Source organism: Pseudophryne corroboree, chromosome 7, assembly GCF_028390025.1.
Source record: "Pseudophryne corroboree isolate aPseCor3 chromosome 7, aPseCor3.hap2, whole genome shotgun sequence".
In the NCBI taxonomy this organism is placed as follows: Eukaryota; Metazoa; Chordata; class Amphibia; order Anura; family Myobatrachidae; genus Pseudophryne; species Pseudophryne corroboree.
The window spans coordinates 330,530,857-331,078,428 of NC_086450.1; the positions used below are offsets into that span (position 1 = coordinate 330,530,857).

The 547,572-nt window shown below is 44.3% G+C and overlaps 1 protein-coding gene and 1 pseudogene across 1 annotated transcript; both read left to right on the top strand.

The window, feature by feature from the left end:
- The first annotated feature begins 13,337 nt into the window (after positions 1 to 13,337).
- Positions 13,338 to 290,562, top strand: CPPED1 (calcineurin like phosphoesterase domain containing 1). Its single transcript, XM_063934340.1, has 4 exons — positions 13,338 to 13,622; positions 32,948 to 33,166; positions 211,469 to 211,891; positions 290,298 to 290,562. The coding sequence occupies exons 1-4, from the start codon at positions 13,559 to 13,561 to the stop codon at positions 290,525 to 290,527; spliced, it is 936 nt and encodes a 311-aa protein (XP_063790410.1). The 5' UTR covers positions 13,338 to 13,558; the 3' UTR covers positions 290,528 to 290,562.
- A 152,598-nt stretch (positions 290,563 to 443,160) lies between these two features.
- LOC134946968 (U11 spliceosomal RNA) lies at positions 443,161 to 443,326 on the top strand (annotated as a pseudogene).
- Positions 443,327 to 547,572: the final 104,246 nt, after the last annotated feature.

Genomic DNA, 547,572 nt, shown 5'->3' on the forward strand with positions numbered 1-547,572 from the left:
TATGAGAATAGACACAGAGACTCCTGGCGCCACTATTTTACAGAGATTCAGCTGCTTTCCCTGGGGTAATTGGAAAAAACCTCCCTATAATTAAAAACAGAATAAAAAAACAAATGGAAAAGCGCTCGAAATCTGTAGTGGATATATTTTTTGTTTTTTATTTAAAAGAAAAAAATTTTATATCACATATAACAAACCATTTGATACTGGCCAGCACCATTCACACATATAAAATATGCTCCATAGTCTAAAACTTATTAGATATATAAATGACAAAATGTACCACCACAGAGCAAAATACTGCAAGACTATTCTGCAACAAAGTCTCTTTATCTTATACTGCTGTGGGACTATGTATCACCTGGAATAGGCTGCAGAATTTATCTGTAACAAAGTCTCCTTTGCTTAAGTCTCAATAACACTAGGTAGCACCTAAAGTGTTTAATATCCAGCACCTGAGAGTTGTTAGCTGTTAGAGTTGTTAATTAGCCTTTAGGCGTCCTTCAGCTTTATAATTATACTTCGCTGAAAACTCTCGCTGAGTTAATAGACACAGTTCATGCGTATTCATGCAGTATTAGTAGACATCATGCAAATGCTCATAACAGGTTAGTTTACCATATATGCCAATATGGAATAACCTCAGTTAATCAGCGGAGTTGATGGTTTTCCTCCCGGCTGGAGCTCCTCCGGGCAGCCTTATCTCGAGTCCATATACATTGCCTTTATAGCACTCCGTCCCCCTTCTAATGGCTTTGTGGGGTCTGCAACACACTGGCCAGCGGATGTGGTATTTGAAAGCTGTATCCCGTGTGTTTGGGAGATGTACAGACGCGTTTCCCCGCCTTCAGTAGCTCGGCAGCTTCATCAGTGGTGAAGCCGCCGCGCTACTGAAGGCGGGGAAATGCGTCTGTACATCTCCTAAACACACGGAATACAGCTTTCAAATACCACATCCGCTGGCCAGCGTGTTGCAGACCCCACAAAGCAATTAGAAGAGGGACAAAGTGCTATAAAGGCAATGTATATGGACTCCAGATAAGGCTGCCGGGAGGAGCTCCAGCCGGGAGGAATACCATCAACTCCGCTGATTAACTGAGGTTATTCCAATTTCCATATTGGCATATATGGTAAACTAACCTGTTATGAGCATTTGCATGATGTCTACTAATACTGCATGAATACGCATGAACTGTGTCTATTAACTCAGCGAGAGTTTTCAGCGAAGTATAATTATAAAGCTGAAGGACGCCTAAAGGCTAATTAACAACTCTAACAGCTAACAACTCTCAGGTGCTGGATATTAAACACTTTAGGTGCTACCTAGTGTTATTGAGACTTAAGCAAAGGAGACTTTGTTACAGATAAATTCTGCAGCCTATTCCAGGTGATACATAATCCCACAGCAGTATAAGATAAAGAGACTTTGTTGCAGAATATAAATTAAAAATAGAGGCGCTCATGAGAAACACATTCCAAAATATCACAGGTTCAGTATCAGCCAAGGAATAAATAATAATAAAGAAATATAAAATACATATATTTATTAATAGTAATATAAAAATACTATTTCATAATGGATAATTCAATATTCCATATGATTTTAGCAAGATATATCAGATACAGAAATTTAAAAATAGCATGGATTATCTAAATCCTAAGTATATTAATATGTTTAAGAAATCACTGAACAGTATGGATCAAAAAGTATGTATCAGAGTGTTACAGTCTCTTGGAGAAACACTGTTGCCACAGCTGCTACAAGTGAATCATAAATGTGTCACATTGACTGCACGTATTAATAGTCAGCATGGATAAATGTATAAGATACCTCTCCACAAGGGCTGGTGAACCCGAGCGTCCCCGGGTAAGTCCAAAATTTGCCCAGTAATTAAAGAAGCTGGAAGGTACGTGGGATATCTGGATCTTTCAGCCAGCTGCACCGATTCTTGGTTACCCTGCTTGTTACACCTTGCAGGTGCTTCGTGCCGGTGATTGTAACAGCAAATTGTGTGGCTGCTGGATCGGGTGGTATATTGAGCCCAGGTGTAAATATGCGTACCTTCCAATCTACCTGGACGTGCACCGTCCGCCGGTAGAAACCGAGGTGGAGAGCGCTGGAGATGATTGCCGTGTAGCGCTGGAGATGATTGCCGTGTCCGTGCGGCGTCTGCAGCTGATAGTGCGGCCACGTAGAAAGCCGTCCACGGCTGTTGTTGGTAAGGCCGGGTGGAATGGCTATGGCTTGAGTGCGTCCTGAATGAAATTGTTCAGTGATTTCCAAAAAGAAGGAGGAGTCCTGACGCGTTTCGTCACGTGACCCGTGACTTTTTCAAAGATGACTCCTCTTTGCACAGTGTGTGTAATTTAAAGGGCTCTCAATTGTGCCTCCACAGATGTAACTGATCAGTATAATTAAACATCAATGATAACACATGTACTTGCATACAAAGAATTCCTTGGCTGTTTAGATAACAATTTATCTGGTTTGAATATCTTAAAGTTTAACCAACCTGATAAAATAAATTATAATATATAAAAAACAAATCTACTGGCGGAGCTAACACAAAGGTACACAAAAATCAAAAAACAAAATAAAAAAATAAAAAATAAATAAATAAAAATAAAAAATATATAAAAAAAAAACAAATGAAAATAGTGTGTCATAGACATAAGCATTGATAATATATTATATCTAAACATATATCGCGGCTATATTTTACAATGTCAACTCTTGATACTGTAAACTAATAACTATATTGGGAATTATCTAAACCTTATATGGTGACAAAAGCACCCATATTCATTATGAAAAAAGGGACCATAATAAGAAATAGATTTATATATAGAATATACAGGAGGACTTTTATAACTAAAAACTGTCATTTATAAGTCCATACCAACTGATTAAAAATAAAAAATATAAAATATAGGATAACATAAAAAGTTGACATAATGATAATGTCAGACACTATGTCAACATTATCCAAACATATATAAAAATATATCTTGTGTAAAGTCATATAAAATATGAAATTGTGAGTCATGGTCATAATGGGTCATGATTATGCTGATAATCCTACTGGACGTATAATTATTTGTAGAATATCGAAAAGAGATCTATAGTGTATAAATGCCTATGATTAAAGCAAAATACACTATTATATAGTATGATGGAAATAAAACCCTATACATATTTAAATTCTACATTTATATTAATATAACTGCTCACTTACATAAACCAGAATGACAGAGGAATATGACAAAGGAAGAAAAAGGACATCACCAATCAATTTCAATAAACTCATTGAGGCCACCAGGAACAAGTGACCCCATTCTGTGAATCCAAAAATTCTCCCGACGACAGAGCTTGCTAAATCTGTCTCCCCCCCCTACAAGTGAGGCTAATGGTCTCAAGGCCAATTAGCTTCAGATCTTTTGGATCTTTGTTGTGGAAATGAAGGAAATGTTTTGAGACCCCATGATTCAAAAATCCCTTTGTGATGTTTCGTCTATGTTCTAGAAAGCGAACTTTCAGCTTACGCATCGTTCTCCCTATATACTGGAGCCCACAGGGGCAAACCAGCATATAGATAATATATTCGCTGTTGCAATTGATGAAAGATTTTATGGGATATTTGTCTCCCCGGGGTGATTCAAAGAAATGCACATTGTTCTGGATATAAGAGCATTAAAGAAGATTTACCACACTTCTTCTCTAAATACAATAGTGCCTCTGGAAGAATAAAAAAGGTCCTGACCAATAATTTTCCTATCTTATTGACAGATAAGATCCTTAAACCAGTCATAGGACACTCTCCTTCCGTCATTTTTAGAAGATCGGAAAATTTGACACAACACCTAGCCCCCAGCCTGTTTGTCGATAAAAGAGTGGGAATTAATAATAATACACAAAATACATCTGTCTCCTGGCTCAAGAGTACACCTAATGGTTGTTATAGATGTGGTGCAGGACACTGCACCACATGCTCTTATATCCAGAACAATGTGCATTTCTTTGAATCACCCCGGGGAGACAAATATCCCATAAAATCTTTCATCGGGAGAATTTTTGGATTCACAGAATGGGGTCACTTGTTCCTGGTGGCCTCAATGAGTTTATTGAAATTGATTGGTGATGTCCTTTTTCTTCCTTTGTCATATTCCTCTGTCATTCTGGTTTATGTAAGTGAGCAGTTATATTAATATAAATGTAGAATTTAAATATGTATAGGGTTTTATTTCCATCATACTATATAATAGTGTATTTTGCTTTAATCATAGGCATTTATACACTATAGATCTCTTTTCGATATTCTACAAATAATTATACGTCCAGTAGGATTATCAGCATAATCATGACCCATTATGACCATGACTCACAATTTCATATTTTATATGACTTTACACAAGATATATTTTTATATATGTTTGGATAATGTTGACATAGTGTCTGACATTATCATTATGTCAACTTTTTATGTTATCCTATATTTTATATTTTTTATTTTTAATCAGTTGGTATGGACTTATAAATGACAGTTTTTAGTTATAAAAGTCCTCCTGTATATTCTATATATAAATCTATTTCTTATTATGGTCCCTTTTTTCATAATGAATATGGGTGCTTTTGTCACCATATAAGGTTTAGATAATTCCCAATATAGTTATTAGTTTACAGTATCAAGAGTTGACATTGTAAAATATAGCCGCGATATATGTTTAGATATAATATATTATCAATGCTTATGTCTATGACACACTATTTTCATTTGTTTTTTTTTTATATATTTTTTATTTTTATTTATTTATTTTTTATTTTGTTTTTTGATTTTTGTGTACCTTTGTGTTAGCTCCGCCAGTAGATTTGTTTTTTATATATTATAATTTATTTTATCAGGTTGGTTAAACTTTAAGATATTCAAACCAGATAAATTGTTATCTAAACAGCCAAGGAATTCTTTGTATGCAAGTACATGTGTTATCATTGATGTTTAATTATACTGATCAGTTACATCTGTGGAGGCACAATTGAGAGCCCTTTAAATTACACACACTGTGCAAAGAGGAGTCATCTTTGAAAAAGTCACGGGTCACGTGACGAAACGCGTCAGGACTCCTCCTTCTTTTTGGAAATCACTGAACAATTTCATTCAGGACGCACTCAAGCCATAGCCATTCCACCCGGCCTTACCAACAACAGCCGTGGACGGCTTTCTACGTGGCCGCACTATCAGCTGCAGACGCCGCACGGACATCATCTCCAGCGCTACACGGCAATCATCTCCAGCGCTCTCCACCTCGGTTTCTACCGGCGGACGGTGCACGTCCAGGTAGATTGGAAGGTACGCATATTTACACCTGGGCTCAATATACCACCCGATCCAGCAGCCACACAATTTGCTGTTACAATCACCGGCACGAAGCACCTGCAAGGTGTAACAAGCAGGGTAACCAAGAATCGGTGCAGCTGGCTGAAAGATCCAGATATCCCACGTACCTTCCAGCTTCTTTAATTACTGGGCAAATTTTGGACTTACCCGGGGACGCTCGGGTTCACCAGCCCTTGTGGAGAGGTATCTTATACATTTATCCATGCTGACTATCAATACGTGCAGTCAATGTGACACATTTATGATTCACTTGTAGCAGCTGTGGCAACAGTGTTTCTCCAAGAGACTGTAACACTCTGATACATACTTTTTGATCCATACTGTTCAGTGATTTCTTAAACATATTAATATACTTAGGATTTAGATAATCCATGCTATTTTTAAATTTCTGTATCTGATATATCTTGCTAAAATCATATGGAATATTGAATTATCCATTATGAAATAGTATTTTTATATTACTATTAATAAATATATGTATTTTATATTTCTTTATTATTATTTATTCCTTGGCTGATACTGAACCTGTGATATTTTGGAATGTGTTTCTCATGAGCGCCTCTATTTTTAATTTATAATTTGATCAAACTTTTAGGAGTATCGCACATCTCCTCATAGTGGCGAACGTGTCTTCCCCATTCCATAAGATCCGTGGTTCAATTCACATTTATTTACAAATAGATCATTATACACAGGCGCAGCAAAAGAGTTTTTTCTTTTTGTTTTGTTGCAGAATAGTCTTGCAGTATTTTGCTCTGTGGTGGTACATTTTGTAATTTATATATCTAATAATTTTTAGACTATGGAGCATATTTTATATGTGTGAATGGTGCTAGCCAGTATCAAATGGTTTGTTATATGTGATATAAAAATTTTTTCTTTTAAATAAAAAACAAAAAATATATCTACTACAGATTTCGAGCGCTTTTCCATTTGTTTTTTGATTCCTTTGCATTATGTTTAATATGTTGGTAAGTAAAAGAGTTAACATTATTGATGGGGTGACGTGGATTGGCTGTGGTTTGGAACCACTGTGATTGCTAATGGTACATATGGGGACATGGCAGTCAGTATTTGCACCTCTGCTGGAGACTGGTGATGGATGCACTTTAGCACTGTACTTGCGCATAGTTGTGCGCCTCCTGACGAAGATCCTTCTTTGATAAAAAAACGTTTGAGACCTCCTTGTAACATGCTTTGAATTTTGGATTAAAACTTCTTTTTAAGTGCATGACAAAATCTAGTGAGTGTCCCATTTATTCTTCACTACAGTGTTTATAATTTTTACTAGTGTGGCGGAGCTGCAAGTCCTAAAAAATAGGATTTTAATAACCTACCAGTAAATTCTTTTCTCGTAGTCCGTAGATGATGCTGGGGTCCATATTAGTACCATGGGGTATAGACGGGTCCACCAGGAACCATTGGCACTTTAAGAGTTTAACAGTGTGGGCTGGCTCCTCCCTCTATGCCCGTCCTACCAGACTCAGTCTAGAAACTGTGCCCGAGGAGACAACATACTTTGAGAGAAGGAAATACACAGATAGTGGCGAGATTCATACCAGCTCACACATCAGGCAAACCCGGCCAACATGCCGAAAATACAGCAACAGCTGAAACAGTACTGAAATAGTAAACCACGCAGAACTTACCTAGGAACCAGGCAGTACTGAACTATAACATCAATGCAGGAAAACGAAGCGCTGCAGCATTCTCTACGGAGTAAGAGAAAAGGATTTACCGGTTGGTAATTAAAATCCTATTTTCTCTTACGTCCTAGAGGATGCTGGGGTCCATATTAGTACCATGGGGATGTACCAAAGCTCCCAGAACGGGAGGGAGAGCGCGCAGGCTCCTGCAGAACTGCTTGACCAAACTTGAGGTCATCAGAGGCCAAAGTATCAAACTTGTAAAAATTAGCAAACGTGTTCAATCCAGACCAAGTAGCTGCTCGGCAAAGCTGTACAGCCGAGACACCCCGGGCAGCCGCCCAGGAAGAACCCACCTTACGAGTAGAGTGGGCCTTTACAGATTTTGGACATGGCAATCCTGCCGTAGAATATGCGTGCTGGATGGTGAACCTGATCCAGCGTGAAATTGACTGCTTAGAAGCAGGGCACCCAATTTACTTGGGATCATAGAGGACAAAGAGTGAGTCAGATTTTCTATGACGAGCCGTCCTCTTCACATAAATCTTCAAAGCCCTTATAACGTCCAAGGCCTTTGAAGCAACTGAGGAGTCAGTAGCCACTGGCACCACAATAGGTTGATTGATATGAAAAGCTGAAACAACCTTAGGCAAGAACTGTGGACGAGTCCTGAGTTCCGCCCTGTCTTCACGGAAGATCAGATAGGGACTTTTACAGGATAAAGCCCCCAATTCCAACACGCGTCGAACAGAAGCTAAGGCCAACAAAGTGACGGCCTTCCACGTGAGAAACTTGAGTTCAGCCTCCTGGAGAGGCTCAAACCAATCCGATTGCAGGAACTGTAATACCACATCAAGATCCCAGGGTGCCGTTGGCGCCACAAAGGGAGGCTGGATGTGCAGAACCCCTTTCAAAAAGGTCTGAACCTCAGGGAGGACAGCCAATTGTTTTTGGAAGAATATGGACAAAGCCGAGATCTGGACCTTGATAGAACCCAATCTCAGGCCCATATCCACACCTGCTTGCAGGAAAAGGAGAAAACGACCAAGTTGAAACTCCACCGCAGGAAATTTCTTGGACTCACACCAAGACACATATTTTTTCCAAATGCGATGGTAATGTTTAGACGTTACCCCCTTCCTAGCCTGTATCAGGGTAGGAATCACCTCGCTCGGGATACCCTTCCGAGCTAAGATCTGGTGCTCAACCGCCATGCCGTCAAACGTAGCCGTGGTAAGTCTTGATAAGCGAACGGCCCCTGCAGTAGCAGATCCTCCCGAAGAGGTAAGGGCCTTGGATCTTCCAGCAGTAGATACAGCAGATCCGCGTACCAAGCCCTCCTTGGCCAGTCCGGAGCAATGAGGATTGCCAGAACCTTTGTTCTTTTTATAAGTTGAAGAACTTTTGGAATCAGAGGAAGTGGAGGGAACAGATACACTGACGTGAACACCCACGGTGTTACCAGTGCGTCCACCGCCACTGCCTGCGGGTCTCTTGACCTGGAACAGTACCTCTGTAGCTTCTTGTTGAGGCGAGAGGCCATCATGTCTATGTAAGAAACCCCCCACCAACCGGTTACTTCCTTAAACACCTCCGGATTGAGGCCCCATTCTCCTGGATGGAGATCGTGTCTGCTGAGGAAGTATGCTTCCCAGTTGTCCACTCCCGGAATGAAGATTGCTGACATCGCCACTGCGTGCCTTTCTGCCCAGAGGAGGATTCTTGACACCTCTGACATTGCAGCCCTGCTCTTCATTCCGCCTTGTCGGTTTATGTAGGCCACTGTGGTCACGTTATCCGACTGCACCTGAACAGCTCTGTCCTTTAGAAGGTGTGCTGCATGAAGAAGGCCGTTGTAGACTGCCCTTAGCTCCAGGATGTTTATCGGAAGGGATTCTTGATTCGACCACCTTCCTTGGAAGGTTTCTCCCTGAGCGACTGCTCCCCAACCTCTTAGACTTGCATCCGTAGTAAGAAGGATCCAGTTTTGAACTCCTAACCTTCGGCCTTCCAGAAGGTGTGGTAGTTGTAGCCACCAGAGGAGCGAAATCCTGGCTTTCGACGACAGACGTATCCTCTGGTGCATATGTAGATGAGATCCCGACCACTGGTCCAAGAGATCCGGCTGAAAGGATCGGTAATGAAACCATCCGTACTGCAGAGCCTTGTAGGAGGCAACCATCTTCCCCAGCAGGCAGATGCACTGATGAACCGATACCCAGGAAGGCTTCAAGACATCCCGGACCATTGTTTGAATCACCAATGCTTTCTCCACCGGTAGAAACACCCTCTGCACCTCCGTGTCTAGGATCATCTCCAGCAAAGACAGCCTCCTTGTCGGCTACAGATGAGACTTTGGAAGGTTCAGGATCCAACCGTGCTCCTTCAGCAGATGTGTTGCGAGAGCAATGGATCTTAACAACTTCTCCCTGGATGACGCCTTTATCAGGAGATCGTCCAGATACGGAGTTTTGTTCACCACCTTCTTGCAGAGGAGAACCATCATCTCTGCCATCACATTGGTGAAGACTCTAGGTGCCGTGGAGAGACCGAACGGCAGTGCCTGAAACTGATAGTGATCATCTTAAAGTGCAAACTTGAGATAGGCCTGATGCAGCGACCAAATGGGAATATGTAGGTACGCATCCTTGATGTCCAGGGACATAAGGAACTCCCCCTCAGTCAGCCCTGAGATGACAGCTCTCAGAGACTCCATCTTGAACTTGAACTCCCTGAGATAAGGGTTCAAGGACTTTAGGTTCAGAAATGGCCATACAGAACCATCCGGCTTCGGTACCACGAAAAGGTTTGAATAGTAACCTTTGTTCCGCAGATGAGGCAAAACTGGAACAATGACCTCGGACACTACCAATTTTCGGATAGCTTCCAGAAAAACTGCTCTGTCTGCCGGCAAAGCCGGCAAGCCTGATATGATGAAATGGTGAGGTGGGAGAGTTTGAAACTCCAGTCTGTACCCCCTGGACACTATATCCTGTGCCCAAGGGTCCAGGCCAGACGACACCCAGACGTGGCTGAAATGCCGGAGACTTGCTCCCACCTGACCTACCTCCAGGCTGTGCGGTCCATCGTCATGCGGAGGACTTGGAGGCACCAGAAGCAGGTTTCTGGTCTTGGGAACCTGCGTGAGCAGGCTTTATTACTTTAGCACGACCACCTCTGAAGAAGGCATGAGAAGGCTTGTTCTTTCTAGGCCTCGTGGGCCGAAAGGACTGTGACGTGTTGAAAGTAAAAGGCTTCTTCGTAGCCGGTGCAGCTGAGGGGAGAAAGGAGACTTACCCGCGGTAGCCGTGGCAATCCAGCAATCCAGCGCCTCCCCAAAGCCTGACCTGTATATGGCAGGCCCTCCACATTTTTCTGGATTCCGCGTCCGCAGACCATTGGCGCAGCCAGAGACCCCTGTGAGCCGAGACGGACATAGAGGAGATCCCTGCAACCATGGAACCCAGGTCCTTCATGGAACCTTCAGGAACCCTGCAGAATCCTGAATGTTACGTAAAAACAAATCAACGTCACCTTTATCCATCGTAGTCAAGTCCTCCTGCAGAGTGACTAACCACCTGGCAATAACTTTAGAAATCCATGCACAGGCAATAGTAGGCCGCAGAATAGCCCCTGAAGCTGTGTAAATGGATTAGAGCGTGCATCCACCTTGCGATCCGCCGGGTCCTTCAACGCGGTAAAACCCGGGACTGGTAACACCACTTGTTTTGACAGCCTGGAGACAGAGGCGTCAACTATAGGCGGAGACTCCCATTTTTTCCTATCATCCTCTGGGAATGGAAAAGCAACCAAGACCCTTTTAGGGATCCGGAATTTTTTCTCTGGATTTTCCCATGCCTTTTCAAATATAGCATTTAATTCCTTAGATGCTGGGAAGGTAAGAGGGACCTTCTTATTGTCCGTGAAAAAGGCCTCCTCTACCTGCTCAGGTGGTGTGTCAGAAATATGCAACACATCCCGTACGGCCCCAATCATCAACTGCACCCCCTTAGTAAGCGATGCTGTCCCCCTCAATACATCCCCGTCACCGTCTGCAGTGTCAGAATCGGTGTCTGTGTCAGCCTGCATAATGTTGGCAAGTGCACGTTTGTGAGAATGTACCGCAGGGGACCCTGAGGAATCAGTATCAGACCACACAACCATAGTGGATTGCAATGCCTGCGTTACATGCTCAGTTCTTGCAACCCTCTCAGAAATGTGAGAAATAGTCCCCCTAAGAGAGGCTAACCACTCTGGTTCTCTAGCTGGGATCTGCGCTACAACAGTGCAATCCTGATTACATGGTATGGGATCTTCATGAGAAGATAAATCCTCTGCAGCATATGAAACAGAGTCTCTAGACATGTTTGCTGATGCACCCCACATACACACAGGGTATAGGGCAGACAGAGTCCCCCCCCCCCCCCAAGAATGGCAGAGAGACACAGAGATTGGAGCCAACCCACACACAGCGCTATTACAGGTATAGGGAGCCCCTAACCAGCACTGACTGTGTCCCTTAATAGGTGACACAGTCTCCCCTCCCTTCTACAACCCCTTGGTACCGTACAGAAAGCTGGAGCTGCACTGGAGGGACTGTTCTTCCACTTGCATCCGACTGCAGGCAGGAAAATGGCGCTGAAACGCTGCTGGGTCCACTCTGAGGAGAAGCTCCGCCCCCTCAATGGCGCTGTCTTCCCGCTCTTCAAGATTATACTGGCCTGAGGTTTTTTGTGCTGGCTGAGATCCGCATACCCCGACAGGCTGAATTAGGTCAGTGTAGGGACAGGCGCTGGCTCAGGGTGCCCCTCCAAGCGCCGCACCTAAGTACCGCTACCCTGTAGCCGCTATCTTCACACCGACCCCTTGCTTGTTGGGGGGGTCGGTGACTCACTCGCCACTCTTCAGCTCTGCAAGGGGGTGGCGGCATGCTGCTGGGGTGAGCGTTCCCCTGCGGTGGGGAGCGATCTATCCTCTCAGGAGCTCAGTGTCCAGTCAGCAGAAACAGTGGCTCAGACCTCGCAGGGCGGACACTGCTCCCCCCCTCAGTCCCTCGATGCAGGGAGGCTGTTGCCAGCAGCCTCCCTGTAAAATAAAAAACTCTAAATAAACTTTTACTAAGAAAGCTCTGTAGAGCTCCCCTAGCTGTGACCGGCACCTCAGGGCACATTTTCTAAACTGAGTCTGGTAGGAGGGGCATAGAGGGAGGAGCCAGCCCACATTGGCTCCTGCCAATGGCTCCTGGTGGGCCCGTCTACCCCATGGTACTAATATGGACCCCAGCATCCTCTAGGACGTAAGAGAATTATATGTGACTGAGCATACAGCATTTACAAGTTTAACGCGCACAATATGATATGTTAAGCTCGGGTGTGGTATGGAAGGTAGATAGTAACTAGGTCGACCACTATTGGGTCGACAGTAACTAGGTCGACAGGGTCTCTAGGTTGTCAGGGTCTTTAGGTGAACATGGTCTAGGTCGACAGGTCAAAAGGTCGACATGAGTTTTTTATGGGGGGTTTGTGTCGTTTTCTTCGTAGAGTGACCGGGAACCCCAATTAGTGCACCGTGTTCGCTCGCCATGCTTCGGGCAAGGTGCCTCGCTCCGCTACTGCTCGCTCGGCACAGATTACCATTCCAATCGTAGTCCATGTGGATCGTTAAGTATGAAAAGGTTCAAAAAAAGAAAAAAACCGTGAAAAACTCAGGTCGACCTTTTGACCTGTCGACCTAGAGACCCTGTCGACCTAGAAACCCTGTCGACCTAGTTATTGTCGACCAATAGTGGTCGACCTAGACACTGTCGACCTAGTGACCGGATCCCGTTAAGCTCGTATCATATCCTTTAAATTTATCAAGCATCAAAATTTGTACAGTAGTATAAATCTGACTCCAGCTACATACCAAGTATCATTCCACATTCTTAACTTCCTTCCGCTCTGTAAAGCTGGGTGCTTAGACATGCATACATACCTCCCAACATGACCCTCTCCAGGAGGGACAGAATGCTCTGCTCCTGGACTTTCCTCTTAATATATGATTGCCATCACCTGTGCTGAAACACCTTTCTTATCCATTAAATTGTTCAACATAGGTGCAGACAATCATAAATTAAGAGGGAAGTCCAGAAGCAGAGCATTCTGTCCCTCTTGGAGAAGGTCATGTTGGGAGGTATGTGCATAGCTATTTAATGTCCTAAATATACAGTAAGCTACAGCTAATTGTTCTCTGTACAGATTCAGTTCCTCTCCCCACAACTACTAGTACTACATGTTCCAACGAGACCAGCAGTTTACAATCCCAGGCTGATCAATCCATACTATACAGAAATGTGCCTGATCCTTCCATCCCAGCGCAGACAGGCAACACGAATGGATTGCCGATGCATGAGGAAGAGCACTGCTGACAGCCAGGACTACTGTAATACCCTCAGCAGTGTGTAGTTGCTGCTGCGGTGTACGCCACCCGGGGATCGCTGTGTGCAGGGCAGCTGCTGTTACTAGTCACCTACTGTAAGCAATGGCGGAGGACCGGGAAGTGTTTCTCAGGGCCCGGAATAGGACTTTCACCTCGTTTAATGAAGGTAGCGAGATTACCTTGTAGTGTAATAGGATTGGAGGCTCGTCTCTGCTTAGTTTAGTGTTGGACATGTTACGCCATACGTTTACTAGCAGTGGGTGTAATGTGTATACATTACGGAAATCCAGGGAAAGCTGTTATCAGGATCCCAGCACATATACTTATTAGCCGTATCATACAGCTACACGCTACGGAGTGCCAGCTGCTACACTCCTTCATAACTTGATTTTTAAGTTTATTACAGTTTCCTACCTCTCAACATGACCCTCTCCTGGAGGAACACAGTGCTTTACTTCTGGACTTTTGTCTTAATGTATGATTGCCGGCACCTGTTTTGAACAGGTGAATGGAAAAGAAAGGCGTTTCAGTACAGGTGCTGGCAATCATGCAGGGAAGTACAGGAGCAGAGCATTCTGTCTCCTGGCGAGGGTCATGTTGGGAGGTATGCAGTATGTTAGAATAAATATATTTATTTACAGCTGTTTATGTATAGAAGTTCTTCCCTTTCTTTATAAACTGCATTGCTTCATGTATATTTCTGCATAAAATATAAATGACATTTGTAATTCCTTGTGCTTTTTTGTTTTAGCTGTACTTTTGTGGTATTATATATAGAATATTGCTGGTTATCTATAGCACAAGTTCTCAGACAGGACCGGTTCTAGACCTTGTGGCACCCAGGGCGAAAGTTTCCTTAGGTGCCCGGCGCCCCTCCCCCCGACAGGCAAAACAGGGTTAGTGCGCAGCGTAGGCGTGTGTCAAAAATAGGGGCGTGGCTTCATGGGGAAGGGGCATGGTCAGTTATGCCCCCTGTAGGGGGATGTCATCGCGCACGGCACCAGTAGGGGATCTTGCCACGGCGCCCCGGTCCAAAGTCCTGCTTGCCCGTGGCAAGATCTGCTATTGTTCTCAAACTTGGTCCTCAGGACCTCACACAGGTCATGATTTCCAGGTCACCTGTGAATTTTTAAAATGTGACAATTGGTGACCCACAGTGTACCTGCTGGGTGACCTGGAAAACATGACCTGTGTGGGGTCCTGAGGACTGTGTTTAAGAACCACCAATCTATAGCATACGGCTTCCTTATGCACACTGTGTGTTTGCATATGCTGAGATGTGCAGTATTACATGTAATGTACAGATGCCTCAGTAGAAATCTGCGCCTCTGGCACAGCTAATGTAGTAGCAAGAGGTGCAGCAGTTCCAGGGTCTGTAGCTGTGGGATCTACCCCACCAGCCGCTACTGTAAGACCCACCTTCCCTGGTGAGTTACACCACTGTCTGTGTTTTACTCTGCAGCACTTTACAGATGGAAGTAACATACCCTCCAACATGACCCGCCCCACTAGGTACAAAATGCTCTGTTTCTGGACTTCCCTCTTAATTTATTATTGCCATCACCTGTGAAGAAACAGCTTTCTTATCATCTAACTAGTTCAACACAGGTGATGGAAATCATAAATTAAGAGTTAAGTCCAGAAACAGAGCATTTTGTACCTAGTGGGGGCGGGTCATGTTGGAGGGTCTGCAGTAAGCATGGTAATGAAAAAAGAGAACATTAAAGTTGGAAGGAGGTGGGCCTTTCTCACAAGCTTATAAGAGAATATGAGTTTGACACATGATGTTCAGTGCCACAGATTACATAATTGATGCAGTCATGTTTCAAAGTGCTTTGGGGGGAGTTCGTGTATATGATCCAGTCATCAATAACAATGTTGCTGTCAGAAGTTTGCAAGACAGTAAAGGTGGCCATCCACTACTCAAACTTGTCTGAACTGCAGATCTCATCAAATTTCTCTTGAGCTCTCCCGGGAGCTTCCCGGGAATCGGATCTGACCCTGGGCTTAATTTTCACTACATTCACTTCAGATGTATCTGATGCGATATATCATGTGCCAGATCACATCAGATATATCTGATGCACACATGCTACATGCGATTGATCTGATGCTGCTGCTGCCGCTGTTCCCCCTCTTGGTGGGTGGGAGTGGCTAGGCAGATGCCAGTCAAGTGACGCTTCAGATGAATCTGATCAGATACATCTGAAGTAAAAAAAACAATCCGATGTTCACCTGTTTTCTTCAGATTCCGATAAATAGTTGGGGCAGCCTCAGAGATTTGTAGTTCAGACATATCTGACACGGGAGTGCGCATCGGATCGGAAGAGCCATCCGATGTGACACTTTTCTTCAGATTTGACGGTCAGATGCGTCGAAATCTGAAGAAAACTGCCCAAATCGGACTAGTGGATGGGGGCCTTAAATGTAAGTTGAGTAACCTGTGTAGGGTGGTTATTGGGGGGAAGATAATAAGTTTGGTTGGAAATTTGATAGGCTAGCTAGCCCAAATTTGTGAGTTTTCAGTGGTGCTTTTTTTAACTTTCTTATGATGAAAGGTACCAGTACTAAAACTAAAAGTTGGTATGAGATTTATACTCTGCATAAGTCTTCAGAGGCTTGTATTATTTACTACTGTTATTATTTCACTGATTTCGGGAACTAGTTGTAAGAATTGAAAATGACACGCACAAAAAAATGGTCCTCTGGGGTCGATTCTATTCGGCAACTTAAGAATAGCGCCGGGAATTAGCTCCCGACACTATTCGATTCAGCTGCTAGTGACCCGCAATTGTCGGGAATTCTTCTCTCATCCCCGGGGGATGAGAGAAGAAACCCGACAAAAGTGCTGCCTCGCGGCCGGCGCGAGGCTGATTCTGTCGGGAATCATCCTCGCGCCGGGGAGTTAAGTCGGAGAATGCCCGTTCTCCCGACAATTCAACCTGTTTAGTCGGCGAGAACGGGACATCGCCGACTTAACTGGAGCTGAATTGAATAGCGTCGGGAGCTAATTCCCGGCGCTATTCTTAAGTTGACGAATAGAATTGACCCCAATGTGTATGATGGAGGAAGACCCTCAGAGAACAAAGGGAGTTATTCAGGTTTGTTAGCAAACAAAAAAGCACATGAATGGGCAAAACCATGTTGCACTGCAGGTGGGGCAGAAGTAACATGTGCAGAGAGTGTTAGATTTGGGTGGGCTATGGGGGTTTATTCCGACCCGTTCGCACGCAGCGGTTCTTCGCTGCGGTGTGAACGGGTCAGGACTGCGGCTGCGCGGCGCTCGCAATGCCCTCCATTTGCTGGGAGTGGTGAGGCACTGATCAGATCTGACATTCTTGCAGGAGGCATCTCTTTCTTTCAGGCACCTCCTGCAGGTATTAGCATATGTCCACTTCCAAGTACACAGCAGTTGTGCAAAACCATCCGTCTCTGAATCAGGCTTTTAGTCCACAGGCTGCCGCAATGGACGCACATTTGGACACGACTGCATCCAACTCAGAATCAGGCCCCTTAGTGTGAAAGTCTGGTTAGAGGAAGACCAGTAAGTAAGGGAATGCAGTTATCCCTGTAGGAGGTTATTAGTGCAGGAATTCAGGTTTTTAACAGTGCCGTATATGCAATATGTGCATATTCTTGAGTTGTTTGTTACATGTACTTAACAACATTTGACTACACATTTTGTATGGGGAACGTGACAGTTCTCAGTCAAGAATGACACCTAGCCAGCGAGCTTGAACAATTTGGTATATTGTTGATTTGTAGCTCAGATTGTGATATGAGAGGACATCCATGATGAAATGGCAGAAATATACTCAGTAATCTTATTTATAACTAATTTGATTTTCACATTCTGTTTATATCTCCTTGGTGAATTATTATGCTAGATTTATATTTCACTTGCTGTTCTGTATCTCTCTGTAGACAAGCATTGTCAAGGAAAATAGTCGTGCTCTTCTAGTACCTAGCTACACAGTGTAATATGTAGGTTGGGTATGTGTGACCGGCGGTCACAATACCAACGCCGGGATCCCGGCACTAGTGGGAACAGTCCCTGTTGGTCGGCATGCCGACCGGCTGGATTTTCAGCGGGCAAGATGTAGTGTTACATATAGCACAATGTCATAGTTAGAACAGGAAAAGTACTGCAGACATGCAATACTGTAAAAGAAAAGAATGAGATTTATTCATCAGAATGACAATTTCTATTTTGCAGAAGGTTACGCGTTTAGACTTTTGCGTTTCCTCTTCCTTGCAACAGAGGAAATGCTAAAATGAAGATGGCTACATCAGTACTAACATTAGGATTTCTACTCTTTGTGAATATCCCACTTTCCAGCTCTGTCCTTTAATCACTAATAGGCTAATAGGGTTCAGCATTTTTCCTGTGCTGAACACATATTGGTTCAGAGCATGAAGGGTTTTAGGCTCTATTAGCAAGTAATCTTCTTATAGGTTTTACACATCATTGTTTCCAACCGATCATTTCCTATCTCTCTGAATCTTGCAGCTGCTGGTCACAGTAGGCGGCTTTCATGGTAGGCTTGTTGGAACCAGCAAGTGGACCAAACTGGATATACTGTATATCCTTTGTCTAGCAGGAAAATAAACTGCATAAGGGTACTAATACTGGCCATATGTTGTAGACATTAAAGCATGAATCCACAGATATGTCTTTTTAGATAGGGGAAATGCGGTAGTTTCTAATATTGATACATTTTTGTTGCTTTTTGCTAGCCGTTTTTAAAACGCCAGTTTTATAAAAGGTACAACCCCAGTGGGCTTTACCTTTATGTAACACTGCTGTTTTCAAAACAATTTCCGAAAGTTGTCGACTTTGCAAAACATGGAAACTTATTATTTCTCCCAGGATCTCTTCTGTAAGTTAAGAAAATAAATGTAATAGGATGGTGGAGCAGCCATCTTAAATATTTATGACCGAATTCTGTAATGACATATTATGTTTTACAAAACATCTATGGAAACAATCAGTGACCTGATACTGTATATGTAGAAGAATTATATGAAATATAAATTATTTAAGCATACAAAGATCCATATAAATCTACATAATATATGTGAGCACCGCAATGACTCCCACTGCAAAAGAGACAGGACAGCCTTCTGATAGGGGGATCGGCCGCTGGGGTAAGTGTGGGAGCCATTATGGTTGGACAACAAATTTTCCTAACAACTAGCACATTTGTGCTATTTACAGCGCATGCAAAAAGAAATGTGTACTTGCATTGAAGCATTATTTGTCACAGACACATTAACTTTTATTTTGCTTTGTTTTATCACAGAATCTGCTCCATAATGTCTACATCAGGGGGTTTTCAGCATGCAGCCCTCCAGCTGCTGTGCAACTGCACATTTCAGCATGCACTGCCACAGTTTTAGCATGCCCAAATAGCAGAACTGAGGCAAGGCATGCTAGGATGTGTAGTTTTATATCACCCGGAGGGCCAGATGCTGAATACCCCTGGTCTACTTTGTGAGTGTCGACAGCCAGACTGTTGACACATGGGCCCTCATTCCGAGTTGTTCGCTCGCAAGCTGCTTTTAGTAGCATTGCACACGCTAAGCCGCCGCCTACTGGGAGTGAATCTTAGCTTAGCAGAATTGCGAACGAAAGATTCTCAAAATTGCGAATAGAAATTTCTTAGCAGTTTCTGAGCAGCTCGACACTTACTCTGCCACTGCGATCAGTTCAGTCAGTTTCGTTCCTGGTTTGACGTCACAAACACACCCAGCGTTCGCCCAGACACTCCCCCGTTTCTCCAGCCACTCCCGCGTTTTTCCCAGAAACGGCAGCGTTTTTTCACACACACCCATAAAACGTCCAGTTTCCGCCCAGAAACACCCACTTCCTGTCAATCACACTCCGATCACCAGAACGAAGAAAAAACCTCGTAATGCCGTGAGTAAAATACCAAACTTCTTAGCAAATTTACTTGACGCAGCCGCAGTGCGAACATTGCGCATGCGCAGTTAGCGGAAAATCGCACCGATGCGAAGAAAAATAGCGAGCGAACAACTCGGAATGAGGGCCATGGTGTTAGGTAGGTTAGGGTTAGGCTTAGAGTGATATTTGGAAAATATACGTTATGGTATGAACTTACCGTTGATAACGGTATTTCTCCTAAGTCCACAGGATCCACAGGATAACATTGGATTATGATGAAGCGACAGCGGAATTGCACCAATTGGGCAAAGCTTTTCAGACTCCCAGCATGCAACGGGCCCATCCATATATCCCCACCTCCTAGCTCAGACAAATCAGTTGTTTACCCAAAGCTCAAGGCAGGAGCATCATAGATAGCCCTAATTAGGCGAGAAGAACACACATGCACACTCTTCCGTACAAGAAGGAAGAGGTTAGTGAGTAAAGGATCCTCAAATCAGGTGCATCAGGGTGGGATCCCTGTGGATCCTGTGGACTTAGAAGAAATACCTTTATCAACGTTAGGTTCTTACCATAACGTATATTTCTCCAGCAGGGTCCACAGGTTATCCAAAGGATAACATTGGGATTTCCCAAAGCAATTTAGTGGTGGGGATGCTCCTGATTGGACAGGAGAATCTTTTGCCCGAATTCAGCATCCTGAGAGGCAAAGGTAACAACAGCATAATGTCTAATGAATGTGTTAATGGAAGACCATGTGGCTACCTATCATATCTGTTCTGCTGAAGCACCACATTGTGCTGCCCATGATGGACCTACCTTACAAGTACAGTGAGCAGAGACATTGGGGGTAATTCTGAGTTGATTGAAGCAGCAAGTTTGTTAGCAATTCGGAAAAACCATGTGCACTGAAGGTGGGGCATATATAACATTTGCAGAGAGAGTTAGATTTGGGAGGGTTATTTCGTTTCTGTGCAGGGTAAATAATGGCTGCTTTTTTTTTTACACTGCAATTTAGATTTGTTTGAATACACCCCACCCAAATCTAACTCTCTCTGCACATGTTATATCTGTCCCCCCTGCAGTGCACATGGTTTTGCCCAACTGATAACAAATTTGCTGCTGCGATCAACTCAGAATTAGGCCCATTAGCTGGTACAGGAAGATCATCGTGAGAATATGCTTCTGAAATCGTCATCCGAAGCCACCTCGCCAGTGTCTGCTTATCAGCAAACCAAGGAAATTAAGGCGCGTGTAAAACAGAAATTCTCTACTAACGTGCTGTTTGCTGCTCTCATAAACCAGGGTATTAGCAAACTCTGTAGAGACTACAAGAAATAGAGAAAATATAGAGAGCGCAAACAGACTAGAATTTATTATTCAAATTTACTAAAGATCTAAAATTTAAACCTTTGATAAATTGCAGACAAAAATAATCACTTGTATTACTTATGCTCATCATACATTAACAATTTATAACTAGATACACAGTTACAGATTGATTCAATTGTAAATAAATAGAATCCTCAGAGTTGTCAGTTCAACTGATTTGAATTAAATGAAGAACACAATTAATTTATAGTGCTTCCTTTGTTTGAAAATAATAGTTCCTCAGATTTACAGAGTAATAAAGTGAGCTAGATACTCCAGAATATTGATAGCATTTCAGACTCCATACAAAATTGAATTGTTGTGTCAATGAAAATAACAGTGTGGATACTTGTCCTTCCGACAGTGGTAACTCCAGACACCTTTGCTAGGTGTCAAAATTGAGGTCTGGTGGTTAAATTAATCGTGAAGGGCAGTCCTCAGATTATAGTAAGGAGTATCCAGGAGCGATCTGTAGCGGCTCCCGCCGCCGCCCGAATGTACCCCAAGTACCCGTCTGGAGTAAGGCGTCCAAAGTGGCCGCGGCTTGCAGGGAAGCCAAGGCGGTCGGCACTAGATGGGTCCGTAGGTGGCTTTAAAGAACAGAGCAGCTGACAACTTCCACCACGTCCTGACTGGCCGCGGCTTTCTGTATTGCAAGGAAGCCCGTGCAGGCAGGTCCAGGTGGGGCGGATAGGCGGCTTGGTATGAAAATGCTGTCTGTGATTGATAACGAATTAACCAAAGCGCTGACTCGTTTCTCAACCGTAAAGGCTGGTCGTTTCTTCAGAGAGAAAGATGGTCTTTTCCTAACCTCTTTTTTTATAGAGGCAGAGAACTAATTAACTCATTCATAAAAACACCTGAGTTAATACCTGTTAGGTTGTATACTCAAAAAATGTGTGTAGAACGTTCAGGTTAAGCTATTCACATTAAGCATATTTATATAACACATAAAAAAATAATAATATTTATGACATTTATAATATTCAATATATTAAACATATCAATTGTATTGAATCATATTAAAAAAGAAGATAAGTAACATGAGGAGACAGCAATATAAAGTGAGAGAAAACAATTCCCCACTACATTCACTAATATGATATGAAATAAAAAACACATCCATAACATCATTCTTATAAACCAATATCAATGAAAGGATATAAAAATATATAAGTAATGAATAATATACAAAAATGATAAATAAAAATAAGACATGTATAGAAAGATGCATATGCAAATTGTCATTGCAATATCTATATTCTGCATGATTGCATCTATTCTGACAAGAGGAAAAAAAAGAAAACGTACTCACAGAGCATAGGGAAAAAAAGGAAGGTAACTTCTACACGAGGAAGGGGGAGAACAGAACTCAACGCCATAATATTATTATATAATGATCTTCATTATGAAAAAACATACATAATCACAGATTGAAGGTACAACATAATAGCAATATTATCAGTAAAATAATAGGACTAAAAAGGAGACGATACTAACAGGAATAGGAACAAAAATTAACAAAAAATTAATAAAAATACAAATGCACATAAAAGGAGGGCAAAGAGGTGATCCCCAAAAAACGAAAGATGGACTGGAGAGATATATTCAAACTCATCCTTACATCAAACTGTGGGGACCACCTCGAAACCCAATACCTATTAATAAAACCTGTTTATATATTAACTTGCCCATTCCCAATTGACATTCCTTCACATAAAAAAAAAAAAAAAAACCCTTTTTACCAAAAGCAAGTACATGGGGCCATGACCTCACGGGACCAAGAGGGCCATCCCCCCCATGATAACAAAGGGCCCATTTAAGACCAAAAACGGGTCATTATATTGTATTGAGTTCCACAGTGTCATTAAGACCGTGTGGGCTCAATGTGTGTAATTAAAAGATCCAAAAGGTTTCGCGTCTGCAAAGCCTTCTGTATCTGCCCCCCCTCTTGAAGTCAATTTCATCTGTTCAATCGCTCTAATAGTTAAGCCACTCAAATTGCCTGTCTGGCAGACAAAGACATGATTCGATAGACTATGGGTTTTGATATTCTTTATGATGTTCCTTTTGTGCTCCATAAACCTTTCATGGAGAGAACGAATATTTCGTCCTAGATATTGTAAGCCACACTTACACTGGATGACATAGATGACAAAATTTGTTCTACAGTTCAAAAAAACTTTTATTTCAAAATCTTCTGCTAAAGGACCTAATTATATTACATTTATTGTCAGCATAAAGACAAGTTACACATCTATCCTTCCCACATTTGAAAAAAACACTAGGTTTAGGTGGCAATCTAAATATATTTTCTCCACTGACTGTAGTATCTTTATCCTTAGGTCTTCTTATGAATAAACTTGGAGCTAGTTTTTGTTTCAAAGTGTTCACTTTTCTAAAGACAACTAGATTTTTTTCCTGATGTTTCTAGAAGCTTATCTGATCTCAAAATTGCAGAGTTCTTAGCAACTATTCTCTTAATATCTCTTGCAGCTGTATTATATTGAGTGATAAAAGATATTGACTTATCATGAGCCATATTATGTAGCTCAGACTTAGCTTGGTCCTTCTCAGAACTAATAAATGAAGTCCTGGACAACAGTTGAGCTTCCTTAAATGCTTTATCTAATACATATGTCTGATAACCCTGTCTGACAAAAGCAGCATACATAATTTCTGCTTGGTTCTTAAAAATCTCATCTGTGGAGCAGTTTCGACATAGTCGTTGAAACAGCCCCTTGGGTATATTTAGTTTTCATGGTTTATAATGACTACTCCCAAAATGTAAATAATTATTACAATCCACATCCTTAACATATATGGACGTTATGATCCTATTATTTTGGATAGTAACCGTAATATCTTAAAAATTAATTATCTCTTTACTATGATTACTTGTAAATTTAAAACCTATTGTGTTTGATTTAAGGTGTTGAGTAAAAAGTGAAATAGATGATCATCCCAAATGAAAAATTAATCATCAATGTATCTGCCATAGAGGACCAGGCCCTGGTGCTCCTCGAACCAACCCAAGAAAATGTTTGCCCCGAGTTTTGCCAACCTTTTCTTGGGTTGGTTCAAGGACCACTAGATTTGGGGTGCCGGGGCGGGCCTGGTCCTCTATGGCAGATACATTGATGATTTATTTTTCGTTTGGGATGATCATCTATTTCACATTTTTTGTTTGGGATGGGGATTTATCATCTATTTCAGACTCCAAAACCTTTTTAGAATCTGAATCAGCTTTCCATGTACATAGCCAAACTGCTCTGCGAGTGGCTACTGTTGAAGCTGATGCCCTGGAGGCAATTGTACCCATATCCAAAGCTGCTTCTTCCAAGAACATTGCAGCCTGTTTTACATGTGCCATATGGGATTTTTGCTCTCTAGATGCCATTGAAAGATCTCCTTCCAATGCATCAGAATCTGAAGCCATGGCTGGTCTTATTACAGCCCCAGATAGGGAAAAAATGTTTAAAAAAAAAACATCCACTCTCCTATCCATGACCTCATTTAATGATGTTGTAGGCAGAGGTAATGCAGATTTTCGCACTAATCGAATAACATGCGTATCTACTTTGGGGGCCACCTCCCTCTTTAAACAATCCCCAGCTGGAAGAGGATAATTGGAATTCCATTTCCTAGGAATTCTAAACTTCTTACTGGGCGTAACCCAAGCCTCTGCCATGATTTCTGTCAACTGACCTGGCCCAGGAAACTCAGTCTTAACTATTTTGGGATGTTTAAACACAGGTGTCTTGGATTTTAACACAGGCTCTGCTGATTCTTCTAAGGATAGAATGGCTTTCATTGCCTTAATTAACTCGGCTATGTACACTGAGCTGAGGCCTACCTATTCCTCTTCGTATGCAGAACCAGAGCTTAATGAGCCTTCATCCTTCGATGAATCCTCATCTGAAACGTGTAGACTGCGAAGATGTAGATTTACTTACCACTGGCTTTTCAGCCTGTTTCATTTGAGAGGCTGCTGCTGGAAGTGATAAACGGCAGGTGGGAAGCTGCAACCTATTCCTGGTATAGAAGTTAGAATTATCTGCTCAGCTATACTGGATAATGTTTATGCAAACATAGCCCAAGGGGGATCAACTTGCACCTGTATCTGCTTTGTACTATTCAAGAGACCTTGGTGAAAGCTAAAACAATTGGCACACAAACCATCCTGAACCAGTTCCTGAGGTTAACCCAGCTTTGCAAGGCAAACATGGTATGAGTGTTGGTGTTGCTGTGAGTGTATCTTCCTCACCTTTACCACTCTTAGACATGTTAATCAACATTTACACAGTGTACTACACAATTTGTGACTAATCACTTTAAGACTAGTTAAAGTGACATACAATCCAACCCTACCCTGCTACACACCAGCACTGAGGATCCGAATAGATAGAAAAAAACGCACAGAATTATAGTAAAGTCAGTAATCACACTAGCAGTCAGTCACATGTTATACATTAGTATAATAAGCAATATGAGCACATAATCAACTACAGATACATTTTTCAAGTATGTAGGAGAAACATATTACTGCATTACTTTATAAAAGCTTTAACCGTATTGAGACACATAGTGAAAGAAACCACAGTAATATTATCAGACTTATATGCATTATGCTCTTACCCAACTATTCATACTCAAAAGGTAGCTAGAGACTTAGTGCTGAATAACCCATACTCGGTAGAGTGGAATACAGGGAGTCTTACTCCGCTTCCAGAATCGATCAATACGTCTGCAAACACTGAGTGGATCCAGACGCTATTAGTGTACACGCCGCTCCGTGAACCTATAGTGAACACAGATGCCCAAGTGGACACTGATGCACCAGTCACACAGCCGCCTATACTGCGACTGTGTCCCTAAGTACACAGCGTCTCAGACAGAAGTGGGAAAACAGTTCATGGCGGGAGACTTGGAGGAAACTGGTCATGGATCGGGGGAGGGGCGACCAGGAGAGCATCTGACTCTCCACTGCTGACATCAACCCTAGGGATCGTGGCCTCATACTACTCTTAGAGCCTATGATCCCTAAGGACTAGTGCTGGTGCACCTAAGGTGGCAGCCGCATCAGCGACTGTTTGGTAGTCTCCTCCCAATACAGTGCGGCTGTGTCCGTATTCCCCATCTAAGCGGAACCAATGCCTTACCTTCTCCCCGTGCACCGGCTACAGCCTGGTAATGTCTGCTGGACCTGCTAGTACAGATGGGCCCATGTTTATATTGACCTTTTAATAGGATTAACTGAGACTGGGCAGTCGGATTTAATCCCCTGCTGTAATGACTTAATCCCCTGCTGTATTGTTCTCTGTATTGTATTGCAGCTGAGAACAATAGATGAAGGGTTTATGTTAATAAACCATGTTGTGCCTACGCGCAGCAAACTAGCCAAGATAACCGTGGACCTATCTGTATATCCAACACAGTCGCCTGCCAAAACAGCACTGTACTTGTGGGTAAGCGTTGTCGCGGACCGGCGGAGAGTTGTTGGAGCGACCCTTTCTAAGGTACATATAAGATGCTAAAGATCACTCAAAAAAATAGTAAGACTAGAAAAATAAAATAAGAAAGCTTATGGCTGCTAAAAACCAGCAGCCCATTGACCATGGTCCGGCTCCTGCCGCACAAAACAAAAAACAATCCCACCCTGTTGCCCCTGATTTGAGGATCCTTTTACTCACTAACCTCTTCCTTCTTGTACGGAAGGGTGTGCATGTGTGGTGTTCTCACCTGATTAGGGCTATCTATGATGCTCCTGCCTTGAGCTTTGGGAAAACAACTGATTTGCCTGAGTCAGGAGGTGGGGATATATGGACGGGCCCATTGCATGCTGGGAGTCCGAAAAGCTTTGACCAATTGGTGCAAATCCGCTGTCGCTTCGTCATATCCAATGTTATGCTGTGGACCCTGCCGGAGAAAACAAAGTGTTCCTTTATAAGAATGTATTGATGTTGATATCTTAATAAAGTCCACAGTTACTGTTGAATAATCACAATCTTCACATGGATTCTTGTTGACTTATTATTTTGTTTGTTTATTTATTTATTACCAGTTATTTATATAGCGCACACATATTCCGCAGCGCTTTACAGAGAATATTTGCCCATTCACATCAGTCCCTGCCTCAGTGGAGCTTACAATCTAGATTCCCTTGTCACATGTACACGCACACACATTCACTAGGGTTAATTTTTGTTGGAAGCCAATTAACCTATCAGTATATTTTTGGATTGTGGGAGGAAACCGGAGAACCCGGAGGAAACCCACGCAAGTACTGGGAGAATATACAAACTCCACACAGTTAGGGCCATGGTAGGAATCTAACCCATGACCTCAGTGCTGTGAGGCAGTAATGCTAACCATTACACCCTGCCGTACTGCCCACTTATACCCTCTGCCAGTGGTGAGGTTTACCTGAAAATACCATTGTCAACGATCTGGCAATGAATATGTCGACATTCAGACCAGGGTTGGCCGGTTTAAACCACTTCTTTTTTTTTTTTAAATAAAAAATAGTTTTTGTTTTTTTATTATGCTGTTCCCCCCCCCCCCCAAAAAAAAAAAATAGTGTTTTTATTTAAAATGTTTAATGCCAGTGACATGCCCAGTGCTTATTTTTAACTCCTCCTTTTGTGTGTGTGTGTGTGTGTGTGTGTGTGTGTTTCTCTGAAAAGTTTTTTTGCATTTTCCATTTTGTATTACTTTTTAAAAGAATAGTAATACAAAATTGGAACTGCAAAAGTAATTGTAGTATCTAGTATTCAGCTTTATTTAATTAAAATAGGTAAGACCAATGCTTAATATTAACTTGTTGCTCTTGTTTTCAGTGTCCTCTGCCTTTGCGTGTACTTTGTATCTGTTAATATGTTTAGTGTGTATATATATATATATATATATATATATATATATATATATATATTTAAGCAGGCCTCCGCCATTAAGGTCTTACGGGTGGTCTTCAGTTTGCCAGCTGTTGGGATCCCGCCGCACAGTATACCGGCGCCGGAATCCCGGCATACCGACACTTTTTCTCCCTCTTGGGGGTCCATGACCCCCCTGGAGGGAGAATAAATAGCGAGGCGGGCGTAGCCCCGCAAGGGGCTCATTTGCACTCACCACGCTGTCTGTATGCCGGCGGTCGGGATCCCGGCGCCGGTATGCTGGTCGTCGGGAGCCCAGCCACCGGCATCCAATACTACACCCGGTCTTACTGCAGTACAGCATGGTTCATTGTGATCTCGTTTGAATCAGTGGCTGCTAGGTAAAAATGGCAAATTGGAAATATTGATTATTTATAACAGGATTTATAGAGATTGAAGCACTCTATTAGCGCTGTAGGATCCGGAAACTAAAGTAGGGGGAGCTACTGTATATCAAACATATCATCTAGATATTGTGTCTGAAACTTAAAAGATCTATGCTCTTGTCCAGGTGAGGAAGTGAAGTTATTCCTAATACGCAACTTATGAGAGGGGTTTTTAAGCAAGGGAAATGCTTGTGTGCTATAATACTAGCTATTTAATGTGGGTAATCGGGGGGAGTTGCCAGGGTTGTGGCCTCTACTTTAGAGAGATTTAAAAAAATGAATATGGTCAGAGAATTCCCAGCAGGTGGCTTTCATTGTCATAAGCCATAACCTGGGGCATTGTTGAGAGATGAAGAATACTGACTTTGTACAGTACTGTATATCAGCGAGGTCCAATCCGCCTGTGCCGTTATGCTTTTGAGGAATGTGTTCAAACTATTTCTGGGCTAGCTGTGGAACCAAATTTTTATATTTGACTGTAAGGGGAAATTCAATGGTGTTGTGGGAGCCCAAGTTTAATTTGTCTTCATGATAGGCTGTTTTAGCTGGGCGCCACGCCCTGCCCAATTTTTATAGAGCTAAGTGTGCTCTGCCCCTTTAGAGTTGCCCTGCTAAAATAGCCTGTCCGTTGTCATGCTGCTACCGCGTGAATAGATGCTGTGTGCATGGCATCTATTCACATTAAAGGGAGAGCTTGGGGGAAGCCTAGCACATCTATAAGTGCTGGGCACACCCACAATAATGACTCAGACGGCTGGGGCATGCCCCCATTAGTGACTTTGACAGGGCTGCACCAACCCCAAGTGACGCTGGTGGGACCACGCCCCTTTTTCAAATGCGCGCAAACTGTCCTTGCACCTCTGCGCCCTGCCCATATTTTACAGGGAAGGCCACATAATGGGTGCCCACCAGAGCAATTCAATAGTGCGCCCCCCTCGCCTTGGGTGTGCATGCCATGTGTGTGCACCCATTAGTGCAAGATTTAGCCATGCAGAGAGACTAAACCCTTCTAAAGTCCTGGTAAGATGCTCAGAGGTTTCACACATTTCAGCTCACACCTCAGGACGCTGCAAGCTGCATGCACACCCGAACGGAGCAACAACTAAATTGCTCAGATGGGTATCATGTAGTGGCAGCTCGGGGGGAAAACAATTGAATTCCCCCCCCTATGGGGCGATTCAGTTTACCATGGCCCTCATTCCGAGTTGTTCGCTCGCAAGGCGATTTTAGCAGAGTTACACACGCTAAGCCGCCGCCTACTGGGAGTGAATCTTAGCTTCTTAAAATTGCGAACGATGTATTCGCAATATTGCGATTACAAACTACTTAGCAGTTTCTGAGTAGCTTGAAACTTACTCGGCATCTGCGATCAGTTCAGTGCTTGTCGTTCCTGGTTTGACGTCATAAACACACCCAGCGTTCGCCCAGACACTCCTCCGTTTCTCCAGCCACTCCCGCGTTTTTTCCAGAAACGGTAGCGTTTTTATTCACACGCCCATAAAACGCCGTGTTTCCGCCCAGTAACACCCATTTCCTGTCAATCACACTACGATCGCCGGAGCGAAGAAAAAGCCGTGAGTAAAAAAACTATCTTCATAGCAAAATTACTTGGCGCAGTCGCAGTGCGAACATTGCGTATGCGTACTAAGCAGAAAAACGCTGCGATGCGAAGAAAATTACCGAGCGAACGACTCGGAATGAGGGCCCATATGCGATAATTAATGGGTGATTCAATTGTTTTGAACACCCATTAATTATTGCTTGCTGTGCCCAATTAGACCGGGTTTAGTCATGTGTAGGAGCTAACCTGTTTAAACTCATTGTTAATGCACCCATACCATAGAATTTTCACATATTTCGTTGGAGTACTTCAATTGTTGCTCAGATTGGGCATGATTGCCGCATGAGGGAACACTTCTTATGTGCGTAAATTCAGTGGTTTGGGTGACCTAACCAGGACTAACCTCCACCTATTTGCGTGTGACAAGCACAATAATTAATGGGTGCCTGGAACAACTGAATTGCTCCATTGGGCACCCATTAATTATAGCAGCGTTTAAAAGGTTTGTGGGATTAGTGAGAGAATTTTCTCTATTAGTAGTCACAAACTTCTTAGACCTTTTGACACCTTTCTAAAATTGAAAACAAAAAAATAGAAAATTGCGCTTCAAAACAATAGTGCTGCAACAGCTGCTAGGGTGGTCACTTCACCCCCAAGGACAAATTCAATCAAAAAAGGTTTGCAGCCGTGCGCACCTCTGGGGTATGGTATATCAGTCAAATACAGGGTAACAAGGTAGTAATCTCAAACCATAAAGTTTATCAATTGGACCCAAGGTCTTCAAGTGGTTTTCCTCCTCTTTGTGCTGTAGTGTTAGGGGAAATTGGTACACACTCGTCCACATAGAAGAGAACAAGTAGGGCATATATAGTGTGATAAAGTTATTAAAACAAATTTTATTTCATCCACAATGACCGTAAAAATCAATTCATATACTGTAAATACAATCCACCAATAAAGTGCCAATGTGCATACCGGATAGTGTGGGGTGTTCAAAATGCCCACCCAGAACAGCGTGATGATAAAAAACAGTTCCTCCCCGGTTTCAGGATACTGCAGCAATTCTGGAATAGGGCGTCTTAATCCTTCGCACTAAAAGACTGGTAGGTCAATCTGTGGATGAAATAAAATTTGTTTTAATAACTTCATCACACTATATATGCCCTTCTTGTTCTCTTCTATGTGGACGAGTGTGTACCAATTTCCGCCAACACTACAGCACAAAGAGGAGGAAAACCACTTGAAGACCTTGGGTCCAATTGATAAACTTTATGGTTTGAGATTACTACCTTGTTACCCTGTATTTGACTGATATACCATACCCCAGAGGTGCGCACGGCTGCAAACCTTTTTTGATTGAATTTTTCTAAAATTACCTAATAGTGCCTTTGAGGTAATATACCTTGGCACGTAGCAGACACAACCCTATTTGTACCCAAGTTTGGTATGTTGTATGTTTGACATGGTGTTTATTGCTTCAGTCCACCTTTAGAAATGCAATACATGCTATATATAAAAGCTGCACAATCTCCCTAACCTTGGTAGCCGATGAAACCTTTCATAAACCATTGTGTAAATCAATGTTCTTGATTTACGGTATCATCTTTACTGATAACAAGTGAACCTCAAACCCTGATTTTCACTTGGCTATATTTGCTGTAGGGCATTCTAATCTGCTAGAAAAAGACACAGTGGACCATATTTATCAAGCTTACTGGTTGTGTAATGCAAAACACCTTGTCTTTACGATGAGGCAATTGCATGGTGTGCCAAGCGCATATCAATTTGCAAACACTCTCCACTCTCTGTCAAACCTACAAAAGTATGGTGGGAGAATCTGAAGAAATGCAGTGTGAACAAGTTGAAGACTTTGCATAAAAAGTTCCATTAAATTAAACTTTTACATTATTTTGGATATTGGGATCTTTATTACATGTGTAGCCAGGGGCGTAATCAAAACTTTGTGGGCCCCATAGCAACATATTGAAGGAGTCCCTGCCTGAATGCTACTTGAAGACACCTCTCCGCAGCAGTTATTCATTTTATGCCCAATCCAGTAATAGTGCCCAAGTTAATTTTCTGAAACATAGTAGTGCTCTAGTTCAGTGGTTCTCAACCGCGGTCCTCAAGTACCCCCAACAGTTCATGTTTTCCAGGTCTCCTCACAGGATTGTAAGTGAAATCATTTGCTCCACCTGTGGGTCTTTTAAAATGTGTCAGTGAGTAATGAATACACCTGTTCAACTGCTAGGTGACCTGGAAAACATGAACTGTTGGGGGTACTTGAGGACCGCGGTAGAGAACCACTGCTCTAGTTAACGTTATGCCCCATAGTAATGCCCTAGTTTATATTATGACCATTGTAGTTCCTTAGTTTACATGAATTCACATTGTAGGGCTATCAGTACACATGCAACACAGTACCCCAAATCCATACTGTCACAATAGAATACTCTCCAGTTCAAATTATGCTACATTACAGTGCCCTCCATTTAAAATGATGCCACATTACCGTGCCCCCTTACTATAATAACATCCACTACACACTCCTCTTACTGAAAATGTAATGCCACACAATTCAGGCTGGGCAATGTATCAGCCCCAACTGCTTAGCAGCCAAATATGAGGAATTGGTATGTAACTTATAACCTTGCTCCAAGCCTCCCCAAAACCTTTGGGCCCTATAGTAATGGCACCCCTTGCACCCACTATAGTTACGCCCATGTGTGTAGCTTTTGTGTAAATTGGGCAAAGACAAGAACCTATGATCTAAATATTTAACATCGCCTTAGAATTTTTTATTGTTTTACTTAATAGCTTAAGTGGTGGAATATTCAGAAATAGAATGAATCTGAGGAACATTTTCTGTGAACTTATGCCAAGTTAAATTTTGCCATCTAAGAAAATGACTAGAGCGGCACAATGCTGACCAATTTTATTCACAATGGATTTTACTAAGGACGAGTAATGGCATTCCCAGAATGCACAGCAAATCGCCCTCCCAGGGGCACCAAAATTACATAGAGACATTTGTTTTTCAGTATGTCACGGTACCTCTTTTAGTGAATGGGTTTTTTGCATTGCAGAAAACACATAAGCCACTGACTGCCCCAGGAATTGTTTCACTTTGTTCAAAAGAAAGGTCAGCAGCTTCTACATTTCCACAGTTAGGAGGCTTGAGCGTTTTAGAAAATGTGTTCTTTGCATGTTTGGCTTTTTTGTAAAGATTAATATATAAAAGACCGTTTTCTGCAATATGCCATATCCATTGTATATCATTTATACCACATGGCATTGTATTATAATGATTCTGTATTTTTTGTTTTTGTTTTTGAGATGTGGAATCAGAATGGAAAGAGCCATTTTATTTTATCCAAGGAGCAGACCCACAGTTCGGGCTCATGAAATCCTGGGCAATTGGCGAAAGCGACTTTGGAGGAGATGAATGGGAGGAGGAAATCAAATTAACAGAAGAGGCAGTGGATGCCATTAATAAACTATGTCCCAAGCCAAAGTTCTTTGTGCTGTGTGGAGACCTTGTTCATGCTATGCCAGGTAGGCATCAAACGGTCTTGATTTGTCTTAAATTTGGAAACACTGGTAATTTTAGAAATTTATGGAATGAGCAATACTTTTTGGTAAGAAAATTAAATGAAAGATGTTTACAAAAAGTGCTTGATAGAGGTACAGTAGATTGTAGTTTTTTGCTAGAAATAGACTGTGTCTATGATCAAGTGGCAGTAAGGCTAAGTTCAGCAACACTCCCGAAATTTGTTACATAATGACTAATAAATCCGTTTTCCTGACAATTGTCAAACAAATAAGGCACTGGCACTACTTGACATCCATCTGTAAATCTTATTAAACGACCTCAGCCTCTTAATTTTATGAAAGAAGGTGTACTTTGTATCTGCATCAAACTCTGAAGACACTTGCCATCAAAGGGCCCTACTCTATCTTTACACTATGCAAAACAACCATATTTTTCCAATTAGGTGGAATTTGGCTTGCGAGAGCCGTTTTCACATCAAATTTTACATTGCCTTTCCATACTCGCATTGTCTTTAGAGGATACAGTATTCACTTTTTTCTTTTGTGTGCACCCCACTAAGGGTGTAAAAAGGTAGGGAAAATTTTTTTTCTCCTGCAAGGTCCACAGGATACATTGCGGATATGATGGAGCGACAGCAGATTTGCACCAAACGGTCAAAGCTTTTCGAGCCTCCCAGCATGCAATGGGCCCGTCCATATATCCCCGCATCCTGGCTCAGGCAAATAAGTTTTTTATTTAGTGCGGCAGGAGCCGGACCATGGTCAGAGGGCTGCTGGTTTTTAGCAGCCATAAAGCTTTTTTATTTTATTTTTGTAGTCTTAATATTTTTTCTGAGTGCTCTTTCTAAACAGCGTCTTATACGTACCTTAGAAAGAGTCGCTCCAACAAATCCCCGCCAGGTTGCGACAACGCTTACCCACGAGTACAGTGCTGTTTCGGCGGACGTCTGTGTCAAATGAACTAGCAAGTCGAGCAGACGTTACCAGGCTGTGGCCGGAGCACGGGGAGAAGGTAAGGCACTGGTTCCGCTTAGAGGGGGAACACGGACACAGCCGCACTGTTTTGGGAGGAGACAACCAGTCACTGACGCGGCTGTCACCTCAGGTGCACCAGCGCTAGGCCTCAGGGATCGTAGGCTCCAGGGGTAGTATGAGGCTGCGATCCCTAGGGTTGATGTCCGCAGTGGGGAGTCAGACGCTCCCCTGGTCGCCTCTCCCCACGGTTCATGACCAGTTTCCTCCAAGTCTCCTGCCATGAACTGTTTTACAGCTTCCGTCTGAGATGCTGTGTACTAAGGGGACCCAGTCACAGCATAGGCGGCTGTGTGACTGGTGCGTCAGTGTTCACTTGGGCGTCTGTGTTCACTATAGGTTCACAGAGCGGTGGTGTACACTAATAGCGTCTGGATCCACTAAGCATTAGCAAGCGTATTGATCGGTCCTGGAAGCAGGGTGAGTCTCCCTGTATCCCACTCTACTGAGTATGGGTTATACAGCACTAAGTCTCTATCTACCTTTTGAGTATGAATAGTTGGATAAGTGCATAATGCATACGAGTCTGATAATATTACTGTGGTTTCTCTATCGTCCTAGTGGATGCTGGGGTTCCTGAAAGGACCATGGGGAATAGCGGCTCCGCAGGAGACAGGGCACAAAAAGTAAAGCTTTCCGATCAGGTGGTGTGCACTGGCTCCTCCCCCTATGACCCTCCTCCAAGCCTCAGTTAGATTTTTGTGCCCGGCCGAGAAGGGTGCAATCTAGGTGGCTCTCCTAAAGAGCTGCTTAGAGAAAGTTTAGCTTAGGTTTTTTATTTTACAGTGAGTCCTGCTGGCAACAGGATCACTGCAACGAGGGACTTAGGGGAGAAGAAGTGAACTCACCTGCGTGCAGGATGGATTGGCTTCTTGGCTACTGGACATCAGCTCCAGAGGGACGATCACAGGTACAGCCTGGATGGTCACCGGAGCCTCGCCGCCGGCCCCCTTGCAGATGCTGAAACATGAAGAGGTCCAGAATCGGCGGCAGAAGATTCCTCAGTCTTCTAAAGGTAGCGCACAGCACTGCAGCTGTGCGCCATTTTCCTCTCAGCACACTTCACACGGCAGTCACTGAGGGTGCAGGGCGCTGGGAGGGGAGCGCCCTGGGAGGCAAATGAAAACCTATTTGGCTAAAAAATACCTCACATATAGCCTCCGGGGGCTATATGGAGATATTTAACCCCTGCCAGAATACACTAAAGAGCGGGAGACGAGCCCGCCGGAAAAGGGGCGGGGCCTATCTCCTCAGCACACAGCGCCATTTTCCTTACACAGCTCCGCTGGTCAGGACGGCTCCCAGGTCTCTCCCCTGCACTGCACTACAGAAACAGGGTAAAACAAGAGAGGGGGGGAAAAATAGTGGCAAAAATTATATTATAAAAGCAGCTATACAGGGAGCACTTTTATTATAAGGCTATCCCTGTCATATATAGCGCTTTTGGTGTGTGCTGGCAAACTCTCCCTCTGTCTCCCCAAAGGGCTAGTGGGGTCCTGTCTTCGTTAAGAGCATTCCCTGTGTGTCTGCTGTGTGTCGGTACGTGTGTGTCGACATGTATGAGGACGATATTGGTGTGGAGGCGGAGCAATTGCCAAATATGGGGATGTCACCTCCTAGGGGGTCGACACCAGAATGGATGCCTTTATTTATGGAATTACGGGATAGTGTCAACACGCTAAAGCAGTCGTTTGACGACATGAGACGGCCGGACAATCAGTTAGTGCCTGTCCAGGCGCCTCAAACACCGTCAGGGGCTGTAAAACGCCCTTTGCCTCAGTCGGTCGACACAGACCCAGACACAGGCACTGATTCCAGTGGCGACGGTGACGAATCAACCGTATTTTCCAGTAGGGCCACACGTTATATGATTTTGGCAATGAAGGAGGCGTTACATTTAGCTGATACTACAGGTACCACTAAACAGGGTATTATGTGGGGTGTGAAAAAACTACCTATAGTTTTTCCTGAATCAGAAGAACTAAATGATGTATGTGATGAAGCGTGGGTTGCCCCCGATAAAAAGATGCTAATTTCAAAGAAGTTATTAGCTTTATACCCTTTCCCGTCAGAGGTTAGGGCGCGCTGGGAAACACCTCCTAGGGTGGACAAGGCGCTCACACGCTTATCTAAACAAGTGGCGTTACCCTCTCCTGAGACGGCCGCACTTAAAGATCCAGCAGATAGGAGGATGGAAAATATCCAAAAAAGTATATACACACATACAGGTGTTATACTACGACCAGCTATAGCGACAGCCTGGATGTGCAGTGCTGGAGTAGCTTGGTCAGAGTCCCTGATTGAAAATATTGATACCCTGGATAGGGACAATGTTTTACTGTCTTTAGAGCAAATAAAGGATGCATTTCTTTATATGCGTGATGCACAGAGGGATATCTGCACACTGGCATCACGGGTAAGTGCTATGTCCATTTCGGCCAGAAGAAGTTTATGGACGCGACAGTGGTCAGGCGATGCGGACTCAAAACGGCATATGGAAATTTTGCCGTATAAAGGGGAGGAGTTATTTGGAGTCGGTCTATCAGATTTGGTGGCCACGGCTACAGCCGGGAAATCCACCTTTTTACCTCAAGCTACTCCCCAACAGAAAAAGACACCGACTTTTCAACCGCAGCCCTTTCGTTCCTTTAAAAACAAGAGAGCAAAGGGATATTCATATCTGCCACGAGGCAGAGGAAGGGGGAAGAGACACCAACAGGCAGCTCCTTCCCAGGAACAGAAGCCCTCCCCCGCTTCTACAAAAGCCTCAGCATGACGCTGGGGCTTCTCAAGCGGACTCGGGGGCGGTGGGCGGTCGTCTCAAGAATTTCAGCGCGCAGTGGGCTCACTCGCAGGTAGATCCCTGGATCCTGCAGATAATATCTCAGGGGTACAGGTTGGAACTAGAGACAGATCCGCCTCGCCGTTTCCTGAAGTCTGCTTTACCAACGTCCCCCTCCGAAAGGGAGACGGTTTTGGAAGCCATTCACAAGCTGTACTCTCAGCAGGTGATAGTCAAGGTACCTCTTCTACAACAGGGAAAGGGGTATTATTCCACTCTATTTGTGGTACCGAAGCCGGACGGCTCGGTAAGACCTATTCTAAATCTGAAGTCCTTGAACCTGTACATAAAGAAGTTCAAGTTCAAAATGGAGTCACTCAGAGCAGTGATAGCGAACCTGGAAGAAGGGGACTTTATGGTGTCCTTGGACATCAAGGATGCGTACCTCCACGTTCCAATTTACCCCTCACACCAGGGGTACCTCAGGTTCGTTGTACAAAACTGTCACTATCAGTTTCAGACGCTGCCGTTCGGATTGTCCACGGCACCTCGGGTCTTTACAAAGGTAATGGCCGAGATGATGATTCTTCTTCGAAGAAAAGGCGTATTAATTATCCCATACTTGGACGATCTCCTAATAAGGGCAAGGTCCAGAGAACAGCTAGAGAGGGGATTAGCACTGTCTCAAGAAGTGCTAAAACAGCACGGCTGGATTCTGAATATTCCAAAATCCCAGTTAATGCCGACAACTCGTCTGCTGTTCCTAGGGATGATTCTGGACACGGTTCAGAAAAAGGTTTTTCTCCCGGAGGAAAAAGCCAAGGAGTTATCCGAGCTTGTCAGGAACCTCCTAAAACCAGGAAAGGTGTCTGTACATCAATGCACAAGAGTCCTGGGAAAAATGGTGGCTTCTTACGAAGCAATTCCATTCGGCAGATTCCATGCACGAATTTTCCAGAGGGATCTGTTGGACAAATGGTCAGGGTCGCATCTTCAGATGCACCAGCGGATAACCCTGTCTCCAAGGACAAGGGTATCTCTTCTGTGGTGGTTGCAGAGTGCTCATCTATTGGAGGGCCGCAGATTCGGCATACAGGATTGGATCCTGGTGACCACGGACGCCAGCCTGAGAGGCTGGGGAGCAGTCACACAAGGAAGAAACTTCCAGGGAGTGTGGACGAGCCTGGAAACGTCTCTTCACATAAACATTCTGGAACTAAGAGCAATCTACAATGCTCTAAGCCAGGCAGAACCTCTGCTTCAAGGAAAACCGGTGTTGATCCAGTCGGACAACATCACGGCAGTCGCCCATGTAAACAGACAGGGCGGCACAAGAAGCAGGAGTGCAATGGCAGAAGCTGCAAGGATTCTTCGCTGGGCAGAGAATCATGTGATAGCACTGTCAGCAGTGTTCATCCCGGGAGTGGACAACTGGGAAGCAGACTTCCTCAGCAGACACGACCTTCACCCGGGAGAGTGGGGACTTCATCCGGAAGTCTTCCACATGCTGGTAACCCGTTGGGAAAGACCAATGGTGGACATGATGGCGTCTCGCCTCAACAAAAAACTGGACAGGTATTGCGCCAGGTCAAGAGATCCGCAGGCAATAGCTGTGGACGCGCTGGTAACGCCTTGGGTGTACCAGTCGGTGTATGTGTTTCCTCCTCTACCTCTCATACCAAAAGTATTGAGAATTATACGGCAAAGAGGCGTAAGAACGATACTAGTGGTTCCGGATTGGCCAAGAAGGACTTGGTACCCGGAACTTCAAGAGATGATCACGGAAGATCCGTGGCCTCTACCTCTAAGGAGGGACTTGCTTCAGCAGGGTCCCTGTCTGTTTCAAGACTTACCGCGGCTGCGTTTGACGGCATGGCGGTTGAACGCCGGATCCTAAAGGAAAAAGGCATGCCGGAAGAAGTCATTCCTACTTTGATTAAAGCAAGGAAGGAAGTAACCGTGCAACACTATCACCGCATTTGGCGAAGATATGTTGCGTGGTGCGAGGATCGGAGTGCTCCGACGGAGGAATTTCAACTGGGTCGATTCCTACATTTCCTGCAATCAGGATTGTCTATGGGTCTCAAATTGGGATCTATTAAGGTTCAAATTTCGGCCCTGTCGATTTTCTTTCAAAAAGAATTGGCTTCAGTTCCTGAAGTCCAGACTTTTGTTAAGGGAGTGCTGCATATACAGCCTCCTGTGGTGCCTCCAGTGGCACCGTGGGATCTCAATGTGGTTTTGGAATTTCTAAAATCTCATTGGTTTGAACCACTAAAAAAGGTGGATTTAAAATATCTCACATGGAAAGTGACCATGTTACTAGCCCTGGCTTCGGCCAGGAGAGTGTCAGAACTGGCAGCTTTATCTTACAAAAGCCCATATCTGATTTTCCATTCGGACAGGGCAGAACTGCGGACTCGTCCGCATTTTCTCCCTAAGGTGGTGTCAGCATTTCATCTGAACCAGCCTATTGTAGTGCCTGCGGCTACAAGTGACTTGGAGGACTCCAAGTTACTGGACGTTGTCAGAGCATTAAAAATATATATTGCAAGGACAGCTGGAGTCAGAAAATCTGACTCGTTGTTTATATTGTATGCACCCAACAAGATGGGTGCTCCTGCGTCTAAGCAGACGATTGCTCGTTGGATCTGTAGCACAATCCAACTTGCACATTCTGTGGCAGGCCTGCCACAGCCTAAATCTGTAAAGGCCCACTCCACAAGGAAGGTGGGCTCATCTTGGGCGGCTGCCCGAGGGGTCTCGGCATTACAACTTTGCCGAGCAGCTACGTGGTCAGGGGAGAACACGTTTGTAAAATTTTACAAATTTGATACTCTGGCTAAGGAGGACCTGGAGTTCTCTCATTCGGTGCTGCAGAGTCATCCGCACTCTCCCGCCCGTTTGGGAGCTTTGGTATAATCCCCATGGTCCTTTCAGGAACCCCAGCATCCACTAGGACGATAGAGAAAATAAGAATTTACTTACCGATAATTCTATTTCTCGGAGTCCGTAGTGGATGCTGGGCGCCCATCCCAAGTGCGGATTATCTGCAATAATTGTACATAGTTATTGTTAACTAATTCGGGTTATTGTTTAGGAAGCCATCTTTCAGAGGCTCCTCTGTTATCATACTGTTAACTGGGTTTGATCACAAGTTGTACGGTGTGATTGGTGTGGCTGGTATGAGTCTTACCCGGGATTCAAAATTCCTCCCTTATTGTGTACGCTCGTCCGGGCACAGTACCTAACTGAGGCTTGGAGGAGGGTCATAGGGGGAGGAGCCAGTGCACACCACCTGATCGGAAAGCTTTACTTTTTGTGCCCTGTCTCCTGCGGAGCCGCTATTCCCCATGGTCCTTTCAGGAACCCCAGCATCCACTACGGACTCCGAGAAATAGAATTATCGGTAAGTAAATTCTTATTTTCTTTCGCTATGCGTCTGAATACGGTTAAAACTTTTATAAAGTAATGCAGTAATATGTTTCTCCTACATACTTGAAATGTATCTGTAGTTGATTATGTGCTCATATTGCTTATTATACTAATGTATAACATGTGACTGACTGCTAGTGTGATTGCTGACTTTACTATAATTCTGTACGTTTTTTCCCATCTATTCTGATCCTTAATGCTGGTGTGTAGCAGGGTACTCTACTGAGTACAGGTTATACAACACTAAGAGGGGAATTCAGACCTGATCTCTGCTGCAAATTTGTTAGCAGTTGGGCAAAACCATGTGCACTGCAAGGGAGGCAGATATAACATGTGCAGAGAGAGTTAGATTTGGGTGTGTTCAATCTGCAATCTAAATTGCAGTGTAAAGATAAAGCAGCCAGTAGTTACCCTGCACAGAAACAAAATAACCCACCCAAGTCTAACTCTCTCTCTGCAAATGTTATATCTGCCACACCTGCAGTGCACATGGGAGGTCATTCCGACCCGCTCGCTACAGTTTATCGCAGCGCAGCGATCGGGTCGGATCTACGCCGGCGCCACAGTGCAGTTGTATTGCAGCGATCGCCTCTGCCTGCTTGACAGGCAGAGGCGGTCGCTGGGCGGGAGGGGGCTGGACGGTGGCATTATACCGCTGTTTAGGGGGCGCGGTTGGCCGGACCATGGGGGGGGGGGCGTGACGTGTGCGTGACGTCACACGCAGCCGCTGCGACCCGGGCAGCGAGAAGGTTCTCCCGGCCAGCCGCAGGAGCTGCGCTGGCCGGGAGTTACTGCTGAAATGCAAAAGCATCACCGCTGTGTGACGCTTTTGCATTCCAGCGGGGGGGTGGGGGGGAAGCGGCACTGACATGCGGGGCGGACGAGCCCTGTGCTGGGCGTCCCTCTGCATGTCTAAGTATCTGATCGTAGCTGTGCTAAATTTCGCACAGCTTCGATCAACTCGGAATGACCCCCAAGGTTTTGCCCAACTGCTAACAAATTTGCAGCAGCGATCAGGTCTGAATTAGGCCCTAAGTCTCTGTCTACTTTAGAGAACAAATAGTTGGATAAGTGCCTAATGCATACGAGTCTGATAATTATTACTGTTATTTTCTCTAACGTCCTAGTGGATGCTGGGAACTCCGTAAGGACCATGGGGAATAGCGGGCTCCGAAGGAGGCTGGGCACTCTAGAAAGATCTTAGACTACCTGGTGTGCACTGGCCCCTCCCACTATGACCCTCCTCCAAGCCCCAGTTAGATTTCGTGCCCGGCCGAGGTTGGATGCACACTAGGGGCTCTCCTGAGCTCTTAGAAAGTTATAGTCTTAGAATTTGTTCTTTTCAGTGAGACCTGCTGGCAACAGGCTCACTGCAGCGAGGGACTAAGGGGAGAAGAAGCGAACTCGCCTGCTTGCAGCCGGATTGGGCTTCTTAGGCTACTGGACACCATTAGCTCCAGAGGGATCGACCGCAGGCCCAGCCTTGATGTTCGGTCCCGGAGCCGCGCCGCCGTCCCCCTTACAGAGCCAGAAGCAAGAATATGGTCCGGAAAATCGGCGGCATGAAGACTCAGTCTTCACCAAGGTAGCGCACAGCACTGCAGCTGTGCGCCATTGCTCCTCATACACACTTCACACTCCGGTCACTGAGGGTGCAGAGCGCTGGGGGGGGGCGCTCTGAGGCAGCAATAAAAACACCTTGGCTGGCAAAAATACCTCAATATATAGCCCCAGGGGCTATATATGAGGTAAATACCCCTGCCAGAAGTCCATAAAAAACGGGAGAATAGGCCGCGAAAAAGGGGCGGAGCCTATCTCCTCAGCACACTGGCGCCATTTTCCCTCACAGCTCCGTTGGAGGGAAGCTCCCTGGCTCTCCCCTGCAGTCTACAAGGGTTAAAAAAAGAGAGAGGGGGCACTAAATTTAGGCGCAGTATACATTATATATATATATAGATATAAAGCTATAGGGGACATAACTCAGTTAGTCCCTGCAGTATATAGCGCTCTGGTGTGTGCTGGCATACTCTCACTCTGTCCCCCCAAAGGGCTTTTGTGGGTCCTGTCCTCGTTTAGAGCATTCCCTGTGTGTCTGCGGTGTGTCGGTACGGCTGTGTCGACATGTTGAATGAGGAGGCTTATATGGTGACGGAACAGAGGCCGATATATGTGATGGCGCCCCCTGTGGGGCCGACACCAGAGTGGATAGAGAGGTAAAAGGTATTAACCGACAGTGTCAACTCCTTACATAAAAGGGTGGATGACGTAACAGCTGTGGGACAGCCGGCTTCGCAGCCCGCGCCTGCCCAGGCGTCTCAAAGGCCATCAGGGGCTCAAAAACGCCCGCTCTCTCAGATGGCAGACACAGATGTCGACACGGAGTCTGACTCCAGTGTCGACAAGGTGGAGACATATACACAATCCAATCCGTGACTTGATCCCGGCAATAAAAAATGTGTTATACATTTCTGACTTTAACCTCTATAAATGGGTTTTAGGTTTGGGGAGAAAAAACAGGCAGTGTTTTGTTCCCCCATCAGATGAATAAATGAAGTGTGTGAAAACCGTGGGTTCCCCCGTTAAGAAACTGGTAATTTATAAAAAGTTACTGATGGCGTACCCTTTCCCGCCAGGAGGATAAGTTACGCTGGGAGATATCCCCTAGGGTGGATAAGGCGCTCACACGTTTGTCAAAAAAGGTGGCACTGCCGTCTTAGGATACGGCCACTTTAATAGGTACCTGTTGATAAAAAACAGGAGGCTATCCTGAAGTCTGTATTTACACACTCAGGTACTAGACTGAGACCTGCAGATAGTGCTGCTGCAGCGTGGTTGGTGACCCTGTCAAACAGGGATAATAGTTGGCAAACATAAAAACATATTAAAGACGTTGTCTTATATATGGGGGATGCACAGAGGGATATTTTGCCGGCTGGCATCCAAAATAAATGTAATGTCCATTCTGTCAGGAGGGTATTAGAGACCTGTCACTGGACAGGTGATGCTGACTTAAAAAGCGCATAGAGAGCCTTATAAGGGTGAGGAATTATTTGGGGATGGTCTCTGGGACCTCGTATCCACAGCAACTGCTGGGAAGAAATAATTTTACCTCCAGGTTTCCTCACAGAAAAAGGTACAGTCCTTTCGGCTTCAGAAAAGCAAGCGGGTCAAATGGCGCTTCCTTTCTGTACAGAGACAAGGGTAGAGGGAAAAAGCTGCACCAGTCAGCCTGTTCCCAGAATCAAGATTCTTCCCCCGCCTCCTGTGAGTACACACCATGACGCGGGTGCTCCACAGGTGTAGCCAGGTACGGTGGGGGGCCGCCTCAAAAATTTCAGCAATTAGTGGGCTCGCTCACAGGTGGATCCCTGTTTCTTCCAAGTAGTATTTCAGGGGTACAAGCTGGAATTAGAGATGTCTCCCCCCAGCCGTTTCCTAAAATATGCCTTGCTGACAACTCCCTCAGGCAGGGAGGCTGTGCTAGAGGCAATTAATAAGCGGTATTCCCAGCAGGTAATACTCAAGGTGCCCCTACTTCAACAAGGACGGGGTTACTATTCCACACGGGTTGGGGTACCGAAACCGCATGGTTCGGTGTGACCCATTTTATATTAAAATCCTTGAACATAAAAAAATTCAAGTTCAAGATGGAATCGCTCAGGGCGGTTATTGCAAGCCTGGACGAGGGGGATTACATGGTATCCCGGGACATCAAGGATGCTTACCTGCATGTCCCCATTTACCATCCTCGCCAGGAGTACCTCAGATTTGTGGTACAGGATTACCATTACCAAGTCAAGGTAATGGCCGAAATGATGATACTCCTTAAAAAAAAAAAAAAAAAAAAAAGGGAGTTGTAATTATCCCGTATTTGGACAATCTCGTTATAAGGGCGAGGTCCAAGGAGCAGTTGGTAGTCGGGGTAGCACTATTTTGGAAAGTGCTACAACAGCATAGGTGGATTCTAAACAGTCCAAAGTCACAGCTGGTTCCTATGACACGTCTACTGTTCCTGGGGATGGTTCTGGACATAAACCAGAAATAGTGTTTCTCCCGGAGGAGAAAGCCAAGGAGTTGTCATCTCTAGTCAGAGACCTCCTGAAACCAAAATAGGTAGCGGTGCATCATTGCACGCGAGTCCTGGGAAAAATGGTAGCTTCTTACGAAGCAATCCCATTAGGCAGGTTCCATACAAGAACTTTTCAGAGGGACCTGTTGGACAAGTGGTCCGGATCGCATCTTCCGATGCATAGGCTGATAACCCTGTCTTCAAGGACCAGGGTATCTCTACTGTGGTGGCTGCAGAGTGCCCATCTTCAAGAGGGCCGCAGGTTCGGCATACAGGACTAGGTCCTAGTGACCATGGATTCCAGCCTTTGAGGCTGGGGGGCAGTCACATAGGGAAGAAACTTCCAGGGACTTTGGTCAAGTCAGGTTATTTCCCTACACATAAATATTCTGGATCTGAGGGCCATTTACAATGCCCTGAGGCCAGCAAGGCCTCTGCTTCAAAACCAGCCGGTACTGATCCAATCAGACAACATCACGGCAGTCGCCCATGTAATCAACAGGGCGGCACAAAAAGCAGGATGGCGATGGCAGAAGCCACAAGGATTCTCCGATAGGCGGAAAATCATGTGTTAGCACTGTCAGCAGTGTTCATTCCCGGAGTGGACAACTGGGAAGCAGATCTTCTCAACAGACACGACCTCCACCCGGGAGAATGGGGACTTCCTCCAGAAGTCTTCCAATAGGATTGTACACCATTGGGAAAGGCCACAGGTGGACATGATGGCGTCCCGCCTTAACAAAAAGCTATAAAAGATATTGCTCCAGGTCAAGGGACCCTCAGGCGATAGCTATGGACGCTCTGGTAACACCGTGGGTGTACCAGTCGGTTTAGGTGTTCTCCCCTCTGCCTCTCATACCAAAGGTACTGAGAATAATAAGAAGGCGAGGAGTAAGAACAATACTCGTGGATGGCCAAGAAGAGCTTGGTACCCAGAACTTCAAGAATTTATATCAGAGGACCCATGGCCTCTGCCACTCAGTCAGGACCTGCGGCAGCAGGGGCCCTGTCTGTTCCAAGACTTACCGCGGCTGCGTTTGACGGCATGGCGGTTGAACGCCGGATCCTGAAGGAAAAGGGCATTCCGGAGGAAGTAATTCCTACGCTTACTAAAGCCAGGAAAGAGGTTACAGCAACTCATTATCACCGCATATGGCGAAAATATGTTGCATGGTGTGAGGCCGAAAGGGCCCCAACAGAGGAATTTCAACTAGGTCGATTTCTGCATTTCCTGCAAGCAGGAGTGACTATGGGCCTTAAATTGGGTTCCATTAAGGTACAGATCTCGGCTCTGTCGATTTTCTTTCAAAAAAGAACTCGCTTCAGTACCTGAAGTTCAGACATTTATAAAAGGAGTGCTGCATAGTCAGCCCCCGTTTGTGCCTCCTGTGGCACCTTGGGATCTCAACGTGGTGTTGAGTTTTCTTAAAATCACATTGGTTTGAACCACTAAAAACCGTGGATCTGAAATATCTCACATGGAAGGTGGTTATGTTATTGGCCTTGGCTTCTGCCAGGCGAGTATCAGAATTGGCGGCTTTGTCTTGTAAAAGCCCTTATTTGATTTTCCATATGGATAGGGCAGAATTGAGGACTCGTCCCCAGTTTCTCCCTAAGGTGGTGTCAGCGTTTCACCTGAACCAGCCTATTTGGTGCCTGCGGCTACTAAGGATTTGGAGGACTCCAAGTTGCTAGACGTTGTCAGGGCCCTGAAAATATATGTTTCCAGGACGGCTGGAGTCAGAAAATCTGACTCGCTGTTTATCCTATATGCACCCAACAAGCTGGGTGCTCCTGCTTCTAAGCAGACTATTGCTCGTTGGATTTGTAGTACAATTCAGCTTGCACATACTGTGGCAGGCCTGCCACAGCCAAAATCTGTCAATGCCCATTCCACAAGGAAGGTGGGCTCATCTTGGGCGGCTGCCCGAGGGGTCTCGGCTTTACAACTTTGCCGAGCAGCTACTTGGTTTGCAAAATTCTACAAATTTGATACCCTGGCTGAGGAGGACCTGGAGTTCTCTCATTCGGTGCTGCAGAGTCATCCGCACTCTCCCGCCTGTTTGGGAGCTTTGGTATAATCCCCATGGTCCTTACGGAGTTCCCAGCATCCACTAGGACGTTAGAGAAAATAAGAATTTACTCACCGGTAATTCTATTTCTCGTAGTCCGTAGTGGATGCTGGGCGCCCATCCCAAGTGCGGTTTATCTGCATTACTTGTACATAGTTATTGTTAACTAAATCGGGTTATTGTTGAGCCATCTGTTGAGAGGCTCTATTGTTTCATACTGTTAACTGTGTTTCATATCACGAGTTGTACGGTGTGATTGGTGTGGCTGGTATGAGTCTTACCCGGGATTCAAAATCCTTCCTTATTGTGTACGCTCGTCCGGGCACAGTACCTAACTGAGGCTTGGAGGAGGGTCATAGTGGGAGGGGCCAGTGCACACCAGGTAGTCTAAGATCTTTCTAGAGTGCCCAGCCTCCTTCGGAGCCCGCTATTCCCCATGGTCCTTACGGAGTTCCCAGCATCCACTACGGACTACGAGAAATAGAATTACCGGTGAGTAAATTCTTATTTTCTTTAGCTATGCGTCTGAATACGGTTAAAACTTATATAAGGCAATGCAGTAATACATTTCAAGTATGTAGGAGAAACATATCTGTAGGTGATTATGTGCTCATATTGCTTATTATACTAATGTATAACATGTGACTGATTGCTGACTTTACTATAATTCTGTCAGTTTGTTCTGTCTATTCCAATCCGCAATGCTGGTGCTAAGCAGGGTAGGGTCGGATGGTATGTTACTTTAACACATCTTAAAGTGATTACAGTCACAAATTGTGTAGTACACTTTGATAGTGTTTGATTATTTACGATGTCTAAGAGCGGCAAAGGTGAGGAAAATACACTCACAGCAGCACCAACAGTCATACCATGTTTGTCATGCAAAGCTGGGCTAACTTCTCAGGATCTGGTTTAGGATGGTTTGTGTGCAAATTATTTTAGCTTTCACCAAGGTCTCTTGAAAAATTCAAGGCAGACACAGGTGCAAGTTGATGCCCCATGGGCTGTGTTTGCATCATCTAGTATAGCTGAGCGGGTAATTCCAACTTCTGTACCAGGGATAGGTTACACGATTAACCCTTATATGCTGCATTCCACCTGCGGTTGATCATTTGCAGCATGGGAAGCAGTAGCCTCTCAACAGAAGCAGGCTGAAAAGCCAGTGGTAAGTAAATCACATAGACCTGAAACAACATCTTTCAGATGAGGATTCGTCGGAGGAGGAAGACTCATTACACTCTGGTTCTGCATACAAAGATGAGGAAGAAGGTCTTAGCTCAGTGGACATATCTAAGTTAATTAATGCAATGAAGGCCATTCTATCTTTAGAAGAATCAGCAGAGCCTGTGTTAAAATCTAAGTCACCTGTATGTAAACGTCCCAAAACAGTTAAGACTGAGTTCCCTGGGTCAGAGCAGCTGACGGAAATTATGGAAGAGGCTTGGGCTACGCCCGGTAAGAAATTTGGAATTCCTAGGAAATAGAATTCTAATTATCCTCATCCAGCTGGGGACTGTGTAAAGGGAAGGTTGCTCCCAAAGTAGATATGCATCTTATTAGATTAGAGCGAAAATCTACATTACCTCTGCCTTCAAATTCATTAAATAATGTCACTGATAGGAGAGTGGATGGTTTTCTAAAAACCATTTTTTCCCTGTCTGGGGCAATCATAAGACCAGGTATGGCTTCAGCCTGGATGGCAAAAGCAGTGGCTGTCTGGGTGGATGCATTGGATTGGGAAATTTCAATGGCATTTAGAGAGCAAAAATCCCATGTTGCACATATCAAACAATCTGCAATATTTTTGGAAGAAGCAGCCTTGCTTATTGCAATTGCCTCTCAAGCATCAGCCCCAGCAGTAGCCGCTCGCAGAGCTGTTTGGCTACGTACATGGAAAGCTGATTCAGAATCTAAAAATGTTTTGGAGTCTTTACCTTTTACTGGAGATATTATTTTTGGTAAAGAGTTAACCAGTATTTTGGAGTCAGAAGCAGACTCCAAGAAAGTAAAGTTTCCTTCCACATACAAATTCAAGCCTAAAATTCCAGCTTTTCGGTCTCAAGAAAAGTAAAAGGTGATGGCAAACAGTCTGGTAAGACTAAAAAGCATTAGGCTACCAGAGGACCGGCTTCTAAAACAGAAGATAAGCCATCAGCCTGATGGCGCGGGCCTCCTCCTGGAGGACCCCAGGGTGGGAGTCCGACTTCTTAATTTTGCACAGATCTGGCAGCAGTCTACCACAGATGCTTGGGTGCAAGAAGCGGTATCTCATGGTTATGCGTTTGCTTTCAAGAAAATCCCCCCTCAAAGGTTTTTTGTACCAGCCCATCTTTGGTAGAGACGAAGGTCAGGGCTTTGCAAGAGGCAGTTCAGAAATTGCTTCAGTCAGGAGTAATCATTCCAGTTCCTCCTGCACAACAAGGACAGGGTTTTACTCCAACCTGTTTCTAGTCCAGAAGCCAAATGGGTCGTTCCGGCCCATACTCAATCTCAAATTTCTAAACAAGTACATTTAGGTGCCTCGTTTTCATATGGAGACTTTACGTTCCATCATTTTGGCCATGGAGCCATGGGATTTTATGGTATCCCTGGATATCCAGGATGCTTGCTTACATGTTCCTATAGCCATGTCCCCTCAGCGCTATATTAGGTTCGCTATCCTCCAACAGCATTTTCAGTTCCAGGCCCTGCCATTCGGATTGGCCACAGCCCCTGGAGTATTTACCAAAATTATGGTGGTAATGGCGGCTTATCTCCACCAGCAGGGGATAAAAAAAATTCCATACCTCGACAATCTTTTAATCCTGGCACAGTCTCAGGTATTGCTTCTGTGTCATCTGCAACAGACAATAGAGTGTCTGCAGAAGCACAGTTGGCTCATAAATTGGGCAAAATCATCTCTGGTCCTGTCACAAAGGTTGACTCACTTGGGGGCTGTATTGGATTCGAGCCTGCAGAGAGTAACTTTACCTCTGAACAAAATATCCAAAGTTCAGTTAAGGATTCAGGAGCTGCTACACAGTCAAAAGGTATCCATTCACGCAGCAATGCGTGTGATTGGATTGATGGTGTCAACATTCGACATTGTGGAGTATTCTCCGTTCCATTCAAGGCCTCTGCATCATCTGATTCTTACCAAATGGAATGGTTGTCATCAGACAATAAAAACGCAGACTATGGACCTTACTCTGGAAATAAGGCGGTCATTAGCCTGGTGACTACAGACATCCCATCTGGACAAAGGGAGACCCTTTTGGATATTAGATTGGGAAATTCTGACAACGGATGCCAGCCTTCAGGGCTGGGGAGCAGTTTCAGGAAGGAATTGCTTCCAGGGACAGTGGACCAAGGAAGAAATTTGCCTGCCAATAAATATATTGGGCCATATACGTAGCACTGATTCAGGCAAAGGACATCCTTCAGGGAAAACCAGTTCAGATCCGCTCGGACAATGCAACGGCAGTAGCGTACCTCGACCGTAAGGGAGGTACTCGCAGCCAGAAAGCAGTGAAAGAGGTAAGTCACACATTAAAGTGGGCAGAACTTCATCATCCAGCCTTGTCCGTAGTGTTCATTCCAGGAGTCCTAAACTGGAAAGCGGTTTTCTCAGTCTGCACACCATTCATGCAAACGAATGCGCTCTATACCCGGAAGCCTTCCAGACCCTGGTCGACAGATGGGGGTTGTTAGAGATAGATCTTATGGCATCCCGTCAGAACAACAAGGTTCCCGCATACGGATCAAGAACAAAGGATCCCAAAGCGATCTTTGTGGATGCCCTGTTGTTCAGACGGGAGTTTCATCTGGCCTATGTGTTTCCTCCCACCGCCCGGTTACCCAGGGTGGTGAGAAAGGCAAAACAAGGAAAGGGTGCCGTGATACTAATAGCTTCGACTTTGCTCAGAAGACATTGGTACACAGATCTGCAGAGGATGTCGATGGATGCTCCATTCCTACTCCCTCAACGTCCAGATCTACTGACTCAAGGGCCTTATCACAGACATCTGGATCGACTGTCTTTGATGGCGTCGCTCTTGAGACCTCTATCCTGAAGTCCAATTGAAGTAATTCAAACAATGCTCAGAGCAAGGAAACCTTCCTCAGCTTGCATTTATAACCGAGTATGGCAAGCCTATATTCAGTGGTGCAGTAAGCGGAAATTTGACCCTAGGTCTTTCAGAGTTTCCAGAATCCTAGAATTGCTTCAGGCAGGAATGGATAAATGTTTAAGGGTGGCTTCCTTGAGAGTGCAGGTGTCAGCACTGACTGTATGGTTCCAAAAGAAAATTGCCAACTTACAGGATGTGCACACTTTTTTCTCAGGAATGCTACACATTCAACCTCCTTTTGTTCCTCCTACAGTGCCTTGGGACTTAAGGTTAGTTCTAAAGGCCCTTCAAGTTGACCCATTTGAACCACTTAAGTAAGTGGATCTTAAATGGTTGACACTAATGTTTTCTTTCTGCTGGCTATTGCTTCAGCTAGAAGAGTTTCAAATTTAGGGGCATTGTTATATTGTCCTCCATTTCTGATTTTTTTTTTTTAATCCAGATAGAGCAGTTCTCAGTACTAAATCTGGGTATCTTCCTAAGGTGGTGTCTAAATTCCACCGTAACAAAGAAATTGTAGTCACGGCTTTCCTAGGGCTGGACCTTTCTGTGGGAGATGCATCGTTGGACGTAGTCCATTCCTTAAGGATCAACGTAGATCGTACCAGTGCTATCAGAAAGACAGATTCTCTCTTTGTTCTCTATGGATTTAACAAGAGGATGACCTGCTGATAAGCAGACACTGGTGAGGTGGCTTCGCATGACTATTTCCGAAGCATATTCTCAAGCTGATCTCCCTGTTCCGAATAATGTCTCTGCTCACTCTACTCATAAGGAGGTCCATCATGGGCAGCACAACGTGGTGCTTCAGCAGAACAGATATGTAAGGAAGCCACATGGTCTTCCATTAACACATTCATTAGACATTATGCCGTTGATGCCTCATAGGACGCTGAATTTCGGCGAAGGATTCTCCTGTCCAGTCAGGAGCGTCCCCACCACTAAATTGCTTTGGGACATCCCAGTGTATCCTGTGGATACCCTGTGGACGCTGCAGGAGAAATGTACGTTATAGTAAGAACTTACCATTGATAACGGTATTTCTCCTAAGTCCACAGGGATCCCACCCTGACGCACCTGATTTGAGGATCCTTTTACTCACTAACCTCATCCCTCTTGTACAGAATTGTGTGCATGTGTGTTCTTCTCGCCTGATTAGGTCTCTATATGATGCTTCTGCCTTGAGCTCTGGAAAACAACTGATTTGCCTGACCCAGGAGGCAGGGATATATGGACGGGCCCGTTGCATGCTGGGAGGCCGAAAAGCTTTGACCGTTTGGTGCAAATCCGCTGTCACTCCATCATATCCCCAGTGTATCCTGTGGACTTAGGAGAAATACTGTTATCAACGGTAATTTTTTACCATAACATATATTTTGAGGGTAAAGATGTTGAGACTCGTTTCAGAACCATATGGACATCCCTGTAATGACTAATTAGACATTTGGAATTTTTCAACTGGCTTAATTAGGCTAAAGATTACATGTCATTATTAGGGTTAAATAACATGACTCAAATTACCCCCAAATCAAGTTTCTCTAACGTCCTAGTGGATGCTGGGGACTCCGTAAGGACCATGGGGATAGACTGGCTCCGCAGGAGACATGGGCACTTTAAGAAAGAATTTAGGTTCTGGTGTGCTCTGGCTCCTCCCTCTATGCCCCTCCTCCAGACCTCCGTTTTGATACTGTGCCCAGACGAGCTGGGTGCTTTTCAGTGAGCTTTTCAGTGAACTACCCTAGATGAAGTCCTGAAGGACGAAACGCGTTGGGCATTCCATGATCCTTCCCAGACCAACCTCCTGAACCTAAGATAAGCACTTTTTACACATTTACTGCAAACTGATGTGTACCTTGTACTTTTAGATTTTTTCTTCTCTCTTAACCATATTTTTGTTCACATTTTTTATGAATTCTTATGCTTAAAGCATGTTTACTTAAACTAAAATTTTATCAGTGTTTTTTAATCGTGTAAAATAAATATGCTTTATTTTCTATATAAAAAATCTTTTTATGTTCCTTTACTATAGACACCATTGGCCGCTTGTGCCCATATTCTTGGTTTCTATAACACTTTTTACAGCAGCTTACCACTGCTGTTTTTATTTAGGGGCCTGCTGACACCCTTTGTACCAAGGGAGTGTATTTTTGGACATATATTATACATAATTGTGAAGGTTAACTTACCACAAGTGGCGCTGTTTTTTCCCTTTTTTGCATATATATATAAATATGTATATGTATGTATATATATATATATATATATATATATATATATATATATATATATATATATATATATATATATATATATATATATATATATATATATATATATATAAAATATGCTTTTATATATATATATATATATATAAAAAATATGCTTTTATATATATATATATATATATATATATATATATATATATATATATATATATATATATATATATATATATATATATATATAACAAACATGCCCAAAGAGACATTAGTCTACTGGGTTCTAGAGTCAACGCTATGTCGATTTCTGCTAGACGTGTCCTGTGGAACATGCACAGGTGATGCCTACTAAAATAAAAGAGGCATATGCAAGGTTTACCTTACAAGGCTGAGGAATTGTGTGGAGAAGGGCGCTCGGACCTGGTCTCCACAGCTATAGCTGGTAATTCTGATCTTTTGCCTTATATTCCCGCACAGCCTAAGAAAGCACGACATTATCAAATGCAGTCCTTTCGATCACAAAGCAAGAAAGTCCGAGGTGCGTCCTTTCTTGCCAGAGGCAGGGGCAGTGGAAAGAAGCTGCACAACACAGCTAGTTCCCAGGAACAGAAGTCCTCCCCGGCCTCTACAAAATCCACCGCAGGACGCTGGGGCTCCACAGGCGGAACTAGGCCTGGTGGGGGCACGTCTTTGAAATTTCAGCCACAAGTGGGTTCACTCCCAGGTGGATCCCTGGGCAATAAAAATTGTGTCTCAGGGATACAAGCTGGAAGTCGAAGAGATGCCCCCTCACCGATACCTCAAATCGGCCCGACCAGCTTCCCCCCACGAGAGGGAAATAGTGTTAACTGCAATACACAAATTGTATCTTCAACAGGTTGTGGTCAAGGTTCCCCTCCTTCAACAGGGAAGGGGTTATTTTTCGACCATGTTTGTAGTCCTGAAACCGGACGGTTCGGCAGACCCATATTGAATTTAAAATCCCTGAACATATACCTGAAAAGGTTCAGGTTCAAGATGGAATCGCTGAGAGCGGTCATCGCAAGCCTGGAAGGGGAGGATTTTATGGTGTCTCTGGACATAAAGGATGCATACCTTCATGTCCCCATTTATCCACCTCATCAGGCGTACCTCAGATTTGTGGTACAGGATTGTCATTACCAATTTCAGACGTTGCCGTTTGGTCTCTCCACGGCACCGAGAATATTTACCAAGGTAATGGCGGAAATGATGGTACTCCTGAGCAAGCAAGGGGTCACAATTATCCCATACTTGGACGATCTCCTCATAAAGGCGAGATCAAGAGAGCAGTTGCTGATCAGCCTAGCGCTTTCTCTGGAAGTGTTACGGCAACACGGCTGGATTCTAAATATTCCAAAGTCTCAGTTGTTTCCTACGACTAGTCTGCCTTTCCTGGGCATGATTCTAGACACAGACCAGAAAGGGGTTTATCTCCCGATAGAGAAAGCTGAGGAACTCATGACACTGGTCAGGAACCTATTAAAACCAAAACAGGTGTCAGTGCATCACTGCACTCGAGTCCTGGGAAAGATGGTGGCATCATAGAGGCCATTCCCTTCGGCAGGTTCCATGCGAGGACCTTTCAATGGGACTTACTGGACAAGTGGTCCGGATCACATCTTCAGATGCATCGGTTAATCACCCTATCCCCCAGGGCCAGGGTGTCTCTTCTGTGGTGGCTGCAGAGCGCTCACCTTCTAGAGGGCCGCAGATTCGCCATTCAGGACTGGGTCCTGGTGACCACAGATGCAAGCCTCCGAGGGTGGGGAGCAGTCACACAGGGAAGAGATTTCCAAGGTCTGTGGTCAAGTCAAGAGACTTGCCTTCACATCAACATCCTGGAACTAAGGGCCGTATACAACGCCCTGCGTCAAGTGGAGAACTTGCTTCGCGACCAGCCGGTTCTGATTCAGTCAGACAACATCACCGCAGTGGCTCATGTAAACCGACAAGGCGGCACAAGGAGCAGAGTGGCGATGGCGGAAGCCACCAGAATTCTTCGCTGGGCGGAGAATCGCGTAAGCGCACTGTCAGCAGTGTTCATCCCGGGAGTGGACAACTGGGAAGCAGACTTCCTCAGCAGACACGACCTCCACCCGGGAGAGTGGGGACTTCATCAGGAAGTCTTCGCACAGATTACAAGTCGGTGGGGACTGCCACAGGTGGACATGATGGCATCCCGCTTCAACAAAAAGCTACAGAGGTATTGCGCCAGGTCAAGAGACCCTCAGGCGATAGCTGTAGACGCCATGGTGACACTGTGGGTGTTCCAGTCGGTCTATGTATTCCCTACTCTTCCTCTCATACCCAAGGTGCTGAGGATAATAAGAAAAGAAGAGTGAGAACAATACTCATTGTTCCAGATTGGCCACGAAGGACTTGGTATCCAGATCTGCAAGAAATGCTCACAGAGGACCCGTGGCCTCTTCCTCTAAGACAGGACTTGTTGCAACAGGGGCCCTGTCTATTCCAAGACTTGCCGCGGCTGCGTTTGACGGCATGGCGGTTGAACGCCGGATCCTAGCAGAGAAAGGCATTCCGGATGAGGTCATTCCTACGCTGATAAAGGCTAGGAAGGACGTAACAGCTCAACATTATCACCGTATATGGCGAAAATATGTTGTTTGGTGTGAGGCCAGGAATGCCCCTACGGAGGAATTCCAGCTGGGCCGTTCCTTCACTTCCTACAGTCAGGAGTGAATTTGGGCCTAAAATTGGGTTCCATTAAAGTCCAGATTTCGGCCCTATCCATTTTCTTTCAAAAGGAGTTGACTTCTCTACCAGAAGTTCAGACGTTTGTAAAGGGAGTGCTGCATATTCAGCCCCCTTTTGTGCCTCCAGTGGCACCTTGGGATCTTAACGTGGTGTTGAGTTTCCTGAAATACCACTGGTATGGACCACTCAAAACGGTGGAGTTGAAATATCTCACGTGGAAGGTGGTCATGCTATTAGCCTTGGCTTCGGCTAGGCGTGTGTCAGAGTTGGCGGCTTTGTCACATAAAAGCCCATATCTGGTTTTCCATGCGGATAGAGCAGAATTGCGGACCCGTCCACAATTTCTGCCGAAAGTGGTTTCATCCTTTCATATAAACCAACCTATTGTGGTGCCTGTGGCTACTACTGACTTGGAGGATTCCGAGTTGCTTGATGTGGTCAGGGCTTTGAAGGTTTATGTAGCCAGAACGGCTAGGGTCAGGTAAACAGACTTTTTGTTTCTCCTGTATGCTTCCAACAAGCTTGGTGCTCCTGCTTCAAAGCAAACTATTGCTCGCTGGATCTGTAACACAATTCAGCAGGCTCATTCTGCGGCTAGATTGCCGCTGCCAAAATCAGTTAATGCCCATTCCACTAGGAAGGTGGGCTCTTCTTGGGCGGCTGCCCGAGAGGTCTCTGCATTACAGCTTTGCTGAGCGGCTACTTGGTCAGGTTCAAACACTTTTGCAAAGTTCTATAAGTTTGATACCCTGGCTGAGGAGGACCTTGTGTTTGCTCAATCGGTGCTGCAGAGTCATCCGCACTCTCCCGCCGTTTGGGAGCTTTGGTATAATCCTCATGGTCCTTACGGAGTCCCCAGCATCCACTAGGAAGTTAGAGAAAATAAGATTTTACTTACCGGTAAATCTATTTCTCGTAGTCCGTAGTGGATGCTGGGCGCCCGTCCCAAGTGCGGACTTCTTCTGCAATGCTTGTATATAGTTATTGCTTCAATAAGGGTTATGTTATGGTTGCATCAGGGTTGGACCTGATGCTCTGTTGTTGTCATACTGTTAACTGGTTGTTATAAACTCATGTTATACGGTGTGGCTGGTATGAATCCTTGCCCTGGATTACCAAAATCCTTTCCTTGTACTGTCAGCTCTTCTGGGCACAGTTTCTCTAACTGAGGTCTGGAGGAGGGGCATAGAGGGAGGAGCCAGAGCACACCAGAACCTAAATTCTTTCTTAAAGTGCCCATGTCTCCTGCGGAGCCCGTCTATCCCCATGGTCCTTACGTAGTCCCCAGCATCCACTACAGACTACGAGAAATAGATTTACCGGTAAGTAAAATCTTATTTTTTGTCTTTATGCACCCCAAATAAAAAATTAAAACCTATTTCAATGAAAACAAATTAAATTAAAAAAACGTAAATGAAAATGATAAAAAAGCATGGTGGATTCAAATTGCCCCCAAATCACCGTTTTTTTTGTTTGTTTGTTTGTTTTTGGGCGGGGTTGGGGGGGGCTTTTTCCGTTTCATAAGTTTGTAACTAAATTAAAATTATTTGCTTTTTATTTTATTTTTACTTAAAAAAACAAAAAAGCACAAATCAGCCATATGACACCTTTTTCAGGGTGTCCAGTGCCTGCCTTATGCCCATGAACAAACAGCCTTCTATGTGATTGTGATCATTTTTTGGGGTCCAGGAACGTCTTGCCACTTTTTCATGCACTTCTCCCAAGTCGCATTTTATAGATATGTACACACCCTTGTTGCGAGTACCACAAATGGGCATTTCTAATTGGAACTTCCATTTCTCGTGTATGTGCGTACGTGTGAAATCTGTGAGTTTCATGAAACAAACTCACATTCGCGGACTCACACCTACAGATGGTGCTACAGTAGTCGTGGCTCCGTCTGTGCTTGGGCGCGCCCACCCAGGCGTGCCTGTCGATGAGAGCGTCCGTCTCCGTCCGGGTGGTGCCCGTGACGGAGATGCGTCCCTTTCACTAGAATGGGAGAGGCGACTCCATCCAGGGCATGTCCGTGACGGAGACGCTGACGGAAAAGCACACCATTCTAGTGAATGGGACAGCGTCTCGGTGTACTTCTGGCGTGGCTAGGTGGACGGAACGCCTAGTCACGCCTGCGATGGAGCCACCTCAGAGGAGCGTGGCTCCATCTGGAATTGGAACGAGCCCTTAATGTGAAATGCTTATGTTCTAAGAATTCAATCCTAATATAAATCTGTGTGAAAATGGATTGTTTGATTCATATAAATATTTGATGTATTTGGGGCACCAAAAGTTAATAAGCAAAGGACATGTTGACAAGGAAATATACCACAGCTATATATTTTCACAGGTAACTTGAGAGGGACCTTCCACACTTTTTAGGTGGGATGAAATATTTACAGTATAAAACCCTACGGAGCAGTGCAATAGTGGGCAATGCTTAGGGGGCAACTCAGTTTTTGGTGATGCAGTGAGCTGCAATTTCTCCGGCAACTCACAGATTTCCCTTTGCATCTCATACTGGTGCTCAGGAAAATCTTTTCAATGTTTCTGTACCATAATTCTGAACTAAATCACCACCTAAATCTACAAATTAGCTGCTTCTGCTTTGTGTAGGGTATAGCTACACTTAATAAGGATACATAGGACTCTTCATTAGAGCTGTTACTGAACACAAGGGAATCTAGAGGAGTTTGATATCAGTTTATAGATAAAGTGTGTCTCCCTGAGAGATGTGAATGACAAAAAGCTGTTTCTAATGAAGAGATTGAGAGTCATCAAACAAGCCTCAGTTTCACCTGAATGATTGACAACTGCTGAAACCTCAGTTGTATATAAATCATAGTCTCTGCAATACTTAGCAATGTTAGTCTATAAAAAGTGTCACAACGCACACAATAACGTAACTCTCTCCCTGGAGAACATACAACTGTGTAATTATGCCACAAGTAATTACACTGTACATCAGGCCTAGCAGCGCAATCAGCTTGATATTAGAATATTTATAGGTAGATTGACGTACGTCTTAAAATAGACTTTGATCAAAAGCTTAAAACTTTACGATTTATGAATATTTATTAGAAAATTAATGTCACTGCTTATTGTATATTGGCTAGTAAAACTTGCATTATACCATCATATACATTACTGTGGAAATTAGAGCCTAGAGAGACAGGCCAGTCTGTTTTAACATGTCAGCCTCTGTGTTATGTTCATGTAGATAATCAGACATTTTTATTGAAATGATCATGAAGTTAAGGTATCAAATAGCCACAGTACTTAAGTTGGGGTTTTTCCAAAGGGAAATTAGTTTCTTAAGTGATAATTCTGTGGGGGACACATTTGGCATCCTGGCGGTCATGTGGCCAACAGCGGAATCCCGGCACCGCCTAGGAGACGGATGCACGGACACAAACAGCCAACATCCCGAAGTATCGGTGTGGGTATTAGGGTTAGGGCACTGGGGTGGGGGCAAGGGTTACGGTTACGCATTAGAGGGTTTATGGTAAGGCACTAGGGGATGGTTAGCCAAGCCGCCACCCCCCGAAATTTAGCCTTAGCTGCCACCAGAGGGATATCATACTAAACTCTTCTGTGGTACTGTCTAAAGGGCTATAAAGTCCTATAAGGGAGGAATTCAATTAGATCCGGTAGTTTACCTGGTGTAAGAAAAGGTGGTAGCCTTGGGCTTTAACGCCCAGGGCTATTCGTTTAGAGTCCTTTTTCACACAGTAAATACCCTGTCATTGGGCGTTAACACACAGAATCTGGGATAACTTCCCGCCACTATGTAATAAGGGCAGTTTATCGTGGATTTCTTTTGACCCGGGAAAAAAATCCCTTTTAACTGCAGGCTGCATTCGGGGCTCATTGAACAGTCCCAGGTGATCAATTAGACTGCGGCCTCATGCGTATAAATTTGGAGGCATATTCTGCTAGCCATTTTTCCATCATTTTTACGTAATTGTTTTATGTCTGTATTAACATAAATTAGAAAGGACATATTAAAGTGCACCTGTCATACACAGTAGAGGACGGTATTCTGGACAAGAGAATACAGGCTATTCATTCACTGCAAATGGCTTCACATGTGCAGAATGGAGTTCCCTATTAAAAGCAGGGGGGGGGGGGGGGGGGGGATGGTCCAGTTGTGCCGAATGCAACAGTGTCCGCTAAAGCCCAGCTGGCTGTGGTTGCATCCCGGGGGTAATTCTGAGTTGATCGCAGCAGGAATTTTGTTAGCAGTTGGGCAAAACCATGTGCACTGTAGGGGAGGCAGATATAACATGTGCAGAGAGAGTTAGATTTGGGTGTGGTGTGTTCAATCTGCAATCTAAATTGCAGTGTAAAAATAAAGCAGCCAGTATTTACCCTGCACAGAAACAAAATAACCCACACAAATCTAACTCTCTCTGCACATGTTATATCTGCCGCCCCTGCAGTGCACATGGTTTTGCCCAACTGCTAACAAAATTCCTGCTGCGATCAACTCAGAATTACCCCCACATGCGACCGTGGCAGTTGTTGATACTGAATTAAAGGCCAAACCTGCATAATACCTCCTATGTGGCCCCTGTTTTCTAGGTGTGCTGAGCCCAAGGTCTGCGTTCTCTGATGCAGTCTTCATAGACCTAGCAGAAGAGTTCAGACGGCCATTCTGAGTAAGCTTTGTCTTTGGACAAAGCACTCGGATTGCAGATACTGGTAGGAGGAGTCTTTTTTATCCTGCAGACACCTTCCCTGCAGCTTTACAATGTCTTACATGTCAGAATCAGGCCCTTTGCCAGTTACTATATGTCAGAGCAAATTACTGTTTTAACCTGATATCCACATTGGTGTAGAAAATGCCATTGATGTGGGGATTTATTTATGATTCATATGTGTAAAGTGTAAATAGATTAAAATAAATCATTACCTTTTAAACATACTAATGGTACATACAAGTCTGGCTTCAGAAATTTACAAACTGTATGGTCCCGATTTTTTTTTTTATACTCTTGACACCTCTAGGCCAAAAGTTTCTTAAGTGAATTGTGTTTACTGGTGTGCCCTCTTCTGTCCATGGCGTCAGTGTGGCAAACGTGCGTGTGCGTCATGGCAGGCAAATTGATCTGCATGAAGGAAACGGTACTCCACGCTGGTGCAACGTTCGCACCATGCGATCCTATGGAGCTGGCGGGCATTCCTTCACTGCATGCTGGTGTGCTGTAGCAGCAGCCAGGATAGAAGAGGACACGTGTACCTGTCATTGGAGGTAATTCAGCGTTGATCGCAGCAGCAAATTTGTAAGCAGTTGGGTAAAACCATGTGCACTGCAGGGGGGGCAGATATAACATGTGCAGAGAGAGTTAGCTTTGAGTGGGGTGTGTTCAAACTGAAATCTAAATTGCAGTGTAAAAATAAAGCAGCCAGTATTTACCCTGCACAGAAACAAAATAACCCACCCAAATCTAACTCTCACTGCAAATGTTATGTCTGCCCCCCTGCAGTGCACATGGGGGGTAAATCAGACCTGATCGCTGCTAGAATTCGCATCGCAAACGGCGGGTTTTAGCCAAATGCGCACGGGCAAAGTCAGAATATGCAGCAATACACATAGATTTTCTGTTCGCTGTCAGGCAACGACAAAGAGGCTCGTTGAAGGCGGTGCGGGGGCATGGCTTCACAGGCTAGCTAAAAGGAGCATGTAGGTGGGTGTCTTGCGGGGTAGTGTGCTAAGGACTACAGGCGTGTTTTTTGACAGCGGCAATGCAACTCACTGTCATTGCACACTGGGCGTTTGCAGCTGACGAGTAAGTTTTGGGCTGTGCGCAGCTTGCAAACGCTCAGCGTGGTTGTCCTGTCCGGCATCTCCCAGCAATTAATTGCAAATCAAACACACCTGTAATTCAACCGCCTCCACAGCTCATTTCACCTCTAGCTCCCTCTGAAATGGTATGTAGTTTATGAAACCCTGCAATTGTACACATAACACTCAACTGTTTATTTTATTTGGAAGTCCCTCTTTCTGTATTCACATTGCTTTGTGATGACACGTTGCTTTGAGTTGTCTATCAAACTGCATAGTACAGCCAAAATACACATACTGTATTTATATATCCCACATACATGCCATGTTTTATTAATACATTTGTTGTGTTTCATATCACAACATTCCCACCATAATGCTCCTTAATGGTGACTATAGTAACCATTTTTCTCTGACGTCCTAGTGGATGCTGGGGACTCCGTCAGGACCATGGGGAATAGCGGCTCCGCAGGAGACAGGGCACAAAATTTAAAAGTTTGACCACTAGGTGGTGTGTACTGGCTCCTCCCCCCATGACCCTCCTCCAAGCCTCAGTTAGGTTTTTGTGCCCGTCCGAGCAGGGTGCAATCTAGGTGGCTCTCATAAAGAGCTGCTTAGAGTAAAAGTTTTGATAGTTTTATTATTTTCAGTGAGTCCTGCTGGCAACAGGCTCACTGCAACGAGGGACCTAGGGGAGAAGAAGTAAACTCACCTGCGTGCAGGATGGATTTGCTTCTTAGGCTACTGGACACTAGCTCCAGAGGGACGATCACAGGTACAGCCTGGATGGGTCACCGGAGCCGCGCCGCCGACCCCCTTGCAGATGCCGAAGTAAGAAGAGGTCCAGAAACCGGCGGCTGAAGGCTTTTCAGTCTTCATGAGGTAGCGCACAGCACTGCAGCTGTGCGCCATTGCGCTCAGGCACACTTCACACCGGCGGTCACTGAGGGTGCAGGGCGCTGGGGGGGGCGCCCTGGGCAGCAATGTTAATACCTTTCTGGCTAAAAAGAATACATCACATATAGTCCATGAGGCTACATGGATGTATTTCACCCCTGCCAGGTCTCAGAAAAACCGGGAGAAGAGCCCGCCGGAATAGGGGGCGGGGCCTATCTCCTCAGCACACAGCGCCATTTTCCTACACAGCTCCGCTGCTAGGAAGGCTCCCAGGCTCTCCCCTGCACTGCACTACAGAAACAGGGTAAAAAACAGAGAGGGGGGGCATTTTTTGGCGATATTATATATATTTAAGCAGCTATAAGGAAACAACACTTATATAAGGTTGTTCCTATATAATTATAGCGCTTTGGTGTGTGCTGGCAAACTCTCCCTCTGTCTCCCCAAAGGGCTAGTGGGGTCCTGTCTTCTATCAGAGCATTCCCTGTGTGTCTGCTGTGTGTCGGTACGTGTGTGTCGACATGTATGAGGACGATGTTGGTGTGGAGGCGGAGCAATTGCCGGTAATGGTGATGTCACCCCCTAGGGAGTCGACACCGGAATGGATGGCTTTGTTTATGGAATTACGTGATAATGTCAGCACGCTGCAAAAGTCGGTTGACGACATGAGACGACCGGCAAACCAGTTAGTACCTGTACAGGCGTCTCAAACACCGTCAGGGGCTGTAAAACGCCCTTTGCCTCAGTCGGTCGACACAGACCCAGACACGGACACCGAATCTAGTGTCGACGGTGAAGAAACGAACGTATTTTCCAGTAGGGCCACACATTATATGATCACGGCAATGAAGGAGGCTTTGCATATCTCTGATACTGCAAGTACCACAAAAAGGGGTATTATGTGGGGTCTGAAAAAACTACCTGTAGTTTTTCCTGAATCAGAGGAATTGAATGACGTGTGTGATGAAGCGTGGGTTACCCCTGATAAAAAACTGCTAATTTCAAAGAAGTTATTGGCGTTATACCCTTTCCCGCCAGAGGTTAGGGCGCGCTGGGAAACACCCCCTAGGGTGGACAAGGCGCTCACACGTTTATCCAAACAAGTGGCGTTACCGTCTCCTGATACGGCCGCCCTCAAGGATCCAGCTGATAGGAGGCTGGAAAATACTCTAAAAAGTATATACACACATACTGGTGTTATACTGCGACCAGCAATCGCCTCAGCCTGGATGTGCAGTGCTGGGGTGGCTTGGTCGGATTCCCTGACTGAAAATATTGATACCCTGGATAGGGACAGTATTTTATTGACTATAGAGCAATTAAAGGATGCATTCCTTTATATGCGAGATGCACAGAGGGATATCTGCACTCTGGCATCAAGAGTAAGTGCGATGTCCATATCTGCCAGAAGAAGTCTATGGACACGACAGTGGTCAGGCGATGCAGATTCCAAACGGCATATGGAAGTATTGCCGTATAAAGGGGAGGAATTATTTGGGGTCGGTCTATCGGATTTGGTAGCCACGGCAACAGCCGGGAAGTCCACCTTTTTACCTCAAGTCCCCTCCCAGCAGAAAAAGACGCAGTCTTTTCAGCCGCAGTCCTGTCGTTCCTATAAGAACAAGCGAGCAAAAGGACATTCATATTTGCCCCGAGGCAAAGGAAAGGGTAAGAGACTGCAGCAAGCAGCCCCTTCCCAGGAGCAGAAGTCCTCCCCGGCTTCTGCAAAGGCCTCAGCATGACGCTGGGACCTTACAAGCGGACTCAGGGGCGGTGGGGGGTCGCCTCAAGAATTTCAGCGCACAGTGGGCTCACTCGCAGGTGGACCCCTGGATCCTGCAGGTAGTATCTCAGGGTTACAGGTTGGAATTCGAGAAGTCTCCCCCTCGCCGGTTCCTAAAATCTGCTTTGCCAACGTCTCCCTCAGACAGGGCGACGGTATTGGAAGCCATTCACAAGCTGTATTCTCAGCAGGTGATAATCAAGGTACCCCTTCTACAACAGGGAAAGGGGTATTACTCCACGCTATTTGTGGTACCGAAGCCGGACGGCTCGGTAAGACCTATTCTAAATCTGAAATCTCTGAACCTTTACATACAAAAATTCAAGTTCAAGATGGAGTCACTCAGAGCAGTGATAGCGAATCTGGAAGAGATCCTTCTTCGTAGAGAAGGCGTATTAATTATCCCTTACTTGGACGATCTCCTGATAAGGGCAAGATCCAGAGAACAGCTGGAGGTCGGAGTAGCACTAACTCAAGTAGTGCTCCAACAGCACGGGTGGATTCTGAATTTTCCAAAATCCCAACTGATCCCGACGACACGTCTGCTGTTCCTAGGGATGATTCTGGACACGGTTCAGAAAAAGGTATTTCTTCCGGAGGAGAAAGCCAGGGAGTTATCCGAACTCGTCAGGAACCTCCTAAAACCAGGGACAGTGTCTGTGCATCAATGCACAAGAGTCCTGGGAAAAATGGTGGCTTCTTACGAAGCGATTCCATTCGGCAGATTCCATGCACGAATTTTTCAGTGGGATCTGCTAGACAAATGGTCCGGATCGCATCTGCAGATGCATCAGCGGATAAAATTGTCGACAACATCTGTTAGAGGGCCGCAGATTCGGCATACAGAACTGGGTCCTAGTGACCACGGATGCCAGCCTGAGAGGCTGGGGAGCGGTCACACAAGGAAGAAACTTCCAGGGCGTGTGGTCAAGCCTGGAAACGTCTCTTCACATAAATATACTGGAACTAAGAGCAATCTACAATGCTCTAAGCCTGGCAAAACCTCTGCTTCAGGGTCAGCCGGTGTTGATCCAGTCGGACAACATCACGGCAGTCGCCCACGTAAACAGACAGGGCGGCACAAGAAGCAGGAGGGCAATGGCAGAAGCTGCAAGGATTCTTCGCTGGGCGGAAAATCATGTGATAGCACTGTCAGCAGTGTTCATCCCGGGAGTGGACAACTGGGAAGCAGACTTCCTCAGCAGACACGATCTTCACCCGGGAGAGTGGGGACTTCATCCAGAAGTCTTCCACATGATTGTAGTCCATTGGGAAAGACCAATGGTGGACATGATGGCGTACCGCCTCAACAAAAAACTGGACAGGTATTGCGCCAGGTCAAGAGACCCTCAGGCAATAGCTGTGGACGCTCTGGTAACACCATGGGTGTACCAGTCAGTGTATGTGTTCCCTCCTCTGCCTCTCATACCCAAGGTACTGAGAATTATACGGCAAAGGGGAGTAAGAACGATACTAGTGGCTCCGGACTGGCCAAGAAGGACTTGGTACCCGGAACTTCAGGAGATGCTCACGGAAGATCCGTGGCCTCTACCTCTAAGAAGGGATCTGCTTCAGCAGGGACCGTGTCTATTCCAAGACTTACCGCGGCTGCGTTTGACGGCATGGCGGTTGAACGCCGGATCCTAAGGGAAAAAGGCATTCCGGAAGAGGTCATCCCTACCCTGGTCAAAGCCAGGAAGGAGATGACTGCACAACATTATCACCGCATTTGGAGAAAATATGTTGCATGGTGTGAGGCCAGGAAGGCCCCGACAGAGGAATTTCAACTGGGTCGATTCCTACATTTCCTGCAAACAGGATTATCTATGGGCCTCAAATTAGGGTCCATTAAGGTTCAAATTTCGGCCCTGTCGATTTTCTTCCAGAAAGAATTGGCTTCAGTTCCTGAAGTCCAGACTTTTGTAAAAGGAGTACTACATATACAGCCCCCGGTTGTGCCCCCAGTGGCACCGTGGGATCTCAATGTAGTTTTGGATTTTCTCAAATCCCATTGGTTTGAGCCACTCAAATCGGTAGATTTGAAATATCTTACATGGAAAGTAACCATGCTACTGGCCCTGGCTTCAGCCAGGAGAGTGTCGGAATTGGCGGCTTTATCGTATAAAAGCCCATATCTGATTTTCCATTCGGACAGGGCAGAATTGAGGACGCGTCCTCATTTTCTGCCTAAGGTGGTATCAGCGTTTCACCTGAACCAGCCTATTGTGGTGCCTGCGGCTACTAGCGATTTGGAGGATTCCAAGTTGCTGGACGTTGTCAGTGCATTGAAAATATATATTTCAAGGACGGCTGGAGTCAGAAAATCTGACTCGCTGTTTATACTGTATGCACCCAACAAGCTGGGTGCTCCTGCTTCTAAGCAAACGATTGCTCGTTGGATTTGTAGCACAATTCAACTGGCACATTCTGTGGCAGGCCTGCCACAGCCTAAATCTGTCAATGCCCACTCCACAAGGAAGGTGGGCTCATCTTGGGCGGCTGCCCGAGGGGTCTCGGCATTACAACTCTGCCGAGTAGCTACGTGGTCAGGGGAGAACACGTTTGTAAAATTCTACAAATTTGATACCCTGGCTAAGGAGGACCTGGAGTTCTCTCATTCGGTGCTGCAGAGTCATCCGCACTCTCCCGCCCGTTTGGGAGCTTTGGTACAGGTTGAGTATCCCTTATCCAAAATGCTTGGGACCAGAGGAATTTTGGATATCGTATTTTTCTGTATTTTGGAATAATTGCATACCATAACAAGATATTATGGTGATGGGACCTAAATCTAAGCACAGAATGCATTTGTTTCATATACACTTTATACACACAGCCTGAAGGTCATTTTAGCCAATATTTTTTATAACTTTGTGCATTAAACAAAGTGTGTGTACATTCACAGAATTCATTCATGTGTCATATACACCTTATACACACAGTCTGAAGTTCATTTAATACAATATTTTTAATAACTTTGAGTATTAAACAAAGTTTGTGTACACTGAGCCATCAAAAAACAAAGGTTTCACTATCTCAGTCTCACTCAAAAAAGTCCGTATTTCGGAATATTCCGTATTTCGGAATATTTGGATATGGGATACTCAACCTGTATAATCCCCATGGTCCTGACGGAGTCCCCAGCATCCACTAGGACGTCAGAGAAAATAAGAATTTACTCACCGGTAATTCTATTTCTCGTAGTCCGTAGTGGATGCTGGGCGCCCATCCCAAGTGCGGATTGTCTGCAATACTTGTACATAGTTATTGTTACAAAAAAATCGGGTTGTTTATTGTTGTGAGCCATCTTTTCAGAGGCTCCTACGTTATCATACTGTTAACTGGGTTCAGATCACAAGTTGTACGGTGTGATTGGTGTGGCTGGTATGAGTCTTACCCGGGATTCAAAATCCTTCCTTATTGTGTACGCTCGTCCGGGCACAGTATCCTAACTGAGGCTTGGAGGAGGGTCATGGGGGGAGGAGCCAGTACACACCACCTAGTGGTCAAACTTTTAAATTTTGTGCCCTGTCTCCTGCGGAGCCGCTATTCCCCATGGTCCTGACGGAGTCCCCAGCATCCACTACGGACTACGAGAAATAGAATTACCGGTGAGTAAATTCTTATTTTCTCTTACGTCCTAGAGGATGCTGGGGTCCACATTAGTACTATGGGGTATAGACGGGTCCACTAGGAGCCATTGGCACTTTAAGAGTTTGAGAGTGTGGGCTGGCTCCTCCCTCTATGCCCCTCCTACCAGACTCCATTTAGAAAATGTGCCCGGAGGAGCTGATCACAGCTAGAGGAGCTCTACAGAGCTTCTTTTAGTAAAGTTTATTTTAGAGTTTATAATTTTACAGGGAGGCTGCTGGCAAAAGCCTCCCTGCATCTTGGGACTAAGGGGGGGAAGTAGTGTCCGCCCTGCGTTGTCTGAACCACTATCTCCGCTGACAGGACACTGAGCTCCTGAGGGGATAGAACGTTCCCCGCCACAGGGGATCGATCACCCCGGCAGCATGCCACCACACCCTTACAGAGCCAGAAGATCAGTGGCGAGTGAGTCACCGGCCCCCCTAGCAAGCGGGGAGCCGGTGTGAAGATGGCAGCAACAGGGTATGGAGCACAGTACTAACAGCGCTCCTGGGCTCAGCGGTACATAGTGTGGCGCTGTGAAGGGCGCCCTGAGCCAGCGTCTACACCCTACACTGACCTCTCAAGCCTGTCGGGGTCCCGGGATCGCTGCCAGCACAATTCCTCAGGCCAGTATAATCTCCAGAAGAGCGGGAAGACAGCGCCATTAAGGGGGGGCGGAGCTTCTCAGAGCAGACCCAGCAGCGTTCAGCGCCATTTTCCTGCCTGTAGAAACACTGTCAGTGAAGAGCAGTCCCTCCAGAGCAACTCCAGCTATCTCTTACGGTACCAGGGGGTTGTAGAAGGGGGGGAGGCTGTGTGAAGACTGTGTGTAACCTATTAAGGTCCACAGTCAGCGCTGGTTGGGGTCTCCCTTTACCATTGAAAGCGCTTTGTGTGGGTTGGCTCCAATCTCTGTGTCTCTCTTGCCATTCTTGGGGGTGAAACTCTGTCTAGCCTCGTGTGTGTGTGTGTGTGTGTGTGTGTGTGTCTGTAGTCTCCGTTTAGCTATGTCCAGGGACTCTGTGTCATATGCTGCAGAGGATATGTCCTCTCAGGATGATCTCATTCCATGTAATCAGGATTGCACTGTTTTAGCGCAGATACCAGCAAGGGAGCCTGAGTGGTTATCCTCTATCAAATCTATGATTACTCAGATTTCTACTAGGGTTGCACAGAATGAGGAGGATAGGAAAAAATGGGAAAACCCACCCATAGTGGACGCGTCTGTATCCAGACTCTCGAAAAAGGTGGTTTTACCTGTCCCAAGTTCTACCGCCTTAAAGGAGCCTGCTGATCGCAAAATTGATACTACGCTCAAATCCATATACACGGTTCAGGGGCTATACTAAGTCCTACTATTGCCTGTGCATGGATTTCCAATACCATAGTAAAGTGGTCAGGCACGTTACTGGAGGATTTGGATACTACGGATAAAAGTGACTTTAAATTGTTTTTACGTAATGTTGATGATTCTGCAGGATTTATGGTGGAATCCATGAAAGACCTGTGTTCAATGGCTGCAGGAATATCTTCCATGTCTGTCTCAGCTCGTCGAGGACTGTGGCTGTGCCAGTGGTCTGCCGACGCGGAATCCAGGAGTGGTGTGGAGACCCTACCCTACACAGGTCAGGCTCTCTTTGGGGAAGCGTTGGATGCGTGGATCTCCACGGCTACAGCGGGTAAGTCACCCTTTCTCCCCTCACCTGCACCTGCTACAAAGAAACCGTTTTCTTCAGCTGCATCACAGTCCTTTCGGGTTACTAAAACAAGAAAGGCCTAACCGTCCAACACCTTCTTTAGAGGAGGTCGACCAAAATCCAAGAAACCTGCTGCCGCGGGTTCCCAGGAACAGAAGCCTGCTTCAGGTACGCTAAAGTCCTCAGCATGACGGACATCGCGGCCTGGAGGTAGGGCCGGTGGGGGCGAGACTCGGACATTTGTGTCACGTCTGGGTGTTGTCCGGCCTGGATCCCTGGGCACAAGATATTGTGTTCAGGGGTACCGGCTGAAATTGCAGGATCTCCCTCCTCACCGATTCTTCAAATCAGGCTTGCCAGCTTTGCTGGCAGACAGGGCTATGCTACAGGGAGCCATCCCCAAGTTGGTGGAAGCACAGGTTATTGTATCAGTTCCTCCCCAGATGCAAAACAAAGGTTAGTATTTGAACCTTTTCAAAAACCAGATGGTTCGGTCAGGCCCATTCTGAACTTAAAATCACTACACCCCTTTCTGAGGGAGTTCAAGTTCAAAATGGAGTCTCTAAGGGTGGTGATATCAGGCCTGGAGTAGGGGGAATTCCTGGTATCCCTGGATATCAAGGATGCGTACCTCCACATTCCGATTTGGCAGCCGCATCAAGCTTATCTCTGATTCGCACTGTTGGACTGTCATTTTCAATTCCAGGCCCTGCCATTCGGCCTCTCCACAGCACCGAGGGTATTCACCAAGGTGATGGCGGAAATTATTATTCTCCTCCGCAGACAGGTGTTGAACATAATTCCATATCTGGACGATCTGCTGATAAAGGCATCGTCCAAGGAGAAACTGTTACAGTCTATAGCTCTCACGATCCAACTTCTCAGGGAACATGGTTGAATCATGAATCTTCCAAAATCACATTTGGAACCAACCAGGAGGTTGTCATTACTGGGAATGATTCTCGACACAGAAGTGCAGAGGGTGTTTCTTCCAGAGGAAAAAGCGTTGGTGATACAAGCAATGGTCCGGGATGTCCTGAAGCCAGCCCGGGTGTCAGTTCATCAGTGCATTCACCTTCTGGGAAAGATGGCAGCCTCTTACAAGGCTCTGCAGTACGGGAGATTTCATACTCTGTCCTTCCAACTGGATCTCCTGGACAAATGGTCAGGATCTCATCTGCACATGCACCAGAGAATACGTCTGTCGCCAAGGGCCAGGATCTCACTCCTCTGGTGGCTGCAATTACCTCACCTTCTGGAGGGCTGCAGGTTCGGGATTCAGGACTGAAACCTTCTTACCACGGATGCAAGTCTCCGGGGCTGGGGTGCAGTCACTCAAGGGGAAACCTTCCAAGGGAGGTGGTCAAGTCTGGAAGCCGGCCTGCCGATAAACATTCTGGAATTAAGAGCCGTCTACAATGGGCTTTTCCAAGCGGCCCATCTTCTAAGAAATCGGGCCATTCAAGTGCAGTCGGACAATGTAACGATAGTGGCTTACATAAACCAACAGGGCGGAACGAAGAGCAGAGCTGCAATGTCAGTGGTAACAAGAATCACCCTCTGGGTGGAAAAACACGCGTTGGCGCTGTCAGCAATCTTCATTCCGGGAGTAGACAACTGGGAAGTGGACTACATCAGCAGACAAGTTCTTCATCCAGGAGAGTGGGGCCTCCATCCGGAGGTGTTCACGGAGGTGACAAGTCTTTGGGGTGTACCTCAAATAGACATGATGGCCTCTCATCTCAACAAGAAGCTTTAGCGGTATTGTTCCAGGTCGAGGGACCCGCAAGCCGTGGCGGTGGACGACCTATGGACTCCGTGGGTGTTCCAGTCGGTGTACGTGTTTCCTTCACTTCCACTCATTCCAAGAGTTCTAAAAATCATAAGGAAAACACAAGTTCAGGCAATCCTCATTGCTCCAGACTGGCCAAGAAGGGTTTGGTATGTGGATCTTCTGTATCTACTGCTAGAATAGCTGAGGACTCTTCCTCTTCGGGAGGACCTGCTGCAGCAGGGGCCGTTCGCTTATCAAGACTTACTGCAGCTACATTTGATGGCATGGAGGTTGAATGCCAGATACTAGCTCGGAAGGGCATTCCGAACAAAGTCATTCCTACCCTGTTACAGGCTAGGAAATGAGTAACGTCTAAACATTATCATCGCATTTGGAAAAAGTATGTATTGTCAAAGTCAGAAAAATATCACGCTACACATTGCCATATTTGCACCTCATGCGTGTCCCCGCTGCGAGTGCATGGGCTCTCCCGTGCGTGCGCATACTCGCTGTTGCGTGCACCCGCAGGCGCACGGTATGCGCATTTACGGTAAAGTTTATGTGCGTCTAGCGGGCGACTCAATCGTTACATATTTTAACCATATAATGTATTTTGTAGATTATGGTCCCTTTGATAGAATCTGAAAGTTTAGTTAATGTAGCATGTTCATAGACAAAGAGATCCCTCTTTGTTTGATACGAAGGGTCGGACAGGGGTTATACAGTGGTGTTTAGTATCCATCGGAAGAGTATTTAATTAGCAATATTCCGGTGTTGGTTTGAAGCGGATTAATCGCTCGTGCGAATAGTTATGGACATAAGAAGTTTATGGACTTTTACTGTATTTGCACTTTATTATCCATGTGGCGGGAAACCTAGTTTCCCACCCACCTGAGCAGTTGGAAATAGTCACAGCCCACCTGTATGAATCAACCTATGACCTTTTGTTATAATGCGAAGACGAATTCCTGTGTCCAATGAACAATAAGAATATAGGGACAATTGTACTGTATTGTGTGTAGTGTATAAAAGGACAAGCCGATCTGGGCCAGCTCTCTATTCTCTTCAACGGTTCTCATCGCTGATAATCGGGAGCTGGATATCCAGAGGCTCATGCGATTGTTTCCCTTGTGCGTAAGTTTCTCCGCAACCATATTGCCTTTATTGTTATTGTGAGCCATATCTCTCTCTCTCTCTCTCCTCTCCTCTTTCTCTCTCTTTCTCTTAAGTGTTATTGTACTGCTATTGTATTTTAATTGTAGTTATTCGGTTAGGTGATCTATGTTATTTTGGTAGTGTATGACTTGTATTGTATTATTCTTTTGCAAATAGAACGTTCATATAAGGTGTTAGAACCTAAGACCGGTATCTGTGTATTCATTATATTTCTAAGTATTCTCAGAGCGTCGGAGACGCTCATACAGCTTTCAAGTTAACAAGATTACACTGTGTTGCATTTACACCTTATCACTGCACAAGGATTTACATTATAAGTACATTGTTTTATGGTATAGTTATAAAGGTTAAACACTGTGAGCGTCAGCGCCGCTTGTGATCTCCTCGTGGTCCCGAGCGTCCGCTACGCTAATAGCGTATCATTACGTTAGTCGGCAGCCTATAGCGTGCTTGCCTGTGCTCTCTTAGCCGTTAGCGAACGTGACGCTCGTGCGTCTCGACCACGGCTAAGCGATTGTTACGCAACGTGCGTACACTTACGGTATTCCTTACGCCAATAGCGTACTGTGTTCTTTTACCTTTTAAAGGGTTTTACGTAAGATAAATATTTGGCTTTATCAATTGGCGGCTCGTCCGTCCTTCACATATCTGCACTAGGTAATTTCAGCAGACATTATCGATCAGCAAAGGGCGGGAGGTAATATTCCTCGTAGTGCTGACCCGATAAGCGTCTGCTTCGCTTAGTAAAGGGTGCTGAAGGAATCCGGAACCGGAGGTAAGAACAACACGCTAGTGTCTTTTAAAACTGTTTATTTCTGTCTTGCGTACGCACGCACGCATATATCTGCATTTCTTTTCATTCGTGTATTTTCATATATCACTCTCCTGTTTGCCATTTCACAATTGATAACGTGCTAAGAAAGATTTGTTGCTATTAGTAGTTAAAGAGTAAAAGTAATACATTTAAGGGGTAATTTGTAAAGCACGCACACAGCTTTGCCTAAGATACAAGGAGAGATCTGTGTGGTGCTCGGTAGATGATTGAGGATCATCTACATTGATAAACGTGTTAATTGTGTTCCGGTGGACATTTGGCTGGCGTACACGTGTCTCTAACAAAAGGGTGAGACAGGCGTACGCTAGACAAAGGCCGACGCACGCAGCGTATATTACGCAACGGAGCGTCTGGGTACGCCCACGTAACTCAAATCACACGATAGTATTATTTTAACAGGCGAAAAGGAAGCAACGCGATAAATAGCGCAAGTCAATTTTAGTGTCCAAAATTTTAAGCTAATAGATCCTTCTCCAATTTGCGACTCATCTGGTCTAAAGGAAAGAAATTTCTGCGCAGAAATAGAAACAAAAGTAAAGTGTACATGTGGTGAGTGTTTGCATATATAAGTTTCTACAATTTTTTTTTGGATTGAACCACAAGAAGTCGAGTTCTCGTGAGGAACATACATGTAAGTGACGTGCATGGTGGCTGGGGAGGCATCCCTTGTTAAACATAAATTTGAGCATTAGAGTATAGCAGACCAGGAGGTCTACTGTAGCAGCAGACCAGGAGGTCCGGAACAGACCAGGAGGTCTAGGTACAGCAGACTAAGAAGTCCGCTATAGAGAAAAGTAGCACAACACCAGGAAGGGTTGGTGCGGAACCCATATAGGCCATTGAAGCTCAGGCTGAAGGAAATCGCAGCCGCAATTTTCGATTCCACTGGTCGCTCCGCACATAAGATTAGTTGCTTATGTGCCGAACGATTGTACTGCACGTAATTGTGTGCATTAGTTAGTAATTTGACCCAGTACCATTTGCGTACGCTAGGGGTCATAAACGCTATTTGTACATTTTAACGTGATTTGTGAAATTTTTTTATTTTAAGGGAGGTTCGCTGGTCACTCGGGAACTATCCAACAACCGATACTTGCTGGGGAACACGCCCCAGTAAATAAAGGCTTATAGGGGCCCTAGGTTGGGTACAACAGCTCTGGATACAGTGATTGCAGTACTGGCCAACGTGGGCGAGGAGTGAGTGGAGTACTCGGTAAACTTCGCCGCCGGCCTGCCCCGGACATCTTGGTTTTTGTAAGGGTTCGCTGAAAAAAAAAAGCAACACCTGCAAGTTATGGGGGCCAGTTGTTCAGGTAGGGAGCGATCAACCTTGGTTCGAGTTGATTTAGTAAACCGACCAATCGGGTCGGCAAGGTATGTAATGTGTGAAAAATACGGTTCACACACAGGGGTTTTATGTGATGAATGGGAAAGAATGACTGTACATGACGGGGAGAAGTTCCCAAGAGTAGGCAGCTTTAGCCCAGATGTGTTACAAAACCTAAGGAGAAGGATAGGTCTCATTAAATCAGCAAAGAGACGGATCAAACATTATGACTATTTAAAATTGTGGCAACAGGAAAGTGAAATGCAAAGAAGTTTAACTGACATATCTGACTCTCATCTTGGGAGGAGAGACATGGCAATGGAGAGGATTATGGTTGCGGAGAAAGGCACAATGTTGTACAATAAAAATGCACTTAGTAACTGTATTAAGAATGAAAGTGTAAAATGTAATAATGTTTATGAAAATGAAAGTGTAAAAATTACAAATGTTAACCCGTGCAAGTCGCACCCCATGTCAAACTTCCCTCAGGACTACAAGCAAGAAAGTGAGCCCAGCACGATGTCGGCACCTTTACCAGCAGCCATCACACAGGACATCCAGGTGGACACGACCAAATCGGTAAAGGCAATAATCAAACCCCCTAACGGAGGGTCAGGTGAGGTCGTGTCCACAGGTACGTACAATGTTTTATGTCACGCACAAACAAATGTACCCCATATTGTAAGACCAACACAAGATGATGTAGTTGAATTTGATCCTGTCAGGGTGATCACAGTCCCCAATGGGAAGACTGACGATCAGGGAATCATTCCCGTCGGGGACAGTGCAATGCGCTGTCTCTGGTCCCGGACCGAATTGAGATCAATTATGTCTGAATTTCCTGATCCTAGGAAAAATCTAGTCGCATGTCAAAGGTTTATTAAAGAACTAGGAAACGCCACAGAACCCACCAACAAAGATTGGCGGACAGTGCTGAGGGCATGTTTGCCCTCCAGTGTTGACCCTGCGAAATTTATTACTGATTGTCAATTAGACACAGAAGTACCTCAAACGGAGGAACACAATCAGGAATGTATTAAGCAGATTAACCGACAGTTAGAAGTATATTTCCCTGCCGTTGTCAAGTGGAATGAAATTTTCTCCATAAGACAAAATGAAGGGGAAAGTATTTCTAATTATTTCAATCGAGCACTGCAAGTAATGGCTAGAAACACTGGGATCACAGACATCAAAACTAATGCACAGCATAGAGAAATAGCGGTTAAGGTATTAATGAATGGTTTAAAGGAGGTATTGAGAACTAGGATACAGACCACCAACCCAAACTGGAGAAATATCTCGGTGGCCGCATTAAGAGAGGCCGCTATTGATCATGATCAGAATATCGCCAGATACAGGGAGTCACAAAGTGATAAGTTAATGGCCGCAAGTATACAGGCCCTAACCACAAGACCACTCCAGCATAAGCCCCACACCACTGCGAGAAATTCAAATGTGGAAGTCTGTTACAATTGTCATAAAGAGGGACACTTTGCAAGAGATTGTAGATCAAGAAAAATACAAAAATCATATCAACCCCCTAGACAACAACATAACCATGATATCCAAGGAATCAGGGAGGTACAGGGAAAGCGGTTGATGGTGATGAGCATCCAAGCGTTTGAGGAGGCATCAAATCAACCAAAACCTCAGGTCACTGACACTTGGAAGAAGCCCAGGGTTTGTTATCTTTGTAAAAGAGAAGGGCATTATGCCAGTAACTGTAACAGCCCACATAAAGTCAGACCCCCTAGACAAGAACATGAGCAGAGTTATGATACACAAAATCGTAATCAGATACCACATATGTAAAAAAAAAATTTTGAGTTACACCTATAAGTTGCAATCAGGAAAGGTGATCATTAAGACTGATGGTAAGCCTGAGGTTATAGTTAATAAAGTGGGAGGTCATTCCCTGAAGACACAGGAATGACCGGGTGAAACGTTGTAAATGTATCTGTGAAATGTTTTTTTCTCTCCCCATCTCTGACGATTATTGGTAGGACTCAAACATTGCATATCTACTTGGTCTTTGCAGAAGTCTACCAAACCCCAGCATGACCTACCCACATCAATGTATCCTGGCCAGATACAAAAGGGTGGAGTATGGAGGTGCTGGTGGGAGGGACTGCGCAAGGAATCCATTTGGACATGTAGATAGGACAGCCTGATGATGATCTGACAATGTTTTAAAAATGTTTTTTTTTTCCTGTTGTTGTTCATTGATGGTTTAGGTAATATATATATATGAATTGTTCTCTCTCTCTTTTGTTTGTTTTTTTGTTTTCTCTCTTCTCACTCATGTTTTCATGTTTTAAAGATGGTATGTCACCCATCAGTTAGACAAATGGTAATGCAAGATTTTTGCTCCGTACAGAGAGATCGCTGGTTTGGAAGGAATATTGCATCACCGGAATGTTCGTTTGGAAGACTGAGAGACAGCACCTTTGAGATGACAGCAGAACAAGAAGGACGACAAGACTAGAGAACTAATTATCGTAACAAGTTTCTCTCCCCCTCAAACTGTTTTTCTGTACCCCCATTACAAATGTCTCCTTTTCTCCTCCTGTAAGATGGACTCGCCTCGAGAGACTGTGAGCCGTGTCTTCATGTTGACCCTGATGTTGACCAGAGCAGTCTGTTTCGGTGAGAGTACCAGTGAGGTCGAGAGAGGATCCAGAATGGGTTTCTGATGACTGAGACGGAGGTGTAAATTTCCAATAGCAACACAATCACCAAGCAAAGGCGAGTACCGGAAACGATCTAGCAGCCATGTTATTTGTAAACATTTTGAAGGATTGTTAGCTGAGAAAAGAACTGTATCTGTAGACACTGTGACAGTGTAGTTGAGGATGGGTGTATCAAGAAATGCCAATCCAGTTTTAATATCCACATGGACCGGCATCCATTGAGTGACTATCACTCCTTAGTGGGTAAAGTGTTAAATCAGACAGATTGTTGGGTATGCTCTCAAGTACCTCAAGGCCACAGCAAGCCAGGACTAGTACCATTTCCTTTAACGATAGGGGAGGTACTTGAGTTAAGTGGTGGGAGACCGGTGGACAAGAGGTTTAATATCTCTAGTCCTCCTAGTTTGAAGCTCCACCAATATCATGCGGATAGAGCCCTAGTAGGTTTTAACATTTCCAATCCCCGAAAGCCGGGAAATTGGGAAGTGTCATGGAATAACCAAACCATGACCTTTTCATACAGAGCCGATAGAATGCCAACAGATACAGAACTTATACACCACATAGCCGGTAGTGGAAAATATTTCCGATATAGGTATACCCTAGGAAGTAGGACCATGAGAGTTGGAGAGGTATCACCAGGATACTGTGCACACATCGTACAAACCGATACGTGTACTAAACAGATGGGAGAATTAGGGTTAGGAAATTTCATATGGAAAATGTGTAATATGGTTATGTCCTACTCCGTCCCATATGTTCTCCCCGATGATGCATATTTCATATGCGGGAGGAAGGCGTATAAGTGGCTTGCCCCAAACTCAGAAGGGTTATGTTATATTGGAAAAGTATTGCCTGAAGTAATGACTGTATCACATACTAAAATGAAAGATATTCACCGCAGTGCCCAAGCTCCTTATACTCACACTCATTACGAGCACATCGTTAAACGGCACCTGATAGAGAGAACAGAGCATCCGGCCTCTGACCTGATCAGTGAATCCACCGGGATTCAATTCCTAATCGCGTTAGATATCACTCGTACCGCCAGAGGAGTGATAAATTATAAATATATATCTGCGCTTGCAAATTTATTAGACAACATCACTGAAATGTATGATGACACATTTAGGTATACTGGAAGGGAGCTCCAAGCTTATAAAACAGAACTGGTTCAGCATAGGATGATTCTCAATTATCTCACAGCTGTGACGGGTGGGTATTGTGTCACCCTAGCAACTCAGTATGGAATAAAGTGCTGCACGTATATCACAAACAGCACCGAGGACCCGGTCGAGGTCATAGACCAAAAGATGGACGACATTCTCCAATTAAAGTGGGAATTTCGCAGGAGACATAATCTCACCCTTGCTGCTGTGGGTAATGAGCTGACCGGTTGGGTGTCATGGTTGAACCCGCAAAATTGGTTCTCTGGTTTAGGAGAATGGGCTCAAGGAGTTATAATGGATGTAGGGAAGTTTCTTCTATGTATCCTGGGTGTTGTCATATCGATTGGTTTGATATTTAGATGCGTTCGGGTTTTAACAAAGTGTAAACGTAGCGCCCGAGTGATGAGTTTAAGGAGTGCAGATACTGTAATAACAACGACTGATGTGATTTATGACCCAACGATAGAGACAATGTTGTGATGAAAATGTGATTCCACGGTCCGTTTCTTTCACCCGTTTCTCCTTTGTTTTCCTCCAAGGAAAAAAGACCCGCTTGGAAGAGGATTTTGACGACCTTGTATGCAGACAACAGATGGACTAAAGAAGAATTTGACAACCTTTTACACAGACAACTGATGGACTATGCCATAGACCCCCATATCCCTAGTACTTTTAATTTTACGCTAGCCCAACACTTTTTGTAAGTCTATGGACATTGATAAAGCTTTGCTTGCGTTTATTGGCAAAAGCACAAAGAGACTACAGTCAACATGTACATCGAGACAAGACAAGACACAAGACAAGACCTCAATCGGCAAATGTATATTAAACTCACATAGTTCATCACTGCATTTACCATAATTGTTCTTTATCTTCATCACTACAACCTTCAGGTAATAACACACATAGTCGATAGGGAATATAGGCACAGATATCAGCATTCACATATTCCCCCATTCATGTATCATCAACTAAAATGTGCTCCCCCATTTTGTTGCAACCAAAAGCCGAAGAGAGCTCGGTAAAGTTTGACAGCCCATCCACAGACCCGTACCACGGGATAAGAAGGAATTCAAATGTATACTTCGCAATACCTCGAAGCTTGATTTAAGACACGTACGGCACAATGATACATGACCCCCCAAACATGGATTCATACACACATGCTTCTGCTATCTCACTAGGTCATACCCGTTTCCTACCTTCTCCTCTCCTCCCCTACCCAATCATAGAAATGTATTTACACATGACATATATTTTTCTCTCTTTGAAATGTTTTAGAAAGTGGCAGTTATTGGTGACTGCCAAAGGGTGGACTGTCAAAGTCTGAAAAATATCACGCTACACATTGCCATATTTGCACCTCATGCGTGTCCCCGCTGCGAGTGCATGGGCTCTCCCGTGCGTGCGCATACTCGCTGTTGCGTGCACCCGCAGGCGCACGGTATGCGCATTTACGGTAAAGTTTATGTGCGTCTAGCGGGCGACTCAATCGTTACATATTTTAACCATATAATGTATTTTGTAGATTATGGTCCCTTTGATAGAATCTGAAAGTTTAGTTAATGTAGCATGTTCATAGACAAAGAGATCCCTCTTTGTTTGATACGAAGGGTCGGACAGGGGTTATACAGTGGTGTTTAGTATCCATCGGAAGAGTATTTAATTAGCAATATTCTGGTGTTGGTTTGAAGCGGATTAATCGCTCGTGCGAATAGTTATGGACATAAGAAGTTTATGGACTTTTACTGTATTTGCACTTTATTATCCATGCGGCGGGAAACCTAGTTTCCCACCCACCTGAGCAGTTGGAAATAGTCACAGCCCACCTGTATGAATCAACCTATGACCTTTTGTTATAATGCGAAGACGAATTCCTGTGTCCAATGAACAATAAGAATATAGGGACAATTGTACTGTATTGTGTGTAGTGTATAAAAGGACAAGCCGATCTGGGCCAGCTCTCTATTCTCTTCAACGGTTCTCATCGCTGATAATCGGGAGCTGGATATCCAGAGGCTCATGCGATTGTTTCCCTTGTGCGTAAGTTTCTCCGCAACCATATTGCCGTTATTGTGAGCCATATCTCTCTCTCTCTCTCCTCTCCTCTTTCTCTCTCTTTCTCTTAAGTGTTATTGTACTGCTATTGTATTTTAATTGTAGTTATTCGGTTAGGTGATCTATGTTATTTTGGTAGTGTATGACTTGTATTGTATTATTCTTTTGCAAATAGAACGTTCATATAAGGTGTTAGAACCTAAGACCGGTATCTGTGTATTCATTATATTTCTAAGTATTCTCAGAGCGTCGGAGACGCTCGTACAGCTTTCAAGTTAACAAGATTACACTGTGTTGCATTTACACCTTATCACTGCACAAGGATTTACATTATAAGTACATTGTTTTATGGTATAGTTATAAAGGTTAAACACTGTGAGCGTCAGCGCCGCTTGTGATCTCCTCGTGGTCCCGTGCGTCCGCTACGCTAATAGCGTATCATTACGTTAGTCGGCAGCCTATAGCGTGCTTGCCTGTGCTCTCTTAGCCGTGAGCGAACGTGACGCTCGTGCGTCTCGACCACGACTAAGCGATTGTTACGCAACGTGCGTACACTTACGGTATTCCTTACGCCAATAGCGTACTGTGTTCTTTTACCTTTTAAAGGGTTTTACGTAAGATAAATATTTGGCTTTATCAGTATCTTGGTGTGAATCCGAGAAATCTCCTACGATGGAGTTTCAACTGGGACGTTTCTCGTCTTCCTGCAAGCAGGTGTGGATATGGGCCTGTGGTTGGGATCCGTAAAGGTCCAGATTTCGGCCCTAACCATTTTCTTCCAGAAACATTTGGCTGCCCTCCCTCAGGTTCAGACTTTTTTTACGGGAGTTCTGCACATCCAGCCTCCCTTCGGCGCCCTGGGATCTTAACATGGTGTTGCAGTTCCTCCAGTCGAAGTGGTTTGAACCTCTACAGGAAGTTGAGGTCAAGTTTCTCACGTGGAAGTCTGTCACTTTGTTGGCCAAGGCTTCTGCTAGACGTGTGTCGGAGTTGGGGGCTTTGTCATTTAAAAGCCCATACTAGATCTTCCATGAAGATAGAGCTGAGCTCCGGACACGTCCGTAGTTCCTTCCGAAGGTTGTTTCGGCATTTCATATCAACCAACCTATTGAGGTGCCAGTTGCTACTGACTCCTCAGTTTCATCAAAGTCCTTGGATGTTCTAAGGGTTATGAAAATCTATGTGAAGAGGACTGCTCGTCACAGAAAATCAGACTCTCTGTCCTTTTATGATCCCAAGAAACTTGGGTGTCCTGCTTCTAAGCAGACGATCTCTCGATGGATCAGGTTCACTATCCAGCATGCGTATTCTACGGCAGGATTGCCGTGTCCTACGTCTGTTAAGGCCTACTCTACTCGTAAGGTGGGTTCTTCCTGGGCGGCTGCCCGGGGTGTCTCAGCTTTACAGCTTTGCCGAGAAGATACTGGGTCGGACACGTTTGCAAAGTTCTACAAGTTCGATACTTTGGCCTCTGAGGACCTGAAGTTTGGTCAATCAGTTCTGCAGGAGCCTCCGCACTCTCCCTCCCGTTCTGGGAGCTTTGGTACATCCCCATGGTACTAATGTGGCCCCCAGCATCCTCCAGGACGTAAGAGAAAATAGGATCTTAATTACCTACCGGTAAATCCTTTTCTCGTAGTCCGTAGAGGATGCTGGACGCCTGCCCAACGCTTCGTGATCCTGCAGTGGTTACTTAGTTCAGTACTGCTTAGTTCTTGGTAAGTACTGTTTTGTTACTTGGTAAGTAATATTGTTCAGCCATTGCTGATGTTTCAAGCTAGTTAGCTTGGTTTGCCTGTGTGTGAGCTGGTGTGAATCTCGCCACTATCTGTGTAAAATCCTTCTCTCGAAGATGTCCGTCTCCTCGGGCACAGTTTCTAGACTGAGTCTGGTAGGAGGGACATAGAGGGGAGGACCCAACCCACACTCTCAAACTCTTAAAGTGCAAATGGCTCTTAGTGGACCCGTCTGTACCCCATGATACTAATGTGGACCCCAGCATCCTCTACGGACTATGATAAAAGGATTTACCGGTAGGTAATTAAAATCCTATTTTCCTGCCTCACACATGGATTACACAGGTTCTGTGGCTGGCTGACTTCAAGCCTACATTTCAGCTGGTTTTAATCAGCCACAGAACCTGTGGAATCCATCAGCGTCCCAGGTAAAGAGTAATATGGTTACCCTACTTTACCTATATTGTTCTGTAATAATGCTTCAGGCACTAAATTCATAGGAATTTATTTGCTCAGATGGGATTTCCATTTAAGATGGTTTGTTGCCCACAGCAACCAATCAGATTCTACTTGTACTTTATCTAGCACCTTCTCCAACAAAATTACTGAAATGTGTTTGGTTGCTATGGGCAACATCACATATTAATTAGAACATCCATCTTAGTAATGTTTTCCCCTAGTATGTTTTTTTGGAAAAGCATCTAAACACTCAGACCAGTTTTTTTTTTTTATTAACACAAACATTCCCATGCAGTCACAAATTTAGGACAAAGTGTTCGGGTTTAAATTTTTTATACTTATAAATCTGAGATTACATAAAAAATACAGTCAAAGATAAATTATTAAAAAAGTGCATCAAATGGCATCGTAACAAGCACCTGGCTGTGCAGAAAACAGGATGTCACTACCCAGTATTGAAGTACCCCCATCTACTGGGCAACAAACATAACAAGAGACTGGTATCAGAACACTGGGTGAGGAAGATGTGGGCCAAATTTAGGTTGTATGTGGGACCAATACCGAAACGCAACATTCAATACCACAAAATGAAGAGGAAGGTGGGACAAGTTCTCAGGCTAATGCGTGACAGGCAGGGAAAGTAAAGGGAATAGGCCAAACCCCATTCTGCAGGAGGGAGTTGGACATTCTTGACCCACAAACCATTGAAAACAAACATTTTTCAAAAGAGAACATGGATGCAGGGAGCAAGGACTGCATGCATCTGGCGAGAAATCCATTGTTTTCTCATATTTTTTCCCCCTGATGTTGGGGTTGTTCTGTCTGAGGTCTACGCACGGATCTTCGAGGGGCCTGCCCAGTGTGCTCTTGTTCCTGGGCAGGACTAGGGGATGGGCCAGGTGTCTGAGCCTACCTGAGACACTGGACAAAGAGGTCTGTGATGGTCTGTATGCCTTGTCGAATACTGGCAGAGATGTCACACATGCCTTGTTGCATTTTGGAGGACAGCTCACGGACCGTGGAGGTCAGGTCATGGACTGAGGAGGACAGCTCACGGACCTCCCGGAGCATCTGGTCATGAAAGTTGGTGTTGATTTTTCCATGGGTCACAATCTCATCCAGAAGCTCCGGAAGAGTGGGTTGGGGTAGTGTGGCAGTTTGTGGCTGTGGTCTTTCCTGCCCCACAGTGGAGCTGTCACTCAATCCCCCCTCCTCAGCCTCAGTGAGCTGTCTCTCCTGTGCTGTGACAGGAAAAGGAGATTAAAGGGAAAAAAGAAAATTAGGACCCTACATTTTAACAAAAAAAAACATTTCTACTAATAAGAATTCATTTACCTTTCCAAGGCATGTGGACCTACAAGGGCAAGTGTGTCGGTGTCCATTTCGGACACACCTGCCACCTCCTCATAAGACACACAGACCATCACCTGCTCCTCAAACTCAGTGAATTCCACAGTCTCAGGGAGTGGCCCTCCACCTGTTGCCCTCGAAGCTGCGCAGACTTTTTTTGCTTCAGGCGGGATTTGAAGTCAGCCCAATTACATATGCATTTGTGTTTGTAGGAAATGAGAAGAAACAAAACATTATTAAATTTTAACTACATTTATGTGTTTCAATTTTCATTTGTATGCATAAAGCATTAAGAGAAATCACATCCAACATACCTGTGGCCCACTTCTACTTGTACACATGCATAGCACTAAATATTGTAATATGCTCTTTTAACTTGAAATTAGATATAGAAACATAGAAAACAAAGACTAAGCTGTTCATTTATACCCTTTTAACACTGCCAATGCCGGATCCCACCCGGGAATTGGAAACGGTTCCGTCCCGGGTGGGATGCAGCATTGGTCGCTGCCGCTGGCTTCCCTGACCCGGCAATATGCCGGTCGAGTTGCCATAGCTGCGGGGGTCAGAGCCGGCAGTGGGGGGTGTAGGCGGAGGCAGCTCTGGGAGATGAGATCATCTCCGCACCGCCTCTCTCTCTTGTAGTCAACGGGTCCTGGGTCGCATCGACCCGGGAGCCCGATTTACGCTGCCATTGAACACTGCTTTATTCCTGGGTTGAATTGATTTTGGCTATGCCCCTTTCACACCACACGCTGACCCGTGTTGACCCGGCAATATGCCGGGTCGATACCAGGTTATTTGTGCGGTGTGAAAGGGGTATTATGTAGCACCTTCTACAAGAGTACATGTATAATAGTCTTGGTTGCTATAGGCAACATTACTTAAAGTAACCTCCCATCTTAATGAATGTAGACAATAGTGTGAGTGTGCCTCTGTATGTACTTACCGTCTCCTGACTTCTTGTGGTGTGCAGACAATTGTGCCCACCGCATTAACTGCATCGGTGATCTCCCTCCAGATACGGTCTTTGGTCCCTGCACCCATATTTTTTTTTTTTTTTGTAATGTGATTTTTATTAGACAAGTCATGATACAGAGCAGGGCAGCAATCAAGAAGCCATACAGATGTGAACATGAAAATAAACGGTAGACAAATCCCTGCTTAGAAAAGTACTAGTAACATAGAATCGTACAAATATCTGTGACGACACATTAATGTTGCAGGAACAATGATCATAAAGAGTAAACAGATTATATGTGTTATTTATAGATGAATATAGCATCACACTGTAATCAAAAGAATCATTAAAATGAAACCGATTAATTCTCATAAACCGCCTGATCTCTGGAATTTTTCAGCCAAGAATCTGCAATTTTCCTTTTGGTTTAATAAACACTCAACATACAGGGGGGAAAAAATAAAAAGAATAAGGGGGAAAAACATGACCTTTGTCGGAAATACCACATACAACTTCAGGTTTCCGGCGTCCGGGCTCCCGGCGACCACCATACCGGCACCGGAATCCCAACTGCCGGCATACCGACATCTTTTCTCACTCTTGGGGTTCCACGACCCCCCTGGAAGGAGAATAGATGCCCGCAGCGTGGCGAGCGCAGCGAGCCGCAAGGGGCTCATTTGCGCTCGCCCAGCTGTCTGTATGCCGGCGGTCGGGATTCCGGTGCCGGTATGCTGGTCGCCGGGACCCCGACCGACGTCAAACCATACTACACCCCAAAGTACCAAGTAGTACGAACAAGAGCTTGTCAAGGCGGGGCAGCACATGGGGGGGCCACATCCAGACATGAGGTGTTCTATCTGAGTATAGATCTACTAAAGATTAATCGTGAGGGAAGTAGGAAGAGGCTATCCATTTATCCCAGATGATATCAAATTTAGACATTGTGCCCCTAGACATATAAACATATCTTTCGTGTTTCAGAGATGTATTCACTAGCGCTACCCATTCAGTAAATGTGGGGCCTGTTCGGGCCATCCAAGAATGAGCTATGCACACGTTAGCCAAGGAGCACATATTCGTAACATACTGGGTATCAGGGTTATCGAGCGCTATCGTATCTTGACACCCTAGAACACATAATTTGGGAGTGAGAACTTGCCCAGGGATTCCAGTCGCTGTGATTGAAGATTTAACGTGTGTCCAGAAGGAGGAGACAACTGTACAAACCCAGATAAGATGCCAGAAAGTACCCTGGGCAGTCCCGCATTTAGGACAAATAGGGGAAGTGCGACCACCAAATTTGACTAATCTAGCAAGTGTTAAGTAGGTTCTGTGAGGGATAAAAAAAATTGTATTTGTTGAAATCGAATGGATACTGTAGCGTAGCGCGGGAATTCCCTAGCTATAGTCCATTCCTCATCATTTAAGGGGCCATGGTCAGTTCCCATCTATTCCATAAACCTGGTAGGGCCTCAATATGATGTTCTGCTAATAAATAGGAGTATGTTAAAGAAACGGTTTTGACCCGGTCTAATTTAAGTAGAAATGATTTTGCAGGGGAGGGAGTAAGGACTGGTGGTCCATCACTATATTGAGCCTGAAGGGCATATCTCAGTTGTAAATATTTAAAGAAGAACGATTGCGGTAGATCAAACTTGTCCTTCAGTTGTTGAAATGATTTTATAATGGACATCTCGTAGATTTGTCCAATCGATGCGACTCCCCAAGACCTCCACAACTGCCCACCCGATAAGGCATGTAATTCCGGAATCCAGCGGGAATGCCAAAGACGGGTATCGGGATCAACATCTGCAAACTTAGTAAGAGCTTGGACCTCACGCCAGATCTTGGAGGTTTGGACTACAAGCAGGGGAGAAGCCAAGAAGAGTTAACCACTTAACAATACCTGCAGAGGGGTATAGCCAGGGATAGTTTGCTGAATAAAAAGTGCAGAAAGAGAGGAGTCGTCGTCGTCTTGTATCCATAGTCTGACATGGGCCAATTGACAAACAAAGTAATACAATTTGAAATGTGGGAGAGCTAGACCATCATCAGGCCTGGTTCTTGTAAGAGCATCCATGTTAATTCTAGGACGTTTATTGGCCCATATCAGAGAGGATAGAATACTATTCAAATGTCTAAAAAAGGAGGTTGGGACATATACTGGAGATTATGTGCTTCATCAAAGTATTTTAGGTTGTACGATCATTTTAATGAGATTGACCCTTCCCATCACTGTAAGGGGCACTTTACACCACACCTTGGTCTTAGTTTTTAAATAAGAGAGTAAAGGTAAAAGATTGTTAGGAATAAAATCTGTACAAGTATTAGTAATATTAATCCCCAAATATGTAAACTGAGTAACCCACCGCAATGGAAGAGTGATAGCAATCTCATTAAACGAGGCGGGAGAACCCCGTAGAGGCATAATTGAGGATTTAGTCCAATTAATGGAGAGGCCAGAATACTTACCAAACGTCCCTATAGCATCCAGTATAGCCGGCATAAAAGATCTATAATCACGTAAAAGCAATAACATGTCATCAGCGTAAAGGGCCACTGTATCCGTCCTCTGACCTACCCGTAGGCCCAAAATATTTGGATGAGCACTGATAATACATGCCAAGGGTTCTATGGCGATAGCAAATAATGTGAGTGATAAGGGACAACCTTGCCTGGTGCCCCTTAACAAGGAAAAAGGAGCAGACACATAACCATTGACAGAGACCCTGGCCATAGGCTGATGATATAATAACTGTACCCATTTTAGAAAAGAGGGGCCAAAACCCATACCATGCATGACACTCCACAAGTAAGGCCATTCGACCGAGTCAAAGGCCTTAGTTGCATCAAGAGAAACAATGACAGAATAAGACTCATCATCATGTGAGGCCTGAAGATGAGTAAAAACCTGACGTAGGTTTATGCTAGTGGACATACCAGGCATAAAGCCAGTTTGATCTGGGTGTATCAATGAAGTTATAACCATATTAAGTCGGATGGCCAGGATCTTTGCCAATATCTTAGCGTCAGTCGGGATCAGGGATATTGGCCTATAAGAGTCGGGATAACAGGGATCCTTACCGGTTTTAGGCAATACCACAATAATAGCCTCGGTCATAGAATCAGGTAGAGCGCCCACTTCGAAAAGACCATGAAACAAGTTCAGTAGTCTAGTAACAAACCACTCAGAGTGAGTTTTATATAATTCAATGGGTATACTGTCCACTCCTGGGGCCTTGCCTTCCGGAAAGGATCTAATTGCGACATCTACTTCTTCTGCAGTGATCGGGGCATCTAAAAAATGTCTAGCCTCAACAGATAAAGTGGGTAAGTTGATATCCAAAATATAATCGGACAGCTCATCCGCGGGGCAAGTCAACCTAGTCCTATAAATGTCCATAAAGAAATCAAGAAAAATATTGGCAATAGTCGGGCTGGTGGACACCAAATTACCATCAGGGCCATAAAGTTGAGCAATCGTACATGAAGGACGGTCGAAATGGACCAGATGAGCCAGGAAGCTACCAGCTCTATCAGCATGAATATAGTAACGGTGGGATTTGAACAAGATGCTACGTATATTACGTTCCTCAATGTGAGATAACCAGGCAGACTGAGCATCATCCCAGAGAAGTCTAGTATCATCTAGACCGTCCTCCAAATATCTGGCATCTAAATCACAACACGCTGATTCCAACTCGAGTTCTCTTTCTATAAAATAATTTGAGGGAAGCTATTCTTTTAATCAAAGTGCCTCTCAGATAAGCCTTGAAAGAATCCCAAACAATCGGGACAGGCGCCGTACCCACATTTACATTGAAAAATCGCTCCCATAATGACTTTAGATCAGAGGCCTCCTTCAATTGCAACAACTAGGAGGGGTGTAATTTCCAAAAAGACTGTCCCCTTTGGCATTCCATATCTAAAGTTATAGCAAGGGGCGAATGTTCAGAGACACCTCGGGCTTTATAATGAACATCAGTGATTTTAGGTAGCAGTGGGGGCTAGACTAGAATTAGATTATACGGGAGAAGGAGTGGTGAGATTTGAAGAAACAGGAATATTGTTTAACAAAGGGGTTTCTAAGCCTCCAAGCATCACGAAGACCCATGGAAGTGACAGAGATAATTTAGAGGATACATATCCCTGGGAGGACGGATCAGGCCCCTTCCATTTATCAAGGTGACAGTCCATAAGGTTGTTAAAATTCCCTAGGCATATAACTGGCGTGTTGGGTGACTGAGCAATTAAAGAAGCTGCCTGTTTCAATACATCATAATTAATAGGGGTGGGGGTATAAACTGCTAGGATAAGTAACGGCTGGGAGACGAGTTTATAGTCAAGAAAGACCTATCTACCAAGGGGATCAGTTTTTACAGATATCAATATAAACGGTACGGATTTTCTAATGAGTATTGAGACCCCCCCGAGAATGAGAAGTATGGGTGGCGTGATATGTCCATCCCACCCAAGGTTTACGTAGTGACAGCAGTTTGTTACCCTCCAAATGGGTCTCAGACAGCCACATCACATCTGCGCTATATTGTTTAAGCAATTTAAGTACCAAGGACATCTTGACTCTATCATTGATACCACGGACATTCCATGTTATTACATGAAAGTGAGAGATTGAGATAGTTGCATATAACAAATCTAGACAGATAATGTACCTCCATATCCACCCAGTTGGGTAGAAGCATGACGAAACGCCTCCATAGCGGCACATAAGACACATATGAAGGTGGTACAACAACAGGTCATGTAAAAAAAAGAAGAAAAAGAACAACAAATATAAGGGAACAGTAAACCCCATAACAGCGAACCCCCACCCCGTATACCTCCCCCAACTGTGGCATACTTGAATCCCAAACCTGAAAAAAAGAAACTGACACTAAGTAGTACACAGGACAAAGCTCCTGTGAGGGCAATGAATAATAAAGCTACCAATGCAAGGGAGCTCCCCAGCCCTAACAGCCAATAGTCGAAAGCCCGTGCATTAAACAATGAGAGGAAGAAAATAAATAAATAAAATAAATAAATTATTATAAGATAATCCGCAGTATCATAGACCATATTTGCCCATTGTAGAAGGCACCGCAATGCACATAGTGGAGAACGAGACAGGAGCTAAATACATATGCATGTCATAAGGAGTGAAGTAATGAGCAATCAGTCCGGAGCCAGCTGCCGAGTACCCGGGGCAAATCGATCCAGCCAGGCCGCCGCCTCCCGCGGGTTAGTAAATATCTTGGTTTCACCCTCCGCCACCACACGAAGCTTGGCCGGGAAGAGCATGGAGTAAGGGAGGTTCAAGTCCCGGAGTCTGCGCTTCACTGGAACAAACAGAGCACGATCGTTTTGAACGTTGGCAGCAAAATCAGGGAAACAGAGATTTTAGCTCCATTTCTGGTCAGAGGGCCGTTAGTGCGGCCTAATTGCAGCACAGTATCTCGGTCCTTGTAGTGGAGAAATGTAGCGATAGATGTACGGGGTGGTGCCCCTTGTGGCAAAGGACGGTGGGAATCCGGTGAGCCCTCTCAACTGCAAACTGGGGAGTGAAGGATTCCTTGCCATATAATTCAAGGAGCCAGGTCTCCAAGAATATTTCAGGAGATGAGCCCTCTTCCTTTTTGGGAAGGCCGACAAAGCGCGCGTTATTTCTGCGAAGACGACCTTCTAAGTCTAGCAGCTTGTTTTGTATAGTGGACATTTGCTGGGAAAGTGAGGATACTGTAGTTTTCATTGCACCATCGGAGTCCTCCACGTTGGAAACGCGGGTCTCCACCTCGCCAACTCTCTCTCGCGTATGCACTGAACATCCTGCCGTAGAAGTGATAGGTTGCACTGTACCTTTTCAATTTTATCAGAGAGCCTTTGTTCACTGCCAGCAATGGCATCCAGGACCTGTTGCAAAGATCCTTAGGTAAAGCACCGACAGCATCTTGTGAAATATCAGAATCCCCAGAGTCTGGTAAAGTGCGTGCAGCAGGGGGCGCGGGATCCTGCGAGGCAGAGTTTCTAGCATATTTTCCCAGCTTTTCAGCTGCAGAGGGGTGATGATGCTTAACCATGATGAATCAGTATAACCTGAAAAAAAGTAGTTAGACCAGGTGCTGAAACTTCCAATTGGCCCCAGCAAGCAGGGCAAGGCACATGTAGGAGAGGGTGAGATATAGCGGCTTTTCACTCAGATTGTAAAGGGGTTGTGTACTCAGGAGGGAAGTCCACAAGATGGCTGCTATCCACTCAGCCTAGCACTCCCAGGCAGGCTGTGTCTAATGAGCTGGAGACAGTGCAGAGTCAGGGCACAGGGGAGCAAGCTGGGAGAGGGCGCCAGATGAGTAGCGGCAAGGAGACCCGATCCCAGGGATGAAGGGCTCTCTTCAGCCGCCCCGATCCACCAGCACGGGAGATGGCGCCGCAGGAAGTCGCTGGGAGCCACAGCCCCACAGCGCAGCAGGGCCGCACTTGTAAAGTCGGCTGCAGCGGCTCCGAAACCGGGGTAATGTACGGCAGGCGGCTCCCCAGATGCAGCGGGAGGTCCGTCACCAGGGAGGGCACGAGAAGCAGCACGCACAGGCCTCAGGATGGGGAAGTAGGATGAACGGCCGGGGAGCTCAGTAATTACCCGACCTACTGCCTCGCCGCCGTAGCCACGCCCCTCCTGCGCCCATATTTTTACCTCCAAAATGTGTTTTCTCAATGGATTGTGGGACCAGAATTGCCAACTCCCTCTTGGTAAATGGTTGACGTCGTCTTTTTTGATTCCTTGCCTGCGATGCAGGAGCCTGTGAACTATTTTCAGCTTCCTCTTCACTGTGTGGGGCTGATTCTTGTGTTTGGGTAGTTGGCCCAGAATCTCCCTCAGTTTGACCCACATCTTCCTCAGCCAGGTAACTCACACCAGCCTCTTGTATTTCTTCTCCAAGAGATGTGGCTACTTCACTACTGGGTTCTTCTGCTGGCTCCTCCAAGCCTCTTTCCTTTTCTTCAACTGATTGCTCTAGCCTAGCTTCTACTCGTTGCTGTCTCCACCTGACTGCTGCATACTCCTCTCTGATTTTCCTATATTCATTTGCCATTTGTAGCTGACGCTCCATGATTTTGGCCTGCGCGTATAGTTCTGGGGCTTTTTTTTCTTCTTATACCTGCATATGCATGCTTAGTCGTAATTAGCACAGGTGATGCATACGCAACGTGATTGCAAACACTATTTAAGCATGTTCTACCCACCCGTGGTTTGTGGGTGTATGCAGGCGCTAGTGTGTGGAGGAGTGGATTGGTGGCGTTGGTGTGTCGGTGTGTTGTTTAGTCAAGGTGGTGAGTGTTTATTTCAGGTAAGATATGTTTGTGTTTTGTTGTTTTAACATATCCATTGTTTCCATACAAAATTGTATTAAAAAATTTAAATGTATCGTGTTATGCAGAGACGTGTAGGTGTGTGTAATTTTGTAAACAATTGTGTGCAGTATGCTGTTTGCTGATGTGTATGCACCACGTTACGGTGCTGTGCGTTTTTTAGAATTATTTAGTAAAAAGAACGCACAGCATGATGCACACAGACTTTTTTTTTTATTTTTCCGTGTGTCTTGTTTTTGTGTTTGCCATGTATCGTAGTGTTCTGATATTTGATTTTTAACAAATCTATTTTGTATTAATTTTTCTCAAAGGAATACCAATATATTTATCTGCGAGTAAGTATATGCATATTCACAGGCGTGTGTGGTGTGGTTTATTTATATCTATGTGTGTGTTTATTATGTTTTTTTTTTTCTTCTGAAGGAAGCATAGTTTTGTGTTGGTTTTTTGGCAAAGAAGCCCATTTGTGTTATTTGGCCTTTTGCATGTATATTCATTCTTGTAGATATTCATCAGGTAAGTATATGCATGCTCATAGGTGTGTGTTGTGGGGTGTGGTGTGGGGTTCTCTTAGTGTGTTTTTTAAAAGTATAAAAAATTTACTCTAAAGGCAGTGTTAATTGTTGTTTTCTCTGACGTCCTAGTGGATGCTGGGAACTCCGTAAGGACCATGGGGAATAGACGGGCTCCGCAGGAGACTGGGCACTCTTAAAAGAAAGATGAGGTACTATATCTGGTGTGCACTGGCTCCTCCCTCTATGCCCCTCCTCCAGACCTCAGTTAGAATCTGTGCCCGGCCAGAGCTGGATGCACCTAGTGGGCTCTCCTGAGCTCACTAGAAAAGAAAGTATTTGTTAGGTTTTTTATTTTCAGTGAGATCTGCTGGCAACAGACTCACTGCTACGAGGGACTGAGGGGAGAGAAGCAAACCTACCTGCTTGCAGCTAGCTTGTGCTTCTAAGGCTACTGGACACCATTAGCTCCAGAGGGATCGAACACAGGGCCCGACCTCGATCGTCCGTTCCCGGAGCCGCGCCGCCGTCCCCCTTGCAGAGCCAGAAGACGGAAGATAAAGATGAAAAACGGCGGCTGAAGACTCCTGTCTTCATTAAGGTAGCGCACAGCACGGCAGCTGTGCGCCATTGCTCCCATAGCACACCACACACTCCGGTTACTGTTGGGTGCAGGGCGCTGGGGGGGGGGGGCGCCCTGGGCAGCAATTAGTTTACCTTTTGGCAAAAATAGCACATAATACAGTAACATTATAAAAAGCGGGAGAAGCCCGCCGCTGAGGGGGCGGGGCTATCTTCCTCAGCACAGCCAGTGCCATTTTCTCTTCACAGCTCCGCTGGAAGGACGCTCCCCAGGCTCTCCCCTGCAGTATTCAGTACGACAAGGGTAAAAAAGAGAGGGGGGCACATAAATTTAGGCGCAAATTGGTGTTAATAAGCAGCTATTGGGAAAAATCACTCAGTATAGTGAAAATCCCTGTGTTATAGAGCGCTGTGGTGTGTGCTGGCATACTCTCTCTCTGTCTCCCCAAAAGGACTTTGTGGGGTCCTGTCCTCAGTCAGAGCATTCCCTGTGTGTGTGCGGTGTGTCGGTACGGCTGTGTCGACATGTTTGATGTGGAGGTCTACGTGGAGGCGGAGCAGGAGCTGATAAGTGTGATGTCACCCCCTACGGGGCCGACACCGGAGTGGATGGATATGTGGAAGGTATTAACCGACAGTGTCAACTCTTTACATAAAAGGTTTGATGACGTAACAGCCTTGGGACAGCCGGCATCTCAGCCCGCACCTGCCCAGGCGTCTCAGAGGCCATCAGGGGCTCAAAAACGCCCGCTAGCTCAGATGGCAGACACAGATGTCGACACGGAGTCTGACTCCAGTGTAGACGAGGATGAGACAAATGTACAATCCACAAGGGCCATCCGATGCATGATTACGGCAATGAAAAATGTGTTGCACATTTCTGACATTAACCCGGTTACCACTAAAAAGGGTATTATGTTTGGGGAGAAAAAGCAGCCAGTGACTTTTCCCCCATCTGATGAATTAAATGAATTGTGTGAAGAAGCGTGGGGTTCCCCTGATAAAAAACTAGTGATTTCTAAGAGGTTACTGATGGCGTACCGTTTCCCGCCAACGGATAGGTTACGCTGGGAGACATACCCTAGGGTGGACAAGGCGCTCACACGATTATCTAAAAGGGTGGCACTGCCGTCTCAGGACACAGCCGCCCTAAAGGAGCCTGCAGATAGAAAGCAGGAGGCTATCCTGAAGTCTCTATATACACACTCAGGTACTATACTGAGACCTGCTATTGCTTCAGCATGGATGTGTAGTGCTGCAGCAGCATGGTCTGATACCCTGTCAGACAACATTGATACCCTCGACAGGGATGCTATTTTGCTAACCATAGAGCATATAAAGGACGTTGTCTTGTATATGAGGGATGCACAGAAGGACATTTGCCGGCTGGCATCTAGAATTAATGCAATGTCCATTTCTGCCAGGAGAGTATTATGGACTCGGCAGTGGACAGGTGATGCTGATTCTAAAAGGCACATGGAGGTTTTGCCTTATAAAGGTGAGGAATTGTTTGGGGACGGTCTCTCGGACCTCGTATCCACAGCAACAGCTGGGAAGTCGACTTTTTTACCTCAGGTTTCCTCACAGCCTAAGAAAGCACCGTATTATCAAGTACAGTCCTTTCGGCCTCAGAAAGGCAAGCGGGTCAGAGGCGCATCCTTTCTGCCCAGAGGCAGGGGTAGAGGGAAAAAGCTGCACCAGACAGCCAGTTCCCAGGAACAAAAATCCTCCCCTGCTTCCACTAAGTCCACCGCATGACGCTGGGGCTCCACAGGTGGAGCCAGGTGCGGTGGGGGCGCGTCTCCGGAACTTCAGCGACCAGTGGGTTCGCTCACAGGTGGATCTCTGGGTTCTACAAGTGGTATCTCAGGGATACATGCTGGAGTTCGAGGCGACTCCCCCTCACTGTTACCTCAAATCAGCCTTGCCAGCGGCTCCCTTGGAAAGGGAGGTAGTGCTGGCGGCTATTCACAAGCTGTACCTTCAGCAGGTGATAATCAAGGTTCCCCTCCTTCAACAGGGATGGGGTTACTATTCCACAATGTTTGTGGTACCGAAACCAGACGGTTCGGTGAGACCCATTTAGAATGGGTCTCACCGAACCAGACGGTTCGGTGAGACCCATTCTAAATTTAAAATCCTTGAACACTTATGTAAGGAAGTTCAAATTCAAAATGGAATCGCTCAGGGCGGTTATTGCAAGCCTGGAAGAGGGGGATTTTATGGTGTCGCTGGACATCAAGGACGCTTATCTGCATGTCCCCATTTACCCACCTCACCAGGAGTACCTCAGGTTTGTGGTACAAGACTGTCATTACCAATTCCAGACGTTGCCGTTTGGTCTGTCCACGGCACCGAGGGTATTTACCAAGGTAATGGCCGAAATGATGATACTCCTTCGGAAGAAGGGAGTTATAATTATCCCGTACTTGGACGATCTCCTTATAAAGGCGAGGTCCAAGGAGCAGTTGTTAGTCAACGTAGCACTATCTCGGGAAGTGCTGCAACAGCACGGCTGGATTCTGAATATCCCAAAGTCGCAGCTGATTCCTGCGACGCGTCTGCTGTTCTTGGGCATGATTCTGGACACAGAACAGAAGAAGGTGTTTCTCCCGGTGGAGAAGGCCCAGGAATTGTCATCTCTGGTCAGGGACCTCCTGAAACCAAAACAGATGTCTGTGCATCCCTGCACGCGAGTCCTGGGAAAGATGGTAGCTTCTTACGAAGCAATTCCCTTCGGCAGGTTCCATGCAAGGATATTTCAATGGGATCTGTTAGACAAGTGATCCGGATCGCATCTTCAGATGCATCGGCTGATCACCCTGTCCCCGAGGGCCAGGGTGTCTCTGCTGTGGTGGCTGCAGAGTGCTCATCTTCTCGAGGGCCGCAGATTCGGCATACAGGACTGGGTCCTGGTGACCACGGATGCAAGCCTCCGAGGTTGGGGGGCAGTCACTCAGGGAAGGAACTTCCAAGGACAGTGGTCAAGTCAGGAGACTTCCCTTCACATAAATATTCTGGAACTAAGGGCCATTTACAACGCCCTGAGTCAAGCAGAACCCCTGCTTCAAAACCAACCGGTGCTGATTCAGTCAGACAACATCACGGCGGTCGCCCATGTAAACCGACAGGGTGGCACAAGAAGCAGGATGGCGATGGCAGAAGCCACAAGGATTCTTCGATGGGCGGAGAATCACGTGCTAGCACTGTCAGCAGTGTTCATTCCGGGAGTGGACAACTGGGAAGCAGACTTCCTCAGCAGGCACGACCTCCACTCGGGAGAGTGGGGACTTCATCCAGAAGTCTTCACGCTGATTGTAAATCGTTGGGAACGGCCACAGGTAGACATGATGGCGTCCCATCTCAACAAAAAGCTAAAAAGATATTGCGCCAGGTCAAGAGACCCTCAGGCGATAGCTGTGGACGCACTAGTGACACCGTGGGTGTACCAGTCGGTTTATGTGTTCCCTCCTCTTCCTCTCATACCCAAGGTACTGAGGATTGTAAGAAAGAGAGGAGTAAGAACTATACTCATCGTTCCGGATTGGCCAAGAAGAACTTGGTACCCAGAACTACAAGAAATGATCTCAGAGGACCCATGGCCTCTGCCTCTCAGATAGGACCTGTTACAGCAGGGGCCCTGTCTGTTCCAAGACTTACCGCGGCCGCGATTGCTGGCATGGCGGTTGAACGCCGGATCCTAACGGAAAAGGGCATTCCAGATGAAGTGATTTCTACGCTGATAAAGGCTAGGAAAGACGTGACAGCACAACATTATCACCGTATATGGCGAAAATATGTTGCTTGGTGTGAGGCCAGGAAGGCCCCTACAGAAGAATTCCAGCTGGGTCGATTCCTGCACTTCCTACAGTCAGGAGTGACTATGGGCCTAAAATTAGGATCCATAAAGGTCCAGATTTCGGCCCTATCTATTTTCTTTCAAAAAGAACTGGCTTCACTGCCTGAAGTTCAGAAGTTTGTTAAGGGAGTGCTGCATATTCAGTCCCCTTTTGTGCCTCCAGTGGCACCTTGGGATCTTAACGTTGTGTTGGATTTCCTGAAATCCCACTGGTTTGAGCCACTTAAGACCGTGGAGCTAAAATATTTCACGTGGAAAGTGGTCATGCTATTGGCCTTCGCTTCAGCTAGGCGTGTATCAGAATTGGCGGCTTTGTCGTGTAAAAGCCCTTATCTGATCTTCCATATGGACAGGGCAGAATTGAGGACTCGTCCCCAATTTCTTCCTAAGGTGGTATCAGCGTTTCATTTGAACCAACCTATTGTGGTGCCTGCGGCTACTAGGGACTTGGAGGACTCCAAGTTACTAGATGTAGTCAGGGCTTTGAAAATATATTAAATGCAAGTGTAACCAGCGCTCTACTTGTATGGATATTATGAGGGTGGCAGCAATACGTGATTGGGGCTAAACCCAAAGCCTCCAGAAATTAAATAACGTTATCAAAGTTTCACAACTGCTCCTGTGTAAAGATGTTACGGATGTTGCGTATGGAAAACAAAAGTGGAAAAACAGACGATCTGAATAATAATATTTAATAAACTATCATGATTGTTGTGAATTCATAATTTGCAAAATGCAAACCCTAGTAACCAAAAGAAAAATGGGTAATACGTAGATAAAAAATAAAAATAAAAAATTAAATGAAAAATATATAAGAAGTCCGTATTGTTTAAGATTATGAATTGAAAATTTACCAGTCCAAAAGAAAAATTATTATTTACGTGGTGTAAATAGAGTGTGGCGTCCCACCTCTTTCACACCTTAATGTGGTTCTGTACTAGCTTGAGTACACAGTGGAATTGGAAATACTGAAATTATACTGAAGTTTACGGAGTGGAAAGTCTGTCACAGATGTTACAGAGTTTTCTTCTTCCCAGAGGCTGGTATAGATCTTGAATGTGGTCAAGTTATTATGGGGTACCCCAAATGGATAGCGGAGGGACAAGGTGACTAGGGGACAAGGTGACTAAAAACTCCGGACTCCCGGAGGGCGTGGCCTAGCTTGCAAGCTGAGAGGAAGCGATCTCTCTGAGCTCCTGCTGGCCTCGTCTATAAAACGAATATATAAACCCCATCAAAGGTCCTCAGGCACCTCCATTCAGGTACTCCTGCTCCCCTAAGCACAATACATCAGAGGGGCCCGGTTGCGGAGCCGGGGAGCCCTTCTCAGGGCTCCTGCAGGTTGCGGCCTTCCCCTCCCCAAGAAGCCGGGGACTGTGGTACGACCCCCCCTCTTCCCCCCCCTACCAGAAGCGCGGCTGGACGGACCGGGTAGCTGAGGAAAACGGGCGGACAGGTCCGGTGTCCAGAAGGGATCAGAACCGTTACCCCCAACGCCGGAGACCCTCTACATACTTGAAGTGGACGCGGATGACGGAGACGGCTCCACGCGGCGGGTGAGTCCTCTCGGGCTGACGCACTCAGGACGGACATCGGAGCTCCTTGCCTCCTCGCCCCGCGTCTCCCGCCTCTGCAGCGGCTCCAGCGGAGGCTTGCGGTGTCTCGCGTGCAGGCCCTGGGCTCCCGCGAACTGCGACCTCCCGGCGGCCCTCAGACCGGGGCCTCGCGCTTCCGGCCAGCCTGAAGTGTCCCACGTCGACCAACTTAGACGTGCGGCCTCTCTCTCCCCGTCGCTGCATACTGGAAGGGGCTCCCTGCCACTCATGCCAATCCCCTAGGCCGGAGACCAGAACAGAAAAGAGACAGCCCGGCAGACCCAGGGGAAGCCCGGCGGCCATCTTGGGGGCAGCACACACCCCATTAAACCGGCCCATTGCGGCTCCACCTTGTCCCCTGAGCCTCACTCAGTGCTCCCCTCCTTACTCCGCGGCTCCCGCCTCTGCAGCAACACCAGCCGAGGCTTGCAGGGTATCGCGAGCAGGCCCTGACCCCCCGCGAGCTGCGACCTCCCGGCGGCCCTCAGACCGGGGCCTCGCGCACCCGGCCAGCCCTACATGTCCCACATTGAACACGATCTAGACGTGCGGCCTCTCCACCCGGCGCTGCACATTATAGGGTGCTCCCTGCTGTTCTCACCAACCCCCCTAGGCCGGGGACCAGAACAAAAAAAAATAAAAAAGAGACAGCACGGCAGACCCAGAAGAAATACGGCAGCACACACCCCAGAAGATCGGCCCACTGTGGCCCTATCTTAACCTCTGAGCCTCACTCAGTGCTCCCCTCGGAGACCCCCCTGACATCGAACGGCGGGACAGTTCACCGCCGGGTGGCTGAGGGAATACCTCACTCTGCTCTCACCCCTACCCCCTGAACATCCTATCGTGTTCTATAGGAGCTCCTACGAGCCGGAACTGCTAGGCCAGGCAGCACTTCAGAACACCATTACCACTATATCGGTACTCTCTAAACACCCTGCGGGGTCGTCGTCCCCCCCCCCTGGCATCTACACACGTTACGCCGGCAGGGTCTTGGGCATCCCTAAAAGAAGTCCCGGTCCCCGGAGGACCCCAAACCTGCTGGAACCTGAGAGCGTACATTTACTGCGCTGAGGCTTGATCATTACCTACAGGACATGACATGCCCGACTGGGCCCGTCTGACCATTCTCTTCAAAGCGTCTAGCATGTGATCTCGATATGTACTACACTTGGTCTCGTGTGTGATCCTAATGATATAGGAGCTTCCCTCATCCTTCCCAGGTGTTGACAAGTAACCTACCTCACCTCCTTCCGCCACTATGCCTAAAGGGGGGAAAAAGTCGAACGCCCATAACCTGGTGGGCTACTTCAAGAACCCTGCTCCATCCTCCACCCGGAGAGCAACCTCACCCCCACCCACTTCAGCAATATCTGACAAAGACTCAGACGATGACTCTTCCTCCACTCCCGCCACAAAGGCTGACGTCGCCCTTCTTCTATCCGAGATGCGTAATATTAAAAAATCAATCCGTGCAGAAGTACAGGAGGCTATCTCGGGTCTAAAATCGGACGTGGATAGCCTGGGCACCAGAGTAGATGCCATTGAAAGAAAACAAGAAGAGCTTATCGCCTTCCAACAAGAATCAGAACAGGAGATATCTCAAATGCGTACGGATGTTATGCTCCTAGCGGACAAACAAGAAGATTTGGACAACAGGGGGCGCCGGAACAATCTTAGAATTCGTAACGTCCCCGAGACGGTAGAACAAAACCACCTCACGGACTATCTACTCCGCCTCTTCCGTTCACTCGCTCCCTCCGTCCCAGACGATATGCTTCTTCTAGACAGGGCTCACAGGGCTCTACGTCCTAGATCCCAAGACGCTAAAACACCAAGAGACGTAATCCTCCGCTTTCATTATTTCGCGGTCAAAGATCAAGTCTACGCCAAAACCAGGAGGATGTCGACGATCCCGTTCGAAGGCTCCGATCTCTTGATCTTCCAGGACCTGTCGCCGGTCACGCTGAACAGAAGGAGGGAATTAAAAGACATAACCAAAGCCCTAAGAGATCATAATGTCCGATACAGATGGGGCTTCCCTTTTGCACTTCAAGTCAGAGCAGATGGTAAATTCCTCTCCGCTAGATCCCCAGATGAGGCCCTTCAACTACTACACCAACTGAACATCTCCGGCCCCCCGACCACCCCTCAACATTCTCTCCCAGTCTCCCTTCTCTCACAGCTCCAGCCTCAGAATGGACCACCATCGGATCTGCTTCACACACCTCCCCAGATACATGAATTATCATGTATGGATGCCCAGGATAGGACTTGTGACTACACGAGTCCCCAACGGACTACAGGGGGTCTTTCCGCACTATGCCAAGATCCCCATATGGTGTAGAGCCTTGGGTTAAGCTAATGTCTACCATTTAATGCTTTGTTGATCCTGTTGTGGGGGGGCCTGTCCGGGCCCTCGGGGCCGGGGTTCTTCGTGGCTGGCCGCGGGGGCTCCGGTCCCGGGAGGCCCGTATGGGCTGAGTTTTTTTTTTTTACCTCACGCAGGTCTTAATGTTATTGTTGTTAATATGCGGTCAACATGCCATGTTTACCCCCAGTCCTACTAATGCTGTTTCCCTCCCCCCCCCCCCCCCCTCCCCCCTCCCCTCTAAGCTCCCCTAGTTTATTGTTCGCAATGTGTACACTTAAATATAGTATGATCGCACACGGGACCCGGTCTCCTCTCTGAGCAGCTGGGTTCACCCACCCCCCATTCGACCTTTAGGGTCGACGTCGGACGACCTAGACCTGCGGGTCTGTTTCTCCCTTGGGTCCGACTGACGAGAATGGATTTCCTCCGCCCTTTAACCATTGATGCTAATATATGCTTGTTCTTCATCTGTTCTCCTACCCTCTCTCTTCTCTTCTTTCTGATCCCCTTTCCTTTTCCTTCCCCCATATCTTTCGGAACTCCGCTGGCGCGCTTCCACATGAAAAGTGCTCTGCTCTCAATCCATGGTCCTTAGGATAATCACATTGAACACGAAAGGTCTGAATAGTCCGCGTAAACGCTCTCTTTTATTTCAATCCCTTAAGCAACTTAAAGGCGATATCGTTTTCCTACAGGAGACCCACTTCACAGGTAAATCACACCCAGCACTTAAGTCCAAACAATTCCCGCACACTTTCCATGCTTTCGACCCCATACACAAGAAGAAAGGGGTCTCTGTACTCTTTGCTAATCATTTAGATTTCATCCCCTCTGAAATACTGAGCGACCCTGAAGGCAGATACTTGTTGCTGATAGGGTTGTTAAACGGGACTCCCTACACATTCCTATATGTTTATGCTCCAAACCAGACCCAGGCTCCCTTTTTCCACTCCTTAAATAGCCTCTTAGCCCTACACAGACGCGGTAATGTGGTGTTAGGGGGGGACTTTAATGTTACTTTAGACAGCGCCCTGGACAGATCTAAACCTCTGCCCAGATCTATGCGCCCCTCACATACGCGCAATGCAACTGCTTTGAACCTCCTGCTGTCACGGCACCTTCTCTTCGATGCATGGAGAGTGAAAGAGCCGACTGCCAAAGACTACACTTACTATTCCCCCATATACGATGTTTACACGAGATTAGACATGATTTTCCTGAGTTCGGAGCCTGCGCAATGTATCATTGACACCTCCATTCACCCCAACACGTGGTCAGACCACGGCCCGGTCACCGTAGATGTCGCGGGCCCACACCCACCCGCTCGCCACCCTGTGTGGAGATTGAACGATAGACTCCTTCTTAATCCCCAAACGAAAGCCCACATAGCCGCCGAAATCTCCCACTACTTTGAGACAAACACATCCCCGTCTGTTCCCCCTATGTTACTTTGGGACGCTCACAAAGCGGTCATACGCGGATGCCTGATCAGTGCCTCCTCTTATAACAAGAAGGCCAGATCCAAACGCATCCGGGAACTCACGGACATGCTTGGCTCCCTCTCACTGAAACACAAAAAAACAGGGTCCGAAACGGATCTCTCCTCCCTATCTGCGGTCAGAGGTGAGTTAAACATGCTCCTGACGACGAAGGTGGAGACCAGCTTGAAGTGGCTCAATCAATCCTTCTACGAAAAAGGAGATAAAGCTGATCGGCTGCTAGCCTCTAGGCTCCGGGCTAAACTTACAAGGAATAACGTTATGTCTATCCAGCATCCCTCTGGTATGAAGACTAGGGATCCCAAACGCATCACTGAAACTTTCTCTCGCTTCTACGAGAAACTATACAACGCCCATAAGACCACTCAGACGAAACCAGACTTTATTGGGGCTATCCGTACCTTCCTATCCCAATGCCATCTCCCTCGTTTAAGCTCATCGGTTTCAGCCGAATTGAATTCGGAGATATCCGAAGAAGAAATTGCCACTGTTGTCAAATCCCTAAAACTTAGCAAAGCTCCTGGCCCAGACGGCTTTACGGCCGCATATTACAAGACCTTTCTCCCCCAACTTACACCTCACCTCTCAGCCCTTTTCAATGCTGTCTTGCAGGGAGCTTCTTTCTCCAAAGCGGCACTGGAGGCCAAGATAATAGTCATTCCTAAGGAGGGTAAGGACACATCTAATTGCGCTAACTATAGGCCTATATCATTACTTAACTCAGATATCAAGATCTATGCCAAAATATTAGCTCTCCGTCTAAATAGAGTCTTACCCCACCTTATCCATAACGACCAGGTAGGATTTATCCCCGGCCGCCAAGCACGAGACAACACGAGACGAATTATTAGCCTGACCCACTATATCAACCTTACACACACCCCTGCTCTCTTGCTTTCTCTGGACGCGGAGAAAGCATTTGACAGAATAGGATGGCCCTTTATGTTTGAAACTCTTGCTCATCTGGGCTTTCAGGGGGAATTCCTTACAGGGATACAAGCCTTATATTCGACCCCTTCCGCTAGGGTATCTATAAACGGAGTGCAATCTGACCCTTTGGACATCTCCAACGGTACCAGACAGGGCTGCCCACTTTCACCCCTGATCTTTGCCTTAGTGATAGAACCATTAGCAGCCCGAATTCGAGCCTCGCCCGATATCGGGGGGGCTAGGAGTAGGGGACTCTGTTTACAAGATCTCCTTGTTCGCAGACGACGTCCTCCTATCACTTTCCTCACCTCACACCTCTCTGCCGAACCTTTTTACTCTCCTGTCTGAATACGGAAAGATATCGGGCTACAAAGTCAACTGGTCCAAGACGGAAGCTCTCCCCTTCCACATCTCCCCTCCCCAAATAGCCAACATGCAAAACAACTTCAAATTCACCTGGTGCACCTCTAAAATTCGATATCTGGGGGTCTATATTACGAGCCGCTATGGAGACTTGTTTAAGGAAAATTTCTCGCCTTTGCTTAAAAATCTTAAGGCCGATCTCCATAAATGGCAATCACTAATCATATCTTGGTTAGGCCGTATCATAGCTCTGAAAATGAATATTATCCCCCGCCTCCTCTATCTATTTCAAACGCTACCAGTGAAAGTACCGGACTCGGTACTGGCACAAATTCATACGTGGTTACTACGTTTTGTGTGGAGAAATAAAACTCCTAGGATAGGGTTCTCTACCCTCCGCAAACCAGCACAAGAAGGGGGGAGAGGATTCCCAGATATCCGTCTTTACTATCTGGCTACTCATCTCAGCCAAGCGGTGGCATGGTTCGCCCCTACGCAGTCCATACGTTGGCTCCAGTTAGAGAGGACACTTAGCCACACTCATTCTCTATCGTCTCTACTCTTATCCCCTCCTAAATCTAGACCTCCCCATTTGCAACTCCACCCGGTTCTGGAATTCACTTGTCAGATCTGGGACTATTGTACACGCCATTTCCACATGCTGTCAGTCCCCTCGGCGCTTACCCCATTATGGGGCAACCCTTCTTTCGTCCCAGGCCATTCCATGACCCGCTCGCACTCATGGCCGACACATAACATCCGCTTTGTTCTAGATGTATTGTCCGAAGGGACCTGTGCACCCTTACCGGAAATCGTGTCAAAATATGACTTCCCGGATGCGAATCCTTTTACCTATCTCCAGGTGAGACACTTTGTCTCGTCCTTAACGAGCACATCCCCATTCCAACCTCTCTCCACCCTGGAGTCCTATTGCTATTACAAACCGCTCGCTCGTGGAATCATCTCCCAACTGTATTCCCTTCTCCAGGTAGGGGATAAGGAGACGACCCCGGCTTTTATACTCAAGTGGGAACAGGACCTTGGCCCGATACCGGATGACTATGATTGGTCAGATGTCTTTGCGGCTGCCGCAAAATCCTCGATTTCAACCCTAGTTAAGGAAAACGCATATAAAATCTTATATCGGTGGTATCTAGTCCCCTCTAGACTTCACAAAATGTTTCCCTCCTCTCAGCCTTTGTGCTGGAGAGGATGCGGCGGACATGGCTCTTTCCTCCATATATGGTGGACGTGCCCTAAAATCGAGCTATTCTGGGATTCAGTCGCCCACCTGTTGAGTACAGTGCTCCAGACCCGGATATACAAAGATCCTTGGTCCTTCCTGCTAGGCCTCCCCACTGCCAATGCACCTCCGAACTCCGGTAAATTACTGACACAGATCTTGAACGCGGCTAGATGCGCAATTGCCCTAAATTGGAAAAAGAGGGAGTCCCCCCCTATACAACAGATCATCAACAAAGTATGGTACTTCGCAAGCATGGAAAAAAATCACTGCATACCTCCATAACAGATCTTTTCAGTTTCTTCAAATATGGGAACTATGGTTTGACTCACAGGCTCCCGCACACGGAGTTCGACCCCCCGGGAGCTCGACGGCCCTACTATTATGATCCCTGTACTCTCCTAGCCTGACAAGTAGCTCAGAGGATATCCTCAACATGTCCTTTCCGTGTTCCCCGAGTAGCACTTTCCATTTTGTACTAGCGCCTTGCGCGTAACCAGCGCAACACGGGGGCGTACCAGCGGCATTTCTCTAACCCTGTCACCTCTCCTCCTACTCTATTCCCTCCCCATCTCCCCTGTCTCTTTTTCTCGCCTTTCATGTTCTATCTCTTTAGTCTCTACCCTCCTACAGTCATAATCACGAACTTGTGTGTCGGTTCCCACCCATTTGAATAGTCTCTGTCTACCCTGAGACATAACTCTTTGCTGTATCTTTGCATTGTGGGAACCACATGTTCCGTATTTTAAGGTTATATTTCTGCTATTGGTACTGTAATGTTAGACAGAACAGCCCACCCCAAGAAAGGGGGGAGGCTGCAGTAATGTTTGTAACCTGTAAAGTTTATACCCTGAAAATTAAAATAAACAATTTAAAAAAAAAAAAAAAACTCCGGACTCCCCGCTTGTCACCTCTGTCACGAACGGCGGCAGGCGCCCGTATCCACGGGCGACCACCGCCCGCCGAGACCGAGGGATGCGTCACGTCTCTGGGGGGAAGGTATCACAGGCTTCGGGACCCACAAGGGGACTGTCCGCCGTGAACCCTCCCTCCTACGGAGTGTGACTATTGGATCTGTACAAGTGATGTTACATCACTGTACACAATCATTAATCAAGAACAAGGAGTAGCAGCTGCACATCATTTCCTTTCATTAGATCAGACCTTAGACTCAAGACAGACGGAATTCATTTTGGAGTGTATAAAATTCATTTTACAACACAATCATTTCTGGTCTAATGGCACTCACTACAGACAGGTCAAAGGTACAGCCATGGGGACCAGGAGTGCTCCAAGTTATGCCAACCTATTTATGAGTCGTTGGGAGGACACCAGCATCTGGTGCGGGCATGACTTTGGAGCAAACCTGGTCCTGTGGCGAAGATACATAGATGACGTGATTTTTATCTGGCAGGGTACAGAAGAAAGACTATTGGAGTTTCTACTATACATCAATTCAAACAACAACAATTTGGTTTTTACCACAGAATACAGTCAATCTACAGTCAATTTTTTAGACATAACAGTCTTTATAGAAAACTCAGCCATACACACGAAAACTTTTCAAAAGAGTGTGGATGTGAACAGTTACATTCTACACAACAGTGCACACCACCCAAACTGGCTAAAGAGCATTCCACTAGGTCAGTTTAATCGGATAAGGAGAAACTGCACAAAATCAGAAGATTTTAATACACAAGCAGAAGAAATGAAATGTAAATTTCTAGAAAAGGGCTATAAAGAAGACATTTTAGATAAAGATTTAGAAAAAGCAAGAGAAACAGATAGAAACACTCTTCTGACCTACAAAAATAAAGAAACATCAAGTGAGGAATTCAAGACAGCCTTTATCACACAATACAATACCGGTAATAAACAGCTAGAAAAGATTCTATACAGACACTGGCACATTCTTCTAGAAGATGAGGTTCTAGCAGATAAACTTCCAACAAGACCAAAAGTGGTTTATAAAAGAGCACCGGATCTAAGATCTAAATTATCACATAGTCACCTCAAAAAGGCAGAGACAGTACAGACTACGTTGACGGGACAGAAACTTAGTAAAGGCTTTTTCCACTGCGGTACTTGTAGTTACTGTAGAACACACAAAGTAAGCACCAAAAGGATTACCAACTTTGTTTCCAATAAAACAGGGGAAGATTTTAAGATACAGGAACATATTTCATGCCACAGTAAAGGGGTGATATATCTTATCGAATGCCCCTGCAAATTACAATACGTAGGCAGAACGATTAGACCTCTAAAGACAAGAATAGCGGAACACGTTAGGAATGTGAGAAATGGTTTAGAAACACATAATTTGTCTCATCACTTTAAAGAACTACATGACAGTAACCCTATGGATATGAGTATTCTGGGAATCAAGTTAGTGTCACAAAATTGGAGAGGTTGAGATTTTCTGAAGAAAATCAATAAAGAAGAATTAAGGTGGATGTACACCCTGAAAACATTTAGACCACAAGGCCTCAATCTAGATAATGAAGTGATGTCAATAGTGACGAACTGAGGTCAATAGTGATGAACTGATAGTAACACAGTCGTATACCTTGCGAACCACAGATCATATTTTCTAGATAAGTATACTAGAAAATAAGGATCCCTGTAATAACGGATGGAATAATATGACCACCACCCCCTTCTCCTGACATCGCCTAATATACCATCAACCATAATATTAGGTCTCAAATAGAATTATAATTGCTATTCAGGGTACAAACAATTGAATATTAAGATTTGAAACCCTACAATAGATCAATTAATTCAGGTTTTAGTCTAAATGTATGTGTTCTTTTAGTAAAACCACAGCTTATAAATATTATCCAACAACAGAATACTAAAGACTTAAAATCTCACATTCCCCTAATCAATTAAGAATTTCCAAGAATAACAGATATTGATGAATTTATTACATCTAATCAGCAATTCACTGTCAGGTAATTACATTGGTTGTAATACACTAACAATATACGAAGTCATTCCACCGTTCAAGTATATTTTATTTATTATTTTTTTCATATATTTTTATACATATTGCTCAGTGTTTATTATGCAATGCAACTGAAATACTCTGTATCACCCAGTTTCACTAATACAATGTAGCTATCTACGTAGTTGATCTGCAGAACCAAATGAACACACCCATTTGTATGACACAATCATCATGGGCATAAAAAGCCCTCAACAAAGATGGCGATCAAGGACTCCCTGAGGAAGACCCAGACGGGTCGATACGCGTTGGAGAGGAGAGAGGAAAGAAAGTACTACACTTTCAAGTTTTCCCGACATCCATTCAAAACACAGTGGCTTTCTAAAACATAACCAGACAGAACACACTAGTGATACAGGAGACATTATGGAGGAAGTTTGAACCGCGCGTCCGAGAGGGGAAAAGACCAGCGAGCAGAGCACCGATCACCAGGCGCAGAGAAGACCGATCAGAGCCGTGGAAGCGGTCGACGGGATCAAGCATAGGATACAAGGTAACACACTCCGTAGGAGGGAGGGTTCACGGCGGACAGTGCCCTTGTGGGTCCCGAAGCCTGTGATACCTTCCCCCCAGAGACGTGACCGCATCCCTCGGTCTCGGCGGGCGGTGGTCGCCCGTGGATACGGGCGCCTCCTGCCGTTCGTGACAGAGGTGACAAGCGGGGAGTCCGGAGTTTTTAGTCACCTTGTCCCTCCGCTATCCATTTGGGGTACCCCATAATAACGTGACCACATTCAAGATCTATACCAGCCTCTGGGAAGAAGAAAACTCTGTAACATCTGTGACAGACTTTCCACTCCGTAAACTTCAGTATCATTTCAGTATTTCCAATTCCACTGTGTACTCAAGCTAGTACAGAACATCATTAAGGTGTGAAAGAGGTGGGACGCCACACTCTATTTACACCACATAAATAATAATTTTTCTTTTGGACTGGTAAATTTTCAATTCGTAATCTTAAACAATACGGACTTCTTATATATTTTTCATTTCATTTTTTTATTTTTATTTTTTATCTACGTATTACCCATTTTTCTTTTGGTTACTAGGGTTTGCATTTTGCAAATTATGAATTCACAACATTCATGATAGTTTATTAAATATTATTATTCAGATCGTCTGTTTTTCCACTTTTGTTTTCCATACACAACATCCGTAACATCTTTACACAGGCGCAGCTGTGAAACTTTGATAACGCTTTGAAAATATATGTAGCCAGGACGGCTGGAGTCAGGAAAACTGACTCGCTGTTTATCCTGCATACGTCCAACAAGCTGGGTGCTCCTGCTTCAAAGCAAACTATTGCGCGCTGGATCTGTAGCACGATTCAGCAAGCTCATTCTGCGGCAGGATTGCCGCATCCTAAATCAGTAAAAGCCCATTCCACAAGGAAGGTGGACTCTTCTTGGGCGGCTGCCCGAGGGGTCTCGGCTTTACAGCTGTGCCGAGCTGCTACTTGGTCGGGTTCAAACACGTTTGCTAAGTTCTACAAGTTTGATACCCTGGCTGAGGAGGACCTTGCCTTTGCTCATTCGGTGCTGCAGAGTCATCCGCACTCTCCCGCCCGTTTGGGAGCTTTGGTATAATCCCCATGGTCCTTACGGAGTTCCCAGCATCCACTAGGACGTCAGAGAAAATAAGAATTTACTCACCGGTAATTCTATTTTTTGTAGTCCGTAGTGGATGCTGGGCGCCCGTCCCAAGTGCGGACTCTCTGCAATACATGTATATAGTTATTGCTTAACTAAAGGGTTATTGTTATGAGCCATCTGTTACTGAGGCTCAGTTGTTGTTCATACTGTTAACTGGGTATGGTTATCACGAGTTGTACAGTGTGATTGGTGTGGCTGGTATGAGTCTTACCCTGGATTCCAAATCCTTTCCTGGTAATGTCAGCTCTTCTGGGCACAGTTTCCCTAACTGAGGTCTGGAGGAGGGGCACAGAGGGAGGAGCCAGTGCACACCAGATATAGTACCTAATCTTTCTTTTAAGAGTACCCAGTCTCCTGCGGAGCCGGTCTATTCCCCATGGTCCTTACGGAGTTCCCAGCATCCACTACGGACTACGAGAAATAGAATTACCAGTGAGTAAATTCTTATTATTTATATGCCCTAAGTATCCTTATTTTGTGTTTTACTTATTGTTGATGTTTTGTGTTTGCTTTTATGGTAAGTATATGCATGCTCATTGTAAGTCTATGCATGCTAATTGTGTTGTTCTGCTGTGTTGTGTTTTTATGACTAATGATGGTGTATTACATTTTTAATAAAGTTAACAATGTTCCTTTCCTCCTGGTGTTCCCAAATTAGCTACGGATTTCCCCACAGCTGTAAGTGGGTATTGTATTATTTAATAATTGTGACGAATTTTTTGGTAATATATTTTGAATTTGCTTTTACACTCTTTTAAATCTGTCTTTCTGCAGCTAGGTACATTGGTTTCCACAGGGAAATATTGGGGGTGTAGAGATGGATCTTGATCCAGTCACCAACAGGCTAAAGCTTTAGCTTGTCCCAGGATGCATTGGGGCCTCCTCTATAACTCCACCTCCAGGCACTGTGAGCTCAGTTTCGAGTTTGTGCCCTGCAGAGCAGGTCACTTAATAGAGGGGCTACACTGGTTAGCCCTGAAAAAGCTTTTACTTGAAGACTTCAAGGGATGCAGCACTTACATATCAGGGTGACGTTCTGTGCTGCGGCTCCGTCACCTCCCTAGCGGTGTCGCTTATTCCCGCTGGCTCAGTTCCCGGGTACATGCGACAGGTATGCTCCGGCATTGGGCACGCGGTCGCAGCGCTCTCCTGGTTCGCGTGGCTGCTATGAAGGGTGGAGGTAAGAGGGTCCCCCAGGTGGCATCCGCGATTAAAATGCGTTCCGATTGCAGTCTAGGGAGACGGACTGCAATGCTGGCATGGACACTGTCACTGAGCAGGGACCCCACTATATCCACCAGGGCATAGGAGTACAGGTCGGGTGTACTAATGCCCACTTTAATGAGACTCCATAGTACCAGGTGGTGAGGACCAGCATAGGGGAGATGGTGCTTGACCTGTAGCCCTTCCCCTGGCCCAGGGCGCCATCTACTGCTGGTGTTCCCACCCTGGAGTTGCCTCACACTCTCCCTCACTCCCTGACTGAGACGCTGGGCACCACCTTCTAAGCATAGCTGCGACTGGTCTCCGGGACTGCAGGGCAAAGTCTCCTTTGTAAATCCGCCTGTACATCAGCACTGTGATTTTACAAACACTTAAGTATTCTACATGTCAGTATAAAGACAGCGTTAGTTAAGAACAAGTGTACCTGTGCCAGAATATATTGTACGAGTATTCTGATATATACATTCGGTTTCAGACCGCACTTTGTGTTTATTTATTCGCTGGTGTTGTGTACTGGGGACTCATTCGTATAATACCGGACTTATTCCATCGTGTTTTGTACTGTGTACGCGGTCACTTACTAGAGAATTTATTTGCAGGTATTGTACTCTGGCGGTATCATACTAATACACTCTGTTGTTGCATAACTGAAAATGTCTAACACAAAGGGCAGGAAATCCGAGGATGAGCCTAGATCATGCAGCGCATGCGCCATGTCTTTGCCTGAGGGGGAACTTTTGTATGATGGTCTGTGTACTATGTGCCATACATCTCCCAGTCAGTCCGCAGCTCCTGTAACCAATCAGGAGCCACCTTGGGATGCGTTCTCAACTATGTTAAATACGCTTGTGACACGCCTTACGCCCCCTATGGAACCTCCTGTACCATTACAGTCACATCTTGTCCCTATGGTTAATCCGCCTTTGGTGGATAATTTGTCTACCCAGTTGCAGCAATTGAATCAATTTTTGGTTAGACTCTCGTGTCACGGGGTCATCTAAGCGGACTGCTTCCTCCTCCCAATCCACTAATCTCTCAGACGATTCTTCTGAAGAGGACGGGGAGCATACTGTCCCGTCAGACACTGGCACAGCTGCTTCTGACGAGGAATCTACAACTCAGGTTGATGTCCCTGACCTAGTGATTGCTATTAAGCAGATCCTGCAAATATCAAATGATGATGGGGACTCCACTACGGTGTCTAAAAAACCTGATAAGTTTAAACGTCAGAAGGTAACTAAAACATTATTACCGCATTATGACCATTTAGTGGACATACGACAAGAACCCTGGATTACTCCAGGGAAGAAATTCTCCCTGTCGAAATGGATGGTAGCTTGCTATCCTCTCCCTACAGAGTAAGCGTGTGGAGGGATGCCTTAAGTCTATTTACTCCCTTACAGGTGCTGTACATAGACGCACTATAGCAGCCTCCTGGGCTGCAAAAGGAATTGAAGCATGGGTTCAGGCATTAGAGGATGAGTTGCCCCAGGATATATCTGATAATCCAAGACAATACCTGTCTCATATTACAAGCACCGCCTATTACATTCAGGAGGCGTCCTCTGAGGTGGGTGTGTTGGCAGCCAAGGCGTCGACTACGTCCATTCTGGCTCGCCGTATTCTGTGGTTGAGGTCATGGAAGGTGGACCTGGACTCCAAAAAGACTTTGGAGGTACTCCCGTTTAAGGGAGACATCTTATTTGGGGAAGACCTGAAAAAATTGTGGCTGATTTGGCGGCTGCTAAAACTGCCTTTCTCCCTAATACTACTTCTGCACAGAGATACCACTTTTTGCTCCTTTCGACCTCAAGGGAAAGCAAAGGGCCAGACATACCCAAGACAGTCTTGTGCTTTCAAAACCACAAACCCCAAGGCAAAACAATCTCGGGCTGCCCGTCTGCTGCTTCTAAACATGACAAGCCTGCTGCATGACTAGGCGGACCTCCCCCTGGGGGACCCCAGGGTGGGAGGCTAACTTCTGCGATTCACCCAGGTCTGGTTAAAGACCACTTCAGACGCATGGGTGCGAGAAGTTGTCTCTCACGGGTACGCAATCTCTTTCAAGAGACATCCCCCTCGCGAGTTTTGCACCATGGTTATCCCTTCGGATCCGTTAAAGGCGCAAGCTCTTCAATTAAATTGGTGGTGCGTTCCCTCCTAGATATAGGAGTGGTTTTGCCAGTACCTCTGTCCCAGAGAGGTAGAGGATACTACTCGACCCTGTTTCTCATGCCGAAAACCCAATGGGTCTTTCCGGCATATACTCAACCTCAAATCACTGAACAAGTTTGTGAGAGTGTCCAAGTTCCATATGGAAACACTGCACTCAGTTGTACTGGCCATGGAACCCGGCGACTATATGGTCTCCCTGGATATACAGGATGCTTACCTGCATATACCTATTGCCATATCGCATCAGCAATATCTGCGGTTTGATATTGGCAACCTCCACTATCCATTCCAGACTCTGCCATTTGGACTGGCCACTGCTCCTCGGATCTTCACCAAGTTTATGGCTGTGATGACGGCTCATCTCCGTCGCAGGGAGTCGGGATCCTGTCGTATCTGGACGACCTGCTGATTCTGACAAACTCCCACGATGTCCTCAGTCATCTGCAACTGAAGGTAAACTTCCTGCAAGCCCACGGGTGGCTCATCAACTGGAAGAAGTCCTCGCTGGTCCCAGCTCAAAGCATGGTGCACCTGGGGGCACTGCTGGACACACACAATCAACGGCTGTTTCTGTCTCCAGAGAAGGTCCTGAAGCTTCAGGACAGGATCAGATGCTTCCTCTCTCGCCCAAGATTGTCAATACACTCGGCGATGCAAGTACTAGGCCTGATGGTGTCGGCTTTTAATATGGTAGTGTACACTCAATTTCGTTCCTGCCCTCTGCAGAGGTTAATCCTTTCCAAATGGGATGGCCTAACTCATCAAATCAGGTCTCACATGGTCTCCTTGACTCCAGAGGTTCGTTTGTCACTGACCTGGTTGCTGCAGGACCAGCAGTTGAGCAGGGGCCGTCTCTTCTGGATCCAGAACTGAATCCTACTGACTGCTGAGGCCAGTCTGAGGGGTTGGGGTGCTGTGTTGAAGCAACACTCTTTCCAGGGTTGGTGGACCAAGGAGGAATCACTCCTACCGATAATTTCTCTGACGTCCTAGTGGATGCTGGGACTTCCGTAAGGACCATGGGGAATAGCGGCTCCGCAGGAGACTGGGCACAAAAGTAAAAGCTTTAGACTAGCTGGTGTGCACTGGCTCCTCCCCCTATGACCCTCCTCCAAGCCTCCGTTAGATTTTTGTGCCCGAACGAGAAGGGTGCATGCTAGGTGGCTCTCCTGAGCTGCTTAGAAGTAAAAGTTTAAATAGGTTTTTTATTTTCAGTGAGTACTGCTGGCAACAGGCTCACTGCAACGTGGGACTAAGGGGAGAAGAAGCGAACTCACCTGCGTGCAGAGTGGATTGGGCTTCTTGGCTACTGGACATTAGCTCCAGAGGAACGATCACAGGTTCAGCCTGGATGGGTCCCGGAGCCGCGCCGCCGGCCCCCTTACAGAGCCAGAAGAGCGAAGAGGTCCGGAGAAAGTGGCGGCAGAAGACGTTCCTGTCTTCAAATAAGGTAGCGCACAGCACTGCAGCTGTGCGCCATTGCTCTCAGCACACTTCACACTCCGGTCACTGAGGGTGCAGGGCGCTGGGGGGGAGCGCCCTGAGACGCAATAAAACACTATAAAAACCTTATATGGCTAAAGAAATGCATCACATATAGCTCCTGGGCTATATGGATGCATTTAACCCCTGCCAGTTTTCCTGAAAAAAGCGGGAGAAAAGACCGCCGAGAAGGGGGCGGAGCCTATCTCCTCAGCACACGAGCGCCATTTTCCCTCACAGTTCCGCTGGAAGGAAGGCTCCCTGACTCTCCCCTGCAGTCCTGCTACAAGAATCAGGGTAAAACAAGAGAGGGGGGGCACTATTGGCAGCTAATATATAATACAGCAGCTATAACAGGGAGTAACACTTATATAAGGTTATCCCTGCATATATATATAGCGCTCTGGTGTGTGCTGGCAAACTCTCCCTCTGTCTCCCCAAAGGGCTAGTGGGGTCCTGTCCTCTATCAGAGCATTCCCTGTGTGTGTGCTGGGTGTCGATACGATTGTGTCGACATGTATGAGGAGGAAAATGATGTGGAAGCAGAGCAATTGCCTGTGTTAGTGATGTCACCCCCTAGGGAGTCGACACCTGACTGGATGGTCGTATTTAAAGAATTACGTGACAATGTCAGCACTTTGCAAAAAACTGTTGATGACATGAGACAGCCGGGAAATCAGTTAGTGCCTGTTCAGGCGTCTCAGACACAGTCAGGGGCGCTAAAACGCCCGTTACCTCAGATGGTCGACACAGACCCAGACACGGATACTGAATCCAGTGTCGACGGTGAGGAGACAAACGTAATGTCCAGTAGGGCCACACGTTACATGATCACGGCAATGAAGGAGGCATTGAACATTTCTGACACTACAAGTACCACAAAAAAGGGTATTATGTGGGGTGTGAAAAAACTACCAGTAGTTTTTCCTGAATCAGAGGAATTAAATGAGGTGTGTGATAAAGCGTGGGTTTCCCCCGAGAAAAAACTGCTGATTTCTAACGAATTATTGGCACTATACCCTTTCCCGCCAGAGGTTAGGGCACGTTGGGAAACACCCCCTAGGGTAGATAAGGCGCTCACACGCTTATCAAAACAAGTGGCGTTACCGTCTCCTGATACGGCCGCCCTCAAGGAACCAGCTGATAGAAGGCTGGAAAATATCCTAAAAGGTATATACACACATACTGGTGTTATACTGCGACCAGCAATCGCCTCAGCCTGGATGTGCAGCGCTGGAGTGGCTTGGTCGGATTCCCTGACTGAAAATATTGATACCCTGGATAGGGACAGTATTTTATTAACTATAGAGCATTTAAAGGATGCATTACTATATATGCGTGATGCACAGAGGGATATTTGCACCCTGGCATCAAGAGTAAGTGCGATGTCCATTTCTGCCAGAAGGGCGTTATGGACGCGACAGTGGTCAGGTGATGCAGATTCCAAACGACATATGGAAATATTGCCGTATAAAGGGGAGGAGTTATTTGGGGTCGGTCTATCAGACCTGGTGGCCACGGCAACGGCTGGAAAGTCCACCTTTTTACCCCAGGTCACCTCTCAGCAGAAAAAGACACCATCTTTTCAAACTCAGTCCTTTCGTTCCTATAAGAACAAGCGAGCAAAAGGCCACTCATTTCTGCCCCGGGGCAGAGGAAGAGGAAAAAGACTGCACCAGGCAGCCTCTTCCCAGGAGCAGAAGCCCTCCCCCGCTTCTGCCAAGTCTTCAGCATGACGCTGGGGCTTTACAAGCAGACTCAGGCACGGTGGGGGCCCGTCTCAAAAATTTCAACGCGCAGTGGGCTCACTCGCAAGTGGACCCCTGGATCCTGCAGGTAGTATCACAGGGGTACAAATTGGAATTCGAGACGTCTCCCCCTCGCCGATTCCTGAAGTCTGCTCTTCCAACACCTCCCTCCGACAGGGAGGCAGTATTGGAAGCTATTCACAAGCTGTATTCCCAGCAGGTGATAATCAAGGTACCCCTCCTACAACAGGGAAAGGGGTATTATTCCACGCTGTTTGTGGTACCGAAGCCGGATGGCTCGGTGAGACCAATTTTAAATCTGAAATCCTTGAACACTTACATAAAAAGGTTCAAATTCAAGATGGAATCACTCAGAGCAGTGATAGCGAACCTAGAAGAAGGGGACTATATGGTATCTCTGGACATCACAGATGCTTATCTCCATGTCCCAATCTTCCCTTCTCACCAGGGGTACCTCAGGTTTGTGGTTCAAAACTGTCATTATCAGTTTCAGACGCTGCCGTTTGGATTGTCCACGGCACCCAAGGTAATGGCCGAAATGATGATTCTTCTTCGAAGAGAAGGCGTCTTAATTATCCCTTACTTGGACGATCTCCTGATAAGGGCAAGATCCAGGGAACAGTTAGAGTTCGGAGTAGCACTGTCTCAGGTAGTGCTACGTCAGCACGGGTGGATTCTAAATATCCCAAAATCACAGCTGATTCCAACAACACGTCTACTGTTCCTGGGGATGATTCTGGACACAGTCCAGAAAAAGGTGTTTCTCCCGGAGGAGAAGGCCAGGGAGTTATCCGAGCTAGTCAGGAACCTCCTAAAACCAGGCCAAGTGTCAGTGCATCAATGCACGAGAGTCCTGGGAAAAATGGTGGCTTCTTACGAAGCAATTCCATTCGGAAGATTCCATGCAAGAACTTTTCAGTGGGATCTGCTGGACAAATGGTCCGGATCGCATCTTCAGATGCATCAGCGGATAACCCTATCTCCAAGGACAAGGGTGTCTCTCCTGTGGTGGTTACAGAGTGCTCATCTTCTAGAGGGCAGCAGATTCGGCATTCAGGATTGGATGCTGGTGACCACGGATGCCAGTCTGAGAGGCTGGGGAGCAGTCACACAGGGAAGAAATTTCCAGGGCTTGTGGTCAAGCATGGAAACGTCTCTTCACATAAATATCCTGGAACTAAGGGCCATTTACAATGCCCTAAGTCAAGTAAGGCCTCTGCTTCAGGGTCAGTCGGTATTGATCCAATCGGACAACATCACGGCAGTCGCCCACGTCAACAGACAGGGCGGCACAAGAAGCAGGAGGGCAATGGCAGAAGCTGCAAGGATTCTCCGCTGGGCGGAAAATCATGTGGTAGCACTGTCAGCAGTGTTCATTCCGGGAGTGGACAACTGGGAAGCAGACTTCCTCAGCAGACACGACCTCCACCCGGGGGAGTGGGGACTTCACCCAGAAGTCTTCCAAGTGATTGTAAACCGTTGGGAAAAACCAAAGGTGGACATGATGGCGTCCCGTCTCAACAAAAAACTGGACAGATATTGCGCCAGGTCAAGGGACCCTCAGGCAATAGCGGTGGACGCTCTGGTAACACCGTGGGTGTACCAGTCGGTGTATGTGTTCCCTCCTCTGCCTCTCATACCCAAAGTACTGAGAATCATAAGAAGGAGAGGAGTAAGAACTATACTCGTGGCTCCGGATTGGCCAAGAAGAACTTGGTACCCGGAACTGCAAGAGATGCTCACGGAGGACCCGTGGCCTCTACCTCTCAGAAAGGACCTGCTCCAGCAGGGACCTTGTCTGTTTCAAGACTTACCGCGGCTGCGTTTGACGGCATGGAGGTTGAACGCCGGATCCTGAAGGAAAAAGGCATTCCAGATGAAGTCATCCCTACCCTGGTCAAGGCCAGAAAGGATGTAACTGCAAAACATTATCACCGCATTTGGCGGAAATATGTTGCGTGGTGTGAGGCCAAGAAGGCCCCTACAGAGGAATTTCAACTGGGTCGTTTCCTGCATTTCCTGCAAACAGGACTATCTATGGGCCTAAAATTAGGGTCCATTAAGGTTCAAATTTCGGCCCTGTCAATCTTCTTCCAAAAAGAACTGGCTTCAGTGCCTGAAGTTCAGACGTTTGTCAAAGGGGTACTGCATATACAGCCTCCTTTTGTGCCTCCAGTGACACCTTGGGATCTCAATGTAGTGTTGAGTCTCCTAAAATCACATTGGTTTGAACCACTCACCACTGTGGAATTGAAATATCTCACATGGAAAGTGGTCATGCTGTTAGCCCTGGCTTCAGCCAGGCGTGTCTCTGAATTGGCGGCTTTATCATATAAAAGCCCTTACCTAATTTTTCATTCAGACAGGGCAGAACTGAGGACTCGCCCTCAATTTCTCCCTAAGGTGGTTTCAGCGTTTCACATGAACCAGCCTATTGTGGTACCTGCGGCGACTAGGGACTTGGAGGACTCCAAGTTGCTGGACGTAGTCAGGGCCCTGAAAATATATGTTTCCAGGACGGCTGGAGTCAGAAAATCTGACTCGCTGTTTATCCTGTATGCACCCAACAAGCTGGGTGCTCCTGCTTCTAAGCAGACGATTGCTCGTTGGATTTGTAGTACAATTCAGCTTGCACATTCTGTGGCAGGCCTGCCACAGCCAAAATCTGTAAAAGCCCATTCCACAAGGAAGGTGGGCTCATCTTGGGCGGCTGCCCGAGGGGTCTCGGCTTTACAACTTTGCCGAGCAGCTACTTGGTCAGGGGCAAACACGTTTGCTAAATTCTACAAATTTGATACCCTGGCTGAGGAGGACCTGGAGTTCTCTCATTCGGTGCTGCAGAGTCATCCGCACTCTCCCGCCCGTTTGGGAGCTTTGGTATAATCCCCATGGTCCTTACGGAAGTCCCAGCATCCACTAGGACGTCGGAGAAAATAAGAATTTACTTACCGATAATTCTATTTCTCGTAGTCCGTAGTGGATGCTGGGCGCCCATCCCAAGTGCGGATTGTCTGCAATACTTGTATATAGTTATTGTTACAAAAAAATCGGGTTGTTTATTGTTGTGAGCCATCTTTTCAGAGGCTCCTACGTTTATCATGCTGTTAACTGGGTTCAGATCACAGGTTGTACGGTGTGATTGGTGTGGCTGGTATGAGTCTTACCCGGGATTCAAAATCCTTCCTTATTATGTACGCTCGTCCGGGCACAGTATCCTAACTGAGGCTTGGAGGAGGGTCATAGGGGGAGGAGCCAGTGCACACCAGCTAGTCTAAAGCTTTTACTTTTGTGCCCAGTCTCCTGCGGAGCCGCTATTCCCCATGGTCCTTACGGAAGTCCCAGCATCCACTACGGACTACGAGAAATAGAATTATCGGTAAGTAAATTCTTATTTTTTCTGGAATTGCGGGCAGTGTTCAATGCGTTGTCTCTCGCCCTGCCTCTGATACAGAACAGGCCTGTTCAAGTACAGTCAGACAACGCCACCACGGTGGCATACATAAACAATCAAGGAGGAACTCGAAGCCGCATGGCAATGATGGAAGTGTCAAAAACGCCATCTGCCAGCTATATCAGCAGTGTTCATTCCGTGAGTCCTCAACAGGGAAGCAAATTTCCTCAGTCGTCAGGACGTGCATGCCGGTAGTGGAGTCTTCATCAGGAAGTCTTTCAACTCCTAGTGGATAAGTAGGTCCTACCAGATGTAAACCTGATGGCGTCTTGACACAATCACAATGTTCTGGTCTTCGGATCAAGAACAAGGGATCCTCAAGCAGCGTTCGTGGATGCACTGGCAATTTCATGGAACTTTTGGCTGCTCTACGTGTTCCCTCCAGTGTCACTCCTGACCAGGGTACTTCGGAAATTCAAACAAGAAGGAGGAATACTACTTCTAGTCGCTCCAGCGTGGCCCAGGCGGCATTAGTCTATATCGCTAGAGCGTCCTCTTCTACTTCCTCAATGCCCAGACCTCCTTGTTCAGGGCCCTTGTGTCTACCCGGACCTGGCCAGACTGGCTTTGATGGCGTGGCTCTTGAAGCTTCACTCCTGAGGGCCAAAGGTTTCTCCGAGGCGGTTATCCAAACTATGCTGAAGGCCTGCAAATGGGCATCTGCGCGGATTTATTACAGGGTCTGGAATTCTTACTTCACCTGGTGTGCTGCTAAGAATTACGACGCATACAAATTCAGTACTTCCAGACTTCTGGCTTTTCTGCAGCAAGGCCTGGACTTAGGCCTTTGTCTGGCCTCCCGCAAGGTTCATATCGCTGCCTTGTCAGTGTGGTTTTAGAGAAAATTTACGTCTATTCCTGACGTTCATACATTCACTCAGGGTGGTTTATGGATTCAGCCTCCCTATGTCCCTCCTGTGGCTCCATGGGATCTGTCTGTTGTCCTCAGTGCCCTGTAAGAGTCTCCATTTGAACCTCTTGAGTCAGTGGACCTTAAATGGCTCACGGTCAAGGTCCTGTTCTTACTGGCTATTGCTTCTGCTAGGAGGGTGTCAGACCTGAGTGCTCTGTCCTGTCGTCCACCCTTTCTGATATTTCACCGTGACCACACAATTCTTAGAACTCGCCCTGGTTATTTGCCTAAGGTGGTGTCATCTTTTCATCTTAACCAAGAGATTGTGGTTCCGACTTTTGGGGGTCATTCCAAGTTGATTGCTAGCTGCTTTCGTTCGCTGCGCCGCGGTCAGACAAAAAATCTGCACTTCTGGCCATGCGTATGCGGCGCAATGGGCACGCGTGTCGTACTATTACAACGAACTATGTAGTTTCACACAAGGTCTAGCGAAGCTTTTCGGTCGCACTGCTGGCCGCAGAGTGATTGACAGGAAGTGGGCGTTTCTGGGTGTCAACTGACCGTTTTCAGGGAGTGTTCGGAAAAACGTAGGCATGGCAGGAAAAACGCAGGCGTGGCTGGGCGAACGCAGCGTGTGTTCATGATGTCAAAACAGGAATTGAACAGTCTGAAGTGATCGCAAGCGCTGATTAGGTCTGAAGCTACTCTGAAACAGCACAAAATTATTTTGTAGCTGCTCTGCGATCCTTTCATTCGCACTTCTGCTAAGCTAAAATACACTCCCAGTGGGAGGCAGCATAGCGTTTGCACGGCTGCCAAAAACTGCTAGCGAGCGAACAACTCGGAATGACCACTTTTATCTCTTCTGATTTCTCCTCCAAAGAGTGGTCTTTGGATGTGGTAAAGGCTCTCCGTATTTATGTGGAGAGGACTGCCTCTATCATGAGGTCAGATACCCTTTTTGTTCTTTTGGGTTTACACAAACGTGACTGGCCTGCGAATAAGCAAACATTGGCCAGATGGATTAGAATGGTGATTGCACAAGCATATGCGCAGGCTGGACTTCCAGCTCCTGCTACTATCAAAGCCCATTCTACTCTGTCTGTTGGACCTTTCTGGGCGGTCCTCCGAGGCGCGTCCACTGCACAATTGTGCAAGGCGGCTACGTGATCCTCAGTGAACGCATTCATTAGGTTCTATGCCTTTAATACTTCCGCCTCCCAGGATGCTTCCTTTGGGTGCCGGCTTCTTATACCCGCTACGGCGCATCCTCTCCCATGAGGGGACTGCATTAGAACATCCCTGATGTATATGGAAACCAATGAACCCCGCTGCAGAAAAGATTTATGGTAAACTTACCATGGTTAAATCTTTCTGTGAGGTACATTGGTTCCACAGGGCACCCGCCCAGACGCACCTAGCTTCTATGGGTTTGTATTGCATTAGCCGCTAGTCTCTTCTCCTGTCGTGAGAACGTGGTTCTGTGTGACTAACATCTACCTCATGAAACCGAACTCTCAGTGCCTGGAGGCGGGGTTTTAGAGAAGGCCCCAATGCATCCTGGGACAGTCTAAAGCTTTAGCCTATTGGTGCCTGTATCAAGATCCATCTCTACACCCCTAATGTTTCCCTGTAGAACCAATGTACCTCGCAGAGAGAGAGATTTAACCATGGTAAGTCTACCATAAATCTCCTTTTCAGATGGTGACGGCAGTATACCTGAATGCCTTATCCGGCCAATTCCAACCTGCCCCTCATCCTCGAAGGCAATGGAGATGTGCAAGGCCTAGTATCTTCTGTACCTGTGTCAGCCTTTTTGGAATGCCAGATGTTGCGGCACTATAGGCTGCCCCCTCATGTCATCCTAGAAACTCAATAATAGAGAGTGTTCTAGAGAGTTCAAGTCGGCATCCTACATCAATTCCACCACTGACACAGTTCATTGCTGTGTTACATTTCTGTGCCTCAGGGTCCTACCAGCATATAGTTGGTGTCCTGGTAGGCGTCTCCGAGGCAGCATTTTTCAAGGATCCAGAGGCGCATCATTGCTGCCGTCCTGAAAAGAACGAAGCAGTTCATTTTTATGACATTGGATGTGGGGTCCCTAGCTGTGTTGAAGCGACAATTCCATGAAGGGGGGAGTCACTTCCCACATGTTATTGGGGTAGTGGATGGGACACATGTTCCACTTGTGGCACCAACACATAATGAAGAAAGCTTTAGGAACAGAAAACTGTTCCACTCTTTGAATGTAATGGTTGTTTGTTGTACCCAGGAAGTGCCCATGATTCGCACGTGATTCAGCAATCGGGGATATGGCAAAGGTTAAGTATGTTGGAAGGCCAAGACGCGTGGATATTGGGTGAGTTTGATCCGCATCATGTAGTAAAGGTTAAGTGCCGTTGGTTTTTACTTGTTCTTATTTTTTACTTCATATTGTATTGTGTTTTGGCAGGAGATCGTGGATATCCTTGCACCCCCTGGCTCATGACTCCTTACAGCAGACCAACACCAGGGCCACAAACGGATTTTAATTCCGCGCTTACAGCCACTAGCCAGCTGGTGGAGCGCACAATTGGAGTCCTAAAAGGACACTTCCATGTGCTCCACTGCGCTCGTGGCAACCTCATGTATTCGCCGGAAATGGTAAGTAAAATTGGGGTCCTGTATGCCACCCTCCACAATATTGCTGTAAGGAGGCATGTGGAGCTGCCTCAAAATGAGGTATTGGAGCCGGGGGTTGGTCGGACATGGAGGTGGGGCTCCGACCCCCAGCGGGAGCATGCCCTTAGAGCACGAATAGTCAACCAATATTTCAGGTATGTTGCATTTAACATCACGTCAGAAAAGTGTTTATGGGTGTATTTATACAGATTTTTCAGCAAGGTATAACATATGTAGTTACTGACTTAAATCAAACAATGTGTTTTGTTGTTTATTATTTAAATATTACAGTTCTTGTTTTTTGGTGGAAAATATAAATATGTAATTGTTTTAGGCCTAAAAAAATATTATTTTTTTTGCTTTGTCATTTTTTACAGCATGTAAATAGTTAATAAATCCCACTAGTGTTGTGGTGTCTATATATATATATATATATATATATATATATATATATATATATATATATATATATATAGTATGTTTCATCAATCTGGTTATGTGGTTTTTTTAATAATTTTATATTGTGTGTTTTTCTTTTAAAAATGGTACATCTGTTTTTGTTAACATGCATTCATCTGCCTTTTTTTTCCTCCACATATAAAAATATACGCACTAAAACAACAAACCTGCAATGTTTAGCTGAGTGATGAGCAGATAATTATGGTAAGTTTGCTCGAGGAAGCTTCATTGACCGTAGCATACAGTCGCAAATGCGTACACAACTAGGCACACGGATCACACTGTTAATGTACAGTAATATCAGGAAAGTTAATCAGTATATGTCTGCATCACAGGTGCCGGCCAATCAACAGTAAGCAGACAGTATAAATATTAGCATCTGTGATTAATACGCCATTGGCACCATGCAAGCTGCCGCATTCAGCCTAAGGAAGCTGCGGCTCCACACAGCGCTGATGGACCGCCGCCCATACGTGTCCAACGCCCGAAAGCGTGCGGCCTATGCGGAGGTCCGCAGGAAACTGCGACAGAGGATACGCACCCGGCGGACTATTGTCCAACTTGAGCGGCGGTGGTCGGACCTCCACCACCGTCAGCCACGTTTCGGGCGCAACTGCGCCAGCAAATACTTGCCAGTGAGTAATGCACACTGTAGCATTTCTGTTTGTATGAGTATGTTTGCAGTTAAATGTATAGTAATATTTGCAGCCAAAAATGTGTGTGTGTGGTTTTGCCTGTAAATAGTGGTAGTGTCTGGATGTACAATAGAGGCATATATATGTAGTATATAGTATATGTATATAGATATGTAGTATATACTTAGCATAGATATGTAGATAGATAGGTAGTGTATGTATGTATGTATGTATGTATATAGAGGCATAGATGGTTTCTATGCATGTATACAGTATGTGTGTGGGTTGTATGTTGGTATGGCATATCCATGGCATAACGATTAAACAAACAACCCACACACATAAAAAAAAAGTTTATTTTTTAATAAAAATGCAAAACTCAAAATAATTTTATTGTATTGATTACACAATGGGACCATAGTAAACAAAACTAAATGAAATGTTTGCAGTATAAAGTACCTAATGTTCTTTACTTGAAACATTCAAAATGAAACAAGAATAAAAAAATAACATGTAGCTGTGTTTCTCTCTTCTTAGGCCGAGCACAAAAGAGCCGAGGCATCCAGCAGCGGCCCAGACCAGTCACCCCTCAATCGTCCTCCCCCTCTCAACCACCATCCCACCCTCAATTTACCCTTCTCAATTTCCCCCCCTCTCAACCACCCTCCCCCTCTCAATCTTCCACCCCCTCACAACCACCCTCCCCCTCAATCTACCACCCCCTCTCAATCTTCCGCCCCCCTCAATCTTCCTCGCTCTCTCAATCTGCCCCCTCTCTCAACCACCCTACCCCTCTCATCCTCCAACCCCCACTCAAAATCAAACACACTTGACATTCCCAACCCTTCACAATCTGATCCTCCTTCCCCATCCAACCTACCACCCCCTTTCAAGCCCCTTCCCCCATCCAACTTTCAAGCCCCTTCTCCCATCCAACCTCCAACCCCCTCTTTGGCGGAAGAAGAGGATGAGCAGGCCGAGTGGGCGCCTATGGCCCCAGATGAAGAGGAGGATGAGTGTCCGGATATGGTGGCTAGTAAGAATATTTCTCTGACGTCCTAAGTGGATGCTGGGACTCCGTAAGGACCATGGGGAATAGCGGCTCCGCAGGAGACTGGGCACAACTAAAGAAGGCTTTAGGACTACCTGGTGTGCACTGGCTCCTCCCACTATGACCCTCCTCCAGACCTCAGTTAGAATCTTGTGCCCGGCTGAGCTGGATGCACACTAGGGGCTCTCCTGAGCTCCTAGAAAGAAAGTATATTTTAGTTTTTTTATTTTACAGTGAGATCTGCTGGCAACAGACTCACTGCAGCGAGGGACTAAGGGGAGAAGAAGCGAACCTACCTAACTGGTGCTAGCTTGGGCTTCTTAGGCTACTGGACACCATTAGCTCCAGAGGGATCGAACACAGGACCCGACCTCGATCGTTCGGTCCCGGAGCCGCACCGCCGGCCCCCTTACAGAGCCAGAAGCAAGAAGTGTTCCAGAAAATCGGCGGCAGAAGACTTCTGTCTTCAACAAGGTAGCGCACAGCACTGCAGCTGTGCGCCATTGCTCCTCATGCACACCTCACACTCCGGTAACTGATGGGTGCAGGGCGCTGGGGGGGGCGCCCTGAGGGCAATATAATAAACCTTGGCTGGCAAATCTACACCATATATAGTCAGGAAGGCTATATAGGTGTAAAAATACCCCTGCCAGAATTCCAGAAAAAGCGGGAGAAGTCCGCCGGAAAAGGGGCGGGGCCATCTCCCTCAGCACACTGGCGCCATTTTTTCTTCACAGTGCAGCTGGAAGACAGCTCCCCAGGCTCTCCCCTGTAGTTTTCAGACTCAAAGGGTTAAAAAGAGAGGGGGGGCACTAAATTTTGGCGCAATATGTGTATACAAGCAGCTATTGGGGGAAAAATCACTCAGTTATAGTGTTAATCCCTGCATTATATAGCGCTCTGGTGTGTGCTGGCATACTCTCTCTCTGTCTCCCCAAAGGACTTTGTGGGGTCCTGTCCTCAGTCAGAGCATTCCCTGTGTGTGTGCGGTGTGTCGGTACGGATGTGTCGACATGTTGGATGAGGAAGGTTACGTGGAGGCGGAGCAGAGGCCGATAAATGGGATGTCGCCCCCTGTGGGGCCGACATCAGAGTGGATGGATAGGTGGAAGGTATTAACCGACAATGTCAACTCCTTACATAAAAGGCTGGATGACGTAACAGCTGTGGGACAGCCGGCTTCTCAGCCCGCGCCTGCCCAGGCGTCTCAAAGGCCATCAGGGACTCTCAAAACGCCCGTTACCTCAGATGGCAGACACAGATGTCGACACGGAGTTAGATTCCAGTGTCGACGAGATTGAGACATATACACAATCCACTAGGAACATCTGTTGCATGATCTCGGCAATGAAAAATGTGTTGCACATTTCTGACATGAATCCAAGTACCACATAAAAGGGGGTTTTATGTTTGGGGAGAAAAAGCAGCCAGTGTTTTTTCCCCCATCAGATGAGTGAATGAAGTGTGTGAAGAAGCGCGGGTTCCGCCGATAAGAAACTGGTAATTTCTAAAAAGTTACTGATGGCGTACCCTTTCCCGCCAGAGGATAGGTCACGTTGGGAGATATCCCCTAGGGTGGATAAGGCGCTCACACGTTTGTCAAAAAGGGTGGCACTGCCGTCTTAGGATACGGCCACTTTGAAGGAGCCTGCTGATAAAAAGCAGGAGGCTATCCTGAAGTCTGTATATACACACTCAGGTACTATACTGAGACCTGCAATTGCCTCAGCATGAATAGTGCTGCTGCAGCGTGGTCTGATACCCTGTCAATATTAATACCCTAGACAGAGGTAATATTTTGCTAACATAGAGCATATTAAAGACGTCGTCTTATATATGAGGGATGCACGGAGGGATATTTGCCGGCTGGCATCCAGAATTAAGGCAATGTCCATTCTGCCAGGAGGGTATTAGAGACCCGGCAGTGGACGGGTGATGCTGACTTTAAAAGGCACATGGAGATTCTGCCTTATAAGGGTGAGGAACTGTTTGGGGATGGTCTCTGGGACCTTGTATCCACAGCAACAGCTGGGAAGAAATTTTTTTACCTCAGGTTTCCTCACAGCCTAAGAAAGCACCGTATTTTCAGGTACAGTCCTTTCGGTTTCAGAAAAGCAAGCGGGTCAAAGGCGCTTCCTTTCTGCACAGAGACAAGGGAAGAAGGAAAAAGCTGCACCAGACAGCCAGTTCCCAGGATCAAAAATCTTCCCCCGCTTCCTCTGAGTCCACCGCATGACGCAGGGGCTCCACAGGTGGAGACAGGTGCGGTGGGGGCGCGTCTCGGGAACTTCAGGGACCAGTGGGCTTGCCCACAGGTGGATCCCTAGGTTCTGCAAGTAGTATCACAGGGATACAAGCTGGAGTTCGAGGTAGTACTGGCGGCAATTCACAAGCTGTACTTCCAGCAGGTGAAATCAAGGTACCCCTCCTTCAACAAGGCCGGGGTTACTATTCCAAAATGTTTGTGGTACCGAAATCAGACGGTTCGGTGAGACCCATTCTAAAATTGAACTCCTTGAACACTTACATACGAAGGTTCAAGTTCGAAATGGAATCGCTCAGGGCGATTATTGCAAACCTGGAGAATTTCATGGTATCACTGGACATCAAGGATGCTTACCTGCATGTCCCTATTTACCCTCCTCACCAGGAGTACCTCAAAATTGTGGTACAGGGTTGTCATTACCAATTCCAGACGTTGCCGTTGGTCTGTCCCCGGCACCGAGGGTATTTACCAAGGTAATGGCCGAAATAATTATCCTGTACTCGGACGATCTCCTTATAAAGGCGAGGTCCAGGGAGCAGTTGTTCGTCGGAGTAGCACTATCTCGGGAAGTGCTACAACAGCACGGCTGGATTCTGAATATTCCAAAGTCGCAGCTGGTTCCTATGACGCGTCTACTGTTCCTGGGTATGGTTCTGGACACAGAACAAGAAAAAAGGGTTTCTCCTGGAGGAGAAGTCCAAGGAGTTGTCGTCTCTAGACAGAGACCTCCTAATACAAATACAGGTGTCGGTGCATCAATGCACGCGAGCCCTGGGAAAGATGGTAGCTTCTTACGAAGAAATTCCATTCGGCAGGTTCCATGCAAGGATCTTCCAGTGGGATCTGTTGGACAAGTGGTCCGGGTCGCATCTTCAGATGCATCGGCGGAAACCCTGTCTCCAAGGGCCAGGGTGTCGCTGTTGTGGTGGCTGCAGAGTGCTCATCTTCTAGAGGGCCGCAGCAGGGCCGTTTCTTGGGGCAGGCGAGCAGTGCAACTAACTGTGGCTCCCTGCTTCCCTCTCCTATTTCTCCCTGAGTAACCCGCTCTGTGGGCGGAGTTTCACGGAATGATGCGGTTGCGTCGTTACGGCACGACGCAACCCCGTCATTTCGCGAAACTCCCCCCCCCCCCCCCCCCGAGTGGAGTACAGAGGGGGATCCAAGTTAGGAAGAGGGAATGGCCGGCGCGAGGAGCGACTGGTGAGGCGGGCCATAGAGCGGTAATCGCCTCTGTAAGTATTCTCTCTCTCAATGTGTAAAATGGGGACACCTGCCGTAATGTGTGAAATGGGGACTCTTGCCTGTGTGGGGATTAAATGTATCAAGGGCATTGCAGTGTGTGGTATAATATGGTGCAGGGGGCATTACTGTGTGGGGCTTAATATGGTAGAATTTTTTTTTCCTGTGGTGGTCGTGATCTGTTGGAGCAGGGTCACAAACTGGATTGTGAGGTAGTCTTTTCAGACGAGGCCATGCACATTTAAATGAGGCCACACCCATTTGGATGAGGCCACGCCCCCTTCCCGGGTGCGCGCACAAGTTTTTTTTTTTAATCTAGGTGGGGGGTGGGGGGGGGGGGCATTTTTTGATGTCATGGGGGGGGGCGCATTTTTAAATCTCGCACTGGGAGCCAAATTGGCTAGAAACAGCCCTGGGCCGCAGATTCGGCATACAGGACTGGGTCCTGGTGACCACGGATGCCAGCCTTCGAGGCTGGGGGGCAGTCACACAGGGAAGAAACTTCCAAGGACTATGGACAAGTCAGGAGACTTCCCTACACATAAATATTCTGGAACTAAGGGCCATTTACAATGCCCTAAGTCAGGCTAGACCCCTGCTTCAACACCGGCCGGTGCTGATCCAGTCAGACAACATCACGGCGGTCGTTCGTGTAAACCGACAGGGCGGCACAAGAAGCAGGATGGCGATGGCAGAAGCCACAAGGATTCTCCGATGGGCGGAAAATCATGTGTTAGCACTGTCAGCAGTGTTCATTCCCGGAGTGGACAACTGGGAAGCAGACTTTCTCAGCAGACACGACCTCCACCCGGGAGAGTGGGGACTTCATCCAGAAGTCTTCCAAATGATTGTACACCGTTGGGAAAGGCCACAGGTGGACAGGATGGCGTCCCGCCTCAACAAAAAGCTAAAAAGATATTGCGCCAGGTCAAGGGACCCTCAGGCGATAGCTGTGGACGCTCTGGTAACACCGTGGGTGTACCAGTCGGTGTATGTGTTCCCTTCTCTGCCTCTCATACCCAGGGTAATGAGAATAATAAGAAGGAGAGGAGTAAGAACTATACTCATCGTTCCGGATTGGCCAAGAAGAGCTTGGTACCCAGAACTCCAAGAAATTATCTTGGAGGACCCATGGCCTCTGCCGCTCAGACAGGACCTGCTGCAGCAGGGGGCCTGTCTGTTCCAAGATGTACCGCGGCTGCGTTTGATGGCATGGCGGTTGAACGCCGGATCATGAAGGAAAAGGGCATTCCGGAGGAAGTTATCCCTACGCTAATTAAAGCTAGAAAAGAAGTGAGCGCAAACCATTATCACCGCATATGGCGGAAATATGTTGCGTGCTGTGAGGCCAGGAAGGCCCCAATGGAGGAATTTCAGCTAGGTCGATTTCTGCACTTCCTACAGTCAGGGGTGACTATGGGCCTAAAATTGGGTTCCATTAAGGTCCAGATTTCGGCTCTATCAATTTTCTTCCAAAATAGAACTGGCTTCACTGCCTGAAGTTCAGACTTTTGTTAAGAAAGTGCTGCATAGTCAGCCCCCGTTTGTGCCTCCAGTGGCACCGTGGGATCTCAACATGGTGTTGGATTTCCTGAAGTCGCATTGGGTTGAGCCACTTAAATCCGTGGAGCTAAAATACCTCACGTGGAAAGTGGTCATGCTGTTGGCCTTGGCGTCGGCCAGGCGTGTATCAGAATTGGCGGCTTTATCATGCAAAAGCCCTTATCTGATTTTTTTATATGGATAGGGCGGAATTGAGGACTCGTTCCCAATTCCTTCCTAAGGTGGTATCAGTGTTTCATGTGAACCAACCTATTGTGGTGCCTGCGGCTACTTGGGACTTGGAGGATTCCAAGTTACTGGACGTAGTCAGGGCCCTGAAAAATATATGTTTACAGGCGGCTGGAGTCAGGAAAACTGACTCGCTATTTATCCTATATGCACCCAACAAGCTGGGTGCTCCTGCTTCTAAGCAGACTATTGCTCGCTGGATCGGTAGCACGATTCAACTTGCACATTCTGCGGCTGGACTGCCGCACCCTAAATCTGTAAAAGCCCATTCCACGAGGAAAGGGGCTCTTCTTGGGCGGCTGCCCGAGGGGTCTCGGCTTTACAATTTTGCCGAGCTGTTACTTGGTCGGGTTTAAACACTTTTGCAAGAGTCTACAAGTTTGATACCCTGGCTGAGGAGGACCTAGAGTTTGCTCATTCGGTGCTGCAGAGTCATCCGCACTCTCCCGCCCGTTTGAGAGCTTTGGTATAATCCCCATGGTCCTTACGGAGTCCCAGCATCCACTTAGGACGTCAGAGAAAATAAGATTTTACTCACCGGTAAATCTATTTCTCGTAGTCCGTAGTGGATGCTGGGCGCCCATCCCAAGTGCGGATTGTCTGCAATACTTGTTTATAGTTATTGCCTAACTAAAGGGTTATTGTTGAGCCATCTGTTGAGAGGCTCAGTTATATTTCATACTGTTAACTGGATATGGTATCACGAGTTATACGGTGTGATTGGTGTGGCTGGTATGAGGATTCAAAATCCTTCCTTATTGTGTCAGCTCTTCCGGGCACAGTATCCTAACTGAGGTCTGGAGGAGGGTCATAGTGGGAGGAGCCAGTGCACACCAGGTAGTCCTAAAGTTTTCTTTAGTTGTGCCCAGTCTCCTGCGGAGCCGCTATTCCCCATGGTCCTTACGGAGTCCCAGCATCCACTACGGACTACGAGAAATAGATTTACCGGTGAGTAAAATCTTATTTTTTAGTTAACAATCATTTTATTTAAAATTATATACATGTGTCTTCAACCTGTGTCTCTGCAGCTGCTGTGTAAAACCACATCCCACCATTCCTTACCACAGTTTGCCTATTAAGGCACACAGGCTTAACAGACATGTACTGCAAAACATTCATTGTTTTGTAAAGTTGGTAATCACAGACATTGAGGTAGGATGGGCCTGATTCTTACAAAACAACTAAAATATATTTCTGAATGTGAAACAATACTAGGAAGAAATTCTAGCACTATCATAGTGAGCCAATAACATTGCAAAAACATTCATTATGTGAGTAACCGTTTTTCTATTACGTCCTAGGGGATGCTGGGGTCCACATTAGTACCATGGGGTATATACGGGTCCACTAGGAGCCACTGGCACTTTAAGAGTTTGAGAGTGTGGGCTGGCTCCTCCCTCTATGCCCCTCCTACCAGTCTCAGTTTAGAATATGTGCCCGAAGGAGCCGGTCACAGCTAGGGGAGCTCCTTTTAGTTTTATTGTTTTTGTTAGAGTTTAAGCACATGGAGGCTGCTGACAACAGCCTCCCTGCTTTGAGGGACTAGGGGGGGAGTAGTGTCCGCCCTGCGGGTCTGAACCACTATCTCCGATGACAGGACACTGAGCTCCTGAGGGGATTGAACGTTCGCCGCAACAGGGGATCGCTCACCCCAGCAGCATGCCCCACCCCCTTACAGAGCCAGAAGATCAGTGGCGAGTTAGTCACCGTCCCCCCTGGCAAGCAGGGAGCCGGTGTGAAGATGGCAGCAACAGGGTAGGGAGCGCAGTACTAACTGCGCTCCGAGGCTCAGCGGTACATGGTGCGGCACTGTGAGGGGCGCCCTGAGCCAGCGCCTACACTGTCCAGCAAGCCTGTCAGGGTCCCAGGATTGCTGCCAGCACAATTCCTCAGGCCAGTATAATCAGAAGAGCGGGAAGCAGCGCCATGAAAGGGGGCGGAGTGTCTCAAGGCGGACCCAGCAGCGTTCAGTGCCATTTTCCTGCCTGCAGAAGCGCTGACAGGTAGAGCTGTCCCTCCAGATCAACGCCAGCTGCCTTGTACGGTACCAGGGGGTTGTAGAAGGGGGTGAGGCTTTATATCTATACTGTGTAACCTATTAAGGTGCACAGTAAGCGCTGGATAGTGGTTTCCCTATATCCTGAAGCGCTGTGTGTGGGTTGGCTCCAATCTCTGTGTTTCTCTTGGCATTCTTAGGGGGGAAACTGTATGCCCCTTCCCTGTGTGTGTGGGTGTGTGGATGTGTGTGTGTGTGTGGGTGTGGAGTGTTTGTTGTCTCCATAAACTATGTCCAGGGGCTCTGTGTCATATGCTGCAGAAGATAATTCCTCTCAGGATGAGCCCATTCCATGTAATCAGGATTGTACTGTTTTAGTGCAGGTCCCTGCAAGGAAGCATGAGAGGTTAGCCTCTATCAAAAGTATGATTTCTCAGATTTCTACTAGGGTTGCACAAAATGAAACTGCAACTCAGGTCTTACAGAACTCTATGGCAGTTTGGTCCAGTTCTGTTACCTCAGGGCCCCCTAGCGTACACTCTCATAAACATGCTCTTGCCCAGATTATGCAGGATGACACGGATACTGATTCTGACACGGCAGACGGTGATGGGAATGTACTGCGGGGGGCGGCATCTCTTGCAAAAGGGGTGCAGTTGATGATTGAGGCCATTTGAGATGTGTAGAATATTGCAGATACAACACCTGAGCAGGTTGAGGAGGCTTTCTTCACTGACAGTAAGAAAACCTCGCTAACCTTCCCTGCATCTAAGGAATTAAATGCTATATTTGAGAAATCCTGGGAAAACCCGGAGAAAAAAATTTCAGATCCCTAGAAAGGTTCTGGTTGCTTTTCCCTTTCCTGAGGAGGATAGGAAAAAATGGGAAAACCCGCCCATTGTTGACGCATCTGTCTCCAGACGGTCTAAAAAGGTGGTTTTACCCGTTACAGGATCTACTGCGTTAAAATAACCGGCTGATCGCAAAATTGACACTACGCTCAAATCCATATACACGGCTTCAGGGGCGATATTACGTCCTACTATTGCTTGTGCGTGGATTTCTAAAGCTATAGTAAAGTGGTCAGGCACGTTACTTGAAGATTCAAATACATTGGATAAAAGTGATGTTGAATTATTTTTACGTAACATTCAGGATTCTGCTGGATTTATAGTGGAATCCATAAAAGACCTGGGTTCAATGGCTGCAGGGATATCTTCCATATCTGTCTCTGCTCGTAGAGGGCTTTGGTTGCGCCAGTGGTCTCCCGACGCGGAATCCAGGAGAAGTGTGGAGAACCTACCCTACACAGGTCAGGCTCTGTTTGGGAAAGCGTTGGATGCGTGGATTTCCACGGCAACCGCGGTAGAGTCACCTTTTCTTCCCTCAGCTGCGCCTGCTACGAAGAAACCCTTTTCCGCAGCTATGTCACAGTCCTTTCGGGCTGTCAAATCAAGAATGACCAAGCCGTCTAACACCTTCTTTAGAGGAGTTCGGGCAAAAAGCAGAAGAAACCTGCAGCTGCAGGTTCCCAGGAACAGCAGCCTGCTTCAGGTACGTCAAAGTCCTCAGCATGATGGTGGACCGCGAGGCCTGGAGGTAGGGCCGGTGGGAGCGAGGCTCAGACAATTCCCCCTGGGGACAGGATTTTGTGTCCCAAGGGTACAGGCTGGAGTTTCAAGATCTCCCACCTCACTGATTCTTCAGATCAGGCTTGCTGCCAGACAGGGCTGTCCTACAGGAAGCCATTCAAAAGTTGGAAGAGTCACAGGTCATTGTACCAGTTACACCTCATCAGCAAAACAGAGGTTACTATTCGAACCTTTTTGTGGTACCAAAACCGGATGGTTCGGTCAGGCCCATTCTGAACTTAAAATCACTAAACCCCTTTCTGATGGAGTTGAAGTTCAAAATGGAGTCCCTGAGGGTGCTGATATCAGGTCTGGAGGAGGGGGAATTCCTGGTATCCCTAGATTTTAAGGATGCATACCTCCACATTCCAATTTGGTCGCCGCATCAAGCTTTTCTCCGATTCGCACTGTTAGACAGTACGTTTCAGTTCCAGGCACTACCATTCAGCCTCTCCACGGCACAGAGGGTGTTCACCAAGGTGATGGCGGAGATGATAGTTCTCCTCCGCAGACAGGGGGTGAATATAATCCCGTATCCGGACGATCTACTAATAAAGGTATCGTCCAAGGAGAAGCTGTTGCAGTCCATTGTTTCCACGACTCGTCTGCTCAGGGAACACGGTTGGATCCTGAATCTTCCAAAGTTACACTTGGAGCCGACCAGGAGGTTGACTTTTCTGGGAATGATCCTCGACACAGAAGTGCAGAGGGTGTTTCTTCCGGAGGAGTAATCGTTGGTGATACAAACAATGGTCTGGGATGTCCTGAAGCTGGCCTGGGTTTTGGTCCATCAGTTCATTCACCTTCTGGGGAAGATGGTGGCCTCTTACGAGGGTCTGCAGTACGGGAGGTTTCATGCTCGGCCCTTCCAACTGGATCTCCTGGACAAGTGGTCGGGATCTCATCTACACATGCACCAGAGATGTCGCGGAAAGCCAGAATTTCACTCCTCTGGTGGCTGCAACTACCTCACCTTCTGGAGGGCCGCAGGTTCAGGATTCAGGACTGGGTCTTCTAACCATGGATGTAAGTTTCCGGGACTGGGGTGCAGTCTCTCAGGGGGAAACCTTCCAAGGAAGGTGGTCAAGTCTGGAATCCGGCCTGCCAATAAACATTCTGGAACTAATAGCCGTCTACAACGGTCTTCTCCAAGAGGCCCATCTTCTGCAAGATCGAGCCATTTAAGTGCAATCGGACAATGTAACGACAGTAGTTTACATAAACTGACAGGGCGGAATGAAGAGCAGAGCTGCAATGTCAGAGGTAACAAGAATCATCCCCTTGGTGGAAAAACAAGCGTTGGCGCTGTCAGCAATCTTCATTCCGGGAGTAGACAGCTGGGAAGCGGACTTCCTCAGCAGACACAATCTCCATCCAGGGGAGTGGGTACTCCATCCGGAGGTGTTCGCGGAGGTAACAGATCTTTGGGGTGTACTTCAAATAGACATCTCAACAAGAAGCTTCGGCTGTATTGTTCCAGGTCGAGGGACCCACAAGCCGTGTCGGTGGACGCCCTAGTGACTCCGTGGGTGTTCCAGTCGCTGTACATGTTTCCTCCACTTCCACTCATTCCAAGAGTTCTAACACTCATAAGGAGAACAAAAGTTCAGGCATTCCTCATTGCTCCGGACTGGCCAAGAAGGGCTTGATACGCAGATCTTCTGAATCTACTGCTAGAAGAGCCGAGGCCTCTTCCTCTTCGGGAGGACCTGCTGCAGCAGGGGCAGTTCGCTTATCAAGACTTACCGCGGCTACGTTTGACGGCATGGAGGTTGAACGCCAGATATTAGCTCGGAAGGGCATTCCGAACAAGGTTACTTCTACCCTGATACAGGCTAGGAAAGGCGTAACATCTAAACATTACCATCGCATTTGGAAAAAATATGTATCTTGGTGTGAGTCCAAGAAGTTTCCTACGGTGGAGTTTCAACTGGGACGGTTTCTTCTCTTCCTGCAAGCAGGTGTGGATATGGGCCTAAGGTTGGGATCCGTAAAGGTCCAGATTTCGTCCCTATCCATTTTTTTCCAGAAACAATTGGCTTCCCTCCCTGAGGTTCAGACTTTTCTGAAAGGGGTTCTGCACATCCAGCCTCCCTTTGTGCCACCTACGGCGCCCTGGGCTCTTAACGTGGTGTTACGGTTCCTCCAATAGGATTGGTTTGAGCCTACCAGAGGTTGAGGTCAAGTTTCTCACCTGGAATGCTGTCACTTTGTCGGATTTGGGGGCTTTGTCTTGTAAGACCCCTACTTGATCTTCCATGAAGATAGAGCTGAGCTCCGGACACGTAAGCAGTTTCTTCCGAAGGTTGTTTTGGCATTTCATATCAACCAACCTATTGTGGTGCCAGAAGCTACTGACTCCTCACTTTCCTCAAAGTACTTAGATTTTCAGAGCCCTTACAACATCCATGTGAAGAGAACTGCTTGTCACAGAAAATCGGACTCTCTGTCCTGTATGACCCCAAGAAACTTGGGTGTCCTGCTTCTAAGCAGACGAACTCGCTGGATTAGGTTCAATATCCAGCATGCGTATTCTACTGCAGGATTACCGTGTCCTACGTCAGTTAAGGCCCACTCTACTCGTAAGGTGGGGTCTTCTTGGGCGGCTGCCCGGAGTGTCTCGGCTTTACAGCTTTGCCGAGCGGCTACTTGGTTGGAGTCGAAAACGTTTGCAAAGTTCTACAAGTTTGATACCTTGGCCGCTGAAGACCTGAAGTTTGGTCATTCAGTTCTGCAGGAGCCTCCACGCTCTCCCTCCCGTTCTGGGAGCTTTGGTACATCCCCATGGTACTAATGTGGACCCCAGCATCCTCTAGGACTCAAGAGAAAATAGGATTTTAATTACCTACCGGTAAATCTTTTTCTCGTAGTCCGTAGAGGATGCTGGGCGCCCGCCCAGCGTTTCGTGACCCTGCAGTTCAGTACTGCTTTGTTCTTGGTTAAGTACTGTTTTGTTACTCAGTTAAGTAATATTGTTCAGCCGTTGCTGATGTTTGAAGCTGCTTATCTTGGTTTGCCTTGTATGTGTGAGCTGGTGTGAATCTCGCCACTATCTGTGTAAAATCCTTCTCTCGAAGTTGTCCGTCTCCACGGGCACAGTTTCTAGACTGAGTTTGGTAGGAGGGGCATAGAGGGAGGAGCCAGCCCACACACTCAAACTCTTAACATGCCAGTGGCTCCTAGTGGACCCGTCTATACCCCATGGTACTAATGTGGTCCCCAGCATCCTCTATGGACTACGAGAAAAGGATTAACTGGTAGGTAATTAAAATCCTATTTTATGTCAGTAATCAGTAAAATATGTGAAGACCATAATCAGCTTAACAGTGGCATTCTTAATAGGCTGTAGATATGTTGTTTTTGGAAATATGTTTTTATGCGTCTAATTTTTAATTTTCACAAACTATTTAACTATTTAACTTTCCAAATTATTACAGATCGAGGGGTTGGAGATCGTGACCAGGCCATCGGGAATGAACTCCTGGCCATGCAGGCCAGTCTCCATGCTCTGCTGGCCAATGCGGCAAATTTATTGCCTGTGTTTTAATTTTTGTTTTTTTGTTAATTTTGTGAAAACAAATTTGTTATTTTTGATTTAAGTAAAATTTCAAACTATGCTATTGTGTTCCATTTTTATTATACATACTTTTATACCTTTTTATCTGTCTTTTTTTCTACTTCATCTATTCTCTGAATCTTCAGTATGTGTATATTTTATCTTTCTCCAACTTTTTTTTTTTGGGGGGGAGAGCTAAATCACTATTTTTTAAAAAATTATCTTTTTAAAATGTAGCATTTAAAAATAGTATAAAGTATATGGTGCAAATAGGACAATAAACATATTTGGGGAAATATATTTATTGCCTTAATTGCTTAATGTTATTGGACAATTAGGTTGACTAACACTTCATTTTGCAGTGTTTGATCACTTAATTTGTCATTCACATTCCAATTTCTTAGGGTAATTGTTTGTACAAATGTGCTATAAAAAAACATTGTGTGATTATTTGCAAGCTAGCGAATACAACGCACATGTACAAATGAAAATGTGCTGCTAAACTTGCAAACGCATCGCTACCGTGCAAAGCAGAATGATATACACCTCTTTTTTGCACTGCTACACATTTGTGTGCACTTGTGCACGGTGGGTGTGAATTTGCACTTTCACATAGCATTCACTCGAGTGCGAATGGTGCTTGCGTGTGCATGGCACAGCGATCAGGTACGAATAAGGCCCATGGTTTTGCCCAACTGCTAACAAATTTGCTGCTGCGATGAACTCTGAATTAGGCCCGTTTTTAGGTTCAGTTATGTGGTAGTGGACAGGGTTGTCCTTCTGCTTGTCCACACATTTTATGATTGACGGCCGTCAGCATTGGTTTTGCCTATTACATTGACCATAAATAATTTGATTTGGTCTTGGACCACCAACCCATGGCACTCCTGTATGTGCCTGGCGGAACTGCATGGTGATGTGGCACCCATGGGGAAAGCAGTACCAACGAGATGTATTAACATCTCATCTGCCAGAGTGTGCTCCCCTCTGCAGAGATCCTTGTCAGAGGCCACAGCGCATCAGCCTAGTGCTGATGGTCTATGTCTCACTGCCCGTCCGGCTCCACTGCACATGCGCTAGATCGTTGAAATTAATAGTTGCAGCTGTCGGAATGGTCAGTTCCACTGATCATTCATACATCTTTTTTGTTGTGATGGATTGCACCTGAATGAGGAGGGGGCAGCGGTGCTGGGAAGAAGGATGGTTAGAAGGTTGGAGGAGATTTTAAACTAGGAGCCTGAGGGGAGGGTTTAGCTAGAAACTACGGGTCATGTAGTGAGAATAGTGGGGATAGCGGTAGTAACCGAAATGGGGGAGGAGTAGGGGGAGGAAAAGAGCGTCCGGTAAGGCTACTAGCATGGGTACTAAATGAGGTTTTATCAAAACACTAACTAATAATGTTTACGGGTCATCGTTGCTACATAAGGTGAATGATGTCCCTAACACAAGGGGAAATACTTATCTTAGTTGTATGTATGAAAACGCTAGAAGCTTTGCAGGGTAAAAAGGGTGAACTAGAAATACTTGCAGCAAGCAAACAGTATGATATTATAGGCATTACTGAAACTTGGTGGGACGAATCTCATGATTGGACAGTCATTCTAGAGGTTTATACGCTGTTTAGAAGAGACAGACTAAATAAACAGGGTGCAGGGGGGGTGTCTTTTACGTCAAACCGTTTTTAAAACCTGATATACGGGAAGATATGCAATTGGGGACTGTAGACACTGTTGAGACGTTATGGGTAGAAATTGCAAGCGGGGAAAGGGGAATAAAAAAAGTTAGCATTGGGTTTATGCTACAAGCCGCCTGATATGGGCCCTCATTCCGAGTTGTTCGCTCGCTAGCTGCTTTTATCAGCATTGCACACGCTAGGCCGCCGCCCTCTGGGAGTGTATCTTAGCTTAGCAGAATAGCGAACGAAAGATTAGCAGAACTGCTACTAAATAATTATTTGCAGTTTCTGATTAGCTCCAGACCTACTCACAGATTGCGATCAGCTCAGTCCGTTTAGTTCCTGGTTTGACGTAACAAACGCCCTGCGTTTGGCCAGCCACTCCCCCGTTTCTCCAGACACTCCCGCATTTTTCCCTGACACGCCTGCGTTTTTTAGCACACTCCCGGAAAACGCTCAGATACCACCCAGAAACGCCCCTTTCCTGTCAATCATTCACCGATCAGCAGTGCGACTGAAAAGCGCCGCAGGATCCACAGCAAAACTGCTAAGTTTTTAGTTAAATAACTAAGCGCATGCACCCTGCCTGCCTTGCGCATGCGCAATTAGCAACAAATCGCAGCATAGCGAAAATCGGCAACGGGCGAACAACTCTGAATGACCCCCATTAATTTATCTGATGAGGAATTGTTACTGAAGCAAATTGAAAGAGCAGCAGGAGTAGGAGACATAGTAGTGATGGGAGATTTTAACTACCCAGAGATAAACTGGAAAAAAGATTCATGTGATACTGCTAGGGGTAATATGTTTTTAAACACACTAAATGATAACTTCTTAGTTCAACTAATCGAGGAACCTACCAGGTACAATGCAAACTTAGACCTGGTATTAACTAACAATGGGGAATTGGTATCAAGTATTATGGTAGGGGAGCCCATAGGAAACAGCGACCACTATATGGTCACATTCAATATCAGTTTTCATAAACAGTCCTATACTGGCTCAACTAGGACTCTGAACTTTAGCAAAGCCAACTTTGACATGATGAGGGAAGCTTTAAGGGATATTGAATGGGATTTTTTGTTTCTAGGTAAAAATACTACGGCAAAATAGGATGTATTAAAATCACTGCTAGCTAAAAATACTCTCATATTTATTCCTACGAGCAGCAAAAAAAAGGAATAATAATCACAAACCGATGTGGCTTAACTAAAAGATAAAGGAACTTAAGGGCAAGAAAAGGCGTGCATTTAAAAAATACAAACCTGACGGGTATGCAGAGTCATTTCAGCACTATAAGGACTGTAACAAAATATGCAAAAAAGAAATAAGAGCGGCTGAAGTAGAAACTGAAAAACTAGTAGCAAAGGAAAGCAAAGTGAATCCCAAAAAATTATTTAAATACATCAATAGCAAGATATTAAAGAAGGAGAGTATAAGCCCTTTAAAAGACAAGTTGGGAGTCTTAATCAAAAATGATAATGACATAGCGGACAAACTAAATGATTTCTATTCCAACGGTATTTACAAGAGAGGACCAAATTCAGGGACCAGCACATAATCTCAATAATGATAATATCCCACTGATAAGTACTTATTTAAGTGAGGAGGTAGTCTGTGACCGATTAAAACATTTAAAGATTAATAAGTCACCAGGTCTCGAAGGAATTCACCCAAGGGTTCTAATGGAGCTTCACTCCGAACTTGCAAAACCGCTATTTTTGATCTTTAAAGATTCAGTTATATCAGGTATGGTTCCCAAGGACTGGCGTATAGCAGAAGTAGTGCCTATATTCAAAAAGGGAAGTAAAGCTGAACCGGGTAATTATAGACCAGGTAGTCTTACATCTATAGTGGGGAAAGTATTGGAAGGTATTATAAGGGATAGTATTTAGAAGTTCCTTGAAACCAATAAGGTCATTAAAAGGAATCAACATGGATTTGTGAAGGACAGATCATGTCAAACCAACTTACTTGGCTTTTATGAAACAGTAAGTGCGAACCTTGATCAGGGTAAGGAGGTAGATGTAATCTTTTTAGACTTTGCCAAAGCTTTCGACATAGTACCACACATGCGACTTGTCTATAAGCTACAAGAAATAGGGCTAAGGAGCACAATATGCACTTGGGTTAAAAATTGGTTAGATAATAGGGAGCAGCGCGTTGTGGTTAATGGATCATTCTCAAATTGGACTGAAGTGCTAAGTGGTGTGCCACAAGGCTCGGTACTAGGACCACTTTTGTTCAACATTTTCATTAACAACCTAAGAGAAGGTCTAGAGAGCATGGTGTACATTTTTGCAGATGATACCAAATTGTATAAGGTTATGTATATGGATGAGGATGCTGTGTCTCTTCAGAATGACTTGGGTAAACTAGAAGCATGGGCAGCCAAATGGAGAATGTGCTTCAATACAGACAAGTGTAAGATAATGCACTGTGGTAGCAAGAACAAAAATTACACCTACATACTAAATGGGGTAAAATTAGGGGATTCTGTATTGGAAAAGAACTTAGGTGTTCTCATAGATAGCAAAGTGAGCAGCAGTACCCAAAGTAGGATTGCAGCAAAGAAGGCTAATAAGATATTAGCATGCATTAAACAAGGAATTGATGCAAGGGACGAGAGTGTTATACTCCCTTTATACAAATCACTAGTGAGGCCACATCTTGAATACTGTGTACAATTTTGGGCACCATACTACAAAAGGATATCCTGGAGCTAGAAAATGTTCAGAGGCGGGCGACCAAATTAATTAAGGGCATGGAGACGCTGGAATATGAGTAAAGGCTTGCAAGGCTAGACATGTTTACACTGGAAAAGAGAAGACTAAGAGGGGACATGATCATCATCTACAAATATATAAGGGGACAATACACAGAGCTTGTGCGGGACCTGTTTTTGGTAAGATCAGCACAGAGGACTCGTGGACACTCGCTTAGGTTAGAGGAGAGGAGATTCCGCGCAATGCAGCGTAAAGGCTTTTTCACGGTAAGGACAATACGTGTTTGGAATTCCCTGCCTGAGGGAGTTGTAATGGCGAACAGGTCAACACCTTTAAGAATGGGTTAGATAAATTCCTAATGGATAAGGATATACAGGATTATGGTGCATAGTTACGCACTATAGTTACTATAAAAAGAGGGATAAAACGCAACGGCTGACATAAGCATCAGACAAAATTTTAGACCAAAATAATCCTGCATAGGAGACCACAAATAGATTGAACTCGATGGACAAATTGTCTTTTTTCAACCTTAGATACTATGTTACTATTGTCTAGCACAGTGTTTCCCAACCGCGGTCCTCAAGGCACACTAACAGTCCTGGTTTTAGTGATATCCAGGCTTGAACACAGGTGACTTAATTAGTACCTCATTTATTTTGATTTAACCATCTGTGCTGAAGCCTGGATATCACTAAAACCTGCACTGTTGGTGTGCCTTGAGGACCGTGGTTGGGAATGCCTGGTCTAGCACATTGGTGCACTATCTTGTATATGGCAGTGCCGATAATGACAGGGGCGCATAGCCATTTAGCACACATCACCACTTGAATACATTAGGTCAGGAGGACATGTAACTGCCGCACTTAAAGTGTGCAGTTACCGTTTTCTCACCTATCACCGTATAATACATCTGATGTGTGGAAACCATGGATACAGACTATCTGTGAGAAGACAAACTGGATATCTACACCTGAGCTTAACATGCCTTTAAAAACAAAAAAACCTAGAGTATTCTTCAGCTCAGTCGTAATTCTTTAGTCACTGAGGTATCTGTCTATACTATATGCTGTTGTACTTTTGATCTGGTCAGACTTCTGTGAGCCAAGTAATATTAGATACTATTCAAGCCTACATTTTATACAGATTTCACAGCTCTTTAGCACATACATCTCAGTAATTCTTGAAGTCAATGTTTAAAAATGAAACTCCCTTTTCTAATAAACCATATTTTGAGCCTATAGTTGTCAATATGATGATAACCACTTAATAGTCTTTTGGGACTTTATTCATATCTAGATGGCTGCATTACTTAAGCTGGGTGCACACTATGCAATGGTGTGTCCCAGCGACTGTGCGACGCATTGTACTGATACATTGCAACGCGTACACACTATACAATATATTGTACGATGGCACAATGTATTGTCAAATACTGCATTTACAATACATTGTGACATCCATGGGATCATCCCATCTGACGTGGAGCACATCAGATGGGACGATCCAGTGAACAACGGGCGGGAATGATGGATTTTGGGTACACACTATATGATGTGTATAATATATTGTTCCGATCTGCGTAAGAATGATCTATCACATTGTGTGTTCCAAGCTTAAGTTCTATTGATTTATGGAATCATATTTATAAATTATATTACATTTTAATATATCATAAAAGATTATTAATATATGGATATATTTTAATTAATATGCATTCATCATATCTTCAAATATATTATGTCAGGCTTACAAACTAAGTGGCTGATAAATATATGCAGTCCTTAAAGATTCAGTTATATCAGGTATGGTTCCCAAAGACTGGCGTATAGCGGAAGTAGTGCCAATTTTCAAAAAGGGTAGTAAAGCTGAACCGGGTAATTATAGACCAGTTAGTCTTACATCTATAGTGGGAAAAGTATTAGAAGATATTCTAAGGGGTAGTATTCAGAAGTTCCTTGAAGTCAATAAGGTCATTAAAAGGAATCAACATGGATTTGTGAAGGACAGATCATGTCAAACCAACTTGTCTTTTATGAAACAGTAAGTGCGAACCTTGATCAGGGTAAGGAGGTGGATGTAATCTTTTTAGACTTTGCAAAAGCTTTCAACACTGTACCACACATGCGACTTATCTATAAGCTACAAGAAATAGGACTAGGGAGCACAATATGCACTTGGGTCAAAAATTGGTTAGTTAATGGGGAGCAGCGCGTTGTGGTTAATGGATCATTTTCAAATTGGACTGAAGTGCTAAGTGGTGTGCCACAAGGGTCTATACTAGGACCACTTTTGTTCAAAATTTTCATTAACAACCTAACAGAAGGTCTAGAGCAGGCATGTCAAACTCATGGTCATACAGCTGTTGTGAAACTAAAAGTTCCAGCATGCTTTACCAACTGATCTGTGGAAGGTATGCTGGCAAAGCATGCTAGAACTTGTAGTTTCACAACAGCTGGAGGGTCACGAGTTTGACATGCCTGGTCTAGAGAGTATGGTGTCAATTTTTGCAGACGATACCAAATTGTGTAAAGTTATAAATACGGAGGGGGATGCTGAGTCTCTTCAGAACGACTTCGTTAAATTAGAAGCATGGGCAGCAAATGGAGAATACGCTTCGATACAGACAAGTGTAAGGTAATGCACTGTGGTAGCAAGAACAAAAATTACACCTACATACTAAATGGGGTAACATTAGGGAATTCTGTATTGGAAAAGGACTTAGGTGTTCACATAGATAGCAAACTAAGCAGCAGTACCCAAAGTAGGATTGCAGCAAAGAAGGCTAATAAGATATTAGCATGCATAAAACGTGGAATTGATGCAAGGGACGAGAGTGTTATACTCCCATTATATAAATTACTAGTGAGGCCACAGCTTGAATACTGTGTGCAATTTTGGGCACCATGCTACAAAAAGGATATTCTGGAGCTAGAAAAGGTTCAGAGGCTGGCGACCAAACTAATTAAGGGCATGGAGACGCTGGAATACGAGGAAAGGCTTGCAAGGCTAGGCATGTTTACACTAGAAAAGCGAGACTAAGAGGGGACAAGATCAACATCTACAAATATATAAGGGGACAATACACAGAGCTTGCGTCGGACCTGTTTTTGGTAAGATCATCACAGAGGACACGTGGACACTCGCTTAGGTTAGAGGAGATTATGCACAATTCGGCGTAAAGGTTTTTTCACAGTAAGGACAATACGTGTTTGGAATTCCCTGCCTGAGGGAGTTGTAATGGTGGACTCAGTCAACACCTTTAAGAATGGGTTAGATAATTCCTAATGGATAAGGATATCCAGGGTTACGGTGCGTAGTTGCGCACTATAGTTACTATGAAAAGGGAATAAAACACAATGGCTGACATCAGCATCAGACAAAATTTAGACCAAAATAATCCTGCATAGGAGACCACAAATAGGTTGAACTTGATGGACAAACTGTCTTTTTTCAACCTTAGATACTAAGTCATATATGACTTGTGAAATTATGAAGTTATGATTCCTTAAAGAGAGTTCAAACTTGGAATTCACAGCTCTTACCATCTGATTGTTTATTTACAGGCAAAATCAAATTATACAGAATAAGATATACACAGTGGTGACATATATACTAATAATATTTATTTATGCTTCCTTATTTCTAGAACAAGCATAACATAACACAGTTTCACAAACTTAGATCCGATCTTCTCCATTCGAGCGTGTGCTACCTATACTTATGCACAGATGAACTGCCTATTTTAATTATATCTGTGTACGTCTGCTATTTGCATTTGTAAAACAAAGAGTTGCTGCCTACTCTCTGGACTCTCTTCATGTGGACAGATAAGGCGCTTTTATTTCTCAATCTTGTACGTGCGCTAGCTGCATTTACGGATATATGAATTGTTTTTATATAGACTTTTGTATGTTGGTTACCTGCATCTGTGGCAGGATTTTGTTTATTAAAATTGTTGTTGCTTGTTTTTTAACTCGCTCTCTTGAAAATTATTGGAATAAGCAAAAATTCCTAATTCTTGAGCTGCTGTAAAAATTATTGGTTTATTTTAAAAAAAACAGTACACACTATGTTGCTTTCATTTTTTCTCCACATGTCCTGCCTCTAAGAGTCATCAGCCTGAAATTATTCGAAGCTAAGATGTTACTTATTGTTATAACTTATTACACCTGAATGCACATACTATTTCACCAACACTATTAGGCGCTTTTATATACTTCATTTTTATATATATATATATATATATATATATATATATATATATATATATATATATATATACTGTTTTACCCATTCTTTGCATGGGAGTTTCTATTTTTCACGGGATGGTAAATCTATAGAGATGTAAATTTGAGACATCTTCATGTAAGTAAATATTAATCCATGGTTTTTGGCGTTACCTGAGGAGCATGTGTAGCAGATACGGTAAAAAGTGACTGGACCATTTTTGTAGTTTATTGCATTCTACACACTGGAGGTGCAATCCAAATTTTGATCCGATCTTCTCCATTCGAGCGTTATTGTTCACGTAACCCAAGCCACGCATCAGTAATGACGTCATTATGTCAACCCCTTTTCATCCCCGTAGGGGAGATTTATTAAAATTCTAATTGCGTAGTTTTCCTATTTCCCACCTGAAGAATACCTATGCTACATTTCAGCTTTCTAACATATCGGGAAGTAAGAGAATTAGTAATGAGTCAGTGAGTGAGTGAGGGCTTCTGCATTTTTTATATAAGTCTCCAATCCTGGGATTCACGGGATTAGAGTGCGCATGCACAGTTTTGCTGGACAGCGCTGAGCACTATAGCACAGTGCTGCCCAGCTGTCAGCGAGGTAGTTACAGCAGATATGGACACACACACACTGACCGCGCTGGCGGCATTTCAAATGTAGCACCGGTCGCCAGCCAATCAGGAAAGCGGCAGCAGCCGTGGCTCCTGATTGGTTGCCGGACTGCCAGTTTTGACTGGCTGGCGGCCAGTCCTACATTTGAAATGCGGTCAGTGTGTGTGTGTGTCCATGGCTGCTGCCCACGGCCCGCCTAATTAGTGATATTGCTACCTACACCCACACTCCCTAATTGCTCCAGTCATCCTCCCTCTCTGCTCCAGACATCCTCCCTGTTCGCTACACCCACCGGCACCTTCCCTTCTTGTTCCTTACATGCTCCCTACACCCATTCTCCCATTGCTCCCTACACCCGCCCTCCCTTCCTGCTCCTTACATGCTCCCTACACCCACCCTCCCGCTGCTCCCTGCATCCATCCTCCCTTGCTGCCCTCCACATATACTCTCCCTGCTCCCTACACTGATCCCTACTGCAATCCCGGGATCCAGGGAATCCCGGGATTGAGCATTTTTCAATCCCGAATCCCAGGATTGAAAAAATGCCTCGGGATTGGCCTCCCTAATATATATATTGCCCGCGTGGAAATCTTAACACAATACGACTATTTTCATTGCGCCCATCTTTAAGTTTAAGTTTGTTACCCAACTCCTAAAAGAATTAGCGTGAAGATCCATAGCCTATATGTTAATGGACAGTCTAAGGAACATATCAATTTTCAAAATGCGATCAGTTTAGCAACCCCGAAAAACTATGGATATGACACTAATGTCAGTCATTTTGGACACTAAGGCGATAGCTGAGTTTAATCACAGGTAGGCGCGTTGAGGCGATCTAGATACTCATCATGCATTACACATCTCCACCACTGTGTGGCTAATGCTCCACTAATCCAGTACTTTCGATCGTACAGTATAGCGGCGGATTGATCTACAGCTCTGGCAATACTGTAGGCGTAACGGGAGGCGGTGGAAAAAGATGGTGACCTACAGTACTGTATGTACTGTATGTGTATGGAGACGCAACTACAGTAATTGTGTAAAAGGAAGAATGTACAGGACAATGTATAAACACTGTGCTTTTAAAATACTGTACATGAGCGTCTGAGTTCGCTAATGCATAATGGGAATGGAGGGCTAGCAGGAGGCGGTGGAAAATACCGTGCTTTACAAATGCGAGCGTCCGAGTCCTCTAAGGCATAAACCAACACCAATGGGGTGGGGGCCGGGCGCTGTGTGCAGTACTTTCACACATGAAATTGGGAATCTCTCATGAGGCGTCGTGGGCTAGGGGTGAAGGCTCCCACCTCCCACGCTGGGGGTCCAGGGTTCGAGACCTGATGTGCTTTCTTTTTTTTTTTAATTGTAAAAATACACTGTATTATTTTATTTACATTGTAAGACAGTCAATGGAAAGGTGCACACAAGTTACATATAAATCAGAGTACATCTGCAGGAGCGATTCTTTACGCTAAATGCACCTAAACAGCGTGAATGAAATGAGTGTATTCTGACGCTACTAACTGAGCAAAACGGTACTGTAGATCTTCAGCGTTTGTGTATTGCACATGACCTGAATTCCCTCCCTGTGCAGGCTCCCAGGGGGGAAGGGCGATGGGGGTAGGGGGAGACGATGGAAAATACTGTGCTTTTACATTGAATTGCAATTACATGAGCGCCCGAGTCCACTACGGCATACTGTAACCCAACACCAATGGGAAGGAAGTGCCAACCTTTTTTTTTTATGTGTTCCCGTGACATTCATTTAAAAAAAGTCTTTTTTCTCTCTAATACATCCAATGGAAGGATGAACACAGGTTCCACATAAATCAAAGTACATCTGCAGGAGCGATTCTTTACGCTAAATGCAACTGCACAGCGGCAATGAGTAGGAATGAGTGTATTCTGATGCTACTAAGTGAGCAAAACAGTACTACAGTATACAGTAGATATTCGGCGTTTGTGTATTGCACATGACCTGAATTCCCTCCCTGTCTCTTGCATGATCTGTGCAGGCTCCCAGGGGGGAAGGGCAACAGGCTAGCAGGAGGCGGTGGAAAATACTGTACCGTGCTTTACAAATGCGAGCGTCCGAGTCCTCTAAGGCATAAACCAACACCAATGGGGTGGGGGCCGGGCGCTGTGTGCAGTACTTTCACACATGAAATTGGGAATCTCTCATGAGGCGTTGTGGGCTAGGGGTGAAGGCTCCCACCTCCCACGCTGGGGGTCCAGGGTTCGAGACCTGATGTGCTTTCTTTTTTTTTTATTGTAAAAATACACTGTATTATTTTATTTACATTGTAAGACAGTCAATGGAAAGGTGCACACAAGTTACATATAAATCAGAGTACATCTGCAGGAGCGATTCTTTACGCTAAATGCAACCGCACAGCGGCAATGAAATTAGTGTATTCTGACGTATTGTACTGTACATCTTCGGTATTTGTGTATTGCATAGGACCTGTGCAGGCTACCAGGAGGGAAGGGCGTAGGGCAAGACAGTGGAAAATAAGGTGGTCAAAGAAAGGGCATATTCAAAACTAAGGGAAGCACAAAGTACATTAACTACGTTGAATGCCTGGAACGCACGACGTCTGAGACGCACGACGTCTGAGACGCTCATTGAGCATAAGGACGGTGTCATGGCTGCTGGAAGGGACCGTCCTTACTCTCTGGGTGAGCTGCGTCTCCTCGTTTGCTGGCGGGACAGAACTCTCGCCAGCAACGAGGAGAAAATGAGGGCGTACCGGAGGGCCAGCAGGGACATCCTCCGGAGGTATAACCGGAGGAGAACAGTGAGGTCACTCCAGAGGAGATGGAGTGACCTCGTCAGGAGGACCCCAAGACGCCTGCAGGCCATAAGGGATTGTAAGTACAGTACATTACTGTAGATTACTGTACTTTAAGTTACTGTAGTTACAGGTACAGTACATTATAGCAGGGGCTGCTGTAGCAGCAGGTATCCGGTCTATACAGCACTGTATTTGTGGTAAACAAATGGTTAAACAAGGACCAAACATTAACCCGGGTCAAAAGGTCAATTTGTTTTTTGGTGTCGACCTAGATGGTGCGGCTTTTGAAATTGGTTGACACCAGTTACTGTAGGTTGACATGGTCGTTAAGTTGACATGGAAGAAGATCGACATGAGTTTTACAAAAACAATCATTACTTTTTTAAACTTGTATATATACAGTAGTTCTTTACAATCCACGTGGCCTACGATTGTGCAGTGTACAGTATCATGCAGTGTACAGTATATGCAGTGTATCACAGTGTATCGTGCTGTGTAATTGCAGCGTGTCATGCAGTGTACATTCAGTATATGGTATTGTGCAGTGAGTGTAATGCATAGTGAATCACATCGTGCAGTGTACTGTATACACATGTGGTACTGTAATTGCAGTTTTTTGTGCAGTGTACATTGTATCATATTTTGCAGGGAAATGTTGTCGTATCACACAGTGCATACAGTATGCAGTGTCGTGCAGTGCATTGTGTGGTTTAATTGCAGTGTGTCATGCAGTGTACCTGCAGCGTATTGTGCAGTGTACTGTATCACATAGTGCAGTGCGTATGCAGAGTCGTGCAGTGCATCGTGTGGTGTAATTGCAGTGTACCTGCAGCGTATTGTGCAGTGTATCGTACATTATCATTCAGTGTAACGTGCAGCTGTAATTGCAGTCTCCTGCCTCCCACGCTGAGAGTACTGATTTTTATACCCAAAGTTCAAGTACAGTAACTATTTTTTTAGTAGATTTGTGTTTCAGATAGTACAGTATTCTAAGGGACGTTACTGTGGCAGAAATTATTCTAAGGGATGTTACAGTGGCCTAATGTGTTCTGACGTGCATTACTCTTGCATAATGTGTTATAAGGTTTATGACTGTGGCAGATCTCTACTTTGTGACGTAATGTGTATATACTACTGCACTACTGTGACGTACAGTAACGTGAATAAGGTGCTCTACTGTGTGACACAACATGAATCAAGGACAGTACTGTGACGTGAATAAAAAGCACCTCATGACAGATACTGTACACAAGCTCATGTCTAAATACTGTATACTGTAAGCAGTGACATTAAGGGGTACAGTATATGCAATTGCGGTCGAATTCCGGCAGGAATACGGAAAAAATGGACACGGGATCGACCCATCTTTTTAGAACCAGCACCGGGCTCTGCGCCTGGTCCTGGTGCAAAAAATAAGGGGGACAAAAAAGCGTAGGGGTTCCCCGTATTTTTTGAACCAGCACTGGGCTCCACTAGCTGGACAGATAATGCACAGCCGGGGGACACTTTTATACCGGTCCCTGCGGCCATGGAATTAAATACCCAACTAGTCACACCTGGCCGGGGTACCCTGGAGGAGTGGGGACCCCTTAAATCAAGGGGACCCCCCTCCAGCCACTCGATTATCTCTATCGCCCCTGTGTATTGTAGCTAGGGGATTGTGACGCTCCTTCAGCATTGCCCCGTAGCCTGCAAAATCTGTGCTGTTATTTGCTCCATAGCTGAGTGCCTCCTAGGAGCTAGGAGTCACAGGCGGTAGCCATTTCAATTGAGTCTGCCCTGCTATAGAATTGTATGTGTACAGTACCGTACGGTGCATAGAACCTTTACAGTAGAAACTCCTGCAGCTTTGGCCTGCTTTATGTAAAACTTGTGTTTTGTCAGTTTGCTATGCGATCGAGCCCGGTGTAACGTACAGTACTGTAATGTGCATAGACCTCGCTTATCTCTGTGTATTTTGGCTAGGGGATTGTGACGCTCCTTCAGCATCGCCCCGTAGCCTGCACAACTTATGCCATTTCTCATTCCATACCCGACTGCTGCCTGCCACGAGGTGGGGGTTCAGGGGTAGTGGTCATTTTGACAGTGTGCTATGCGATTGAGTCCGGTGTACCGTAATACTGTATGCAATCCTACAGTAGCTTATCCCCATCGCCCGTGTATTTTGGCTAGGGGATTGTGACGCTCCTTCAGCATTGCCCCATAACCTGCACAAGGGTTCAGGGGCGGCGGCCATTTTGCCAGTGTGCTATGCGATCGAGTCCGGTGTACCATAATGTGCATACTGTGTATTTTAGCTAGGGGATTGTGACGCTCCTTCAGCATTGCCCCATAGTCTGTACAATCTGGACTATTACTTGCTCCGTAGCCTAGGGCCTCTGTGGGGCAAGGAGTCATAGGTGGTAGCCATTTCTATTCAGTATGCCCAGCTACAGAATTGTATGTGTACTGTACGAAGCATAGAACCTTAACATTAGAACCGCTCATGCAGCTTTGCCCTGGTTTATGTGAATAAAAAAAATAATAAAGTGTCTGAAAAAAACTAACATGCATTCGTACTTAAGGAATCGAACCCGGGACTCTGAGTATAGGAAGCGAAACACTTCCCCACTTCGCCGCAGACAAATGTATAAATCCATTGGTTTTGATTATGCTGTAATGGCTACGGGATTAGGACGATAACATACTGTACAAAATTCCTAATCTTGAGAGGCAATAGTGAACTTCTAACACACATCCATTTGCGACAGTGTACACTACTGGTTTTATGTTTTGTCTGCGGGACTCGGACGCTCACATACAGTACAGTATTCATAAAGTATTGTAGATGGATCATATACTGTATGCTGTACTATTTGCGTCTGTGTCGTATATACAGTACTGTATTAAATAATGCAGCGTAATGAGTATTTACTGTATGCAGCGTAATGAGACGCCTTAGTAAAGTAGTCCTTATTATATATTTCAGTATTGTATTTTACGGGAGACCACACGCATGCGCAGTGGTGATTGTAAAAAGCGACATCTGGTGGCTGATCGCAGGTATTACACGTAAAGGTAACGCCAAACGCTCTGCTGCCTCCGTGCGATTAGGTACGCCTCTCTGTGACTAGGCGCGCCTCCCTACGCTGCATATGCATGATCGGGACAAACGCCTCAGCCACTCAAGATAAAGGTGGCTACATCTGTAACTCATTTTTCAAAACCAGCCTGTAACATGACAGGAGCTGAAAGGCTGGTGCATTATCACCTTCAACTTTATCACTTCTCCAGGCTTAATAAATCTGCCCCAGTTTGCTGCCAATGTTACAACAACACAATTTTGTCTTTTTTGTTTATTTGGTATCCTTGCATGCAGGTCCTTGTACTGTTTTCTAAGACAGATAATATGATTGTATGCTGATGCACCCCTGCACACCGACAAATGAGTGTACCAGCGGGTGAGCTTTGTGCTGAGGTGACATCTCTATATGGCAGCTGTTGTCAGTCACTCAGGGGTCTATTTACTAAGCCTTGGATGAAGATAAAGTCACTGGAGATAAAGTACCAGCCACTAACTTCTATGCCACAGGCTGTGTTTGAAAGCTGGTACTTTATCTCCAGCGACTTTATCTCCATCCAAGACTTAGTAAATAGACCCCACAGTGATCAATCAGTTTATGGGGTCTAAGCTGTAAAATAATGGATTGTGAGCTGCAGCGTTATTTAGTCTAATGACAGAGATGCCTCCTGCGTTAGGCTGTTGGGTTATTCTACACCAACTCAACACAGTTTTCAGACTGACCATTTCAGATTGTGATGAAATTTGGTTAATAAATGCTGCTATGGCTGTAATGAAAACCCCTAATTCTTAAGCTTTTGAAGTTATATGCCTTGAAAACTACAATTTTTTTCACACAAAAAAAAAAGTGCTTCAGGTTGAGTATCCCATATCCAAATATTCGGAAAAACAGAATTTTTTGATTGAGACTAAAGGTGGGTACACACTATTAGATATATCTGCAGATCAATTGATCTGCAGATATATCTATGTACGGATCGGGCAGTGTGCTGTGCATACACACAGCCCGATCCGTCGGGGGACTGACGTCATGAACTGGGCGGGCGGGCGCGAGCGCCCGCCCAGTTCACCTGTCAATCACCGCCGGCCGCCGCAGCATGTGTACGGGCGGTCGGACGACCGCCCCGTACACACACAGCGACGGGCCAATATATCGTTAGATATATTGGCTGTCGGCTGTGCTGCGCGGCCGACGCAATACGTCTGTGAACGACGGAGTTCACAGACGTATCGCCCGTACACACTGGCCGACGGTCCCGCGATGTATCGGCCGTTCAAGAGAACGGCCGATACATCGACCAGTGTGTACGGGCCTTAAGATAGGGAAAGCTTTGTTTTCTGATGGCTCAATGTACACAAACTTTGTTTAATGCACAGTTATTAAAGATATTGTATTAAATGACCTTCAGGCTGATTGTATAAGGTGTATATGGAACATAGCTAAACAAAGAGAATGTGAAACCGCACTAGACCTGTGGAAAGTAACCACAGAGAATTTCAACTCACTAGGAGTTACTCAATGATATCTAAACCTACATAAAGGCTTAATTGGTGTAATACCTGTGGCAGTAGGTTGGTGGTGCTCCCGGGAAATTAGTTCAATAAACAGGAAAGAAGGTCGACCTGCAAGAGAGCAGGGCAAAAGAAGACTAAAAGTCTGACCCGGGGCATGCTTTTTATATCTATAGATTAAAATGTAACTTTTATTATCACTTGATAAAACTGTAAATTACACAAAATCACTAGATAATAGTATGTAGAAAATTTATGACATGCATGGATATAAGGTCTTAAGACCATTCATAGAGATAAGGTCATAAGACCATTCATAAAGGTATGATCAGAGATAAATACTAATTGGTGTGGCAGACCTTTATCTGCCATGAGCGAAAATATTGATCAGTAATAATGCTCTAAGTTTTCATGCGGAAAAAATATTCATACCAGATATCAGTAATATCATAAATAAGTAAGCTGGTTTACCACAAGAACTTATCGAGCACCAATATTAAATTATAATCTCTCCCATTGTCTATAACCAATTACCACAATAGTAAGGAGAGTGGACTTCCCTATGTGCGACTTCTAACCATCAGATGTGAAGAACACACAAAACATCCATACACAATTCATATGTGTGCCATATCATAAATGCAAGTAGATAAACAGAAATCTGTATATTTCCAACCCCAATTATGAATATTTGGAGAATTACTCTTTATGCTGTATATAAAATATTGATATAGGGTATTCAAAACAATTGTGTACTATTTCCCGTTGAGGGTTATTTTTCATGAAGAAAGTCACTGCTTATCTAATTTTTTGTGGTTTGAAGCACATACAAACTCCACACAGTGATGAAATCAAGTTTTTTGTTGTGATTTGAAGCACATACAAACTCCACACAGTGATGAAATTGAATATGATTAATGTGCTGTATCATCCCTCTGCTTCCATATGATGGTGTATTGATTGATATGAATCCTGAATTGAAATTAATGATATGTAATACCTTCCAATTCCATATTTTGATTAATCATAAATTATACCATGCATAGGAATTTTGAATGATGTTCTGATGCACGTACAAACTCTACACAAACTACAGATTGTGCATCATCCTTTGTAGAGCTGCGCCCTCCAAAATGGAGGCCTACAGCCCTATATATTCATAATTGGGGTTGGAAATATACAGATTTCTGTTTATCTACTTGCATTTATGATATGGCACACATATGAATTGTGTATGGATGTTTTGTGTGTTCTTCACATCTGATGGTTAGAAGTCGCACATAGGGAAGTCCACTCTCCTTACTATTGTGGTAATTGGTTATAGACCATGGGAGAGATTATAATTTAATATTGGTGCTCGATAAATTCTTGTGGTAAACCAGCTTACTTATTTATGATCTTACTGATATCTGGTATGAATATTTTTTCCGCATGAAAACTTAGAGCATTATTACTGATCAATATTTTCGCTCATGGCAGATAAAGGTCTGCCACACCAATTAGTATTTATCTTTGATCATACCTTTATGAATGGTCTTATGACCTTATCTCTATGAATGGTCTTAAGACCTTATATCCATGCATGTAATACATTTTCTACATACTATTATCTAGTGATTTTGTGTAATTTACAGTTTTATCAAGTGATAATAAAAGTTAAATTTTAATCTATAGATATAAAAAGCATGCCCCGGGTCAGGCTTTTAGTCTTCTTTTGCCCTGCTCTCTTGCAGGTCGATCTTATTTCCTGTATATGGAACATAAATTGATTCTGTGCTTAAACTTAGGTCCCATCGCCATGATATCTCATTATGGTATGCAATTATTCCAAAATATGGAAAAATCCGATATCCAAAATACTTCTGGTCCCAAGCATTTTGAATATGGGATACTCAACCTGTATTAACTTTTTTTTAATTGCACTTGCAACTCACCTAATTGAGCTAAAGAGTTGGACATGGTCTCATTTTAAATCTTTTTATGGGCTTCCATATGATATATAATATAGCAGTATGTTTCCATAAAAATAAAAATGTAAAAAAAATGTAAAAACTAAATTTAGATTTTCTCAAAAAGCCGATATTAAAAATGTGTGGAAAAAAAAGCTCAAATTGTTCATACTGTTAAATAAAAAAACGTGGGGAATTTATTATTTTTTTATCATTATGGGATCACAGTGATTCATGAATATTGTATTTCAAAATCAACAAATAATAATTTTCCCAGTTCACTACATTAGAGGAATGCACCTTCCTCTTTAGGTGTGTTTGTGGACAAGATTCTACAGACAGGATGCTCCCATGAAACCAAATCCCTGGAAATAGCCGAAAACGGTGCTGTTTCAACTGAAAATACACAGGATTCACTGAACCTGTGTGTTTTAGGAAGAGAATGTATTTTTTTACAGGCGACCAAATTAAATAGCCTGTGAAAAAAAACGTGGGAAAAATCGTGAAAAAGTCAGTTTTTCACGCCCTCTGTTTCTTCACTTCTAAAGATACTTCTTAGAAATTTCATCTTGGTTTTTGCATAATCTGCACTGGTTTCTGTAATGTACCTTTTATAAAGAATCTCAGTATTCAAACAAGTGCTGACAGGATTTGCTGCTATTGCATCAATGTTCTACATGCATACATTTACTCCCGTTCTATATTGCATCAGTGGGACACAAAGGGTGGTATCCTATTAGCCTTAATGTAATTTCATCCATTAAAAAGGCTGGATATTGCAATTGCAGAGACTTTGTTTACCAGGCGAAATTGGACACGCGATCGCATGATAACACATGGGATCGGGGATATGTTCCCAATCCCATGTGTTTTTGTGGCTTCGGCGGCTATTTATAGGGGATTATGCTTCGCATGCCTACATCGGGGAAAAGGACAGTATAGTACAGCCGCTAATAGGATATCCACCATAGTGGCATATGTGCATCACTGGAGGCTAGTAATGTCCCGGGAATGTCAGAGGAGAGATGGGCCTTAAGCCCCATATACACTAACTGAACCCCCGGCGGGGAAGGGAGCGATGGCGGGCGGGAATGACGAACATGCTGCTTCTGCAGCATGGCTGTCGTTAATGAGGATCTCCCTCGTCTGTACATGTTCAGACAAGGGACGGGATCGTTAATGACGCGCGGGAGCGCACATCGTTAACGATAATGGGGGTAATTCCAAGTTGATCGTAGCAGGAATTTTGATAGCAGTTGGGCAAAACCATGTGCACTGCAGGGGAGGCAGATATAACATGTGCAGAGAGAGTTAGATTTGGGTGGGGTGTGTTCAAACTGAAATCTAAATTGCAGTGTAAAAATAAAGCAGCCAGTATTTACCCTGCACAGAAACAAAATAACCCACGCAAATCTAACTCTCTCTGCATATGTTATATCTGCCCCCCCTGCAGTGCACATGGTTTTGGCCAATTGCTAAAAAATTTCCTGCTGCGATCAACTTGGAATTACCCCCTATGAGTGTACACACTAGGCAATATTGTGAACAATATCGCTCAGAAAGCCCTTTCTGTTCACAATATCGCCTAGTGTGTATGGGGCTTTAGAGAAGAATAAAATAGTTGGACATTAAAATGTGTAGTGTCCTGTGATTTTGCCTTTCTGTAAATGTTGCTATTACCTAGTAACATTTCTAGCAAAAAATCGGGAGCAACTCGGCAATCATTATTACCCGTGACTATTACACTGACATGGAATTGCATTGATACATTTTGAAGACAAATTTAGCTTGTTCAGTGATCCACTGCCGCTTGTACATACAAATGAATCTGGTTTTACTTGCTTTTTATTACGCACGTTATGAGATGGGTGTGCCTGTTCAGCTGCAGCTTCATGTTAAAGGATTAAACATTCTTGGAGCTGGTCAGCAAAGTGCACAGCATGTCAAGTTTGCAGCCAGTTAAATAAGCAAAGTGCAGTTTATTACGTCCTTAAAGACATCTTATAGCTTTGGCCTTAATAAGCTTAAATACATCAGGCAAATCCTATTACATGTCGTAGAGTCTCTCTTGCGGTCTCTTGTTTTGTAGTAGCTTTGTATGAATACCGTTTCATTATTATTTTCATTATCATTTTAGAGTGTGTACATTTTGCCATATCCTAAAATACACTTGGATGTTTAGTGCCAGCTGGTATTCATTGTTATCCACTATTTCTCTAACGTCCTAAGTGGATGCTGGGACTCCGTAAGGACCATGGGGATTAGCGGCTCCGCAGGAGACTGGGCACAACTAAAGAAAGCTTTAGGACTACCTGGTGTGCACTGGCTCCTCCCACTAAGACCCTCCTCCAGACCTCAGTTAGATTCTTGTGCCCGGCCGAGCTGGATGCACACTAGGGGCTCTCCTGAGCACCTAGAAAGAAAGTATATTTAGGTTTTTTATTTTCAGTGAGATCTGCTGGCAACAGACTCACTGCAGCGAGGGACTAAGGGGAGAAGAAGCGAACCTACCTAACAGGTGGTAGTTTGGGCTTCTTAGGCTACTGGACACCATTAGCTCCAGAGGGATCGACCGCAGGACCCGACCTTGGTGTTCGTTCCCGGAGCCGCGCCGCCGTCCCCCTTACAGAGCCAGAAGCACGAAGAGGGTCCGGAAAATCGTCGGCAGAAGACTTCGGTCTTCACCAAGGTAGCGCACAGCACTGCAGCTGTGCGCCATTGCTCCTCATGTACACCTCACACTTCGGTCACTGATGGGTGCAGGGCGCTGGGGGGGGGCGCCCTGAGGGCAATAAATAACACCTTGGCTGGCAAAATATACATCATATATAGTCCCAGAGGCTATATAGATGTAAAATTACCCCTGCCAGTATCACAGAAAAAGCGGGAGAAAGTCTGCCGAAAAGGGGGCGGGGCTTCTCCCTCAGCACACTGGCGCCATTTTCTCTTCACAGTGCAGCTGGAAGACAGCTCCCCAGGCTCTCCCCTGTAGTTTTCAGGCTCAAAGGGTTAAAAAGAGGGGGGGGGGGGGCACTAAATTTAGGCGCAATATATGTATACAAGCAGCTATTTGGGGAAAAATCACTCAGTTATAGTGTTAATCCCTGCATTATATAGCGCTCTGGTGTGTGCTGGCATACTCTCTCTCGGTCTCCCCAAAGGACTTTGTGGGGTCCTGTCCTCAGTCAGAGCATTCCCTGTGTGTGTGCGGTGTGTCGGTACGGCTGTGTCGACATGTTGGATGAGGAAGGTTACGTGGAGGCGGAGCAGAGGCCGATAAATGGGATGTCGCCCCCTGTGGGGCCGACACCAGAGTGGATGGATAGGTGGAAGGTATTAACCGACAGTGTCAACTCCTTACATAAAAGGCTGGATGACGTAACAGCTGTGGGACAGCCGGCTTCTCAGCCCGCGTCTGCCCAGGCGTCTCAAAGGCCATCAGGGGCTCAAACAACGCCCGTTACCTCAGATGGCAGACACAGATGTCGACACGGAGTCTGACTCCAGTGTCGACGAGGTTGAGACATATACACAATCCACTAGGAACATCCGTTACATGATCTCGGCAATGAAAAATGTGTTACGCATTTTCTGACATGAACCCAAGTACCACATAAAAGGGGTTTTATTTTTGGGGAGAAAAAACAGCCACTGTTTTGTTCCCCCATCAGATGAATGAATGAAGTGTGTAAAGAAGCGTGGTTTCCCCCGATAAAAAACTGGTAATTTCTAAAAAGTTACTGATGGCGTACCCTTTCCCGCCAGAGGATAGGTCACGTTGGGAGATATCCCTTAGGGGTGGATAAGGCGCTCACACGTTTGTCAAAAGGTAGCACTGCCGTCTTAGGATACGGCCACCTTGAAGGAACCTGCTGATAAAAAGCAGGAGGCGATCCTGAAGTCTGTATTTACACACTCAGGTTATATACTGAAACCTGCAATTGCCTCAGCATAAATAGTGCTGCTGCAGCGTGGTCTGACACCCTGTCAGATAATATTAATACGCTAAGACAGGGATAATAATATTTGCTAACATTGAGCATATTTAAGACGTTGTCTTATATATAAAGGATGCACAGAGGGATATTTGCCGGCTGGCATCCAGAATTAATGCAATGTCCATTCTGCCAGGAGGGTAGTAGAAACCCGGCAGTGGACAGGTGATGCTGCATTTAAAAGGCACATGGAGATTCTGCCTTATAAGGGAGAGGAATTGTTTGGGGGATGGTCTCTGGGACCTCGTATCCACAGCAACAGCTGGGAAGAAAATTTTTTACCTCAGGTTTCCTCAGTGACGTGCGGTGAGGTCACTGGTTGGGGAGGCACTGGCAGCTAAGAAGCCCTCCCCCCCCCCCCATCCCCCCCACCTGAAAAAAAAAAGTGTGGTCCCCCAACACACCAGTAAAACCAGCACTAGGCAGAACCAGCTAGGGGGAGTAATGCCATAGCAGGGGAGACACTCAGTGTGGGGTCCCTCTGCCATAACATTAATCTGCCCCCCAGCCAGTCAGCCCAGGGTTGGAATTACTCGGAAAGTGGGAACCCCAAAAAATAAAAATGGGGTCCCCCCTCCCGAGCAGTAACCAGCACTGGGCTGATAGCCCAGTGCTATGCCCCGCACCCCTGGTGGCGGTGGGTGCGGGGTTCATTGTGTGATAATATTGTTCTTTACAGGTGGCCTACAGGTCCCAGCAAGCCTGCCCCAGCATGCTGGCACTTGGAGAACCACAAGTGCCAGCATGCCCGGACACAAAGGGCCTGCTGGCACCTGTAGTCCACCTGCAAAGAATAGTAATATTGTTCTTTACAGGTAGCCTACAGGTCCCAGCAAGCCTGCCCCAGCATGCTGGCACTTGGAGAACCACCAGTGCCAGCATGCCCGGACATAAAGTGCCCGCTGGCACCTGTAGTCCACCTGTAAAGAAAATATTAAAATAAAAACACCACACTATCTTGAAAATAAACTTTATTAAACTGGGTCTTCACCTGGGGGCGGCAGCCTTTAAGCTCTTTTGCGTGGCCGCCGCCTTCCCAGGGCTTCCGGCGTCTTCACCTGGGGGGGCGCCACCCCCCCAGGGCTTCCAGCGTCTTCACCTGGTGGGCGGCGGCTGCTAAGCTCTTTTGCATAGCCGCCGCCCAGCCAGGACTTCCGGCGTCTTCATTCTTCAGGAGCTCTTCACTGCTCCTCCTCCGCCGTCGGACTGACTCTCCTCCGCCTCGCGCTGACTTATATAAGTCAGCTGGCGGGGGCGGGGCGATGACGCGGCGAGCCGTGATTGGCTCGCGGCGGCCATCTTGAATTTCAAAAATGACGCTGAGGCGCCATTTTTGAAACTGGAACCGCTCCGCTGCCAAACTCTGCAGAATAAAGGTAATTATCCGCCGCCGCACCACCGCCGCAACCCGCACCGCCGACGCCCGCTCCACCGCCGCATCCCGCCGCCCGCACCATAGCCGCATCCAGCCGCCCGCACCTCCTCCCCCGCGTCGCCCACACAGTGATTGACAGCGGATCCAGGGACGGATCCGCTGGCCAATCACTGTGGCCTCACTGACAGGGACGTGCTTTCATAGGTTGAAAGCACGTCCCTGTATGAAAGCGGCACCACTAATGGTGCCGCTTTCCCATATATTTTCAATGGGCTTTTACAGCCCAAGGCTAGTCCCCGCCCGTGCCCGCCCCCCGCTCCCCATACTTTCCGCAGTGACAACGGGAGGCACCACGATCGGTGCCTCCCAAATACATAGAGAGGGGAGAAATGTAAAGAATAATATAAAGAAGATACATATGACACAGAATATGTGTCATATGCATCTTCTTTGTATTATCTTAATCATTATGACAGGGGAGGCACTGCCTCCCCTGACTGCACGTCCCTGGGTTTCCTCACAAAAGCCTAAAGAAAGCACCGTATTTTCAGGTACAGTCCTTTCGGCTTCAGAAAAGCAAGCGGGTCAAAGGCGCTTCCTTTCTGCACAGAGACAAGGGAAGAAGGAAAAAGCTGCACCAGTCGGCCAGTTCCAGGATCAAATATCTTCCCTCGCTTCCTCTGAGTCCACCGCATGACGCTGGGGCTTCACAGGTGGAGACAGGTGCGGTGGGGGCGCGTCTCGGGAACTGCAGGGATCAGTGGGCTTGCCCACAGGTGGATCCCTAGGTTCTGCAAGTAGTATCACAGGGATACAGGCTGGAGTTCGAGACGAGTCCCCCTCGCCGTTGCCTCACATCAGCCTTGCCTGCTGCCCTCGGAGAAAGGTAGTACTGGCGGCAATTCACAAGCTGTACTTCCAGCAGGTGAAATCAAGGTACCCCTCTTTCAACAAGGCCGGGGTTACTATTCCAAAATGTTGTGGTACCGAAACCAGACGGTTCGGTGAGACCCATTCTAAAATTGAAATCCTTGAACACTTATATACGAAGGTTCAAGTTCAAAATGGAATTGCTCAGGGCGATTATTGCAAGCCTGGAAAATTTCAGGGTATCACTGGACATCAAGGATACTTACCTGCATGTCCCTATTTACCCTCGTCACCAGGTGTACCTCAAAATTGTGGTACAGGATTGTCATTACCAATTCCAGACGTTGCCGTTGGTCTGTCCCCGGCACCGAGGGTATTTACCAAGGTAATGGCCGAAGTACTTATCCCGTACTTGGACGATCTCCTTATAAAGGCGAGGTCCAGGGAGCAGTTGATTGTCGGAGTAGCACTATCTCGGGAAGTGCTACAACAGCACGGCTGGATTCTGAGTATTCCAAAGTCACAGCTGGTTCCTACGACGCGTCTACTGTTCCTGGGTATGGTTCTGGACACAGAACAGGATAAAAAGGGTTTCTCCCGGAGGAGAAGTCCAAGGAGTTGGCGTCTCTAGACGGAGACCTCCTAATACAAATACAGGTATCGGTGCGTCTATGCACGCGAGCCTTGGGAAAGATGGTAGCTTCTTACGAAGAATTTCCATTCGCCAAGTCCCATGCAAGGATCTTCCAGTGGGATCTGTTGGACAAGTGGTCCGGGTCGCATTCTCAGATGCATCGGCGGATAACCCTGTCTCCAAGGGCCAGGGTGTCGCTGTGGTGGTGACTGCACATCTTCTAGGGGGCCGCAGATTCGGCATACAGGACTGGGTCCTGGTGACCACGGATGCCAGCCTTCAAGGCTGGGGGGCAGTCACACAGGGAAGAAACTTCCAAGGCCTATTGAAAAGTCAGGAAACTTCCCTACACATAAATGTTCTGGAACTTTGGGCCATTTACAATGCCCTAAGTCAGGCTAGACCCCTGCTTCAACACCGGCCGGTGCTGATCCAGTCAGACAACATCACGGCGGTCGCTTATGTAAACCGACAGGGCGGCACAAGAAGCAGGATGGCGATGGCAGAAGCCACAAGGATTCTCCGATGGGCGGAAAATCATGTGTTAGCACTGTCAGCAGTGTTAATTCCCGGAGTGGACAACTGAGAAGCAGACTTTCGCAGCAGACACGACCTCCACCCGAGAGAGTGGGGACTTCATCCAGAAGTCTTCCAAATGATTGTACACCGTGGGGAAAGGCCACAGGTGGACAGGATGGCGTCCCGCCTCAACAAAAAGCTACAAAGATATTGCGCCAGGTCAAGGGACCCTCAGGCGATAGCTGTGGACGCTCTGGTAACACCGTGGGTGTACCAGTCGGTGTATGTGTTCCCTTCTCTGCCTCTCATACCCAGGGTAATGAGAATAATAAGAAGGAGAGGAGTAAGAACTATACTCATTGTTCCGGGTGGCCAAGAAGAGCTTGGTACCCAGAACTCCAAGAGATGATCTCAGAGGACCCATGGCCTCTGCCGCTCAGACAGGACCTGCTGCAGCAGGGGGCCTGTCTGTTCCAAGACGTACCGCGGCTGCGTTTGACGGCATGGCGGTTGAACGCCGGATCCTGAAGTAAAAGGGCATTCCGGAGGAAGTTATCCCTACGCTATTTAAAGCTAGGAAAGAAGTGAACGCAAACCATTATCACCGCATATGGCGGAAATATGTTGCGTGCTGTGAGGCCAGTAAGGCCCCAAAGGAGGAATTTCAGCTAGGTCGCTTTCTGCACTTCCTACAAGTCAGAGGTGACTATGGGCCTAAAATTGGGTTCCATTAAGGTCCAGATTTCGGCTCTATCGATTTTCTTCCAAAATAGAACTGGCTTCACTGCCTGAAGTTCAGACTTTTGTTAAGGGAGTGCTGCATAGTCAACCCCCGTTTGTGCCTCCAGTGGCACCGTGGGATCTCAACGTAGTGTTGGATTTCCTGAAGTCGCATTGAGTTGAGCCACTTAAATCCGTGGAGCTACAATACCTCACGTGGAAAGTGGTCATGATGTGGGCCGTGGCGTCGGCCAGGCGTGTATCAGAATTGGCGGCTTTGTCATACAAATGCCCTTATCTGTATTTATATGGATAAGGCGGAATTGAGGACTCGTTCCCAATTCCTTCCTAAGGTGGTATCAGTTTTTCATGTGAACCAACCTATTGTGGTGCCTGCGGCTACTTGGGACTTGGAGGATTCCAAGTTTTCTGGACGTAGTCAGGGCCCTGAAAAGTATATGTTTCCAGGACGGCTGGAGTCAGGAAAACTGACTCACTATTTATCCTGTATGCACCCAACAAGCTGGGTGCTCCTGCTTCTAAGCAGACTATTGCTCGCTGGATCTGTAGCACGATTCAACTTGCACATTCTGCGGCTGGAATGCCGCACCTTAAATCTGTGAAAGCCCATCCCACGAGGAAAGTGGGCTCTTCTTGGGCGGCTGCCCGAGGGGTCTCGGCTTTACAAATTTGCCGAGCTGTTACTTGGTCGGGTTAAAACACTCTTGCAAGAGTCTACAAGTTTGATACCCTGGCTGAGGAGGACCTAGAGTTTGCTCATTCGGTGCTGCAGAGTCATCCGCACTCTCCCGCCCGTTTGGGAGCTTTGGTATAATCCCCATGGTCCTTACGGAGTCCCAGCATCCACTTAGGACGTTAGAGAAAATAAGATTTTACTCTCCGGTAAATCTATTTCTCGTAGTCCGTAGTGGATGCTGGGCGCCCATCCCAAGTGCGGATTGTCTGCAATACTTGTATATAGTTATTGCCTAACTAAAGGGTTATTGTTGAGCCATCTGTTGAGAGGCTCAGTTGTTATCATACTGTTAACTGGGTATAGTATCACGAGTTATACGGTGTGGCTGGTATGAGTCTTACCCGGGATTCAAAATCCTTCCTTATTGTGTCAGCTCTTCCGGGCACAGTATCCTAACTGAGGTCTGGAGGAGGGTCTTAGTGGGAGGAGCCAGTGCACACCAGGTAGTCCTAAAGCTTTCTTTAGTTGTGCCCAGTCTCCTGCAGAGCCGCTAATCCCCATGGTCCTTACGGAGTCCCAGCATCCACTACGGACTACGAGAAATAGATTTACCGGTGAGTAAAATCTTATTTTCAGACTGTGAGTGACTTGCTGCAGTATCCTTACAAACAGAATTTATCATGTTTAGAGAATAGAAGTCTTTCCCCATGTTTTAGTTTGATAGCATTCCTGTCACATACCAAACCAGTACACATAAGTGCATTTGCAAACCACAGGCACAATATACTGGTGACTTTTGGCCTGTTATCCCTAACTGATCTACCCACTAATTGCCACAGGGATGCTTGGTTTATTTAATTTTTTAAAATAATATACAGTATATCCTCATTCTAGTCTAGATTAACCCCTCCCATGCATTCACCTCTGATGGATCAATAAATTTATACATGGCTGGCGGCTTATAATATGTTTGCAAATATATCTGAGATCTCTGTATTACTATTATCATGTAGGATGTATGTCTTTTGCTGGTCTATTATAATGTGTTGTGGCGTGTGGGAATTTGTTTGCTTTTCTAGTGTAGATTAACCCCTCCCTTACATGGCTCCTATGATCGATCAATTAATTGATTTAAGCAACTACCATTCATTCTGTGTATCCACATTTTAATAAACACTGCGTAAGTTTTATTGGCACAGATTATTGTTCTGCGGTAGACCAACTCAGAGCACATACAACACGCCTTTTGACAACTCTGTTGAACTTGGCTTATGTTTATAAATCACTAAATCACTTTCCTTCCCTGCTCCACCCATTCATATGCAAGGAAGTACAAGTAGGATATGCATTTTTAAAATTAACATTGCATCCAACATGAAATGACCCATCATATGTAATGTGTTCCAGCCATGGAGGTTTTTCTCAACAATATATCTCTTTCGGTATTGTCTAAGGGTTGGACACACAGTGAGAGCAGACCTTGCTTTTTCCCAGTAGGACTGTCCTTTAGCAACCCTCCAAAATTTTTAAGGAGACTTCCCTTCCATTTATTTATTTTTTGCGCCATCCCTTTTAAAAAAATTTTTAACCAGTCCTATTTGGCTAATGATAATGTTTTCTTTATGCTTAACTTCTCATTGTTAGTCTGTGTGTTACCTGTGCTCACCTTGGGAATGGTGTGAGTGTGTATCTGTGAACAAATTATATATCTGAATGTTTTCACATGCAAAATTTGTCTTTATTTAGTCACAGGGCTCAAAAACTAACAGAGTATGTGATAATGTTGCAAGCAGTGTGTAGGAAAATGCAGACTGGATAAAGGATACAATATTGTAAGTACAGAAGCAAGTGAGGTATATGCAATGTTTCAAACACATGAAATCCAACATGGGAAGAAACTGGTACCATACAGCTTGTTGTGTACAATGTGGAGTATGGTAAGCCGCATGGTACCTTGTTCTTCCCATGTTGTATTTCATGCGTTTGAAACATTGCATATACCTCATTTGTTTCTGTTCTTACAATATTGTATCCTTTATCCAGGGGGGCATCTAGGGGTCCGAGCACCCCTGGCAAAGTAAGGGACTGGTGCCCCCCCCCCCCATATTTGAAAAATGGAAGTCATGTGTGCCCAAAAGGGGCGTGGCCACACAATAGTACCCTCAATTCATATTACCACACAGTAGTGTCCCTTACTCACGTTATACCACACAGTAATGTCCGTTATTCACAATACGCTACACAGTAGTACCCCTTATAGATCTCCCCCTCTCTCTCTCTCATATATATATATATGGCTGCTGGGAGCTGTAGTTTTGCAGTTACTTGATATAGTGCAGACTGTGGAGGTGGGGGGCACAAGGGTACAGTGATTCTAACCCCTGGCCGCGGGTAGCACAGCCAGGGCGGTGCCCCTTCTTAGCTGGTTCCCCTGGCGAGTGCCATCCTGGCCAATGGGTAGATACACCTCTGCCTTTATCCAATTTTGCATTATGATTCAGCCAGATTACAGGTAAAAAGTACTTTGTGGACTAAAGGGCCCCATGCACTTATACGACATGACGGTCCGTCATGTCATATAAGATTTCCTCCAACCTCTCGGCAGCCTCCCCGTTGGCAGGATAGTATTAGATATATCGTATGCAGTTTTTTTTTGCATACGATGTATCTTTACTTTCCCATCCATTTACTGCGGGATCCAACATATAACGAGTGCAGCACTCATGATATGTCGGATCAAGGGGGATCCGATCCGATGCACACAGGAACGCGCATCGGATCAGATCGGGGGAAAAGCACACTGAATATGCCTGATTTCAATGAATATATCTGACCGAATGCCTTTAGTGATCCAGTCACAATACTGTGTTGGTCTTAGGGAAGAGGGCTGTTTTAGTGTGGTAAGAGAACGCATGCAAGTTTGTGCGAATTGTATAGAGTGGTAATACTTGGGTTGGATAATTTATGGAGGTTATATGGGTGGTTCAGGAAAATTTGGTTCGCTTATTCAGGGAACATTTGAGGGTTTTTAGACTAGAAAGATTTGTTTTGGGAGGGAGCACATTTCACCGAGTAGGTACAGTCCTAGAAAGTTGTGTAGCTGAAAGGCAGCGAGCGTTTATGTTTATTGTGTTGTATGTAGTTGAAGTATTTTATATTGGATTTGGTCAAATACAGGCAACTAGTTTAGGAACTGACAAAGAGGAGCAGAAACGGCAGAAATCTTTGCAAGAAAAATCTAGCTGCAGTGTTAAAATACGTAGCTTTACCATTGATCAAATCATTTACTACTGTATTCCGTTTATTGGGGGTCATTCTGAGTTGATCGCACGTAGCAACTTTTTGCTGCTTGTGCAATCAACTTGACGCCGCCTATGGGGGAGTGTATTTTAGCATAGCATGGCTGTGATCGCTTGTGCAGCCCTGCTATGCTAAAAAAGTTTTGTGCAGAACAAGACCAGCCCTGCACCTACTTACCCAGTATTACGGATCCAGCGATGAAGGTCCCGGCTGTGACGTCAGACATCCGCCCTCCACACGCCTGGACACACCTGCGTTTGCCTTACCATGCCCGGGAAACGGTGAGTAGACACCCCGATCCTCCATCCCGCTGTCAATCTTCTTGCAATCGGGCCTGCGATCACTTTCTTCGGCCCTGGCGTCATCACCCGGTGACTGCCGTCACAGGGCAACGACGCGCGTACGCAATACGGGCACCGCGCAGCCGCAGTTCCGACCTATTCACACTGCAGCGACGAACCACTGCGTGCAAACGGTTAGGAGTGACCCCCATTATCCAGTGGACTAATGACGCAGTGCACCCGTCCCCATTAGTGACCTGTACCAGATCTGCTGTTACTGCTGCTTCTGCTGCCTCTGACTCATAAATGCGGCAGGTGTGGAAAAAATGCTGCAAAGTAAGAATGCTTTCAAATATAGAACTGTTAATAATAGTTTATTTTTATAAATTAGCAAGATCCAAAATGAATTAACAGAAGAGAAATCTAAATCAAATCAATATTTGGTGTGATCACCCTTTGCCTTCATAATAGCGTCTGCTCTTCTAGGTACATTTACACACAGTTTTTGAAGAAACTCGTCAGGGAGGTTGTTCCAAACATCTTGGAGAACTAACCACAGATCTGTGGATGTAGGCTTGCTCAAATCCTTCTGTCTCTTCATATAATCCCAGACAGACTTGATGCTGTTAAGATCAGGACTCTGTGGGGCCATATCACTTCCAGGACTCCTTGTTCTTCTTTATGCTGATTATAGTTTTTAATGACATTGGCTGTATGTTTGGGGTCGTTGTCCTGCTGCAGAATAAATTTGGAGCTAATCCCCTGCCTCCCTGATGGTATTGCATGATGGGTAAATACCTGTCTGTATTTCTCAGCATTAACACTTCTATTTTTGAAAGCATTCTTACTTTGTAGCATTTTTACACACCTGCCTAAAACTTTTGCACAGTACTGTAGATATATATGAGTGTGCGTGTGTTACTATATAAACCATTTCATGTAAGCAGCACTTGTATGGTAACTATAAAATCACTTATGTGTCCAAACAAGTCTCATAATGAGGGTGACATTTGCAAATACAAACAAGCTTACAGCGGCACGCCAAGCCAGGCTCCTCATTCTTTCTTGCATGGAGTGCTGGTTTATATCTATATACTGTAGATACACTAGTTTAACGTACCCGGCATATACTGGGTCACCTCATTCTCCACCTCCTCAAAATCAGAGAGCTTTTAGAACAAATTTTCAGGGATAATACTATGGCAAAAACAACAGTTTACAAGTGGCTGAAACGCTTTTCTGAGGATAAAGAAAGTGTCCCTGACGATGACAGATCAGGACGGTCAGCAACGAGCAGAAGTGAAGAAAAAACTGCAAAAGTTTGTCAAATTGTGTGTGAAAATAGTCTGCTGACTTTCAGGAGCCTAGCAGAGCAAGTGAACATTGACAAACAGTCAACCCCGTTTACTATTTGGAAGTACTGAAAAGGCTGTGAAAAAGTTAGACAGAAACGATCTAAACATTTTGCAAACAACTCGTGGATCTTGCATCACGACAGTGCGCTTGCTCACACAGCACTGTCTGTGAGGGAGTTTTAAGGTAGTACACAAATAACTGTTTGAACACCCTCCCTATTCACCAATCTAGCCCCCAATTACTTTTTCTGTTTCCGAAGATAAAGGAAATATTGAAAGGAAGGCATTTTGATGACATTGATCACATCAGGAGTAATACAACGGCAGCTCTGAAGACCATTCCACAAAACCAGATTCAAAATTGATTTGGAGGGTGGACTAGGAGCTGGCATCGGTTCATAGCTTCCCAAGGGAAGTACTTTGAAGGAAAGCACAGTGATATTCAGCAATGAGGTATGTAGCACATTTTACAGCGATGAGTTCACAAACTTAATTGTCATTCTTCGTATATGTATGTATGTATATTTGGCAGAAAGTCCTTACTATGAAGTTTAAATTCTTCTTGCTGGCAAAGAAGAACGTTTATGACAGGATAATGGTGAACTAATATCTCTCCCTGGCTCCTAGTGAGTAAACAGCGGGGAAGGTTCTGAAAAGACTCCTCTCCTGCACAAGAGTTCTCTGCAGAAAGAGCAGCTTTAATGAGGTAATATTTAAGCAAATGATGCATTATAAATGCCTTCAGTATTTGCACTGAACTCGCTGCGAGTTCAAAACCTAAATATACATGACAATTGTCTATCCCCCTTAGTCTAGGTGTTTTCTTTTGTTTGTGAGCAATTCAGGCTGGATAAATTCATCTACTTGAAGAGAGAACCTTATTTTGAGATGGGAAGCATGATTCTAAATATTACATAAAAAAATTCTTTCAAATAAAGATTTAAAACTAAATGATTTTTTAAACAATAGTTCAGCTATAATTTTCTGTAATTTGTTTTGTCATTTGGAAATTATTGGCACGTTTTTCAGTATTTACTGTGGATGATGTAGCTGCAATTATCCTGAATTTAGATACTGATGGTTAATTTTATTAGAAATGTAAATCTAAGTTTGTCATGATCCTGACTGTATTTCTCGTGTTCTATGGCTTACCTCAGTGTATCCTGTAACCTGCATCTGTTTCAGCTCAGCATGATGACTGCAAATCTGTGTTGCTTCCCTTGATTAGCCACCTGAGTAGGAATTCCTCTGAGTAATCAGCTGTGTGCAGCATTTGATTTTCCACTGTGTTCAGCTCTCTGGGGTTTAGGCCTAAAATCCAGCATCCTCTATTCATATTGAGAATTTTAGCCTTCAGTGTTTTGCCAGCCTGCTAGGCCTCACTCCACATCAAAGCCTAACTTGAAGTACTGACGTGACAGGGTCTGATCACCTGACCATGAGCTATCCAATCCTGTTTCAGCCTGAGACTCCCTGAATCATCTGACTCTATTCACCAATCACCAAAGATCAGGAGGTATAAGTAGAGAGACCTGTGTTTCAGAAGCTGCCAGTTCCTTGAGTCACACAGCTCAGTGTGAGCTTAGTAGCTGAGCTCCCTAAGAGGTAACACTAATTACCTTATTTCCTGTAAACCTCTGCTCTTTTGCTACCCAGTCCGTATTACAGTTGTGTTACCAGATATATCCATAACCAGTCTGGATTCCAGTTGATTTACCAATTATATCCAGTAACAGCTCAGATTACTGTTGTGTTACCAGTTATATCTGGTACCAGCACGGATTACAGTCGCATTACCAGTTATACCTGCACCCAGCCCGGTTCACCGCGTGCTACCAGTTATACCGGTACCCAGCCTGGTTCACAGTGCATTACCAGTTATACCGGTACCCAGCCTGGTTCACAGTGCGTTACCAGTTATACCGGTACCCAGCCTGGTTCACAGTGCATTTCCAGTTACACCAGTACCCAGACCAGTTCACCATGTGCTAACAGTTATACCGGTACCCAGCCGGGTTCACAGTGCATTACCAGTTACACCAGTACCCAGACCAGTTCACCATGTGCTACCAGTTATACCGGTACCCAGCCTGGTTCACAGTGCGTTACCAGTTATACCGGTACCCAGCCTGGTTCACAGTGCATTACCAGTTATACCGATACCCAGACTGGTTCACAGAGCACTACAGTCATATTCGGTAACCAGGCCTGTTCAGTCATATCTGGTAACCAGCCTGGTCCAGCAGCATATCACCAGCCAGACCCCCATTCAACATTGATCCACTTCATTTCCATTTTCATTGCGGAAAAGCACAGCTGAGATGTATGCTCTGTAAATAATAATTTGTTTTCAGGAAGGTACAGATGTATCCTCTTACATATTTGCTCTGTTTGCTTTAAGTCACATTACACATAATGCAGAAGTGCCGTGTGACTTGGTAGCGCTGAGCGTCTTCTTTTGCGTTTTTTTTCCTTGAAAATGCTTCTTGGACACTATGTAATGCGGGTGTGGTATGTTAGATTGAATAGATTTAGGTCGACAGTGTCTAGGTCGACCACTATTGGTCGGCAGTAAGTAGGTTGACATGGTTTCTAGGTTGACAGGGACTCTAGGTCGACATGTACTAGGTCGACATGAGTTTTGAAGAAAAAAATTGTGTAGTTTTTTTCGTAGTGTGACGGGTAACCCCAATTAGTGCACCGTGTCCCCTCGCATGGTTACCGTTCTCAATAGTAGTCCATGTGGATCGTAAAGTATGAAAAAGTAAAAAAAAATGAAAAACATTGTGAAAAACTCATGTCGACCTAGAGTCCCTGTTGACCTAGAAACCATGTTGACCTACTTACTGTCGACCTATAGTGATCGACCTAGACACTGTCGACCTAGAGACCGGATCCCGTGTAATGCAATAGGATGCATGAGCAGCTTCTGCTGATTAAAATGTAATGCTACTGTATATTCATACAAAGTGCTATGCTACAGTGTTTTCATGGAAAACACTGTAACATGGCATTTCTTATGCAGATGCAAGAAACACATGCTCAGCCCTACCGAGTCCCGTCACGTCATGGCATGACTTAAAGGGCTGTTTAGTGTCACTGCAGCAAGGATGTAAGAGCACACATCTGTATTGAATCCTAGGGTAGGGACCCAATAGGGCAAAACTTTGAGCTGGGAAAAGGTGGTGAAATACATTGTATGGGCAACTTACTATTCAATTCCAAAAGTTATGTGAATGAAGAATATTAATGGAAGACTTCCCTCATTTTTGCAACTGTTTCTTTGTAAAAGATGCATGTACCTGTAATTTATCTCTTTTCAAAAGCCAGCGACCCTTTGATAGAGCTTCAGAAGATTTGTCTTGCTCTACGAGTACTCTATGCAAACGCCAGAGTTTAGATTTAAGTGAACTTACATTTAAACTGATAATGCTGATTTATCCTTAGGAATGAAAGCTATACCTTAAACACACCTTAAATACACTTTACCATGGAGCCGCTGCGTCCGCTGTACTTAATACACACTCTACGTACTTTGTACGCTATTAGCGTACAAAGTCCCGTGCTGTGTACGGACTTAGCGTACAAACGCCGCGCTGACGGTACAAAGTACTCACAGCGCGTACACACCCAGAGATACACTTTAAACCTTTTACAGCAATGCAAAGCAATGATAATACACTTTAAACCTTAGCAGGGCAATGAAGACACGACACCAGATTGTAATTAAACCGCTGGGTTCCGACACCACAGGGTATTATTGCTGAAAGGGGGTTACAATACAAGTAATACAATATAACAGAGTAAATGGCTACATACAATGTTACATACGTGAGTGGATTCGCTTGCGCTACCCGCTTCGGTCCTCCGTCATCTGATAGATAACGTTGTGAGTCTTGTGTCTGACCAGGCCTGCAGTAGGCTCTCTTTATACAATTCTTCCAAAAAGCAATACAATAGATACTGTAATCTCTTTGTCCATTGGACACAGGAATGCACATTTACAGTACAGGAGGTCATAGGTCGGTTTGAATAGGTAGGCGATGTCTTTCCCAACTGCTCTTGTGGGTGGTCTCCTCTGGATTCCCGCCACATACATAATGTACAGTAAATACAGTTTATATCTATATTCTGCTCCTGCACATAACTATCCGCAGGAACATGCGATCTTTCTCAAACCAACACCGGAATGTTACCCTTAAAATACCCTTCAGCTGGATACCAAACACTACCTTATAACCTTGTTCTGTCCCCTCCTAATCTGTAAAGGTGAATCCCTTTGTTCTGAAACCATTTAAACTGCTGTTATTTTCTGATGTGGTGCAGGGAGGCTATGTGTACATTGTGCACTATTTGGATTAAATATGTAATGTGTTTTGATAGCTTTCCATGCGTTCACAAACTCTACCGTAAATACCCATACCACGCGCTAATGCGCAGGACCGCGGGAGCGATCATACGCAAATTGCGGATATGTGCACGCACGACAGAACAAGTACACGCGCGGAGGCCATCTGTGTGTAGTTTGTACATGATGTGTGTACTGCAATATTTTTCGACTTTGAGAAAACATAAACCTATCGTCCATGCAAAGCATAGTGGTAAAAAATATGAAGGATTGTTATCAAGCATGTCATCTCATTACAATCTCTGCATAGCCTTAGGTGTTTGAACTGTTACACTATAATCAGATACTGTGTAGAATCCTGGATTTTGAGGGATGTACCTCATGTAGAGCAAATCGACATTTCTGCTAATTTGTGTCCCAGATAAAATAAGGTTTGCTTGAATTTTACATGTATCTAAGATGCTCACACATTTGCCTATTAACGGATACATAGCATGTTCTTATTTATATGTAAGTGTAGGTTGATTACTAGTTAATTTAATATTAAGTGGTTTATTTTGCCAATCTTAAAGCTAATTTGTTTTGAGGAAACGTTTTATTACTATGTTAAAATTGTGTGTAGTTTGTAAGTGATGTGTGTACTGCAATATTTTTCGACTTTGGCAGTCACCAATTATTGCCACTATCTAATCACTAAACAGAAAAATATCTACACAATATCTATAGAAGTTTGGATGGTCGGGGGAGAGTGGTAGGTAGGAAATGTATGGCTTAGTGGGATAGTAAAAAGCATGTATGTGTGAATCCATGTCTGAGGGGCATGTATCATCGTGCCGTATATGTTCTAATTAAGCTTCGAGGTATTGCGAAGTATACATTAAATCCTTCTCATCCCGTATCAAGGGTCTGTAAATGGGCCAACAAACACTACTGAGCTCTTTTTGGCTTCTTGTTAAAACAAATGGGGTGCACATTTAGTTGATGATACATGGAGGGGGTAACATATGTGAGTGCTAGTATATGTGGATATCACCTGTCGACTATGTGTGCTATTAACTGGAGGTTGCAGAGGTGAAGATAAGACACATATCTAAAATACATTCATATAAACATTTTGGGTAGGGCAGATGTCTTTTCCGGATGGATGTATCTGGGCAGAGGGGGAAACAAAAGAAAAACGGGTGAAAGAAACAGGCCATGAAATTCATTTGCAATCCTTATCATAACACTGTCTCTATGGATGGGTCATAAATTAAATCTGCTGCTGTAACAGCGCCCTCGCTCCCTAGACTCATCAACTTTGTGACGTGCTTGCGCCGCGTCAGAAATCGAACACACCTAAATATCAAACCAATAATTATGAAGACTCCCAGGATACAAAGGAGATACTTCCCTACACTCATAATAACATTTTGAGCCCACTCTCCTAAACCTGAGAACCAATTTCGTGGGTTCAACCATGAGATCCAGCCGGTCAGTTCATTACTCACAGTCGCCAAGGTAAGTTTGTGTTTCCTCATGAACTCCCACTTCAACTGCAAGATATCGTCCATCTTTTGATCGATAATCTCCGTTGGATCATCAGTACTGTTCGTAATATACGTACAGCACTTCACCCCATATTGAGTTGCCAGAGTAACACAGTACCCACCTGTCACGGCTGTGATATAATTTAGGACCATCCTGTGGTGAATCAGTTCCTTCTTGTAAGCTTGTAACTCCCTTCCCGTATACCTGAAGGTGTCGTCATACATCTCAGTGATATTATCTATCAAGTTCGCTAGCGCATGGATATACCTATATATCATTTCTCTGGAAGTACGGGTGATGTCTAATGCGAGGAGGAATTAAATCCCGCTGGATTCGTGGATCAAATCAGAGGCTGTGTGCTCTGTTCTATCTATGAGGTGTCTCTTGATAATGTGTTCATAGTGAGTATGAGTATAAGGAGCCTGAGCACTGCGGTGAACCTCTTTCATTTTATCATGGGTTATGGTCATGACCTCTGGTAGTACTCCCAATATATCACAATCCCTCTTAGCTCGGGGCAAGCCACTTGTACGCCTTCCTCCCACATATGAAATAGGCATCATCTGGGAGAACATAGGGGACAAAATATGACATCAACATATTACAAATTTTCCATGTAAAGAAACCTATCCCTAGTTCTCCCATCTGCTCAGTACAAGTATCGGGCTGGATGATATGAGCACAATACCCTGGCGATACTTTTCCAACCCACATGGTCTTGCTTCCACGAGTATACCTATACCGAAAATACCTCCTACTGTTTGCTATTTGGCGTACAAGTTCAGAGTCTATGGGTATCCTATCAGCTCTGTGTGAAAAGGTCATTGTCTGGTTATTCCACGTCACTTCCCAATTTCCCGGTTTTCGGTAATTGGAAATATTAACACATAATAAGGATCTGTCTACATAATACTGGTGGAGCTTTAAACTAGGGGGCCTAGAAATATTGAATTTCTTGTCCACCGGTCTCCCACCCCATAATTCGAGTACCTCATCTATTGCTAAAGGGTATGGTACTAATCCTGACTTGTTCTGACCTTGAGGTACCTGTGAGCACACCCAGCATTCTGTCTGGTTCAAGACCTTACCCACTAGTGAGTGGTAATCACTCAACGGATGACGGTCCATGTCGATATTAAGGTTGGACTGACATCTCTGGATGCACCCATCCTCAACTATATTCTCACAATTCCTACAAATACAATATTTATCAGACAATAACCCCTCACAGTGACTCCGAGCTCCCTGACTACCAGAGCGCTTACTGATGCCAGCTTTTACTAAAGTGATGCGCTGATCCTGAGATCCTACAAATTCATACTTGCCATCAGAACCCATTCCAGATCCCTGCTCGACCTCTCTGCGACCCTCGCAAAAACAAACTGTCCTTATCAAAATCAGAATTACTAATAGAACCTGAAACGCAGTCTCTTGTGATCGATCCATTTCGTTAGGGGAAAGGAGGAAAATAAGAAGGAGAAAAGAAAGGAAAAGAATGCAGGGGGAGGTGAAAAAAGAAAGTGGTACGACAACCGTTCTAGCTCTTGTTACTCTCTGTGCTCAGATGCCCTTTAACAGTCCTGTCTCAACTTTCTCGGAACAGACACTCCAGTGATACGAGGTTCTCTACACACTGCTCTTTGTCACGAGTTCTTTCCGGGTCAGCGACCTTCTTGCAGTGGGATGAGTGGATCCAAGTCTCTCTTTCGGCGACCTTCAATGCTGTTGTGCTGGTTAACAAGACTTGATACGGTACTTCCCACCTGTCTATGAGGCAACCTGAGCGTAAGAAATTTTGAATCATCACATAATCTCCAGGTTCAATGTCATAACAATTACTGTTCGGCAGGTCAGGAATCACCAGCTTTAAATTTCTTTGTTGATTTCTCAGCTGCTGGCTCATCCCAACCAAATATTTCACAGTCACTTCATTATTACACTTCAAATCACCCTGGGGGTCTATCATTACACAAGGTTGTCGACCAAAAAGAATTTCAAAGGGTGATAGGTTAAGGGGAGACCTGGAAGTGGTTCTTATGCTGTGCAATACTAGTGGCAAAGCTTCTGGCCACGACAATCCTGTTTCAACCATTAATTTGCTCAGCTTGTTCTTAATAGTGCTATTCACTCTCTCCACCTTTGCACTCGCCTGTGGACGGTACGGAGTATGCAGCTTGCTATTAATTCCCATCAGCTTGCACATAGCCTAAAAGAGTTCACCTGTAAAATGGGTACCCCTATCACTTTCAATTATTCTAGGGATACCATATCTACACACAAATTCCTGCACAATTTTCTTTTACAGTGAACGTAGCAGTATTTGTGGCAGCAGGGAACGCTTCTACCCAGTTAGAAAATACGTCAATACAAACTAACACATATTTTAAATTCCTACAGGGTGGTAACTGTATGAAATCGATTTGTATTACCTGAAAAGGTCCGTCTGTCGGAGGGATATGGGATGGCTCTGTTGGTATTGACTTTCCAATATTCTTCCTCAAGCAAGTAAAACATGTCATTGCTCTCTTACATGCATGAAAAGAGAATCCTGGCGCACACCAGTAGGCTCTCACCAGCTTACACATACCCTCTTTACCCAGATGAGTCAGACTGTGTGCCGCCTCAGCTAAGCTTGGAAGATATGCTCTGGGGGCCACTGGCTTACCTTGTCCACCTGTCCACAGTCCCGAGGATTCCTGGCCATATCCCTTTGACCTCAAGACTGCCTTTTCCTGTAATGGACACAAATCTTGCATTTCAATTAATTGTGTGTTGATTGTGTTAAATGTTATCAGTGGTGTGATGTTCATTTGTATAGGGGTGCTGGCTGCTGATTTAGCAGCTTTGTCTGCCCGGCTGTTACCAAGTGAAATTGGGTCTTGGTTGTAAGTATGTGCTTTGCACTTGATAACAGCCACTCTGTCTGGTTCCTGTATCGCTGTTAGAAGTCTTTTTATGTGGGACGCATGCGCTACGGGTGTGCCAGCTGCCGTCATGAAATTTCTGATGCGCCATAGGGCCCCGAAATCATGCACCACTCCAAAGGCATATCTAGAATCTGTGTATATATTAGCTGACTTACCCTTGGCCAATTCACACGCTCTGGTTAGGGCGACCAACTCAGCAACTTGTGCTGAGTGCGGTGGGCCCAGGGGTTCAGCTTCTATGATACCTCTGTCGTCTACAACTGCATATCCAGTACATAAGTCTCCCGAGTCCGTTTGTCTGTGGCAACTACCATCAGTGTAGAAGGTAAAGTCTACCCCTTCCAGTGAGCTGTCACTGATGTCAGGTCTCGCAGTGAAAGTCTGATTCAGGTATTCCATACACTCATGCGTATCAGTGTCTGCACTAAATCCTCCTTCACCATCATTCTCATCCTCCACCCTTTGTGCCTGTCCAGGCACACTTGGCAAGTAAGTTGCAGGATTTAGTGAGCTGCATCTCTTAATGGTGATGTTTACAGGGGCCATCAGTGATAACTCCCAGTTTGTAAACCGAGCAGATGAGACATGTCTGGTTTGGGCGGAGTTCAGTAAGGCTGATACTGCATGAGGTGTATGGATGGTCAGGTTGTGTCCTAACACTACGTCCTCGTTTTTACTTACCAGCAAAGCTATCGCTGCAACACTTCGCAAGCAAGTGGGGAGAGACCTCGCTACAGTGTCCAACTGTGCACTGTAGTATGCTACCGGTCTGCTGGCATCACCATGTCTCTGTGTTAAAACTCCTGACGCGCACCCTGCACTTTCTGTACCGTATAATTCATAGGGCTTCCCATAATCTGGCATACCTAATGCAGGTGCCTGTGATAGGCACTGTTTGAGTCTCTCAAAGGCCAGTTCGGACTCATCTGTGTGTGAGACCCGTTCTGGTTTGTTTGAAGAGACCATTTCTTGCAAAGATAAAGCCAGTATAGAGAACCCTGGAATCCAGTTTCGGCAGTACCCGCACATTCCAAGGAAAGTGCGGATCTGCTGCTGCGTTTGTGGCAGAGTCATGTCGCGAATCGCCTGTATTCTATCAGCGGTGAGGTGTCTAAGTCCTTGAGTCAAGCAATATCTCAAATATTTTACCCTGGTCTGGCATAACTGCAACTTATCCTTTGAAACCTTGTGTCCCGTTTGGGGAAGATGAAACAGAAGCTGTTTCGTGTCTTTCAAGGACGATTCGAGTGAGTCAGAACACAACAATAAGTCATCAACATACTGTATTAGCACTGATCCACTCTCAGGTTGAAAGGATTGTAAACAGTCATGCAAGGCCTGGGAGAAAATACTCGGGCTGTCAATACATTTTTGGGGGAGACGAGACCAGGTGTACTGTACTCCCCTGTATGTAAAAGCAAAAAGATATTGGCTGTCAGGGTGCAGAGGGACAGAAAAGAAGGCAGAACAGAGGTCGATGACAGTGAAGAATTTTGCAGTAGAGGGAATTTGCATGAGGATGGCAGCTGGATTGGGCACTACGGTGAATTGTCTTTCAACTATCTTGTTTATCCCCCTTAGATCCTGCACTAGCCTGTAACCCCTCCCCCCGCTCTTTTTCAAAGGGAAGATGGGACTATTGGCAGTGCTGGACGTCCTGACTAGGATGCCCTGTTGTAGCAACCGCTCTATGACGGGGTACACTCCTAATTCTACCTCTGGCTTCAGAGGATATTGAGGGATTTTTGGAGCTATCCTACCATCTTTTACTTGCACTACTACTGGAGCTACATTCGCCATCAATCCAGTGTCTTGTCCATCTTTGGTCCAAAGGGAACCCGGTATTTGTGAGATAATTTCCTCTACCTTTGATGGACACTTGTCTATAACAGTAGAATGCGACATTAGCCTTTGAGGGGTATCTAATATATCTTGTACTTCTTGAGCGTGGCTCCCAGGTATATCCAAAAAGACACCCTCAGGAGTACAGTATATGACACACCGCATTTTACACAATAAGTCTCTCCCAAGTAGATTAGTCGGAGCCGATGCAGCCAACAGGAAAGAATGTGTGGTTTGCAAAGGCCCTATCGTAATCTCAAAGGGTATTGTTGCACAGTTCCTGTTACTCCCATTGCCGAAATTGTTTTACCCGTGGTTTTTATACCTACTGTCGAATTTAACACTGACCTGGCCGCCCCTGTATCTACAAGAAAAGGTAATGGTACACCAGCTACATCAACCATGACCTCAGTTTCACTACCAAGGCTAGCAATCAACTTCACTGGCTGCAGACTACAGGCGTGGCCCAACCCCTATTGTGTGGTGAGACCCTCCCGCAGTGCATTGGCAGCTACAATATGTGAGGGGGGTAGCTGTGAGTTTTAGGAGGCCTGCCAGTCTTTCCTTGGTGGGTTCCTCCTTGTTTCCCCTGTATGTGGCTCATAATTTCTCCTGGGTGGTCCCTGATCCCAATTATGTGCATTGTAGTGTGGTTCATATCCTGGTCTAGGGGGTCGGTATACATTATGTGTACCTTTATTCCTACAGTCCCTTGCAAAATGTCCTACCTTGTGACAAGTATAGCATGTTACTATGTTACTCCACGTGACTTACCATCAGGAGTCTGGGGTTTCGGCTGATATGGCTTTTTTGTAAGTGCGTCTATACTCACTGTCATCAGCCTTTCCCCCTGTAACTCCCTGTGCTTAATGATGTTCCTATCATGCTCGACAGCGGACTCTCTCAATGCAGCCACCGATATACCTCTCCAGTTTGGTAGAGAGGTCTGTACTCTTGTTCTTAATGCCTCTTTTAACCCGTCCATTAATACAGTAACAGCTACCTCCCTATGATGCACATTATCTTTTATGTCCTCGATCCCAGTGTATCTAGACATTTCCTGCAGTGCTCGATGGAAATATTCGGATGCCGTTTCACCTTCCTTTTGTCTTATGGAAAAGATTTTGTTCCATTTGACAACAGTAGGGAAATATACTCCTAATTGCAGATTGATTTGCCGTACATTCTCCTGATTGTATTCATCAGTGAGAGGTACTTCTGCGTCTAACTTACAATCGGTTATGAATTTTGCTGGGTCAATATTTGAGGGTAAACATACCCGTAGCACTATTCGCCAATCTTTGTTCGTGGGTTCGTTGGCATTACCTAACTCTTTAATGAACCTCTGGCATGCGACTAGATCTTTTCTGGGATCGGGAAATTCTGACATATTTGACCTTAACTCTGCCCGGGACCAAGGACAATGCATGGCAATGTTCCTGATGGGAGTGACTCCCTGAGCGTCAGTCTTCCCATTGGGGACTGCAATCACCCTGACAGGATTTAATTCAATTACATCATTCTGGTTTGATTCTACAATGTGAGGTGCTATTGTTTCTGCATAATGTACGGTACCGTACTTACCTGTGGACACGACCTCACTTATCCCTCCACTAGGGGGCCTGACTACTGCTCTTGTTGGTTGGGCCGTGCCCACCTGAGTGTCTTGTATGGTGGCTGCTAGAGAGAGTGCAGATATCGTGCTGGGCTCATCTTCCTGCTCGCAGTCCTGGGGAAAATTAAAAATGGGATACAACTGGCAAGGGTTAGCGTTAGTACATTTATCAATTACTCTCCTATCCTGTACCAATGTACCATTGTCTGTAGCCACTTTCTCCCCCACAATATATGGTGGTGGTGGTGCGGTCGCCATTGTTTTCCTGCTAGGTTTGGAACCTGCTGCGCAAGCTAATTCCTTTTGCATATCCCCCTCCTGTTGCCATAAATTTAAGCAATCTGTATGTCTAATCCTTTGTTTCTTGGATTTTATCAGACCTATCCTTATCCTTAAGTTCTGTAAAACCTCTGGTTCAAAGCTGCCCACCCGAGGGAATGGTACCCTATCTTTATCAGTCATACATACCCATTCATTGCAATAAGCCTCCGTGTGTGATCCATATTTCTCTAACGTCCTAGTGGATGCTGGGAACTCCGAAAGGACCATGGGGAATAGCGGGCTCCGAAGGAGGCTGGGCACTCTAGAAAGATTTAGGACTACCTGGTGTGCACTGGCTCCTCCCACTATGACCCTCCTCCAAGCCTCAGTTAGATTTTGTGCCCGGCCGAGGTTGGATGCACACTAGGGGCTCTCCTGAGCTCTTAGAAGAAAGATAGTCTTAGGTTTATTATTTTCAGTGAGACCTGCTGGCAACAGGCTCACTACAGCGAGGGACTAAGGGGAGAAGAAGCGAACTCGCCTGCTTGCAGCCGGATTGGGCTTCTTAGGCTACTGGACACCATTAGCTCCAGAGGGATCGACCGCAGGCCCAGCCTTGATGTTCGGTCCCGGAGCCGCGCCGCCGTCCCCCTTACAGAGCCAGAAGCGAGAAGATGGTCCGGAAAATCGGCGGCATGAAGACATCAGTCTTCACCAAGGTAGCGCACAGCACTGCAGCTGTGCGCCATTGCTCCTCTCACACTTCACACTCCGGTCACTGAGGGTGCAGGGCGCTGTGGGGGGGGGCGCCCTGAGGCAGCAATAAAAACACCTTGGCTGGCAAAAATACCTCAATATATAGCCCCAGGGGCTATATATGAGGTAAATACCCCTGCCAGAATCCAGAAAAAAGCGGGAGAATAGGCCGCGGAAAAGGGGCGGAGCTATCTCCCTCAGCACACTGGGCGCCATTTTTCCCTCACAGTTCCGCTGGAAGGAAGCTCCCTGGCTCTCCCCTGCAGACTACTCTACAGAAAAGGGTAAAAAAGAGAGAGGGGGGCATTTAATTTGGCGCAGTATATAGTTTATATTAAAAAGCAGCTATAAGGGACATAACTCAGTTAGTCCCTGCCTTATATAGCGCTCTGGTGTGTGCTGGCATACTCTCACTCTGTCCCCCCAAAGGGCTTTTGTGGGTCCTGTCCTCTATATTGAGCATTCCCTGTGTGTGTGGAGTGTGTCGGTACGGCTGTGTCGACATGTTTGATGAGGATAATGAGGTGGAGGCGGAGCAGATGCCTTTAGAAGGGATGTCACCCCCTGGGGGGCAGACACCTGAGTGGATGTGCTTATGGAAAGAAATGAGTGCACGTATAGACTCATTACATAAGAAATTTGACGACATGCCGACTGCGGGACAGCCGAGTTCTCAGCTCGTGCCTGTCCAGGTGTCTCAAAAGTCATCAGGGGCTCTGAAACGCCCGCTATCTCAGATGGCACAAGTAGATGTCGACACGGATACTGCCACCAGTGTCGACGACGAGGAGTCAAATTTAATGCCCATTAAGGCCATTCACTGCATGATTGAGGCAATGAAAGAGGTGTTAAATATCTCTGATTTACATCCAGGTACCACAAAAAAGGGTATTATGTTTGGGGAGAAAAAACTACCTGTAGTTTTCCCCCCGTCAGATGAATTAAATGAAGTGTGTGAAGAAGCGTGGGCTTCCCCTGATAAGAAATTGGTAATTCCTAAGAAGGTACTAATGGCGTTCCCTTTCCCGCCAGAGGATAGGTTACGTTGGGAAACACCTCCTAGAGTGGATAAAGCGCACACACGTTTGTCTAAAAAGGTGGCACTACCGTCTGAGGATACGGCCGCCCTTAAGGAACCTGCTGATAGAAAGCAGGAGGCGATCCTGAAGTCTGTATATACACACTCAGGCATTATACTTAGACCAGCTATTGCGTCAGCATGGATGTGCAGTGCTGCCGCTGCGTGGTCGGATAAACTGTCAGAAAATATTGACACACTAGACAGAGACACGATTCTGCTAACAATTGACCATATCAAAGACTCAGTCTTATATATGAGAGATGCACAGAGGGAAGTCTGCCGGCTGGCATCTAAAATAAGTGCATTGTCCATCTCTGCTAGGAGATGCTTATGGACTCGCCAGTGGACTAGAGATGCAGATTCCAAAAGGCACATGGAAGTTTTGCCTTATAAGGGGGAGGAATTATTTGGGGATGGTCTCTCCGACCTAGTTTCCACAGCAACGTCTGGGAAGTCAGCATTTTTACCCCATGTCCCCTCACAGCCTAAGAAGGCGCCATTTTATCAGGTTCAGTCCTTTCGGACCCAGAAAAACAAGCGGGGAAAAGGAGGGTCTTTTCTCTCTAGAGGCAGAGGTAGGGGAAAAAGGCTGCAACAAACAGCAGGTTCCCAGGAGCAAAAGTCCTCCCCCGCTTCCTCTTCCAAGTCCGCCGCATGATGGTGGGACTCCACAGGCGGAGCCAGGTACGGTGGGGGCCCGCCTCATGAATTTCAGCGATCAGTGGGCTCGCTCACAGGTGGATCCCTGGATCCTTCAAATAGTATCTCAGGGGTACAAGCTGGAATTCGAGGCGGCTCCACCCCACCGGTTCCTAAAATCTGCCTTGCCGATTGCTCCCTCAGACAGGGAGGCGGTGCTAGCAGCGATTCACAAGCTGTATTCCCAGCAGGTGATAATCAAGGTACCCCTACTTCAACAAGGCCGGGGTTATTATTCCACACTATTTGTGGTGCCGAAACCGGACGGTTCGGTGAGACCCATTTTAAATTTGAAATCCTTGAACACATACGTAAAAAAATTCAAGTTCAAGATGGAATCGCTCAGGGCGGTTATTGCAAGCCTGGAGGAGGGGGATTACATGGTATCCCTGGACATCAAGGATGCTTACCTGCATGTCCCCATTTACCATCCTCACCAGGAGTACCTCAGATTTGTGGTACAGGATTGCCATTACCAATTCCAGACGCTGCCGTTTGGACTCTCCACGGCACCGAGGGTATTTACCAAGGTTATGGCGGAAATGATGATACTCCTTCGAAAAAAGGGAGTTTTAATTATCCCATACTTGGACGATCTCCTAATAAAGGCACGATCCAAGGAACAGTTGTTAGTGGGAGTAGCACTATCTCAGGAAGTGCTGCGCCAGCACGGCTGGATTCTGAATATCCCAAAGTCACAGCTGGTCCCGACGACACGTCTAATGTTCCTGGGAATGATTCTGGACACAGTCCAGAAAAAAGTGTTTCTCCCGGAGGAGAAAGCCAGGGAGTTGTCTTCTCTAGTCAGAGACCTCCTAAAACCAAAACAGGTATCGGTGCATCACTGCACGCGGGTCCTGGGAAAGATGGTAGCTTCTTACGAAGCAATTCCATTCGGCAGTTTCCATGCCAGGATTTTTCAGTGGGACCTGTTGGACAAGTGGTCCGGATCGCATCTTCAGATGCATCGCTTGATAACCCTGTCCCCAAGAACCAGGGTGTCTCTTCTGTGGTGGCTGCAGAGTGCTCATCTTTTGGAGGGCCGCAGATTCGGCATACAGGACTGGGTCCTGGTGACCACGGATGCCAGCCTACGAGGCTGGGGGGCAGTCACAAAGGGAAGAAACTTCCAAGGACTATGGTCAAGTCAGGAGACTTCCCTTCACATAAATATTCTGGAACTAAGGGCCATTTACAATGCCCTAAGTCAAGCAAAATCCCTGCTCCTACACCAGCCGGTGCTGATCCAGTCAGACAACATCACGGCAGTCGCCCATGTGAATCGACAGGGCGGCACAAGAAGCAGGATGGCAATGGCAGAAGCCACAAGGATTCTCCGATGGGCGGAAAATCATGTACTAGCACTGTCAGCAGTGTTCATCCCGGGAGTGGACAACTGGGAAGCAGACTTTCTCAGCAGGCACGACCTCCACCCGGGAGAGTGGGGACTTCATCCAGAAGTCTTCCAAATGATTGTAAATCAGTGGGGTCGTCCACAGGTGGACATGATGGCGTCCCGCCTAAACAAAAAACTAGAGAGGTATTGCGCCAGGTCAAGAAACCCTCAGGCGATAGCTGTGGACGCTCTAGTGACACCGTGGGTGTACCAGTCAGTTTATGTGTTCCCTCCTCTACCTCTCATACCAAAGGTATTGAGAATAATAAGAAAGCGAGGTGTAAACACAATTCTCGTGGTTCCGGATTGGCCAAGAAGAGCGTGGTACCCGGAACTTCAAGAGATGATCTCAGAGGACCCGTGGTCTCTGCCGTTCAGACAAGACCTGCTACAGCAGGGGCCCTGTCTGTTCCAAGACTTACCGCGGCTGCGTTTGACGACATGGCGGTTAAACGCCGGATCCTGAAGGAAAAGGGCATTCCGGAGGAAGTCATTCCTACGCTTATTAAAGCTAGAAAAGAGGTTACAGCAAATCATTATCACCGCATATGGCGGAAGTATGTTGCATGGTGTGAGGCCGAAAAGGCCCCAACAGAGGAATTTCAACTAGGTCGATTTCTGCATTTCCTGCAAGCAGGTGTTAATATGGGCCTAAAACTAGGCTCCATTAAAGTACAGATCTCGGCTCTGTCGATTTTCTTTCAAAAAGAACTAGCTTCAGTACCTGAAGTTCAGACATTTGTGAAAGGAGTGCTGCATATTCAGCCCCCATTTGTGCCTCCTGTGGCACCTTGGGATCTCAACGTGATGTTGAGTTTCTTAAAATCACATTGGTTTGAGCCACTAAAAACCGTGGATCTGAAATATCTCACGTGGAAAGTGGTCATGTTATTGGCTTTGGCTTCAGCCAGGCGTGTGTCAGAATTGGCGGCTTTATCATGTAAAAGCCCTTATCTGATTTTCCATATGGATAGGGCAGAATTGAGGACTCGTCCCCAATTTCTCCCAAAGGTGGTGTCAGCGTTTCACCTGAAACAGCCTATTGTGGTGCCTGCGGCTACTAGGGACTTGGAGGACTCCAAGTTGCTAGACGTTGTCAGGGCCCTGAAAATATATGTTTCCAGGACGGCTGGAGTCAGAAAATCTGACTCGCTGTTTATCCTGTATGCACCCAACAAGCTGGGTGCTCCTGCTTCTAAGCAGACTGTTGCTCGCTGGATTTGTAGTACAATTCAGCTTGCTCATTCTGTGGCAGGCCTGCCACAGCCAAAATCTGTAAATGCCCATTCCACTAGGAAGGTGGGCTCATCTTGGGCGGCTGCCCGAGGGGTCTCGGCTTTACAACTTTGCCGAGCAGCTACTTGGTCAGGGGCAAACACGTTTGCAAAATTCTACAAATTTGATACCCTGGCTGAGGAGGACCTGGAGTTCTCTCATTCGGTGCTGCAGAGTCATCCGCACTCTCCCGCCCGTTTGGGAGCTTTGGTATAATCCCCATGGTCCTTTCGGAGTTCCCAGCATCCACTAGGACGTTAGAGAAAATAAGAATTTACTCACCGGTAATTCTATTTCTCGTAGTCCGTAGTGGATGCTGGGCGCCCATCCCAAGTGCGGTTTATCTGCAATACTTGTACATAGTTATTGTTAACTAAATCGGGTTATTGTTGAGCCATCTGTTGAGAGGCTCGGTTGTTTCATACTGTTAACTGGGATTCATATCACGAGTTGTACGGTGTGATTGGTGTGGCTGGTATGAGTCTTACCCGGGATTCAAAATCCTTCCTTATTGTGTACGCTCGTCCGGGCACAGTGTCCTAACTGAGGCTTGGAGGAGGGTCATAGTGGGAGGAGCCAGTGCACACCAGGTAGTCCTAAATCTTTCTAGAGTGCCCAGCCTCCTTCGGAGCCCGCTATTCCCCATGGTCCTTTCGGAGTTCCCAGCATCCACTACGGACTACGAGAAATAGAATTACCGGTGAATAAATTCTTATTTTTTCACACATAATAAACCTTGCCGACGCTTTTGGTCGCACCTCTTCAGCCTGAACTCGAGCTACAAAACGCCCACTGCTTGTGCAATTGGATCCCATCGCGGACTTTTTGGCAATAAACGCAATCCCCAAATGCACAATACAATAGACGTTGAAAGACACCTAGCACTTTCACTCGCTCCTTCTCCGCTGAATACCACAACTCACTCCAATAATGAACACTGCGTACCCAGTGAGGCCCTATCTGGTTTCTATTTACTGGAAGTGTTTAGTAGTGACTTACCTATTCCAGTAAATATCCGCCGCTGGAGACCAGCGAAAACTCCCTATAACCTTATACACAAATCACACTTGCGTATGCTCTATACAGCGCTAATGGTACCTCGATTTTACGCAAAAGCTCGTAAAGGGGTATCCAGTTGCGCTATATATATATCGCACCCACAAATGCGCGGTCCAATCGCACAGCGTATAGGTACTTGTTACCTATCTGCGATACGACCACACCATACCAACTGCGACCCTCAGTCTGGAGCGTAATACAAAAACCTTTTAACTTCAATACTTCGCAATACAATGCACTATCACGCTCCTCTACAAATCACCTCACGATTTGCGTATTTCAATCTTATACTAACGTGAGTCAGCCACCTCACACCACCAAGCCTCCTCTTACTTGATGTACCACGGTACCCGACTTCCGGAGTTCAAATCCACTCACTCCTGCGTTCGTTCGCTCACTCACTCACTCGAATAAACTGGTTTTTCTGTACAGAAAATGTCAATTCAGTCAGATAGTCCGCTTTACCCCAGAGGCAATTTAAAAAAAAAAATATTTATACTAAATTTTGTTTTTATACTAAATTTCTTTAGAAACCGGGTAGTTTGGTGTTATTGTAGCGTAGCTACTGTCCCACCTTTAAACTAAACGAACTATTGTGTGGTTTTATTATGGCACACAACCCTACGCAAGCTTGAGTAATTACGCAACCGTGCGTACCTCTATGCCACGTATGCCGCCTTGCGCCACGTGCACTTTTTTGTACGCTGTCCTCACCTTCCGTACCACGTGTACCAATGTGCGTATGCAATAAAACAAATCACACAACTTCTATAAATGTGAGCAATAAAACTACTATTGCCCACTAAACACAATCCACACTTGTTCCGTTTTAACCCTCTTACTACTGGGCCAGAAATGCGTTTTGTGATTTTACTCTTATTTCCTTAAATACTTATTTTATTTTTTTAACTATATAGCAACAAATATCTCCGGTTTCACACAGGTCTAAATGAATCTAGCAATTTGAATGTTATGGCAACAATGTGAGAGAGTATGCAAAGTATGGGTGCCGTGTACGCTTTTGGCGCCAACATTTTTTTCACAGATTTTAAATAGCTTTTTTCCTGTTGTACTACGGGTTCTACCAGCACCTCTACAAACCATACAGAGCAGACGCCATCTAATCAGCATACAAGTAGGGTTTTCAGTGTCTCCAATGACCACGAAAGGGTTACGTAGGATACTGTCCTGTCCACCCTTTGCTGATAGATAAAGTCTGCTGTGATCTGTTAGGTAGTAAGAATGTGAAAAACCGGAGGAGCCCTCAATTGATAATGCTGATTTATCCTTAGGAATGAAAGCTATACCTTAAACACACCTTAAATACACTTTACCATGGGGCCGCTGTACTTAATACACACTCTACGTACTTTGTACGCTATTAGCATACAAAGTCCCGTGCTGTGTACGGACTTAGCGTACAAACGCCGCGCTGACTGTACAAAGTACTCACAGCGCGTACACACCCAGAGATACACTTTAAACACTTTAAACCTTTTACAGCAATGCAATGATAATACACTTTAAACCTTAGCAGGGCAATGAAGACACGACACCAGATTGTAATTAAACCGCTGGGTTCCGACACCACAGGGTATTATTGCTGAAAGGGGGTTACAATACAAGTAATACAATTATAACAGAGTAAATGGCTACATTCAATGTTACATACGGGAGTGGATTCGCTTGCGCTACCCGCTCCGGTCCTCCGTCATCTGATAGATAACGTTGTGAGTCTTGTGTCTGACCAGGCCTGCAGTAGGCTCTCTTTATACAATTCTTCCAAAAAGCAATACAATAGATACTGTAATCGCTTTGTCCATTGGACACAGGAATGCACATTTACAGTACAGGAGAGGTCATAGGTCGGTTTGAATAGGTAGGCGATGTCTTTCCCAACTGCTCTTGTGGGTGGTCTCCTCTGGATTCCCGCCGCATACATAATGTACAGTAAATACAGTTTATATCTATATTCTGCTCCTGCACATAACTATCCGCAGGAACATGCGATCTTTCTCAAATCAACACTGGAATGTTACCCTTAAAATACCCTTCAGCTGGATACCAAACACCACCTTATAACCTTGTTCTGTCCCCTTCTATTCTGTAAAGGTGAATCCCTTTGTTCTGAAACCATTGAAACTGCAGTTATTTTCTGATGTGGTGCAGGGAGGCTATGTGTACATTGTGCACTATTTGGATTAAATGTGTAATGTGTTTTGATAGCTTTCCATGCGTTCACAAACTCTACCGTAAATACCCATACCACGCGCTAATGCGCAGGACCGCGGGAGCGATCATACGCAAATTGCGGATATGTGCACGCACGACAGAACAAGTACACGCGCAGAGGCCATCTGTGTGTAGTTTGTACATGATGTGTGTACTGCAATATTTTTCGACTTTGACAAAACATAAACCTATCGTCCATGCAAAGCATAGTGGTAAAAAATATGAAGGATTGTTATCAAGCATGACATCTCATTACAATCTCTGCATAGCCTTAGGTGTTTGAACTGTTACACTATAATCAGATACTGTGTGGAATCCTGGATTTTGAGGGATGTACCTCATGTAGAGCAAATCGACATTTCTGCTAATTTGTGTCCCAGATAAAATAAGGTTTGCTTGATAGAATTTTACATGTATCTAAGATGCTCACACATATGCCTATTAACGGATACATAGCATGTTCTTATTTATATGTAAGTGTAGGTTAATTACTAGTTAATTTAATATTAAGTGGTTTATTTTGCCAATCTTAAAGCTAATTTTTTTGAGGAAACGTTTTATTACTATGTTAAAATTGCTATTTGCAATGTAGCAACACTATTTCATATTGTTTTTCACATACAGTGGTTCACTGAATGGATGACGACAGAATCATTACTGGAAGCATAAAGTAACTCTTCAGATGATTGCGAACGTTTTAAAATCCTATTTTAGAAAATATGTTTTTGAGTCCCCTCCAAAAAATACAAACCAACATTTTTGTCGGCCACTTCACACCAGAGCCTAGACCAGTGGTTCTCAAACGTTTTTTAGTCAAAAGTTTCTTATTGAAAATTTTAGAAACAAATATTAAATTAAGAAAATTGTCTTTTAAATGTCATGCTTAGGGACAGTTATGTGGTGAAGGACAAGATTTGCTTCTATTTGTCCACACAGTTTATGATTGGCAGCCATCAGCACTGGTTTTGCCTAGTACATTGACCATACATAATTTGAATTAATTCTGGACCGCCAACCCAAAGCACCGCTGCAAGGCACACACTTTGAGAACCACTGGCCTAGACTATTGGGAATACATTATACATTACAACATTTTGAGTTAATGCTCACTTGGCATCAGAGCATGACAGAGGCCACTGTTGTTACCAGATTGGTATAGGATAAAGAATTCTGCTGTATTGACCATCTCATTGAAATAAAATACAAATCTCCTTTTAAAACAACCACTTTTGGAAATGAGATAGACTTTTTGCATACATTGCTCCACAGATTTGCTTTAATCTAAAATTAATACTTAACCCTTAATGATGTTGTTTTAGTAATTTATGTGGAACTTGTTTGCCAACTAAGGTACAGTTTACTCTTCATCAGCACACAGATGCCTCTCACACTTTGCATCCATACTCAGTTGATACGTTTTATCTAAAAACAAGATTAAGCATAAACCAATATTTATTCCTGCATTCTATGTTTAATGTTAAGCTAGTTTTCTTAAAACACTCACTCCTAATGCATGTCAAATGGTTCTCTATCATATAAGCCACAAGTCCTTAACCTGCTTGACTTCCCACAGCATGTGCAAGCAATGTCTGCTCTCAAAAGGGCTTTAAAATTAATCTGCTAAACCAAATGCTCCCAACTATTTCTTGGCTCATGCTTTCCTTCAATTTATTGCATGAATAACTTGGATGATGGGTGAACTGTATAAAATTCCTTAGGTAGGCATAATACACAAAAAGTAAACTTTAATCTGATATGTGCAGTTACTGTACATACTGTATTAACGTCAAAGCATATGTATGCATTTAGTTGTAGGATTGCATATACCCCATAATATCTTATTCTCATAAAATCTCATTCTCAATATAATATGTGCATCCTTTTAGATACTAAATCATTACTTTCTAGAACAACAGGGGTACTCTTTCAAATAGGTTGGAAGACTGTACCATAAGGCAGAATTATTTCATAAAAAGTGTGATAGAGCCTTACATTTTATCATAATAGATAAACATATGCCTATGTCTCAAAGCTAATATCTGTAAAAAATGAAAAAGGTGGGGAATAAATAAGGAAACAAACTACTACAATACTGTAATACAATAGAGACAAAAAAGGGCAGACATGATGGATCTGTAGATTCTTCTCTGTTATTAGTTGCCCGAGCTGGTGTTATTCAGAGTAAGTCAGTCATTTACTAACACTTTTCATGGTCAATCCAATGGCAGGTGAAGGGTGTGAGCTGCTGTTGTAACGGTGTGGAGAGACCGGCAACGGCACCGTATCTCAACGTCGATCTCACCCCGAATTCGTACAAAAATGTACTCTGCCCTATAGGGCTGTAAACAAAATATTGCAAGTCCGAGCTACTGTGAAGTGCTCCGCACTAACTCGCAGGGATAGAACTACGCACACAAATAAATTGACCCATTAGTGCTTCTTTGTTCCAGGACTGTATATAGTTACCTTGAAAATATTATAATTTAATCTGTCAGTCTCTGTCACTCAATATTTATCTACCCCTACATTATCTCTCCTCTCTCTGCCTCTTTCTCTTTTGCTTAGCTTTTCAGTAAGAAACTGTGAATGTTGACATATCCAGAAACATATGCTACATGTTTGTGGATACACCAACATCACACGCATATGCTTTTGTTACACATCTCATTCCAAAACTGTGGGCATTAATATGAACTTGGTACCCTTAGCTACAATAACAGCCTCCACTAGATTTTGGAACATGGGTGCATACATTTGCATCTATTTAACCACAAGTGGATTAAGTGAGGGCGGACACTGATGCTGGGCAATAAAGCATGGTTCACAATAGGTATTCCAATTCATCCTAAAGGGGTTTCATGGGGTTGAGGTCAAGGCTCTGTGCAGGTCAGTCAAATTCTTCCACAGCAAACTAGGAAAAACATTTTTGATGGACAATGCATTGTGGCATTATCATGCCAAAACAGGAAAGGGCTTTCCTCAAACTTTTGCCACAAAGTTGAAAACACACAATTCTAGAAATTCTAATTTAAGGTTTCTATTCACTGGAAGTTTTGCCTCTTTCACCAAACTTTACGGTTGGCATGAGGCAATCTCTTTGCATCCACCAAACCAAGATTCATCTGTCACATGGTCAATTTAATTTGTAATTTCAGAGAACTTGTTTCCACTGCTGCAAAGGCCAGATGATTTTTGTGATTTTACATGGCTGTGGAAACTGAATCTGTGAAGCTCCTGACTAACATTTATTTTTACTAACGTTGCTTGCAAGCAGTTTGGTGCTCTGTATGAGTCAGATTAGTAGACGTACAGATGTAGCAGCCCTCATCTATGCCGCAATGCTTATGCACGCATCATAGGAGTGATTTGTGCAACCGAGTGTGATTAGTTGGACCCGCAATTAGACAATGCGTTGTCTATCTTCTGTGAGTGCGAAATATGGCCCATGTCCGCTTGTGGACACACTACCTGCATAAAACTGATCGCAGGTACGATTATTCGTATGCTAGATGACAGTGGCTACATCTGTATGCATGCTACTCAATTCAGCACTCGACGGTCCCTTTCATCCCTTCTGTGAGCTTGTATAGATTACTGTTTCACAGCTGTTGTGGCTGCTAGACATTTCCATGTCCCCAAGACAGCACTTATAGTTGACCAGAGAAGCTGTAACAGGGCTAAAATGTGACACTGTGATTTGTTGGAAAGGAGGCATCTTTTGACAAAGTCACTGAAATCTTTAGCATGACGTATTTTACTGCTGGTGTCTGACTGGGTATTGCATGGATCTATGCTTGATTCTAACTGTAAGGGGTGTCTACATACTTTTAGCAATGTAGTTTCCTGTTGACAGATTTATTTTCAACTTAAGATGTGTTTTTTAATGTTTTACATGGCTCAAGAGGGAAAGCACTGGTACCAGATCCGACCGGGGATTTGGAACACTTCCAATTGGGGTCAAACACGGGAGAGACCACTGCTCTCCGACCATGGTTATTCCCAGGTCATTGCCGTATACACTGCACATAGGTACTGTCTCTCTTCTCCGGCGCTTGGAGATGACATAATCTCCAAGTGCTGGAAAATTCATCTCTCCCCATGCTGTAAACAGCACCCCAGTCAGATCACTTAAGTTACCCGTTTACACTGCAGCTCACCCAGCTCCAACCCTGGTTGTTACCCAGGTTGGGTTCCCGGGACACTGGACCCAGGTGTTTTTTTTTGTTTGTTTTTTAGGTAGCCGTTTTCAATAAGTGTGGGAGATTTTTGAGAGTATTATGTCTATGTATAGGATACATTAAAACCTTGATATTGATACAGGTTGAGTATCCCTTATCCAAAATTCAAAATCACACATTTTTGGTTCCCCTACTGATATAATGACACTTTTATGTATGTATATTATATCATATTATTATTATTATTATTCTTTATTTATATGGCGCCACAAGGGATCCGCAGCGCCCATTACACAGTACATAATAAAATGAGCAAACAAGAAAACAGCACTTACAGTACAGGACAAAGTAGGACAGGTATAGAAAACCAGGGGTTAGGTGCCATCAAAAGGAGTACGGAGTATAATATAGTGTAAGTAAGAAAAGGAAAGGCACATGATGAAAGAAGTCCCTGCTCTTGCGAGCTTACAATCTAAAAGGTGAGGGGCTAACAGGCCAGAGTGACACAGAAGGGGTAGACAGTGAGCATGGACAAGAGGGTTAGGAGGAGAGTTGGCTGGGTTTGGTTTAGAAGTGGGTCTTGAGAGCCCGTTTGTATCATATATCTATATAAGTTTTGTACCATATATCTATATAATATATCTATATATACACATAATATATAATATGTATGTCATTATCTCAGTACGGAACCCAAAAATGTGTGATTTTGGATAAGGGATACTCAACCTGTATTACCATCAACATTTGGCCATGGGTTGGCAAAAAAAAATGCCCATTGGACCTGATTCTGTATGGTATCCGGTCTATAGATCTACACTAAAAAGGTCTACAGTCAATAGGTCAACCACTAATGGTCGACATGCATTAGCTAGACAGGGTCAAAAGGTCGCTATATAGTTGACACTTTTTTTTAAATTTTGACAACTTTTGCTGCATTTACTATCCATGTCACAAACTATTACCTTTTAGTAACTTCGAAGCGAGCCACAGAGCCCAAAGCATGGTGAGGGAGCCTGGCGAGCGAAGCATTTCAACAAATTGGGGTAAAAAAAACAAAAAAACTTTTGTGTGTCAACATTTTGACCGTCGCTCTAATGTCTGTATCTTTTGAATGTTTCTCTTTTGTGTCACACCGATTCTGAATTGGGGATGAAGTGAGAAAGAGCAAGTAACTGCACCAGGTACAAACCATGTTACAATGCAAGGGATGCAAATAGCATGGTGCGCCAGGCTGCAGCCCTTCACAGCCGGCGATCGCTCTATTCATTCCTATGGACATAGGCTTGCATGTGCTAGTCACGGGCACACTAGTCGTGCCAACTATGCAACGATGTATGCTTATCGAGGCAAGATGAGTGTGGCTAAATCTGTATACATTGTTTTTTTGATGTGGGGTAAATACTGTCTGCTTTTGCTTGTAGCCCCCAGTATTTATACTACAATTTAGATTTCAGTATAGACACACTCTCAAATCTAAATATGTCTGCCCCACTTGCAGTGCTACGTGGTTTTACCAAGGTGCCCAGTTACTTGCTCTTTTTTCTTTTTTTTTATCTGGTACAGTACTCTTTTATTGAAAGTTCTCAAATTTTAACAGAGACGAATGATTAACAGTGACCAAATGGAGTGCAATACAGTTAAGAAAGCAGTCATAGAGGGTTACCGGTGTATAAATGTAGACAGTTGTATACTGTATAGTAAGGCACCGAAATTACTAGGCCACATTAAATATCCAAGGCTTATAATATTTGACGAGAGGAAACATGCTTAGTATATACAGAGTAGAGGTGGTAAATCAACATGAAAGTTAAGCCTATGGAATCAATTATAGACTGGCAGGTGGTCCCTGTGTATACCAAACCAAGAATTGTACCAACAATCCGAGAACTTATGATATTTAAGGAGGACACCTCTGTGGGCGTACATTATCTTTCATGAAACTCAATATAACTTGCTCTTTCTTACTTTGTTCCCAACTCAGAATTAGACCTATTGACCACTAAACATTGATGTTTAGCAGTCAGTCACGGTCTAGTGCATCTGTCTCTCTCTTCGAGAGGCCGGCCTATCACAACAGGTTTATGCCAGTAGATAAACTAACATTGGTATAAAACCATCACCCTCAAAACACCAAAGTTTTCCAGCCAACAATGTCCAATGCCTAATAATATCACCGGTCTAATAATGCGTACAGTACACAGCTGATAAAGGTGCATTGGACTGCAAGACTATACAGGAAAGATTGGGAACTGGTTATTAGCTGGCAGACAAGTTAACAATTGATTTGTTAGGAAGGAAACATGTAAATGTTTATCCTATTCAGGGAAAATCTGTGGTAAACGGAGGAGAGTATAGAGCTGATGAAGGGGCAATTAGTAGCAACTGGCTATGAAGTTGGTGAGCGGGAATCTAATGATGTAGGGTTATAAGGAGAGCTGGTAGCGTGGCTATCTAGTCTACTGAGGAACAAATAGTTACTCTGTATTATGAAACTGATATAGATGTGAAGTAAGGTAGATGTTTTGCCAGTGGGATATAATGTATTTTAATGTGTGCTTCTTTTTTAGTACTATCAATAAAATATATTTTTTCTTTAGGCATTGTTCCTGCTATGAGGAAAAGTTCAGGCACGCTACTTTTTCATCTGAAGTTTCTCAGAACTTTCTGTTTCTTTTTCCCTGGTCATCTGTAGTAATATAAAAGTGCTAAGTGATAGTGGGAGTGATGAATGAAGCAATACTTTTTGAGGAGCATGTGTGCATTGTGTGGTGAAAAGCTGCTGAAATGAAGCATGGAGGTTATTTTCACAGCACAAGGTGAACCAATAATGTGCACATACAGAAAGCTAAATGGACACTAGTGTATTTCAAAACTTAGAAAAATGCTGCAGAAAAGCTGGTTTAATAACACATAAACTTGAGACATAGCTGAGCAGTCAAAATAGGGCCAGGGATTTCAGTCCAGTGCTCTTGGTTACAACATAATTTCTTTCATGCCTTGTTAACTCCCTCAGTCATCTTTTCTTGTCTAGTGTAGTGAAATATGCTTGAGACTTGCTCTTTTTTATTTTACATTTGGTTCATATGAGAACTTTCCATGTTGTACCTAAATGTTTATTGGTATAGGGGTGGCCATCGATTGTTTTTAACCATTTGGTACATGATTGATGGTTTTGCTCTGCACAGAGGAACAGGATTTGCCACTGCACATGCACTGTTTTTTTAGAAGGGATGAGATTTTGCCATTGGACTTCCACCATCAATTGTATAACTATTTACCATTGTAAAGAAACTGTAGAGGGTTATGAACAATCCGTGGCCAATGGCCATCACTATAAGAGGGTAATGTAAATGTCCACATACAGTACTGTATTTATAAATATTTCCATTCAGAAATAAAGTAATACAAAAATTGCCTATGTCAAAAAGATGCATTTTTTTGTAAAAGCATCAACAATTCTAGGCCATTTGTGCCTGTTCAGACCGCGCATATGGTAGGAGGGTCATTGTCACCTCTTCCTGTAACCTGGCATAAGTGACAGACCTACAGTGCTAATGGAACAGCTGAGGTGAGGCAGAACGATGAGCTGGAGGGTAATGGAAAGCGTTGAATACGAGCGTTACTCTTGTGCAACACTTGCATGGAGGTGGGGGCTCAACATTTAGTCTTGTTCTATTGAGTAAAGCAATAGAATCATTGCACTGTTACATACTGTTTAAACATGTTTATTTTCTATTGAGCTTTAATTTGTACTACCTTCCACTAGTATACACTGAGGATCCTAGGGCTTCTAAAGTCTTGAGATTGAGATGGTGCAATGTTTTATTTTCCATAGCCACATATAATTCAGAAGTATTTAACTGGTAGGATAGGTGCTATAATCCTGGCAATATAGTGTAAAGGATTATGTAACACAGCTGAATCCTTCTAGCTAGATAATACATGAAGAGGTGAATCATTTAGTGTAACATCCTAAAGATCAGTTTCGGTCTGAAAAGCCTGCACCTTAGTTGCACTAAATTACAGCATCCTATGGGTCCGGTAAGACTTTTGCCCAATTTGGTCTGCTTCCATCATGCTGTCTGAAAGAAATCAGTACTTCTATGGCTACTCTTAGGGGGTAATTCAGTTGTGGGTGATGTGGTGTCTAAATGCACGTAAAAGTGCTCATATTGCCTCTCACCTAGGGTGGTGCACAAGAAAAAGCACATTGTTACTCTACCGTAGTTCCTAGTGACATGCACACGGTGATCGCACACTATGGGCCTAATTCTGAGTTGATCGCAGCAGCAAATATTTTAGCAGTTGGGCAAAACCATGTGCACTGCAGGGGGACAGATATGACATGTGCAGAGAGAGTTAGATTTGGGTGGGGTGTGTTCAAACTGAAATCTAAATTGCAGTGTAAAAATAAAGCAGCCAGTATTATACCCTGCACAGAAACGAAATAACCCACCCAAATCTAACTCTCTCTGCAAATGTTATATCTGCCCCCCCTGCAGTGCACATGGTTTTGCCCAATTGCTAACAAAGTTGCTGCTGCGATCAACTCAGAATTACCCCCATTGTGGAGAATTGAATGCCCCTTTAGCGTGCTTACTCTTTCTTGCTGCTAATGAACCAACTTTCCTATTAAGAGTGGATAGCACCTGGGCATGGCCTGGAGTAGCTGAGTGAAGGACGTGTTTTTCAGCTCTCCCGCATCTATCCTGATAAACTATCCTGTTTTGGGACTTTATTTGCGCTTGGAGCATTTACAACAGAAGTTCATCTATCCTAGTACATGCTGGAAGACCCCGTTGTGAATTCTTCCACTGTGTGGCTGCATGGTGCTCGGCGGGGTCTCATCAGCACGCTGATGAGAGTGTTGGCGGCTCCGACACAGTTTGGTATCCGGTCCGTAGTTCTGTCTCCTGCTGCTCTGGTGATTGCATTGCTGTTGGTGCGCTGTGAAGGCCCTTCTGCCTGAATTTATTTCTTCCATGCCCGCTGGCGTGCCTGGACGGTGGAAGCACCCGGCAGCCATTTTGTCTTCTTCTACCGCTGGACTTTTAATCTATTTCCTGCTGCTGTTGACGGGGAGCTCCGGTGGTGTACTAGCCACTACTGACTTGGCACTAATCTGCAGCATGTTTGTGCTACTGTGATGGCTGGCTCCTTGCAGCACATTGTGTACGCCAGGCATGTCCAAACTGCGGCCTTCCAGCTGTTGTGAAACTGTGCCCTGACACAGTTTTGCTGTCAGAGAATGCTAAAGCTGTGTCAGGGCATGCTGGGATGTGTAGTTTCTCAACAGCTGGAGGGCCACAGTTAGGACATGCCTGGTGTACGTTATTGCTGCCTCTACCCAGAGACTGCTGGATATGTTTGGTGGGCGTTTGAATACCTGTCCGCTTTCTGTGGCTGTTCCCGCATCGCTCTCCAATATTACAACTATTTTTGCCCCTGCTGCTAAGGATCCTCGTATGCTGACTGTTACTTTATCTCCTGTGCACCCTGGCGGTAAAGGGCTTTCTGCGGAGCGTCACCTCATTATGGTACCGGCTGCTGATCAAGTTATGGATTCCATGCCTCCCTCTGCTGGGATCGTTTCCATTGCTTAGGCTCACTTGCCTTTTGGATATGCTGGACTTACTGTTGGTGCCGGGCTGCTGATCCATCGGACTATTTCCCTTTTGGAGTTATATCATGGCCGGACTGACAATTTACAATATGCAAGTTTGCTGCTTAGCTAAGATGCTCTTATTTGTCGGTTCTGTTTTTCTTTTTTCCTTTCTTTCTCTTCCTCTATTTTACTTTATTTTGCTTTTTTAAATATTATGTGTATTAGTGGTCATATTGTGCGTGTGTTTTTTATTATTTAATTTTTTGTTTGTACTGTGCCAGTGTATTTTCAGTTAAACTTTTCTGTATATCCTGTACTCAACTTCTTGTAGGGTATCCCATTTTACTCCAGCTTAAGGCAATTTAATCCTTTGTCCCCAAGTTTGGGGGGAAAGGGAACTTAGTTTAGTTAGGGTAGCTTAGTTGCAGGAGTTTAGGGATCCAAGTATGCCTGGGTTGGGGTTAGGTTATACAGGGTGAGGGGTTTTGGGGGTCGTTTATTTTGGAGGTTTTTATTTTTTTTAACATTTTTATTTTATATTTAGGCAGTTGGGGTAGGTCGGTATTATTGGCTCTGTTTTTGTTATTGTACTGTGATATATTTGAGGTCTGTGTGCTATATACTTTTTATGCTCCTTCTGTTTGCCATCTCACATGTCCTTGTTAATCTCGTGAAAGGGCTCATATGGCGCCTGTGAGCCCATATCCTGAACGTCTATCTTGTGTGACATGGTATAAACTCTGGCGTATTTGAGGCATGCCATTGATATATATGTACTGATTATTTTGCCTGTTTTTCCATTTTATTATGGTCCATTGTTGTATATCTGCCATATTTTTGTTGGGGGTTTACATGTTTGAAAAACAAAAAACTTTCAATAAAAACTACTGAATTAAAAAAAGAGTGGATAGCACCTTAATGTGAAAAGTTAAATATAGAAACGTGTAAGTTTCTTATCTATTTGGTGAAAAAACATTATGTTAATTTTTTTTTTTTTTTTTTTTTTTTGCACTTGCATTAAAATTGACATAATTGAGGTTTGAGAGGATTCATTGCTTAATCACTTGTACATAAGCGATGATATACCCAGCGTCTGAGTGAGATGTATTTTTTTTCCCTGAGTGGCAAAGGGGTTTGTATTGTTGCCTCACAGTGCTAACTTTTAGCTTTTTGGCTATGGCTTTGATTCTGATCAGAGTACAATATTTGTATAATTATGTGTTCTTCTTGTAATTGTACTGGTTTCATTTGTGCTCTGGTTAACTCCCACAATATAAAAGCATACTAGTAGGTTGTGTGTGTATTATAGTTCTGCTGTAAAACAAAGTAAGCAGAAGACACTCTGCTGTTTAAGTCATATGCATGGTATACACGTGGGGGTATATTTACTAATATTCAGGTTTTAGCTGATGTCAGCTGAGATCAATCTCTGCTGACATCGGCCGTTTGAGAGTGCAACTTTTTGAGAAAAAACACGGTAAGTTACTAAACTACCGTGTTTTTTCAATTCGAGTTCACCAATGTCTTTGAAATTCGTATTACCTGCAGTGTTTTACGGGAGAGAATAGTAAAACACTGCCGGACTTAACACAGTGAAGTCCGTCTGGATCAGTAAGATCCGTGCAGGGCTTCATTGTGTAAAAGTATTGAAATAGATGAAAAATAAGGATTAAATGCGTGAGGTCCCCCCTCCTAAGCATAACCAGCGCCAGGCTCTTTAAAACGGTCCTGGTTGTTAAAATACTGGGCAAAAATTGCACAGTGGTTCCCCGTATTTTAACAACCAACACCAGGCTCTTGGGCCGGTCCTGGTTCCAAAAATATGGGGGACAAAAGACGTTTTAAAACCAGCACCGGGCTCCACTAGCCAGGGACATAATGCCACAGCTGGGGGACACATTTGTTTTGGTCCTTGCGGCCATGGCATTACCCCCTTCCCCAACTAGTCACCCCAGTGACTTCTTTTGTTGTGGAAGTATCAGCGGGCCCATTAATTCCCGCATGCTGGTACTTGTGGTTCTCCAAGTGCCAGCATGCGGTGGTGGTTTGCTGGGACTTACAGTAGACAATATTCTTTTTTTACACATTTTTGGCTATCAGCCCTGCACCCACCGCCCATGGGTGCTTGGGACAGCCTCGGGCTTCATTCCTGGCCCTTGGGTGCCTGGAGGGGGGAAACCCTTGATTTAGTTGGGGGGGGGGGGTAATGCCACAGCTGCAGGGACCAATATAAATTTGTCCCCTGGCTGTGGCATTATGTCCCTGGTTAGTGGAGCCTTGTGCTGGTTTTAAAAATATAGCGGACCCCTACGTCTTTTATTTTTGGAACCAGGACCGGCCCAAGAGCCCGGTGTTGATTGGTAAAAAAAATGTTCTGGTATTTTAACAACCAGGACTGCAGTGCACAGCAGTGTAACTCAATACGAATAGCCCCAACACTGCCGAGATTTGTGTTTAGTAAATTACAAAAAAAAGACAAACTCGAATGGATTCGGGACCTTAGTAAATTTCCACCACAGACTTTAAGGGTGGTATTCAAATGATATATCATGCCCAACTTCCTTTCTAAAGTGATCTCCGTTATCACGCATATCATGCCCATAGTAATCGGGTTTAGCTGCGTAAAGGGTTGGGTGCCTCGATACCCCGGGGGTAGTGAGCTGAAATGATGATACCATGTCGTCAGCAGAAACAGAACGGGTGTGAAAGGGGGCGGAAAGAATTCGAAAGACTCCGGAGCGCAGTCTCTGTAATTTTTTGATGCTATCTAAAGTCCCTTAGGAGTGCCACCCATTGCACAAAGCATATATATTATATATATATATATATATATATATATATACACACACGCACACACACATGCGAAAGCCCTCACTTACTCACTAACTGACTCATCACTAATTCTCTTACTTCCCAATTTGTTAGGAAGCTGAAATGTAACATAGGTATTCTTCAGGTGGGAAATAGGAAAACTATGTAATCAGAATTTTAATAAACCTCCCCGTCATTACTGATGCGTGGCTTGCATTGGGTGTACGATAACGCCCAAACAGACAATCGGATTAAAATGTGGATTGCACCTCCAGTGTGTAGAATTTAATAAACTACAAAAATGGAAAAGCGCTCGCTCGCTCACTCATCACTAGTTCTCTTCCTGATATGAAATTTAACATAGGTATTCAGGTGGGAATTAAGAAAACCACGTAATTAGAATTAAAAAAAACCTCCCCTAAGGGGGTTGACATGATGACGTCATTACCGGCTTGTGTTGCGTGATCGATAACTCCAAAATGGATAATCCAATAAAAATTTTGGATTGCACCTCCAGTGTGTAGAATTTAATTAACAACATAAATGGCCCTGTCACTTTTTACCATATCTGCTATAGGTGCTCCTCGGGTAACGCCAAGAACCATAGATTAATATTTATTTACATTAAGACGTCTCAAATTTACATCTCTATAGAGGAACCAAATTTTTTACCAAGTTTTTAACTCATTTGTATTTACATCCGGGGAAAACAGAAACTCCCGTGTGAAGAACGGATAGAACAGCTATGTAATATAATTTTTGTGTGTATATGGAATATGAGCCTTATTTGATGTGGTCACCAAATTGGATTATCAACCTTGGGTTATTGTTTATCACCCAGGACAACACGTTAACTTCAATTTGTGGTGAGATCAAATACTGTATGGTGCGCATATGTGTATTTTGCATATACTGTAGAGGTCTTTTGTTTGACTTTTAATTTATTGATGCGCAGATTTCCTTCTTTACTTCAAATACAATTATTAACTTTTAAAATCTCGCTAAATTCTACTTATTATCTTTTATATACAGATAAAACATACACTAATCACTAGGGGGGGCATTTAATAAGACATAATTATCTCATAAAAGCTGGAAAATGTGTTATTTATGTTTTCTGGAGATGGAGATAACCTTTCTCCAGTGACAGTTGCAGCACAGTCCAGAATTCAAACTGGAGCCACACCAACTGCCAGTGAGTCCCGAACAGCAGTGTTTGGCAGTCTTTGGGGTGGCAGTTGGTGTGGCTCCCTATTTGATTTGTGGACAGCGCTGCAACAGTCACTGGAGAGGAGATATTTATCTCCATCTCCAGAGAACATAAATATAAAATTTGCCAACTTTTATGAGATAATTATGTTTAATTAAATATCCCCATAGGTCTGAAAACAGTCAGTGCAGGTTTGCACTGTAAATAAGCTCAAAGCAAGCGATAGTACAATATTTTTAGAGTTCAGAACTCGTATATCTATACCTGGTTTTTTTCTTACGTCCTAGTGGATACTGGGGTCTTGTACTTTAGTACCATGGGGTATAGATCGGGTCCACTGGAGCCTTGCACTTTAAAACCTTTTAGTGTGTGTATGTGTGTGCTGGCTCCTCCCCTCTATGCCCCTCTTACCAGACTTTGTTTAGAAAAATGTGCCCAAGGAGCCGGGTGCATTTCTCTGGAGCTCCAGAGATTTTTCTTTCTTTTTAATTTCGTTTTTTATTATTTTCAGGTAGCTCTGGTTGGCAACCAGACTACCTGCTTCGTGGGATTTAGAGGGTGGACCGAACCAACCACCTGGGGATTAACGGTTCATAATCCCAGCTGACAGGACACTGAGCTCCTGAGGTGCTGATCACACATCGTTAGTATGTATGCCCACTCCAGCAGCTAGCCACCACCCTCTAACAGATGCTGAAGATCGTCAGGTGCGGTGAGTGTTATTGGCGACAAGTCACGCAGCGGTCAGGGCCCAGAGCTGTGGTGCCCACCGCGGACAAACTGTCAAAGGGCGGATGCCCCTCAGTGCTCACTGTCACAAAAAGGCTTTGTGTCTACTGTCTGCATATTCTGATGTATTTCTAACATAGCCAGTATAAACTGTTGATCAGGAACCGCGTGCCAATGCAGGGGGCGAGGCTTTCCCGCAGGGGAACCTGAGGCGGGAAGGTGCCATTTCCTGCTGCTGCGGATCAAGGCTACATAACCGCTGCTCCTGCAGAGACCCACACTGGTACAGGACTCTGTATTGGTACCAGGGGGTCATAGACAGGGAGCATGCCAGCGGTAGCGCTGCTGCACTACTATCAGGTCATACACTTAGTTACACTTTGTACTGCTGTGTTTTCTGTGTGCTGGTGTCCGCTCCTCTGTATCACTCCAAGAGCTCTCTAGGGTCTGTGTGGTGGTGTTTGGTCAGTGGGCTGTGCTATTTTACATTTGTGAAGGATGTCTGTGGACATGGTAATGTGTGCTGCTTGTAACTCAACCCCGTCTTTAGCGGGGTCACTTATGTGTGAACAATGTTCCTTATCTCCAGAAGGACACAGTTCAGAGACACCTGACTGGCTGGATAGCTTTAAAAACAAGATTCAGAATGTTAATTCAGAATTAGCTGCAGCTAAAAAAGAGAGACAGGTGTTGAAACATTCTATTTATTGTGTGGCTAAGGCAGCAAATACCAAGACGGCTTCTCAGCCCCATCTTGTGGTTCTGATTCTGATCAGCCTGTTGTAGATAATGATGATGATATGGATGAGGACAGCTCTCTGTCCCCAGGGATGGAGGCCCTCATCTAGTGTTCATTCTAGCACCCTGCACCTTTCAAAACATGTGCAGTTCCTCTTTCCTGCCTGGGGTGTCGCTCTCTGCTCTGGTGCTTCTCAGAACACTCTAGTCTGTATCTGAGCACTGAAATACAGAGCAGAGTGTGCTGAGGAGGACCAGAGCAGAGAGCGACACCCCAGGCAGGAAAGAGGAACTGCACATGTTTTGAAAGGTGCAGGGTGCTAGAATGAACACTACTCATCTTTGCTGTGAGAGAAGCTCTTCACATACCGGATCAGGAAACAGCCGGGTGAGGCGTTGTATTTTAACGTTAGACCAAAGACCTCGGCAACTTTTCCTGTGTCTAAAGAGTTAAACTCCCTGACCAGGGAAGCATGGTTAAACCCTGATAAAATATTTAAAATTCCTCAGAGGTTTTTAACCACTTTTCCCCTCCCTGATGAGGATAGGAAGGTATGGGAAAAAAAATGCATCAGTCGATACGTCTGTGTCCAGACTGTCTAAGAAATTGGTACTGCCGGTGCCAGGTGCTATATCCCTAAAAGAGCCAGCTGACCGTTAGATTGAGACCACGCTCAAGACAAACTATACGGTGGAAGACGCTGCACAACGCCCCACAATTGTTTGTGGGTGGATTTCCAGGGAGATAGTCAAGTGGTCTGATAATGTTATTGAAAGTTGAGACAGTTTGCCCCGGGATGAGACCGTTACTCTGCTGCAACATATACAGGATGCTGCAAATTTTATGAGCGAGGCTTTTAAGGAGTTGTGTAAGATTAATGGCCGCACTACTGCTATGGCTGTTTCGGCGCGCAGAGCTCTGTGGTTACTTCAGTGGTCAGCAGACGCTGATTCCAAAAAGGGTGTCGAAAATCTTCCCTTTACAGGTGATGCCTTGTTTGGAGACAAATTAAATAAATGGATCTCCCAAGCAACGGCGGGTAGGTCTACCTATCTGCCGTCGGCTATGCCACCTGCTAGACCTTCTTACACAGGACCCTCATTGCAGTCCTTTCGTGTGGCAAGGTTCAGAGGCAGGAGCCGAGGGGTCTCCACCACTACCAGAGGATCTCGTGGTAAGTTCCGTAAACCTGCAACTGCTGTCTCCCTGGACCAGACCACTGGATCCCCTGCCGCTAAGCCTTCCGTGTGACGGTTGGCCCCAGCAGCAAGGCGGCTTTCAGGTAGCTGCTTGCCTTCAACACTTCGTCCACATGTAGGCAGAGTCCTTCCGGGATCCTTGGGTGAGGGACCTCATTTCCCAAGGATACCGGCTGGAATTTCAAACTGTCCCTCCTCACAGATTTTTCAAGACGGGCTTACCAGATTTACCCGTAGCAAAAGTTACCTTGCAACAGGCTATTCAAAAACTTTTGCAGACAGGGGTGGTGGTTCCAGTACCTCCTCCATTACACAACAGGGAATCCCTGCAGGCTGTGGTGTCTTCTCTGGAGGAGGGGGAGTTCCTGGTGTCTCTGGACATTAAGGATGCTTACCTACACATTCCCAGGTGGCTCCCTCATCAGGCTTACCTCAGGTTCGCCATATTGGATGACCATTTCCAGTTTCAGGCCTAACCCTTTGGATTATCCACAGTTCCAAGGGTCTTCACCAAGGTCATGGCAGAAATTATGCTGCAACTGCGCATGATGGGAGTAAACATAGTCCCCTACTTGTACGATCTCCTGATAAAGGCTGTGTCCAGGGAACGTCTGCTACACGGCATCGATCTGAAAACTCGCCTGCTTACTGATAATGGGTGGATCCTAAATTTTCAGAAATCTCACCTGGAACCGACCCAACGTCTTCAGTTCCTGGGAATGATACTGGATACAGTGTCTCAAAAGGTGTTTCTCCCGATGGACAAGGCCTTGACTTTCCAGGCTATGGTTCGCTTGGTGCTCAGGCCTCGCAGGGTATCCATACATCTTTGCATCCGATTACTGGGCAAGATGGTGGCAGCTTACAGGGCAATCCAATACGGCAGATTTCATGCCCGAACATTTCAGCTGGATCTGCTGGACAAATGGTCGGGGTCTCGCGTTTACATGCATCAGGAAGTGACCTTATCTCCGAGTGCCCGGATTTCTCTATTATGGTGGCTACAGGTTCCTCACCTGGTAGAGGGCAGGAGTTTCAGTATCCACTCGTGGATTCTACTGACAACGGATGCCAGCCTCTGGGGTTGGGGGGCTGTGACCCAAGTGGCCCAGTTCCAGGGGATATGGTCGAGACAGGAATCGGCTCTGCCGATAAACATCCTGAAACTCAGGGCAATTTCCAATGCTCTTCTACAGGCTTCTCATCTCCTGAAGGATCAGGCGATCCAGGTTCAGTCGGACAACGCCACGGCGGTGGTGTACATAAACCGACAAGGGGGAACAAAAAGCAGAGCGGCAATGTGAGAGGTGTCAAAGATCCTCCTCTGGGCAGAGGCCAACGCAAGGGCCATCTCAGCCATATTCATTCCAGGAGAGGACAACTGGGAAGCAGACTTCCTCAGCAGGCACGACCTCCATCCGGGGGAATGGGGCCTACATCCCCAGGTTTTTCAACAGTTAATTCACCGGTAGGGCTGTCCGCAGATAGATCTGATGGCTTCTCCACTCAACAAGAAGCTTTGCTGTTACTGTTCCAGAACGAGGAATCCGCAGGCTGTTGCATGGATGCGCTGACGACTCCGTGGATGTTCCAGTTTGTTTATCTGTTCCCTCCTCTACCGCTAATCCCAAAGGTTCTCAAAAGACTAAGAAGGGAAAGCATTCAAGCAATTCTAATTGCCCCGGATTGGTCTCGACGGACGTGGTACTCGGACCTCCTAACCATGGCTCTGGCGGATTCCTGGCCTCTGCCGCTCCAAAACGAACATCTTCAGCAAGGTCCGTTTGTCAATCCAGACTTACAGTGGCTGCATTTGACGTCTTGGAAGTTGAGAGGGAAATTCTAGCTAGAAAAAGGGTCTTCCCTCCCGGGTAATTTCCACCACGGTCCAGGCCAGGAAGATGGTTACATCAACACATTATCATCGTATCTGGAAAAAGTATGTTTCCTGGTGTGAAGATAGAAAAGTTTCTCCCGTGGAATTTAGAATTGGTCCTTTTCTATTTTCCTGCAAGCGGGAATGGATATGGGCCTACGGTTAGGCTCCATCAAAGTTCAGATTTCTGTGCTCTCTATTTTCTTCCAGAAACAACTTGCCATGTTGCCAGAAGTACAGACTTTCCTAAAGGGAGTTCTTAATATGCAACCGCCCTTTGTGTCTCCCTCGGCTCCGTGGGACCTCAATGGGGTTCTGTCCTTTCTCCAATCGGACTGGTATGAACCCTTACATAGGGTGGAGATATAATTTCTCACCTGGAAGACTGTGATGTTATTAGCACTGACGTGTCTCTGAATTGGGGACCTTATCCTGTAAGAGCCCTTATTTGATTTTTCATGCAGACAGGGCGGAACTTAGGACCCATCCTCAGTTTTTGCCGAAAGTGATGTCAGCTTTTCATGTGAATCAACCTATTGTGGTTCCAGTGTTGTCTGACGCTTCTGTTGGTCCTGAGTCCTTGGATGTGGTGATGGCTCTGAAGATTTATGTCAAAAGGACGGTCCGTCATCGGAAATCTGACTCGCTGTTTGTCCTTTACGATGCTTCCAATATTGGTCGACCGGCTTCTAAGCAATCTATTGCTCGCTGGCTCAGGTTGACCATTCAACAGGCCTATACTTTAACGGCTCTGCCCTTGCAGACGTCTATTCAGGCCCACTCGACGAGGTCGGTGGGGGTCTTCCTGGGCGGCTGCCCGGGTGTATTGGCCCTTCAATTGTGCCGAGCTGCAACTTGGTCTGGTTTGAACACGTTTGGTAAATTCTATAGGTTCGATACCTTGGCCAAGGATGACCTTCAGTTTGGTCAGGCAGTTTTACAGGGGTCTCATTACTCTCCCACCCGTTTGGGAGCTTTGGGACTTCCCCATGATACTAAAGTGCAAGACCCCAGTATCCACACGGCGTAAGAGAAAATAGGAATTTAATACCTACCGGTAATTCCTTTTCTCCTAGTCTGTAGTGGATACTGGGCACCCTGTGTAAGTATTTGGTTGGACCGGCGTTGCGGTCCCTTATGTTGTTGAGATGGCTGTGCTATCCTGATTAGGTTGGTGTTGCTATCCTCTGTTCTGGTTAGCGCCCTCCTTTCGTTTCTGGTTGTGTGTTGGCTTGTTGCCTCACCGCTGTTGTATTGTTCTTCTCTCATGTTATGTACGTCTCCTCAGGCACAGTTTTCCTAGACTGAGTCTGGTAGGAGGGGCATAGAGGGGAGGAGCCAGCACACACATACACACACTAAAAGGTTTAAAAGTGCCAGGCTCCAGTGGACCCGATCTATAACCCATGGTACTTAAGTACAAGACTCCAGTATCCACTACGAACTAGGAGAAAAGGAATTTACCGGTAGGTATTAAATTCCTATTTTTCTCACAAACCATCTTATCTTTTTTTCTAAGGGCTTATTGAAGTGTTATGGATCATCAAAATGAAGGTTGATGGCACAGGATATAGTGACTGATAGTGATTCTTGACTATATTCGTAATCTATTTTTCAGGAATCGAATGGAAAGAGGCTCAAGAACGTGATCTAAAGAATGTTCTTTTGAAGACCAACCATGACATCCCCCTGGTGTTTGTCAGTGGAAATCATGACATAGGCAATGTACCAACCCCTGAAACAATACAGAGCTTCTGTAACAACTGGGGTGATGACTACTTCTCCTTTTGGGTTGGTGGAGTCTTCTTTCTTGTACTAAATGCACAGCTTTTCTTTGATGCAAGCAAATGCCCTGAGCAAAAAGAACGTCAAGACAAGTGGCTTGCTGATCAGCTGTCCATAGCCAAACAGCGGCAGTGCAAGCAAGCCATCATATTTCAGCACATTCCACTATTCCTTCAGGATCCAGATGAAGATAACAATTATTTCAATCTGGAAAAGTCTACTAGACAAGAGCTATTAGAAGCATTTCATAATGCAGGTAATGTGCTTTAATATTGATAAAACAATTGTGTGGATGTGTCCTTGTCTGCTTTGTTATAAGAGAAAAACGACCTAATTGTATACCCAGTATGTTTTACAGAAACATTATTGATATCTGATCTGCCCTCCAACAGGGAGAAACACATTTTGCCTGCAGAGTTTTGGCCTTAATCCCTATTTATTGAATCTGCCAAAATGCATACATTAAGCTTTCCAAGATACAGATATTGTCAGCTGCAGAGACTTCTAGTAAAAATAGGTTCATTAGAGCAGCTCGCTTGTCACTTAAATACATATTTTGAAGTTCAAGCGAAGGGGGCTGTGTAATAGGTTCTGAGATTAAGGAACTAGCATATTAAATCAGTAATTGTTTAAAAGGTAAAGCTAGCCGCTTTAAATTTAGCAGGAAACTCGTTAAAAACATGCTGGTTCCTTGAACGCAGAACATAACCCCCTAAGATGTTACTTAGCTAATAGTCACACCTATAAGAGGAGCGCTGGGGTGATTGGCCAGTAACCCAATAACAATCTTACTGCTATTATTTGTATTATAGTTTGCTTTTTAAAACTAATTCTTATATTATATCGCTCATTCATGAAAATCAATAGTAATGTATACCTTGTTCTGACTCGATTTGTAGATCCGCCACACCATACCTGAGGACTAGGTTTAACCATAATAAAAGTATAATGTGCCCTTTCTTGTTTATATATTTGTTCTATATGATTGTTTCATCTTTGCAGCAATTTAGTATCTGCTTGTTAAGCCAGAATCTCTATTAACTATACCACTGGTTCTCAAATTGTGCGACTAAACACCATGGGGTGCCTTGGATTGGTGGCCTAGGACCAACTCAAATTATTTATTGTAAATGTAATAGTCAAAGCCAGTGCTGGGGGCTTTCAATCATAAAATATGTTGACAAACAGAAGCAAATCTTGTCCCTCACCACACACAATTGAACCTAAGGATGACATATAAACACAATTTACTTAATTTAATATTTCTTTCTACATTTCTCAATAAGAAACTTTTGGCCTAGAGGTGCCGTGAAAAAAATTCTGATACTCTAGTGCACCGTGATATAAAAAAGTTTGGGAACCACTGACCTATACATTTAATTTGGTATTGGCATGATAATTCTACAGATCACTGAGTCTCAGGTTCTCCCACCCATCCAGAGACCTCTAAGTGTTTGTGCACATGGGCATTGCAAACAATGGGGTCTATTTACTAAACCTTGGAGAGATATAAAGTGGACGGAGATAAAGTGCCAACCAACCAGCTCCTAACTCATTTTTCAAACACAGCCTTGTACACGGTAGTTAGGAGCTGATTGGCTGATACGTTATCTCCATCCACTTTATCTCTTTCCAAGGCTTAGTAAATAGACCCCAATGTATGTTAAAAATGTGGCTAAAACCTAGTTTAACAGCTGCAGGTGTCGTTACCCATACACCAAAGCCAGGGACAGCACTGTTCCTGGCTGTGGTGGCTGCAGCCTCCTGTTTGCACATAAGATCTTGCGATAATAGTGACTTCTTGCACATGCCCAGTGAGGCGGCCGGGACAGAGATGGCGCTGTGTGGGGTCTGGCAGCGATCACCGAAGGGAGGTGTTTTCACTCCCCCACTTCGGCATCCAAGATGTTCTTACATCTCGTCACTGCTGCTTCCTGCTTTGCACGGTAATTAAAGAAACTTAACTGTGATATAACCGGGGAGTTCTAATATAGGCAAAGTTAATCCTGTGGGCAACAAACTAATTCTGCAGCATATTTTTTACTTCAGTTTCACTATGGCAAGATGTGGATTATAAGCAACAGTATTGCAGTGCAGTCAGAACATTCAGTACATCATCATGTCAGTCTTTGTTCATTCATTGTGCTTATTGAATAGATGCCACATGCTCTACCTCGGTTTATCAGAGTTACTGAATAGATGCCACATGGTCTACCTCAGAATTTATCAGAGTTGGGGGACGTGGCTTGGCTGGCATCAGGGGAAGACGTGGTGGTGAATAGCTCCTGCCTGCAACCTCAAAAAAGTGGAATTATACCCTCTTTTCCTGCATCCCCTTACTCTGATATAGTCTCTCAGCCCTGTTGAGCCACCCCACATGGGAGGATGTGCACTGCAGGACCGGGGGAGACCTACGCTGCTCCCTGTGGGTTGCCGCCTACCTTCCCCTCCGGAGCCGGGACCTCGATTACAGGCGGAGGCCGCTGGAGATGCCTGATCGCCGGGGCTTGCTTTGCCAACGTTCAAGATCTCCCGCTCGTCGGACTCTGCTCCCCATCCCCTGCTACTTCACTCACCCGGCTCCACCATCCCACGGACGGCCGGATGCAGGAGGACTCACTGATGGAGACGGCCGGGGAACTCACTGCAGGCGGGAGGCAGCCATCTTACCGCTGACCCCGAGACCTCCCCGCGGCGTGGGCGTGTGGTTGCTAGGGTGCTGCGGTTACTGGCGGGACCGTGGCCGGCGCCCTCTGCTTCCTCACTCACCCGACTCCACCATCCCGCGGACGACCAGACGCTGGAGGGCCCGCTGGCGATGACGGCCAGAGAGCTCACAGCAGGCGGGAGGCAGCCATCTTGCCGCTGACCCCGCGATCTCCGTACAGCGCGGCCGGGCGGTTGCTGAGGCGCTGTGGTCACTGACAGGACTGTGACCGGCGCCCCTCGCCCCCTGTATCATCGGACACCATTTGGGCTGGGCGGTGGCATATAGGCAGCCCCCTTATCCGCAGCCCCCCCCCTCTCATCATTAGCCCTGCTGCAGGCCTGGCTGCTCATTCATTTGGATTTGGGGACATAGGATTTCCCTTCTCCCCTCCACTGGCTAACACATGTTCTGCTCCCACCTCTGCTGTTTGCCACAGTGTTCTGGATGCACAACACTGCATTCTGGGATCCTGTCCTATACACCAGCTGCTTCTCATGTATGATGTTTTGGTGCCCTCTGGTGGCAGCATATAACTATTACACCCTTCCTTGCAAGTTTACTTCTATGCTGATGGCCAGCTAGCCATTTCCATTCTGGGGGGGAATGTGCCGGCGCTGGCCCTGACGGGATGCTGTTCTAATCACATAGCAACTACTGACGTTGCATTGGTGATTCCAGGGTGCCTCATGGTGAGAGGCAAGAGAGGCTCACAAGGGAGAGGTACACCACCCCTTCTGGTGGGATACCCACGGCAACAAAACCGGTTCCGGTATGAAAGATAGATAGTGTCTAATTAGACAGTCAATAGATAGACACCATATGTTAGACAGACATTAGGTCGACAGGGTCAAAAGGTCGACAGGGTCAAAAGGTCGTCAGGTCAAAGGGTCGACATGAAAAAGGTAGTCACCATGTTTTTTGCATTTTTATGGTTTGTGTGGATAGTTTTGTCATCTGGGACCCCAATTGTAGAAAGGCATACCCTCGCGGGGCTCGCTGCGCTTGCCACGCTTCGGGCATGGTGGCTCACTACGCTCGCCACATGGTTTATAACCAACTCTATGCCGACATGGATAGAGAAAGTATGAAATAGTCCAAAAACATGTTACATTAAAAAAAAACATTTGTCTATCTTTTTATGTCGACCATTTTCATGTCAACCTTTTGACCATGTCGACCTTTTTCATATCAACCTTTTGACCCTGTCGACCTAATGTCTGTCTAACATATGGTGTCTATCTATTGACTGTCTAACTAGACACTGTCTATCTATCAAACGGATACCACAAAACCGTTATCGGCCCAATGGGCATTCACCCGATCCTTCGGATTTGGTGGAAGTTGTCGCTGGATACTTGTTTTGTAGTTGCTTTACTGATATGTAGTTGAACTGTTATTCTAATTTCTGAATGTTATATTGATTCTGGTATTAGGGCTAGGGTCGACACCGACCCCCAGTTACCCCCACACTGCGCTAGTATTCTTGGTCTCCGGCGTGATAACCACGTCCGAGCTCCCAAGTGGCGGTAGTTTGTTCCATTCTGACTAAGTTAATTTTTGTACTGCTTTCCACATGTACTTTCTGGTCCTGTTTTGTTTCTTCTTTCTTTTCTTCTATGCCCCCCTTTAGTGTGGTCTTCTGCCCAGAGAGAGTTGCTGCCCTCCTCACTGGTTATCATATTGCTCCATATACTATAGACAATGGCGGTTGATTCTACAGCAACAACCATAAAATTTGTTTCCCTCAATGTGAAGTGCTTAAATATCCCAGAGAAGCGCTCCAGAGTGCTCAGAGACATTTTTGCCTTCAGGGCTGATGTTGCGTTTCTCCAGGAGACTCACTTCAAAACTGGGGTTGCTCCAACTCTTAAAGACCGCAATTACCCATACTCTTTTTACAATAACAATAGCAAAAGTAAGTCTCTGGGAGTCGCTAGCCTGCTATCCAAAAGGTTACCATTTCGTGATATCACATCTATGGCCCTGGAGGAGGGCAGAACACTCCTGGTTAAATGTAAATTGTTCGACCTTTTATAAACCTATATGCCCCCAACCAATCACATCCTAGCTTCCTGGTGACAGTTCTGAATCGTGTTGCCTCGCTGGTCGAGGGTATCCCGATAGTAGGAGGGGACCTTAATTGGTCTCTCCAGCCAGAGGTGGATATTTCTGTGACATCAGATAGACCCTCACTTGCACCCCATCATAGAGTACGCCGCTCTCTCCATGAGCACCAGCTGGTCGACACGTGGAGGCTCCAACACACAGGGGACAGGGACTATACATTCTATTCTAGGCCACACGACACCTATTCCCGACTGGATTATTTCTTTCTGCCCCATAGATTTCTACACTTAATCCGTGATACCGATATTGGGTTGATCACTTGGTCTGACCATGCTCCCGTCTCAATGACTCTGGTGACGTCCTGCCCACATTTTAAACAGTGTACCTGGAGGTTGAACGAACAAATCTTAATGGATCCGCGCTTTCAACCTCAATTGCTTTAGACTATTGAGGACTACTTTGTCACTAATGAGACGCCGGACGTCTCCAGAGTCACGGTGTGGGAAGCGCATAAGTGCGTCCTGCGCGGGAAGTTTATCCAGCTGGGCTCAATGCTGAAAAAAGAAAAACTGGGGGAAAAAATAGCCTTGCTTCAGAGGTTACAGGACCTGGAGACGATACACAAGGCGGGAACGACTCCTCAGGTTCTGACTGAATGAGACGCGGACAGCCCTCCATGCTCTGCCATTTGAGGATATTAAGAAGGATTATAGGTAATGCAGAAACAGATTTTTTTTCAATGGGTTAACAAACCGGGAAATATTTTAGCTAGAGCACTCCGCACGCAACAGGCTACCTTATACATCCAATCACGAGAGACATAGCTGACACATTCCACTCCTATTATACTAAACTATATAATAACTATAAATAACTATAAATAACTATATAATCTCTAGTACCCTAGATCCCCAGCGCCACCACCGGCTACTCTGGCTTTGGTGGACAAGTACCTCTGTGAGGTGGGCCTCCCTAGGCTTTCAGCCTGGCTGGACTCTCCGTTCTCTCTCCCAGAATTGGAACAGGCTCTCAAGGAGACCCCTTCTGGGAAGAGCCCGGGCCCCGATGGCTATACTAAATTTTTTAAAGACTCTCTCTTACCCAAAATGTTGACGGCCTTTAGTGAAGCTTCTGGAAATCATGGTTTCCCCCCCCCCCCCCCCCCCCAAGCTTTAGAGGCTTTCATTACGGTCATACTAAAAGAAGGGAAAGACCCAGCTCAATGTGCCAGCTACCGTCCGATATCGCTCCTTAACACAGACATCAAGCTGTTCACTAAACTTATAGCAAACAGATTGAAGTTATTGCTCCCCAATATTGTCCATTCGGACCAAGTGGGCTTTGTATCCGGGCGGGAAGCTCGTGATAATACGACCAAAATAATAGACGATGCATCTGGCCTCGCTGGGCCGCCCCCCAGTAGTGGTGCTGTCTACCGATGCCGAGAAGGCTTTCGACAGCGTTAACTGGGTTTTCATGGAAGGGGTCCTACGGCACCTGGGGCTCTGACCTGTTTGCTTGTGCCGCATTTTGGCATTATATAGTTCCCCTACAGCGAGGATTACAATTAATGGGTCCTTGTCCGGTCAGGTTCTGATTAGGAATGGAACTAGACAGGGTTGTCCTCTCTCGCCCCTTATTTTCATCCTCTGCATAGAGGCTTTAGCTGGGTCCATTAGACTCAATCCAAATGTTTCAGGTTTTACGGTAGGAGGTAGGGAATATAAACTTGCATTGTTTGCAGATGATTTGTTAGCTGTCTTATCGAACCCGGTTGTATCTCTCCCCAACCTGATGTCCGAATTCTGTAGATTTGGCTCCCTGTCCAATTTTAAAATTAACCTCTCTAAGTCGGTGGCAGTGAATGTGTCATCTCCCTCCCAATCCCTTAAGGACCTTCAAAAATCCTTTTCTTTTCAACTGACATCCTTCTAGCTTTACATACTTGGGGGTTACATTGACTACTGACTTCACACGCCTTTTTGACTGGAATTTAAAAAAATTACTTGCCACACTTCGCTCCGAGTTTCGGGATTGGGGCAACAATAGACTTTCCTGGCTGGGGAGACTTAGTGTAATAAAAATGTATGTTTTACCCAGGGTTCTGTATCTCCTCCAGACGCTCCCAATTCATACTCCCAAAACCTGGTTCCGGGACTTACACAACTCAGTTAGGGACTTTGTTTGGGGTAACAAGAGGCCTCGTTTCCAACATGCCATACTCTTCCGCCACAAACACACGGGTGGTCTTCAGTTGCCCCATTTTTCTCTGTATTATGATGCCATTGTCCTTAATAGGGTAATGGAGTGGACCCGATTAAATGACACTAAACAATGGGTACTTATAGAGAGTGCAGCTTTATCCTCACCCATATTCCATTACCCCTGGCGCTCAAAGCTCTTTCCCATTGCTCATCCTATTATTGGCCTACACTGTTATGCTGGAATAGGCTTCGGGTCCTCCCGTATGTCTCCTCCAAATTTTCTCCCCTGACCCCACTGCTTAATAACCCGGATTTTCTTCCCGGAGTCTCTGGACTGGGATTCGATTCATGGAAGTTCGTGGGGGTGACACGAGTTGGCCAGCTGGTGGAGAATGGAGCAATAATCCCCCACTTTGCAGTTGAAATGGAGTCTCCCGCCATCGGACATATGGAAGTACCTTCAGCTGAAGCACTTTATATTGGGGAGCAATGTCCGCCCTAGTGTTACTAGACGTTTGACGATTTTTGAGAGTTTGTGCTTGGATTCTTCTCGTGCGATGCATTTTCTCTCAAAATGCTATAGATTCCTGATTGAACATAGGTTCCCGGACCTCCCTAAGGGGGTCATTCCGAGTTGTTTGCTCGTTATTTTTTTCTCGCAACGGAGCGATTAGTCGCTAATGCGCATGCGCAATGTCCGCAGTGCGACTGCGCCAAGTAAATTTGCTATGCAGTTAGGTATTTTACTCAAGGCATTACGAGGTTTTTTCTTCGTTCTGGTGATCGTAATGTGATTGACAGGAAGTGGGTTTTTCTGGGCGGAAACTGGACGTTTTATGGGTGTGTGCGAAAAAACGCTACCGTTTCTGGGAAAAACGCGGGAGTGTCTGGCCGAACGCTGGGTGTGTTTGTGACGTCAAACCAGGAACGAAACTGACTGAACTGATCGCAGATGCCGAGTAAGTCTGGAGCTACTCAGAAACTGCTAAGAAGTGTCTATTCGCAATTCTGCTAATCTTTCGTTCGCAATTTTGATAAGCTAAGATTCACTCCCAGTAGGCGGCGACTTAGCGTGTGCAAAGCTGCTAAAAGCAGCTTGCGAGCGAACAACTCGGAATGACCCCCTAGGTACGCAAGGGACTGGGGTCGTGACTTACAGATTGATTTTACAGAGGAAGACTGGGAAAAAAGCTTTCGGGCCACTTTTGCAAGCTTGATCAGTTATTCAGTGATTGAGGCGCAATTCAAGGTTCTATCACGATGGTATAGATGCCCCCTGACACTTGCTAAAATGTTCCCGGGTGTACCAGATACGTGTTGGCGATGTACTGCTAAAACGGGTTCCCCAGTGCATATCTGGTGGGATTGTTGCTTACTTCGCCCCTTTTGGAATAAAGTTATTGCAATCTCAAGGTTGATTGTGGGTTCTGATGTCCCGTCTGAGCCTGCTTTCTGGCTTCTTAACTTAGTTACGGGTTCCCTGGCAACATACAAAACGTCTCTATTGAAGTTTCTTAATAGCGCCGCTAAAACGGTTATCCCTGTTCGCTAGCGGTGCACTACATCACCTACTGTGAAGGAGTGGTTTGGTAGAATAGATATGTATATGTCCATGGAGGAATTGCGAGTGACTCCAGACAACCACCTGAGATTTACGGCCACTTGGTACCCCTGGTTGGATTTTAAGTCCTCACAGACATACCTAACGAATATGACCTGAATACGAGTCCCATATATTGGGCCCTACATCTAGAACTTCACTGTTTAATGATACAATGTGGAGACATTTCAGCTTTTTGGCTCAAACAGTCACTGGAAGGACCACACTAACATCCCCTCCCCCCCCCCCCCCCCCCTTTCCTTCTCTTTGACTCACTATTCCTTCCTTTCCTGCTTTCTTTTCTGTCCTTTCTTTCCTTTATTTGTTTATATGTTTGCAGTTGTGCTGTTTAGATAGGAATTGATATGTGATTATTGAGCTGCTTGGACGCTATGGCATATTGATTTAGGCATTGAGCGTATATCTAAGTTTGACGCGTTCCTGACCAACTGTCAATGCCCATTTCTCTGACGTCCTAGTGGATGCTGGGTACTCCGTAAGGACCATGGGGAATAGACGGCCTCCGCAGGAGACTGGGCACTCTTAAAAGAAAGATTAGGTACTATATCTGGTGTGCACTGGCTCCTCCCTCTATGCCCCTCCTCCAGACCCCAGTTAGAATCTGTGCCCGGCCAGAGCTGGATGCACCTAGTGGGCTCTCCTGAGCTTACTAGAAAAGAAAGTATTTGTTAGGTTTTTTATTTTCAGTGAGATCTGCTGGCAGCAGACTCACTGCTACGAGGGACTGAGGGGAGAGAAGCAAACCTACCTGCTTGCAGCTAGCTTGTGCTTCTAAGGCTACTGGACACCATTGGCTCCAGAGGGATCGAACACAGGGCCCGACCTCGATCGTCCGTTCCCAGAGCCGCGCCGCTGTCCCCCTTGCAGAGCCAGAAGACGGAAGAACCAGGAGAAAATCGGCGGCTGAAGACTCCGGTCTTCAATAAGGTAGCGCACAGCACTGCAGCTGTGCGCCATTGCTCCCACAGCACACCACATGCTCCGGTCACTGGTGGGTGCAGGGCGCTGGGGGGGGGGGGGGGCGCCCTGGGCTGCAATAAGTATACCTTTTGGCACAAAAAGCACATAATACAGTGTATAACACTGTATATGTGCAAAACCCCCCGCCATTAACATTATAAAAAGCACAGCCAGCGCCATTTTCTCTTCACAGCTTCGCTGGAAGGACGCTCCCCAGGCTCTCCCCTGCAGTATACACTACGAGAAGGGTAAAAAAGAGAGGGGGGGCACATAAATTTAGACGCAAAAGGTGATATAAGCAGCTATTGGGGGAAAATTCACTTTGTGTTAGTGTAAATCCCTCTGTTATATAGCGCTCTGGTGTGTGTTGGCATACTCTCTCTCTGTCTCCCCAAAGGACTTTGTGGGGTCCTGTCCTCAGTCAGAGCATTCCCTGTGTGTGTGTGTGTGTGTGTGTGTGTGTGTGTGTGTGTGTGTGTGTGTGTGTGTGTGTGTGTGTGTGTGCGGTGTGTCGGTACGGCTGTGTCGACATGTTTGATGAGGACGCTTACGTGGAGGCGGAGCAGGATCCAATAAGTGTGATGTCGCCCCCTGCGGGGCCGACACCAGAGTGGATGGATATGTGGAAGGTATTAACCGACAGTGTCAACTCCTTGCATAAAAGGTTCGATGACGTAACAGCTTTGGGACAGCCGGCATCTCAGCCCGTGCCTGCCCAGGCGTCTCAGAGGCCATCAGGGGCTCAAAAACGCCCGCTACCTCAGATGGCAGACATAGATGTCGACACGGAGTCTGACTCCAGTGTAGACGAGGATGAGACAAATGTACAGTCCACAAGGGCCATCCGATGCATGATTACGGCAATGAAAAATGTGTTGCACGTTTCTGACATTAACCCGGTTACCACAAAAAAGGGTATTATGTTTGGGGAGAAAAAGCAGCCAGTGACTTTTCCCCCATCTGTTGAGTTAAATGAATTGTGTGAAGAAGCGTGGTGTTCCCCAGATAAGAAAGTAGTGATTTCTAAAAGATTACTAATGGCGTACCCTTTCCCGCCAACGGACAGGTTACGTTGGGGAAACATCCCCTAGGGTGGACAAGGCGCTCACACGCTTATCAAAAAAGGTGGCACTGCCGTCTCAGGATACGGCCGCCTTAAAGGAGCCTGCAGATAGAAAGCAGGAGGCTATCCTGAAGTCTGTGTATACACACTCAGGTACTATACTGAGACCTGCTATTGCTTCAGCATGGATGTGTAGTGCTGCAGCTGCTTGGTCTGATACCCTGTCAGATAACATTGATTCCCTTGACAGGGATACTATTTTGCTAACCATAGAGCATATTAAAGATGTCGTGTTATATATGAGGAATGCACAGAGGGACATTTGCCGGCTGGCATCTAGAATTAATGCAATGTCCATTTCTGCCAGGAGAGTATTAAGGACTCGGCAGTGGACAGGTGATGCTGATTCTAAAAGGCACATGGAGGTTTTGCCTTATAAGGGTGAGGAATTGTTTGGGGACGGTCTCTCGGACCTCGTATCCACAGCAACAGCTGGGAAGTCGACTTTTTTACCTCAGGTTCCTTCACAGCCTAAGAAAGCACCGTATTATCAAGTACAGTCCTTTCGGCCTCAGAAAGGCAAGCGGGTCAGAGGCGCGTCCTTTCTGCCCAGAGGCAGGGGTAGAGGGAAAAAGCTGCACCAGACAGCCAGTTCCCAGGAACAAAAATCCTCCCCTGCTTCCTCTAAGTCCACCGCAGGATGCTGGGGCTCCACAAGTGGAGCCAGGTGCGGTGGGGGCGCGTCTCCGGAACTTCAGCGACCAGTGGGTTCGCTCACAGGTGGATCCCTGGGTTCTACAAGTGGTATCTCAGGGATACAAGCTGGAGTTCGAGGCGTCTCCCCCTCGCCGTTACCTCAAATCAGCCTTGCCAGCTGCTCCCAAGGAAAGGGAGGTAGTACTTGCGGCAATTCACAAGCTGTACCTTCAGCAGGTGATAATCAAAGTTCCCCTCCTTCAACAGGGACGGGGTTACTATTCCACAATGTTTGTGGTACCGAAACCAGACGGTTCGGTGAGACCCATTCTAAATTTGAAATCCTTGAACACTTATATAAGGAAGTTCAAGTTCAAAATGGAATCGCTCAGGGCGGTTATTGCAAGCCTGGAAGAGGGGGATTTTATGGTGTCACTGGACATCAAGGATGCTTACCTACATGTCCCCATTTACCCACCTCACCAGGAGTACCTCAGGTTTGTGGTACAGGACTGTCATTACCAATTCCAGACGTTGCCGTTTGGCCTGTCCACGGCACCGAGGGTATTTACCAAGGTAATGGCCGAAATGATGATACTCCTTCGAAAGAAGGGAGTTATAATTATCCCGTACTTGGACGATCTCCTTATAAAGGCAAGGTCCAAGGAGCAGTTGTTAGTCGGAGTAGCACTATCTCGGGAAGTGCTGCAACAGCACGGCTGGATACTGAATATCCCAAAGTCGCAGCTGATTCCTACGACGCATCTGCTGTTCTTGGGCATGATTCTGGACACAGAACAGAAGAAGGTGTTTCTCCCGGAGGAGAAGGCCCAGGAATTGTCATCTCTGGTCAGGGTCCTCCTGAAACCAAAACAGGTGTCGGTGCATCACTGCACGCGAGTCCTGGGAAAGATGGTAGCTTCTTACGAAGCAATTCCCTTCGGCAGGTTCCATGCAAGGATCTTTCAGTGGGATCTGTTAGACAAGTGGTCCGGATCGCATCTTCAGATGCATCGGTTGATCATTCTGTCCCCGAGGGCCAGGGTGTCTCTGCTGTGGTGGCTGCAGAGTGCTCATCTTCTCGAGGGCCGCAGATTCGGCATTCAGGACTGGGTCCTGGTGACCACGGATGCAAGCCTCCGAGGTTGGGGGGCAGTCACTCAGGGAAGAAACTTCCAAGGACAGTGGTCGAGTCAGGAGACTTCCCTACACATAAATATTCTGGAGCTAAGGGCCATTTACAATGCCCTGGGTCAAGCAGAACTCCTGCTTCAAAACCAACCGGTGCTGATTCAGTCAGACAACATCACGGCGGTCGCCCATGTAAACCGACAGGGCGGCACAAGAAGCAGGATGGCGATGGCAGAAGCCACAAGGATTCTTCGATGGCCGGAGAATCACGTGCTAGCACTGTCAGCAGTGTTCATTCCGGGAGTGGACAACAGGGAAGCAGACTTCCTCAGCAGGCACGACCTCCACCCGGGAGAGTGGGGACTTCATCCAGAAGTCTTCAAGCTGATTGTACATCGTTGGGAAAGGCCACAGGTGGACATGATGGCGTCCCGCCTCAACGAAAAGCTAAAAAGATATTGCGCCAGGTCAAGGGACCCTCAGGCGATAGCTGTGAAAGCTCTAGTGACACCGTGGGTGTACTAGTCGGTTTATGTGTTCCCTCCTCTTCCTCTCATACCAAAGGTACTGAGGATAATAAGAAAGAGAGGAGTAAGAACTATACTCATCGTTCCGGATTGGCCAAGAAGAACTTGGTACCCGGAACTACAAGAAATGATCTCAGAGGACCCTTGGCCTCTGCTGCTCCGACAGGACCTGCTACAGCAGGGGCCCTGTCTGTTCCAAGACTTACTGCGGCTGCGTTTGACGGCATGGCGGTTGAACGCCGGATCCTAATGGAAAAGGGCATTCCAGATTAAGTCATTCCTACGCTGATTAAAGCTAGGAAGGATGTGACAGCAAAACATTATCACCGCATATGGCGAAAATATGTTGCTTGGTGTGAGGCCAGGAAGGCCCCAACAGAGGAATTTCAGCTGGGTCGATTTCTGCACTTCCTACAGTCAGGAGTGACTATGGGCCTAAAATTGGGATCCATTAAAGTCCAGATTTTGGCCCTGTCTATTTTCTTTCAAAAAGAACTGGCTTCACTGCCTGAAGTTCAGACGTTTGTTAAGGGAGTGCTGTATATTCAGCCCCCTTTTGTGCCTCCAGTGGCACCTTGAGATCTCAACGTTGTGTTGGATTTCCTAAAATCACATTGGTTTGAGCCACTTCAGACCGTGGAGTTGAAGTATCTCACGTGGAAGGTAGTCATGCTGTTGGCCTTGGCCTCAGCTAGGCGTGTGTCAGAATTGGCAGCTTTGTCCTGTAAAAGCCCATATCTGATTTTCCATATGGACAGGGCAGAATTGAGGACTCGTCCCCAATTTCTCCCAAAGGTGGTATCAGCGTTTCATTTGAACCAACCTATTGTGGTGCCTGCGGCTACTCGGGACTTGGAGGATTCCAAGTTGCTGGACGTAGTCCGGGCCCTGAAAATCTATGTTTCCAGGACGGCTAGAGTCAGAAAAACTGACTCGCTGTGTATCCTGCATGCACCCAACAAGCTGGGTGCTCCTGCTTCAAAGCAGACTATTGCTCGCTGGATCTGTAGCACGATTCAACTTGCACATTCTGCGGCTGGACTGCCGCATCCTAAATCAGTAAAAGCCCATTCCACGAGGAAGGTGGGCTCTTCTTGGGCGGCTGCCCGAGGGGTCTCAGCTTTACAACTTTGCCGAGCTGCTATTTGGTCAGGATCAAACACTTTTGCAAAATTCTACAAGTTTGATACCCTGGCTGAGGAGGACCTTGAGTTTGCTCATTCGGTGCTGCAGAGTTATCCGCACTCTCCCGCCCATTTGGGAGCTTTGGTATAATCCCCATGGTCCTTACGGAGTACCCAGCATCCACTAGGACGTCAGAGAAAATAAGAATTTACTCACCGGTAATTCTATTTCTCGTAGTCCGTAGTGGATGTTGGGAGCCCGTCCCAAGTGCGGACTTTCTGCAATACATGTATATAGTTATTGCTTAACTATAGGGTTATTGTTATGAGCCATCTGTTGAATGAGGCTCAGTTGTTGTTCATACTGTTAACTGGGTATAATTATCACAAGTTGTACGGTGTGATTGGTGTGGCTGGTATGAGTCTTACCCTGGATTCCAAATCCTTTCCTAGTAATGTCAGCTCTTCCGGGCACAGTTTCCCTAACTGAGGTCTGGAGGAGGGGCATAGAGGGAGGAGCCAGTGCACACCAGATATAGTACCTAATCTTTCTTTTAAGAGTGCCCAGTCTCCTGCGGAGCCCGTCTATTCCCCATGGTCCTTACGGAGTACCCAGCATCCACTACGGACTACGAGAAATAGAATTACCGGTGAGTAAATTCTTATTTTCTCTTGGATTATATCCTATTGTACTACCTGTCTATGTGCCCACGCTGTTCGTTTTATTTTATTATGTTATTTTGTTAAAATTCCAATAAACCTTTATTGCAAAAAAAAATATTTTTTTTATCAGAGTTACTGAAGGATAGCCTAAATATATTTACATTTTCTAAATCACTAAAGATAATTACTAGTATGTAACTCAGTGGACATAAACAATAGGTATGTGGACTGTAAGAGCATTGTGTACTTATGGCATCCACATAACCTAATTGTTAACTTCAAGCAAATTTGCTTTTCAACATGCTGTTCAGTATAATTGTGATGACTAGTTATCATAACTATCATAAAACATTTATTCGAGTTAAAAAGTGAATGTTGCCAGTATCTCAATTTGACGACATGAAATGATAACTAGATTTACATAATGCACATTTCCAATACTGATTGTTTCTTCATTCTGCTTCTACCATCATTTTTTTATCTTATATCTATCCGGTATGTTTCCATGTTTTCTGGAAAGACAAAGGTCCTTTCTATACCTCTACCCGAAGACCTACATGTAGGCTGGTGCAACTGTGTACTGACGATGAAGTCATGCAGCAAACCAAGCTTACTGTACAAGATGTGTACAGCTCTGCCTATGGGGATATATGTGCATTTATTTTCATTCATGCAATATGGGAGCACATACAGATATGTTCTTTTATATCCTTGCATTGCAGCAAGGTTGTCACGGCATAGCAGAGAGCGGGCGTTTGTACCCTCCCAAGATGCCATCGGAGTGAATGGTAGTAGGCGTGTACATGTGCCCGTGCCCAACTCCCGTTTACTTCAGTGGGACCCTGCAGAGATGTGAACTCACGTGGTTCCGCTGCAGTAGGCTGCTATACACAGCAACAACGTAGCGGGACATATCTGTAAGTACAATTTAGATAATATATCTGAAATTATAGCATTGGTGTCCTACTGTTACTTCCAAATGTTTGAAATAATTGAAATCCATAAAATATGTCTTCTCTGTAAATTGCTAGTCACTTTCATAAATGTCATTGCAAAAGCACAATTACCTTGTTAGACACTATAATTTTTCAGTATTAGCGGCGCACAGTGGCATTTTAAGAGAGGAGAGAGTCTCCATGTGGGCCCCCTCCTCTCTGGTAGTGAGTAGGCTCTGACTTTATGCCAGAGTCTACTACGTATGCATAGGTCTCCAGAAACATGGCGCCCACATCTTGTTCCTGTTAGACAGCTCCATTGTGCATGCGCAAATCCCGCAAAATACTTCACTGCTTTTATTTGTGTAGTGCCCTGGGGTGGTTTGGTGCCCTGCACCATAGAGGTGATCCCCTATAATGTTAGGTTCCTACCCGATGCGATTACTTTGATGATTGGCGGTTAGTCTCATAATATTGGCCAATTTTATGCCAAAAAACGCGTATATGATGTATAATTCTTACATTTATTATAATACTAATGGTTGTATGGTGCACCTGCTTTCTTGTTTTTATGTTGTAGTACGAAGTCTCAGCTAGGTAGCACATCCCATTATAAGTAGCTAGAGTGTGCAGTCCAGGCAGAGCCGTAACTACGTGTGTGCCAGTTGTGCCTGGCACACAGCGCAGTTGCCTTGAGGGCGCATGGCCAGCAACTATGTCAGCGGCTTGTAATGAGTCAAATTGACTCATTACAAGCCGCCTGTGCTGTGTGCGCCGCCGGAGGAGAAGAGGAGATGAGCAGCGTCAGGGTAGGACCTGGAGGAGGAGGAGGGAGGGGAACTTGAGCCACAGCAGCGCTATGTAATTGGTAGCGGCGCCGCTGCAGCAGTCCCTCTCCTTCCGCATTGGCTGGCCGGCGCTGCTGTGAATGCTGGTATGCGCTTCACTCATCCCAGCATTCACAGCAACGGCAGGCAGCCAATGCGAAAGCAGAGGGACAGCTGCAGCAGCGCCTCTACCAATTATATAGCGCTGCTGCGGCTCCAGTCCCCCTCCCTCCTCCCCCTTCTCCCCTTCCCAGGATCTGCCAGCACCGAGGAGCCTGACTGCCTGAGCCAGCGGGGAGAGATGGTAAGTATCTATCTCTCTATCTATCTCGGTATCTCTCTATTCTGTCTGTCGTAATGTGTAAAAAGGGGGACGCTGTATGCCGTAATGTGTAAAAAGGGGGGCGCTGTCTGCCATAATGTGTAAAAAGGGGGATGCTGTCTGCCGTAAGGTGTAAAAAGGGGACGCTGTCTGCCGTAATGTGTAAAAAAGGAGACGCTGTCTGCCGTAATGTGTAAAAATGGGACGCTGTCTGCCGTAATGTGTAAAAAGGGGGACGCTGTCTGCCGTAATGTGTAAAAAGGGGGACGCAGGCTGCCGTAATGTGTAAAAGGCGGGACTGGCTGCCGTAATGTGTAAAAGGGGCTCTATCTGGTGTAGTGGCGCTACTGTCCGGCGTAATTTGAATAATGGAGACTACTGTGCACCGTAGTATGAATTGATATTATTTTGTGGCCACACACCTTCCCCATGAAGCCACGCCCCTAATTTTTTTGTGCGCGCCGTAGGCACGCACTGCCCGTATTTTACATAAGGGGGCCGCCAATGCCGTTTCTTGCACACAGCGCTAAAATGCCTAGTTACGGCACAGAGTCCAGGCCCCCTCCCCCTAATATATCCAGAAATTCCTATCTACCTCATATTTCCAATATCTTGAGATTTATCTGCATCTCTTCACTATCCTCTCACAACCCTTTCCCGTTAACTCTGGAACACAAGATCTCCTTCTAATATAGCATCCATCCATGATATTTTAATTTTCAAAACAGGTATGGCGTACTCAAGCCAAGCTGTCCCAAAGCCACCATCCAGACCTGGACAACACGGTGGGGGAATAGGCTTCTACTTTCTTCAGACTGCAACTTTTTTTATTTTTTTTTTATTCAAAGTTCATACTATATTCTCTTCTCTTTGCTCCACCTTCATATTGCTGTAATATCTCTCCCATTCAGGTCCAATCTTATATTTTCTTTGGACCTACCTTTTACTGGGTGGTTTCAATATTCCTGCATCTGCCACCACAAAATATATTTTTTTCACTCCTTTTTTATCTCCCACCCTCTGTGTTGGGCAATCCATTGATCACATATTCTCTCCCTTCTACTCCATCTCCAGTTTACAACTCTCCGCTTCATCTCTCTGATGACCATATCCTTCCCTTTAGCCCACTTTTACCTCCGATGCTCTATCCAGCTCTGAAATCACCATGAACACAGACATACATAAATGGTCTCTTCTCAAAGCACTTCAACATTTACTAAAACTAGTGCTCTGTCATATAACTACCCTTCTTGTCCTGAACTAGTGGCCTCATTCTATACATTTCTGTTTAGCCATATACATGGCAACTGCAATCAACACAGTCTTTGATTATTCAAACTTCAACTGTAGCACACCAAACAGAACTGCTACCTGCAAAAGTGCTTAAACACTGATGTGCACCAATGGAAGAAATCCCACTCCAATGACACGTTCTTACTATAAATTCAACCTTTTGCCTTACAGTGCAACACTTTCATTTGCTATACAAATTTACTTCCCTTCTCTATCATACTCCCAAGTTTTTCTAAACCACAACATATGTTTCCCACTTTCAATTCCCTTAACTGCTTGTCTTCTCTTCCTTCCCTTTTTTGTTCACAGCCCATCACTATTCTGCCCATCACAGCCCATCACTTTGTTGTCTAAATCAAAGTTCGTGTTCATGTTAAATCAGTGTTCGTTTCTCTGAATCCTCCACCTCTTTGCTACCTCTCTCAGTTGGAGTACCGCAAGGCTCAGTCTTAGGTCCTCTGCTTTTTCTCAATCTATGGGGGTAATTCTGAGTTGATCGCAGCAGCAAATTTGTTAGCAATTGGGCAAAACCATGTGCACTGCAGGGGAGGCAGATATAACATTTGCAGAGAGAGTTAGATTTGGGTGGGTTATTTTGTTTCTGTGCAGGGTAAATACTGGCTGTTTTATTTTTACACTGCAAATTAGATTGCAGATTGAACACACCACGCCAAAATCTAACTCTCTCTGCACATGTTAAATCTGCCTCCCCTGCAGTGCACATGGTTTTGCCCAACTGCTAACAAAATTCCTGCTGCGATCAACTTACCCCCTATACCAAATCTCTTGGCAAGCTAATCAGCTCTTTAGGATTTCCGTATTTTCTGTATGCGGATGATACTCAGATCGACCTATCCTCCCCAGATTTGTCACCGTTTGTATTGGGATTTGTCACTGAATGCCTTTCTGCCATTTCATCTTGGATTACATCTTGGATGACATCTCGCTGCCTCAAACTTAATATTTCTAAAACAGAATTCATTATATTTCCACCGGCAAATAGTAGTTACCAATCTGATCTCTCTATCACTGTTGACAACTCAGCAATAAACTTTACCCCACAAGCTCGCTGCCTAGGTGTCATTCTTGACTCTGAACTGTCCTTTGTTCCCCACATTCAATCCGTCTCAAAATCATGTTACATACATCTAAGAAACATATCCGAAATATGACCATATTTTACACAAGACACAGCAAAAACTGTAATCCATGCTCTCATTGTCTCCCGCATCGATTATTGTAATAGTCTCCTGGCTGGTCTTCCCAAACATATGGTCTCACCACTACAATCCATTTTGAATGCAGCTGCAAAGCTTATCTTCCTCGCTAGACGTTCATCATCTGCAGGTCCGCTCTGTCAGTCCCTCCAGTGGTTACCCTTATTCTACCGTATTAAATATAAAATTATTTTACAAAGCTTTTACTTTTACAAGGCTCTTAACCAAACTGCACCAACATTCATCTCTTCACTCATCACAAAATATCTACCTACCCGACCTCTCCGCTCTGCACAAGATTGTACCTACCCGACCTCTCCGCTCTGCACAGGATCTGCGTCTGTCATATACCGCATTCAGATCGCAAATGCCGGATCCCACCCGGTAAAAGAAACGTGTCCTTACCGGGTGGGATCCGGCATTTGCGCTCCTTTGCTGGCTTTCCGACCCGATAATATACCGGGTCGGTTGCCATAGCAGCGGGGGAAGCGCAGCAGGGGCAGGGGTGGAGGCGGCGCTGGGAGATGAGCTCATCTCCTGCGCCACCTCTCCCTCTGCTGTGAATGGGAACCGTGTCGCATCGACGCGGCTCCCATTCACACTGCACCTGACCCGGTATTCAACCCGGGTATAATCCTTCTTTTATACCGGGTTGAATTACCGGGTCAGACGACCCGCTAATTCTCGGAAAGTGCTTTCACATCGCACACTGACCCGTGTCGACACGGCAATATGCCGTGTCGATACCGGGTTATTTGTGCGATGTGAAAGGGGTGATACATACGTATTACTTGTTCCCACTCATAATTACAGGACTTTTTCCGGGCTTCACCCACTCTATGGCATCCCCTCCCACGTACAATAAGACTCACCTCTAGTCTCCAAACCTTTAAACGTTCCCTGAAAACTCACCTCTTCAGACAAGCCTATCAAATTCCTGACCCACCCATACAACCTTCACTGCTTCCCTATCTAATTACATCCTCTCTGTACAATACACATAACCTCACATATTTTGTCTTTCTTTACTCTAACACACTCCTGACACTTGGCCAACATTGCTGGGTGATCATATCATACAACCCATTAAGAACCTAACAATCTGGTGGACCATTATGCAATAAGTAGCATCTATCCTTGTGTATCAAATCAATGCCTATTTCCCGATAGATTGTAAGCTTGTGAGCAGGGCCCTTCCTACCTCTCTTTGTCTGTCTGTTTTTGCCCAATTTTGTTCTATTACTATTGTTCTAGTTGTAAAGTGCAACGGAATATGCTGCGCTATATAAGAAACTATTAATAATAAAATAATGAAGACAAAATTGACATTATTTAACATAACATCTCCTCATAGTAGACAACGCATACATTGCTGACTTTCCTATCTACCTCCAAATCTACCCTTTGTTCATTCTCCCAAAAATAACGAAGAACAGTCTTTCAATTTATCTCATTATCTCACCCAACAGACAGCACTTTCAACCCTATTTCTCTAATGTCCTAAAGGATGCTGGGGACTCCGTAAGGACCATGGGGATAGACTCCGCAGGAGACATGGGCACTTTAAGAAAGACTTTAGGTCTGGGTGTGCACTGGCTCCTCCCTCTATGCCCCTCCTCTAGACCTCAGTTTGATACTGTGCCCAGAGGTGATGGGTGCACTTCAGAGAGCTCTCCTGAGCTTCCTGACAGAAAGTATATTTGTTAGGTTTTTTTTATTTTCAGGGAGCCTGCTGGCAACAGACTCCCTGCATCGAGGGACTGAGGCGAGAGAAGCAGACCTACTTCTGTGAGTTTCAAGGCTCTGCTTCTTAGGCTACTGGACACCATTAGCTACAGAGGGATTGGTACGCAGGTCTCACCCTCGCCGTCCGTCCCAGAGCCGCGCCGCCGCCCCCCTCGCAGAGTTGGAAGATAGAAGCCGGGTGAGTATGAGAAGAAAAGAAGACTTCAGAGGCGGCAGAAGACTTCATGATCTTCACTGAGGTAACGCACAGCACTGCAGCTGTGCGCCATTGCTCCCATACACCTCACACACGGCAGTCACTGTAAGGGTGCAGGGCGCAGGGGTGGCGCCTGGGCAGCATATAGACCTCTTTTGGCAAAAATAAGTATATGTACAGCTGGGCACTGTACATATATAAGAGCCCCCGCCAAATTTTGAGATTTTCAGCGGGACAGAAGCCTGCCGCCGAGGGGGCGGGCCTTCTCCCTCAGCACTCACAGCGCCATTTTTTCTCCACAGCACCACTGAGAAGAAGCTCCCTGGACTCTCCCCTGCTTATACCACGGTAGACAGAGGGTTTTAAAGAGGAGGGGGGGCACAAGATTGGCGCATATTGTATATGTAACAGCGCTATCTGGGTAAACATAATATTATTGTGTTTTTGTCCTGGGTCATACAGCGCTGGGGTGTGTGCTGGCATACTCTCTCTCTGTCTCTCCAAAGGGCCTGGTGGGGAAACTGTCTTCAGATAAGAGGTTCCCTGTGTGTGTGGTGTGTCGGTACGCGTGTGTCGACATGTCTGAGGTAGAAGGCTCACCTAGAGAGGAGGGGGAGCGTATGAATGTGCGGTCTCCGTCGGCGGTGCCGACACCTGACTGGGTGGATATGTTGAATGTTTTAAGTGCTAGTGTGAACTTATTGCACAAGAGATTAGACAAAGCTGAGGCTAAGGAACAGTCAGGGAGTGAACCCGTGTCTGTCCCTATGTCGCCTGGACCTTCAGGGTCTCAGAAGCGCCCACTATCCCAAATAGCAGACACTGATACCGACACGGATTCGGACTCCAGTGTCGACTACGATTATGTAAAGTTACAGCCGAAAGCGGCTAAATGTATTCGATATATGATTATTGCAATAAAAGAAGTGTTGCATATCACAGAGGAACCCCCTGTCCCTGACACGCGGGTACACATGTATAAGGGAAAAAAGCCCGAGGTAACTTTTCCCTCCTCACATGAGTTGAACGAATTATGTGAAAAAGCTTGGGAATCTCCAGACAAAAAACTGCAGATTCCCAAAAGGATTCTTATGGCGTATCCTTTCCCGCCAACGGACAGGGTACGGTGGGAATCATCCCCTAAAGTGGACAAAGCGTTGACACGCTTGTCAAAAAAGATAGCGCTGCCATCACAAGATACGGCTACCCTCAAGGATCCTGCAGACCGCAAGCAGGAGATTACCTTGAAATCCATTTACACACATTCTGGTACATTACTCAGACCGGCAATTGCGTCGGCCTGGGTTTGTAGCGCGGTTGCAGCATGGACAGATTCCTTATCGGCGGAGATTGAAACCCTAGATAAGGATACCATTTTATTGACCCTAGGCCATATAAAGGATGCTGTCTTATATATGAGGGATGCTCAAAGAGACATTAGTTTACTGGGTTCCAGAATAAACGCTATGTCAATCCCTGCTAGACGAGTCCTCTGGACCCGGCAGTGGACAGGTGATGCCGACTCAAAAAGACATATGGAGGTTTTACCTTACAAGGGGGAGGAATTGTTTGGGAAAGGTCTCTCGGACCTGGTCTCCACAGCTACGGCAGGTAAATCGAATTTTTTTGCCTTATGTTCCCTCACAACCTAAGAAAGCGCCACATTATCAAATGCAGTCCTTTCGTTCAAATAAAAGCAAAAGAGTGCGTGGATCGTCCTTTCTTGCCAGAGGTAAGGGCAGAGGTAAAAAGCTGCACAGCACAACTAGTTCCCAGGAACAGAAATCTTCCCCGGCCTCTGCAAAATCCACCGCATAACGCTGGGGCTCTGCTGGGGGAGTCCGCCCCAGTGGGGGCACGTCTTCGACTTTTCAGCCACATCTGGGTTCACTCACAGGTGGATCCCTGGGCAATAGAAATTGTTTCTCAGGGATACAAACTGGAATTCGAAGAGGTGCCTCCTCAGCGGTTTTTCCTGGGGGATTCCAGGGTGGGGGGCCGACTTCTAGGGTTAACCCATGAATGATTGAAGACCACTTCAGATGCCTGGGTACGGGAAGTCGTCACTCGAGGTTATGCCATAGCCTTCAAAAACCGACCCCCTCATCGATTTTGCCAGACAGACGTCCCGTTGGGCCAAACAAAGGCAAACACTTTACATTTGGTGGTACAGACCCTCCTGGATACAGGAGTCGTAGTATAGGTGCCTCTTGCGCAGAGGGGCCGGGGGTACTATTCTCCGCTGTTTCTAGTCCCGAAACCGAATGGGTCCTCCCGGCCCATTCTCAGCTTCAAGGCATTGAACAGGTTTGTGAAGGTTTCCAAGTTCCGTATGGCAACCCTTCACTCTATAGTTCTGGCCTTGGAACCTGGGGATTACATGGTCTCCCTGGACATACAGGATGCTTACCTGCATATTCCTATAGCAGCGTCACATCAGCAATACTTGAGGTTTGCGATCGGCAACCTCCATTACCAGTTTCGGGCGTTACCTTTTGGTTTAACTACGACTCCGCGAGTCTTCACCAAAGTTATGGCGGTGATGACGGTGGTACTCCGCCGTCAAGGGGTCAGGATACTGCCGTATCTGGACGACTTGTTAATCCTGGCAAATTCCCCAGAACTTCTCTTACGTCATCTGGATATGACTGTCCGGTTTCTACAAGCCCACGGGTGGCTCATTAACTGGAAGAAATCCTCCCTGGTCTCTGCTCAGAGTATGGTGCACCTGGGAGTGCTATTGGACACTCACAACCAAAGGTTGTTCTTGTCTCAGGAGAAAGTCCTGAAGCTTCAGGACAGGTTTCGTTGCTTCCTTTCTCGTCCGCAAGTGTCGATACATTCGGCGATGCAGGTGCTGGGCCTCATGGTGTCAGCATTTGACATGGTGGAGTATGCTCAATTCCATTCTCGCCCCCTCCAGAAGCTGATTCTAGCCAAGTGGGACGGCCTGCCTCACCAGATCGGGTCTCACATGATCTCATTGACTCCAGAGGTCCGTCAGTCGCTGCTCTGGTGGCTCCAGGACCGACAATTGTGCAGGGGCCGTCCCTTCTGGATATCCGACTGGGTCCTGTTGACGACAGATGCCAGTCTAAGAGGTTGGGGCGCGGTGCTGGAGCAACACTCCCTTCAGGGTCGGTGGACCAAGGAGGAATCTCTCCTCTCAATCAACATTCTGGAATTGCGGGTAGTCTTCAATGCGTTGAACCTGGCCCAGCATCTAATTCAGAACAGTCCTGTTCAAGTACAGTCGGACAACGCCAACAACAGTGGCTTACATAAATCATCAAGGCGGCACTCGAAGCCGTTTGGCAATGAAGGAAGTCTCACGGATTCTACATTGGGCGGAACGCCATCTACCGGCCATATCGGCAATCTTCAGGACGTACATGCCGGCGAGTGGGGCCTCCATCCAGAAATGTTTCAACTCCTAGTGGAAAAGTGGGGCCTTCCAGACGTAGATCTGATGGCGTCTCAACACAATCACAAGGTTCCGGTCTTCGGAGCAAGGACAAGGGATCCTCAAGCAGCATTCGTGGATGCGCTAGCGGTGCCGTGGAGGTTTCAGCTGCCGTATGTGTTCCCTCCGGTGTCACTCCTGCCCAGGGTAATTTGGAAGTTCAAGCAAGAAAAAGGAACTCTCCTCATAGCTCCAGCGTGGCCCAGACGGCACTGGTTCTCAGACCTGCAAGGCCTATCGTCAGAGCGTCCAATTCTACTTCCACAACTCCCAGACCTCCTCGTTCAGGGCCCCAGTGTCTACCAGGACCAAGCCCGGCTGTCTTTGACGGCGTGGCTCTTGAAGCTTCCGTCTTAAGGGCTAAAGGGTTTTCTGAGATGGTCATTCAAACTATGTTGCAGGCCCGGAAACCGGCTTCTGCCCGGATTTACTATAGGGTCTGGCATTCTTACTTTGGTGCGCATCTAACAATTATGACGCTTCCAAGTTTAGTATAGCTAAGTTGTTGGCTTTTCTTCAGCAGGGCCTGGACTTAGGCCTGCGTCTGGCCTCCCTCAAGGTTCAAATATCTGCCCTGTCGGTGTGGTTTCAGAGAAAGATTGCGACCTTACCTGATGTGCATACCTTTACTCAGGGTGTGTTGCGTATCCAACCTCCCTATGTCCCGCCTGTGGCTCCTTGGAACTTGTCGGTGGTTTTGGAGGCGTTACAAGAGTCTCCGTTTGAACCTCTTGGTTCAGCTGATCTTAAGTGGCTTTCCCTTAAGGTGGTGTTTTTGCTGGCTATTGCTTCAGCTAGAAGAGTCTCGGATTTGGGTGCCTTGTCTTGTAGTTCCCCATATCTGATATTTCACCGTGACCGGGCGGTTCTTAGGACTCGCCCCGGTTATTTACCTAAGGTGGTTTCTTCATTCCACCTTAACCAGGAGATTGTGGTTCCGGCACTTGTTTCTCCTGATCTGTCTTCCAAAGAGCGGTCTTTGGATGTGGTACGGGCTCTCCGTATCTATGTGAAAAGAACTGCTTCTATTAGGAAATCTGATTATCTCTTTGTGCTGTTTGGATTTCACAAACGGGGCTGGCCTGCTCAAAAGCAAACTTTGGCCAGATGGATTAGAATGGTGATTGCACATGCTTATGTGAGGGCTGGTCTATCAGCTCCTAATCACATTACAGCCCATTCTACTCGGTCTGTTGGACCTTCTTGGGCGGCCCGCCGTGGTGCGACCCTTGAACAATTGTGCAAGGTGGCTACGTGGTCCTCTGTGAACACGTTCATAAGGTTCTATGCCTTCGATACTGCCGCTTCCCAGGATGCTTCCTTTGGACGCCGGGTTCTTGTGCCCGCTACAGTGCGTCCCCTCCCATAAGGAACTGCTTTAGGACATCCCCTATGTCTTTCCTTGTGGAGCCCAGTGTACCCCGCAGCAGAAAACGAGTTAAAACTCTTTCTGCGAGGTACACTGGGCTCCACAAGGTGCCCACCCTGACGCACTTAGCTTCTTTGGGTTGGTATGGCATTAGCCGCTGACACTTCTCCTGTCGTGAGAGTGTGGTGTATGTGGCTACTAACCGTTGTCGTCTCTTTTCCTGCTACTGCATTGGGCTGGTTAACTAAAAACTGAGCTCCTGTGCAGGGAGGCGGGGTTATAGAGGAGGCGGCGCTATGCATTCTGGGAACAGTCAAAGCTTTTCAGCCTGTTGGTGCCTCGGATCAAGATCCTACTCTACACCCCCTATGTCTTTCCTTGTGGAGCCCAGTGTACCTCGCAGAAAGAGTTTTCTGCATGTGTGAAGGGAAGCAATCTGTGATTAAATTCCAGTTCCACGATCCTGCCCTCGACCAGGGTCATGCAGCTGAGACCCAGGAATTTGCTGGTTGCTAAACCCATCAAATTCCCAGGTCACATGTCTTAAAGTGGCGTTAGTGGTTCACTCACTTATTTGAGGCGAGATGAGAATTATTTTTGTACTAATTTCTCTGTATCTTTCATGAAAAAAACAAAAACATTTTTTAGCTGTCGTAATTAAAACATTATTTATTTTGAACACAAATTAGCTGATACAGCAAACGCCATATTCCAATAGATCACAGAAATGCAAATAAATTGTTAGAAATAGTTTCAGAAATGTTCCCTTGTGTGAACTACTCTATAAACAAAATACATTGGTTTAAAAAATGTGAGAAACTGTAACTTGCTTGACACATGTTTCATGGGCATAACCTGCTCGCTTCATCAGAAGCTTAATTGTCTTCTGTCACATGTATTCTCTGTAGGGCGACTGGAACCGCTTCTACATCTCCAACTGCCTGAAAACTGTCAAGAGTAATTTTCACATAACTTTTGAAAGTTAGGGGTGGCATTGATCCCATCCTTTCAGAGCACACAACTTCAGTGAATCTACCCTGGTAGATAGCTGTTTTATTTTGCAAAATTATTCACGTTCTACTCCTGAAAGAGTACGGGTGACTGTGTTCATGAGACAGACGCAGTACTCACAGTAAGACTTGCACTGACTTGTCAATGTGCATTACAAAATGAAACTTTTCCACGTATGATTAGAACAGTTTTATATCTGCAATAATCCTGGATAGAGAGGAATAAATGTCTTTCCTAAAAAGGCAATAAATTCATGTGGTCATATGTCAGAAGATGAGAGTATCTTCACTCAGTGGTTTTCACATATTCTATTTAAATTTGTTTCTTGGTAAAAGTTGTGACTTGAAGTAATGTAACACATTTTATTAGCCTAAGAATGTGTGGCTGATAGGGGTAGTTACACCGTTTACAGATTTAGACTGTTTCTTTATGTTCTGGATATTTGTGTGTTACCTTAGAAACAGATTCAGTTCCTTTACTATTTTTTCTTCTCTTTCTTTCCCTTCATGTACCTTTTTTTTGCATGCTACAAAACACTATGGAAATGTACAAATAAGCAGTTATCACGGGAGGACAGATGCACAGATGTGTACTGACACCGGTTATTTTCTCCTTTAGTGCCTTAGCCAATGATAATCAATTTCCAGCACATCCTTGGTTATGAAATTGCCTTTTTTCCTCAATCAACTCATGCATACTTGGAGGGCGAAGAGACAAGACAGTAAATAACAAATATCCATCTCTTTTTTCTTTTTTTTTTGCCCATTTTTCTTTTCTACTTTGCCTTTTTTTTTTTTTTTTAAGTTTAAGGAGCTTAACCTCTTGAACGTTTAATATTTATGCCAATTTTCTGAACCTAATGAGTGTAGAACAAATTATTCTGTCTCTTTGATGAAATTTATTTTCCCTGCACTTTCTACGATATGTTGCTTTTTTGACTAACTATATACTTATTGGAAGTGTTTAAGATAAGTAAACTAGGTCAGCTGGTAATTATAGAACCTGAAAGGTAAAAAAGATTACATTTGTAGACTGTGTTCCAGAAATGGAAGGAGAACAGTTTTGAGAAATGCCTCAGTAATTCAAGCATCTGTTTACTCACCACAAGGAAACTCAAGGCAGCATTAATGTTTTCATTTCGCCTATTTCCCTTCCATTTTGTGATGAGGATTATACTAGGTCTATGAAGATTTTGTCAAATAGCTTAGGGAAGTTTGCAGAACTTTGGAATACATATTAAAGTCTGTAAGTTTATCAGTAAGTAGTTCTTATACTTAGTTGCTATCACCATCAGCACTTTGGTATGGATTATATTAATAGTAGTATCATCTTATTTCCACATTCTGTATCCTAGTCTACCTTATTAAGTATAACTGTTATCAAGGTATTGCTGTGGGGTTTTCACTGTTTCCCCTAAAGCTTTTGGATAAATAAGGTGTGTTCTTCCGGTGGCCCCCTCAAAATCTTTTTTTTCATTGCCTCACCATACATAACAACCCCTGTAGGTTTTTTTTGGGGGGGGGGTTTGTGTATGTTTTTTTTTAAATTGCTCATGGTACATGATCGCATACATTTAACAAATAATCAGCCCTCTTCATACTGTATAAATAGAAATCATTGCTTTAGGTTGTTTATTATCCAAATGATTACTGAATGGGAAATGTTTTGAAATTAATCAAAGTTAATTCACTGCTTCAGGTACCTGATTCACTGCTTCTTTGACCCCACCCCACCTTCCAGTATGACATTGAACCACTCCAATATAAAAAAAAACCCAAACCCTAGACCTCTTCTCCACTAAATCCAAGGTCACTCCTCTATCCTCATCCTTCTTGAACTCTCTGAAACCTCTTACTCAGTTGCACAAAAATGTACAAGTGTTGTATAGCAAATTAATCAGCACTGTCTCCTCGTACGTCATAGTCGCATTGCGCTGTGACTAAGACGCATTTTATACAAAAAAGGACACCTGGTGCTAGAAGATTCTCATGCGCACTGGTGTACCAGGAGAGGCTGTTTGGCGTGACTGCAGCAAAGATGTATGAGGACACATCTGTATATGTAGAAGAAAAACATGATTAACGTACATTTGTGTTTTAGCGTTTTTCACATATCTGCAGATCTTTCTTGAGATTATAATAGCTGCATGCCATGTAGGGAAGTTTATCGCTCAGGCTGTGACAGGAATCGTCTGCTCAATGCTGTCCAAGACTGTGGAAGCCAGGTCAATGCAAGAAGCTCATCTGAACACTTTTGGGGTTGTTGCGTAGGCAGTGGAGGTTTGAGACTAAAAATGTCAAGTATATTTTCAGATTGCAGACGAAAGAGGCAAGCGGAGGCAGTCTAGGGAAGTCTCATCCAATTTTTACTGCACAAATTAGAAAATAAAAATATGGTTACTTGTTTTCCTAGCTGTCAAGGTCACTAATACCCCTTTCACACCGCTCAAATAACCCGGTATCGGGTCAGCGTGCGGTGTGAAAGGGGCATAGCCGAAATCCCCTGTCGCCTGACCCGGCAATTCAACCCGGGAATAAAGCAGTGTTATTCCTGGGTTGAATACCAGGTCAGTAGCAGCGTAAATGGGCTCCCGGGTTGTAGCGACCCGGAACCCGTTCACTACAACAGGGAGAGGCGTCGTATAGATGATCTCTACCCCCCGCCGCTATGGCAACCTGCCCGGCATGTTGCCGGGTCAGGGAAGCCAGCGACAGTGTCCAATGCCGGATCCCACCCGGGAAGGATCCGTTTCCAATTCCCGGGTGGGATCCGGCATTGGCAGTGTGAAAGGGGTATAATCTTCATCATTCAACTAAATTATACAACACTGTATTGATTAATGTATGGGTATAAAAATATATATATATTTAGGGTGTGGTATAGCTGACCAGTGGTCAGGATCCCGACGGGGCAGAGTGAGTGCAGCAAGCCCCTTGCGGGCTCGGTGGCGACGAGTGAAAAGAGTCCCTGTTGGTCAGCATGCCGACCGTCGGGATAGTGAGGGAGCGGGATGTTGGTGGAGGTCATGTGACCGTTGGTCTCCCGACCGCCGGTCACATGAATACCACCCATATATATTTATATGAATATTTACTGTAGATTTATTTTTATTAAATTAGGTTATTTTATTAGTTTTATGAAGCAAGAACAAATGAACATAAATCATGCTACACCTGTTAATTATTGAATTCAGGTGTTTCAATCAGACCCGTTACCACAAGTGTATAAAATCAAGCACCTAGCCATGCAGTCTCCATTTGCAAACATTTGAGATACAATATGGGTTGTTCTGAAGAACTCAGTGACTTCAAGCATGGTACTGTAATAGGATGCCTTCCTTGCATTAAGACGGTTGGTGAAATTTCATCCCTGCTGGATATTCCATGGTCAACTGTAAGTAATTATTACAAAGTGGAAGCATGTAGGAACAACAGCAACTCAGCCACAAAGCGGAAGACCATGTAAAATCACAGAGCAGGGTCATCGACTGCTAAGGCGCATGGTGCGTAAAAGTTGCCAGCGTTCTGCTGATTCCATAGCTGAAGAGTTCCAAACTTCCACTGGCATTAATGTAAGCACAAAAACACTGTGGCGAGAGTTTAATGGAACAGGTTTCCATGGCAGAGCAGCTGCATGCAAGCCTCACATCACCAAGTCCAATGCCAAGTGTCAGATGGAGTGGTGTAAAGCACATCGACACTGGACTGTGGAGCAGTGGAAATGTGTTCTGTGGACTAATGAATCACACTTCTCTGTTTGGCAGTCAGATGGGCGAGTTTGGCGGATGCCGGGAGCACATTACCTGCTTGCTGCATTATGCCAACTGTGAAGTTTGGTGGAGGAGAGATAATTGTATGGGGCTGTTTTTCAAGGTTGGGTCTAGTTCCCTTATCTCTAGTGAGGGGCAATTTTAATGCTTCTGCATACCAAGACATTTTGAACAATGCTATGCTTTCAACTTTGTGGCAACAGTTTCGGGAAGGCCCTTTTCTATTCCAACATGACTGTGCCCCCAATGCTCCAACATGACTGTAAAGACATGCTTTGAGAAGTTTGGTGTGGAAAAACTTGACTGGCCCATGAGCCAGGCCTACTCATCTAACATCAGTGCCTGGCCTCTAAAATGCTCTACGGAATGAACAAATTCCCACAGAAACACTCCAAAATCTCGTGAAAAGCGTCCCAAGAAGAGTGGAAACTGTTATAGCTGTAAAAGGGGGACCAACTTCATATTAAAGTATAAGGGGTATATTCTATAAGAGTCGGATCCTTTCCAACATGCAGTTGTCGGAATGGAACCGACAACCCCTATTCAGTGGATAGCCAAATCCGACTGTTGTGTTTGGCCGTACACAGGGTCCTGTCAGGCCTCTGCTGTCAGTGGCGGCCAGGGGAGCAGAGATCGGCGGCCGCGAGCGGGAGGGGCTGGCTGCGGGGGACATGTGTAGAGTGGCGGGGGGAGGCGCTGCAGGGTGAGAGGTGCTGCGGGGGGAGCAGAGATCGACGGCCAGCGGGAAGAGCTGGCTGTGGGGGAACATGTCTGCGGGGGAGGCGCTGCAGGGAGAGAGTTGCCTGGCCTCTCTCCCTGCAGCGCCTCCCCCCGCCGTTGATCTCTGCTCTCCCCGCCGCCCTCAGCACCGCTCCTCACCTCAGTCCAACTTGTTTTCAAGTCGGATTGAGTTTGTCGGAAAGGGGGCCCCATTTCCGACAGAAGCACGTGGATCGGTGTCAATTTCCGACTTGTCGGAAAAAATCAGCCCCTATTGAATAGGTCGGAACCCCTTCCGACCGATTTCTGTCGGAAGCTGCCGTCTTTCCGACAAGACGGAAACTTCCGACAGTTATTGAATATACCCGTATGTATTTGAATACAATGTCATTACAGTCCCTGTTGGTGTAATGGTCAGGCGACCGAATACTTCTGTCCATATAGTGTATGTTAACATAAGAAAATCAGAGAATATAGCAGTGTGAGTAGCCGATCTAAGAAAATAGTCAGAATACCGGTGCAGGACAGTAACAAATAATGGTGCCCATACATCAGGCAAGTATTTGGTCAATTCCCTGTTCTGCAAATGACTAGGTTGGAGGATTGGGGAAATCCAACATATTAGAAATTCCACCCAAAAACTAATCTGGATCTGTGAATCAGGGATTTTTCTCTTACGCCCTAGAGGATGCAGGAGACATGGGCACTAAAGACTTTAGAATGGGTGTGCACTGGCTCCTCCCTCTATGCCCCTCCTCCAGACCTTAGTTAGATCCTGTGCCCAAAGGAGACGGTGCACTGCAGGGGAGCTCTCCTGAGTTTCTCTGAAATAGACTTTTTATTAGGTTTTTTATTTTCAGGGAGCACTGCTGGCAACAGGCTCCCTGCATCGTGGGACTGAGGGGAGAGAAGCAGACCTACTTAAATGATAGGCCCTGCTTCTTAGGCTACTGGACACCATTAGCTCCAGAGGGTCGGAACGCAGGTCTCACCCTCGCCGTTCATCCCAGAGCCACGTCGCCGTCCTCCTCACAGAACCGGAAGATAGAAGCCGGGTGAGTATTAAGAAGAAAAGAAGACTTCATAGGCGGCAGAAGACTTCAGATCTTCACTGAAGTAACGCGCAGCGGTAACGCTGTGCGCCATTCCTCCCACACATACACACACAGCAGGCACTGTAAGGGTGCAGGGCGAAGGGGGGTCGCCCTGGGCAGCAATAATAACCTCAAGGGACACTGGCCAGCATAATAGATACTGCGGAGGCAGTATATTACAAAACCCCCGCCAGTATAAAGAATTTGAGCGGGACCGAAGCCCGCCGGTGAGGGGGCGGAGCTTGATCCTCCAGCACTAACCAGCGCCATTTTCTCCACAGCACACTGCAGAGAAGCTGGCTCCCCGGACTCTCCCCTGCTGAACACGGTTACAGAGGGCAAAGAAGAGGGGGGGGGCACATTAAATTGGCGCAGTGAGTGTATATGTATATATATATATATATATATATATATATATTATATAAAAGCGCTGTACTAACTGGGATTTTATTCCAGGGTCAGGTGGCGCTGGGTGTGTGCTGGCATACTCTCTCTCTGTCTCTCCAAAGGGCCTTATTGGGGGACTGTCTCCATATAGATATATCCCTGAGTGTGTGGGGGTGTCGGTACGTGTGTGTCGGCATGTCTGAAGAGGAAAGGCTCATCTAAGGAGGAGGTGGAGCAGATGATTGTGGTGTCTCCGTCGGCAACACCGACACCTGATTGGTTGGATATGTGGAATGTTTTAAATGCAAATGTGTCTTTATTACATAAGAGAGTCCAGGGATAAAACAGGGAGTCAATCCATGACTTTGACTGTGTCACAGGGCCCTTCAGGGTCTCAGAAACGTCCCCTGTCCCAAGTAGCAGACACTGATACCGACACGGATTCTGACTCCAGTGTCAACAACGATGATGCGAGGTTACACCCAAGGGTGGCCAAAAGTATTCATTATATGATTATTGCAGTAAAAGATGTTTTACATATCACAGATGACCCCTCTGTCCCTGACACGAGGGTATGCATGTTTAAGGAAAAGAAACCTGACGTAACCTTTCCCCCATCTCATGAGCTGACCGCGTTATTTGAAAAAGCTTGGGAAACTCCAGACAAAAAACTGCAGATTCCCAAGAGGATTCTTATGGCGTACCCTTTCCCTGCACAGGACAGAGTACGGTGGGAATCATCGCCCAGGGTGGACAAGGCTTTAACGCGCTTGTCCAAGAAGGTGGCGCTACCGTCTCCAGACACGGCAGCCCTCAAGGATCCTGCTGATCGCAGACAGGAAACTACCTTAAAATCTATTTATACACATACGGGTGCTTTGCTCAGACCAGCAATAGCGTCGGCTTGGGTTTGTAGCGCTGTAGCAGCTTGGACAGAGACCTTGTCAGCTGACATTGATACCCTAGATAGGGATACCATTTTATTGACCTTAGGTCACATTAAGGACACAGTCTTATATATGAGAGACGCTCAGAGAGACGTTGGGCTGCTAGGTTCGAGAGCCAACGCCATGGTGATTTCTGCTAGGCGAGCCCTGTGGACCCGCCAATGGACGGGTGATGCCGACTCAAAGAGGCATATGGAAGTTTTGCCTTACAAGGGTGAGGTTTTATTTGAGGAAGGTCTCACGGACCTGGTTTCCACAGCTACTGCGGGTAAATCTACTTTTTTACCTTATGTTCCCCCACAGCAAAAGAGAACACCACAATATCAGATGCAGTCCTTTCGGCCGCATAAGTCCAAAAGAGGTCAGGGCTCTTCCTTACTCGCCCGAGGTAAGGGTAGAGGGAAAAGATTGCCTGCTACGGCTAGTTCCCAGGAGCAGAAGTCCTCCCCGGCTTCTACTAAATCCACTGCATGACGCTGGGGCTCCACTGAGGGAGTCCGCGCCGGTGGGGGCACGTCTTTGACTCTTCAGCCACTTCTGGGTTCTGTCAGACGTGGATCCTTGGGCGATGGAAATTGTATCCCAGGGATACAAGCTGGAATTCGAGGACGTGCCTCCTCGCCGGTTTTGCAAATCGGCGTTACCAGCTTCTTCCCCAGAAAGGGAGATAGTTTTAGCTGCAATTCAAAAACTGTGTCAACAACAAGTGGTTGTCGAGGTTCCCCTAGTTCAACAGGGTAAGGGGTACTATTCAAATCTGTTTGTGGTCCCGAAACCGGATGGTTCGGTCAGGCCCATTCTAAATCTAAAATCCCTAAACCTGTACTTGAAAAGGTTCAAATTCAAGATGGAATCGCTCCGGGCAGTTAACTCCAGCCTGGAAGGGGGGGATTTTATGGTGTCACTAGACATAAAGGATGCATACCTTCATGTCCCCATTTATCCCCCTCATCAGGCGTACCTGAGATTCGCTGTACAGGACTGTCATTACCAGTTTCAGACGTTGCCGTTTGGGCTTTCCACGGCCCCGAGGATTTTCACCAAGGTAATGGCGGAAATGATGGTGCTCCTGCGCAGGCAGGGAGTCACAATTATCCCGTACTTGGACGATCTCCTGATAAAAGCGAGATCGAGAGATCAGTTGCTGAAAAGCGTGTCGCTCTCCCTGAGAGTGCTGCAGCAACATGGCTGGATTCTAAATCTACCAAAGTCACAGTTGGTTCCAACGACTCAGCTATCTTTCTTAGGCATGATTCTGGACACGGAACAAAAGAGTGTTTTTCTCCCACTGGAAAAAGCCCAGGAACTCCAGAACATGGTCAGAGACCTGTTAAAACCAACAAGAGTGTCAGTCCATCAATGCACTCGAGTACTGGGAAAAATGGTGGCGACCTATGAGGCCATCCCCTTCGGCAGGTTTCATGCGAGGACATTTCAGTGGGACCTTCTGGACAAGTGGTCCGGGTCCCATCTTCAAATACATTAGAAAATAAGCCTGTCCCCCAGGGCCAGGGTGTCTCTCCTGTGGTGGCTGCAGAGTACTCACCTTCTAGAGGGTCGCAGGTTCGTCATTCAAGACTGGGTTCTGGTGACCACGGACGCGAGCCTCCGAGGATGGGGAGCAGTCACTCAAGGAAGAAACTTTCAGGGACTATGGTCAAGCCAGGAGGCTTGTCTACATATCAACATACTGGAATTAAGGGCCATAAACAACGGCCTATGACAAGCGGAGAATCTTCTTCGCGACCTACAGGTTCTGATTCATTCAGACAACGTCACAGCTGTGGCTCATGTAAACCGCCAAGGCGGGACAAGGAGCAGAGTGGCAATGGCGGAAGCCACCAAGATTCTTCGCTGGGCGGAAAATCACGTAAGCGCTCTGTCAGCAGTCTTCATTCCGGGAGTGGACAACTGGGAAGCAGACTTCCTCAGCAGACACAATCTCCATCCAGGAGAGTGGGGACTTCATCAAGAAGTTTTTACAGAGATAACAAGTCTTTGAGGACTTCCTCAAATAGACATGATGGCGTCACGCCTCAACAAGAAGCTTCGGAGGTATTGTGCCAGGTCAAGGGACCCTCAGGCAGTGGCGGTAGATACCCTGGTGACACCATATGGGTGTTTCAGTCGGTCTATGTGTTCGCTCCTCTTCCTCTCATCTCAAAAATATTGAGAATCATAAGACGAAAAAGAGTGCAGACAATACTCATTGTTCCAGATTGGCCTCGAAAGGCCTGGTATTCGGATCTTCGGGAGATGCTCACAGAAGATCCATGGCCTCTTCCTCTCAGGGAGGACCTGTTGCAGCAGGGGCCCTGCGTGTTCCAAGACTTACCGCGGTTACGTTTGACGGCATGGCGGTTGAACACCGAATCCTAGCGGGAAAAGGTATTCCGGAGGAAGTCATCCCTACTCTGATAGGGGCTAGGAAGGAGGTGACAGCGAAACATTATCACCGTATCTGGAGGAAGTATGTATCTTGGTGTGAAGCCAAGAATGCTCCTACGGAAGATTTCCACCTGGGCCGTTTTTTCCACTTTCTACAGACAGGAGTGGATATGGGCCTGAAGTTAGGCTCCATTAAGGTACAGATTTCGGCCCTATCTATATTCTTTCAGAAGGAATTGGCTTCTCTCCCAGAAGTCCAGACTTTTGTAAAGGGAGTGCTGCACATCCAGCCTCCTTTTGTGCCCCCAGTGCCACCATGGGACCTTAACGTGGTGTTACAGTTCCTAAAATCTCACTGGTTTGAACCTCTTCAAACGGTTGAATTAAAATTTCTCACTTGGAAGGTGGTCATGTTGTTGTCCTTGGCATCTGCAAGGCGGGTGTCCGAATTGGCGGCTTTGTCTCACAAGAGCCCCTATCTGATTTTCCATAAGGATAGAGCAGAATTGAGGACTCATCCTCAATTTTTGCCCAAGGTGGTTTCATCTTTTCATATGAATCAACCTATTGTGGTGCCTGTGGCTATGAGTGACTTGGAGGATTCCAAATCCCATGATGTAGTCAGGGCCTTAAAAATTTATGTAGCCAGGACGGCTCGGGTCAGGAAAACAGAGGCACTGTTTGTCCTGTATGCAGCCGACTATTGCTCGCTGGATCTGTAATACAATTCAGCAGGCTCATTCTACGGCGGGATTGCCGTTACCAAATTTGGTAAAGGCCCATTCCACTAGGAAGGTGGGCTCTTCTTGGGCGGCTGCCTGAGGCGTTTTGGCATTACAGCTGTGCCGAGCAGCTACTTGGTTGGATTTAAACACTTTTGCAAAATTCTACAAGTTTGATACCCTGGCTGATGAGGACCTTATGTTTGCTCAATCGGTGCTGCAGAGTCATCCGCACTCTCCCGCCCGGTCTGGAGCTTTGGTATATTCCCCATGGTCCTTATGGAGTCCCCAGCATCCTCTAGGACGTAAGAGAAAATAAGATTTTAAACCTACCGGTAAATCTTTTTCTCCTAGTCCGTAGAGGATGCTGGGCGCCCGTCCCAGTGCGGACATATTTCTGCAAGACTTGTATATAGTTGTTGCTTACATAAGGGTTATGTTACAGTTAAGATCAGTCATTGGCTGATGCTGTTTTGTTCATACTGTTAACTGGTTGCGTATATTCCAGGTTAGACGGTGTGGATGGTATGAATCTTGCCCTTAGATTAACAAAAATCCTTTCTTCGTACTGTCCGTCTCCTCTGGGCACAGTTTCTCTAACTGAGGTCTGGAGGAGGGGCATAGAGGGAGGAGCCAGTGCACACCCATTCTAAAGTCTTTAGAGTGCCCATGTCTCCTGCGGAGCCCGTCTATACCCCATGGACCTTACGGAGTCCCCAGCATCCTCTACGGACTAGGAGAAAAAGATTTACCGGTAGGTTTAAAATCTTATTTTTACATGATGTATTGTGCCGATAACCTAACAGATTGCCAATCATCGATGTCTGCTGGTCTGCGTTTTTGATCGGCATTGGCAGAATGAGTAATTGCCGCTCCAGTGTATTGCTGCTTAAATCACAAGAGAAAGAAGAAGAAAAAAGGCTGTATTGTCGATGCACAAAAGGGGAAATGACCTAATCATCACATCCACCTATATAATAATAAAATTTAACTTTTAATATTGTTCAATTAAAATAGTGTGACAATGATTAACACACGAATTACAAGTATAAGCGAAACATAGGGGTATATGCAATTGCGGTCGAATTCCCGAAATTGTCGAATTTCGGGTCATTTTCGCCCCAAAAAAAAATTCGCCAATGCAATTCAGTGCTTTCCGACCAAAAAACGGACTTTCAAAATTCGACTTTTTGAAATTCGAATTTTTGCAAATTCGACTTTTCTGCAATGATACAAGTGCTACAATTCGACCAAAGCATATTCAATTTAAGTTTGGAAATTCGACAGCAGTGCTTTTAGACAGCAAATTCGTCATTTTCAATCCGCCACACTTTGGAGGGTGAAAACAATAAAAAAAAATTTAAACGTTTTTTTTGGTGGTTTTTTTTTTTAGGAATAGCATATCTATTTATATTAGAAGGGATTAGGTACTTTTTTTTTTTTTTTGGAGGCACAAATATTATTTATATATTTTTTAAAATATTATTTTTTTTTATTATTTTTTTATTGCTGGAACGGTAAAATCCTTTAAAAAAATTGCGTGGGGTCCCCCCTCCAAAGCATAACCAGCCTCGGGCTCTTCAAACTGGTCCTGGTTCTAAAAATGCGGGGGGAAAAATGACAGGGGATCCCCCGTATTTTTAAAACCAGCACCGGGCTCTGCGCCTGGTGCTGGTGCAAAAAATACGGGGGACAAAATGAGCAGGGGTCCCCCGTATTTTTCACACCAGCATCGGGCTCCACTAGCTGGACAGATAATGCCACAGCCGGGGGTCACTTTTATGCCGTGCCCTGCGGCCGTGGCATTAAATATCCAACTAGTCACCCCTGGCCGGGGTACCCTGGGGGAGTGGGGACCCCTTCAATCAAGGGGTCGTCCCCCCCCAGCCACCCAAGGGCCAGGGGTGAAGCCCGAGGCTGTCCCCCCCATCCAATGGGCTGCGGATGGGGGGGCTGATAGCCTTTTGTGATAATTAAAAGAATATTGTTTTTTCCAGCAGTACTACAAGTCCCAGCAAGCCTCCCCCGCAAGCTGGTACTTGGAGAACCACAAGTACCAGCATGCGGGAGAAAAACGGGCCCGCTGGTACCTGTAGTACTACTGGAAAAAAAATACCCAAATAAAAACAGGACACACACACCGTGACAGTAAAACTTTATTTCATACGTCGACACACACATACTTACCTAAGTTCACACGCCGACATCGGTCCTCTTCTCCATGTAGAATCCACGGATACCTGAAAATAAAAGATCAATATACTCACCTCAGCCATGGTCCAGAGATACATCCACGTACTTGGCAAAAAAAGAAAACGAACACACGGGCCACCGGACTGAAAGGGGTCCCATGCTGACACATGAGACCCCTTTCCACGAATGAGACCTGTCAGTGACAGCTGTCACACAAAGGTCTCTAAAGCCAATCAGGAAGCGCAACTTCGTTGCGCTCACCTGATTGGCTGTGCGCTGTCTGAACTCAGACAGCGCATCGCACAGCCCCGTCCATTATATTCAATGGTGGGAACTTAGCGGCTAGCGATGAGGTCACCCGCCGGTCAGCGGCTGACCGCGGGTAACCCCACCGCTAGCCGCTAAGTTCCCACCATTGAAACTAATGGAGCGGCTTTGCGATGCGCTGTCACAGCACAGACAGCGCACAGCCAATCAGGTGAGCGCCACGGAAGTAGCGCTTCCTGATTGGCTGAAGGGACTTCAGTGACAGGAGTCACGTGATGTCCCGGCATTCGGGAGAAAGGGGTCTGATGTGAAAGCATGGGACCCCTTTCAGTACGGCATGGAGCGGGTGTTGGTTTTGTTTTTTTAACAAGTACGTGGATTTATATCTGGACGTGGATGTACCTCTGGACGCTGGAAGGTGAGTATAATTTTTTCACAGGTACCCTCGGATCGTCGGAGACCGTGGCAGTCGGCGTGTCAACATAGGTAAGTATGTGTGTGTCGGTAGTGTGTAATAAAGTTTTACTATCAAGGTGTCTGTGTACTGTTTTTATTTGGGTATTTTTTTTCCAGTAGTACTACAGGTACCAGCGGGCCCGTTTTTCTCCCGCATGCTGGTACTTGTGGTTCTCCAAGTACCAGCTTGCGGGGGAGGCTTGCTGGGACTTGTAGTACTACTGGAAAAACAATATCTTTTTATTATCACAAAAGGCTATCAGCCCCCCCATCCGCAGCCCATTGGATGGGGGGGGACAGCCTCAGGCTTCACCCCTGGCCCTTGGGTGGCTGGGGGGGGGACCCCTTGATTGAAGGGGTCCCCACTCCCCCAGGGTACCCCGGCCAGGGGTGACTAGTTGGGTAGTTAATGCCACGGCCGCAGGGCACGGCATAAAAGTGACCCCCGGCTGTGGCATTATCTGTCCAGCTAGTGGAGCCCGATGCTGGTGTTAAAAATACGGGGGACCCCTACTCTTTTTGTCCCCCGTATTTTTGGCACCAGGCGCAGAGCCCGGTGCTGGTTTTAAAAATACGGGGGATCCCTGCCCAATTTTTCCCCGCATTTTTAGAACCAGGACCAGCTCGAAGAGCCCGAGGCTGGTTATGCTTTGGAGGGGGGACCCCACGCCATTTTTTTTTCCGGATTTTTCCCGTTTTTTAAAATCGCGGCAAAATCCGCCAAATCGGCCGATTTTCGCCCGCGGGACTGTCGAATCCGTTTTGCATTGAATATGGTGAATTCCGGCAGCCACCTGCCGGAATTCACCTGTCGAATTGTGTCGAATTTAAAAACGGCGATAATTTGCCGCGATTCGCAGTGAATTGCATATACCCCATAGAGGTTAAAGTCATGACAAATACAAAACATGCAAAAAGTGCACTGAAAATATAAATGTGATTAAAATATGTGTCCGCGTATTTATTCTAATGCCCAATAAAGTATAATTTTGTTCTTATTCTGAGCCAGTACAATTTTTGGTCAAATTGTCAGCAACTCGTTTCCAGTCTGTATCTTCTCAGCCACTTGTTGATATATCAAGTGCCGTGATTGTTTCACTCTTAAAATAGTGTTAGCAACTATCAATAAAATTCAGCTTATATAGCCATTGTTAATGCTTGAAGTGTCATACCTGCAGCACTCATATAATAGTAAGATGTCACTAATAGTTTAGTCTGCAATTATCCACACTGTGTGTGCTATGTATTTTCAACAGTATTGATCTTTTTCTTATCCCCAATAACCATTCATAATGGTTTAATATGCATATTATTTATACTTGCCTAAACAGGGCTTTTATGTAGGTATTAGATGAATAATATTAGGTTTAACCTACTTTGGTATGAGTAGATGATAGTAATCGGGGATAATATCATTTGGGGAAAACTCTCATATATCAGTTTTTCCTATCTGACACAGTTCAGGGTAGCGCAGATACATAAGCAGATTAAATACTTCTGCCTGGAAGAGTATCACATTGATTATAGTAGTCAGTATTGATATATTTATTGTGACTATAAGTGATGCCGGTCAATTGTGTTGGTATATCTCAAAAATATTAATTATCAATTTTAGATGACCAATAAATTATATATTACTGTTATAACCAGCTAGCTTTATTGCCATAACTAAGATTATATGTATCTGGCTTGTCTGTACTCCATATTATCACTACTGTCAAAGTTAGTACAGATTTAATTATTTAATTCCCAACAGCATCAGTATATTTACTGTATAAAATACATAAATTGATACAGAAGCATTTATTACGTTTACTGTATGTTTGTCAAATTGTATCATAAATGTTTCTATGTGGCCACTAAGTGATTTGGAGAATCAGCTCTGAAGCAATTGTAACATTTGTGTCTATTGATTTATATCACAGATGTCTCATACCACTCATGAGTCACTGACATAGGTATTCAACACACATATGCTGGATTAATACAGTTGCTAATTCTCTATTAAATGAACTGATGTTACAGCGCATATAGATTAGAACTAAAAAAAAATGTTTTATTTTAAAACACATACAAACATGTACATAAATTTAAATCTATGCAATTTGTACCACCGGCCGGTCAACGTACTCTTTAAATAATATATTTATAAACAAACTAGATACAACATATAATATGACATATTACTCTGTATCCACTTGTAACTCTTAGCAGCACATACTGTGGTAGCTAGAATGTAACTTTTCCAATATTTACTGAAACTTAATAGCACAGTGAGTTCTTCTTTGTGTAATTAGAACAGTCACTTTTGGGATAAGAAAAGCTTTTTCTTCACAATAAATGTGGGCTTAAGAGCTGTTTAACGGTCCCATTTTGGTAGCCAAAGTCCGTTACTAAAGTGAGACTGTGCTTCCTCTAAAAGCGTGTCTGGCCAGACAAATAAACAGTAACGATCTCACCACTCCTATTTGTGGATTCTTTCACCAAGAGCGTCCTCCCTGGCTGCTGGTGCTCTACCCTTTGTCATGCAGTCATCTCTGGGGGATCGTGAATGAAAGTGAAGGATCCGTGGAGCGTTGTAGCTGGCTATCGAGATCTCCGGATACAGTGGTGCAAACAGCAATTAGATGAGTGAATGACGCAATTAGATGATGAAGCCGCTGAACCCGGAGGGAGGCGGGGAAACGCATCATTCACTCATCTAATTGCTGTTTGCACCACTGTATCCGGAGATCTCGATAGCCAGCTACAATGCTCCACGGATCCTTCACTTTCATTCACGATCCCCCAGAGATGACTGCATGACAAAGGGTAGAGCACCAGCAGCCAGGGAGGACGCTCTTGGTGAAAGAATCCACAAATAGGAGTGGTGAGATCGTTACTGTTTATTTGTCTGGCCAGACACGCTTTTAGAGGAAGCACAGTCTCACTTTAGTAACGGACTTTGGCTACCAAAATGGGACCGTTAAACAGCTCTTAAGCCCACATTTATTGTGAAGAAAAAGCTTTTCTTATCCCAAAAGTGACTGTTCTAATTACACAAAGAAGAACTCACTGTGCTATTAAGTTTCAGTAAATATTGGAAAAGTTACATTCTAGCTACCACAGTATGTGCTGCTAAGAGTTACAAGTGGATACAGAGTAATATGTCATATTATATGTTGTATCTAGTTTGTTTATAAATATATTATTTAAAGAGTACGTTGACCGGCCGGTGGTACAAATTGCATAGATTTAAATTTATGTACATGTTTGTATGTGTTTTAAAATAAAAAATTTTTAGTTCTAATCTATATGCGCTGTAACATCAGTTCCTTTGTTTCTTGTTTGATTTTTTTATCTAATAGGGGTGAGTAGCCCTATGTTACTGGCAGCATATTGATTAGAGTGACAGAGCGCTTGATTTCAGTGTTGGTTGTCCTCTATTAAATGATACCAGAGCGACTGACAAAAGGTATAACACTAGTTGTATTTTCACTGGATTATCTGTAGTGCAGGAGTACAGATTCCTATAAATAGTATAATCATCCGCCTGCTACTTAGTGCATACAGTTGCCGAGATTAACTAAATATTAGAGATGAGCGCCGGAAATTTTTCGGGTTTTGTGTTTTGGTTTTGGGTTCGGTTCCGCGGCCGTGTTTTGGGTTCGACCGCGTTTTGGCAAAACCTCACCGAATTTTTTTTGTCGGATTCGGGTGTGTTTTGGATTCGGGTGTTTTTTTCAAAAAACACTAAAAAACAGCTTAAATCATAGAATTTGGGGGTCATTTTGATCCCAAAGTATTATTAACCTCAAAAACCATAATTTACACTCATTTTCAGTCTATTCTGAATACCTCACACCTCACAATATTATTTTTAGTCCTAAAATTTGCACCTAGGTCGCTGGATGACTAAGCTAAGCGACCCTAGTGGCCGACACAAACACCGGGCCCATCTAGGAGTGTCACTGCAGTGTCACGCAGGATGTCCCTTCCAAAAAACCCTCCCCAAACAGCACATGACGCAAAGAAAAAAAGAGGCGCAATGAGGTAGCTGTGTGAGTAAGATAAGCGACCCTAGTGGCCGACACAAACACCGAGCCCATCTAGGAGTGTCACTGCAGTGTCACGCAGGATGTCCCTTCCAAAAAACCCTCCCCAAACAGCACATGACGCAAAGAAAAAAAGAGGCGCAATGAGGTAGCTGTGTGAGTAAGATAAGCGACCCTAGTGGCCGACACAAACACCGGGCCCATCTAGGAGTGTCACTGCAGTGTCACGCAGGATGTCCCTTCCAAAAAACCCTCCCCAAACAGCACATGACGCAAAGAAAAAAAGAGGCGCAATGAGGTAGCTGTGTGAGTAAGATAAGCGACCCTAGTGGCCGACACAAACACCGGGCCCATCTAGGAGTGTCACTGCAGTGTCACGCAGGATGTCCCTTCCAAAAAACCCTCCCCAAACAGCACATGACGCAAAGAAAAAAAGAGGCGCAATGAGGTAGCTGTGTGAGTAAGATAAGCGACCCTAGTGGCCGACACAAACACCGGGCCCATCTAGGAGTGTCACTGCAGTGTCACGCAGGATGTCCCTTCCAAAAAACCCTCCCCAAACAGCACATGACGCAAAGAAAAAAAGAGGCGCAATGAGGTAGCTGTGTGAGTAAGATAAGCGACCCTAGTGGCCGACACAAACACCGGGCCCATCTAGGAGTGTCACTGCAGTGTCACGCAGGATGTCCCTTCCAAAAAACCCTCCCCAAACAGCACATGACGCAAAGAAAAAAAGAGGCGCAATGAGGTAGCTGTGTGAGTAAGATAAGCGACCCTAGTGGCCGACACAAACACCGGGCCCATCTAGGAGTGTCACTGCAGTGTCACGCAGGATGTCCCTTCCAAAAAACCCTCCCCAAACAGCACATGACGCAAAGAAAAATTAAAGAAAAAAGAGGTGCAAGATGGAATTGTCCTTGGGCCCTCCCACCCACCCTTATGTTGTATAAACAGGACATGCACACTTTAACCAACCCATCATTTCAGTGACAGGGTCTGCCACACGACTGTGACTGAAATGACGGGTTGGTTTGGACCCCCACCAAAAAAGAAGCAATTAATCTCTCCTTGCACAAACTGGCTCTACAGAGGCAAGATGTCCACCTCATCATCATCCTCCGATATATCACCGTGTACATCCCCCTCCTCACAGATTATCAATTCGTCCCCACTGGAATCCACCATCTCAGCTCCCTGTGTACTTTGTGGAGGCAATTGCTGCTGGTCAATGTCTCCACGGAGGAATTGATTATAATTCATTTTAATGAACATCATCTTCTCCACATTTTCTGGATGTAACCTCGTACGCCGATTGCTGACAAGGTGAGCGGCGGCACTAAACACTCTTTCGGAGTACACACTTGTGGGAGGGCAACTTAGGTAGAATAAAGCCAGTTTGTGCAAGGGCCTCCAAATTGCCTCTTTTTCCTGCCAGTATAAGTACGGACTGTGTGACGTGTCTACTTGGATGCGGTCACTCATATAATCCTCCACCATTCTTTCAATGGTGAGAGAATCATATGCAGTGACAGTAGACGACATGTCCGTAATCGTTGTCAGGTCCTCCAGTCCGGACCAGATGTCAGCATCAGCAGTCGCTCCAGACTGCCCTGCATCACCGCCAGCGGGTGGGCTCGGAATTCTGAGCCTTTTCCTCGCACCCCCAGTTGCGGGAGAATGTGAAGGAGGAGATGTTGACAGGTCGCGTTCCGCTTGACTTGACAATTTTCTCACCAGCAGGTCTTTCAACCCCAGCAGACTTGTGTCTGCCGGAAAGAGAGATCCAAGGTAGGCTTTAAATCTAGGATCGAGCACGGTGGCCAAAATGTAGTGCTCTGATTTCAACAGATTGACCACCCGTGAATCCTTGTTAAGCGAATTAAGGGCTCCATCCACAAGTCCCACATGCCTAGCGGAATCGCTCCGTGTTAGCTCCTCCTTCAATGTCTCCAGCTTCTTCTGCAAAAGCCTGATGAGGGGAATGACCTGACTCAGGCTGGCAGTGTCTGAACTGACTTCACGTGTGGCAAGTTCAAAGGGCATCAGAACCTTGCACAACGTTGAAATCATTCTCCACTGCACTTGAGACAGGTGCATTCCACCTCCTATATCGTGCTCAATTGTATAGGCTTGAATGGCCTTTTGCTGCTCCTCCAACCTCTGAAGCATATAGAGGGTTGAATTCCACCTCGTTACCACTTCTTGCTTCAGATGATGGCAGGGCAGGTTCAGTAGTTTTTGGTGGTGCTCCAGTCTTCTGTACGTGGTGCCTGTACGCCGAAAGTGTCCCGCAATTCTTCTGGCCACCGACAGCATCTCTTGCACGCCCCTGTCGTTTTTTTAAAAATTCTGCACCACCAAATTCAAGGTATGTGCAAAACATGGGACGTGCTGGAATTTGCCCATATTTAATGCACACACAATATTGCTGGCGTTGTCCGATGCCACAAATCCACAGGAGAGTCCAATTGGGGTAAGCCATTCCGCGATGATCTTCCTCAGTTGCCGTAAGAGGTTTTCAGCTGTGTGCGTATTCTGGAAAGCGGTGATACAAAGCGTAGCCTGCCTAGGAAAGAGTTGGCGTTTGCGAGATGCTGCTACTGGGGCCGCCGCTGCTGTTCTTGCGGCGGGAGTCCATACATCTACCCAGTGGGCTGTCACAGTCATATAGTCCTGACCCTGCCCTGCTCCACTTGTCCACATGTCCGTGGTTAAGTGGACATTGGGTACAACTGCATTTTTTAGGACACTGGTGAGTCTTTTTCTGACGTCCGTGTACATTCTCGGTATCGCCTGCCTAGAGAAGTGGAACCTAGATGGTATTTGGTAACGGGGGCACACTGCCTCAATAAATTGTCTAGTTCCCTGTGAACTAACGGCGGATACCGGACGCACGTCTAACACCAACATAGTTGTCAAGGCCTCAGTTATCCGCTTTGCAGCAGGATGACTGCTGTGATATTTCATCTTCCTCGCAAAGGACTGTTGGACAGTCAATTGCTTACTGGAAGTAGTACAAGTGGGCTTACGACTTCCCCTCTGGGATGACCATCGACTCCCAGCAGCAACAACAGCAGCGCCAGCAGCAGTAGGCGTTACACGCAAGGATGCATCGGAGGAATCCCAGGCAGGAGAGGACTCGTCAGAATTGCCAGTGACATGGCCTGCAGGACTATTGGCATTCCTGGGGAAGGAGGAAATTGACACTGAGGGAGTTGGTGGGGTGGTTTGCGTGAGCTTGGTTACAAGAGGAAGGGATTTACTGGTCAGTGGACTGCTTCCGCTGTCGCCCAAAGTTTTTGAACTTGTCACTGACTTATTATGAATGCGCTGCAGGTGACGTATAAGGGAGGATGTTCCGAGGTGGTTAACGTCCTTACCCCTACTTATTACAGCTTGACAAAGGCAACACACGGCTTGACACCTGTTGTCCGCTTTTCTGTTGAAATACCTCCACACTGAAGAGCTGATTTTTTTGGTATTTTCACCAGGCATGTCAACGGCCATATTCCTCCCACGGACAACAGGTGTCTCCCCGGGTGCCTGACTTAAACAAACCACCTCACCATCAGAATCCTCCTGGTCAATTTCCTCCCCAGCGCCAGCAACACCCATATCCTCCTCATCCTGGTGTACTTCAACACTGACATCTTCAATCTGACTATCAGGAACTGGACTGCGGGTGCTCCTTCCAGCACTTGCAGGGGGCGTGCAAATGGTGGAAGGCGCATGCTCTTCACGTCCAGTGTTGGGAAGGTCAGGCATCGCAACCGACACAATTGGACTCTCCTTGTGGATTTGGGATTTCGAAGAACGCACAGTTCTTTGCGGTGCTTTTGCCAGCTTGAGTCTTTTCAGTTTTCTAGCGAGAGGCTGAGTGCTTCCATCCTCATGTGAAGCTGAACCACTAGCCATGAACATAGGCCAGGGCCTCAGCCGTTCCTTGCCACTCCGTGTGGTAAATGGCATATTGGCAAGTTTACGCTTCTCCTCCGACAATTTTATTTAAGGTTTTGGAGTCCTTTTTTTACTGATATTTGGTGTTTTGGATTTGACATGCTCTGTACTATGACATTGGGCATCGGCCTTGGCAGACGACGTTGCTGGCATTTCATCGTCTCGGCCATGACTAGTGGCAGCAGCTTCAGCACGAGGTGGAAGTGGATCTTGATCTTTCCCTAATTTTGGAACCTCAACATTTTTTTTCTCCATATTTTAATAGGCACAACTAAAAGGCACCTCAGGTAAACAATGGAGATGGATGGATACTAGTATACTTATGGATGGACTGCCGAGTGCCGACACAGAGGTAGCTACAGCCGTGGACTACCGTACTGTACTGTGTCTGCTGCTAATATAGACTGGTTGATAATGAGATGTAGTATGTATAAAGAAGAAAGAAAAAAAAAACCACGGGGAGGTGGTATACAATTATGGATGGACTGCCAAGTGCCGACACAGAGGTAGCTACAGCCGTGGACTACCGTACTGTACTGTGTCTGCTGCTAATATAGACTGGATGATAATGAGATGATGTATGTATAAAGAAGAAAGGAAAAAAAAAACACGGGTAGGTGGTATACAATTATGGATGGACTGCCGAGTGCCGACACAGAGGTAGCTACAGCCGTGGACTACCGTACTGTACTGTGTCTGCTGCTAATATAGACTGGTTGATAATGAGATGTAGTATGTATAAAGAAGAAAGAAAAAAAAACCACGGGTAGGTGGTATACAATTATGGATGGACTGCCGAGTGCCGACACAGAGGTAGCTACAGCCGTGGACTACCGTACTGTACTGTGTCTGCTGCTAATATAGACTGGTTGATAATGAGATGTAGTATGTATAAAGAAGAAAGAAAAAAAAAAACACGGGTAGGTGGTATACAATTATGGATGGACTGCCGAGTGCCGACACAGAGGTAGCTACAGCCGTGGACTACCGTACTGTACTGTGTCTGCTGCTAATATAGACTGGATGATAAGGAGATGTAGTATGTATAAAGAAGAAAGAAAAAAAAAACCACGGGTAGGTGGTATACAATTATGGATGGACTGCCGAGTGCCGACACAGAGGTAGCTACAGCCGTGAACTACCGTACTGTGTCTGCTGCTAATATAGACTGGTTGATAATGAGATGTAGTATGTATAAAGAAGAAAGAAAAAAAAAACCACGGGTAGGTGGTATACAATTATGGATGGACTGCCGAGTGCCGACACAGAGGTAGCTACAGCCGTGGACTACCGTACTGTACTGTGTCTGCTGCTAATATAGACTGGATGATAATGAGATGTAGTATGTATGTATAAAGAAGAAAGAAAAAAAAAACCACGGGTAGGTGGTATACAATTATGGATGGACTGCCGAGTGCCGACACAGAGGTAGCTACAGCCGTGAACAACCGTACTGTGTCTGCTGCTAATATAGACTGGTTGATAATGAGATGTAGTATGTATAAAGAAGAAAGAAAAGAAAAAACCACGGGTAGGTGGTATACAATTATGGATGGACTGCCGAGTGCCGACACCGAGGTAGCTACAGCCGTGGACTACCGTACTGTACTGTGTCTGCTGCTAATATAGACTGGATGATAATGAGATGTAGTATGTATAAAGAAGAAAGAAAAAAAAACCACGGGTAGCTGGTATACAATTATGGATGGACTGCCGAGTGCCGACACAGAGGTAGCTACAGCCGTGAACTACCGTACTGTGTCTGCTGCTAGTAGACTGGATGATAAATAATGATATAAAAAATATATATATATCACTACTGCAGCCGGACAGGTATATATTATATAATGACGGACCTGCTGGACACTGTCTGTCAGCAGAATGAGTTTTTTAATTTTTATAGAATAAAAAAACACCACACAAGTCACACGACGAGTGTACTTTTTCAGGCAGACATTCAATCACAATATACTATACTGGTGGTCAGTGTGGTCAGGTCACTGGTCACAGTGGTCAGTGGTCAGTCACACTGGCAGTGGCACTCTGGCAGCAAAAGTGTGCACTGTTTAATATGTACTCCTGGCTCCTGCTATAACCTATAACTGCTCCCCAGTCTCCCCCACAATTAAGCTGTGTGAGCACAGTCAGATATTATACATAGATGATGCAGCACACTGGGCTGAGCACAGATATGGTATGTGAGTGTGACTGAGTCACTGTGTATCGTTTTTTTCAGGCAGAGAACAAGAACAGAACGGATTATTAAATAATAATAAATTATAAAACTGCACTGGTGGTCAGGTCACTGGTCATCAGTCACTAGTATAACTCCTCCTAAGCTCCAGTAAGTAAATGAAGTGTCTCACTCTCACTCTCCTATCTATTTTAATTTCTAAACGGAGAGGACGCCAGCCACGTCCTCTCCCTATCAATCTCAATGCACGTGTGAAAATGGCCGCGACGCGCGGCTCCTTATATAGAATCCGAGTCTCGCGATAGAATCCGAGCCTCGCGAGAATCCGACAGCGTGATGATGACGTTCGGGCGCGCTCGGGTTAACCGAGCAAGGCGGGAAGATCCGAGTCGCTCGGACCCGTGTAAAAAAACATGAAGTTCGGGCGGGTTCGGATTCAGAGAAACCGAACCCGCTCATCTCTACTAAATATATCAATTAGAACTGGCTATGCATTCGGTTTTCTATAAGAACAAGGGCATAGAAGACACGCGGACACACGCTGCCCACGCGCGTGTTCCGCCGTTACTCTGACAGCTTCGTCAGGGCTGAACCCGATTGCATCTCCTGGCATGGAATTTAAACTCTCGTAAAAGACCAGATACACCCCGGCCACAGCATGTTTAACTTGCTTCCTTCAGGCAGGCGTTACAGGGCTGTCCCCGCCAGATCCACCAGAAGCCTCAAAAGTTTCTTTCCCAAAGCGGTCCGCCTGCTGAACTCCTGAACATTGACTGACTAGACGTACATGTAACTAACTTGTGTCCCTACGGTATACCTATCTGTGTAATTTTACTTGCCTCCCCCCCCACACACACACACACACCTGCTCACCTGTTACCTACTTGGCTGTTGTATAGCAAACCGAAGACAAATTCCTAGTATACGCAAGTATACCTGGCCAATAAAGCTGATTCTGATTCTGAATAGTTGTCCAATCAGTGTGAATCAGTTTGTCACGTGCAGCTGCCAGCCAATCGCTGTGCCGCTTTTATGGTCACGTGACCCGTGTGACCAATCACGGAGTATCGTGATCTCCATGGTGACGGCTGCTTATAGCGCCGTATTCCCGGACACTGCTGGATATTGGTGCCCCTTCCTCTGTATATATATATAAGCATATTCATTTGTTCTATACATTCTATTAATTCTGACAGTCCGTCCTTCGGTGCCCATGCTTGAATTTTTAATATATGTACAAGAAAATCAAGTTTTACTCGTTTTGCATATTAAATGTTTCTTTTTGCCGATAGTGCTGTTGTAAGTATGCGTAATCGGTGCCAGTATCACCCTGTATCCTGTATAGTGCATAGATCCCTTGGATTCTAGTACACATATCCCTCGGACATAGATTAAATTATGTTGTCATCATCCTTTTGTCACTCAGGAATATGGTTATTTAGCTTAGAGAAGATGGAATGAATATTTATGATTATAACATTTTTGACTAGATCAATTGTGACAGATAAGTACATCTAGATTACATAGGTAAATATAAGATTGATTACAAAAACTCATCAATTATTAGAGTCGAAAGGGATAAAGTAAAATTCATAATTATAAAACTGTTATTGAGTCGATTAAAGCAAATTAGTATATCTGGACTATATGAATGAATACAAAGCTGATTACAAAGATTCATCAGTATCTCAAAATATTGTATGATCTAATTGTTCACTGAATTAATTATAACAGGTAAGTATGTATAATTAATGTTGGGAATATATGATCTAATTCACCAAAATTATAACAGGTTGATTATAAATCCATTGTGGATAAATATTTATATCTGATCAATTCAACTGGTGTAAAAACACAGGGTTAATTATACCCTGTAATCAATCATCAGGTGGTGTTATGTGGCAACAAAACTATTACTATAATTATGTATACCCATGTATGGGAATGACATCATGTGTGAGAATAATGTGTCATAAAATGACAAATGTGTGAGGGTGATGGGATAAGGAAAAAAGTGAAATAAATGAAGACCCCCTTAATTTAAAGCAAAAAATGTATAGGAGAGGGGAAAAATATTTTAGTGTATATGTGTGAATATAAAGTGCAGAAAGGGTGCCAAAACTGAAGTGCATAACTAGGAGACATAAGCAGGGAAGGGAACAGAAAAATAATGTGAATCAATCAGGAATAAAGGCATTTGCTTCAATTTGATAGGTAGCAAGTCCCACCCTGAATGTTTCTAAACAGTATGGATACATTGAATTTGATACTTATAATTGAGAATTAGTATTAGAAAAAATGAATCAGCTTAAGGGTAAGGATACTGAATACAAGTTGTCAACAATACTTCAGCTTTAATTAGGTAGTTTTGAATCGTCACAAAAATGGATCGATTTTAGGACAATATCTGTGTCTGTCATAACGTATTCCAAAGATGAAAACCATATAGTGCTTCAGTCTTATACTGAATATTTCAAAGTAATAAAAATACATTAGGTTTGATACCCTAATTGAGGGTTAGCGGTTGGAGAACATGAGTCGACTCTAAACCAAGGATGGTAAGTAGATGTTATCAACAATAATTCTGCCTGGTTAGGTAGTATTAAATTACCATAAAGATAAAATCGCTTCAAGAAGAAATAATATATGAATTATATCAGCAGTGATTTAAGCTTGATTAGATATTCTTAAATCATCACAAAAGATCACGTCAAGAAGGGTATATAGCTATTGGATTCATTCAGTCCATTGGGATATAGACTATCCAGAAGGAAAATTATTTTAGTCTCAAATCGAAGTAATTCCTGAACCAGATCGCCGCAACATATCCCCAACTGTATGTGCCTCAGACCAAAGGCTTTGAGACCCTTTGGGTCACTATTGTGATAGTTGAGGAAATGTCTCGCTACAGGTTGTAGGGTTTTGAATTTGGAAGCATCCTTTTTGGCATTGCGTATACTTCCAATATGTTCTAATATTCTGACTTTCAATGGTCTGATAGTTTTCCCTATGTATTTTTTGTGGCATGAACATTCTAACTGATAAACAGTTCCCACAGTTGTACATGTGATCTTCGGGGAGATTGACCATTTTTTGCCGAACTTGTCAAAAAAATGATCAGTAGGGACCATATAAGTGCAGGCTTTGCAATTGCCGCAAGATGATGAGCCTGTTGATTTGGACTTGCTGTCTGGAAGTTTGGTCAGATGACTGTGTACAAGTTGATCTTTAATACTCCTGGACCTTCTCCAACTTGCTTGAGGTTTTGTAGGCAAGACTAGAGATAGGTCTCTGTCTGTTTGAAGTATAGGCCAATGTTTCTGTAAGCTATTCAAAATCCCCTTCCATTGGGCATTGAAAGTGCCAACAAATCTTATTGGTTCTTCTCTGAGGATTTTTTGTTTGGGTTTTAGTAGGGTGTCTCGTTCATACGTACTCATGTCTCTAATTGTACGATTAAGAAGTCTTTTACTATACACTCTCATCTGGAGGCGTTCACTGAGCTCATTCTGCCTGATATGAAAAGCCTCATCACTGGAGCAGTTCCTTTTTGTCCTCAATAATTCTCCCTTCGGTATTGCTCGAATAGTGGCTGGGAGAGGAGAACTTTCTGAATGTAGGACACTATTTGTCGCCGTAGGTTTCCTATACATATCGGTTGAAATATTACCTTCATCATTGATATGTATAGAAATGCATGTTTTGTATTTGTCATGATTTTAACCTCTATGTTTCGCTTATACTCGTAATTCGTGTGTTAGTCATTGTCACACTATTTTAATTGAACAATATTAAAAGTCACATTTTATTATTATATAGGTGGATGTGATAATTAGGTCATTTCCCCTTTTGTGCATCGACAATACAGCCTTTTTTCTTCATCTTTCTCTTTGGACCAATTATAGCTGTAGTTGGTAGCACCCCCATAACGAATGGTAAATACCAATAATAGGGGTATTTTTTGGAGCTATAGTTCCAAGTCTATATTTAAGAAATTGCGTGTGTGCAGATACACAAATGTCTGCTTGAATCACAACAATTAAGTAGTTTGGCAATAGGAAACATAGAAACAGAAAAGAACCACTTGGCCCATGTAGTCTGCACCTTTCTTTTACAATATTTTTACCTCAAACCTTATTTGATCCTTATTTCTTTGTAAGCATATCCTTATGTCTATCCCATGCATGTTTAGACTGCTGTACTGTCTTAGCCTCTACCACCTCTGATGGGAGGCTATTCCACTTGTCCACTACCATTTTTGTGAAGTAATTTTCCTCAAATTTCCCCTGAACCTACCTTCCTCCAGTCTCAGTGCATGTCCTCGTGTCCTAATACTTCTCTTCATTTGAAGACTGTTTCCCTCCTGCACTTTGTTAAAACCTTTGATGTATTTGAAAGTTTCTATCATGTCTCCCTTTCCATTCTTTGCTCCAAACTATTCATATTGAGATTTTTCTTTAGTCTTTCTGGGTATCTTTTGTGATGTAGGCCGTGCACCATTTTAGTTGCCCTTCTTTCTACAATCTCTAATGTATTAATATCATTCTGAAGATATGGCCTCCAGAATTGAACACCGTTTTCTAGATGATGCCGTACCAATGACTTATACAGTGGCATTATTACTTTTTTCTGCTATTGATTCCTCTCCCAATGCAACCAAGCATCTTGACTAGTCTTTCTCATTGCTTTTTTACATTGCTTACCTGATATAGTGACTTCTAGATTCCTTTCCATCTCCGTAGTTTCCAGTATAGTGCCATTTATACTATATTTAGCCTTTGGATTTTTAAGACCTAAGTACATGATTTTGCATTTTTTGGCATTAACCTGTAATTACCACACTCCTGACCATTTCTCTAGTCTACCTAGATCCTCAATCATTTGTTTTACCCCTCCTGGTGTGTTTACCCTGTTGCATACCTTTGTGTCATCTGCAAAAAGGCATACTGTCCCTTTAATGCCTTTTGCAACGTCACCAATAAAGATATTAAAAAGCACAGGTCCAAGTACAGATCCTTGGGGTACTCCACTGGTAACATTTCCCTCCTGTGACTGCACTCCATTTACTACAAATCTCTGTTTTGTATCCTGCAACCAAGGAGGTAAAACCGATTCATGGTGACATAATAATAAATCAATAGTGGGCAGGGTGTGGCATTCCTGAGATAGTATGATAGGAACAAGCAATAAAGGCATCTAGGGCTGTAGCTACTGTATCTCAGCAGAGACCATATCTAGACTGACACTAACAATCCCAAATATTATATTTATGGACGGCTTCTATATACATGTGTAAATCTGTTAAGATCAACTATATCGCTAATGCTGGGCATACATTATACAATTATCTGGGCGATCTGACTGATAATGGCAAATTGCCCGGATATTTGTACCGTGTATGTGCTCAACTGATCCAAAAATATTGATTGGTCGGTCATGCCAGATTGTCCAGCATGGACGTCTGAAGCAAAACTTTAAAAGTTGTAAATCTGCTTCATTGTGCAGTGTACAGTATGCACTGTCACAGCCGACCAACCGACATTTCCCCTGTTCCTTCACAGCAGAGGAATGTGGAGATATCTCTACCCACCCACCCCCCTCCCCTCCCCCCGGAGAGGAACACCGATATCTTGTGGGTATGATATCTGCTGTGTGTCAGGCTGTCAGATAAGTAAGCAGTCTGTTGGTCTGACAAGCATTTTATCTGACAATGTATGCCCAGCACAACAAATGTCTTCCATTTATGCAGACATGGATTTTCTGACGTGAGCCAGGTCTTAGCTATTATAACTTTTTCTAGCATGGACTGACTCACCCTATATTTATAGACCGCATTTACCATACATTGTATGACACATTAAATAACTAGCAGGGCACGGAAACATGTAGGCAAACTTTATATTAATATTGCACACTAGGTATATATGATTAAATGATTAAAACTTTTTTATTCTGATTCGTTACTTTACATAAACATTTCTTGTATTTGTTTTGAATGTGCTTTGTTCTTCATGATGAAACTCTTGGTTTGAAATGCATAAAACAATTGTGGAACTTCTCACAATCAGTAACAGAATCAGCTTTATTGGCCAGGTATACTTGTGTATACTAGGAATTTGTCTTCGATTTGCTATACAACAGTAAAGTCAAGTGTATTTTATTTGTAAATTTCTTGAAATACAGTACACAAGAGAACTCCAAATGGGTTAGGATTGATTTGCCAGTGGTTGGGATGCCGGCAGTCAGAATACCGACCACTGCATCCCGACATTCTGTATCCCAACAGGAAAGGGTAGAAGGAGAAGGTTCCCCTAACCCTTATCCACCCTCCTCGCAGCCTAAATCTAACCCTCCCTGCAGCCTAACCCTAACCTTCCCCAGTGGTGCCTAAACCTACCCTCCCCACCACCACACCCACCCCCGAAGCCTAACCTCTTCCCCCGCAGCTTACATGTCCTGCGTCCCATTGGCTGGTCATTCTGGATTACAGCACCGGGGTGGTGACCCTATTCAGAATGCTGGTGTCGGCATTCTGAGTAGTGCCGGTATCCTGACCAAATTCCCTCCAAATAATTATTGTGGTCTCTAAAAATAAATAACAGTCCACGTTACCACTTACCGCCAATTTGGAGTCATCACTGATTACAGCAAACTGAGCATGAGCCACAGAAAGAAATCAGTGACCTGTGCATTCACCAAATCATACTTAAGCATGAACTTTTGCACCCAGCATGATGGAGCTGGTGTAAGTACACTTACAATAGAGGCTGCAGATGTAAGAACAGTGGGCAGGATATGCTTCCACAAACAGTCACACAGATTTGTAGTACATACTGGCAGATTCCTGCATTACTATAATGTATGCTGGAGGAAGAGAAATGCAGATGCACACTCCTAGCACTAAGAACACTGATGGTAAGACTAATTTAAATAAACCCATGTGATAAAGTCACCTAGTCGCAGTACATGGGCCCGCAACTCCATGTTAATTGTGAGGGTGGGTTTATTTAAATTAGTCTTACGATCAGTGTTCTTAGTGCTAGGAGTGTGCATCTGCATTTCTCTTACTCCAGCATAGTATTAGAAACCTCAGCATGATCGCACCTCTTAATATCTTTAGTAATAGGGTGTGCAGTCCAGGCACCCCCCCCCCCTTCCCCTCTTAATTAATGCAGCTAGATGGAAAATGAGCTGCAAAGGGGCCGATTCAGAGTTAATCCAAAGGACCTTGGCAAATCCATGTAGCACAGCGTGTGGGGCAGGTTTACAATGGCCCTCATTCCGAGTTGATCGCAGCAGGAATTTTGTTAGCAGTTGGGCAAAACCATGTGCAGTGCAGGGGAGGCAGAGTTAAATGTGCAGAGACTAGCATTTGAGTGGAGCCTGTCCAAACTCTAATCTAGATTGCATTGTAAAAATAAAGCTCTTCAGCATTTGTGGGCTGCATGCAAAAGCAACCAGTATTTAACCTGCATGCAAAACCCCCATTATACAGTATAAACTCATGCATTAGGCCTATTATGCCAAGGTGGGTTCTGGTGCAGCTCATGAGCAAGGCAAGGAAATGAAACATAAATAGCAAAATAACATTTGCATGATAGAATCCTACTTAGTTCCAATGTTGCCTAGGTATAGATGTAGACATGCTCCTCTATCCTTTGTATGGCGTGTAGTGGAAAGAATATTCTCATTACACATGCCAGTTCACAGGGTGGCTTTTTCAGTCGCAGGGTTGCGTATGCAGTCGTAATGTAAAGTCTTCGGTGAGTGAAATATGTGTGTTCGCCCACCAGGTGTCTCTTTTTAAAACCGTCATTGTGCATGCGTGAAGTCTCCAATGTAAAGTCAAATGATGCTTGCAGTTTAAGAACTACTTTTTCTAGATGCTTTTTTTTATTTCCATCTTAAATGTACAGAATATTATAGCATATTATATTATGGTGAATATATTTTTCACACCTGGATGCCTTAACAGTTTTACACATTGCAACTTGTGCTGTGCTGTGCTCTCACAATCACTTCGAGTAACTACCACTATCAGCACAGAAAAATGTATTTTTGCATTGAGCTGACTTTCTCTTTTGCCCATGAAAATGACAGTGAAAAAAACTGTACACAGTCATAGCAAAATAAAAATCAGTGACACCACTGGGTCACTGCAGATGTACACGGCTTGATTTGCGTGGCTGTTTTGGCCTGTTGGTATCATCACTGCTTAGCTTACCCTTGAACTCCGGTTCGAATCCCTGAAATAACAGAAGTTCGGCAGTGATGTGCGACAGTGATGCAGTGAATGGCATGCCTTACAAATGAATGGTGGGCTTCAGGGGCGTTTTATGAAATGGCTCTTTGTGTCTGGACAGAAAAATAACTACTTGTATGAAGACCTACAGAAACTGTGCTTCTTTTGACGCAAGCAAACAAGCGAGTACTGCTTATACTGTATATGGCTGGGGCTCTTGCAATCACTTACAGTAAATACCAGTATCAGCACAGAAAAGGTCATGGCAGTCAACAGTTACTGTACACAGTCACGGCACAGAAAGAAAAAAAAAACAAATTGCAATCAGTGACATCACTGCCACTGCAGGTGTGCACAACTTGTTGATATTGTCACTGTTTAGCATACCCTTGAACTCGGGTTTGATTCCTTGAATGATAGATGGTTACTATTTTTAAAACAATTTTAAATTCTATTGTTATCACTATTACGCTACAGATATATTTTCTACATTACAAATTAAATTTTATTACACGCTGTGACCTGAAATCATGCTCATGGTTCTTGCAATTTCAGCAGTGATGTGTGGCAGTGATGGCATTCCTTACAAATGAACGGTGGGCATTAGGGGCACTCTATGAAATGATCCCTTTGCGTCAGGACAGATAAACGACTGCTTTGTATGAAGGGCTGACTGTGCGTCTTTGAACACAAGCTTGCGCGTGGCTGTCTTGGCTTGTTGGTATAGTCAATACTTGGCATGCCCTTGAACTCAGGTTCAATTAACTGAAATGCTACCAAAGTGTAACAATGAAACTAAAGTACATAATAAGAATTTAAAACCTTTTAGTATTTTTATGTTTACTATTAATATCATCATTCTTAATAATAATAATAATGTGTATGTATGTGTGCATGCTCCGGCGATGTTACCCAAAGGTATTCATGCTCGTTTGTGTCACTGCCTAAGCAAGGAGAACTTTTTCTGTACTGATACTTGTAGTTACTGTAAGTGATTGTGAGCACCCCCCTGGAGCTGTGTATATCTGTGTGGCTGTGTAGTGTGACTTTTAGCCAAATATACATGTCTTTGTTTGCATCCAAAGACACACAGTCAGCTCTTCATACGTGCAGACAGACCTTTTTCTGTGTGAAATAAAATGAGACTTAAAATATATATTATGCAGTATAATATTGATAACCGAATTCTAAATAGTTTTAAAAAGTGCAAACATCTGTCATTGCCGGGAATCGGTTCAAGGGTGTGCTAAGTATTGACTATACCACTAGGGCAAGGCAGCCATGCTGTCAGTTCTTGAACACCAGCAGTGTTAAAGTGATGTCAATGATTGTAATGATGTTGTTCTTTTGGGGGGAGGGGGTGCAAAAGACCAGCTCAGCTCAATGCAAAAAGTCCTTTTGTAAGTGCTCTTGTCCTAGAGTGCACCTGGAGCCCACCGTTCATTTGTTAATCATGCTGGCAGTGCCGAAATTGCAAGGACCAAGTGCAACCTGTATTGAATAAAGCTTTACAGTAAATGACTGGCCCGCTTGTCGGGGCTTCCAGCACTGTAGTTTTCATTAGAGGAGCAATCGTATTGCATGCTGTGGATCCTCTTGCGCCTTACCTTGCCAACCTGCGCTATATTTATGTTGCCACTAAGACGCATGTATTACGAAACTACAGCAAGGATGAGTGTGGCTACATCTGTATAAGTGTGCACACATGGAAAGCTGTTAGATGCCCGTCTTTCAGATGTTAGGTTGCGAAGGAGCTTCAGGGCTGTGATTTTATAAGGTGAGAAGGTGGTCCATATGGAAGCTTTTGAATGTGGGGATATTTATGGAGGGGGTTACTGTTACAGCTGCCGGCGGAGTCACTCACCTTTGCCTGTAATTCTTTCCACCATGGTTTTCTTATCTGCACTTTGGCTCTAAGTGACTGCAAAGCTCTACCAATGAAGAGAGGAAAATTGTGGTTAGCCTGGCGGTTGACTACAGAGACCAGTAGAAAAACATATACAGTAAGAAAAAAACTGCAAATGGAGAATAAAATACTGCAGACTTAGAATGCATAGGGACAGGATTTTTATATACAGACTTAGTGATGGGAATCATGCATCTCCTAGACAACTGACACTGGAGGCTTACAGCATTGGCTCTGGATCATTTATGCAGGCAAGCCCCGTTGTCAGTCTGGGCTCCATACTATTGCATTCACTGTAGTGCATCCTGCAGGACCCAGGGACAGATGTATTAAGCCTGGAGAAGTAAAGCAGTGATAAGTGCAAAGTGATAACGCACCAGCCAGTCAGCTCCAATATGTAAATTCACAGTTAAGAGCTGATTGGCTGGTGTGTTATCACCTTCCACTTATCACTGCTTTATCACTTCTCCAGGCTTAATACATCTGCCCCCCAGTACCTCACTGTCATTTCCGGGAAACGATGCACACGTAAATACGAACGCTACCTATGTAGGATCATTTTAGCCTTTTCAGCAGGCAAGCTCCTTACCCTCTTACAAGTAACATCCTTGCACCAGATCAGGGATGGCAATTCACTGAATTAAAGATCATGGTCCGTTGCACGGAATGTGAATTATTTATCCCCAGATATGATTCTTACTGATCTGAAGAAAATTCTTTATTCCAGTGCGATTTTACACAATTTAGCATAAAGTTAAATGAAATAAAATAAGCTGTTATGAAATCATGAGTCTGGTTTGAATTTTTCCATTACTTTTTCTTACACAGTCAGATTTCTGGATGCAATTTAAACCTTTTCTGATATTGTCACATTGAAACCATACTATTTAAATAGAGGTTGATATGATTAGCACCACTTGTGTTGAGAGAATTTACCATTCACTCCTTAATCCGCCTAATGATGCAAAGATAAAATATCTATTTTTGCAAGCTGTAAAAATACATTTAAACTCTGTTGGTGCTACCTCACAATAAAACCAATTTCTCCTTAGCATACTGCTTTACTAATGTGATAGCATTTATCATTTGCCTAGATGTAAGGCCGACTGTAGAAACTACATCTGGTGTTTGGTAATGAAACACATTTCTCATATTTGAGGTACATTTAACATTCAAGTTAATTGAACAGAAAATAATGTCTTTATGATAAATATTATTAAATTGAAAACACAACTCCGTTTTTCTTCACTTAAGCAGTCGTGTCTTGGTTTAATAGTCCATCGCTTTATAGTGAAATATATGATGGTTGGTATAGACTACTCATTGGAATTCCTTGCACCTAGAACCAACACTGCCTCTGGCATTACCTCTAGGAACACTGAAGTGATCATTGCAAATTGTCACCACAGCCTTGCACACACACACAATTTAAATCTGACCGCATTTACCACTTCTTAGTAAACTCACTTACTGTTTTGCACTTTACAGCCCATAATCATCTGAAAGCTGATACATAAGCCAAGTAGTATAAAAACCATAAAATCATGTCCAATGCCAAATTGCTGCTTCTATATATAATATAAAAATATTCTTAGACAGCCTTTATATATACTTTATATTGTCTTGAACTGTAAGTCACTTTTTTCTAGTTTTGATTATTTGTTTACGTACTCTATAACTGGGCGCTTTTGATCCTTTGTTGGCGCCATAGAAATAAAGGATAGTAATCAGAATCCTCTCTCTGGCTAGTTAATCTTTCCAACACCTTGAAAGACGGAAGCAAATTTTTTTTTTTTTTCCTCACAGTCTACATCTCAATGAGCCTTATACCCAACAAAAATACTAATTGGACATGATTTGCTGTCCCATTTTCCTACTAGTTACCAAGGTTAGAAAGACCTTTGTAGCAGTCATGGCTTTTCTGTTGTGCTTCATCTGTGACTTTGCACAGTAAGTGCATAAAAAAATATTATTTTGCCATTGAAGTTGCAGCTTAGAATATCTGGTACACTGCTAACTGATATCTTATTGGATGCACATATAAATTAAGTGTGTGGAAGTTGTTCTTACCAACATTTACCCAAGAGCCTCTTATATGTCATGCACCGTACTCTCTACTTGGTATCTGCCTCATCCGCTGTCTGTCTCGACTGTCCCAAAGTTCACAGGCTCTGCCTGGATCAGGTCTCCCTGTCTGTCTCTACACTGGAATTACCTCCAGAACCAGATTATGGGGGTCATTCCGAGTTGTTCGCTCGTTATATTTTTCTCGCAACGGAGCGATTAGTCGCTAATGCGCATGCGCAATGTCCGCAGTGCGACTGCGCCAAGTAAATTTGCTATGCAGTTAGGTATTTTACTCACGGCATTACAAGGTTTTTTCTTCGTTCTGGTGATCGTAATGTGATTGACAGGAAGTGGGTGTTTCTGGGCGGAAACTGGACGTTTTATGGGTGTGTGCGAAAAAACGCTACCGTTTCTGGGAAAAACGCGGGAGTGGCTGGAAAACGGAGGAGTGTCTGGCCGAACGCTGGGAGTGTTTGTGACGTCAAACCAGGAACGAAACTGACTGAACTGATCGCAGTTGCCGAGTAAGTATGGAGCTACTCAGAAACTGCTAAGAACTGTCTATTCGCAATTTTGCTAATCTTTCGTTCGCAATTTTGATAAGCTAAGATTCACTCCCAGTAGGCGGCGGCTTAGCGTGTGCAAAGCTGCTAAAAGCAGCTTGCGAGCGAACAACTCGGAATGAGGGCCCATGGGTGCTGCCATGTTGGATTTAATCAGCAGTTCTCTCTCAGCCACTCAGAATGTCGCTTTTGGTCAACTGACCACAACAATCAATTGTGAAGAAGCAAATCCTATAAAAGGACTTCCAGGAGCACTAGCCAGTTGCCAGTGCATCAGACGACAACTTGGTCCCCAACATTCTGCCACCTCCCCTGTTGCTCCTGGCTAGACAGTGCAGTCAGCGTTCCAGTAACAGTCCGGCTGTGTTGTCCAGTTCTAGTCGACTCAGAATTTCAGTTCAGCATTCCGGTTCCAATCGGGCTCAGCTATCCGGTTTAAGTCCAACTCAGCAATCCAGCTCCACTTTGGTTAATCATTTTCGGTTTAACCCGGTCCGCATTACCGGTCCCAGCCAGGTCAACTTTGCCTCCTGATCCGGCTCATATTACCGGTTCCAGCCTGGTCCGTATTACCAGTCTCCACCCTATTACATTAGCTACTCTGTACATAGACTAGCTGTTCTAGTTATTGTTGTTATTATTATTATCTTTTATTTATATGGCACCACAAGGGATCCGCAGCGCCCATTACACAGTTCATAATCAAATGAGCAAAAAAGAAAACAGCACTTACAGTTCAAGACAATATAGGACAGGTATGGAAAACCAGGGGTTAGGTGCCATCAAAGGGAGTATGGCGTATAAGTGTAAGTAAGAAAAGGAAAGGCACACGAGGAAAGAAGGCCCTGCTCTTGCAAACTTACAATCTAAGTTCCTAGCTAACCTCTGTGACATCTGCATTTTCCAGTCCTCCTGTGCATTCATCTATTCAACCCTGACCAGCTCCTTCTCCATGAGAAAGAACCTTATCAAGCTAACCAGCTTCCTGCACATAGCCCCTAGTCTAGCTCCTGGCACCCAACCCTGCCTGGGTACCAAAACAACCATGACACTATAAGTCAGAAATGTGTATTTAAGGTCCTGTAACACTAATATATTATCAGTACATCCTCCATAGTACTTTAAAGGACAGCTGATAGGACACATGCTCTAGTTCTGGTGCATGATTTACAGTTGTTTGACGAAATTATTCAATGAAAAGTAGGCAAATTGATGTCTTACCTGAAGCAGATTAACTTTGAAAACACTCAAGGCAACAGGCAAAATGATGTTGACAGGCAGTTGGTCTATCGGATAATGCTCCAAATGAAATACTAGAAACTAAAGAATCGGATATTGTTCTGTAACAGATTTCACTGAGCAGTTTGGCTGTGACCAGGCTATTGATGATGCCACTTCTTACTAAAACTAGATCGAGGTTATATTTAAGGGGATAGGATTAGTTTATAAAAGTTCCTTTCTTCAAATGGATACATCCAGCCTGGGTCAGGCTGCAGTATTGTTACAAGTGGAAACCAGTGCTATATTTGAGGGATAGGCTTGGAAACATCATTGCCCTACAGCAGAGAAGGAAAAGGAGGAGATGTAGCAGTCATGGCATTTTTGATTGCTGGTATGAATATTTACCCATCTGGACAGTTCATCCGAAATAGAGCAGGACTGGCGAAGCAGTTCATTCTGGGTTTATGACTAGGAAGTACAGTTGCGCATGCATGAAATGCTCAAGCCACAAGATCCGGAAAGTTATGCTTTCCGGAGATTTCTGCATGTGGGCACATTGCAGCTCCATAGATTGCTATGATAACTCCAGTGCAGCGGGTCTGAACCTCAAAAAGACAGTGTGACCCTGAATATTTATGGTTCGCATTTGTGTCAGACAGTTAGAGGCATCGCTGGAATTGTGCTACCACATTGCCTCCCTTTTGTGCATACTGTAGGTTCTTAAAATCTTCCAGCATAGATTTGAGAAACATATTGATCGAACTGTTATGTTGCAATTAAAAAAGGGCTTTTTTTTTTCTCCTAAAACGGATCGTATCCACACACTACTGTACATAACCAGACCCCTCCTTATGCTGCTAAAACACGGATTATTGCCATGATAACCCTGCTGAGTACTTACTGTATAAGTCTCTGACTGCTGCTGTCCCCAGTTTGGCTAGGCATCGAATGGGAGATGAGCGGATATTCACAATGGCTCAGCGAAAATCTGTATGTAGGAGAGGTCTGTATCTCCTGTTTAGTCGGGTGGTAGCTCGCCCGGCGGTCGGGATCCCGTCGCCGGAATGCTGCCCGCCGGGGACCCGGCCGCCGGCAACTCATACCACACCCCTAGTCGGGTGGTATTCAGTATACTGGTTGTTGGGATCCCGGCGCACAGTATACCGGCGCCCGAATCTCGACAACCGGCATACTGACACCTTTACTCCCTCCTGGGGGCCCACAACCCCCCTCGAGGGAGAATAACGCGTGCCACCGAGCCCACAGCGTGGCGAGCGCAGCGAGTCCGCAAGGGGCTCATTTGCGCTCGCCTCGCTGTCGGCAAGCTGGCGGTCAGGACCCCGGCGCCGGTATACTGGTCGCCGGGGACCCGGCCGCCGGCAACTCATACCACACCCGTTCAGTCCACTTCCTGTGAATTATCCTGATGCAGCAGGAGAGCAGAGTAATCAAAAGGAGTTTCCCAATGAGAGTACAGCTGCCCTCCTTACAGATCAGCAGCCTGTGAACAAAATGTATGTTTGTAAGATATTGTGGAATTTTGTGTCCTATTTTATTCTCTTTAGAAGGGAACAAGATGTAGTCAGTAAATCGTCCCTATCCATCAGTGAATATAATGTACCTTCACCAAGTCTCCATCATCCGCAAGACATGTGCCTCCTTACACACAAATATACATGTGTTTTTGGTCTGTATACAGTATGTCACATTTGCATGAACACAACGTTAATATACTATATCTACACTTGCATGCCCCTCCCTCATTCTGCCTCTGAGTAATGAGTAATAAGTCATAGATGCATAATGTAGCTGAATCTGCTTATGGCTGGGAGCATAGACGCTTTTCTTTTTCATAACATTTCAGAGACTGCAAAAGTTTATATTACAACAATGGGCATATGTTTGCTAGTAACCATCACTTCTTAGACCATGTATCCAGATGAAATAAATGAATTGGGTCGATTCAGTTAGGGGCAGCGTGACGTCATTGAAGCTACTGTATGCACAGGACTTGGACACAATGCACATCTCCCAGACATTTTGGGGTAAATGTACTAAAATTGGAGTTCTATTTAAGATGGGATATTGCCCATAGCAATCAATCAGATTCCATGTATTATCTTCTAGAAGGTGCTAGATATATGAGAAGAAGAATCTGATTGGTTGCTATGGGCAACATCCCATCTTAAATAGAACTCCCATCTTACTAAATTTACCCCTGTGCATCAATCCTAAATGACGACTCCTATAAAGGACTACATTAGCAGGAAGAGATTACTATTAGCGATTTTGCTGCAAATATAGGGTGTAATTCTGAGTTGATCGCAGCAGCAAGAAAGTTAGCAATTGGGCAAAACCATGTGCACTGCAGAGGGGGCAGATATAACATTTGCAAAGAGAGTTAGATTTGGGTGGGTTATTTTATTTCTGTGCAGGGTAAATACTGGCTGCTTTATTTTTACACTGCAAATTAGATTGCAGATTGAACACACCCCACCCAAATCTAACTCTCTCTGCAAATGTTATATCTGCCTCCCCTGCAGTGCACATGGTTTTGCCCAACTGCTAAAAAATTTGATGCTGCGATCAACTTGGAATTACCCCCATAGTGTCATTTATTGTAGAGAATGCACATAACTTGCATATTACAACAGCAATCCATATTGTTCTGTACTCTAACAAAATATATGGTTACTACCAATTCTCACTGGACTGGAAATGAAATCATAATTGAGATTTATCATATGCTTGGAGAAATTATATATTAAATATTTAAATATAATATTATTAAAGGCATTTTACTATAGAAGTATAAATGAAGAGCCAAAAGCAATTATAAATGAATAAATAAAAATTAATTACTTGATTTTTTTTAATTTTTTTATTTCAATGCATTTTAATATTGAGATCTATATCTATAGAGACTGAGGGGGTGATTCAGTCCTGATCATAGATGTGCTAAATTTACCACATCTACGGTCAGTTTCCCTGACATGTGGGGCTAGTCTGCCCCGCATGTCATGGCCGAATCCACCCCCCACACACAAGTACAAAAGCATCACACAGCGGCGATGCTTTTGTACTGCAAGAGTAGCTCCCAGCCAGCGCAGCTCCTGCGCACTGGCAGGGAGCCACTCGTCGCAGCCCGGGTCGCAGCGGCTGCGTGTGACACGTCTGCATGGCCTGGACCGCGCCCCCTAAACAGCAGCTAAATGCTGCTGGCCCGCCCCCTCTCGCCCAGCGACCGCCTCTGCCTTTCAATCAGGCAGAGGTGATCGCTGGGCTAAGACAGAAATTGGCACAGCACCGATCAAGCCTGAATTAGCCCCTGAGTACATTTGAAAGATACTGTAAATGCTAAAGTATTTCACTAGAACATACTTTTGTCTTCCTTTGGTACAGTACAGTATATGAAAATCTAGAAAGAAGCAGAGACAAATGAATAAAGTAAAGATGAGAATAAGCAGAAATGAAACCCTAAACCTCCAAATGTCAGGTCTGTAACTGCGTCTGTACCCGGAGGGGGCTCTAGTGGGTCAGTGGTGGTTCGGTGGAGGAAACAAGGCTGTAGGAGATTCCTGCACATGTGCGCAATGATATTTATTTAGCACACAGATGTATGAACAGTCACTGAAGCACATTGACAATGCTGATGGTTTGAGCAAAGAAGCTGACAGAGGTACAGTATAATAACAGTCACAGGTGATGATCTGTAAACCAGTAAAATTAATAACAGTGATGACCGGCCTGGAAGCCAATGGCAAACATCGATGGTCGACTTGGAAGTCGATGGTAACAGGATCCAATATGCAAACGATAGTAATGCAGCTGATAACAGTGAACACAGGCAATAGTAACTCCGGAGATTGGTCTGGAAACCATCAGCAGTAGAGTCACACAGTCTGCATGTACTGTATGCACAAGTCCACAAAGCCAAGCAAGGCCAAAGCAGGAGACAGTTTGTAAATTGCAAGCTGGTTGTTTTAAGTGTCAGATGGAATAGCACAGTGCTGAACGCAGATAAACAACACACAGGTGAGAATGGTAAGTAGCACCTGGAGAGAGTCTCTTACTGTATGCAACGGTGGAAGCTGACTGTGGAAGGAGTTGTAGCAGAGCAGGATGGCTGGAGCCTGTAGTTCCACGGAGACACTGTAGTAAGGAAATCACTGGAGACAGAAGACAGCAGCCAGGAGACGCTGTACACTGGATGTGACGCATCATTCAAGGCAATGAGACTGAGCCGATGTTCTGGATTTATACCCCCTGGTCAGCAAGCATTGGATGCTTGAATCATGTGTGCAGACACAGCGCAGGGTTGGGTGTTTACAGGTCAGCTGACCGCAAGTGTCATGGCGGCGCCCATGCTGCACAGATGGTGGGTACACACTAGATGGACTTCAGGGGTACACAATGACAATGGGCACCTTGCCCGCAGGCAGAGTATTCATGCAGCCGCAGACTGGGGCCGTGAACTCCGGAGGCCTGCACACCAGCGCGCTGGTAACTGAGATGCCACTGAACGCCAATTCCTGACACCAAAGCAATAACAAAGCCTTTAGGTCTAGGGCCTCTATAGTATGACACTTGCATTGTTTTAAAATATGCATTTTATTTTCACTGTTTATGGTTCTTTGAATTTACAGAAGTGTCCTCATGTGGTTCCGGTATGAATGGTCGACCATGTTATGGTCGACAGTCGTTAGGTCGACCACTATAGGTCGACATGGACACATGGTCGACACATGAAAAGGTCGACATGAGGGTTTTTTTTACTTTTTTTGGTGTCGTTTTTTGCGTAAAATGACGGGGAACCCCAATTAGTGCACCGCGTCCCCTCGCATAGCTCGCGAGTTTCGGGCAAGATTACCGTTCCAATCGTAGTCTACGTGGATCGTAAAGTATGGAAAAGTTCCACAAAAGAAAAAAAATGTGAAAAATTCATGTCGACCTTTTCATGTGTCGACCATTTTCATGTGTCAACCATGTGTCCATGTCGACCATGTCAATGTCGACCAATAGTGGTCGACCTAATGACTGTCGACCATAGCATGGTCGACCATCTGAACGGATACCTCCTCATATATCTAGCCTCAATACACCACACAGTGGAAGATGTCTGGTGTGAGTGAGCTGACCGGTCCAGTGCAACTGCCTTCGCGTCAGGCTTCTTTTTTTTACAAAATTGTGTCTTATTTGCAATGCAGTGTAACTAGGAAGCACCAAGAGATTGTGCTGATTAATTAGATATGTGACACTTGCATATCTTTGTGCAACTGATTCTGTATACGAAGCACAACGGAGCTTGGCATGAAAAAAAAAGTGTCCATTGCATCGTAGCACTTCGTATCCAGATTCAGAGACTCAGTCGCACACAGATGTACAAGTGTCACATATAAAATTAATCAGCACAGTTTTCTGGTGCAACCTAGTTGCACTGCGTTGCATCTAAGATGCAATTTTGGCAAAAAAAAGACCCCAACGCTGGTAGAATCTGACAGGACATGGCGTGCAAAGAGGGCTGTTTGGCATTACTGCAGCAAAGATGTATGAGGACATTACAGTAATCTGTTTGCTAAGTCATTTCTACCTGCTGCTCAAATATTGCAATATGTTTAATATCTTGATTTATACTGACATTTATTATTTATTTATTAACAGTTTCTTATATAGCGCAGCATATTCCGTTGCGCTTTACAATTAGAACAACAGTAATAGAACAAAACTGGGTAAAAACAGACAGACATAGAGGTAGGAAGGCCCTGCTCGCAAGCTTACAATCTATAGGGAAATAGGCATAGATACACAAGGATAGATGCTACCTATTGCATAATGGTCCACCAGATTGCTAGGTTCTTAATGGGTTGTATGATGATACCCCACAAAGTTATCCAAGTGTCAGGAGGTTGTGAGACTAAAGAAAGACAAGATATGTGATGTTATGAATACTCTACAGAGGATGTAATTAGATAGGGAAGCACTGAAGGTTATGTGGGTGGGTCTGGAATTTGATAGGCTTGTCTGAAGAGGTGAGTTTTCAGGGAACATTTAAAGGTTTTGAGACTAGAGGCGAGTCTTACTGTGCGTGGGAGGGCATTCCACAGAGTGGGTGAAGCCCGGATAAAGTCCTGTAATTTTGAGTGTGAACAAGTAATGCGTGTGGATGAGAGACGTAGATCTTGTGCAGAGCGGAGAGGTCGGGTAGGGAGATATTTTGAGATGAGTGAAGAGATGTATGTTGGTGCAGTTTGGTTAATAGCCTTGTATGTGAGTAAAAGTATTTTATATTTAACATGCTTTCTGTCTACAGAGAAGTACAACATTAAATATTCTGTAGTGTATATAGATTTTAAAGTACATAACTCATTCACCACAGTGAAACAGTTATGTTTTGACTTTTTATGCGTTCATGTTCAACTCTTGTTGGAAGAGTTTTGTCTCCATGATAAAACTAAAATACATACCGTTTCATGGTACATACAAATAGCCATAATCTAAATATTTGGGAGATTAAATTACTTTAAATACATTAAATTAAATCATCACAAAATGCAAATGTAGCATTTAGTATACACTCAAAACTAATCTTTTCCAAAAAGTTCCAAAAAAAACCCATAAAGACAAGTGTTTCTGCTTTTCAGTAATAAGGTCACTCACTCACTCAAAGCGTTCCTTCCTACAATCACTATGAGGAGCACTGCTAGAATATAATCAGGGGAATGCCAAGGTAGTTTGGGTGAAATGCAGGGTAATTCTTCAGTGGAATTAAGTACAGTATTTGCTGGCGTATAAGACTACTTTTTTTGCCCTGAAAAACATGCCTCCACGTGGGGGGGGTCGTCTTATACGCCGGGAGCACTTCAGTTGGAATAGACATAGCTGCCATAGTGGCCTTCCGATACTCGCCCGGTGCCCATAGTGGCTTCCCGATGCCCGCCCACCTCATTCTACTCACCATCCAGTATCGCGCGATATCCAGTGCGGCCGCGGCGGGTCACTAGTGCCAATTACAGGGAGATGCAGGGACTGGCCGGAGGCGCTGCAGTCGCGTTGTGGCCGTACAATGGTGACAATGACAGGTACTGTAATGGCACTAAAACTAATGGCACTCATGTGAAACCGGTAACACTGAATGCACACAGGGGTATACTTTTATACATTTTACAACTTTCTCCTCGCCCCCTCCCCCCTTCTTATGCATACCTTGATAAATACTCCCTATCCAAATCTCTTATCAGGTCATAATATACAGTATGTCACAAATCTGATGTTCTTTTACGTTTTATTTGGTGTGTGGAAGGGGGTAGTCTTATACGGCGAGTATATAACAAACTCTATATTTTGAGTGGAAATGTTGGGGGTCGTCTTATACGCCCAGTCGTCTTATACGCCGGCAAATACGGTACATTTTATTTTCGTCCTGCTATAAATTTAGGGGGCAAAAAATAAACCCCAAAAAATCTTCATTACAAGCATTACAGATAATAGTTCCCACCCATGTGCACTTCATATATGCAAATAGCTCCTTCAATCAAATCTCCTATTTAGTAAAAAAAAAAACCTGAACATTTACCTTCTTACTGCATAAATAATACAGTACAACATGTTCACATATAAAAATGGCAAACTGAATACTGTGAAAACGGGTTTGATATATTCCAGTTTTATTATCTTTCTTGCCAGCAATAGTGTTTAAAGAAATCGTTACTGAAAGATTTATTCACAAATTGATTTTCTGCTACTGGTGACAGTGTTGCACATTATTTATATTTATATTCACCAGAGAAATTCCGATGTCAATATAAAATCATCCTGCAGTACAGGAAATAGGCAGTGTAGTACAGACTGCATTCTCAAGCAGGCCTCATACTGTGCATAGTACAACAGCAAACAGAGCAGGAGAATAAAGTTTTGAGAGCTACTTTTCTGAGGGTTTTTTTTTTTTTTTTGCTTTACATGCAATGCACTTGGAGGTAGATTGAACAAGAAAATATTAACTGAAAATGTCTTTTTTTTATTTTAACCTTTTTGTCCTTCCCACATACAATATAGTGCCTTTGCCCATACATTTTGTGGTACACCAAGCTTTGTCAGGTCCAGATGTTACAAGACCACGATGCTGCTTTAAGGTCAAGTTCAGAAGAATCTTCCATGGCAGGGACAGCGACTTCCAATTCTACATCCTAGTAGCTAAACGTTTTACTTTACTGATAATGTACCTTTTATTTTACCTGAATTATTATCCCTAATTTATAAAGTGTCAGCATATTACATTGATTACTATCCATCATTTATAAAATGTCAACATATTAAGTAGTGCAGTACATCAATGATATCATGCTACAAATATATTATACACCATGACCTGAAACAATGTACTATGGCCTGCCCAATCGAAGGGATGTGGGAAATGAGTGATACATAAGATAGTTGACTAGCAATTCTAGTTGTTCGCGGCTCCAGTAAAAAAGGAGCTTTGACGGCCACCAATATTAAAGTAACCATTGGTGTCTCTTATTTCTGGGCAGCTTTCAGTGGTGTGGTATGATTGGAAGGAAGAGAGTCAGTGGAAGTTGGAAACATGAAAGATGGACTAGACTTTGCAGAAATCTTAAGACAGCCACTGGGCACTATAGCTGCCCTTCACCATTACTTTTCACTGAATCTCCTTTCTGTTTGGGTTCTCCCTTTTGTGCTGGATATGCAATGTGCTAGGTCAGTGAAGCGCTATGCACTTTACTGTATATTTGTTTTGTATCATTTCTGAACACGGGTCCAGGACTTTAGTTCCTTGTGCTCACAAGGCATTAGAGATCACCAAAGAATTAACCAAGTTTGCACCAAATTGAACTCCTTGACCCAGCAGTCTGAGGTGGTATTCCATTTTTAGCTGTAAGTTATATAACTAGTGTGGCTGTGAAAGATGGTGGCGGTGTAATTTGTAACAACCTGCACAAATATCCATTCACTCCACAGCTTCTTAATCTTGCGCAATATATCACATAATGAAGGCAGATAGCGTCAAGTAAATCAACATATTAGAACATGCACTACATATTCTCTTATGGGGCATATTTATAAAAAAGATATTTGCGGGATAGCAAATATTAAGCATCACATTCCTATTACTTATATCATGATATTAAGCAAATATCTGTTGTGATAACTCATTTTTGTCCACAAAGATTTCTATGGGGGCTGGTAATATATTTATCTTGCTCCAGAATGTGAATGTACTTCCCCATCACCACCACATGATGATGCAAATGACACACTTGGGCCTGATGACCTTTATCACGTCATCATGGCCTGTTCAACTTCATAAGAAAGAGAATTATCTGGGAGAACTCTTCAGTTTGGGAGTCACTTAGGCATTCTAGGAGTGTAGTCAATATGTTCTATGTACACAGTGGCAGTCTCCAGCGCTATAGAAGACCAAAGTTCATGAGTATAGTGGCATCTTCGTAGGCATAACTCAATTGTCCTATGAACTGCAGCAGTAGAGCATGGGACACTATTGGCAGGTGCTTATCCTGTTAAGCTGACAAGTTTTGCTTATGTGAACGGAGGGAGGAGTACAGGACTAGGGTCTGGGCTGAAATGCCCTTTTGTATCAAGTCATTTGTGTTAATTTGCACTGGACATGCTTCTGGAAACGAGCGTGCACATGCTTCTATGAAGATTTGTATGCAATTTACATGCATCAAACCCATGGGTAGGAAGGGGCGTTCTCATGTTAGTAAGGGCATGTTCAAACAAATGTGTCCCATGTAGACCAGCATGTAAGTGTATATATATGCCTCTTAGGCTGTAACTAGTACAGGGCAAGTGTAAGTATTTGCTGATGATGAGGAGTAAGCCAGGAGCACATGCTACCAATGCAGAGGTATACACACGTTGAGATGCCTACAGCTCTGCGAAAAGTCACTGTTTCTTTTGAGTAATGTGCGCCCACTTTACTTCCAACTCTTCATTAGCTCTAAAAAAAGAACATTACTGAGGTTAGTTTCTTGATTTGTGCAATGTTTACATTTAGACAAACTGTCCTTCTTATGTCCAACAACATATGTTAGAAGTTCCTGCTCAATATATGAGACATAATAGAGACATCACAGAACAGCAATGGTCATTAATCAACTGAAAGGGAACAATATGCAAATTTGCCACTCCCATTCAAAATGTCACCTTCTGGGCTATAACACTCAATTCAAAATGTAAAACTTTATTTGACAATGCCATAGTAACCAGTTTTCATTTTGCTGCACACGTCTATGGCTTTATTTAGGGTTTCATTTGGTGACATTATTATAATTTCATATCCTAGCCTGGGAAAACAAAACAAACTTCTTTCAGGTGAGATTATTAATATTGATGTGCTTCACTCTATCTCGGTCTCTCTGTGCGTGTGCTTATATATTATATATTGTGGCCATCAACTCTTTCTTGTCAATTTCTGTTTTAATTCTGAACACATGAAAAAGTTTTACTAAGACTTTTGATAAATATATATATATATATATATATATTTAAAAAAAATTCAATTACTTTGTTGGAAAGCTCCAGCTCTGCCAAGAAAAGAAAAGACTTTTGAAGTTTAATGCACTGAATAATAGATGTAACTGGTACCCTAGGTGGATAGTCATGGCTTGTACAGAATAAAGAAACTCCATCAGCAAATGAAAATAGTGTTTCACATTCATCTGACAGAGGAGTTGCTTTTGAACCAATCATGTACATCTTTTTGTTGTTTTATGTAAAGGACTTTTAAACTAAACTGATTATGTGGCAGTTTCTGAAAATAATCCACAAATTGAGCTCAAGTATTGTGTATTCAAGCCAAAATTTGACCTTTAGTACTAGTTTTATGTTTGTACATTACTCTGTGTTTCTGTATAGTGAAACAGTGTATGGCTAGATGAAGACCTACAGGTTAATATCTCTATATCTTATTTTGTAGTAGATATTGCTGCGTGTACAGCAGAATGTGAAAAACATAAAGGAGCAAATAGAAAAACAGTTAAGTTTGCAAAAAACACATTTTCCTACCATATCTTGTTCCTGGGAGAGTATACCGAAGTAATCACGCCCTTCCTGCTGAATTCAGAGAACTTGCATTTATCTATCCTTTCCAACGCCATATGTCCACACACACGTCACTGCAACCAATTCTCTGGTTCAATTATGAATGGCAAAAACATACAGGAAAAAAGCTTGATAAAGCAATTCTGCCCAGCAGTGAGTGAACATGTATTAGTTATGTCTTTGGAAAAAAGTACCTTTGCATTTGACCACAACGGGGTGATTGTAGCTTTGCAGCTACAGTAGCTTACCATACTATCCCATTAATCTGGGTCACTCATGAATTACACAGGTCCAGTGGCTGATTAAAACCAGGTGAAATGCAGGTTTGAAGTCAGCCAGCTGCAGAACCTGTGTAATTCATGAGTGTCCCGTTTTAAAGGTATAGGGGTATATTCAATTCAAGTCGGATCCATTCCAACATGAATTTGTCGGAATGGATCCGACATGACCTATTCAATGACCATCTTAATCCGACTTTTAAAAAATTCGGATTGAGATGAAGGTGCTGAGAGGGGGAGAGCAGCGGTGACAGCAGCGTTGCCGGAGGATGAGGCACCACCGCCACTCACGGCAGCATCCTCCTGGTTCCAGCAAGCGGGACCTCGCTGCACCACCGCCACTCACGGCAGCATCCTCCCAGCTCCAGCAAGTGGAACCTCGCTGCACCACTGCCGCTCACAGCAGCGTCCTCCCGGCTCCCCGGCTCCAGCAAGCAGGACCTCGCTGCACCACCACTCACGGCAGCATCCTCCCAGCTCCAGCAAGTGGAACCTCGCTGCACCACCGCCGCTCACAGCAGCGTCCTCCTGGCTCCAGCAAGCAGGACCTCGCTGCACCACCACCACTCACGGCAGCATCCTCCCAGCTCCAGCAAGTGGAACCTCGCTGCACCACTGCCGCTCACAGCAGCATCCTCCCGGCTCCAGCAAGCAGGTCCTCGCTGCACCACCACTCACGGCAGCCTCCTCCCAGCTCCAGCAAGTGGGACCTCGCTGCACCACCACTCATGGCAGCGTCTTCCTGGCTCCCCGGCGCCAGTAAGCGGAACCTCGATTGCTGGAGCTGGGGGGACGCCGCCGTGAGCGGCGGTGGTGCCCCATCCTCCGGCTACACTGCTGTAGTCGCTGCTCTCCCCCGTCTCACTCCTGCTGTCAGCACCCTCATCTCCAACCGACTTTTTTAAAAGTCAGATTGAGATGGTCGGAAACAGGGCCAAAACCTGTCGGATTTGGCCACGTTTCCGACAGAAGCATGCGGATCGGCAGCTATTCCGCTGATCCACATGCTTTCCGACAAGTCGAATTCCCCGACCTGTCAGATTAAAAAGCCGGGGATTGAATATGTCGGAACCCTTTCCGATCTGAAAAAGTCGAAAACTGCCGTCTTTCCGACAAGACGGCAGTTTCGACTTCAGGTGAATATACCCCATAGTATGGTAAGCCTATTTATATCCTACTTTAATGTAAACAAAATATCTCTAAAACTGGTGCAAAAAGTTTCTTGTGTCAAACTCCTCTCTTTGAAAAAAGTTCATACATCAATCTTCGGTTTAAAGAAAATGACCAGCTTTTTTGTAGCAAGCCCTCACCTATGCAGCATATGTCTGATGTCTGTGTTTGAAGTCTCTGGCTAGAGTAGCCTCGCTACAGTATTTTAAACTGCTGACAGATGATGCAGGGTTGCATTTAAGTTCTTTGTCCATATGCATACTTTTTGTATTTGTGATGCTTATGCCTTTCGATTTGGATCTACAGCATTTTTGCAGTAAGGACATGACTTTATGTCCTAGTACACATATGCAAAGTTAAAGGGCGAGATTCAAATCTTCTTGACCCCGGCAGCCACTAGATGGCACAGAACGGAGATATTCAAATATAGCTGCGTTTGGGCGCGATCAGCTGCTGGCATCTACATTTCAATTCGCATCCACCGGGGATGGCGCGCTTAAACGTGTGAAAACTGATTAGTTTGGGAGCTCAAACTGCACTTTTCCTGATCGTGCCTATTAGTTTAGCTGCTTTACGCTGCTAAACCCGACACTTGTGAGCGCCATGGAGGCATCAAATGAATATCGCCCCCTGCGATCTCCCGTCACTTTAGACAGGAAGCCAGGGGGCGATAACATTTGAATTCTCCCCAAAATGTCTTATATTGGTACATATAACGTTAGTTTATATTTTTAGCATTAAGTTTCATTTGGTATTTTTCTAAATTTTTGTATTCACAATTATATTTGTGTGCTGATTTTTTGTTGGACTGTGGTCATTAATTCTCATGGTGCTCAGTTGAGATGCCAGGTTTGTGTGTGTTCTTTCTTTTTTTGTATAATTGTCTGTTTTAGGTATTTGCATTTCTTTTGTGTTTTAAGCAGAATATTAATAAAATGCAATGACCTTTGTGATTCCTCCCCTTTACCTACAAAAGTCGGCTCTTTTTCTGTTTTTTTAATTGCTTTTAAAGAATTTATATTGTGTATATTATTTATACATCTGAGAAAAAATTTATTTTATTAAACAATTTGAATGCACCACTTCCATTCATTTAGGTATGTAGAGTTTTGTATGACTCTTCAGCTTTCGAGTTGCTGTACTTTACCTCAAAGCACTAAGGGGGGTATTTATCAAAGCTCTGAGAGAGATACAGTTGTGAAAGATAAAGTACCAACTAATAACCTTACATTTTACATGCTGTGTTTGAAAAATTAGTTAGAAGTTGATTGGTTGATATAGCTCACAGTTTTATCTCTCCAAGCTTTGATAAATACCACCCAAATGATATAGAAATGTGGGGAGCAGCACAACTCTTTTTTTCTCAGTATGTGGCTATGTAGATGAAATCCCGGTCATTAAGCTTTTCTGGTTAAAAAATTGCAAAAATGGATAGAATGATTTTTAAGAAACTGGAACATTTGTCATGTTTTTGTTGTAGCTGATGAAAGTCTTGTGTAAGATGACAGCTGCAAAGCCCATTTCATTTTCGTTCAAAATAGACTACATATAGTTAAAGCTGAAAATATAGCTTCCTGTAATAGGTTAAGAAGCAGAATATTTTTGATCTATGCAATCCCTGATCTTGTCTGCTACTGTGATACATTTGTGATATCAGGAAGTGGGTTGGGCCTCCTACTGAGTGAATAATGGAATATAATTAACTTGATAATTACACTTGGTGAAAAACAGTTGGCCCATTAATTTTCCCAAATTTCGGCTTGCTATATAGAATACCGTTACTGTTATTAGGTAAATCATAAGCAGTGCATTACTCTGCCTTTAATCCTTTAACATGACCTGTCCAACTCTTTCTTGCAGGAGTGAAAGCCGTATTCTCAGGACATTATCACAGGAATGCCGGTGGAATGTATAAAGATCTGGATATGGTAGTTACATCGGCTATTGGCTGCCAACTTGGAAAAGACGAACACGGCGTCCGCTTGGTGGTGGTCACTGAAGAGAAGATTGTGCATAGATATTATAGTTTAGACAAACTGAAAACTGAAGGGCTGGATCAGGATCTCGTGGACCTTCTTAGGAAGAAGTAAAGTAGTGTGGATAAAGTACTGCTTTTATCAACTTTTTTCTGGCTTCCTTTCTAATGTATTTTGCCAGAAACAAATTAGTGCTATTCACAGCTGCAATAACATGATTTATCACAGGATATAAATCACAGTGAAGGTAGTCATTTTGTGCCAGACCTAGGGTTACCACCTTTTCATTTCCAGATTCCTGCAAAGGCTGCTTGGCCAACACCGCAATATGGTTGCAGTAATTTTATATTTACAGATAGAGCCTTCCTCATCATTGCTGTTTCTCTGCCTAAATGGCGGATTAGTCACACCTAAGCGATAGCTCAGGTTGTTTAGTTCTTTAGCGGACAGGCGCGTTGAGGCATGACTACATACGCAGCATGAAATACACATCTTCACCACTGGGTGGCTAATGCTCCACTAATCCAGTACTGTAGAGCGAATAGCGGCGGATTGATCTACAAGCTCTGGCATAAATGGTCAGTAACGACTGTAATGTTACTATACACTGTACACACAGACCAATGGTCAGATGGAGAGAGTCAATTTAAAAAAAAACCAATCAATCAAAAAAATTAGTGTATACAGACGCAAGGGAATGTGTTAAAGCAATGGTCCATTGACAGGTTATGTGAGCGTCCAAGTCCCGTGGACTTATCAATAAATAAAAATAAAGTATAATGGGGAGAGGTAATAACTCCTCCCTAAGTTCCTGGATGCCAAAACACTATGCTTGGCATCTCTGTACAGTATTTTCTATTTGAGTACTAAGTAACATGAACAGCTTGTAACGTACTCTGCTCTAAAGGCTACAGCGGGAATTGTTATCTTTATACTGTAAGTATAATGGGGAGAGATAAAAGGTCCTCCCTAAGTTCCTGGATGCCAAAACACTGTGCTTAGTGTCTCTGTACAGTATTTCCTATTTGAGTACTAAGTAGTACGAAAAGCTTGTAACGTTCTCTGCTCTAAAGGCTACAGCGGCATGTGTTATCTTTATAAGTATAATGGGGAGAGATAAAAGCACCTCCCTAAGTTCCTGGATGCCAAAACACTGTGCTTGGTGTCTCTGTACAGGATTTTCTATCTAGCCAGAAACCCTGCACCCCGTGCAAGCTGGTCGGATAATTGGAGGGGACCCGACAAACAGTTGCTTGCCATTTCCCTTTGCTGTGTCTCATAAACTAGTGGCCAGTCTGCCCTGAAAGCCAAGATTCTCCTCTTTCATTTGGTACTGGTCTCAAGTCTTTTGGACACCCAGAACTGGAGATATTGGGTCGCAAAGTGGACCCATCTTCCCATAGACTATGAGGTCGTTTGCATCTGTATACACTATTTTTATTTATTGGTTTGTCTACGGGACCTCATTGCCTCAGTGTATTTTAAATAGCGTAAAGATACGCGCATACAGCATTGCCCATACAGTGTATAGTAAAGTAGTCCTTGCGCTATAGTGCACTGTATTTCAGTGGAGACCACACGCATGCGCAATGGTGATTTTAAAAAGTGACATCTGGTCGCACGTATTACACTCACTGGTAATGCCATAAGCCATGATAACCTCTGTGACCCTCCCTACAACTAGGCACGCCGCCTTGCGCCCAGGCACGCTGCGACTCCGTGATCAGGACTAACGCCATAGACAGCATAGATGAGCGAGGCTCCATATGTACAGGTAGAGCCCTCCTCATCTATCTCTTTAATAGGATTAACTGAGCCAGGGCAGTCGGACTTAATCCTCTGCTGTAATTACTTAATCCCCTGCTGCATTGTTCTCTCTGCATTATATTGCAGCTGAGAACAATAAAGGCTTATGCTAATAAACCTTGGTGCACCTAGGTGCAGCAGAGAAGCCTAGATGAGCGAGGCTCCATCTGTACTTCTCCATATGTACAGCAACAGAGACTGTCCCATATGTAGTAATACATACTTCCTCACATGTCCAGTAATACAATCTGCCCCATATTTACAGTAATACAGCCTTCCCCATACAGTACGTCTAGTAGTACAGACTGCCTCCAGTGCCCAGTAGTACAGGCTGCCCCATATGTGCTGCCATATAGACTGCAGGTGGAACCACTGCAGAGGCACTGAGACTGAGCAGTGCACATGCGCACATTGTCCCTCTGTGACTGCCGTCCAGGCGGAGGTGAGAGGATGAGTCAGAGGGCTCGAGAGGGCGGCATAGAGGTCTGCAGCACTCGCTATATACCCTTACCAGCAGGATGCCGATTATATACTGAATTCCCTACTGTCCAGAGTAATCCTGGATAGATGGCAACCCTATTTAATAGGAATATCGCCCAAAATAGTTTTCACTATGCCAAAGCCCTTCACACCTGGAAGAGAACAGTCTCCATAAGACATAATGCTGTCATCTTTCTTTTTAAACCTAATGGTATATCTGCTGCTAATTACTATTATAGTAAAGAATGAACAAAATGGAATAAAAGACAGGATTCCCTTATTTAAAATAGGCTCTACTAAATTGGGAGCACATTAATATTATTATAGTTCTATATAGATTTGCACTGGGTAGGCATGATAATTGAGGATGGATTACAATTCTATGAAAAGTAATTGATGCCAGGAAATATACTGCACATCAGAGCTATATAGAAGAAAGAGAGCAACTAAATGCAAAACTTATGTGTAGGGGTCCTAAGAGGAGGGTTGGTCAGGAAAGGTGACAGCTTAGGAAAGTTGATCTTTCCCCCAGAAGGTCAGAGTCTCTCCTTTTGTCATCAAACCCTTACAGGCAGCAGCCAGTTTGTTGTGTGTTCTATCTAATTTCTTCTAAAAAAAAAAAGATTCTCTCTGCCAGTGCCAGGCTCACCAGTACTCATTCCACTGCATTCTGTCTGTGCACTGCCACTCTCTCACTGACTGGACAGTATGAGGAGGTTGGTGGAGGTGGCAGCAGAGATGCCTGAGAATACTGTACACTGCCCATCTGGGATTAGGCAGCCTCTGGACAGAGGCTAGTCATTTCTGGATGGTCTAGAGGACAGTCCAGAAATTGGACTGGGAGGTGGTAACCCTAGGCAGATTTATATTCATGAGACTGCAGTCCGAGGTGTCTAGCTAGTTCCTAGGCAAGTGATAGCATTTTCATCAATATTTGTTTAACCCATAAAATGACTGCCTCTTCTGTATCTAGGTGACAAGTGCTATTCAAATCATGAAATGCTATATTACAAAGAGAGTCTTTCAGTACAATCTTCGGTGACAATTCATTTGTTTTACCTCGCAGCTATCACTAGATGGAGCCCAACAGAGCAATTCATTGGTTGCTCCATTCGGGCTCGAATAGCCACAGGGGAACACATTTCAGTTCACAGCCCTCTGAGGTTGCAAGCTGAAATGTGCAATAAGTCAGCACTGTGGCTGCCCAAATGGTATTTTGGGCACTCAAAGCAGTACTTTAGATGGGTTTAGCCACTCTGCGCATATTTCTGGGTGCGCAGTCACAGTACTACTGGTGAGAACAATTGAATTGCTCTGAGGGGCATCCATTACGTTTGGGTACCCACAAAACAATTGAATTTCCCCCATAGAGAGGTGTGTGACGGGATGCATTCAATATCCCGGCTGTCAGGATCCTGGCACCCAGCACCCACCTGGCGCTCGGATGCAGACACGTATTCTCCCACTGGTGTCCATGACACCCCTGGAGGGAGAATAACCATGCCCGCAGCGTGGCGAGCCCGATAGGGGCTCTTCTGCGCTCACCCCGCTGCCGGCATCCCGCGGTCAGGATTCTGACCGCCGGGATGAAGGCTGCCGGTATTTCTCTCTTATTACAAGAAAACATTCTGAAAATTTCTCAAGTATGTGTGCACTGATTAAGGCATGAGAGCTTTACGCACAATTTAGATTTAACAAATTCTTCTGATTTACTAACAATTACTAGTTTATGCATTGATTTTTCTGGACAATATGCCCTCAAGTCAAATATTCATTGTCTAATGTGCTATTTAGAAGATAGTGATGAATGAGCTTAAATATGTTAATTAGTATTAAAATTTAGCTGAACTCTAAAATCATGGATTAGGGGTCATACAGTTTATTAATGACTTCACCGTCTCATTAAGTCATGACATACTGGTTCACCCGAGAATAGGAAAGGATCGTTCTTTGTGTCTGAAATTGCTTTTATATCTAATGCATCTGAAATGTAAGAATTGAGAGTGTAAAATTGTCAAATGACTTTTAAGATGAGTAACGGATGAAACATAACCCAAAATGCATGAGGGAAAAAGGTAATTTTCCAAACGGCTTAATTAATCTCCAAATTTACAGTAATTCTTGCTCTGAGTATTTCTAAAGTACACATAGCATGGGATACGATCTCTGATAACCATATAGAGACATTATTTCAGAGTTCCTGCTTCTAGAGCCACTATGCGCACTCCCCAAAGGGCTTCAGACTGCGATCGCTGCCGTTGCAGCGATCAGATCTGAAGTAGACCCTCATGAAATATATGTACCCCACAGCATTTTAAGTTCAACTTTTGTATATGTATTTACAGGAAATGTTAACAAGGAAAAACAGATACAGGTTAAGAAACCTGAAATTGGAAACACTGCCTGTGTGTACAACATAATGAAGAATACATTATACTGTATAATGCATTCGATAGTTGCTTTCTGCATAGTATAATCCATTGGTAATTCTGTTTGACTAAGGGGGAGATGTATCAAACTTTCGAGAGAGATAGGGTCATATTTGGTGTAAAAAAATTGTGTGCCCTACCGATTGCTTCTCAATTCAGTTGCTAAAAGTCCTTGCCATGTTGTCTATAGAAAAATGGGGATATCAGCCTGTATACTAAAAAAGTGCAAATAAATATTGGCTAACAGTATTGATGTCTATTAGTGGGCAATAGGAAAATATTTGGGGCTTTTCCAATGTTTCCAATGGTTGATTTTTGCATTTTTTAATAACAGTGTAAAGTGATAATAAGCAAGTGTTTTTCTGCAAATAAATGCTCTAGATTAATTTGGGGTGCATAAAAATGTTTGTAACTACCACCCGCAAGCCTAAAACCACTTGTCACATCAATACAGCACCCCAATATACTTGTCCTACATTATTTAACCCATTCTATGCTTTGCAGAATAGCATCCTAAAATTGACATGTCATTTTTGGCCACATTAAGCTAATTAAAAACTAATAAGTGCCTAATTAACCATAAGGGAGTGTCACAGGGTTTCTGAAATAAGTCTTGATATTTTTACCTTTAAAATAGCTATTCTCCCAAAGTTTTCCCCTTAGGCCTAGGAGCTGCGAGAAGAAAAAACATGTTAAATCCTTTTGAAAATTACTGCTGCTAAATTTACGCATCTAATTGAATATGAAAAAATGTGTGTCCAGTCGTGTTAACTTGAAGTGTACGGTAACATGGCTAATTGAATATGCCCCATAAAGTGAAAATGTTGTCCATAGCTTCTGTCATTTTATAGACTGTGTTAGATAACAGATAGTTACTGCAGAAGCTTTGCTATGGCAACTTCTCCACTTTATCTCTCTCAAAGGTTTGATACATCTTCACTCAAAAGAGAAGTAAACAGCAATTTACTGGAGAGACTAAGCAGCATAAAGATTAATAAATCACCTGACTTAAATGGTTTTCACCTGAGGGTTCTTATGGAGCTTAGGTCACAGCTAGCAAGACCCCTATACTTGAGTTTCTATAGTTCGATTAGATCAGGCATGGTACCGAAGGGTTGGGGTATAGCTGAGGTAGTGCCATTATTTAAAAGGGAACCAAAAATCATCCTGGTAACTATAGACCTGTTAGTTTGACCTCTATAGTGGGTAAAATATTGGAAGGAATTTTGAGAGATAGCATAGAGGATTATCTGCAGACTACTAAATTTATTAGCAAGAATCAGCATTGGGTTTGTGAGGGATAGATCATGTCAAACTAACTTAATTAGCTTCTACGAGGAAGTGAGCATTAATCTTGACCAGGGAAAAGCAGTAGATGTGGTCTATTTAGATTTTGCAAAAGCCTTCGATAAAGTACCTCACAGGAGACTGATCCTCAAATTAAGGGAGCTTGGCATAGGAAATACTATTTGTACATGGATAAGTAATTGGGTGGATAATGGTACAACAAGTAGTGGTCAATGGGATGGTCTCAAGCTGGGCACCAGTAGTCAGTGGAATACCACAAGGGTCCGTACTCGGCCCGCTACTGTTCAATATATTTATTAATGATCTAGGAATAGGCCTGGAAAGCACAGTGTCAATCTTTGTAGATGATAATAAACTGTGTAAGGTAATTAATTCGGAAATTGACGTGGAGTCTCTACAGAATGACTTATTTAAACTTGAAACCTGGGCGTCCAAATGGAGAATGAGGTTCAATATAGAAAAATGCAAAGTTATGCATTTTGGGATAAAAAAACAAACTTGCATCCTACACATTAAATGGGGAAAATATAGGGGTAACAATAGTGGAAAAAGATTTGAGGGTGCTCATAGATAATAGGCTTAATAACAGTACACAATGTCAAAATGCAGCAAAGAAGGCAAGTAAGATGCTTGCGTGCATAAAACGGGGTATTGAGACAAGGGACGAAGATGTAATCCTGCCGCTGTATAAATCATTGGTACATCTGCACCTGAAATATTGTGTTCAATTTTTGGCACCATATTATAAAAAAGATATCGGGGAAATCGAAAGAGTTCAAAGGCGAGCTACTAAATTGATCAAAGGGTTAGAGGCACTGGAGTACGATGAAAGACTTACTAGGTTCAATATGTATACACTAGAAAAGAGGCATCTTGAGAGGAGACATTATTAATATCTTCAAATATGTAAAAGGTCATTACTAGGAGTAAGCAGGGGATTTGTTTATTAAAAGATCTCTGTATAGGACACGTGGGCACTCGCTGAGGCTAGAGGAGAGAAAATTCCATACACAACGTAGGAAAGGGTTCTTCACAGTAAGGGCAATAAAGATTTGGAACTCCCTGCTGAAGAAGGTGATAATGGCGGACTCTGTAAATACATTTAAAAACGGATTGGACAAATTTCTAACTGAAAAAGGTATCCAAGGCTATAGCATTTAATATACCGACATTAAATATCTGGGCGTTGTACGAATTATAGTTGTCAATTGGTAGTAAATCATTACTTCAGCAGGTACATTATAAGGTGCATACCTTAATACAGAATACAGGTTGAACCCAATGGGCATTTTGCCTATTTTCAACCTCATTAACTATGTTACTATGTCACAGTAATTATTGGATTGTCTGGTTGCTCTCCATCCTGTGATACCAAACAGCACATCTCAGAAATGGTTGTGAATGTCGCATGATCAGTTCATATCAAATCGCCCACTGCACCCAAGCCTCCCGACCAATTCTGGCAGATATTACAATTTAGCTAGGAGTTACCATCAATTTTGTAGTTACAAATATTCTCTACAGATTATTATCACATTTTCTACCAGGGACTCTGTTTTATTTTTCTTATTGTATCACATGATTAAATTAATTGTGTGTGTGTGTGTGTGTGTGTGTGTGTGTGTGTGTGTGTGTGTGTGTGTGTGTGTGTGTGTGTGTGTGTGTTGAGCAAGCTGTGATACAACGGGATAGTATAGAGTCTGCGGATTAAATTGAAACTGTTATGCAGTTCAAGGCAGAGCCCCCAAGGATGTGGTCATTCTGACCAATAAGAAGCTATTATTCTTCACAGATACTCTTCCCGTTTTCAAGCCAGCTCTGACAGGACCAAACCCCACATTTTGCCCCACCTAATCTCCTCTTCCAGATCCGCAGGTACTTCTGACTGTGGTTCAGTAGCTCTACAGTAAAAGATAGACTGTCAGTATGTCGACCCCAAGTGGTCAACATACAAAAGGTCGACATGGAAAAGACAGACAGTAAAAAAGGCCGACAGTGTCAAATGGTAAATATGGGTTTTTTTTGTGCCCTTTTGAAAGTTTCACCACGTTTGAACCTAATTAGTGGAAATGTGTACCTTCACGGGCGTGCTTCTGGCAAGATGCCTCACTGCTAGTCCACATGGATGGTAAATGATAAAGTTGTAAAAAGAAAACTTGTGTTGACCTTTGGATCCTGTCAACCTAAAGCACTGTCGACCTTTTGACCCTGTCGACCATTTGAGGTTGACCTGTTGACTGTCTTTTCACTGTTGATCTATCAATCGGATACCCTTTGTTCTCGTTACCCTGGCTGAAGTATTTGGAAACTCCCTGATTAATTCATAAGGACAAAACAACTGGGTACTTTGTGTTTATTTTTATGGAATCTTTAAAATCATATGTGTGCTTTATCATGATTTTCTTTTGTACTGAGCTTTTCAGTCCTCATTCAGCATGTGCTACATTTGTATAATTAAAATGTGTCATTGCTATATATAATTCATTAATCATAGCAGTTAATACTAATTCAGAATACTGTATGCATAAAAAGCCTTGAAATAAATTGCCAATGTTGATGGCCATTGAAATGATAAAGTTGTTTTATATAAATGAAAAGTTACTAATACAAATATAGGAAAGATAAGTCAGTAAATGAGCAGAGCTAATGAGAATTGGAGAACAGGAGTTAATGAAGGGGAAAGGATTTTCCTATGCACATCAAACTTCCTGGTATAGATCTTATTAGTGGACACTGCAGACGCCAGTACGGAGCATAACACTTGCAAAGCTCACAATACTGTAGTATGCCATGATATCAGTACTAAAGTTATTATCAGTGTCAAATATCTCAATTCGTATGTTTGTATGAAAATATTTACATATACAAATATGAGTGTTACTAGATTTGTTTTTGTGTGTGTTAGAAAACCTGTATAGATTTAATGGGTATGTGACTCTAGGTCGACACCTATTGTCAACAATGACTAGGTCGACACAGGAAATAGATCGGCATGAACAAGGAAAAAGGTTGACATGAGTTCTGTGTCGTGTTCTTTGTAAAGTGACGGGGAACCCCAATTAGTGCACCATGTCCTCTCGCCATGCTTCGGGCAAGGTGCCTCACTGCACTCTGCACAGGTTACCATTCCCAATTGTAGTCCAGGTGGATCTTAAAGTATGAAAAAGTTTAAAAAATGAAGAAAAAAAAGTGAAAAAAAACTCATGTCGACCTTTTCCCACGCCGATATGGTTCATGTCGACCTAATGGCCGTGTTGACATATTTCCTGTGTTGCCCTACTCAATGTCGATCAATAAGTGTTGACCTAATGTGTGTCGACCTAGAGTCCGGATACCAGATTTAAAAACTGGTGGCTGATATTACGGTCTATGAAACACATTTGTTTTTACTGTTCCACTGTCGAGGTTTTCTTTCTTTTAACAATATTATGATGAATAATCTATGCAAAATAAAACCCTGCACATTTTCTGGGTTCCAACTGATTCAATTATGTTTTCTCTGACGTCCTAGTGGATGTTGGGAACTCCGTAAGGACCATGGGGAATAGACGGGCTCTGCAGGAGACTGGGCACTCTAAAAGAAAGATTAGTACTATCTGGTGTGCACTGGCTCCTCCCTCTATGCCCCTCCTCCAGACCTCAGTTAGAATCTGTGCCCGGCCAGAGCTGGATGCACCTAGTGGGCTCTCCTGAGCTTGCTAGAAAGAAAGTATTTGTTAGGTTTTTTATTTTCAGTGAGATCTGCTGGCAACAGACTCACTGCTACGAGGGACTGAGAGGAGAGAAGCAAACCTACCTGCATGCAGCTAGCTTGTGCTTCTTAGGCTACTGGACACCATTAGCTCCAGAGGGTTCGAACACAGGGCCTGACCTCGATCGTCCGTTCCCGGAGCCGCGCCGCCGTCCCCCTTGCAGAGCCAGAAGACAGAAGAAGGAGATAAAATCGGCGGCAGAAGACTCCGGTCTTCATTAAGGTAGTGCACAGCACTGCAGCTGTGCGGGGGGGCGCCCTGGGCAGCAATAAGTATACCTTTTGGCAATATATACACATAATACAGTCTGGAAAACTGTATATGTGTAAAACCCCCGCCATTTTTAGTCAGAAACAGGACAGAAGCCCGCCGCTGAGGGGGCCGGGCCTTCTTCCTCAGCACACCAGCGCCATTTTCTCTTCACAGCTCCGCTGGAAGGAAGCTCCCCAGGCTCTCCCCGGCAGTATCCTGGTACACGAATGGTTAAAAGAAAGGGGGGGGCACATAAATTTAGGCGCAAAATTTGTATATACAGCAGCTACTGGGTAAACACTGAGTTGTAGTGTAATCCCTGGGTTATATAGCGCTGGGGTGTGTGCTGGCATACTCTCTCTCTGTCTCTCCAAAGGGCCTTGTGGCGGAACTGTCCTCAAATAGAGCATCCCCTGTGTGTGTGGTGTGTCGGTACGCGTGTGTCGACATGTCTGAGGTAAAAGGCTCCTCTAAGGAGGTGATAGAGCGGATATGTGTGTGAGAGGGTGTCTCCGTCGACAACGCCGACACCTGTTTGGATATGTGTAAGTGCTAAGGTGAATTTATTGCACAAAAGGTTAGGGAACAGACAGGAAATCTACCCATGTATGTCCCTATGTCACAGAGACCTTCAGAGTCTCTCAATGCTCACTATCCATAATAACAAACACTGGTATCGACATGGAGTTTAACTCCACTGTCGACTACGATAATGCAAAGTTACAGCCAAGATGGCTATAAGGTATTCAATATATGATTATTGAAATAATAGATGATTTGCATATCACTGATGACTCATCTGTCCCTGACACGAGAGTACACATGTTTAAGGGGAAGAATGCTGAGGTAAATTTCCCTCCTCTCATGAGGAAAAAGAGCGGAAATCTCCAGACAAGAGACGACAGCTTCCCACAAGAGAATTCTCAGGCTGTATCCTTTCCCCACTAGGGCCAGGATATGTTGAGAATCTTCCCCTGGGGTGTCCTGTTTGCACAGACGGTAGCACTTGCTATTCTCAGGGATCCTGCAGATAGCGTGCACATTCTAGTATACTACCCAGACCGGCGATTGTGTCGGCATGGGTTTATAGCGCTGTGGCAGCGTGGACAGGTACCTTATCAGCAGAGATGAGACCATAGTATGCAATATAAATATATTAAAGATGCTGTCTTAAGTGATAGATATATAGTTATAAAGCATGCCCAAAGAGACATGAGTATACTGGGTCCTAGAGTCAAAGCTATGTCGATCTCTGCTTGACGTGTCCTGTAGAATATGCATTGGACAGATGATGCCGACTTAAGAGGCATATGGAAGGCTGAGGATTGTGTGGAGAAGGGTTCTCGGGCCTGGTCTCCACAGCTATAGCTGGTAATTCTGCTAGTTTGCCTTATATTCCTGCACAGCCTAAGAAAGCACGACATTATTAAGTGCAGCCTTTCGTATAAAGAAACAAGAAAGTCTGAGGAGCGTCCTTTCTTGTCAGAGCCGGGCAGCTAGTTCCCAGAAACAGAAGTCCTCCCCGGCCCCTACAAAAATCCACCAATGTCGCTGGGGCTCCACAGGCGGAGCTAGGCCCGGTGGGGACACGCCTTCGTAAGTTCAGCCACAAGTGGGTTCACTCCCTGTTCGATCCCTGGGCAATAGATATTGTGTCTCAGGGATACAAGCTGGACTGTGAGAAGATGCCCCCTCACCGACGGCCCTGCGGGCTTCCCCCCAAGAGAGGGAGCCAGTGTTATCTGCAATTCACAAATTGTATCTTTAACAGGTGGTGGTCAAGGGTCCCCTCCTTCAACAAGAGGGTGTTATTATTAGACCATGTTGTAATCCCGAAACCAGACGGTTCGGTCAGACCCATATTGAATTAAAAATCCCTGAACATATACCTGAGAAGGTTCAAGTTCAAGATGGAATCGCTAAGAGCGGTCAGTGCAAGCCTAAAAAGGGGGAGACTTTATTGTGAATCGGGACATAAGGGATGCATACATTCAGGTCCCCATTTATCCACCTCATTAGGCGTACCTCAGAATTGCGGTACGGGATTGTCATTACCAATTTCAGATGTTGCCGTTTGGTCTCTCCACGGCCCCGAGAATATTCACCATGGTAATGGCGGATATGATTGTGCTCCTGCGGAAGCAAGGTGTCACTATTATCACGTACTTGGACGATCTGCTCATAAAAGCGAGATCAAGAGAGCAGTTGCTGAACAGCGTATCACTTTCTCTGGAAGTGTAACGGTAACACGGCTGGATTATATATATTCCAAAGTCGCAGTTGGTTCCTACAGCTCATCTGCCTCTCCTAGGCACGATCCTAGACACAGACCAGAAAAGGGTTATCTCCCGATAGAGAGAGCTCAGGAGCTCATGACACTGGTCAGGAATCTATTAAAACCAAAACAGGTGTCAGTGCATCACTGCACTCGAGTCCTGGGAAGGATGGTGGCATCACACGAGGCCATCCCCTTAGGCAGGTTCCATGCGAGGGCCTTCCAATGGGACTTACTGGACAAGTGGTCCGGATCACCTCTTCAGATGCATCGGTTAATCACCCTATCCCCCAGGGCCAGGGTGTCTCTCCTGTGGTGGCTGCAGAGTGCTCACCTTCTCGAGGGCCGCAGATTCGGCATTCAGGACTGGATCCTGGTGACCACGGATGCAAGCCTCCGAGGGTGGGTGGCAGTTACACAGGGAAGAAATTTCCAAGGTCTGTGGTCAAGTCAACTGACTTGCCTTCACATCAATATCCTGGAACTAAGGGCCATATAATACGCCCTAAGTCAAGCGGAGATCCTGCTTCGCGACCAACCGGTTCTGATCCAGTCAGACCGCAGGGGTTCATGTAAACCGCCAAGGCGGCACAAGGAGCAGGGTGGCGAGGGTAGAAGCCACCAGAATTCTTCGCTGGGCGGAGAATCAAGTAAGCACACTGTCAGCAGTGTTCGTTCCGGGAGTGGACATCTGGGAAGCAGACATCCTCAGCAGGCACGACCTCCACCCGGGAAAGTGGGGACTTCATCAGGAAGTCTTCACGCAGTTTGCAAATTGATGGGAACTGCCTAAGGTGGACTAGATGGCGTCCCACCTCAATAAAAAGCTAAAAAAGGTTTTACGCCGGGTCAAGGGACCCTCAGGTGATAGCTGTGGTCGCACTAGTAACACCGTGGGTGTTCCAGTCGGTCTCTGTATTCCCTCCTCTTCCTCTCATACCCAAGGGCTGAGAATTGTAATAAAAGGAGGAGTGAAAACAATATTCTTTGCTCCGAATTGGCCAAGAAGGACTCGGTACCCGGAGCTGCAGGAAATGCTCTCAGAGGACTCAGGGCTTCTGCCTCTCAGACAGGACATGTTGCAACAGAGGCCCTGTCTGTTCCAAAATTTACCGCGGCTGCATTTGACGGTATGGCGGTTGAACGCCGGATCCTAGCGGAAAAGGGCATTCCGGATGCAGTTATTCCTACGCTGATAAAGGCTAGGAAAGACGTGACAGCAAGACTTTTTCACTGTATATGGCGAAAATAGGTTGCTTGGTGTGAGGCCGGGAAGGCCCTACAGAGGAATTCCAGCGGGGTCGATTCCTGCACTTCCTATTCCGGGGGTGCTGCATATTCAGCCTCCTTTTGTGCCACCGGTGGCACCTTGGGATCTTAACGTTGTGTTGGATTTCCTGAAATCCCACTGGTTTGAGCCACTTAAGACCATGGAGCTAAAATATCTCACGTGGAAAGTGGTCATGCTATTGGCCTTAGCTTCGGCTAGGCGTGTGTCAGTATTGGCGGTTTTGTCATGTAAAAACCCTTATCTGATCTTCCATATGGACAGGGCAGAATTGAGGACTCATTCCCAATTTCTTCCTAGGGTGGTATCATCGTTTCATTTGAATCAGCCTATTGTGGTGCCTGTGGCTACTAGGGACTTGGAGGATTCCAAGTTACTGGACGTAGTCCGGGCTTTGAAAATGTATGTTTCCAGAAAGGCGGGAGTCAGAAAGTCTGACTCGCTGTTTATTCTGTATGCAGCCAACAAGGTTGGCGCTCCTTCTTCGAAGCAGACTATTGTTCGCTGGATCTATAGCACGATTCAGCTGGTTCACTCTGCGGCTGGATTGCCGCATCCAAAATGGTGAAAGCCCATTCCACAAGGAAGGTGGGCTCTACTTGGGCGGCTGCCCGAGGGGTCTCGGCTTTACAGCTTTGCCGAGCTGCTACTTGGTCGGGATCAAACAAGTTTGCTAAGTTCTACAAGTTTGATACCCTGGCTGAGGAGGACCTTGTGTTTGCTCATGCGGTGCTGCAGAGTCATCCGCACTCTCCCGCCCGTTTGGGAGCTTTGGTATAATCCCCATGGTCCTTACGGAGTTCCCAGCATCCACTAGGACGTCAGAGAAAATAAGAATTTACTCACCGGTAATTCTATTTCTCGTAGTCCGTAGTGGATGCTGGGCGCCCGTCCCAAGTGCGGACTCTCTGCAATACATGTATATAGTTATTGCTTAACTGAAGGGTTATTGTTATGAGCCATCTGTTACTGAGGCTCAGTTGTTGTTCATACTGTTAACTGGGTATGGTTATCACAAGTTGTACAGTGTGATTGGTGTGGCTGGTATGAGTCTTACCCTGGATTCCAAATCCTTTCCTTGTTGTGTCAGCTCTTCCGGGCACAGTTTCCTTAACTGAGGTCTGGAGGAGGGGCATAGAGGGAGGAGCCAGTGCACACCAGATAGTACCTAATCTTTCTTTTAGAGTGCCCAGTCTCCTGCGGAGCCCGTCTATTCCCCATGGTCCTTACGGAGTTCCCAGCATCCACTACGGACTACGAGAAATAGAATTACCGGTGAGTAAATTCTTATTTTAAACCAGGTACACATAAAAAGAACACAGAGCTACATTACAGTGCCCTATATATCAAACTGCTATAAAAGTTGTTCTTGCTTATAAAACGGACTATAAAGTGAAACTAAGTAGCATAAATGTATTGAAAGGGAACTGTGAGCAATGTGTATATCCATATGCATCAATGTATCTTGATTTAACAGGTTGGGATTGGGTGTCTGGCGTGTGGGATCCCGTTGGTCACTATACTGACGCTGGATTCCCAAGCTTTAGATTGCCAGCGGGGGACGAGCGCAGCGAAGCCCCTTGCGACAGGTTCTATTTCCACTCTGTGGGTGTCATGGACAACCATGAGTGGAAATAGTCCTTGTTAGTTGGCATGCCAACTGCCGGGCTGTCAATTGCTCGGGATCCCGGCGTCTGTGTAGTGACCGACGGTCTCATAACTGCATCCCGATTTCTCTGACGTCCTAGTGGATGCTGGGACTTCCGTAAGGACCATGGGGAATAGCGGCTCCGCAGGAGACTGGGCACAAAAAGTAAAAGCTTTAGACTAGCTGGTGTGCACTGGCTCCTCCCCCTATGACCCTCCTCCAAGCCTCAGTTAGATTTTTGTGCCCGAACGAGAAGGGTGCATGCTAGGTGGCTCTCCTGAGCTGCTTAGAAGTAAAAGTTTAAATAGGTTTTTTATTTTCAGTGAGTCCTGCTGGCAACAGGCTCACTGCATCGTGGGACTAAGGGGAGAAGAAGCGAACTCACCTGCGTGCAGAGTGGATTGGGCTTCTTGGCTACTGGACATTAGCTCCAGAGGGACGATCACAGGTTCAGCCTGGATGGGTCCCGGAGCCGCGCCGCCGGCCCCCTTACAGAGCCAGAAGAGCGAAGAGGTCCGGAGAAATCGGCGGCAGAAGACGTTCCTGTCTTCAGATAAGGTAGCGCACAGCACTGCAGCTGTGCGCCATTGCTCTCAGCACACTTCACACTCCGGTCACTGAGGGTGCAGGGCGCTGGGGGGGAGCGCCCTGAGACGCAATAAAACATGTTTAAACCTTATATGGCTAAAGAAATACATCACATATAGCTCCTGGGCTATATGGATGCATTTCACCCCTGCCAGTTTTCCTTAAAAAAGCGGGAGAAAAGGCCGCCATGAAGGGGGCGGAGCCTATCTCCTCAGCACACAAGCGCCATTTTCCCTCACAGTTCCGCTGGAAGGAAGGCTCCCAGACTCTCCCTTGCAGTCCTGCTACAGAATCAGGGTAAAACAAGAGAGGGGGGGCACTATTGGCAGCTAATATAAAACAGCAGCTATAAAGGGAGTAACACTTACATAAGGTTATCCCTGTATATATATAGCGCTCTGGTGTGTGCTGGCAAACTCTCCCTCTGTCTCCCCAAAGGGATCGTGGGGTCCTGTCCTCTTTCAGAGCATTCCCTGTGTGTGTGCTGGGTGTCGGTACGATTGTGTCGACATGTATGAGGAGGAAAATGATGTGGAAGCAGAGCAATTGCCTGTGTTAGTGATGTCACCCCCTAGGGAGTCGACACCTGACTGGATGGTCGTGTTTAAAGAATTACGTGACAGTGTCAGCACTTTGCAAAAAACTGTCGACGACATGAGACAGCCGGCAAATCAATTAGTGCCTGTTCAGGCGTCTCAGACACCGTCGGGGGCGCTAAAACGCCCGTTACCTCAGATGGTCGACACAGACCCAGACAGAATCCAGTGTCGACGGTGAGGAGACAAACGTAATGTCCAGTAGGGCCACACGTTACATGATCACGGCAATGAAGGAGGCATTGAATATTTCTGACACTACAAGTACCACAAAAGAGGGTATTATGTGGGGTGTGAAAAAAACTACCAGTAGTTTTTCCTGAATCAGATGAATTAAATGAGGTGTGAGATAAAGCGTGGTTTTCCCCCGATAAAAAACTGCTGATTTCTAATAAATTATTGGCACTATACCCTTTCCCGCCAGAGGTTAGGGCACGTTGGGAAACACCCCCTAGGGTAGATAAGGCGCTCACACGCTTATCAAAACAAGTGGCGTTACCGTCTCCCGATACGGCCGCCCTTAAGGAACCAGCTGATAGAAGGCTGGAAAATATCCTAAAAGGTATATACACACATACTGGTGTTATACTGCGACCAGCAATCGCCTCAGCCTGGATGTGCAGTGCTGGAGTGGCTTGGTCGGATTCCCTGACTGAAAATATTGATACCCTGGATAGGGACAGTATATTATTAACTATAGAGCATTTAAAGGATGCATTACTATATATGCGAGATGCACAGAGGGATATTTGCACCCTGGCATCTAGAGTGAGTGCGATGTCCATTTCTGCCAGAAGAGCGTTATGGACGCGACAGTGGTCAGGTGATGCGGATTCCAAACGACATATGGAAGTATTGCCGTATAAAGGGGAGGAGTTATTTGGGGTCGGTCTATCGGACCTGGTGGCCACAGCAACGGCTGGAAAATCCACCTTTTTACCCCAGGTCACCTCTCAGCAGAAAAAGACACCGTCTTTTCAAACTCAGTCCTTTCGTTCCCATAAGGGCAAGCGGGCAAAAGGCCACTCATTTCTGCCCCGGGGCAGAGGAAGGGGAAAAAGACTGCACCAGGCAGCCTCTTCCCAGGAGCAGAAGCCCTCCCCCGCTTCTGCCAAGTCTTCAGCATGACGCTGGGGCCTTACAAGCGGACTCAGGCACGGTGGGGGGCCGTCTCAAGAATTTCAGCGCGCAGTGGGCTCACTCGCAAGTGGACCCCTGGATCCTGCAGGTAGTATCACAGGGGTACAAATTGGAATTCGAGACGTCTCCCCCTCGCCGGTTCCTGAAGTCTGCTCTACCAACGTCTCCCTCCGACAGGGAGGCGGTAGTGGAAGCTATTCACAAGCTGTATTCCCAGCAGGTGATAATCAAGGTACCCCTCCTACAACAGGGAAAGGGGTATTATTCCACGCTGTTTGTGGTACCGAAGCCGGACGGCTCGGTGAGACCAATTTTAAATCTAAAATCCTTGAACACTTACATAAAAAGGTTCAAATTCAAGATGGAGTCACTCAGAGCAGTGATAGCGAACCTGGAAGAAGGGGACTATATGGTGTCTTTGGACATCAAAGATGCTTATCTCCATGTCCCAATCTACCCTTCTCACCAAGGGTACCTCAGGTTTGTGGTACAAAACTGTCATTATCAGTTTCAGACGCTGCCGTTTGGATTGTCCACGGCACCACGGGTCTTTACCAAGGTAATGGCCGAAATGATGATTCTTCTTCGAAGAAAAGGCGTATTAATTATCCCTTACTTGGACGATCTCCTGATAAGGGCAAGGTCCAGGGAACAGTTAGAGGTCGGAGTAGCACTATCTCAGGTAGTGCTACGTCAGCACGGGTGGATCCTAAATATCCCAAAATCACAGCTGATTCCAACAACACGTCTACTGTTCCTGGGGATGATTCTGGACACAGTCCAGAAAAAGGTGTTTCTCCCGGAGGAGAAGGCCAGGGAGTTATCCGAGCTAGTCAGGAAACTCCTAAAACCAGGCCAAGTGTCAGTGCATCAATGCACGAGAGTCCTGGGAAAAATGGTGGCTTCTTACGAAGCGATTCCATTCGGAAGATTCCATGCAAGAACTTTTCAGTGGGATCTGCTGGACAAATGGTCCGGATCGCATCTTCAGATGCATCAGCGGATAACCCTATCTCCAAGGACAAGGGTGTCTCTCCTGTGGTGGTTACAGAGTGCTCATCTTCTAGAGGGCCGCAGATTCGGCATTCAGGATTGGATGCTGGTGACCACCGATGCCAGCCTGAGAGGCTGGGGAGCAGTCACACGGGGAAGAAATTTCCAGGGCTTGTGGTCAAGCATGGAAACGTCTCTTCACATAAATATCCTGGAACTAAGGGCCATTTACAATGCCCTAAGTCAAGCAAGGCCTCTGCTTCAGGGTCAGTCGGTATTGATTCAATCGGACAACATCACGGCAGTCGCCCACGTCAACAGACAGGGCGGCACAAGAAGCAGGAGGGCAATGGCAGAAGCTGCAAGGATTCTTCGCTGGGCCGAAAATCATGTGGTGGCACTGTCAGCAGTGTTCATTCCGGGAGTGGACAACTGGGAAGCAGACTTCCTCAGCAGACACGACCTCCACCCGGGGGAGTGGGGACTTCACCCAGAAGTCTTTCAAGTGATTGTAAACCGTTGGGAAAAACCAAAGGTGGACATGATGGCGTCCCGTCTCAACAAAAAACTGGACAGATATTGCGCCAGGTCAAGGGACCCTCAGGCAATAGCGGTGGACGCTCTGGTAACACCGTGGGTGTACCAGTCGGTGTATGTGTTCCCTCCTCTGCCTCTCATTCCAAAAGTACTGAGAATCATAAGAAGGAGAGGAGTGAAGACTATACTCGTGGCTCTGGATTGGCCAAGAAGAACTTGGTACCCGGAACTGCAAGAGATGCTCACGGAGGACCCGTGGCCTCTACCTCTAAGAAAGGACCTGCTCCAGCAGGGACCTTGTCTGTTCCAAGACTTACCGCGGCTGCGTTTGACGGCATGGCGGTTGAACGCCGGATCCTGATGGAAAAAGGCATTCCAGATGAAGTCATCCCTACCCTGATCAAAGCCAGGAAGGATGTAACTGCGAAACATTATCACCGCATTTGGCGAAAATATGTTTCCTGGTGTGAGGCTAAGAAGGCCCCCACAGAGGAATTTCAACTGGGTCGTTTCCTGCATTTCCTGCAAGCAGGACTGTCTATGGGCCTAAAATTAGGATCCATTAAGGTTCAAATTTCGGCCCTGTCGATCTTCTTTCAGAAAGAACTGGCTTCATTGCCTGAAGTTCAGACGTTTGTCAAGGGGGTACTGCATATACAACCTCCTTTTGTGCCACCAGTGGCACCTTGGGATCTCAATGTAGTTTTAGGGTTCCTAAAATCACATTGGTTTGAACCACTCACCACTGTGGAATTAAAATATCTCACATGGAAGGTGGTCATGCTGTTAGCTCTGGCGTCAGCCAGGCGTGTCTCAGAAATGGCGGCTTTGTCATATAAAAGCCCTTACCTAATTTTTCATTCAGACAGGGCAGAATTGAGGACTCGTCCTCAATTTCTCCCTAAGGTGGTTTCAGCGTTTCACATGAACCAACCTATTGTGGTGCCTGCGGCTACTAGGGACTTGGAGGACTCCAAGTTGTTGGACGTAGTCAGGGCCCTGAAAATATATGTTTCCAGGACAGCTGGAGTCAGAAAATCTGACTCGCTGTTTATCCTGTATGCACCCAACAAGCTGGGTGCTCCTGCTTCTAAGCAGACGATTGCTCGTTGGATTTGTAGTACAATTCAGCTTGCACATTCTGTGGCAGGACTGCCACAGCCAAAATCTGTTAAAGCCCATTCCACAAGAAAAGTGGGCTCATCTTGGGCGGCTGCCCGAGGGGTCTCGGCTTTACAACTTTGCCGAGCAGCTACTTGGTCAGGGGCAAACACGTTTGCAAAATTTTACAAATTCGATACCCTGGCTGAGGAGGACCTGGAGTTCTCTCATTCGGTGCTGCAGAGTCATCCGCACTCTCCCGCCCGTTTGGGAGCTTTGGTATAATCCCCATGGTCCTTACGGAAGTCCCAGCATCCACTAGGACGTCAGAGAAAATAAGAATTTACTTACCGATAATTCTAATTCTCATTGTCCGTAGTGGATGTCTGCAATACTTGTATATAGTTATTGTTACAAAAAAATCGGGTTGTTTATTGTTGTGAGCCATCTTTTCAGAGGCTCCTACGTTTATCATACTGTTAACTGGGTTCAGATCACAGGTTGTACAGTGTGATTGGTGTGGCTGGTATGAGTCTTACCCGGGATTCAAAATCCTTCCTTATTATGTACGCTCGTCCGGGCACAGTATCCTAACTGAGGCTTGGAGGAGGGTCATAGGGGGAGGAGCCAGTGCACACCAGCTAGTCTAAAGCTTTTACTTTTTGTGCCCAGTCTCCTGCGGAGCCGCTATTCCCCATGGTCCTTACGGAAGTCCCAGCATCCACTACGGACTATGAGAAATAGAATTATCGGTAAGTAAATTCTTATTTTAACAAACATTTCTAATGAACATTTCTCATGCCTTCTGGTGGGAAAAAACCCACACACATTTTAAGTGTTTTTTTTTTTTAATTTACATATGATCTGGAGATTATAGCAGAATTCTACCTTTCCTCTTAAGACTTGTAGAGAGCCTGAAATACAGTACACAATCACTTTCTCTCCCAGGCCACCTGCCTGGCATGTGGACTGCACTCAGCAAATACTGTGTATTCTGGTTACTTATTATAGATTAGGCTCCCTGATACAGTCTGACCTGGGTGTGGTATGGAAGGTCGACAGTAACTAGGTTGACAGTGTATAGGTCGACCACTGTTGGTCAACAGTAACTAGGTCGACGGGTTCTAGGTCAACAGGGTCTCAAGGTCGACAGGTCAAAAGGTCGACATGAGTTTTTTATGGTTTTTTGGTGTCGTTTTCTCCATACAGTGACCGGGAACCCGGTCTGCGTGGATCGTTAAGTATGAAAAAGTTAAAAAAAAGAAAAAATTTGAAAAACTCATGTCGACCTAAAAACCCCGTCAACCTAGTTATTGTTGACCTAGTTACTGGATACCGTCTGACCTCCCCCTAGTCATCAAATTGGGTTAGTATAGAAACAATGGGGGGTATGCAATTTGCTCCAGTAATCTCTGAGCTGTTGATTTCGCCCACCTGCCTATTTAATTGAGGCCCGTTTTCTCCCGTTATTTAGGGAAATTTTCACCAATGCCTTTCCACCCTTTTTTTTTTTCTTTTAGTGAAAAGGCATTTGTGAAAAAAAGCCTCAAATTTTTGCAAGTGCAGGTGAGAAAACATGTGGATTTGCCAAGTCACATGTTTTTCGCTTCTGCTGAATTTTTCACCTAGGTGAAAAAACGGCCCTGCTGTTGAATAGGGCGATTCCCCATTCACCGTAAAAACAGTGAACAGTCAAGTTTTTTCGCCTAGGCGAAAAAAAACGGACCTAATTGCATACCCCCCATTGTATCTTATCCCAAATTATTAGTTAACTATATTTTTATTTGACCTGTTTCAAGTTGTTTTTCCTCCAATTTAAGAACTTCTGTTTATGTTAACCTTTAGATTTAATTCACACCTGTCTGTTGTCAACGCACTTTTAGTCTACCAGTGTCTGAAAGGCACATTATAAATAGATTAATTTATTTTACAGTAATTTCCATGTTCGCATAGAAAATATTAAACAACATATCTTAGTCTTTATGTGTTAATGCACGCTAGCAGTACAATAAATTGTATGTAGAAAATACTGTAGCATGTTAGCTTTCAAGTGTTTTTACCTATTTTCCCAGCGCACATGTGTAGCCCAACAGAATTTAAGAATTAAGTAAAATATGTAAAGTACAGAGAAGACAGGACATCTATAGAAACAAGCAAAACTATCAGTCAGCAAAAGGCAACAGGAAAACAATGTTAAAAGTGAACATTTGCTGAAATGGTCTAAAAGTAATATCATAACCACAGTGAATGACACATGGAATCCAATAAAATATTGCAATTGTGGGTATACTGAGTTCATTCCCTATCAAACTGTGTCGTGATAAACCATAGTTGTCAGATTGAATGTTGCAGCAGTTTCTCTTTCTAGTCATTAACAAATATATATGGTTGTTAAAATTGCACCATATCTCTATTCTTTATATTATTTCTTATTGTTACAGTACTTTGGAGTTTACACTTTTTCTGTCTTATAACCCAGTGGTACAGAAGTTTGACATGTCTCCAGAAGACTTAATAGTGAAATGTTCAGTTAGTAGATGCATTGTTTGCTCATTAGTATTACTCTGCGCAGCTCTGATTAGCATGTCGATATTTCATTGACTAGCAGGTTCTACTTTCAGGATTTAGCTAGATGCACCTTAGCTGTGCTTGGCAAAATCAAATGGTATCCCTTCCATCTGTTGCAAAGTAATCCCATCTGTTTCCCTGTAAAACTCTACTGAACACTTTGTGAAAGCTAAATTAAGATCATTTTAAATATAATATAGGATTCAAATAAAATGTTTTCTTTATAGGAAGTTAATGTGATATTTGCAGTAACAAGCCTTCTTGTATGCCTGTATCGTGAGTTGTACCATTAATCATTTTTTAAAAATCTCAAAATGTAGCCATTTATTATTTGTGTACTTTCACAGATGTACAGCAAGTACAGTATTTAATGGTTTGAGGGTTGTTGCATAGCTGATATTATATTATCCGTTGTGATGTCAACGTCTTCTGCAGACCGAGAAACATACACAAGGCCAGTTTTTTTCAAAAGCCTACTTTGCATTTGTAGTGCAGGGGTAAGGCTGGCGGCACATTGAAGAAACCCATCGCATATTTGACCATTGTGTGCTTGTATAAAATGAGGAACATCCAGGTCTGTAACAAAGCCCTATAGTTGTCACCTCAGATTAATTTCAAATATTTATATTCTTTGCATTTAAAATAAATGTAGCCATTTTGCCACTGTGGTTCCCATATCAATGTTACAATTACTGTGTATCATGATCCAGCAACACCTATTGCTAAAGCCGTGGATGAACCTAATAAGTTATATCAAGGAGCTGTGACAGCAGGGTGACAGCACCAGCTTCACAGCACTAACCAAAGCTGTAACTAGGGTGGTGCTGAGTGTGCTCGGCACACAGCGCATATGCAGGTCATGGGGCCTTTAGGAGGACAACAGGCGCCCGCATCTAGCTGCCGCTGTCATGTATGCAGCGCTACATACATCAGGATACACTGGGGACAGAACTGCGGCGGGTGCAGGAGGGCTGGCAGGTCCTTCTGAGTGGGTGTTTCTGACTGGTCGCATCAGATGCAACCATGCAGGCAAGTGGTTCATGTACAGAATTATTGAAAATAGTGTGTAAAATGGACTTCAGGCTATGTGTATAAGGTGTATATGAAACATAAATGTATTATGTGTTTAGATTTGGGTCCCATCCCCAGGATATCTCAAATATTCCAAAATACGGAAATATCCAATATCCAAAATACTTCCGGTCCCAAGCATTTCGCATATGGGAGACTCTGTGTGTTTTAATAATTATTACACCTTTGAATATGTGCCATGGGGATATGGGGCACAGCTATAGATCTAGTTTATGGATGGAGTCAGAGTATTATCAATGGACTGTAGATTGTGACTCCAATCTAAAATATAAACAGGTACTTTCTCATTTGTTGAAATTTTAACAAACTGATTAAATATATACATAAAACCAGAAATTGGTGACATAATGTACCTCCTACTGTGATTATTGTGTAATTAGGATATTCGCATTGACTAAGCTTTATGACCAAATTAGAGGCTATAGGGCAAAAGCTGTTATGCATAGAGGGTGAGCCAAAGTCACTGCACCTAGCGAAGCCAATTCAAATAGAGTAGCTGAATTAATGGAATGTAGTTAACATCTCAGCGGTCACAATACCAACGCCGGGATTCCAACCACTTAGAATGCCGACAGCTGTGACAGTGCTATTCCCACTCGTGGGTGTCCACGACATCCATAGAGTTGGAATAGAACCTGTGGCAAGCCACTGAGCCCGCAGCATGGTGAGTGCAGCAAGCCCGGAAGGGGACTTGTAACCCTCGCCCCGCTGCCGGCATTATGGCGGCCGGGATCTCGGCATCGGAATTCTGACCGCCAGGGTTACATACCCAACCTATATTAATAGCTGGTTCAATGTTGAGATTGTGTTTTTGGCCTTGTCATAATGAGATCAACATATTCCATTTATTATCTGTCATCTGTTAGTCCTTGCAGGTTACAAATCTTAATATGTCCTTCACTGATCCGAAATGTATGAGTTAACCTCCATAGTACAATGCGATGTTGTACGCTGGTGTCAGGAAACTTTTTGTTTTTTAACAGTTTTTTTTTTTATTGAAGTATTGTGAAGAAACAATACATAGAATCTCATACAAAGTAGAAACATCCAGTCATGACAATATGATTGATAGTTGTTCAGTGATACATACAGCGGTGATAGAAATTCAGTTCACAAATTTTGTGTCAGTCTGCATATAACGAGTTATACATACAAATATTGAAAAAGAAATAACATAACATGAATGCCTTTAATCACAAAATTATTGCTCTGGAGCCCGGGGAATGCACAACCAACTCCTTAAATCGTAACGATCGGCGGGTCACCCACCGCCAGTCTGGTAAGATACCATGGGGTATGTTTTAAGCTATGATGTATCTGCTTTCTGTTAGCAAGTGGTAAAGTACTAATATATGGTTCCCAAATCGAGAAAAATCGTTCTACTCTCTTTTCTTTTTCCAAAAGTGTTTCCAGCCAATCCATTCTGAATATAAAATTAAATTTAGTCAAAAATAGTGGTATTTGTGGAGGTGTACTATCGAACCATCCCTGCAAAGTTGTTTTCCTACCCGCCGCACTGAGCGCTAACAAAATTTGTTTACTTTCTAAAATCATACGTTGGCGCGGATTAAAAATTCCCAGAATTGCCCATGCTGGAGTAAATGGAATATAGTTAATAAGTTTAGCTTCTGCATATCTACGAATTAAATGTCAAAAATATTGAACAATGGGACAAGCCCATAGGCAATGAAAGGTATCATCCTCATCTTGATGACAACGTAAACAGGAGTGGGTGCTCAAGGTACCCATCCGGAAACGCCTCAGAGGAGATAGATATGTATTGTGATAGGTGTTTAAAAATAGTTCGGTATACATGCTTGCTGGAAGAGTTTTCCGAGAGAACATTAGACCTTTTTCAAGCTGTGGTATTATTAAAGTTGAAAAGTGAGTCAGCCATTTGGACATACCCCCAGTAATCTTTGCATTATCTATAATATCTCTCAAATAATTGTAATGGATAGTTATCGCTTTGCGGGTAGGTATAGAATATGTCAAAAGGCTATCCAGTGAGTTGTTCCAATCCTTACAGGAAAAGTGTTGCAAGACATGTGTTACATAGAATCATACCTGTAAGAACGCTAGCGGGTAGGGGCGTATCATTGCAAATTCATCTGAAACTTCTGTGAATGTGAGAGGACGCTTATTATCAACAGAGACTAATGATCTTAAGTTGTGTTTGCCCGCCAACCGCCACATCGTAAAGGGGTGAGCAGCCATGCCATCAAGAAAGTTGGGATTCCGAATTAGGGGCAGATGAAGAGAATAATATGCATTAAGGCCCACTTTGTGACGTAGAATATGCCACAATCTCCTAGTTGTCCATAGTAGTGGGTTCAACTGTAACGACTCTGGTATCTCTTGATCATATAGATGGAGAAAACTTATTAAATCACAATCATTTAGAAAATTTTGTTCCAGTGATATATTAGTATATACTGAGGTTTTGAGAAGCCAATCCCGTAAATGCCGCAGAATAGCTGCGTGATTATAAGCCGTGATATCTGGGAAATTTATGCCTCCATTATGCTTTGGTTGCTGAAGTTTTCTTAAAGCTACTCTAGCCCTACCACCCTTCCAGAAAAATGTTCTGATTATTGTGTTAATTTGGAGGGTATCGGTTTTTGATAAGAGTATTGGTAGTGATTGTATGGGGAATAGTAGGCAAGGGATAGCCGCCATTTTTAGCAGATTAGCTCTCCCCAAAAAGGATAATGGCAAGTGTTCACATGTCTTGACATCCTCAGCGAGCACGGCAATCGCCCTCTTAACATTGAGTCTATATAAATTGTTTAAATTATTCGGTAAGAGGATTCCTAAGTAAGGAATGTAGTGTTTAGCCCACTGGAGGGGAAACAGCCGAGCCCACCGAGGATGCCCACCCGAACGCCCGAGTGACATTGCAGAAGATTTGTCCAAATTGATGTGTAAAACAGATATTGAGCCAAAAAGATCAATTTTGTTCAATATAAATGAGAGTTTGTTCTGGATTTCCAATATAAAGAATTATATCATCAGCAAATGTTGAAAGTTTTATTTCCTGTCAACCCATCTTAAAACCCTGAAAGGAGTTTTCATGTTGGAGAAATCGCAGCAAAGGATCTAAGGCTAAATTAAATAATAGTGTTATAGTGGAGAGAGTGGGCAACCTTGACGGGTGCCCCTCTCCAAGTAGAAATGGGGCCCCACTATTCCGTTGATTAGTAAAGAAGCAGATGGGTTTTGATAAAAATAGCGAACCAATTCAACAAAACCAGTATCAAAGGCCCTTTCCTACAGCACTTTAAATAAGTGTGGCCATAAGACCATATCAAATGCCTTGTGTATATCTAAGCTTAAAAGCATATTTTCACCACCGGACAAATTACCCAACATTGCTACCGCTGCTATCGCTGTTCTTATAGCCTTTATCGCATGATAGCCTTGAACAAAGCCCATCTGATGTTCAGTTAGAATAGATGGAAGAATAGTCTGGAGCCATGTGGCCATGATTTTGGCTAAAAGTTTAAAATTGACATTTAATAAACTTATAGGTCTGTAGGAGACCATTAAACTTTGGTCTTTATTGGGTTTAGGTAATAATGTTACATAAGCCTCGTTGAAGGATGGATAAAGAGCTTTATTTTCTTGAATGCCTGTATACAGTATAGTGCTAATAAAGTTGGTGTTATGTGAGATTGTAAAATATGGTAATATTCACCAGAAAACCCATCGAGTCCTGGGGATTTACCTAGAGGGAGATTCGAAATGGCCGCAGTAATCTCCTCTATTGTGACATTTCCTGCAAGGGCTTCGCTTTGTTCTGAGGTCAGTTTTGGTAATGTCATATCTGAGAGAAAGCTATTCTGAGCATGGACATCAATAGGAGAGGAATGAAACAAGGTTTCAAAGTGGTTCTGAAATTGGGATGCTATATCCCTAGATTTAGTTAGCATAGTCCAATTTGAGGGATGTTTTAGGGAAGTAATAGTATGTCTTGATCTGGGAGGCTTAGATAGCGAAGCCAGGAGCTTGCCAGCTTTGTTACACCAGCTGTAGAATTTGTGTTTTGTATACTCTAAAGAACGCCTTACCTGTGTTGCTAAATAATTTTCCAACAATTGACGAGTTTGTCTATAAGCATGCATATTATCCTCTGTTGGGTCAGTAGTATATTGTTGGAAGGAGTCTAGCATTGTAGCTTTGAGATCATCATGCTCCGCCTTAGCCTCCTTCCTTTTCCGGGAGATGTAACTGATTATATGCACCCTCATTACCGCCTTAGAAGCATCCCAGAAGAGGACCGGACGGTCCCACTAATCTAAATTGTCATCAACATAATTCGTCCAGTGGTAAACAAGATGAGATTTAAAGCCCTCCGATTGTGCCAGATAGTGAGGAAAGCGCCATATGCGGTCGGCAGGCTGCATTTGCGGGTGAATGAGGGCCAACGACACAGGTGCATGGTCCGATATGATGATTTCATGAATGTCTACCCGGGAGATGGTAGTCATGAAGTCATAGGAAATTAAAATCTTATCTATGCATGAAAGTGATCCATGTACTAAGGATAAATGTATCAGAGTTCTGTCGGTGGGATTTAGTAATCGCCAGGGATCAGATACATCTAAATTCATTCTAAAGATATTAAAAGAACGATGTTGGGAGCCCACTGGTCCCAAGAGTGGGGGTGATTTGTCCTGAAAGGGATCCTCCACCAAATTGAAGTCCCCCCTAAGATAAGGGGATAGTTACTTCTGCCCAGTAATATATGACTCAGATCTTGAATGTAGTGATGAGGATTCACATTCGGGGCGTATACATTAACTAAAGTATAATTCGTGTGATACACCTCTACATCTAGAATGATGTATCATCCCTCAGGGTCAATAGTTTGTGATAATATAGAGATGGGCACATTTTTACGGAAGAGTATCGCCACTCCACGCGCCTTCTTCCTAAAGGGAGCCGAAATGCATGCTCCTAACCAAGTACAGTAGCTTTCAGTGAATTTTCCTCTGAAGAGATCCAACGCGTCTCCTGAAGAAATATTATATCTGGGTCCAAGCGTTTAAGGTGGGTAACAACTCTTTTTCGTTTAATGGGGGCATTTAATCTACCCACATTCCATGACAGGATTTGTAAAGGTTTGGGGGGGGAAGAGAAATAACAGGATCAGGCAAATAGTAATGGCATGGCTATTCACCCCCTCCCCCCAATATCAGCTAATATCCCTAGGGCTGTCGGTATAAACTTTGGCCTTTGAAAAAGCTGCCAGCTGAGTGCAGAGAAACCGGTTAGGTGCTTGTGTTACTCAGCTACAAGTGCACTGGGGAAAGGATCTGGACCAACCCCTGGCCATTACAATCTACCACATCTCAAGAGGAGCCCAGCAACAGTCTGTGCTAGGAGGTTTCAGACTGCAATGCATGAGGAGCTCACCAGTAAGGGACATTAGGAGCGAATCAACCTCTAACGGTCCAACTGCAGTTTTCCTCCACTGGACTCCCACCCAAATTGGGTACTTTTGCACTGGACTTGATCATCTGCTACAGGGGTGATAATAGGAACTGACTATTCCAGCAAAAACCCTTTGCTCCAGATACACATGGATGGTAACATTCTAATAACCTAATATATGTATTTATAATTTTTTATTTAATGTGACATGAGTGTTTTTATAAATTGTTATTAATTGTGCAATAAATTGTTTTAATAGAGAAATGTATTTGCTCTCTCATATTGTAATACATACCAATATTACTCAGCGCAGCCTCCTATTTGTTCCCTAGGACTATCGGTATGCCAGTAGTTAATAAAGCAGTGAGGGTTGCACCAGTGACAGACTCCGGGATCCCCACAAATCGGAGGTTATTTCGACGGGACCTGTTCTCCACATCATCTAGTTTTTATTGCATCTGTTGGGTCAAGCTATCATGAGCATCTAGTCCTGTTTGACAATCCTGTATGTGATCCTCTGTATCACTCACGTGTTTTTCCAGTACTACTATGCAGGAAGTATGGGAATCTGTCTTAGCCAGACCCGCCTCCAATCGCATTTGGAGGTTCTCAAACCTCTTGTCCATGAGAGGAATCATATAGTCTGATATGTCTTTTGCAGTAAGGGGCGTAGATTTCTCTCTCTGTGGCACAGAGGACCCTGTGTCAGAATGCTTTGGTGAGGAAGGGGCTGATTTCTGGCCAGAGGATTTGGCTTTCCCAGATTTGTTAGAAGAGTTAGAATGCTTGGGGGGCATGGTCTTATCAATAAATGTATCCATACCCTATTAAAAGGTTTTTTATAGAGAATAGCTCTGGTTACCACCACCAAAGTGTAATGTTATGTAAAATTCAGTACCTAGGCAGGGGGTACAGTTTCAAATCACATTACCATGTTATAAATCCCCAGAAGCAACTGCTAAAAAAGCATACATGAACTACATTCCCCCCAAAAAGTGAGAGCAGCCCAATATTAAGATTATAAAGGCCCGGTGCTATTTAACTAGGCTGAGAGACCGGTCACTAGATATTTGCAAACACTATATGGCGTTAAGGGTAGCAGTGACCATTACTTAGTCGCTGAAAACAATAAAACAGTCATAATGCAAATTTACCCCTGGGTAAAACTGACCGGAGAGTATAAAATAAAATTCACATACCAGCAAACTGAAAGTTATGCTTGAATCTCCCTGCCTGATATACACCTTATAATCTGGCGGTTAGAGCACCCTCAGATATGCAGAAATAATGGAATATGAATGCTACACAACGTGAGCGACAAAGGAAAGCATATGTCTTATACATACCAATCCTATTAAGAAAGAGAGAAAAAGAAAAAATAATAATAAAAAAAACATGTCCAGAAAGGATCACACTGCTTGTAGTAAGCGTATCCAGGGTAGTCCAGACAGCAGGAGAAGAAATGAGGCTCAGGAAAATATAGCCTTGTCCCTGCAGTGTCAAAAAGTACATACAATTCAAGCAAATAGGCTGTCAAGCAGAGTTATTTGTTCCTGGGGTTATCTGCAAAAAAAGGGCAGTAAGACATATTCCTGCAGTCACAAAAGTTAGTTTTAGTGGGTACCGTACTACCAGAAAGTAGCAGGGCAGAAAGAAAAAAAGAAAAAAAAACACAACTTTGGTCTCCAGGTAACTCACTGCGTAGTCAGTCCTCCGGACAACAGCTGCTGCAGGCACCACAGCATACGTCCCCCAAGGTGAAAGCTTTGTCCTTCATCAGCAAGTCTTTCAGATCAGGCACATCGATGGGACATGTGCTGTCAACATCCAAGCTGGGAGGTTGCACGGGATGGTCCGTATCCCAGACCTCCGTTCAAAGCCACCTCCAGCGTCACTCCAGTGCCAGACCACATCTCCCCCTCTCTCTGCACGTGTTGGCGTCTCAGGTTGGTGCTTGTTGGGTCCCTGTATACCGCGTCTACCCCGCTGTACCAGGCTGCGCCGGAATCACGATGGGGGTCACAGGGGTCTGTGGGATGTCAGGGCTCCTCGTCCGCCGCAGCAGTCTCCCGCTTCACCGCACTGTAAGATAGAGATGGAGAGCGCAGTGTCACCGGATACAGGTCGGGCCTCTCCATGGACTCCGCTTCTTCGGTCCCGCGAGTCCTCCTCTCCGGCGCTTTCACCGGGTGCCTACCAGAGTTAGGTAAAGACGTTAGGGAGGTCCAGTGGGGATAACACTGCTGCCGCCATAGAGTGTTAGCCTGTCCGTAAACAAGTTAGGAAGCCAGCAGACAGACTCACAGTGAATGAGGGAGGGGGCACGCTACCCCCAGCGTCTCAGGCTGCCATGAGGGCCATCAGTGTCAGTGGCCGGACTCCGGTGAAGTATAAACGCTCCCTGACAAGAGTGGCCTCAAAGTGATCCTCTCAGTCTGATCTCTGCGGGTGTTCGTTTAGATCTTCGATTTAGGTAGGATTTAAGCAGGATGGGCACTGATTATGCAGGTCACTGTAGGGAGCTCAGTTAAGATGCGGCAATGCTGGATGCCCCGCCCACTGGAATATGTGTCAGGAAACTTTTACAAAATGTACATTTTACTTTTTCCATATTTTCACCAATATTACAAAACACCTGTTCCACTAAAAACTCAGGAGCCTCAAGCAATGAAACCATTTTCAGGGTAACACACTGGCAGTGACAGTCATTCAAAACAACAATGGCAAAGTTTAAGGGGAAGGGGTTGGTGTACAGTGACTTTTGCCTGTCCCTGTATAATGAAACATCAATAAGACTTTTACATTGTTTCACTCGTAGGAGGCATTGAGCCCCGTCCACCACAGACACAATATATAAACAAAACTGTTCCAGTTCCAGCAGTACATACATTTTATAGACGTGTTTAAATGGTACACGGCTTCAGCATGTCTCGCCTGCCTGGCGCCAACTTCAGATGTTGCTTTCAAACCATACTTGTAAGCTTAGTTTGCTGAACATCTCTTTGGTGGCATCACGTATATGATTGTGTAGAAAGTGTTCTTGGTCTAATTATATTAGACCACTAGTTTATTCAAGGTTATGTGCAAATTTCAGAAACCTGTTTTAGTGTTGAAGTGCCCTTAAAGAGTGCAGTACAGAAGATGGTGAAAAAAAAACTGGAGACAACAGGCATGTTTGTGAATGTCCATGGGGGCAGATGACCCACAATGAAAGGAAACAGTGCAGGACATACGTAACAGTTTGCTGAGCCCATCAAGAAAGTCTTTACAGCGACTGTAACAAGAGATTGCACAATTCAGGAACTGACAGAGAACATCTCCGCTGCAATTGATAACATCAGTCACACTTAATTAACACAATTGAGGACATGAAGCTCCGCATTGCCACATGCCTGCAGAAAGGAGGCTGACATTTCCAGCATCTCTTGCGATGCGATACATTGGACATCTCTCAAGGTATGTACTGCCACAATTATGTGTGCTTAACCTGTGTCTGTGATGGCTAGGATCAAGGCCTACTACACCCTGTATTTTCTCTGCATTTCATAGTAGGGTGGCCATTATTAATTAGAATATATGACTACTACAGTAGTCTTAGGACAAAAAAAATCAAACATTTTAGCATATACATTACAATTTGTCCTGCTCAGATCATGTTTAGTACTCCTCTTTCATAGGGTCCTACTAAAGCGACTTTTCTCTGTTCATCACCTCCCTGTATCATCTTGTCACAATAATATTTAATGTTTCAAATAGTTATCAATACACAATACATTTGCCTTAATAATTACTGAAGTCTCAAATAAAATGATGTCAACCACCTTGTATATATTGTTTAAAAAGACACGGAATCTGCAAAGTTTTCTGACACCTAGTCACTATGTGGGTTCCGCTCCAATGGAAAAGACAAGACAAACTTGGCTTAGTTCTAACCCCCCCAAAAAAGGTTGTTTCAGATGTGGACGGGCGGGTTGCATGACCTGTAAGCATCTAGAGCATAAGAGTACTTGTTTTCATTCTACTACGTATGACATTGATTTTGAGATCAAAAGTCGTATTGATTGTAACGCCACATATGTAATTTATTTGATAACTTGCATATGTGGTATTCAATATGTAGGACGAACCACTCAAAAGCTTAATACAAGATTTTTAGAACATAGGCAAAATATAGTGAAAGGAATGAAAACACATAGTCTGTCTAGGCATTTTCAACAAAAACATATGGGTAAAATAGATGGCTTGAAATTACAGGGTATTGAGCATATACCCATTACAGCTAGGGGTGGAGATAGGCCCTCATTCCGAGTTGATCGCTCGCAAGGCGAATTTAGCAGAGTTGCTCACGCTAAGCCTACGCCTACTGGGAGTGTATCTTAGCTTCTTAAAATTGCGACCGATGTATTCGCAATATTGCGATTACAAACTACTTAGCAGTTTCAGAGTAGCTTCAGACTTACTCGGCATCTGCGTTCAGTTCAGTGCTTGTCGTTCCTGGTTTGACGTCATAAACACACCCAGCGTTCGCCCAGACACTCCCCCGTTTCTCCGGCCACTCCTGCGTTTTTTCCGGAAACGGTAGCGTTTTTATCCACACGCCCCGAAAACGCTGTGTTTCCGCCCAGTAACACCCATTTCCTGTCAATCACACTACGTTCGCCAGAGCGAAGAAAAAGCCGTGAGTAAAAATACTATCTTCATTGTAAAATTACTTGGCGCAGTCGCAGTGCGAATATTGCGCATGCGTACTAAGCGGAATTTCACTGCGATGCGAAGAAAATTACCGAGCGATCAACTCGGAATGAGGGCCATAGATTCAATCGTCTTTGTAAGAGAGAGGCTTTTTGGATATTTTCTTTGGGTTCATTATCCCCTTTGGGGCTTAATGATAATATAGAAATGAATACCATATGAGCTTAGTCAGTAGTAGTTTGCCTGCCTTACCAAAAATAAAACCTCTTCCTCCTCCTTTCCCCTCCCCCCCTCCTTCCTTGTTTAAGCCTCAAAGATAATATACGAGCCTAGTTTGTAATAATAAGAATATGCTTGCCTCCGTATTCCCTCCTTCTTTATTTATTTCTCTCTTCTTCTTCAGATGTCCTCTAAATTGTTTTAGTTATATTGGTATTTTTTGTTTATTTATGAAACTATTAGAAAATACCCTAGGAGTTAGAAAGATCATGGTACTATTGAGTAGAAGTATTTATCTATCCAGGAATAAAAGAATAGTTCCGTTTAGGTATTAGGTAGTATTTTTATGGTTAAATATGGGGGCAAAAATAAATAATTTGTATGCAAAATTTGTAATGTACTATAGATAAAGGATAAGTGGATAATATAGAGTAAATTATAAATCCCAAAAAATATAAAATAAATAAATAAATAAATGAAGGTCTGTGTTGGGGACAGAGTGGGATATGAACCCAGGACGATTGGTTGTAAGTCAGGAGCTCTCTCCACCAGGCTAAACCCTGGGTGGATAGTTAAGAGAGCACTATGGATCCACTTATCCTTTATATTGACAAAATTATGTTATTTTATATTTCTCACATGTTGTCATTATTAAATCAATAATATATTTTTTTAAAGAAATGTCTATGCGATTGATTGTATAATATATTAATTTTTTGGTTTAAAGATGTAGGATATAATGCCGGTTATCTGTTGAATGAAATATATTTGGCTGGTTATATATAGAGAAATGTTTATGCATATACACCTGTAGCACACCTGTTCCTTATAATGAATAGGAGCATGCGATTGGAGGAGACTCTGTTTAAATAAGGGTGCATAATACAGGTGGCTATCTTCTGAGGAAACCGTTAGAATCTTACAACGGAGAAACGCGTTAAGAGTGTCTTACTCTTGTGCTTTGAAATCCACATGGGACTCTGATACGGACCACACTGTTGCAGGAGCTGAGGACTGGCTAGGTCTGACAAATCACCGTCTTTTGTTCACCCGCACTCCGGAGGTGGGAAGCGCTACGGCCTCAGCAGGTTTAAAGTCCAGCAGTACGTCTATCTACATCTCCCTACCGACTACAGCATTACGGTCTTCGGCCGAGAAAAGTTGGATGTAAAGGGGGAGATTCAGCGGTACGTAACCGTGGCTGGGAGCTGTGTAGCGGTCTGTTTCATCTGACTCCAGCGGGCCGAGCCAAACGAGAACACCGGAGCTATCAGCGGCGGCATGCTATGGCTGTAAGTGGCTCATAGGCAGCGGGGAAAGTGCTACCCGGCCCGCAGTGAGGTGAGAAACAGTGCTATAGACGAATAACAGACTCCATCCCTGCTATATACAATATAACACCTGTGTCAGTGGATGAAAGGATATCTTATTTACATCAAAAATATCCAGCATATGTGAAAGATCTATTTAAGTGGTCCTTCAGAGTAAAGTACAACTAGTGCTGCAGCATCTATTCATTCCAAATACCACGGTTCAATACAACGAGTGGTTTTCTCGTGTGTGGGACAGTTAGCTACAAATTAATCATCTAAGTGAAAACAAAATCAACCTTGGAACTTGAGTTGACATTAAGTGGCAGCTGCTACTAAATATAATTTGATAAAGCTAACTATTTATCTTATAACATTCACTATAAATGGGTAAGAGACTCAGTACGCAATTGGCGTGTGGGGTACCGTAAGGGTACGCACTTAGCGTAGCATACGCTCGGCCGTGATCGAGACGCACATGCGACACACTCGCTCACAGCTTAATGCGTGGTGTCGAGCACGCTATAGGCGGCCGACTACCGTAATGCTACGCTACCAGCGTAGCGGACGCTCGAGTCCACGAGGAGAACACGAGCGGCGCAGACGCTCACGGGATGACAATCAGTAAACCTTGAATGTAACACACAGAAAGGATACTCTTATACTGTAAACCTTGTACTGAAATACTGTAGCGATGTAACGCTGCTTAACCTTGTTAATGCTAAAGCTGCTTGAGCGTTTGAGATGCTCCTATTACCCTCTGCAATATAATAAACACACGATACCTTGCTAAGGTTCCAACACCTTTACTAACAAGCTTTTAGTTATATCGAAAAGGGGAAACAGTTTACAAGTCATACACTACAAGCTAACATATCATTCTAACAGAATATCTAGACAGAAATATACAATAGCGTCACAATCCTATACTATAACAGAGAGAGAGAGAGAGTATGGCCAATACAAACAGAGAACAAGTTGGTTACAGAGAATAACTTACACACTGGGAACGATCGCTGCGCAGCTTCTGGTACCAGCTCCAAGCTAGTCAAGATGAAAACCGTTTGTGGAGAGTGAGAGAGCTGCCCAGGCTGGCTGATCTTATATACACTGCGTACAGTACACTACAAAGGGACCTATAATCTCATTGTTCATTGGACACAGGAATGTCTCCTCGCATCATAACAAAAGGTCATAGGTTAGTTTGAACAGGTGGGCTGTGACTATATCAAACTGCTCAGGTGGGAGGGAATCTGAAGATTCCCGTCGCATGGGTAATGAATCGCAAATATAGTAAATGTCCAGAAAATACTAATGGCCATAACTATACGCAGGAGCGATTAATCTTTACCTAACCAGCACCGGATTGTTTCTAATAAAATGTTCTTTAGTTAGGTACCAGACACAGCTGCTCAAACCCTGTCTGACCCTTCGTACCATGCAAAGAGGAATTCCTCTGTCCAGCGACCCTTTACATTAAACAAACTTACAGTCATTATTAAGGGGAACATTATCTATAAAACATACTATTTGGTTTTATTATTTAATGATTGAGTCGCCCGCTAGACGCACACGAACTCTACCGTAAATGCACATACCACGCGCTCGAGCACATGGCCGAGGAGGCGCCATCACGCAGCTGCGAGTATCCGTACGCACGGGAGAGAATGTGCACGTGCAGCAGGCACGCGCATGGGGTGGATATATGGCAACGTGTCGCATGATATTTTTCCGACTTTGACAGTCCACCCTTTGGCAGTCATCAATAACTGCCACTTCCTAAAACAGTTCAAAAAAGAAAAATATATGCCATAATGTAAATACCATTTTATGATTGGGTAAAGGGAGGAGAGGAGCAGGTGGGAAAAAGGTATGACCTAGTGAGATAGTAGAAGCATGTGTGTATGAATCCATGTTTGAGGGGTCATGTATCATCATGCCGTACGTGTCTTAAATCAAGCTTCGAGGTATTGCAAAGTATACATTTGAATTCCTTCTTATCCCGTATCAAGGGTCTGTGGATGGGCTGTCAAACTTTACCGAGCTCTTTTCGGCTTTTAGTTGTAACAAAATGGGGGAGCACATTTTAGTTGATGATACATGAATGGGGGGATATGTTAGTGCTGATATCTGTGCCTATATTCCCTATTGACTATGTGTGTCATTACCTAAAGGTTGTAGAAATGAAGATAAGAAGCAATTATGGTAAATGCAGTCATAAACTATGTGAGTTTAATATACATTTGCCGATTGAGGTCTTGTCTTGTGTCTTGTCTTGATGTGCATGTTGACTGTAGTCTCCTGATGCTTTTGCTATAAATGATGGCAAAAGTTTTTCCATTGTCCAGAAAGTTAGTCACTAAAATATTTGGGCTATCGTAAAATTTAAAGTCACTAGGGAAAATGGGGCTTGTAGCATAGTTCATCAATGGTCTGTATAAAAGAGGTTGTCAAATTCTTCTTCCAAATGGATGTCTTTGTACCTTGGAGGAAAACAAAGGAGAAACGGGTGAAAGAAACGGACCGTGGAATCACATTGTCATCACAACATTGTCTCTATCGTTGGGTCATACATCAAATTAGTTGTTGTTAGTACAGTGTCCTCGCTCCTCAGACTCATCACCCGGGTACTACCTTTACACCTCGTTAAAACCCGAACGCATCTAAATATCAGGCCAACCAATATGACGACTCCCAGAATACACAAAAGAAATTTCCCTACATCCATAATAATACCTTGGGCCCATTTTCCTAAGCCCGAGAACCAATTTCGTGGGTTCAACCATGACACCCAACTGGTCAGCTCATTACCCACAGCAGCGAGTGTGAGATTGTGTTTCCTTCGAAACTCCCACTTTAATTGTAAAATGTCATCCATCTTTTGGTCTATGACCTCGGCTGGGTCCTCCGTGCTGTTTGTAATGTACGTGCAGCACTTTATTCCATATTGAGTTGCTAGGGTAACACAATACCCGCCTGTCACAGCTGTGAGGTAATTGAGAATCATCCTATGCTGAACCAGTTCTGTTATGTAGGCTTGTAACTCTTTCCCAGTGTACCTGAATGTGTCGTCATACATTTCGGTGATATTGTCTAATAAATTTGCAAGCGCAGATATATATTTGTAATTTATCACTCCTCTGGCGGTACGAGTGATATCTAACGCGAGTAGGAATTGAATCCCGGTGGATTCATGGATCAGATCAGAGGCTGAATGCTCTGTCCTCTCTATAAGGTGCCGTTTAACGACGTGCTCGTAATGAGTGTGAGTATAAGGAGCTTGGGCACTGCGGTGAATATCTTTCATTTTGTTATGGGTTACAGTCATTACTTCAGGCAGTACTTTTCCAATATAGCACAATCCCTCTGAGTTTGGGGCAAGCCACTTATACGCCTTCCTCCCGCATATGAAATATGCATCATCGGGGAGAACATATGGGACGGAGTATGACATTATCATGTTACAAATTTTCCATGTGAAATCTCCTAACCCTAATTCTCCCATCTGTTTAGTACATGTATCAGTTTGTACGATCTGTGCACAGTATCCTGGTGATACTTCTCCAACTCGCATGGTCCTACTTCCTAAGGTGTACCTATACCGGAAAAATTTCCTATGGTCGGCTATCTGGCGTATAAGTTCTGTGTCTATGGGCATTCTGTCGGGTCTGTATGAAAAGGTCATGGTTTGATTACTCCATGACACTTCCCAATTTCCCGGCTTTCGGGGATTGGAAATGTTAAAGCATACTAAGGACCTATCCACATGATATTGGTGGAGCTTCAAACTAGGAGGACTAGAGATATTAAACCTCTTGTCCACCGGCCTCCCACCACTTAGCTCAAGTACCTCTCCTACAGTTAAAGGGAATGGTACTAGTCCTGATTTGCTATGGCCTTGAGGTACTTGAGAGCATACCCAACAGTCTGTCTGATTTAACACTTTACCCACTAAGGAGTGATAGTCACTCAATGGATGCCGGTCCATGTGGACATTAAAACTGGACTGACGGGGGCGTGGCCTAACTCTCACACCGAGAAGACGTGCCTGTTACCTGCTCCTGAGAGCAAACCACCAAACTTCCCTTAAAATAAATTGGCTCCCTCCCTGGGTCCCTGGAATTGCCCCAGGTAGCCTTCCTTACCCTGCTGTACCTGCTGGGGGGATCCCGCGGAGTCGGGGAGCGCTTCTCAGCCCTCCTGCGGACTTCGGCCTTCCCCTCAGCGCGAAGCCGGGACCTGGAGTTCGGACAGTGGCAGGGCGAAGCATCCGGGGACGTGCTGCTGCCTCGAGGACCCTCTTTGGACCCCTGGAGAGTGCCTGGCGACCAGCCCGACAGCGCCTACGGACCCCCACCCACCGCGCCTCAGCGTCGGTGCACGGGACACGGAGCGGGAGACGCGGCTCTTCCAGACGGAGACGGAGCGGCGGCCATCTTGCCTCCGGCCGTGCACCTCGGGCAGAGGACGGGATCCCGGCCGGGTAAGCCGCAGCACCCCTCCCCTCGATCGCTGGTCCCCCTGCCGCGGAGACAGTCGGCTCCCATTACCGCTGGGCTCAATCACTCTGAGCTCCAGCCGCTGCATCTCCCGCCAGCCGCCAACCACCTCCCGCCCCACAGTGGTCACAAGAGCTCCCAGGGTGGCCACATCACCACAGGCCACACTGCCAGGAACTATAAGCAGCCACAGGCTATAGGGCTAATTAACCAGCCATATAAACAGCGGAACTCGCACCGGCTGCACAGAGCGGTGACCCGACTGCGGCAGATAGGGGAGCCACACGGCGACCATCTTACCAGACCCCGCTGAGGTCTCCGCCCATCATCACTGCCTCTCGACAGACAAAGCGGCAACCAGACGCCATCGGACGGGTGAGCCTATACGCTGCATATTGCGGGAACCACGACCTCTCCGTCTCACCCCCACAAGCAACAGCCTGTCTGAAGCCAACGACACGAGACCCCTGGTCCCCCCACGACACGGCATCCTAATCTGGATCCCTGGGGAATGCCCGCGTTCTGGAGGCACTTCCCACCCTCCCCTCGCTAACTACGGAGAAAGCTGCGACCCTACAGTGCAGACGCTTGGAAAGCTCTCACCCCACCTACACACCGCAAGAGCGCCCTGCAAGAGTGACTTACACTCCATTACCAAACTAAGTCTCTCTCCCCGCTTGATGAGCCTCATAGAGCTCATGGCTCCTTAAGCATAACGACCACGAAGTGACAGGGGGCTCTACTATTCATATTGCATTAATCTACTACATTGCTATAAAGCGCTCTATTTACAATGTCGCAAAAAACCGCAAGAACTCTCAGATACCTAAAGCTAGTGTCCTGCGGGCTTGGGAGGAATCCGGCTCCTCCACCCGGAGCTCCCCATCAACTGAACAATCCTTTGATCCTGCTGACATCGCCACCTCCAGCAGTCCACTGACCACTCAGGATGTGGTGGCTATCGTTACAAAAACAATCCAGTCAGAAATGAGGTCGGTTCTAACTGAGTTCAGATCCGAGATAGCCGACCTGGGCTCCCGCACAGACACGCTAGAGCGTAAAGTGGACGACGTCTGCCAATTTCAAACGGTGGTGGAGCAGGAACTTCTGGATATTCGGGCGGATATGGAAGCGTACAAGGAACAACTGGAGGATATGGACAACCGCAATCGTCGGAATAACATCCGAGTCCGCAACATCCCTGAAAATATATCCCCTAGCTCTCTTCCTGGGTATCTGGAGAGCCTGTTTCTACAGCTGACGCCTGATGTCCCTGAAGCCCTGCTCCAGCTAGACCGAGCCCACAGGGCCCTCCGCCCTAGACCGCCGCCGACACAGCCGCCACGAGACGTCATTATACGTTTTCATTACTACGCCACCAAAGAGCGAGTCATGCTGGCGGCTAGAGGTCTACCGACGGTGTCTTATGCGGGCTCCCAGTTACAACTGTTTCAGGACCTTGCCCCCTCTACCCTTAAAAAGCGCAGGGACCTAGCACACATCACCAAGGTCCTCCGAGCCCATTCCATAAAATATAAATGGGGCTTCCCCTTCTCACTGCAGGTAACGCAAAATGGGAAGACTTTCACAGTCAAGACACCATCACAAGGGGCTGATCTACTTCAAACTTTCGGCATTTTTGAAGACCTCCCTGAATCAACCCAAGACCGGATGTCACCCTCAATCTCAAATCCACGGGCCCCTGCTCCGGAATGGACTTCTACTTGAAAGATTTCAGATTCTTCACGTTACTATCCTTGTTATATGTATATTTAATAATTACTGAAGGCTTACAGACCGCGGTTCGCCACGTATTCACATACGTTTTTCGAGCTCTCCGCGTGGCCGGCTGGCTGCGGCGCTATGGGCGATGCTCTCCACTTGGCTACACGTGAGAACCACATAGCTCTCTAGATATAAGTTTTTGTCTTATCTATTTATTTTTATTTCTATAGTATGAAGGCTTCCATACCTTGGTTTGACATGTTTACGTATAAGTTTTTCGGGCTCTCCGCGTGGCCGAGTGGCTGCGGCGCCATGAGCGAGGCTATCCGCTTAGTTACGCGTGAGAGTCAAATAGTTTTTCAATTCTGCTACCTCTTTATCTTTACGTATAAAGCATGTCTTCATGTCTGTTTATATTGGTCTGTGATTAACAGGGCACACATCCGTTATTGTTATTATTCACAATCGCATGGTTAGACTGATGTCGATTTTGACCCAAGACCGGATGTCACCTTTAATCTCAAGCCCAAGGGCCCCGACCCCGAAGTAGTATTCTATTTGACTGCTCTCAGGCACCCCATGATACAATCCTTGTTAAACCCGATATGTATAGATACTGAATGCTTTAATCTTCATACTTTACTGCCTTGACATGCTACGTAATCACATATGTTTGCTCAGGCCCTCCGCGTGGCCAACTGGCTGCGGCGCCTCGGGCGACGGGACCCACTTGGCTACGCGCGAGCGTCAAACTGTTTTCTTATCTAAATGTTTTTTGTTTTTTTGTTTTTTTGGTCTGTTTTTATGTTAGTTCATGTTGGCCCATGATTAGCGTGGCGCTCACATGTTACGGTTTAGAATTTCCCGATAAGACTGATGTTGATTTAGTATCCGCCACCAATGCATGCTTTATCCTTCTCCCTCATCATGTCTATACCGCTCACACTACTCTTTTTTATTTCAACAATGCGATTCCCCTCGCTCCCTTTATTCCCCCCTGTCACTTGGTCATTCCTATTACAACCTCTCCCCCCTACATGCTCCTCCTCACCCTAATTATCGTTCTGTCACAATGCCACGTCCCCCCCCCCCCCCTGAAGGATACGCCAGGATGGCGATTTTCCTTTTAGTGTTAAACCTGGCCCTTCTACAGGAAAAGGTTCTCCCCCGCTGTATTCTCATACAGTCCCCTTCCCCTTTTCTCTCCGCCTCTCTCTCTTCTTTCCCCCCCTCCATCCCCATGGTCGGACGGTTCCCATCCCGCCCCTCTATCTGCGTCACCCACAGTTCTTCCCACCATGACCCTGAAAATTATATCGGTTAATGCTAATGGCCTTAACTCTCCCACTAAACGAGCCATGGCCATCCAATTCTTTAACAGACAAAAGTCTGATGTGGTACTAATTCAGGAGACCCATTTTAAACCCCCACACCCCTCTTTGTCCTGCAAACAATACCCACATGTCTATTATTCAAGCATGCCTAACAAACGAAGGGGAACCGCTATTATGTTACGCCGAGGCCTCCCTATAACTGTTCATGATACTATCTCGGACCCCCAGGGCCGTTACGTTATCCTTTCATGTTCCTATAACCAAGCCCCCCTGATTCTGGCCTCCATGTATGCCCCTAATGCGCAGCAGGGTTCTCTGTTTACAGCCTTTTTTGACAGCCTATCCCGCCTCCCTACGGGCACGACTATAATTGGAGGAGACTGCAATGTCACGCTGGATCCACTCCATGACAGATCTCGCCCTGCCCCTACTACCTCTACTCCCGCCAAACTCGGCAAGCGTCTGCAGACACATTTAACACTATATAACCTGTATGACAGTTGGAGGACTTTGTACCCTTCAGCGCAGGGTTTCACTCACTACTCCCCGCCCCACGATCTCTATACCCGCATAGACTATATATTCGTCGACCGGGACACTACTCGTAAACTCCTCAGTGCCCAGACGCTCCCTACCTCCTGGTCGGACCACTCTGCTGTTTTGCTCGAGATTTCATCCTCTTCACCCCTCCCCACCAGATTCTGGCGGTTGAACGAATCTCTTCTGCTTAAAAAAAGCACCGTAGCTGATATTGCCACCGCCTTAGCCAACTATTACGCGGAAAACGCGACCCCTGACGTCTCTCCCTCCCTAATATGGGAAGCACATAAGGCGACCATCCGGGGCTACCTTATAAGCCTCACGGCCGCCCAGAAGAGAAAACCGAAGCACAACGGATCCGAGTCTTAGAAACAGAACTTGCCGCCCTGACCCTTCTGCACCAGCGCCGTCCCAGAAAGAAAACTTATTCCAAACTCCTAGCAGTCAAAGGTCAGCTATCCCAAATCCTCACCAAAAAGGCAGTTAAGGCACTCTTATGGGCACGCCAAAGGTTCTATGAGAAATCTGATAAGGCTGACACTCTCCTAGCCCAAAAACTAAGAGCGAAACGCACTCAAAATCGCATTGTTTCCCTGCGCTGTGCGGACGGGTCTGCCACATTCGATCCATCGCGAATGGCCGCCCAATTCCGAGATTATTATACATCCTTGTACAATCTCCCTTCCACTCTTGATGCTGATCCTGATCATGTCTCTAAACTCCGAGACTATCTTTCCACTTGCAAACTCCCTAAACTTTCCGACTCGGATATATCGACACTCAATGCCCCCATCTCCACTGAGGAAATCTCAGTAGCCATTCAGCAGTTACGCCGCACAGCGGCCCCTGGCCCGGATGGCTTCACCGCTCTATATTATAAAAAATTTACTACCTCTTTGCTCCCCATGCTCCAATCTCTGTTTAACGCAATCCTAGATGGGGACTCATTCGACCCAGCCACCACTAGGGCCAACCTTATCCTCATCCCGAAACCTGACAGGGACCCGATGGAGATGAGGAACTATCGACCCATCTCGCTCTTGAATGTGGATCTAAAGCTTTACGCCAAAATCTTGGCTAATAGACTTGCTCCATTCTTACCCGCCCTCATCCACCCCAACCAGGTCGGTTTCATTCCCTCCAGACAAGCCGCAGATAATACTAGGCGTCTCATTGACCTCATCCAATTGGCACATGACAAGTCTCTTCCGATGCTGGCCGTGGCTCTCGACGCAGAAAAGGCCTTCGATAGGGTGGCTTGGCCATTCCTACAACAGACACTCCTAAATTTGGGCCTACATGGCGCCTTCTATAAAGGAGTTACTTCACTATATCAGAACCCCTCAGCCTCTATCTTAATTAATGGCCTTTCCTCCGATCCTCTTCCCATACGCAACGGCACCCGACAGGGCTGTCCTCTTTCCCCCCTACTCTTCGCTCTCATTATGGAACCGTTGGCAGCTAGAATTAGACTAAACCATAACATAACAGGTATCACGTCTGGAGCTCACAACCACAAAATTGCTCTATATGCCGATGACGTCATCCTCACCCTGACTGACCCACCTGCCTCCCTCCCACATCTGATGGAGGAGATAGCTACGTACAGCAGGTTCTCAAATTACAACATTAACTCAGACAAAACCGAAATATTGGCCCTACATGTCGCGGACCCAGACCTTCGACTCCTACAGGCCGCCTTCCCATGTGCTTGGCGAACTGAAAAGCTCAAATACCTGGGCATCTATCTTACTAAGTCCTACTCTGGTCTCTATGCTGCCAACTTTCCCAGACTCTTAACATCTATCAAACAAGATATGACAAAGTGGAATAAATACATCTTATCTTGGTTTGGACGGATGACAGCTGTTAAGATGACACTACTGCCCCGTCTGTTATATCTGTGGCAAACTCTCCCCATCCACGTCCCCACCTCAATCCTTAAAAATCTTCAAGCAGACCTCACCAGATTCATCTGGGCAGGGCGAAAGCCCAGAGTAAAGATGCGAATCCTCCAAAAGCATCGTCTAGAAGGGGGTCTAGGAGTTCCTGACCTCCTCAAATACTATAGAGCTGCTCACCTAACCACATGTGTCCTCTGGCACGATAATCCAGGACACAGAATCTGGACGCAACTAGAGGCTACCACACTCCACAGATATTCCCCCTACAGTTTGCTCTGGTGCCGGCCGAATAGCCGTCCCCCAGCTTACTCGCTGATGCCCACAGTGAAATTCACCCTCGCCATATGGGACCTTTGCTCACGTCTTTACCGACTACGCTCTTTTCACCCTCTACTCATCCCTCTGTGGAACAACCCGGCATTCCCGCCAGGGGAGAACCACTTAGCTTTTGATTCCTGGACCAACCATAACTCACTTTTCCTTCTAGACATCGCCCCGCTACATACATTCCCCACGTTTGACGACTTACAATCCCGTTTCTCGCTCCCACGCTCAACCTTTTATCAATTCTTGCAGATACGCCACTTTTTTGCCTCTACCTCCGGAACACCACCCGTGGGAGGTAAAACGAGCTTTGAATCCCTCTGCTGTACCTGTCGATCAACTACAGGCTTACTCTCAACTATATATCAAATCTTATTAGCTCACAACTCGCCCCTGAAGGAACCCCACGAAGTAGCATGGGAACGAGAGGTAGGTGAAACCCTGACGACAGATGAATGGTCAGAGATCAGGCAAGAAATTTCCACGAGCTCCATTGCGGTCCGAATTAAAGAAAATTCCTACAAATTATATTACCGATGGTACCTGGTACCATTGCGTCTCCATTCAATCTACCCCTCCTGCTCAGATAACTGTTGGCGTCAATGTGGCCGGCGTGGAACCCTGCTGCATATTTGGTGGAACTGCCCGCAAATTAAGGGATATTGGACTAGGGTCCATAGACTTATTTTTAAGGTCCTCGGACTGACGATCCCGAGGTCTCCCTTCTATTCCCTGCTCTCTCGCCCGATACCTCACACCCCCCGCCACCAACAAAAGCTAATTAAGCATATTTTAAATACGGCCAAATGCCAAATCGCGGCCAACTGGAAATCTCTGTCACCCCCCACGATCCCTGCTACCATTAACGCTATATGGCAAACCTATAGACTGGAACGTATTACAGCGGTTCTCCGGGACACCCCAGACAATTTTACCAATACGTGGTCACCCTGGACGTCACACTTCGGTGCTGAACCTCCACTAACTACCATATAAGATAAAGGGAACCATTACAATACCCTATCCAACTGAGGATAATCTGATGTACTGCCCAGGCGACTGGGACCGCCCGACCATTCCCCCCTTACCTCCCTTTCCAATCCTCCCTCCCCTCTTTTTTCTTCCCCCTCCTTTCCTCTTTTCTCTTCCACTTCTAATCTTACGCTTACTCTTTGTTACTCTTTTATAGGCTATAATGCTTCATTAAGAGTTATTCCTTCGCCCTTAGTTACAGTACACACCACAAGTATTACACTATCTATCGGCAACTTTTTATACATTGGCATGCATGCCGGTTTGAATTCTCACTCTCTCAATGTTGTACATAGATAGATATGCTGTCACTGTTATTTAACAGTTAATTGCGATATGTACCGATGTGTGATACCTGTAATGTATTTCTTACGAATATCTTGTTAAAAGTACAAAACTCAATAAAACTTTTTCTCAAAAAAAAACTGGACTGACATTTCTTTATGCACCCATCCTCAACTATATTGTCACAATGCCTACAGATGCAGTTCTCTTCAGCTAACAATCCTTCACAATTCCTTCTATTGTCAATGCTACCAGATCGTTTTCTGATACTCGCCTTTACTCGGTGATTATGTTGTTCTTGGAAATCTACGCCTGCATCCTGGTCATCAGAACCCATTCCCGATCCTTTCTAGACCTCCATGGTACTCTCACCGAAACAGACTGCTCTGGTCAACATCATGGTCAACAGGAAAATCCGGATCACAGTCTCTTGGGGCAAGTCCATCTTAGAGGAGTAAAAGGAGAAAAATAAGAAGGGGGAAAGGAAATAGGAGGGAGGTGGGAACTGGAGAAAATAACAAATGGGAAAAAGAAATCTGGCTCGACAAGCTTCCGGTCTTGTTATTCTCAGCGCTCAGGTGTCGTCTCAATCCTCCTTGAACAGACACTCTAGTGATACAACCTCTACCGTCTGTTCTTTATCACGGGACCTCTCTGGGTCAGTGACCTTTTTACAATGAGACGAATTAACCCAAGTCTCTCTCTCGGCAACCTTCAAAGCAGTTGTGCTGGTCAATAAGACTTGATATGGTCCTTCCCATCTGTCAATAAGGCAACCTGAGCGTAGAAAATTCCGTATCATTACATAATCCCCAGGTTCAATGTCATGACAATTACTGTCTGGCAAATCAGGAATCACCAACTTTAGATTATCATTCTGATTCCTCAATTGCTTACTCATCTTAACCAAGTACTTTACAGTTACTTCATTGTTACATTTCAAATCATCCTGGGGGTTAATCATAACATGGGGTTGTCGACCAAACAGAATTTCAAAAGGAGACAGATTAAGAGGGGACCTGGGGGTGGTTCTGATGCTGTATAATACGATTGGCAAAGCTTCAGGCCATAACAGTCCTGTTTCAGTCATTACCTTGCTCAATTTATTTTTAATAGTGCTGTTAACTCTTTCCACCTTCGCACTCGCCTGGGGGCGGTACGGAGTGTGCAGCTTACTATTAATTCCCATCAACTTACACATTGTTTGAAAGACTTCACCTGTGAAATGGGTACCCCTATCACTTTCAATTATTCTAGGGATACCGTACCTACACACAAATTCCTGCACAATTTTCTTTGCAGTAAACACAGCGGTATTTGTGGCCGCGGGAAATGCTTCGACCCAATTTGAGAATACATCAATACAGACCAAAACATACTTTAAATTTCTACAAGGTGGTAATTGTATGAAATCAATCTGTATTACCTGGAAAGGGCCATCTGTCGGAGGGATATGGGATGGCTCTGTCGGTATTGCCTTTCCGATATTCTTCCTCAAGCAGGTGAGACATGTCATTGCTCTTTTACCCGCATGGGAGGAAAATCCTAGGGCGCACCAATAAGCTCTTACTAGCTTACACATTCCTTCTTTGCCTAGATGAGTCAGCCCGTGTGCTGCTTCCGCTAGACTTGGAAGGTATGCTCTGGGTGCCACTGGCTTACCATGTCCATCTGTCCAGAGTCCTGAGGACTCCTGGCCATATCCTTTTGACCTCCAGACTGCCTTTTCCTGTGGGGAACACAAATTTTGCATTTCACACAATTTCTGTGTGTTTACAGTATTAAATACCATCAGTCGTGTACTATCTGTTTGTATGGGGTTACCGGCTGCTGATTTAGCAGCTTCGTCTGCTCGGCTGTTACCAAGTGATACCGGGTCTTGGCTATATGTGTGAGCTTTACACTTGATAACAGCCACTCTGTCGGGTTCCTGTATCGCTGTCAGAAGTCTTTTGATGTGGGCTGCATGCGCTACGGGTGTGCCAGCTGCCGTCATGAAATTTCTGAGGCGCCATAGGGCCCCGAAATCATGGACTACTCCGAAGGCGTACCTAGAATCTGTGTAAATGTTGGCTGATTTGCCCTTAGCCAATTCACATGCTCTGGTTAGGGCAACCAGTTCAGCAACTTGTGCTGAGTGTGGTGGGCCTAGCAGTTCTGCTTCTATGGTACCTTGGTCATCTACGACTGCGTATCCAGTACCGTCTATCTGTGATAACTACCGTCAGTGTAGAAGGTAAAATCTATATCTTCCAGTGGGTTGTCACTGATGTCAGGCCTTGCCGTGAAATTTTGGGTCAAATATTCCATACAATCATGCGTGTCATCCCCTGTATTAAATCCTCCTTCACCATCACTCTCATCCTCCACCCTTTGTGCCTGTCCAGGCACACCTGGGAGATACGTTGCAGGATTTAATGCGCTGCATCTCCTTATGGTGATGTTTACGGGGGCCATCAATGCCAATTCCCATCTTGTAAACCGCGCTGATGAGACGTGTCTGGTTTGGGCAGAATTCAGTAAGGCTGACACTGCATGTGGTGTATGAATTGTGAGGTTGTGTCCTAGCACTACATCTTCGCTTTTTTTGACTAGCAATGCTATTGCTGCAACGCTTCGCAAGCATGTGGGGAGGGATCGCGCAACCGTATCTAGCTGAGCGCTATAGTAGGCTACCGGCCTGCTGGCATCACCATGCTTCTGGGTTAAGACACCTGCTGCGCACCCAGCACTCTCTGTTCCGTACAGCTCAAAGGGTTTCCCATAGTCAGGCATACCTAATGCTGGTGCCTGCGTTAGGCACTGTTTAAGTCTCTCAAATGCCATCTCAGATTCGTCTGTGTGCGAAATCCGATCAGGTTTGTTTGAGGAGACCATCTCCTGCAAAGGTAGGGCTAGTATGGAAAAACCTGGGATCCAGTTATGGCAATACCCACACATTCCTAAAAACATTCTAATCTGTTGCTGGGTTTGTGGCAGGGTCATGTCACGAATTGCTTGAATTCTATCAGCGGTAAGGTGTCTCAGTCCTTGTGTTAGACAGTGTCCCAAATACTTCACACGGGTCTGGCATAATTGTAACTTGTCCTTGGAAACCTTGTGTCCTGTGTCTGAAAGATGAAACAGGAGTTGTTTCGTATCTCTCAGGGACGCTTCCAGTGAATCTGAGCACAGCAGTAAATCATCCACATACTGTATCAATATTGATCCACTCTCTGGTTGGAAAGACTGTAAACAATCATGCAGGGCCTGTGAGAAAATACTTGGACTGTCTATGAAACCTTGTGGTAATCGAGTCCAAGTGTACTGAACTCCTCTGTATGTGAATGCGAATATTGACTGTCAGGGTGCAGAGGTACCGAGAAGAAGGCGGAGCAGAGGTCAATCACAGTAAAAAATTTTGCAGTGGGAGGGATTTGCATAAGGATGTCAGCTGGATTTGGCACTACGGGGAATTGACTCTCAACTATTTTGTTGATCCCTCTTAGATCCTGCACTAATCTGTAACCCCTCCCCCCACTCTTTTTAACAGGGAAGATGGGACTATTGGCAGTGCTGGACGTTCTTACCAGAATGCCCTGTTGTAGCAAGCGCTCTATTACAGGGAAAACTCCTAACTCCACCTCTGGCTTCAGAGGATTTTGTGGGATTTTTGGAGCTATCCTACCATCTTTTACTTGCACAACTACTGGGGCTACGTTTGCCATCAATCCAGTGTCTTGTCCATCCTTGGTCCAAAGTGATTCCGGTATCTGGGAAATCATTTCCTCTACCTTGGACGGACACCTATTTACAACAACAGTGTGTGACATTAATCTTGTTGGGGAGTCTAGCATATCCTGCGCTTCCTGAGCGTGGTTTTCGGGTATGTCCAAGAACACACCTTCAGGAGTACAGTATATGACGCATCCCATTTTGCACAGTAAATCTCTCCCTAGGAGATTAGTCGGAGCCGATGCAGCCAGCAGAAAAGAATGCTTGGTATGCAAAGGCCCTATCGTAATCTCTGCAGGTTTGCTTAAAGGGTAGTGCTGTACTACTCCTGTTACTCCCATGGCTGGAATTGTTTTACCAGTGGTTCTCATGCCCACGGTCGAATTTATCACTGACTTGGCCGCCCCTGTATCTACAAGGAAATTTAGAGATTTACCAGCTACATCAATTGTGACCTCGGGTTCACTTCCAAGGCTCGCAATTAATTTCACTGGCTGCAGATTACAGGTTCGGCCTCGCCCCTATGGTGCATGGTGGCCTCCCTGCATTGCGCTGGCAGCTATTACCTGTGAAGGGGGTAAATGGGAACTATCAGTGACTTGCCAGTCTCTTTTTGGGGGATACCTTTTTGTTTCCCCTGCGTGTGGCTCATAACTCCGTCTCTGTGGTCCTTGATCCCAATTTCGTGTGTCATGTCGTTGTCTAGGGGGTTGATATGATTTTTGTGCATTCTTTGATCTACAGTCTCGTGCAAAATGTCCCTCTTTATGACAGTAATAACAAGTTACCACATTTGACTTACCCACAGGGGTCAGAGATTTATACAGAGGTGGCCTTGTGGTCAGGGCCTGTATACTTACGGCCATTAATTTATCACTTTGTGACTCCCTGTGTCTGGTGATATTCCGATCATGATCAATAGCGGCCTCTCTCAAAGTAGCCACCGACAGACCTCGCCAACATGGTTGGGTGGTCTGTACCCTCGTCCTCAATACTTCCTTTAAACCATCCATTAACACAGATACTGCTACTTCTCTATGATTCACATTTGTCTTAATGTCTTCTATGCCTGTATACTTAGCCATTTCCTGTAGTGCCCGATGAAAATAATCAGTAGCTGTTTCTCCCTCTTTCTGTTTGATGGAGAAAATTTTGTTCCATTTGACAACAGCTGGAAAATACTATTTTAACTGTAAATTTATTCTCTTTACATTATCTTGGTTGTACACATCCGTAAGGGGTACCTCTTCATCTAATTTACAGTCAGCTAAAAATCTCGCTAAGTCGACATTGGAGGGTAAACATGCCCTCAGCAATATCTGCCAGTCTTTGTTATTGGGCTCCACAGTATTTCCTAGCTCTCTAATGTATTTCTGGCTTGCAACTAGATCTTTCCTAGGATCAGGGAATTCAGACACCATTGATCTTAATTCCATTCGAGAAAAGGGGCAGTGCATGGACATGTGTCTGACAGGAGTGACTCCTGAAGTGTCAGTTTTCCCATTTGGCACTGCAATTACCCTAACGGGATTAAGTTCAATAACATCATTCTGAGTAGATTCTACAGCATGTGGTGAAATGGTTTCAGCATATTGTATGGTGCCGTACTTACCAGTTGATACGACCTCACCTGTCCCTCCACTAGGGGCCTTTGATACTGCTCTTACTGGTTGGGACGTGCCCACTGTTGTTTCTGCTATGGTGGCTGCTAGAGAGAGTGCCGATATTGTTGTTGGCTCATCCTCTTGGTCACAATCCTGGGGAAAGTTTAAAACAGGGTACAGCTTGCACGGGTTAATATTAGCATCAACAATCTTGGTTACATTAGTCTTAACATTTATACAGTTACTAAGTGCATGTTTATCATTCACCAGTGTGCCATTCTCTGCAACCACCTTCTCTCCCGTTATGTATGGTGGTGGTGGCGCGGTGGCTATCAGTTTTCTGATAGGGTTAGATCCACCCGCTTGAGCCAATCCTCTTTGTATTTCACCTTCCTGTTGCCATAACTGTAAATAATCATAATGTTTGATCCGTCTCTTTGCAGATTTAATGAGACATATCCTTCTCCTTAGATTCTGTAACACCTCGGGACTAAAACTGCCTACCCGTGGGGACTTTTCCCCATCGTGCACAGTCATTCTTTCCCATTCATCGCACAAAACTTCTGTGTGTGAACCGTATTTCTCACACATTACATACCTTGCTGACCCGATTGGTCGGTTTATTAAGACAACCCGAACCGAGGTTGATCGCCCCCTACCTGAACAACTGGCCCCCATCTTTGCAGGTGTTGCTTTCACTACCTCTGACCTTCAAATCATGGCCTTCAGTGAATCCTTACAAAAACCAAGATGTCCGGGGTAGGCCGGCGGCGGAAGTTTACCGAGTACTCCACTCACTCGCCCACGTCGACCAATACGCCCACACACTGCCTTAGCGCTGGCGTACTCGACCTAGGGCCCCTGCGACCTGAACCTCTATTTACTGGAACATGTGGGTGTGATCCGCAGAGCACTTAACCCTTTCCAGTAACTATTGGTTGTTGGATAGTTCCCAAGTGACCAGCGAACCTCCCTTAAAATAAAAAAAAATTACACAAATCACGTTAGAATGTACAAATAGCGTTTATGACCCCTCTAGCGTACGCAAATGGTACTGGGTCAAGTTACTAACTAATGCACACAATTACGTGCGGTACAATCGTTCTGCACATAAGCAACTAATCTTATGTGCGGAGCGACCAGTGGAATCGAAAATTGTGGCTGCGAATTCCTTCAGCCTGAGCTTAATGGCCTATATGGGTACCGCACCAACCCTTTCTGGTGTTGTGCTCTTTTACTCTTTATCTATAGCGGACTTCTTAGCCTGCTGTACCTGGACCTCCTGGTCTGTCTGGACCTCCTGGTCTGTGCTACAGTAGACCTCCTGGTCTGCTATACTCATGCTCTTTTTTTAAATGTTTAACAAGGGATGCCTCCCAAGCCACTGTGCAGTCACTTACACGTATGTACCTCACGAGAACTCGATGATTTCCTGTGGTTCAACCCCAAAAATTAGAAACTTATATATGTATACACACTCTTTCACCTCATATACTCTTTCACTTTCGTTTCTGCGCAGAAATCCCTTTCAGTATCGCAGGCTAATCCCGAGGAGTTGCAACTAGAGAAGGATCTATTAGCTTAAAATTTTGGACACTGAGATCGATTTGCGCTATTATCGCGTTGCCTCCTTATCGCCTAACTAAAACAATACTATCGTGTGATTTGTATTATGTGGGCGTACCCAGACGCTCCGTTGCGTAATATACGCTCCGTGCGTCGGCCCTTGCGTCGCGTACGCTAGTCCCGCCCTTTGTTAGAGACACGTGTACGCAAGCCAGGTATTTCCACAGAAATACAATTAACACGTTTATATCAATGTAGATGATCTTTAACTGTAATCATCTACCGAACACCACACCGAACTTCCTTGTATCTTAGGCAAGCCGTGCGCGTGTTTTACAAATTACTCCTTAACGTATTAATATTACTTTTAACTACCAATAGCAACACATCTTTCTCAGCACGTTATCAATTGTGAAATGGCAAACAGGAAAGTGATATGTGAAAATACACAAATGAAAAGAAATACAGGTGTGTGCGTGCGTGTGTGCGTACGCAAAACAGAAATAAACAGTTTTAAAAGACAATAGCGTATTGTTCTTACCTCCGGTTCCGGATTCCACCAGCACTCCTTCAACGTAGCGAAACAGACGCTTATCTAGCCAGCACTACTGTATCCCGATACGAAGGGATACTGCCTTCCCGCCCTTGCTGACAGATAAAGTCTGTGTTCGCTAGTGTGGATATGTGGAGGACGGACGAGCCACCAATTGATAAAGCTAACTATTTATCTTATAACATTCACTATAAATGGGTAAGAGACTCAGTACGCAATTGGCGTGTGGGGTACCGTAAGGGTACACACTTAGCGTAGCATACGCTCGGCCGTGATCGAGACGCACATGCGACACGCTCGCTCACAGCTTAATGCGTGGTGTCGAGCACGCTATAGGCGGCCGACTACCGTAATGCTACGCTACCAGCGTAGCGGACGCTCGAGTCCACGAGGAGAACACGAGCGGCGCAGACGCTCACGGGATGACAATCAGTAAACCTTGAATGTAACACACAGAAAGGATACTCTTATACTGTAAACCTTGTACTGAAATACTGTAGCGATGTAACGCTGCTTAACCTTGTTAATGCTAAAGCTGCTTGAGCGTTTGAGACGCTCCTATTACCCTCTGCAATATAATAAACACACGATACCTTGCTAAGGTTCCAACACCTTTACTAACAAGCTTTTAGTTATATCGAAAAGGGGAAACAGATTACAAGTCATACACTACAAGCTAACATATCATTCTAACAGAATATCTAGACAGAAATATACAATAGCGTCACAATCCTATACTATAACAGAGAGAGAGAGAGAGTATGGCCAATACAAACAGAGAACAAGTTGGTTACAGAGAATAACTTACACACACTGGGAACGATCGCTGCGCAGCTTCTGGTACCAGCTCCAAGTTAGTCAAGATGAAAACCGTTTGTGGAGAGTGAGAGAGCTGCCCAGGCTGGCTGATCTTATATACACTGCGTACAGTACACTACAAAGGGACCTATAATCTCATTGTTCATTGGACACAGGAATGTCTCCTCGCATCATAACAAAAGGTCATAGGTTAGTTTGAACAGGTGGGCTGTGACTATATCAAACTGCTCAGGTGGGAGGGAATCTGAAGATTCCCGCCGCATGGGTAATGAATCGCAAATATAGTAAATGTCCAGAAAATACTAATGGCCATAACTATACGCAGGAGCGATTAATCTTTACCTAAAAAGCACCGGATTGTTTCTAATAAAATGTTCTTTAGTTAGGTACCAGACACAGCTGCTCAAACCCTGTCTGACCCTTCGTACCATGCAAAGAGGAATTCCTCTGTCCAGCGACCCTTTACATTAAACAAACTTACAGTCATTATTAAGGGGAACATTATCTATAAAACATACTATTTGGTTTTATTATTTAACGATTGAGTCGCCCGCTAGACGCACACGAACTCTACCGTAAATGCACATACCACGCGCTCGAGCGCATGGCCGAGGAGGCGCCATCACGCAGCTGCGAGTATCCGTACGCACAGGAGAGAATGTGCACGTGCAGCAGGCACGCGCATGGGGTGGATATATGGCAACGTGTCGCATGATATTTTTCCGACTTTGACAAAATATATGGACTAAGGTGGTTCGGTATGGACCGATGATCAATGATTTACTTGTAGCAGCACTATAGTGATTATTGATTATGTGGTTTAATTAGCACTTTAGTAATATATGTATTTATCAATGTTGGGAAAAATTTTTTTAGGATTTTTAAATTGTAATAAAACCATATAATTATAACCATATAAAATATATAATTTAAATATAATATATTATGCGCTCTCTTCTCTTACATGTATTATTTGTATATATTGTATAACGGGCTTATTCACGATTTTCTACATACAAAATTATCTGATTAAGCATGATCCTTTAAGCAATAACTTATTTTTTTACAGCCACAAATAGAAATGTTCTTATCACATGTACCCTAACTCATAAAGGTATCATTTAACACAGTGAGTATGCGGATTCTGCAGATAGGCAGCGCCTAAAAAACTTCCATGTTCACCAAAATCGCTGCAAGGTGACAGTCGTCTGAGTAGCTGCAGGGACTGAACAGGGACACTTGGTGAGGCTAGACATGTAGAGATAAGTACCTCAGAGATTTCTGGAGGAGATATTTTACTGTAATAGAAATAAGAAGGGAGACTTGAGGCATTTGTGGAGATGACTGTGTGAAAAGTGAGATGAGAGGCACTTCCTGAGGTACTGCAAGGACTGCACAATGAGAGACACAGCAGGATTGCTGCAGGAGCAACGTGGTGTGGCCCTCTGTTGGAATGCTGCAGGGTGTTTGAGGCACTGTTTTGAGTGCTTCATGAACAATGAGGTGTAAAGCCCTGCTGGAATGCTACAGTGGAAGCGTGGTGTAAGGCACTGCAGGAGCAGTGTAGTGAAGTACTGCTGGGATGCTGCAGGGAGCAATGAGGTAAGAGGTACCGCTGGAGCAGTGAGGAGAAGAATTGCTGGGATGCTACAAGAGCAGCAAACAGGAACCATAAACTAGGTGCAGAAACCTGGAGCCAAAGTTATTTCTCACTAGAGAGAGAAAAAGATTTAGCAATGTGTGGCCGCCCTTAGGAGGTTTGATCGAAAGTGACCTCACCGCTGACCACAAAGTTCCCACCATTGGTTACAATGGAGCGCATAGGCGCTACATTGTAACACTGCCGTGTGCCGCCTGTCAGACAGTACAGGAGCACACAGCCGATCAGGAGGGTGCCACAACGTGGCGCTCCCTGATTGGCTGAAGAAACCCACTTAGACATCAGTCAGAGGGGGTTTCTGGCATTCGGGGAAAGGGGTCCCATGTGAAAACATGGGTCCCCTTTCAGTTCGTGGTCGGGTGTCCCGTTTTTTTATTTTTACAAGTACGTGGATTACAAATGGATTATCCGAGGAGCCCTCTACACTGGATTTGGTGAGTAGGATTTTTTCAACAGGTACACCATGGATTCTACTGGAGAAGAGGACCGACCCTCGTGTGAACATAAGGTAAGTATGTGTATATGGTGGTGTGTATGTATGTATTAAAGCTATACTTTCAAGGTGTGTGTGTATTGTCTTTATTGGGGTATTTTTTTAGTAGTAGTACTACAGGTACCAGCGGGCCCGGTTTTCCGCCGCATGCTGGTACTTGTGGTTCTCCAAGTACCAGCTTGCGGGGGAGGCTTGCTGGGACTTGTAGTACTGCTACTAAAAACAATATTCATTACTTTCAACAAAGGCTATCAGCCCCCCATCTGCAGCCCATTGGATGGGGGGGACAGCCTCGGGCTTCACCCCTGGCCCTTGGGTGGCTGGGGGGGGGACACCCCTTGATTGAAGGGGTCCCCACTCCCCCAGGGTACCCCGGCCAGGGGTGACTAGTTGGATATTTGATGCCACGGCCGCAAGGCACTGTATAAAAGTGACCCCCGGCTGTGGCATTATCTGTCCAGCTAGTGGAGCCCGGTGCTGGTTTCAAAAATACGGGGGACCCCTACGCTTTTTGTCCCCCGTATTTTTGGAACCAGGACCAGGCGCAGAGCCCGGTGCTGGTTGCTTAAATATGGGGGAACCCCTGTCAATTTTTTTCCCATATTTTTGCAACCAGGGCCGGCTCAAAGAGCCCGAGGCTGGTTTGGTTTAGGAGGGGGGACCCCACGCAATTTTTTTTTTTTAAATTATAACATTTCCCACCCCTTCCCACTGAAAAACATGCACGGATTTCATGGATCCGTGCATGCCTATACAAACACGGGATAAAAAAGCAGGTCTGTTTTTTTAGCACTTTTTCACGATTTGTATTTTAGCACGGCAGTGTTTGGCTATTGTCGGCAGTGTTTGTGTTTTGCACTTTTTAGTAAATGACCGATTTCTACCAAATTGCAGGCGTATTTGACCGATGGTGTATTGATTCGTGATTTTTTCCTAGGACTTCCAAAATATTACGAATGCCCTCATCACTGCCGTGATTTTTGCTTAGTAAATTACCGAGATGACACTTTGAAGAAAAAACGGCATCTCGGTCAAAATCGGGACCTTAGTAAATATACCCCATTGCCTGCTTATGAACGAGGGAGTGGGTGGGGCTGCAGTGCTGACTGACAGCTGAGGCTGTCCAATAAGCACACGCCGTTAGAAGAGGGATGCAGGGGGACTCTAGGTCCTTAGCTCCCAGCATTCCTCATCTGTCGATAATTCCAAACTGCTTTAACTCTTAATATTCTGCTACTTTGCTTGCCAGCATTCAGCAGCATTTAAGTAGTTTTTCTCTGCACCACAGGGATTTTAGACACCAATTAACTGCGGGGTACACTGCATGACTAATTGAACATACTCCCAGCTTTGTACAATATTGTACCCACTATTTTAACTTACTTGACTGATTTCCTTTAGCCTTCCCTGTATACAGTTACCACATGCTAGAAACCATTATTTTAAGCATTGCAGCAGTTTACCTCTTCTAAAACACACACCTATTCTAAGATACAGGTTCTGGTGAGTGCCAGCAGGTTACAATATGGAGATTAAGACCACCTAGTCCTAGAAGGCTCTTCTTGCTTCAGTGTTCAGATCACTCATATGTTATACAAATATGGTAATGAATTGCTCTATCTTAAAATATATTTCTGCAGCGGGGTACACTGGGCTCCACAAGTCTGGCCAATGGAGTGTAGAGTAGGATCTTGATCCGAGGCACCAACAGGCTCAAAGCTTTGACTGTTCCCAGAATGCACAGCGCCACCTCCTATATCACCCCGCCTCCCAGCACTGGAGCTCAGTTTGTCAGTTGGTGCTGCAGTAAGCAGGCACTTAACAGAGGGACTGCTCCAAGCAGCCCTGAGAAAAGCTTTTTATGAGGTAAAAAGTGAAGACTTCAAGGGCAGCAGCGGTGGTAAATGTTTTGTGACATTCACTGCTGCAGCTCCTGCTCTCCCCAGTGGCGCTGTACACTCCCGAGCCCTGGTTGCCGGGTACCTACAGCGGAGGCTCCGGTTTACTTCACGTTAGGTACACACGGCTGGGGCTCTCCAGGATCGCGTGGCCGCACTTCGGGAGGTGGTAAGTGGGTCCCGCTCGAGGTACCTGGTCTTTATCGCGATCCGGCGAGGTCAGTGGGAGGCGGGCCACGCGCGCTGGTGGTGGACACTGTGGCAGTACAGGCGATCCCACTAGATCACCATTAAAACCGATTTTAATATCGCCCACAGTACCCAGTGGTTTTGCCAGCAAGGGGAATAAGGCTTAGACCTGAAGCCTCTCCCCCAGCCCCAGGGCGCCATTTCTAGCAAGTGTTCCTGCCCTGGAGCTGCATCTCTGTCTTTCCTCACTCCCTGTCAGTGTCTGCAGCGCCATTACTCCTCAGCTCACTGTTCCTGGGACTGCTTGGGCAAATCCTCCTATGTAAAGCTGCCTGGTTGTCAGCGCTGTGCCTTTACATGACACTTAAGTATTCTACATGCCTTTATAGTCAGTGTTAGTTAAGAAAGAGTGCATTTAGTCAGGGGTTTATAGTACAATTACCCTGTGATATACATCCAGTTTCTTACTGTGTAGTGTTATATCTATTGACTATATAGCTGTGTAAGCTAGTCCAGTGCAGTATTATTGTCTGTAATAACCTCTGCATTGTACAAACTGTGACTATTTGTGTGTGCATTGATAGCTGAGTGGTGTCCATCTCGTGTCTTTCACTCAACTTGCTATCCCTATATTCTATAACCTGCGGGGGCTTGGTGCGTCAGGTGTTATTTAATATAGGATTTTCACAAAGATATACTGTATTACGTATTTTTCTCTGTGATTTAGTCACCATATCTCTCCTTTATCTCTGCTGGTGCTGACTACACTGCGCAGGGTTTTGGGTTTAGGGATATAGTGCTGCTAATAAATGTACTGTGTTACCTCATACTGCAAGTTATATCATGTCTGCTTCTGAGGGTAACGGTTCTGGGGTGGAACACACTGCTGGTGTTGCTGAAGCCACAGGCACATATGGGGAGAATATAGCAGCTGTGGGCTCTGGTTCTGGGGGCTCCTTGCCCCCCAGTGGGACTATGGCAATGGAGGCACATACTGACCCTCCGTAGGGCGCTTTTTCCACGCTTCTGCATATGCTAGTTCATAAACTAACACCCACTATGGGACCCCCAATGCCGGTACAACCGTATGTGGTCCCTGCAGCTAACCCGCCGTGGGCGGACGATTTATCTGCTCAATTAAAGAAGTTGAACCAGTCCCTGACTACTAAAAGGTCTGACCAACGCTTGCCTAAGTCCAAGAGGTCCTCTAAGCGAGCGTTCGTCTCCTCACAATCCACTGCTATCACTGACACCTCGTCTGATGAAGACAGCACATACACTGACCCCACAGGTTCTGACTCAGATACGGCTGATGGGGAGGGTAGTTCACATGTGGATGTTCCTGATCTTTTGGAGGCTATTAAGTTAATTCTGCAGAGTACGGATGATCCTGAGCCATCCGTTCCTCCTAAGAAACCAGATAGGTTCAAGCGTCAGAGGGTGATTAAACAAGTTTTACCCCTCACTCTGACCACCTAGTGGATATACGTCAGGAACCCTGGCAAAGCCCGGGTACGAAGTTTGTGCCTCAAAAGAAGATGCTGGCTCACTATCCCCTTGCGCCAGAGCTGTCTAAGAATTGGGAACCGCCTCCTCCAGAAGACTCACATGTGGCTAGGATGGTGGTTTCCTCAGCTCTACCTGTCACTACCGTCACGTCTCTAAAAGAGCCTACGGATAAACATGTCGAGGGTTGTCTAAAAGCGATTTACACCCTCACGGGTGCTGCACAAAGGCCCACTATTGCAGCTACATGGGCGGCAGAGGCTATTGAAGCATGGGCCTTGGAGTTAGAAGCTGAAATCTCCTCTGACCATGCTAGACAATGCTTGTCATATATTGTCACAGCTTCTCGCTATATTAAAGAGGTGGCTTCTGATGCCGGTATCCTAGCAGCCAAGGCCTCTACTACGTCAGTCCTGGCTCGCAGGATATTGTGGCTGAGATCCTTGTCTGTGGATCTGGACTCTAGAAAAACCCTGGAGGTACTCCCTTTCAAGGGGGATATTCTGTTTGGGGAGGACTTAAATAAGATAGTGGCTGACTTGGCTACTGCCAAAACTGCCTGTCTGCCTAATACAGCTCCTTCTGTGTCGAAGGCCAAAGGCACGTCCTTTCGCCCCTTTCGTCCTTCAGGTAAAGCAAAAGGTCAGGCGTACCATAAGCAGGCCCGCACTTCCAGACCTGGTAAGCCAAAGCCCAAAAGAGCCTGGGCTGCCCGTCAGCCAGCAGCCAAGACCGATAAGCCTGCCGCATGACGAGGTGGGCCTCCCCCTGGGGGATCCCAGGGTGGGGGGCCGGCTACTAGGATATACCCAGGAATGGTTGAAGACCACTTCAGATGCCTGGGTACGGGAAGTCGTAACTCAAGGTTACGCCATAGCCTTCAAAAACCGACCCCCTCATCGATTTTGCCAGACAGACGTCCCGTCGGACCAGACAAAGGCAAACACTCTGCATTCGGTGGTACATACCCTCCTGGATACAGGAGTCGTAGTACAGGTGCCTTTTGCTCAGAGGGGCCAGGGGTACTATTCTCCGCTGTTTCTAGTCCCGAAACCGAATGGGTCCTCCCGGCCCATTCTCAACCTCAAGGCACTGAACAAGTTTGTGAAGGTTTCCAAGTTCCGTATGGAAACCCTTCGCTCTATAGTTCTGGCCTTGGAACCTGGGGACTACATGGTCTCCCTGGACATACAGGATGCTTACCTGCATATTCCTATAGCAGTGTCACATCAACAATACCTGAGGTTTGCTATTAGCAACCTCCATTACCAGTTTCGGGCATTACCTTTTGGTTTAACAACGGCTCCACAAGTCTTCACCAAATTTATGGCAGTGATGACGGTGGTACTCCGCCGTCAAGGGGTCAGGATACTGCCGTATCTGGACGACTTGTTAATCCTGGCAAATTCCCCAGATCTTCTCCTGCGTCATCTGGATATGACGTTCTGGTTTCTACAAGCCCACGGGTGGCTCATCAACTGGAAGAAATCCTCCCTGGTCCCTGCTCAGAGCATGGTGCATCTGGGAGCGCTGTTGGACACTCACAACCAGAGGTTGTTCTTAACTCAGGAGAAAGTCCTGAAACTTCAGGACAGGATTCGTTGCTTCCTTTCTCGTCCGCAAGTGTCGATATATTCGGCAATGCAGGTGCTGGGCCTCATGGTGTCAGCATTCGACATGGTGGAGTATGCTCAATTCCATTCTCGCCCCCTCCAGAAGCTGATTCTAGCCAAGTGGGACACCAGATCAGGTCTCAAATGATCTCTTTGACTCCGGAGGTCCGTCTGTAGCTGCGCTGGTGGCTCCAGGACTGACAATTGTGCAGAGGCCGTCCCTTCTGGATATCCAACTGGGTCCTGTTGACGACAGATGCCAGTCTAAGAGGTTGGGGCGTGGTGCTGGAGAAGCACTCCTTGCAGGGTCGGTGGACCAAGGATGAATCTCTCCTCTCGATCATCATTTTGGAATTGCGGGCGGTCTTCTATGCGTTGAACCTAGCCCAGCATTTGATTCAGAATCGTCCTGTATAAGTACAGTTGGACAACGCCACCACAGTGGCTTACATAAATCATCAAGGCGGCACTCGAAGCCGTTTGGCAATGAAGGAAGCCTCACGGATTCTACGTTGGGCAGAACGCCATCTACCGCAATATCTGCAATATTCATTCCGGGAGTCCTGAACTGGGAAGCGGACTTTCTCAGTCATCAGGACGTGCATGCCGGCGAGTGGGGCCTCCATCCAGAAGTGTTTCAAGTCCTCTTGGAAAGGTGGGGTCTTCCAGATGTGGATCTGATGGCGTCTCGACACAATCACAAGGTTCCGGTCTTTGGAGTAAGGCCAAGGGATCCTCAAGCAGCATTCGTGGATGCACTGGCAGTGCCGAGGAGGTTTCGGCTTCCGTACGTGTTCCCTCCGGTGTCACTCCTGCCCAGGGTAATTCGGAAGTTCAAGCAAGAAAAAGGAAATCTGCTTCTCATAGCTCCGGCGTGGCCCAGACGGCACTGGTTCTCAGACCTGCAAGGCCTATCGTCAGAGCGTCCACTTCTTCCACAACGCCCAGACCTCCTCATTCAGGGCCCCTGTGTCTACCAGGACCTAGCCCGGCTGTCTGTGACAGCGTGGCTCTTGAAGCTTCCGTCTTAAGAGCTAAGGGTTTTTCTGAAGAGGTCATTAAAACTATGTTGCGGGCCCGGTAACCGGCCTCTGCTCGGATTTACTATCGGGTCTGGCATTCCTACTTTGTTTGGTGCGCATTTAACCGTATGACGCTTCCAAGTTTAGTACAGCCAAACTTTTGGCTTTTCTACAGCAGGGCCTAGATTTAGGCCTGCGTCTGGCCTCCCTCAAGGTTCATATTTCTGCCTTGTCGGTGTGGTTTCAGAGAAAAATTGCGACTTTACCTGATGTTCATACTTTCACTCAGGGTGTGTTGCGTATCCAACCTCCCTATGTCCCGCCTGTGGCTCCTTGGGACTTGTCGGCGGTTTTGGAGGCGTTGCAGAAGCCTCCATTTGAACCTCTTGGTTCAGCTGACCTTAAGTGGCTTTCCCTTAAGGTGGTGTCCTTGCTGGCTATTGCCTCTGCTAGAAGAGTGTCGGATTTAGGTGCCTTGTCTTGTAGTTCCCCATATCTGATTTTTCACCGTGACCGGGCGGTTCTTAGGACTCGTCCCGGATATTTACCTAAGGTGGTTTCTTCATTCCACCTTAATCAGGAGATTGTGGTTCCAGCTTTTGTCTCTCCTGATTTGTCTCCCAAAGAGTGGTCTTTGGGTGTGGTACGGGCTCTCCGTATCTATGTGAAGAGAACTGCTTCTATTCAAAAGTCTGATTCTCTTTTTGTTTTGTTTGGATTTCACAAACGTGGCTGGCCTGCTCACAAGCAGACCCTGGCCAGATGGATTAGAATGGTGATTGCGCATGCTTATGTGAAGGCTGGTCTGTCAGCTCCTGTTCACATTACGGCCCATTCTACTCGGTCTGTTGGACCTTCTTGGGCGGCCCAACGTGGTGCGACTCTCGATCAATTGTGCAAGGCGGCTACGTGGTCCTCCGGGAACACGTTCATAAGGTTCTATGCCTTCGATACTGCCGCTTCCCAGGATGCTTCCTTTGGACGCCGGGTTCTTGTGCCCGCTACAGTGCGTCCCCTCCCATAAGGAACTGCTTTAGGACATCCCCATTGTCCAGACTTGTGGAGCCCAGTGTACCCCGCAGCAGAAAATTAGTTTTATGGTAAGAACTTACCCTTGTTAAAACTCTTTCTGCGAGGTACACTGGGCTCCACAAGGCGCCCACCCTGACGCACTTAGCTTCTTTGGGTTGATATGGCATTAGCCGCTGACACTTCTCTTGTCGTGAGAGTGTGGTGTATATGGCTACTAACCGTTGTCGTCTCTTTTCCTGCTACTGCATTGGGCTGGTTAACTAAACTGAGCTCCTGTGCTGGGAGGCGGGATGATATAGGAGGCGGCGCTGTGCATTCTGGGAACAGTCAAAGCTTTGAGCCTGTTGGTGCCTCGGATCAAGATCCTACTCTACACCCCATTGTCCAGACTTGTGGAGCCCAGTGTACCTCGCAGAAAGAGTTTTAACAAGGGTAAGCTCTTACCATAAAACTCGTTTTCAATATATAAAATTGAAAATCTCTTCTTAGGCACAGACATGTCTTAAGTTCAATAAAGGCACATCTATCTGTCATGGACCTTTGTTACTGGTCAGTAATAATAGTGGGTTACTTTAATTTTCTCCACTCAGATAAATAATGGTACTGATACAGAGATGTATGCGAACTTGATTTTTTTACAGTTGAGCGCTTACAGTATCTGCCGTCTGCACATGCATCTACAGTAAGTCGCACTGTGCCTGTGCTGTGACTGTCTTGAAATCACAATAGAGAGGATTTATTTGCAAAGTGATTGAAAGTCAGGGACTGTTTGGGGAGGTAGCAGGGACTGGTGGCAAAAGCGCAGGTGTCACAATTGTTTTTGGGGTATGTTTGAGGCTGCAACTGCAATCCCATACTTAATAGCAATGTTTCCGGCATCTTACATCCTGCAGACATACTGCACAACCATATGGTTAACTGATCAGCGACAGATGCTGCATCTTTGTACACAACCGCTGGGATTTGCAAAACCGCTGGTGTGAGCCTGAGTACAAATCCAGACGGCAGCGACATTTGCATATTTTTGCACACCGACTGCATACACATTCATAGCTGCGAATGCATTTGCATACATCTTGAATCAGGCCCTACGAGGTGTACTTGTAAAAAATACACCACACTGCGTAAGTTAAAAGGATGTGAGGGAATATTGACCTTGGACTATTCCAAAACAGTTTGAGTTTGAGTGATAGCAGAAAGAGTAAACATTGACAAAGAAACTGTTAGTCAAGTTTTGCATCAAGACCACAACATGACAGAAGTTTGTGCTAAGATGTTTCCAAGGCTTCTCACTGCCGAGCAGAAATAATATTGAATTTGTACAGGCATTTTGGAACAACTTCAAGTAGATTTGCATTTTTAGATAAAGTTATTACCTGTGAAGAAACATGGCTCTTCCAGTACGTTCCTGAGACAAAACGCCAGTTCATGCACTGATAAACATCATCAGCATCAAGAATGAAGAAAGCATGTCAAAGCAAATTCAAAGCCAAGTTTATTGTTTTCTTTGATATCAAGGGTGTTATTTTGACAAAGAGGGTATCTACAGTAGGCGCTACAGTGAATCACCAAAATTGTTCTAGAAACTTTGCGGGAAAGAAAGAGGCCAGAGTTGTGAAAAAATGGTTTCATCCTCCATGAGGACATTGCACCAACCCACACAGCTCTCTCTCTCTCTCTCTCTCTCTGTGAAGTAGTTTTGGCCAAGAAACAGATTTCAGTTCTAGAACTCCCTCCATATTCGCCAGATCTAGCACTGTGTGACTTCTTTCTTTTCCTTAAAGCCAAATCTGTACTCAAGGGAACCCATTTTTCATCAGTGACTGATGTAAAGAAGAAAATGACGGAGCTGTTGAGACAGCTGACAGATAATGAGCTACAGCTTTGGCTTTGGCCAATGGAAAATAAGAATGCAGCGGTGTGTGGATGAAGGAGGGGAGTACATAAAAGGGGAAGGGAGTTAAGATGTACTTAACACACAGTAATTATGTGTAAATTATAGCATCAGTCTCTATATTTAATAGCCACACCTCATATATACCATTTAAGCACAGAACATCAATGATCAAATTAATAAGCCATATTTGGATGACTTCTACTGTACCCACTAATGACTCTGAAGATGCGTTATGGTACCAATAGAAAGCACCTAATTTTCTGAGAATAAACTGAATATTGTACTTGAGCCATTTCATTGTGAAATGTGCTTTTGTTTCTTTTTTTTTCAGCTAATTTAATATACTGTAATCACACCTAACTTCACACAAATTTAAACACAGGATTGAGAATAATGAAACAAATGACAATGACTAAGCAGTTTGCAAGGTCTGCATGTTAATTAAAACAAAATTATGCAAAGGCTAAAAGCTGTGCAAAGTTTTAAAGTAAGCATTAAACAAATCTCTATTGGTTTACCTCTCCTTACAGTAAACTTGTGGATTTTAATTTTTTAACCTCAATAATTTGTTTGCCAAACGTGATTGGAGTCTTTTGCTATTAGTATGACATTGATGCTCTATAAATGTGATTATTGTTCTTGATGTCATCTCCCCTCTAAGTGTAGATTTTTACTTCATATGTACGTATTTCAAGAAAATCAACATTGAGCTGGTTCGCAGACACACAAATAAACCCTGGCAATCTCATATGTGACATGCTTGGTTGGAAAGGTAATCCCACAAAAGATTTGCACAGAATCAAATAGAACAGTACATTTTACTGTATGCAGGACTTCATTTGTGCCATAATGGAAGTGCACAGTGTTCCAGCACTTATTGGCTTTTAGGGGAATTGTGGTTGTGAGGCATAGAGGTGCATTTTGTCTTTTTTTATTTTTACATTGTTTGGAATCTTGTTTTCTCATTCTGTTTATTAATAAGACACAGCAACACTTCACAGTGCCAGAGAATTCATATAACAAATCATACATAGAAACAGAACATGATACCGAGTACAGAGAACGATGTGCTTTGCGGAACTTTAGAAGCAGAGGGCATTGTTGAGACTAGTATTAGGTGAGGTAGGTTTGACTGTATTAAAGAGGTGTGTTTTAAGAGAGAGAGAACTTTAAATATTTAAGTTTTGGTTAGAGGCTGGTCATGCAGGCTTGATAGTTTCATAAGAGGGGAACCCGTTGACAAATACAAACATGAATTTCTAAATATTCAGGTCCTGGCTTGATAAAACACCAATATTAAAACATTGCAGTAATGGTAAAATTGTTGTTTGCTCTGCAAGGAATATTATCCTGAGTACAGTGCGAAACTGGAAGGGTAGGTGTATCATCCCAAGTTTCCATTATTGTCCAATTAAGCCAAAAAGAAAGACTACCATGATAACCCAGTCACCAAATTCTCCATCTAAACTTGGACTTTTTGAACTAAGCTGAATGACCTCACTGCTGACCAAGCTCATTTAGATAATATTGGGAACAACACAAATTTCCCCCTGTCTCCTCGTTAGATCACTCACAGTTTTGGGAGAATTCACAGTGAAGTCATAGTTGTCTTTTGATTTTTTGAAACTAAAAAAAAGTGTACAGTTAAATATAAATTACAGAAGAACACAGTTTCGTAAAGCATTCTATGGAGATATTTGCCTTAATTCACATTTGATCGTGAAATTTAAAATTTTGGTAGTCAAGGGGGCGATTGGGAACTATAAGTGGCCTTGAAAAAATTCTAGAAGTGGCCTAAAGTGGGGGACACAAGTTAAGTATCCAGTGCCCTCAGCTTACAGCAGCTCCTATTACATCCTGCAGCCCTCTTCACACAGAATTATACCCCTTTTCCACTAGCTCAAAAAACACGGGTAAATGCACGGGGGCGCGCATTTACCCGTGTTTTTGGCAAGTGGAAAAGGGTAAACCCGGATCAAGTGACCCGTGAATCCTACCCGGCTATTTACCTGGGTAGGACACGGGAATGATCCGGGTAGGGTGTAGTGTAAACGGGAGCCGTGTCGATACACTGTATGGATGGGCGGCGCTGGGAGATCATGTGATCTCCCTGCGCCGCCCCTGCCGTGTAGCTAGAAGCGTCACCAACCCGGCATATGCCGGGTTGTGACTGCTAATGGGAAAGGGACCGAGCACGGGTCGCAGCAGGGGGCAGCTCCCGTGTCAGGCTCCCGGCTGCGACCCGTGCTCGTAGGTGTAAAAGGGGTATTACCCTCCTTATCCACATCATACAAAACCAAAGAAGGACAGATGAGTAATCAGAATGAACAACTGTTTCATTACAGTAAAGGGGGGTACACACAGAGCGATGTTCAGCTAATTTCTAAGCAATCTGACTAGATTGCTTAGAACATCGCTCCGTGTGTAGGGGTGCCGGCTAAAGCGATGTGCGGTCCCGCGCGTCGCTGTCGCCGGTGCTAGATTGGCCTGCATGCAGGCACAATCTAGCAGGTCGCTCATTTCACCGCACACCCCACACACCTCTGGGGAAATCTCCCCGTCAGTATGGCCCTTAAGTGTATTGTATGAAAGAGAGAGACAAACTTTGGCAAAAAATTATTTATAAAATATTTTTTTCTGATTCTGACTTTGTATATATTGTATATTAAGAATATATAATTGCAACTTTAGTCTAAAACACTAGCAGTCATTTGACATACTCATGCATCTCATGACAGTCTGTGTCTGCCCTCCCCCTTCATTCCCTTGTCTCTCAGTGCTGCTACCCCCACATTTCCCTCTGTATCTCAGTGATCCTCCCCCCACACGCACATTCCTTTCTCTATGTGACCCCTCCCACATTTTCCCTATCTCTGTGATTTCCCCCAACAGTGACCTTTGTCTCTGACCCCACTCACATTCCCTTTTTGTCTCTTGATCATCACACCAAACATTCCCCTATGTCTCTCAGTGACCCCCTCCCATATTACTCTGTTTCTGAGTGACACTACCTCCCCCCCCCCCCCCACCCGGCCTACACACACCCAGACACATGCACACATTATCCTCTGTCTTTTAGAGCCCGTCCATTCCCATTTCACTGGTAACATTGTATAATCTGTGTAACCAGATTAATGCGCTCCTCATTCTGTTGTGGAAGTCCCAGCATGATCTCCAGAAGTTATGATATGACAGTCTAACAGAGCATGCTGCAACTTCTAGTTCCTAATTAACTGAATCAGGTTGACTAAGAGGTCCCTCTACTCAGAGTCCTCACTGACCAGCTTCTCTGAGTATCCACTCCACTGTTCACTCGCTTCCCTACATCTGGGTATGGTATGCCTTAAAGCACTACAGGGCTCTCACTGCCACCTGATACAGGGGTGAATAGTGTTCAGCACTGGGTGGTGGGGAGAAAGGAGGGACACGCTAGGCCTATGCTGATCTAGGGCCAGCTTGCTAATGGTAAGTTGGCTGGTCCAGTGGAGGGGCCAGCCACCAGGAAGTACAGTATATCTGTATTGGGGCCGGTTCCAATTAATGGATATCCCTGGTTGCCCATACTATAAATGCATAAAAACACTGCACTAAGTAGCCACCTGAGTCATTGGTCCACTGCAGAAATTTCCAAAGAAGCCTATAGCCAATCCACCCATGTTTTTTTTTTAAATGTAGCGTTAAGTATTTTGGACAGCTCAATGGTGAGTATTGCTGCCTTGTGTTTCCACTACAAAGACAAACTTGAAGATAAATTGGCTTCTGATGAAATTAACCTACAGTAATTGGTGTGTGTCTATGTGGTAGGGAATAGAGTGTAAGCTCCACTGGGTAAGGTACTAATGGGAATGATTAAATATTTTCTGTAAAGCACTGCACAATACATAATATGCAGAAAATATGTAAATAATAAATAAATTAGATTCCTAGTCCTACCTCGGCAACACCACAGAGCAGAACTGCTAGAAGTAAAAATAAGTGACTTACGGATCACAGCCTTTTTCCATTTATAAGTACATGTTACATTTTATTTTGCAGTCTGAAATTAAGCACATTACCAAAATATCAATGTATACAAAATATCTTGTACAATGAGCTGTATTTTAAATTATTGAGGTTACTACTGTACTACATATTAAAAGGGACACTTATTAAAGAATGGTTTTACGTTCTGTTGTTCATGTGATCATAAAATATCAGATGACTTTTCCAAATTGTTTTTTCACTTGCTTCACTGATGCATCACCACCTATTAAACCATCCTCCCTTTTCCCTAGAAGGACACCTTACCATGACATTAACAAGCAACACCATGCATCACATCTGGGGTTAAGAAACATTAAAAATAGGACTTAGTTATCTCATGTGATTAGTTATCAAACAGTATACTACAGAAGTTAGTTGTGGGACATTGTAGATATACAGTATACAGTACATCATAACTGGTTGCTGAGAGGCAGATGTATTAAGCCTGGAGAAGTGATAAAGCAGTGATAAGTGCCAGGGGATAACGCACCAGTCAATCAACTCATAACTGTTAATTTGCATATTGGAGCTGATTAGCTGGTGCGTTATCACTTATCATTGCTTTATCACTTCTCCAGGCTTAATACATCTGCCCCTGAGTGTACTGTAGTTCCTCTGCAACTTCTATTTCTTTCTTCAACCAACATCTAACATGACTCATTACACCTGATAAATAGCACCTTGATCCTGATTTTCTCATGTATTATCCAATAATAATAACCTGTGCCAAATTGCCATTAAATAATTCAGTCCAGGTTATTGTTGAACAAATAAGTAGAAAGGATGTGAACAGAGCAGTGAGCGAAATGGGTCACAGTGGACGGTTTGCAGATTTGCATTATTCTAGTAAGTGCAGAATGAATGTTTGTCCTTTTGCTCTTTTCCGGTTGCTATGAAACAAGTCTGTAGTTTATGCAGAAGAGGAAAACACAGCTTTGTGCACAAGCACAGGCTTTTCTTCATGCCAGAGGCTGCATCCTCCAAAGCATTTGTCTTGTTATTTCCACAAACAAGGAACCATGTGTGACACTTAGTATCTGGCTGACGCAGATTTCTTGGAAAGCAGAAGCTTATTGTGCAGCCTATGCGTGATACAAAAACAAGAAGTGTAAAGTCACATGTACTGTACTGTATACCCTACGGTGGGTTTTTTCGTTATTGTTTTTAACTTGCTTTTGTCAGAATAGTTGACTATATTGTTTGACTACCTCTTTTTTTATTAAGGGCTAATGAAATTGTTGTTGATGTACTTTAAGGGGTAAACGTAATAGGATCCGAGTTGCTGGAGGTGCGGGAATTCGGCTGAGAATGCCGGTATTTTTAAAGTGGCAATCATTTACAAGGTAAAACCAGATTGCTGCTTTAAAAATCTGGGTGTTCTTGCACGTAGTCCCTCTCCGCAACTAGGACCCTATTACATTTACCCCTATAGCTTTACAACATACCTGCCTTACACCAGTTTATAATAAAACGAAAAGAAGCATACAGTAGCTAGGTGGCAGAATCCTGTTTGAAGGACTTGGCCTTGGCTCGAGCTTTGCTTTTCCATCAATTTGGTGGATGTGACTCTATCAGGGAATAAATATTTAGTGAACAAAAACAATTCTCTTCTGCAGTAGTTCTATTGCATATGTTGTATGTCAGTCATGAACTTCAATTCAATGAATGAAAAATCGAGCAGCTGTCTCTCAGTAAATTCTCATGCTTCATATGTGGCCACTACAAGGCAATTTATTTTCAGTATGCTTGTCCCCATTTTATTCAGTGTTTCAATTTTTTTTTGTGGCTGATGAAACAAATAAGATCTAATAAGTGTAAGTCAACTAGGGCTTTACTCAAATTTGCAGAATCATTGCCACTGATCCATGCAGAGATAGGTCCTGATCCAGAGATGGACGTAGAACACATCGCGGCACAGCAGGGGTCATCTGTAGAAAAAATATACCACCAGCTAGCATCTGCGATCTGAGTGCTGCTTTTCGAGTGCATTGGTCGCAATGTCAGCTGCACCGGTCATCTGAGTAAGCCAATGCTTACTCAGAATGCCCGCCAGAACTGCTCAGCCAAGGCCAGATAATCTGCATCAGATGAAGCAGACTCTGGCCTTGGCACTTCCAGAAAACAGGCGCAGCACACCCTCATTTTCATGAACACTCTACATGCACACCACCAAACACCGGCAGCCTGTCAATCAGCGTGTAATCAATCGCATGTAATCATGCAGGATCCGTTATGCACATGCGCACTTCACCCACCATAGGAAATATAAGATAACCATACGATTTTTGTACATCAATGAATCAGGCTCCTAGTTTGGACTGTTCTTTGTAGTCCATTATTCAGTGCTTTCACTGATCGGGATTGTGGCTTTTATAAATAGTGTATGCATGTACTAACTATAAAGGAGGATGTAACACGTTACAAGGTCATCTTCGTTGCAGAGTGGAAATTATGTAATCCTGGCCTGATCTCTAAAAGGAAATGCAAATGACCGTGGTTCAGTACATACCTAACATGTGAAATGGTTGTTTGACACTTTCAACACGTTCTGTTTGTGTGTCATTAATGTCACTACCTGCAAAAGAAAACTCAGTTAAAACCCGAGAATGAATGAAAACACCATTGTTTTCTTATGAAGTTTTGCATCTATTTGATATGTCACCTGACTAACTAACCAATGAAAAAATTAGAGTTGCATATCATATGTGTAGACACTAGAGATGTGCACCGGAAATTTTTCGGGTTTTGTGTTTTGGTTTTGGATTCGGTTCCGCGGCCGTGTTTTGGATTTGGACGCGTTTTGGCAAAACCTCCCTGAAATTTTTTTGTCGGATTCAGGTGTGTTTTGGATTCGGGTGTTTTTTTTTAAAAACCCTCAAAAACCGCTTAAATCATAGAATTTGGGGGTCATTTTGATCCTATAGTATTATTAACCTCAATAACCACAATTTCCACTCATTTCCAGTCTATTCTGAACACCTCACAATACTATTTTTAGTCCTAAAATTTGCACCGAGGTCGCTAGATGACTAAGCAAAGCGACCCAAGAGGGCGGCACAAACACCTGGCCAATCTAGGAGTGGCACTGCAGTGTCAGACAGGATGGCACTTCACAAAATTGGCCCCAAACAGCACATGATGCAAAGAAAAGAGAAAAAGAGGTGCACTGTGGTCGCTAGACGGCTAAGCTAAGTGACACAAACACCTCAATATCACTGGAATTATTTGTTCAAATCAATGGTATTATTGGTCCAAATCACTGGAAGAAAATGACAAAATCACTGGAATTATTCATTCTAATCAATGGTATTATTGGTCCGAATTACTGGAAGAAAATGACAAAATCACTGGAATTATTTGTTCTAATCAATGGCATTATTGGTACAAATCACTGGAAGAAAATGGAATGGATGCATACTTGCAGTGACACAAAGCTGCAAGATACAGCAATGGCCTACTGTACAACTATGTATGTTAGTCACCAAAATGCTGCACTGTAATACTAGAAGCTATAGAAAAGTATATATATTATTGTATATATCAGTACAGACAGAGCGGTGTAACTGTGACCCATGTGTCCTGACAAGCAGTATAGAAGCTATAGAAAAGTATATATAATATTAGTGTATATCAGTACAGAGTAGTGTAACTGTGACACATGTGTCCTGACAAGCAGTATAGAAGCTATAGAAAAGTATATATAATATTAGTATGTTACTGTATATCAGTACAGAGCGGTGTAACTGTGACACGTGTCCTGACAAGCAGTATAGAAGCTATAGAAAATAAGAAAAGTATATATATTATTGTATATATCAGTACAGAGCGGTGTAACTATGACCCATGTGTCCTGACAAGCAGTATAGAAGCTATAGAAAAGTATATATAATAGTACTGTATATCAGTACAGAGCGGTGTAACTGTGACACATGTGTCCTGACAAGCAGTATAGAAGCTATAGAAAATAAGAAAAGTATATATATTATTGTATATATCAGTACAGACAGAGCGGTCTAACTGTGACCCATGTGTCCTGACAAGCAGTATAGAAGCTATAGAAAAGTATATATAATATTACTGTATATCAGAACAGAGCGGTGTAACTGTGACACATGTGTCCTGACAAGCAGTATAGAAGCTATAGAAAAGTATATATAATATTACTGTATATCAGAACAGAGCGGTGTAACTGTGACCCATGTGTCCTGACAAGCAGTATAGAAGCTATAGAAAATAAGAAAAGTATATATATTATTGTATATATCAGTACAGACAGAGCGGTGTAACTGTGACCCATGTGTCCCGACAAGCAGTATAGAAGCTATAGAAAAGTATATATAATATTACTGTATATCAGTACAGAGCGGTGTAACTGTGACACGTGTCCTGACAAGCAGTATAGAAGCTATAGAAAAGTATATATATTATTGTATATATCAGTACAGAGCGGTGTAACTGTGACACATGTGTCCTGACAAGCAGTATAGAAGCTATAGAAAAGTATATATTATATACTGGTGGTCCCCACAATGCAGCACACTGATCAGATATTTTCAGCACACTGAGCACAGATATGGAGCGTTTTCAGGCAGAGAACGTAGATATTTTCAGCACAGATTATTTGCAGCACACTGAGCACAGATATTTTCAGCACACTGAGCACAGATTACGGAGCTTTTCAGGGAGAGAACGCAGCCACGTCCTCTCCGTTCAATCTCCAAAGCACGAGTGAAAATGGCAGCGACGCGCGGCTCCTTATATATAATACGAATCTCGCGAGAATCAAACAGCGGGATGATGACGTTCGGGCGCATTCTGGTTAACCGAGCAAGGTGGGAAGATCCGAGGCTGCCTTGGAACAGTGTAAAATGGATGAAGTTCGGGGGGGTTCAGATCCCGAGGAACCGAACCCGCTCATCTCTAGTAGACACTGGATTAATATTTGCTTACTCATTTACTTTTTATAAGGGTGTTTCCACACTTATGGACCACCCTGTAGATGTTGTAAATTAGTGATGGCACAGACTGGCCTGGAAAAGTGGTAAACCAACCCTTAGCTGAGATAACAGACTTATGTCGCCAGCAATAAGAGGTGATGGAAAATATCTTTATAGACAATAAATATACTCCTAAATTCCTTAAGTTTTCCCATATATAATAAACAAGTTAGGACAGAATTGGATGGTATATGCACTCCTGCCTCTACCCATCATTCTCGCCATAGTAAGAAGCATCCACTGCTAAAAAGTAGGGTTATTTTAAATGCCAGTGTTTTTATGCCATTGCAATGGCAACTCATACCCCTCGTGTTTAATTGAATTAATCCCTATGAACTTACACTCAGCAACTAACATAGCAGAGACTGTCACATACTGTGTTGTTTGCAATATATTTTCCATATACTACTGTATTTAATCAATAAATGAATCCAGGAACAGATTTTACAGCTTCAGGTTACATGATTATATTTCTGTTTGCGCATGCTGTGTTCTGCATAAAAGGATTATTTCCTAACCATTCTAAACCAGTTTGTTTACAGTAAAGAACAAATTTCACAGTTAGAGAACTGATGTATCAGAGATATTTGCAGAGTTTATTTGAATTTTGTCCTGTTAACTGCAAGTGTGTCTACTCTCTCTGTCCTTTTATATACTGAGACGCAGACCTAGTATGTCAGCTGGTGCAGCTGCTGCCCTTTTCTGGCTTTGATATTGTTTCATTTCATTACCACAGCAAAATAAACATGTCTTAGTTTCTGTACATGTCTATGGGCGCACTTCTCACTTGCTTTGCTTTATTTGAAACCTACCACTTTTGTAACTTTATTTTTACTGGTCCTTATTTTAATCATCCTGGATAAACAGGGCCTATGCAGCTGACCCTCGAGTCTAGGCCAGCTGGTATCCTTAAGTTTTTTTTTTTTTATTTAATGGAAAGCATGCTTTACATTTTACAGTACAGATATACAGTACCTCCTAAACATTGGTTATTAGACTTGGATTATATCTGCTGCACTAACAAAGTTGCAGAAATAACTAAGGTAAGAGATATATCCAGTAGAGCACACCTAACCAGGTTTGCTTGTTTGTTTGTTTTCCTGTTTGCTTTTTTAAAGAATAAATACAGCCAAAAGTCAAAATGTACTATACATATTTGCCGAATTTGTTATGCCTAATGAGATGGGAAAAATGTAAAACAATAAAAAGTAAGTAAATAAGAAATACAATTAAATATAGACAGACAATTTAATTAAAATGGGCTAATGTCAAAGTGTTTTTGACATAAAGACGAGAGGGATTCCTGTAAATCAAGACCAAATATACAAATACGTGAAGTCATCAACGGAATCTGTATACCCGTGTGACACACAGAGGCTGTGACATCTTCCCAGAAGGCATACACCCGTGGGCACTGCCACAGCAAGTGGCAGAACCCAGCAGCTGGAGCAGAGCATTTCGGACAGTTATCAGAAGCCGAGCCTCCAAACTTAAACAAACCACAAGGAGTCCAGTAGACCCTTTGTAGGATATACAGCTGTATCTGCTGGAATCTAGCACTCACCATGGCCAAACGTGGGGAGGCCAGGATATGGTTCCAGTCTTCATCATCAATTGTACCCAAATCTTGTACCCATTTAGCTTGGAGGGTGCTCAGTCCATCCCACTCGAGAAGAGGAGGGAGGAGTAGAGAACAGAGACCCTTCCACGAGAAGACAATGTACGGATTATTGTATGAACAGGGGATTCAGAGAGTTGTGGAGCAGAGCCCCGCGCTGTCAGTGCATGTGGAAGTTGCAAATACCGAAATAAATAATGTCTAGGGATGGTATATGTAGTAGATAAATAATCAAAACTATGGAGCACCCCATCATGATAAAGTTGTCCCATGGCAGATACCCCGAAAGAGGTCCAGCCAGACCTACTCTCTAAGCCATAAATTTCAGAAAAAAAACATATTGTTCCAGAGTGGAGAGCAGGAGTCTTTTGTGGAATCTCCCAGCAATTTCTCAGTTGCCAGCCAGACTCTACGAGCCTGTTGTAATAATGGGGGAAGAGAGGACAATGAAGTATATGCTAGTAGAAACTGCAACAGAGAAAATGTTAGGCCAGCTTTATCCAAAAGAGCCACTGGGAGGTTCCCATAATCCCCGGCGTAATCCATTCACAAAGTTGTACCAGCTGGGCAGCTAAATAATATATATGTATATCCGGCAATCGGTTCACAAATCCCCATAAAAGTCCATGGGCACTCATACATAAAAATAGAACACAAAAAGAACCATATAGTGCAATGTGTTATGTACTTTCAATTAAAATAATCAATATACAATACTGAGGGAATATAAACCTCGTACCATTAGATATTGTCTACTTTTTATGGTCGACAATAAGTGTGTCTGGAAGCTGGTATCACCCAGTATGGATATCTCTCCTCTAAGTTCTTCACCAAATCCGTCCTTTTTTTCTTAAGTTTATATGTAAGAAAATGGAAATGTTCCCATAGTATAATATCATTTTAGTAAAACATCACATGGAATTATAAAATGTAATTTTCCTACCATCTATTTCCCTCTAAAGCAGTTCATTCCCTATGGCCACTCCAATCACTCATTGCGATCCTCCATCTACCGCCACAAACATTCCCCAACCCGGGAAGTAAGATCGCGGCAGTTCACCAATCAGCCGCAACTGGAAGTTGTCAACTCTGTAACATTACACAGGAATTACCGCCTCTGCTGGCGCACTCGGAAGGTGTCCTGATCAGGATGCCTTATGGAACTTCCCCAAAACTTTCCGATGTTGCGGCCAGAAGTGGTCATCTTAGATCCCCGGCGGAAACGACTACCCTTGACCGGAAGTCTTTCCATCTGGAAGTGGTTTTATATACCATCATATCGGATGTCCTTCAACAGCAGGGCAGCCATTTTTCAATCGATCTCTATTAACATTGACCCCGTAGATATGATGTTGAAGTCAGATAAAAAAATTAAAATGATAAACAAACATCCTAAAATCCATCTTAAGCAAGACACTTCCTAATAGATTAAAATTAAAAATGAAAAAAAAGGGGATAGTTTATAAGAACCATTTTAATTCGAAGTCCTTATTTAATCCTGACGGAATTAAAGTTTTATATTCATAAATCATTGACATTTCATTTCTCGCTAGTTTATGAGCTACATCATTCCCTCTCGCATCCCCTATAATTTTTTTGAGACCATAAAAGTTTTTTATCTGACTCACATCACAATTGTGTACTTCTTTAAAATGAGATGATAATGCATGAGTTTGAATCCCCTTTCTTATATTTCTCAGATGCTCACTTAATCTAACTTTAAGGGGTTTACAGTACTTGTTCGGCCAATATAGAACTTCTCACATGTACAGTCAATGTCATATATGACATTGGACGTATGACACGTGATTAACTCTCTTATTTTGCTTTTCTTTCCATTAATAAGAATTTCTAATATCTTCATTCCAAAATGGTTTTTAGCATTTTTGCACCCCATGCATGACCCACATCTAAAAAACCCCGTAGTGATCGTTTTTAAACCTTTTGGGGACGTCGGGCACAAACTCCTTACTAATTTGGATTTTATGTTTAGCACTCTTCTAAAGATGCATGCTGGTTGAGACGGAAGATCATCACCTATCACAGGATCTTTCTTCAAGATTTTCCAATGTTTTTTGAGAATGTTCTGCACTCTCTTGTGTTGTGAGGAAAAATCCGTTATAAATGCCCATTGATACCTATTATTTTTTCCCTCACCCTGTTTCCTGAATGGTTTCTTAATTAGTGCTTTTCTGTTGGGATCCATGACCTCTTTCAGAGCTAGGTTGGTTTTTTTTTTTTTATCGTTTGTGTTTAAATAGGTGCAGAAAAGATCCAATTCTTCCCTATTTCCTTGCTTATAAACAAGATATCGTCAATATATCTACGCCAGGACACTAGGTTCGCCCCATATGGGATGTTGGACCATATGGAATTGGTTTCCCAACAACCCATAAAGATGTTCGCATAACTTGGGGTAAAGCTAGGGCCCATGGCGGTTCCCCTTTTCTGGAGATAAAATTAATCTTTAAAGATAAAAAAAATTATTCGTTTGAATGAAATTAATCCCTTTGATTAGCAACTTGTGCAGACTGGTGTTCATATCAGTTCTCTCAAAGATTTCTCTGACTGACTCTACCCCCTGATGATGTTCTATAATAGTATATAAAGAACTGACGTCAGATACTACTAGAAAATAGTCATCACACCAATTTAGTTTCCAAAAACTCCAACACGTCTCCTGTATCCTTCAAGTGAGATTTATTACTTAAAACCAAAGGTTGAAGATGGGAGTCTATACATAAAGACAGATTTGCAGTCAAGGAATCCACTTCAGAAATTATCGGCCATCCGGGTGAATTAAGGGTTTTTTTGTGCACCTTTGGTAACACATATATGGTTTGAATGATTGGGTATTCAATTAAGAGAAACCTCATTTCCACCTCTGTTATAGTGCCCCTTTTAACATATTTTTCTATTAGATTTCTTAACTGCAATTCCATCTTCTTTGTTGGATTACCTCTGATCTTTTTATATGTGACTTTATATTCTAGCTGTTTAAAGATTTCTGCCTCATATTTAACCTTATCCATGAGAACCACCGACCCTCCCTTATCCGCAGGTTTTATGATTAGTTTATCATTGTTGGACAGATTCTTAAGCACTTTTCTTTCTTTATAGGTTAAATTGCTTTTGATCTTACTTGTATCTGATTTTTCCAGGTATTCCATAACTAGTGCACCAAAAGATTCTAAGAAACACCCTTTTAAATGGGAAGAAAAAAATGGGATTTCAGTTTGAATGGGGCTATAACAGAAAAATCCTGGACTAACTCCTCATTTGATTTATTTAAAAAAAAATGATAAACTTTTGAATATCAATAAACATTAAACTGATTAATTTTGGTGGAAGGTGAAAACTTTAGACCCTTCTCCAATAAAGATCTTTCTTCCTCCAAAAGTATATGAGTACTTAAATTAAATATATTTACTTTATTATCCTCTGTATTGGCAATTACAGGAGGAATAGGGTCTATTTGTTTCCTCTTTCCCTTTTTGTCTTTTCTATGTCTTTTCCGCTTTAATGATTTTTGTTGTTTAACCCCCCCTTCCCCCATGTCCTTCTATGTGTTATTTTTATCTCCCATTGGGGGGCCTTCTTCTCCTCCTCTCTAAAAAAGGAGTTGAGATATCATCTTGTAGAGAAGCATACCTGTTAGAATATTCAAACCTCGACTCCCTTGTTCTAGGTGAATCCAGACCTTGACTCTCTCTTTCCTCATTAAAGCCTCTACTCCTACACTCTGGAATATTCCTCCTATTATACCATCCTTGTTCATCTGCCTGATATAAATATCTGAATCCATTGAAGTCTTGTTGTCCCATCCTTTGAGATCCTCCCTTTACATTATTAACCCGTTTATTGGTTTGATATCTCCTTTCAATATCGTTTTTGTTCCACTTAGATCTCTCCTGTACATCCTTTCAAAATGGTCTCAATGTCCTATTGTTCTGGGGACCAGTGTTGAGGTTTTTTTGTTTGCCTCCATTTTTATCTCTATTAAATAATTTGTTTTTCTATTTATTAAAAATGTTTCTGCTCTAAATACTCTCTCTTCAATGAATTTTTCTTTTTCTTTGAAATCAGGAAGATTAGAGAACGGAGTGGCGAGTCTCTTAAACTCTCCTATCTCCTCATCTAATTTTATCAGATCTTTCTTCCTTTCATCTATAATTAAATGCATTAAATCAAATGACCAATTCTCAATTATATCCCATTTCATTTTAAAACTTTCTGTGGCTGTGGTAAAACTGACTTTTTTCATAATTTTTAGACCTTTTGGAACTATCTTATTAGCCATATATTTTTCAAGTGTTACCACCTCCCACCAAATTTTCTTTTCTTTGATGAGAGTATCTTCTAACCTATGTAACATCTTTTCTGCACATATTTAAACACAAACCATAAAAATATAGTCCTCACTTTTGATATTAGTAAGACCGAGGTAAATGTTCTAGATTTAACCATCTATGTAGAAGATGGGGTATTAAAATCTAGAACTTTATCAAAACTAGTGATTCAGGAAACTATATTAATAGAAACAGCTGTCATCATGACAGATGGTTAGAATCAATTCCAGCAGGACAGTTTAAAAGGTTAAAGAAAAATTGTTCGGATATAAAGGTCTTTGAAGCACAGGCAAAGGAAATGCAAAATCGGTTTCAAAAGTGTGGATATGATAAAACAAAAACCAACCTAGCTCTGAAAGAGGTCATGGATCTCAACAGAAAAACACAAATTAAGAAACCATTCAGGAAACAGGGTGAGGGAAAAAATAATAGGTATCAATGGCCATTTATAACAGATTTTTCCTCACAACACAAGAGAGTGCAGAACATTCTCAAAAAACATTGGAAAATCTTGAAGAAAGATCTTGTGATAGGTGATGATCTTCCGTCTCAACCAGCATGCATCTTTAGAAGAGTGCTAAACATAAAATCCAAATTAGTAAGGAGTTTGTGCCCGACGTCCCCAAAAGGTTTAAAAACGATCACTACGGGGTTTTTTAGATGTGGGTCATGCATGGGGTGCGAAAACGTTAAAAACCATTTTGGAATGAAGATATTAGAAATTCTTATTAATGGAAAGAAAAGCAAAATAAGAGAGTTAATCATGTGTCATACGTCCAATGTCATATATGGCATTGAATGTACATGTGAGAAGTTCTATAGTGGCCGAACAAGTAGACCCCTTAAAGTTAGATTAAGTGAGCATCTGAGAAATATAAGAAAGGGGATTCAAACTCATGCATTATCATCTCATTTTAAAGAAGTACACAACTGTGATGTGAGTCAGATAAAAAAAAATTATGGTCTCAAAAAAATTATAGGGGATGTGAGAGGGAATGATGTAGCTCATAAACTAGCGAGAAATGAAATATCAATGATTTATGAATATAAAACTTTAATTCCGTCAGGATTAAATAAGGACTTTGAATTAAAATGGTTCTTATAAACTATCACTTTTGTATTTTTTATTTTAATCTATTAGGAAGTGTCTTGATTAAGATGGATTTTAGGATGTTTGTTTATCATTATTTTTATATCTATGACTTCAACATCATGTCTGCAGTGTCAATGTTAAGAATAGAGATCGATTGAAAAATGGCTGCCCCGCTATTGAAGGACATCCGATATGATGGTACATAAAACCACTTCCAGATGGAAAGACTTCTGGTCAAGGGTAATCATTTCCACTGGGGATCTAAGATGACCACTTCCGGCAGCAACATCAGAAAGTTTCGGGGAAGTTACATAAGGCATCCTGATCATGACACCTTCCGAGTGCGCCAGCGGAGGCGGTAATTCCTGTGTAATGTTACAGAGATGATGACTTCCGGTCGTGGCTGATTGGTGAGCTGCCGCAATCTCACTTCCGGGGTTGGGGAATGTTTGTGGCGGGAGATGGAAGATCGCAATGAGTGATTGGAGTGGCCATAGGGAATGAACTGCTTTAGAGGGAAATAGATGGTAGGAAAATCCATGTCTGGAAATAGGTTTTACCCGACCATCAATTGATGGGGGTATATAGGTAGGGACAGGACTCTTACCCTTATCATGCCTTGAAAAAATACCATTGGTGGTGTTTAAATGCGTTGGTTTAAAAGGGTTGTTCTGACAGAGGGAAAGGAGGAGGACCACCATTCGTCTTACAGCTGGTTCCGGGGACGCCTGGCCCTTTCGAAAAATCTTGCTGTATTTGTCTAACAGGTTTGGGTAGACCACTTCGAACAGTGAGGGACCACCTAAACCCTCTGCCTGTGTTTTACATTTTATGAGTCCATGTGATGTTTTAATAAAACAATATTATACTATGGGAACATTGCCGTTTTCTTACACATAAACTTGTTAAGAAAAAACGGATGGATTTGGTGAAGAACTTAGAGGAGAGATATCCATACTGGGTGATACCCGCTTCCAGACACGCTTATTGTCTACCATAAAAAGTAGACAATATCTAATGGTACGAGGCTAATATTCCACCAGTATTGTATATTGATTATTTTAATTGAAAGTATATAACATATTGCACTATATTGTTCTTTTTGTGTTCTATTTTTATGTGTGAGCGCCCACAGACTTTTATGGGGATTTGTGAACCGTTTGTATTCAATCAAGTGTAAGGTGACACTTTATTCTTTTCCATTATTAGTCCAAAGAGCAGCATTGGCACACACTATTTTATCTTACCCTTTTTTCTATGTATATCCGGAAATACCAGGCCACCCTCTGCTCTGGGTCTACTAAGTGTTTTGTATGCAATACAGCCCCGTTTAGATCCCCAAATAAAAGAGGCAATATATCAAGAAATCAACAAAAATTGGGACGCAGGGATATAAACTGGTGTATTCTTCAGTATGTAAAAAAAATTGGGTTGGATAATCATTTTGACAATATTCACACGACCCTTAACAGCCAAAGGGAGTTTCTGCCAAATTCTCATCTTTATACGCAAATTATCAGTCTGGGGGTTAAATTTAAGGCAACAAAATCTTTAGGAGAATGAGAAATCTGAATACTGAGGTATTTAAACTGGGTACACCATTTAATGGGAAGATCGTAGGAGAGGGGAGGTAATGTAGAAGGATTTAACGGAAATACCACTGATTTGTCCCAATTAATGCAAATACCTGAGAAAGAGCCAAACTCCCGTACCAATTCGAGAAGGGCAGGCAATGAACGGGATATATCCTTCAAAAACAATATCATGTCATCCGCGTATAAACCAATTTTTTCCTCTTGATCCACAATATGAAGCCCTGTTTTATTCTTGGCAGCTCTAACAGCACAAACTAAGGGTTCTATTGCAAGAGCAAAAAGTAGTAGGGACAGAGTGCACCCCTGTCGAGTTCCCCTTTCCAGCAGAAAGGACCTAGTGGTGAAGCCGTTGACAATATCCCTTGCAGTGGTACAGGAATACAAGAGTTTACCCAGGACAAGAAATTCGGGCCTATCCCAAATCTTACAAGAACCTCCCAGAGATACACCCATTCTACAGAATCAAAGGCGCGGGCAGCATCCAGGGAAACAATTATCGCACCGTCCAACTAATCACCCTCCAACTGCATATATGTAAATAATCGTCTGAGATTAACAGTGGTAGACCTGCCTGGCATAAAGCCAGTTTGATCAAAATGGACCAGCTCAAGCTAAAAGTTTGGCAAGAATTTTAATGTCAGTTGGCAGCAAGGAGAGAGGACGGTACGAGTCTAAGGAAAGGGGATCTTTTCCCGGCTTCGGTATCAGCACCATCAGCGCCTCGGCCATACATGGGGGGAGAATACCACCCTGCAATAAAGATTCAAAAATTAACAAAAGATTTGGGGCAAAAAAATCCAGATGTGTTGTATACAATTCAATAGGGAGACCATCTACCCCCGGGTCTTTATGACTAGTAAAGGACTAATGGCATTTTCAACCTCCTCCAATGTGATGGGAACTTCCAAAAGTTGTCGTGAATTCGGGACTCAGGGCAGGAACCTCAATCATGGTCAAATATCAAATATCAAATCAGATGATGTGGAATGTGTGTACTGCACCCTGGACCTATAAACAGCTAGAAAGTATGCATAAAAACTAGAAGCTATAGAAGGGGTATCTGTATAAATAACGCCAGATGTGTTCCTTATACTATGCATGGTGGTGGGGGTCAGCTCCTGTCTAGCTAAGTAGGCCAGGAATTTTCCCGACCGATCTCTCTGAATATAGAAATCACGGGCGCGGAACAGAAAACATCTCTTTGATTTATCAAGAAGGAGATCCATCCATTGTTTAGGAACAATCAGCCATTCCACCCGATCCGCTGGGAGGCCACTAATAAGTCTGTTCCCGTTCACCACTCCTCCTCTCCAACTCCTCCTCAGATTTTCTATTAAATATCTTCAATTGGGCGACTCTGGAAATCAATGAACCACACAGGAAAGCCTTATATGCATCCATATCAATGGGGCATTATTGCAAATAGGTTTATTATTAAAGAACTCCTCCCAGAGCACAATTAATTCAGAGGCTGCACCCAACTGTGTCAACCAAAAAGGGTTGAACTCCCAAAAGAATGCCCCTCTAGATATATCAAAGCTCAGAGATAGCAATATAGGGGAGTGATCAGATATCCCACATGGCAAATCTCTCACTGTGGATACACAGGGAAGTAGTGAGCGAGTAAGCAGTGCAATATCGATACGGGGAAATACTCCATGCAAACTTAAAAAAACAGGAGAAACAGCTGACAGAGGGATTTCGCAAGCGCCAGACATCCACAAGCTCGGAGATCAGATGGGCAAAGGCAGTGAGTCCAGCAGTCGTATTCTGGCTAGCAGGCCTCCACCTATCAGCAGACACATTCATAACAGCATTAAAATCACCAATGCATATTGCTGGGACAGAGGGAAATTCCTGCATAAAGGCACATGCCTTCACAAGAATTCCAGAGTTGTAAGGGGGGGTATATATATAGCAAGTAGCACAATGGGGAACTGTGTATTGTGCCGGCTAGAAACACATAACTTCCCAATGGGTCAATTTGGACCTTAGTACATACAAAGTTCAGATTTTTATGAATCAGCAGCGATACACCCCTAGAGTTAGAATGGAAGGTGGAGTGAAATGCTCACCCCACCTAAGGCTTCCTTAGTAAAAGAACTTGGCTGCCAATAATATGCATCTCCATAAGGCAAACCAAACCCGGAGTTTGGGTCCTAATATACTTTAAAACTAGAGAACGCTTGACCTTATCATTAAGGCCTCCTCCAGGAGAGAACATTTACCATGGTGATGCATAGAATTGGAGTACAGAAACACTAAACCAACATTGCCCCAGCACGGCACCAGCCACCCCCCACGCAGGAAGAGGATATACATAAATCAGCACATATAATACAAAACAGCACAAGAAAAGCACACACAAAAAAACAAAAGTAAGAAAAACAACAAAACCCAACCACCCCCACCCCGCATATCAACCCAAACATAGGTACACCTAACACCAAACTTTGCGAAGACTCTAGAAGAGAGTCAGACTATAAAAGAAAAATTAACTTACTGCGGGGCAACGAAACCCCATAACCATAGGATATGAAGTCCCCAGCCTATCATTAGTATAAGTATATATCGGCCCTGACAAAAAGCAGTACAGTAAGCATCCATCACGCAGATGTCAAACAATAAATGCTAGAAAAAAAAGTACAAGCAAGGAATACGCATAAAAGTCTCTCACAGTGGAGCAGCGCGGTGATTAGGCTGTAGATCAATCCAAGCAGAAACTTCCCTTGGTGTGTCAAAGAAATATGTGCGGTTGCCAGACACCACTCGAAGCCGCGCAGGTTATAGCATAGAATACTGTAATTGAAGATCACGCAGCTTCTGTTTAACCTGTGTAAAATGCGAACGGGATTTCTGGACCTCAGCCGAAAAGTCCTGAAACACGGCCACCCTCTGACCCCCATGTTCCAGCAGATCTTTAAGCCTAGCAAGACGTAGAATAGTATCCCTGTCTTTGTAGTGAAAGATCTTAGCGATAAAAGTCCTGGGCTGTGCACCTGGAGGAAGGGGGCAAGTGGGAACTTGGTGGGCCCGCTCAACAGCAAACTGTGGGGTAAACGAATCTTTGCCGAATGTGGATAATAACCAGGTTTCCAGAAATTGTTCCGGTTTGGAACCCTCTGCCTTTTTGGGGAGGCCCACAAAGCGAACATTGAGTTTACACGCAGACATCTGTGATTCCAGGGAAGTAAGTCGGGCAGGAATAGGCGTATATATAGGAGTCTTCCAGCGTACAAATGTGATTCTCCGTCTCCCCAACTCTGTCCCTGAGCTTCTGCATATCTTGACATATAAATGAAATATCGACATGAACCTCTGGCACTTTATCAGCAAGACGCTTCTCAGAATCCGTAATGGCTTGCAAAAGTTGAGACATAGTAACTTCAGCAACTTCCGCCATGTTGGGAGAAGTGGGAGAGGAGGCAGCTGACAATGGAGATGAAGATGCAGAGGAAACAGGAGTCCATTCTACATGGGCAAACTGCGCTAGACGGGCTGCAGCAGAGGTGCGGCGTCGATGGACCATCAGACTTATGCAGTAGAGCCTGATAAGTGAAGGTTATGTTATAAATCACCCGACAGATAGAAAGAGGAGGCAAAGGTATGACAGCACTCTAGAAATGCACAGTGAAAATCCAGGGAGAGTGGAGGGGGTTGGGGAACGGAGAGAAGTCGCCGTAATGAGTGCACTGCTGCCCCAGAAACAGATGTTGAACTATGTAGAGTCTGTAATACACAGGTATGCAGCACAAGAGCACAAAGGAGGGGAGGGGAGGGACACCACCACTCACCGCACTACAACCCTCAGGCACCTACAGGAACAGGCAGGCTGCACCAGGGTCCATCAAGAAACTGTATAAGAAGATGTTTTCCTTATAAACAAGTGTGGCAGGCTTAGGACACTGTTTTTCTGTGACAGTGCAGGAGAGTCTTCTCAGCGCCCGGCTCATACAGCAGGCAGCGGGAGAGGCACAGGTGAGAGCAGGTCCGCGCTCTCCGCTGGATCCAAGATGGCATCCGGCAGTCCCTCATAGTCAGCGCGCCCACGGCGGCACCTCCAGCATAGGGGGAGAGCAGCTTGCAGAGTGGACTTGAGCGGCGGTCTCCGCGGTCAGTCCCCCAGCCGTCCCCAGGGTGCATCAGGCCGAGTGGGAGGCAAGGGCAGGGCGGACACAGCAGGCTGCAATGATTCACACGATGCCGTTGGTCACACTCAGGCCGCAGCAGCATGGCACACTCAGGGGCACCCAGCACAGAGATGAGGCACAGGAACGTCCTCAAACCAAACACAGGATGGGCAGCAGCCTTTAAAACCCTGTGCAGGTCAATCTGGGTGCTTATACAGGGCAGCAGGAGAAATGCAGGATTATTAGGCAGGGGAGCTAGGAAATCACGTCCTACTCCATGTCCAGTTAGGCCATGCCCCCTTGCTGTATTCCTTTAATTGCATCACCGTATTTTAATATTTTCACTTTATTTAAAAATTTACATTTTTCACATTATATTTCACAATGTTATAAAGGAACCTTATAAATGCTATGTCTTAATGTATTCTCTTGGGTCACCGGAATAAATTCTAATGTACAGTAGATATTATTATATCTTATCTATTCCGGTGACCCAAGAAAATATATTAAGACATAGCATTTATTAGGTTCCTTTAAAACACTGCAAAATATAATATGAAATTGTAAATAGTGAAATAAAGTGAAAATATTAAAATACTGTGATGTAATTAAAGGACTACAGCCAACATATTGTGGACACAGTGTTTGAATATTTTCACTTTATTTTACATTTTTCACATTCAATTTTGCAGTTTTTCAAAGGAACCTAATAAATGCAATGTTGTAAACTATCTTCTTGGGTCACTGGAATAGATAAATTCTAGTGTCGATATTATAAGTCCATGAGTGCCCTTTGTTGGAATACTTGTTCTATTTTGGTGATGGCCATTTGATACTCTTACTGATGCAGATTAGCCAATCAGACTCACTCATATGGTTTTAGTTGTCACAGCTATTTCACAATGCACACAATGACATCCTATTTTTTTTTCTTTTTGAATTTATTGAGAATCAACACTGCTACAGACACGTAAGACGTAGCCCATAAAAACACAGTAGGTTACGTGGAAGACATCAGTGGTTGTTGGGCTAGACTAGAACTCACAATTTGTTTTTAACTAGATAATACAGGCACATAAAACATATCCCTCGGGGAAGCAACTGGTAATGGTCAGACTCCTTAAATAGGAGACTAAATGTCAAGGGCAGATGAAGTAGTCCACAGACTTGTGGTCAACCACGCAAAGTACCAGTCATAAAGTCTGCTTGAGGATCACCAGTGGACCAGGATTACCGCCTTAGGGCTGTGTGAATATGATACAGCAGTGACTTCTTATACTGTACCCTGGGTCTACATAAAAGATGCAAGAGCCAAATACTAGGAGGGTAGGGGGTATGTTTTCCTGGAGGATTGTAGCAGTCACTATCACCTTATTCTGGAATGGCCGCAGGACAGGGCATTCTCCCCATATGTGTAGCAATGTTCAGAGGGCTTTATTGCACCTCCAGCAGTTCATGGAAACCTCAGGACAGATTTTAGCCAAGATACTAGAGAATTTGTACCAGCGGTACAGAACTTTATAGTGAGTCTCAACCACCAGGTAATTGACTGAGCTAGAAAGCTGTTACTAAAAGTGTCTGGCCTGTCATATTCCCCCACTAAGCCCTGCAAATCTGTCTCCCAGTCACTCAGTTTTGTCCTGGTGAGGATGCAGATGGTATGACTGAGAAAATATCATAGTTTCAGCCACCCGGCACAATAGCAGCCTATGTGAAGATCAGTAGCGGATCTTGCCACGGGCAAGCAGGACTTTTGCCCGGGGCGCTGCCTTCCGGAGGGCGCCGCGCCATCCGGAGGGCGCCGCAGCATGGCAAGATCCGCTACTGCCCAGCTGCCCTCCACTACTGCCCCCAGCTGCCCGCTGTGTCCCGCTGCAAAGGGAACTAGACGCGTAGCGTCTAGTTTCCCTTCATGGAGAGGACCTTTACTGTCATCGCGCACCGCACAGCAAAAGTCCTCTCCACGAAGGGAACTAGACACTACGCGTCTAGTTTCCCTTTGTGGAGAGGACCTTTGCTGTGCGGTGCGCAATGACGTCATCGCGCACCGCACAGCGTTTCAGCTGCGCTACTCTGAACAGGGAGCGTAACTGACCATGCCCCCTGCATGAAGCCACACCCCCTATTTCCCGCCCGGGGTGCAAAAAGCTCTGGAACCAGCCCTGGTGAAGATGGGCATGCATGGTGTGGCGTATGCACAGTTTGCTAAAAATCCATAGGTGCATCTGCATTTGGACTTGTGTACGAGTCAAGCCTTCTGTATAGGTTCTGTCACTGGCATGGGTCATGCATATTACACATTTATAGTAGTAAGAAGACTCCTGTAACATAAATACTGTTATATAGTCAGCACCTAATAATTACATTACACAAATACAAAGAGACATATTAAGTGGTATACAGCATTCTATATTCTTCATTACTACAACATACGCAGTAACATTTTGCTTATATTACATACTACAAGTCACAATCGCTGCAGATACTGTAGTTATTTTACCTTTATTTCTATGCGTATTTGCTATAACATGTGAAGAGACTTTTGCACAGCTAAATTGCAGCAAAGGAAGTTTCCTATTGTTTCATTTATTGCCTTCCTGTGATTTGCTTGAAGAAAAAAGAAACTTCAAAGATGAACAGATACATACAGAATTCACTTTGATAAACATCGTGATGGTATTTTATCATTCAGTGACTTTGGGAATGTAGACAAAGGTCTCTCTGCTTAGAGAGAGGTGCAACCGACAGTAGCTTTGCACATAGCAAAAAAAATAAAAGTGCACTTTTGATGTTGACATCAAATAGGTCTTCAAAAAATAAGTGTACTGTGACCAGGAAGAGCAAGTATGTTATATATTTATTTCATTTTATGGTTGTACAAAATGGCTTTAATTCTTATGCTCTAAAATATTGTAGTAGAGAATATATCTTTCCTTTTAAATATTTATTTGTTGTGTAAATCTAAAATATACCCATTGCTAGATAGCCCCTCTCTTCTGGAATAGCTGTGATTTGGGAGCAGGTACTATTGCAGCAACTTACAAATGTTCCTCAGCAGCACTGTAATTGTTTTCTGTGTCAATGACATTACTCCTACATAAACAGCTTCTTTGTAGCTGCACAGCCACATCTTAAATGTTAGTAACTTGCTCCTTCCCCTCCTTTGTGACCATTGGCTGCTCCATGTAACAATGTTTTGTCCCACAGCCTCAGGCAACATTTGGAGTTGTATGGAGCTACGTAGTGAGGTTGTGAGCGGGAAGACCAATCAGATGCTATAATAGAGATTGTGCGTTCTGGTTGGTTCTCCTCACTTACACCTCTTCTTCCACAGATATTTTAAAGTAGCGATATTAAATGCTATTATTGGATTTCTAATACAGAACAAGAGGGGGAAACAGCAGCATGTAACGTCACCAACAGGGCTCTATGGAGGAGAAGGAGCAGATTAGTAACATTTAACTATTAGGAAATGTAACTTTAAGTAGATCTTATGATATCTAATAAAAACACACGATACTATTTCAATTAAAATTAGTTTGCTTGCAATTTTAATATAAATGCATTTTACAATTAGTTACGGCATTATTCCTTATGGACACAAAGTCTCATGTTGTGTATATGTGTCGCACAAAAAATATCATACCGAGCTAGATTATTAAACAATGCACCCCTAGGTGAAATTCAGTCATTACTTAGGAAAGTTTTCCTTTGATGTGATGGCAACAATTATGTGCTATCCCACACAGATGTGTGTGTGAACGTCGCTGTGCCTTTTTCTTCTCAATGCGTGCACAAAAGGATTGTTTTTGAAAACTTAATTACTTAACTTTGTTTTAGTTTTTACAAGCACAGACTGTTTACTGTTATATACAACAGAAACTAGCAAGTATACTCACTTTTATGTGGTGTTTTCTGCAAGAATAACACTGCTCACAAGGATCACAATGTCTGGATTGGCTGCTTGTCCGTGAGCTCCGATAGGCTCACGTCCAGCGCCAGATTCAAAATGGCGCTGGTGCTGCCTACCCATGGCTGCCTGCCGGCTATAATCAATGGTGGATCCTAAAATGGTGGCTTCACCAGGCCAGTGAAGGAGGCAGGTCAGTGAGGGGGTGGTAGCTGAGGAGGGGGGGGGGGCAGTCCCAGGCCCCACAATATCTGATAGCAGTTCTGCCTCACTCACTGCCCTTTACCCCATATGCACTCTCACTCTCTGCCCTCTCCCCCATATGTCTGCAGAACAAAAGGTGCCCAGCTCTCCAACACCTGCTGCAGCCTCCTCTTTAACATCGCTGTTTGCGGCACAATCGGGCAATGGGCAGCCAGTCACTTTGCACAGGAGGGGTAGATACGTGTGGGGTGATTACACCAGCACAACACTGGGGAGGAGAAATATACAGGCGCAGGGTGGCTGTACTAATAGCTGTTGTGTGTGCTGTGCTTATTTTTCTCATTGTGTTAGTTACAGTATACTGGAAAGAAGCATTTATCCCAGAACTAAGAGGGATAAAGGAGGGTGCACAGAGACATTCCCGGGTTGCTGTACAGTGTGACTGTCTTTGAGTATATTATTTTGTATTTTTAAATGTTTTTAAAATAGTATTTTGAAAACTTTTTTGGGCAAGGGGAATGGCTGTGCTCTGGATTTGGCCTCACCCCCAGAATTGATCACACACCCCAGTGTGTACCGGATTTATACTAATACAGTACATACATATATATATATATAAAAATTATACAAATTCAGCACTCACCTAATATTAACACTTCAAACTGTAATTCATCTGAATTCAGGGAATGTTAGTTCCAAAATATTGCAATAGTTTGTTAAGCTGACCAGCCCCTTCACGGCCATTCCCATTTGGTCAGTCCCTACACTGACTTACACAAATCTGAGCAATGCTCACAGGCATCTTTTGGATTTTAAATACACAGCATGCTTATATCATGTGTTTAGGCCCTGTCCCACTCTTTTAAAGAGACAGGAACCACACCCAAGCATATCAGTAAAAACACCTGTGGAATTTCTTAACATTTAATTTACATATGGACAATAGGGGTGCAAGAAAGAGTGTGACCACAAAAATGTTATATAAACAATAGGCAAGAACCCACAGCACTCATACATCCACGGTGCCAGTGGTATTGTGACTACACTATTTAAATTAAAAAAAATCATACAAATTCAGCACTCACCTAATATTAACACTTCAAACTGTAATTAATCTGAATTCAGGGAATGTTAGTTCCAAAATATTGCAATAGTTTGTTAAAATGACCAGCCTATTGTTTATATAAAATGTTTGTGGTCACACTCTTTCTTGCACCCCTATTGTCCATATGTAAATTAAATGTTAAGAAATTCCACAGGTGTTTTTACTGATATGCTTGGGTGTGGTTCCTGTTTCTTTAAAAGAGTGGGACAGGGCCTAAACACATGATATAAGCATGCTGTGTATTTAAAATCCAAAAGATGCCTGTGAGCATTGCTCAGATTTGTGTAAGTCAGTGTAGGGACTGACCAAACGGGAATGGCCGTGAAGGGGCTGGTCAGCTTAACAAACTATTGCAATATTTTGGAACTAACATTCCCTGAATTCAGGTGAATTACAGTTTGAAGTGTTAATATTAGGTGAGTGCTGAATTTGTATGATTTTTTTTATTTAAATAGGGTGGTCACAATACCACTGGCACCGCGGATGTATGAGTGCTGTGGGTTCTTGCCTATTGTTTTTTTATATATATATATACATACAGGTGAAACTCAGAAAATTAGAATATCGTGCAAAAGTTCATTTATTTCAGTAATTCAGCTTAAAAGGTGAAACTAATATACTACATAGACTAATTACATGCAAAGTGAGATATTTAAAGCCTATACAGGTTGAGTATCCCATATCTAAATACTCCGAAATACGGAATATTCTGAAATACAGACTTTTTTGCGTGAGAGTGAGATAGTGAAACCTTTGTTTTTTGATGGCTCAATGTACACAAACTTTGTTTAATACACACAGTTATTAAAAAATTGTATTAAATGACCTTTAGGCTGTGTGTATAAGGTGTATATGAAACATAAATGAATTGTGTGACTATAGATATACTTTGTTCAATGCACAAAGTTACAAAAAATATTGGCTAAAATTACCTTCCAGCTGTGTGTATAAGGTGTATATGTAACATAAATGCATTCTGTGCTTGGACTTAGGTCCCATCACCATGATATCTCATTATGGTATGCAATTATTCCAAAATACGGAAAAATCTAATATACAAAATACTTCTGGTCCCAAGCATTTTGGATAAGGGATACTCAACCTGTATTTGTTTTAATTTTGATCATTGTGGTTTATAGCTTAAGAAAACCCCAAATCCAAAATCTCAGAAAATTAGAATATTACATAAAATCAATAAAAAAAGGATTTTTAACACAAAAATGTCAGCCCTCTGAAAAGTATAAACACACATATGTACTCAGTACTTGGTTTGGGCCCCTTTTGCATGAATTACTGCCTCAATGCGGCATGGCATGGATTCTATCAGTCTGTGGCATTGCTGAGGTGTTATGGAAGACTAGGATGCTTCAATAGCGGCCTTCAGCTTTTCTGCCTTGTTCAGTCTCATGTCTCTCATCTTTCTCTTGGCAATGCCTCAGACAGTAGATTCTCTTTTTTTCTTTAGCCCAGGTAAGACGCTTCTGACGTTATTTGTTGTTCAGGAGCGGCTTACCTCTAAAAAATGGTAAATACACCAATTACTGCACAGTTGGGAGTTTTAGGAGTGGCTTGACAAGAGGAATACGACATTTGAAGCCCATGTTCAGGATCCGTCTGTGTGTGCTCTTGATGCACTAACTCCAGCCTCAGTCCACTTCTTGTGAAGCTCCCCCACACTTTTGAATGGCCCTTTCCTGACAAGAAAAAAAGAACTGGTCTGTTGCTCAGTGGTCCAAAGTCCTCTTTTCTGATGAGAGCAAATTTTGCATCTCATTTGGAAACCAAGGTCCCATAGTATGGAGGAAGAATAGGGTGGCACACAATCCAAGATGCTTGAAGTCCAGTGTGAAGTTTCCACAGTCTGTGTTGATTTGGGGAGCCATGTCATCTGCTTGTGTTGGTCCACTGTGCTTTATTAAGTCCAGAGTCAACGCAGCCATCTACCAGGACATTTTAAAGCATTTCATGCTTCCTTCAGCACACAAGCTTTATGGAGATGCTGACTCAATTTTCCAGCAGGACTTTGCACCTGCCCACACTGTCAAAAGTACCAAAACCTGGTTCAACGACCGTGGGATTACTGTGCTGGAATGGTCAGCAAACTTGCCTGACCTGAACCCCATAGAGAATCTGTGGGGCATTGCCAAAAGATGAGAGACATGAGACCGAACAATGCAGAATAGCTGAAGGCCAATATTGAAGTATCCTGGTCTTCCATAACACCTCAGCAGTGCCGCAGGCTGATAGAATCCATGCCACGCTGCATTGAGGCAGTAATTCATGCAAAAGGGGCCCAAACCAAGTACTGAGTACATATGCATGATTATACTTTTTAGAGGGCCGACATTTCTGTATTTAAAATTCTTTTTTTATCAATTTTATGTAATATTCTAATTTTCTGAGATTTTGGATTTGGGGTTATTTTAAGATGTAAGCCACAATCATCAAAATTATACCAAATATAGGCTTTAAATATCTCACTTTGCATGTAATGAGTCTATATAATATATTAGTTTCACCTTTTAATTTGAAATACTGAAATAAATGAACTTTTGCACGATATTCTAAGTTTCTGACTTTCACCTGTAATTGATCATCATGCGTAACCCTGAATGAGCCTAGAATCTGTAAGCAGAAATCGTACAGTGTAGGTTGACAACACTTAGGTCGACACTCATTAGGTCGACCACTATTGGTTGACATGCATTAGGTCAACATGGTCACTAAGTCGACATGACAAAGGTCGACACATGAAAAGGTCAACATGAGTTTTTCACATTTGTTTTAAATTTTTTAACTTTTTCATACTTTACGATCCACGTGGACTATGATTTGGAATAGTAACCTGCACGTGGACTACGATTAGGAATAGTAACCTTGCCCGAAGCATGGCGAGCAAAGCAACAAGGTACACTAATTGGGAGTCCCGGTCACTTTATGAAAAAAAAGACACCAAAAAAAAAACCCATCATGTTGAACTTATCAATGTCGACCTAATGACGCTGTCAACCTAGTTCATGTTTCGGCCTAGTCACTAATGACTGTCGACTCACCGATCCACACCCCTGTAAGCAACAGGTAAGTGATGTGGGGATGCTGAGAGAAATTCTGCTGTCTGGAATTGCCAGGGACATTCAGTGCCATTTATTTATTTATTAACAGTTTCTTATATAGCGCAGCATATTCCGTTGCACTTTACATTTGGAACAAAGTGATAGAACAGAACTGGGTAAAAATCGAGAGACATAGAGGTAGGTAGGCCCTGCTCACAAGCTCACAATCTATAAGTGCTTAGTACTCCTATTATTGGGTAATCCCAGAGCCATGAAACTGACAGCAGAGGTGATGGTAAATTAATCCATCAACCAGTTTTCACCATCTGTGGCAAGTGCGCAGATCCAAAGAATGCAGAAGCAGAAGCCTGATGAATGGATAAAGAGGAAATATTGCTCCCAAATACAGAAATTTACTATGAAACTAGGTCAAACCCCAGGAAATGGGGAAACCTAGACAAGATGCTCCAGCAAAGGACAGCTGAAACGTGATGGCAGCAGATGAGGGTGGTCTCCACAAACAAGTTGACTATCCAGCAGATGGCTACAGAGACTCAGCACGTTAGAAACAGGATATACGGATGTTTAACATCTTGCTGGTGTATATGATTTACTCAGATTGCTTGACTCTGGTAGGCAGACTTGCAACTACTACTTCTGTATCTCATGTACTGTATTTTGTTACCTTATAAATGAGATATATCTGTTTTTCTTTTCTTTGTTTTTATTTTTTAATAATGGTTCATTCACGAGGCATACACTCCTGGTTTGTTTTTAGTTTTTTTTTTCTTTTTAAATTGGGTTCTACATTATGAAGGATTTCTTCTGACAAAATGTAGGTGGAAGTCTGCTGATCTGCTGTACCTTGATAAAGCTAAATATTTATCTTATAACATTCACTATATACTGGTAAGAGACTCAGTACGCAATGGGCGTACGGGGTACCGTAAGGGTACGCACTTAGCGTAGCAGACGCTAGGCCGTGGTCGAGACGCACGAGCGGCACGCTCGCTCACGGCTTACGCTGGGTATCGAGCACGCTATAGGCGGTCCGAGTACCATAATGCTATGCTACTAGCGTAGCGTACGCTGTGCCCACAAGGGGAACACGAGCGGCGCAGACGCTCACAGGATGACACACAGTAAACCTTGTATGCAACACAATGTAACGCTGATTAACCTCCGTTATGTAAAAGTTGCTTGAGCGATTTGAGACACTCCGATTACCCTTAGCAATGTAATGATAAAACACACAATACCTTGTAAGGTTCCAAAACCTTTATCTAGATGATTTTAGTATGTAAAAGGGGAAAACAGTTACAGCTTATACACTACAGCACTAACATAAAACACCTACACAGAATAACTGAAAATATACAATATACAACAGCGTAACAATAACAGAGAGAGAGAGAGAGAGAGAGTATGGCAAATACAAACAGAGAATAAGTTGGTTACAGAGAAAAACTTACACACTGGGGAATGATCGCTGCGCAGTCCTGGTACCAGCTCTCTAGTTAGTCAATGATGAAAACCGTTGTGGAGAGTAGACTGAGCTGGCCCAGACTGGCTGCCTTATATACACTACATACAGTACACTACAAAGGGGCCTACAATCTCATTGTTCATTGGACACAGGAATCTGTCTTCACATTATAACAAAAGGTCATAGGTTGATTCAAACAGGTGGGCTGTGACTATTTCATACTGCTCAGGTGGGAGGGAATCTCAGGATTCCCGCCGCATGGATAATGAACTGCAAATACAGTAAATGTCCATAAACTTCTTATAAACATAACTATTCGCAGGAGCGATTAATATCTTTCAAACCAATACCGGAATGTTTCTAATAATATACTCTACCGTTGCATATTTAACACAACTGCTCAAAACCTGTCTGACCCTTCGTATCATGTAAAGAGGGATCTCTCTGTCCATGAACCAGTTACACTAAACAAACTCACTGATATTATTAAGAGGACCATAACCTATAAAATACACTATTTGGATTAACTATGTAACGATCGAGTCGCCCGCCAGACGCACACAAACTCTACCGTAAATGCACATACCACGCGCCTGAGCGCACGACCGTGGAGGCGCCATCACGCAACTACGAATATGCGCACGCACGGGAGAGAATGTGCACGTGCAGCGGGCAAGCGCATGGGGTTAGTACAAGGCATGAGAATAACGATATTTTTCGACTTTGACAACCTACAATGGGAACTCAGGGAAGAGAGCAAAAAGGAAATCTATTGATTATATACTGTACATAACACTTCTAATACTTCATTATGAAGTAAATGCATGCTCAAAGGGGGTTAAGAGTCTACAAAGCAAGTTAGTTTATATACATGAAGGGATCTGCCTTTTGATTTTGGATTTTATGTATATACATTCTCGCATTTACATTCCTGGAAGAGGCAATTTATTCATATACAATCAATCTCACTCAGTGTCAGGATCACAATATTTTATATTTAAGTACATATATGTTTTCAAAGGGAAGCAGTATCTCTTTATTGTAATCAGGCTACAGAGTCATTCTTAAAGCACCATCCTGCAGGAACTCAGGGTTATTTATAAAGGTAAAAAGTACGGATTTGTGAGTGTTAACATTGCATTTATGTCTCATTCCCACCCACAATTTTTTAACGTGCCATAAGAGTGGATTTTCTTTGATATGTAAGGGGAACTCTTGTTCATGCATATGTAAAAAGCTTATCAAATCACCACCCTGCACAAATTCTCTTTCTAGATCAGTGTTAGCATAGATTTCCTGGTTAAGAATCCAATATCGGAGGTACCTCAGTTGGGCTGCTTGAGAATACCATTGAACATTAGGAAAGTTCAATCCTCCATTGGTAGTTTTTTGTTGTAATTTAATTAAACTAATTATGCCTTGCCATATGAATTTACGAAATAAAAAATTAAGATGTTGGGTGTCTTTAGGCGTGATTACATTAGGAAGGGTTTGAACAATATACATAAGACGCGGAAACTAAACCATTTTTATTAAATTGACTCTACCCAAGTAAGACAATTGCAATGATTTCCATCTCTCCAGATCAGCCTTAAATTTATGAATCACCAACTTGAAAGTTGTAGAGATTCTTTGGGTTCCTAGGGATTAGTATAGCTAAGTAGGTCATAGAATCAGAAGTCTAAGTTAAAGGTAGATTCTCCAACACTACACATGGGAAATTATTAGGACCCAAACGAAGCGCTACTGATTTTGACCAGTTTATACAATAACCAGAAACATACCCGAATGACTGTAAAAGATAAAAAATGTGAGTCAAAGAGTTCGATGGATCTGCTATATATAATAAGATATCGTCGGTAAACGCTGTTAATTTTATTTCTCTCTGTCCGATAGAAATCCCTTTAAATAGAGTATCATTTTGCAAAATACTAATCAGTGTGTCTATTGCTAGAGTGAAAAGAAGGGGGGACAAGGGACATCCCTGATGTGTCCCTCTCTGCATGACAATAGGTTCGCTATAAAAGCCATTAATCAAAAGCGTAGTAGATTGTAATGTATACAAATACTGAATGGTCTTAATAAAATCTTGGTGAAAGTTTCGAATTAGCTGCGTAGAATATAGATGAGGCCAAAGCACCGTGTCAAACGCTTTTGTAGTGTCTAAGCTCAGTAATATATTTCACAAATTTGGCAACTGAGTCGAAAAACACAGTCGCTGCTACTGCTGCTCGGACCCCCTTGCAGAGTGTTTGTTCTTCACAAAACCAAGTTGGTGAGAAGTTAAGGCACAAGGAAGAATAAGTTGTAACTGTTCTGAGAGAATTTTAGCCAATAATTTGATGTCAGTATTCAATAGAGTTATAGGTCTATAGGATTCGACCATCTGTGGGTCCTGATTAGGTTTAGGGATCAGAATAGTACAGTATGTGCAGTATTAAAGTGCTGAAAAGGAGTGTGATATCGTATTATGTCATTAAATAATTCAAGTAAAGTCAGGGTAATATGCGGGAGTAAGATTTTATCGAATTCATTCGATAGACGATCAGGGCCTGGAGACTTGTGTAGGTGAAGTTTAGATATCGCAATGTTGACTTCCAGAGCAGTGATTGGTTCTATCAATTAATCTGCTTGAGTAGTAGTTAGGGAGGGGTATGTTTGCTTTCCTCATCAATAACTCATGCGCCTCTCTGTCAAAGTGGAAATCAGAGTACAGGTCAGTAATAAAAGATTCAAAATGAGTCACAATTGCGTGAGTGTCGGTGATTCTGCTCTCTCCTGGCTGTCCTCCTACCTTTCTGACCATTCATTCTCTGTCTCCTCTCATTACTCCACCTCCCCCCCACTTCCTCTACCAGTAGGTGTCCCCCAAGCTTCTGTTCTTGGGTCTCTCCTTTTCTCTCTCTATACGTCCTCAATAGGTGAGCTCATTACGTCTTTTGACTTAAAATATCATCTCTACGCTGACGATACTCAAATCTACTTTTCCTCCCCTGACCTCTTCCTTGCTCTCCTCACTCGTATCTCCAACTGTCTCTCTGCTATCTCCTCCTGGATGTCCCAGCGCTTTTTTAAACTTAACATGTCTAAGACTGAGCTCATCATCTTCCCTCCCTCCCGCATAACCTCACCTCCCACAATTTCATTATCCATTGATGACACAACTATCTCCTCTAGCCCCCAAGTGCGATGTCTTGTAGTAATCCTTGACTTCTCCCTCTCCTTCAAACCACACATTCAGTACCTCTCACAAACCTGCAATTTCCATCTCAAAAACATCTCCAGGATCAGACCCTTTCTCACCCAGGATGCTACTAAGACCCTCATCCACTCACTGGTCATCTCCAGATTGGACTACGGCAATCTCCTCTTATCTGGCCTCCCTCAAAAATGCCTCTCTCCACTTCAATCTATCCTCAATGCTGCTGCCCATCTCATCTTCTTCACCAAACGTACTACATCCACATCCCCTCTATTGCAGGACCTTCACTGGCTACCCTTCCCATTCAGAATCCAATTCAAGCTTCTCACACTCACCTACAAAGCCATCAGACACTCTTCTCCCTCTTACATCTCGGACCTTATCTCTCTTTACATTCCTACCAGTCCTCTTCGCTCTGCTAATGCACGCCGTCTCAACTGCCTACTGATTACCTCCTCCCACTCCTACCTACAAGATTTTGCATGTGCTGCTCCTTATCTCTGGAATGCTCTACCTCTTCCCATCTGACTCTCCACCTCTCTACAAAATTTCAAACAGGCTCTCAAGACCCACTTCTTCACCAAACCCAGCCAACTCTCCTCCTAACCCTCTTGTCTATGCTCACTGTCTACCCCTTCTGTGTCACCCTGGTCTGTTAGCACCTCACCTTTTAGATCATAAGCTTGCAGGAGCTGGGACTTCTTTCCTCATGTGCCTTTTCTCTAACGTCCTAGTGGATGCTGGGGACTCCGAAAGGACCATGGGGAATAGCGGCTCCGCAGGAGACTGGGCACAAAGTAAAAGCTTTAGGACTAGCTGGTGTGCACTGGCTCCACCCCCTATGACCCTCCTCCAAGCCTCAGTTAAGATTTTGTGCCCGAACGAGAAGGGTGCAATCTAGGTGGCTCTCCTGAGCTGCTTAGAGTAAAAGTTTAAATAGGTTTTTTTTTTTTTTTCAGTGAGACCTGCTGGCAACAGGCTCACTGCATCGAGGGACTAAGGGGAGAAGAAGCGAACTCACCTGCGTGCAGAGTGGATTGGGCTTCTTAGGCTACTGGACATTAGCTCCAGAGGGACGATCACAGGCCCAGCCATGGATGGGTCCCGGAGCCGCGCCGCCGGCCCCCTTACAGAGCCAGAAGAGTGAAGAGGTCCGGAAAATCGGCGGCAGAAGACGTCCTGTCTTCAATAAGGTAGCGCACAGCACCGCAGCTGTGCGCCATTGCTCTCAGCACACTTCACACTCCGGTCACTGAGGGTGCAGGGCGCTGGGGGGGGGGGGGCGCCCTGGGACGCAATGAAAATACCTTAAATGGCTAAAAATACATCCATATAGCTCCTGGGCTATATGGATGTATTTAACCCCTGCCAGTTTTCCACAAAAAAGCGGGAGAAAGGCCGCCGAAAAAGGGGCGGAGCCTATCTCCTCAGCACACAAGCGCCATTTTTTCCTCACAGCTCCGTTGGAGGAAGGCTCCCTGACTCTCCCCTGCAGTCCTGCACAACAGAAACAGGGTAAAACAAGAGAGGGGGGCACTAAATTGGCATATTAATATATACAGCAGCTATATTAGGGAAAAACACTTATTAGCGCTATATATATATAGCGCTCTGGTGTGTGCTGGCAAACTCTCCCTCTGTCTCCCCAAAGGGCTAGTGGGGTCCTGTCCTCTATCAGAGCATTCCCTGTGTGTGTGCTGTGTGTCGGTACGCTGCGTCGACATGTATGAGGAGGAAAATGGTGTGGAGGCGGAGCAGTTGCCTGTGTTAGTGATGTCACCCCCTAGGGAGTCGACACCTGACTGGATGGTCTTATGGAAAGAATTACGTGATAGTGTCGGCACTTTACAAAAGACTGTTGACGACATGAGACAGCCGGCAAATCAGTTAATACCTGTACAGGCGTCTCAAACACCGTCAGGGGCTATAAAACGCCCGTTACCTCAGGTCGATACAGACACTGACACGGACACTGACTCCAGTGTCGACGGTGAGGAAACAAACGTATTTTCCAGTAGGGCCACACGTTACATGATCACGGCAATGAAGGAGGTTTTGAACATTTCTGATACTACAAGTACCACAAAAAAGGGTATTATGTGGGGTGTGAAAAAACTACCCGTAGTTTTTCCTGAATCAGATGAATTAAATGAGGTGTGTGATGAAGCGTGGGTTTCCCCCGATAAAAAACTGCTAATTTCTAAAAAATTATCGGCATTATACCCTTTCCCGCCAGAGGTTAGGGCGCGTTGGGAAACACCCCCTAGCGTAGATAAGGCGCTCACACGCTTATCAAAACAAGTGGCGTTACCGTCCCCTGATACGGCCGCCCTCAAGGAACCAGCTGATAGGAAGCTGGAAAATATCCTTAAAAGTATATACACACATACTGGTATTATACTGCGACCAGCAATCGCCTCAGCCTGGATGTGCAGTGCTGGGGTGGCTTGGTCGGATTCCCTGACTGAAAATATTGATACCCTGGACAGGGACAATATATTATTGACTATAGAGCATTTAAAGGATGCATTTCTATATATGCGAGATGCACAGAGGGATATTTGCACTCTGGCATCAAGAGTAAGTGCGATGTCCATTTCTGCCAGAAGAGGATTATGGACGCGACAGTGGTCAGGGGATGCGGATTCCAAACGGCATATGGAAGTATTGCCGTATAAAGGGGAGGACTTATTTGGGGTCGGTCTATCGGACCTGGTGGCCACGGCAACGGCTGGAAAATCCACCTTTTTACCCCAAGTCACCTCGCAGCAGAAAAAGATACCGTCTTTTCAGGCTCAGTCCTTTCGTCCCCATAAGGGCAAGCGGGCAAAAGGCCACTCATATCTGCCCCGGGGCAGAGGAAGGGGAAAAAGACTGCCGTAAACAGCCTCTTCCCACGAACAGAAGCCCTCCCCCGCTTCTGCCAAGTCCTCAGCATGACGCTGGGGCCTTACAAGCGGACTCAGGCACGGTGGGGGCCCGTCTCAAGAATTTCAGCGCGCAGTGGGCACACTCGCAAGTGGACCCCTGGATCCTGCAGGTAGTATCTCAGGGGTACAAATTGGAATTCGAGACATATCCCCCTCGCCGGTTCCTGAAGTCTGCTTTACCAACGTCTCCCCCCGACAGGGAGGCGGTATTGGAAGCCATTCACAAGCTGTATTCCCAGCAGGTGATAATCAAGGTACCCCTCCTACAACAGGGAAAGGGGTATTATTCCACGCTGTTTGTGGTACCGAAGCCGGACGGCTTGGTGAGACCCATTTTAAATCTGAAATCCTTGAACACTTACATAAAAAGGTTCAAGTTCAAGATGGAGTCACTCAGAGCAGTGATAGCGAACCTGGAAGAAGGGGACTATATGGTGTCTCTGGACATCAAGGATGCTTACCTCCATGTCCCAATTTGCCCTTCTCACCAAGGGTACCTCAGGTTTGTGGTACAGAACTGTCACTATCAGTTTCAGACGCTGCCGTTTGGATTGTCCACGGCACCCCGGGTCTTTACCAAGGTAATGGCCGAAATGATGATTCTTCTTCGAAGAAAAGGCGTCTTAATTATCCCTTACTTGGACGATCTCCTGATAAGGGCAAGGTCCAGAGAACAGTTAGAGGTCGGAGTAGCACTATCTCAAGTAGTACTACGACAGCACGGATGGATTCTAAATATTCCAAAATCACAGCTGATTCCGACGACACGTCTGCTGTTCCTAGGGATGATTCTGGACACAGTACAGAAAAAGGTGTTTCTCCCGGAGGAGAAAGCCAAGGAGTTATCCGACCTAGTCAGGAACCTTCTAAGACCAGGCCAAGTGTCAGTACATCAATGCACAAGGGTCCTGGGAAAGATGGTGGCTTCTTACGAAGCGATTCCATTCGGCAGATTCCATGCAAGAACTTTTCAGTGGGATCTGCTGGACAAATGGTCCGGATCGCATCTTCAAATGCATCAGCGGATAACCCTGTCTCCAAGGACAAGGGTGTCTCTCCTGTGGTGGTTACAGAGTGCTCATCTCCTAGAGGGCCGCAGATTCGGCATTCAGGATTGGGTCCTGGTAACCACGGATGCCAGCCTGAGAGGCTGGGGAGCAGTCACACAGGGAAGAAATTTCCAGGGCTTGTGGTCAAGCATGGAAACGTCACTTCACATAAATATCCTGGAACTAAGGGCCATTTACAATGCCCTAAGTCAGGCAAGACCTCTGCTTCAGGGTCAGCCGGTGTTGATCCAGTCGGAAAACATCACGGCAGTCGCCCACGTAAACAGACAGGGCGGCACAAGAAGCAGGAGGGCAATGATGGAAGTGGCAAGGATTCTTCGCTGGGCGGAGAATCATGTGATAGCACTGTCAGCAGTGTTCATTCCGGGAGTGGACAACTGGGAAGCAGACTTCCTCAGCAGACACGATCTTCACCCGGGGGAGTGGGGACTTCACCCAGAAGTCTTCCACATGATTGTGAACCGTTGGGAAAAACCAAAGGTGGACATGATGGCGTCCCGCCTCAACAAAAAACTGGACAGATATTGCGCCAGGTCAAGGGACCCTCAGGCAATAGCTGTGGACGCTCTGGTAACACCGTGGGTGTACCAGTCAGTGTATGTGTTCCCTCCTCTTCCTCTCATACCAAAAGTACTGAGAATCATAAGAAGGAGAGGAGTAAAGACTATACTCGTGGCTCCGGATTGGCCAAGAAGGACTTGGTACCCGGAAATTCAAGAGATGCTCACGGAAGACCCGTGGCCTCTACCTCTAAGAAAGGACCTGCTCCAGCAGGCACCATGTCTGTTCCAAGACTTACCGCGGCTGCGTTTGACGGCATGGCGGTTGAACGCCGGATCCTGAAGGAAAAAGGCATTCCGGATGAAGTCATCCCTACCCTGATCAAAGCCAGGAAGGATGTAACCATACAACATTATCACCGTATTTGGCGTAAATATGTTGCGTGGTGCGAGGCCAGGAAGGCCCCTACAGAGGAATTTCAACTGGGTCGTTTCCTGCATTTCCTGCAAACAGGACTGTCTATGGGCCTCAAATTAGGGTCCATTAAGGTTCAAATTTCGGCCCTGTCAATATTCTTCCAAAAAGAACTGGCTTCTGTTCCTGAAGTTCAGACGTTTGTCAAGGGAGTACTGCATATACAGCCTCCTTTTGTGCCTCCAGTGGCACCTTGGGATCTCAATGTAGTTTTGGGATTCCTAAAATCACATTGGTTTGAACCACTCACCACTGTGGACTTAAAATATCTCACATGGAAAGTGGTAATGCTGTTAGCCCTGGCTTCAGCCAGGCGTGTCTCAGAATTGGCGGCTTTATCCTATAAAAGCCCTTACCTAATTTTTCATACGGACAGGGCAGAATTGAGGACTCGTCCTTAATTTCTTCCTAAGGTGGTTTCAGCATTTCACTTAAACCAGCCTATTGTGGTGCCTGCGGCTACTAGGGACTTGGAGGATTCCAAGTTGCTGGACGTAGTCAGGGCCCTGAAAATATATGTTTCCAGGACGGCTGGAGTCAGAAAATCTGATTCGCTGTTTATCCTGTATGCACCCAGCAAGCTGGGTGCTCCTGCTTCTAAGCAGACGATTGCTCGTTGGATTTGTAGTACAATTCAGCTTGCACATTCTGTGGCAGGCCTGCCACAGCCAAAATCTGTAAAAGCCCATTCCACACGGAAAGTGGGCTCATCTTGGGCGGCTGCCCCCGCTCGGCTTTACAACTTTGCCGAGCAGCTACTTGGTCAGGGGCAAACACGTTTGCTAAATTCTACAAATTTGATACCCTGGCTGAGGAGGACCTGGAGTTCTCTCATTCGGTGCTGCAGAGTCATCCGCACTCTCCCGCCCGTTTGGGAGCTTTGGTATAATCCCCATGGTCCTTTCAGAGTACCCAGCATCCACTAGGACGTTAGAGAAAATAATAATTTACTTACCGATAATTCTGTTTCTCATAGTCCGTAGTGGATGCTGGGCGCCCGTCTGCATTACTTGTACATAGTTATTGTTACAAAAATCGGGTTATTGTTGTTGTGAGCCATCTTTTCAGAGGCTCCTTCTGTTATCATGCTGTTAACTGGGTTCAGATCACAAGTTGTACGGTGTGATTGGTGTGGCTGGTATGAGTCTTACCCGGGATTCAAAATCCTTCCTTATTGTGTACGCTCGTCCGGGCACAGTATCCTAACTGAGGCTTGGAGGAGGGTCATAGGGGGAGGAGCCAGTGCACACCAGCTAGTCCTAAAGCTTTTACTTTGTGCCCAGTCTCCTGCGGAGCCGCTATTCCCCATGGTCCTTTCGGAGTCCCCAGCATCCACTACGGACTATGAGAAATAGAATTATCGGTAAGTAAATTCTTATTTTCTTACTTACACAATCTTATACTCCTTACTCCCTTTGATGGCACCTAACCCGGGGTTTTCTATACTTGTCCTATATTGTCTTAAACTGTAAGTGCTGTTTTCTTGTTTGCACATTTGATTATGTACTGTGTAATGGGCGCTGCGGCTCCCTTGTGGCGCCATATAAATAAAGGATAATAATTATAATAATTAGCTTACCAGTCTGTCTATGTTTCAGAGCTGTTATATATTGCTTAGATTGCTTTCTCCTCACCATAGTCGCTAGAAGACGGACAGTCTTGTTTCCCCACTGATAATATTTGTAACGGGAAAACGTTAAATCCTGTTTAGCTTCAGACAATAGAAAATTATTTAGTAGTTGTTTAGCCTCAGTATATTTATTCAAGGAGGCATCACTAGAGATTGTGAGATGTTCCTGAAGAGCTGTACTCATAGCGTCATGTAGACAGTGATAAGTGGCCATCAAGTTTTTTTTTTGCCTAGTGACATAATCAACTATCTGACCCCTTAGTACTGATTTTGCTGCGCCCCAAAAAATAGTGGGTCTGTCCCAATATTCTAGGTTATCGTCTAGGTAATTTAACCAATTATTAGTTAAGAATAGTCGGAAGTCGTCTGACTGATATAGGTAACTGGGGAATCTCCACAATCTGGTACCACCTGATTTTAGTGTCCTGATAAAGCTAAATATTTATCTTATATAAAACCCTTTATGAGGTCTAAGAACACTGTACGCTATTTACGTATGGAGTACCGTAAGGGTACGCTCGTTGCGTAACGATCGCTTAGCCGTGGTCGAGACGCTCAAGCGTCACGTTCGCTCACGGCCGAGAGATCACAGGCAGGCACGCTATTGGCTGCCGACTAACGTAATGATTCGCTATAGCGTAGCGGACGCTCGGGACCACGAGGAGATCACCAGCGGCGCTGACGCTCACAATGTTAAACCTTGAAATCTAAACCATAAACAATGTAATATGCTGTAAAACCTTAGTGTAGAGATAGGGTGTAGATGCAACACAGTGTAACCTTATTAACTTAAAAGCTGATTGAGCGTCACCGACGCTCTGTGAATACTTAACACTATAAGAAATACACAGATACCGTGCTTAGGGTCCAACGCCTAATATATATATTATGAATGTTATACTTGCAAAAGAATTAATACAATACAAGTCATACACTACAATATAACATAGACTACCTAACCAGATAACTACACAGGAAATACAATACAATACTATTATGTTTAAGAGAGTACGAGAGAAAGAAGAGAAGAGAGAGAGAGATATGGCCCATAACAACAAGAAAGACAATATGATTGCGGAGAAAACTTACGCACAAAGGGAACGATCGCATGTGCCTCTGGACATCCAGCTCCCGATTTTCAGCAATGAGAACCGTTGAAGAGTGAGAGCTGGATGTGATCGGCTTGTCTATTTATGCCCCACACACAATACAATTCAATGGTCCCTACAATCTCATTGTTCATTGGACACAGGAATTCCTCCTCGCATTATAACAAAAGGTCATAGGTTGATTCATACAGGTGGGCTGTGACGATTTCCAACTGCTCAGGTGGGTGGGCAACTAGGTTTCCCGCCGCATGGATAAGTAAGTGCAAATAATAGTAAATGGACATAAACTTCTTATGTCCATAACTATTCGCACGAGCGATTAATCCGCTTCAAACCAACACCGGAATATTGCTAATTAAATACTCTTCCGATGGATACTAAACACCACTGTATTACTCCTGTCTGACCCTTCGTATCAAACAAAAGGGGATTTCTCTGTTCATGAACATTCTATATTAACCAAACTTTCAGAATCTATCAAAGGGACCATGATCTACAAAATACATTATATAGTGGAAATATGTAACGAAAGAGTCGCACGCTACGAACACATGAACTCCACCGTAAATGCACATACCGCGCGCCCGCGGGTGCCCGCAACAGCGAGTATGCGCACGCACGGGAGAGCGCACGCATGCGCAGCGCAGACCTGTATGAGGTGCAAATATGGCAGTGTGCATCGTGATATTTTTCTGACTTTGACAGTCCACCCTTTGGCAGTCAACAATAACTGCCACTTCCTAAAACATTTCAAAACGAGAAAAATATATGTCAGGGGTTAATACATTTACATGGTTGGGTAGGGGAGGAGAGGAGAAGGTAGGAAAAGGGTATGACCTAGTGTGATAGCAGAAGCATGTGTGTATGAATCCGTGCTTGGGGGTCATGTATCATCGTGCCGTACGTGTTTTAAATCAAGCTTCGAGGCATTGCGAAGTATACATTTGAATTCCTTCTTATCCCGTGGTACGGGTCTGTGGATGGGCTGTCAAACTTTACCGAGCTCTTTTCGGATTCTGAACAAAATGGGGGGCACATTTTAGTTGATGATACATGAATGGGGGAATATGTGATTGCTGATATCTGTGCCTGTATTCCCTATACTATGTGTGTAATTACCTGAAGGTTGTAGAGATGAAGAAAAGACATAATTACGGTAAATGCAGTGGTATTCTATGTCAGGTAAATGAACATTTGTCGGTTGAAGTCTTGTTCGGTGTCTGTTGAATGCAGTCTTCTTTGTGCTTTTGCCCATAAGGTGCGAGCAAAAGCTTTGTCAATGTCCATAGATTTACAAAAGTGTTGGGCTAGCGTAATTTTAAAATTTCTAGGGAAACTGGGGATCTATGGCAAAGTTCATCAAAAATCTGTGTATCAGGTTGTCAAAACTTCTTCTTTAATCCATCTGTTGTCTGTATATCGGCTCATCAAATTCCTCGTCCAAGTGGGTCTTTTTACCTTGGAGGAAAACGGAAAAACAGGTGAAAGAAACGGACCGTAGAAATCGCATTTTCATCACATCATAGTTTCTACATTTGGGTCATAAATCAAATCCATTGGAATTACAATTTCCTCACTCCTTAAACTCATCACCCTGGTACTTCGTTTGCACTTCGTTAAAGCCTGACCGCATCTAAATATCAAGCCAATCGTTATGATAACACCTAAGATACATAGGAGAAACTTCCCTACATCCATTATGACTCCTTGAGCCCATTCTCCTAAACCAGAGAACCAATTTCGCGGGTTCAACCATGACACCCAACCAGTCAGCTCATTACTCACAGCAGCAAGGGTGAGATTGTGTCTCCTGCGAAATTCCCACTTCAATTGGAGAATGTCGTCCATCTTTTGGTCTATGACCTCGACCGGGTCCTCGGTACTATTTGTAATATATGTGCAACATTTCACGCCGTACTGCGTTGCCAGTGTGACACAATATCCGCCTGTTACTGCCGTGAGATAATTGAGAATCATTCTGTGCTGAACTAGTTCTGTTTTATAAGCTTGAAGTTCTCTTCCAGTATACCTAAACGTGTCATCATACATTTCTGTGATATTGTCTAACAAATTTGCGAGCGCAGATATGTATTTATAATTCAACACTCCTCTGGCGGTGCGAGTGATGTCTAACGCGATTAGAAACTGAATCCCGGTGGATTCATGGATCATGTCAGAGGCCGGATGCTCTGTTCTTTCTATCAGGTGCCGTTTAACTACGTGCTCGTAATGGGTGTGAGTATAAGGAGCTTGGGCAACACTGTGTATATCTTTCATTTTGGCATGTGATACAGTCATTACTTCAGGCAGTACTTTTCCAATATAACACAATCCTTCAGAGTTTGGGGCAAGCCACTTATACGCCTTCCTCCCGCATATGAAATATGCATCATCGGGGAGAACATATGGGACGGAGTAGGACATAACCATATTACACATCTTCCATGTGAAATCTCCTAACCCTAATTCTCCCATCTGTCTAGTACACGTATCAGCTTGTACGATATGTGCACAGTATCCTGGTGATACCTCTCCAACTCTCGTAATCCTATTTCCTAGGGTATACCTATATCGGAAAGATTTTCCTCTACTGGCTATGTGGCGTATAAGTTCTGTATCTGTCGGCATTCTATCTGCTCTATATGAAAAGGTCATGGTTTGGTTACTCCATGACACTTCCCAATTTCCCGGCTTTCGGGGATTGGAAATGTTAAAACATATGAGGGATCTATCCACATGATATTGGTGGAGCTTCAAACTAGGAGGACTGGAGATATTAAACCTCCTGTCCACCGGCCTCCCACCACTTAGCTCAAGTACCTCCCCTATCGTTAAAGGAAATGGTACTAGTCCTGATTTGCTATGACCTTGAGGTACTTGAGAGCATACCCAACAGTCTGTTTGATTTAGCACACTACCCACTAAGGAGTGATAGTCACTCAAGGGATGTCGGTCCATTTGGATATTAAAACTGGATTGGCATTTCTTGATGCACCCATCCTCAACTACATTGTCACAGAGCCTACAGATACAGTTTTCTTCAGCTAACAATCCTTCACAATTCCTTCTATGGTCAATGCTATCGGATCGTTTTCTGATACTCGCCTTTGCTTGTTGATTATGTTGTTCTCGGAAAACTACGCCTCCATCTCTGTCATCAGAACCCATTCCAGAACCTCTCTCGACCTCCATGGTACTCTCGCCGGAACAGACTGCTCTGGTCAACATCATGGTCAACAGGAAAATCCGGATCACAGTCTCTTGGGGCAAGTCCATCTTATAGGAGGAAACGAAGAAGAATGAGAAGGGGGAAAAATAATTTGAGGGAGGGGGGATGGGAAGTGGAGAAAAACAATAAAAGGGAACAGGGAATCGACAACTGCTTTTGATCTTGTGATTCTCAATGCTCAGGTGCCGCCTCAGTCCTCCTGGAACAGACACTCCAGTGATACAACTTCCTCTACCGTCTGTTCCTTATCACGGGACCTCTCTGGATCAGCAACCTTCTTACAATGGGACGAATGAACCCAAGTCTCTCTCTCGGCAACTTTCAATGCTGTAGTGCTAGTTAATAAGACTTGGTATGGTCCTTCCCATCTGTCAATAAGGCAACCTGAGCGTAGAAAATTCCGTATCATTACATAATCCCCAGGTTCAATGTCATGACAATTACTATCTGGTAAATCAGGAATCACTAACTTCAAATTATCATTTTGATTCCTTAGCTGTTTACTCATATTAACCAGGTACTTTACAGTCACTTCATTGTTACACTTCAAATCATCCTGAGGGTTAATCATAACATGCGGTTGTCGACCAAACAAGATTTCAAAAGGAGACAGATTAAGAGGGGACCTGGGAGTGGTTCTGATGCTGTATAGTACAATGGGTAGAGCTTCTGGCCATGTCAATCCTGTCTCTGCCATAACTTTGCTCAGTTTATTTTTAATAGTGCTGTTCACTCTTTCTACCTTCGCACTCGCCTGTGGACGGTATGGAGTGTGCAGCTTGCTATCAATTCCCATCAACTTACACATTCCTTGAAAGACATCACCTGTAAAATGGGTACCCCTATCACTTTCAATTATTCTAGGGATACCATATCTACATACAAATTCCTGCACAATTTTCTTAGCAGTAAACATAGCGGTATTTGTGGCCGCAGGAAATGCTTCGACCCAATTTGAGAACACATCTATACAAACAAGTACATATTTCAAATTTCGACAAGGGGGTAATTGAATGAAGTCAATCTGTATTACCTGGAAAGGGCCGCCTGCAGGTGGGATATGAGATGGTTCTGTTGGTATTGCTTTTCCGATATTCTTTCTCAGACATGTAAGGCATGACATTGCTCTCTTACTTGCATGAGATGAAAATCCTGGGGCGCACCAATATGCTCTTACCAACTTGCACATTCCCTCCTTGCCCAGATGAGTCAGCCCGTGTGCTGCCTCAGCTAAACATGGGAGATATGCTCTGGGGGCCACCGGTTTACCTTGTCCATCCGTCCAGAGTCCTGAGGACTCCTGGCCATATCCCTTTGCCTTCCAGACTGCCTTTTCCTGTGTGGAACACAAATTTTGCATTTCACACAACTTCTGTGTGTTGATGGTATTAAATACCATCAGTTGTGTGGTGTCTGTCTGTCTGGGGGTACCAGCTGCTAACTTAGCTGCTTCGTCTGCTCGGCTGTTACCAAGTGATACTGGGTCTTGGCTATATGTGTGTGCTTTACACTTGATAACAGCCACTCTGTCGGGTTCCTGTATCGCTGTTAGAAGCCTTTTGATGTGAGCTGCATGCGCTATCGGTGTACCAGCTGCCGTCATGAAATTTCTGAGGCGCCATAGGGCTCCGAAATCATGGACTACCCCGAATGCGTATCTAGAATCGGTGTAGATATTGGCTGATTTGCCCTTAGCCAATTCACATGCTCTGGTTAGGGCGACCAGTTCAGCAACCTGGGCTGAGTGAGGTGGGCCTAGCGGTTCCGCTTCTATGGTGCCTTGGTCATCTACGACTGCGTATCCAGTACACAAGTCTCCCGAGTCTGACTGTCTGTGACAACTACCGTCCGTGTAGAAAGTTAGATCTACATCTTCCAGTGGGTTGTCACTGATGTCAGGCCTTGCGGTAAAATTTTGGGTCAAATATTCCATACAATCATGTGTGTCTTCCTGTGTGTTAAATTCTCCTTCCCCACCACTCTCATCCTCCACCCTTTGTGCCTGTCCAGGCACACCTGGGAGATATGTTGCAGGGTTTAATGCACTGCATCTCCTTATGGTGATGTTTACGGGGGGCATTAGTGCCAATTCCCATCTTGTAAACCGCGCTGATGAGACGTGCCTGGTTTGGGCAGAATTTAGCAAGGCTGACACTGCATGTGGTGTATGAATTGTGAGGTTGTGACCTAGCACTACATCTTCGCTTTTCGTTACTAGCAATGCTATCGCAGCAACGCTTCGCAAGCATGTGGGGAGGGATCGCGCTACCGTGTCTAGCTGAGCGCTGTAGTATGCTACCGGCCTGCTGGCATCACCGTGCTTTTGGGTTAAGACGCCTGCCGCGCAACCAGCACTTTCTGTTCCGTACAGCTCAAAGGGTTTCCCATAGTCTGGCATACCTAATGCTGGTGCCTGCGTTAGGCACTGTTTAAGTCTCTCAAATGCCAACTCGGACTCGTCTGTATGCGAAATCCGATCAGGTTTGTTTGAGGAGACCATCTCCTGCAAAGGTAACGCTAGAATGGAAAACCCTGGGATCCAGTTACGGCAATACCCATACATTCCTAAAAATGTTCTGATCTGTTGCTGGGTTTATGGCAGAGTCATGTCTCTAATTGCTTGAATTCTATCAGCGGTCAGGTGTCTCAGTCCTTGTGTTAGACAGTGTCCCAAATATTTTACCTTAGTTTGGCATAATTGCAACTTGTCTTTGGAAACCTTGTGTCCTGTGTCTGAAAGATGAAACATGAGCTGTTTCGTATCCTTCAGGGATGCTTCCAATGAATCAGAACACAGTAGTAGATCATCCACATACTGTATTAATACTGATCCACTCTCTGGTTGGAAAGACTGTAAACAATCATGCAAAGCCTGGGAAAATATACTTGGACTGTCTATGAAACCTTGTGGTAATCGAGTCCATGTGTATTGGACTCCTCTGTATGTGAATGCAAACAAATATTGGCTGTCAGGGTGCAGAGGTACCGAAAAGAAAGCGGAGCAGAGGTCAATAACAGTGAAACATTTCGCAGTGGGAGGGATTTGCCTAAGGATGACAGCTGGATTTGGCACTACGGGGAACTGACTCTCAACTATTTTGTTAATCCCCCTTAGATCCTGCACTAGCCGGTAACCCCTCCCCCCACTCTTTTTAACAGGGAAGATGGGACTATTGGCAGTGCTGGACGTTCTTACCAGAATGCCCTGTTGTAGCAAGCGCTCTATTACGGGATACACTCCTAACTCCACCTCTGGCTTCAGAGGGTACTGTGGGATTTTTGGAGCTATCCTACCATCTTTTACTTGTACAACTACCGGAGCTACGTTTGCCATTAATCCAGTGTCCTGTCCATCTTTAGTCCAGAGTGACTCTGGTATCTGGGATGTCATTTCCTTTACTTGGGATGGAGTCCTATTTGTCATAATGGTATGTGACATTAATTTTGACGGGGAGTCTAACATGTCTCGCACTTCCTGAGCGTGATTCTCAGGTATGTCCAAGAATACACCTTCAGGAGTACAATAAATGACGCACCCCATTTTGCACAATAAGTCTCTTCCCAGGAGATTAGTCGGTGACGATGCAGCCAGCAAAAAAGAATGCTTGGTATGTAACGGCCCTACTGTAATCTCGGCTGGTTTGCTAACAGGGTAGTGCTGGACTACTCCTGTTACTCCTATGGCTGGAATTGTCTTACCAGTGGTTCTCATGCCCACTGTCGAATTTATCACTGATTTGGCCGCCCCTGTGTCTACAAGAAAGTTTAATGATTTACCAGCTACATTGATTGCAATTTCTGGTTCACTTCCAAGATTTGCAATCAATTTTACTGGCTGCAGATTACAGGTATGGCCACACCCCTATTGGGTATGGTGACCTCCCTGAATCCCACTGGCAGCAACTGCTTGTGAAGGGGTTAAATGGGAACTACCAGTGGCTTGCCAGTCTCTGTTCGGGGGGTATCTTTTTGTTTCCCCTGTATGCGGCTCATAACTCCTTCTCTGCGGACCTTGCTCCCAATGTCGTGTGTCGTGTCGTTGTCTAGGGGGTTGATATGAGTTTTGTGAATTTTTCACTCTACAGTCTCGTGCCATGTGTCCCTGTCTATGACATGAAAAACAAGTTACCACATTTGACTTACCCACAGGGTTTGGTGATTTATACAAAGGCTGTGGTCAGGGCCTGTATACTTACGGCCATTAACTTATCACCTTGTGACTCCCTGTGTCGGGTGATATTCCGGTCGTGATCAATAGCAGCCTCTCTCAAAGTAGCCACCGACAGACCTCGCCAACATGGTTGCGTGGTCTGTACTCTTGTCTTTAATGTCTCTTTTAAACCATCCATTAGTACAGATACTGCTACTTCTCGATGGTTTATGTTTGTTTTAATGTCCTCTATACCTGTGTACTTTGCCATTTCTAGTAATGCCCTGTGAAAATATTCTGCAGCAGTTTCTGACTCTTTCTGTCTAATGGAGAAAATCTTGTTCCACTTAACTACCGCTGGGAAATACTCTTTTAACTGTAAACTTATTCTTTTTACGTTATCTTTGTTGTACACATCTGTAAGAGGTACATCCTGATCTAATCCACAGTCAGCCAAAAATAGAGTTGCGTCGACATTTGAGGGTAAACATGCCCTCAGCAATACCTGCCAGTCTTTGTTATTGGGCTCTAAAGTGTTCCCTAGGTCTCTGATGTATTTCTGGCTGGCAACTAAGTCTTTCCTAGGGTCAGGGAACTCAGACACTATGGTTCTTAATTCCATTCGGGAAAATGGGCTGTACATGGCAATGTTCCTAACAGGAGTGATTCCTGTCGTGTCAGTTTTCCCATTTGGCACTGCTATTACCCTAACAGGATTAAGTTTACTAACATCACTCTGTGTAGGTTCTACAGCCTGTGGTGAAATGGTTTCAACGTAGTGTATGGTGCCGTACTTACCTGTAGATACGACCTCACCTATCCCTCCGCTAGGGGCTTTTGTTACTAATCTCGTGGGTGGAGCCGTGCCTACTGTTGTCTCTGCTATGGTGGCTGCTAGAGAGAGCGCCGATATTGTTGCCGATTCGTCCTCTTGATCACACTCCTGGGGAAAGTTCAAAACAGGGTACAACTTGCACGGGTTACTACTTGCATTGGTTAACTTATTAACATTTACACAGTTGCTAAGTGTTTGTTTGTTACACCCTAATGCGTCATTCTCCGCAACCAATTTCTCTCCTGATATGTATGGTGGCGGCGGGGCCGTCGCTATCAATTTCTTGATAGGATTAGATCCTGCCGCCAGAGCCAATCCTCTCTGTATTTCACCCTCCTGTTGCCATAACTGCAAATAATCATAATGTTGGATTCGTCTCTTTGTTGATTTAATGAGACATATCCTCCTCCTTAAATTTTGCAACACTTCTGATCTAAAGCTACCTACTCTTGGGAATTTCTCCCCGTCATGCACTGTCATTCTCTCCCATTCATCACATAAAACCTCTGTATGTGAGCCATATTTTTCACACATTACGTACCTTGCCGACCCGACTGATCGGTTTACTGAATCAACCCGAACCGAGGTTGATCGCTTCCTGAACAATTGGCCCCCATAACTTGCAGGCGTTGCTTTCACCACCTCTGACCTTATTTCAGGGTCTTCAGCGAACCCTTACAAAAACCAAAATGTTCACGATAGGCTGACGGTGGCGGTTTACCGAGTACCCCACTCACTCGCCCACGCCGACCAATACGACCCACACACTGCCTTAGTGCTGGCGTACTCGACCCAGGGCCCCTATGAACCTCTATTTACTGGAACATGCGAGGGATATCCGCAGAACACTTACTCTTTCCAGTAACTATTGGTTGTTGGACAATTCCTGAGTGACCAGCGAACTTCCCTTCAGAAAATAAAAAATTACACAAATCACATCAGAGTGTACAAATAGTTTTATGACCGGGATCGTACACAAATGGTACTGGTCAGATTAACTAATGTACACAATTACGTGCGGTACAATCGTTCAGCACATAAGCAACTAATCTTATGTACTGAGCGACCAGTGGAATCGAAAATTTCGGCTGCGAATTCCTTCAGCCAGAGCTTTATTGGCCTATATGGGTTTTGCACCAACCCCCTGGGTTGTGCCCTTTTCTCTTTTATGGCAGACTTCTTAGTCTGCTGTACCTGGACCTCCCGGTCTGTAGTATGACCTCCTGGTCTACTATTCTCTACTGCTCAAATTTTATGTTTAACCAGAGATGCCTCCCTAGCCACCATGCACGTCACTTACATGTATGTACCTCTGCGAGAACTCGACTTCTTGTGGTTCAACCTGTAAAATTGTATAAACTTATATATACAAAACACTCACTCACCACACGTACACTTTTGCTTCTATTTCTATTTCTGCGCAGAAATTTTCTTTAGACCAGATGTGTTGTGAATTTGGAGAAGGATCTGTTAATCTAAATTTCGGATTTAAAATAGATTTGCGCTATTTATCGCCTAATGCGCTACTTAAAAATCAACGCTGTCGTGTGACTTGAGTTACGTGGGCGGACCCAGACGCTCCGTTGCGTAATTTACGCTGCGTGCGTCGGCCTTGGCGTACGCGAGTCTCAGCCCTTTGTTAGAGACACGTGTACACAAAACCAATGTCCACCGTAACACAACTAACACTTTTATCAATGTAGATGATCCTCGATCGTCTACCGTGCAACACACCAATCTCTCCTTTTACCTTTAGGTAGAGCTGCGTGTGTGCTTTTACACTTTAACTATGAAATAGCGACAAATCTCTCTTAGCACGTTTTATCAATTATAAAATGGCAAACAGGAGAGTGATATATGAAAATACACGAATGAAAAAGAAATGCAGATATGTGCGTGTGTACGCAAGACAGAAATAAACAGTTTTAAAAGACACTAGCGTGTTGTTCTTACCTCCGGTTCCGGATTCCTTCAGCACCCTTTACTAAGCGAAGCAGACGCTTATCCAAACAGCACTACGAGGAATATGACCTCCCGCCCTTTGCTGCTGGATAATGTCTGCTGAAATTACCTAGCAGAGATATGTGAAGGACAGGACGAGCCGCCAATTGATAAAGCTAAATATTTATCTTATATAAAACCCTTTATGAGGTCTAAGAACACTGTACGCTATTTACGTATGGAGTACCGTAAGGGTACGCTCGTTGCGTAACGATCGCTTAGCCATGGTCGAGACGCTCAAGCGTCACGTTCGCTCACGGCCGAGAGATCACAGGCAGGCACGCTATTGGCTGCCGACTAACGTAATGATTCGCTATAGCGTAGCGGACGCTCGGGACCACGAGGAGATCACCAGCGGCGCTGACGCTCACAATGTTAAACCTTTAAATCTAAACCATAAACAATGTAATATGCTGTAAAACCTTAGTGTAGAGATAGGGTGTAGATGCAACACAGTGTAACCTTATTAACTTAAAAGCTGATTGAGCGTCACCGACGCTCTGTGAATACTTAACACTATAAGAAATACACAGATACCGTGCTTAGGGTCCAACGCCTAATATATATATTATGAATGTTATACTTGCAAAAGAATTAATACAATACAAGTCATACACTACAATATAACATAGACTACCTAACCAGATAACTACACAGGAAATACAATACAATACTATTATGTTTAAGAGAGTACGAGAGAAAGAAGAGAAGAGAGAGAGAGAGATATGGCCCATAACAACAAGAAAGACAATATGATTGCGGAGAAAACTTACGCACAAAGGGAACGATCGCATGCGCCTCTGGACATCCAGCTCCCGATTTTCAGCAATGAGAACCGTTGAAGAGTGAGAGCTGGATGTGATCGGCTTGTCTATTTATGCCCCACACACAATACAATTCAATGGTCCCTACAATCTCATTGTTCATTGGACACAGGAATTCCTCCTCGCATTATAACAAAAGGTCATAGGTTGATTCATACAGGTGGGCTGTGACGATTTCCAACTGCTCAGGTGGGTGGGCAACTAGGTTTCCCGCCGCATGGATAAGTAAGTGCAAATAATAGTAAATGGACATAAACTTCTTATGTCCATAACTATTCGCACGAGCGATTAATCCGCTTCAAACCAACACCGGAATATTGCTAATTAAATACTCTTCCGATGGATACTAAACACCACTGTATTACTCCTGTCTGACCCTTCGTATCAAACAAAGGGGGATTTCTCTGTTCATGAACATTCTATATTAACCAAACTTTCAGAATCTATCAAAGGGACCATGATCTACAAAATACATTATATAGTGGAAATATGTAACGAAAGAGTCGCACGCTACAAACACATGAACTCCACCGTAAATGCACATACCGCGCGCCCGCGGGTGCCCGCAACAGCGAGTATGCGCACGCACGGGAGAGCGCACGCATGCGCAGCGCTGACCTGTATGAGGTGCAAATATGGCAGTGTGCATCGTGATATTTTTCTGACTTTGACAGTCCGTTCAAGGATTAGCGAGATAGGAGCATGATCGGAAATCAGTATATTGTGAATATCAGTGCACTTCACCTGGTAGACTAGCAAGTCAGCAATTAAGAAGGAACCTTACGTGACCATGAGTGATGAACATTGGAAAAAAAGAAAATGACCTACTGTATCTGTCGGGTTCAGCAGGCGGCAAATATCTGTAAGCTGGAGAGATGACCTCATCGACTGTATCACCTTCCACAAATGTGAGTTTGGGTTATTTGGGGGAGGTCTTTTATCAATGTCAGGAATATCCACAGAATAAAAGCCCCCACCCAACACTAACGCAAAGTTTTCACGCTGCACAAGAATGTTGGAGAGATCCTGCAGAAAATCAGATGTTCTTACATTTGGAGCGTATACATTTACCAATGTATATTTAGCTCCCCACACTTCTACATCTAAAATTAAATACCTGCAGTTCCGGTCAGTATTTAGAATGGTATAATGCTAATTTTTTTGAAACAATATCACTACACCCCTAGCCTTCCTGCGGTAATCAGCTGATAGACAGGTTTCAATCCAAGGTGCCTTTAAGGCAGACTCTGAATCCTGTAGCCAATGAGTTTCTTTTAAAAATATGATTTGGGGGTTGAATCGTTTCAAATGAGTGACAACTCTTTTGCGCTTTACCGGAGAATTGAGACCGCCAATGTTCCAGAAGACCACCTTAAGCTGTGAATCAACAGTTGTAGAGGGTGTAGCTAAGGAATTTACATTCTGACTAACCAATGCCTAAGCGAGGAAAGGTATGTAGGCTGATATTTTGAAATAAAAAGGCCCACTCCTTGTCCCAGCGAGCAAGGAGTACGGGGCCAAATACAAAAAATGGTGGATTAAGTCTCCTCCATGGGGGGAGGGAGACGGGACACAGACAACCTAAAGTACACAAATAAAGTACAATACATTGCTTCAAACAACATTTTCCAACCTTTTTCACAAACTTGTGAAACCTTACCAGCGTCATTGTTACAAATAACGCTTGAAATAAATTTAGACATCTGAAATTAAGTGTTAAATGGAATATGCAAGTAGCTACAACATGAACATATAACCTTGTACTTTTCAAAAAGTAAAACACACAAGGGCAAGTGTGTCAAAGTGTACGAATGATCTGCTGGACATCTAGAACCTAACATCTTGGTGACATGGGTTTTAGCTGTATTAGGATCTGTGAAAAAGAGGGTTCTGCCATTATCTTGAATGCATACTGTAACTTTGCCAGGTACATAAGGGCAAAGCGGGCATTATTGTCATAAAATAGTTTGCAAACACTGGAGAACTCTCTACGTCTCTGTGCCACTGAAGCTGAAAAATCCTGGAGGATGAGGATCTTGTGATCCCCAACTTTCAGTTGGGAGGTTCTGCGATATGAGCGCAGGACCAGCTCCTTCATGCAGAAATCCATAAACCGCGCAATCACCGGACAGGGTCTAGAATCCGTATCAGGTCTTGTTGGACTGATCCTATGAGCCCTTTCAATATGATGCAGAAAAGTTACCTCAGAGATCTCCAGTACTGCAAAAACTTCAGTGGAAAGAAATTCTGACAATTGCGAGTCCTTACTGGACTCTGGAATACCCACAAACCTAAAATTACATCTCATATCTCTGTTTTCCAAGTCATCAATCTTAGCTTATGGAGTTTGAATAGTAGATGCATGGGTATCCGCAGTATGTTGCAGACCATTTACATGGTCTTCTGTGTCACTCACCCTCAGTAAGCCTAGAAGTCTGAGTTTCCAGCTTGACCAATGTCGTGTCTAATGCAGTCTGAATCTGTTCAAGCTTTTTATCAATAAATTGAATATTTTCAAGTTTTTTTTATCTATCTGGGGCATCAAAAGTTTAGACAACTCTTGAGCCATTTGAGATAGGGAGGAGTGACCCGAGGGCACTTTGGTGTCAAACATCCTATCCGGAGAGTCAGTTATGCGAGGGGATAAAGGTGGATTTGAATTGCCAGCAGTCTGTCTATTCTTACTCATCCTAATATTAACAGCAGACTGGTTAGATTTGCCTGATGTATTCTAATGGACGTATCTGTCCACAACCCACATTTCAAAAATCTGCGAGTAATCAGGTACTAATAGTACCACTTTATCAAAACCACACTGAAGTACAATACTGCAAAGGCTATATGATTATTATACCAGATTAGAGTACAGAAATGTGGCAGAGCTACTTAAACAACAGCCAACAATTAACTCATTACGAAAATATCATCCACAGGGATGCCACTTCTCATGGATAAAATACTGAAGGATACTATGCAAAAAAAAAAAAATAATAATAATAATAATAATAATAATAATAATAATAATAAAACCACCCAGTTTGACTGCTGTGGTAATATTCAGGTGGATATTGTCGGTAATATAGCAAATTTTACCAGTATTAGTTCAAAGTACAGTGAAGAGAACGAAAGATAGATATACAAACAACCTTATCCAAATCAGACTTAGCACAGTCTTATAACTAAAATTTGCTAGTAGTTGGTTAACATGCACGTAACATGTAAAACTACTGCTGTTTGGTCAAACACTAAGCAGAAAACAATGTGTGCCAGAGATTTTAGATACAGCAGCTTGGCAAGGCTGTAAGTCACAAAAGTAATACTATAGGAGCTGAAAAAATACCCTCAGTAAAACAAATAGGTGGCAGACTTAATTAGGCATTACCTACTGAGACACTTGCTATCAAGTGAAGCCCACATTATGTGAGGTGCTTCACTTTACAACAAGCACAACCCCTGGGTGATATGACAGTATTAGCAAACTAATTCAACAACGAGGTGCCCAACAACAAAGTATACAATAGAAGGAGTAGAAGTACCTAATCCTGGACCCTTATTTAGCAAAATGTGTCAGGGCTCAAAACAGTTCTGTATTGTGGAAACAAGGACTAAACTAAGCTGCTTGCCACGATCTGCAGAAGTCCAGAGACAATGTTCATGTCCATAAAATGTAATCCTTGGTCAGTAGCAGGTGCAGTCAGTAACCTGTATACAATCCTGCCACTGGTATGCACAGTTTACACTGCCATGTCAGCTAAGAGAGATCAGTAAGGTGGAAAAAGCATGGGTAGGTTAAAAAGAGAAGAAGGATAAAAGGCAAGGGAGGAAGGAAGGGGGCAGTACAATAGGAGGGAAAGGGTAAAAGTGTAGTGAGAAAATGAATAAAACAGAAGGTGTTAGTTAAAAGAGGAAAGGGGATGACACAGTGTTAGTACCTGGAAAGGTACTCAGGCTACAGCCTTAGACCTAGTGATGGAGAGCTTCAGGCCAAACTGTGGCAAAGGGGAGAGCCAGGCAAATCCAAGCCGGTACTACCAGCCACCAGTGACGCAACACTCAGCTCCAGGAGCAGTCCGCGGGGCAAGTTCAGGTATCAAGCAGAGGCAGGTGAGAGCAGCACAGGTTAGTCGACTTCCACAACAAAGCTCCAGAGAGGATGCTGCCCATCGCCGGAGAGTAGGTGTGGTAACTTCCGCGCAGGACAGGTCTGGCTCCAGGCACTAGATGGGAGGAGGCGAGGGGAACTTCAGCTCACCGCCAAAGAGGAGATGTGGCAGCCGCCGCGGGGGACAGGTCTGGGTCCAGGAACTTGACTGAAGTGGATGAGGGAAAATCCATCTCACCGCCAGAGAGGAGATGCAGCAGCCACCGTGGAGGACAGGTCAGGGTCCAGGCACTTGACCGGAGCAGATTAGGGGGATCTCAGCTCACCGCCGGAGAGGAAATGCAGCATCCGCAGCAGAGGCCAGGTCAGGGTCCAGGCACTGGATGGGAGCAGGTGAGGGGGTCTCAGCTCACAACCGGAGAGGAGATGCAGCAGCCGCCATGGAGGAGAGGTCAGGGTCCAGGTACTTGACGGGAGCAGGTGAGGGGGGTCTCAGCTCACCGCCAGAGAGGAGATGCAGCATCCACAGCAGAGGCCAGGTCAGGGTCCAGGCACTTGACGGGAGCAGGTATGGGTGGTCTCAGCTCAACGTCGGAGAGGAGATGCAGCAGCCACCGTGAAGGCCAGGTCAGGGTCCAGGAAATTGACGGGAGCAGATGAAGTGGGTCTCAGTTCACCGCCGGAGAGGAGATGCAGCAACTGCCGTGGGTGACAGCAACCCGAAGCGGGCCACGTAAATTTAATTTGTGTGTGTGTGTATATATATGAAGTCCCGTGATGAAACGCGTTGGGCATGGCCAGCAAAACTTGTGACGTGGATCCAGTGTCCGGAGTGCCGGCGTGTGAGGTTCGTTTTGGAGTCCGTGCAGCTGAAAGATCACAGCGGCTGTTGGTATCCAGGAAGCAACGGTGTTTATCGGTGTGGGCTATCCGGAGGCTCCACTGATTGTCGACATTGCGCTGGTTACCCTTTACTTTGAATGTATGTGAGTGAACACACGCAGTGCACCCATTTTTAATACTCCAGTACTATTAGACCAATTAGAGATAGAGAGACAAATATTGAAAACATCACTTTTTGGTTGTAGAATATTCTGTACTTTTTCAGATATAAAATTCAGTACTATGATTTTCAATTTCATCAAAAAAACAGAATACATCACACTTTTTTCATTAAACTTTTATTTCTCTAATCAAAGCTTCTATATATTTTATAACTAGCATTTTGGTCTATTTACCAAATAATTTGCGAATATAGGCCCTCATTCCGAGTTGTTCGCTCGGTATTTTTCATCGCATCGCAGTGAGAATTCTCTTAGTGCGCATGCGTAATGTTCGCACTGCGCATGCGTCAAGTAACTTTACTAAGAAGAAAGTAATTTTACTCACGGCTTTTTCGTCGCTCCGGAGAACGCATTGTGATTGACAGGAAATGGGTGTTACTGGGCGGATGTACGGCGTTTTAGGGGCGTGTGGCAGGAAACGCTACCGTTTCCGGAAAAAACGCAGGCGTGTCTGGAGAAACGGTGGGAGTGCTTGGGCGAACGCTGGGTGTGTTTATGACGTCAGCCGGGACCGAAAAGCACTGAATTGATCGCACAGGCAGAGTAAGTCTGGAGTTACTCAGAAACTGCTAACTCGGTTTTGATCGCAATATTGCGAATACATCGGTCGCACATTTAAGATGTTTAGATTCACTCCCAGTAGGCGGCGGCTTAGCGTGTGTAACTCTGCTACATTCGCCTTGCGAGCGAACAACTCGGAATGAGGGCCATACTGTATAAAAACTGCTACACATTATAAATCAGACCCGCACATGTATATAAAATCTATGCTACAAGGCCTGAAATAGATCTCCTAGATGAAATGGGTCAGCTTTATGTCTGGTATATTTATATACCAACGTGAATTACACTAATACTGTTTCACTTACAAATAAAACATAGCTCATACTATATGTAGGGGGTCATTCCGACCTGATTTCACGCTAGCTATTTTTTGCAGCACTGTGATCAGGTCAAAACTGAGCATGCATATGCACCGCAATGCGCAGGCGCGTTGTACGGGTACAAAGCGGATTGGTGCTGGGCGATAGATCTAACGAAGAATCCATTCCCACAGCCATTCGCAAGAAGATTGACAGGAAGAAGGCGTTTATGGGCGTTTTCAGGGAGTTGTTGGAAAAACGCAGGCGTGTCCAAGCGTTTGCAGGGTGGGTGATCTTCAGCTCTGTAAGGGGGTTGCGGCATGCTGCTGGGGTGAGCGTTCCCCTGTGTCGGGGAACGATCTATACCCTCAGGAGCTCAGTGTCCTGTCAGCGGAGATAGTGGCTCAGACCCCACAGGGCGGACACTACTCCCCTCCTTAGTCCCCCAAAGCAGGGAAGCTGTTGCCAGCAGCCTCCCTGTAAAATAATAAACTCTAAAAGAAAAAAACTTTACTAAAGATGCTCTGTAGAGCTCCCCTAGCTGTGACCGGCTCCTCCGGGCACATTTTCTAAACTGAGTCTGGTAGGAGGGGCATAGAGGGAGGAGCCAGCCCACACTCTGAAACTCTTAAAGTGCCAATGGCTCCTAGTGGACCCATCTATACCCCTTGGTAGTAATGTGGACCCCAGCATCCTCTAGGACGTAAGAGAAAGAAACCTTTTAGGGGAAAACACAAAACGCATTTGTCAGATGTAATAATACAACTGTTTTCTACATCAAAAATGTACATGTTAAAGTATTTGGGGGAAATTTATCAAAGTTTGGATACAAGGCTGGTTCTAGACCTTGTGGCGCCCAGGGCAAACATTTAATTTGCTGCCCCCAAACACCCCTTCCCCCAGACAGTGCGCAAATATATAAAGAATATAGGGGCTTGGCCACAGAATAGTACCAATTCAAATTACACCGCACAGTAGTGTCCGTCAGTCACATTACCCCACACAGTAGTACGCCTTATACACGCCAGGAATAGTTTCTTAAACCATGTAAAGCCCCGTATACATATTATGCCAGGTAGAGCCCCTTTTCTACATGTTACGCCAAGTAGAATCACTTATACACATTGCACAAGGTAGAGCCTCTTATACACGTTATGCCAGATAGAGCCCCTTATATACATTGCACCAGCTAGAGCCTGTTATACACATTGCACCAGGTAGCCCCTTATACACATTGTGCCAGGTAGAGCCTTATACACATTGTGCCAGGTAGCCCACTATACATGTTATGCTAGGTAGAGCCCCTTACACACATTACGCAAGGTAGAGCCGCTTATACACATTGCACAGGTAGAACCTCTTATACACATTGCACCAGGTAGAGCCCCTTATACACATTGTGCCAGGTAGCCCCTTATACACACTGCACCAGGTATCCCCTTATACACACTGCACCAGGTAGCCCCTTATACAGATTGCACCAGGAAGCCCATTATACACACTGTGCAAAGTAGCTCATTATACACACTTCACCAGATAGCCCCTTATACAGACTGCAGCAGGTAGCCCCTTATACACACTGTGCCAGGTAGCCCCTTATACACACTGCACCAGGTAGCCCCTTATACACACTGTGCCAGGTAGCCCATTAAACACTGCGCCAGGGAGCCCCTTAAACACACTGTATCAAGAAAAGCCCCTTATACACACTACGCCAGGTATCCACATTGTGCCAGGTAGCCGATTATACACACTGCGCCAGGTAGCCTCTTATACACACTGTGACAGGTAGCCCATTATACATACTGTGCCAAGTAGCCTCTTACACACACTGTGCAAGGCAGCCCATTATACACACTGTTCCAGGTAGCCCCTTAAACACATTGCAGCAGGAAGAGCCTCTTATACACACTACACCAGGTAGACCCTTATACACACTGTATCAAGAAAAGCCCCTTATACACACTACGCCAGGTATCCACATTGTGCCAGGTAGCCGATTATACACACTGCGCCAGGTAGCCTCTTATACACACTGTGACAGGTAGCCCATTATACATACTGTGCCAGGTAGTCCCTTATCCACATTGCACCAGCTAGCCCCTTATTCACATTGCGCCAGGTAGCCAATTATACACACTGTGCCAAGTAGCCTCTTACACACACTGTGCAAGGCAGCCCATTATACACACTGTTCCAGGTAGCCCCTTAAACACATTGCAGCAGGAAGAGCCTCTTATACACACTACACCAGGTAGACCCTTATACACACTGCGCCAGGTAGCTCCTTATCCACATTGCGCCAGGTAGCCTCTTATACACACTGCACCAGGTAGCCCCTTATACACACTGCACCAGGTAGCCCCTTATACACACTGTGCCGGGTAGCCCCTTATACACAATGCATTGTTATACATGTTACGCTAGGTAAAGCCCCTTAGACACATTGTACCACATTGTGTGTGTGTGTGTGTGTGTGTGTGTGTGTGTGTGTGTGTGTGTGTCATCTGCTCTGCTGCCTGTGTCCCCGTCACTCACCATCTGCCGCCTGTTCCTCCTGTACAGTAGGTCCCAGGGCTCCATGCTCTTACCTTACTTCCACCCAGCATGGGTGGAAGTGAGCAGCAGAGATAGGGGAGGGGTGCTGGTAGCAGGAGGCAGCTGGGGCTTTTGGCCGCCCTTCCTGCCGGTACCAGAAACCACTACCAACCAATCAGCTCCTGACATTTTTCAAACACAGCCTGTACAATGTTAGTTATAAGAGCTGATTGGCTAATACTCTCTCCAAGCTTTAACAAAACTTCTCCTTAATGTCAATTTATTTTTTTTAAATACTACATGACAACCAATTAGATTAACACCTCAGATCAGATGAGTAGAGACAGGAAAAAGATCTTCCGGATGGAGTATTTCCTTAATAAGGTAAACATGAAGAACAAACATTTGATACATATTTCTTGATTTCTTTAATTCTGAAAGATACAATAAATTGCTTGTCCAGATCCAGTGTATGTCATTGTTTTCCTTTATAAATGGCTGCTTACAGAGCCGGATTTACACCTCATGGGGCCCTAATCAAGATATCAGTTTGGGGCCCCCCCCTAGCTCAACTGCATGCAATTTCACACACACATTGCCCCATAACCTCACACACACTGCCCCCATAGCAGCACATACTCAGACACACACACACACACACACACACACACACTGCCCCCATAGCAGCACATACTCAGACACACACACACACACACACACACACACTGCCCCCATAGCAGCACATACTCAGACATACACACACACACACTGCCCCCATAGCAGCACATACTCAGACAAACACACACACTGCCCCCATAGCCGCACAGAAACACACTTCCTCCATAGCCATATCATAATAAAACATGACAATTTCTGTGTGTTTTTTTAAAAACTATTGGCCAGCTACAGATGTGTAATGTTATGCCAATGTTATGCCATGCCAGGCTGCGTGCAGCCGCACCCACAGGTCTGCCATGTCAATCAAATCGATTGAGGGGTGCGAGCGTTCGCGATGCAACAACATAAAAGGGCGCTTCTGTCAGTGGTTAAAAACCAGCTTTTGCCTTTTAAATGATTGGCCCTTTAAAACATTGGGCACTCACTGATGTCTGCCTCTCAAAAGCTGTCACATTTACCCTGTTACAGTATGTTTAATAAAGACTGTGGCTGATGACTGCACAAAGGGGTTACCAACTAAAATGTGGTAGGACTGTAGTGGTGAGATACTTGTGATATATATACAGTATACAGTTTGTTATTTACTGTATGTCTAATGTGATGAAACAAGGGGTTAATGTCACCTGTACCAGCCTGCACCTCGCTTCTCAAAAAAAATTGTTGTGAAGTCAATGTGAGGAAACACACAAGTACAGGGAGAATATACAAACTCCACACAGTTATGGCCATGTTGGGAATTGATCCCAAGACCTGAGTGTTGTAAGGCAGTAATGCTAACCATTACACTGTCCGTGCTGCCCTTAAAAATCACACTGTAGGCACTGCGACCAGGCAGGTGCAGGCAATTGGCACCTGGTAGCTACCTAGTCACTGACAGCCTGCCGGGAGTATTCAGTCAGTCCAGCACTCAGACATTTTTGGTGGAAATCAGAAATCCCTCCCGACTCCATGATCTGTCTGCGAGACCTCTAGGACCCGCCGGGCCCATGTGGCTGCTTTGGTTGCCTAGTGGTAAATCCGCTACTGCACGGTAGTGAGTTCGCTAGCTTAATTGTCGCTCCTCATATAATGGAGTCACACTAAAGGCACTGATATATAGTAAATACAGTCACTGATTGAATGGTGCAATAATGGATATTATAAGGGATGGGGGACAAACTACAATCAGTTGGGGGCCAGGCACCCATATCTTATAATATTTATTATTACACCCAATCACGTAAGTGTTGATTGCATTAGCTGTGAGTGCCTCTCCCCATCCCCCCCCCCCCCTTACTGATTGTAGCAGCTGAGCAGGTCTCCCATCCTTTATAATACTCATTATTACACCCCTCAGTCAGTGTGACAGTATTGATTATGTATCAGCACCCCACTGATTGTAGCAGGCATCTCCCATACATGGTAGTACTTAAAATAGAGTATTATAGCATATTGATATATCACCAGTCAGTTGTGTGCCTCCTCCCCAGCCATGATTGTAGCAGGCGGATATTAGACACTGTACTTAAAATAACACTGTCCCCCACCCTCATCCCCCACTCCCGCCTCGCTGGAATTTGAAGTAGGTGGATGTTACACACAAAAAAACAATTACTGTAATAAAGTACACCGGAAAACCTCATGGTTTTTTTCTGTGCACATCCCGGCTCCTTTCTCTAAGCATCTGACATCATACACACGTGTGTCATGGCTGGTCACATGCACAGTACTGTAGAACTGGCGACAGAGGCATGTGCTGGAGCCAGCACCCAACAGCTTTCTAATCACTGGCCGCCTGCTGGAAGTATTCAGCCAGCCCAGCTCTGGTGAAGCTCGTGGTCTACTGGAAATGCCCTTTATACAGCCTTGTCGGCGAGCCCCCTGGGACCACCAGGGCGCCCTGGGACTAACAGGGCCCTAAGCAGCTGCTTTGGTTGCCTTGTGGTAAATCCTCCACTGGCCCCAGGGCGCACTTTGTTTTCGTTCCAACTGGCTAAGCAAAGTTTTCAGTTTGAGAAACGGAATATGTTGTCTTAGGGTGAACTAAGTTATTCAATGCTGTTTTGCAGTTCCCAATTAGAGAGGAACAAAACAAACATTGTTTTGCTCACAATAAATATTTCTTACCCTGCAGAAATAAATGAGCAGCAAAGGGATTTGGTGGCTATATGATCCCATACAACCTTTATAGCAGAGTATTGTTAGGAAATGACATCAAACATTACTTTTCACCACATAAGTTAATTCACATGATCTACAGTATGTTAATAAAACCTCCCTACTGATTTACAATGTCATCCTCAGCAATTGTGCTGTAGTGTATTACTGTTTGGGCTTTGCGAGACCAGATGAGCATTAGAGGCCCATTAACCCAGAATTCTGCAAGCTAACTTGCATTATAGAGCAATTCGTTCTGCAGTGTCGCTGAATATGGATATACAACTTCTAGGCAGCCAGATTTAATAGCAACCATATTCCAATTTCACTTTTCTCTAATTTAATATTATTAAATTAAACTTACTTTGTTGAAGCCATGAGTATTAATAATGAAAAAAGGAACATGGCTGTGACCATGCTTACACAGTTATGTCTCTTAGAGAACATCCATGATACTGTACACTGGGGCTAATTCAGACCAGATCGTAGCCATGCGCTATGATCAGCCACCCTGACATGCGGGGGTATGCCCAGCACAGGGCTAGTCCACCCCACATGTCTGGCCGTCCCCACGCCGCACAGGTACAAAAGCATTGCACGGCGGTTTGATAGATTGACATAGTAAATACAAAAAAATAAAAAATTATGCTTGCTTTATTCTGTATTCACCTTTTTTTCTTATTGATACTAAATTAAAAAAAATTCAAAGGAAAAAATTAATGGTGCTGAGCGATACAGCATGTCACATTTCCCTACCTCTTGACTAAGATTCAGAACCACACAAAACATGTATTGATGTAAACCACTTTAAAGGCCAATTACCAATTCTGCCTTTAAGTACACTTCAATCTTGCCACTCCCTTCATGTAATATTAGTCTGATTCTACAGTTTATACAGAGAAATATGGATATATTGTAGATTAATACAGCTGGTAGGGCTAATAAAATTTCAATTACAGCTTCCACTTTAACAATGTTAAATCAAGCCTGGAGGATTCACATAAAGCTCTTCTCATATAAATTACACCTGAATCTGTTTTTAACACTTACACAAGCATCAGTTATTAACCTTTACAAAGATATGCAAACTTTAATTTTATAATGAGCCATCAGCGTTCTGCCCCATTAAATGTTTTATTGAGTTATCCCCGTTGCCAGTGGCGTAATCAGATTTATTTGCATTGTGACATTATCCTCTCCATTTAATTTCTTAAGCAATACTCATTTCAAATGCTCAATATGTCTGTCACTGTATTATATTTAATATTTGTGTCTAAAGGGAACTATCTGGATATTTTTGTTTGAAGGTGTCAAAGGTTCTGGTATGAATCTCAGTTTTATCTCAGCATTACAAGAATCTCTTTGTAGAGTAAGTATTCTGCTCTACCTAGATAAAAAGAACAAACATTTGTTTTAGACGTTCTCACATCTTTAGGCTTTTAAGGAATTGCTTTTCTATATATAGCGTCATTGGAAGAATTGTCCTGGAAGTGATTTTCTGTAAATGTTCCTCAAAACCACTTACATAAAACAACTATAGGAGTGTCATGCCAGAGATTATGCCAGAGTCTACTGCTGCCGGAGAGGAGGGGGCACAAGATGGAGACTGCACGCGGTCCTGCCTGTCCTGCCTGTGTTTTATGCATTTAAAGAGCGTATATTGTATATAATACACACACAGACACACATATATATATATATATATATATACATACACAGTTTTGTAGCAAATTTGTTATCTTATTTGCATCACTAGTGTGACAAAAGTACAATACACAAGTACCCTGGACATTGGCGCTGCCATTATATGCAGCTGTTGTGTGCAACACGCATGCAAGCCTGGATAAGAAGACTGAAGACTGATGTGAGTGAGCCGCACCATGCATTGTGCAATGCTGTGCTTAATTGGAAATTTATACCGACTCCATTGCAACAAACATCATATAAGAATGCATTTCGTATGCCTAAAGAACAATTAAACCCCCTGGCAAGGGGCGAGCTACAGCGAGGGTCAGATTTGTTTGCTCTATTAGACGTAGAGGATGTTCTCTTCTGATTCTCTGTTTCTGCTAATTTATACCCTACAGGGGGGTTAATTTACTAAGATGGGAGTTCTACTTAAGATGGGATGTTGCCCATGGCAACCTATCAGATTCCAGGTACTATCTTCTAGAAGGTGCTAGATAAATGAGAAACAGAATCTGATTGGTTGCTACAGGCAACATCCCATCTTAGTAAATTTACCCCCTGGGTATCTGTCTGGATGGGCTTCTCATGATGGTCATTAGAAGGGAGTATTTATAGCTATGATATTTGAGGTCGAAATGGGATGACAGAAGTCCCCCATTTCTTAGTCTGTTGGGATAGTTGGCAGAAGGCCCCTATCGTCATCCCAACATTAAATTTAATGGCATAATTTAATTATATTAAATAAAATCTGACCTTTTTGGCCCATCAGTACTTGAGGCCACAGGTAATGGGATTTGATTTTGCAAAAAATGTGAGTTTAGCGCTAAACTAGCATGTTCTGCCAATCTCTCAAATGTAATACAGTAGGTGCGGGAACATGCAATCTCGCATGTTTCCTGCAATCCCAAAACTTGCAATGGCAAAACTCGCATCCACCTGTTTTGCCATAGCACACATACAACTCGAGCAATATAACAGGATGCAAGTTTTCAACTCGCACCGAAAACATTACCAAAAGTCGCAAAAACAATAGACGAGCTTTTGGCTGGAGAGTTTGATAGAAGCATGCACAGATCAGTGAGATCCATGCATGCTTCTGTCAGGAAAAGTTAAAAAATAGTTGGAAAAAAAGAGCGGTGCATTAACTCCCCTCCAAAAGTCTCCTTGAGCCGGTCCTGGTTGCATTAATACAGGGGGGGGGGGAATAGTAGGATTCCCCCTATATTTTTATAACCAGCTTTGGGCTCTTGGACTGGTCCTAGTTCCAAATATACAGGGGAGGGGGAGATGTAGGGGTCCCCCACAGTCTGGGGACATTCCCGTAGCCGCAGCATCAATCCCCTACTAGCCAGCCCTGGCCGGGGTACCCTGGGGAGTAAGGAGTAACCCTGCTGTCCCCAGCATCCCTGGGCTGTGGATGCCGAATTGACAGTCCAATAAGTGTAAAAAAAAAGAATTAATATTGTCTTTTACAGGTGGAACTATAAGTCCCAGCAGGCCTCCCCTATACACTGGTACTATATGCTTCATTGTTGTGGTTAGGGAAGCATTGCACCAGGGAACAAGCACCCACAAGTGATACACCTCCTCACATGTGCATATGCTTCTTTGTTGTGGTTAAATATACCAAAATTGATTCGTTGTTATATTATTTCTGCTTAAATGATCAGCAGACATATAGGTAAAAAGCATTGGAAAATGGTTTGTTTTGGAATATTACTGGCGCTTCATTTGACACGGTGGCAGCCTCTTTACTTCACGATTTGACTTATCCCAATTTAGTCGAAAAATGATTCTAGTGAAAAATATGGAAGTTGTGAAGAAGATGGCGCTACTGTGTCTGTGAGGATGGAAAAAATAGTGGAAAGAGGAACCCAGAGGTATACTTATCTCTATAACTGGGGGGTTTTCTTCCCAGATGTGGTTCCTTCTCTGGATCTTAGGGTATGTTCACATGGATATGAGACACATGGAAAAAATAAAGGGAAAGCACATGTGTGGAATTGTTTTTGATTGATGTTCTTTGTGTATAAATTTAAGATAACACTTTTCAGTTTATATAAAACGTGAATAAATTCTGGGGATTATTTTTGGAGTAATTTTTAGGTTAGGAGATCTATTTGATGACGGCGGTGGAATATGTGCATACCTCACTTACACAGTGAGGAATGAATAAAAGCACATCAAGGTATCTTTTATGTAGCACATTCAATTTTTCATAGGAAAAAATTGTGAATATGATGTCCAACCACAGCGTACCTCACTTACTCAGTGAGAGGAAAATTAAATGCATATAGCAGTTTCTTTATCTCAATAATGGCAGCACATCAAGGTATAATTCTCTCTCTGTTGTGAACAATATGAATATGGCTGCTAATTACAGCGTACCTCACTTACTCAGTGAGAGGACGGTAGATGTATATAGCGGTTTCTTTGTTATATGTAATATGGCGTACCATTACTCACAGTGGAACGTATGTGGATCCTCATATCATGGTATCTTTGCATCAACCACACCGGTAACACGATATAAAAACCAGCAAAAGAATTTATTATACAAGCAAGTAAAAAATTATTATAAAATTAGTAAAAAATTCCAGCATTGAGCAGGGGAAGTGTGCAGATCTGACAAGGTGACCCTCTGTTTGGAGAGCAAAGTTCCGGTTCCTTGCTCTGGGTCGAATTTTAAATATATTTAAAGTGGGGTCTTACCTTCTCAGAGGAGCACATAAAGTTCACCTGCACCAAGGCCTCCTTAGCCAACGCGTTTCGAGTAAAAACTCTTTTTCAAGGCATGAGGGTATGAGAATGTGAGTTCCTTATATGTGATCACTGATGATGATGTCACTTCCGGTTCCGGGTTCGTTTAAAATCTGTCTGTCTCTCAGATATAAACAAACTTGTATATGAACGAGATCTTGGTTGTATTGGCATAACATCTCAACTTGGTTAATCTGTTTTTAAAGGATCCTGAGTTATTTACGGTCTCCGTGACCGGAAGTGAGCGCCGATATGGTGTCCGGACCGGAAGTGGTAAAGTCGGCGCTAGGGATGATGGTCAATGTAGTCCAAGTTCTTCCTTAAGGATAACGTCACTGTAGTTGCGACCGGAAGTGGCCGTGAATTCACATTGCCGCGACCGGAAGTCGTCATATCGCCGCTAGGGAAGATGGATCTTGTAGTTCTAAGTATATGGAGAAGTTTCCCAGGAAGTGATCTCATAATGATGAACTCTAGGGATATAGGGAAATGTAGTTTTCAGATGTATAGCATACAAAAAGAGAAGTTTATTTGGAAATGATGATCAATATAATTATAAACATTTATCCTTATGAGTGAAAGACTAGTGATAAGATTATGTTTTACTTTATCAAGAAAAAAGAGTGCATTGTGCATTAAACAGGAAAAAATATGTTATAAAAACCACTTAAGTTCAAAGTCCTGATTCAGGCCTGTTGGAATCAGTGTTTTTAGAGAGAAAATGATTCTCATTTCTGTCTTGGCAAGATTTATTTCTATATTTTTGTCTCGCCATGTGGATTTCACATGTTTTAATCCCATAAATCTTTTAATGTCCTGAGTTGAACAATTATGTTTGGATTTGAAGTGGTTTGATAGATGATGTGTTTCTAAGCCAACAAAGGAACATTGAGAACCAACGACAGTTGACTGAATGAAAAACCCTCAACATCAAACGTTAAAAACCCCACAACACTGACTTTTGAACAGAATCGTCATAAACAAAAAGGATGTCTAAAGAAGAGAGGAAGTAGAGGGGGAAAGAGACAGAGAAAAGCCATTCCCAAAAAAAAGAATACCACTCAATCGAATATCACACAGACCAATACGTCCAATCATATATACAATCTGAGTAGACGCAAACTTACAGATCAAGAAACAAAAATTCTTCACAAAGGTTTGAAATATGCCCCCACCACATATATGGACGAATTTGAAAAATTTGTGGATATACAGAAATTCATCAGAAAAATCACTCTAAAAAAATATTTCGCAACACACGGAAAAGAGAAAAGTTGCATCTCTGGAGCAAACCAAACAACAGAACAAATACAACAAGAAGACTCCACAGACACCCCTAAGAAAAGAAAGAAAAAATCCACATTTTACCCCACATATGTTAAGGGCAACTTTGTTGAAACTTTTGCAAAAGTAGTAACGGAAGAGATCAGTCTATTAAAGAAACCAAAAATCAAATTTAATCTAACTAAGGTTGAACGAAAAGTAATAAAAGATTTGAGTAATGACGTAAGTATTGTCATAAAACCTTGTGACAAAGGAGGGGGAATAGCCATCCTGAATCGAGAAGACTATATAGAGGAAATCAACAAACAGCTATCAGATACCAACACCTATCAAAAGTTGAAGACCGACCCATCAAATAGAATAAAAGAAAACTTTCTCAAACTGATCAACAAACACTTACAAACAGGGGGTCTGAAAAAGGACGAATACGACTATGTCAATATTGAACATTCCATTACTCCGACAATATACATTTTACCAAAGATTCACAAAAGTGCCACTAATCCCCCGGGCCGACCAATCATAGCAGGAACAGATAGCCTAACATCTAACTTGTCTTCACTAATTGACTCCATCCTTCAACCATTAGTAACTTCGAACAAGGCCTATCTTAAAGATACAGGAGATGCAATTATGAAACTGGAAAAAGTTGAATGGAAAGAAGGCATGTGCATGGCCTCGGCCGATGTCACATCTTTATACACATGTATTCACCATGATCAAGGTTTACAAGCCATCACCTGGTTTCTGGACAAAACAGAATATGATACAGAAAGAAAGAACTTCATACTAGAAGCTATCCAATTCATTTTGGCAAACAACTACTTTTTCTTCAATGGCGAATTCTTCATACAAAAAACAGGTACCGCTATGGGTACGAAATTTGCTCCGAGCTACGCAAATTTATTTATGAGCTATTGGGAGGAAAAGGAAATATTCAACAGCGCAGCTTGGGGAAACTCGCTCGTAAACTGGTACAGGTACATCGATGACGTTCTCATCATCTGGTCATCCACCGAAGAAGAACTTGCAACTTTTTTCACTCATCTCAACAATAACAATATGAACATTAAATTCACTTTATCCAGCAGCCTAATCGAAATTAATTTTCTCGACGTAACAATTTATTCAGAGAACCAAAAGTTAAACACCAAAATCTACCAAAAACCAACCGATGTCAACACATACATACCAGTGGACAGCCAACATCATGCACTATGGCTCAAAGGAGTTCCTAAAAGTCAATTTTTAAGAATAAAAAGAAATTGTAGCAATGAGGAGATCTCCAAAACCATGATACACAAAATGAAAAATGATTTTCTTGAAAAGGGATACAAAGAAGAAGATCTAGATAAAATCATAGCAAACACAGAACAAGTGGAAAGACAAGACCTGTTCAAATCCAAAACCAAAAATAACAAAAAGAATAATGAAAAAACCCAATGGGCACTAATTACACAATATGATTCACAACATAGACAAGTGGAAAAAATAATCAAGAGAAACTGGCACTTACTAACCAGGGATCCGATACTACAAAACATCATTCCAGACAAACCTACTTTCATCTACCGAAAATCCAAAAACCTTAAAAATCAATTAGTGAGAAGCGCTCTACCCATGCCTGCAAAAAATATGATACGCACAAAGGGTTTCCACAGATGTGGACTCTGCGCTGGGTGTAAAAACGTCCATGATACAACAAGTAAACATACCGACATAAATGTCAATGGAATAAATTTCAAAATTAAAGATTTCATTACGTGCCATACTTCAAATGTCATATACCTAGTAGAATGCAAATGTGGACTATGCTACATTGGTCGAACTTCAAGACCATTGAAAATAAGAATTGCAGAACATTTAAGAAATATCAAAAAAGGCTTAGAAACACATCATCTATCAAACCACTTCAAATCCAAACATAATTGTTCAACTCAGGACATTAAAAGATTTATGGGATTAAAACATGTGAAATCCACATGGCGAGACAAAAATATAGAAATAAATCTTGCCAAGACAGAAATGAGAATCATTTTTTCTCTAAAAACACTGATTCCAACAGGCCTGAATCAGGACTTTGAACTTAAGTGGTTTTTATAACATATTTTTTCCTGTTTAATGCACAATGCACTCTTTTTTCTTGATAAAGTAAAACATAATCTTATCACTAGTCTTTCACTCATAAGGATAAATGTTTATAATTATATTGATCATCATTTCCAAATAAACTTCTCTTTTTGTATGCTATACATCTGAAAACTACATTTCCCTATATCCCTAGAGTTCATCATTATGAGATCACTTCCTGGGAAACTTCTCCATATACTTAGAACTACAAGATCCATCTTCCCTAGCGGCGATATGACGACTTCCGGTCGCGGCAATGTGAATTCACGGCCACTTCCGGTCGCAACTACAGTGACGTTATCCTTAAGGAAGAACTTGGACTACATTGACCATCATCCCTAGCGCCGACTTTACCACTTCCGGTCCGGACACCATATCGGCGCTCACTTCCGGTCACGGAGACCGTAAATAACTCAGGATCCTTTAAAAACAGATTAACCAAGTTGAGATGTTATGCCAATACAACCAAGATCTCGTTCATATACAAGTTTGTTTATATCTGAGAGACAGACAGATTTTAAATGAACCCGGAACCGGAAGTGACATCATCATCAGTGATCACATATAAGGAACTCACATTCTCATACCCTCATGCCTTGAAAAAGAGTTTTTACTCGAAACGCGTTGGCTAAGGAGGCCTTGGTGCAGGTGAACTTTATGTGCTCCTCTGAGAAGGTAAGACCCCACTTTAAATATATTTAAAATTCGACCCAGAGCAAGGAACCGGAACTTTGCTCTCCAAACAGAGGGTCACCTTGTCAGATCTGCACACTTCCCCTGCTCAATGCTGGAATTTTTTACTAATTTTATAATAATTTTTTACTTGCTTGTATAATAAATTCTTTTGCTGGTTTTTATATCGTGTTACCGGTGTGGTTGATGCAAAGATACCATGATATGAGGATCCACATACGTTCCACTGTGAGTAATGGTACGCCATATTACATATAACAAAGAAACCGCTATATACATCTACCGTCCTCTCACTGAGTAAGTGAGGTACGCTGTAATTAGCAGCCATATTCATATTGTTCACAACAGAGAGAGAATTATACCTTGATGTGCTGCCATTATTGAGATAAAGAAACTGCTATATGCATTTAATTTTCCTCTCACTGAGTAAGTGAGGTACGCTGTGGTTGGACATCATATTCACAATTTTTTCCTATGAAATATTGAATGTGCTACATAAAAGATACCTTGATGTGCTTTTATTCATTCCTCACTGTGTAAGTGAGGTATGCACATATTCCACCGCCGTCATCAAATAGATCTCCTAACCTAAAAATTACTCCAAAAATAATCCCCAGAATTTATTCACGTTTTATATAAACTGAAAAGTGTTATCTTAAATTTATACACAAAGAACATCAATCAAAAACAATTCCACACATGTGTTTTCCCTTTATTTTTTCCATGTGTCTCATATCCATGTGAACATACCCTAAGATCCAGAGAAGGAACCACATCTGGGAAGAAAAACCCCCAGTTATAGAGATAAGTATACCTCTGGGTTCCTCTTTCCACTATTTTTTCCATCCTCACAGACACAGTAGCGCCATCTTCTTCACAACTTCCATATTTTTCACTAGAATCATTTTTCGACTAAATTGGGATAAGTCAAATCGTGAAGTAAAGAGGCTGCCACCGTGTCAAATGAAGCGCCAGTAATATTCCAAAACAAACCATTTTCCAGTTGTAATTTATCCCTACGGAAATTTATAGGCTGCATCATGTTTCACCATCGTGAGGAAAGAACAGCAAAAACAGAAGAAGTGTTCAAGATAAACTTCACAGAAGACAACATAGAAATGACAGAAGAAAATCTAGAAACGGCAATGGACCGCCTTGGGGAATGGTTACTTAAGGAGAATAGACTATGGTGGGAAATCGCCACTCTAGAAAAATACTCCAAAGAAGAAATTATACCAAAAGGACTACGAATGAACACACCCCCATCATTCCAAGACGGAACAGAAGAATTCCACAATAAATGGGAAAACATACTAGAAACATGTTCCTTCGCTTTAATGGCTCTCATCATTAAGGAAAGAAAAGAAAAACTTAAAGAAGTAAATGAAAGAATTGAGGTCCTTAAAGTACTCATTCAACCCTACAATGTATTACCCACTTTCGCATCATTAGAAAAAGAAATCTCAGAAAAAATTGCCAAGAACACGGACTTCCTAATGAAGAAGAAACAAGGCAAATTACAAAGGGATTATGATTTTTACAAGTTCGGCATAACTAAGGGAAGGAGAAAGAAAGGCCAGGGGCCACAACGGAATGAAGATCCCACATCAAAATCCCACTCCGACAAAGAGAGGAACAGAAAAGATGAGACAACACACGATAGACAAGATCAACTAACAACATGGAATAATGGCGAAAGAAGCAGATACCATTTCAATCAGAGAAATAGATACAAACAATCAAACAGAAATGAACAGGAACAACAAAGATACTATCACCACTATGAACCACGAAGACACCCTCACCATTATGAACCAAATAGGAGGAATGAAAGAGAAAGATACACGGGTAGAACCTATAGAGAAGAGGAACAACAACAAAGAAATCATCATGGTTATGGAATAAACCAATGGAACCAAATGGAAAGAAACACTAGAAGAACGTATAGAGGAAGAGATCCTGACAATAAGGATTATAGAAGAACTGAACACAATACAGAAAACCGAGGATGGAGACACAACAGAATTGAACACCAATTCAAATCAACTTACAGAGATGATCATGAACAAGATGCCACTAGAAGAAGAAGATCCAGGACAAGAACGCATAGGGACTATTATCAAAGAAGAGAAGAGAAGAATGATCATCAAAACAAAGCAACATCTCCTCATAGAGAAAAAGGAACATTGAGAACCAACGACAGTTGACTGAATGAAAAACCCTCAACATCAAACGTTAAAAACCCCACAACACTGACTTTTGAACAGAATCGTCATAAACAAAAAGGATGTCTAAAGAAGAGAGGAAGTAGAGGGGGAAAGAGACAGAGAAAAGCCATTCCCAAAAAAAAGAATACCACTCAATCGAATATCACACAGACCAATACGTCCAATCATATATACAATCTGAGTAGACGCAAACTTACAGATCAAGAAACAAAAATTCTTCACAAAGGTTTGAAATATGCCCCCACCACATATATGGACGAATTTGAAAAATTGTGGATATACAGAAATTCATCAGAAAAATCACTCTAAAAAAATATTTCGCAACACACGGAAAAGAGAAAAGTTGCGTCTCTGGAGCAAACCAAACAACAGAACAAATACAACAAGAAGACTCCACAGACACCCCTAAGAAAAGAAAGAAAAAATCCACATTTTACCCCACATATGTTAAGGGCAACTTTGTTGAAACTTTTGCAAAAGTAGTAACGGAAGAGATCAGTCTATTAAAGAAACCAAAAATCAAATTTAATCTAACTAAGGTTGAACGAAAAGTAATAAAAGATTTGAGTAATGACGAAAGTATTGTCATAAAACCTTGTGACAAAGGAGGGGGAATAGCCATCCTGAATCGAGAAGACTATATAGAGGAAATCAACAAACAGCTATCAGATACCAACACCTATCAAAAGTTGAAGACCGACCCATCAAATAGAATAAAAGAAAACTTTCTCAAACTGATCAACAAACACTTACAAACAGGGGGTCTGAAAAAGGACGAATACGACTATGTCAATATTGAACATTCCATTACTCCGACAATATACATTTTACCAAAGATTCACAAAAGTGCCACTAATCCCCCGGGCCGACCAATCATAGCAGGAACAGATAGCCTAACATCTAACTTGTCTTCACTAATTGACTCCATCCTTCAACCATTAGTAACTTCGAACAAGGCCTATCTTAAAGATACAGGAGATGCAATTATGAAACTGGAAAAAGTTGATTGGAAAGAAGGCATGTGCATGGCCTCGGCCGATGTCACATCTTTATACACATGTATTCACCATGATCAAGGTTTACAAGCCATCACCTGGTTTCTGGACAAAACAGATTATGATACAGAAAGAAAGAACTTCATACTAGAAGCTATCCAATTCATTTTGGCAAACAACTACTTTTTCTTCAATGGCGAATTCTTCATACAAAAAACAGGTACCGCTATGGGTACGAAATTTGCTCCGAGCTACGCAAATTTATTTATGAGCTATTGGGAGGAAAAGGAAATATTCAACAGCGCAGCTTGGGGAAACTCGCTCGTAAACTGGTACAGGTACATCGATGACGTTCTCATCATCTGGTCATCCACCGAAGAAGAACTTGCAACTTTTTTCACTCATCTCAACAATAACAATATGAACATTAAATTCACTTTATCCAGCAGCCTAATCGAAATTAATTTTCTCGACGTAACAATTTATTCAGAGAACCAAAAGTTAAACACCAAAATCTACCAAAAACCAACCGATGTCAACACATACATACCAGTGGACAGCCAACATCATGCACTATGGCTCAAAGGAGTTCCTAAAAGTCAATTTTTAAGAATAAAAAGAAATTGTAGCAATGAGGAGATCTCCAAAACCATGATACACAAAATGAAAAATGATTTTCTTGAAAAGGGATACAAAGAAGAAGATCTAGATAAAATCATAGCAAACACAGAACAAGTGGAAAGACAAGACCTGTTCAAATCCAAAACCAAAAATAACAAAAAGAATAATGAAAAAACCCAATGGGCACTAATTACACAATATGATTCACAACATAGACAAGTGGAAAAAATAATCAAGAGAAACTGGCACTTACTAACCAGGGATCCGATACTACAAAACATCATTCCAGACAAACCTACTTTCATCTACCGAAAATCCAAAAACCTTAAAAATCAATTAGTGAGAAGCGCTCTACCCATGCCTGCAAAAAATATGATACGCACAAAGGGTTTCCACAGATGTGGACTCTGCGCTGGGTGTAAAAACGTCCATGATACAACAAGTAAACATACCGACATAAATGTCAATGGAATAAATTTCAAAATTAAAGATTTCATTACGTGCCATACTTCAAATGTCATATACCTAGTAGAATGCAAATGTGGACTATGCTACATTGGTCGAACTTCAAGACCATTGAAAATAAGAATTGCAGAACATTTAAGAAATATCAAAAAAGGCTTAGGAACACATCATCTATCAAACCACTTCAAATCCAAACATAATTGTTCAACTCAGGACATTAAAAGATTTATGGGATTAAAACATGTGAAATCCACATGGCGAGACAAAAATATAGAAATAAATCTTGCCAAGACAGAAATGAGAATCATTTTTTCTCTAAAAACACTGATTCCAACAGGCCTGAATCAGGACTTTGAACTTAAGTGGTTTTTATAACATATTTTTTCCTGTTTAATGCACAATGCACTCTTTTTTCTTGATAAAGTAAAACATAATCTTATCACTAGTCTTTCACTCATAAGGATAAATGTTTATAATTATATTGATCATCATTTCCAAATAAACTTCTCTTTTTGTATGCTATACATCTGAAAACTACATTTCCCTATATCCCTAGAGTTCATCATTATGAGATCACTTCCTGGGAAACTTCTCCATATACTTAGAACTACAAGATCCATCTTCCCTAGCGGCGATATGACGACTTCCGGTCGCGGCAATGTGAATTCACGGCCACTTCCGGTCGCAACTACAGTGACGTTATCCTTAAGGAAGAACTTGGACTACATTGACCATCATCCCTAGCGCCGACTTTACCACTTCCGGTCCGGACACCACATCGGCGCTCACTTCCGGTCACGGAGACCGTAAATAACTCAGGATCCTTTAAAAACAGATTAACCAAGTTGAGATGTTATGCCAATACAACCAAGATCTCGTTCATATACAAGTTTGTTTATATCTGAGAGACAGACAGATTTTAAACGAACCCGGAACCGGAAGTGACATCATCATCAGTGATCACATATAAGGAACTCACATTCTCATACCCTCATGCCTTGAAAAAGAGTTTTTACTCGAAACGCGTTGGCTAAGGAGGCCTTGGTGCAGGTGAACTTTATGTGCTCCTCTGAGAAGGTAAGACCCCACTTTAAATATATTTAAAATTCGACCCAGAGCAAGGAACCGGAACTTTGCTCTCCAAACAGAGGGTCACCTTGTCAGATCTGCACACTTCCCCTGCTCAATGCTGGAATTTTTTACTAATTTTATAATAATTTTTTACTTGCTTGTATAATAAATTCTTTTGCTGGTTTTTATATCGTGTTACCGGTGTGGTTGATGCAAAGATACCATGATATGAGGATCCACATACGTTCCACTGTGAGTAATGGTACGCCATATTACATATAACAAAGAAACCGCTATATACATCTACCGTCCTCTCACTGAGTAAGTGAGGTACGCTGTAATTAGCAGCCATATTCATATTGTTCACAACAGAGAGAGAATTATACCTTGATGTGCTGCCATTATTGAGATAAAGAAACTGCTATATGCATTTAATTTTCCTCTCACTGAGTAAGTGAGGTACGCTGTGGTTGGACATCATATTCACAATTTTTTCCTATGAAAAATTGAATGTGCTACATAAAAGATACCTTGATGTGCTTTTATTCATTCCTCACTGTGTAAGTGAGGTATGCACATATTCCACCGCCGTCATCAAATAGATCTCCTAACCTAAAAATTACTCCAAAAATAATCCCCAGAATTTATTCACGTTTTATATAAACTGAAAAGTGTTATCTTAAATTTATACACAAAGAACATCAATCAAAAACAATTCCACACATGTGTTTTCCCTTTATTTTTTCCATGTGTCTCATATCCATGTGAACATACCCTAAGATCCAGAGAAGGAACCACATCTGGGAAGAAAAACCCCCAGGTAAAAAGCATTGTATTTGCTTACTATTAGTAATGATTCAACGTGAATTGTCAGTGTTCTTGTTTGGCAAAGTTAAAATGGAATATTAAATACAGAGTGCGAATGACCAGTGCCCTCAGAAAATATTAAAAAAGATGATTGTGTCTCAGGATTTTAGCAAATAATATGCTTATTACGAAAACTGGGAAACTTTGGTATATGTGCTATAAGCCATTAAGCAATCACATGCTGCCATTTATATAGTACAGGTTGCAAACTGAAAGCAAATAACTGTTTTTCTCATCGCATTAGAATTCAGAAATATCCCTGTTTATCTTTTAAACAAAACATTTGGCTGTTATGCAACTTCCGTTGCTTTAATGTCCATGTGCCATTAAATAACCCACATATGCTTATGTAAACTTAATCAGAGCTACAACTGATGGAGATATTCAGTCTGTAAGGTTAAAAATACACAATTTCAAAGCCGTTTTGTACTAATTCCATTTTGAAGGTTAAATCTTGCAGTTTTTCTGTAGGTTGTAATTGTCCTAGTTTCAAAGAGTTGCAGATATGAATAGGCTGCAGGGTAAATGACTAGAACATTATTAAGACACATGCTGATTTACAAAAGGAATACATAAGACTCCATCTCCTCTCTCCCAGTGTGAAAATCTAATAGGTCTGCACCCTTCCATAAACATAACCAGTATAAAGACAGAGTTCAGATTTATTCTCTATTTATTTCAGCAACAAAAGAAGAGAAATGGGCAGGATGTGTCTTTCTCTAGTAGAGTTGGAGTATTATTCTTCTGCTTTCAGTGCCTTATTAAGGAATAAAGCAAATTATTACCCCAAAAATGTAAATAAAAACATTCAACTGTAAAACAATGTAACATAAAGTAATTAGGATTAGAAGGCTTCTATAAAGCGAAATTGTCTAGAGCCATGTTCTTTCAGAAATGGGATACTTATTCACACTAGCAAAGATTCACCCGGCAGTTTACAGGAACTGTCTCTCCTTATGGAATACCACTTGTATAGTTTAAACCAATGAAAAATAAAGAAGAAAAATAATTAAAATATGTTACATGCAAAGTATCCAATAACATAAGAAAACTATTCTGTTATCAGTGTATGGTCCTTTCTTCTTGGGAGGTATACAAGTCGTATACAGTATATCTTATATATTTTTTATACACACACACATATATACTGTATATATATATATATATATATATATATGTGTGTGTGTGTTGTGCAGTCCACACTCACTGTTTCCAAATCATATTCGGCGGTGCTCCATAAAGGCTTAACAAAGCCAATCAATAAATAGAAATGGGTATAGGCACTCACCACAATTTCAACATTTAAATATTTATTGTAACTCACAGGTATTTCATCACACAGGTCACCTCTGATAGAGTTGTCAACGTTTCGGTCCTTGTTGGACCTTTGTCAAGACCAGTAGCAAATATCACATAGTCATCCTGGATATATACACACACACACACACACATACATACATACACACACACACACACACACACACACATATATATAATATTTATACATATAATAAAATTGTAAGGGTTGTGTCTCTACATAGCAATTTTTATGAGAAATATACTTCTAGGGACTGTTTATGAATTACTGTATTCAGATTGGAGACAGTGCCATTTCTAGCGGCGGGCGAGCCGTGCAACCGCACGGGGCGCCCACCGCAGCACTTTGTTACTCCTTCTCGCCTCTCCCGAGCGCTCCTGCTCGGGGGGGGCAAAGTTTCGCGGAATGACGCGTTGCGTCGTGACGTCATGACGCAAACGCGTCATTCCGCGAAGCCCCGCCCCCCGAGCAGGAGAGCTCGGGAGAGGCGAGAAGGAGATAAGCATGAAGGAGGAGGCAGCCGGCGCGAGGGACGTGAGGCGGCGGGACCGAAGAGCGGGAAGACGTAAGTATTCTCTCTCTCTCCCCCTTCCTTCCGCTCAACTTGAAACCTGCCTGCCGCTGCCGCACTGTGTAAAATGGGGACACCTGCCTATGGGGATACCTGCCTGCCGCACTGTGTAAAATGGGGGCACCTGCCTGCGTACTGTGTAATATGGGGGCACCTGCCTGCGTACTGTGTAATATGGGGGTATCTGCCTGCGTACTGTGTAATATGGGGGCATCTGCCTGCGTACTGTGTAATATGGGGGCATCTGCCTGCGTACTGTGTAATATGGGGGCACCTGCCTGCGTACTGTGTAATATGGGGGCACCTGCCTGCGTACTGTGTAATATGGGGGCACCTGCCTGCGTACTGTGTAATATGGGGGCATCTGCCTGAGTACTGTGTAATATGGGGGCACCTGCCTGCGTACTGTGTAATATGGGGGCACCTGCCTGCGTACTGTGTAATATGGGGGCATCTGCCTGCGTACTGTGTAATATGGGGGCACCTGCCTGCGTACTGTGTAATATGGGGGCATCTGCCTGCGTACTGTGTAATATGGGGGCACCTGCCTGCGTACTGTGTAATATGGGGGCACCTGCCTGCGTACTGTGTAATATGGGGGCACCTGCCTGCGTACTGTGTAATATGGGGGCATCTGCCTGCGTACTGTGTAAAATGGGGATATCTGCCTGCCGTGCTGTGTAAAATGGGGGCACCTGCCTGCCGCACTGTGTAATATGGGGGCACCTGCCTGCCGCACTGTGTAATATGGGGGCACCTGCCTGCGTACTGTGTAAAATGGGGGCACCTGCCTGCGTACTGTGTAAAATGGGGATATCTGCCTGCCGTGCTGTGTAAAATGGGGATATCTGCCTGCCGTGCTGTGTAAAATGGGGATATCTGCCTGCCGTGCTGTGTAAAATGGGGATATCTGCCTACCATACTGTGTAAAATGGGGATACCTGCCTTCCGTACTGTGTAAAATGGGGACACCTGCCTGCCGCGCTGTGTAAAATGGGGACACCTGCCTGCCGCGCTGTGTAATATGGGGACACTTGCCTGCTGTAATGTGTAAAAAGGGGACTTTTTTATTTTTATTTTTTTTCCCCTGTGGTGGGTGTGATGATATCAGATGAGGCCATGCCCACTTTAATGAGACCACGCCCATTTTAATCAGGCCACACACCCTTGTCGGGAGCGCGTGCGCCTACCGCGCGCGCATGCTTTTTCTTTTTATGGCTATATGGGGGGGGCACACATTTTTTTTTAGAGCAATAGGGGGGGCGTCTAGAAACGGCCCTGATTGGAGACAAAAATAAATATGAGTTTTAGTCTGTCTGTTCATTCCGGCATCATGCTAAAACCTTTGGATGATTTTGGATTGTGTTTTAATTATTGTATAGTTTAGTGACCTTCATAGAAAGCAACTGAGGCATGTACAGTATGTATGATCTCGATGTGATATGAGGGAGAGGAGCTATAAAGGAAAATCCAGATGCTTGACACTCATCAGGTCATTTATCCTTACTGCTGCACTCGCCATGCTTAGGGCCGGTGGCGAGATTTGCTCGCCACAGGTTATATTCCCACTTGGGCAGTGATGTGGACCCACCACTTGAGTGTGAATACAGGGTTGCGGACGGTATTCCGACCACCAGCATTTTACTGGCTGTCGGGATCCGGAAGCCAGTTCCCGACCGCTGGTATATTAACTGCATCCCCATTTGACAAACAGCCCATCTTTTAAAACTGATTGAAGAATACAATTAGCTTCAATTTGAGAAAGTCAGATAGGTCTGTTTATGTTAATAATAAAGTTGATTCAACCAAAATTGAGCTTAAATTGACAAATTTTAATTTTTGTTGTTATGGGGAATCTTGAATATGAATATTGAACTTTGAACATTAGGGGTTGTAGTTGGATTTTTTTTAAAAACACTAAAATTATTTTCAAATGTTTAAAAAAATAAATAGAATTTTATAATAATAAAAACTCAATATTTAAAAGTACTTTTTTTAACATGATCTGCAAACAGCTAATTTTAAATGCGAACATTGTACCTTGAGAACAAGAAAATCAATAAAAACAAACTGCAACTGCAAACTAGAAATTTTGAAACACAAATTGGAAGCAAACATTCTTGGGGTAATTGTATCTATGAAATCTGTCCAAATTTCAAACCTGTACAAAAAAATGCTCCAGTTTCTTTATTCCCATTAAACTGATGACGGAAGATAGTGGTATGAAATTCTCATCTACAGTACAGTGAAATGAAGATTATGCATCCAACTCGATAGCTTTGTGTTAGTGTACCTTAAAGTAACTTTTCTATTGCTTAAAGGATTTTTAGCATGTATAATTTAATTGCATTTCTCTATGTGAATACTATTCATGGTGGGGTTTTTTGTAGAAGAGTTATTTAACAAATGAATTCACTTACTGTAACTGGGCAGTCTGAATACTTATGTAGTTTAGTAGTTAGAATGCAGCATTTTTTCACAACATACAGTGGCACAGTATGGACAACTTATGAATGGCACATCCAAAGGTAGTGTAATCACTTATCATATGCTAATTTCACAATCAAGGCAGAAATCTGAAGTGGCAAAACTGGTGATTGCAGTGTCAAGATCTGTATAATTCCCCAGACAGCAAATTGCAAGTCTGCCTGTAGGGGAGAAACAAGTAATAAAGTTCAAGAACCAGCGTCAGTAAGATAGTTATTGTAAAATGCTACGTACTGTAGATGCGCATCAAGTAAGCAAGTAAGGTGCAAAAGAGATTATGGCCTCAGTGGTATTATAGAGTTAAAATTCACTGACTTCATACTGTGGCACCATTTGTGTCTCAGTGGGGGACAGACAAAAAAAAATGCTTCTAACTTTACTTTGAACATACACAAATTACTTTAATGTTCTCAATGAACTATCAGTTTGCAGTACTCCTTCTGAATAAATTAAAAGCATCCCCCCAACTGAGATTACAGATCTGCAAACGGAGATTTAAAATGTTAAGAGATCACAAAGGGAGTCAGTCACACTAGGCAGAACAGATGTTTTAGGAAGCCACATTGTGTCAATTGGCTATTGAAGAGGTTACATATCAAATTATCCCCAATGATTTGAGAATTGTACACATTTACAACAAAAAGTTCATCTGCACTATTTCTTCAACAAAAGTAGTGATACACCATTGAGCGCAACATTTTCTAACAGGACTGCCAAACTGTGTATCTAAAAGGACTGCCCGACTAAGTGTATCTAAATACTTTTTATTTCTAAATGTATTGCAAAGTTAAAGTACTGTAGTAGCATTTAGAATAAGAAACCTATACATTTAACAGGACTCAACACAATCCAGTCCTAAATGGTTATGAATGTTCCTTGATATAATGGTTATGAATGTTACTTGGTATAATGGTTATGAATGTTACTTGATATAATGGTTATGAATGTTACTTGGTATAATGGTTTGAATGTTACTTGGTATAATGGTTATGAATGTTACTTGATATACAGAAGTATTATTTGTGAGAAGGTGTCATCATTCGTTTCTCTCTATCCGTAAAAATTCACCCATTACTATGTTAATGCATTCATTTAATCTGAAACTGATGACTCCATATGTGCTATATGGTTCAAGGCAGTATATTTACAGACATCACCTAAGTGCAGTGGTAACTAACGTCTTGTACCGCAGTGGCAGAAAACGAGTTACCACTGCAATACAGAAAAGGATAGACCTACTGCAATAACCTACGGTTACTGGGTCTCCTCACAAAGGCCCCCACAATAGCATAATGCCCTGGCAGTGGGGTTCATGTAAGTTTTTTTAGATTTCCTTTGAAAAGAAGCAGTGGAAGCAGTGTGTGTGTGCTGTGCTCAGGTGTTAAGATAGGGGCCAGATGTACTACAGTAAGCCTTGAACAGTGATAAAGTGGAGAGTGACAAACTACCAACCAACCAGATCCTGTCATTTTCCAAAAAGGGACTGTGACATAGCAGTTAGGAGCTGATTGGCTGCTACTTTATCACTTTTTGAGTGTTTATCTCCCTGTGCAGCCGGGCAGACATGGAAGTCCCGACAGGGAGGTGAGGTGGCCGCAGTTTCTGGCGAGCGCTGCTGCGGGCACGGCATCAATAAGATGCAGCTCACCATGATAAGATGCAGGGGGGGTGGCCATGACACACAGTGCGGGGGCTACGTCCACGGCCGTGAGACAGAGGTGCGGGGGCTACGGCCACAGCCGGAGGACACCAGTGCGGGGGCTATGGCCAGAAGACACAGGTGCTGGCTGCACACATCACTTCAGCAGCCAGCCAGTGAAGGGAATATGATGATGGGGGCAGGCTGTTTCGGGTGCCGCAGCTACAAAATGCTGCCGGGCACCCTTTCTACAGCTGGGCACCTTGGCAGCTAGAGGGGGAAATTATCACTTTTAGAAAAACCGTCTTCTCAAAAAGGGCAGTTTTTCGAAAGTGATAATTTTCTCATGGGAGCATAATGAATCATGAAAAAAAGAGAGAATACAATGAGAATTGAAAACAAAAAATTCTCATTGCACAATTTTTTCATCATGAATATGCCCCTTTGTCCTCTCTGGCAGCTACGTGTGGCATTATACACAGTATTTCTGAAACCGTGCAGTTTATAAACTGTTTGTGTGCTGCTGTGGTGTAGGTGTATCGTGACTGAACAAATGGCACCATTATGAATAGCCGATGTGGAAGCTGCAGAGCACCACATGCCGTTGATGAGAGAGGTGAGCGTCGGCTACGAAGGTAGGTGAAGGCCGAACGGCATGCTACAGTGGAGCAGCTCACCATCAAAATGAAACTGAGTACTACCAGACGTGTGTCTAAAATGGCAATTCGGCCCGTCTAGCTGCTGTCCGTGCTGCACACGGCGGTAACTATGGCTATCAGATGGTGCTCATAATATGTGTAATACTGTGATAAAATAAGCTTATAATGGTTTTCTCAATTGATGTATTTCTGTGATTCACTTTACTACAGTACCTACAGACTAGAGATGTGCTCCTGGACATTTTTCGTGTTTTGGTTTTGGATTTTTTTTCCGTGTTGTGGTTTTGCCAAAACAGCCCTTGTGTGTTTTGGTTCTAATCTTTTTGGTAAAAAAGCATAAAAACAGCTAAAATCACAAAATTTGGGGGTGTTTTTGTTCCTACAGTATTACTAACCTCATTGACATTCATTTCCACTCATTTCCATTCTATTTTTAACACCTCACAGCTCACAATAATGGTTTTATCCAGTTTAGGCCAAAAGGTTGCACCAAGGTAGCTGGATGACTAAGCTAAGCGACACAAGTGGGCGGCACAAACACCTGGCACATCTAGGAGTGGCACTGCAGTGGCAGACAGGATGGCAGTTTTATAAACTATGCCCAAAAGATGCTCCAAAGAGTACATAACGCAAATAAATAGGATGCTAGATGGAATAGTCCTTGGGATTATTGGGATTATTTTGATTCAGCAAAAAAAGAAGAACACCCCTTGGCCCAAAATATAACACCCCTAGGCCTAGATGGATGCAGCGGCAGGGACCATGAAAAGTAAATTGGAGATATGGAACAAGATATTAAAAAGTAAAATTATTATTTATTTTGATTCAGCAAAAATAGAAGAAGAGAACACCCCTTGACCCAAATAATAACACCCCTAGGCCTAGATAGATGCAGCATCAATGACCATGAAAAGTAAATTGGAGACATGGAACAAGCTATTAAAAAGAAAAAGTATTATTTATTTTGATTCAGCAAAAAAAGAAGACCCCCTCCCCCCTTGACCAAAAAAAGAAAACCCCTAGGCCTAGATGGATACAGCGGCAGGCACCATGAAAAGTAAATTGGAGATAAAGAACAGGTTCATAAAAAAATAAACACCTGGCACATCTTGGAGTGGCACTGCAGTGGCAGACAGGATGGCAGTTTTGTTTTATGCACTATTCTCAAAAAATGCTCCAAAGAGCACATAGTGCAAAGAAACGAGGTGCAAGATGGAAATTGTCTCTCTTGAGCCCTCCCAACCACCCTAAAGTTGTATATTGAACAGGACATGCAAAATTTAACAAACCAATCATTTCAGCCACAGGGACTGTCACTTGTGGCTGAAATGAATGGTTTGTTTGGGCCCCCACAAAACAAGCTCACCCCTTCCCCCCCCCCCCCCCCCCCATCAGTGTCTATATCCTCTTCTTCACAGACTATTAATTTGCCCCGCTTGAATCCACCATCCCAGGACCCTCTGGACTTTTAGGAGGTTATTGTTGGTTAAAGTATTCCTCAATTAATTTGTAATCCATTTTGGTGAACATCAACCTTTCCACATTATGAGGAGGGAACCTCTTACGCCGATCACTGACAAGGTGACCGGCTGCGGTAAAAACTCTACACACTGGAGGGTGCGCAACTTAGGTAAAACAAAGCCAGTTTGTGCAAGGGCCTCTAAGTTACCTTTTTTTCCTGCCAGTATTCAAATGGTCTGTCTGACATGCCTATTTGGATGCTGTCACTGAAATAATCGTCAACCATTCTTTCAATGGAGACAGTATAATATGCAGTGACAGTAGACATGTTAGGATTGTATTTATATAGAGCAAGGCGCTTGTAACAATGTATTATATTATAAAATATAATACATTGTTACAAGCGCCTTGCTCTATATAAATATTAGTGTTTTGTTTTTTTCAAGGCTGTCCAACCATTCAAATCCCGGCATTAGCGCGGTTGTTCTCTTTTTGTGTATACTGTATTATATGTTAGGATTGTAGGCAGCTCCTTCAGTTCAGACCAGATGTCAAAAGTCTTTCCTGACTGACATTCATCACTGCCAGTGGGTCTCTTTGGAAAGTTTAGGTTTTTTCCTCGCAGCCAAAGTTGCCGAAGCAAACAAAGGAGGAGATGTTGGCTTGTCATGTTTCCGCTTGAGCTGACAATTTTCTCAACAACAGCTCTTTGCATCTCTGCAGATTTGTGCCCGTTCGAAAGACACAACGTATGACTTAAACCTAGGATCAAGTACGGTCGCCAACATATAGTGCTCTGATTTCAAGAGATTGACGACTCTTGAATCCTGGGAAAATGATTGAAGAGCTATATCTGCAAGTCTGAAATACTTAGCAGCAGTGCAATTGCTCAGTTTTAGATCCTCCTTCACTTTTTCCAGCTGCTTTTGCAAAAGCCTTATGAGCGGAATGACTTGTCTCAAGCTAGCAGTGACTGAACTAACTTCACATGTGGTAACTTCAAATAGTTGGAGAACCTTGCACAACACGGAAATTATTCTCCACTGACTCAGGTGCATTCCAGCTCCTTTCCCTATGTCATAGGTAGACGTGTAGGCTTAAATGGCCTTTTGCTGCTCCTCCATCCGCTGAAGCATATAAAGGGTAGAATTCCACATCGTTACTACCTCTTGCTTCAGCTGATGGCATGGCAAATTCAAGAGTACTCCACCCATTAACATGTATGTGCCAAATGGCGAAAATATCCACAAATTTTGCGGGCCGCTGACCGCATCTCCTGCATGCCCTTGTAATTTTTTTCAAACTTCTGCACTACCAAATTGTGTGAGCAAAACATGGGATGTATTTGCCCAGATGTAATGCTTTCACAATATTGTTGGCATTGTCAGATATCACAAATCCCTAGGAGAATCCAAGTGGGGTAAGCCATTGTGCAATGATTTCCCAGAGTTTTTGTAAGATGTGCCAGCGGTGTGCCTCTTACCAAAACTGGTGATACACAGCATAGCCTGCCTCTGCATGAGTTGGCACTCTCTCTCTCCTGCCAACCTCTGCCTCTCCAAGGCATCACCCTCTCCGCCTCATACGGATATGGCATTCTTTTTGAGGCCATGCCCCTTGTTACGAGGCCATGCCCTTGTTGTGAGGCCACTTCCACTTTTCCAGGTGTGCGTGTGCCGAAGGAAAGCAAAAATATCCCCCCCCCTTCCTTTCTCCTGTCATGGTGCCCCCCTGTCATTGTATTCTGGATCCACCCCTGGAAGCAGGTACATTATGTCTTCAACATGCTGGATGAAGGTCTCCACTGCAGCTTCCACTTACTCAAAATTAATCCCACACATTCTTGTGCTTGATTTGTGGGAACATGAAGAATTTGCAGGGGGTCAGTTCTGGACTGTATGGTTGGTTACCAAAGTCATGGATGTGTTCATGGTCCAGAAAATTAACCACTTTTCTAGAATTGTGGGCAGCTGCATTGTCATGTTGGAGATGGACACCATGAGTGTGAGATCTTGGACGGTGTCTGAAAATGGCTTCAATCACTTGTTGCAGGTATTAGTTGGCATACCACTCCCAAGTGACGGTGCACTGCTGCCTGAGTGGTACTGTAGCTACATGACTTGGCCACAAAACAGCCACTATCTGCTTGGCCATGCTGCACTTACAGTACATCAGAACTTCTGTGGTGACACACCTCCAACTAGGGTCCATTGGGCACACTGTTGCTTGGTCTCGTGGTTAAAACTATAGATACAGGATTCATCTCCACTGAAGATCTCCCAGACAGCATGTTACAGCACCAAGTTATCCAAGCCTCCCTCTGTTCCCAAGTCAGCTGATGGGGTCCCCAACATGCAGAACCCTTGCTCAGGCCAAGCATTTTGTGGATTATCAAGCAGATGACTGGATGAGATGTTTCTCCTTCTCTAACTGGCCAACAGTCACCATGGAGTACACCTCAGCTATTGCCCGCATGGCAGCAACTCTGTCCTAGATGATGGCACACACAGGTCAGCTGCATTGCTCCTCATCTACCAGGAACCGTCTCCAGCGCCAAAATTCTGCAAACCACTCAAACACAGTGGTTCAGGGCGGTGCTTCCTCAAAAACAGCATCTAGCAGTCAGTCTAAACTCTCCTGCTTTAGAAGACTACTCTTGGAGTCTTAGAAGATGATTATGGCTCTCCAGTGGCCTCTGTTGAGCTCCATAATGAGTATATGAAGGAAGTGAACATGCCGAGTTCTTCTGTGTGCAGTGTTGATTATATACGGTTCTGTGCCTTGACATTTCAGAAGAACTTTAGTCAAAGAACACAGCTCACAACCAGATAGTCAGATTGTGTCTACTCTACCTATGCACTGCACATCCGGAAACTTAATGTACACCCCTGGTATACACTGTATCTTGATCCAGTGAGCATTGTTGCTGCTGCACTATTTTCCCTAGGAATTTTTGGCAGTTATTTTTTGTTTCCCATCTGGACTATGTATCACAAAAGAAGGAAAAGTTTTATCTTTCAAATGACCCCACTCTTATATCCCTGTTATAGTGGAAACCAGCACAGACTGTCTAGTTGGTTGATGATTTTTTTTAGATGTGCTTTACATTTTTGCTCTTTGAATAAGTGAAATGAAATGCAAAAATCACTGAGCATGTGCACATTATTCTAAGCCAGACATAAAGGTGATAAAACTGTGTCAGGGCCAGTAACATTCAAAACTAACACTTGCCAGCTTGCTGGAGGGAAACATATTTCCTGTTACTGGTACAGTGTTATTTTTATGGTTTAATTGCTCTATTGAAGATACTCGCACTGGACAGTAGCTCATAAAATTATTTCTGTGCTGTAATAAAGATGATCTGTATTACTTTTGTTACTACTAACCCTTCCGTTCAAAATATCTCAAACAATTCCATTTAAGCTGCTACTAGAGAACAGGGATAGCCTCCATCTGCTGCCCCATATTTTCATTTCACATTTTGATCATTAGGAAATACAGTTTATACAGTATATATCATACTGTGGTTACACATTAGGACTTAAAATAAGGGGAAAAAAGAAGAAATTGCCATTGGGTGTTTGGGGGATGAAATCCCTTAATGCGGTCCACTGAGGAAGCCCCAGTAGGGAGTTTGGGGTAGCTAGAGCTTTCTGCAGAATAGCAAACTTAAATTTAAGCTCTTCTGAAATCTAAAATCTACAGCAGAAAGTGTCAAGTTTTCAGGAACCTGTTTCATTTGGAGAGATCTTGAGTCTGACTCTGATGTCTGTTTTGTGTGTGGGAAACTAGGCGGGCATAGGTAATTCCTCCTCATAGAATATCAGAACCAACAGAGATAGCTAGGAGATATTTGGATTTGATTCTGGCTTAAAGTGAAACTATTACTTCATAAGATTAAGATACTGTGAAGGTACTAAACATATGGCTGAAGCAACACTGGATCTTCTGAAGTACAAGATGAAGGTCAATAGAATTTCTAGGATGCCGGGGCCAAGATTAGTTGCAGCTACTGTGATGAATCCCGAACTGGTCTTGGAGTGAATATAATGAACTGAGTCTAGAACTGGAGTGACTTGACTACATGATCTGGACTGAAATGGGAAATAGCTTGAGTACTAGATCCCGGAAGGAACAGGAATGCTATACCTCTTGTGCTACCCATGTCGGGCTACTTCTACAAAATTTTACAGTGCCACTTTTAGTTCCCAATCCACCCCTAGTCTCAGACTCAACTGCAGCAAAAAGCACAAGAAAGGCTGCAATTGTGTATAATCAGGCCCTATGAGGGGGGATCCCGCCCCCCTCAACAGACTCTCCCCCTCATAAGACTGCACCGCAGCTCTGATTGGCTCACAGAGTGGTGCCTAATTGGAGAGAGACAACACCGCCGGAGACTGAGGGGCAGGAGAGGCACATGTTGCGCTCTTCTCCCCTCACAAACAGCAGAGCAGCAGCGCGATGATCAGCACTGGGGGTGGTCAGCGCACTGTGGGAACATGTGCATCTGGCATTGGGGGCATATCTGGCACTGTGGGGACATGTGTATCTGGCACTGGGGCATATCTGGTACTGTGGGGACATGTGTATCTGGCACTGGAGGCATATCTGGCATTGGCACTGTGGGGACATGTGTATCTGGCACTGGGAGCATATCTGGCAATGTGGGGACATGTGTATCTGGCCCTGGAGGCATATCCGGCACTGTGGGGACGTGTATCTGGCACTGGGGGCATATATGTATCTGGCACTGTGGGGACATGTGTATCTGGCACTGGGGGCATATGTGCACCTGGCACTGTGGGGCATATATGTATCTGGCACTGTGAGGACATGTGCAGCTGGCACTGTGGGGCAGATATGTATCTGGAACTGTGGGGACATACAGTATGTGTATCTGGCACTGTGGGGCATATATGTATCTGGCACTGGGGACATATATGTATCTGGCACTGTGGGGACATGTGTCTCTGGCACTGGGGGCATATATGTACTGTATCTGGAACTGTGGGGCATATATGTATCTGGCACTGGGGGCATATATGTATCTGGCACTGTGGGGACATGTGTCTCTGGCACTGGGGGCATATATGTACTGTATCTGGAACTGTGGGGCATATATGTATCTGGCACTGGGGGTATATATGTATCTGGCACTGGGGACATATATGTATCTGCCACTGTCGAGGCACCCTTTTTGGGGCATTTTTATATGTATGTGGTACTGTACAGGGGCATTATTTGTATGTGGCACTGTACAACATGACTAAAAACCGGGTTATGACACATAAACGTCATACCGAAAGGTGTGTGCACAAAAATGGGGTGTGGCTTTGTGACAATTATGCCACACACCCATTTTTGCGCACACCTTCTGCGCACATGATAATAATAATAATAATTTTATTTATATAGCGCTCTTTCTCCAATAGGACTGAAGGCGCTTAACAGATACATAGCATAATATAGTACAGAAAATAATGAAGTACATTTTCATAAAATACAGAAGCATGAAGATACTAAAGGGACATTATGGAAATGCTTGATTAAACAGGAAAATCTTGAAGGATTCTATAGTTGGGTCCTCTCGCACTGTGCGGGGAAGTGAGTTCCATAGAGTCGGAGCCGCATGACTAAAAGCTCGACCCCCAGATGAATTACGGGAGATTCTTAGTACTGCTAAAAATCCTTCATCTACAGATCGCAGTAATCGAGTGAGGCAGTGTGGAGTCAGAAGCTGCTTCAGGTACCTTGGGCCCTGGTCATGTAGTGCTTTGAAACTCAGTAAGCCAATCTTGAAGATGATTCGCCATCTTACAGGCAACCAGTGAAGGGAGTAGAGGATGGGTGTTATGTGGCTAGAACGGGGCTGGTTGGTTAACAGCCTGGCAGCTGTGTTTTGCACCAGCTGTAAGCGTTGCAATTCTTTTGCTGGGAGACCAAGGTAGAGGGCATTACAATAGTCTAATCGAGATGATACAAATGCATGTATGACTTTTGGCAGATCATCTGACGGAATTAAGTGCTTGATTCTGGCTATGTTCCTCAGGTGAAAGAACGAGGATTTGATTGTGGCTGATATCTGATGTTTTAGTGTCAAGTCACCATCCAGGACAACGCCAAGATTCCGCACATGATCAGTGGTCTGTAATTCTGAATCCCCAAGTGTACGTCCAGTTGGTTGGCTATGCTGCAGTCTTGTCCTTTAAAGTTGCGGTCATATAATAAGGACTTCTGTTTTATCCAGGTTCAGTCACAGCCAACTGGTGCTCATTCACTCCTGGAGCTCAGCTAGACAGCCATTTAGGTTTGCTATTGGGTTATCAGTGCCCGGAGCAAAGGACAAGTACAGTTATGTATCATCTGCATAGCAGTGGTAGACCATGCCATGGCGCCTGATTATTTCACCCAACGGGAGCATGTATACTGTAAAAAGCATGGGGGATAGTATAGAACCTTGTGGGACACCACATGGCAATGGCACTGATGGTGATGAGTATACTCCAGATGATACTCTCTGTTACCTGCTGGTGAGAAATGATTTGAACCAGTTTAGGACTGTGCCATCCAGACTACAGAAATGTATCAGTTGCTCAATCAGAAGCCCATGGTCCACGGTATCAAATGCTGCAGAGAGATCCAGAAGGATTAATATTGAACAGTCACCTCTGTCTCTTGCCATCAGAAGATCATTTAACACACACACACCAGGGCTGTTTCAATGCTATGTCTTCTCCTGAATCCTGATTGGAATGAATCATAAATATCATGGGTTGTCTGGTGGGTTTCCAGTTGATTTGCAACAACTTTCTCAATAACCTTTCCTAGAAAAGGAAGGTTTGATAACGGTCTGTAGTTGGTCATGCAGTTGGGATCTAAATTAGGTTTTTTAAGAAGTGGTCTAACAATTGCTTCCTTTAGGGGTTCAGGTAAAATGCCTCAATATCAAGAGCATTGAACAATTTTTGCAAAGACAGGACCAATTATATCCATACAACTTATTAGAAGCTTGGTTGAGGCCGGGTCCAGATCACAGGTAGTGGGACGCAAAATCCGAGCAATTTCTGTAGTGTCCTTTACATCCACTGGGTCAAAGCTGGTCCATGAAGGCAGGTGGCTTATATTGGCAGGCTTTGTAGTTTGGCACTCCTTTGATGGCACTGTGGCGATTCCAGCCCGGATGGTGGATGTTATCTGCAAAGAAGTTTGCAAACTCGTTGCATCTTGCCTGGGAGAGGGTTTCATCAGTCTGCAGCAATGCTGGCTTGCAAAGCATCTCCACTCTGCGGGAAAGTTGAGCTGGCCTATTGTTTGCTGCCGTGATCTCATTTGACAGGAACTGTGATTTCTTACGAGCGATTGTCAATTGACATTTTTCGTTATGCTTTATTAGTTTTATTTTGCCATCCACTAGGTTAGTCTTCCTCCATCGTCTTTCCAGTCTACACCCCCTTTTCTTGAGCTCACTAACACTGTTGTCAAACAATGGAGCTCTACATTGGGGTTTACGAGATCTTATAGGCACAGGGGCGATAATATCAATTGCAGCCATAACATCCCTATTATAATAATGGACTAGAGAACAGGGATCTTCACAGGCACCCAGTATAGCAGAGAGATCCAGATTTGCTGCAAGAGCCTTGGGAGTCATACCCCTCCTTGGACGATACCTGGTCAACTCCACGGGCAGAGATCTTATTTGAGGGGTTGCAACTGAGAACCAAAGGGAGTGGTGGTCTGACCAGATGACTGGGTTTATTTTTAGGTCAGTGACTTCTAATCCAATCTGAAAGACAAGATCAAGAGTGTGACCACTTTCATGTGCGGCAGAAGGAATGACCTGTGTGAAGCCCAGACCATTCATTGTGCACAGGAGGTCTTGGCCAAGGCGTGAGAGCTCATCATCCACCCATGCATTGAAATCCCCGAGGATGAGCCATCTTTGATGTTCCAGAACGAGGCCAGCAACAGTGTCTGCAATTTCTTGTAGAAATATCTTTCCATCTCCAGGGGGCCAGTAAATGAGAAGTACTCTGAAACCTAATCCTGTCGAACTCTGGGCAGCAATGCACTCGAATGAGCGAGTAATTTCAATAGGGTGGACCCTAAGTTTAAGTTCTTTTTTGAAGCAGATAGCCACCCCGCCACCCCTGCGGTCCAGTCTTGGGTTGTGGATGACAAAGTAGTTTGTTGGGATCGCAGCCTCCAATATAGGTGCTGCATTTTCATCTAGCAAGGTCTCTGTAATACAGGCTAGATCTGCAGATTCAATAAGGTGTTAAGATTCAATTATAGTGTTACATAGCTACATAGTTGGTGAGGTTGAAAAAAGACAAGATGTCCATCGAGTTCAACCTGTATTTTAAATTATAAAGCACTTAGATGCTGTAGCCCTGGATATTTCTATCAGTTTGGAATTTATCTAATCCATATTTGAACTTATTTAGTGAGTCCACCATTACTACCTCCTCTGGTAGGGAATTCCAGATCTTTATTGTTCTTACTGTGAAGAACCGTTTCCTCCGTTGTGTATGAATTTTTTTTTCTTCTAACCTCAGGGGTGCCCGTACAGCGAAACATACATGTCGGCCTTTTAGTGGGCCACCACACTCCTTGAAAGTTATAGCAATGTTGTATTTAGTGTAATATATTTATGTCTATACCCGCACCAGCACTGATCTTAAGATAGCCTTTAGGATCCGCTCAGCAGACTGTGTGCAGGAGTTTAGAAAATTGTGCAAAAACCACTCAGGCTAATAGCAAAGGGGATTACCCTAGATTACTTGTGTATTAGAAGAATCAATCATCTGTTGTAATATATAGCACACATTTATGGACAATTCGATTATTCAATCAACTGCTGAAGTTTAATCTCATTTATAATGATAATTTATCTTAGCGAAGCACCATATATATAGAGACACTTAACCTGTGCCAAACAGCAATCGCATTACCCAGAAGAAAACTGCAGGGATCAGAAATCTCACTGCAGCTAGTGGATTAAGCTACACCATATTCCAGGGGTCATTCTAGTCAGCAGCAGTGGATTTAATCAGTACAACAATCCCTATAGAAAGGACTTGTCTCCCTGTATTAGGGACTACCGACCGCTAAGGCTGACAGGATTATTATTACAATACTACCATGTATTAGCATCTATGATGCTTTAGTGGACATGGCCATACAGCACACACAGTATATATCCCTATAATACAAGCAATTAGCTCTTCAAGAGGGATATACGTATATGATCTGCAAGTTCACAGTGTGTCACTTATTTATAACATAAGCGGTTGACTTTGCAATAAATACATATGTGTATGATCCAGAATGACAACAGTGTGCTATAGATTTACACAGTAAGATACTAATCACCTAGAATGATACAATACTAGATACACCAGTGAAGTGTCATATTACAAACCCTTACCCTGTCTCATGAATCTGCATTGCAACAATTGTTGCTCTTATGTAACATCAGTCCAAGGACATCCTGCCACTTTCCTTTCTCTATATCTCAACAGTGTGGACTCAAGCAGACACATTTTGTGCCTATATTTACAAACAACTATAACTGCAGCATCAAACTAGATTTTCTACTACACAGCTTAGTGCAAGATAGGGCACTGGTGGCATACTTCTCCTCATGTCCTAACCATCTATGCTAATATAGTCTCTGTTATCTATTAAAGAATAACCCACCTGCACTGTTTTGAGGTAGGAAAGGAGTACTAATTGCGGCATTCAATATATCCTACTGCATCCATGTATTAGTGGCAGTACCAACATTCGAGTTGGCTTAGGTGACAGATACCCAGAGACAAGGGCATACCGTATAGGCAGGTTTAGAGTCCCAATACAATATGTACTCAATGGTGGTTACATTTAACTTCCCCACACGACATTTAGTATATTCAGGGACGTGTTAACCACATCTAGTTTGTGTCCTGAGCGGTTTTTGCTCCACACAGAAATAAACAATTATACAAGTTGCAGGAGTTATTGTGGTGACCCCACTTTTTAAGTATCTGTCTTACACAATTTTTCTTTCTTTATCACATATATGTTTGTAAATGTCATGTTTTTAACCCTTGTATTTTGCTGTATGTGTCCCCTGACAAGGACCTTCTTATTATTAATATAAACAATAAAAGTTACTTTTTAAATTTGATAATTAAATCAACAAATAGATATTGTGCACCCAACCTAACAACCGCTTTTCTAGTTCTTCTTAGAGGTTGAAAAAAGACAAGATGTCCATCGAGTTCAACCTGTATTTTAAATTATAAAGCACTTAGATGCTGTAGCCCTGGATATTTCTATCAGTTTGGAATTTATCTAATCCATATTTGAACTTATTTAGTGAGTCCACCATTACTACCTCCTCTGGTAGGGAATTCCAGATCTTTATTGTTCTTACTGTGAAGAACCGTTTCCTCCGTTGTGTATGAATTTTTTTTTCTTCTAACCTCAGGGGGCGTCCTTGTGTCCTGTGTGGCATTTTTTTGATAATCAGATCATCTGATAAGTCATTGTATTGTCCCTTAATGTATTTAAAAATGTTAATAATGTCCCTTCTCAGCCTCCTCATTTCCAGTGTAAACAAATCTAACCTTGTTAGTCTTTCCTCATAATTCAGTTACTCTAGCCCCTTAACCAGTTTGGTGGCTCGCCTCTGAACACTTTTGAGTTCCAAGAAATCTTTTTTATAGTGTGGTGCCCAGAACTGTACACAATATTCCAGGTGCGGCCGCACCAATGATTTATACAGTGGCAGGATTACTCTCTCATCCCTTGTCTCCATTCCCCATTTTATGCATGCTAACACCTTATTTGCTTTTCTTGCTGCAGTTTGATACTGCATACTGCTACCAAGTCTATTATCGATGAGCACACCCAAATCCTTTTCAACTATGGTTATCCCTATATTTTCCCCATTTAATTTATAGGCTGCCCAATTATTCTTAGTCCCAAAGTGCATTACGTTACATTTTTCTATATTGAAACTCATTCCCCATTTGTCTGCCCAGAGCTCCAGTCTGGATAAATCATTCCGCAGAGACTCAACATCCTTGTTGGAATTAATTACTCAACACAGTTTATTGTCGTCTGCGAAAACTGACACTGTGCTTTCTAGGCCCACTCCCAGGTCATTAATGAATATGTTAAACAGCAATGACCAGAGTACTGAACCCTGCAGTATTCCGCTAACCACTGAGGCCCATTCAGAAAACATCCCATTTATCACCACTCGCTGTTTTCTGTTATACAGCCAATTACTTACCCAAGTACAAATAGTGTTTTTCACCCCAAACTCTCTCAATTTGAAAATTATTCTCGTATGTGACACTGTGTCAAAGGCCTTAGAAAAGTCCAAAAAGACCACATCCACTGCTTTACCCTGATCAAATTGTCACTCACTTTCTCGTAAAAGCTTATTAAGTTTGTTTGGCATGACCTGTTCTTCATAAAACCATGTTAGTGCCTATTAATAACCTTGGAGGTATCTAAGTACTCTAGTATACTATACCTTAATATTCCTTCCAGTATTTTCCCCACTATTGATGTTAAACTTACCGGTCTATAGTTGCCGAGATGAGTTTTAACTCCCTTTTTAAATATTGGGACTACCTCTGCTGTACACCAGTATTTTGGTATAATTCCTGATGTAATTGACTCACTGAAAATCAAATATAGGGGCCTCGATAGCTCTGAGTTAAGTTCCGTAAGAACCCTGGGGTGTAATCCATCCGGCCCAGGAGATTTATTTATCTTAATTTTACTTAATATCTCTTGGGCCACCTTCTCGTTTAACCAAGTACTCAGCAAAGGGTCGCTATTAACGCTCATGTTGTGCACTTCTCCCCTCAACCGGTCCTCTCTCGTGAATACTGATGAAAAGAATTTAGTCAATAAATCTGCTTTTTTCCTCCGTCATTAATCAAGAAAGCTCTCGTCTTTTTGTTCATTTGTTCCTTGACCTACTTATTAAGCCACATTGGCTTGAATGTATTACTCCTGTTTTTGTTAACCTTGGGAATGAACAAATGAGTGTACTTATTGAGCTCAGTTGTAAAAACATCACACATTTCAGCCGTATTCTTACCATGAAACACAATTTTCCAATTTATGTCCTTCATTGCTTGTTTTAGCAAGTCAAAATTAGCTTTTCTAAAGTTTAAAATCTTAGTTAGACCCTTATAGTGTTGTTTTTGGAAGCCGATATCGAAAGTGATCATATTATGATCACTATTTCCCAGGGTCTCCCCTACTTTAGTATTTGATATGAGCTCCATATTATTAGTTAGTACTAGGTCCAGTATAGACCTATATCTAGTTGGTTCCTCAATTATCTGGGACAAGTAATGATCTTTTAGCGTATTTAATAACCTGTTTCCCCTAGTTGTATTTGCTGTTAAGGTGTTCCAATTTATGTCCGGGTAATTAAAGTCCCCTATGATAATGACCTCCCCCATTCCTGCTGCTTTTTTGATTTGCTGCAAGAGTTGTATTTCATCAGACACACTAATATCTGGTGGTTTGTAGCATGTCCCTATTAAAACCTTTTTTCTATCTTCACCCCCACTCAAAATCTCAACCCATAATGACTACATGATATCTCCAGTACCCTCGTAAATGATCTCCTTTACATAAGGCTTTAAGAATGGCTTAACATAAAGACAAACACCCCCTCCTTTTTTATTAGTCCTATCTCTCCTGAAGAGGGTGTACCCCTCCATGTTTGCTGCCCAGTCATGAGAATCGTCCCACCATGTCTCTGTAATTCCTATGACATCATATTGGTCCTTAAGTGCAATTGTTTCTAATTCCCCCATTTTACTTGTTAGGCTTTGATAAAGCTGAATATTTATCGTATATAAAAACCCTTTGTGAGGTCTAAGAACACTGTACGCTATTTACGTATGAAGTACCGTAAGGGTACGCTCGTTGCGTAACAATCGCTTAGCCGTAGTCGAGACGCTCAAGCGTCACGTTCACTCACGGCCAAGAGATCACAGGCAGGCACGCTATTGGCTGCTGACTAACGTAATGGTTCACTATAGCGTAACGGACGCTGTATCGGGAGCGGGCTGCTCGAGCGATACAGACGCTCACGAGAATACGCTGTTGGTATCGGGCACACTTATAGGTGAGCGACTACCGTAATGCTACGCTATCAGCGTAGCGGACGCTCGAGACCACGAGGAGATCACGAGCGGCGCTGACACTCACAATGTTAAACCTTTAAATCTAAACCATAAACAGTATATTATGCAGTAAAACCTTAGTGTAGTGATATTGTGTAGATGCAACCTTGTGTAACCTGATTAACTTAAAAGCTGTTTGAGCGTCGGGGCGTGGCCTGACTGGATATGGAGTAGGTCGTGTTCTCCTAGCTCCCCAGCCAACAACATCCTGATTATATCCTGCTACCCCTGTGTGATTACTTGAGTGGCCCTGGATGTTTTTCTAAACACCTGCTGTCCAATCTGGGCTACGTTTCACCGGGATTTGGTGCCCTGTATTCTTGCTGGGACTGTTTATAGGAGCGTGTTGGACCCGACTTGAGACCGGCGCCATCTTGGATAACGCTGCCCGGGAGCTGTACTACTCCTCTCCTACCCGGCTTACCCAATATACCTGAAGGCCGGCGGGAGTGCAGCACAGGGGCCCCGCCGCTCGAATACCTCGCCACTCCGCTCCTCTTACCCGCCGGACGGCCAGGACACTTGCCGCGGCTGAGCTGACTGCAGGGAGCCGCCAGGCGCCATCTTGTGATTGGCGGGCAGGGTGCACGGAGCTCCGCCGCCCGCCCCTGATAGCGCTGGGCTAAAGTTTGAAATTGGAACGGCCTGTACATCGGCCGGTGAACACCCCCGCTATATGGTGGACGAGCCCTGCCCCCCTGAGGGCTATAACACCGGCTGCACAGTTTGAGGGATTTTCCGGGTGCCATCTTGTGGTTGGCAGAGTGCTCAGCTCTGCTCCTGACCACACCTCTCCTGCTGGAAGTGTCTCTCACATGCTGTCTGAGCTGCTGAATCTGATTGAAGTCTGGAGGCTAATACTGAGTGCCCAGCAACACTGCCAAAACCACTGATCCTTCTATATATATATATATTTGTCCCGCACCTCTTGGCCCTCTCACAGCGTGCCAATACCTGTTTTGCCTGCATTGCTTTGATATATATCCGTTCGGGTACGGCGGCATTGTGTTATCCAAAATGGTGAAAGGCCGCCAACAAAACGCGGCGGCGGGCGCAATGGAGAAGTTTGTTCGCAATCCCGGTCCCCAACAACAGAGAAGGGAAACTACACAAGCTGAGTCTTCGCCCCCCTCTCCTGCACACAGCTATACCTCATCAGAACCGCCCGATGCTGCGCTACAAAGAGTGTTGGATGCCGTGACAGCTAGTGAGACCCGCTTGGCTGATAAAATTGGACAGGTGCAGTCCGACCTCTCCATTATCCATCAAGACCTACAAAGGGTGAGAGAGAGGGTGGGTGAGGCCGAAACCCGTATCTCCAATGTCGAGGATACCGTCACCCCGCTGGGACGGCGAACTGATATTCTGGAGTCTCAGATGACTGATGTGCGTAAAAAACTAACGGATATGGAGGGACGCTTACGTCGCAATAATGTCCGTTTCATCGGTTTGCCCGAGAAGGAGGAAGGCTCATCTCCTGAGGAATTTCTAGAAACATGGGTTCAGAAGGCATTTGGATCCGATGCATTCTCACCTCATTTTACCATAGAACGAGCTCATAGAGTTCCGATGCGTCCTTTGCCTCCGGGGGCTCCGCCTCGTACCTTCATCGCCAAGTTCCTCCACTTCCGCGACCAGGACACTGTTCTGAAACTTGCTCGCACGAAAGGCCCCCTAACATGGAACGGGTCGCCAATATCGGTCTTCCCAGACTTCGCGATGGAGGTGCAGAAAGATAGAGCTCAATTTTTGCCTGTTAAGAGGAGACTCCGGGAACTTGATCTGCCATACGCCATGCTCTTTCCCTCACGATTACGAGTGGTAGCTGATGGTGAAACAAAATTTTTTGCGGCCCCTCGGGAGGCGATGGTATGGCTGGATAGACGCTTCCCGGCGAGACGGGCTCTTGCTGATCCGTGATTAATTCCTGTGACTCTAGCTACAAGAGACTTTCTGTACAGGATAAGATTATCTGCATATCTACTGGGGGGATGCGGGATGTGGAAAATGTTTAAGTATCTAAATGCTGCTCCCTGAGGATGTGAGGGTGATGGGGGGGATAATTATTCAACTGATTTTCTGTTTTGGTACTCTCCTCATATTGACCAATTATTATATGTATGTTACTGTGTTGCGAGGGAGGGGGGGCTGGGGGAGAGGAGGGATATATTTGTGGTCCGAATATATCCGATTGTATCTTGCTTTTAAGTCCCAGGGGGAGACTTTGTGTGTTTCACCCCCTTTTTCTATCTTATTAGGGTGATTTAGATTAATGGCTGGGGAAGTTTTGTTTTGTTTGTGTTTTGTTCTCTTTTTCTTAGGGCCATTATACTCTTGGCTCCACCCGGAGTATAACTAGTTGTGTACTCTGGGCTCGAGCCGGTGTTAGGTTAAGGGATCCAGGTATGCTGCAGGTTGGGAGTAGTGTACAGGGTGGGGGGAGGGGGGAAGTTAAAAGTTACGGTTGCTTTTTATATGGATGTTTGGAATTTGAGTATGTATGGCTTACGAATCTATTCATTGAGCGGTGGTGTCTTGTACTTATATGCAGTGGGAGTGGATCTGGCTGGCTGTGGGCTGTGGCCCCTATGATTACCGCAGCGACCCCTCATGGTTGGAATTAGGATGTTGTCATGGAATGTGCGGGGACTCAATGACAAGATTAAACGATCTCTGGTGCTTAGACAAATTAAGCAGTATGCCGCTGATGTGATATGTCTTATGGAGACCCACCTGGTGGGCAGCAAGACCCTGGCCATTAAAAGACCTTGGGTGGGGTGGGCATTCCATTCTACACACACCTCTGCCTCTCGGGGAGTCTCCATCCTCGTAAAGAAGTCTGTTCCCTTTGTGGTGGAATCAGTACAAACGGACCCATGGGGGAGATATGTGTTTTTAAAGTGTAAAATCCACTGTACCCCTTTGCTTTTAATGTCCGTGTATGTGCCTCCCCCGTACTCCTCCGATGTCTTGAAAAAAGTTGCAGGGTTTATGGCATTGTCACCGGGAATACCTGCAGTATGTATGGGGGATTTCAACAACGTATTAGATAAAGCGATGGATAGATTCTCTACTAATCCCTCTGGTCCATATTCTGATAGAAATGATTTTGCTGATGTTGTGTCGGGACTGGGCCTGGTTGATCCCTGGAGAATGAGACATCCATCTGTTAAACAATATTCATGTTTCTCACATTCCCACTCCTCGTTCTCTAGGATTGACCTGGCTCTTCTTTCGAGAGATCTGACTCCTAGGGTTCGGGATTGCAAATATGAGACTAGGGGTATATCAGATCACTCCCCTTTAACACTGATCCTGGATTTTAATTGTTCTAGAGGCCAGGCAGTGTGGAAGTTTAATCCGTTCTGGCTAGTACATATGGGAGATGGCTCCGATTTGGTGGCTGCGTGGCGGGAATTTTTCGAGATAAACAAGACTGGGCAGCCTATCTCTAACTTATGGGATACGTTTAAGGCCTTTTTGCGGGGAACCCTAATTAAACGAGTGGCTAATTTAAAAAACTTTTTCAGGCACCGGGAGTCCGAACTGGAGACCCTAAGTATTGCTGCAGAAGCACAATATTTGCAGGATTGTTTAGATAGCTCCAAATCTGCATGGTTGTCAGCTCAGGGGGAGTGGAGGGAATATTTAATGGAAAAGACTCAGCATAGACTCCTCTTCTCCTCTCACGCCTTTTACGCCTCCGGGGATAGGCCGGGATCATATCTAGCCTCCCTGGCACGGGGTGAGAGTTCCTCTAATACTGTGGTTGAAATTGAGGCCTCAGACGGTACCACTCTATCGCAGACCCCACAGATTGCGTCGGAATTCGTGTCGTATTATAGGCGATTATACAGTTCTAAACTAGAATGTACCCCGATGCAATTAGACGAATATCTACAGACTATACAGCTCCCCTTGCTGACCTGTGAGGCGCATGACTTCCTTGAGACACCTATCTCGTCAGAGGAGATTGTGGCTGCGATCAATGCTGCTCCCAATGGGAAGGCTTCCGGGCTAGACGGCATACCGTCTGAGCTATATAAACGACATTTAGATTTTTTTGTCCCCCAACTACTTGAGTTATACAATCAGATATTCACACAGGAATCCCTCCCATTATCTATGGCAGAGGCGTTGATTGTTGTCCTTCCGAAGCCCGATAAGGACCATAGGAAGGTTGATTCGTATAGGCCTATCTCCCTTCTGCCGGCCGACATTAAAATTCTGGCCAAAGTCCTGGCATGTAGATTAAATCAGGTCATTACACAGCTCATACACCCAGATCAGACAGGGTTTATGCCCAATAAATCAACTTCCATTAACCTTAGACGATTGTTTACTCATCTCCAGGTCTCCCGTGAGGCTCCCTCATCCATAGTAGTATCATTGGACGCCGCTAAGGCCTTTGACTCCGTGGAATGGGAATATTTGTGGAGGGTCATGCACAAGTTTGGTATAGGCCCTAGCTTTATCAAATTCACCAGATTGATGTATTCCTCTCCCATGGCTAGGGTGGCAGTGAACGGTTTTGTATCACACTCCTTTCCATTGTCTAGAGGTACTCGTCAGGGATGCCCATTGTCCCCTACCCTGTTTGCTATGGCCATTGAACCCCTTGCATGTCTTCTGCGAGCGAACCCAGAGATTTTTGGATATACTGTAGGCACCAGGGAGGAGAAAATAGCTCTATATGCTGATGACATCCTGCTATTTGTGGATCGCTATGCTGAGTCTATGCCTAGGATTTTAGATATTATTAATCAATTCGGATGCTATTCCGGGCTCCTGATCAACTGGGAGAAATCCTTCATTATCCCACTCCAGGGCGAGGTCCCCGCCCCCCCATTGGTTGATCTCCCACTAAGATGGGTGAATTCCTTTAAATATCTGGGCATTTGGGTATCTAACGACCCTCATAAATTTACTTCCCTTAATATTACACCACAAATATCCTATCTTCGCAATAAAGTGAAGGTCTGGGGGAAACTGCCTCTGACAGTTACAGGGAGGGTTAATATGGTGAAAATGGTTTTTCAGCCCAAACTCCTGTACATTCTACAACAATCCCCAGTATACATCCCCCAGAAAACTTTCAAACAGATAGATGGGTTGCTGTCCTCCTTGATCTGGGCTAGTAAGCGGGCACGGTTGGCACTTAATACTCTGACCAGGCCCAAAACCTTGGGGGGGCTGGCTCTTCCCAACTTTCGTTTTTATTACTTTGCAGCACAATTAGCACATCTCTGGGAATGGGTTAATGATTCTGACATTTCGAGTCTGCACTCACAGTTGGTAATGCAGGAGTACCCAGGTGGTTCCCCATTGAGACTACTTCTCTGTGGAAGCGTCAAAATGTCGACACTACCACTCATTAAACAATATATTACAGTTTGGAGGCTGGCGCACCGGATATTGCAAGGACAGGGCATTGATCCCGACACTCCGCTGGACAATAAATATGGATTGCCGGAGTTATATCAACTTCAAGTCAGGGAGGTGTGGGAACCATGGGGAGTAACTTCAGTGGGACACTTATACACTGATGGGCTTTTTAGATCCTTCCACCAGATTCAACAGGAATTTAACGTCCCCTCTGCGTATTTTTTTCGCTTCCTCCAACTGCGGCATGCTATGTCCGCTCAATTCCCCGATGGCCCGCCGGCGCTTACTGATTCCCCGGTCAAACTGCTGCTGCAGACGTTGGGATCCGGTCATTTAGTCTCCAAAATATACGGCCGTCTACTTCAAATGCATCATATAGACCCCCTTAGCGCCCTCAAGACCAAGTGGGAGTCTGATCTAGGTCCAGTGTCGGATGAAATATGGGAGGGTGCTATGGGATCGTGCCGGCTTTCAACATCATCTGTCCGATATCAACAGATTCAGTTGTACGTGTTACACAGGGTATATATGTCCCCTCTGAGACTGTCACATATGGGGGGATCCCACAGCTCAAAATGTCCCAGGTGTGGCAGTCTGGGAGCAGACTTTTGGCATATGATATGGCTCTGTCCCTTGGTGTCGATTTTTTGGGAAGAGGTCATACATGCTATAGTTGATACAGGTATCCCCTCTACCGTACTTACACCTATATCTTGTATATTAGCAACGATAGATGAGGAAATTCTAGATCCGCCCAGTCGACGCTATGTTGTCAACCTCTGTGCTTTGGCCAAGGTATGCGTAGCCAGATTGTGGATGGCTAATGAAGCCCCAACACCACAATCTTGGATTGCTCTGGTCAATGCCTCTGTCATACATGAAAAATTTGTATATCTGGCCAGGAATGCGGAAAAAAAGTTTATTGCTATATGGGGAAAATGGATGAGTTCTCGCTATTTTGCTTCACGGATGAATACCGATGAGCCCTAGATCCATTTAACTAACTGATGTGGGGGGGGGGGGGGTTGTGTGGGGGACCTCCGGGGTGGTTGACCCATGGTCAGCCGGGTACAAATGCAGGATACTGCCGTGATAAAGTATACTATGATATGTGTACAATATATAGTAAATCTGGGTCATCAATGCTCCTGCTGTATATGACTTTGAATGGGTTATATAACACCACGTCACATTATGCTCTTTATGTAATACCGTAAGCATGTGTTGAATGTATTATCTTTTTATTTGTTTCATCGCTTTGTTTATTAGATGTATGCTTGTTATGTTCTGCTTTAGGCAATGTCTAAATGCTAAAGTACTGTAAAAACCAATAAAAACTTATTGAATTCAAAATAAAAAGCTGTTTGAGCGTCACCGACGCTCTGAGAATACTAGACACTATAAGAAATACACAGATACCTGGGCTTAGGGTCCAACGCCTAATATATATATATTATGAATGATATACTTGCAAAAGAATTAATACAAATACAAATCATACACTACAATATAACATAGACTACCTAACCAGATAACTACACAGGAAATACAATACAATTACTATCTAAGGGAAAATAAGAGAGAAAGAGAAGAGAGAGAGAAATGGCTCATAATAACAAGAAGATCAATATAGTTGCGGAGAAACACTTACGCACAAGGGGAAACGATCGCATGCGCCTCGATATCCAGCTCCCGATTATCAGCAATGAGAACCGTTGAAGAGAGTGAACTGGATATGGTCGGCCTGCCTATTTATGCCCCACACACAATGCAATTCAATGGTCCCTACAATCTCATTGTTCATTGGACGCAGGAATTCGGCTTCGCATTATAACAAAAGGTCATAGGTTGATTCATACAGGTGGGCTGTGACTGCTTCCAACTGTTCAGGTGGGTGGGACACTGAGTTTCCCGCCGCATGACTAAATAAGAACAAATAATAGTAAATGGACATAAACTTCTTATGTCCATAACTATTCGCACGAGCGATTAATCCGCTCCAAACCAACACCGGAATATTGCTATTTAAGTACTCTTCCGATGGGTACCAAACACCACTGTATGACCCCTGTTAGACCATTCGTACAATACAAAGAGGGATCTCTCTGTTCAGGAACATGCTATGTTAACTAAACTTTCAGAATCTATCAAAGGGACCATGATCTACAAAATACATTATATAGTGAAAATATGTAACGATTGAGTCGCACGCTACGATCACATAAACTCTACCGTAAATACGCATACCGTGCGCCTGCGGGTGCCCGCGACTGTGAGTATGCGCACGTACGGGAGAGCGCACGCATGCGCAGCACGGACCTGCGTGAGGTGCAAATATGGTAGTGTACATAGAGATATTTTTCTGACTTTGACAGTCCACCCTTTGGCAGTCAATAATAACTGCCACCTTCTAAAACATTTCAAAAGAGAAAAATATATGTCAGGGGTTAATACATTTACATGGTTGGGTAGGGGAGGAGAGGAGAAGGTAGGAAAAGGGTATGACCTAGTGAGATAGCAGAAGCATGTGTGTATGAATTTGTGCTTGGGGGTCATGTATCATCGTGCCGTACGTGTTTTAAATCAAGCTTCGAGGTATTGCGAAGTATACATTTGAATTCCTTCTTATCCCGTGGTACGGGTCTGTGGATGGGCTGTCAAACTTTACCGAGCTCTTTTCGGCTTTGGTTGTAACAAAATGGGGGAGCACATTTTAGTTGATGATACATGAATGGGGGATATGTGATTGCTGATATCTGTGCCTGTATTCCCTATCGACTATGTGTGTCATTACCTGAGGGTTGTAGAAATGAAGAAAAGACATAATTACGGTAAATGCGGTGGTATTCTATGTCAGGTAAATGTACATTCGTCGATTGAGGTCTTGTTTGGTGTCTGTTGAATGCAGTCTTCTTTGTGCTTTTGCCCATAAGGTGCGAGCAAAAGCTGTCAATGTCCATAGATTTACAAAAGTGTTGGGCTAGCGTAATTTTAAAATTTCTAGGGAAACTGGGGATCCATGGCATAGTTCATCAAAAATCTGTGTATCAGGTTGTCAAAACTTCTTCTTTAATCCATCTGTTGTCTGTATATCGGCTCATCAAACTCCTCGTCCAAATGGGTCTTTTTACCTTGGAGAAAACGGAAAAACAGGTGAAAGAAACGGACCGTAGAAATCGCATTTTCATCACATCATTGTTTCTACCGTTGGGTCATAAATCAAGTCCATTGGAATTACAGTTTCCTCACTCCTTAGACTCATTACCTCAGGTAGTACTTTTCCAATATAACACAATCCTTCAGAGTTTGGGGCAAGCCACTTTATACGCCTTTCTCCCGCATATGAAATATGCATCATCGGGGAGAACATATGGGACGGAGTAGGACATAACCATATTACACACCTTCCATGTGAAATCTCCTAACCCTAATTCTTCTATCTGCTTAGTACACGTATCAGGTTGTACGATATGTGCACAGTATCCTGGTGATACCTCTCCAACTCTCGTAATCCTATTTCCTAAGGTGTACCTACACCGGAAAGATTTTCCTCTACTGGCTATGTGGCGTATAAGCTCTGTATCTGTAGGCATTCTATCTGCTCTATGTGAAAAGGTCATGGTTTGATTACTCCATGACACTTCCCAATTACCCGGCTTTCGGGGATTGGAGATGTTAAAACATAATAGGGACCTATCCACATGGTATTGGTGGAGCTTCAAACTAGGGGGGATGGAGATATTAAACCTCCTGTCCACCGGTCTCCCACCCTTTAGCTCAAGTACCTCCCCTACCGTTAAAGGAAATGGTACTAGCCCTGATTTGCTATGACCTTGAGGTACTTGAGAGCATACCCAACAATCTGTTTGATTTAACACGCTACCCACTAAGGAGTGATAGTCACTCAAGGGATGCCGGTCCATATGGATATTAAAACTGGATTGGCATTTCTTGATGCACCCATCCTCAACTACATTGTCACAGAGCCTACAGATACAGTTCTCTTTTCAGCTAACAATCCTTAAAAGAAAAATGTTTACAAATAACATGGCTAGATCGTTTCCGGTACTCGCCTTTGCTTGGTGATTGGGTTGTTATTGGAAATTTACACCTCCGTCTCAGTCATCGGAACCTTTCTGGATCCTTTCTCAACCTCTCTGGTACTCTCGCCGGAACAGACTGCTCTGGTCAACATCATGGTCAACAGGAAAATCCATATCACAGTCTCTTGGGGCAAGTCCATCTTACAGGAGGAGAAAAGAAGAAATTTGTAATGGGGTACAGAAAATCAGTTTGAGGGGGAGAGAAACTTGTCACGATAATTAAGTTCTCTAGTCTTGTTGTTCCTCTTGTTCTGCTGTCATCTCAAAGGTGCTGTCTCTCAGTCTTCCAAACGAACATTCCGGTGATGCAATATTCCCTCCAAACCAGCGATCTTTCTGTAAGGAGAAAAAAAATCTTGCATTGCCATTTGTCTAACTGAGGTGTGACATACCATCTTTAAAACATGAAAGCATGAGTGAGAAGAGAGAGAGAAAACAACAACAGCAAAAAAACAAAAGAGAGAGAGAACAATTCATATATGTATATATATAACATAACACATCAATAAACAACAACAGGGAAAAAACATTTTTCAAACAAACAGTTTTCAAAACATTTTAAAACATTTTAAAACATTGTCAGATCATCAGGCTGTCATATCTACATGTCTAATGGTTTCCTTGCGCAGTCCCTCCCCCCAGCACTTCCATATTCCATTGTCTGTATCTGGCCAGAATACATTGGTGCGGATAGGTCATGCTGGGGTTTGGTAGACTTCTGCAAAGACCAAGTATATATGCAATGTTTGAATCCTACCAATAATCGTCAGAGATGGGGAGAGAGAAAAAGAAACATTTCACAGATACATTTACAACGTTTCACCCGGTCATTCCTGTGTCTTCAGGGAATGACCTCCCAATTTATTAACTATAACCTCAGGCTTACCATCAGTCCTAATGATCACCTTTCCTGACTGCACATTATGGGTGTGGGCCAAAATTTTTCCTATATGATCCCTGATTATAATTTTGTGTGTTATAACTTTGCTCATTTCTTGGTCTAGGGGGTCTAACTTTATGTGGGTTATTACAGTTGCTGGCATAATGCCCTTCTCTTCTACAATGATAACAAATCCTTGGCTTTCTCCATGTGCTAGGGGCCTGGGGTTCCGGTCGACTTGATGCCTCCTCTAGTGCTTGGATGTTCAGTGCCATTAACCGCTCTCCCTGCGCTTCCCTGGTTCTTTGGATATTTCGGTCATGCTCGATAGCGGACTCTCTTAATGCAGCGACGAGATACCTCTCCAATGAGGTATTGAGGTTTGTACCCTAATTTTTAGTGTGTCTTTTAAGTTGTTCATTAATACAGACACAGCTACCTCTCTGTGGTGTACATTAGTGTCAATGTCATCTATACCCGTGTACCTAGCCATATCCTGCAGAGCCCGGTGAAAATACTCTGATGCGGATTCACCTTCTTTTTGTTTTATTGTAAAGATTTTATTCCACTTTACTACTGTAGGAAAATATTCTTTCAACTGTAGATTAATTCTTTTTACATTATCTTGGTTATACTCGTCTGTTAGTGGCACTTCCTCATCTAGTTTACAATCAGCGATAAATTTCAATGAATCAACATCGGGGGGTAAACATGTCCTCAAAACTGTCCTCCAATCTTTGTTATTTGGCTCTGCAGTATGTCCTAGCACTCTAATGTATTTCTGACAAGCAACTAAGTCTTTCCTGGGATCAGGAAATTCAGACAGAATTGTTCTTAATTCTGTCCGGGAAAAGGGGCAGTACATGGCGATGTTCCTGACGGGAGTGACTCCTGAAGAGTCAGTTTTCCCATTTGGTACTGCAATTACCCTGACAGGATTAAGTCCAGTAACGTCATTCTGAATTGATTCTACGATATAAGGTACATTTGTTTGTGCGTGATGTATAATACCATATGTACCTGTGGACACGACCTCACCTGACCCTCCGTTAGGGGGTTTGATTACAGTCTTTACCGATTTGGTCGCGTCCACCTGGATGTCTTGTGTGATGGCTTCTGGAAAAGGCTCCGACATTGTGCTGGGCTCACTTTCTTGTTGTTGTTCCTGAGGAAAGTTTAACATGGGGTGCGACTTGCATGGGTTAATAGTTGTACATTCAACAGTATTACAATTATCATTGTTACATTTATTACACTTATTCTTATCATCTATACTACAGTTGCTAAGAGCGTTTTTATTGTTCACCCTTGTGCTTTTCTCCGCAATCACAATCCTCTCCATTGCCATGTCTCTCCTCTCAAGATGAAAGTTAGGTGTGTAAGTTACATTTCTTTGCATGTCACTTTCCTGTTGCCATAACTGCAAACAATCATAATGTTTAACTCGTTGTTTCCAGAATTTTATGAGACAGATCCTCCGCCTTAAATTATGCAACACCTCTGTGTCAAAACTACCTATCCCGGGAAATGGTGCCTTATCCCCCGCAGTCATTCGTGTCCATTCATCACAAAAGGTCTCAGTGTGGGGACCATATTTCCCCCACATTACTAACCGAGCAGACCCTCGGGGTCTGCAAGCCTCTGGAGTCTGAATCCTGACTGCTGAACGTCTCTGTGTTGTGCACTTGGCTGCCATTGTGGACCTTACACAGAAAAACTTCCTAAAATGCACCAAACACAGAAATTTACGTTGGAAATCCTTAAAGCTCTTCCACTGAACTTCTTCTGCTCCGAGTATCTCCGGTCCGCCTTCTAGCAGACACGTGTAGCCGTTGCAGGCCCTATCTCTTAGAGATTCTCCTGAGAAAATTCCCTTCCTTTTTCTTTACACAAATCACGCTTGCATGTGCTCCCTACAACACGTATGAGGGCAAGATTTACGCATGGATATACGACCTCATATCACGTTGCGTTATTGGTCACACATACAACCGTGCGGTCCAATCGTACCACTTATAGACACTTGTTGCCCATAAATGGTAGGATCATTGGAGTCTCTCTACTGTGCTCCAAAACAGCCAGAGCGTAATACAACGAAAACTTTATGACACTCTGTTGCACGTTTTCACTCAGACCGTGCTCATCACGTTCCACCAAAGATCACACAGATCACAAAGTCCACAAAGCGGAATTCAATACCGTTTTATCACATAGATCACAAAGTCCACAAAGCGGGATTCAATACACTCATACCGTTTTCAACCCACTATCATTCTTATAGTTTTCTGATCAGAAAAATCATTTCCCGTAGTCTGATAGCTCTCCCCAGAGGCGTTACAGTAAAGTAAGGTATTTAAACTAAGTTTTGGAAAAACTGAAATCAATTTGTGCTATTTATCGCCTTGCGTTATTTACCGCGTTGCGCTATTTATCGCCTTGCGTTATTTACCGTGTTGCGCTATTTATCTCCTTTTAAAAATAACACTTGTGGTTTGAGTTACGTGGGCGTACCCGTACGCTCCGTTGCGTAATATACGCTGCGTGCGTCGGCCCTTGGATTGCGTACACAAGTCTCAGTCCTTTGTTAGAGACACGTGTACGCAAAGCAAAGATCCACCGTAACACAACTTATACGTTTATCAATGTAGATGATCCTCGATCATCTACCGCGCACCACACTGACCTCCTTGTCTCTCAGGCACAGCTGTGTTTGTCTATACTTTAACTATATTACCTTTACTCAAACTATTGAAATAGCGGCAAATCTCTCTCAGCACGTTTATCAATTATAAAAAGGCAAACAGAAGAGTGATATACGAAAATACACAAATGAAAAAGAAATGCAGATATATATGTGCGTGCGTGTGTACGCAAGACAGAAAAATAAACAGTTTTAAAAGAGACTATCGTTTTGTTCTTACCTCCGGTCCCGGATTCCTTCAGCACCCTTTACTAAGAGAAGCAGACGCTTATCCCGACAGCACTACGAGGAATATAACCTCCCGCCCTTTGCTGATGGATAATGTCTGCTGTATCTACCTAGTGCAGATATGTGAAGGACGGGCGAGCCGCCAATTGATAAAGCTGAATATTTATCGTATATAAAAACCCTTTGTGAGGTCTAAGAACACTGTACGCTATTTACGTATGAAGTACCGTAAGGGTACGCTCGTTGCGTAACAATCGCTTAGCCGTAGTCGAGACGCTCAAGCGTCACGTTCGCTCACGGCCAAGAGATCACAGGCAGGCACGCTATTGGCTGCTGACTAACGTAATGGTTCACTATAGCGTAACGGACGCTGTATCGGGAGCGGGCTGCTCGAGCGATACAGACGCTCACGAGAATACGCTGTTGGTATCGGGCACACTTATAGGTGAGCGACTACCGTAATGCTACGCTATCAGCGTAGCGGACGCTCGAGACCACGAGGAGATCACGAGCGGCGCTGACACTCACAATGTTAAACCTTTAAATCTAAACCATAAACAGTATATTATGCAGTAAAACCTTAGTGTAGTGATATTGTGTAGATGCAACCTTGTGTAACCTGATTAACTTAAAAGCTGTTTGAGCGTCACCGACGCTCTGAGAATACTAGACACTATAAGAAATACACAGATACCTGGGCTTAGGGTCCAACGCCTAATATATATATATTATGAATGATATACTTGCAAAAGAATTAATACAAATACAAATCATACACTACAATATAACATAGACTACCTAACCAGATAACTACACAGGAAATACAATACAATTACTATCTAAGGGAAAATAAGAGAGAAAGAGAAGAGAGAGAGAAATGGCTCATAATAACAAGAAGATCAATATAGTTGCGGAGAAACACTTACGCACAAGGGGAAACGATCGCATGCGCCTCGATATCCTGCTCCCGATTATCAGCAATGAGAACCGTTGAAGAGAGTGAACTGGATATGGTCGGCCTGCCTATTTATGCCCCACACACAATGCAATTCAATGGTCCCTACAATCTCATTGTTCATTGGACACAGGAATTCGGCTTCGCATTATAACAAAAGGTCATAGGTTGATTCATACAGGTGGGCTGTGACTGCTTCCAACTGTTCAGGTGGGTGGGACACTGAGTTTCCCGCCGCATGACTAAATAAGAACAAATAATAGTAAATGGACATAAACTTCTTATGTCCATAACTATTCGCACGAGCGATTAATCCGCTCCAAACCAACACCGGAATATTGCTATTTAAATACTCTTCCGATGGGTACCAAACACCACTGTATGACCCCTGTTAGACCCTTCGTACAATACAAAGAGGGATCTCTCTGTTCAGGAACATGCTATGTTAACTAAACTTTCAGAATCTATCAAAGGGACCATGATCTACAAAATACATTATATAGTGAAAATATGTAACGATTGAGTCGCACGCTACGATCACATAAACTCTACCGTAAATACGCATACCGTGCGCCTGCGGGTGCCCGCGACTGTGAGTATGCGCACGTACGGGAGAGCGCACGCATGCGCAGCACGGACCTGTGTGAGGTGCAAATATGGTAGTGTACATAGAGATATTTTTCTGACTTTGACAGCTTCGTGCATTTGCAAGCATACACTTAAGCTTTTTACTTTCCTTGACTGCAAGTTTAGCTGTAGTCATTTCCTTAGGAAGTTGAGTTTTCCTTAATTTACCATTGCTGACTTTTTTTCTCCTTCCACCCCATTATACATCCTTTTTTTTCTACTCTCTCTAGTTGTCCCACTAATTCTTTCTTGTCTCTCCCCCTGGCACCTAGTTTAAAATCTCCTCCAACCTTCTACCCATCCTTCCCCCCAGCTCCGCTGCCCCCTCCTCATCTAGGTGCAATACATCACGACAAAAAAGATTGTGCCTGACTAAGTCCGCCCAGTGCTCCAGGAACACAAACCCCTCTTTCCTACACCAGTCTTTAAGACACACATTAACTTCCCTAATCTCCATCTGCCTCCCTGAACTAGCGCGTGGCACAGGTAATATTTCAGAGAATATTACCCTAGTTGTCCTTGCCTTTAGTTTATGGCCTACTGTAGGTCCCTAAAATCTTTCAGAAGGACATTCCACCTACCATTAACTTTGTAATTGGTCCCAACGTGCACCAAGACCACCGGGTCTTTCCCGGCCCCTCCCAACAATCTTTCTACCTGGTCCACGATGTGCCATACCCGAGCACCCGGGAGGCAACAGACTGTACGGTGAGCACGGTCCCAGAAACAGATTGTCCTGTCTGTCTTCCTGATAATAGAATCCCCTACCACCACAACCTGGCTCGGTACCTCGCTTACTTTTTTCCCCTTAATGGGGACCGCTCCTCTTGTTTGCTAGAGGGGACTGTATCCTCCAGCTCCATAATTTCCTCACTGCCATCCCCAGAATCCTCGTCCATTCCCTGTAGAACTGGAAAGATTCCACCTTCCCGTCAGATTAAATGCTTTGAAAGCACTCCTCTTTTTGTCCATTTGTTCCTTGACCTTCTTATTAAGCAATAGGGTGCAAGAAAAAAAAATGCGACCACAACAATTTTATATAAACGATAGGCTAGAATCCACAGCACTCATACATCTTGCACCCTTATTGTTCATATATAAATTAAATTTTAAGTAATTCCCCAGGTGTTTATTAACTGATATGCTTGGGTGTGGTTCCTATCTCTTTAAAAGAGTGAGACAGAGCCTAAACCAATGATAGAAGCCTACTGTGTATTTAAAATCCAAAAGATGCCTGAGAGCAATGCTCAGATTTTTGAAAGTCAGCGTAGGGACTGACCAAATGGGAATGGCCATGAAGTGGCTGGTCAGCATAACAAACTATTGCAATATTTTGGAACTAACATTCCCTGAACTCAGATGAATTACATTTGAAGTGTTAATATTAGGTGAGTGCTGAATTTTTTATGATTTTTTTTAATTTAAATGGTGTGGTCACAAATACCACTGGCACTGCGGATGTATGAGTGCTGTGGATTCTAGCCTATTGTTTATATAAAAATTTTGTGGTCGCACTTTTTTTCTTGCACCCCTATTGTACATATGTAACTTAAATGTTAAGTAATTCCCGAGGTGTTTATTAACTGATATGCGTGGGTGTGGTTCCTGTCTCTTTAAAAGAGTGAGACAGGGCCTAAACCCATGACAGAAACATGCTGTGTATTTAAAATCCAAAAGATGCCTGAGAGAGCAATGCTCAGATTTTTGAAAGTCAGTGCAGGGACTGACCAAATTGGAATGGGTGTGAAGTGGCTGGTCAGCTTAACAAACTATTGCAATATTTGGAACTAACATTCCATGAATTCAGATGAATTACAGTTTGAAGTGTTAATATTAGGTGAGTGCTGCATTTGTATGATTTATATATATATATATATATATATATATATATTGTCAAAGTCGAAAAATATTGCAGTATACACATCACGTACAAACTACACACAGATGGCCTCCGTGCGTGTACTTGTTCTGCCGTGCGTGCGGATATTCGCAATTTGCATATGGTCGCTCCCGCGGTCCTGCGCATTAGCGCGTGGTATGAGTATTTACGGTAGAGTTTGTGAACGCATGGGAAAGCCATCAAAACACATTACATATTTAATCCAAATAGTGCATAATGTACACATAGTCTCCCTGCACCACACCAGCAAGTTACAACAGTTTAAATGGTATCAGAACAAAGGGATTCACTTTTACAGGATAGGAGGGGACAGAACAAGGTTATAAGGTGGTGTTTGGTATCCAGCTGTAGGGTATTTTAAGAGCAATATTCCGGTGTTGGTTTGCAGAAGATTGAACGTTCCTGCGAATAGTTATGCACAGGAGCAGAATATAGATATAAACTGTGTTTACTGTACATTTGGTATGCGGCGGGAACCCAGAGGAGACCACCCACAAGTGCATCTGGAACAGACATCGCCCACCTATTCAAACCAACCTATGACCTCTCCTGTACTGTAAATGACCATCCCTGTGTCCAATGGACAAAGAGATTACAGTATCCATTGTGTTAAGTTTGGAAGATTGTATAAAAGAGTCAGCTGCAGGCCTGGTCACACACAGACTCAAAAGGTCATCTACCCAGATAACTAAGGACCAGACTGGGAAGCGCGGCGAAAACCAAACATGTATGTACCATTGACTGTAGCGATTATTCTTTTGTATTGTATTGCTTTGTTATTGTAACCCTCTTTCAGTAATATGTTGTGGTGTCAGAACCCGGCATTTTAAATACAAACTGGTGTCATGTTTTCCTTTCCCTGCTTAGGTTATAAGTGTATTACTATCACATGTATAGCTGTTAAGGGTTCATGGAGTATATTTGGGTGTGTACGCACTGAGTGTACTTTGTACAGCCAGCGCGACATTTGTACGCAAAGTACGTACACGGTACGGGGCTCTGTACACTAATGGTGTAATAAGTACATAGGTTGAGGATTAAGTATAGCGGCCACAGCAGCTCCATTAAAAGTGTATGAAATGTCTTTTTAAAGTGTTGCTTTTAGTCCTGTATGTAAATCAGCATTTACAATTGGGAACATCGTCCGGTTTCCACATACTCACAGCCTAACAGGTCACAGCAGACTTAATCTATCAGCAAAGGGCGGACAAGTTATCCTATGTAACCTTTTCTTAGTCGATGGATACGCTGAAAACCCTACTTGTGTGCTGATTAGATGGCGTCTGCTCTGTCTAGTCTGCAGAGGTGCTGGTAGAACCGGTAAAACACACAGGAAAAAAGCTATTTAAAAATCTGTGAATTTTTTTTGGGCACCAAAAACGTACACAAAAGGGCACCGATACTTTGCATACCCTCTCACATTGTTGCAAAACAAAGTTCAAATAAGTCATATTGTGTTTGATTCAGATTGGATTGTTTATCTGTTAAGTAGATTTAAAAGTACATTTAAAAGTTGCTGCATAGCCTTGATATAGTTTTTTTTTTTTTTTTTTTTTTTAAACTCAGGCCTAAAATAACTTCTGGTGCTTGTATGATTTGGGATTTCTGTGTGACAAAGGAAGCTGCATGGTCTGTCCTCCATTTTGGACTAACCACATGGCCTGTCCACCATCTTGTGTAAACCTCATGGTGTGGAAGGGGGAGGAGCAGTGGTCATTTTCTAAATAGCTGATTTTCAGTCTGCTCAGAACAATCAGTTTCCTTTGTCACATCAAGCACCATTTATGAGTTACCAATGCATTTATTTAACCCATGCCATAGTCAATTACAAATAGTTTCAATTGGGCCTAGTGAGAGTAAATGGTGAGATAAATGCTTGGCTTGGTGTAAGAAATTGCACACAGATAGAAAAAGGAAAGAAAGGGTTTTGTTTTGTTTTTTTTCTCTTTTTCCTTCCAAGACTTGTAGAATCTGCTTACTAGGGAGGATAGCCATTGAAATGCAAATTAACCTGTGTAACTGTTTTTTTTAGCAGTTAAAAGAAAATAGCTTTGATATACAAATAAGAGGTAAGGTGTCACATAGAAGGCTAGTGAATGATACATATATATATAATATTATAATTATGTGTATATTTATATCAGTGTATGTTCTGCAAGATAGCTATCCTATCTGAATCATATCATTTAAATTATAGATTATTGCATTCATTTAGATCTGTGTGAAATCGGATACATTTGTTGCTATATAGTTAAAACTAAAATAACAGTATTTTAAGGAAGTAAGTGTAAAGACACAAACGCAGGTCTGCATAAAAGTTTATACAGAACAAGTTGTGTCTAGTGGGCAATAGTAATTAGTATTGTTCACATTTATAGAGCTGTGGGATTTGTTTTATTGTGGACGCACGGTTTTGTACACGTGTCTCGGACAAAGTACAAGACTGCGCACGCAGCGTAAAAGACACGCACGGTCGTGTGTTTACGCAAAGTGTGTAAGAGTGCGGGCGCTAAGTACAAATTACACAATAGTGTCGTTTAGTTAAAAGGTGGGACAGTAGCCATGCTACAATAGCACAAAACTACCCGGTTACTAAAGCAGATTAGTATAAAACTTTTGTTTAAACTGTATTGCCTCTGGGGTTAAAGCTGCCAATCAGAACGAGTGAAAATTTTCTGTACAGAAAAACAAAGTGTATTTGAGTGAGCGAAAGCGGAGTCAGTGGATTTGAACACCGGAATTCGGGATCCCGTCGTTTGGTACACCAAGTGAGTGGAGGCTTGGTGGCGTGAGGCGGCTGACTCACGTTAGTATAGGATTTGGAATACGTAAGTCGTGAGGAGACTTACACAGGAGCATGGTAGGGAATTGTGAATTGTGAACTTTGTAACCCATATAGTTTTTTGATACGCTCCGGCTGAGGTTTTGCAGCTTGTGATTCGATTCCAGTGGTCGTACGGCAGATACATAACAAGTACCTATACGCTGTGCGATTGGACCACGTGTTTGTGGGTGCGATATATAGCACAACTTGATACCTCTTTACGAGCTTTTGCGTAAAATCGCGGTATCATTAGCGCTGTGTAGAGCATACGCAAGCATGATTTGTGTATAAAAAGTGTATAGGGAGTTTTCACTGGTCTCTCTCAGGAAAATCTCCAATGACAGATATTTTATTGGAAAGGGTAAGTTACTCCTAAAAACTTCCAGTAAATATAGGTCAATCAGGGGCCCTAAGTTGGGTACATCACCTTCGCTATTGACAGTGTATGGTAGTACCGGCCAACGTGGGTGGGAGTGGGTGAAAGCGATCGGAGAACTTTCACCGTCGCCTTATATTGAGTATTTTGGTGTTTGTGGGAAAAGGCCCACAATTATGGGAGCCAGTTGCTCAACTAAGGAACAATGTAAAGGGTTATATCATATGCGCTACAATACTTGATGGGTATATACACACAAAATGTCAGACCGGTTTATTTTCGAGTGTCCCAAAGATCGCAATTGCAGTCTCAATACGATTTCTCCACGAACAGGTACATGTGAAGGAAAAACAAAAACAAAAATCTCCAATGTGTAGTAGTTCTTTTCACAATGTGAGAAATATGGCGTGACTGAAGGGTATCGATTATCCACTCCTTTGTGTCTTTATATGGTATTATGGGACCACCCGGAGAGTGTTTTGATTAAAAACACAGAATGCTCACTTTCTTGCTTACTTTATAATACATGAACGAACTCCTATAAAGGTTTCTTTCGATTTTTCCAAAGAGCACCCTCTTCACTTGCTATTATAGATGTATCTCTCAACAATGGTATATAAAGGAAAAGAGAAAAATTCCAATGTGTGATGGTTCTCCTGAACCTTGTATTATAGATGAATGGGATATTGTTTTCCTGCTCAACTAAGGGACGTTTGGTAGCCAGGGTTCAGGCTGAAGAGCCGCGGCCCAAGGGGTCAGCGAGGTTTATTATGTGTGGAAAATATGGTCCACACGCTGAAGTTTATTGTGACGAATGGGTATGTATGACTGACAAAGAGAGGGTACCATTCCCTAAGGTGGGCAGCTATGAACCAGAGGTACTGCAGAATGTAAGCAGTAAAATATGTCTTCTGAAATCCAGAAAACAAAGGATTAGACATAACGATTGTTTAAAATTATGGCAACAAGAGGGGGAAGTGCAAAGGGAACAAACCCGCAAAGCAGGTTCCAAACCTAGCAGGAATGAGGACACAAACACACCATTATCGACACAGGTCGAGAGGGAACAGATGGCTACAGTCAATGGTATATTTATGAATGATAGTATAATGCAAGAGAAATGTATTAACCCTAATTTTTGCAAGATGTGTCCTGTTTTGAAGTCTTTTCAAGGTTATAGGTCACAGGAAGATGAAGGATCCAGCCAAATCACAGCTCTCATTCAGGCAGTCGCCTTGCAGGAAACTCAGGTGGGGCCTGTCCACCCAGTTAGAGCAGTAACAGTGTTCCCCACTGAAAGAACTGGTGAGGTCACAGCTACCGGTAAGTGTGAGACGGGTCATTGCACAGAGACAACAACACCCTACAATAAACAGATTAGAAACGGAATGGTAGGATTACATCCTGTCTTGGAAATAGTAACTCCCAATGGGGGAACCGATAGTCAGGGAGTAATCCTCACCAGGAATAATGCAATCTATTGCCCGTGGTCCAGAGCTGAGCTGCGGTCAATCATTTCAGAATTCCCCAATCCCCGGAAGTATTTAGCCAGATGTCAGAAGTTTATCAGAGATCTGGGTAATGCTTATGAACCAGCTAATAAAGATTGGCGGATACTTTTAAAAGCATGCCTACCCCCTAATATTGACACCCAAAAATGTATCACTGATTGTAGGTTAGAGTCGGATAGTCCTATGACTGACGGAAACAATCAGGAGAATGTAGAACGAATTAATAGGCAACTAGAGTTGTGTTTCCCCATTACTGTTAAGTGGAGAAGAATTTTCTCCATAAAACAGAGGGAAAATGAAATGGCATCTGAATATTTTCATCAGGCCCTGCAAATAATGGATAGTTACATTGGGGTACCAGATACAGGGAACAATGCGAATTACAGGGAGGTGGCTGTCTCTGTGCTAATGGACGGACTCAATAAGACAGTAAGGGACAGGGTACAAACATCTTTGCCTAATTGGAGAGGGGTCACAGTAGCTTGTCTTAAAGCATGCGCAATTGAACACCACAAGAATATTGCTAGACGCAGAAAACAACAGGAGGAGAAGCTGATGACAATAAGTCTACAGGCTCTTACAGTAAAACCCCATCAGCCAAAATCCCAGACCCCTGCTGTTTGGAATAGACCTAGAATATGTTACATTTGTAAAAAGGAAGGGCATTTTGCCAGAGACTGTAGGAATAGTAGAACACATAGTCAATATAGACCCCTAGACAGAGAACACAAGCCACAGTATTAAAACACATAGACGGGATCAAGGGACATATAGTAAGGAATCACGAGCCATATAGAAAACACAGATTCGGTTAATAGGAAGAACAGAATAAATGCAACTTTACCCTTTTGACAGAACTTGCTGGGGTTAAGAGGAGGCCTCTAAACTTTTGCTTCTTTCTCTAGCAGAAATGGTCCCTGATTAACTTAACAGGAGTTTTGTTAGAGATGGTATACACATAGCGTGCTCCCGCCCAGGAAGCACAAAGTATGTTGGATACACACGAAGACTAATGTTGCATTTCACTGTTCTAGATGCATGTACATTACAGGTAGAGGAAATTATCTCACAGATACAGGGTTCTCTATGAATTTAGGATGGACAGGACACTGGATTGATGGCTGGGATAGTCCCAGTAGATATATGACACATAGAATTTTTTTAGGGGGTATAGACAGTAGAGAATCACTTCCCCATAGTGCCCAATCCAGTTGTCAAATTTTATAAAATCCTCTTTGCCTCTATAAACTTACCTATTACTAACCTCTATGTGATTTTCCTTCAAAGTTTCCTCCTCATCTCTTACGTTCACCGACAGGAGGGTACAACACATGGACCCGATTACAGTTCAAACGTCACAGGCCTACTCGGTCCTTCAGAGCTCTGCCCAAATCCAGTATATCTCACCAGCATAAGGAAATAAGGACACCAGTATTAATGCAGTGTGCCTGGTCATGCACAAAGGGTGGAGAATGAGAATACTGGTGAAGGGAGACTGTGCACAGACACCGATATGCATGATGGTGTGACAGCCTGTTGGTGAATGCCAAACCTGACATTTCCAAACCTGACATTTCCAAACCTGACATTTTCTTTTTTTTTTTATTATTTACTATTTTTTCCCCTCTCTTCTCTCATCCAGAGACGGTTTACTTCACACAACTGATAACACACGATAGTAAATTAAAATGAAAAATTTTGTGTTCCCTACAGGAAGAGGCCATTTGGAGGACAAAGGGGTATGGCCAGGAGTCCTCAGGTCTGTGGACAGGTGGACACGGTAAGCCAGTAGCCCCCCAGAGCATATCTTCCAAGTCCAGCTGAGGTGGTACATGGTCTGACTTATCTAGGCAAAGAGGGTATGTGCAGGCTGATGAGAGCCTACTGGTGTGCGCCAGGATTCTATTCTCATGCAGGTAAGAGAGCAATGACATGTTTTACTTGCTTGAGGAAGAATATTGGAAAGACAAAACCAACAGAGACATCCCATATCCCTCCTACAGACGGACCTTTTCAGGTAATACAAATCGATTTCATACAGTTACCACCTTGTAGGAATTTGAAATATGTGTTAGTTTGTATTAATGTATTTTCCAATTGGGTAGAAGCATTCCCTGCTGCCACAAATACTTCTACGTTCACTGCAAAGAAAATTGTGCAGGAATGTGTGTGTAGATATGGTATCCCTAGAATGATTGAAAGTGACAGGGGTACTCATTTTACAGGTGAAGTCTTTAAGGTCATGTGCAAACTGATGGGAACAAGCTGAGCAGAGTAATGGCTGAAACTGGATTGTTGTGGCCAGAAGCTTTTGTTACTAGTGGTGTACAGCATCAGAACCACTCCCAGGTCTCCACTTAACTTATCACTCTTTGAAATTCTTTTTGGTCGACAACCTCATGTAATGATAGACCCCCAGGATGATTTGAAATGTAATAATGAAGTGACTGTGAAATATTTGGTTGGGATGAGCCAGCAGCTGAGAAATCAACAAAGAGATTTAAAGCTGATGATTCCTGACCTACTGAACAGTAATTGTCATGACATTGAGCCTGGGGATTATGTGATGATTTGAAATTTCTTACGCTCAGGTTGCCTCATAGACAGGTGGGAAGGACCATACCAAGTCTTGTTAACCAGCACGACAGCATTAAAGGTCGCCGAAAGAGAGACTTGGGTCCACTCGTCCCACTGCAAGAAGGTCGCTGACCCGGAGAGAACTCGTGACAAAGTAGTTTGGTAACTGTGAGTTCAAAGTGAACTGTGGGTTCAAAGAGCAAGGCAAAGAGACACTAGAGTGTTTGTTCCGGGAAAGTTGAGAGGCAGGACTGTTGAAAGGCACCTGAGCACAGAGAGCAACAAGATCTAGAACGGTTGTCACACCATTTTCTTTTTCACCTCCCCCTGCATTTTCCTTTCTTTTCTCCTTCTTATTTTCCTTCTTTCCCCTAACGAAATGGATCGATCACAAGAGACTGCGTTTCGGGTTCTGTTAGTAATTCTGTTTTTTATCAGGACAGTTTGTTTTGGTGAGGGTCCCAGAGAGGTCGAGCGGGGATCTGGAATGGGTTCTGATGGCGAGTATGAATTTGTAGGATCTCAGGAGCAGCACATCACTCGAGTAAAGGCTGGTATCAGTAAGCGCTCTGGTAGTCAGGGAGCTAGGAGGCACTGTGAAGGGTTATTGTCTGATGAATATTGTATTTGTAGGAATTGTGAGAATATAGTAGAGGATGGGTGCATCCAGAGATGCCAGTCCAACCTTAATATCGACCGCCATCCGTTGAGTGATTACCACTCACTAGTGGGTAAGGTCTTAAACCAGACAGAATGCTGGGTGTGCTCACAAGTACCTCAAGGTCAGAGTAAGTCAGGATTAGTACCATACCCTTTAGCAATAGATGAGGTAATCGAATTGCGGGGTGGGAGACCGGTGAACAAGAATTCAATATCTCTAGGCCCCCTAGTTTGAAGCTCCACCAGTATCATGTAGACAGGTCCGTATTGTGTTTTAATATTTCCAATTACCAAAAACCGGGAAATTGGGAAGTAACGTGGAATAACCAGACAATGATCTTTTCACACAGAGCTGATAGGATACCCATAGACTCTGAACTTGTACGCCAAATAGCCAACAGTGGGAGGTATTTTTGGTATAGGTATACCCGTGGAAGCAAGACCATGTGGGTTGGAAAAGTATCGTCAGGGTATTGTGCTCATATCATACAGCCCGATACTTGTACTGAGCAGATGGGAGAACTAGGGATTGGTTTCTTTACTTGGAAAAATTGTAATATGGTGATGTTATATTTTGTCCCCTATGTTCTCCCAGATTATGCCTATTTCATATGTGGGAGGAAGGCGTACAAGTGGCTTGCTCAGAGGGATTGTGTTATATTGGGAGAGTACTACCGGAGGTCATGACCATAACCCATGATAAAATGAAAGACATTCACCGCAGTGCTCAGGCTCCTTATACTCATACTCACTATGAACACATCATCAAGAGACACCTGATAGACAGGGTAGAGCACGCATCCTCTGATTTGATCCACGAATCCACCGGGATTCAGTTCCTTCTTGCATTAGACATTACCCGTACTGCAAGAGGAACTATAAATTATAGGTATATCCATGCGCTAGCGAACTTGATAGATAATATCACTGAGATGTATGATGACACCTTCAGGTACACAGGAAGGGAGTTACAAGCCTACAAGAAGGAACTGATTCAGCACAGGATGGTCCTTAATTATGTCACAGCCATGACAGGTGGGTACTGTGTTATTCTGGAAACTCAATATGGTGTGAAGTGCTGTACATATATTACAAACAGCACTGACGACCCAACAGAGATCATCGATCAAAAGATGGACGATATCTTGCCGTTGAAGTGGGAGTTCAGGAGGAAGCACAACCTTACCTTAGCGACTGTGAGTAATGAACTGACTGGCTGGGTCTCATGGTTGAACCCACGCAAATGGTTCTCAGGTTTAGGAGAGTGGGCTCAAAATGTCATTATGAGTGTGGGGAAGTTTCTCCTTTGTATCCTGGGAGTCATCATAATTATTGGTTTGATATTTAGGTGTGTTCAAATTCTAACGCGGCGCAAGCACGGCACAAATTTGATGAGTCTAAGGAGCGAGGGTGCTGTTATAGCAGCAGATTTAATTTACAACCCATCCATAGAGACAGTGTTATGATAATGATTGCAAATGAATTCCATGGCCTGTTTCTTTCACCCGTTTTTCTTTGTCTCCCCCTCTGCCCAGATACATCCAACTGGAAAAGACGTCAGCCCTACCAAAAATGTTTATGTGAATGTATTTTTATATACGTGTCTTATCTTCATCTCTTCAACCTCCAGTTAATGGCACATATAGTCGACAGGTGATAACCACATATACTAGCACTCACATATGTTCCCCCTCCATGTATCATCAACTAAATGTGCACCCCATTTGTTGGAACAAGAAGCCGAAAAGAGCTTGGTATTGGTTTGTTGGCCCATTTACAGACCCTTAATACGGGATGAGAAGGATTTAATGTATACTTCGCAATACCTCGAAGCTTATTTAGAACATATACGGCATGATGATACATGCCCTTCAGACATGGATTCATACATACATGCTTTTTACTATCCCACTATCCCACTAGGTCATACATTTCCCACCTACAACTCTCCCCCGACCATCCAAGCTTCTGTAGATATTGTATAGATATTTTTCTGTTTATTGATTAGGTAGTGGCAGTTATTGGTGACTGCCAAAGGGTGGACTGTCGAAGTCGAAAAATATTGCAGTACACATATCACGTACAAACTACACACAGATGGCCTCCGTGCGTGTACTTGTTCTGCCGTGCGTGCACATATTCGCAATTTGCGTATGGTCGCTCCCGCGGTCCTGCGCATTAGCGCGTGGTATGAGTATTTACGGTAGAGTTTGTGAACGCATGGGAAAGCCATCAAAACACATTACATATTTAATCCAAATAGTGCATAATGTACACATAGTCTCCCTGCACCACACCAGCAAGTTACAACAGTTTAAATGGTATCAGAACAAAGGGATTCACCTTTACAGGATAGGAGGGGACAGAACAAGGTTATAAGGTGGTGTTTGGTATCCAGCTGTAGGGTATTTTAAGGGCAATATTCCGGTGTTGGTTTGCAGAAGATCGCACGTTCCTGCGAATAGTTATGCGCAGGAGCAGAATATAGATATAAACTGTATTTAGTGTACATTTGGTATGCGGCGGGAACCCATAGGAGACCACCCACAAGTGCATCTGGAACAGACATCGCCCACCTATTCAAACCAACCTATGACCTCTCCTGTACTGTAAATGACCATCCCTGTGTCCAATGGACAAAGAGATTACAGTATCCATTGCGTTAAGTTTGGAAGATCGTATAAAAGAGCCAGCTGCAGGCCTGGTCACACACAGACTCAAAAGGTCATTTACCCAGATGACTGAGGACCAGACTGGGAAGCGTTGCGAAAACCAAACATGTATGTACCATTGACTGTAGCCATTATTCTTTTGTATTGTATTGCTTTGTTATTGTAACCCCCTTTCAGTAATAATATGTTGTGGTGTCGGAACCCGGCATTTTAAATACAAACTGGTGTCGTGTTTTCCTTTCCCTGCTAAGGTTATAAGTGTATTACTATCACATGTATAACTGTTAAGGGTTCATGGAGTATATTTGGGTGTGTACGCACTGAGTGTACTTTGTACAGCCAGCGCGGTGTTTGTACGCAAAGTACGTATACGGTACGGGGCTCTGTACACTAATGGTGTAGTAAGTACGTAGGTTGAGGATTAAGCATAGCGGCCGCAGCGGCTCCATTAAAAGTGTATGAAATGTCTTTTTAAAGTGTTGCTTTTAGTCCTGTATGTAAATCAGCATGTACAATAAATATATATATATATATATATATATATATATATATATACAGGTTGAGTATCCCATATCCAAATATTCCGAAATACGGAATATTCCGAAATACGGACTTTTTTGAGTGAGAGTGAGATAGAGAAACCTTTGTTTTTTGATGGCTCAATGTACACAAATTTGATAAATACACAAAGTTATTAAAGATATTGTATTAAATGACCTTCAGGCTGTGTGTATAAGGTGTATATGAAACATAAATGAATTGTGTGAATGTAGACACACTTTGTTTAATGCACTAAGTTATAAAAAATATTGGTTAAAATTACCTTCAGGCTGTGTGTATAAGGTGTATATGAATCATAAATGTAATCTGTGCTTAGATTTAGGTCCCATCGCTATGATATCTCATTATGGTATGCAATTTTTCCAAAATACGGAAAAATCCCATATCCAAAATACCTCTGGTCCCAAGCATTTTGGATAAGGGATACTCAACCTGTATCTATCTATCTATCTATATATATATAGGCAAAGCAGTCGGCACTCGCAAAATCAACTGTAACAACCAGCCTCCGTGCTGCATTCAAAGTGTCCATACAGTATTCCAGAAAAGAACGGCACTGGAGGCAATGAGCTCAAAGAACAAGCATACACTGCATGTTCTTTGAGCTCATTGCCTCCAGTGCCGTTCTTTTCTGGAATATCTATATATATATATATATATATATATATATTTATGCACACACACTATATGGACAAAAGTATTTGGCCACACCAGTTAAATATTGAAATCAGGTTGCCACAGGTATATAAAATCAAGCACCTAGCCATGCAGTCTCCATTTGCGAACATTTGTGATACAAAATGGGTCGTTATGTAGAGCTCAGTGGCTTCAAGTGTGGTACTGTGATATGATGCCTCCTTTGCAATAAGACGGTTTGTGAAATTTCATACCTGCTGGATATTCCACGGTCAACTGTAAGTGATATTATTAGAAAGTGGAAGCATTTAAGAACAACAGCAACTCCATCAAGCGGAACACCACGTAAAATCACAGAGGAGGGTCAATGAATGCTAAGGAGCATAGGGCCTAATTCAGACCTGGTCGCATGCAGGCTATTTTTTGCACTGCTGCGACCAGGTAATCGCTGCCTGCAGGGGAGGGAGTAAAGGTTTTGCAGGGGTGCGATCGGCTGTACAGTGCGCTGCACAAACAAAAGTTTGTGCAGTTTCTGCTAGAGATGAGCGGGTTCGGTTCCTCGGAATCCGAACCCCCCCGAACTTCAGCCTTTTTACACGGGTCCGAGGCAGACTCGGATCTTCCCGCTTTGCTCGGCTAACCCGAGCGCGCCCGAACGTCATCATCCCGCTGTCGGATTCTCGCGAGGCTCGTATTCTATCGCGAGACTCGGATTCTATATAAGGAGCCGCGCGTCGCCGCCATTTTCACACGTGCATTGAGATTGATAGGGAGAGGACGTGGCTGGCGTCCTCTCCGTTAGAATAGATAGAGACACTTGAGTTGATTACTTAGTAATTTTGGGGAGCATTAGGAGTACTCAGAGTGCAGAGTTTTGCTGATAGTTACTAGTGACTGACCACCACCAGTTTTATTTGTTATTTAATATAATCCGTTCTCTGCCTGAAAAAAAACGATACACAGTCACATACCATATCTGTGCTCAGCCTCAGTGTGCTGCATGATAATATCATCTATATGTATATCTGACTGTGCTGAGTGCTCACTGCTCACACAGCTGAATTGTGGGGGAGACTGGGGTGCAGTTATAGCAGGAGTACAGTGCACACTTTTGCTGCCAGTGTGACTGACAAGTGACCACCAGTATATTGTCTGCCTGAAAAAGTTAAACACTCCTGTGGTGTTTTTTTTTTTTATTCTATAAACGCATTCTGCTGACAGTGTCCAGCAGGTCCGTCATTCATTATATTATATAAATATTTACCTGCAGTAGTGTTATATTTTTTTTGTTCATCTCTATCATCTTTATCATCTCTATATTAGCAGACGCAGTACGGTAGTCCACGGCTGTGGCTACCTCTGTGTCGTCAGTGCTCGTCCATAATTGTATACCTACCTGTGGTGGGTTTTTTTTTTCTATCTTCTTCATACTAGTAGTTTAGGAGTCTGCTGACAGTGTCCAGCAGGTCCGTCATTATATTATATATACCTGCAGTAGTGATATATATATATTTTTTATATCATTATCATCTCTATACTAGCAGACGCAGTACGGTAGTCCACGGCTGTAGCTACCTCTGTGTCGTCAGTGCTCGTCCATAATTGTATACCTACCTGTGGTGGGGGGTTTTTTTCTATCTTCTTCATACTAGTAGTTTAGGAGTCTGCTGACAGTGTCCAGCAGGTCCGTCATTATATTATATATACCTGCAGTAGTGATATATATATATTTTTTATATCATTATCATCTCTATACTAGCAGACGCAGTACGGTAGTCCACGGCTGTAGCTACCTCTGTGTCGTCAGTGCTCGTCCATAATTGTATACCTACCTGTGGTGGGGTTTTTTTTTCTATCTTCTTCATACTAGTAGTTTAGGAGTCTGCTGACAGTGTCCAGCAGGTCCTTCATTATATTATATATACCTGCAGTAGTGATATATATATATTTTTTATATCATTATCATCTCTATACTAGCAGACGCAGTACGGTAGTCCACGGCTGTAGCTACCTCTGTGTCGTCAGTCACTCGTCATCCATAAGTATACTAGTATCCATCCATCTCCATTGTTTACCTGAGGTGCCTTTTAGTTGTGCCTAATAAAATATGGAGAACAAAAATGTTGAGGTTCCAAAAATAGGGAAAGATCAAGATCCACTTCCACCTCGTGCTGAAGCTGCTGCCACTAGTCATGGCCGAGACAATGAAATTCCATCAACGTCGTCTGCCAAGGCCGATGCCCAATGTCATAGTACAGAGCATGTAAAATCCAAAACACAAAATATCAGTAAAAAAAGGACTCAAAAATCTAAAATAAAATCGTCGGAGGAGAAGCGTAAACTTGCCAATATGCCATTTACCACACGGAGTGGCAAGGAACGGCTGAGGCCCTGGCCTATGTTCATGGCTAGTGGTTCAGCTTCACATGAGGATGGAAGCACTCAGCCTCTCGCTAGAAAAATGAAAAGACTTAAGCTGGCAAAAGCACAGCAAAGAACTGTGCGTTCTTCGAAATCACAAATCCACAAGGAGAGTCCAATTGTGTCGGTTGCGATGCCTGACCTTCCCAACACTGGACGTGAAGAGCATGCGCCTTCCACCATTTGCACGACCCCTGCAAGTGCTGGAAGGAGCACCCGCAGTCCAGTTCCTGATAGTCAGATTGAAGATGTCAGTGTTGAAGTACACCAGGATGAGGAGGATATGGGTGTTGCTGGCGCTGGGGAGGAAATTGACAAGGAGGATTCTGATGGTGAGGTGGTTTGTTTAAGTCAGGCACCCGGGGAGACACCTGTTGTCCGTGGGAGGAATATGGCCATTGACATGCCTGGTGAAAATACCAAAAAAATCAGCTCTTCGGTGTGGAAGTATTTCAACAAAAATGCGGACAACAGGTGTCAAGCCGTGTGTTGCCTTTGTCAAGCTGTAATAAGTAGGGGTAAGGACGTTAACCACCTCGGAACATCCTCCCTTATACGTCACCTGCAGCGCATTCATCATAAGTCAGTGACAAGTTCAAAAACTTTGGGCGACAGCGGAAGCAGTCCACTGACCAGTAAATCCCTTCCTCTTGTAACCAAGCTCACGCAAACCACCCCACCAACTCCCTCAGTGTCAATTTCCTCCTTCCCCAGGAATGCCAATAGTCCTGCAGGCCATGTCACTGGCAATTCTGACGAGTCCTCTCCTGCCTGGGATTCCTCCGATGCATCCTTGAGTGTAACGCCAACTGCTGCTGGCGCTGCTGTTGTTGCTGCTGGGAGTCGATGGTCATCCCAGAGGGGAAGTCGTAAGACCACTTTTACTACTTCCACCAAGCAATTGACTGTCCAACAGTCCTTTGCGAGGAAGATGAAATATCACAGCAGTCATCCTGCTGCAAAGCGGATAACTGAGGCCTTGGCATCCTGGGCGGTGAGAAACGAGGTTTCCGGTATCCATAATTACTGCAGAGCCAACTATAGACTTGTTTGAGGTACTGTGTCCCCGGTACCAAATACCATCTAGGTTCCATTTCTCTAGGCAGGCAATACCGAAAATGTACACAGACCTCAGAAAAAGACTCACCAGTGTCCTAAAAAATGCAGTTGTACCCAATGTCCACTTAACCACGGACATGTGGACAAGTGGAGCAGGGCAGACTCAGGACTATATGACTGTGACAGCCCACTGGGTAGATGTATTGACTCCCGCCGCAAGAACAGCAGCGGCGGCACCAGTAGCAGCATCTCGCAAACGCCAACTCTTTCCTAGGCAGGCTACGCTTTGTATCACCGCTTTCCAGAATACGCACACAGCTGAAAACCTCTTACGGCAACTGAGGAAGATCCTCGCAGAATGGCTTACCCCAATTGGACTCTCCTGTGGATTTGTGGCATCGGACAACGCCAGCAATATTGTGTGTGCATTAAATATGGGCAAATTCCAGCACGTCCCATGTTTTGCACATACCTTGAATTTGGTGGTGCAGAATTATTTAAAAAACGAGAGGGGCGTGCAAGAGATGCTGTCGGTGGCCAGAAGAATTGCGGGACACTTTCGGCGTACAGGCACCACGTACAGAAGACTGGAGCAACACCAAAAACGCCTGAACCTGCCCTGCCATCATCTGAAGCAAGAAGTGGTAACGAGGTGGAATTCAACCCTCTATATGCTTCAGAGGTTGGAGGAGCAGCAAAAGGCCATTCAAGCCTATACAACTGACCACGATATAGGAGGTGGAATGCACCTGTCTCAAGCGCAGTGGAGAATGATTTCAACGTTGTGCAAGGTTCTGCAACCTTTTGAACTTGCCACATGTGAAGTCAGTTCAGACACTGCCAGCCTGAGTCAGGTCATTCCCCTCATCAGGCTTTTGCAGAAGAAGCTGGAGACATTGAAGGAGGAGCTAACACTGAGCGATTCCGCTAGGCATGTGGGACTTGTGGATGGAGCCCTTAATTCGCTTAACAAGGATTCACGGGTGGTCAATCTGTTGAAATCAGAGCACTACATTTTGGCCACCGTGCTCGATCCTAGATTTAAAACCTACGTTGTATCTCTCTTTCCGGCAGACACAAGTCTGCAGGGGTTCAAAGAACTGCTGGTGAGAAAATTGTCAAGTCAAGCGGAACGCGACCTGTCAACATCTCCTCCTTCACATTCTCCCGCAACTAAGGGTGCGAGGAAAAGGCTCAGAATTCCGAGCCCACCCGCTGGCGGTGATGCAGGGCAGTCTGGAGCGACTGCTGATGCTGACATCTGGTCCGGACTGAGGGACCTGACAACGATTACGGACATGTCGTCTACTGTCACTGCATATGATTCTCTCACCATTGAAAGAATGGTGGAGGATTATATGAGTGACCGCATCCAAGTAGGCACGTCAGACAGTCCGTACGTATACTGGCAGGAAAAAGAGGCAATTTGGAGGCCCTTGCACAAACTGGCTTTATTCTACCTAAGTTGCCCTCCCACAAGTGTGTACTCCGAAAGAGTGTTTAGTGCCGCCGCTCACCTTGTCAGCAATCGGCGTACGAGGTTACTTCCAGAAAATGTGGAGAAGATGATGTTCATTAAAATGAATTATAATCAATTCCTCCATGGAGACATTCACCAGCAGCAATTGCCTCCACAAAGTACACAGGGAGCTGTGATGGTGGATTCCAGTGGGGACGAATTGATAATCTGTGAGGAGGGGGATGTACACGGTGATGAATCGGAGGATGATGATGAGGTGGACATCTTGCCTCTGTAGAGCCAGTTTGTGCAAGGAGAGATTAATTGCTTCTTTTTTGGTGGGGGTCCAAACCAACCCGTCATTTCAGTCACAGTCGTGTGGCAGACCCTGTCACTGAAATGATGGGTTGGTTAAAGTGTGCATGTCCTGTTTATACAACATAAGGGTGGGTGGGAGGGCCCAAGGACAATTCCATCTTGCACCTCTTTTTTCTTTCATTTTTCTTTGCGTCATGTGCTGTTTGGGGAGTGTTTTTTGGAAGGGCCATCCTGCGTGACACTGCAGTGACACTCCTAGATGGGCCAGGTGTTTGTGTCGGCCACTAGGGTCGCTTATCTTAGTCACACAGCTACCTCATTGCGCCTCTTTTTTTTCTTCTTTGCGTCATGTGCTGTTTGGGGAGTGTTTTTTGGAAGGGCCATCCAGCGTGACACTGCAGTGCCACTCCTAGATGGGCCAGGTGTTTGTGTCGGCCACTAGGGTCACTTATCTTAGTCACACAGCTACCTCATTGCGCCTCTTTTTTTTCTTCTTTGCGTCATGTGCTGTTTGGGGAGTATTTTTTGGAAGGGCCATCCGGCCTGACACTGCAGTGCCACTCCTAGATGGGCCAGGTGTTTGTGTCGGCCACTAGGGTCGCTTAGCTTACTCATACAGCTACCTCATTGCGCCTCTTTTTTTCTTTGCGTCATGTGCTGTTTGGGGAGTGTTTTTTGGAAGGGCCATCCTGCGTGACACTGCAGTGCCACTCCTAGATGGGCCAGGTGTTTGTGTCGGCCACTTGGGTCGCTGAGCTTAGTCACACAGCTACCTCATTGCGCCTCTTTTTTTCTTTGCGTCATGTGCTGTTTGGGGAGTGTTTTTTGGAAGGGCCATCCTGCGTGACACTGCAGTGCCACTCCTAGATGGGCCAGGTGTTTGTGTCGGCCACTTGGGTCACTGAGCTTAGTCATCCAGCGACCTCGGTGCAAATTTTAGGACTAAAAATAATATTGTGAGGTGTGAGGTGTTCAGAATAGACTTAAAATGAGTGGAAATTATGGTTATTGAGGTTAATAATACTTTGGGATCAAAATGACCCCCAAATTCTATGATTTAAGCTGTTTTTTAGGGTTTTTTGAAAAAAACACCCGAATCCAAAACACACCCGAATCCGACAAAAAAAATTCGGTGAGGTTTTGCCAAAACGCGTTCGAACCCAAAACACGGCCACGGAACCGAACACAAAACCAAAACACAAAACCTGAAAAATTTCCGGTGCACATCTCTAGTTTCTGCACAGCCCAGGACCTACTCAGTCGCTGCGATGATCTGGGATGTTGCTGACGTCAGGAACCCTCCCTGGAAATGGCTGGGCACGCTTGCATTTTTCCGGACACTCCCAGAAAACGGTGAGTTGCCACTCACGAATGCCTTCTGCCTATCAATCTTCTTGCTTTCGCCAGTGCGATCACTTTCTTCTTAAGAGTCATCGCTGCCCGGCGACGGCCGTCACCAGCGGCCGATGCGCCTCCGCTTTGCGGGTCACACGCATGCGCAGTTCAGACCCAATCGCATGGCTGCAAAAAAAATACAGCGTGCGATCGGGTCTGAATGAACCCCATAGTGCGTAAAAGTCACCAACGCTCTACTGATTCCATAGCTGAAGAGCTTCGAACTTCCACTGGCATTAATGTATGCACAAAAACTGTGCGGTGGGAACTTAATGGAATGGGTTTCCATGGCTATGCAGCTGCATGCAAGAATAACATCACCAAGTCCAATACTAAGCATCAGATGGAGTAGTGTAAAGCACTTCGACACTGGAAAGAGGAGCAGTGGAAATGTGCTCTGTGGAGTGATGAATCACTCTTTTCTGTTGGGCAGTCGGGAGAACGCTATCTGCCTGACTGCATTATGCCAACTGTAAAGTTTGGTGGAGGAGGGATAATGGTATGGGGCTGTTTTTCAGGGTTTGGGCTAGACCCCTTATCTCCAGTGAGGGGCAATCTTAATGCTTCAGCATACTAAGACATTTTTTACAATGCTGTGCTTCCAACTTTGTGGCAACAGTTTGGGAAGGCCCTTTTCCATTCCAACATGACTTTGCGGTAGTGCACAAAGCAAGGACTATAAAGACATGGGCCCAGATTTATCAAGCCTTGGAGAGTGATAAAATTGCACGGTGATAAAGTATCTGCCAATCAGCTCCTAACTGTCATTTTTCAAACACAGCCTGTAACATGGCAGTTAGGAGCTGGTTGGTTGGTACTTTATCACCGTGCAATTTATCACTCTCCAAGGCTTGGTAAATCTGGGCCATGATTTGATGAGTTCGGTGTAGAAGAACGTGACTGGCTTGCACAGAGCCCTGACCTCAACCCCATCGAGCACCTTTGGGGTCAACTGGAACGGAGATTGTGAGCCAGGCTTTCTTGAACAACATCACTGCCTGACCTCATAAATGGTCTACAGACTGAATGGGCACAAATTCCCACAGAAACACTCCAAAATCTTGTAGAAAGCCTTCCAAAAAGTGTGGAAGCTGCTATAGCTGCAAAAGGGGGACCAACTCAATATTAAAGTATATGCATTTGAATACAATGTCATAACAGTGTGTGTCCAAATACTTATGTTCATATGCAGTGCATCCGGAAAGTATTCACAGAGCTTCACTTTTTCCACATTTTGTTATGTTACAGCCTTATTCCGAAATGGAATAAATTATTTTTTCCCTCAAAATTCTACACACAATACCCCATAATGACAATGTAAAATAAGTTCTTTTGAGATTTTTGCAAATTTATTAAAAATAAAAAAATAAAACATCACATGTACATAAGTATTCACAGCCTTTGCCATGAAGCTCAAAATTGAGCTCAGGTACATCCTGTTTCCACTGATCATCCTTGAGATGTTTCTACAGCTTAATTGGAGTCCCCCTGTGGTAAATTCAGTTGATTGGACATGATTTGGAAAGGTACACACCTGTCTATATAAGGTCTCACTCTTGACAGTGCATGTCTGAGCACAAACCAAGCATGAAGTCAAAGGAATTGTCTGTAGACCTCAGAGACAGGATTGTCTCGAGGCACAAATCTGGGGAAGAAAAATATCTGCTGTTTTGAAGGTCCCAATGAACACAGTGGCCTTCATCATCCGTAAATGGAAGAAGTTTGTAACTACCAGGACTCTTCCTAGAGTTGGTCGGCCGTCTAAACTGAGCAATCAGGGGATAAGAGCCCTAGTCAGGGAGGTGGTTAAGAACCCAATGGTCACTCTGTCAGAGCTACAGCATTCCTCTGTGGAGAGAGGAGAACTTTCCAGAAGGATAACCATCTCTGCAGCAATCCACCAATCAGGCCTGTATGGTATAGCGGCCAGACAGAAGCCACTCCTTTGTAAAAAGCACATGGCAGCTTGCCTGGAGTTTGCCAAAATGCACCTGAAGGACTCTCAGACCATGAGAAATTAAATTCTCTGGTCTGATGAGACAAAGATTAAACTATTTGGCATGAATGCCAGGCGTCATGTTTGGTAGAAACCAGGCACCGCTCATCACCAGGCCAATACCATCCCTACAGTGAAGCATGGTAGTGCAGCATCATGCTCTGGGGATGTTTTTCAGCGTCAGGAACTGGGAGACTAGTCAGGATAGATGGAAAGATGAATGCAGCAATGTACAGAGACATCCTGGATAAAAACCTGCTCCAGAGCGCACTTGACCTCATACTGGGGCAACGGTTGATCTTTCAGCAGGACAACGACCCTAAGCACACAGCCAAGATATCAAAGGAGTGGCTTCAGAGCAACTCTGTGAATGTCCTTGAGTGGCCCAGTCAGAGCCCAGATTTGAATCTGATTGAACATCTCTGTAAAGATCTGAAAATGGCTGTGCACTGACGCTTCCCATCCAACCTGATGGAGCTTGAGAGGTGCTGCAAAGAGGAATGGGCGAAAATGCCCAAAGGTAGGTGTGCCAAGCTTGTGGCATCATATTCAAAAAGACTTGAGGCTGTAATTGCTGCCAAAGGTGCATTAACAATATTGAGCAAAGGCTGTGAATACTTATGTACATGTGATTTCGTTTTTTTATTTTTAATAAATTTGCAAAAAATCTCAAAAATACTTTTTTCACGTTGTCATTATGGGGCATTGTGTGTAAAATTTTGAGGGAAAAAATGAATTTACTCCAGTTTGGAAGAAGGCTGTAACATAACAAAATGTGGAAAAAGAGAAGCACTGTGAATACTTTCCGGATGCACTGTAATGTGTGTATGTATTATATATATATATATATATATATATAATATGAAAAAGAGGAAAATGGCGCCCAGGGATTTGAACAACCCTTACCACTAAAAGGATCCTCAAAAGGTTTCACAATCAATATTAATCCAATATTTAAAACATATAATGGACTGTTCTTTCATTAAAAATTATTAAAAAGATACAATAACATATTTTGTGTCCATCATTATTACATAGACATTATGATGTAATTTCTCCTATAATGGTCCAACAATGAGATGTAGAAGAACATAGGCAGCTTTCTGCTGTGTCTGTTTGTACACTGCTTATGGCTCAGAATTAAGTGTACACGAGTACAAACAATGGAGAGTTGAACACATCAATTGCTGATCCACTAAAAACATACGTGACATAGCAAGGCTGTAATGGGTTGTTGACATTTAGGCAAGGTTCAGGGAGACACAGTATTGCAGGCTATGCAAAGTCGGGCAAATACCTAAATAATTTGCACCAAGTGTAGGCTGGTGTAAACGCACCCTGATGATAATGATACCCTATGAAACTAAGGAGTAAATGTAATAGCCTGCGAACTGTAGGCATCTGCGTGTTCCGTGCAAGTCTGCCCGATGTATTAAAGTAGCAATCATTAAAAAGACAAAACCAACCTATTATCTTAACCCCTAAGTGTTCTGGTAGGAGCACCACAAAGATGCATGCAATGCTGCATGTGTTGAGAATATACACATGTAATTCTGTGCACACAATACGGAATCAGTTACCAGCCATTGCATTCAACTCTGCTTCAGGTCCATTATGTTGTGTAATGAGGTGATTTACCAGCATAGCAGAATATGCAAATTTTCACTAAAACTACAAATAGCTTGAGTGATTATTTGCTACTGCGCATGTGCAAAAAGACCTGATAACCCTACTGTACATGTATTACCCTGACTGTACACACAGGCAACTGTTACATATGCTGTACGCAGTCACTGGCATTAGAACTCGCAGTGCAAAACCAAGGGCGTTCCTGGAGAAGCAGAACAAGGGTGTACTGGTTGTGTACAGTAAGGGTGTGCACACAAAGGCTAGGTCGCATCACCAGATACTGGACAGTATGATGACTCCTAGGAGTGTCTATTGTTTGTTCCAATAGCTAGTTGTAAAGTCACATGATGTTGATGAGAATACCAGAGCACATATCTATGTAAACAAAATAAACACATAAAAATCTGTATACCACCCTTGCCCTCAAAAGGCAAAAAAAAGAGAATAAAAGGCAGCACTAGCGGTCTTGGTACAGGTAATATACAAACAAAAATAAAACACAACCACTACATGCACTCGCTATTAGTCATATGAGGTACGCAGAAAGGAATGGCAATGAGTCCCTCCCATCCACAATTCCTTATTCACTGTGATTAAGGAATTGTGGCTAGGACTGATTGCCTTTCCTTTCCACATACCTTATATCAGGCAGATAGGGGGGGGGGTGCTTTTCCCCCCCTGGTATCACCCCAGCACACTAGAAAATTACATGTAACCATACCTGAAACTATCTGGTAATAGAATTTCAGAGAACTGGTCACATGCTTTTGCAAAGACATGTTTAGCTGTTGAGCCGCGCCAAGGCTTCTCCGATATCATCAGTCCTAACACTCTATAATAGCAGTGCCCACATAGGGCCATGTGATTTGTCTACAGTAAGGCCTCATGATAAAGGCTCATACAAAAACGCATCCAGACAGAGAGCTAACTTACCCTGGAGCCACCTCCAGGATCTCCCATTAGCCCTACAAGGAACAGCATGCCTTCCAAATACTGCTCCCATTCAATGCCTTTCTCATACATGCAGACAAACAGTGCAGTTGCTCTATCATTCCTGGAGATAATTATATATCAGGTGATAGAAAGGGGGAGGGGTCACAGACAAACAGCAGAGAGGGGGGGTGCTTTTTCCCCCTCCGGTATCCCCCCAGCATACTAGAAAATTACCTGTTTGTCTGCACATATCTTATATGAAAGATAGTAAGCGCATGTAATGGCTGTGTTTTTGTTTTTATATTCTTTTTGTATATTAGGCGACATACTGTACAGTGAACATAGCCCTTATTGCAGCTCTAGTCAGCGTAAAAGGTAAAAGATGTATTGATATTAAGGTGAATAAGCATATGTAAGTGGCAAAAGATAATCTAAAACCTGCTAATAATTATAAATTTATTCTCAAAGTATAAAACCACAAAATATTAAAACAACACACTGCAGTACAATCACAATAAGTAAAAATGATGCATATACTGTACATACAGTATATTATGTCACGTAGGGCTTTGGGATCTGAACCAATAAAAATAATCTCTATTAATGTTGTAAACTCTCCAGTAGCAAAAAGTCCCAAAATAATGTGGTGTCAACTCCTGTGTATCAGTAACAACTGTCCCAACCAATTAAAAATGTTTGCAGTGCATTTGAATTCAAATAAAATCAATCCATCTGTGAAGATTATACGTGAATAATGTAGAATGTCTCCATTTAATCAGTCTGTAATTTCTCAGTCTATAATTCCTGTTAAATTGAGCTCCAAACCAGTATAAATCTCTAACTATTGTAATTTCCTTCTGACAAAACATAGCCATAAAAAACAATTAAATCTTATGGATTTTGTCCAGAGGCTGGCTAGAAAGGGGACTGAAGTGATCCAGGGCCTCCTGACTGCTGGAGGCAAACAGAGGTTCGACTGCTTCTGACTGCTCTGAGTTATAATATTTAACCCCCCTGCCTGGCTGCTGAACAGCATGGGCTAACAGAAAATGGCTGCTCCCTTAGCAGGCTATAAGAAAATGGCCACCACTGACCAATAGGGAGCCAGGTGTTCTTTCCCAGGACCCTAGGGGCTGGAGAATGTACAGTATAAAGGGGTTGGGGCTTATTGGAGGAGTGGGGCTGCTCTTCCTTCTGCTGGAGTATATACAGGGAGGAGGCGGCAGAAGCCAGTATAGTTAGGAGCAGTCTAGAATAGTGCTATGTGAACTCCCTGCATAAAGAGTGAACTTTTGGGCCATCTTCACCTCTGGATAGATTGTATTAGGGGTCAGCAGTTGTCTACAAACTAAAGTAGATAAAAACTAGTACACTAGTAATGTACTGTATAGCCCACTGACACAGTGCATCCCCTGTGTGCTCTCACCCTGTATACACTGGTACTATGCAGCCCCACCTGTGCCCACTGATACCATGCATCCATTTTTGTCCTCTCCCTGTGTACACTGGTACTATGCAGCCCACCTGTGTCCACTGACACCATGCATCCCCCCTGTGCTCCTAATCTGTGTACACTGGTACTATGCAGTCCCACCTGTACCCACTAACACCATGCATCCCTTTGTGCCCTCACCCTGTGTACACTGGTACTATGCAGCCCACCTGTGTCCACTGACACCATGTATCCCCCCTGTGCGCACTGGTACTCTGCAGCCCATCTGTGCCCACTGACACCATGCAGCACCACCTGAACATCATTAGCAACTTGATAGGTGCTATAGTTTTTGGCAAAAAACACATTTGTGTACATGTATTACCTCCATCAACTATAAACTGATGCTTACCCTGCGTATATGTAGTTGCTGAAATAAGTACTGTCATCTGTATGCTGCTGTAATATCATTTATTGTGAATAAAAACAACAAAGAAACAGAACCACGGCGCCGTCAACATATACTGTTATTCTTCTTGTTTGTAGGGACTGACATCCAAACAAATTCAATTCAGGAACGTTGATTTAGGATCCCAAATCCATAAGGTATCTTCACTCCACCATTGGGGAGAATGTACCCAGAGAGAGGGAGATATGAAGCAAGTGAGGCACAATCCTTCCCACCAATATGTGATGAGATATAAGAACCCCTTTAGGCACTGACCTTGGAATAGTGCCCTATGTGCACAAAAAGGTTTCTTTATAGGTTTGTCCTACACTCCTCCTCTTCTCCTATTACTTCGTATGGAAATAAAAATCGAGGACAGAGATAACCTGTCAAGCACTGACCTTGAACAAATGCCCTATATGCATTGAAAGGTATCTTTGTCCGTAGTTTTCAAAGGTTCTCTCTTATCTCCAGACATATACAGCCAAAATATATAGTCACACACGATAAACTGACCTTAAGATAATCCCCTATGTTCACATAAAGGTTTCTTTTGTGCTGGGGTCAATAATTCAAGCGAAGTTGGTATCCTCAAGAAAGCCTTTTAATAATGGCAATTCTCATTGGTGTATAAAGCCATATTGTATCCCAAAAGTGATTTAAAAAAGAGATATTTTATTGGTTCAAAAACCATAAAAACAAACATATAATTACAATGATAAAAAGATCAACCTTTGACCAGAGACCACCACCACTGGCTGATCAGGCAGGAAAAGATAGATGACAATACTCCTAAGTCCGGAATCATAGGAGAAACTTATATAACATAAGAATCATACTATACCCAACAGCCAATGGAGATGTCCTCAGTCAAAAGGCCACAGCACACTAACGCATTTCGGATCACTGTCCTTTTTCAAAGTGTACTGAAATATCCCCCGGAAGTCCTATTTATACCTCATTAATCCCGGTCACATGATGAATAATTAACAAATAAATAAAAATCTCTATCCTATATAAAAAGTGTTTATACAAATTTATAAGAAAATGTACCAATCAACATTAAAGTTTACTGTCAATATATTGTCATTTTACATTCTATTCATAACCGGCCGCTGTATGACAATCATAGTGTGACGTCATCAAAAAGCGCGCGTCACACTTAACCCTTATCCGGGCTGTATATAATCAAGAAGATCTTATACAATTATTGAGAGCACCAATATATAAGAGTACTACTTTATATAACTCCGGAGAGAAGTCCATAACATGTGTTAGAATTCAACATCCGGTATTTGGCACGCACGCCATTGCGATAGCTGGAACGCTCCATCCGTGGTCGCTGCCGGTTAAAAGCCGATGACCCAGGAAGTGATTCAACTTTACGATACGATCCAATCTGTCATGGATGCGTTGCTAGGCAATCTCAAAGCGTCCTATTGTGCTCTCCTTATTGGTGACTCGTCAATATACAGAGATGTTCTTATTGGTCCAAATGGAAACATTAAAAGCGCCATCAAATCCATTTCTCACCGATACTCAGAGAAGAAAGATATATATTAGAGTTCAATTAACCTTTCCCATACATCCTATAAGAACCATTTGAGCTCAAATTCTACGTTTAACCCATTTGGTGTCATTTTTTTTTCATTTTTTTTTTTCATCAATAGTTTTTATTGAAAACAAGTTTTCTTTTTGCAAGGGGAAGGTTTACAGAAAGAAAGAAGGAAGGGGGGGTACAAAGAACCAAGGGAACGGGATGTAAACATGCAAATATCAAAATTGTCAGAAGTTAAATATAGCAATCCAATATAGATACAATAGGAAAAATACAAAGTCATCTTGGAAAAAGATACAAATAAAGATAAACACGGGTCAAACATGAAAACATATCAATAAACAGATAATCAATAATAGACACAGGGCTAGTAAGGCACAGCCGGTGCACAGAGCGGAAGTATAAGCCGAGTCAGTTAGGGGGAAGGCGAAACACCCCCTCCAGCAGTGACGTAGTCATGCCATGCTCTCCAGTTCACCATTGGGGAGGAGGCCGCAGAAGAGTAAGGCATGAACTCAGTTTCCATAGTAAAATGGAATTGAATTTTGTTGGTGACTAGTGATAGAGGAGGGGGAGAAGCTTGTTTCCAACTTTGGGCCAATGCAGCCCTGGCAGCTATACAAATATGCCCCACCAGATATCTCTGATGAGGTGGTATCTCAGCAGGAAAAATGTGGAGCAGGGCCATGGCCGGAGAGGGGGTGAGGGACAGGTATAAGATCGAATTAATCAAAGCAAATATCTCGCTCCAGAAATGTCGAAGGGAAGGACAGGACCAGAAAATATGGAAAATATGGCCTATTTCCCCATAGTTACGCCAGCAATATTTGGAACAAGACTGCCAGAATGAGTGTAGCCTATCCGGTGTTAAATATAGTCTATTAAGGAGTTTGATATGCATCTCCGTGTGATTCAAGCACTTGGACATTTGGTAAGACGAAATAAAAATTTGTTCCCATTGGGCTTCAGATAGGGGAAGATCCAAGTCTTGTTCCCATTACAGCTGCGCATTAGACTTAGTAGTAGTAAGCAAGCTGATAAGCGTCCTGTACCAAAACGAGATATCCCCTCTAGAGTCACACAGAGATACACGTGTTAAGACAACCTGGGATAACGGGTTTGGGGGAGCCACCTCTCTAGGCAAACCTTGGTACCAGTGGTGAATTTGGAAATAATGCAATAATTCTCCACCGGGGAGATTATATAGAGACTGGAGTTGAGAAAACGATAGCATAACATTACCATCCATAAGGTCCCCCAAGACAGTCAAACCACAAACAAACCAGGTAGAGAGATTTAAATTAGGGATTAATTTAGCTATGGCTCGTAGTGAGATAGTAGAATATGGAAATTGATGTCCAGGCAGGCGAGTCACCAATTTATCCCAGATTTGTAAAGATGTTCTAGTGGCGGGGAGGAGGGACAATAAGCGGGGTCTAGAGTTTGGGTGTATCTTAAAAAGGTTTCTAAGGGAAGGTCCAAACTCCCAGTACGTTCAAGAGATACCCATCCCACTACAGGCGCCCCACTCAACCAGTATTTAAACTGGGCCAGCACACATGCCTCCTGGTAAAGGACCAGGTCGGGTATATCTAGCCCTCCCTTTCTACGAGGGAGAATCATTTTGGACCGAGCCAATCGGGGTGACCGTGCCTTCCAGACATAGCGTAGCATTATAGCACGACATCTATCAAGGTACGTTTTAGGGAAAAGAAAAGGTATGGTTCTGTATAAGTACATGAGTTTAGGTAAGAGAGTCATTTTGAAGGCTGCTAGGCGGCCAATCCACGAAATATCATAAGATAGCCAGGACTTAGTCAGGTCTAACAAACTATTAATGAGTGGAGGTAAGTTAACATCAAAAACAGAGGCCGTAGAAGGTGGGATTTGGATCCCCAAATACTGAATTGAAGCCGAACGCCAGTTATATGGATATTGTGATTGAAGGGTGGACACTATGGGAGCTGGGATATTAATGGGGAGAGCATCTGTCTTTGTTGTATTAATTTTATAAAAGGAAGCTTCACTATACTGTCCCAAGATAGCATGCAAACAAGGAAGGGAGGTTAGCGGGTCCGTGACAAACAGAAGGACGTCGTCCGCAAAGAGGCACAACTTGTGATTAGTAGTGCCAATAGTCACCCCCGGGAAGCCCCCAGACATCCTAATCTTCTCAGCAAGGGGTTCTATGCCCAACGTAAATATTAAGGGTGATAGAGGGCAACCCTGTCGGGTTCCATTCGTAATAGGAAATGTATCGGAGAGGAAACCGTTTCTAAATACCCGTGCAGAGGGGGAGCTATATAGAGATAAAACCGAAGAAAGAATATGGCCACTAAAACCAAACTTGTCTAGAACCGAGGACATATATTGCCAGTTCAGTCTATCAAATGCCTTCTCTGCATCTAAAGAGAGCAGGAGAAGGCCAGTGTTAGAGGGAACGATATCAATCAAGTCAAAAACCCTACGGGTATTGTCAGACGCCTGTCTACCAGGCACAATCCCAACTTGGTCGTAGGCAATGAGAGATGGCAGAAAGACATTTAAACGGAAAGCGACAAGTTTGGAAAAAATTTTAATATCGCCGTTCAATAGTGCAATGGGCCTATAATTTTGACAATGCGCTGGGTTTTTACCTGGCTTGGGTATAGTGATAATCTGAGCCTCCAGCATTTCTGTAGGGAAAGCACCAAGAGAGGAGATTGAATTATACAAGGAGTTCAGGGTGGGCGATAGTTGATCACAGAGAGAAACATAAAATTCATTTATGAAGCCATCTGGACCGGGGGCTTTATTATGCGGGAGTGATTTCATTACTTGAATTACCTCGGAGGGGGTCCACGGGGCATTTAGTGTCTTGAGCTGTTCCGCAGAAAGGGAGGGGAGTTTGACGTCGGCTAGGAAGGATTGTATAGAATCAGGAGTGGGTTGAAAAGTAAGGGGATCAGAAGAAAGGTTGTACAGCTTGGTAAAATATCTAGCGAATTGATTCGCTATGTCATATGGATTGGACACTTTACCACCCTGAGGAGAAATCAGATGTCTAATCCTATTACGAGCCTGGAGAGCACGGAGCTTGCGAGCCAGCATTTTCCCCGGTCTATTACCAGTCAGGTAAAATTTCTGTCTCAACCTAATTAAAGCAAACTGGGTCCGTCTCATAAGGAGTTCTGAAGTTGGCCTCGGATATCCTTTAATTCCCTACGTAGGGCCCTAGAGGGGTGGAGCTTATTCCTATCTTCAACCTCCTTAAGTTTAGATTCCAAGTCTTGTTGTTGTTGGATAGCTTGTCGTTTGAGTCTAGCACCGGCTTGGATCGCAGTGCCTCGCACAACTGCCTTAAGGGCACACCAGAAAGTCGTGACAGAAGTATCTGAGGGGGAATTAGTTTCCATTTAGAGGGAGATGCAATCATCAATCACTTTTTTAGATATAGGGTCCGACAGCAGGTGGGCAGATAGACGCCACGGCCGAGGGGGGGGGGGTAAATTGTGTTTATGAAAAGTGGTCAAGGCTAGCCTGCGTTTATTGGGGGAGTTCAACCCTTTAACATTCAATGAATATATTCTTACCATTTAAAATATAGCAAAAGTAAAAACAGCTGACATCCCAAATGGGGGAGGGGGGGGGGGGAGGGGACAAACTAGGGAAAAAAGAGGAAAGGACAGGCAGGAAAAACCAAAAGGGCCCATTATATCGGGACCGCATTGCTACTGCAGGGGAAAGGTATGCAGTAGAAAAAGTATGGGAGGTGGTGGTAGTATCACCACCCGGGGTACAAAAGGCACATGTATACCTGGAGCAATAACGTATAGCCAAACTACAAGTACCAATAAGGGTACCAACAAGCACATCAACAAATAATGTAAGTGACTAGTGAGATACCCTCATGTGTACAGTAAGAAGAAAAAGAAAGATAAAAGAGATAGATTCAGAGGAAAATGCAGGTACACATAGTAATATAAACAGCAAATGAAGGAACCAAAAGCATACACATATATAACATATAAACTCACGTATCCGGTATGCATTATAAGGGGGACGGAGTCCCCAACCAAACATGAAGATCAACCAGGAACTACATTAATTGGAACATTGAATACTCAGTCAGGTCGCAGACCACTCATGGGTAAGTGGCAGGCGAGGTTTCAATGTAGAGGGCACTTTGACCGAAACATCCCAGTCATTAAGCAGCTTAACCCCAGCGTCCAGAGTGGCTACTACGTAGGAGGAATTCTCATGGGAAATCACCAATTTCACTGGGAAGCCCCATCTGTATCTAATGTCATGAGAACGTAGTGCCTCCGTGATAGGAGCCAGAGCTCTACGTTTAGAGATGGTCAGTGCCGAGAAGTCAGGAAATATTTGTATGCCTCCAAGCGTATCCGAATCAGACGCAGATCTGACAGCTTGCATTATCCGTTCCTTGGTCGTGAAGAAGTGAACACGGAGGAGGGTTTCCCGAGTGTAGGAGGCGGAAACCAACCGTGGTTTCGGAAGCCGGTGAATGCGATCGATGAGAAGGTCTCTGTCGTCCGCCCCAGGTAGCAGTTTGCGGAAGAGGGACATAGCATAGTCCAGAAGTTCCGAATTGGCCACTGAGTCTGGGATACCTCGGATTTTAATATTATTTCTCCGCGACCTGTCCTCTATATCCGCCAGTTTGTCTTTATACGTCTCCATCTCAGCTTGTTGTCGGTCATGGGCCGAAATAAGGTCATTATGAGAGGACACCAGTTCCTCCATTTTACGTTCAAGGTGGTCTGTGCGATCACCTAAAGCAGTTAGCTCCACTTTAACTTCACGGATAGCCAGAGAGAGATCTTGAGTGAGCTCAGATTTAAAAGTCGCAAGGACTTGACACAGAGTCTTGACAGTGAGAGGATCCGTAGAATTAGAGTCCACCCCAGGGACCGATAAGGAATGGCCAGAACTCTCCTTAGGACGGTCAGGTTGGCTCGATGGGATGGAGCTCCCGGCAGGAGACGTGGAGATACAAGCCCCTTTTTGATTAGAGAAAGCCACCGGGGGCGGGAGTGCGTCCTTAATTTTTTTAGGGGGCATCGTTAGAGGGCTGCAGTAGAAGGAGTAGACGAGTGAAACTGGAAGGACAATGCGTCACAGGCCCTGGAGGCAGAGTAGTATGCTGGTTCCAAACAGAAGCTACTATGTATGAGGACCCCGGGTGGAGGCGTAGAGAGGACAGAGCACATCACATCCCTATTCAAACATTATTACATGCAGAGAGATCTTTGCAGGGTCGGGGAGAAACGACAAATATGAGAGAGGCACAACAAATCCCAGCAAGGGGGTACTCACAGATCTAGTACAGGGGATTCCAGCAGGAATCGGCAGCACTACCACATAATGGAATATACACCCCAAGGGAGATGTAGTAGAAAAAGCTGGAGGAGAGCCCCAGGCAGATATCACTGGTCCTGGTTTAGCTCAGAGTTCAGTTTCAGCCTCAGAAGGAGACAGAGCTGCAGAGATGCACAGACTGAAGAATCCAAAATGGGCACTGGCTGTGAATGTCTCCTTCCCAGCTGGAGACAGAGGTGGATCCCAGGCACACAGGAGTAAAAGCACAAGGACCCACAGGTCCTCGGCCTCTGGGAGCCCCCAGAGACCCCCCAGGAGCCTGCAGGGAGAGGTAGGAGCCGTCCGTCGGAGCCACGTCCCGTTTTCCCGAGTCCCGGAAGTCCGGCCCGGGTAGGCTTGAAAATTTAGTCCCCGGCTTCTGGGCAGAAGGTAGGCCGCAATCTGCAGGAGCCTCCAGGAGTGCTCCCCGATTCCGCGGACCTCACCAACCAGCCAGTGCACAGCAGCAGGAGTGGGGGAGAAGGCACCAGGCTGAAAGGAGCAGAGATGGATGTGCAGGGAGGGAGAGAAGTGCCAGAAATCCTGTAGCTCTGCTGAGACACTTCCACCCACAACAGCAGCTAGGCCACACCACATTTTTTTCATTTTATATATATTGCGCATCTCCGCTTTAGCCAAATCCTCCTCCCTTGTATCAGTACGCCAGTTTGGTTTGATACTTTGTATCCCACAAAAAAATACTAGATCTTTAATATTACATGCATGGATATCTTTAAAATTGGAAAACACATTATGTGTGGGCAAACCCTTTCGTATATTTCTGACATGTTCTGCTAGACGTTCTTTAAGTTTACGTTTAGTCTTTCAGACATATTGTCGTCCACAACTACATTCCAACAGATAAACACACCATTGGCTGTGACAGGTGATGAAATCCTTTATTTCATACATCCTGCCAGTCTGATTGGATTTGTAACTAGTAATCTTTGATACTCCATATTTACAGGCTTTGCACATGCTGCATGTGCCGCACCTATAAAAACATTTAGATGTAATTTTCCCCGTATTTATGTTTGAAGGTATAACGCTTTTAACTAAATTAATTTTAAGATTTTTGGCTCTCCGATAGATAAAATTAGGTCTCTCTGAAACATATTCTTTCAACAAGGGCTCCTTTGTGAGTACACCCCAATGTTTTTTAAAAATGGTCTCCACTTGTTTGTACTGGCTATTAAATCCCATAATAATAGCTACATCATCGGGAGCATCCCTATTCTTTGTCTTAGAGGAAAATAATTGGGTTCGATCCAAAGTATAACTAGAATGACGGGTCTGTTCGATATAATCGGGATTAAACCCTTTAGCAATAAAATTTTTCTTTAAAGACTCTGATTGACATAAATAGGTTTCCTTTTTGGTACAATTCCGTCTTATATGTTGGAATTGACTGTTTGGTATGCTCTTTAACCAGTTCTTATGGTGATTACTCTCATAATGGATAAAGAGTTACAATCGGTAGGTTTAATAAAATTCTTTGTTAGGAATTTTCCGTCTTCTATATATATTGTTAGGTCTAAAAAGTTGACCTGGGAATCACTTATATCAAAAGAAAAAAGAATATTACATTCATTTTGATTTAATTCATTGCAGAATATATCGAGAGACTGCCGATCACCCTTCCACATAAATAATACGTCATCAATATAACGATGCCAGGACACCAGGCCTGCGCCCAGGGAGAGATGTTTCCAGATGTTAAGTTCCTCCCAATATGCCATAAACAGGTTGGCGTAACTGGGCGCAAGCCTGGTGCCCATGGCAGTCCCTTTCAATTGTAAATAGAAAGAATCCTCAAATTTGAAAAAATTATTATTTAAAATGAGTGCAATTCCCTCAAGGACAAAATTCTTTCTCTCAATGGGATATTCTTCTTGTTCTAAAAAGAAACCAACACATTCTAAACCTTTACTATGGTCAATAATAGTGTATAATGACGTGACATCGGCAGTCACTAACCACAAATCTGATGTCCAACTCATGTCATCTTTTTTTTTGATGATATCAATAGTATCTTTCAAATATGCTCGAGTTTTGATGACTATTGGCTGCAACGTATGGTCAATGTAATGTGATAAATTTGCCAATACCGAATTAGTGCCAGCCACAATAGGCCTGCCTGGTGGCTTAATTAAAGACTTGTGAATCTTGGGTAGGACGTACAAGACAGGTATAGAGGGTTTCTCAACAGTCATGTACAGTTGTTCCTTATTAGTGATAAAAAATTTTGAAGTATAGAGGGATAATAACACATTCAATTTTTGTTTAACTTTATCTGAAGGATCCGCCCTTAGTTTTTTATAGGTATTTGTCTCTGCTGTCTAAAGATCTCCGCATTATAATCATCTCTATTCATTATAATAACCCCGCCGCCTTTATCGGTGGGTTTAATAACTATAATGGAGTTGGCTTGCAAAGAATGAATGGCCAATCTCTCACTTTTAGACATATTTACATGTTTAGCCTTTTTAAACACCGTCCTCTCCAAGTCTTCTTTGACTAATTTTTCAAAGGATTCAACGAAACATCCCTTTTTATGTACGGGATAGAAAGTGGACCTACGTTTGAATACAGTGTGTGGGCCTATTTCATTTATTTCCATATTAGTGCCCCCTTTTTGTTCTTCAAAAAACCTTTTTAATGCTCATTTTCTAATGAATTTTTGCAGGTCAATAAAAACCTAAAAATCATTAACATGGTTGGAGGGAGCAAATTTTAACCCTTTCTCCAACACAATTTGTTCTTCCTTGCTACAAATATAGTCACTCAAATTATATACTTTAGTTTTATTATCGTCCGTGATTAATTGATTTTCTGTTACATTGGTACCTTCTATTTGGTTCTTCCTATATCTATTTCTTTTTTTCCTCTTATTTGGTCCTTGATGTTGTCCAGCCCTTTTACCTTGATGTTTGCGCTTTATCGCCACCTTGAAAGGTGAGTTGGTCTCTGATCTAAAAAACGTTCCTGTTCCCTCAACGGTTCATATCAATTTTTTCTGTAGTCATTTCCTATATCCTCTATCTCATATCTATTCCTGTTAAAATCCCTTTCTCTATATCTATCGCGATCTTGTAGACCCCGATATTGATTCTGATTACTTTCTCCAGAGGTATTTTTATACCTTGGTGGACCATCTTCCCTTTCTGTCCTCCTCCTATTCTGATATTTTTCAAAACCTCTATTCCCAAACTTTCGTTTATATGGGATGTTATTCTCTTCTCTCCTCTGGATTTTCTTCTGATCGCTATATTTCTCAAGTGAGGAATAAGATTTGTATGGAGTTCCTACTGTATTTGACAAGTCTTTACCAACAAGAAAGTTTCGTTCTTTCTTTGTTCTCATATGTTCCTCCCCCTGTTGGTAATCTTGTCTATCTCTCTGAAATTTATTTTATTTTTTATTTTTAATCTCCCTCTCATTTTTCTCTATCTTCCTAATAATCTCCCTTTCTAGGTCTTTGAAATCTTGAAGTTCTGAAAACGGATCCACCAGAGCTTTGGTCAGCACGATTTCTTCCTCTATTTTATTGAGTTCCCTGTTTTTTTCTCCAATGATTAACTGCATTAATGCCAACTAACAGGAATCTAATATACAAAACCATTCTTTTTTAAAATCTCCTGTCTCATTGTCAAATGATGAGGTTTTATCCAACCTTAAGCCCCTAGGTATAATATTATCTTTTAAATACCTCTCAAGGGAGGCTATCTCCCACCAAATTTTACCTTCTTTTATTAGTAATTTTTCTAATTTCCACATAGCTGTTTCTAAATCATTATCTTCTAAAACAACCTCATTCACATCCTTGTTACCAAAAACATGACGTAATTGTGATTTTCTATTATTCCTATGTGAAAAGGCGCAAGTCAAAAACAAAAGGTGAATTACTGAAATGTAAGGAATAATAGTTCTCTACTTGCACCAACCAAAGACTGCAGCCAGTTTTTGTTTCAGAGCTCACCTAGCTCATTTATTGTGATTTAGCAATTACTTAATTATAAAGTGTTGTGAATGTGTTTGTTTTGATCTGCACCTTTATTGCTTTTTTTGTCTTGATATACATTTTATGTAATTTGGACATTGAAGGAGCCGAGGGAGGTGATGTAAAGTGGTTATTGCACAGTATATTGGACCTCATTCTGGACCAGTTGATGTTGCTACTTATTATTGGTACTTTGCTCATGCGCAGGACCCATTGAGTGCATGCACAAATGGGTGCTGCGATGTTGGAAGTAGGATGGCAGCAGATTGTCAGTGATAGTTTGCTGCCATTTTGGGGCAGGGAGGGGTGGCAACACCCTCAGCTTCCCATAACGGAGGCATGTCGTGGCTGTTTAGGGGGAGAGAAGAGGCCAGGAATCTCTGCAAACTGTCTGATGGGAAGTCAGTGATCCGATGCCTGCGTCGGATCACTACTGCACCAGGAGGTGTCTGCTTGTAAAAGACGCCTCTTACTGCATCATTATACATCGCTATCACTGCTGCTTCCAAGGAAGTGTCAGTCACTCCATCCACATCTGAATTAGGCCCATTGTTTTCTTTGTTTTAAACAGTATAAGTCATTAGAATAGTTTCTGTTTGTCAGACAAGGCTGGTAGGCGATGTATTGCTCTTAGACATAATTATTTTTAAGATATTTCACTGCACATTTAAACTGCATCACCATTAGATAAACCATTTTGCCATTGCCATGTGCTGGTAGAAAAGCCGGGGCCACTTGATTTCATTTGCCCCCAGGCTAAAAGTTGCCAGCCAGCCCCTGGTTTTGTCACTAGTGATGCAATATCTTCAAGGGAAAAACTCTATAATCTACCCACAATATAATGAGCAACCCCTGTCCAAGGTCCTGAAAGGCAGGATGGAACACAAAGCATGCCTGCCCACAGTATTTATTTTCAACACTGTTAAGTGGTGTAGCACACAGGGTAACAGCCCTGCTGCTGCTGATCTCTGCACTGTGCTTCCCGAAGCATGCGCTCCAGAATGCCAGCAGCACGGCATTCTGGGGCACGATTCCAGCTGGGATGTCGGCGGTGGGAGATCGCCGGGTCCGGGGCACAACGGGGCAATGGACGGAAGGGGCTCCAGAGAGAGGGTGAGCTGCAGATGGTGGGGAAAGCGCATTGCATGTGCTGCGACCAGCCAGGTAACGTACACCTGGTTCTGGTTGCATCACATCCGACCATGCCAGTTATAAGTGGTTAAGTAGCAGTATGTGGCTAGAGTGGTTGCCAGCTGTTACTAAGCTCTACTTAGTAACATATGGTACACACCGGGTGTAGTATGGCTGACCGGCGGTCTCCTGACCGCCGGTCAGCTTACCGACGCCGGGATCCCGGCAGTATACCGACGCCGGGATCCCGGCGGGGAGGGGCGAGTGCAGCAAGCCCCTTGCGGGCTCGCTGCGCTCGCCATGCTGCGGGCTCCACGGGTTCTATTCCCACTCTATGGGTGTCGTGGACACCCACGAGTGGAAATAGTCCCTGTTGGTCGGCATGCCGACCATCGGGATACTGAGCCGGCGGGATGGTGGAGGAGGTCATGTGACTGTCGGTAAGCAGACCGCCGGTCACATGAATACCACCCGTACACACCAATGGGATTTATCTAACTAGGTTTATGAGGCCTCTATTTTCAGACCTTGAACCCCTTTTTCTCTAGATGGTAATGCGCCTGATTCAACCTAGTATGATAAGCAGTAGCAGCTGCTGCTAAATTCTGCTAATGCCGCAGGAGCCGTCTTGTGTAAATAGATGCCTCCTCCCAGCTTTTGTGATCCGCTGCTGTGTCCAACAACACAGAATCAAATCACTTATATGAGATCAGCTATCTAAGTAACCTACAGGTTACTCAGGATGGCCGGGCTGTTCAGGTGTCTGGGGCTAGTGAATCTGCTGAGCGATGCCCTGTCCCCACCTCCACAACGCTGCAGCATGTCAATAATGCTGTGGCTTATGGTGCACTGCGAGCGAAATCACAGTCACACATCAGCACATGAGTAGTACAGAACCTGCACATACACTGATCACTGAACATCGGAGTTGTACGCAGACCATCGGGTTTGCACAATGCTGAATGAGACCTGATGTTCTCACTTTTTGATATATTCCAGAGTAACGCTCCAGACACTTTACTTCATTGGGTGTTAGTTAGAGATGAGCGGGTTCGGTTTCTCTGAATCCGAACCCGCACGAACTTCATGTTTTTTTTCACGGGTCCGAGCGACTCGGATCTTCCCGCCTTGCTCGGTTAACCCGAGCGCGCCCGAACGTCATCATGACGCTGTCGGATTCTCGCGAGACTCGGATTCTATATAAGGAGCCGCGCGTCGCCGCCATTTTCACTAGAGATGAGCGCCTGAAATTTTTCGGGTTTTGTGTTTTGGTTTTGGGTTCGGTTCCGCGGCGTGTTTTGGGTTCGACCGCGTTTTGGCAAAACCTCACCGAATTTTTTTTGTCGGATTCGGGTGTGTTTTGGATTCGGGTGTTTTTTTCAAAAAACCCTAAAAAACAGCTTAAATCATAGAATTTGGGGGTCATTTTGATCCCATATTATTATTAACCTCAAAAACCATAATTTCCACTCATTTTCAGTCTATTCTGAATACCTCACACCTCACAATATTATTTTTAGTCCTAAAATTTGCACCGAGGTCGCTGGATGACTAAGCTAAGCGACCCTAGTGGCCGACACAAACACCTGGCCCATCTAGGAGTGGCACTGCAGTGTCACGCAGGATGGCCCTTCCAAAAAACACTCCCCAAACAGCACATGACGCAAAGAAAAAAAGAGGTGCAATGAGGTAGCTGTGTGACTAAGCTCAGTGACCCAAGTGCCCGACACAAACACCTGGCCCATCTAGGAGTGGCACTGCAGTGTCACGCAGGATGTCCCTTCCAAAAAACCCTCCCCAAACAGCACATGACGCAAAGAAAAAAAGAGGCGCAATGAGGTAGCTGTGTGAGTAAGATTAGCGACCCTAGTGGCCGACACAAACACCGGGCCCATCTAGGAGTGGCACTGCAGTGTCACGCAGGATGTCCCTTCCAAAAAACCCTCCCCAAACAGCACATGACGCAAAGAAAAATAAAAGAAAAAAGAGGTGCAAGATGGAATTGTCCTTGGGCCCTCCCACCCACCCTTATGTTGTATAAACAGGACATGCACACTTTAACCAACCCATCATTTCAGTGACAGGGTCTGCCACACGACTGTGACTGATATGACGGGTTGGTTTGGACCCCCACCAAAAAAGAAGCAATTAATCTCTCCTTGCACAAACTGGCTCTACAGAGGCAAGATGTCCACCTCATCATCATCCTCCGATATATCACCGTGTACATCCCCCTCCTCACAGATTATCAATTCGTCCCCACTGGAATCCACCATCTCAGCTCCCTGTGTACTTTGTGGAGGCAATTGCTGCTGGTCAATGTCTCCGCGGAGGAATTGATTATAATTCATTTTAATGAACATCATCTTCTCCACATTTTCTGGATGTAACCTCGTACGCCGATTGCTGACAAGGTGAGCGGCGGCACTAAACACTCTTTCGGAGTACACACTTGTGGGAGGGCAACTTAGGTAGAATAAAGCCAGTTTGTGCAAGGGCCTCCAAATTGCCTCTTTTTCCTGCCAGTATAAGTACGGACTGTCTGACGTGCCTACTTGGATGCGGTCACTCATATAATCCTCCACCATTCTTTCAATGTTGAGAGAATCATATGCAGTGACAGTAGACGACATGTCCGTAATCGTTGTCAGGTCCTTCAGTCCGGACCAGATGTCAGCATCAGCAGTCGCTCCAGACTGCCCTGCATCACCGCCAGCGGGTGGGCTCGGAATTCTGAGCCTTTTCCTCGCACCCCCAGTTGCGGGAGAATGTGAAGGAGGAGATGTTGACAGGTCGCATTCCGCTTGACTTGACAATTTTGTCACCAGCAGGTCTTTGCACCCCAGCAGACTTGTGTCTGCCGGAAAGAGAGATCCAAGGTAGGTTTTAAATCTAGGATCGAGCACGGTGGCCAAAATGTAGTGCTCTGATTTCAACAGATTGACCACCCGTGAATCCTTGTTAAGCGAATTAAGGGCTGCATCCACAAGTCCCACATGCCTAGCGGAATCGCTCCATTTTAGCTCCTTCTTCAATGCCTCCAGCTTCTTCTGCAAAAGCCTGATGAGGGGAATGACCTGACTCAGGCTGGCAGTGTCTGAACTGACTTCACGTGTGGCAAGTTCAAAGGGCATCAGAACCTTGCACAACGTTGAAATCATTCTCCACTGCACTTGAGACAGGTGCATTCCACCTCCTATATCGTGCTCAATTGTATAGGCTTGAATGGCCTTTTGCTGCTCCTCCAACCTCTGAAGCATATAGAGGGTTGAATTCCACCTCGTTACCACTTCTTGCTTCAGATGATGGCAGGGCAGGTTCAGTAGTTTTTGGTGGTGCTCCAGTCTTCTGTACGTGGTGCCTGTACGCCGAAAGTGTCCCGCAATTCTTCTGGCCACCGACAGCATCTCTTGCACGCCCCTGTCGTTTTTTAAAAAATTCTGCACCACCAAATTCAAGGTATGTGCAAAACATGGGACGTGCTGGAATTTGCCCATATTTAATGCACACACAATATTGCTGGCGTTGTCCGATGCCACAAATCCACAGGAGAGTCCAATTGGGGTAAGCCATTCTGCGATGATCTTCCTCAGTTGCCGTAAGAGGTTTTTAGCTGTGTGCGTATTCTGGAAAGCGGTGATACAAAGCGTAGCCTGCCTAGGAAAGAGTTGGCGTTTGCGAGATGCTGCTACTGGTGCCGCCGCTGCTGTTCTTGCGGCGGGAGTCCATACATCTACCCAGTGGGCTGTCACAGTCATATAGTCCTGACCCTGCCCTGCTCCACTTGTCCACATGTCCGTGGTTAAGTGGACATTGGGTACAACTGCATTTTTTAGGACACTGGTGAGTCTTTTTCTGACGTCCGTGTACATTCTCGGTATCGCCTGCCTACAGAAGTGGAACCTAGATGGTATTTGGTAACGGGGGCACACTGCCTCAATAAATTGTCTAGTTCCCTGTGAACTAACGGCGGATACCGGACGCACGTCTAACACCAACATAGTTGTCAAGGACTCAGTTATCCGCTTTGCAACAGGATGACTGCTGTGATATTTCATCTTCCTCGCAAAGGACTGTTGGACAGTCAATTGCTTACTGGAAGTAGTACAAGTGGGCTTACGACTTCCCCTCTGGGATGACCATCGACTCCCAGCAGCAACAACAGCAGCGCCAGCAGCAGTAGGCGTTACACGCAAGGATGCATCGGAGGAATCCCAGGCAGGAGAGGACTCGTCAGAATTGCCAGTGACATGGCCTGCAGGACTATTGGCATTCCTGGGGAAGGAGGAAATTGACACTGAGGGAGTTGGTGGGGTGGTTTACGTGAGCTTGGTTACAAGAGGAAGGGATTTACTGGTCAGTGGACTGCTTCCGCTGTCGGCCCAAGTTTTTGAACTTGTCACTGACTTATTATGAATGCGCTGCAGGTGACGTATAAGGGAGGATGTTCCGAGGTGGTTAACGTCCTTACCCCTACTTATTACAGCTTGACAAAGGGAACACACGGCTTGACACCTGTTGTCCGCATTTCTGGTGAAATACTTCCACACCGAAGAGCTGATTTTTTTGGTATTTTCACCAGGCATGTCAACGGCCCTATTCCTCCCACGGACAACAGGTGTCTCCCCGGGTGCCTGACTTAAACAAACCACCTCACCATCAGAATCCTCCTGGTCAATTTCCTCTCCAGCGCCAGCAACACCCATATCCTCCTCATCCTGGTGTACTTCAACACTGACATCTTCAATCTGACTATCAGGAACTGGACTGCGGGTGCTCCTTCCAGCACTTGCAGGGGGCGTGCAAATGGTGGAAGGCGCATGCTCTTCACGTCCAGTGTTGGGAAGGTCAGGCATCGCAACCGACACAATTGGACTCTCCTTGTGGATTTGGGATTTCGAAGAACGCACAGTTCTTTGCGGTGCTACTGCTTTTGCCAGCTTGAGTCTTTTCATTTTTCTAGCGAGAGGCTGAGTGCCTCCATCCTCATGTGAAGCTGAACCACTAGCCATGAACATAGGCCAGGGCCTCAGCCGTTCCTTGCCACTCCGTGTGGTAAATGGCATATTGGCAAGTTTACGCTTCTCCTCCGACAATTTTATTTTAGGTTTTGGAGTCCTTTTTTTACTGATATTTGGTGTTTTGGATTTGACATGCTCTGTACTATGACATTGGGCATCGGCCTTGGCAGACGACGTTGCTGGCATTTCATCGTCTCGGCCATGACTAGTGGCAGCAGCTTCAGCACGAGGTGGAAGTGGATCTTGATCTTTCCCTAATTTTGGAACCTCAACATTTTTGTTCTCCATATTTTAATAGGCACAACTAAAAGGCACCTCAGGTAAACAATGGAGATGGAAGGATACTAGTATACAATTATGGATGGACTGCCGAGTGCCGACACAGAGGTAGCTACAGCCGTGGACTACCGTACTGTTCTGTGTCTGCTGCTAATATAGACTGGTTGATAAAGAGATGTAGTAGTAGTATGTATGTATAAAGAAGAAAGAAAAAAAAACCACGGGTAGGTGGTATACAATTATGGATGGACTGCCCAGTGCCGACACAGAGGTAGCTACAGCCGTGGACTACCGTACTGTACTGTGTCTGCTGCTAATATAGACTGGTTGATAAAGAGATGTTGTAGTAGTATGTATGTATAAAGAAGAAAGAAAAAAAAACCACGGGTAGGTGGTATACAATTATGGACGGACTGCCCAGTACCGACACAGAGGTAGCTACAGCCGTGGACTACCGTACTGTACTGTGTCTGCTGCTAATATAGACTGGTTGATAAAGAGATGTAGTAGTAGTAGTATGTATGTATAAAGAAGAAAGAAAAAAAAACCACGGGTAGGTGGTATACAATTATGGACGGACTGCCCAGTGCCGACACAGAGGTAGCTACAGCCGTGGACTACCGTACTGTACTGTGTCTGCTGCTAATATAGACTGGTTGATAAAGAGATGTAGTAGTAGTATGTATGTATAAAGAAGAAAGAAAAAAAAACCACGGGTAGGTGGTATACAATTATGGACGGACTGCCCAGTGCCGACACAGAGGTAGCTACAGCCGTGGACTACCGTACTGTACTGTGTCTGCTGCTAATATAGACTGGTTGATAAAGAGATGTAGTAGTAGTAGTATGTATGTATAAAGAAGAAAGAAAGAAAAACCACGGGTAGGTGGTATACAATTATGGACGGACTGCCCAGTGCCGACACAGAGGTAGCTACAGCCGTGGACTACCGTACTGTACTGTGTCTGCTGCTAATATAGACTGGTTGATAAAGAGATGTAGTAGTAGTATGTATGTATAAAGAAGAAAGAAAAAAAAACCACGGGTAGGTGGTATACAATTATGGACGGACTGCCGAGTGCCGACACAGAGGTAGCTACAGCCGTGAACTACCGTACTGTGTCTGCTGCGACTGGATGATAAATAATGATATAAAAAATATATATATATCACTACTGCAGCCGGACAGGTATATATTATATAATGACGGACCTGCTGGACACTGTCTGTCAGCAGAATGAGTTTTTTATAGAATAAAAAAAAAAACACCACACAAGTGAAGTCACACGACGAGTGTTTAACTTTTTCAGGCAATCACAATATAGTATACTATACTACTAACTATACTGGTGGTCAGTGTGGTCAGGTGGTCACTGGTCAGTCACACTGGCAGTGGCACTCCTGCAGCAAAAGTGTGCACTGTTTAATTTTAATAATAATATGTACTCCTGGCTCCTGCTATAACCTATAACTGGCACTGCAGTGCTCCCCAGTCTACCCCACAATTATAAGATGTGTGAGCTGAGCACAGTCAGATACGAGTGTTTAACTTTTTCAGGCAATCACAATATAGTATACTATACTACTAACTATACTGGTGGTCAGTGTGGTCAGGTCACTGGTCAGTCACACTGGCAGTGGCACTCCTGCAGCAAAAGTGTGCACTGTTTAATTTTAATAATAATATGTACTCCTGGCTCCTGCTATAACCTATAACTGGCACTGCAGTGCTCCCCAGTCTCCCCCACAATTATAAGATGTGTGAGCTGAGCACAGTCAGATATATACATAGATGATGCAGCACACTGGGCTGAGCAGTGCACACAGATATGGTATGTGACTGAGTCACTGTGTATCGTTTTTTTCAGGCAGAGAACGGATATATTAAATAAAACTGCACTGTCTGGTGGTCACTGTGGTCAGTCACTAGTAAACTCTGCACTCTCTACAGTTCTACAGTACTCCTAAGCTCCAGTAAATCAGGTCAATCTCTCTCTCTCTCTCTCTCTCTTCTAATCTAAATGGAGAGGACGCCAGCCACGTCCTCTCCCTATCAATCTCAATGCACGTGTGAAAATGGCGGCGACGCGCGGCTCCTTATATAGAATCCGAGTCTCGCGAGAATCCGACAGCGTCATGATGACGCTCAGGCGCGCTCGGGTTAACCGAGCAAGGCGGGAAGATCCGAGTCGCTCGGACCCGTGAAAAAAAACATGAAGTTCGTGCGGGTTCGGATTCAGAGAAACCGAACCCGCTCATCTCTAATTTTCACACGTGCATTGAGATTGATAGGGAGAGGACGTGGCTGGCGTCCTCTCCATTTAGATTAGAAGAGAGAGAGAGAGAGATTGACCTGATTTACTGGAGCTTAGGAGTACTGTAGAACTGTAGAGAGTGCAGAGTTTACTAGTGACTGACCACAGTGACCACCAGACAGTGCAGTTTTATTTAATATATCCGTTCTCTGCCTGAAAAAAACGATACACAGTGACTCAGTCACATACCATATCTGTGTGCACTGCTCAGCCCAGTGTGCTGCATCATCTATGTATATATCTGACTGTGCTCAGCTCACACATCTTATAATTGTGGGGGAGACTGGGGAGCACTGCAGTGCCAGTTATAGGTTATAGCAGGAGCCAGGAGTACATATTATTATTAAAATTAAACAGTGCACACTTTTGCTGCAGGAGTGCCACTGCCAGTGTGACTGACCAGTGACCTGACCACACTGACCACCAGTATAGTTAGTAGTATAGTATACTATATTGTGATTGCCTGAAAAAGTTAAACACTCGTATCTGACTGTGCTCAGCTCACACATCTTATAATTGTGGGGGAGACTGGGGAGCACTGCAGTGCCAGTTATAGGTTATAGCAGGAGCCAGGAGTACATATTATTATTAAAATTAAACAGTGCACACTTTTGCTGCAGGAGTGCCACTGCCAGTGTGACTGACCAGTGACCTGACCACACTGACCACCAGTATAGTTAGTAGTATAGTATACTATATTGTGATTGCCTGAAAAAGTTAAACACTCGTCGTGTGACTTCACTTGTGTGGTGTTTTTTTTTTTATTCTATAAAAAACTCATTCTGCTGACAGACAGTGTCCAGCAGGTCCGTCATTATATAATATATACCTGTCCGGCTGCAGTAGTGATATATATATATTTTTTATATCATTATTTATCATCCAGTCGCAGCAGACACAGTACGGTAGTTCACGGCTGTAGCTACCTCTGTGTCGGCACTCAGCAGTCCGTCCATAATTGTATACCACCTACCCGTGGTTTTTTTTTCTTTCTTCTTTATACATACATACTACTACTACATCTCTTTATCAACCAGTCTATATTAGCAGCAGACACAGTACAGTACGGTAGTCCACGGCTGTAGCTACCTCTGTGTCGGCACTCGGCAGTCCGTCCATAATTGTATACCACCTACCCGTGGTTTTTTTTTCTTTCTTCTTTATACATACATACTACTACTACTACATCTCTTTATCAACCAGTCTATATTAGCAGCAGACACAGTACAGTACGGTAGTCCACGGCTGTAGCTACCTCTGTGTCGGCACTGGGCAGTCCGTCCATAATTGTATACCACCTACCCGTGGTTTTTTTTTCTTTCTTCTTTATACATACATACTACTACTACATCTCTTTATCAACCAGTCTATATTAGCAGCAGACACAGTACAGTACGGTAGTCCACGGCTGTAGCTACCTCTGTGTCGGCACTGGGCAGTCCGTCCATAATTGTATACCACCTACCCGTGGTTTTTTTTTCTTTCTTCTTTATACATACATACTACTACTACTACATCTCTTTATCAACCAGTCTATATTAGCAGCAGACACAGTACAGTACGGTAGTCCACGGCTGTAGCTACCTCTGTGTCGGCACTCGGCAGTCCGTCCATAATTGTATACCACCTACCCGTGGTTTTTTTTTCTTTCTTCTTTATACATACATACTACTACTACATCTCTTTATCAACCAGTCTATATTAGCAGCAGACACAGTACAGTACGGTAGTCCACGGCTGTAGCTACCTCTGTGTCGGCACTGGGCAGTCCGTCCATAATTGTATACCACCTACCCGTGGTTTTTTTTTCTTTCTTCTTTATACATACATACTACTACTACTACATCTCTTTATCAACCAGTCTATATTAGCAGCAGACACAGTACAGTACGGTAGTCCACGGCTGTAGCTACCTCTGTGTCGGCACTGGGCAGTCCGTCCATAATTGTATACCATCTACCCGTGGTTTTTTTTTCTTTCTTCTTTATACATACATACTACTACTACATCTCTTTATCAACCAGTCTATATTAGCAGCAGACACAGTACAGTACGGTAGTCCACGGCTGTAGCTACCTCTGTGTCGGCACTCGGCAGTCCGTCCATAATTGTATACCACCTACCCGTGGTTTTTTTTTCTTTCTTCTTTATACATACATACTACTACTACATCTCTTTATCAACCAGTCTATATTAGCAGCAGACACAGTACAGTACGGTAGTCCACGGCTGTAGCTACCTCTGTGTCGGCACTCGGCAGTCCATCCATAATTGTATACTAGTATCCATCCATCTCCATTGTTTACCTGAGGTGCCTTTTAGTTGTGCCTATTAAAATATGGAGAACAAAAATGTTGAGGTTCCAAAATTAGGGAAAGATCAAGATCCACTTCCACCTCGTGCTGAAGCTGCTGCCACTAGTCATGGCCGAGACGATGAAATGCCAGCAACGTCGTCTGCCAAGGCCGATGCCCAATGTCATAGTACAGAGCATGTCAAATCCAAAACACCAAATATCAGTAAAAAAAGGACTCCAAAACCTAAAATAAAATTGTCGGAGGAGAAGCGTAAACTTGCCAATATGCCATTTACCACACGGAGTGGCAAGGAACGGCTGAGGCCCTGGCCTATGTTCATGGCTAGTGGTTCAGCTTCACATGAGGATGGAGGCACTCAGCCTCTCGCTAGAAAAATGAAAAGACTCAAGCTGGTAAAAGCAGTAGCACCGCAAAGAACTGTGCGTTCTTCGAAATCCCAAATCCACAAGGAGAGTCCAATTGTGTCGGTTGCGATGCCTGACCTTCCCAACACTGGACGTGAAGAGCATGCGCCTTCCACCATTTGCACGCCCCCTGCAAGTGCTGGAAGGAGCACCCGCAGTCCAGTTCCTGATAGTCAGATTGAAGATGTCAGTGTTGAAGTACACCAGGATGAGGAGGATATGGGTGTTGCTGGCGCTGGGGAGGAAATTGACCAGGAGGATTCTGATGGTGAGGTGGTTTGTTTAAGTCAGGCACCCGGGGAGACACCTGTTGTCCGTGGGAGGAATAGGGCCGTTGACATGCCTGGTGAAAATACCAAAAAAATCAGCTCTTCGGTGTGGAAGTATTTCACCAGAAATGCGGACAACAGGTGTCAAGCCGTGTGTTCCCTTTGTCAAGCTGTAATAAGTAGGGGTAAGGACGTTAACCACCTCGGAACATCCTCCCTTATACGTCACCTGCAGCGCATTCATAATAAGTCAGTGACAAGTTCAAAAACTTGGGCCGACAGCGGAAGCAGTCCACTGACCAGTAAATCCCTTCCTCTTGTAACCAAGCTCACGCAAACCACCCCACCAACTCCCTCAGTGTCAATTTCCTCCTTCCCCAGGAATGCCAATAGTCCTGCAGGCCATGTCACTGGCAATTCTGACGAGTCCTCTCCTGCCTGGGATTCCTCCGATGCATCCTTGCGTGTAACGCCTACTGCTGCTGGCGCTGCTGTTGTTGCTGCTGGGAGTCGATGGTCATCCCAGAGGGGAAGTCGTAAGCCCACTTGTACTACTTCCAGTAAGCAATTGACTGTCCAACAGTCCTTTGCGAGGAAGATGAAATATCACAGCAGTCATCCTGTTGCAAAGCGGATAACTGAGTCCTTGACAACTATGTTGGTGTTAGACGTGCGTCCGGTATCCGCCGTTAGTTCACAGGGAACTAGACAATTTATTGATGCAGTGTGCCCCCGTTACCAAATACCATCTAGGTTCCACTTCTGTAGGCAGGCGATACCGAGAATGTACACGGACGTCAGAAAAAGACTCACCAGTGTCCTAAAAAATGCAGTTGTACCCAATGTCCACTTAACCACGGACATGTGGACAAGTGGAGCAGGGCAGGGTCAGGACTATATGACTGTGACAGCCCACTGGGTAGATGTATGGACTCCCGCCGCAAGAACAGCAGCGGCGGCACCAGTAGCAGCATCTCGCAAACGCCAACTCTTTCCTAGGCAGGCTACGCTTTGTATCACCGCTTTCCAGAATACGCACACAGCTAAAAACCTCTTACGGCAACTGAGGAAGATCATCGCAGAATGGCTTACCCCAATTGGACTCTCCTGTGGATTTGTGGCATCGGACAACGCCAGCAATATTGTGTGTGCATTAAATATGGGCAAATTCCAGCACGTCCCATGTTTTGCACATACCTTGAATTTGGTGGTGCAGAATTTTTTAAAAAACGACAGGGGCGTGCAAGAGATGCTGTCGGTGGCCAGAAGAATTGCGGGACACTTTCAGCATACAGGCACCACGTACAGAAGACTGGAGCACCACCAAAAACTACTGAACCTGCCCTGCCATCATCTGAAGCAAGAAGTGGTAACGAGGTGGAATTCAACCCTCTATATGCTTCAGAGGTTGGAGGAGCAGCAAAAGGCCATTCAAGCCTATACAATTGAGCACGATATAGGAGGTGGAATGCACCTGTCTCAAGTGCAGTGGAGAATGATTTCAACGTTGTGCAAGGTTCTGATGCCCTTTGAACTTGCCACACGTGAAGTCAGTTCAGACACTGCCAGCCTGAGTCAGGTCATTCCCCTCATCAGGCTTTTGCAGAAGAAGCTGGAGGCATTGAAGAAGGAGCTAAAAGGGAGCGATTCCGCTAGGCATGTGGGACTTGTGGATGCAGCCCTTAATTCGCTTAACAAGGATTCACGGGTGGTCAATCTGTTGAAATCAGAGCACTACATTTTGGCCACCGTGCTCGATCCTAGATTTAAAACCTACCTTGGATCTCTCTTTCCGGCAGACACAAGTCTGCTGGGGTGCAAAGACCTGCTGGTGACAAAATTGTCAAGTCAAGCGGAATGCGACCTGTCAACATCTCCTCCTTCACATTCTCCCGCAACTGGGGGTGCGAGGAAAAGGCTCAGAATTCCGAGCCCACCCGCTGGCGGTGATGCAGGGCAGTCTGGAGCGACTGCTGATGCTGACATCTGGTCCGGACTGAAGGACCTGACAACGATTACGGACATGTCGTCTACTGTCACTGCATATGATTCTCTCAACATTGAAAGAATGGTGGAGGATTATATGAGTGACCGCATCCAAGTAGGCACGTCAGACAGTCCGTACTTATACTGGCAGGAAAAAGAGGCAATTTGGAGGCCCTTGCACAAACTGGCTTTATTCTACCTAAGTTGCCCTCCCACAAGTGTGTACTCCGAAAGAGTGTTTAGTGCCGCCGCTCACCTTGTCAGCAATCGGCGTACGAGGTTACATCCAGAAAATGTGGAGAAGATGATGTTCATTAAAATGAATTATAATCAATTCCTCCGCGGAGACATTGACCAGCAGCAATTGCCTCCACAAAGTACACAGGGAGCTGAGATGGTGGATTCCAGTGGGGACGAATTGATAATCTGTGAGGAGGGGGATGTACACGGTGATATATCGGAGGATGATGATGAGGTGGACATCTTGCCTCTGTAGAGCCAGTTTGTGCAAGGAGAGATTAATTGCTTCTTTTTTGGTGGGGGTCCAAACCAACCCGTCATATCAGTCACAGTCGTGTGGCAGACCCTGTCACTGAAATGATGGGTTGGTTAAAGTGTGCATGTCCTGTTTATACAACATAAGGGTGGGTGGGAGGGCCCAAGGACAATTCCATCTTGCACCTCTTTTTTCTTTTATTTTTCTTTGCGTCATGTGCTGTTTGGGGAGGGTTTTTTGGAAGGGACATCCTGCGTGACACTGCAGTGCCACTCCTAGATGGGCCCGGTGTTTGTGTCGGCCACTAGGGTCGCTAATCTTACTCACACAGCTACCTCATTGCGCCTCTTTTTTTCTTTGCGTCATGTGCTGTTTGGGGAGGGTTTTTTGGAAGGGACATCCTGCGTGACACTGCAGTGCCACTCCTAGATGGGCCAGGTGTTTGTGTCGGGCACTTGGGTCACTGAGCTTAGTCACACAGCTACCTCATTGCACCTCTTTTTTTCTTTGCGTCATGTGCTGTTTGGGGAGTGTTTTTTGGAAGGGCCATCCTGCGTGACACTGCAGTGCCACTCCTAGATGGGCCAGGTGTTTGTGTCGGCCACTAGGGTCGCTTAGCTTAGTCATCCAGCGACCTCGGTGCAAATTTTAGGACTAAAAATAATATTGTGAGGTGTGAGGTATTCAGAATAGACTGAAAATGAGTGGAAATTATGGTTTTTGAGGTTAATAATAATATGGGATCAAAATGACCCCCAAATTCTATGATTTAAGCTGTTTTTTAGGGTTTTTTGAAAAAAACACCCGAATCCAAAACACACCCGAATCCGACAAAAAAAATTCGGTGAGGTTTTGCCAAAACGCGGTCGAACCCAAAACACGGCCGCGGAACCGAACCCAAAACCAAAACACAAAACCCGAAAAATTTCAGGCGCTCATCTCTAGTGTTAGTGTGTTGTGCTCCTGTATTATGGAAAAGGCGCTATCTTTAGGAACAGATTCCTGTAACATCCTGATTGTTACAAGATATATTTTCATGCTGAAATGACACAGAAATGAGGATGAATATTACCACTCTCTCTTACCAATATTATCCATGGAGCGCTCTAATTTTTGAGCTTTAAGTTTTACAGACTCATGGGCTTATAACCCAATTTGTGTTAGAATAGGCGCTGAACAGCATATGTGTGCGCATCTGATTTTCCTACTTTTGTCAAGCAAATCAGGCTGAAAATTAGGTCAAAGAACAGGATAGATTTCAATTTGTGTAAAACCTATTTAAAATGAGTTCTTGGTTGTTTAATCCTTCTCATTACTCCTCATTGCCATCAACTTTATGCATCTCTGCTGACATTAAGATGATGAATTACAATGCATATTGGAGACTCTCTGCCAGATCAATCGCAGGTCGAATTTGCATATGTTATATAAGCAAGTAGCAAAAGACGATTCTCCATGTGATGCAGAACTGTGAGTAACAACAGCTTCAGTTACAGTGTGAAGAACAAGATATAATCATTATACTGAGCGGAGACCTTGAATCACTGCTGTCTTTGTTCATGGATATTAAAAGAAAGATTCCACCAAGCTGCACTGATAAGCAATTAGATAAAAGTGATACTTGCTTAGGTGTTTTATTTGAAATTCTAGTTCCGATGCTCTTGAATATTTTACATTCTGAAAAAAAATATATATATTTTTTTGTATTAAAAGTAATTGTTCCCTAAGGTTATCTGCTTATCCCTAAGGTTATCTCCTAACAATACTTAGTGAATGCTGGTTAATAGTCATACAGGTTGAGTCTCCCTTATCCAAAATGCTTGGGACCAGAGGTATTTTGGATATGGGATTTTTTCGTATTTTGGAATAATTGCATAGCATAATGAGATATCATGGTGATGGGACCTAAATCTAAGCACAGAATGCATTTATGTTACATATACACCTTATACACACAGCCTGAAGGTCATTTTAGCCAATATTTTTTATAACTTTGTGCATTAAACAAAGTGTGTCTACATTCACACAATTCATTTATGTTTCATATACACCTTATACACACAGCCTGAAGGTCATTTAATACAATATTTTTAATAACTTTGTGTATTAAACAAAGTTTGTGTACATTGAGCCATCAAAAAACAAAGGTTTCACTATCTCACTCTCACTCAAAAAAGTCCGTATTTCGGAATATTCCGTATTTCGGAATATTTGGATATGGGATACTCAACCTGTATTATATTTAGTTACCCACTGGTATAAAAACAGGAATTTACTACAGAAGCTTTTCTTTATGTTAGTAAAACGTACTTGTGTATGTGACTGAGAATGGTTTGCACTTGCTGTTGGGAGCAGCAGCTGTATATTTTGCATGCAGTCTGCACTATGTATATTCAAAGCAATTTAACCACCTCCCAACCACAAGTACTTGTTAGCTCAGCATGAATGTGAGTTTCTAGTCTCAATGAGAAAAGAAAGTCTTTGAAATCACCGTTCCACCTGGGAGAGTAGGCAACTTTAAAGCAAATGCATACACTCTCAAACAGTGTCAGTTTATGAAACATTATTAATGTTTCCTGCAATTCAACAAAATTTATAAAAAAAAAATGTTTAAAACACACAAACACACACGCACACAAAACATAACATATAAAAGCAGGATGTGTCATGTATATTATAAGCACCCAGAGCATATGCAAGTTCCTAGATTTTTTAAATATTCATATAGGCTGGGTAGGCTTCTAAAACTTCCTTCAAATGTTTTATTGAAGTAGACTAACAGGTTTGCATTACCAATGCTTGCAACTTAACGATATATTAAACAGTCAGTGGACATTTGTTGCTGGGCCAGGGGACATCGGTATCAGAAGATCACTGCTGGACCTGCCATAAAATTATAACAGGTACATAAAAAGTATGGGGTCTATTCATGAAGCAGTGACCAGTGGTGAAGTTGTCCATGGCAACCAACCAGCATTTCCCTTCCATTTTATAGAATGTACTTGACAAAGGCTTCTTTCAAAGCTGATTGGTTCCTTATCCACTAGTCTTTTTCTACACTCTTTTCACTGCTTCATGAATAGACCACTATATCTGCCCAAAGACCCAGCCTTAGCCCCTTTGCTGTTACTCACTATTTTTGTGCAGCTGTAAAACAAAGATCTACCTATGGCATTAAATGTCTGCACAAGAAACTAATAATGGTCTCTGAGTTTTAAATCACTACTACTACATTTTCTTGTCATAGAGTTAGAAAGTGTCAACATTTGTGCATCTATTCACAAAATCACTGCATTAACTCTGCAGGGAGCAGCCATTTTGCTTATTCTCTCAGACACCCAGATATTGTTCATGTGGCAATTACACTTCATATACCGCATATATAACTTTTGGTAAAATGGTTTGTATGGGCATTGACCGATGCAGATACAATTTAGACAATAGTAAAAACAGCATTTTGAAAATAAAGCACGAATGAACAAAAAAAATAAAACAAAGAAAGAAAAAACTATTTTTTATTCATGTCATGGTAGGAAATAGACAGATTTACTACTGTTTACTTGTATTATCACAGAACATATGTTAACATTGACTTTTACAAGAACTCATTTAGAACAGAAAACACCACTCATTACAGAGCGGTGATAGAATGCTGCTGCGTATATCACTTGTGTAAGTGTAATAAATAAAAACACTTGGGCCTCTTCTTGTAAATTTTTGACATTGCACATCTGAGAAATTTTATAAGAGACAATATAAAAATTCACTTGACCTGTTTTAGCAAATACTGATTTTAAAATGTCCTATGAGGTATGCAAATGGCTGACAGCTAACAAGGATGTTGCACTGTTAAAAGACCTGGGGCAACTCAGTCATTCAGGTCACATTTTTTATTTTATTTTTATTAACCTTTTCTAACCTTATTCAGAGTAATGTGTTACACAATATTAGACCTTGAGGGGTTGATAATATTTCTGTTGCAAATGCATACTGGGATCACGTCCTTTTACTCTTAAGTCTGCAAGCTTGTTCCCTATGAAAGACAAAGAGGTTCTAAGCTCATTACCTCATTTAACATAAGACTGATATGTCACTTTGGTGAACAGCTTTTTCCTATAGGGAAATAAAGTATATATTGTAGTATAAAATTTGCGTAATGAAAATGGTGATGCGGAACAGCTGACAATCATCTTTAACTGCATACTTCATGTAATTCCTGACCATAAAATGAAGAGCCAACATCAGCTGACTCCCGTTGTCTGACCAAATCAAACTTTGAGAACCAGAAGCCCACTCATTTTCATAGAGACCACTACTGCGCTGATTAAGAGTTTCCCTCAAGTCAGCTGCAAATGAGGCAGAATTGTGGGTCTGATTCAGATGCGGCCGCAATGCGGAGTAGCAGCAATACTTTTCAGTGACGGAACTGAGAGGCAACACAAGTGCAGCAGCCTCCCACAAGTGAGCAGAGGCACCCACCAAAGCCATCTCAACACTCTCAGCAACTGCGTTTTCCATCGCAACTGCAATGCAAAGCAAGGAACACTGATTCCCTGAATGTCTCCATGGTCGTGCAGAATAGCCATAGGAGCCGTGATGTTTTATGTGTATGAGATCGCAGTCGACCGATAAGACACCCCCTGAAAATGGTCACAACACTCCTATGTTAATGCAGACACACCGCGTTACCTCCCCCAAACATCCTCTTCCTGTCAATCACTCTGCGACTGATTCCTCATTACAGCTATACTTACAGTCGGGATGATAGCTGTCAGGATTCTAAAGGGTGTTGGGATTCCGGCACTAGTATTTTGACTGCCAGGATCCCGACAGCCTGCATCTTTACCGTATCCCCATTTGCACTAGTCTTTTCCTTGGTACAAGAAATTCATCTGAAATCAGATATAGACGTTATGGTATAAGAACTTACCGTTGATAACGTAATTTCTCTTATGTCCACAGGTATCCACAGGATAACATTGGGATATGCCGGAGCGACAGTGGAAATCGCACCAAAACGGTCACAAGCTTTCTGGCCTCCCAGGATGCATCGGGGCTTCACCATATAATCCCGCCCACTGACTTAGTCCAATCAGTTCTTTCCACAGCGATTAGGCAGGAGCATCAGGTAGAAATCTATTTAGGCGATAAGAACACACATGCACACCCTTCCATACAAGAGGGAAGAGGTTTAGTGATTGTCAAGATCCTCAAATCAGGTGCGTCAGGGTGGGACCCCTGTGGATACCTGTGGACATAAGAGAAATTATGTTATCAATGGTAAGTTCTTACCATAACGTCTATTTCTCTGGCTGGTTCCACAGGATAACATTGGGATAACATTGGGATTCCCAAAGCCAGTTTTAGTGGTGGGGACGCTCCTGATTACACAAGAGGACCTTTCGCCCGAAGTCTGAGTCATGAGAGGCAAAAGTATCTAAGGCATAATGTCTAATGAATGTGTTTATGGAAGACCATGTGGCTGCCTTACAAATCTGTTCTGCTGAAGCACCATGTTGTGCTGCCCATGAAGGACCTACCTTACGTGTAGAGTGAGCAGAGACATTAGCCGGAGTAGGGAGATCTGCACGAGAATAAGCTTCTGATATTACCATTCGGAGCCATCTTGCCAGCGTCTGTTTACTAGCAGGCCATCCTCTTCTATGAAATCCGTAGAGGATGAAGAGAGAATCTGTTTTTCTGATGGCACTAGTAGGATCTATGTAGATTCTTAAAGCTCGGACTACGTCCAGCGACGCTTCTCCCGCAGAAAGTCCCGATACCTGAAAAGCTGGGACTACAATCTCTTCATTAAGGTAAAACTTTGAAACCACCTTCGGAAGATAACCATATCTAGTTCTGAGAACTGCTCTGTCTGCAAAAAAACTTAGGAAAGGAGACTTACACGATAACGCTCCTAAATCTGACACTCTTCTGGCTGACACCATTGCCAGTAGAAAAAGTACTTTAGCCGTTAACCATTTAGGATCTGCTCTCTTAAGTGGTTCAAACGGAGGTCCCTGGAGGAATTTAAGAACTAAATTCAAATCCCAGGGAGCTGCAGGAGGAACAAATGGAGGTTCGATATGTACAACTCCCTGAAAGAAAGTACATACATCCTGTAAATCAGCAATCTTTCGCTGAAACCATACAGTTAACGCTGATAATTGAACTCTCAAGGAAGCTGCTTTCAAACCTTTATCCAATCCTGCATGAAGGAAATCCAAAATCCTGGATACTTTAAAAGATCTTGGATTCAAACTTTTTTCAGTACACCAATAAACATAGGCTTGCCATATTCTATGATACACACAAGCTGAAGTAGGCTTTCTTGCTCTAAGCATAGTTTGGATTACTTGTTTTGAAAATCCTCTAGCTTCTAAGATAGAGGTTTCAACAGCCACGCCGTCAAAGACAGACGATCCAGATGACTGTGACAACAAGGACCCTGCATTAGCAGATCTGGACGTTGAGGGAGCAGTATCGGTGCTTCCACAGACATACTTAGTAGATCTGTGTACCAATGCCTTCTTGGCCAAGCAGGAGCTATTAGAATTAGAATATACTAAATATCTTACATGAAAAAATATATATCCAACATATGCAGTCTTTTTTCTTTCCGGATCCTCCAGGGGTCTCGAGGGGATGATATATTCAGTATTTCCCTAATTCCCCAAACAAGGGAAATTATCCTTCTTTTTGTCTTGGGAATGTTCCCTCACAGTGAAGATAAATCACACTTCCTAGTTACTCAAGAAGAGAAGGAAATGGTGCAAGTACAGCCAGATGTATAACACACGAAATGTATTTATTAAAATGCACTCACAAACAAAACAAGTAAAAGAGCATGTAAACCACTAGTGTGGACAGGGCGTCAGGTCAAACATCCATGTAGTTACCCACCCAGATCTTTCAGGATAAGCAGATCAGAGCTCCAGAACTTCTGAACCGCAGGTAACAGGAAGTAGTAAGGCCTGGAATCGTCCCTGAATTAAGCCAGTCACCACGCCTGAAGCTTTTCAGACATCTGTCCTTCATTAGAGGCATGGTGGCTGACTGGACTGCTTCCTTCTAAATACCCTCCCCTAAAGAGGTCAATGTATGACAGGTGTGTCCAAAAAGTCCCGCCACACTCACTTCTGCTTTTTCCATCGGCGGAAATGACGATCGCGGGCATCTGACCGGAACCGGAAGTAACCATCGCGGGCGTCTAGCCGGAATCGGAAGTACGCATCATGCATTTCACGATGCGTTCCAGATGTCCTTCCGCTGGGGATCCACTTCATGCGTTCCACAGTGTATTCCAAAAGTACTGCTCATGCGCATGTCACAGTACAAGGTTTATTTCATCCCAAATGTCCATCATTATGCATCAAAAGGGCAAATAAAGTGCATCGTGCTGAGGATGTCCTTATTGATCGTCCATAAAGTGCATAAATGTACATACCCAAAAAACAAGAAAAAACATAACATTAAAAATATTAAAAGATATTTCATAAAAACCACTTGAGCTCAAATTCTGAATTAAGACCATTAGGAATAAGAGAATTCAACTTAAAAATCCATTTAATCTCTGATTTGGCCAAAATAATCTCCTAATCACGATTTCTCCAATTTGGAGTAATCGCCTGAATCCCACAAAATGATTTTATATATTTAGGGTTACATTGATGCACCTTCTTAAAGTGCATAGAGACCGCATGTGTCTCAAGCCCTTTTTTGATATTGTAGGTATGTTCGGCAAGACGAGTCTTTAAATTTCTACTCGTCTTGCCGACATACCACAAACCACATGTGCAGGATAAAACATAAATTACATTCTTGGTATTACATGTGATAAAATTCAGAATATCAAACTTCTTATCATTTACTTCAAATTCCTTTTGCTTACTGGGACCCTTGACAAGGTATTTTGAAGGAAAGACAAAACGTTTGAAGGATAATGCACAGGTATTTTTGCAAAAATTCACAGAAGTAATTGTAAGTAACCAACCAATAGATGAACTATAGTAAGGGCTAAGGGAAAGAAGGCCCTGGTCAGATTGGAACTAGGTTGGAGGTGCGCCACTAAGCTAGATTACAGTGTTTTTCTAAACGTTGTTAGTGTAAACCACTAGTGGGTTTATCACTAAAAGAAAGGCTTAGTGTGTGGCGCACTCTTTTGAAATATTAATACAGTATTAATACAATATTAAAACATAACTTTTATTCAATCTTTTAAAATAAATCTCTATAGCCAGGCAAAGCAAATCATCTGATAGCCTGAGAGTGCAAGGTAATAAAATATTAACCCTAAAATCAAAATACTATGATAATAATAATTCTACAATAGGGTTAAAGTAAATGAAATATTGAACTACAAATATTAATAAAATAAACAGAGAATTTTTAAACAAGCTGTGTATTTATTCAGAAATTATCAATGCTAATAGGCTATTAATTCAAGGAATTCTTAATCTAGGCGACTCATTACATTAGTAGTCCCTTATGATTTCTAGGACACAAACTATTACAAGGCGAGGTTTGTACCTAAAAGGATAGTGTGGAGGTATTGTAACATAACGCCATCTTTTACACCAGTCTACTGTTCAAGACTGCAGTAATAGTGCAGATGTAAATTGATACAAAGTTATGTCCACCAACTCGCAACAACTATATGGCTGGCATAACAATAAATACAAGAGATCAGATAATGAATGAACTGTCTCTTGTAATAATATTCATAAGAACTGTGTGAAAAAAGAAAATTTATAAATAAAATAATTGGTACTTCGGATGATAATTGCAAACTCACAAATGACCATTAATTTATCAAGTATAAGTGGACACAATTAGGTGTTAGAAGCTGGTCTCAAAACAACAAGCAAAAGAACATATTATGTATATACATAGGTACAACAGTCCCTGTGCATGAAATGATACTAGATGGTATTTAATGGAACATATATAAACCTCTTTTGATGTCCTAAAAGCCAGGACTATTTAGCACAGACACACCCAAAGATGGGATAGCCAATCAATTTCCCAGAAGGATATAATTAGACCCATTTATCCATGTGTCAAATCTCCACATTTACAACAACTCTATAGACTGGATTCATTTATGTGATGATATATAACATTAATAAGTTGCTATACTATTGTGGTTTTCTTGAAAGCTGATTATTGGGGGTAATTCTGAGTTGATCGCAGCAGGAAATTTTTTAGCAGTTGAGCAAAACCATGTGCACTGCAGGGGGGGCAGATATAACATTTGCAGAGAGAGATAGATTTGGGTGTGGTGAGTTCAATCTGCAATCTAAATTGCAGTGTAAAAATAAAGCAGCCAGTATTTACCCTGCACAGAAACAAAATAACCCACCCAAATCTAACTCTCTCTGCAAATGTTATATTTGCCCCCCCTGCAGTGCACATGGTTTTGCCCAACTGCTAAAAAATGTCCTGCTACGATCAACTTGGAATTACCCCCATTATTGTTGCAGCTTATTGTTCTAGATCTCATATGACACTATAGTTTTTTAAAAACATTTTGGAAGTACATCAGATAGGGAGAAAAAACGTAAGATAGAGCCCCTGGTGTGTGGAAACAGATTCCCTTTCTACTGTTGCCCCATATGCCACAATGGGCAGTGGTGGGTACAATGAGAGCGGGGAAGAGCCGTCCACCAAGGACTGAAAGGATAGAGTAGTGCGAGCTGCTTCTGCTGTCCACGTTCTATGTCCCCCCTCCCCTGTTACATATGAGCATTGCAGGGGGGGCCGCAGACAAAAGAACAGTGGATGAGAGGGCTGCTCTGAGTACCTTTCTGATGTCCCGTCTGGTGTGTCTGTGCCAGAACAAGGTGAGTTCCCCGTTGGTCCTGTGGAACCACTGCCAAGGTGAAGTACCAAGTCGGGTCAGTTATAGAGAGCCATTACCATGACAGAAAGCCGGGTCTGAAGAAATATCTGCACCTCTATAATTAGGTACGCCCTGCACCTGGAGCGGACACAGGTCTCCGTAATAGCAGGGAGCCGAGCCGACAGGTCTCCGTCTTAGCAGGGAGCCGTGAATAATGTACACCCAAGTCCCGCTAATATAGCGTGCCGGGCTGGGTATAATTACCCATCTGTTAAAGAGCCGCTACCTTGACGGAGCGCCGGGTCAGGATTGATTCCTGCGCTCCTGTGTACTGATGGCGCCTTACGCCCAGATCAGACACAGGTCTCCGTCTTTGCAGGGAGCCGACAGGTCTCCGTCCTTGCAGAGAGCCTTTACGAGAGATGGGCGCCGGGTCGGGTATGATTCCCGAACCTCCGTAAGAGGTACACGCCCACGTCCCGCTGATGACGTAAGTTTCACAGAATAGCTTGATCACATCAGTCACCCTTGACAAGGTGGCAGATGGTACACAAACCACATCTGTTGTCGACTGTTGCCATATGTGTGCAAAATGAAGGAGTCGGCCCCCAACCCTGGAATCCTCCAGGCGGAGTCCAGTCTCTTCAGGCTGATGGTTTCTGTTCAGGCTTGGAAGCTGGCTTTCTACTAGTCCATTGCTTCCTACCCCTGGCCGATCTATTGGACTGGGGTTGCTTAGACTCCTCTTTAGCTTTCGCTTTGCCTTGCCATCGAAATGGCCGAAATTTTGAACCCTTAGTCTTAGAGGGGTGGTAGTCATGTGACCGCCGGTCGGCTGACCGACAGTCACATGACCTCCTCCGTGAGCCCGACGGCTCACTATCCCGATGGTCGGCATGCCGACCAACAGGGACTATTTCCACTCGTGGGTGTCCACGACACCCATAGAGTGGGAATAGAACCCGTGGCGACCGCAGGTCGCCACCGAGCCCGCAGCGTGGCGAGCGCAGCGAGCCCGCAAGGGGCTTGCTGCACTCGCCCTTCCCCGCCGGGGTCCCGGCGTCGGTATGCTGCCGGGATCCCGGCGTCAGTAAGGTGACTGGCGGTCAGGAGACCGCCGGTCACCCGTACTACACCCGTCTTAGAGTTATAACTAGCCAGAAATCTGACCTTCTTTGATTCAGCTTCTGATTCTAGAATATCAGACAATTGTTTTCCAAACAATATATTACCAATGAAAGGCAATGCTTCCAATTCTTTCTTGGATTCCGCATCTGCTTTCCAGGTACGTAGCCAAACTGCTCTACGAGCGGCTACAGTCAAGGCTGAAGCTTTAGAAGCAATTGTACCCATATCAATTGCTGCCTCTTCCAAGTATTGGGCAGATTGTCTTAAACGGCTTAAATGATACTCTTGCTCCCTATTAGGAGAAGAGAGGCCATTCTCTAGTTCCTCTATCCATTCGCCCATTGCCTTTGCTATCCAGGCCGAAGCCATAGCAGGTCTTACCACTGCTCCTGAGAGAGAAAATATATTTTTCAAGAAGCTATCTACCCTTCTGTCTGTGACATCATTTAGTGAGGTAGATGACAGTGGTAAAGCAGACTTATGCACAAGTCGCAGTACATGTGCATTTACTTTTGGAGGAACTTCTCTTTACGAACAATCCGCAGCTGGAAATGGATAATAAGAATCCCATCTTTTCGGAATCTTATACTTTTTACTGGCCGTCGCCCAAGATTCTTCATCATTTCCGTCAGCTCATCTGACGCTGGGAATTCAGTTTTAACTTTCTTTGTTCATTTAAACACAGGTGCTTTAGATCTTGACACTGTTTTGGCTGGCTCTTCCAAAGAGAGAACAGCCTTCATAGCATCAATAAGTTCAGCTACATCCTCTGAACTAAAACTCTGCGACTGATCATCATACGGAGTATTTGAATATACTGTATCATCATCTGTTGTATCATCTTGTGTAGTCTGCCACAAAGACGCAACTGTCTTAGTCTTACCTGTCCCTTGGTTACTTGTAGAGGCTACTGGAACCAAGGCGTAGGGAGGGAGCTGCATGTATGGGTTAATAGTGTAACCTAACCCCTGGGGTGGTGCAGTCGGAGTTAACCTGTCCACTATTGAAGACAAAGTCTTTGCGAACATATTCCATGGTGGCTCTACTGGTTGTTGAACCAAATCCTGTTTTTTATTTTGCTGAAAAGCAAAACAGTTCGCACACAACCCCTCATAAGTGACCAACTGGCCTATACCAATTAACCCTGTTTTACAAGATAAACATGTTAGGGATGTAGGAGTGCCTGATAAATTCTCCTCGTCACTTTTGCCGCTCACAGACACGGTAATAATCTGTTAATGACTACACAATTTGTGACTGAAAATCACCTATATATGGATATGTAGAAGTGAGATCAATCTGACCACAACCGTGCACCTGAATTGAAGGTCAGAACAGGACTGACGACATAAAAAAGTCAAAACACATACTAGCAGTCAGTCACATGTTAAGGCATTAAACATTGTCATATGAGAATACAACCCCCATAACAACTTACAAGTAAGTAGGATAGTTGTACTTCTGTTTTTAACTGTTTTTTTTCAAACATAACATGAAGAAACAACAGTAATATACAGGTCTCATATGCAATATGTACTAAAATTAACAATTCATACTAACAAGTAGAGAGAATTTTTAGTACTGTATACCCTTCCTCCATAGAGCGGGATACAGGGAGACTCACCACACTTCCATATCCAAACAAATACGCTAACAAGACGCTGAGTGGATTCAGACGCTACTGGTGTACACTGCCGTTCTGATAACTGATGCAAGACACGGACGCTCACTAACGGACACGGATGCTTAGTGAAATGCCACGTGTATGCAGATGCTAAGGCCTGCGACTTGGTCCGGCAATCTCTAGTGTACACAACCGCGGCGTCTAAGCTGCGACCGAGTACCCTCGTGGTAGCATCTGAGACGGAAGTGAGGTCATTCAGTTCATGGACGGGAGATGCGCGGAAACTGGTCATGAACTTGGGGGAGGGGCGGCCAGGAGAGCGTCTGATTCCCCCTGTTGACTTAAACTCTAAGGATCGCGGCCTCAACGTAGTCCTGGCGCCTATGATCCCTAGAGCATAGCGCTGTCGCACTAGAGTGTGTTCGGCGCATCAACACACTGTTTGTAGTCTCCACCAATACAGTGTAGCTATGTCCGGACCCCCCTAGTAAAAGGAAATCCATAGACTTACCTTCCCCCCATGCTCTGGCCACAGCCTGGTTACGTCTACTGGACCTGCTAGAACATCTGACACAGACGCCCGTCGAGACAGCACTGTACCACGAAGGTAAGCGTTGTTGCGACCCGGTGGGGAGTTGTTGGAGCGACTCTTTCTAGTATGCGTTTAAGACGCTGTTAAGAAAAGTTGCTCAAAAAACATAGTAAGACTATAAAAATAAAATAATAAAAAGCTTCAGGCTGCTATTAAAAGCAGCCCTGTGACCATGGTCCGGCTCCTGCCGCACAAAACAAAAAACTGATTTGACTGAGTCAGTGGGCGGGATTATATGGTGAAGCCCCGATGCATCCTGGAAGGCCAGAAAGCTTGTGACCGTTTGGTGCTATTTCCGCTGTCGCTCCGGCATATCCCAATGTTATCCTGTGGATAACCTGTGGACCCAGCCAGAGAAATATCTCTGTGTACGCTCAACATTGGTATAAAAAAACAGGATTTTACTAGCTCTTCTTTATGTTTGTATACTGTATGTGCATGTGTAAAATTCCGCATACATATTCTCAATATGCACATAGAATACTTAACCTATATGCCGATGCTCAGTTGACACCCTGTTATACCCATTCAGCCGCAGGTGTAGGTGTGAATGAGTTGGGTACACCTATGAACAGGGTCATAACTAGGTGTGTGCCAACAGCACCCGCAGGGCTGCGCTATTATTTTAATGCGTTGCCCCAGCCCCGCTGCTAGCTGTATGTAATGTACGGTAATGTATGTAGCTGTACGCTCAGCTCCATTTCTGTTATGCACACCACTACATACAGTACATTACATTCTCCGCCCCCTCCCGGCTTACTCACCCCTCCACCCCCGGCCGCCAGTTGCATCTATTACCGCGGGAAGCGCTGCTTCAGTTGAATGCCTCCAGCCGCTACTTGAGATCTGCAGCCTCCCTTCCTATACAGGCAGCTGGCGCCGCCTCCTTCTCCTCCTTCGCAACTGGTTTGCCGGGTTCCGTTGTCCCTGAGGGCGGGATGTATTAAGCAGGTAAAAACAAACACACAGAGACACACTCTCTCTACCAGTGACATTGACACTGACACTAGTACAGGCAGACAGACAAGGACACTAACACATGCTGACATTGGCAGTGGCAGTCACACACTTATTTAGCTTCTCCGGTCCTTTCCCATCACTCTCCTGTCTGGAGACAATCACAGAGGTACAGGAACTTTGATATCGTTACCTCCTCTACTGTATCTATCTATTGTACACTCTTTGTTCCTCTTCCTCTACTTTCTGTATTAGTGTTCAAGATGGAGCAAGAGGATAGGTGACACCACAAATGCATGTAAAACAGCAGATCACGCTTATATACAGTAGGCACGTGGCAGTGGTGACAGATATAATTAACTTCAAAATATACTGAAGATTAGAAGATGTTTCACAGCTAATTGACTGAGCCAGTTTACGCATGCGAGAAACAGCTTATATGCGATGTAGCTTTAAGAGACATATATAGTACTGTATAGGGAGGCCAATCCCACGCTGTTTTTTCAATCCCGGGAATCAGGATTAAGAAACGATCAATCCCAGGATTTCCGGGATACCGAGATTGGGTTGTCAATGTCCCAAACGGCCAGTGCAGAGGCGCGCATCGTTAACGACATTCAGTGTACATACTGGATGAGATTGTAAAAGATCTCGCTCAGATTGGCCCTTCTGAGCGATATCTTTTACTTTCTCTTTTGTGTGTGTATGGGCCTTCAGTTACCTCTATACATTACTTTTTAGCCATGTAGCTAAATTTGACTGGGCCAAACTTGATCTTCACCAATATTTGTCAAAGCCACACCATACAATGTATGTAAGCTTTGCTTTTCATGCCACAAACATTACTGTTGTGGTAGCCAAACAACAAACATGGAGTATTAAGTAGCAACATGTAGTAATATATATAATTGTCTCCTAGCATAGACCACTTGTTAGTTACCTGTTTCTGATATTTAGTGACACTTTCTGCCTCTAGTGTTCCTTAATTAAGAAAGGACTAGACATTAATGTTGTATGGCTTACTAAATATCCATCCAATATTCTACAGCTATATGGATAGGTGATAGGACTTATGTAAAAGTTAAAGAACAGTAAAAATTAAACTCTACAGAGATAATGTAAATTTTTTTGCAGCTTTACACAATGTTAAAACCTTTGTAAAATGCTTTCTCCTATAGTACTATAGCAGATGCTACCTCATTTTACACCGCTTGTTCTAGTCTATTGCGTTATGCTATAATGGGATAAACTGTAATGTTAGCATCCAATAGCACCACCTTCCTCTCACAGCAAACATTTCTTATTGGGAAGATGAAAGTAACGTAATTACAACACAAATAACGAGTACAGCCAACCCTCCCAGATTATAATTTCATTAGTTCCCACAAATTTGTAGCATTGTCCAGGAAATATTTGAGTTTTTATAGAAAATAAGGAAAAATGTAAAAAAAAATTATATTGTTTTGGCAATAAGCCTCCATTCTTAATGTGTCTCACATTGAGGATTGAACCATAGCTCCAATGTAACTCCATTGTAGCTCTGACATAAATAACAACTGCCCATTCTCCATGGCTGGATACAGCAGTCATCCAATCAGCATAATAAAAATTCACTTGTATTTATGTAAACTCCTCCAGTGTGTCAAACCTTGAGAAAGACCCAGGGAGGGTCGGAACGCGTGGGTACTCTTGATACTGACCCCCTGCATGCGGATGCTGATGCTTTTGGACTGAGCAAACACCTGGATGAATGTTGAGACCAGAAAATCTTATTGCTGCAGCCTGGTGATAGAATCTGGAGTTTCATGCTTTTAAGAACTGACTTGAGTTAGTTCTCACCAGGACCGGTAATCAGCCAATACTTTTGTTATCACATGAGGGTGGTCCTACCAGTGAATGTCTTTTTGTCTGTGTGACATATTTGCCTTTTTCAAGATTCAACCCATGTCATGTGATATGGAATTTTATGTATATATTTTTAAAGTGTGGTGTATCTTATTGTGTTAAATTGCATTTTACAGTATCACACTATGTTTTTTCATTTCACCCTTTATTTCTGGTGCATACTCCCTCTTATGATCAAGAATTCTCTCTAAAAAGGAGGTCAGCACGAAATCAAGAGGTGGATTGCCCCGTATAATACGGAGCGGGGCGCTGGTGAAGTAGTATTCTTTGTATCTTTTTTTGCATTACCAGTGCTAGAATGGTGACTTACCAAGGAGCTGTGGGTTCCCACACGTGATATACCCTCATTGGTTTGTCATAAAGATGGGGGGGGGTTATTTCTAAGGGTATGGAATATTATGTCGACATTTACCATGTAGACATGTTCAGCATGTTAAGCAGCAGCATTTCGATGTGCACAATGTTATACCTATAAAATATCGACATAATGTCAACATGGCATTTTTAAATTAACCCTCACGGTCATGTTGACATTTTTTTACTCTGCCAACATGTCATCCAACATTTTTCAAATGTTGACATCTCAGACACTGATAATTCAACCAAATCTACATCACAATATTCTACGTTCTGATGTCTTCATTATGGCTGCATACCATCTCTAAAATAATACAGATGTAGCCATGGTGATCGTGGCTACATCTGCGGCAAACAAGCACTCTCGGCACGCTATTGTCCCGATTTGTAGCCACGATGAGCATGGCTACATCTGTAGTTTTAAAGTTGGGTAATACCTATATAAGATCCATTATTATATTACTAAATAGTTGTATTTTAGTACACTGTAAAATAATATTTTGATAGCCAGCAATATAAATCGGAATCATTAAAAACTTTTTAAATCTTACTCAGAGTATTATATATTTTCTCATTCGATGTCATCATCACAATAATCTGTTAACCTAAGCTTTATTTTTTACTAATAGATGAAGAATTCATTCTACGCCAAGAAACGAGACTACGCTGTGTGATGTATTGTTACCTAGAGCCCAACACACAGTATGGGCTGACATGGAAGATGAGTTTTCAGATTTCCTGCTAAAATCAAAAGGTAAGAAAATATTTAAATTATAATCACTTATAAAATAACTCTGAGCAGCCACATTTCAAGCAGTTTGAAGTTCTACATGGTTGTTGTAATGTACGGAAAGGTTACAGCATAGAGAAAGACTGCTGACAATATAAATATGAATGTGGTTATAAAATGCAAACATTCAATATTCTGGAACGTAAACATAGCAGTGTTTATTTCATTCATTAACATTGTTAAATATTGCTGTTAACCCTGAGACCAAGAGAAATTACATAATTAAAAAAAGTACAGTTACATTTTTATGTTACGCCAAAAGCAACAATCACACGTTCTATGCTTGAAATAATAAAGTTACTTTGCTGTCACCATTATAAACTGTGCTGGAATACCATGTGCTTGCCTATGTCATCACATACCACTGTGTAAATCCTTGCAGAATTTTGCTGAAGGTGAGTGGATGGCCACTTACTGTCCACTTACGTGCAAATAAATTCCATTTACATAGCTGCAACCAATAACCATTCTCTGTTATAGGTTACCCTGTTACAGCTGGATTTTATAGCTACAACTTTAAAGCGTGCACATTAGGCCTGATTGAGGTCCGGCTGCAGTGGCACAAATGACGTAATGTACCAACATTCAGTACATTGTGCATGCGCCAGATCTGAGCTCCGCATGTGCAGTACGTGTCCTGCCTTGTTAGATATAGTAAGGCTGCAGAAGTCAGTGGACAATCTGTAGCCTTTTGGGGGAGGGGAGGGGGAGAAGACCTCCGTTTCACAAAACCAAGGCCATGGTTTTTATCTATCAATGTAGATTTCCTGGCCTCAGCGACGGAGCTGCTGCGACAGGTCTGCGTAACCTCATGAGTTACTCAGCCAGCCAATGGTGTTGCAGGTGATCCAATGCTGTGCCCTTGGATGCAGCAGAGGAGCACACAAGCATGCAGGAGGAATCTACTTATACCAGATGCTTTTTGCTGCTTTGCCATAAATGAGCATTGCTAAAGAAGCAGCAGTGATGCATTTTGCGTCCACATCTGAATCACCACTATTGTCAATGCATAATGGGGACAGCCATTGTGTGCACTATACAAATGTTATAGGAATGCACTTATCACACTTACTGTACATTTCACACACACAAAATGAAATTGTTCAACAATGGTTCAGGTCTCCAAGGTGAGATTTAATCTACAATACTGAATACTCCAAGACTGTACATTTCTTATTCTAATTTTAAAAAACAAATTTTTTCAATGTGTATCTCTAGGGCTGCCCATGGGGAGGACACATATGTGGGGACCCTGCAAGTTAATGGACATCCGCAGCCTGAAGACACCTGCGCCACCACCCTGAGCAGCATCTGTATAAAACACATACCTCCTACTGCTCATACTGTACTGAGGCCCTCCCAGTGTGCTGATGTCACACAGTTGCTAATGGGAAGTGGGGGGCTTGGAGATACTAGGATGGCCAGTTGTTTTGTGTGTGAGCCATGGGCTGGGATAGTAATGGATGATCGGATCTCATCAATTTCTATGGCAACAGTGGCGCTCTGTAAGTTCCTCCAGATTGCCTAAGGCAATTTAGAGTTCAACCCCCCCCCCCCCATCCTCACACAGACCTCCCTACACCCCTACACAGCTCTCTCCCCTCACATACTGTAGCTGTCTTTTCCTCACACAGATGTCCCCACTTACTTAAATATCCCCACATACACAGCCCTCACCCTTCATTCACCCCCACCCCCCACATAGCTGTCCACACACAGACGCCCACACACACAGCTCTCACCCTTCATTCACCCCCCCCACATAGCTAGCTGCCCACATACCGACGCCCACCCACACAGCTCTCACCCTTCATTCACCCCCACATAGCTGCCCAAGCACCGACGCCCACACACACAGCTCTCACCCTTCACTCAACCCCCTCTTCCCCAGAGGCAGACGCTAAGCAGAAGCAGCTGCTACTGGGAAATGATGCTTATGCTGCAGCCCAGTCTAATGATTCTCCCACTGCTGCAGCTCTAATCTGCCAGGATGCGCACAAAGATGCACCATCAAGGGGCATTGGCCACCCCATCGGACTTTGGCTGCCAATGTCAGAGAGACAACATCTTCTGATACAGTCCCTGACACTAGCACACCCTCGACATGCCCGCTAACTCAAGCTATGCCCCCTGTCACTCCCCAGGATCACCTAGCAAAATGGCATGGGTCTTCATGCTGTTCCGATTGAGAGATGTGCAATAATGCTGCCATGTGTGTGTGCAGCAACTGTGCAAAAATATGCCAATCCTGCAGCATTGGGTGTACTAGTACAAATGCTGGATTTGCACTGTGACTCCCATTGGTGGCCTTGCGAGTCCCTCCACCTGCATACATGCACAAAGTATCAGTCACAGATCAGTCCATTACCAAACGTCAGAGTAGCCATATAAACACACAGCATGGCTGCAGGAAGGAAGATGCTTAAAAGATCATAGTCGCAAGCTGAGACCCACCCCAAAAATGGTCACAATGCACCTACAAGTTTTCCCCCAAACAGCCCCTGTCAATCATTTTGTGAATATATTCTCTCTGTGACTATCATTGCAAGACCATCGTGGCACTTGAGCAATGTGACCTACAGTACACTCAATCACTCAGGCCATTAGACCACCAGTGGTGACCATTGGGGTGCATGTGCAATGCCCACCTCTCAATCATGCCCACTAGTAATGGTCTGATTTTCTCTGTACCTGTGCTCTCTAATATCCATTCCAGAGACAGATCATCTGTTAGGCAACATAGGCTCCTGTTTAGGGTCTAGTGGATAATGCAGGGCCAGAGTCGGGAGACACAGCAGGCCCCTGGTCCGATTGTGCTGATCAAGCTGCAGTCAAGGGCACCAGGCCTTGGGGAGCTTGGCCTATTCTGTTGTGGCACCGCAGTTGAACTACTTAGTTACACCATCCTTTTACCCCTGCAGCTTTCAGATTACAGTCTGTAGAGGAGCTGGGTGGAGCGACTAGAACATATAGTAGTTTGCCTTATCCGAAAATGTGCAGGAGTGGATGGCAGGTTGGTGGTTGGAGCTTGGTGAAAATCAGTAAGTTCACGCTATATAAAATATAAGTTCTGAAGTTGTTTCGATAATCAGCAAGGGGCACAAATATGGATTCATAAATGCTGCTCTGATTTATAAAATATGATAATTTAACTACCATAATTTTCAGTGAATATCAAAGTGCAATTAGGTTGTGAAATATAAAATGTTTTACACTCCTCTCTCAAGGAGAGGGGGCCCTGGATCAAAATTTGTCAGGGGGCTTACCATTCTTATGGTCAGCCCTGCATATTTTTATGTAGCCCAAAAGCCTCCCACTCCTTTCACACTCCCACCTGCCCTCTATGTTCTACAAATGTTTCTCCTGTCAACTGATTACATCCTCCCACTATCGCCTCCAAGAATTTACATGTGCTGTTCCCTACCTCTGGAATTCTATACCTCTCCCTATTAGATTCTCCACCTCTCTACAGAGAGCTCTCAAGACCCGCTTCTTCATCAAAGCCATCCAGTTCTAATACTAACAGACTCCCCCATGAATATCCCATCTATGTCACCCCTGTCTGTTTGCCCATCCCATTTAAAATATATGCTCTCACGGGCAGGGCCCTCTTCCCTCATGTGCTTTTCCCTCTCTTACTTATTCTATAATCTACTCCATAGTCCCTACAGGGGCACCTAACCCTTGGTTTCTACCACACTGCTGCTTTTTTGTGTATTATGGGATGCAGTTACAATGCCGGCGTCAATGCCACCAGCCGGAATCCCGGTGCAGCAGGGCTATTCACACTCGTGGGTGTCCACGACATCCATAGGGTGGAAATAGATCCTGTGGCGAGCCACTGAGCCCGCAAGGGGACTCTTACAGCTCGCCTCGCTGCCGGCATTCTAGCAGGTGGGATGGCGCTGTCAGGATATTGACAGCCGCCATCCCGTCCGCCAGTATTACGTACCTAGGGGGTAATTTCAAGTTGATCGCTGCAGGATTTTTGTTAGCAATTGGGCAAAACCATGTGCACTGCAGGGGGGGCAGATATAACATGTGCAGAGAGAGTTACATTTGGGTGGGGTGTGTTCAATCTGCAATCTAATTTGCAGTGTAAAAATAAAGCAGCCAGTATTTACCCTGCACAGAAATAAAATAACCCACCCTAACCTAACTCTCTCTGCAAATGTTATATCTGCCCCCCCCCACCCCCCCCTGCAGTGCACATGGTTTTGCCCAACTGCTATCAAAGTTCCTGCTGCGATCAACTTGGAATTACCCCCCTAATCCGTTTATTATAACTGCTAACACATACCATGTACTTGTCCTGCAGTGTCTTGTACTGTAAGTCATTGCTTTCTTGTTTTGCTCAGAATTATAATAATAATAATAATAATAATAATAATAGTATAGAGGTTATTTATTTATTTATTATCAGTTATTTATAGAGCGCACACATATTCTGCAGCGCTTTACAGAGAATATTTTGACCATTCACATCAGTCCCTGCCACAATGGAGCTTACAATCTATATTCCCTATCACATGTACACACATACACAATCACACTAGGGTTAATTTTGTTGGGATCCAATTAACCTACCAGTATATTTTTGGATTGTGGGAGGAAACCGGAGTACCCGGAGGAAACCCACGCAAGTACGGGGAGAATATACAAACTCCGCACAGTTAGGGCCATGGTGGGAATCGAACCCATGACCTCAGTGCTGTGAGGCAGTAATGCTAACCATTACACCATCCGTACTGCCGCACGGTGATGGTGGAATGTGTTACTACAGAGGTGATGGGAGGATGAATTACTACAAAGGCTATGGGGAAGAGAGGGGGAATGTATTATTACAGAGGCGATGGGAGTGAAGTGTGTTAGTACAGAACTGATATGAAAAACTGACTATACTGTAGCATATTATCTATGTGATGTTGATAATGACGCTAAGTGAAAGATTTATCTTCTTGCCTTCATACCAATAGGATAATTAACACTTGCATTTAGCAGCTATAGTTAAGTGATTGGTTTTACTAATCAGGGAAAAGGATGGTATAAAGATATTGCAACCAACACCCTGTAGACCTCTCCTAGTGTAGATTTGGATTGTGTTGGGAGTATCACTCCACTTTCTGCAATGGTTTCTCAACTGGGAACAGAAGCTGCTGGCATGGCCTCGCCTATTATTTACTAATTCACTTTTGTATAATTACACTGTTAGTTCTGATAATAAACAGCTGCCAGTCTGTACCTATCTGATCATCAAATGCACAGTCGTGGAAACCTTTAAAAGAGCCTTGAACGTGGTGAGATAGCTGTGTGGGGTAAGAGACACATATGGCCAGATGCATCATCGCTTGGAAAGTGATAAAATGGTGAGTGAAAA

Excerpts from the sequence above, each read along its gene's own strand:
- CPPED1 (XM_063934340.1), top strand. The coding sequence starts at position 13,559 with ATGGCGGAGGACCGGGAAGTGTTTCTCAGGGCCCGGAATAGGACTTTC. Across the intron at positions 13,623-32,947 it reads TTTCACCTCGTTTAATGAAG|ATGTGGAATCAGAATGGAAA; the intron begins GTAGCGAGATTA and ends TTTGTTTTTGAG. Across the intron at positions 33,167-211,468 it reads CCTTGTTCATGCTATGCCAG|GAATCGAATGGAAAGAGGCT; the intron begins GTAGGCATCAAA and ends TCTATTTTTCAG.